The sequence below is a fragment of the Antechinus flavipes genome, chromosome 3 (genome assembly GCF_016432865.1).
Source record: "Antechinus flavipes isolate AdamAnt ecotype Samford, QLD, Australia chromosome 3, AdamAnt_v2, whole genome shotgun sequence".
Classification (NCBI taxonomy): Eukaryota; Metazoa; Chordata; class Mammalia; order Dasyuromorphia; family Dasyuridae; genus Antechinus; species Antechinus flavipes.
Genome location: NC_067400.1, coordinates 64,355,168 through 64,894,740, shown reverse-complemented (window position 1 = coordinate 64,894,740; position 539,573 = coordinate 64,355,168). Strand labels below are relative to the sequence as shown.

General features: G+C 40.7%; 19 protein-coding genes, 2 long non-coding RNA genes and 1 other non-coding gene across 35 annotated transcripts; 13 read left to right on the top strand and 9 right to left on the bottom strand.

Annotated features, from left to right (window-relative positions):
* The first annotated feature begins 6,829 nt into the window (after positions 1 to 6,829).
* On the top strand, positions 6,830 to 9,812 carry GPBAR1 (G protein-coupled bile acid receptor 1). The gene is made up of 3 exons (XM_051990509.1): positions 6,830 to 8,699; positions 8,819 to 9,680; positions 9,791 to 9,812. Exons 1-3 carry the CDS (start codon positions 6,845 to 6,847, stop codon positions 9,810 to 9,812), a joined length of 2,739 nt encoding a protein of 912 aa, XP_051846469.1. The 5' UTR covers positions 6,830 to 6,844.
* Positions 9,813 to 10,010: 198 nt separating this feature from the next.
* Positions 10,011 to 13,773, bottom strand: AAMP (angio associated migratory cell protein). Its single transcript, XM_051983562.1, has 11 exons — positions 13,566 to 13,773; positions 12,991 to 13,149; positions 12,345 to 12,464; positions 12,083 to 12,222; positions 11,820 to 11,964; positions 11,452 to 11,535; positions 11,262 to 11,377; positions 11,023 to 11,126; positions 10,822 to 10,912; positions 10,530 to 10,684; positions 10,011 to 10,184 (listed from the first exon to the last, which is right to left on the bottom strand). Exons 1-11 carry the CDS (start codon positions 13,684 to 13,686, stop codon positions 10,109 to 10,111), a joined length of 1,311 nt encoding a protein of 436 aa, XP_051839522.1. The 5' UTR covers positions 13,687 to 13,773; the 3' UTR covers positions 10,011 to 10,108.
* Positions 13,774 to 14,025: 252 nt separating this feature from the next.
* Positions 14,026 to 15,770, top strand: LOC127553113 (probable hydrolase PNKD). Its single transcript, XM_051983568.1, has 3 exons — positions 14,026 to 14,207; positions 14,712 to 14,871; positions 15,170 to 15,770. Exons 1-3 carry the CDS (start codon positions 14,144 to 14,146, stop codon positions 15,360 to 15,362), a joined length of 417 nt encoding a protein of 138 aa, XP_051839528.1. The 5' UTR covers positions 14,026 to 14,143; the 3' UTR covers positions 15,363 to 15,770.
* A 648-nt stretch (positions 15,771 to 16,418) lies between these two features.
* TMBIM1 (transmembrane BAX inhibitor motif containing 1) lies at positions 16,419 to 63,896 on the bottom strand. 2 transcript variants are annotated; one of them, XM_051983567.1, is made up of 12 exons: positions 63,823 to 63,896; positions 32,396 to 32,604; positions 23,175 to 23,275; positions 22,769 to 22,833; positions 22,460 to 22,513; positions 21,927 to 21,977; positions 21,639 to 21,678; positions 20,281 to 20,318; positions 19,678 to 19,765; positions 19,297 to 19,392; positions 18,250 to 18,303; positions 16,419 to 17,898 (listed from the first exon to the last, which is right to left on the bottom strand). In XM_051983567.1, the coding sequence occupies exons 2-12, from the start codon at positions 32,565 to 32,567 to the stop codon at positions 17,752 to 17,754; spliced, it is 906 nt and encodes a 301-aa protein (XP_051839527.1). In that variant the 5' UTR covers positions 32,568 to 32,604; positions 63,823 to 63,896; the 3' UTR covers positions 16,419 to 17,751. The 2 variants fall into 2 exon arrangements, with proteins under 2 accessions (XP_051839527.1, XP_051839526.1); XM_051983566.1 differs by lacking the exon at positions 63,823 to 63,896 and adding an exon at positions 52,900 to 53,017.
* Positions 63,897 to 97,373: 33,477 nt separating this feature from the next.
* Positions 97,374 to 98,506, bottom strand: LOC127553114 (uncharacterized). Its single transcript, XR_007951660.1, has 2 exons — positions 97,626 to 98,506; positions 97,374 to 97,530 (listed from the first exon to the last, which is right to left on the bottom strand). It is a non-coding gene; the product is annotated as an uncharacterized LOC127553114 (long non-coding RNA).
* Positions 98,507 to 98,565: 59 nt separating this feature from the next.
* LOC127553111 (probable hydrolase PNKD) lies at positions 98,566 to 128,454 on the top strand. The gene is made up of 9 exons (XM_051983565.1): positions 98,566 to 98,813; positions 117,047 to 117,162; positions 117,422 to 117,534; positions 118,103 to 118,161; positions 121,400 to 121,492; positions 122,056 to 122,219; positions 122,848 to 122,934; positions 123,731 to 123,846; positions 126,095 to 128,454. Exons 1-9 carry the CDS (start codon positions 98,644 to 98,646, stop codon positions 126,266 to 126,268), a joined length of 1,092 nt encoding a protein of 363 aa, XP_051839525.1. The 5' UTR covers positions 98,566 to 98,643; the 3' UTR covers positions 126,269 to 128,454.
* Positions 128,455 to 132,507: 4,053 nt separating this feature from the next.
* On the top strand, positions 132,508 to 140,469 carry CATIP (ciliogenesis associated TTC17 interacting protein). Of its 2 annotated transcripts, XM_051983563.1 has the most exons (10): positions 132,508 to 132,606; positions 132,812 to 132,904; positions 134,301 to 134,501; positions 135,097 to 135,152; positions 135,826 to 135,912; positions 136,103 to 136,270; positions 136,685 to 136,809; positions 137,759 to 137,835; positions 139,317 to 139,405; positions 139,963 to 140,469. In XM_051983563.1, exons 1-10 carry the CDS (start codon positions 132,594 to 132,596, stop codon positions 140,272 to 140,274), a joined length of 1,221 nt encoding a protein of 406 aa, XP_051839523.1. In that variant the 5' UTR covers positions 132,508 to 132,593; the 3' UTR covers positions 140,275 to 140,469. The 2 variants fall into 2 exon arrangements, with proteins under 2 accessions (XP_051839523.1, XP_051839524.1); XM_051983564.1 differs by lacking the exons at positions 132,508 to 132,606; positions 132,812 to 132,904 and adding an exon at positions 132,927 to 133,149.
* A 20,781-nt stretch (positions 140,470 to 161,250) lies between these two features.
* Positions 161,251 to 176,797, top strand: SLC11A1 (solute carrier family 11 member 1). 3 transcript variants are annotated; one of them, XM_051983558.1, is made up of 15 exons: positions 161,252 to 161,504; positions 163,018 to 163,151; positions 165,672 to 165,794; positions 166,190 to 166,309; positions 167,281 to 167,387; positions 171,019 to 171,089; positions 171,540 to 171,607; positions 171,937 to 172,092; positions 172,342 to 172,500; positions 172,890 to 172,976; positions 173,269 to 173,388; positions 173,882 to 174,031; positions 174,230 to 174,303; positions 174,802 to 174,955; positions 175,479 to 175,686. In XM_051983558.1, exons 1-15 carry the CDS (start codon positions 161,495 to 161,497, stop codon positions 175,584 to 175,586), a joined length of 1,641 nt encoding a protein of 546 aa, XP_051839518.1. In that variant the 5' UTR covers positions 161,252 to 161,494; the 3' UTR covers positions 175,587 to 175,686. The 3 variants fall into 3 exon arrangements, with proteins under 3 accessions (XP_051839519.1, XP_051839518.1, XP_051839517.1); XM_051983559.1 differs by lacking the exons at positions 174,802 to 174,955; positions 175,479 to 175,686 and adding an exon at positions 174,413 to 174,792 and having other exon boundaries at positions 161,251 to 161,504; XM_051983557.1 differs by lacking the exon at positions 174,802 to 174,955 and having other exon boundaries at positions 161,253 to 161,504; positions 175,479 to 176,797.
* Positions 176,798 to 178,897: 2,100 nt separating this feature from the next.
* On the bottom strand, positions 178,898 to 178,970 carry TRNAK-UUU (transfer RNA lysine (anticodon UUU)). The gene has a single exon. It is a non-coding gene; the product is annotated as a tRNA-Lys (tRNA).
* Positions 178,971 to 181,772: 2,802 nt separating this feature from the next.
* On the top strand, positions 181,773 to 192,746 carry CTDSP1 (CTD small phosphatase 1). Its single transcript, XM_051983560.1, has 7 exons — positions 181,773 to 182,293; positions 185,219 to 185,358; positions 188,417 to 188,518; positions 188,740 to 188,796; positions 189,591 to 189,683; positions 190,048 to 190,233; positions 190,440 to 192,746. The coding sequence occupies exons 1-7, from the start codon at positions 182,227 to 182,229 to the stop codon at positions 190,566 to 190,568; spliced, it is 774 nt and encodes a 257-aa protein (XP_051839520.1). The 5' UTR covers positions 181,773 to 182,226; the 3' UTR covers positions 190,569 to 192,746.
* Positions 192,747 to 209,059: 16,313 nt separating this feature from the next.
* Positions 209,060 to 245,540, top strand: VIL1 (villin 1). The gene is made up of 20 exons (XM_051983549.1): positions 209,060 to 209,104; positions 220,672 to 220,754; positions 221,774 to 221,848; positions 223,135 to 223,331; positions 224,348 to 224,456; positions 224,975 to 225,085; positions 226,232 to 226,434; positions 228,166 to 228,244; positions 228,637 to 228,735; positions 230,018 to 230,171; positions 230,514 to 230,614; positions 230,766 to 230,903; positions 231,300 to 231,458; positions 233,890 to 234,069; positions 234,629 to 234,774; positions 237,420 to 237,564; positions 240,458 to 240,646; positions 241,585 to 241,653; positions 242,685 to 242,825; positions 244,488 to 245,540. The coding sequence occupies exons 2-20, from the start codon at positions 220,680 to 220,682 to the stop codon at positions 244,599 to 244,601; spliced, it is 2,484 nt and encodes an 827-aa protein (XP_051839509.1). The 5' UTR covers positions 209,060 to 209,104; positions 220,672 to 220,679; the 3' UTR covers positions 244,602 to 245,540.
* Positions 245,541 to 248,108: 2,568 nt separating this feature from the next.
* On the bottom strand, positions 248,109 to 313,234 carry USP37 (ubiquitin specific peptidase 37). 3 transcript variants are annotated; one of them, XM_051983546.1, is made up of 26 exons: positions 312,884 to 313,233; positions 307,400 to 307,495; positions 303,578 to 303,690; positions 302,910 to 303,130; positions 300,038 to 300,209; positions 298,868 to 298,968; positions 297,248 to 297,423; positions 294,680 to 294,757; positions 291,865 to 291,962; positions 290,958 to 291,042; positions 289,671 to 289,832; positions 289,000 to 289,131; positions 284,981 to 285,104; positions 284,362 to 284,567; positions 281,477 to 281,594; positions 279,822 to 279,901; positions 277,331 to 277,495; positions 272,923 to 272,988; positions 270,088 to 270,229; positions 267,984 to 268,239; positions 265,545 to 265,711; positions 255,228 to 255,288; positions 253,782 to 253,897; positions 253,202 to 253,271; positions 250,907 to 251,045; positions 248,109 to 250,220 (listed from the first exon to the last, which is right to left on the bottom strand). In XM_051983546.1, exons 4-26 carry the CDS (start codon positions 303,063 to 303,065, stop codon positions 250,133 to 250,135), a joined length of 2,958 nt encoding a protein of 985 aa, XP_051839506.1. In that variant the 5' UTR covers positions 303,066 to 303,130; positions 303,578 to 303,690; positions 307,400 to 307,495; positions 312,884 to 313,233; the 3' UTR covers positions 248,109 to 250,132. The 3 variants fall into 3 exon arrangements, with proteins under 3 accessions (XP_051839506.1, XP_051839508.1, XP_051839507.1); XM_051983548.1 differs by lacking the exon at positions 272,923 to 272,988 and having other exon boundaries at positions 312,884 to 313,234; XM_051983547.1 differs by lacking the exons at positions 303,578 to 303,690; positions 307,400 to 307,495.
* Positions 313,235 to 313,308: 74 nt separating this feature from the next.
* Positions 313,309 to 332,351, top strand: CNOT9 (CCR4-NOT transcription complex subunit 9). The gene is made up of 8 exons (XM_051983556.1): positions 313,309 to 313,685; positions 317,709 to 317,888; positions 319,599 to 319,714; positions 322,475 to 322,584; positions 325,010 to 325,119; positions 328,550 to 328,648; positions 328,819 to 328,910; positions 330,096 to 332,351. Exons 1-8 carry the CDS (start codon positions 313,662 to 313,664, stop codon positions 330,262 to 330,264), a joined length of 900 nt encoding a protein of 299 aa, XP_051839516.1. The 5' UTR covers positions 313,309 to 313,661; the 3' UTR covers positions 330,265 to 332,351.
* Positions 332,352 to 333,742: 1,391 nt separating this feature from the next.
* Positions 333,743 to 366,725, top strand: PLCD4 (phospholipase C delta 4). Of its 3 annotated transcripts, none has more exons than XM_051983550.1 (18): positions 333,743 to 335,865; positions 348,407 to 348,453; positions 348,595 to 348,753; positions 350,585 to 350,813; positions 351,684 to 351,813; positions 352,861 to 353,092; positions 358,960 to 359,161; positions 359,855 to 359,999; positions 360,571 to 360,723; positions 361,263 to 361,463; positions 362,474 to 362,569; positions 362,716 to 362,872; positions 363,161 to 363,277; positions 364,379 to 364,545; positions 364,812 to 364,947; positions 365,060 to 365,209; positions 365,336 to 365,467; positions 365,578 to 366,725. In XM_051983550.1, exons 2-17 carry the CDS (start codon positions 348,429 to 348,431, stop codon positions 365,440 to 365,442), a joined length of 2,406 nt encoding a protein of 801 aa, XP_051839510.1. In that variant the 5' UTR covers positions 333,743 to 335,865; positions 348,407 to 348,428; the 3' UTR covers positions 365,443 to 365,467; positions 365,578 to 366,725. The 3 variants fall into 3 exon arrangements, with proteins under 3 accessions (XP_051839510.1, XP_051839511.1, XP_051839512.1); XM_051983551.1 differs by having other exon boundaries at positions 348,404 to 348,453; XM_051983552.1 differs by lacking the exon at positions 362,474 to 362,569 and having other exon boundaries at positions 333,938 to 335,865.
* ZNF142 (zinc finger protein 142) lies at positions 366,647 to 385,292 on the bottom strand. 3 transcript variants are annotated; one of them, XM_051983542.1, is made up of 10 exons: positions 385,198 to 385,290; positions 383,459 to 383,510; positions 382,810 to 383,136; positions 380,832 to 381,434; positions 379,742 to 379,969; positions 375,379 to 376,191; positions 372,410 to 372,587; positions 369,041 to 371,924; positions 368,551 to 368,656; positions 366,647 to 367,499 (listed from the first exon to the last, which is right to left on the bottom strand). In XM_051983542.1, exons 3-10 carry the CDS (start codon positions 383,087 to 383,089, stop codon positions 367,042 to 367,044), a joined length of 5,550 nt encoding a protein of 1,849 aa, XP_051839502.1. In that variant the 5' UTR covers positions 383,090 to 383,136; positions 383,459 to 383,510; positions 385,198 to 385,290; the 3' UTR covers positions 366,647 to 367,041. The 3 variants fall into 3 exon arrangements, with proteins under 3 accessions (XP_051839502.1, XP_051839500.1, XP_051839501.1); XM_051983540.1 differs by lacking the exon at positions 380,832 to 381,434; XM_051983541.1 differs by lacking the exons at positions 380,832 to 381,434; positions 383,459 to 383,510 and having other exon boundaries at positions 385,198 to 385,292.
* Positions 385,293 to 385,489: 197 nt separating this feature from the next.
* LOC127553104 (mitochondrial chaperone BCS1) lies at positions 385,490 to 388,025 on the top strand. Its single transcript, XM_051983555.1, has 8 exons — positions 385,490 to 385,739; positions 385,897 to 386,256; positions 386,337 to 386,476; positions 386,559 to 386,753; positions 386,978 to 387,041; positions 387,166 to 387,335; positions 387,458 to 387,575; positions 387,731 to 388,025. Exons 2-8 carry the CDS (start codon positions 385,937 to 385,939, stop codon positions 388,008 to 388,010), a joined length of 1,287 nt encoding a protein of 428 aa, XP_051839515.1. The 5' UTR covers positions 385,490 to 385,739; positions 385,897 to 385,936; the 3' UTR covers positions 388,011 to 388,025.
* A 152-nt stretch (positions 388,026 to 388,177) lies between these two features.
* RNF25 (ring finger protein 25) lies at positions 388,178 to 394,620 on the bottom strand. Its single transcript, XM_051983553.1, has 10 exons — positions 394,529 to 394,620; positions 392,972 to 393,046; positions 392,615 to 392,717; positions 392,456 to 392,523; positions 392,245 to 392,314; positions 390,115 to 390,186; positions 389,850 to 389,990; positions 389,455 to 389,544; positions 389,175 to 389,309; positions 388,178 to 388,977 (listed from the first exon to the last, which is right to left on the bottom strand). Exons 1-10 carry the CDS (start codon positions 394,564 to 394,566, stop codon positions 388,423 to 388,425), a joined length of 1,347 nt encoding a protein of 448 aa, XP_051839513.1. The 5' UTR covers positions 394,567 to 394,620; the 3' UTR covers positions 388,178 to 388,422.
* Positions 394,621 to 394,713: 93 nt separating this feature from the next.
* On the top strand, positions 394,714 to 416,588 carry STK36 (serine/threonine kinase 36). The gene is given in 28 exon segments (XM_051983543.1): positions 394,714 to 394,868; positions 395,386 to 395,495; positions 395,966 to 396,106; positions 396,233 to 396,310; positions 396,788 to 396,918; positions 397,200 to 397,449; positions 398,103 to 398,196; positions 398,402 to 398,571; positions 398,736 to 398,923; positions 399,360 to 399,388; positions 399,391 to 399,467; positions 399,570 to 399,713; positions 400,015 to 400,194; positions 400,568 to 400,665; positions 401,405 to 401,510; positions 402,286 to 402,436; positions 402,555 to 402,682; positions 403,203 to 403,307; positions 403,623 to 403,725; positions 403,830 to 403,914; positions 406,886 to 406,949; positions 407,410 to 407,520; positions 410,975 to 411,049; positions 411,464 to 411,626; positions 412,322 to 412,469; positions 412,690 to 412,837; positions 414,361 to 415,104; positions 415,807 to 416,588. Coding segments are annotated over 27 exon segments (3,939 nt in total). The 5' UTR covers positions 394,714 to 394,868; positions 395,386 to 395,408; the 3' UTR covers positions 415,948 to 416,588.
* On the bottom strand, positions 407,486 to 419,644 carry LOC127553106 (uncharacterized). 2 transcript variants are annotated; one of them, XR_007951659.1, is made up of 4 exons: positions 419,211 to 419,644; positions 412,390 to 412,509; positions 410,953 to 411,053; positions 407,486 to 407,580 (listed from the first exon to the last, which is right to left on the bottom strand). It is a non-coding gene; the product is annotated as an uncharacterized LOC127553106 (long non-coding RNA). The 2 variants fall into 2 exon arrangements; XR_007951658.1 differs by having other exon boundaries at positions 412,390 to 412,486; positions 419,211 to 419,642.
* TTLL4 (tubulin tyrosine ligase like 4) lies at positions 418,287 to 447,776 on the top strand. Its single transcript, XM_051983544.1, is given in 20 exon segments — positions 418,287 to 418,467; positions 435,005 to 436,002; positions 436,005 to 436,605; positions 437,301 to 437,404; positions 437,589 to 437,652; positions 439,924 to 440,048; positions 440,571 to 440,681; positions 441,102 to 441,178; positions 441,976 to 442,167; positions 442,252 to 442,334; positions 442,614 to 442,742; positions 443,201 to 443,323; positions 443,755 to 443,853; positions 444,178 to 444,312; positions 445,000 to 445,137; positions 445,484 to 445,586; positions 446,076 to 446,286; positions 446,373 to 446,443; positions 446,696 to 446,778; positions 447,307 to 447,776. Coding segments are annotated over 19 exon segments (3,522 nt in total). The 5' UTR covers positions 418,287 to 418,467; positions 435,005 to 435,095; the 3' UTR covers positions 447,473 to 447,776.
* Positions 447,777 to 491,299: 43,523 nt separating this feature from the next.
* Positions 491,300 to 523,180, top strand: LOC127553095 (sterol 26-hydroxylase, mitochondrial). Its single transcript, XM_051983535.1, has 10 exons — positions 491,300 to 491,546; positions 491,633 to 492,008; positions 512,283 to 512,473; positions 515,658 to 515,857; positions 515,996 to 516,193; positions 516,439 to 516,611; positions 520,533 to 520,699; positions 520,961 to 521,042; positions 521,806 to 522,018; positions 522,795 to 523,180. Exons 1-10 carry the CDS (start codon positions 491,533 to 491,535, stop codon positions 522,912 to 522,914), a joined length of 1,734 nt encoding a protein of 577 aa, XP_051839495.1. The 5' UTR covers positions 491,300 to 491,532; the 3' UTR covers positions 522,915 to 523,180.
* Positions 523,181 to 529,233: 6,053 nt separating this feature from the next.
* Positions 529,234 to 538,804, bottom strand: PRKAG3 (protein kinase AMP-activated non-catalytic subunit gamma 3). 3 transcript variants are annotated; one of them, XM_051983538.1, is made up of 14 exons: positions 537,795 to 538,804; positions 537,613 to 537,656; positions 537,180 to 537,344; positions 536,417 to 536,805; positions 535,455 to 535,536; positions 534,695 to 534,753; positions 534,525 to 534,570; positions 534,299 to 534,353; positions 533,658 to 533,784; positions 533,200 to 533,365; positions 532,424 to 532,461; positions 532,057 to 532,203; positions 531,460 to 531,707; positions 529,234 to 530,401 (listed from the first exon to the last, which is right to left on the bottom strand). In XM_051983538.1, exons 2-13 carry the CDS (start codon positions 537,635 to 537,637, stop codon positions 531,591 to 531,593), a joined length of 1,416 nt encoding a protein of 471 aa, XP_051839498.1. In that variant the 5' UTR covers positions 537,638 to 537,656; positions 537,795 to 538,804; the 3' UTR covers positions 529,234 to 530,401; positions 531,460 to 531,590. The 3 variants fall into 3 exon arrangements, with proteins under 3 accessions (XP_051839498.1, XP_051839497.1, XP_051839499.1); XM_051983537.1 differs by lacking the exon at positions 537,795 to 538,804 and having other exon boundaries at positions 537,613 to 537,788; XM_051983539.1 differs by lacking the exon at positions 537,795 to 538,804 and having other exon boundaries at positions 536,417 to 536,802; positions 537,613 to 537,787.
* Positions 538,805 to 539,573: the final 769 nt, after the last annotated feature.

Genomic DNA, 539,573 nt, shown 5'->3' with positions numbered 1-539,573 from the left:
TCCCCTAGACCATAAGCATTCTAATATCAATTCTTCTATACATGTTGCCACAATTATGCTGCACAAGAAAAATCAGGTGTGTAATGGTACCTCAGTTATATCTTAATTTGCATTTCTCTCATCAATAGTGATTGAGCATTTTGTATGACTAGAAATGGTTTTAATTTCTTCATCTGAAAATCATCTATCGAACACTAAGTTTTATAAAGATGAATGTTTTCTTTGCATGTATTTGGAAAAATTAAATACTGAAAATTCTATCATTTGGCCATTTACTTATTGGGGAATGATGAAATCCTAGCTCAGCCCTGAGAAATGTCAGCTGTAAGCACTGTGAGTCATTAGTATTTCTAAGTCATCTCATTACCTCCAGACAGGCAAGGATACCCACTTCCCTCTGCTTGCCTCTCCTTCTCTCCCCTAGATTCTGCTTTGAGGAACCCAGAGAAGAGTACGCAATGATTACCTGATGAACAGGGAAGTTCTTGCCCAAACCCCCTCCTCTTCCACCTCATCTTTTGGTAGGAGAGCTGGGAGCCAACCAGAATCTTGGGAGGGCCTCCCATACTCGTTACACCAGGACATCCTGAGCCTTCACCAGATGGCTCAGAGGAATTTAAATATTTAGAAAAATGAAGAGAGATTAGCAAAGAAGAAAGCAAAGGACCTAGATCTGGAATAGAGGCCCTGGCAGCCATCACCTAGACAGCTAGCTTAGGGAGGGAACCAAGGAGAGGCCAAGGCACGAAGGGTGGGTAGTTGGGGGGCGGCTTAGCCCACCAAAACCGCCACGTCTGGTCCCCCCCAGCGGGACAAGGGCGGGCTAGCCAGTGCCAGAAGATATAAGAGGAGGATAAGAACTGAATCATGCAGATGACCAATGAAGGGTCTGGCGGGACAGGGGCCAGAACAGAACCCAAGCATGCTGGCTGGCTCGGAGCCCCCTAAGTGTTTAAACAGCCGAGAAGAAATGCAGACATCCTTTGTCCCAGCAGGATGGAGGCCAAGGTCGGAAACAGGAGGTCTGTTTATCCCTAGTATCCAAGGGCCCTATGTCCTACATCTCTCTCCAGTCCCACATCTCAATTCTCTATTTTCCCAGGACCATCTCCTTTTTACCCAACGGTGGGAGAGTATAAAGGTCATCTCTTGAGACCCACAATCTTCCTACCCACCAGGCTCTCTAAAAAATGGCTGAAGGTCAGAGACATTTTCTTCCTTCCAGTTTCATGTTAGAATGGTTCCCCCTTAGTCCAGGCCCTGTCTCTCTCATCTACCCCTCCAGTCAAAGTTATCCCCAGACCTAAAGGAGAAGGAACTTTGTCAGTTATTAAATAGATTCTTCAGGGGTCTCAGAGAGGGAAGGAAATCAGATGATATTCCTCAGACTCCCTTCAGAAGCACTGACATAAAGCCCTAAGGCGGTGTGCCTTCAAATTATTATGTTTTTCTTTCCTATAAAGCTTTTTATTTTCAAAACACATAATAGATCATTTTCAACATTCACCCCTGAAAAACTTTGTTCCAGATTTTTTCTTTCCTGTCCCCCCATCCCCTCCCCTAGCCAGCAAGTAATCCCATATATGTTAAACCTGTGCAATTCTTCTTTACATATTTCTAAGATTATCATACTCCCGTTCTAGTTATTAATAACTTGTCCTGAACAAGTCACAATCTCTTAGAATTTCAATCATGTATTTGTATGTCATGGAGTGAGAGGACCTGTAGAAGTCAGCAATTATCCTTCCCCCCATGATTTCCAGCCTGCTGTAGACGTCTCCGGAGCTGATCTGTCAGCTTATTTCTCCGGAGAGAAATGCAAGATTTCTCTTTTATCCCTTAGTCCCCAAACTCATCATGTTGGGAGAACAGAGATTTAGGGCTCTTAGTTCCATCCCTTCTTTTTTTGCCCTTGAAAGTAACGTTCCTACCGAGCATTTCCCATAGTCTCTGGGCCTCTCATTTACTTTCAACATTTGGAGAAGGGAGGAAAAGGAGGGACATTCCATGGTTGGCCCTTGAACATAAGGTTGTAGATTTAAAGCTGGAAGGAACTTCAGGTATCTAGTCCAATCCCCTCATTTTTTTTCCTCAATAGTACTTAATTTTTCCAAATACATGTTTTCTACATTCATTTTTGTGAGACTTTGTGTTCCAGATTTTCTTCCCTCACTCCCTTACTTCCCCTCTCTCCAAAACAGCAAGCTGACATAGGTTGAATATGTGGGGTCCTTTTAAACCTATTTCCACATTTGTCACATTGTGCAAGAAAAATCACAATAAAAGAGAAAAAAAAATTCCAGAAAGAAAAAGGGAAACAAAAAATAAAATAAAGTGACTCCATAGTTCTCTCGGGATGCGGATGGCATTTTTCATCCCGAGTCTGTTGAAATTGCCTTGAATCACCTCATTGCTGAGAAGAACCAAGTCTATCGCAGATGACCCTCGCATCATCTTCCAATCCCTCATTGAACAAGTGAGGAAACTGAGGCTTGGAGGTGGTGACTCTCTGGAGGTGAATGGGATAGTTCACCCTCAGCAGGTCCTGCCTTGCCCTCTGGGCTCTCATCTCCTCGGGCTGACTCCCTGGTCCCCTCTTTAGGAAGTGCCACAGTTATGCTTCAGATTTGTTGGGTGGGGGCACTCGGGGTTAGATGACTTGGGTAAGATCACACAGCTGGTGTCTGAGGCTGGATTCGCATTCAGGTCCTCTTGACTCCCGGGCCAGTGGGCTATGCACTGTGCCATTCTAACTGCCCTTCTTTAAATGCCCTTTCACTGGGGAGGAAAAATTGGAACACAAGGTTTTGCACGGATTAATGTTGAAGAATTATCCATGAGTATGTTTTGAAAAATAAAAAGCTTTAATTTCTAAAAAGTGAGAGAAAACCAAAAACCAAAAAAAAACAAAACGCCCTTCACTGGCTCTACCTCTTGACTTTAGATATTGCCTGAATCCTTTCTCCTTTCCAACTCCTATTTTTCAGCCCCTATCTCTATATATATGGCCTGAGACACTGGCTATGTGACCCCGGGCTAGTAATTAGCCCTGTCTGCCTCGGTTTCCTCATCAATAAAATGAGCCGGAGAAGGGACTGGCAAACCATCCCATTATCTTTGCCAAGAAAACCCCAAATGGGTCTTCCTTTGTATGTAATTTCCTTAAGTTCTACCTTGCTTTTATATATTTTTATCATTTTTTAATATTTTTATTATTTGTATTCCCAGAGGAATTTTGTAAACACTTAATAAATGCAATCGTATGTCTGAGAAGTCAAAATAGGAACTGGCGGGTGGTAGAATCGGGCTCTGAATATCGTTTGGTACGGGATTGGGAGACAGTCAGTCAGGAGTCCCCATTCCGAAATTGTCTCCCCTCCCTCACTCTTTTGGATTAAGATGCTGAAATAAAGAGATACAAGTTGGGGGCAGAGGGGGTGGGAGTTACGCTAAGCCGCGATCTTTGCCTAACTGGAATTAAAGAAGTCTGTTTAAGGCCTCCCTCCTCCCGGGCCGGGCTGAGAGAGGGGGAGCCCCTGAGCAGAGATGGAGGGCAGGATGCTCACCTCCGGGCAGGTTCTCGGGGCAGCTGCTCCCTCACCCTCAGCCCCGGGGGGGGGGAGCCAGATGCCAGCTCCTCTCCCGCGCCCACCCCGCAGCCCGCCTCGTAAGGGCGGGCCTTTCCCTGCCTCCCTCCCTCCGTGTGGGGGCCCGGAGGCAGCGCGGCCGCAGGCAGCGGTTAGTCCTCATTAAGGTCCCGCGGCCAGATGGAGCCCCGGCAGCTCCCCTCTGCTGGGGCCGGTAAGTAGCCGCCCCTTCCCCAGGCCCCCGCCCCGAGCAGAGCCCAGCTGCGCTGCCTGTGGAGCCCCTGCTGTCTGATGCTGGCAGCCCCTTACGGGGGGAGTCACAAGAACAGAGTTCGAATCCCCGTTCCGCGCTCGTTCCCCTTCTCTGTACGCCGCGGTTCGGACTCTTCTCCGCCCTTCGGGCCGCCCTGGGCGAGGATGGGGGCAGGCAGAGGGGGTGAAGGGAGGGCGCTGGGGCTGACTTTAGAGGAAAGCGCGGGGCTGGGGGCTTTCCCCCCTTCCCTGGGGTGGAGGGCGGCGTACCCTAACGGGACATCGGGCCCTGCTTTGGGGAACCCCGCTGGGGGAAGTGTGGGGCCAGGGTGCAATGGGGGCACGGGAGAAACGGCCGGGTGGCCGAGCGGGCAGGGACGGGGAAGGGCACAAGGCCGTCCCCGGAGCTCGGGCTCTCCCTGACACGAGGGAAAGGCGGGGGCCCCGAACTGTGAACGTGAGACAGACCTGCAGGGAGACGGGGGAGAAGTGGGGGAGAAGGGAGGGGACCCTTTTTAAAAGGAAATGAGTCTAGAAAGTCTAGTTTTATTGACTCTGTTCCCAGCAACGCGGTTGCCGTCCTATTGACAGAAGCTGGGAGCCCGCGGGCAGGGCTGGGATGGCAAGGTCCCCGCTGTCCCAGGGCCTCGGAAGGAAGCCCCGGAGATGGCCGGAGGGAGGCGTCCATGCAGAACTAAGTCCCAGAGCCCCCCCCTGCACCTGCCGGCCCGGGGCCGCCTCTCCCCCGCCACCCTCCCAGGAACCCCGCGCTGCCGCCCCTCCCCGGGCCCCCGGGCCCCGCGTGCCCAGGGACTGCCCCGGGCGTTGCTGTTGCTAGCGGAGCCGGGTTTATGGGCTGGAAGTCCGACCCGGAGGCTGCTCAATGATCTGTGACGCCCGGGGAGTGTGGGGAGGATCCGGGGCAGTGCCGCCCGGCCCGGGCTCAGCGTGACCGTGATGGGCAGGGGGTTAGCACCCACAGCGGTTCGGGCTCCGGGCCCAGCCTCCCGCAGTGCCCGGCCTGACCTGCGGTCCCTCCCTCCCCCTTCCCCAGGGATCGGAGCCGCTGCCCAATAAAAAGCTTTAATTTCTAAAAAGTGAGAGAAAACCAAAAACCAAAAAAAAACAAAACGCCCTTCACTGGCTCTACCTCTTGACTTTAGATATTGCCTGAATCCTTTCTCCTTTCCAACTCCTATTTTTCAGCCCCTATCTCTATATATATGGCCTGAGACACTGGCTATGTGACCCCGGGCTAGTAATTAGCCCTGTCTGCCTCGGTTTCCTCATCAATAAAATGAGCAGGAGAAGGAACTGGCAAACCATCCCATTATCTTTGCCAAGAAAACCCCAAATGGGTCTTCCTTTGTATGTAATTTCCTTAAGTTCTACCTTGCTTTTATATATTTTTATCATTTTTTAATATTTTTATTATTTGTATTCCCAGAGGAATTTAGTAAACACTTAATAAATGCAATCGTATGTTTGAGAAGTCAAAATAGGAACTGGCGGGTGGTAGAATCGGGCTCTGAATATCGTTTGGTACGGGATTGGGAGACAGTCAGGAGTCCCCGTTCCAAAAAGGTCTCCCCTCCCTCACTCTTTTGGATTAAGATGCTGAAATAAAGAGATACAAGTTGGGGGCAGAGGGGGTGGGAGTTACGCTAAGCCGCGATCTTTGCCTAACTGGAATTAAAGAAGTCTGTTTAAGGCCTCCCTCCTCCCGGCCGGGCTGGGAGAGGGGGAGCCCCTGAGCAGAGATGGAGGGCAGGATGCTCACCTCCGGGCAGGTTCTCGGGGCAGCTGCTCCCTCACCCTCAGCCCCGGGGCGGGGGGGAGCCAGATGCCAGCTCCTCTCCCGCGCCCACCCCCCAGCCCGCCTCGTAAGGGCGGGCCTTTCCCTGCCTCCCTCCCTCCGTGTGGGGGCCCGGAGGCAGCGCGGCCGCAGGCAGCGGTTAGTCCTCCTTAAGGTCCCGCGGCCAGATGGAGCCCCGGCAGCTCCCCTCTGCTGGGGCCGGTAAGTAGCCGCCCCTTCCCCAGGCCCCCGCGGGCCCCCGCCCCGAGCAGAGCCCAGCTGCGCTGCCTGTGGAGCCCTTGCTGTCTGATGCTGGCAGCCCCTTACGGGGGGAGTCACAAGAACAGAGTTCGAATCCCCGTTCCGCGCTCGTTCCCCTTCTCTGTGCGCCGCGGTTCGGACTCTTCTCCGCCCTTCGGGCGCCTGGGCGAGGATGGGGGTGAAGGGAGGGCGCTGGGGCTGACTTTAGAGGAAAGCGCGGGGCTGGGGGCTTTCCCCCCTTCCCTGGGGTGGAGGGCGGCGTACCCTAACGGGACATCGGGCCCTGCTTTGGGGAACCCCGCCGGGGGAAGTGTGGGGCCAGGGTGCAATGGGGGCACGGGAGAAACGGCCGGGTGGCCGAGCGGGCAGGGACGGGGAAGGGCACAAGGCCGTCCCCGGAGCTCGGGCTCTCCCTGACACGAGGGAAAGGCGGGGGCCCCGAACTGTGAACGTGAGGCAGACCTGCAGGGAGACGGGGGAGAAGTCGGGGAGAAGGGAGGGGACCCTTTTTAAAAGGAAATGAGTCTAGAAAGTCTAGTTTTATTGACTCTGTTCCCAGCAACACGGTTGCCGTCCTATTGACAGAAGCTGGGAGCCCGCGGGCAGGGCTGGGATGGCAAGGTCCCCGCTCTCCCAGGGCCTCGGAAGGACGCCCCGGAGATGGCCGGAGGGAGGCGTCCATGCAGAACTAAGTCCCAGAGCCCCCCCCTGCACCTGCCGGCCCGGGGCCGCCTCTCCCCCGCCACCCTCCAGGAACCCCGCGCTGCCGCCCCTCCCCGGGCCCCCGGCCCCGCGTGCCCAGGGACTGCCCCGGGCGTTGCTGTTGCTAGCGGAGCCGGGTTTATGGGCTGGAAGTCCGACCCGGAGGCTGCTCAATGATCTGTGACGCCCGGGGAGTGTGGGGAGGATCCGGGGCAGTGCCGCCCGGCCCGGGCTCAGCGTGACCGTGATGGGCAGGGGGTTAGCACCCACAGCGGTTCGGGCTCCGGGCCCAGCCTCCCGCAGTGCCCGGCCTGACCTGCGGTCCCTCCCTCCCCCTTCCCCAGGGATCGGAGCCGCTGCCCCAGAGGCCCTGGGCGCCACCATGGCATCTAACAGCACAAGGGAGGGCCCGCTGCCCCAGGCGGGGCTCTGGCTCTCCCTGGCCCTGGCCGGCCTCATCGTGGCCGCCAACGTGCTGCTGGCGGTGGGAATCGCCCGGGACCGCCGCCTCCGGAGGCCTCCTGCCGGCTGCTTCTTCCTAAGCCTGCTGATGGCCGGACTGCTCACGGGGCTGGCGCTGCCCACGCTGCCGCTGCTGTGGGCTCGGAGGGGGCACGGCTACTGGCCCTGCCTGCTCCTCCACCTGGCCCCCAACTTCTCCTTCCTCTCTCTGCTCGCCAACCTCCTCCTGGTGCACGGCGAACGCTACCTGGCCGTCCTGAGGCCCCTCCGCCCGCCCCGAGGAACCTGCTGGGCCCTGCTGGCAACCTGGGTGGCCCCGCTGCTCTTTGCCAGCCTGCCCGCGCTGGGCTGGAATCACTGGGCACCCGGTGCCAACTGCACATCGCAGGCCATCTTCCCCGCCCCTTACCTCTACCTGGAGGTTTACGGCCTCCTGCTGCCCTCTGTGGCGGCCGCCGCTCTCCTCTCCGCCCGGGTGCTGGCCGCTGCCCGGCACCAGCTCCGGGACATCTGCCGGCTGGAGAGGGCGGTGTGCCGCGGCGCCCCTTCGCGGCTGGCCCGGAAGCTGGCCTGGCGCCAGGCGCGGGCACGGGCGGGTGCCACGCTCCTGTTCGGGCTGTGCTGGGGCCCCTACGTCGCTGCCCTGCTCCTCTCAGTGCTGGCATTCGAGCATCGGCCCCCCCTGGGGCCCGGCACCCTCCTGGCACTCAACTCTCTGGGCAGCGCCAGTGCTGCCCTTGTCCCTGTGGCCATGGGGCTTGGGGACCGGAGGTACACAGCCCCTTGGAGGGCGGCGGCACTGAGGTCCTGGGGAGCGCTCCGGAGAACGGCTGGCCGCCCCAGAGCCCGGCAGGGCCCCAGGCCAGGGTGGCAGCCCGTGCAGGGCCAGTGCCTGAACGGGGAGGCAGGGGCACCCCCGAGCTCCGCCACAGGGCCCCCAAGGGCCATTTCCCTGCTGACCCCCACATCTGACTCCCAGCCTGCAGTTGCCTGGACAAGTGCATCTGTCCCAGCCCACGGTGGTCCAGGGGAAGCCTCTCATGGCAACAGGAGAGATCATCCCTCAGAAGGGGGTCCGGTGCTGCTCCCAGTGGGCGAGGCAGGGAAAGAGGGCGTCAGTCCCACCCCTGCCCATCCCTCGCTGTCGCCCCTCCCTCCCCCTCAACTTCCCGTACACCAGGACTCTGGGAATCATAGTTTATTTACATTTTTTAAAACCTCTATAATCATAAGCCCCTTCCTTCACCCCCCAGCCCCCGCATCTCAAGGTCCTAGAAAGCCTGGAGGGGAGGGGAAGGGAGGGGAGGAGGAAAAAGCTTCTCAGGAGCTGCTCCCCATCTCCCACAACCCCCAAGTGAAATGGAGCCCCAAAACACCACAGGTGAAAGGTGAGAACAGCAGAGCTAAACTTCCCTCTGGAAGGTCAACACGAGGGAGAGGAGGGCAGTGTCAACGTGGAGAAAGGCGGGGGGCGGCAGCCTCCCTGGCAGCCCCTGGGTGGGGGGGGCCAGCCCCCCGCCATCTCCCTTCTCCCTATAAAACGAGAGCCCAGAGCAGGGACGGCAGGAGCACTAACGGTCGGGTCTCTGGACGCTGCCCACGCTGCCGCTGCTGTGGGCTCGGAGGGGGCACGGCTACTGGCCCTGCCTGCTCCTCCACCTGGCCCCCAACTTCTCCTTCCTCTCTCTGCTCGCCAACCTCCTCCTGGTGCACGGCGAACGCTACCTGGCCGTCCTGAGGCCCCTCCGCCCGCCCCGAGGAACCCGCTGGGCCCTGCTGGCAACCTGGGTGGCCCCGCTGCTCTTTGCCAGCCTGCCCGCGCTGGGCTGGAATCACTGGGCACCCGGTGCCAACTGCACATCGCAGGCCATCTTCCCCGCCCCTTACCTCTACCTGGAGGTTTACGGCCTCCTGCTGCCCTCTGTGGCGGCCGCCGCTCTCCTCTCCGCCCGGGTGCTGGCCGCTGCCCGGCACCAGCTCCGGGACATCTGCCGGCTGGAGAGGGCGGTGTGCCGCGGCGCCCCTTCGCGGCTGGCCCGGAAGCTGGCCTGGCGCCAGGCGCGGGCACGGGCGGGTGCCACGCTCCTGTTCGGGCTGTGCTGGGGCCCCTACGTCGCTGCCCTGCTCCTCTCAGTGCTGGCATTCGAGCATCGGCCTCCCCTGGGGCCCGGCACCCTCCTGGCACTCAACTCTCTGGGCAGCGCCAGTGCTGCCCTTGTCCCTGTGGCCATGGGGCTTGGGGACCGGAGGTACACAGCCCCTTGGAGGGCGGCGGCACTGAGGTCCTGGGGAGCGCTCCGGAGAACGGCTGGCCGCCCCAGAGCCCGGCAGGGCCCCAGGCCAGGGTGGCAGCCCGTGCAGGGCCAGTGCCTGAACGGGGAGGCAGGGGCACCCCCGAGCTCCGCCACAGGGCCCCCAAGGGCCATTTCCCTGCTGACCCCCACATCTGACTCCCAGCCTGCAGTTGCCTGGACAAGTGCATCTGTCCCAGCCCACGGTGGTCCAGGGGAAGCCTCTCATGGCAACAGGAGAGATCATCCCTCAGAAGGGGGTCCGGTGCTGCTCCCAGTGGCCGAGGCAGGGAAAGAGGGCGTCAGTCCCACCCCTGCCCATCCCTCGCTGTCGCCCCTCCCTCCCCCTCAACTTCCCGTACACCAGGACTCTGGGAATCATAGTTTATTTACATTTTTTAAAACCTCTATAATCATAAGCCCCTTCCTTCACCCCCCAGCCCCCGCATCTCAAGGTCCTAGAAAGCCTGGAGGGGAGGGGAAGGGAGGGGAGGAGGAAAAAGCTTCTCAGGAGCTGCTCCCCATCTCCCACAACCCCCAAGTGAAATGGAGCCCCAAAACACCACAGGTGAAAGGTGAGAACAGCAGAGCTAAACTTCCCTCTGGAAGGTCAACACGAGGGAGAGGAGGGCAGTGTCAACGTGGAGAAAGGCGGGGGGCGGCAGCCTCCCTGGCAGCCCCTGGGTGGGGGGGGCCAGCCCCCCGCCATCTCCCTTCTCCCTATAAAACGAGAGCCCAGAGCAGGGACGGCAGGAGCACTAACGGTCGGGTCTCTGGACGCAGAACACTTTGGCTTTGTGGTCTCCAGACGTGGTCACCACCAGGGAGGCGTCTCTGCAGAGAGAGCCCCAGGGAGCAGTGAGGGAGGGCTGGGGCTGCGGCGGCCTGGCTTCTGCCCCCCCTTCTCCCTCTTCCTCTCCGCCCCCTGGAGAGCTCCCCGGCTCCCCCGCAGGGCTGGCCTCTGGGGCCCCCGAGTACCGCGACCTTCCCTGTGGCCCCCCCCCCCAGCCCGTGGGCACCCTGGTCACACGCTGCCATCCCCTTGGGACCATGAGCTCCTGTCTCTGTGCTCAGCCCAGCCCAGGCACGGACGTAGCAGGTGCTTAATGAACAGCAGTTACCGACCGAGGACCCCACCCCCGCAGGGGTCCCTTCCTCCTCCTCCCCCCGCGCACTCACTTGCTGAGGGCAAAGTCAAGGATCTCAGCCGTGTGGCCCCGGTAGTCGCTGAGCAGGCGGCCCGTGCGCGCGTCCCAGAGCCGGACGGCTCCGTCGAGGCTGCAGGTGTACACCACGGCCGCCCCCTCCTCCCAGAGCAGCTGCACGATGCCCGACTGTGGGAGAGAGGCGGGCCCTGAGACACCCCGCCCTGCCCCCCGCCCTGCCCCCCCCGGGGGAAGAGCGAGGGCCAAAGACAGGAGGGGGGAGGGGCTGCCGCTAAGCGTGACCCACCCGGCCCCGGCCGCCCTACCTGGTGCTGGCACCGGTGTCTCAGGCTCTGCGTCGACAGGTCATAGATGGCCAAGGTCCCATCCAAGTAGCCAACGGCGGCCAGCGGCATCCTGGGAGGGGAGCAGGGTCAGGCGGCACAGCCCCGGGGCGCCCCCCGCCCCCCCATGTCTGCCGCCAGTGCCCCCCTCAGTCCGAGAAGCTTCCAGCCCGGCCCACTCACACATTGCAAAAGCCCAGGGATTCCACCGAGTTGGATTCGCTTTCTTCGTCCTCCCCGGGGTTGGGCTGCGGGCCCACAGCGTCCGGTCTGAAGACGCCCACCACCTGGGGAGAGGGCGCCAGGGCCGGTCAGAGGCAGGCGTCCGCGGGCTGGGCCCTCCCGGCTCCGGCACCCGAGGGTCCCCGAGTCCGCGCGGGGGTCCGGCCCGGGGGCGGTGGGCGCGAGCCCGCCCCACTCACCTTGCCGGTGGCCGCATTGACCAGCTTGGCCTGGCAGTCCACAGAGCCGGTGAGGATCAGGCTCCCGTCCAGGTTGGTGGCCACACACGTCAGGGGGCCCTGGTGACCTTCAGCTCCTGAGGCAGAGGGGAGGGCGATGAGGCCGGCCCCAGCCCCACCCCGGCCCACCCCCGGCCCTCGCAGGCCCTACCTTTGAGCACGTGGACGGGGCTGCCCTGCTTCAGGTCCCAGACGCGGACAGTGCCATCCTCGTAACCGACCACGGCCTTCCTCCCTGGGCCCCGGAGAGAGAGAGCGCGTGGGCGCGGGCCGGACGAGGGCCCCGCGGGAGGGGGTCGGGGGAGAAGGCAGGCGCCTGCCCGGCCCCAGCCAGACGGGGAGGAGGCTCACACACGGGCGGCCACGCCGGGACTTAGGCCGGGTCTCAGGCCCCGGAAGGCTCGAGGGCCTCAGAGGGGCTGCTCTCCAGAGCCCTGACAAACAGCTGCCCGGGGGGCGGGGGGCGCCCCCTTCTTCCTGACCCGGCCCAACCCCCGACCGCGGAACGAGGGCTCTCACCATCAGGGAGGACGCGGCCGCAGGTGGCGGGGCAGTTGGGGCCCTGGAAGGTCTTGCAGTCACCGCTGGGGACCTTCCACATCCAGGTGTTCCCGTCGGCTGTGCCCGCCAGGAGCACGGGCGCCCGAGGGTGCCATTCCATCCACTGGGGCCCGAAGGAGGGAGAGCAGTTAGCCAGGGGGGCCCGGGGGCGCTCATCCCCCACCCCCCTCATTCCCGGCTTCACCCTGCCAGAGCCCAGATCGAAGCCCCCCGCGTCTCACCTCCAGGTCCCCCACTTCAAAGGACCAAACCTCCTCCTTGGTGTCCACCTGCCACACTTTGAGGAGGCCGCTCATGTCCCCGGTGGCCACCAGGGCAGAGTCGTGGCTGAAGCCCGCGCAGGTCACCGAGTCCTTGTGGCCTGGGGGGGGACGGAAGCTGGTAACCGGGGCCGCAGACCCAGCCCTGCCCCGGGGGGCCGTCAGGCAGCAGAGAACCCGAGGGAGGGGCCCCCGTCCCGGCTCCGACCCCCCAGCCCCTCACCGGGACACTCCAGGAGCAGCTCCCCGTCGCTGAGCCGCCACACAAAGGCCTTGTCGTCCTCGCCCCCCGTCACCGCCAGCGTGTTAGTCTTGGGGTCCAGGCTCACACAAAACACAGAGGCTGCTCCGAGAGACAGACACCCCAGGAGTGCGGAGGAGCCCCCCAAACGCCCCCGCAGCAGAGACCCTGAGCCACGGGGGAGGGGGGTCCCCCCAACCTGACCCCCCACCAGGGTCCTGAGCCACGAGGGAGGGGTCCCCCAAACCCGACTCCCCCACCAGGGTCCTGAGTCACGGGGGGGTCCCCCAAACCTGACCCCCCCACCAGGGACCTGAGCCACGGGGGGGGTCCTCCAAACCCGACCCCCCCACCCAGGTCCTGAGCCATGGGGGAGGGGGGTCCCCTTTAGCAGAGACCCTGAGCCACGGGGGAGGGGGGTTCCCCCCAACCTGACCTCCCCAGGTCCTGAGCCACAAGGGGGGGTTCCCCCCAACCTGACCCCCCCACCAGGGTCCTGAGCCACGGGGGGGGGTCCCCCCAACCTGACCCCCCCCAGGTCCTGAGCCCCAGGATCCCCTTCAGCGGGGACCCAGCCACGGGGAGGGGGAATCCCCAGGCCAGGGCGCCGCAGGGGACCAGGCGCTACCTGAGTGATGGGCAAAAGTGACCTCGCTGTCATCAGGGCTCTCCATGCCGCCGACCACACCCTCGTCCACCTCGTCCCCCCAAGCCTCGTCGGCCCCCTCCCCTTCTTGCTCCTCATCTTCCTCGAAGTCCACCTCGTCCATCTCCTGGGCTAGGTCATCTGCTTTGGGGACAAGAGCGCTGAGACCACCCACCTGCCTCCTTCCCCGGGATGGCCGGGGGGCTCAGGGGAGGTGGGCGGGGTTAGCAGGGTCGGTTTGGGGGAGAAATGCATAAAACGATGATAAAGGTAGGAAGTGCTAAGGAGGACTAGAGTTAGAAGAGGTGGAATGTTCAAGGGACACAGAAAAGAGGCTAAAGTTCAAAGGTCATCAGGTATGAGGTTAAAAGTCGCGACCTCGAGAGATGCAAATGAAATGGAGTGAAAACGTGGGGGGAAAGGGGGTCGGATGTCCCCGGGATGGGGGTCATATAGGTCATCACATCAGGTTAGGATAAAGAAGTTGCGAGCCAGGGTGAGGTCAAGGGTCAAAGGTCAGGTCCCTGCCGCTCCGCCGCCACGGGGCCCGCTCTCACCCGGGTCGGGAGGGCCGGAACCCAGCTCCACCACCTCGATGATCTCCTCGTCGCCATGGAAGTGCAGGGACTCCGGGGAGGCCGCCCCGTCCTCGGGCCCGGGATCGGGATCGGGCTCCATGAGGCTCAAGGAAGCCGGTCTAGCAGCCGGGGCCCAGTCGCCTCAGGAGCCACGGGCGCGCGACGACACCTTCCACGGCCCGGCCGAGATGGGGCAGGAGGCGGTGCTTTGACGCGAAAAGACGCTGGCCCCGCCAATAGCAAAGGGGCCCGGCCGACGAGCAGCCAATCAAGAGGAGCGGTTGGCCGACAGCGCGGGGGTGAAAGGGCAGGATGGAAGGGTTCGAGAGCTAGCTCCGCCCCCGCACGGCAACAACTTCGCTTGCATACCGCGAGAGCTTGTGGGAAGGATAGTTTTCCACGAGGTTGCCGCGCGGGATTCTGAGAGATGTAGTCTTTCCTTCCCTTGACTGGGCGGAGCAGAGGGCGAGAATCCCGCGTAGTCCGCTCCATCGCCGCGCTCGAATCTAAACTACAACTCCCAGCAGGCAGTGGGGCGGAGCTTGGGGACCCGGAACATGGCGGCGACCGTTGTGGCTGCGCTGAAGAAGCCGCGGCTGAGGGGTGTCCTAGGGTACAGGGGTAAGAGGCGGGTCCCAGAGGCCAGAGACCTTCTTCCCCATCCCTAGCTAAGCTATCGGTCCCCTTCCCTTCTCACTTGGCTGTCCTTCAGACTCACGGGGTGGGGACTAAGCGCTTATCCAGGAACCATTCCAGCCATGCCCCTGTCCCCGAGCGCTCCGGTCTCCTCTCGGCGTCCTTCTCTCCTAAGACCGGGGTTTAGGGGTGTCCAAGGTTTATTCCAGCCGTGCCCCTGTCCCCGAGCGCTCTCCCCTCGTTCCCCCAGGATTCCACGGTCAGGGTAGCCGTGCTCCCGCCTCCAGGTGCCCGCATTAGCAGCAGCCGTGCCCCCGTCTCCGAGTTCCCTTCTCGGTCCCCGCCCCGCAGCACGCCCTGACCATTTGCTTCCCTTCCTGGAAGTGTCTCCAGCTCCTTGGCCCAGGTTCCTGGGCCCAGCGAGGGCCTCACGCCGGCCCCGTCGGGCCCGCAGCCTGGCTCCGGTGTCTCAGGGTCCCTCCTCCGCAGGGTTTCTCCAGGGAGCCTGTGCCGGCGGGGCGCGGCTCCAGCAGCGCCTGGGCCCCCCGCAGTCCAAGCCTGAGCCCGCGCCCGGCCCGTGGCCTCCGGGCGTGGAATACATCCCCAAGAAGAAGGCCAAGAACCCTATGAAGGCCGTGGGGCTGGCGTGGTGAGTCCTGCGCAGCGGGGGTTGCCCTCGGGCCCAGCCCGCGAGAACGCGAGAAAGAAAGCACTTTTCCAGACGTCGTTAAATGATTTATTTTCCCAGTCAGAAATCTGTGTCCTCGGCCTTAAGCAGAATCCCTGTGGCAAGCGCCCAGGTGGGCGAGGTCAGCTCCGGCCCGGCCCGTCCGGGGGTGCCCCCGGTGTGTCCATGAGGCCTTGGCGCCCGCTTGGCCCTCTGGTCCTGGGGGAGGGGGCTGAGTCGGGCGGCCCCCCCCACTGAAGGCCCTCCCTCCCGCTCCTAGGGCCATCGGCTTTCCCTGTGGGATCCTCCTCTTCCTCTTCACTAAGCGAGAAGTGGACAAAAACCGCCTGAAGCAGATGAAGGCCCTGCAGAACATGCGGACCGCTAACCAAGGAGACTACGAGAGGCAGCGGTTCAAGTCCTCGTCCCCCGAGGCGTTGCCGCCCCCCGCCAGGGCCGGGGTGCAGTCCTGAGATGGGGCCTGGACCTCCAACCTGGACTGCAAACTGAGGAGCCGGCGGAGCCTAGGGGCGTCCGGCGCCCCGGAGGGGCCAAGGCGGCCAATAAAGTCTCACTATTTGCCCTGAGAAAGGAGCCCCGAGCCTGGCGTGTGGGGGAAGGAGGGAGAGCGGGGCTGGAGGCGCCCGGCCAGAGCCGGGGAGACCAGGGTCCCCGAGCTCCCTCGGGGACAAAGGCCTTGGAAACGCGCCGCTTGGCTTCCCTAGGGAATGGGGCCTTTTAGAGCCTCCAGTGTAGAGGTGGCCCTTAATTCTGCAGATGGGGAAACTGAGGCACACGAGTCCCAAGAAGCACGGTCTGGAACAGAATTGTTCATCCGTCACCCTTTCTACACCATACCTAATAAAGCATTTTTCTCAGCAGTTTCACATCCCTCACAATGGAAGCATTAGGAGCCAGAATAACTGCTCCGGTCCTGACTGGTTCCTCACCAGCTGTGTAATCTTGGACAAGCCAAGACCTCTCTGAGCCATTCCCCGTTACAAATGAGCAGGGCTCAGGAGGAAGCGCCTGCACCCTCTCCCTGCCCCCCACCTCCAGGTCCCTCCCAATCCTCATCCTGCTGTCCTGGGGCCCATCCTAGAGCACAGAGTGAGAGGACAAAGAAGCTACTCGTTCTCTCGTGTGAATAAAATAAGGCTGGAAAGGAAATGGGGGGCTTGAAGTGCAGTTATCCTAAAAGCAATGAGAGCAGGGCCCGGACTCCGGAAGCTGTGTGTGTGGCCCTGGGCAAGTCACGTTACCATGTTTGCTAGTTTCCTCATCTGTAAAATGCGCCGGAAATGGTGAGCCGCTGCAGTATCTGATCACAGAGGCACACAGCACTGAGACCGAATAACAGAGAACCCGAGTTCTGAGTAAGGGGCTGACCAGGTCAGATGTGCTCTTTAGGATCCTCAGTTAGGCAGCTGGGTAGAGGATGGAGGGAAGGACCAAAGTGACCAAGCTGGCTGTAATCTGGAGAGGCAGCTCCCTTTCCCCTCCCAAAGAAAGCCAGAAGCAGACCGTAGTTTCTAACATAGTATTTTATTATATTTCCCATTATAACTCTGTGTAGTGCTCAAAACTCCAGAAAGGTTGGATACAGAAGCCCTTTTTTGACCCTTGAGCTGGGCCTAAGTCAAGAACACTGTTCCTTGAGTCCCTGCCTCTTTCATAAGGCACTTGGTGTTAAAAGCTTAGCCTGTAGTTTCCTGCTCCTAGAGCAGGGAAGGGAGGTCCTGATGAGGGGAATAGCAAGGGGGGGGCCGTATGCCAACAAGCACCCCAGGACTGAAGGTTGGGATGAAAAACACCCAGGTTCTAGTGGTAGCTCTGCCACTCTTGTGAGACCTGGGGCAAACCGTTTTACCTCTGGACCTCAGTTCTTTTATCTGTGCAACAGAGGGCTGACCCTGGAAGAGTCTTTTTTTAGGTTAAAATTTTGTGAGAAGAGGCCTAAGGCAAAAATTCTGGGATGCTCTGGGTAAAAACTGGGTTAAGTAGCAGCAGAGACATGAAGCCCAGAGAATGGACTGCAAAGCATCTTCCAATCCCAGCTCTGTATCCCTGCTGGCCCCACTTCAGGAACCCCAATGAGATACAAAAGTGGGGGGGGGGGGGGATGGCCCACCTCTCCTATCGGCCTATTCCTATACATTGCTGCAAGTCTAGAAGGCCAGAAAGGAAAATCAGAGAGACTCACCCCACTGCCATTGGCCAGTCACCCATCTGGAACAAGTCCAGGCTGGGGATGGTGGGAAAGAGCCAGATGGAGATGGGTGAAGACGGAGGTTTGCCCTCTGGCTGTGGGCAGAGGTCAGGGCAAGGGCTGGGCACTGGCATATATTGTGCCTGACCCCAATAAACCATATATACACATCACTGGGTCACGTCTGTACAAAAGGGTGAGGGGAAAGGGAAGGACTGAAAAGACAGGATTTGGAGCTTTGTGCAAGACAGAGAGCAGAGACTGGAGAGGATGCTGAGGAGGAAGGGTGTTAGAGGCAGCAGCTAAGTAGGGAATCCCCCGAAGAGACGGCTCATCACCGTCCTCACAATCATCCGCGCATCTCGTTTCTCTTTAGATACCGAGACAAAATGTCCTCATCACAGATCCCCGACAAGGGCAGTCATGACAGAAGAAATCCTGGATCCAGCCTTGGACGAGTAAGAAGTCACTCTCTGACTTCCCCTGTGCAGCGGGTCCCTCCCACAGACGAGCTCCAGTCAAGACCGCTCCCCCAGATCTCACCAGCCAAAGTGAAACCTTTCCTGGGGGAGTTACAGAGAGAAAGGGGGCGTGGCAATGCCGGGCCAGCCCAGAAAGAGAAAGGAAAGGAGCTGGGGAGGAAGGGGGGCCCCTTAGTTGTGATCCCCCAGAAGCTGCAGCACGAAGGTGAAGATGTAGACGATGTCCGTGTAGATTTGCAGGGCACCGGTGATGTATTCCTCTGGGCTGATGGTGTGCTTCCTGTTTCCCAAGACCAGCTGTGTGTCATAGGCCAAAAACTGCAGGGAGGAGAGCAGTAGTGAGGACCCCCTTGTCTCTCCCCATGGCCCCCGCCCCTCAAGGATAGGGAGCTCCTTCCCCCAGTCACTCAGTGTCCTCTACGTGCCAGGCACAGAACCAGGCTCAGGAGATAGATAAAAACAAAGAGCCTTTTCCTGGAAGGAGCTGTACATCTGTGAGGAAAATAGGAGAGGCGATGGGAAATGACTCCAGAGTAATGAGGCAGGGGGTGTCCGAAGGGGGCTGAGACACAGGAGATGTGTTCTTGGAGTGGGGAACCGAGGCACTGAGAGGGGAGCAGGGGGCTGTGACCGGGCCCTCGGGCGGGGCAGAGATGGAGGGCCACTCACCAGAGTAAAAGCAATAGCCCCGAGCGCCGCATACAGCATGTGGAGCCAGTATATCTGTGGGAGCAAAGGGTGAGAGTTAGGGGCCCGGAGAGCCCGGCACCAGACCGCCGGACGAGGGGGAGCAGGCTGGCTTCGTGTCTTTGAGGAGGTGTTTCCTACATTTTATGCAGTAGGACAGAGAGCTCGAGATCCAGGAGCTGCGATCTCCACATTAAAGCTAGACTTCCCAGCGTCCAGGATCACTGAGGCTAATGAAGGACAGTAAAAATGAGAACCTAGAATCCGTCCCGGGATATAATCCACTTACGCCAGCTTTAATGATAGATTTGGCTCTTAGGTTACCAAATTACAGGAATTTCAGCTGTCCTTTTAGAAGGGAAATCGGTGGCTGAAGTTATCCAGGCCAAGGTGCTGGCTGAGGAGGGAGGGACTACTGCCTTTTATTTCCCCCCAAACGGGGGTCTCCCCAGATGGGAGTGTCCCTCTACCTCAGGAAGGAACCAAAAAGCAGTCTCCCTCTTAGACTTCCCCTTCATCCAAATTATTTCCCACTACAGCATTACTGATAAGTTTAATTTCCCTTTGTTATTTTTTTAAAACAAGATGGTATCAAAAAAAATTTTTTTAAAGAAAAAAAGATACTGTCTTAAATCCAAAGAAATAAACCACTAACTATATCTTTTAAAAAGTATGATCAAAAGGAAAAAAAAGTATGATCAATGAAGGGAAAAAAAACTTATGATCAATGATGAAGGCTTGGGTGGAGGGATGCTTAACTAAAACTTACAGATTTTTTAAAAAGGATTATTTTTAATATTCTTATTTTAAAATAGTGTGAGTTCTGAATTCTCTTCCTCCAGTTCCTCCCCAACCTATGTAGGAGACTATATAGATATATATATATATCAATTATACAAATCTAGATTATAACATCTGAAATTCACAACAAATAGGCAAGTCCTTACGGTACTTTCCCCCCCCATGCCTAAGGTCCGTTCTGGAGCCCAGAAATCCTCAGCTCTAAGAAAGGGAAGATTATCCACTCACATATTTGAAAGCCAGCACAATAGCAGTGATAATGCCAGTCACGGTCAACACAATTCCAAGCACACAGAAGAGTCCGGCACAAGATGTGAAGTCCACCTGCCAAAGGAAGGAGAAAAAGGGGGCCGGTCAGGAATTCACAGGAATGTTACCTCAGCCTTCATATCTGCACCAGAAATGTCAGTAAATTATAGGGAAGGGGGACCATTTTCATGGAGAAAAGCTTATTGAAGCTAATAGGTTGGGTCTGCAGATCTTAAGACAGAAACAGGATCCCCTTGTATCCCAGCCCTTAACTGTCTCCCAACCTCTGAGGCTTGGGAGAATGGACTGAATGTGCTGAAGTAAGGTGCATCTTGCAGCCTGAGGCTTGAACGCCCTCACCTTGGTCTGGAAGCAGAATATGGTGACGGCAATGGTGACGATGGCAGTGATAATCATGGCCAAGAGGACTGCTTTCGTGCTATACATACTGTGGGGAGAGAGAGAGAGAGATGACTGGTTGAAAGATTGATCCATCCACGTAAATCATTCCCAGTCCATCAGGCCAATGTGAAAAAGAGAAGATTCAGCAGAAAAATGGAGATGTTATCCTCCCTATTCAAGGGAAAGAGTGAGAGAGAACCCAGAGCCTATTATTTGCAACCTAGGAGTGACTTAGGAGCCATGATCCTTAGTAGGGAGATACCTCAATAAAATTTCCAGATTTTAAAAAATAAATTATTTTTAACATTTTTTTTTTTTTTTGAGTTCTGAATTCTCTCCCTCCAGTTCCTCCCCCAGCCAGGGAGAAGGCAATCAATATATCAGCTGTATAAACTTCCAGATTATAACATCTGAATTTCACAACAAACAGGCCGGTCTTTACTGTACTTCACCCATGTCTGAGGCCTATTTTGGAACAGAAATCCTAACACCCCACTCCCCACCCCAAACTATACACCTCCCAAGGGTAATGGGTTGGGGATATTGCTCAAATATACATACCTGGCTATGCAGCCAGTCATGAAGCTCATCGCTAGGGTCTAAAAGAAAGATCAAAAGGAAAATAAGATATCTAAAACATGAGATATGGATAGGAAAATGACCTCTACAACTAATCATCAGCTAAGATAAGAAAAGATAGTCAATGCAATCAAAAGATCTAGATCTGCAGTCAGAAATATTATATCCAACAAAATTATCCATAATATTAAATGAAAAAAATGGACATTCATTGTAGAATGTAGAAATCTACAAACCTTGTAGATTTTCAGGACTTTGTTTCAACCAAACCTGAACTTAATAGAAAATTTAAATTTAACATACCAATCGTGCATGAAAATGTATACCATATAATTAACATTGATAAAATTAAAATTGGGTAGTTCAAAAGAAAGATTGGAACAGAGTTGAGTATGATTTGATTCTAAAAAGCAAAACTGTCTAGCAAAAGATAAAAAGTGTAATTACAGGAATGGGATTCAGAAGAAGAACTAATAAAGAGACGTTAATGGGGAGAGGAAGGCTTATAGTTCTGAAAGCCTATTCACATCAGGAATGGATTAAATAGGGAACTCTATGTGTGTGTGTGTGTATATATACGTATGTATGTATATATACATATACACACATACATATCAAGAAGGGTGTAGCTCCCTTCAAAATCTAAAAAATAAGGAGGGAAGGAAGTAGCATAGGATAAGGCGGAGTACAGAGGAATGTTTAAATTATTGGAGTGGGATAAAGGATGTGGATTAATGGGAATGGAATAAAGAGGGAAGGAAAGGATAGGGAGAAGAAGAAAAAGGAAGTCCATGGGTAGGGAGAGGTTAAATAATAGCAAAGCAAGTTTAGGAGCAGAATTAAAGTAGAAGAGTTAACAGGATAGGAAATATGATATATACAGAAAAACTACAACAAAAGTAATAAATTGTGCAGCAGAAAAACAACCTACAAGGAAGCAAAGAAAATCATGAATATAATTTCTTCTATTATGATATATGCTTTCTTGAAATGGAAATTTGTTACACGTTTTGAATCCTCCCTGATGTTCTGCTAGGCACATGACAACGTCTTGTTTTATTTGTTTATTTTCCTTTTCTGTTTTCCTTTTTCTATTCTGTTTTTTCTTATTTTGTGTTCAATAAAAAAAAGTTTTTAAAAAGCTAGCCAATGAAAAAAATTTTTTTACATTAAAAAAAAGAAAGAAAAAATAGACAAGAAGGGCAGTGTCAAATACAAGAGATCCTCTTCAAAGAGCCTCTCTCACTGGACACTGCCCAGAAGTCAACCTTTCCCCTTCATCTCCTTGCCCAATCCTCCCAGCACCCCCTTTCCATCCCACTCCATTCCTCTAGACTCACAAAGATGGTCAACAAGATGATGTTCCATGGGAAGCGGCGTCTGGAATATAAAAGGAAAAGGGGGTCAGGAATCAAGGAGGAGTTTTCCCAACAAAAGCACGTTTCCCATAGTCCATGGGGGATAAGCCTCAGGTCAATGTTCATTTTTGGTACCTGATTATCTGTTCACCAGCCTCTACCCTTTTACTCTAGAGATCCTACTCTCTGCTACCCTTATCTTCCTCCATCTCCCCCCCACCACTCCCATCACCACACATATTACACTTTCCCCGCATCCTCAGGACTCACCTGGGTCCCTGGCAGCAGACAAGGGTCAGGTATGTGGCCAGGAAGACAGCGCTACAAGAAAAAGAATAGCCGTCTGTTTTTCCCTCCAGTCTAATCCCCCTCCAGCCCACTCCCACATAAGGGGTTAGCCCTCACTAGTCCCACGGGGCTGAGATGCAGGAAGCTGTTTGAAAAATGTGGGAAGACAGTGGCCCGAGGAATGAGACCGACATGTGGAAAATATTAAAAACCTCTGTCATAGGGGTGGGAGAAGAAGGGCTGGCACAATGAGATGTGCCTACAGGACTGTTCACCGACTACTACATCAGCTCTTTCTTAAAGACAGAGTGGTCCCATACTCCCATCTGCCACAGAACTAAAGAGCAACCACAACTTTGTAAGAGCACCCATGGCTAAGCCAGGTGACGGAGATGGATAAGAAAATGTCACAAGGGGACACACCCTAGACTGAGAGTGGAAGTCATGCTATCTTGTCCCATGGATTTCCTTCCCTTCACTTTTCTGATTAAGTCTAGGAAAGAAGGCATACTCACTAGGAAGCATAGTAGACAGCCACATTCCTCCTCACAAAGCTGCGAACAGGATCCCTGAGTGATGAGGGAAGGGGAAAGAAAAACCAGGAGAAAAGTCAGCCCAGCTGTGTCTGTGCAATGTGCCAGAGGCAACCACTTCCCCCATGGCTTCTTCACCAAGTCCCCAATGCTCGGTCATTCTCAAATTCTGCCTCCCTCCTCAGTAAAGGAATCTGTCTCTCTCCCCAATAAAGGGCTTACTCAAGTCCAGGATCCCCAAAATTTGAGAATGGGGGGAGGAAAGTAAGAAAAGAAGCCTCAGACACTCACGAAAAAGTGAAAATAGCAATGATGGCCACAGTGATGAGCAACTGTAATGAGATGATGGCGTAAACCTGAAACACAGAAGGAGATGATTATTCCCTCTCTCCAAGGAATGGAAGATCTTTCCTAGAACATAGTTTTTATCCTGAAGAACATGCTATAGAAAAGACTAAAAACGTGTCAGGAAAGACCAAAAAATTTCTAGATGTCCCAAGGACCACACAGAAACGCTGGGCAATGCCTTGGGAAGAAGGAACAGGAATCTTGGTGAGGCTTGAATTACATGCTCCCAGGTGGTAGCTGATGCAAACCAGTAGGAATAAGGCGCTCTTCCCTCGGGCCTATGGAAACCCTGATTCTCCAGGCCCATAAGGACTAAGCAGAAATGTCTACTCCCTGTCTCCTTTCTTACCTTCTGGATGAAGCGGTGTCGGACCTTCTTGTCCTCCCAGTCTCCAGTCCCAAAGCTGTCACTTGCTGCGGGTTCTCCCCCACCATAGACTTCAGATCTGCCTGTAGGGACAGTCCCTCAAGTTATCCAGTGGTGCACACATTCTTTTGGATTACAGACCCAAACCAACACCCATTCCTAGTAAAACCACTAGAGAACACAGGAATAAATGGTGCTTTCCTTAAAATAATCAGTAGCATCTATTTAAAACCATCAGCAAGCATCATATGTAATGAGGATAAACTAGAATCATCCCCAGTAAGATCAGGGGTGAAACCAGGTTGCCCACTATCACTATTACTATTCATTAATACATAATACTATTGTATTAGAAATGCTGGCTTTGGCAATAAAAGAAAAAGATTAAAGGAATTAGAGTAGATAATGAGGAAACCAAATTATCACTCTTTGCAGATATGATGGTATACTTAGAGAATCCTAGAGATTCAACTAAAAAACTACTGGAAATAATTCAGATTACAAACCCACAACTTCTTAAACTCAGTTCTCCCCACCACACAACTTCTCCAGCCCAATTAAAAATCCCTTCAACATTTGGACATTTCCCATCCAGCTCTATTATTTCAGAAATCTTCATTAAATACTAAACAAAGAGGGCAGCTAGTTGGCACAGTGGATAGAGCACCAGGCCTGAAGTGAAGAGTTCAAATCTGGTCTCAGACACTTAACATTTCCTAGCTGTGTGACCCTGGGCAAGTCACTTAACCCCAATTGCCTCAAGGCGGGAAAAATACTAAGCAAAAAGTGCTGCTAAGTAGATCAGGAAAGGCTCCAGTGCCAAGCAATTCAAACCCAAGATCCCTGCCCAATTAAATCAATGAATGAATACATAAACAAATAAATAGCAAAAATTACCTCATCTAATAACTAGTTCTTTAGGGTTAACAAAGTTAACGATGAATGTGATGAGGTGAGATCTCGCAGGATAGTTGTGAAAATCGAGTAAGGCTTCATCTGCTTCAGAGTTGGAGTAGGCCTGAAGGTCTTCAACAATTGATTCAAGGGCATACTTAAGTCCCCTTCCTGCTATACTCCCATGATATCATTTTTGCCCTATTTCAATCAACAATGGGCAACTATATGCAACTATATTGGCCAAGTTCAATTTCTTGGGTAGTTCCTGAGTTTAGAATGTGAGACCCTCAGCCAAAGAGGATGAGGGTCAGTGGAGGGAGGGGTGTTTGCTTTAGGGATTTAAGTGTCAAACCTGTCTTGAAAGGTGCCTCCTCCCTTCAATTGCCTGCTCGAGGGGAGGGACACCCAATCTCCTGCCAGAACTTACAATACTTTTGTTTTGCTCCTTGAGATCTCTCCAGCTTTTTTTTATTAATGGTGACCCCTCACCATTCTGAGCCACACAGTTTTGGGGGCTCATCTGGGATCACATGACTTGGTGAGTAGATGAACTCTTGGGGCTAAGGGGGTGGCGCCCTGCCCTGCTCATAGGCAGCCTGCCAGTGTCCCGGGGCTTCTCCTTGCTCCCCAAGGTAAAGTGGGCCTGAAGTGGAGAAACTCAGAGCAAAGCTAAGGGAGAAACTCCGCGGTAAAAAATCTGACCGGCTTGGTGGAAGGACAGATCAGTCAAGCAATTTGCTGTGCAGCAACTGAGAGGTAAGTCTCCTGTGAGTCCCTTGAGTCACGTTACAGACTCTGGAGGAGGGCTCTGGACAGGATAGGACAGGTCTTCTTGGGTGACTGAGGTCAATTGGCTACAATTGACATGTTTGGGCATTTTGGAATTTAGAATCCATCCAAATTCAATGGGTGTGGCCCAGTCCCAGCCAGCCCTTGGGGAGAGAAATGAGAAAAATGATCAGAAAATACCAGTAGATAGTCCCTTGGGAGATAAATTAAGTAATTGGAACAAACTGACAAAATATAAAGGAAAAAACCCGGAAAAAGTTGATAAGGTATTGTTGTTTTGTAATAGCAATATTGGTGGAGGCACCATTTGGCCTAAGTATGGCTCCCTTGAAGACTGGGTGTGCCAAAAACTAGATTTGTATGCTAATAGTAAAGAATTTGTTAATCCAGAGGAGGCCTTATATGCTGAACTATAGCTTACAGGGGCCCCAAGAATGCTGAGTAAGAATTAATGGGACCAATTGTTATCTCTATCTCCTCCATACTTAGCTCCACCTCAGAACTTAATTCAATCAGCCCCTCCAGGGGCCCTGAGGGCACAGAAGGACTTAATTCAATTAACCCACCCAGGCCTCTGCAAAGGGCCATTTGCTTCACTAGCAGCTTAATAGGTCCGAATTGGGATCACAATAACCCTATATAGAGGAAGTATAAGGGGTCTTAGAGAACTGGTAATTACAGGAATTCAAAATGCAGTGCCAAAAGCTCCGAACATGGAAAAGGCCTTTGGGGTGACTCAGGGGAAGGCCAGTCAGCAGCTGAATATCTGAATAGACTAAAGCTAGCATGAGGAGGTACTCTGGATTTGATTCCATATAAAAAGACTGCCCCCAGCAGAGGATCTTGGCAGATCTGTTCCCTTGTTGAGCTTGATGAAGATTAGGGAGTTGGGGGCTCTTGTAAGATTCCTACCTGGAACTCTTGGTAAATTTAAGAGTGGAACCCCACCAGGAGACTCTTGTGCTCTTGGACACCAGAGCATTGAGATCTTCAGTGACCTGTTTGTCTGAGAGGTTAAATTATCTAAGGAGACCCTAGTGATTTCTGGGGTTAAAGGAGAAATTTTTCTTATATATGGGATAAAGGAAAACATTGGGCAGATTCTGCTCATCTCAGAAGCAGGAGTAAACTTTCTGGGGAGAGATTTAATAACTAAACTGGAAATTGTGTTGATTCCACATGGACCCAGCATATAACCCAGTAGAATGGCTCTAATGAATGAAGAAGGGCAGACTAGGATAAACTCTGAGGTTTGGGTGGGACCTGACAATCCAGATAGTGTCCAGATAAAAAAATCACATTGAAAGAGCCTAGGGAGGTGCTAAGACTCAATACCCTATTTCACTAGAAGGAAGGTGAGGTATACAGCTGCATACAAGGCTTATTGAGAAATAGATTAATAGAACCCTGCATTCACCCTTCAACACACCCATACCCTCCATTCAAGAAGGATGGGAAATTAGGAAAACAGGTTAGTTCAGGATTTAAGGGAGATTAAGAAAACATTAGCTTCCCACCCTGTGGTTCTGGACTCATACACCATCCTGGGCTGGATTCCTAGTTCTGCTAGAAACTGAATCTGAAAGATGCATTCTGGAGCTGCCCTTTAGAAGAGAGAAGCAGAAATCTCTTTGCCTCCCAATGGGAAGATCCAGAGACTGGAAGGAAGCAGCAAATGAGGTGGCGTGTTCTCAGCAGAGACCCAACTACTTGGACTAAATGCCTTCCTCTCACTGTGGTCAGAATCAGAACCAAGCCATGTAGAGATATTGGGCTTTCACCTTGTGAATTATTGTACAATCATCTTTTCCAGGCTTATCGTATGGGAAACTGGGACCCTATTTTAGAGACAAAGGATTTATTTCTTAAGAGATATGTTAAGTCATTGCTAAGACATTTACAAGGACTCCAACAAAAAGGGTTAATAGCTCAGACTCCTCTAGGTTTCCCTGTTCATAGAATTCAGGTTGGAGATTGGGTGTTGATCTGTTCCTGGAAGGATGAGAAGCTGACTCCATGCTGGGATGGACCTAGCAGGTGATACCGACCTCAGACACACCACACCAGATCAAAAGGGCCTGTGACGTCACCTTTATCCGAGTGGTCAGTTAAAGATGGGGAAACCTCAAATTACATTTGAGGAGGGGGTCTCCACTGAACGGGAACATAATCTCTGAACCCAGTACATTGTAACTGTCTATGTATCACTCTTCTTATTACCTTGGGCCTCTTTACCTATTTGGGAGCTGATATATTTTCCCCTAGGAATTTCACCTTGACCTCACAGTGTACTCACCTACCTCTTAATTGGACAAGGATCTGCTATATTGGATCAATAAGGCCAAAATTTTTTACTTCTTCCTGAACAGGCAGACAAATCTTTAGGGATTCAGTTGTATGTTGATTTGGGAAGAGGGAAACGGAGATTAGATACCTCCATAACCCAGACTGGAGATGCAAACGGTTGGGGTGATACCAGAAAGAATAGTTAAAGAGTTTCGGCCAGCCAGCCGGATTCGAGAAGGAAGTTGGGGATATAGAACCCCAATATATATATGTTGAATAGGATAATTAGACTTCAAGCAGTGTAGAATTTATCACCAATCAGACAGCTAAGGCACTAGATCCGATTGATAACTACAACAGTCCAAAACTCATTATCCAGAATGATTAGATTGGAAGGGAAAGCTGAAGGGTCTGTTAGATTGATGGTACTAAAAAGGTGGGAGTCAGTGTCCCAAGAAAACTGACAGGAGCCAGAAGGGGATGAGGAATTCCACAGGGAATGTGAAGTTATGTTACAAAAATTTGAAGAGATCTCGGTGTACAAAAAAGGGGGGAGGGGACTGGACCATATCTCTCAGGACAGTTGTGAAAATCGAGTAAGGCTTCATCTACTTCAGAGTTGGAGTAGGCCTGAAGGTTTTTGAGCATTGATTCAAGGGCATACTTAAGTCTCTTTCTTACTATCCTCCCATGACATCATTTTCTCCCTATTTCAGTTAAATATGGGCAACTATGTTCAATTTCTTGGGTAGTTCCCACGTTTAGAATGTAAGACCCTCAGCCAATGAGGATGAGCCATTTCTGAGCCACACAACCAGATGATCCCCTGGCCTTGCAAAAAAGGCAGCCTTCACCTCAGGAAGCTTACAGCCTGACTAGCCTAAAAATAATTAGGAAATAACTAACCAGTTAAGTCTAAATTTTGAGATCATCACTTGATACTGTAAAATAACAAAGAGGTGATGACTGTAGGTTAAAGAAACTGAGAAAGGCTTTTGTGGAGAAAGTGGCTCTTAATCTGGGCCTAGATGAGGGCATCTGATTATATTATGAAATGTTTCAAAACCCCTCTCCACTTGTTCCCGCCTCCCCCCAGCTGCAAGGTGTGGAAGACCATATATATATATATAATAGATCAGCAAACAATCTATAGCTCTAACTATGGAGAATCAGGTACTGGTGACAAAACCACTCCAAACACAGACATGTACAAGCTCATCCAAGGGATGTAAAGTATAAAAATTCTTATACTTTATTTTCTTACATCTACCTAAAGTGTTTGGTGTCAGAACAAAATTAATTACAAAAAGCTATTATATTTTTTGGAAAATTTATGCATTAGTTTGTCTATATGAATTATTTTTTTAATCACACAAGGAGCCAAAGGATAAATGAATTCTACTTGCAGATAAAAACAGAGCTCACACACAAAAAATCGTTAAGTCATCTTTGTTAAATCTAGCTTTGATAAAAACAATAAGCTAGGAATTGGGCTTTACATCAATCTAATTAAAGATGTCCCAAAGATGTTTGGAAATACCAATTTATTGCAGCAACATTTTGGATGGAATGACAATGCTATTAGGGAGTTCTATTCTATATAGGAAAAATGTGAATTTCATCTTTTGCATTAAGGACAATTAAATTCAAAGTTCAGTTCTTGAATAAACTGCACACACCCAGAATGTGATGAAATTCAAATCAAGAATAAACTGCAGATTCCTGAAACTCCTCCCAGAAACAAACTAAAAGTGCCAGAAGAAAGGTGTTAACAGGGAGAAGGGGGAAGATAAATAAAAGCCAGACTACTGGATTCAATTATGTGCTGGCTAGGCTTGCCCAAGGCACATGGTGGAAGCTATCAGAATATCAGAAGAACATAGTGGGGAAAAACACCGTACCTGGGGCAGGAGAGACTTGGGGTAAACCTGACTAGGTGGCACAAGGCATTGAGCACTGGATCTGAAGTCATAAAACTAGAGTTCAAATCTGAAATTCAGGTGTTTGTTTACTAGCTGTGTGATTCTGGGCAAGTCTGCAGTTTGTCTCAGTTTCTCCCTCTGTAAAATTGGGATAAAATAGCACCTATCTTTCTGGGTGGTTGTGAGGACTAAATTTTTTTGCCCTTTTGGTCTCATTTTTCTTGTACAACATGATAAATATGGAAATATATTTAAAAGGATTGCACATATTAAAGTACATCAGTTTGCTTGCTGTCTTGGGGAAGGGGAAGGGAAAGACAGAGATAAAACTGGAAATGTGAAAAACTCATAAATAAATATAAAAAGAAAGAATGTTTAAGTCTAGACTACCCTGGAGCTAAAGAATGAATGCCAATTCCATGTCCACCTCTCTTTTGCATCTATCCCCTTCTAACAAAGTCTCTTCTTTAATTCATGAATCTCCCAGACTATTGCAATAGCCCCCAATTGGTTTCCCTGTCTCTAGTTTCTCTCCTTTCTACTCCATCCTTCACATAGCTACCAAAATGATCTTCCTAAAGCATAGTTCTAAGTTTAAGAGGAAGTTTCAAGAAGCTTCAGTGGCTCCCTATGCTTGTGAAAAAAAAATAATAATAACTACTCCATTTGGGATTTAAAACCCTTCACAATCTGCCTCCAATTTATTTTTTCAGGCTGGTATCATGCTTACTGTTGCTTTTACATGATATTCCATCTCCTCCCCATTCCATCCTTTGCATGGGTTGTCCTATCTCCAGTGCCTGGAATTCTCTTCCTTCTCCCAACTCTTAGAATCCCAAATTTCCTTCAAGGCCCCTTTGAAATACCATTTCCTTTTGGGGAGAAAGACTTTCAGAAACCCTTCAGTTGTTTTTTTCTCCATTGATATTTTTTTAAAAGAATTTTTTCTTAATTAGATGTAAAAAACAATTTTTAACATTAGTTTTTTAATTCTGAGTTCCAAATTCCCTCCCTTATTGCCTCTCTCATTGAGAAAGCAAGTAATTTGATCTAAATTATACATGTGTAATCACATGAAATATATTTCCATATTAATCAGATGATGAAAGAAAATGGACAAAAGCACATGTGCACGTGTGTACGCGCACACACACACACAAACATAGCATAAAAAATATAGCATGAAATAGTATGTATTGATCTGCATTCAGATACCACCAGTTCTTTCTCTGGAGGGAGACAGCATTTTTCATCATGGATTTTTTGGAATTGTTTTGGATCACTGTTACTGAGAAGAGATAAATCATTCTGAGTTCATCTTCATTCAATGCTGATGTTATTGTATATACATAGACTTACAAGAACTGATGCAAAGAACTAGTTCTGCTCATTTCACTTTGCTGATGATGTAAAAGCTCTGCAATCTGTAGCTTTAGAGGGCTGACTGAAACACAGATAGGTTAAGTGACATGCCCAGGATCACACAGCCAGACCGTGTCTTGGATGGGATTGTAACCTAAATTGTCTTGACTGGCACCAATGCCCAACTGCCTGTGCCAAGCTGGCAGCCACTTTGGATTTACCATGTATCAATTTTGTATATACTTATCTGTAGATATGTTGTTTTTCCCAGTGGCTTGAATCATCTGCAAAAAAAAGCCCTCTTCCCCATTTTTTGGGAAGGGAGTAATGGAGGATGGCGCCTCAGCCAGTAGCTTAACACAGTCCTTTATAAATGCCATAGGTTTTCTGAATTGAATCCACCAGACTTGGATCCAAGTGGTTCCTGCTGCCTTCCAAAAGTAATCCCAGAGAGAGATTATGCAATCTCAGAGGTACCTGAGGAATTTCTCAAGGAAGAGTCCCACCGTGGTAAAAAAATGAATGGGGGTTGGGGAGTGGGGATGGGGAAGAAGGTAACAAATTCCCTGGGGTGGGGGTGGGGATAACTTTGAATAAGAATAGGTATCTCCCAATTATAGAGTTCAGAGTTAGACAAGCCTCTCCTCACAACCCCCAGTTAGGCCAGTTAAAAGGTATGCAAATTCTAAATGACTTGAAAAGTTCTTTTCAAGTCCCTGAACAAGTCCACAGTGTCTAAAAGAGAGTAAGCACTGAATAAAGACTTATTAAATTGAATTCTTATCCCAATTTTATTGGTAAAGAAACTGAAGCTCAGGATATGTGAAGACCCAGGATCATCAAACTACTACTATAACTAGGTATAACGTCTAGCTTTTTACAGCCAGTCTTCTTAAGATTATGTGTTGTTCCATATGTTAAAAGCAGATACGTCATGAGATATTGTCTGGAGGGAAGGGATGGGAGCATTTTTAGGAGGCTGGAAATTCCCTTTCCTCTGCTTAGTCTCAGAAAGCTTCATGGAGTAAACAACCTTATATATTAGATATCCAAGCACTTATTCCTGACTTAAGTATCATGAAAAAAATGATAGAAAAAATAAAGATATAACCCCTACCATACCAGTTACTACCCAAAGTCCCTCATAATTTGTTGTGCATCTAATCTAAAGCTGTGGCTTTTGAAGTTTGTAGGCTTTTGAAGACTGAATTAACTTTCACATATTCCATTGTGCCACAGCAAAAGCAAAAAGTAAAAAGAAGAGAAACAAACAGAAAAGTCGTTGTAATGGCAATCCCAAAAGTCTCTCCTTCCCCTTCCTTTTCCACTCCCCTGCCTCCACCCACCAAAATCGTCATTTCCTATACAACACATCAGGACTTGCACAAAGAGTGGGCGGGGCCATTCTTTCTCCAAGCTTATATATTAATAGAGTATGGTCCAATTACTATTTAGCCTCATGTGCTTGGGACCTCAGTGCATCAACTCAAGCCTCAGCCCATTACACCAGACTTATTGCCTTATCTCATTCTGACAAAATGTTCTTCCTGCCACTTTTTTTAATCTATGGCCCCCATCAAATATGACCCATCCTCCTTCCTGGGTTTCTCATGTGATATCCTTTCTTATCTTTTATGCTCTTATCATGACCTAATTACAGACTACTGATGTATAATCATATTAAGTATAACAGACAATTTGTTGAATGGAAGTAAAGAGGCTGTAATCTTTACAAAGAATATATAGAAAGCTGCCCACACTGAGCACAGGAAAGGGATTGTGGGAAGGGACACCTTTCCACAAAGTCAAAACTCTAGCCTAGAAAGGAAGAGAGGAAGACAGGGAAAGAGGAGAAGGAAAAAAAAGATATTGATGAAAGTCTGAAGCCAGATGCAGATGGAGATATTTACTGTTCTTATACTCAGTGCTCCCATCACTGCAACTTACCAAAATTCATGGGCATTGGATGGATGGGGGGCATGGGCTGAGGATAGCCAGCTGGGTGTCCAAAGCCAGGCTGGGGGTAGGCTGGGTAACCCCCAGGGTATCCTCCTGCTGGAGGAGGAGGATAAAGGGGGTTTCGGTCTTCATATGGAGGTGGAGCACTGGGGTTAGACATGGTTGCTCAAGATTGAGAGGGCCTCAGCCTCCTGCACCTAGAGTGGAGAGACAACGAAAAATATCATCAGTATCCAATCCATTTCTCCTCTTTATGCTTTTTCTCTAGAGTGGTGTCCCCCAGTAGGACATCCCAGACCCCTTCTTATAAATATTATCTTCATGTGTAGACAGGATCTTTGCTTTTTACTTTCTAGACTTTGTCCCAGTGTTCTCCCTAACTCCTTTCCCCCCACAATCCCCTCAGACCCTATCCCTCACTCAGTCCCCCTTCCCCCAAGCCTCCCTCCCAAAGGAGCCCAGTCCTCTGTTCCTTCCTCCCTGCAAGCTCCCTGGGTCAGCATCTTGTCCCAAGCACTTTTCTGCACCGAGCAGGAAGGACAGCAAGAAGGTTGGAGGTGAAACGTGGAAAATTCCTGAACATCAGCAATGTGGGACGAAAGCCACTGAGTCTATGAAGTCACTTTATTTATGGATATTCCAAAAAACCTTCTAATGCCGCTGTTTTAGGGAAGGGCTTTATGGGAGCTGGGGGAACAGCCATAGTCAAGTCACAGTTTCTTCCAGCCGGGAAGCAATGAATCCCAGAGCTAGCTGGGGCCCATTGAAGGGGTCAGCCCAGCCCCCAGAGCAGCTGGCAGAGAACCGCAGGGCCGGGAGCCAGGCTGGGGTGGGGTCAGGGCTCTTAGCCCAGCAGAAAGAAGAAGAGAAGCAGCTTTCAGAAAACAGTCAAACAGGCTCAGGGTTGGAGAGGCCCTGGTTGGGGAGGGAGTCTGAAAGAAGGAAAAGGAGGGATGCAAGTGGCAGCTGGGGGGCAACTGAGGAGGTGGGGGTAGGTGAGAGAGCGTGGCAAACGGGGAAGGGAAGGGCTGGGACAAGACTTTCTGGTTTCTTCAAATAACAGACGTGACTCAACTGACAGGCGTGGGAGGGTGGGACTGGGGGGAGGTCTGTTTCCATGAGTAATTTTAATGTTGAGCTTGAGCTAAGCTAAAGTGGGGCAGACATTCCCTTCACCTCTGAATCTGGGTGTGTCAGTGGTCACTTGTGTGGGGTATGGAACTAACAATTTTACTTAGGATAGCCAGAGAACCAAGCAGACTAGTATGAGGTAAGCAACAGGGAGCCACCCAAGCTTCTTGAGCAAGAGAGTAACAGTCAAAATTGTGCTGTAGCAATACATTTTGGCAATTGTGGGGAGGATGGATGGGGAACCAATTAGAAACTAGAGGATATCTGTAGCCCAAATGTTTATAAAGTCTAAGTTTCTCTTAGCTCCCTTCTCCCTTTCTCCCTCTCTTTCTTCCTTCCTCCCTCTCCCCTCTGTCTTTCTCTCCTTCTCTGTCAGTCTGTCTCTCTCTGTGTATGTCTCTCTTCTCTCTTTCCTTTCCCTGTTCCTCAGCCTCTTCCTCCCTCCTTTTCTCCCTCCCTCTCCCCCTCTCCTCTCTGTCTCCTTCTCTCCTTCTGTCTGTCTCTGTCTCTCCTTTCCCTCTTCCTTTCCCTTCTTCCTCTTTCTTCCTTCCTCCCTCTCCCCTCTGTCTCTCTCTCCTTCTCTGTCAGTCTGTATCTCTCTGTCTCTCTTCTCTCTTTCCTTTCCCTGTTCCTCAGCCTCTTCCTCCCTCCTTTTCTCCCTCCCTCTCCCCTTCCCCTCTCTCTCTCTCTCTCTCCTTCTGTCTGTCTGTCTCCTTTCCCTCTTCCTTTCCTTTTCTGTCTCCCTCCCTCCCTCTTTCCTTCTTTTCCTCCAATCCCTCTCTGTCTCTCTCATCAGTCACTACAACTCTATAACGAACCCCCATGATCACATAAGACCACCTGAAAAAGCCACAAGGATGCCATGCTCACGCTTAATCTTTCCAGGGTCCACAACAGGCTCCGTGGCCCACTCGCCCCCACCCTAGAATTTGATCTGACCCGGGTGGAACACGAAGGGAGCACTTGCAGGAAGTTATTAATTACCTTCCCAGCAGGTGAGAGATTACCCAAACTAAGGAAAGTCCTGGGATTTAGAGCAGACAAAAAGTTACTGGGAAGACCTCCTGGGCTCCCCATGCTACTTCCTTCAGAAAAAGATCCTCTCCCCAGTCTCAATTCCTTTACACATACAACCCCCACCCATCTTATGTAAATGGGGTAAGAAGCCAGGAAGAGGGCTGAGGAGTCCCTGAGCCATTCCCAGGGCCACCACTCATAGGAATATTGCTAGGACTCATATAACCAATGTCTGCCCTGCTCAGCCCTTCTGAGGGGGGTGCATGGGGTTAGTACCGGGGTCTGTACATAAGGGCCAGTTCTCAGAAAAGACTAGAAAGAGTCCTGAACTTGAAGGCCTTAGATCTAAGTTTGCCCCTTGCTGCTGTTAACAGAATGACTTTGGACAAGTCACTCAAGAGTCACGAAGCCTCAATGGGACACAATTTCATCTGTAAAATGGGGAGGCTGGACTAAATGAATTCTGAAGAACCCTTACCACTCTTAGATCTGTGATCTTGTGGAAAACTTTTGGATTTCATGAAAGATATACCTATTATCAATCACAATGCCAGGGGGCCATCGATAAAGCATGCTGTCCAGCACCGGATAGAGAATATACCAAAATCAAACTTCTTGAATAGGATCAATGACAGAAGTAATTTTGCTTTGACTGTGAATATTTGTTTTTATTTTTCCCCCACTGAGATAAGGGAGTGGAAGAGAAAACAGATTGAAAAATGTTTTAAATATCCTTGCAGACATGGCTAATATTAAAATGTTTTGCATGACTGCCCACATACAAACTGTATCAAATTCTTTGCCATCTTAAGGAAGATGAGGGAAGGGATCAAGGGAGAGAATTTGAAACTCAAAATATTTTGAATGAAAGTTAATTTTTTTGGCACGTAATTAAATCAAAATTTTAAAATTAAAAAATTACATGTGAATATTCATGTATATTTATACATACATATGTATGTTTTTATATGTGTGTAGATATAGATATATTTCTCCATCCTTGAAATCTCTTTTAAAAATTAGCAAGAAATAATTTTCCAGGTCTCCATGATGTCTCAAGGGGAAAAAATGGATTATCTCATCTCCTCTCTTCTAACTTACAAGTGGTATGATTCAGAGAAAGGAAAGCTAGGAGGGAGGGAAGAGATTGAATAACGAGGCTTTGAGTCTGAATGGGTATTATCAAGAATTAGGGGTTATTTTCTACTGAGTCAGATCCACACAAATGAAACAAGGGGAAAAACTTCCTGATACAAGGCAGAACAAAAAGAATCTTCACCAAAGTAATTCCTAAAAATATAAGCATAAGTTGTTTTTTTGTTGTTTATATTTGTTTTTAAATATCACAGGATGGACTGACCAAGTGGGCTGAGTGCCCTACAAAAAAATGAATGAACAAACAAGAAGAGAATGAAAACCTAAATTGATTGTATATATAAAAAAATCACAAAATACAGAGCTGAATGGGGAAAACAAAGGCCTAGGGAAACTCAAGTTACTTTGTCCACAAATAATCAGTGTGAGAGCCAAAACCAAAGGCGTTGGTCTATAAATCTAGCATTCTTTATTTTATTTATTATTATATTAATATTATATATTACATGATATAATATATTATGTTATTATATTAATGTTACATTTAATATTAAATATTATTATTATTTATTCTCTATTTCTGCTTCCACAGAATGTCAAAGCAAGGAGAAGGCACATTAGGCATCTAGTCTCCAGCTTCTTAAACTGTAGGTCAAGACCCCATATGAGGTCTAGTAACTAAACGTGGAAGTTGTGAAAATTAAGATTTATTATCACTAAATGTTTTATTTGTATACCTATTTTATATATATACAGTCACATAAAAATTTCTTAGGCAAAAAGGGATCTTCAATGGAAAAAGTTTAAGCCCTGATTCTATTCTAACACTTCCATTTTACAGCTTAGGAAACTGAGGCCCAAGGAGAGGATCTACTTGCTTCAAGTGAGAACCAGTTAGAGGGAAAGCAAGGACTATAAGTGTATCTTCCTAATTCCCAGTCAGAGCTCTTCCACAAACCAGACACTCTTCACCCCATCCCCACCCCTGCCAAACTATCATTAATTTAGTGTTTGTAGAAATTTTTTTTGTTTATTTTGGTCACTGTGGACAAGGATAACCTCTTTACCTTTCTACTATAAAATGGAGAAAAATTAATTAATCATTTAATAAAATGGACACCTACCAACTCACAGGGCTCTTGTGAGGATCAGATCAGGTAATATTGTAAAAGACGCTCGGCACTTTGTAAGTGATATAGAAATGCTTTTTCTGATTATACATGTATAGCCTATATCGGATTGCTTGCTGTCTTAGAGAGGAAGTAGGGATGGAAAGAAAAGAGGGAAAAAAACTTCAAACTCAAAAATCTTACAAAAATGAATGCTGAAAATTATTTTTACACATAATTGGGGGAAAACTGTTTAAAAATGCTTTGACAAATATGGAAATATGTTTAGAACAATTGCACATGTTTAATCTATATCAGATTGCTTGCTATTTTGGTACGAGGGGAGAGAAAAATTTAGAACACAAGGTTTTGCAAAGGTGAATGTCGAAAACAATCTTTGCATGTTTTTGGAAAAGTAAAATACTTAAAATGTTTTAAAATAAAAAATAAATGCTTGTTTTCCCTTATTCCCTCTTTAAAAAGCTTATGATATCTCTGCTTCCTGAAGATCGTGACTATCCAGCCCACCCTCACCTGGGGTTCCCCACAAACTGCCTCATTTCCTAGTCTGGATTAATGGAGAGAAAAAAAAGAAAGACAAAGAAGAGATAATATCTGGAGACAGGGAATAAGGACTTTAATTCTGGTTTTACTCTGTGTGACGTTGAGCCTGTTCTAGTCACCTGCAAAATATAAGGGTTGGGGCAGGTCATTTTCAGGTATCTTCCAGATCTCTAATTACTCTTGAAATCATCTGAGACCATACTGTCTGGAGGTAAGGGTATAAGCCAGTGGCCACTGGAGTGTAGGAAATCTGTAATTATCTTTTTAAAAATAGATCATTATAGATAACTTTTGTTTTTACATCACCTAGATTTCCCCCAGTCTCTCTTTGCCTCTTCTTCCAGAAAGTCATTCTCTGTAAATATTTTAATAAAGGGATGGGTTACTCTAGCATTTCAATTGAATCAAGAAGACCATAAAATACAAAGCAGCCTTAGGTGCTCACCTTTCATTTTTAAGAACCTTACATTTCAAGGAGAGGAAATAACATGTACAACTGATAGTAAATTTTTAAAAATGTGCATACACAAAGTCTTATAAAAATGAATGTTGAGAAAGTATCTTCACATATAGTTGAAAAAATAAAATAATATTGAAAAGTTTAAATGAATAAAAGAGGACCTGAGTTCAAATGCAGCCTCAGATACATACATAATGTAAAAATGACCCTGGACAAGTTACCTAACCCCGATTGTTTCCTAAATAAATTTTTTAAAAATGTGTATAGTGATATTATAATTACTATACACACATATGTTGCTTTTTTTTTTTTTTAAGCAATTTCAGGGCAAGGGGAATTAATTGAGGATAGACCTTTGTAAAGGAAGCAGGAAGACAGAACATTACAAGACAGTCTATTCAAAGGCATCAAGTCAGGAAATGAAGTGTCATGTATAGGGAATGGCTGGAGAGACAGTTTGTCCTCGATGTAGACTTTGGGAAGGGACATAATGTAAAAACAGTCAGAGAAGATGGATAGATTAAAGCCAACAGGTGAAGAATTTAAAAAATGTATAAAATATTATTTTACAATGTTTTTTAAAATAAAAATAAATGCATGTTCTCCCTTATTTCCCCTTAAAAAAGCCCATGGAATTTCTAGCTCCTGAAGATCATAACCATCCATCCCACCTCCATCTAGGTTTCCCCACAGACTGCCCCCCCATTCCTTTGCCTGGATTAGTGGAGAGAAAAATGAAAGACAAAGAATAAATAATATATGGAGACAGGGAATCAGTTTTAGTATTGACTTTGAGCTTGTTGAACAAGTAACACCTTCAGACCTGGGCACTTGAGTGGCTAAGTAGAGAAAGGACTAATGTGGGGAAAAGCTGAAGGCAAAAACAGAACTACTGACAAGAGACCAGGAAAAGGGTCACCAGAATCTCAGCAAGGGTGGGGCATGCCAGTGGAGAAAAAGGGACTGCAGCAAGATTGCGGAGGTGGAACCAAGAAGGTCTGGCAACTGAGTAGATAAGGTGGATGAGTTTAGAATGAGGATTCAATGCTACATCTGTAAAGTTGCTAATCTGGATGACCCAAAGGAAGGTGACAAAAATAAACAAGTTGGAGGTTTTAAAAAAAATGGGTTTAGGGGCAAAGAGAATGAGTTCCATGTTAGAGAGGTTGAGGGTTCCACAAGCTCATGGGTATATCAAACTGAAGAGTCCATCTGTAATGGAGATTTTAGGAGGAGGTTGGATGTATGAATTTGGCAGTTATTAACATAGGGATGATCACTTATGATAGGACCACCAAGGGATAAAGTACAAAAAAGAAGTTCAAGGTTTAAATTCTGGGGTTCCCTGGGATATGGATGGACAATGTGATCCAGCAAAGAAGAGTGAGACAGGTAGGGAGTCAGAGGAAAAAGTGAGTCACAAAAACCCTGTGAGAAGAGCAGAGCCAACATGATACCCAACTCTCCTCTAAAGCCTTCACCCCAGAGACAGAACGTAAATCAACACATTTTTCTTTGTTTTTTATCTTGTGATTCTTCCCTTTTGTTCTGATTTTTCTCTCAACATGATTCGTAAAATGTATATTTTTTAAAAAATTAATGTACATGTATAACCAGAAAAAAAGAAAACAATTTTAAAAAAGAAAAAAAAAGCTTCATCTTATGTTAACAGCAAAGTTATAGAGTTCTTTCTAAGGTTGAGATGAACAATTAGATGAATCCATGGAATGGGAAGTGAAGAAAAGACCAACGTGGAGAATCCTAGAGCCAGGGGAAAGCTCTGGCCTTAACCAGTTGAGCGTTCCTGGACAAAACGAATGCTCTTCCTCCTACGGCCTTCCAGATGTTTTTCCTGATTGTTAGTAAAGGGAGCTGGACTAATTTCTGAGATCCCTGCCAGCTCAAACATTTTGTGATTAGACATTTTCTGAAGGAGCTTGATATTTAAGGCCTGCCCTTTGTTCTATCCAGAGGCTGATTCAGCCTTCTTTCTCTAGACAGAACAGTAGCAAACTGATTTTAATACACTCCCATAAAAGCCCTTGGTGATACCACAGCGAGGGGGGACCCATAGAGCAGAATACTGGGAGGAGCAGGACAAGTCTGGCCCTGGGCATCCTCAGCTTGTTTAAATAGGTCATATTTTAATAGCTGCCACAGTTTATCTTTAATTCTTCTCATTTGGTATCAAGTTCTATCTCTGCTCCAACAAGTTAAACTGGAAATATCTACCACTTTGGTAACCAGTTATTTTCTGTTAAGATATATTCAAAATCTATTTCTGGTGGTAATGTTTGATATTTCAATACCTTGTGACCCTAACTCCCTTTCTTCTTAGAGAAAATGTTCATAATTATAAGCATCTAGGTATTTCAGTAGTAGACTTGGAATTAGGAAGACCAGAGTTCAAATACAACTTCAGACACTGTGTGATCCAAAGCAAGTCACTTAACCTTTGTCTCAGCTTCCTGATCTGTAAAATGGGGTAGTAGTGATAAAATGAGATATCTGTAAAGCACTTTGCCAAGCTTAAAGGATATATATATGTGTGTGTATGTATGCTATTATTGTTATTGTTATGTGGTAGTATTTCTTTTTTTTTTCCTTTTTTTAATTAAAGCTTTTTATTTATAAAAACATATGCATGGGTAATTTTTCTACATTGACCCTTGCATAGCCTTGTGTTTCAAATTTTCCCTTCCTTCCTCCCACCCCCTCCCCTAGATGGCAGGTAATTTAATACATGTTAAATATGTAAAAATATATGTTTAATTATACACACACACACACACACACATACACACACATATTTATAGTTATCTTGCTGTAAAAGGAAAAATCAGATCAAAAAGAAAAAAAAAAACACTAAGAAAGAAAACAAAATTTAAGCAAACAATAACAAAGAGTAAAAATGCTATGTGTGGTCCACACAGTTCCCACAGTCCTCCCTCTGGATGCAGATGGCCCTCTTCATCTGAATCATCTCATTGTTGGAAAGAGTCATGTCCATCAGAAATGATCATCATATAATCTTGTGATATGGCAGTATTTCTTAACCTGGAATCCATTAACTTTTAAAAAAGTTTCTTTTATAATTATATATCAACATAATTGATTTCCTTTGAAATTCTATTTAATTTGTATATTTCATTATTCTGAGAAGAGATCCAGGGGCTTAAAAAAGGTTAAAAACAATGAATACATAGATGTGAGGGCTTTTGCTAGTTTTTCCATTCTTTCTTAATCCTTGAGCCAATTTACCAATTTTTTGGGGGGAGGGGGGGAATGTGTGTTTTGGGTTTTTTTTTCCATCTTCCCCTTTTTAATTAAGTCACAGACTATTCAAAGAACTTGGATGATCTTACAGAGTTCTTGGTAGAGTTAATATTATCATCAAGATAAATAGTGGAATCAGAAGAATTAGTACATTTTAGAGGGAAAGGTAAGCTCAATTTGGAACCCATTTTATTTAGGTTTCTAAGTGTGACATCACTATGTTAGAATCAAGTTACAGTGTGTCGGACTATGGCTGATCAGACCAACACAAGCCTGGAATGCTCTGCCATGGGTTGGACACAAATAGTCCACACGAACATCTGGGATAGCTTCTCTAACTTTGCATATTTTAATAATGTCCCAATGGAGTCACACTGCAGTCTTTGAGTTGCTGGGGAAAAGTAGAGAAGGATAACCATTTATCAGGGATATTATCGAGGTTCCCCTCAGGAACCGATCAGGAGCACTGAATTTGGAATTAAAAGACAAGTTCAAATCTTATGGGATTCTGAGCAAATTTCTTCATCTCTATGGATCTCAGTTCCCTCACCCATAAAATGACTTCAAAAATGTGGTCCCTTCAGGTTCTAGATCTAACCTCTCAAGTGACAGGTTTCCACTGAGTCCTGGCTCAGAGGTAGGAGCTTCCTCCACCCCTCCCTATTGCTTTCACTTTTCTCATCTGGGAAAACAAGCATCTAGAAGCAATGACTTAGCTGAGACCCAGATCTGGGAACTACCCATGGAGAAAAAAAAACAGGCTCTAGTCCTAGGCTGCCAGTTCCTCCTTGAAAACCTCACCAGAGGCAGTTAAAAACATAAAATCCTGGAAGAGAATGGGGGAAGGGCATTGGGAAATGCACAGAACACTCAGATTCTGAATCCTAATTCCATTCCTATTGGTGTGATCCATGACAAATTACTTTACCTGTCTGGCTCTGGTTTTCTTATCTGATGAATGAGGGAGGGTTGAGGATTGTCCTAAATGACCTTAAAAATCCCTTTCACCTGTAAATCTTTTTATTTTTAACAATAGCTTTTTATTTTACCAAATACATGCTAAGATAGTTTTCAACATTGACCTTCACAAAAACCTTGTGTTTCAAAATTTTCTCCCTCCCGGCCTCCCCACCCTCTCCTACAGATAACAAGCAATCTATTATATCACCTGTAAATCTTAAGCTCTAACAGCAAATTTACATATTTGATGATACTACAGTAGAAACCAATTGTTCTTCTGCAACAATACAGAGGTGGGACAATAAATACCGCAGGAGCAGAGCCTCGGGGAAGTTTAGCCATGCTGACTTCCTCCCCATTCCATGATATCCTGACAGCGGTCAGAAGAAAGCTGGTGAGCCGGTTAAGAAAAAATCATAGATTAAAGATGTTAGGGCTGGAGCAGACCTCTGAGATCACACTGTCCAACTGCTTCACTTACTAGGTAAGGAAACCAAAGCCTATGAGAACTTCCACTTACTGAAGATTTACCTTAATTTTACTCAAGTTCACCTGGCAAGTTAGTGGCAGTCCTCTGCCCTTTTCATTACGTCATGCTGCCTCAGGGAAAAAAAAGTCCATACGGAAAGAAAGAACTTCAAGATTGATCATGACTTACTAAATCCCAACCCATGGACCTCTCTGCTCCTTATTCTCATGCTGCTGAATGTGGCTAGAAGATCCAGTTGGTTGACAAGAAGTCACCACAGACTTCTACATTCTGACTTTTGCTGTGTCCTCGTTATACAACAAAGTTTTACTCTGATGGAATTGATTCAACATCCCATTCCCCAAGGAGATGGTTTCTAAAATTATCTTCTTTCCTCCAAAACCCAAATCCTTCCCTCAGTCTTCTCACTTAAGGACCATCCAGTGTACAGCCTGCCCCAACACATTCTCTCCTCTCTTCTCTGAGAATGTGGTGACCTTTCTCCTGATCAAAATCAATTCTTCTCCTGCTTCTTTCTCTTTTTCTTTCCATCCTCTAAGAGGATCATGACAACAGTAGGTGACATGGAAGTTAATTGGATTTAAGTGAGGGAAAAGCTGGGCAAAATCACCAACCTCACTTTCTCCTCTGGAGCCATGTGGGTGCACTGACAAGATCAGAACAACCAGAGATGGCTCAATCCTCCTACATTCCCTTGAAGCCCTCTTCAAACTTCAGGCACTTTCTCTCCACTGGTTCCTTTCCTATGGCTTACAAACATACCAGCTCTTTTTTCCTTCTTTCACGATACCATCCCCTCAACTATCATCCCATCTCTCTCCTGGATTTCTTAACCAAATTCCTAGAAACAGTAAACAAGTAAGTGACTGTTCTGGAATGTTAACACACAACTGTATTTAAACATACTGTGTGATCTTTCCCTTGGGTCAAAATTTCTAAAAATATTAACACAACTTAGGAAAGAGAAAGCATGGGAGAGCATTTGAGAGTTTGGAAGAACCATGTAGATTTGAATATTTCTCTAAGCTAAGAGTGATTGAATTTAGAATAAATTTATATAAAAATTGCTTCTGGCTGAGTGGATGCCCATCAGTTGGAAAATGGCTGAATAAATTGTGGTATATGAATGTTATGGATTATTATTGTTTTGTAAGAAAAGAATACAGGGGCCTGGAGAGACTTACATGAACTGATGCTAAGTGAAATCCTGAGCAGAACCAGATCATTGTACAAGGCAACAAGAAGATTACATAATGATCAGTTCTGATGGACATGGCTCTTTTCAACCATGAGATGATTCGGGCCTGTTCCATTGATCTTGTGACAAGAAGAGCCATCTATATCCAGAGAGAGAGCTTTGGGAACTGAGAGTGGATTATAATGCAGCATTTTGTTGCAGTTTGCTTGAATTTTATTTTCTTTCTCATTTCTTTTATGTTTTGATCTATTTTTCTTGTGCAGCAAAATAATTGTATAAGTATGTATGTCTGTCTTGGATTTAATATTTATTTTTACCATGTTTAACATATATTGGATTACATGCTATCTAGGGGAGGGAGTGGGAGGAAAATTGGAACACAAGGTTTTTCAAGAGTTTTCAAGAGTCAATGTTAAAAAATTATCCTTGCATATATTTTGAAAATAAAAAACTTTAATTAAAAAAACAATATAAAATAACTGTAAACAATTTAAATTTTTAAAATTGCTTCTGGTAGACATGTGCCAAAATTTCAGAAACTAGTATTAATTTTTTTTTTCCTTCAACAATGTAAGGAGCTTCAAGACATCTGTGTTTTCTTATTTTCCTCTTACATAAATCACTTTTCTGGGCCTTAAGAGTTCCTGAACTGACAAGAGGGAAGTAGAGGGGTCAGAAAGGATGGTCTGGTCAGAGTATCTTAAAGGGTCCTTCCAGTTCTGTCATCCTATGATTCTCTGATGTTGGCAAAGAAGTGGGCTGTAGCTGCAAAAGAAGTGATAGAAATTGGAACAATTAACTTCCAGAAGCAAAGATCAAAATCTTAAGAAGGAATAAACAAAGCAAGTGGAACCAGGAATGTTCCTGGTTATTGTACACAATAGCAGCAAGATTGTGCAATGATCAGCTATGAAAGACTTGGTTCTTCTCAGCGGTTCAATGATCCAAAGCAATCCCAATAAACTTTGGCTAGAATATGCTATCTATATCCAGAAAGAGAACTAAGGAGACTGAATGTAAATCAACACATGCTATGTTCACTTTTTTTTCCTCTAGTGGTTTTTTCTCTTTTGTCCTGATTTTTCTCTCACAACATGATTCATAAAGAGATATGTATTTTAAAAAATTATGTACAAGTATAACAAAAAAGTGATTTTTAAAAAGGGAAGGGGGAATAAAGAAAGAACGAATAAAGCAAAGTTTTACATTCAAGAGAGCTCTCTGTATTCTCAATCTGGAGCAAGGATCCAGAGTGATTGATGCTCCCAAAGAACATCTATTAGATCTCCAAACCAGCCTGGAAAGTCAGTGACTATTTGGAAGCTTGGTCTCGGAATAGCAAAGAGGAAGCCCCAAGAACTTTGGCACATGGAAGAGTTATTGTTCCAGGATCTATCTGCCAAACAAAGACTCTATTCCTAGTGTTTAGAAAGAAGGCATGAAAAAGGAAGAGCCAACCTATCCAGGAAAGCTGCCCAACTCCTTGCCAAAAAATCATGTCCAGGGTGGGACTGGAAAGAGTGGCTCAGAATGGGCTTTTCTCAGAAAGACCCCACCCCTCTCTGCTTCTGAGAAGCTTAGCCCTAAATCTTACCCTGGCCCCAGTCCCACAGCTCACTCTGCCTCCTAATTCAAAGGATTCTACCCCAGTCTATTTCCCCTTCACTCAATACATCAATTCACATCACACCATTCATTTTATTTAGTACACAGGAATATCAGAAGGAATAAAGTGAGTCAGAAAGAGTCAGGTACAGGTCGTACAAAACCACTGCTAACCATTATCTACTGAAGCTTTTGGGGTATGGTTATAAAATTCCTGATCCAAATATGGACCTAGAATCTAGAACAGATTATGGGGGGAAAAACTATGGAGAGAAAACTGGGGGCTTGGAAATTCTTACCCAGGCCAAGGGTATCCCCTTGGTCATGAATTCCCCTCATTTCCAACCTAGCTTTGGCCATTATCTAAAAACATACACTTATTCTCCCTCTCTCCCTCCATTCCAGGAGAGCCCAGGAATGTCACAAAAGGGAGACACCCACTCTTCCATCTCACACGTGTCCCTCTTGCCCAGACATGTTGCTCTCTCTAAAGTAAAGGAGTAAATAAGCCTGGTATTTGACATCTGATTCCTGCCTTCAGCTCATGTCACGGAATCACCAACTTTTCCAAATGTCATTCCCTATCCAACCCTTGTCCATGGAAAAGGAAGCCCCTATCTCCAATCCAGTTGGAAGCAGAGAAGACTCCCTTGTGCTGACAGGGTTCCCAAAAAAGGAGACACAATTCTCAGGAAAGGTGATTTAAAAAAAAAAAATTACTCTAGCAGTGAGAGGGAGGGAGGAGCCAGAAATTCACAGCAACCCCAAGTCCCATTAGGATTGCCTTCATTCTCCCTAAAACTGGTCCTTTCTGGCCATTTATTGATAAAGGGTCAGGAAGGCTGGTTTATGTATAAGTATGAGTCTCTTCCTACCCTGCTACTATTTCCCCTAAAGAGAAGGCCAGCTAGGGACAGGAAGGGGTGATTTGAATAAAATTAATGGTCTGGATCTGCAAGATAAAGAGGCAAAGGAAACAGTTTTCAGAAGGGAAGGCTGACAACAAACTGGTAAAAACAAAACTCAGAGGGTCTACTGACTATTTCAGATTCACTGAATAACTACAATGCTGACCTTTTATCTATCCACCTTTTTTCCCCCAACTTTGAACTTTATAAGTTTATAAAATTAGAACTACAAGAAGCCTTACCTGGCCCCTCCTTCCAGTCCCTCATTTTAACTAATCAAGACACTTAGGTCCAAAGTACTGAATTAAGTTCACCAAAGGTACCTAGATAGTAAGAAGTCAGTTAGGATTCAAATCCTGGGTCCTCTGACGTGAATTCTTTCCACTAATCCCTGCTGCTTCTTTTCCTCCATTTACCTTTTCAAGGTGGGAAGGATGGATGGCCATGATGAACAACAAACCAGAAAGAGAACAATACCCTCTTCTCATCCCTTCTCCATTCTCCAAGGAGTCAACCTCCTCAAGTCCACTGAGACTAGGCCTGCAGGCAGTCATCCAAGAGAGGGATGAAAGAGGGGACAGGCAAATCACAAGCGAAGACAAGGAGAATTGGGGAGGAGCTTTAGTAAGGTCCATTTTGCTTAAGGTCAACCCAGGGAGAATGGCTGAGCTTCAGTCATACTGTTCCCTACACTATCTGTTGCTGAGAGGTGGGGAAAGGGAGAGAAATGCCTCTGGAGATATACCAGGGAAACACTAACAATATAAAACCTATTCATCTGGAAGTGAGTTATTCCTTTCCCAAAGGAACATAAATACATCGATATATATTCTGGTCTTATTAACTCTCATGTGAAAAGAGGTCAAGAAGAAGCAAGTTTTATTCTCTGCAGCATTCCTGGAAGTGAAACAACTGGATGTGGAAATATATCTATATTGTATAGTGACATTATTAAGACTAATATAATCTGCCTATTTGCTGAATCCAATCTTTCTGGACCTCAGTAGACTAGATCATCTCTAAGATCCCTTGCAGCTCGGCTCCAAAAATCTACATCCTGAAGTCCTTTTCCATGTCAACATTCTGTCTTAAGATCCTTTCCAACTAAGAATGTAATATGTTCTAAAGTATCTTTTTTTCTTGATTTTTTTTTAAAACATCATTGTCACTTCCCAATGATTAAGGATTCTTCCCAACCTGCCTTCATAACAAAGAAATACAGACAAGCAAAATAAATGGATCTACTGATCATGACTGCAAATGTATGTGTTATTCTATACCCCTAGTCTAACCCTCTCTCTGAGAAATATGCTTCAACACACCTCTATTCCAAGAGCAAAGCACTGATCAATTCTGAAGCCTTTTTGTATTGTTTTTCCTTACATTATTTTGACCAATGTACAAATTTTACCCCTTTAATTCTGCTTACTTCTTTCTGTATCAGCTCATGCAAATTTTTCTGAATTTTACTTATTTGTCATTTCTGACAGAGCAGTAACAACCTATGACATTTCTATACCAATTTGTTAGCCATTACCTAATCCATACATTCTACCTCCTACTATTTTTTTTTGATATTACAAAAATTTTGTTATGAAGATCTAAGAGCTTTCCCTCTGTGTTTGCATTACTCTGCAAGAAACCTTGGACTTAAGACTTTTGTTAACATCTTGTAAATTAAAAATGGACTCCTCTGTACAGTAAAGTACTACTATTTAACAGTACACAAAGCTGTGTACCAATAAATATCTTTGTGCCCTTGGGGGGGAAAAAACTTTCCTTCTGTCCCTGACCTCCTTGGGGTCAATGTCTAGTAATATCACTGATTTGAAGGGTATATAAGTTACTGACTTTTAAGTATAATTCCAAATTGTTTTCCTGTATGATTATACAAAATTCATTTCCATCAGTGGTGCACAGAGTGTACCTGTCTTTCTACAGCTCCATCAGCATTTCAATTTAAATGTTTTCTCTTTTAGATCCTAACATTCTATGTTCAACCCGTTCCAGAGATGATATTTTATGATTCTAAGTTTGTATTTTATTCCAGAAGACTAAAGGGTAGAAATGATTCAATTAAATTTCATTCCATTAACAGTTAATAACCTGAAAGAACTAATCTCAAATCCTGTGCAAGCCTTGAAACTCCAGCTCTATAGATACTTGTAATAATCAGAATAGGTAAAGATGACAGTGTTCTCCCACATACAAATACAAATCAGCTGAAAGGAGGCAGCCAAGATGCTATCTGAAACGAAGTGACTTCTAAAAAGCCATCCCGAGAAGCTATGCAACATTATGGGTAGTATTCGGGTTAAAGGACCAGGGATTATCTTCCATCTATATGGCTTTTGTCTAAGATCCCAATGTCTGCTTTCAGGCTCTGAAATTTAATAGCTTTTTAACCATGGGCATATTTAACCCTTCTGAGCCTCATTTTCCCCATTTGAGAAATATCACGTTGTCATAAAAAGAAACTGAGACACAAAGTTCTAAGCAAAAACAATTTATTAGCAAAGGACAGGTTTGCCAATAAATAGGGTCTCAGCCGCTTTAGCAAGTCAATTCCTTGAATGAAGGCTGATATATCATTTTTACAAACAAAAGGGGGAGCATCCAAAAACTAGAGGATAGCATTACAGATGGGGGAAACAAGAAAATCTTGAAAATCAAGAACTTAGTCCTAGCAAAACTTTTTTCCCCCACTTTGTCATTAGAAGTTGCTGACCAATTGAGTATATCAGCAAGAATTGGTGTATAGATAACAGAATTCTTCTGTGGTACAAAGACAGTTAATGATTTAGAGATGATAGATTTCCCCTTAATTAAAGTGATTTATAGGAAAACAACTTTTATACTTAATTCAGGAAAAAACTGATCTTTAAACCTATAAATTTCTAAACATATCTCAAAGACAAAGAAATATGACATATAAAATGTGGGGAAGTTATAAGTCAATTACAAAATAGAATCAATTGATTTTCTCAGTAACTACCTACTTCATAGGGGGAAATGCTTTGTAAAACAAAGTAAAACATTTTAAGTTACTTAAAGTCAAGAAAGAGAAGAAACAAACTGATTTAGCTGGACTTGGGAGTAAAGCTATAAGGGTCTAAATTCCACTACCAGAAGTTGATGGCTGGGAGCTAGTTACAGGGAAAGTCATCTAAATTTTTCTGTATTTCAATTTCCTCATTGATAAAATGGGAATAACAATGCACATACTTAGTATATCAGACACATTGTAATGTGCTTTATATCCCACACAACACTACAGAAATGTATTATTCGTTATTATGCAATCCCTTACCTAAGTTAAAGGATTGTTGTGAAGATCAGTGAAAGTCTTTTAAAAAATGGAAAGCATGACCATTCTTGGCTCTAAAGAAAAAATAAGAGGCATGCATCTCCCTCCTTTCCTTGAAGAAGTGGAGAAAACTGTGGGTGTGGTACATTGCTTTATGTTTCATATATCAGAGCTGAAATGTCAGTTTTACTGAATTACTTCCTTTTTTAATTTTTGTTTCCAAGGAAGGTATTCTGGATCAGGAGAACGGCAAAAGGATATGTTTTTTAAAAATTTAAATTTAAATTGGAAATCTAAAACAGAAGTTTTCAACAACAAAAAAATTGTAAGAAATATTAAGTCAAAGTCATTTGCATTAGACTGAAAGGTCTATGTGGTAACAGAAATAATAGATATCTGGGTTCTAATCCAAAGTTGATTATCTACTTTTGCATGCTAGACTCCTTTGGTAGTCTGGGGAAGCCTATGGACCCTTTTCAGAATGTTTTTAAAGGCAGGCAATAAAATATATGGGATCACAAAGGAAACCAAGTTTATTTAAATAGTCATCAAAAATAATGTTTTAAAAAACGTTCACAGACCCTAGGTTAAGAATCCCTGCACAATGATGGTAGTGTGCTTCTCAGTCAATTAACAGGTGGTATTTTTGAATGCTGTTATCTAAACCTCTGGGGAATAGATTCTAGAAAGATTCTTTCTAGAAGAACCTTTAAGAAACATCTCCTGCTAAGGCAATCTAAGTTCATTCAACCATACAAATGACTGGTACATGGGTGTAGGTACCATCCTACCTCTGGGGTAGTCAAAGATTAGGGATTCCCCCACACACACACACACATTTACTTCTTATTGAAGACTTGAGAGGAATGAATAGATGTCCTTAGTTAAAGTAAATTCTTGGCTGGAGCCTTTCCCTATTCCCAGAGATAGAGTGACGCCACAGAGGTGATCATTAATTACTTCCCAACTCATTTTGACATCTAAGCATCTCCAAGCACCAGACCCTGTCATTATTTTGCAACTGAAGCCCCATGACATCTCTCTCACCCTGAGGAAAGCCAAAAATGCAGAAAGCCAAGGATCATGTCTCTTGATGCTGGACAACACGGGGCTACCCTTTTCCAGGTTACAAACCAGAGGAAAGGGGTCCCTTTAATCATATCCGGACTAACACAAAGTAATCTGACAGAAACACCTGGCTCTTTAGGCAGCCGCTAACCAGGCCAATCCAAATCGAAACCAAACCTGACCCATAGGATAAATATTTTAGGCCCCAGAGAACCAGACACCAGAGCGGCCTTCCATGGCTTCGAACTCTGCCCTGGCTCCCAGTCACAGAGCTCATTCTGAGCCATGACCCCATTATCCCCAACACATAAAAGCTCAAGGTGGGGGGAGGGGAAGAGAATGAATTACAAAGAGACACGGAGGGAGGAGCAGCCAGGATTGAATGCTGACTCATTAAGACCCCAGCAAACTTCACAGATCAGAGCTGAATTAGCCATTTCATCTCCCCCTCACAGTGTACCCTCCATTCCACCTTTACTTCCATAGTCCCTCTCCTCTATATTCCTTCCCTACACTGACTGCTTCCCCCCTTGCCTTCAGACTCCTCATTCTACTGAACAGGAAGCTGAGAAGTTTAGTTGGAAATGCAGGACATCCATCGCCCAAGGCTGAGTCCATTACAGGGAGATTGAAAACAGAAATAAAGCCTTAGGGATGGAGTGCTCACTTGCACGCTCCAAGAATCCAGGTCTCTCCATCCAGTGTCCATTTCTTGGTGAGTAGCTCCCATTCCAACACCCCATTCCAACACAAATTAAAATGATGCTCAAGTACCAATTTCAGTGGGAAAAAAATCTGACAGTAGTCGTAGGACCAGGTTCCATTCTGACTATTTGTGAGATCCTGAATAAGTGTCTTCAGTTTTATGTTAGGAGAAGGTTGGATGAGGTGTCCTGGAGTGCTGAAGCCTACCAACGTGCACCTCTTACTATATATCTATACTTATATATCTATATATTCAGGGTCAATTAAAAAGTTTTTTTTTTTTTTTCAGTAAAAAGGGGTGGAGGATGGAAAAACTTCAAGAAGCCCTGCTCTAGGCAGTCTCTCTTTTGCTAGCCTTGGAGATTACCCAATCACACAACCAAGAGATGCGTAAAAATCCCAGACCGACACACCCTGCCAGGCAGTCAAAGTAATAAAACAATAACAAAATAAAAACAGACACAATGGCAGAGGGAGAAACACGCTGGCAGGTAAATAACACAAATACACATACACATATAATATATAAACACATACATACACACAAAGAATACACACCAGGTTGAAACGAGGCCAGAGGCCCCCAGAGCTAGGGAGTCACCCGACTCAAGCCAAAAATCCAAACAAAAATCCAAGCCAAAAAAGCCAACAGATCCAAGACCCCTTCTCTCTTGACAGCTCCTATGAATGCTGAATATAATCTTGGGCTAATTACCCAAGTAGGGAGAGGGAAGAGAAATGCGGGCCGTCCCAGGCTTTCCCCTTTTCCTTCCCCTTCTCCGCCCCATTTCCAAACACAGCTCCAATAAACCAACAAATTATAATTAAGCTTCGATCACTGGCCCGGCTCGCCAAGTTTCTCCAATTCCAACAGAAGAGACCACGTTCACGGAAATGGGGATACAACAACTACACAGCGACTGAACCGGGCAGTGCGGGGAGGGAGCTCCCGGGCAGCTGGTGGCTCACGCGCCTGAAACTGGGTCTCGAAGGCAATTAGGGATTCCAGGAGATGGGGGTGGGAAAAGGAAGCGTGTTCCTGGCACGGGGATAACCAGAGCCAACACTCACATAAGGGTGTAGAGTTTCGTTTCGTTTCGTTTTGGGGGCGGGGGGAAGACGGCAAAAAAGCCAGTTTGAAGGGTTCCAAAAGTGCACGGAGGGAAGTATTCAGAAGTCCGGGAAGTTGCGAAGCGCTCCATTCGCATGGAGTTTTTATAACACTGGGTCTTAGAGGCAACAGGGAGCCACTGAAGTAAGTAGAAGTTAGAGGTGACGTGATCAGATTTGGGCTTTAGGAAAATTACTTTGGCGGCTGCGGAGAAAAAGTTTGGGAAGGCCTAGCTGGGAGAAGCCCCTTCCCACCTCTCAGGCCGGACCCCCTCCCCACCCTTCCTCACCCTTCCTGCCCCCTCCCAAGCCCCCCTCCCCGAGAAGCCCCTTCCCACCTCTCAGGCCCCCTCCCCACCCTTCCTCACCCTTCCTGCCCCCTCCCAAGCCCCCCTCCCCGAGAAGCCCCTTCCCACCTCTCAGGCCGGACCCCCTCCCCACCCTTCCTGCCCCCTCCCAAGCCCCCCTCCCCGAGAAGCTCCTTCCTACCTGGCGGGCGGCTGACCAGCGCAGCTCGCTACGCCTCCGGGCACTCGGGGTCTGGCTGGGGTGAGTTTGGGAACTAAGTCCTCGCTGCCCCCACCCACGGAGCCGCCCCGAGGAGGGCGGGGCCAGAGGGCTCCCATCGCTCCCCACAGCCAGCCCCAGCCTGCCCCACCCGGCCGCGGCCGCTCTGTCCGCAGAGGGCGCTGAGGAGTCTCGGCCGCGCCTCCCATGGTACCAGTGGGCGCTGCCGCCTGTGTGCTGGCTTGGCGGACTACTGCCCTCCCCCCTCCTTTTGTGATCGCCTTTCCCACCGGTGCATTCTGGCTCTCCATTCCCCCCTCCTCTAGTTCTCTGTCTATCTCTGTGTCTCTCTCTGTCACCTCCTTTCTCTCTGTCCCCCTTCCCTCGCAGTCTCTGTCTGTCTGTCCCTCTCTCCCTTCCCTCTCTGTCTCTCTCTGTCCCCTCCTCTTTTTCTCTCTTTCCCCCTTCCTTCAGTCTCTTTCTGTCTCTGTCCCCTTTCCCCCCTTCTTTTTCTCCCCTTCCCTCTCAGTCTCTTTGTGTGTCTGAATGTCTCTGTCCCCTCTTTTTTCTCTTTCTCTCCCCCCTTATCTCTATGTCTATCTCGCTCCCTCTTCCTCCCTCCTTCCGCTTCTGATTCTCTGTAAAAGCCCTTCTGCTTCTGCCCCTACTTTTTAGAACTTCAAAGTCAGCAGCTGAAAGTCTAAAATATTCCTCTCGCAGGCACCATTTCCCAGCAATGAAAATCATTTAATGGGCTCCGCCAGGCTCCAGGGACCTTGGCTGACTTTTCCGGGAATGCCCTCCACTACTTTCCCAATCGAGTCCATTGGTGTCACGGAAGAGCTCCGATCTGCCAACCTGCCTTCGAGTAACAGCTGGGAGATGCTACATGTATTCTGTGGGATTCCCTAAATTCCTGGAACAATGGCAGGAAACCTCATTGCATCCCAGAATACATTTCATAAAAAATTCTGTCCAGTGAGACCTCCGTGACAGCCAACCAAGTTGAGACATGGGACCCGAGGACCTCATAAGGACTATCCTGTTTATAATTAGGAATAGGGATTCTCTGACCCTGGGATCATCCCCGCAGGCTTTCCCCCCCTTAACCCAAGAATCCACTGAACAGGGAAGTGGAAAGTAAACTGTATTTATTGGAATACTTCTTAGTAAAAGCAATGGCCAGCTTCTACCGGTGAACTCCTGTTCTCAACTGTCAGATAAAGAGAATACTTTCTAGGGATGGAGGCCAAGGAAGGTAAAACAGTAATTGGTTCCTTAAGTGCTCCATTGGCTTATTCAGTTCTCAAACTGTCAAGTCAGAAGCCATGCAGCTGTAATCCAAAGAACCTCAACTATATACTGCAACATATCTAACATATATAGGACTGCTTACCATCTAGGGGAGGGGTGGAGGGAGGGAGGGGAAAAATCGGAACAGAAGCGAGTGCAAGGGATAATGTTGTAAAAAAAATTACCCTGGCATGGGTTCTGTCAATATAAAGTTATTATAAAATAAAATATTAATTAAAAAAAAAAAAACAAAGAGTCTCAACTTTAGAATTGAAGGAACTCTGTTGGGAGTAGAGCCATAACTAGAAATTATGGTGCCTTGGGAAAGCAACATGAAAGGGATCTGCCCAGTACAGCATCCCCAAGGTTACCAAAAGAGAGGCTGCCTAGAGTAGGGCTTCTTGAAGTTTTTCCATCCTCCGCCCTTTTTTACTGGAAAAAAAAAAACTTTTTACTTGACCCTGGATATATAGCTATATAGTATAAGTAGAGAAATCAAACATTTACTGACAATAATTAATCGATATAATAATATAATAATAAATAATATCAAAACCTCTCACATTCAGTTATGAGACTCTATGAGTCTGGACCCACAGTTTAAGAAGCTTTGGCATAGAAGTAGAGGCAAAAATGGTGAACTAGTGAAAACTTTACCTAGGAAGGAGCCACTATACTCCAGAGTGTAATGGGGTAATTATTCTTGTTAACTAGACACAAATTCCATAAGCCTTTTAAAATCCAACCTTGAAGCAAAACTAGATTCTACTACCAATTAGCTGCATGAGCTTGGGAAAATTATTTCATCTCTCAGAATTTTATTGACAATATAAAAGTATTGGATTAGATGATCCCTACGGTTCTTAACAATAAGATGTATCCTCAATATATATAAACCATGATACTTTTTGTTTGCCCATGATATATACAATCACATCATGCAGACATCCCCATAGGGCCCAGACCCTCTGCAGAACACCAGGATACACACAGTAAAAGATCAGAAGACAATTTAGGGAGACTAGAGACCTTCATCTTGTGCCTTATATCAATTACTCCCTTGAAATGATTGAGTTTTACCCCCTAAAGATCTCTTGCTCTTTATGCATTTGTTTGTTTATTCATCTACTTATCTGTTGGAATATAAGGGAAAGCTGCTGGAATACACTGGAGCCACCTGACAGTGGCTGCTTGGAGGTCCAACCCAGAATGGCTCTCTTCTTGTGAGAGGATGATACAAGAAGACTGAGAAGCAGTTGCTGTTCTCTGATCTTTCTGACTGAGAGGGGCAACAGCATCGTCTGATCTCCCTCTTCTTCCCTCTGCCTCCAATTTATCTCATTTCCAGTCTGCAACACCTGTGTCACCAAAGGCTGCCATGCAACTCCTTCAGATGTTATGATCCACAGCTGTGGTGGAGGGGGGGTGTTAACAATTCTCCCTTGGAAATATCAGTTTTTGCTACAAAAGAGGCACCACAGCAGTCTTTCACCAAGGAGACAGTGTGATAGAATGGGTGAACTTCCCAGCACAACCAGAACAAAGCCTTACTCCTTACCCAGTGCTTCTGGCTAGAATTTTATTAAAAGTCATTAAGTGAGCAGTACAATTGTCTGAGATAAGACCTGACAAGATATATACCTTTTATACTAATGCAGAAATTAATGTATGCTGTGAAACCATCCCAGAGTGGCAAACAGTTCCAAATTTTACACAGATCTCCAATAAAGATAATCCGGCTATTACATAATTGGCAATGGATTTTTGAAAAAAAGATTTCCAAGGTTCCTCTTAAAGGACCAACTATCTTTACAGATGCATTCAAACTTAACATTTGTGCTGTATACTCTCATGATTTAACTATAAAGAGAGTAGTTAGAACTCCTTTTCAGTCCACTCAGCAGAATTAATTGTATGCAATCATGCTAGCTCTTATTATCCAGGAGCTATGAATATAATATCTGATTTAGTCTGTTCAGTAGGTGTGGTACAATCACCAGGTGATGTGGAGAAATCTAGAAAGTGGTGAATGGAAGGGACCAGATAGGTTAACTGCTTGGGGGAGAGGGTTTGCTTGTATCTCTACAGATGGAGAAGGAATCAGATGGGTGCCAACGAGACATATTCGCCTTGTACATCAGAGAGAGACAGAAAAAGAGAAAAAAACCTCAAAACAAAGTGGAAGACCTAAGAAACATCTGACACTGAAAGAGCATAGCTGATAATAAGACTGTTACAGAACTTTAAAACCCGCAGGAATCATTAGATTCCCTGAGATGAAAAATTGTTGATAAGACTGTTGCAGAACTTCAAAACCAGCAGGAATCATTGGATTCCCTGACACATGAAGTACTGGACAATAGATTGGTTTTGGACTATTTCTAGGACTTTTGGAAATGTATAATTCCTCATGTTGATTCATGTTATTTGTTATGTAATGCCTCTCATGTTGATGGATTTATGTATACCTGTTTCAAGTGAGACCCTTCAGAAACCCATTAATCTGGTTTGATTTCCCATTTCCCTTTGATGTTTTCATCTCTCTTCCTGAGATGTCAGGGAGGGCGTGATCACTTCCTTTTATGATATTTTCACCTCCCCTTTTTTGAAAAGTCAGGGAGGGCATGATCACCTACCGTGTTTCCCTGATAATAAGACCTATCTCGAAAATAAGCCCTCCCCTTACTGTGTAAGATTCCTCTAAAATAAGCCCTCCCCGAAAATAAGCCCTATTGAGATTGCTATTGTAGTGAAGGTGATCCCCTGCGTTACACGCTACATTACGGTACCCTCTGTATGCACCGTTCCCCCCTTCCCCCCTCCCTCCCCAGGTGAAACGCACTCCGAACTGCATCCAATCAGAGCTGCAGTAGTGAGCACATCATCTTGTTCTTCCCCAGGGATTTGCTTGCTGGCCCATTGAGAACAGTGCCGGGGAGGAGAGCTGAGGCAGGACAACATAAAAACCCGGTATGTAAGCGAGAGTGAGGGGGCATGATGGAGGATAAAAGGGGCATGATGGAGGATAGAAGGAACACTCAGGGAGCATTGCTGTCAATGTTCATTAAAATAAGCCCTCCCCTGAAAATAAGCCCTCTGGGGTTTTTCTGTCCAAAAAAATTAATAAGACAGTGTCTTATTATCGGGGAAACACGGTATGTTCTAAAACAAAAGAAAGCAGGAGATGTTATGAGCCAGAACTCTGAAACCAGGATTCTTACAAGGTGTTAAGTCAGTGGAATTAAGACAATGGTTATCTAGTTTAGCATGGTAATTAATAGCTCTCTAGTTCAGTATGATTGATTTAATCTTATGACAAATAATGGTTCCCTAGTGATATAATGATTGGTTTATACTCAGTGTACTATAAATGATCTAATTATAATAGAGCATATAAACTGGGACAAACTCAGCCAGAATGGGATTGAGAGACAGATTCATTCCCTCGTCCACCTTTGTGGTGGCTGGAGACAAATTCACTTCATCTCACATCACCATCGTAACTGGCCTCCTGCACTTCCTCCACTGAGACCAAGGTGGGACTGAAAGGCTCTCCAGAAAGCTGGACTGGGCCCCAGGCAAGGAAACTAGATTGTGAAGGAGATAATAAAGGATTTGGACTTTAACACTGGCTATTCTCCTGGTAATTACTGAAGAGAAGGCTGCTCCCAAGACCTCCAGAAAACCAACCAGAACATTATACTTATCTATTTATTTATTTATTTATTTATTCATTCTGGGAATAGCCAAAGCCTTAATTTCCTCCTGCACCTTCATTTACCCAATGGACTGAACTCTCTCCTCCTCTAATCAGCTTTCTGATCTTCCCACTCTGCTGTTTCTCAATCCCTTGCAGCCAGGGTCTCTGAGTTCACTAAGTGATAAAAATGTTTTCTTCAAAGAAAATGCTTTTGCTGCACCCAATAATCTTTCCCTAGTTCTCCTCCTTTTGATCCTGGTGATCAGCCTCTCCACCCACCCTTATTTTAGTGACACTGATTTCTTTTACAATTTCTACTTAACTGTCTCTGTTCCTTCTCAGATTCCTTAGCTGACTACGGGCAAAATTTTGAGGTGAAAGTTTCTCTTTTGTGTTAGTCCCTTTGAATTCTTGACAATGTCTTTTAGTGTGTAAGAAGTAAGTCAACAAGTGTTTATGGAGTTCATACTATTGCTACTGTTCTAAATGCAAGAAAACAAAAACAAAAATCTCAATCTATATTTTGCAGAGCTTTCATTCTAAATGGGAAAGATACACATAAATATCTATGTACATAGAGTGAAAATACAGAGTAACCTCAGAGTTCATACTACTGCTACTGTTCAAAGTACAAGAAAACAAAGTAGACAAAAATCACAATTTATATCCTTAGAGGTTCCATTCTAATGAGAAAGATACATATAAACATCTATGTACATAGACTGAAAATACAAAGTAATCTCAGAGTGGGGAAGAGAGGGAGGACAGATAATAGAAGGTGATTTGGAGGAAGCTTGGGGAAGTTATGTGGCAAAGGGGAATAGGGAGATCATTCAAATCCTGGAGGGCAGCCAATGAATAGGTACAGAATTAGAAGATGGGGTGTTGTCTATAAAAGCAAAGTAAGTCCATGTAGCTGGTTGTATGTGGAGGATAGTAAAGAATGAAATAACTAAAAAAAAAAAAAATAGGAGGGGGCCACCTCCTAGGAAGGGCTTGAAGGGCCAACCAGACAATTTGATCCTAGTGGTAATAATAGGCAACCACTGGAATTTATTGAGTTGGGGAGTGAAATGGTTAGATCTGTTTTATTTGTTTGGTTTTTAGGGACACCACTTTGACAACTAGTTGAAGGATGAATTGAAATAGAGAGAGATTTGAGTCAGGGAGATCAATCAGAAGGTTACTGTAATAGTGCAGGTGTGAGATGCTAAAGGACTGTACATACCAAGGTGATGACTGTGTGAGTAGAGAGAAGACATAAGTGAGAGATGTAAAGGAAGAAATGACAGGTTTCAACAAAAGACCAAATATATGGGGTGAGAACAAATGAAGAGATGAGGGTAACATTGAAGTGGCTTGCCTGAGTGGTGAGAGAATGGAGGTACTTTCAACCATGATAAGAAAAGTTGCATTGTGGGGCAGCTAAGGACCTGAATTCAAATCTAGTCTCAGACACTTAATACTTCCTAGCTGTGTGACCCTGGGCAAATCATTTTACCCCAATTATCTCAGCCAAAAAAAAAGTTGTATTAAAAGCACAATTTAGAGGGAAAGATACATTTTGCTTTGAACATGTTGAGTTTGAGATGTCTATGTGGTAGTACAGCAAATAAAGTACCAGCCCTGAAGTCAGACGATTCTGAATTCAGATCTGGCCTCAGACATGAGCTGTGTGACCCTGTCACTTAACTCAGATTGCCTTTTAAAGAGAGAAAGAAAGAAAGAGAGAGAAATAACTATAAGACAACCAGTTTGTAATATCCAACAAGCAGTTGATTATGTGAAACTAGATAGAACTCAAGAGAGAATTAGGGTTATATATGTACATCTGGGGATGGTATTCATAAAAATGATAATTGAACCCAGGGGATTTGAGGCCCTACACAAACACACACAAGAGAATTCACTAGTGTATCCCATATTTTCCCTCTCCCTCTCCGTGCTAATCTTTTAAATGAAATGCTTATTGATAAAATTTTAATAAATTATTAACCAACTCATGTTGCATATTTGCTTTATTGGGACCTTTATCAAAAGGGTTTTGTTCAGTGTCGTTTCCAACTCTTCATACTCACTATGGAGTTTTTTTGACAAAGTTATTGGAATGGTTTGCCACTTCCTTCACTAGTAGATTAGGGCAAACCTAGGTTAAGTGACATACTGGGGGGTCACATAGCTAATTAGTTTCTAAGGTTACATTTGAATTTCTGGAGGAATTCCTTCATCCACTATATCAGTAGCATTCTCAAATAAAAAGAGACTGCCTTACCTCGAAAGAATGAATATGGGGCAATGGAGTTTAAAATGTGAGGCATACTAGGGTTAGGGTTTTAGTTCCTAGAAATCTTGCTTCTTTTTAAAAGAATTATTGATGCCTTTTAAAAAAAAATCATATACTTGTTTTACATAATTTCACATGGGCCTTCTCAGTCGGGGGGAGGAGGGGATAGAAGAGCAGGGAGAAAGGGGGAGGATCTGGAACTCAAAGTTTTAAAAATACAAAAAAATTTTTAGATGTAACTCAGATAAATAAAATATTAAATTTTTAAAAATCACACTCATTCCTGAGAAGCCTTTCCCCAGCCCATAAGTCTTCCCTTGTAACAAAGGAAAAATAAAACAACAGTTTAGCAAACTAAGAAACACATTACCCATTGCAGGAGGTATGCAACATTCTATACTGATGGCTCCTGATGTCACCAACCTAAGGAAAGCAGTGAGTCTTCTCATTTCTTCCTCTTGGAGTATCCTTTCTAGGACCACTTCTGACAATTTACACTCCCGGTAATGTTTTCTACTCTTCACTGATATCACATATCCAAAAAGTTGCCAAGTTACATCAGTACTGCCTTTATATCTCTCCCATCTGTCCCCTCTTCTTTATTCATCCACCTTTTTCCGTTGTTGTTCAACCTTATTCCCTCTCTTGCAAGAGCTTCCTAATCTTTTAGTCTCAAGTCTTCCCTTCTCCAAAATATTCTCACAGCTGCCACAATGCTTTTCCTACAGATCACTCGTGTCTAACATGTCACTGACCTGCTTAAGAAACTCTTGGCTCTTTTTGATGTTAGGATCAAATATTTCATTTTTAATCATTGTTTTTTAATTATTCTTTTTGCATAAGTTTTATGATATATATAATAATTTACATGATGGTATAATTTAATTTAATTTTAATTTAAGTACAATTTAGAAATAAGTGATATCAATATATCTATGTGATAGATACATATCTATTTGTATCTATATTTATATCTATAGCAAAGTTTCTTAAACCATGGATCACAATGCCATATGTAACTGAAGGTGGGAGTCATGAAATTATAATTTCTTATCAGTATATGTTTGATTTGTATACCTATGTCATATACTTATATGCTCAAGGTAACATAAAAATTTCTTGGGTGAAAAAGGGTTGTGAGTGGAAACAGTTTAAAGAAGCCCTATAAATAGATATCTACCTATAATTTGGCTTTTTGTTGTTTATTTGTTTTGATGAAAAAAGTGTGAAATTGGAAAAAGGTTGGAGATTTTTATTATCTTCCACTGACTCCAGATCTCAATTCCTCTTTTAAAATTAGGCATTCTCTGATAATCTTTAAAGGTCTCCTGGATGTTATATGTGCAAATTTATCAGTCAAAGTCTGAAAGAGACACACCTTTATGTCTCAGTTTTTCTGTTCTTGGTTACTTACTTAAGGTCATTTTTTTTTAGTACATGAGGAACTCCATTGATCAGGGTTGTCCTCATTAAGTCCCTTCTACCTTCTGGAACTTTCTCTCCATCCTTTCTTCATTCTATCCTCATCTTCCTAGTGGGTTATTAGAAAGTTAAATTTAGAATGGCAGATTTAATGTTGATCAGGTCTCCCTTTTTTGGTGCTGTTACCTATTAGGAAGTTTGTTCCATTAAGGGAGGGGTAAGTTTCCATTCTGTTCACCAGTTTGGGCTATGCTAATATTGACTAAAGATCATAACATTGCCCTTCACACATTCTGGTGAAATATAAACACATTAGTTATCCTAGCAAGCCCGGATATGGCAGGATATGGCAGTTCAAACAAAGCAGTGTTTTAATTGGTTAGGAAAGGATAAACTAGGCTGACAATGAGTTTGTTAATGAATTTCCTTGGTTGGGGATTTTTTTATGTATAACTAATGCAAGTTCTACCTGGCTCCTTCTTCTCCACTGTGGCCAGGTCTGCCTCTCACCCTACCACAAGTTTGCCCTGTTACCTCACTTCAAAAAATTCTATTTGCTTTAATGAGGTAGCCTTCTGAGTCAGGGATGACTATTCAGACTCCTCCCTCTTTTTTGCTCACTGGAGCTTGGTTCTACCTTTCCCTTCCTTTCCCATCCCATTTTATTCCAATCTCCAAAATCTGAGTGTCTTTCTTTCCTGTCAGTTACATTTTCCATTATTCCTGATAGCTAGTCAACTTCATTTCTTCTTGCTATTTTACACAATCAAGTTAGAAACAGGGCGGTTTCCTGAACCCACCAGTTTCCTTTCTGTGAATCATTGATTCAGTGTCACTCAAGAAACAGAGAGAGCCCTTCCTACAATAGGAGCTTCAGTTCTGGGTGCAGCTAGGCTTCCTTCCTGGGTGAACCCAACCCCCAAAAGTTAGACTTTTCTCATGATTTCTGACTTATTATTATGTCTCAATTCTTTAAAATCAAGTATGATTCATATCTAGAGATTCCCCTAAAAGGGGCCCAGTGAAAGGTATATTCCAAGTTTAACAACCTAAAATAAAACTTAGGTTCTTTTGAAAAAAGATGTATATATAAATACCAAGTTTCAGATAACTATTTATTTCCTCTACTGAACACAGAGAAAATTCTTAAAAGACAACCAGTGGACATTAAAAATGCTTAAAATAACAAACATAACCTATCACATCAGAAGACTTTTCTGGTTCTTAAATTTAACCTTTGTATATCTTAAATGTTTTTGCATATGTGTCTACTCTATTAGACTTTGACCTCCTTTGCACTTTGACCTCCTGGTGGCAGGGACTGTCTTTTGTTTTTTTGGGGGGGGAGTTTTGGGTTTTTTTTGTATCTCTAGAGCTTTCAGTGCCTGGTACATAGTAGGCACCTGATAAATTCTAGTTAACTGGTTATCTACATTATACTCTCCTGGGATGGAAAACCAATTCTCCAGGACTGTGGGACATATTCATATTCACCTCTATCTGTAATCTCTGATCAAGTGAAAAGGTTCAGCTCTCCTGGAAAATCAGGACAGGGCTGGGTTTTCTGCATCTTTACAGCTGTGTTATGTTTTTGTCATTGTGACATGGCACCCCAAAAGAGAATAATGTAATCCTCATCAGACCCCACCTGAAGTATCAAGTTAAAGTCTGGGTTCCAGGATTTAAGAAGGCATTTAGAAAACTGGAGGGTTTGAAGAGTAGGACCTCCAGAATTCATGATATATAAAGACAGGTTGAAAGACATAATAGTAATAATAATGATAGATAACATTTATATGATGCCTAAAACACTATACTAAGTTATCATTTCACTTGTTCCTCAATAACCCTGACAAGTAGATGCTAATATAGGCATCCCCATTTTACAGATAAGGAAACTGAGGTAAACAGGTTAGGTGACTTCCTCAAGATCACACATCTAGTAAGAATCTATCTGAAGCCTTATTTGAATTCAGGTCTTTCTGACTCCTGGCCCAGTATTCTGTGAACCATGGCACTTCCCTTGCTGTCCAAATTGTACTACATTATTTCTTTGCTCAGTGTTCAATTCTGTTTGACTCAAATCTTTGAACAAGGCTGGATAACACAAAAGCAGAAAATGTATTGGGTTTGGAGCTAAAGGAAATGGATTCCAGATCGAGCTCTGTTATTTACTAGCTCTGTATTCCTGGGGCAAATCACTTACCCTCCTGGGGTCCAGTTTTCTGATCTGTATAAAATATATATAACAAACTCTGGGTCTCTTCCAATCCTAAATCTGTGAATCCGTGATCTAGATTGTCATAGAGCACTAAGAGTGCTGACATTAAACTGACCATGAGTCAGAGCTGTGACTCTGCTATGAAAAGATTATGAGGTCATTTCCCCATTATAACCAGCCCTGCCCAGACTCATGTCAGACTCCTGTGTACAATTCTAAAATGGCTTGCTAAAGAGCAGAGGAGTTAGGAGAAAAGCCAATGGGGGAAAGAAGAAGATAAGAATTAGGTTTATTTATCCATAAAAAATACATCTGAAAAGGAGCCTCCATTCTTTTCCCTTCTCTACTGATTCTATTCTAACCAACTACTCCACAGTGATCTCTTTCTTCTTTGAATTTCTATGGGCTTCACTTATCTGACATTTCCTATACAATCTTTCCCTGTAAATTCACTTTCCATTTATGCAAAGTGGCCTAAAATGCTCAGAGGATTGTTTCTGGCTACAGAAACATAATTAAGGTAGGAATTTTGAATACAAAAATTTGGTTTTCTGCTTTTCTTCCTCCCTTTTATTTGCATGAGACATCTACAGAATTGCAAGCTAAAGAGAAAGTATGGTACTCGAGATATACATAATTATTTTCTTTTTATAATAGCTTTTTATTTTTAAAAATACATGCAAAGATAGTTTTCACCCGGAAAACACTGTGTTCCAAATTTTTCTCCTCCTCTCCCCACCTGCCCCTTCCCTAGAAAGCACGTAGTCCAATATAGGTTAAACAATACTTAATTCTTGTAGACTCAATACCAGACACATAGTAAACTAATCCTTCATATGCCCTGGATACACTTTCTTTCTCTATATAGATATGTCATATCTAGTGTATATCAGGCATTTCCACAAGTGATATATCATTTTTATGAATCTATACCAAGTTTATGGGAGAAATGGTCTATTGCTACTTTTCTTATTCTTCATACTTTGATTAGCTATTTTTGCTCTAAACTAATAACATCTCCTGTCTGAAAAATAAAAGTAAACACATTGATGCGGGCTCAGGAATTATCAAGTCTTTTATATTGAACACAGAACATCAAGTACCTCAAACCAGATCAGTTTTTTGTCTGACTCCTGGAATAGGGAGTATAGTTCCTATTCATTTAAATATCATCCATTGTGCTTGATTTGGAGTAGGAAGACCTGATAACCAAATTTAAATTTAAGCTCTGCTGTTTACTATTTTTGTGACCCCTGGGAAGTCAACTAATCTTTGAACTTTCCTCCTCTGTCAAATGAAGAGATGGGAACAATGATATCTGGATAAATTGCTATCTTCAGGAGCTATAAATGTATATTTTATTTTTCCAAATGAACTATAAGTCCCTTGAGGACAGGCTTTTACCGACTTCTTTCCAGCAAGGTAGCTTTTCATCTAACAGAGGATTAAGGAATGTTGGTGGATGATTGAGAGCGATTAGTAATTCTCTTTTATCTTTATTGAGACAAAATTTGGCTTCAAGGAACCAATGAGATACATTATTTAACCAGTGAAAGTCATCCCCTTGCCTGTAACTTATAGCCTCAGATATTACCTTGGGGTAAGACCCTCAGGGGTCATATTTGCCCAGGGTCAAATGGCCACTTTGTATAAAAAGGAGGACTGGAACTCAGCTTCCTAACTACTCTGCTAAATTGTCTCTCAGAGGCAGCATATAAGAAGCAATGCTACGATTTCGAAGGGTGCAGGAGTCTTCTGCTATTGATGTCTGATGGAGAGGAAGGGTCCTTCCTGAAGAAGAAAGAGTCTAGTTGGCAGTTCCAGAAGGCCAGAGCCAGTTGGCAGTCAGAGCAAAAAAGCAGGAAGCACGTACAAAGTTAGCTGTTAGCAGTTCCCAGAAAGGATCAGCAGAGGTCAGGATTCAACCACTTTAGCTTGACAATCTCTATATTATAAACCAAGAACAGAAAAGTTCTGGATGACAAATAATAATTATGAAGATTAGTATTTATATAACACTATTAAAGAGAACTTTCCAAACAACCCAAAAAGACCACTTTGCCTCAGTTATCTAAATAATTTGGAATAAAGTCTTTTCTGATCTCTCCAAGATGAATTCTTCCCATATTCTTAGAGAATTCCTGTCCCAGAGACTTTGTTTATACTCTCTATCCTGAAGCTCCAAGTCTGACCTCCAATATCCTTCAACCAGATTTGAACTCACTTCAAATGAGCTTCCTAACCTTGGGCCCCACCCTCCATCCACTGTACTACATATTGGCCTCTTATTGATATGCAGTTCTCTGCATATTGTTTTCTGGAATTAGACCATGAAACCCTTGAGAAAGAGACTGTTTGCTCTTCTTTGTATTCCCAGCACTTAGCACAATGCCTACCTGGTATCTAGTAGGTGCTTAATAAATGCTTATTGATTCACTTCCAAGCCTTCAATGCCCAGCTCCAATTAAGCAATAAATCAACAAATATTTATCTGAGCCTATCTCCCAGCCACTATGAGACATACAAAGACAGATGAAATAATCCTTATCCTTTCTGTTCTTGAGGGAGCCAATATGGATATAACCTAACTCCTTTCTTGAGGCTTTTCCAAGCTATTCAATTCATAATTATTTCTTCCTCTACCACTCAGTTTTTACTTTCTCTCTCTCTCTCTCTTTTTAACAGGATTTTATTTTTGCAAATATATGCAAAGATAAATTTTCAACATTCATTTCAGCAAAATCTTGTGCTCCAAATTTTTCTTCTTCTCCCTTGACTCCAAGACAGCAAGCAATCCAATACAGGCTAAACATATGCAGTTCATCTAAACATATGTCCATATTCATCATGCTGTGCAAAAAAAATCAGATCAAAAGGGAAAAAAATAACAAGCAAACAACAACAACAATAAAGTAAAAATAGTATGTTTTGATCCACAATCTATTTCCATAGTTCTCTCTCTGGATATGGATGGCACTTTCCATCATAATATTTCTCTTTTTAAATGTGAATTTCTATTGATATGTTTTGTTTTTATGTTACATTTATTTCTGAATATATTCTTTTTCTTCAAACCATCCTTGTAACCACAACTAAACTTAATAATTTAGCAAAGGGAACCAAGATATTAAAGAAATCTGACATTATGTGCAGTATTCTACATCTATAGTCTCTCACCTCTACAAAGAAAGGAGAGGAATGTGTTTTCTCACCTCTTTTTCCAAAGGACATGCTTAGCCATTATTACATTGGCAGTAATTACATTGTTATCTTGTGACATCCTTCCTATTTTCCTGTATTGATCCTTAATCATTTCATATATGTTTTATCTCTTCAACTATAAGGGCTTTAAAGACAAAGAAGAGCAGATTTCCTGTTTCATATTTTATTGTATCTAATATTTTATGACCCTATTTGGGGTTTTCTTGACAAAGATATTACAATGATGTGTCATTTCCTTCTCTAAATTATGTTTATTATAATGTAATAAATAATTATAATATGTTATAATAATGGTGACAGCTGGTATGTATAAAGCATCAACTGCTTCAAGGTCCTCAGAGTGCTTTTTAATAATAATGATGATGGGGCAGCTCCATGGCACTAGATAGAGCACCAGCCCTGAAGTCAGAAGGACCTGACTTCAAATCTGGCTTCAGACACTTAACACTGCCTAGCTGTGTGACCCTGGGCAAGTCACTTAACCCCAATTGCCTCAGCAAAAAATAAAATTAAAAAATTGGGAAAAATAATAATGATGATGATAGCCAGCATTTCTATAATACTTCAAGGTTTGTAAAGAATTAAATTTATGTTTTGTATGACTTCATATACAATGTCATATTCTTGCTTCTCAATGAGGAAGGAAAAAGTAGGAAAGTGGGAGGGAAATTGGAATTTAAAAAAATGTTATAATGAGGGAATATTTGATCAAATAAACTATATGTGTATAAATGTTTAAAAGGACTTTATATTTTCTCATTTGAGGTTCATAACAACCCTGTAAGCTAGATACTACAGAATTTGTACAATTTTAAAAATAAGGTATCTCCCTTAACTGTAGTTGAAGACTCTTTTCTTTCATTTAGGCAGCTCCAATAAGCTTATCTCCTTCATCAAATTATTGTTTTCATCATCATCTCCATTATCAACAATTTCTTATTACTATCTCAGTTCTTCCTTTCATTACCTCTTTGGTGGATTTTTCTCCTACTCTCCTAATTGGTTTCCTAGTCTCATGCCTCTTCCAACTCCAATCCATCTTCCTCTCAACTGCCAGTGATCTTCCTAAAACCCAGACGTTACTCATCAGTAACTTGATGTTACCCCTATGGTCAAATACAAATTCTCATTTCCCATTTTAAAAATTTCATCATCTAGTCCTGATTTTTCTTTCTAAACTCAATTAGTATTAGTCTTCCCTTCACACTGACAAAACTGGCCTACTTCACGTTTCCGATATTGGATATTCCATCTCACTTCCATGCAACTAAAGCAGTTGATGCTTTATACATACCAGTTGTCACCATTATTATAACATATTATAATTATTTATTACATTATAATAATATGCATGGGAGTGTCCCCCATGCCTCCAATGCTCTCTAGTCTTACCTCTGCTTCTTGGAATCCCTATCTCCTTTCAAAATTCAGCTCATGATCCACATCCCATGCGAAGCTTTTCCTACTTTCCCCAGTTATTGGAACCCCTTTCCACCAAATCATCCTGTACTGACTTGTGCTTGTATATGTTATTTTTCCTCAGTAGAAGGTAAATTCCTTGAAGGCAGGAACTGTTTTATTTTTACCTTTAAATTCCCAGTGACTGTCACAATGCTTGGCAAATAGGAAAGCTTAATTAATGTTTTCAATTTGAATTAAATTGAATTATTATTGTGTGTGAGACATAGTCCTCAGTGTTTCGGAAATATGAAAAGCTCTAAAATACAGGCCCCACTGTTGCTTCCTGACCTTCCCTACTATTACAGCCTTCTGGGAACAGGAATAATGGAGAGGAAATCTGGATTTATCTAAGCTTGGCATAGGTTCAGCCTGCGTATACTTGGCAGGTGTCCCAGGTAACAATGTCGTAATAGTCCATTCCAGTTATGTCCTGCTTTTCATAACCATTAACTAGAAAAGGAGAGTACTTTGTAATTCTTCCCACCAGATGGGGCTCTACTCCAGCTACTACCAGGCCATTTGAGATTGCTTTGAAAAATGCACAAAACAATCTCTTACACACTCTGCCCACCCCCTTAAGACCACAGACTTCAAAGAGCTGACCAAAGAGGAACCCTCAAGGGCTGAGTTCTGAGTTTGTTCAAGCACAGCAATTCTTAACCTGAGGTCCATGAAACTGGTTTTTGGTTGTTTTGTTTTGTTCTGTTTTTAGGAAATTGGGATTTCTTCTTTTTTAAAAAAATTAAAACTTTTTATTTACAATTTTTTCATTATTGACACTTGCAAAACTTTTTGTTCCAAATTTTTCCCCTCCTTTTCCCCACCCCTTCCCCAGCTGACAGGTAGTCCAATACATATTAAATATATGTTAAATCCAAAATATGTATACATATTTATACAGTTATCTTGCTGCACAAGAAAAATCAGATCAAGAAGGAAAGAAATCAGAGAAAGAAAACAAAATGCAAGCGAACAACAACAGAAAGAGTGAGAATGCTATGTTGTGATCCACACTCAGTTCCCACAGTTCTCTCTCGGGGGGTAGATAGCTCTCTTCATCAAAAGCTCATTGGAACTGGCCTGAATCATCTCTTTGTTGAAAAGGGCCACGTCCATCAGAATTGATCATCATATAGTATTGTTGTGGCGCTCTACAATGATCTCATGGTTCGACTCACTTCACTTAGCATCAGTTCATGTAAGTCTCTCCAGGCCCCTCTGACATCATCCTGCTGGTTGTTTCTTTTTTTTTTTTTTTTTAAATTTTATTTAGGTTGTTTCTTACTGAACAATAATATTCCATAGTATTCATATACCATAATTTATTCAGCCATTCTCCAATTGATGGGCATCCACTCAGTTTCCAGTTTCTGGCCACTACAAACATTCTTGCACATACAGGTCCCTTTCCCTCCTTTAAAATCTCTTTGGGATATAAGCCCAGTAGTAAGACTACTGGATCAAAGGGTATGTGCAGTTTGATAACTTTTTGAGCATAGTTCCAGAACCGTTCACAATTCTACCAACAATGTATCAGTGTCCCACTTTTCCCACATCCCCTCCATCATTTGTCATTATCTTTTCTCGTCATCTTAGCCAATCTGACAGGTGTGTAATGGTATCTTAGAGTTGTCTTAATTTGTATTTCTCTGATCAATAGTGATTTGGAGCACCTTTTCATGTGACTATAAGTAGTTTCAATTTCTTCATCTGAAAATTGTCTGTTGATATCCTTTGACCATTTATCAACTGGAGGATGGCTTGAACTATTATAAATTTGATATAATCAAAATTATCTATTTTGTGATCAATAATGATCTCTAGTTCTTTGGTCACAAATTCCTTCCTCCACAAATCTGAGAGGTAAACTATCCTATATTCTAATTTGCTTATAATCTTATTCTTTATGTCTAGATCATGAACCTATTTCCACCTTATCTTGATATACAGTGTTAGGTGTGGGTCAATGCCTAGTTTCTGCCATCCTAGTTTCCAGTTTTCCCAGCAGTTTTTGTCAAATAGTGAATTCTTATCCCAAAAGCTGGATCCTTTAGGTTTGTCAAACACTAGATTGCTATAGTTATTGACTATTTGTTCTGTGAATCTAACCTATTCCACTGATCAACTTCTCTATTCATGAAACTGTTTTTGAAAATATTTTGATAACTGTATTTCAATATGATTGGTTTTCTTTTGTAATTCTATGTATTTTATTTAATGTACTTAAAAGTATCTTCCTGAAAAGGAGTCCATAGGTTTCACAAGATTGCCACCTCAAAAAAGGTAACTAATCCCTTTGTTGTAATATGAAGGATATTCCACTTCCATACCATATGTGGGAAATTTCTCAGCTTGATTTCAACCTTTGCCATTCATATTATATAGGCAATCCATTTTTTTTGGGGGGGGGGAGACACAAAAAACAGTAGGGCTAACAAGAAAACTTTTAGTGCTTTTCTCTCTGGGAACTTTGTCTCTGATCTCATTTTAAAAAAAACAAAACAAACAAACAAACCAAAAGAAACCCAATTCTCAGTAAATCTTAGAACATTTCCTTCCCGGGTGAGGAAGGGAGGGAGAAGCAGTAATATAAAGAAAAGGGGATTGAATTCTGGAACTCTCTAGAGCTGACTGTACAAATAAAGGAGAAACAAATTAAAGTACTAGGGAATTAAACTTGTCTCGTGCTTCTCCCTAGATGCTGAGGTTTTCAGAAGCTGCCTTTCTCACTTCCCAGTCCATGTTCAACTCTTTGTTCATTGCCCCACTGTTTAGCTGCTCTGTCTGGTTTTCCAGATCTAGCTTCTTTGGTTACCATGGTTCTTAGTATAGATCATCGCAGCAGCAGCAAGCTAAAGCTACTGCCAGCATGGGAGTCTCCAACTTCATCCTCCTATTTTGTTTTAGAAATCAAAACAAACACCCCCACCCCCAGCATTTGATTGTTGGATTTTTCATCAAGAATACCTTAAAAGTTGGGGCAGCTAGATGGTGCAGTGGATAGAGCACCAGCCCTGAAGTCAAGATGACCTGATTTCAAATCTGGCTTCAGACACTTAACTGGGTTTAGCTGAGTGACCTTAGGCAAGTCACTTAACCTCAATTGCCTCAGTAAAAAAATGCTTAAAAACTCCAGGTTTTTTGTTTTAGAAATTCTCCTCCAAACAACTTTAAAAGATGCTTTAACATGAATTCTGGAGAGGCAGATTTCACAAAAAGACAATTTTCTAGCCCAAGACAATTTAGAATGTCAGCAGGAAAGATCTACTGCATTGGAGAGGGAACACAGTCCAATGCAAACTGCCCCAGCCCAGGTCACATTTCTGCAATCCAGCAGCAGCCTCAGGGGTTCTTCAATCAGCCCCATCAGGCACAAGCAGAGAGTTCTGGAGCTCTCAGTTCACAGATGGTAGGGAGTTGGACAAATGGTCAGAGAGAGATTATAGAAGTCTTTTTGCATTGGGTGTTGCATTGTCCATGCTCAAATGAGGGTCTGTGTCCTGGACCAAAGTCCCAGAAGGAACTCTAGTATACCAGGGCTTCTAGCTGCAGGGGAGCCAGGACTCTGGTCACTGTTCCAGCATGGAAAAGAGATCTTGTGGTCACTCACAGATTAGAGCACAAACTAAAAGAGTAGTAAACACACTTCTTAAATCATACCACCCTGGAAAAATTGAAAACTTACAGAGCCTCCCCTTCCCTCCATCCCCAAGCTCATTTTGAAAAGAGGTACACACATGATCTGATTTTTCTTGTGCAGGAAGATAACTGTATAAATATGCATACATATATTGGGCCTAACATATATTTCAACATATTTAACATGTATTGGACAACTTGCCAGCTAGGGGAAGGGGTCAGGGGAAGGAGAGGAAAATTTGGAACTAAAGGTTATACAAGGGTCATTGTTGGAAAAATTACCCATACATATGCTTTGTAAATAAACAGCTTTAATTTAGAAAAAAAAGAAAAGAGCTGAACAAAAAACTCCCATAAAACCCTGAAGTTTGGGACAGTGCCCCCTCTACCAGAGGAACAGAGATCAACTTTGAAACCAAATTAAAAGTAAAGAAATAGATTGGAAAAATAAGAAAACAACAACAACAACAAAAGAATCTGACCATAGAAAATTACCAGGATGGGAAGATCAAAATACAAACTCAGAAGAAGACATCAAAATCAAAACTGCTACATTAAAAAAAAAAAGTAAATTGGTCTCAGTCCTAAAAAGAATTCCTGGAAGAGCTCAAAAAAAGTTTTAAAAATCAAATAAGAGAAGGGCAGCTAGATGGAACAGTAAGTAGAGCACTGGCCCTGGAGTCAGGATGTGCTGAATTCAAATCCAATCTCAGATACTTATCACCCGCTGTGTGACCTTAGGCAAGTCACTTAACCCCAAGTACCTCAAAAAAAAAAAAACCCTCAAATAAGAGAGATAAAGGAAAATTTTGGAGAAAGAAATGAGAATGTTACAAGAAAATCATGGGGAAAAAAAGAGTAAAAAGCTTAATTAAAAAAAAAAGGACATAAAAATATTGAAGAAAATAGCACTTTGAAAAGTAGGATTGACCAAATGGCAAAAATTCACTGAAGCAAAGAATTCCTTTAAAAGTAGAATTCAGGCACAGCTAGATGGCACAGTGGATAGAACACACCCTGGAGTCCGGAGGATCTGAGTTCAAATCCATCTTTAGGCACTTAACATTTCCTAGCTGTGTGACCCCAGGCATGTCACTTAACTCCAATTTCAAGGAAGGAAGGAAAGAAGTAGAATTATTCAGATGGAAAAAAGGTACAAAAGCTCACTAAAGAAAATAATTACTTAAAAATTAGAATGGGCAAAAAAAAATTAGAATGGGAAAATAGAAGCTAATGACTCCATGAGACATCAAAAAACAATAAAACAAATATTAAAACAAATAAAAAAAATATAAGAAATGTGAAATATCTCATTGGAAAACTATCTGACCTAGAAAACAGAATAAAGAAAGATAATTTAAGAATTTTTGAAATATAGATTTGTAAGAAGAAAGCCATCTGCATCTGAGAGAGGACAATGGGGACTGACTATGGATCACAGTATAGTACTTTCACCTTTTTCATTGTTGCTTGCTTTTTTATTCTTTCTCTTTTTTTCTCTTTTTTATCTGATTTTTCTTGTGTAGTATGATAAATGTAGAAATATGTTTAGAAGAATTGCACATATTTGACCTATATTGGATTACTTCCTGTCTAGGGAAGGGGGATGAGGGAAGTGAAGGAGAAAAATTTGGAACAGAAGGTTTTGCAGAAGTGAATGTTGAAATCTTTCTTTTTAATGTAGTCTGAAAATAAAAGACTATTATTTAAAAAAAAGAATTATTGAAATAACTGAAAGTCATGATAAACAAACAAAAAAGAACCTAGACAGCATCTTTCAAGAAATTATTCTAGAAAATTGCTCAGATAGTCTAAAATCAGAGGGTAAAATAGAAATTGAAAAAAATCCACATATCACCTCTTAAAAGAGATCCCAAAATGAACACATTGAGGAATATCACACCCAAATTTCATTGCTCCCAGAATCAAAAGAAAACTTTGGAAGCAGCCCAAAAGAAGCAATTCAAATAGCATGAAGCCAAAGTCAGGATAACACAAGATTTAGCAATTTCTACATTAAAAGTTAAGAGGACTTGTAATATGATATTCCAGAGGGCAAAGGAACTAAAATTACAACCCAAAATCACTTCCCCAGTAAAACTGAGTATCCTTCAAGAGAAAATTGAATATTCAATGAAATAGAAAACTTTCAAATATTCTTGATGAAAAGAGCAGACATAAATAGAAAATAAGACTTTCCAATACAATACTCAAGAAAAGCATTAAAAAAAAACAGGAAAGAGAAATCAAGGGATTCAGTAAGTTTAAACTGTTTACATTCCTACATGGAAAAGTCCTAAGAACTTTATCATTATTAGGGTAATTAGAAGGAACATAAATAGACAAAGAACATAGATATAAGTTGAATATGAAAAGACTGATAATTAAAAAATAAAATTAGGAGATGGGAAAGAGAGATACATTTGGAGAAAGGAAAAGGGAACAGTAGAATGTAGTATTTTATCTCATGCAAAAGAGATGCAAAAAAAGGTTTTATAGTGGAAGGGAAGATGGGGAGGTGAGAGCACTTGAACCTTACTCTTATCAGAATTGGTTCAGAGGAAATAACATATACATTCAGTTGGGTATTAAAATTTGTCTTATCCTACATGAAAGTAGGAGGTGAAGGGGGGTAAGAGAAATGGGAAAGGGGATAATTGAAGGGAGGGTAGACTGGGGAAGGTGGTAGGTAGTCAGAAGCAAACACTTGAGGATGGACAGGGTAAAAGGAGAAAAAGAGTGGGATAAATAGAGAGTAAATAGGATAGAGGAGAAAAATATACCATAATCATAACTACAAAAAACTGTTTGCAGCAAGTTTCTCTGATAAAGGTCTCATTTCTCAAATACAGAGAGAACTAATCAAATTTATAAAACTAAGAACCATTCCCTAATTGATAAATGGTCAAAGGATACGAACAATGAACAGTTTTCAGATGATGTAATCAAAGCTAATTATAATCATGCAAAAATATTTTAAATCACTATTGATTAAGGAAATGCAAATTAAAACACTCTGAGGTGCCACCAGCACTTATCAGATTTGCTAATATGACAGAAAAGGAAAATGGCAGATGTTGGAGGGAATGTGGGAAAATTGGGACACTAATGAAGTGCTGATGATATTGCAAACTGATTCAATCATTCTGGAGAACAATTTGGAATTAGGCCCATAGGACTATAAAACCATGAGTACGGCAGTATTATTCCTAAGGCTCTATTCCAAAAAAATGAAAAAGAAAACGGACCTGTATGTACAAAAATGTTTATAGCAGATCTTTTAGTAGTGTCAAAGAATTAGACTTGAGAGGGTGCCATCAATTTGAGAATGACTGAACAAATTGTACTACATGATTGTTTATTTTTTTCTAGTAAATTTATTTATTTTGAATATACGTTATTTTATGAATCATGTTGGGAGAGAAAAATCAGAGCAAAAGAGAAAAACCACGGGAGAGATAAAAAACAAAATAAAAGAAGTGAACATAGCATGTGTTGATTTACATTCGATCTCCTTAGTTCTTTTTCTGGATGCAAATGGCATTTTCTGTCCAAAGACTATTGGAATTGCTTTGGATCACTGAACCACTGAGAACAACCAAGTCTTTCATTGTTGATCATCACACATTCTTGCTGTTATTGTGTACAGTGTATTCCTGGTTCTGCTTGTTTCGCTCAACTTAAGTTCACATAAATCCTTCCAGGCTTTTTAAAAATCAGCTTGTTCAATTTTTGTGAAACAATAATATTTCAATATCTTTATATACCACAACTTGTTCAGCCATTCTCCAACTGATCAATTTCTAATTCTTTGCTATGTGGTATATGATTGTGATGGAATATTATTGTAGTATATGAAATGATGAGCAGGATACTCTCAGAAAAACCTGGAAAAACTTATATGAATTGATACAAAGTGAAACCAAGAGAACACTATATACCCAATAAGATTAGTATTATAATTATATTTAACTGTAAATGACATGTATTCTCAGCAATACAGTGATTATGATGAAAAATTTTATCTCTAGAGAAAGAATTGATGGAGACTAGATGCAGATTGAAGCATGCTGTTTTATGCTTTTTTTTCCTTGTGTTTTTTTTCTTGATCTGTGTTTTTTTTCATAATATGACTAATATGGAAATATGTTTTGTATGACTGCAAATGTATAATTTATATTAAATTGCTTGCTTTCTCAATGAGGGGAAAAGGGAGGGAGAGAATTTGAAATGCAAAATTAAAAATAAAAACGAATGTTAAACATTGTTTTGCATATAATTAGAGAAAAATCAAATTTAAAATAAATATATTTTTTTAAATTGGAATTGAAAACAGATCTATGGGCCTGCATACCCAATATCACCATATTCTTTCACCCTATTCCCAGACTTCTTTGGTGTCTTAAATACCAGCTCCCATGAAGGGAAGATGACAGACACTTCAATCTTATCCCATTCCCAGTGAGAGGGAAAGAAGAATGAGATTCAATATCCTCATTGCTATTTAATTTCTTTAAAACAGCAACAGCAGCCCTGTAGAGGAAATAATTCAAACAGACAAGTGGGTAGTTTGGGGGCACTGCTTGCAGTTATACTTTATGGGTTCAAATGATCATGGATAAAAGCTAGGGGAGTAAATTGCTATATGGGCAAAACTTGAAAAATGGCATATTCCTTAGGAATTTATGACTTCATATTCTGAGAGATGCATTCCTTTTTTTTCTCATTCTTTTAATGCTTTCAGTCACTGATCCTCCCTTGCCCCTCTCCAAACATAAATCACTGCTAGGTTCCATCTCTAGGTCCACCTCATTAAATGTCAACAGCATATAACAGCATAGCTTTGAACATATCCTGTCCAAATTCCAGTATACTCCATGGATTCCAGTGGAATCCCGCTGAACATCCTATTATATTTCTCTGTCAGTGCCTAAGTGCATACTCTAGTTATTTTGACCTGATTTCTGATGGTCTAACATTAGTGTAGTTTTTTTTCTCAGAGCATCCTTTTGATATCACTGCAGTGATGGTCTCCTACAATCATCTTTTCTCCTGTATCCTTAAAATAACATGTTCCCAATAATACATTCTTAAAATAAAGTAGTAAGGTTGACCCCTTAGCTTATCATGACAAGTACCCTTCAGATGGTTGCAATCTAACTGGGGAAACAGGACACAGACTTAAAATAAATCAGACATCACAGTACCTAACAGTCATCTGCTAAATGCAAGTGAATATGGCAACAGCAATATTATAGGACAATCAATTCTGATGGATGTGGCTCTTTCCAGCAATGAGATGATTGAGGCTAGTTCTAGTGGTCTTGTGATGATGAGAGCCATCTACACCCAGAGAGAGGACTGTGGGAACTGAGTTTGGCCCAAACAGAGCATTTTCACTCTTTCTGTTGTTGTTCACTTGCATTACTAATTTTCTTTCCTTTTTGATCTGCTTTTTCTTGTGCAGAAAGATAATTGTATAAATATATATGCATATATTGGATTTAACATATTTTAACATGTAAAACATATATTGAATTGCTTGCCATCTAAGGGTGGGGTGGGAAAGGAGGGGAAAATTTGGAATACAAGGCTATGCAAGGGTCAATGTTGAAAAATTAGCCATGCATATGTTTGGAAAAAAAAGGGCTTTAAAAAAAATGCAAGTGAATACAATAAATACCACTGGAGATAAGAAGAAGGACCACTTTGGAGCAGGAAAGTTAAGGAGAGCTTCATGGGAAAGTAGAATTTGAATTAAGATTTAAGGAAGGTCAGGTCCTAAATCAACATAGAGAAAGTAGTAAGAGCATTTCAAGCATAGGGAAGTAGATGAGCGAAGGTACACAAGGCAAGATTAGGTAATAATGAGTAAATAAACTAATCTGACTGAAGTGTTTCTATAAAGAAATAAGAAGAGACAAATTTAGCAGTGCTTCTTGGTGGAGTTCTAGGATTTATGAGTAGAGAGAATGCTACCTTACTTTCACCTCATCCTGTCTGAATATGGGATTGATTAGTAATCCTGGCTTCTGTTTCCATCATTAAAAAAAAAAAAATGATCATGCTCTTGGATCACTTGCAATGTAAATATTTAATCTTACACATGTGTACATGAATCTAATTGTCAATATATTTTCTGAATGTTCATATGTGTCAGAATGGATGTTGCAGATGGTCAATTTGAAAGGATTTGAACTGTGTCAAAATATCTTGATATATTTCAGTGCAATATGACAGACTTTTACTGGACCACTCAGCAAAGGTTTATTAAGTGCTTACTTTGCTTCAGGCACTGTGTACCTAACCACTTGTGACTAGGCCAGGGAGTTGAGGGCATAAAAATGAATAAGGCACAGTTTTCATCTTCATGGCATTGATTTCTAATAGGAGAGGAAAAAACGAGTAACTCACATTGACATTGGAGAGCCTTTCTTGGAAACAACCCTCTAAGGTAGTTGGAATATCATTATTTCCATGTTCTACAAAGGGGTGACAGAGGCTCAGGTGTGAAAATACTTGGAAATCACATAACTAGTTACAGAATCCAGTCCTCATATGTAAATAAATAGACAGTTATCCTTTTTTTATCTTGAGGGTTAGAACCCAGTGCGTCAGCGATCTGGAAAATCTGTATAAAATTTTTTGGTCCCTTTGGACCAAAGAAGTCTGAATTGTTATGATATTAAAAGAGAAAATATGTTGATATTATACAGTATTATAAACATATGTTTCTGAACTTTTTCTGTGTCATCTGCACCTTCCAAAATGTCCTTTAATCCCTTATGCCAAAGAGAGAGATATTGAAACCTCACTGAGGAAAGTCATGATATGGAAGGGATAACTATGTTAGCAGAGGGACTAGAGCTGCAATTTCATTGACTTTGGAACTCCAGATGAAGGAATTCCCTCTATCAACATAAATCAGCAACTTCTCTTTAACTTACTATAGTCCTAGAGAGTAGCCTAGAATAAAGCATCTTAAACTGTGGATTGTTAAATCCCATGTGGAGTCAAATAATTCAATATGGAGGTCATGAAAAATTTGGCAACAATAAAAGCTATTCTACTAAGGTTTAATTTTTTTTTTAGTATTTTATTTTTTTCAAATATATGAAAAGATAATTTTCAATAGTCACCTTTCTAAAACTTTGTGTTATAATTTTTTCCCTCCTCTCTCCGCCCTTCTCTCTCCCCAAGACAGCAAGCAATCTGATGCAGGTTAAACAAATTCTTCTAAACGTATTTCCATATTTGTCATGCTGCACAAGAAAAATCAAGTCAAAAGAGGGAAAAAAAACATAAGAAAACCCAATCAAACAAACAAGAATAACAACAAAAGATGAAAATACTGTGCTTTGATTCACATTCAGTCTTTATATTTCTCTCTCTGGATTTGGATGGCACTTTCCATTGCAAGTCTACTAGAATTGCCTTGAATCATGTTATTATTAAAAAGAATCAGATCTATCAGAGTTTACCATTCCATAACAAGATTTAATTTTTAATGTAAAAATAAACAAGCATATCCATTTTATTAGTATGTAAATTTGCTTTTGTTTTTAATAAATAGTAAAATTACATGTATGCCAAAGAATTGTTTTAAAGTAAATTGCTTTATGATTTATCATTAGAAAATGTTTGGTTTGTATATCTCCTTTATATATCTTTATATTCAGGTGCATAAAAATTTCTTGGGCCAAAAGGGGTCAAAAGTGGGGAAAGCTTAAGAAATTTTGGCCTAGAGCACTGAGAATGATTTGCCCAATATGCATCAGAGGTCAGCTCTTTATTCATTAAGACACTCTCTCTTACTGTTCGGTTCTGCAAACATATATTGTATCTAGGATATACTGCAACATATCTGACATATATAGGACTGCTTGCCATCTAGTGGAGGAGGTGGAGGGGAAAAATTGGAACAGAAGACGAGTGCAAGGGATAATGTTGTAAAAAAATTACCCTGGCATAGATTAAATAAAATAAAAATTAAATTAAATTAAATTAAATTAATAAAGACACTCTCTCTTAATATAAGGTTGAATATAAACTATTCTCTAAAAAAGGGTACAAGGTTCTCTGAAAGTACAAAGGAGGGATAGATTATTTTCAGGTTGGGGAAGGTCCCATAGAAGAAGTGATTGATTTAGGCTCTGATCCATGGGTAGGACGTTAAGAGATAAGATGGGGCCTAAGAGACTCAAAAAATATCAAGCAGTTAAAGGGGATAAACAGAAGCTTGTTGAAGATGGCAACCATTTGTCATTTTGTCTTTGCCCACCCAGCGCCCCGCACGGGAACTAGCCCAAAGAAAGTATAAAACAAATGTTTGATGATGGACCAAATGATTAAGGAAGGGGAAGTAAAACTGAAGAAGTGGGTTGAGACCAAGCATGGGAGGACTTTTACAAGAAGCCCTTCAAAGCTTTTTAGCCAGGGAGTAACAGGATCAGAGAAATTCCTCAGGAAGATTAATGTCTCTGCAGAGTGCAAGAGAAAATGAAAGAAACCAGATTAAAGAAAAAGGAGAGCTATTAGCAAGCCGTTCAAATAATTTAGAAAGGAGTGAATGAAGGGCGTTGGCAGTGAGTGTTGCATAAAAGGCAGAGTCTAGAGAAACACAGAGGGAACAGAAGAGACAGGACTTGATTAATTAGATGAGAAAGAGATTTTTAAATGGATCTGAAGTTTAATGTCTAGGCAACTAGAAGGTGAAGGATATGACTCACAGAGATAGGGAAAATAGGAAGAGGAGCAGAATGGGAGAAAGATGATTTTTCTGTGGGTAGATAAAATATGTAATCTTGGGGAAATACTTAACCTCTGTCTGTAAAATGGGGATAAGAGTCTCAAAACAAAATTCTATTTCCAAACCTGCTCTGTTCAGTTAAAGGCAAACCCAGGAAATAAGACAAAAGGAATTTATTGGTACCCAAGCCATCAGATGGTTGGACTAGGGCTGACTGCTTCATTCCGAACAGGTAACTAGGTGACAAAGTGGATAGAGCATCCTGGCCTATGTAGTACCTGGTCTTGACACCCACCTATCTAAAGTTGACTGTGATTTCAGAGACAAGCAAATTATGGTCTGGAGTGAGTTATCCTAGAGATCCCAAGGACCACCAGAACTCAGATGCTAGAACACCCACTTACAATGCCTCATGAGCAATAAATATCCCTTTAAAGCCAAGGGAGCTTTTTCATTTTTTTTTCCTTTTATTTTTTATTAAAGCTTTTTATTTACAAAGCATATGCATGGGTAATTTTTCCAACATTGATCCTTGCATAACCTTTTGTTGCAAATTTTCCCCTTCTTCCCCCCACCCCCTCCCATAGCTGACAGGTAGTCTAATACATGTCAAATATGTTTAAATACATGTTATATCCAATATATGTATATATATTTATATAGTTATCTGGTTGCGTAAGAAAAATCAGATCAAGAAGGAAGAAAAGGAAAAGCTGAGAAAAAAAATGCAAGCAAATAACAGAAAGAGTGAGAATGCTATGTTGTGTTCCACATTCTGGTCCCATGGTTCTCTCTCTGGGTGTAGATGGTTCTCTTCATCACTAAGCAAGTGAAACTGGTTTGAATCATCTCAATGTTGAACAGAGCCATGTCATTCAGAATTGATCATTATATAGTCTTGTTGTTACCGTGTATAATGATCTCCTGGCCCTGCTCGTTTCACTCAGCATCAGTTCGTGTAAGTCTCTCCAGGCTTTTCTGAAATCATCCTTAGTCGTTTCTTACAGAACAATAATATTCCATAATATTCATATACCACAATTTATTCAGCCATTCTCCAACTGATCAGCATCCACTCAGTTTCCAGTTTCTGGCCATTACAAAGAGAGCTGCCACAAACATTTGTGCACATGTGGGTCCCTTTCCTCAAAGGAGCTTTTTCATGTTTCATCAAAGGTGAACGGCTTTTGAGTTACACCTGAAATGCATGATTACATCACTATGCCCCCTTCTCATTGTATTGTTAGCTTTTCAACACTGTAAATATCATCAACCTGTAAGCAATATAAATATAATATAGAATCTATCTATGGATTTATATATCTTTGCATGTGGTTCTGGAATTCATGGTGTAGAATTTGTATATACACAAATTACTTTCACTATCAGAAACCTAAATAATAGCTAATGAATCAAAAGGTTGATCTATTCTTTTTTGATTTGTTGAAAACATGCCACAATTTATTTTACTATTTCTCAACTTGAGTGAGGGCCTACTTTGGTTCCAGTTCTTTTTTATCACAAAAAGTGCTGCCATAAGTATTTTGGTGAATATTGGACCTTTCTTTTTGTCACTGAACCTCCTTAGGGTATGTACCTAGCAGTGAAATACGTATGTCAAACGACATCAACATTTTACTCATTCTCTTTATATTATTCCAAATTCCCTTTTAGAATTGTCAGGCCAATTGTCAGCTCCACAAGCAATGCACCAGTGTACCATATTGTTCTTTTTTTTTTTTTCAAGGCAATAGTTTTAAGACACTTGCCCAGGATCACACTGCTAGTAAGTATCTAAAGTGAGATTTGAACTAGAGTTTTTCTGATTCTAAGATTGATGCTCTATCCACTGCGCCACCTCGTTGCTCCTCTATTTTTCAATAAACCATCTGAATGTCAGCATTGACTAGTCCTATCTATTCATTGAATCAAAGATTTGGAGTTAAAAGTAATCTTAGAGACAACTGAGTTCAGCTTTCCTAATTTTATAGAATTGGAGCTGAGACCATACCCAGATATGTCACAAAGTGAGTGACACAACCAGGATCCTGTAGTTAGCGAGTCTCTAAACAGATCTTCCTGACTTAATGTCTAGCACTCTATCCACTATAGCTTTGTCAAGTTTGCTAATTTTCTGGTTATCAGTTGAAAATTTAGATTTATTTACATTTGCATTCCTTCTATTATTAGTGATTTAGGACATTCTTTCATATGTAAAACGTTCCCAGGAGCATGCCCTAAAATGGAAAAGTATAGGAGTAATCAACAACTTTTCTTAGAATCCTATTATAAGCCCCAATTCATGAGTTTCTACTAATAGTTAGCCAGCAACTTTATCTTTTATAAAAGGGATTTACAAAGAAGGTATAATAAAAATAGTTGATACAAAGCATCCTCCCTCTTTCTGCCTCACAAGCTTAGGGCAAATTGTACCTTTTACACAATACACAAATTGTGTACACAAATACACAAAGAATTTGTGAGAAGAGTGGACACAAACTTAAATTCAATTACAATGAGGACACCAGTACAGAACCTATAAAGCAAAAAAGTGCTTCCTGATTCCTTGTAGCAAAAATACTTTTGCTTTATAAAGCCTTTGTGGGTTGGATAAGGGGTGATAAACAAGTCAATCCACTAAGCTGGTATCTCTGCTGGTCTACGTGATTTGCTGTTGGTCCAGTTTATTTTTCTACTACTATTGGTCATTACCACTAAAGGGGCTAGCTAGCCGTACCATTTAGTTCTGTACTCACATAGTTCCCTAGGGGCACATCCATCTGAGAATATTCATTCATCTAAGATCAGGAAAGACTAAAAAGAGACCGAAGAATTCATGTGTTTACAATTCCCAGAGCCATGTGGGAGAGAGGGAGAAACCCCTCCCACACATAGTTCTCTGTTCATAGTTATCCTGCCTCTTAGCTACAAGAAAAAGAGGGAAAGCTTGGCAGATTGCCCCTGTGATATACACATTCTATTCTCCTGGCTCAGCAATCCCAGAGTCATCAGCTCTTCCATCTTCATGACCAATTAGAGAATTTTTCATATGAACCCTTCAGTCATAAATGACTAGAATTTGGCTCCCCCTGTTTTCATGTGGTTACTCGAACTGGAACATTTGGACACATTCCGAAGTCTGACCCGGCATAACCTAGCTCATTCCTAGTACACATAGGATTGTTAATAGTTTTCAACACTTTGGTTTAGAACTGTTTGTTCCCATCCCTTGACCACCTAAAATGATCCCTTTAAAAATTATTTTTTAAAAGATTTATTATTTAATTTGGAATGTATAATGATACATGGTAAAATGAGGGTAACATGGTTTAATGGATTACACAATGGACTTTGAAGTCAGGAAGCACTGAGTTCCTGTCCTGTTTCTAATCATTTAATCTCTCAGTGCTCCAATTAATTATTTTTTGAGGCAATGGGGTTAATTGATATATGTTGGGGTAACACAGTCGATAAATATCTGAGGCTGGATTTGAACTCAGGTCTTCCTAACTCCAGTACTCTCTGCATTTGCCACCTACCTGCCCCTTACAATTAATTTTTAAAGAATATAACAGATGAAGTGGGAACCTGCAATAGTAGAGAGAATTGCTACACTGGGAGTTTCCTATAGTGATGAAATAAAATCTCTAAAATCTCCCCCATCTCCTGCAAAAAGGTGTAAACTATGGATCCAATACTATTTCTTTTTAACCATGCTGCCATCCAATTTTTCTAACAGTTTTTATTGAATGAGTTCCTTCTATTGTCATTGGTTTCTAAACCAGTTTTATTTATTTGTTTAACTTAATAATTATGGGAAACTTCAAGGGCAAAGTTTGGTGATAGAAAGAAAGGAAGGAAAGAAGAAAAAAAGAAAGGAAGGAAGGAAGGAAGAAAGAAAGGAAGGAAGGAAGGAAAGAAAAAAGAAAGAAAGAAATCTCAAGAGGGCAAAAGAGCGTAGGGAAAATTATTTATTTAATTTTTTTAAGGGTAGGGGAGATGTGAGAAAGTGATTTTAGGTAGAGGAGGAAAAGATAGTGGAGAAGAAGGGTTTGAAAACATAAAAGAGAGAAAGGATAATTAGTAGAACAAAGAAAGTCCTCAAGGGAAATAAGAGAGAATGTAATTAACATTGCAAGTCCTGTCTCAAGTGAAAGAAGGATAATATAGGCTCTGAGTACCTCAGTATCCTTTTGTTGCATGTTGGATGGAGTTCTAGGGTTACAATTGTGTGTGTATAGAGAGATAAAGACAAAAATAGAAATAACAGCTATCCAAAGCTTGAAGAACTTTATAGAGAAATATTTCTAAATACAGCCTATATTTAAGAACAATAAAATGCCTAAGTTCTTTAAGCCACTAATATTATTTAGGCATAAGTTATTTATGTATGGATAATTTTCAACAAATAGAATAAAATATAATTAAATACTGTTATTAGTTTTATCATTGGAGTAAAATATAAACCCTCATCTAGGCATTATCTCTCAAATACAAAGGAAAGGAAGGAAAAGGGTATATAAAGATGCAGTGAAATATTAGGGTAAAAAGAAGGGAAATTGAGAGACCTCATTCAGATGACCCCATTATTCTCAGTAAAGTAGGATGATACCGCATTCAATACAGCCACTTCAATAAAAATATTTTTTTGATTATGGTTGATAATTACTGTGTGAGAATAATTTTGATAACCCATTCAATCTAATCAGTATCTACTCAGTTCCTCATTATTTAAAGGGTATCAGTAGTTCTATTAATAAAATAAGAATAGGATTAAGATGGAATACATTCTGATAGTTAATGCTGTTAGAATAAGTTTTGATAAATTAATTCTCTAACTAATAAGATTTATGCTATGTAGATTTAGAATTTTATACTTAGGCCTGATTTTTCTGCTTAGGGATAGAAATAGAGCCCTGTTACACAGCACTCCCATCCTCCCCCACCCCTTTGTATCCTGGAAGTTTCTGTGTCCAGAAAACCACAGCTTCCCCATCATTTTGCACCTGATGGTTGTTAACAAACAAGTGGAAAGCCCCAGAATCCTGTTGGCCAGTCACTGACTAAACACTCATGATTAATGACATGTGAAAAGTTTGATAATTAAACTTTGATGATTAATGGATATCTCCCCTGACCCAGTGGAAGTTCCTTCCTTTAGCCAAACATGAAGTTCTACTTTCTCCCTTTGACCAGTCATGTAGATTTCCCTCTTCTGGAACAGATCAACCCAAGAATTGTATCTCTTCAATCCAGTTTCAACATAACTCTCAATTGTTATCTAAAAAAAAAAAAAAAAAGCCCAGTTCTATAACCTCAGAGGCAAATCTTGGATCCAAATTCTTAGGAACCACCTAATAAATTGAAAATGCTCAGAGTATTTCAGCATTCTTTTGTTGCATACTGGATGAGAATTCTGGGATCACAACTGTGTGTGTACATATTTAAAAATAAAAACAGAAACAGCAACTGGTATTGAAGAATTTTATGAGAAACGTTACAAAATACAAACCACATATATATATGCTGTTGTGTAGAGTTTGAAGAGATGTTGTCTGGGATTGAATGAAAAGATTGTCATGAATTTGTGAGAGCTCAGTTGAGGTTAAATAATATAAATTCCTAGTGAACCACTGTTTTTATGATTTCCTTCAGCAATATCCTGGGGCTTAAAAAGAGGGATAATTACTAGACAAAATAATCATTTACACTTTAATTCAATCAAAAAGTACTGTGTGGATTAATTGTACACTATTTCAAAATCCAATTCTTTTTGTACAGCAAAATAACTGTATGGACATGTATACATATATTGTATTTAACTTGTGCTTTAACATGTTTGGTGTGTATTGATCTACCTGCCATCTGGGGGAGGGGTTGGGGGAAGGAGGGGAAAAGTTGGAACAAAAGGTTTTGCAATTGTCAATGCTGAAAAATTACCCATGCATATATCTTGTAAATAAAAAGCTATATATTAAGAAAGTACTATGTGAAAGGTACAATGTATAACAGGTAAAAAATGATGTGACTGAGGAAACAAAGATTTAATCTTCTAAGCATAGCAAATTATTAAGCAATGCAAGGCAATTGCCCAACAAACTGGGACCCGAGCTCTTCTGCTTGGGCCTGGACCCCAAATACAAGAGGAAACAGACTGTTATACATTAAAAAACAATTCCTCAAATAAGGCTAATTAATCAAAGGGAAATGATACAACATTGGGTAATATGATTTCTAATTTGATGAAAGATTAAGGACTTTCCTAGTTGGGAGGGGGAGAACAAATAGATACAATTTCCTGAAATCAGACAAAGAAGTATTCCACCTCCTCCAAGTATTTAAACAATCAAAGAAACATGGAAACAGTATAGGACCAGTATTCAGATAAGACATATGGCTTGCTTGAGATATATAATTATGAGAAAACCCCTTGTGTCGATCTTCCTATCTGATGGCTCTCTAAACAGTAGGTAGAAGTAGTCCAGCTTCCCCAGTCAAGCAGGGCTGGGTTCAAACAATGCAATAAGATATTTTTCCTAATTCCCACAATTGAATAAAGTTTTCTCACTAGAAAGAAGTTGAACTAGACCCATAATTGAATAAAAAAGGAACTGTGCTAGCTCCGGTCTTAAATCACAAGTTTGAGTCAGTGTGGATTATTCAATTCCCAAAACTAATCACTTGTAGTCCTAATACCTTCAATTCCTTCATGCAGCTGTAGTCTAGTTTCAAAAACAATGGATTCTGAGTTAGAGGTCCCCTCATCCCAGAGTGGCAGGCAGGGTTTAGAACTTGAATGGATGTGGACCAGTTTTCCTGGGTACTCCAGTTTATTAGCTATATGACCACAAAGAGAACACTTTAGCTCTCTCCAAACTAAATCATCATCTTCTTTTTCTTCTTCTTTTTATTAAAGCTTTTTAATTTTCAGAACATATACATGAATAATTTTTCAACATTGACCCTTAACAAAACCTTGTGTTCCAAATTTTCCCCTCCTTCCCCCACCCCCTCCCCTAGATATCAAGTAATCCAAAATATGTTAAACTTGTTAAAATATATGATAAATTATATATATATATATATATATATACACACACATATTTATACAAGCCTCCTGCACAAGAAAAATTAGATCAAAAAAGGGGAAAAATGAGAAAGAAAGCAAAAGAAAATGTAAGCAAACAACGATAAAAAGAGTGAAAATGCTATGTTGTGATTCACACTCAGTTCCCACAGTCCTTCCTCTGGATGTAAATATAGGCAGAAACCTCTTAAACTGTGGGTATTTGCCCCTTATGAAGTTATATAACTGAATGTAGGAGTTGCAAAATTATGATTTATTATCAGTAAATGTTTTATTTATATATCTATATTTCCAGGGTCACATAAAAAAAATTCCCATTGGATTTCCCATAAGAATCTCAAATTCAACATGTCCAAAACAGAATTCACTTATTTTCTCCAAAGCCTGCCTATCTTCTTAACTTCCTATCAGGGACATCATTATCCTTATAAAATAGACCAATGCTTCTTAAACTGTGGATCTTCATCCCATATGAAGTCACATAACTCAATGTGTGGATCACAAATATGTAATTTATTATAAGTAAATGTTTGATTTGTATATCTATTTTATATAACTATATATCCGGGGTCACTTAAAAAAAACTTCTGGGGTGAAAAAGGATTGCAAGAGAGAATGGTTTAAGAAGCCCTGCTCTACGCCTTGGTTTTTACCTTAGTAAAATTGGTCTAACACTCCATTACAGACTTTTCCATTAGAGTGTAAATTCCTTGTGGACTGAGACTTTTTTTTTTTTTTTTGCCTTGCTTCTTATCTTCAATATCTATCTTTAAGGGTTGTTTTGAAGATTGACATAGATGTGTAATGCATTTTCTAAGGCTCAAATTGCCTTAGCAAAGGCAGCAATTATAATGATTGCTATGGCTTTTTTCTTGCCTGGAGGATTGTTCTAATAATTATTATTGTGTTGTGTTGAATGCTAGGTATTATAGCTTAGGAAAAATAAATACCCCTGAAATAAAGGGCTGGAAAGGGGCCCAACAGCCAGGACCAAAGGGAATGTAGAAATCAGCAAGGTATAAAAGTTCCCACTCACAAACACCTGAGGATTCATCTTCTAGCAGGTGTCTCATAATAGGTTCATTCTATTAACTCCCATCTTCTTTCACTCCCCATTTTCTTCACCAGGCTGGAAATATGTCCTCATATTGATTAATTATAGCTTTACAGACTTAAGTAGAACTTGATTTTTCTCCAGGAACTGGCCATAGTGGATTCTTTCTAACCATACCAAATCCTTTCCATGCGTGGGCATTGTGAGATTGACATTAGTTAGGTTGGAAATCGTTTTTGCATGTATAGGGAAAAATACTAAGTAAAATGCCAATAAAATAAATTAAAATATGCTGATTTGTAGGAATCCTATAGGTTCCTATATATTCCCACAGGTTATGTGGAATACAATTGGGTAGCAAGAGATTCAGATTATCTGGCCAGTCAATGTCCTCATGGCTACCTCAACTGAATGACTTTAGGGTTTAAGATATAGGGCTAAGAAGGGGGTGAAAAAAACCTTCCACACGAGGACTGGAATTCTATTGTGTCAAGTCAACCAGTCTGTCTCCTGGAGTTTGCTCACAGATTAATAACTTAGTATAATATGAGTTCCCTATTTTCTTCCTCCAAGATCTGGAAGAATCTTGGTATGTGGAATTATTTTTTGCATTTTTTTTGAGAATTCAGATTCCTTACACTAAGATACAGGGATTCTTCCCTGCACAGGAGTACCACCCATACAGAGTTCCATTTTAGCATAAACCACCACGTGGCTCCTCTGAGCTGCTGCTGCTCCAGCTCCTCTTCATTACCTCTTATGCAGGTATGAATTTGGACTGCTTGATGGTACCCTATCTGAGTATCCCCTATCTATCCCTCTGCAATAGTGGAAGCAAATAGGTCTGAGTTTCCTAGAATTCCCAATCTTCTAATGCATTGGCCCAGGTTCTATCTCCTCTCTTTTAGTATAAGATTGAAAATAGGAGGAGGAAATGAAGCAGAGTTAAGTGACTTGACCAGCATCATACAGCTAATAAATAGTTGAGGCAAGATTGAGCTCAGGTCCTTCCAGGAGTGGTGCCACATTCTTGTGAAAAAAAAATCTCCTTTTTTTCAATACTAACTTTGTGGGACTCACACAATCTAAAGACGTTATAGATTAGAGTATATCTACAGAATGGAATTTTTTTTAAAGCAATCTGCCATTGCTAGCAAGGTCTGAAATTCCATCTCCAGTGGTTACACAATTCTGTTAAGATCTATGTCTTCATCTTCATTTTTGCCAAGGAAACAGATGTGTCCAGAGGCCATCTGCAGAACAGCTGCTTTCTATTACCATCAGCCTTGGTATTCCTCCACATCACTATCCTTTGCCCCTCTGATTGGAGGAGACATGAGCTTCAAAACCTCCAATTAAGGAAAGAATTCAGCTCATATATATTCTAATTTCTTACCTGGCTGCACTTTGTTGATCAATTGTTTCAGTGGGGTTCAACTTTGTGTGACCCCATTTGGGGTTTTCTTGACAAAGATCTAAAATGGTTTGCTGTTTCATTTTCTAGTCCATTTTACAGATGAGGAAGAGTTAAGTGACTTGACCAGCATCATGCAACTAATAAGTACTTGAGGTAAGATTTGAACTCAGGTCTTTCCAGGATTGGTGCTTTATCTTTCCAAGTACGGTTCCTCCCTTCTCTTCCTCCCTTTAACCTTGCATTTCAGTTTCCGTTTATATGTTCTCCTTCTTCACTGAAGCCTCTTGAGGGCAAGAATTAACTGTCTTTCCTTTTTACATTTGTATCCCTAGTGCTTAGCATAGTATACAGTAGGTCATGAAACAAATATTTCTTGACACATGCTTTCTGCCCAATCATCAATTGAGACCTGAAATAAACATCACAGAAAGGTCCCTGATACATTTTTGACATCATCCTTGCTGCCTCTAGGCAGGGTGTGCCCATAAATTCATTCTATATATTCACTTTCTCTGTTCTCTCATTTCTTTTCTGGAATGATTCTTGGCAAATTCATGGATTTTTCCTTTGTATTGTTTCTGGTTGTTGTTCTGCTACAGTATCTTGTTTCCTAATACAGAGAAAATGAGAGCTGTGGCAAACAAAGTATCAACATTTTTTTATTACTGTTTCTTAACTTTATGCCAGTGCCTAGTCGTTAAAAATATCCTGGGGCAATTCAACGCCTGCCCCACAGTTCCTCTTCTATCTGGCGCTTAGCAGATCCAGGAAATTGCAGGGGAAAGAATAAACTTGAAACTTGGGTTACACCAGCAACTACCCCCATGGATACTTGGAGGGGAACTGGGGGCAAAGATTCATTGGAAACAAAGTCCAAATATCTTCAATGTGCTGAACCTCTTAACCCCACCATGATACTTAAAGGTGGACATACTTCCACAGGGGATCACAATAAAAATAAGGGAAGAAAGACTCCTTATTATAGAAAAGAATAAAAGATGTGTCAACTGAGTATCAGTGTTATTTGTTAATGTCTCCTAGTTAGGAAGACAATGGTATGATTTTTCCCTGGCCCTTTGAATGTCTGGATAGGACTTCTTCCTCCAACCCTGAACCTCAGGCATTGAAGGATGATTTCCATTTATGATGGAATCCTACAGTGTCAAGAGTCTGAGACCCTACAGGACTCTAACCTGCCCTCCTCTGACTAGGTAGTCTATTGTGAATAGCTTTTCCCTTAGGATATCAATATTACCCATAATTCTAGCAAATGACATATTTCTGGTGTGTCCTTAAATTAAGTGGATTCAAGAAAGTGATACTACCACAGGCACACTGACACACGGTTGCGAAGAGATTTGAATTGGTCCAATCATACAAATCATTTAGTCTCTATCTGCCTGAATTTCCTTAATTTTAAATAGGAGAAATAATAGCACCTGCCTCTGAGGGCTATATGAGGATGAAGAGAAGCCCTCTGAGCTTTTCTTGAGTTGCCCTGTTTTGCAAGATGCCTCTGAGTTACTATAATTTGCTAATTGATAAGGATTAAGTGAGAAAATATTTATAAAATCTTTAGTACATTGCTGGGCACAGAGTAGGCACTTATTAAAGGCTTGTTCCTCTCCCCTTTGCATGCTTGGTTTATGCCCCAAGAAAGTCAATGAATTTTTTTCTCTTACAGTCCCAAACTCTTCATTTCAGTCTAATCACCACAGCTGCCAAATTGTTATTCCTAAATCACAATCTCATGATGTCATCTCTCTATACAACAAACTTCAGTGGCTCACTGTTATCTGTTTGGCATTGAAAGTCCTTCTGTGTATCCCTGGGAGATGCACTTTACAAAAATCTTTATAGCAGTTGACATTTATAACACTTTGAGGCTTGCAAAGCACTTTACAGATATTATCTCATTTGATCCCCCAAACAATCCTATTAATACTAACTTCATTTTGTAATAGAGAGGGAGGGAAAAAGGCAAGGCTCAGAAAGGTTATGCTTTGCCCAGGGTCATACAATTAGAAAATGCTGAAAGTAAATCCTTTTGGGGCTCATAAATCCCATCTAGTCTCTTCCTGATGACTGAGGAATCTCCCATGGAGATGTTTAAGCATAAGAAAAAATATCCTGCCTGCAAGAGGGGCTTTCCACTAAGACGGCATAGAAATGAATAAAGGAGGATATGCTTTAATTTTTTTTTTTATTAAAGCTTTTTATTTTCAAAACATATGCATGGAAAATTTTTCAACACTGACTCTTGCAAAACCTTCCAAATTTTCCCCTCCTTCCCCCCACACCACCCCATCCCAGATGGCAAGTAATCCAACATATGCTAAGCATTTTTAAATACGTTAAATCCAATATATGCATATCTATTTATACAATTATCTTGCTGCACAAGAAAAATCAGATTAAAAAGGGAAAAAATTAGAAAGAAAACAAATTGCAAGCAAACAACAACAAAAAGAATGAAAATGCTTTTGTGATCCACACTCAGTTCCCACAGTTCTCTCTTTGGCTGTAGATAGCTCTCTTCATCACAAGATCATTGGAACTGGCCTCAATCATCTCTTTGTTGGAAAAAGTCTCATCCATCAGAATTGATCATCATATAATCTTGTTGTTGCCATGTATAATGATCTGGTTCTGCTCATTTCACTTAGCATCAGTTCATGTAAATCTCTCCAAGTCTCTGAAGTCATCCTATGGATTGTTTCTTTTCTTTTCTTTCTTCCTTCCTTCCTTTCTCTCTCTGTTTCTTTCTCTTCCTTCCTTTCTTCCTTCCTTCCTTCCTTCCTTCCTTCCTTCCTTCCTTCCTTCCTTCCTTCCTTCCTTCCTTCCTTCCTTTCTTTCCTTTTCTTTTCTTTTCTTTTTTTTTTTCTTTCTTTCTTTCTTTCTAAGGCAATTGGGGTTAAGTGACTTGCCCAGGGTCACACAGCTAGAGTTTGAGTTAAGAGTTTGAAGTCAAATTTGAACTCAGGTCCTCCTCTGACTTCAGGTCTTAGCTCTATCCACTGCGCCACTTAACTGCCCCCCTGCTGATTGTTTCTTATAGAACAATAATATTCCATAATATTCACATACAATAATTTATTCAGCCATTCTCCAACTGATGGGCATTCACTCAGTTTCCAGTTTCTTGTCACTACAAAAAGGGCTGCCACAAACATGTGGGTCCCTTTCTCTAAAGAAGGGAATTTTAAGTCCTAGAATAAAAATTTTTGATTTTATTTTAGGAGCAGGAAAATTCTGTCCAACCCTTATCTCAGAATAGGATCATTCCGGGTTGAATTTCCCAGTCCGGAGGTACATAAGTTTCCTCCTTTCCAAGAGAAGTACTCCCTGTACTTACTGAATTTACTAGTTTCCCAGAGCGCAGTGTTTTACAATATATTCCTATCCTGGCTAGACTCTTTCAAGTTTTTTATCAAGAGCTTTCTCTCCCTAAAAGCTCCGCCCTAATCCTGATCCGATTATCTGATAAATACAATTGCAACACTTCCTGTGACATTCTTCTGGCTTGCCAACTCACTGCCCACGCTTGGAAGTAGCAAAAGACCTAGGGAAAGTGGGAGTGAGGAGCCATTGGGATTACAATAAATGAAATGAGATATCTCATAAATCAAGGGTCTTTTGAAAGGGAAATCATAATGCTTTGCATCCTTTTCTATAGCAGCTTTCTCCCTCTCTCTAGAGGCCTCCTTCTTAAAAAAAGAAAGAAAGAAAGAAAGAAAAAGAAGAAGAAGCAACTATTAATATCTTTTGTTTTCATGTCTCCTAAATTTCTCTCAGTGTCTCTGCTATTGCATATAAGAAACATTATTTTTTAAAGGAAAAGAAAAAAAAGGGGGGGGGAGTGGAGAACCAGTGGACTCATCTATATATTGGAAAAAGTCTGAAAATGTATGTAATGGTTCCTTTTGGGTTGGCAAGGAATTGAAAATTGAGATGATGCCCAATTTTTGGAGAATGGCTGAAAAAGTTGTGTAATATGATTATACTGGGATACTATTGTGTTATAAGAAATGAAGATTGGATTCAGAAAAAATCTAGGAAGACATAACAAACTGATGCAAAGTGAAGTGAGTTAAACCAGAAGAACATTGTACATAGTAACAATAATATTGTAAAGATGATTAACTATGAAAGACTGGTGGTCTTATGACTAGTGGACAGCTACTCTGACCAATACAATGATCCAAGACAATATTAAAGGATTCAGGTGAAAAACGTTATGTACTGAGAGAGAGGTAATTATCTCAAGTCAGCTTGGAGCATATATATTTGTTTCTTGCTTTGTATTGAGTTTTTTCTTCCTGTAACATGGCTAATAGGGAAATGTGTTTTGTATGATTTCACATATATAACTGATATCAAATTGCTTGCCTTCTGAATTACGGGGGAGGGGCAGGAGGGAGAAATCAAATTTGTGTAATGGGCTGAAGCTCTTGAAGCTCTCCTAGAACTGAGGTCCCAAGCAGTTGAGGCTAATTAACAATTGGACAATACTGTATCAATATATGCTTGGAGAAAGAATGGCCCCGCCCACTCTCTGTGCAAGTTTGATGTGTTGTATGGGAGATTGTGTAGAGGATTTGGGAGGTGGCGTGTGAGAGCCAGAGGCATTGCTGGCCGGATTCCTGTCTCAATTGCTCTCATTTCAAATCACCATTCCCCTTCACCTCTACAAAGAATAAAAATCAAGGATTTTCCCTTATTCTGACTTCCTGACCCCAGCTGATTTTAAAATATGGGGTCATCACAAATTTGGAACTCAAAAAAAATTTAATTGAGCAATTAAATCTAAAAAGAAAATATAGACAATATTCCACACCTAGGAGCCTTCCATTTTTGCAAGGAAATAGAAAAGTCTTCTTAAGTCTCTTCTTTAAAACTAAGCTTTTCATTCATTGCTGAGTATTTTGTGTTTGTAATTTAAATTATTGTAGTCATTGTGTATATTTTCCCTCAAATCAATTAATATAAATGTTTATTAACTGCTACTATATAGCAGGCAGTGTCTCTGTTCATTTCAATTTGTGTCAGTTCATGTAAATCTTTCTATGCTTCTCAATATTTATCATATTCATTGTTGCTTACAGCACAATGATATTTCATTATATTCATGTATCATAATTTGTTCGGCCCTCCTCCAACTGATGGATATCTGTTATATTTCCATTTCTTTACTAGCACAAAAAGTGCTGTTTATGAATATTTTGCTAGATACAGTGGGAGTTGGAACTCAAGTTGAAAAACTCAGATTAACATAAAGGAGTCCGGTTTATTCAAGCCACAGTAGGCTTTACTGCTTTTTGTTTAGTAAATATAATCTCTATGTGAATCTGTAATTCTTTGATTCATAAGAAGTTAGGGAAAAGAGATTAGGATCCAATGGGAATGGAGGTAAACACATAAGTTTAAATCATGCTCAAGATTAGAACTCAGGGGGGAACTAAAAGGAAAGTCTGAAAAATGCAGGAACCAGGAAGATACTGTTTGCATATGTACAGAGGAAAGATAAAGATAGTCAAGTTTTAAAACTTCATATTTGCACAGTTTTTCAGGTGATAGCTCAGGGCTGAATGTACCACCACTTGGTGATATACATATATACCACAGCCAAAATAGCTAATCAAATATTCTCCCTTAATGTCAATATAAGCAAAGACTCCTATGGATAGGACACAATCCTCTTTTTGCATCATATTGAAAAGAATACAAGGTATTCTGAGAACGGGAAAGAGAAGGGAGACATGTTCTGAGCAACAATTCCTCCCCCAAAAGAGGGAACTAACTCCTAATACTAGGGCATTTATGAGAATTTACCCTTCAAGGAGAAGGATAAGAGAAGGGACTTTCTTTGGAGCTTCCCAATGATGAGAGAGGGAGGAGAGTTTTTAACCTGTGGCTCATGAATTTGTTTGTTTGTTTTTTAATTTTTATAACCATAACAATTCCAATATCATTGGTTTCCTTTGTAATCCTGTGTTTTATTTTGTGAGTTTATAAACATTATTTTGAGGAGGGGTGCAAAGGCTTCACAGAATGCCAAAAGGGTCCATAACACACAAAAAAGTCAAGAACCTATATATCATATGGAGACCCTCATTTATCAGAATTTGAGAATGGCCTGTGATTACTGAAAGCAGGAAGCTGGGAAAAGATGATCTTTGGAGGGTCTAATAAATCTTTCCTCCATCAGGAAATAAAAAAAAGCAGACACCAAGAAGCAATATGTCATCAAAAGGGAAGGTCAACATTTTCTCATCTTCAGTATGGTATAGTTAAAAGTCCAGTGACCTCAGTGTCAAAGAACCTGGATTTGAATCCAATTTGTTTTCCTGATTACAAAATGCTGTGGTTGGATCAGATGATCTCTAAGACCCCTTCTAGATTTAAGTCTTATGGTTCATTTAGTTATTGCATGGGTCAATGGATGTTTGATTCAACCAGTTAAGATAAGGCTGCAGAATGCTCCAAAAAATGAGAGGGATAGAGGGGAGAGAGGATGGGTGGGAGTGGGGAAGGACAGGGAAAGGGAAAGGGAGGAGAGGGAGAAAATAAACAAAACATACCTTCTAGCCTCTCTCGGTGTCCTTGGTTTTTGGAAAGGAGGAATAGGGAGAAAAGGGTGGGGGGAAGAGAGGGAAAGGGAGAAGGAGAGGGAGAAAGAAAGGGAAAAGAAGAGAGAGAGAGAGAGAGAGAGAGAGAGAGAGAGAGAGAGAGAGAGAGAGAGAGAGAAGGACAAGGAGAACAAAACAGACTTTTCTAGCCTCTCTCTGTGTGTTTGGTTTTTAGAAAGGGAGGAAGGGGGAGAGAGAGACAGAGAAAGAGACAGATAGAGAGAACAAAACAGATCTTCTAGCCTTTCCGGTTCTGAGAACAACCAAAAGATACTTCCTTCTTTCCGTCCAAGAGAGCAGTGTCCTTTATTTTGAAACTCCTGTTTGCAAAAACCTTCCTTAGCTTAGCTGGGAAAATCAGCCTGGAAGATTTGGCAGTTCTTCAGATAAGGGGATAGAGCATTCCTCACCTGTACTTTCAAAATGCCTGCAGTCCTATGAAATCAAGAAGAGGCACAAACATATAAGGCACAACATATAAGAGGCACAACAGGCTCTGGGAACGGACCAGGAGGGCAAAGAGCACCCACCTCCTTTTCCTATAAATAGTCACCGCTTTGCAGCCTGGTTCTCCATTTGGTTCTCCAATCCACTGACTCCTTCTCGGTTCTTCCCTCCTCTTGCAGAGTGGAGGTGTGAGGCAGGAGTGGGGGAAGGGGAAGAGAGACCAGGACAGAATTCAGTCTCGAGTGCTCTGGGCACGAGAGGGAGTGGTGGAAAGACAGAAGATTTGCCTAATCTGCTTCCCGCCTCAGTAGTCTCCCAGTAGGAGAGGTAGCGAGCAGTAGCTGTGTGCAGCATTTCCTGTCCTTCCTGGATCAGGGGACAGAATGAACTTGGCCCCTGGCCTCGAATCTCATATTTTTAGCTTTTTCCATCCCCTCTCAACCCCGTCCCTCACTGTCTCACCTCAGCCCACCGTCGCATCTGCTCCCTCCCGGCTTCACGGCCCGATGTGTTTGAACCTTTTCGAATGCACACATTATTTGAGTCTTTTTTTCCTGCCTTCACCATCTCTGCACCAGAGCTCAGCAACCTGGCGCAGAGCTCTCTTCCTGGAGGATGCATTCAATAAATGCCTGTTGAATTGGAGTCCAGTGAACAAGACAAGAGGGAGCCCGGGAAGGGAAAAACGGGTCTCCCAGTCAGAAACCCCCGGATAAGCCACATATTTGGGGATTTCAAGGCTGAAGTCGCAGCTACAAGTCCCACTCCCCTATATTTTTCTCCAAATCCCCTCCCCTCCAAATCCAAATCCTCCTCGGCTGGGGGCAAAGTCAGAACACCGCCCACTGCAACTGCGTACAAATGACATCGGCCGCCTTAAAACCTGTCGGTGCAGGTCTTCTAGTTGGGAAGGGACAGCAAGCGGGGGAGGTGCTTGGCCCTAATGTCAATGGAGGGGGCGGGGCTGGAACCTCTAGGTCAAGGCTAGGGGCGGGGCCGGCCCCTGTGGTCCACTGTGTGGGAGCCCAGGGCGGGCTGTAGCCTAGCAGCGCCCCGCCCACGGCCCTCCCTCTCGGGTCCCCAGCAGAGCCGGCCCCCAGCATGGCCCTGCTGGGCTGCCCAGCCACGTCGTTGTACCCGCTCGCCTGCTGCGGGCTCTTCTTTCTCGTTCTCCTCCTGCTCTTGTTAACCCGGACCCGCTGCGGCCGAGCCCGCTGGAGCATCCCCGGGCTGATCATGGCCCGCAGCGAGAGGCTGCTTTTTCGGATCGGGTTAGTGAGCTGCGTGAACGCGGAGGAGGGCTGGGCAGGGGGCTGGGAGTCGGAGGAAGGGAGACTGGGCCTGGCGAGGACGGGTACGAGGGATGAGGCGGCTGGGGGAGGGGGGCGGGGCGAGACAGACTGCGGGAACGGGAGGGGGGATGGCAGAGATGGGGGAGCTGGAGAGCAGAGACTGGGGGCATCCAGGAGAGGGGATGGCAGAGACTGAGGGATGCAAGAGAGGGGAAATCAGAGATGGGGAGCTGGAGGGCAGAAACCAGGGGATCCAGGAGAGGGGAATCAGAGATGGGGGAGCTGGAGGGCAGAAACCGGGGGATCCAGGAGAAGGGAATCAGAGATGGGGGAGCAGAAACTAGAGGATGCAGGAGAGGGAAATCAGAGACAGGGGGAGCTGAAGGCAGACTGGGGGATTCAGGAGAGGGGATGGCAGAGATGGGGGAGGGGCAGAGACCGAGGGATGCAAGAGAGGGGAAATCAGAGATGGGGGAGCTGAAGGCAGACTGGGGGATACAGGACAAGGGATGGCAGAATTGGGGGAGCTGGAGAGCAGAGACTAGGCGATCCAGGACAGGGGATGGCAGAGATTGGGGGGCAGAGACTGAGGGATGCAAGAGAGGGGAAATCAGAGATGGGGAAGCTGGAGGGCAGAAACTGGGAGATCCAGGATTGTGGATGGCAGAGATGGGGATCAAAGGCAGAGGATGTATGGAAGGAATTGGCAGAGAGAGGGGAGCAGAGAAAGAGAGGGGGGGAAGATAGGTGGCAAAGGGGGGATAGAAAGAAAGTAATCAGTAAGGTAAGGGAGGGGAGAGTAAGGAGGTTGGGGAGAAAGTTGGGGTAGATAGCAGTGAAGTAGCTGGGGAAGGGGCAAAAGAGAGATTGAAAAAGCCTGGGAAGGGGTGGGGGGGTGATACAGATAATGGGGGCAGGGAGGACAGTCCCTGTAGATGAGGGAGGAGGGGCACTGGCTTGAAGGGAGGAGGTGTGCTAAAAGAGAGGTGATGAGCTTGTGGGTTAGGGAGAGGCCAGAATTGCCAGGCTCCAGACAGTGGTAAGGCAGTGAGGCCTGAGTTGTACTAAGAAGAAGCTTGGGAACCTGCCCTTTTCTCCCATCATCGAGGGAGAAGAGGCTGTATGAATACTTGGCTGGAGCCTGGCTTTGTCTCTCATTTGAACAGGTTAAATAACATAACCCTTTTCTTTTTTTTTATTCTGGCCTGTGGTCACTGAGAGAGACCAAAAAGTTAAAGATTGTGGGATCTCCAAATGACCACCAAATTTCACTGACCAGACCCTCATTTCTTGTTTTATCGCAAAATTCCCAAAGACTTTAGGTCAGCCCTTGATTGAAAACTCTTTCTTTCTTCTCGTGATACAGAGAGGGATCTCTTGACCAGATCCATTTCCCCCTTCCCAATCCCCTCCTCTTCCCCCACTCAGGAGAAAGGCAGAGATGGAAGAAAAGAACAGGGAACTAGCAGATTTTTAGTCATTGCTCTTCCAAGCAATGAAGGTCTTTCTCTTTCTGCAATGGGGGTAGGGTGGAGTAAGGAGAGAAAGAATATTAAATACATCAATGGCACAAAACAAAGGAGAAACCATGGATTTCAGCTTTCGGGCAGAAGTCTTGATGTTCTAATCGAATTTTGGAGGCTGAATTCCATATTCAATGGGAATCCAATAAAGGAATAAGCTGAGAAGGCATGTTTGCAATATCTCCCAGTGCTCTGCTTGATATCTCAGGACATCTGATGCAGTTCCTAGATGCTTCTTCGTTATAGCTGTCCAGTTAGTACTCCATAGAATACATTTATACAACAGACATTCCATTTGGTCTTGTAGCAACCTTGTGAGGTAGCTGTTATTGTTAGCCCCAATCTTCAGATGACGAAACAGACTAAGTGACATAACTAATATCTGAGTCAGAATTTGAAACTAGTACTCCAGAAGCAGGGTTCTTATTCTAGCATCCTTTAGTATTCCATATATTTGACTTGAAGTACAATATCTCCAACTCAATCAATTGCTACTCTGATAAGGGACAAAGATGTGAAAATTCAGAAAAAAAATTGGGGATAAAATGCAGTTTTAGGATTCTTTTCCAGGTTTTCCTCCATATTATTCATATATCTAAATATACTGTATGTGATCATTTTATGAGTAGATAGAAGTTTTGTGTATCAAAATAACAAACTTTAGTGCTATAAAGAACATTTGAAAATACATATGTAGTGTGTGTGTGTGTGTGTGTGTGTGTGTGTGTGTGTGCTTTCCTCCTCTTCCCCTCCCCTTCTTGCCCTGATTTCCATTTAAAAACAAAACACCATGTTTCATCAGCATTTCACTTCTCTACTTGGATGGGTCAGGATGGCTTCCTTCTAACTCCCAACACTCATGAATTAGAAAATATGCAGATGATTCGAGGGACTTGAAATGAGACTTGTGACAGCAGAATTTTTATCCTCACCAAAATCAGAATTCTGAGGGCTTGGGCATTCTAAAACTATTTGGTGTTTTAGCGGATTCTCAATTCAGTGAATTTTCTTCATTCTAAATGTCAAAACCATTCTGGTCCACATATTGCCGAATGCTCAGAGCCAAACAGGGTGTCTGGCTTATAAACTCCCAAGCAGAGAGGTCTTCTGCAATCATGGCTGGAACCATGGGTGGAGTTGGAAACATGGGAGGAGCTGCTGGTCTTGAGGGGTGGTGGTGACAGGAAACATCAAGGAAATAGGCAGGTGCTGGTGCTGTGGAGAGAGGCCCACTTAGGCAGGAAGGATGCAGGGGAGAACACAAAGGGACCCCAGAGGCTGAGATTTCAGCAGGAAAAAGCACAGGAGATGGGGGTGGGGGGGTTGGGCAGGCTGGAAACCTGGATCTTGTATGGGGAAACTGAGTGACAGAAGGTAGAAAAGGGAAGCTCAGACTTAGGGAAGAGGCAGTCTTTGAAGATGGGGGGATAGGGGAAGAAAGGGATGAGGGGATGGTATAGGGGAGAAGTATTTGCTTCCCTGGGAAGTGTAGGGATAGGTAAGGAGACCTGTGTAATCTCAGCCATTTTGCAGTGAGGATCAGAGATGATATGTTTTATCTAATCTCATTTTTCCTGATCTGCCTTATTGCTAATACCTTCTCCTTGAAATGATCTCCAATTTATCTTGTTTGTGAATAGTTCTCTCCCCCTCCCCCAATTATACTGTGAGTATCTTGAGAGCACTTAGTACAGTGTATGCACACAGTAAGTGATTAATAAGTGCTTGTTGGCTTATGTACTTGCTAAATTCCTGCCCCTCTCCTGCCCTGTGTCAGACCTACCTTCTTTCCAGCCCCTGCTGTTATTCATTAAGCAATTATTCTAGTTGCCTCTTTGAGGAACGGAAGGTGAAGATGGGGAGAGGCAGGGAGAAATACAAAGATAAATAACTTTTCTGCTCTTAACAAGTTTATAATCTATTTGGGGAAGTAGAGCCATACACAAGTAAAGGGAACAGAAAGGAAGAAATTTTAAGCACCCATGTGCACACTCTGTGCTGTATTGTTGTTCCTTCTTGAAGAGGACCGTGATATCTGGGAGATAGTGCCATGACATGCCAGTGAATGAGATTTAAATGAGGGACAGCTGTACAAAGTCACCTGCCTCATTCTCTCTTCCGGAGCCATCTGGGTCCAGTGATCAGATACAGATCAGGACAACTGGAGAGGGCCCTGGATGCACTGGGAGATCTTGGCCTTTAAAAATATATTTTTTTATTAATTTTTTTCTGATTACACATGAATATTAACTTTTAAAATACACATTTCTTTATGAGTCATGTTGGGAGAGAAAAATCAGAACAAAATGGAAAAAGCCTGGGGAGAAAAATAGTCATATCCTGTGTTGATTTGCATTCAATCTCCATAGCTCTCTTTATGGATGCAGATGGCATTTTCTATCCAAAATTTACTGGGATTGCCTTGGATCACTGAACCTCTAAGAAGAACCAAGTCTTTCCTGGTTGATCATTGCACAATCTTGCTATTACTGTGTATGATGTATTCCTGGTTCTGCTTATTTTGCTCAGCATCAATTCATGTAAATCTTTCCAGGCCTTTTTAAAATCATCATTTTTTATAGAACAATAATATTCCATTACCTTCATATACCACAGCTTGCTCAGCCATTCCCCAGTTGACAGGCACCTATTCATTTTCCAATTCTTTGCTACCACAAAAAAGAACTGCTGCAAACATTCTTGCACATGTGGGTCCTTTTCCTTCCTTTATGATTTCCTTGGGATACAGACCCAGTAATGGCACTGCCGGGTCAAAGAATATGCACAAATTGATAACCCTTTGGGCATAGTTCCAGATTGCTCTCCAGAAAGGTTAGATCATTTCACAGCCTTTTTAAGCTAAGGCCTTTAATAGGTCCCAGTTTGACTGAGGCAATGCCCAATCAGTGATTAAGGCTAAGTAGCAATTGAGACAAAGAATGATCTCTTTCACCTAGTCAAAAAACATATACACACACACACACACACACACACACACACACACATATATATATGTCATTTGATACATACATTTATACTATATGCTGAATGCCATCCTCATGGGGAGGTCCTGCTGCCTGACTCAGTTTCTCCTTTCTGCTGTCTTTGTGGAAAGTAAAGGGAAAATTATATCCTCTAGAAATATAGCTCAAAAAAGCTCTCCTTCTGTAGAGAGACAGCTAGGTTTCTGTGTCCCGTGGACTCAGAACCAGTTGGATTGGTAGTGCTATTATTATTTCACATTATTATTATCTCTGTTTTATCATTATCTCTGTTCATTTCTTGGTCTTTTTACTAGCTGATAAGCTCCAATCCCAGGCCTTGCCTTTAGCTAAATTTTCTATCTTCCCTAATGCCTAACATTATTCTGTAAGTAGTAAGCTTTTAATGAATACACAAGAAATCAATATGGTAGAATGGAAAGAACACTGGAGTTGGGTTATGATCTGATTTTTAATTTCGATTGATTATTGCCTAGTGACCTTAACAATTTCATGTCTCAGTTTTTTTCATTTGTAAACTAAATTGGACTGCATAATCTCTAAAGTCCTTCTGCCTTTAAACCATATGAGAAAGTTTGTGAAATTCAGGTTGAGTTGAGGCCTTCCAGCAAGCTGAGAATTTGGGTAGCTATCCAAGAACTAGATTCTGTATCAACAGAATCAAACAGGGTTTGTTATTTATCCAAAAGGAGAAACTCTTGAGTTCTTTTTCATTTTATGAATTTGCCTTCTTGCTACATTCTGACTTCTTTTGTGTCTTGTCTTTTCAGACAAAGAGACCACTGACTATCATGTGTCTTGCAAAAGGCAGCTCACTATCTGGGTTTGATAAGAGCAACTGACTTGATTTCAACTAGAAAGTGAAGTGAATGTGGGGTGAATGTTGAAAACTATCTTTGCATGAGTGAAGCGGGGGAGGATGGAAAGAATTAGAGTGAGTTGCCAATAACCCAGCATCCTATGCTTTTAAACAAAGAAAAAAAAATTATTAACAATTTTTTTGAACTTCACATTCCTTTCTGAATATATCACTTCCATTTATAGAAAACCATTCAATATAACAAAGAATTGTTGTTTGTCCTTCATTCTTGAAGAAGACCATAACATTAGGAAGATGATGTTATGATTTGCAAGTGAACCATCTGGGTCCAGTGGCCAGATATAGATCAGGATAACTGGAAATAGTCCTGGATATAGTGGGAGACATTGGACTTTTCAAGCTAAGGTAATACCCGTTCACTGTTATGGCCTCTTTTACCTAATCAAAAAAAAAAAAAAATCCACATGAGAGGAGAAAACTCTTAGGGTTTCTGGCTAAACAGAAATAATTGCTATTTACACTCACTCTGACAAAGTGAGACTTGGGCTGGGCCCTATTGTTGGCTAGTCAGTGAAGAGCCAAAGTGATTTGGGTTTAAGGCACGGTCCATAAAAAAGAAATCTAGCCATTAAACCCCAAGATATCTTGTTAGGTTTCAGTGATCAAATGTTATATTACTCTGAACAGAGCATCCCCATTCTCTGGATATGATTCCCTATGTGGACAGAGGGAGAAGAAGGAGAGACGGGAAGGAGAGAAGGGAAAAAGGAGAGAAGGAAGGAAGGAAAGAAGGGAGGGTGGGATGGAAGGGGGGGTGGAATCCAGTTGGAAACGACCAATTGGGTCCCCATTGGGGTAGCTACACTGCTCACAGGTTTTGTCCTCCATTTTCAAGAAGAACAAAGAATAAATATAACAAAACAAAAAAAATAAATATAATAAAACAACAAAGAAAAAAGGTAGCTCAAGAAAACCAATTAGCATATCAGAGTTATGTTGTATGCCATATCCATAAGTCCCTCTGCCTTTATAAATAAGGGAGAGATCATGCTAAGTTTTCCTTTATATATGGAGTCTCCCATGTATCTAGTGCTAAGATGCCATAAAATTACATACCTCCAATGGCTAAGATCATGTGGCGTAATGTAAAGGTTCTGGGTTCTTCCTCTGGGTTTTTGTTTGTTTGTTTGTTTTTGCTGAGGCAATCAGGGTTAAGTGACTTGCCCAGGGTCACACAGCTAGGAAGTGTTTGAGATCACATTTGAACTCAGGTCCTCCTGACTTCAGGGCTGGGACTCTATCCACTGTACCACCTAGTATCCCTTTCTTCTAGTTTAAAGATTCTTAACCTTCCTTATGTCATGGACCCCTTTGGCAGTAAAGTTGTTGGACCCCTTTTCTCAGATTAATATTTTCAGATGCATAAAATAAAAGACAAAGTATTACAAGGGAAACCAGTTTTATTGAAATACAATTATCTATGTTTTGTTTTTTTAATTCATAGTCCTCAGATTAAGAACCCCACACTACTAGTTCCTCTTTTACAGCTTTTTGAACCTCAGTTTCCTCACCTGTAATTTGGAGATAGATATTTGTCAGCATACTATTTTGCAAAGTATTATATAAATTTTAGGTATTATTATTATTAGGAACAAGGACTGAGATCATGACTTTTTTTCCTATATCTCCCATAGACCTGATCCAATATTGGGCTCGTAGTCTGTATTTAATAATAGTGAATTGTTTTGAACTGATTAGTGCCAAGCCTGAGGAGAAAGAAAAACCAAAGCTAGATACCTTTGTTGAGTTATTAGATGGCTGATCTTTTCAATAAGCAGGGATGAAGACACTAAAAAATAGCCTTTGTAAAATGTATTGATTGTAAGGAATCTGGGTCTTTTCTGATAGAAAGACAGGGTCTTTCTATCTCTCCAGATTTTATCTCTTTTTGTGTCTTTTTTTCATTCCCTTCCCATCCATCTCTATATCCTCTATACCCATCTCTTTCCTGAAGATGTGGTTGTTTAGTCATTTTAGTTGAATTTGACAATTTATGACCTTATTTGGAGCTTTATTGGCTGGTTTACCATTGCCTTCTCTGTCTCATTTTAGAGGTGAGAAAATGAGACAAATAGGGTGAAGTGATTTGTCTAAATCATACAGATAGTAAGTATTTGAGGCCAGATTAGAGTTCTGGTCTTCCTGACTACAGGTCCAGTGATCTGTGCACTGTACCACTTCTTTCTTTTTTTCTACCCATACTTTCTGAAGGACTATATCCTCTGCATTCTTATTTTTTTTTGCCCTTTTCTTGGGTATAATCAAATTCTAGTCTCTTTCTTCCATCCTTTCTCCCCAAAAGGCACATGAGAGTCCAGGTAACTTCATTTCCTGAATTCTCTAATTTTTTAATTATGGAATCACATAATGATAGGGTTGGTAGGAATTCATGTATATATAGTATATATGTATATATCATGTATGTGTGTATATATATATATATATATCATGTAGTGTAATCCATGCCCAAAGAAAGTCTGCTTTACAATATATCTAAGTGGCCACATAACTTTCACTACTACTGAGGTAGCCCATTTCACTTTTGAACAACTGTAATATTACAGTTATTAGAAAATATTAGAAAGATTTTAGAGGGTCCTTCCTTGAGATTTGTGTATAGACTCTCTTCTGGGAAGAATATCAACTGTTTTTGGAGCAAAGATAAGTCTTGACTGAAGCAGAAAAGCAAACATCAGTATTCTAAACCAGGTGAAGCCAGCCTAATGATTCAGGTTCAAGGGTTAAAATACCATGAAGCACTTGTGGGGGGAAAAACTCCAATTAAATACCATTTTACTAAATCAGAGATTAAAAGAAACCAGAAAGATACACGGTTAAGATAAAATACTACTCAGTTCCTCCTGCAGAATCTAAATAGCAATACCCAGAAAAACATTCCCCTGAAAGGAAGAAAGAGTAAAACGAATTTTCCATCCTTAGTTTCCCCTAGTCTGTCTTTTTATACCTCAGACTACAAGGAAGAAAATAGCCACCCTGCCCCCTTAAAAGACCAGCTTGCACTTTGTAAAACAGGTGATACTTATACCACAATTGGTACTTTATGCAAATCACCACTAAATTTTCCCTGCTTTCATTCTGTTTTTTATCATTCTTGCTGGTAGCTCCCCTTGACAAATGTTTTAACTGTTCTTCAAACATAGTTGTCATTCTTTTTTTTTTTAGCCCCTTTTCACCGTGACAAGAACAAAATACCTCATATTACAACTTTCATTCTCATATCTTACCAACTCTTACCAAGAGGATTAGACTTTTTTTTTCTTTTAAAAGAATTCAGAACCAACTAAGACACTGGTTCAATAAATAGGACTTGTCACCAGGGTTCAGGATAGTTCTCTCTCCTACATCTTCTTAGAACCCCTCCCTTCTGTCCTTCAGCCCTGGTTAAGATTTCTGTATTTGGTATTCTAGCTAAAACAGGAAAAAGCAAAGAACTAATCCTCCAAAATCCATTTGTTTTTAAAGCTGACATATGATAAGTATGATAGCTAGTTAGAAGGGAAGGAATAAGGAAGCAATGCAAACCAGAGTTGATCTGAGGTCCCACTGACCACTGGGACTTCCCTAGCCTGAGCTTGGAGTTGATAGAGAGAGGGGAATGAAAAGAAAAAAAAAAAAAGACTTGGGAGAGAGAGAAACAGAGACAGCGAGACAGAAGAGGATATATATAAAGAAGGAGGAGAGAGAAAGGGAGGGAGAGGGAAAGAGGGAGAGAGAAGGGGGAGAGAGGTAGAAATACAGAAGCAGTGAGAAGAGAAGAGAGAGGGAGGGAGGGGGAAGGGAGGGAAAGGAGGACAGAGAGGGAGTAGGGAAGAAAGGAAGGGATGGATTAAAGGAGGAGGAGAAGGAGAGGGAGAGAGAGAGACAGAGAGAGAAAGAGAGAGAGAGAGAGAGAGAGAGAGAGAGAGAGAGAGAGAGAGAGAGAGAGAAGTCAACTGGTTGGAGGTGAATTCCCTTCTCTATGTTATCTCCTCCTTCCCTTCCTGCATCTCCAAAAGAAGGAAACCCTCTCTCTTTGCCCCAAGCCATCCCTAAATCTGGCCCAGTGGATGTAGCTACTTGGGATCCTTAGATCCTGCCTTTGCCACTGGATGGGTACATCTATTGAGAGGGAGGAAGGAGGAAGGCTCACTCAATTGTTTATGTCACTGTTTGACTTAAGGTCTAGGAAAAATGATAGAGGAATTTGTCTCTCTCTCTCCCTCTGCTTCTGTGAGTCTGTTTTCTGAGTTCAACCAAACTTGTGTACTTCAGAGTTCAATAATACCAGAGGCAGCATCGATAAGCAGACATTTTGCATTCTGTGCTCTTTGTTGCATGGAATAGTCATGGTTGACTCCCCATCCCTGAGTGTCTGGCTGGTTGTTGTGGTGGAAGGAGGCGGGGAGAGGGTAATTATTTCAGGGCAACTGGTAGATTTTCTCATTTTGTTGCTGTTTCCTAGCAGAGAGTTTTCTCGTAGTGTTGGTTCATGTTCTGGGAAACTTGATTGGGAAACTTTTATTTCTTCCCTTAAATGCATAAGATTGACTTCAACCATTATGCCTCAGGTCTCTCAGCTTTCCAGGGTCTGTTTCTTTCTCTTGGAGAATGAAGAAATTGAGCTAGAAAGAAGGCAGAACCTCCCCTTGGAGCAGAGAATTCAAGTTTTTTTCAACTTTGGGTCTTATGATCTGACATTTATGAGTGAGTTCATGTGTGTTTTTTTATTGAAGACAATGTTAAACTGAAAACAAGAATCCATTAGCTATTTAAAGACAGGAATTTTTTTTAAAGTAGAATCTCAGTTGGAAAGACCTCAAAGGTCAGCTAGGCCAGTTTGTACTTCACTAAGAACTCTCTCCACAGCAGCTGGGCAGGCTAATCTATTTATTATGTGTCTTGTATGTTTAAAAACAAAATGAAAAACAATTCCTGACCTTAAGTAGCATATGTTCCTTCTTCATATTCAAAAAATGGAGAATGAAATTTAGGAAAAACAGCCAAACTGAGCTGTAAAGGGAACATAGAGCATGGTAAAGTGAAAGAAATGCTAAATTTAGTGTCAGAGACCTATTCAAATCTAGACTGTGCCATTTAATTGACCTTGAATCAGTCATTTTCCTCTGGGCCTCAGTTTCCTCAGCTGTAAAAGAGGATTGGATTAAATGCCTTCTAAGTTCTCTTTCAGTACCAAGACTATATTCCTATGACTTGGAGAATAATCTGTATTTCTTTTTCATTTTTATATGCCATTTCAACCCTCTCTTACCCAAATTAAATCCTATCTTATGAAAAACAACTGATCAAAAATATCCTCTACAATGATTGAATCTCACTCTGTATACCATTATCTGCCCAAGTAGTCTTTTGCCTTTCTGCAGGAGATAGGAGATAGCCTATACTTCCTATGACTTTTTCCAATGTAAGGATATTGATTATACTTCTTCCAACCCATTTTAATTTGTTAAAACATAAGAAAACATCATGAATAGATTCCAGAAATATGCTAAGTTGAATTGGAGTTGTCCTATTGGAGAAACATAAATTTTAAGTGTAAAGCACTTTTTAAGGTTATGGTACTTGTGGTATTTGAGACTGAAAATAAAAAAAAAATTGCCAACAAATTTATTAAAATACACTGTGGAAACAATCTCTCATTTTGAATTTTCTATCCTTTTCCGTGTACTTCCAATACTACTTCTCCTCCTTAGTTGTCTTCCTCCCTGTCCACTTTTGCTGGATAATCACTGATCTTTTTCTCCCTCTTTATCCCAGATTCTTTTATCTTCCTTCCAAGGAACACCCTATCTGCACCCCCCAGAATTCCTTTGTTCCCAGATTGTTGCCTCCCAAATCACAGAATCTCATACTCAGAAGACATCTCCTGTAGTCATCTACCGAGGAAATCTACATCTAAACAAAAATCCTGTCAACAAATACACTTGATCAGTGGCCATCCAGCCTTTACATGCAGAATTCCAGTGATGGGTAAACCCCATTCCAAAATAACCCACTTTGTTTTGGAATGGGTTTTGTGTGCCTTTATCCAACCTTAATATCTCTACTGACTTCCAGTTGCCTTTGGTTATTTTCACCTGCAGGTTCTCTAGGCTTCTCAAACACATCCAAAGTATGTTGCCTCCATATTTCCCCATTTCTTTTAGTTCATAACTTGGAGTCATTCTTTACTCTTTTCCTCACCTCCCAAATCCAATCCATAGCTTAGACTTAGCAGGTCTACCTCCAGAAAACCTGGTCCCCTTCTCTCCATTCACACACCATACAAACACCATCTCAGACTTTGTTCCAAAATGAGAGTTTGTTTCCACAGTGTATTTTAATAAATTTGTTGGCAATTTTTTTTTATTTTCAGTCTCAAATACCACAAAGTCACTTTTTTCCTGAAACTATTGTCAAAGCTGCCATATTGTTTTGTTCTTAAACTTCTACTGCTTCTTTTACCTTCTTCATCTTCTGTGTATCTGCCAAGATGGAATCTCACTCCTCTTATTTAATAAAAGTCTTCAGTGGCTCTCTATTAAATCCAGGATGAAATAGAAACTACTCGTTGGCCATTAAAGCCTTCTACAATTTCATTGCAAAATAACTTTCCAATCGTATCTCACATAACTCTCCTTCAGGTATTTTGTGTCCCAGTTAAAACAAGCTGCTAATTATTTCCCACATTCCATTTTCTATTACCTTTCCCTAGATTTATTGTCCAAACTGGTTCCTTATGCCTGGAAGGTACTCCTTCCTCTGTATTTCAGAATCCTTATCTTCTTTATAGGCTCAACTGGGTTCAACCTCCTCTCAAGACTTCCCTGGTTAGTGTGGATCCCTGCCTCCATCTCTGTCCTCAAATTACCTTGTATTTACTTATCTGAGTTACATCTTCCTGGTAGAAAGAAAATTCCTTTCTGGCTCTTTTCAACAGTGAGGTGATTCAGGACAATTCTAAAAACTTGTGTTGGAGAGAGCCATCTGCATCCAGAGAGAGGAATGTGGGGACTTAATGTGGATAATATTTTCACCTTTTTTGGTTGTTGTTTGCTTGCTTTTTTTTTTCTCATTTTTTGCCTTTTTGTTAATTTTTTTTGAGCAGTATGACAAATATGGAAATATGTATAGAAGAATTGCACATGTTTAACACAGATTATATATTAGAAGGGGAAAGAAGGGGGGGAAATGGGAGCATAAGGTTTTGCAAGGGTGAATGTTGAAAATTCTTTATGCAAATATTTTGAAGAAAAAAGAAAAAGAAAACTCCTTGAAGGCAGGGACTGTTTCTTTTGGTTTTTGTATACTCTGAACCTAACAGCACATTTGGAAAAAAAAAATCTTTGCTATTCAGACCTGTGATCTTTTGCTAAACATCTTAGCTGGGTCATACTTTCTTATCTCCACTTAAAACACACACACACACACACACACACACACGAAATAAGAATTAATTCATGAATTATATTTTAATATATAATGAATATAAAATAAAATAAAATTATATAAAGTGAATAAATTTGACCTCAAGTTGGATGCCTAATAGATACGGGAAGCTCTTAATGAAGAAACTCCCTCTACCAAGTTGTGTTGATCAAATTTCTGCAACTTAATAATGTCAAAGTTACCTGGGACACTAAGAGGTGCTTGCAAGCACCTTTTGCTAGAGTTGCTCAGCCAACTTATATCAAAGGTCACATTTGATTCCATAGCTTCTTGACTTGTGGCCAGCTATCTACTTCATGCTAGCAGACTTTCACCTCCCATGAGTAAGTACTTAATAAGTACTTGTTGAAGGCCACAGAATGAACTTGAATTAGAATGTATTCAGTCAAGGCTCATCTCAAATCCGACTCTAGACTTACACCACTTAACATTTGCTCTTAGCTTCAATTTTAGTTGTTTCATGAAAGGAGTGAGTATGCTTTCACAGAGGCAGATGAACTCAACCATTGTTCCAAGCTTGAACAAATAGCCAAATATATTTCAGGTGGGGCCTTTGTGATATCTTTCTGCTAAGATTGCTTTCTATTGACTCTGGATATATCTTGTACATCCATAGTTTAAATTTAAATTTTTATTTTGAACAACCATATATTAAGCATCTACTATGTGCTAAGCATTTTACAAATACTATCTCAACTTTATCCTTACAATAAGCTTGGGAGATGGGAGCTATTATCATCTTCATTTATAGATGAGGTAACTGAGGCAAGTATCTCATTTAATCACAACTTTTGGAGGTAGGTGCTATTATTTTATCAGAATATTATAGAGAAAGAAATGGAAGCAGATAGTTTAATGACTTGTTCAGTCACTCAGCTAGTAAGTGTCTGAGGCAAGATATGTATTCCAATTTTCCTTAATTCTGGGTCTAGAGAGCTCTATCCACCACATTCCCTAGTTTCTTCTAATTGTTTACCCACACACATACCGTGCTTAGAATGTGGATTGTGTTTTTGCTCCTCTATATCTTCAGCACTTGATTAAGTGACTGGCCTATAGTAAACATATAAATGACTGACTAGTTCCTAACTAATTAGAAAAAAAATCTTTCTTTTCCTAAAAATTTTATCTGGCCCATATTTTTTTTTCTCTTCACTGAGAAAAAAAAAAAAAGACAAGTAAATAAATTTGGGTTAATTTTGGATGCCTGATCCTAAGAACTACATTTTAGTAACAGATCCAGAAACCAAATTTCTGGGATTGCACTTGTCTGCCCTACAGTTCAGGGACCAAGTAACAAAACACCAGATTATAAGTTCCATCATTACATCTGATGCAATGTCACCCTGTGAATTATTCAATGTCCCTGGCTTTAAGCTGCCTTCAGAAACAGAGAAACCTTTTTATTTTATGAAAGGGGAAACTGAGACCCCAGAGAAATGACCAGAGCTAAGATACAGGGATCTAGCTTCTCCCTTCTTAAGGAGGAAACCTCAGGCATCTGGTGCCTGGTAGTTGGAAAGAGCAATCAAAGACCCATTGTAGAGAGCAGCAGTGTCTCAAAGCAGTCTTAGAGGGGGGAGAGTTGAGAGCTCAAATTGCCTCATTCCTGCCCAGTTGCTCCCTGATGCTGACTGTCCTTATTCTAATCTCCTCAGCTTCCTCTTTCAGAAATATTCTTTGCTTTACTCTCCCTTACTCATCTCTCTACTTCCCCAATCCCTCAAAAAAAAGAGAACTGGACCATTCAGGAATCTTTGGTGTCTAGTTTCCCTTGATGTAGGGGTCAAGTTGTGATCTCAAGGGTTGGGGAAGTTTCCAGGGGAGAGAATTAAAAAAAAAAAAAAAAAGAAAATATAATGACTGAGTCTGGAAAGCAAAGGCCAGATGAGGTATGATTTATTGTACAGAGGTTAATTACTCTAGTACTGTAATGCATTGTATAGGGTTTGTTAAAATTCATTTACATATAAGGAAGATAGAAAAAAAAAAAAGGAATGAAGAAGGAGGCAGGATTATATCATAGAATTAAAAGACCTGGAGTCAAATTCAAACTTTGCCACTTACTGCAGGTATAACCTTGAACAAATCAGCCTCTGGGCTCCACTTTCCTTATCCGTAAAGTAAATAGATTGAACCTGTAAGATTACTTGTAGCTTTAGAACCATACTGAGAAATGACAAGAGGAATTAAGAAGGTTAAGAATATAGAAGAATTTTAAAAAGTTAAATATTTTTCAATTATTAAGTATTTATTTTTTTCTTCTACTTCTGAAAGAGAAAGGAAGGAAAGAAGAAAGGAGGGAAGGCAGGAAGGAAAGAAGAAAGAAAAGAAGATAAAGAGAAAGAAGAGAGAGAAAGGAAGGAAGGAAGGGAGGAGGAAGAGAAGGAAGGGAGGGAGGGAAAAGGAGGGAGGGAAAAAGAAAGGAAGGAAGAAAAAGAAAGAAAGAAAGAGAGAAAGGAAGGAAGGAAGGAAGAGAGAAAGAAAGAAAAAAAGAAGGTAGGAAGGAAAGAAGGAAGACACTCCAGCAACAAATAAGCATAATTAAGCAAAACAAATCCCCATATTATCCATGCCCAAAAATGTGCCTTGCTTTGAGTGTTTCACCTTTTATAGAGAAGAGGTGGATAGTATGCTTCTCCATTAGTCTTCTAGTATCATGGTTACTCAGTGAATTGATTCCTATTCTTAAATCCTTCAAAGCTATTCATTTTTTAAAAGTTTTTTATTTTCAAAACATATGTATAGATAATTTTCAACATTCACCATTCACCCTTGCAAAACCTTGTGTTACATATTTTTTCTCTCTCTCTTCCCCCACCCTTCCTCCCCTAGACAGCAAACAATCCAATATATGTTAAACATGTGCAGTTCTTCTATACATATTTACATAATTATCATGCTGCACAAGAAAAATCAGATTAAAAAAATGAGAAAGAAAACAAAATGCAAGCAAACTACCACAAAAAAAGGGAAAATACTATATTGTGATCCACATTCAGTTCCCGTAGTCTTCTCTCTGGGTGCAGATGGCTTTCTCCATTACAAGACCATTGGAATTGACCTGAATCACCTCACTTAGTCATTTAATGAGTGATTATTTACCACCAGTTATATATAAGGGGGTGTGTCAATTATGGTGGGAAAAAGATTAAGACTCAGTCCCTTCCCTCAAGGAGCTTTCATTTGTGACAGTAATGAATGACCCAAATTTGAAAACGAAAGAGAGAACTTTAGAATGCCAAAGTTGGAGAGGACCTTTGAGATGCTCCAGCTCAATGAAGACTTCAAACATGCTATTTGCAGAAGTACGAATTAAAGGATTTCTCCAAGGAGGTCAAGGAGAGAGGGAAAGGAACAATGTTCAGAAATATTGAAAGTAGCATTTTTATTATGTTAAAAAGCTTGAAATAACATGAATGCCTATCAGTTGAGGAATGTCAAAACAAACCATGTCATAGAAATATATGGATATTATTATTTAGTAGGAAATGATGAAAAAAATGCATTTAGAAGAAAATAAACCTGAAAAGACCATGTAACAGGTCATGCCTGACTGGGCTGGTAGTTCAAGTCTGAGATTAGAACAAAATAAGAGGCTCCTAGTTCATCCAAGGTTTAAGAAAAGGTTTACTTAGCTATATCAGGGAAGAACATTTAGAACTAAGGAAGTATGCTCTTTGAGAATACAATGTTGATTCAGGCAAGTATAGCTTCCTGGTGTTAGTCATTCTGCTGGGTTGATGATCTGAAATGTCAGAAAAGAGCTTCTGATTGTTTTAATGGCTTTTCTACTCAGGTGACAAGGAACCTATATTAATGGTTCTCATCTTTAGATACCCCCTTCCCCAGCCAATCAGGGGTTGGAGAAAAGAAGAATAGTGATAATTTTGGCAAATTTATGAAGGAGGGGAAGAGATGAAGAAAAAGGAGGAGGAGAAGAAGATGAAGAAAAAAGGAGGAGGAGGAGGAGGAGGAGAGGAAGAAGAAGAAAAGGAGAAAGAGAAGAAGAGGAGATGAAGTACAAAGAGAAGAAAAACAAGACAAAGAAGATATAGTACAAAAAGGAGGAAAAAGGAGGACAAGAAGGAGGAGGAAGAAGAAGAGTCTATGCAACATTTTTAAAATACCAGAAAAGAAAAAAGATTAGAAGGGGACAGAATCAAAGAATTGAGTTATATTCAATAATATAGCATATTAGAGCTGTATTAAACATTAAAACTATATTAAATTCTTTTTTTCATATTTAATTTTATTTTTATAGCTTTTTATTTACTAGATATATGCATGGGTAATTTTTCAGCATTGACAGTTGCAAAACCTTTGTTCCAACTTTTTCCCTCCTTCCCTCCACCCTTCCCCCGGATGGCAGGTTGACCAATACATATTAAATATGTTAAAGTATAAATTAAATACCATATATGTATACATGTCCATACAGTTATTTTTCTGTACAAAAAGAATTGGACTTTGAAATAGTGTACAATTAGTCTGTGAAGGAAGTCAAAAATGCAGGCGGGCAAAAATAGAAGGATTGGGAATTCTATGTAGTGGTTCATAGTCATCTCCTGGAGTTCTTTCGCTGTGTGTAGCTGGTTCAGTTCATTACTGCTCTATTGGAACTGATTTGGTTCATCTCATTGCTGAAGATGGCCATGTCCATCAGAATTGATCATCATATAGTATTGTTGTTGAAGTATATAATGATCTCCTGGTCCTACTCATCTCACTCAGCATCAGTTCATGTAAGTCCCTCCAGGCCTTTCTGAAATCATCCTGCTGGTCATTTCTTACAGAACAATAATATTCCATAACATTCATATACCATAATTTATTCAGCCATTCTCCAAATGATGGGTATCCATTCAATTTCCAATTTCTGGCCGCTACAAACAGGGCTGCCACAAACATTCTTGCACATATAAGTTTCTTTCCCTTCTTTAAAATCTCTTTGGGATATAAGCCCAGTAGTAACACTGCTGGGTCAAAGGGTATGCACAGTTTGATAACTTTTTTGAGCAAAACTATATTAAATTCAATATATATTTTAAAATATGTAATAGAACTTTACAGTTTCATGTACAATCCTATTTTGTTCTTTTGGACATGAACATTTTCAAGTTTGTTGATGTTTTTCAAGTTTATTAAAATAAAAAACGAAAAAAATTAAGTGCCAGACCACATGAAGGCCTGAGTTTAGTATGGGAAAGGATAAGAAGGTAGAGTTAGAAAGAATTGTGGTGAGAAAAAAAGGTTTTAGGACATTCATGCAGGACAAAATAAGAGTAGCTGCCTAAAACAGAGTTGGTGTTGGGAAGCAATGAGGAAGACAAAAGTAGTTTATTTTTCCTGATTCTTCAGGTACAATCTGTATGCACGTACCTGGCTGGGTTACCTCTTGTACCGAAAACAACTTCAGAGGGCACGTCATCGCTATCCAGATGGTCATTCAACTGTCCAGCCCCGAGTCTTTAATGGTAAGTCAGATTCAATCTTCAGATTGATCCTGATCTCTTCCTCTTCAGTCCTATCCCTACCACCCTTCTGTATGCAAGTGCTATTCCATTTGGTTAAGTTTTCTATGTGCAAGACAAAAATGAAGTTCTCCTTGCCTTCGATCCTACACTCTTTCCAAAGTTCCTCTCCAATGGGAAGGGGAAAATTTCTACCTTTCCATACTGTTTCTTAGTACTCCTCCTTCTCCTGAGTCTCAGCACTGTCTTTTTGCCCCTCCAGGAGTGAAGGTGCTGCCCATTCCAGTCCTTCTTGACAACTATAGCTACCTCATCATTGACACACAGTCCAAGCTAGCTGTAGCTGTGGACCCTTCAGATCCAAGGCTTGTACAGGTGAGAAGGTAGTAGTGTCCAGGACCAGTGTTTGGTTCCCTATTGAATTTGCCCAGTATTTTACTTTACCTGCCGACTCACACTCACACTCACATATTAAGGAATTGAGAATGGGTAATAGGAACATCTGGATTCTCCCCAGATGTCTTGGATGCTAGTCCTATTTTACTCAAAGATGGAAGACTCTTCACTCTTTTCTTAACGTTTACCCTGCCTTTCCCTTATTGCTCACACCTACCACATATCCCTTTCTACCTAAGGTAAGGGATTTTTAAGAACATTCTCTATTATTATCTCTTGGTGGTCTAAGGCTCCTTTCCAGCTGTTGATGGGTATCATAAAGTAACTCCAGTTAAAGACAGGACAAGGAAAGCAGATGAGACAATAGGAGGGATGGAACTGACACATAATTGATCCAAGAACTCTTCTCTCCCTTACCTGCAACACACACATAATGCTGAAGCGTTGAATATCTCCTGTTTTCTTCCTCTATTTACCTTTCTCCCTTTGATTCTTCTTGTCTGTTTTCTCTGACTCACTTCCCTATCTCTCTGCTTTTCTCCCTCAGGCCTATATTGAAAAGGAAGGAGTCACCTTGGTTGCCATTCTCTGTACCCACAAACACTGGTAAGGGCACTGACAGAGAAAGCCCATGTCCAAAGGTTGGGGAGGGAGCTCTGAACGCCTCCCTTTCATTCCTTCCCTCTTCCCCTCCCTAACCAAGCTTTGTGTTCAACTGTGAACTTCAGGTCAGTAGGCTCCAGAGTGCAAGGTTAATGGTGAACCACCCACATAAAATTGACCAGGAAAAGCTGGAAATAACAGTGGGATGGAGAGAGAAAGCTGGCTGGGATGGGAAAGACATGGGATGACTAGTCTTTGCTTTAGGTCATGCTTCAAATGGTACAGGATAATAATAATAATAATGCACTGATATACAGTTTTCAGATTTGTAAAACACGTTACTAAATGTCTTCTTTGATCCTTATAACAACAAAGTTGCTACTTTTATTATCTCCACTTTACAGATAAAGAAAATGGAACCCAATGAGGTTGTGATTTACCTAAGTTCATACAGCTAATTGTCCAAGGCAAATATTTGAGCTCAAATCTTTCTGACTTCAATTCAAATTCTCTTTCTCTTGTATCACCTAATTGCCTCACCTAGCTAGACAAGGGAAAGGGAGGTCACAGGCATAGGGAATGAAAGAGGAGTCTATAGGATGAAATGAGCATGTCTGCCCCACCTGAGACAATGCAAAACTCCCTAGACTAAGTCTGAAGACCAAACTTATATTTATTGCTCATTTTTCTAGCTTTAGTTTCTAAATTGGAACCTTTTGCCAGGACCAGGCTACATCCCCTGTTGTACTTTTGGGTTTAGTAATTGGGTCTTTATGGCCTCTGTCTGGATCCTCTCTGTTCCTGTGCTGATCTTCACCTGCTGGGCTTAAGATTCTTTGAATCTTTGATATTCAGAGTGCTGGATCTTCAGAGCACTTTCTGGCTCTGGGCAGAGCAGTAGGGACCTTTTAGTCCCTGGGCCTAGTTGATATATCCAGAGAGTCCTGTGGTATATTTGTATAATATTTAGTTCCAATAATTTTTTTCTGAGTGTAAAACAGTGTCTGCTATAAATAAATTCTAACCAGGGAAATTCCCTGTAAAGAGGCAGCATGTCAATGGTGAATGGAATACTCACTTTGTAGTCAGCAAAACCTGGGTTCGAGTATGGCCCAGAAGCATATTAGTTCTGCTAATCTGGGCAAGTCATTTAAGTCCCAGGTAACTTTCAAATGCAGGACTTCCCCTTGCCCCATTCTTTTTATTTATATTTTTTTCCTCAATAGCACTTTATTAAATGCAGGGCTTCTTTTTTTTTAAATTTTAATAGCTTTTTATTTACAAGTTAAATGCATGGGTAATTTTACAGCATTGACAATTGCCAAACCTTTTGTTCCAATTTTTCCCCTCCTTCCTTCCCACCCCCTCCCCTAAATGGCAGGATGACCAATACATGTTAAATATGTTAAAGTATAAATTAAATACAAAATAAATATACATGTCCAAACAGTAATTTTGCTGTACAAAAAGAATTGGACTCTGAAATATTGTACAATTAACCTGTGAAGGAAATCAAAAATGCAGGCGGGCAAAAATATAGGGATTAGGAATTCTATGTAATGGTTCTTAATCATCTCCCAGAGTTCTTTTGCTGGGTGTAGCTGGTTCAGTTCATTACTGCTTCACTGGAACTGATTTGGTTCATCTCATTGCTGAAGATGGCCACGTCCATCAGAATTGATCATCATATGGTATTGTTTTTGAGGTATATAATGATCTCCTGGTCCTGTTCATTTCACTCAGCATCAGTTCCTGTAAGTCTCTCCAGGCCTTTCTGAAATCATCCTGCTGGTCATTTCTTACCGAATAATAATATTTCATAACATTCATATACCACAATTTACCCAACAATTCTCCAATTGTTAGTTTCTGGCCACTACAAACAGGGCTGCCACAAACAATTTAGCACATACAGGTCCCTTTCCCTTCTTTAGTATCTCTTTGGGTTGTAAGCGTAGTAGCACTGCTGGATCAAAGGGTATGCACAGTTTGATAACTTTTAGGGCATAATTCCTAATTGCTCTCCAGAATGGCTGGATGTAGTCACAATTCCACCAACAATGTATTAGTGTCCCTGTTTTCCCACATCCCTTCCAACATTCCGAATTGCAGGACTTTTTAAGCTTTGCTCTGTATCATAGACCCTTTTGGCAATAAAACCTATAGATCCCTTCTCATTTTTTTTAATGTATAAAAGAAACTATCTAAGATTATAAAAGATAACAATTCATCTAGAAATATTGTTAGCAAAATATTGCAAACAAGCTTATAGGTCCCAGGTTAAGAACTTATGGTTGAAAAGCTATAAAAATACCCAAATCTTGATTTTTATTGTGGAAAGGTAGATTTAATGATGATAAAATTATAAGTCCATAGGTCTAGACCAAAAGAAAAATAATTCTTAAGAGGTTGAGCTATAGTGTTATTACTGGGCTTATATCCCAGAGAGATACTAAAGAAGGGAAAGGGACCTGTATGTGCCAAAATGTTTGTGGCAGCCCTGTTTGTAGTGGCTAGAAACTGGAAATTGAATGGATGCTCATCAATTGGAGAATGATTGAGTAAATTGTGGTATATGAATGTTATGGAATATTATTGTTCTGTAAGGAATGACCAGCAGGATGAATACAGAGAGGCTTGGAGAGACTTACATGAACTGATGCTGAGTGAAATGAGCAGAACCAGGAGATTATATACTTCAACAATGATACTGTATGAGGATGTATTCTGATGGAAGTGGATTTCTTCAACAAAGAGAAGATCTAACTCTGTTTCAATTGATTAGTGATGGACAGAAACAGCTATACCCAAAGAAAGAACACTGGGAAATGAATGTAAACTGTTTGCATTTTTGTTTCTCTTCCCGGTTATTTTTACCTTCTGAATCCAATTCTTCCTGTGCAACAAGAGAACTGTTCGGATCTGCACACATATATTGTATCTAGGATACACTGTGACATATTTAACATGTATAGGACTGCTTGCCATCTAGGGGAGGGGATGAAGGGAGGGAGGGGAAAAGTCAGAACAGAAGTGAGTGTAATGGATAATGTTGTAGCTCTGTCAATAAAAAGTTATAATAATAATTAAAAAAGAGGTTGAGCTATTTATCTTTCTTAAATCTTGAATCTGTCTAAAATGCATGTCCTCTTCCTGATTCAAAACTGCAAGGATCAAATGAGATAATACCTACAAAATGTAATGAATTCTCTGTCCATTGCCTTGCACTATGCATTTATAGGGATCACAGTGGGGGCAACAGGGAATTGAGACGACAGAATAGAGGATGCCGTGTCTATGGGAACCCTCAGGATGGCATTGCTCATCTCACTCAGTAAGTAGCCTCCCAAGGTACCCTTCAACTCCTTTCTTTCAAGAATTTCTCTCAGGGAGACTTTAAAGAACAGTCCCAGTCTCCTTCCAGAGCCAGAATCCATTCTATTACTGAGTATTCTCCTTTTCTTCTTTCCCCTTCCTCCTGCCCCCCGCTTTTCCCACCAAGCTGGACTTCTGTAGCCCAACAGGCATTCAGTTAAACAGAAGAGGGACTTTGAAGATACACTTTCCCTGCCTTTTTACCCTCTCCTTGTCTCCTACACAGACTTTAAACCAACTGAGCCCTTGAAAGGCAGGTCCAAACACATCCAGACCATTTCTGTGCCCCAGAACTAAATAATATTCCTTCTTCCTTCTCATCAGTCCTTCCGCAGGACTTCTGGAACAAGAGCTTAATGCTCTGCGTCAGAAACTTTGAATGCCTGGGTAACATAATCTGTCTTTAATCTAGGGAACCCTCTCCAGAATCTACTTTTGCCCACTTATCTTGCAATCAGTAATGAAAATGAGAAGGTTAAAATGCATACTGATGTGTTTCCTTCTCTGTTTTCCTTTCTCCAGTCCCCTCTGTCACCAGGATATGGTGAGTGTGGGGAGGCTTCAGTTCCAGGCTCTGGCCACCCCAGGTCATACCCGGGGCCACATGATTTATGTATTGGATGGAGAACCCTACAAGGGACCTTCCTGCCTTTTTTCAGGGGATGTTCTCTTCCTCTCTGGCTGTGGTGAGTTCCACCCTCAAGTGTATGGATGTAAGGGATGGGATACTGGTGAAAAGAGGGAGACTCCTAGAGAATAAAAGGGAGGGGAGACATTAGGAGGAAGGCACAGGGCCAAAAAACCAAGGGCCCATCAGGTTAACCAAAGAATACTCCTGTCTACTTAATGGGAAAGGACCACAAGTCCAACATGTAATGTAGCACAAATATTCAGTTAGTCTTTCCTGATATCAAGTAAAGAAAATCAAAGCATGATCAATCAAGATATCAGGACAATTCCAGAGGTATTGACTCCCCAGCTCCCTATATGAAGGTCAGAAAATTGTATAAGGGGGAGGAGATTGAGAAAGAATCCCCAAATGGTATGACTAAATCCTCCAGTTTAGCCTCCTCTGTATTTTCATTGTATATCTCATCCCATTCTCCTCTTTCCCCTAGGCAGAATATTTGGATTTTTTAAAAGCTTTTTGTTTTCAAAATATATGCATAGATAGTTTTCAACATTCACCCTTGCAAATCCTTGTGTTCCAGATGTTTTTCTCCCTCTGTTCTCCCCATCCCTCCCTTAGACAGCAAGTAATCCAATATATGTTAAGCATGGGCCATTCTTCTGTACATATTTCCACAATTACAGGCAGAATATTTGAAGGGACACCTGCAACCATGTTGAATTCGCTGGACCTCATCATGGGCCTGGGAGATGATACCTTGCTTTGGCCTGGTAAGGGAATCATTGCTGCTACTCTACCTTTACCACTGCTCTTTCTTCTCCCTCTGCCTCCCAACCTGGGAGAGACAAAAACTGTCCTCCAAGTTAGAAAAATTGTCTCTATGAGATATTGGATACAAACAGGGACTTCAAAGGCCAAAAAAGGGGGAAAAAATCCCCTGATAACTCATATTCCTAGATCTCAAGATCCCAACTTTGAAAGAGATGATTGTAACCTGGATTTGCCTGCTGAATCTGACACTGGGATGGGTTTTTTTTTTTTTTAAATCATTTTTCTACTCAGACTCACCCTTTTGTAAGCAATTTGGATTCCATTCCTTCTCTTCCTCCAAGACAGTATTCTTACACCTCCCACCTAGCTGACTAGCAACAACATCCTGCTGGAATATATCCAGAACAGATTGCCCAACTTGGTTATAATGGGAGGGAGGAGCACTCAGAACTGGCTTCTGATTAGCAGGAACCCAGCTCAAGAGGTGACTCAAGGTGGGGTAGTGGCTCACTAGTAGCCACCGCTCAATTGAAAACACAGCCTCTGATTGGCCAGAGAGAAATCAGTGTGAGGTCCAATTTTTGATTGCCTATATTACGTATTAAAGGGTGGGTTCTCTGTTGATTGGAACTGGATTTTAAGACCTGCTCTGGAGAGATTGCCTGTAGTTCGACACCTGCTGTTCTCACCTTGATCACTCCACGCCACCTGTTGCCCAATCACAGACTTCTGAGAGAAGGGGGATCTTTTTATTATCTGGTGATATCCATCCTTATTTCTCCCCTGAATGGCCAGGTCATGAGTATGCCGAGGAGAATCTTAGCTTTGCAGGTCTGGTGGAACCAGAAAACTTGGCACGAGAGAAGAAAATGCAATGGGTTCAACAGCAGCGCCTGGAACACAGGAGCACGGTGAGGGAGAAAGCATGGGATAACAGGGAAGTGAAATGGTAACAGCATTTGTAATGATTCACCTTTTTAGCTCTTCAGAGCAAAGCTTCTTAAACCATGGTTTGTGACTCCATATGGAGTCTTATAACTGAATGTGGAGGTCATGAAATTATGATTGATTATCAGTAAATGTTTGATTTGTATGCCTGTTTTACATACCTATATACTAGGGGTTGTGTAAAAATTTCCCAGACGAAAAGGGATCATGAGTGAAAAAAGTTTAAGAAGCCCTGTTTTAGAGTAATCAGAGTACTTACCCAATAATTTTTCAGTGGGTTAGGAAGGGAAAGTTTTATCTCTTCTTTTCAGACAATAAAGCGGTCTCTTCATTTGACTAATGTTAATTGAATACCAGAAAAGTAAAATAACTATGCATATGATCAATAACAGAGAGGTCTTCTTACTCTTGAGTTCAGAGCTTTTACTAATCTGCCAGATCAGTTCTTCAATGAAAAAAAAAAAACTACAAGCCCACTTCTCCACTCTGGCTATTCAGGAATACCAATTTGCTTATTTCTCTGGAAAACACTAACCTTGGCTTTATGAGAACTGGTTTACCTGGCTCTCTTAATTACTTCAACAAATATATATTTTTTAATAATAGCTTTTTATTTTCAAAATACAGAGTTTCCAGCATGCACCCTGGTAAAACCTTGTATTCCAAATTTTTCTCCCTCCCTTCTCCTCAGCCCCTCCCCTAGACAAAAAGTAATCCAATATATTCAACAAATAATTATTAAGCCATTAAGCACTTCCACTTTTTTGCCAGGCACTGGACATACAAGGATAAAAATTATACAACTCCTAAAGACACTGTAGCTTACAATTTAGCTAAGAGGATTATTATGCTATGTTCTTTCCAATGGCTTTGATATCTCAGATGAGCCCACACAAGATTTTTTTAAGTAGAATGATAGAAAGAGAACATTTCACTATCCTTGGACTCAGTGAGCAGCCTCATATGACCTATATCCTTCAAATATTACGAGAACTGGCAGATAAGATTTAGGAGCCATTGCCAGTAATCTCTGAAAAATTTTGAAAAGCAGAAGTACTCCAAAATTGGAGAAGGGAAAATATCCTGATTTTCATAAAAGGAAACACAATCGAGTATGCAATTATAGGCCAGTGAACTGGAATTTGATTCCTGGCAAAATTCAAGAGCACATTATTAAAGGAATGGTTATTGACCACCTAGAAATTGGTCATCACTGTGATCCAGGATGGCCTCATTAATAAAAGGTCTGGATAGACCTCATTTCCTTTCTTGACAAATTCCTAGATTGGAAGATCAAGGGAATGCTGGCTATGTGGTTTTCCTAGATTTCAGGAAAAATATTTAAATAGCCTCCAGCTAATCTTAAAAGATGGTGATCTTATGAGATCTTATAAGACTTATGGAAAGATAACATAAACTATGTGAATTTTTAAAAAGGTAAATGGTCAGGACCAAAAAGTAGTTATTGAGTTGATGACAACTTGGAGAGAGTTCTGGAGTGAAAGAATCTGTTTTTGGGCCAGTAGCCTTCTTTAGCGATGATTTATATGACAACATAAACGTGTGGATGATACAAAACTAGGAGGGAATACTAATGTCCTGGACGAGAGAGTCAAAATTCAAGAAAAGTTCAACAGTTGAAACACTGGTTCAAAATTAATCAAATGCAATATAGAAGAGATAAATGTAAACTCTTTTCCTTGGGTACAAAAAAATCAATTCCATAAATACAAGATAGCAAAGGTATGGTTAGATAGCCACAATTTATTTGAAAAAGCTTTACTGTTGTGGTAGACTGTAATCTAAATAAATAACTCAATATGGCAGCTAAGAATGCGGGGACATGATTGCTGTCTTCAGGTATTTGAAGAGAGATTAGACTGGATGTGCTGAGAAGGCAAACCTGGGAGCGATTGGTGAAAATTTCAATGAGGTTTGATGTCATGAAAAACTTAACAATATGATCTATCCAGAAGAATGGAGTATCCCCAGAGGTATCAGGTGGCTCCCTTTTAGAGTTCTTTAAGTAAAGGTTGGCTGGCCACTTAGATATGTTATAGAGGGATTCTTGTACAAGTATGACATTTGGTGATTTGGCATAATGAATATAATTACAATTCAATTTGGACACTCTGGATTCCCCAGCTCCAAGTCCCAGATTCTTCCTTACCCCCTGCGTTCTAATGCTTTCTATTGCCTCACTCCCCACAGTGTCCATCAACCATTGGAGAAGAGAAAACATACAATCCATTCCTGAGGACCCACTGTCTTGCTCTTCAGGAGGCTTTGGGACCCCTTCCTGGCCCTGGCGGGGATGCTGGCCCCTCCAGAGCGCGACTCCTTGAAGAACTTCGGAGGCGCAAAGATCAGCACAAGGGCAAATGAGACCCCTGTTTGCTGGGTGCCCTTTTAATTCTCCACTCCCCTCCTTCCCAATCATTAGCACATTTGCCCTCCCCAATATTGCCTCTCTTCCCCTCACTTTGACAGAGGAAGGAGCAGAAAAAATCATCGACTTCACAGTGGACTTCAAAAGGAATGTATGGATGGAAAGTGAGATCTCGAGGGGAAGGGGATTGGTTACAAATGATGGGGTTTATGAGTGGAGAGAAAAAGAGAGAAAGGAAGTGAAAAATAGTCCTTCTCCCTCATCTCCTCCTGCTACCCACCTTAGTCCTGGGGTTTCCTTGAAGGGAGGTTGGTAGCTTAGAAGGAAACTGGATGGTTGAAGTCTTCTGGGTCAGTCTTATCTTGCCTACCCTTTGACCAAGCCTCCATCCATCCAAATTCTGGCTGTCCAGTGTTGCCTTTTCCCACTGAAACCCCAAATAGAGGCCAGTAGCAGATGAGGCAAGAGGAAGAGGACCAGATTGAGAGGAGGGCCACTGGGACTTAAATCTAGTTCTCTCTAATCTCTCTCTTCACACCCTTCTTTTAGGGAATTTGAAATAAAATCCTTCAAGGGGATCGGCTAGTGGGTTTCTTTTGGAAAAGGTAATGGTCTTCAATGTCTGTCTAGCTTCGGTTCTCACAGAACAATCCTCCCCCCTTCAAAACCAAAACTCCTTTGTCCACTGATTTCCTTGGAGCCAACATCTAGAAGGCTCCTTTTTGTAGGACCAACACAAAACAGAAAGGTGAGAGAGCATCCCTTTTCTCTTCAGATGCTCCTCTTCCTTTGAACTGTACTTCTTGCTTCACCACCATCCCCAATTTGGAAAAAGAAAATATTGCTTTTAAAGACCGCCTTGTTTGACTACAAACCACAAACCCCAGAGAGTTCTTAAAAATAGGGACCTGCTTATTCTTTTAGGTATCACATATTTCAACATTGGGAGCCTCTAGAAGTCTTGATGACCAATCCCTTTTCCTCTGTCCAGCCTGGGAGCCTCTCCTTCTGAGAGACCTCCGAGCTTCCTGTTGCATTGTCTCCTACTTCTTATTCATGAGAAGTCTTCATCTCTAACTAACCTAAATCTTTGTTGCTGTACTCTCAATCTATTTGCTCCGATCTTTAGTTTTGATGGAAAATATCTGGAATATGAAATAACCCTTCTAACTGGAAATCAATTATTAGACCCCTTCAGCCCTTCCTTTTTTAAAAAAAACTGGACCTCTTGTTTCATTGGTATAATGAGCTCCCCAAGAAGATGTTCCTTTTCCCAATGTAGATGGCCATTTGCAACTGGAATAATCTTGAGAATTGACTGTGTGTTTCAGAATCTTCCTGGTTTGAAGGCCTGTTCTCCAGCCACTTCTGAATTTCTTTATAAATATTGACTTTTTAATGGTTTGTTTTTGGTTTTGTTTGTTTGAGTTACCAATCAACTCTCCTTTGCTCACATAGGATTATAGCAGGATCAATGGCAAGTTTGAAGTGATAATAATTTTGAGGAATGGAGTGAGAACAGAGTGGCAGATTTCCATTTTCCTAAACTGTCTAGCTTTTAAAGTTTAGATTAGCACAGTTACTTTTATCCAGACCAGAATTTATACAGAATAAGTCATTATTGTTTGAAATCAATGGTTCACCTGAGCCGTGGTCATCCAGACAAACTTCTGCTCCTTCTTAAGACAGATTGTCTGCTATAGACAAGAAGATCTTTCTGCCCCTTCTTTATAACCTCTTATATCTGAAATTTTCCTTCTTATAAACTCAGAACTTTCTTGCCAATTGAGGCTTACCAGCCTAAGCCAGGGATTCAGAGACAACATGTTAAAAAGTTTGACCTTGTCTCTCTTCCCCCTCCTAGAGCAACCTTGTTGTGTGAGACAGTCCCAGGTGTGCCCAATACAAGAGGAATAACATCATTCGGTCAGGAGGGTGCCTCTTTCTGGATCCCCTTTTTTGCCACAACCTAAGATCATTGTACTAGAACCTGTGTTACTCTTCTTCCCTTCTGGGTGCCAGTTGGTTTTTTGCCCTGTGATCCAATTGTGTACTGTGATCCAATTGCACCTTTCTGCCCTGTGTTCCTTTATTTCCCTATCTGTATCGTGTTAAACTACAAGCCTTCCCTTGTGAGTTAATATATCCCTAATAAAAGTCTCTCTATATTTTTTTGCATTAATAGTTGTTCTTTCTTTTTCAAAATGCCTTTAAATCTCTATAATGGAAACTCTTCATGCTTCATATAGAATATCAAGAGTTCTAGAAGGCTACGAACATATTTGGAGGGACTGCCTATGATATTTATGAAAAGATGTCATTAGTCAATGATCATTTTTTTACATTTATGTATATTCATTTGTTACATATTTTCAAATGAGTCATGTTGAAAGAGAAAAATCAAAATGAAAGGTATTTTGTTTTTTATTTTTCTTCTGTTTTTTTCTTTCTGGTGGTTTTCCCCTTTTGTTCTGATAATTCTGTCAACATGCCTCATATGGAAATATGTAAAGAAAAAAAAAGACTGTACCTGTATAATCTAAAAAAAATAATTAAAAGTAAAAAGTTTGTGTGTGTGTGGGGGGAAACCAAAACTTAATTGTCTTCTAAATAAATAAATAAATGTCTCGTGTATTGCTCTGCATTCAATCTCCATAGTTCTTTCTGGATGCAGATGACATTTTCCATCCAAGTGTATATAGAAGCAGAGTTAGAGTCAGAATTAGAATTAGGGTATTCTTCAATTTGATTATTAACAGAAACACAATTCAGTGTTGGTGGGACTTGAAGGTAGTATCATATTCATTCAGTATTAGTGGAGTTACAAATTTGTAGAAATTTTTTAGTGATGTGGGAGTAAACTTTGAAAGTTACCCCAAAACTCATTTTAGTCTTGCCTTAAAAATTCCTTTGTCAAGAATGTACCCTGAAAGTGTCATCAAATCCAAAAAAAATCTGTGAGACCAAATAATTTCAAAACATCTTATGAATAAACATACACATACAACACACTCACACACCAGTCCTGGAAACAACCTAAATGCCCCAAAAGGGAACCACTAAAAAAATTGTGGTGTATTAATGTAATAGAACACTACTTCTAAAATTGACAAAGCAAAGCCAAAAAAAAAAAAAAAAGTGTGTGTGGGGGGGGCTGAAAATAAGTATTAATTATGAACAAAAAATAGGTGAAAAAATAAAGAATTTTCTTGATTAAAAAAATATCATGATATTTTATCACTTGAATTCATGAATTTAAAGTAAATACTTTGCAAGTGTGGTTAGTTGTAGTGATTTTTATTATTTTTGTTTTTTATTTCCATGTTAGTCATGTTATGAAAAAAGAAGGAGGAAAAGGGAAAAGTCAACAAAAACAAACAAAAAGTGAAAATAGAATTTAAACTCCAAAGTTCTTTTTCTTTCTATCATGAGTCTTTTGGAATTGTCTTGGCTCAATGTTTTAAATTAAATATAGACAGAGATATATAGATATGTATATATGTGTGTGTGTGTGTGTATTTAAGTTATAAGGATATTAAGGGGAGAACAATATTTTTCCCCTGAAAGGTTAGTGACTCACGATCTTGTTGAATATTGACTGAAACAATCACTACTTGTTTCACTTTCTTGGGTCGTGTGTTGTAATGGTATTTAGACTGGGTAAGGAGTAAATGGGACTAGGTAGTGGATGGGAGAAATAAGGGAAAGAAACAAAATGAAACGTGACATGTGTGTCTTAGGGAGGATTTTGCGGGAGGAGAGGAATGCCACCTGATACTTCTATATGGTAGGTTAGAGCCAAAGTTGGGGCTGGGGAATGCAGGTGGGGTGGGGGAGTGAACCTCTTCTGAAGCTACTAGAGCAATGACCCCTAGCGGGCAGTCATCTTCAGACATCAGCAAGTCTGCTTTCAAATGAAAGAAGGGCTGGCTTTACAAATAAAATGACTGAATATGAAGAATTTATTTGGTGAATAGGAAACTGAGACCCAGAGACATTCAGTGACACAGCTAGCTAGGGATGAGCCCCCTAGTTATGATTTTTACAGAATTATAAAACTCTCAGAGCTAGTAGAGACTTGTAGCAATTATCTGTCCCTTCTCTTCCCCAGCCACCCCCTTAATTCAAGCCCATATATCACTTTTGCTAGGATTATTGTACTAGACTCTTTATTATGCCCCCCCCCCAGTTTCTAGTTTTTATTCTTTTCAATGCATGTTCCATATAGCTGCCAAAATACTCTTCCTAAAGTACAAGTCTGATCTCATCACTCCCTTGCTTAATCACCTTTTTGCCTCTAAGATCACATATAAACTCTTCATATTGATATTTAAAACTCTTTAGAGTCTGGCTCCAGCCTACTTTTCCAGTTTTATTATACATTTTTTTCATGCCCTTTGTGTTTTTAAAATTATTTATTTTTAATATTCTTTAAAATTTTTTTTTGAGTTTCAAACTTTCTCTCTCCCCCACCCATTGAGAAAGTAAGCAATGTATATCAATTATACTTGTGAAGGCATGCAAAAAATTTTTCTGTATTAGCCATGTTGCAAGCAACAACAACAAAAAGCAAGAGACATGAAGCGAAAAAATATGTTTCAATCTGCACTCACATTTTGTCAGATTTCTCTCTGACAGTGAAGAACATTTTTCATCATGAGTCCTTTGGAATTGTCTTGGAAGAGTAAGTCTTTCAGAGTTGATCATTGTTACAGCATCGTTATTGTGTACAATGTTCTGATTCTGCTCACTTTGCTTTGCATCAAGACATATAGATCTTCCCAGGTTTTTTTAAAACCATCCTTCTTATAACACAATAATACAGTTACTCACTATCATACGCCACAACTTGTTCTGCCATTTTCCAATTGATAATGCCCTTTGTATTTCAATTAAACCAACCTACTTGGTTGTTCCCTGATTTCGACACTTTATTCTTGCCTTCGACATTCTCTGTTCCCTTCAACCTTTTAGAACCAAAATTTTTTTTAATAGTTTTTTTCTTTTCAAAATATATGCATAGTTTTCAACATTCACCCCTGCAAAATTATGTTCCAATTTTTTTCTCTCTCCTTTCTCCCTACCTCCTCCCCAGATGGCAAGTAATACATGTTAAACATGTGCAATAGAACCAAAAGTTTACATGAAATCATCTAAAATAATACATGCAGAACCAGGAAAACAATATACACAGTTACAAGAATTTGCAAGAACAGCGCCAAAGGATAGCAGAAATGGAATTTGTAAAAGTACAATAAAGAAAGACAGGTAGGTGGCAGCAGTGGATAGAGCATCAGCCCTGAAGTCAAGAGGACTCTGAGTTCAAATTTGACCTCAGACACTTAATACTTCCTATCTGTCTCTGACTCTGGGCAAATCATTTAACCCCAATTGCCTCAGCAAAAAAAAAGAAAAGAAAAGAAAAGTACATTAAAGAGACCAAAAAAGAAATATGCTGGGATACCCCTCTCTCATTCTATGCAGAGATAAGATTCTTGAGTATGTTTCATTGTATTGATTAGCTTTACTGATTTTTTTTTTCTCTTCTTTAAGAAAAAATTATTATGAGGTAATATTCTCTGGGAAGGGTAATCAGAGGAACCAAAGACATTTAGGCAATATGAAAACAAAGGTATCAATAAAAATCGATTTTTAAAAAGTTCTCAGCCTCCCTTCAAGGATCCAACAGGAAACCTTTTCTGATCTCACTAGCTCCCAGAGCCTTCCTTTTAAAATGACCTTACAACTATCTACCTTGTATTTAACTGTATGTGTATAAACATGTTATCTCTTTCAGCTAGATTGTAAAATCCTTACGGTAGAGAAAGACTTCACTTCTGTATTTGTATGCCCAGTACTTAGCACAGTTCCTGGCCCACAGTAGGCACTTAAATGCTTGTTAATTGAGCGATTCCCCTTTGTTTTGGAGACTCCTCTCTCTTCTGAAATTATATCTGTTATTCAGTGTTTCTCAGTAAACTCTTTGAGGACTAGGATTGGGTTTGTGTTTCTCTTCGAATCTCAGACACCCAAGACAGTTCCTTGCACATTTTAAGTACTTAATGCTTTTTGGTTTGGGTTGGTTTATATCCTCTCCATTCTCACACACACACTGCAGACAAGGAGGGTCAACCATTCGGGATGAATCAGCTTGGCCAATGGAAGCGTTAATAACCCAGCCCACACAGCTTCCCTCCGAGGTGAATTTGGGGGTTTGGTAGAAAGGAAGAAAAAGGTGAAAATGGGTGATGGCTCCTTTAAGAGGCAGCTGCCTGTCGGTTGCCATGGGGACCAGTAGACACATTCTGGAGGACCGACAGCATGAAGGGCAGAGGTAAGGGTCTGCGTTTCGGGGGGTTAGTGAATCAGCCTCCTCAGAGAGGGGATTTCCCTACCTCGTTCTGAGTCCACCTCGAGAATCCCGGGGGTTCGAACGGGGCGGGTGCTAGGAATTGTCCCCAGCCCCCTCCCCTTCCTAGACCTGCATCACCTGTACCGTCACCCTGCTTCTCGCCTGTCTGACTAAACTCTGCCCCCAGGCGCCAAAAGCCCGGAGCCGGAGGTGTCCGAGGAACCACAGTCGCCCGCACCTGAAGCCAATTATGCAGCCTTGCAATTTCTGTCTTCAATCAGTGAGCGCGCATCCCAGGCTCGGGGAAGGGCAGCGTGAGAGACCGGGAACTGGGGAAGAGACGAGAAGCTGCTTCTCCTGCCGGGCTGTGTTTAAGGGAGACCCCTCCGGAAAAGCAGTGGGACTGGGGCTCAGGGACTGCTTACTACCCGGGTGTGACTTGGGGCACTTGAAGACCTTATAATCCTGTGTTGTCCGAAGTGGGCGGTGGAGGATTCAACCTCCCACATCCCACACTTTTTTGGTGTATGTATTACACATCCCTTTGGTTGTGGTGAAGTCTGTGGATCACTTCTCAGAATAATCTTTTTTAAATGATTAAATTTAGGGCTGCTAGGTGGCGCAGTGGATAGAGCGCCAGCCCTGGAGTCAGGGGGATCTGAATTCAAATCTGCTCAGACACTTAACACTTCCTAGCTGTTTGTCCCTGGGCAAGTCATTTAATCCCAATTGCTTCAGCAACAATAAATAAAATAAAATAATTGAATAAATACTCAATTTTAATTAAAGAATAGTTTAAAAAAAGATGTAATTCCCCCTCCAGTCCCACTCAATTTGATAGACCAGAAATTTATCCAGGAATCATTGACCCCTCTCTCAAGAACTTCTTTCTCTTATATTATTTCTATTTTTTTTATGAGGTAATTTGGATTAAGTGACTTGCTCAGGTTCATACAGCTAGTGTTGAATGTCTGAGGTCACATTTGAACTCAGGTCCTCCTGACTCCAGAGCCAGGGCTATATCCACTAGGCCAATGGTTCTCAAACTTTTTCTCAGTATCTTTACGGTATTAACAACTATTGAGAATGTATACAAAGAGTTTTTGTTTACATGGGTTACATAATAAATATTTATCGTAAATAGAAAAATAACTAATTTTGAATTTGTTGATCCTCTGAAAGGATTTCAGAGATCCTCCAGGATTCACTGCACCACACTTTTGAGAACCACTGCAGTAGGCTATCAACTTGCCCCTATTTGATGATTTTTTAAAATAGCTTTTTATTTTTCCAATTACATGCACAAATGGTTTTCAGCATTTACCTTTGCAAAACCTTGTGTTTCAAATTTTTCTCCTTCCCTCTTCTCTCCTCCCTCCCATGGACATCAAGCAATCCAAAATAGGTTAAACATGAAATTTTTTATTAGATGATTACTAAAGTTTTATCTGGGAAACCAGGTAATCTTGTTCCTTCCTCTCATCCAGCCTCAGTTAACTTTTCTGAACCAAAGGGGACAAATATCTCTAGTTTGAATGGTGGACACTAGCAGAAGTTCTTGAAAAGTTATGGGCCTTTGGAAGGAAGGATTTAGGTTGGGAGAGGGGTGCAGAACAGAGGTGCTGAAGTCTGGAGCTTTTTATAGTTCTCATTTGCCTTACCTCTCTTGCCCATAGGTAAAGAAGAAATTCAGTTGCTCTATTTTTCCGAGACTCTGAACATGATATCCGAGACTAACCAGACTCTAGGGGAATATACTCTGGACATACAGCAAGCCTATTACCAGAACTCTGAGGGGGACCTGATGCTCTGTGTCCTAGTGCATGCCACGAGCCGGGGTCAGCTGGAGGAAATCCCCTGTGGGACCTCTATCTCAGGTAAGACTTCTGATTCTGGACCTCTCCCTTGTACCTTCTGTTAATCCATCCTTGCAGCACCTCACTTCTTGGCTCGGAATCTCTTCCCCATTGCTTTATTGTTTGTTTTTGAGGCAATTGGGGTTACCAGGATCACACAGCTATTCCCCATTGCTTTATTGTTTGTTTTTGAGGTAATGGGGTTAAGTGACTTGGTCACAATCACACAGCTAGTTAAGTCTTGAGCCCGGGATTGAACTCGGGTCCCCTGACTTCACTGACCATCCAGTGTGCCATCTAACTGGCTCTTTTCCCCATTGTTTTATTAGCAATGGTGTGGAGGTGAGGCAAGAAACCCGTCAAAGCTGCACTGGGCAAGCGTTTCTCCTACAGTGTTAGGGGATCTCCAAACATTCACTTTGGAAACAGTCCTCAGCACTCCAGAAGTCTCTTGGAGGCTAGAATCAATCTGGTTCTTCTAATCTGGGGCCCAAATCTCATAGTCTCAAAGCTCCCTTACAAATAACTTCTCCACCCCTTTCCTTAATCTCTCACACAACTAAGTTCTATCTCATATCTCCTCATACATCAGGTCTCTCTCTTGCTTTCCTTTCAGGCTATCTCTCCTGGAATTTGGCAACATATGAGCAGCACCATCATGAATTCATTAAGGTGTCAGGACCTACATTTCTCCTCATGTCTTTCCCCTCCCTCATCATCATAGATCCTTAGCTTTGGCTTAATGACAAAGAATGCTCACTATAGGGAAATGTGGAAATGTGGGGTAAGGTGGGTAGACCTGGGACTGGCTGAGGGACATGGATGTAAAGTGAGGAGACCCAGGTACTTCCTGGCTGTGATCATAGGCAAGTGACTTTGTCACTCTGCTTTTCATCCTAAATTTCTTAATGAATAAAATAGAAATGCTAATTTTATAGTTCCTACCTCCCTAGGATGGTGTGAAAGAGGCATAATGTCAAACTTAACCCTGTAAATATGAGTTGTTATATTCCCAGGTACCCCAGAATTCTTTAATTTCTTAAATCTCCCCTTCTCCCCAATTTAAGCTATATCCCCTAAACAGCATATAACTAATAGATGAAGAGTTCAAAAGATCAGAGGGTGGTTTTTGCCTCCCTCTTCTCATTCCCAATTACATCACACTGTAACCCATGGGGTCAATTTATACTTCACATATCCCCACCTTAAGCCTAGAAATCTACCACAATGGTGGAGTGCACCCAAGCTCAGGCGCCCCAAGACCCCAGCTGTTTCTTTGAGAGACTATGTCTTTGGCTCCTCCTCAGCTTGTTCCTATGTCCTCCATTTGTCTTAAATTTGGCAGTTCCTACCCCTGCCGATTGACAGGAAGACTACATTATTGATGGAGCAGGAAGACATACTGGTGACTAGGGTCCTCAAGGAAGGTGAGGTGAGTAGGGACCCTCAACTGGAAGGAAGGCATCACTGAGCACTTTTTGGAATGATTGGTCTGGGTATGTAATAAGCAGGATGTGCTGGACTAAAGACTCATCTTTGAGCTCTACTGTCCTAAGGTTTTAGCTACTCCCATTCCCTCTCCTTGCTATTAGGAATTCTAATCCATATAACATCTTGAGCAGGATATAAAGACGGAAAAGATATCGTTTAGTCTGAGTATGATGGATGGGTTCATCTCAGAGTCTGCCAACCTGGTCCTGCTGAGAGTGATGGGGTGGCGACGGAAGGTTCCCCACAATGCCAAATTCCTGACCCTTGATGAAGAAGGAAAGCTCTGCCATTCCACCTATGTGAGGAGGCTATATAGCTGGGAGTGAGCTGGGGGGAGGGCAGAGAAAAGGGGTGCTGATGGACTTAGGAGAGAGGGATGAGTTGGGAAGTTATCCATGGTCCTGAAGGAGAGTTGCTAAGGGACAGAAAACATTGAGTCAGAGTCCAGGAGGTTGGAGCTGGGTACCATTCAAGAAAAAAATGGCAGGCAGGAGGAAAGAACTGAAGAGATGGGAGAAAATACGGTCACCATATCCTCGTTCCACCTTTGTGGCAGGAAAAAAAATAGATTCAGCTTGTTTGAAGAGTATTGAGACACTTACAAAGAAAGGTGGTATTCAGGGGTAGGTAGGAGAAGGAGAGGGTCAAACTTGAGGAAGGGAGGGGAGTGCCTGATCCATGGCCGCTTGTCTCTCCATCCCCACCTCCATTAGGAAGCCCTGGGCTTTCAAACCATTCAATTTGGCTCCGAGAAGGCTGAAGCAATGGTGGTAGAACAGACAATGCATTCCAACGAAGACATCCCCATGACATGGCAGTACTACCTGTTATCTGACGGGTGAGCAAGTTTACTTAGTGGAAGATGGAAGGTTATGGCTGATGGCTAGTAATAGGTGTGAGGATCTGGATGGATGTAAGGAAGTAGAGGTGATGAGTGAATGAAGGTCTTCTCCTTTTCAGGCTTTACTATCCATATTTCTTCATTTGGTATGGTCTATCTCCTGGCCCCTCACCATACCTGTTGCCTTCTGGGCTTTACTAAAACATGATGCTTAAAACTGAATATGATACTTCACGTGTAGTCAGACTAGAGGAAGAATAGAGGAATAGTGTCTTGTACAAGGCAAAATAGAGAAATACCTGCCTTATACTGAACACTATTCCTTTCTTGATGCATACAAGGTTCTCGTTAGTTGTCTGGCTGCTTCATCATACAAATTTTTTTTCATTTAATTTTATTTTTTTCTCAATTACATATGAACAAAAAAATTTTAACACTTATTTTAAAAAATTTTGAGTTCCAAATTTTTCCCTACTTCCCTTCCTTGTTATCCCCTCCTTGAGAAGGCAAGCAACCTGATATAAATTATACTTATATTGTCATCAACAATATGGTTGTTGGTATACATAAGAAATACATAAGAAATTTTTCAATCTGCATAGTATGCTATCGTTCTTTCTCACACTGATTATTAATGTTGATCTTGTATTCCACTGAGACCCCAAGATCTTTTTCACATGAACTGTTACTGAGTTTCCATGGTAGATATGGAAGTAAATGGGTATAGATGATAGTGGACTATAGATGGTCATAAATGAATTTGAGAGTCAGTGGGAGGTTCAAATGGTCCTGAGTCTGTTTGACTAATCTGCATCAGGGTGGGGAGTTAGTTGATATTTCTAATGACCAGACTAGGAGAAGAGAGGGGAGAATTGAATTTTTTCCTCACACCCCACTTTTGTCACTCTTGGTGCCTCATAAAAACCCTCCTCTTCTTCTCCCTTAGACACCTGGCCAAGAGAATCCAGGTGGGTTCCCCCTTCTGCTGCATCATCAACAAGATGCCCATAATAAGACAAGAGGGTAAGTAGGGAGCCAAATCAAGCAGGGAAATCATACCCTCGAATTTTTAGGCCAAAAATCAGGACACAAGCTTGGCCTGATAAAGGCTTTATTATTAAAGTCAGGCTAAAAGCATCCTTCCTAGACCCTCTTAGATAGGGTCCACCTTTATGGTGGTGATAGAGAAAATAGGAAAGGTGGGAATAATTTCCCCCGGGCCTTCCAGAAAGAGGTAGCATTTCTATTCATTCTGAAGCATCAGGATATTATGGAAAAGAAGAGTGAATTTTGAACCAGGTCTAGGTTTGAAATCTGGCTTTCCCACTTACCACCTTAGGGGTGGCTACATTCTTGCATAGACCTCAAGGACCTCAGTTTCTTGATCTAGTAACAATAATATCATCTGGCATTTATGTAGCATTATAAGATTTAAAGAGTGTTTTACATAGTATCCCATTTGGCTTTCACATTAACCACCTATTGTTCACTCATTTCCAATTCTTCATGATTCCTATTTGGGGTTTTCTTGGCAAAGATACTGGGCTGGTTTACTATTCCTTCTCCATCTCATTTTACAAATTAGGAAACTGAGGGAAACTGGGTTAAGTGATTTGTCCAGAGTCACACAGCTAGTGTCTGAGGTCATATTTGAACTCAGGTTTTCTTGGTTTCAGTGTACTCCATGCACTATGGTAGTACCCAGTGCTATTTTTATTATTATTATTATTTGGGGGAGTAGTTGGAGTTAAGTGACTTGCCCAGTTAGTAAGTATTAAGTGTCTGAGGTCAGTTTTAAACTCAGGTCCTCCTGACTGTGTTTCTAGTTGCCTTTGCTGCCCCTTATTATTATCCCTATTAACAAGCCAGGTGGGTGACAGAATGGATAGAGCCCTGGGCCAGGAGCGAGGAAGACTCAGTTCAAAAATGTATTCAAATATGGCCTCAGACATTTTCTAGCTGCGTGACTGGACAATTTTTTTTTGCCCTATGTGTTTCTGTGTCTCAGTTTTCCTCACCTGTAAAACGGGAATAATAATAGCATTTAAGTATCAATTGAGAATGGTTTGTATTAAAAAAAAAAACCCAAAAAATAGCATTTAATTTACAGAACCGTGAAGATCAAATGAGTTAACATTAGCAAACCTTACACTCAAAGGTATTAAGTATTCTCATCATCATCATAATTATTATTTTTATCTAGGATCCTATCATTTGTAAATAAGGAATTTTTATTGGATAATCTCTAAGGTCCAGTCTTGCTTTAGATCTGTCAATCTTGGAACAGCTGATGCCTTTGAGTTTGGCACACAGCATATATACTCAAAGGAATCCTAAAATTGAGATCAAAACTTGCTTTGTAATGAGTCTCCTACATCTTCTCTTCCTGTTTCTTTCTGAGTCCCATTGGGCCAGACAGGAAGGGAGGTGGAAGGCCAGAAGGATGTTTCCAACTTTCTCATCTTTCTCCTCTTCACCTCCACCTCTTTCTTCCTTCTGCCCAGATAAGCCTGAAGCCAAACCAGTGTTTGAAAAGAAACACCTGGATTGGGAAGAGGATCTTCAGCTCTCTGCCATTTACCGGGATCGGAAGGTAAAAGAATCTGATGGTCAAGAGGCAAGATCCAGAGAGGATCCTAAAAGGCAGAGGAGGGGGCCTAGGAGCTAGGATTTCTAGAGCACCCCTCCATTCTCAATGAGTCTATGAAAACATTTGATTCTCATCCCAAGAGTGTTTTAATTGCAGGGTGGGAAGCAGTTAGATGGAGAAGTGGATAAGGCAGAGAACTTGTGTTCCAATACACCAAAACACTTAATAATCCTGTGTGGCCTTGGGCACATAACCCCAGTTACCTCTCAAAAAATAAATAACAAACAAATAAATAAAATAGTCCGCCGAAGAGGAAGCAAAACAAGGAGATAGTTAAGATTGATAACAGCCCAAGATACAAAAAATGGGGAAAGGAGCCCAATTTTTTCTTTAGCATAGAAGGAGACTGAGGTCAAACTTTGAAGACTTTTCACTTTGGCTCTGAATTTGACTTTGGGTTTAAATAGAAACTTTAACCATTTGACCGAAGGTCATTTCCTCCTCTCTAAAATGAGATCGTACCAGAAGATGTTCTGTTTGTATGTATGTTCTTCCCCCAGGAGGAGCTCCAGGCCAGCCATACCACTTACATGCGCCATCACCCAGAGGCCCAGACCCTCATCTCGGACTTCTTACTCTTCCTGTTGCTCCGCCAGCCTTCTAACGTGGTAACCTTTGCTGCCGAGTACTTTGGTCCCTTTGCCCGGGGCCGGCCTCCACTTCCCCCGTTCCGGTCCTCTTGCCGGCCCAGCCCTTTCCGAAGCATTCGCGGCCTCTGTGTCGCACACATTGTGCTAGAGGAGATGTCGGAGCAGTCAGCAGAGGATAAAGCTGAAGAGATTTCCTGCCACAGGCAGAGTCCTGAGACCTAAACAGCCTGTCACAGAGGAGGTCAACAGATACCTCCAAGCAGAACACCTTGGGACCTGAAGGACTAAAGGAGCCAGAGACCCTGGAAACACAAGAAAGGGAAGGGGAGGGGGTGGACAAGAGAAAGGGCAGGATTTTCTCTAATATCAGGTCTCATTAGGAAGTCAGAAATAAGAATAAACAGGAGACTCTCTAAACCTCTCCTTGATTTTTAATGCTCTTTTAACACTGAGTTTCTCATGTCTTTGGTGAGGGAAGCCAGTGGGAGGGGTGGGGTGAAAAGGGAAAAAAACTGGTTTTCAAAAATCACCTACTCAGCAAAACTGTGTTTTCTCCTTCTGGGGGAAAAAAGGGTATTAAGTGAAACAGAGGACTTTCAAGCTTTTCTTGGTGAAAAGACAGAGCTGAAGAGAAATTTTGATATCTTTTTAAAAATTAAAGCTTTTTTATTTTCAAAATATATATATGGACAATTTTTGACATTCACCCCAACAAAACCCTGTGTTCTATTTTTTCCCTTCCTTCCGCCATCCCCTCCCTCAATCAGCAAGTGATCCAATATATGTTAAACATGTGCAATTCCTTTATACATATTTCCACAAATATCATGCTGTACAAGAAAAATCAGATCAAAAAGGAAAAAAATGAGAAAGAAAACAAAATGTAAACAAACAACAAAAAGAATGCACATACTATGTTGTAGTCCACATTCAGTCCGCATTGTACTCCTCTGGGAGCAGATGATTTTCTTCATCACAAGATTGGTCCAAATCATCTCATTGTTGACAAGAGCCACGTGCATCGGATTGATCATCATATAATCTTCTTGTTGCCGTGTACAATATACTCCTGGTCCTGCTCATTTCACTCAGCATCAATTCATGAAAGTCTCTCCAGGCCTCTCTCAAATCATCCTGCTGGTCATTTCTTACAGAATAATATTCCATAACAGTCATATACCATAACTTGTTCAGCCATTTTCCAAGTGATGGGCATCCACTCAGTTTCCAGTTTCTTGCCACTACAGAAAGGGCTGGCACAAATATTTTTACAAATGTGGGTCCCTTTCCAAGAGGGATCTTAAAAAATAAAATTAAGGGGTGAGAGAGAAGTATATTGGGAGAATGGGAGAGGTAGAGGCAAATTATCTGCCATAAAAGAGACAAGAACAAGTTTTTACAGTGGAAGGGAAGAGGAAGTGGTAAGTAGGGAAGGAAAGGAGAGTGAGTGAGCTTTCTCCTCAGAATTAACTCAAAAAGAGAATAACATACTCCCTCAACTGGGTTTACCTTACAGGGATTAGGGGAAATGATAAAGGTAGGAAAGATTGGGGGACAGGGAAATCAAAAGTAAAATACTTTTGAGGAGGGACAGGGTAAAAGGAGAGAGAGAATAGAATAAATGATAGGAAAAGCAGTTAACAATTATGACAACATTTTTGAGGCAAGTTTCTTTCAAAAAAAATCTGGAATATCTAAATGATGTTTAAATCCTAACTCTATCAATACCTCAGACAATCACTGCCTACTTTGGACCTCAACTTTTCCCTCTGTAAAATGAAAACATTTGAATAAATAATATCTAAGGTCTCTCAGCAATTATGATCCTATGAACTCTCTGAGTCTCCCATCATTTTAACATCACAGAGGTCTCTCTAAGAAAGGTAATAGTTGCTATATTAGTCAACTCAATGGCAAAAATTATTAGCTTCTCTCTTAACGATGACACAAAGTGCTAGGGAAGGAGGAGAACAAATGCACAGATTCGGGGAAACTTATTTTAGGTTTGATGTCTGTTTCTCTTAAGCCCTGGCTATCTATTTAGGGGTAAAGTTATATGTATGTGATTACATCTGTGTATGTGATCAATCTATTTAGAAATGAAAGATTTGGGTATGGAGAAAAGTGATTTCCAAATTTTTCACCACAGAGAGTAAAGGAAGGTGCCCACCTTGAAATTTAATGTGAACTTCAAGTGGAAAAATTGGAACATTTAGCATAAAGTATTGTGTTCAAGCAAATGCCTTGAGATTCAACTTTTTAAAATTCCATCAGGTTAATAAGGATGTTTGTATAAAAATATTTTAAAAGTCATTATAGAAAATTTTTTGAGATAAATGGAAACTTTATTCTATTTAAGGTATTTTCATATTATCAAGACCTAAGTGATTAATTTTTTAAAAGCTCTACTTTTGAGATCATGCATCTGAAATTAAAACCTTAAAATATATCCTGAAAAAAAAGTGATTTCCCCTTAGTTATTATTCTAAATAATAGCCTGCCAACAGGAGAAATGTGAAGCCTGGGGTAAATAGGACTTGTTCGTTTCAATAGTCGTTTGTTAAGTACTGACAATGTGAAAAATTCTGTGGGAGGCGAATACAACGCCTGACATGTGAACAGCCCACTTGTATGGCCCCATTGATGCACTCCGTAAGCCTACAGTAAGATAGCATGTAACTGTATTAGTTATCCAGCAAGGGAATGCAGTGTCTGGTTCATCTATCAGCTGGCGCTCCACTTAAGACGGAGACTTTCAGATTCTTTGTCCTGAGACAGTCTTCCCAAAAAGCCACTAGAGGGCACCGATCATGAAGATATTTATGCTGCTCCTCTTACAACCAAGCTATTCAACGTTCTCTTGATTCCATTCACAAATTCATCTAGCTAGAAGGCAGCTAGAAGGCACTTTGGGTTGGGAAGACCGGAGTTCGAATCCAACCTCAGACATTGACTAGCTATGTAAACCTAGGTAAGTCACTTTCTCTCAACCTTAGTTTATTTATTTGTAAAATAATATCTACCTCAAAGCGTTGAGGATCAAATGTAAATACACAAATGCTATACAAACCTCAAAACAATATATAAATGCTAGCTATTAATGTTGCCATAATTGTTTATTGAATAAGTAAGCACTTCTTTTTTTAGAATAATCTTTTATTTTTCAAAATACAAGCAAAGATAATTTTCAACTATCACCCTTGCAAAAATCTTGTGTTCAAATTTTTCTCCTTCCCTTTCCACCTTCCCCTTCCCCTAGACAGAACTCCAATGTAGGTTAAATTGTGTAATTCTTCTAAACATATTTCCACATTAATCATGCTGCACAAGAAAAATCAGATCAAAAGTGGGGGGAGGGGAATGAGAAAAAAAAAAAAACAACAAGCAAGCAAACAATCAAAAAAGGTGAAAATACCAAAACTAGCCCTTTTTTGTGAAAACATCTATCTCCAATCAATTCTTAAATCTCCTCCAGCATACCCTCTCAGATCTCCAGATGTGAGGGAGGCAGAGATGGTAGTAGAAAATTTATGGCCTTACACAATTGCAGCTTGCAGGGGAAAAAAATTGGAAGAGGACTTCTATACCCCAAATATGGATCATGACCTATAAAAAGGAGAAGATGAGAGACATAATACAAGAAATCAATCTCCCCTTTTCTGCTCATCTGTCCAATTGGACTGAGAAAAAACAATAATTGCAATAATTTAGGATTCTTTTTCTTTAAGGCTCTTAACTCTAGCCTTATTCCAGGATCAGGGTCACTCAAAGCTCTGACCTCCTCAGCTTCAACCACTGCCTTCTCTCCCTTGTGGAAGTCCAAAAGGAATAATAATGATAAGTAGAATTAACAGTGCCTGGCACATAGGCAAATCGTAAATATTTATTCAATGATTAACAACAAGTTATAGAGAACATGAAGACTTGCAAAGTACTGAACATACGTTAATCTTATTCGATAAATCTAAATATACAAGGACAGAAAAAGAAAGGAAAGGAAGCCAATTCTGGCTTGACATTGAAAATCAAATTCCTTCTTCTTACCAAATGATTTTCATGTCCCAGAGTGCCTTTGGAACAGAACAGTTTCACTATTGCTCTTTTTCTGTCCTAGACAGAATTAACCATTAAGCCCACCAGGGATTGTGCTAAGCCCTAGGGAGATACAGAGACAAAATAACAATCCTCCCCTCAAGAAACTTACAATATAAAGGAGGCAGTTTAAAAACAACAAACAAAAAAACATTTCTACATTAGTCACGTTGTAAAAATAGAATCGGAACAAAAGGGAAAAAATAACACAAGAAAGAAAAAACAACAAAAATGAAAATAGTATGCCTCAATATGCATTCAGATTCCATTCTCCTTTCTCTGAATGTAGATGGTATTTCCCATCATGAGCCTTTTAAAATTGTCTTAAATCATTATACTGCTGAAAAGAACAAAGTCTATCAAAATTGATCATCCGAACAATATTGCTGTTTCTATGTACAATGTTCTCCTGGTCCTGCTCATTTCACTCACCATCAGTTCATCTAAGTTTTTTCGGGTTTTTTTGTTGTTTTTTTTAAATCAACTGCTCATCATTTCTTATAGAACAATAGTATGCCATTACATTCATATATCACAATTTGATCAGCCATTCCCCAATATTATTGTTCTATAAGAAATGATCAGCAGGAAGATTTCAAAGAAGCCTGAAGAGATTTACATGAATTGATGCTGAGTAAAATGAGCAGAAACAGGAGATCCTTTTACACAGCAACAGCAAAATTATAGAATGATCAATTCTGATGGTCGTGGCTCTCTTCAACAATGAGATGATTCCAGGTCAGTTCCAATGATCTTGTGATGAAGAAAACCATCTACATCCAGAGAGAGGACTGAATGTGAACTACAACATAGAATTTTCATTCTTTTTGTTGTTATTTACTTGCATTTTTTTTTCTTTCTCATTTTTTTCCTTTTTGGTCTGATTTTTCTTGTGTAGCATGATATTTGTGGAAATATGTACAGATGAATTGCATATGTTTAACCTATATTGGATTACTTGACATCTAGGGTAAGAGGTAGGAAAAGCAGGGTGGGGGGGAGGCGGATTTAGAACACAAGATTTTGTAAGAGTGAATATTGAAAATTATCCACAAATATTATTATTCTGTAAGAAATGATCAGCAGGATGAGTTCAGAAAGGCCTGGAGAGACTTACATGAACTGATGCTGAGTGAAGTGAAAACAGACAAAAGAACACTGTACATAATTACAAGATTATATGATCATCACTTCTGATGGATGTGTCACTCCTCAGCAATAAGGTGATTCAGACCAATTTCAATAGACATTTGTGATGGAGAGAGCCATCTGCATCCAGAAAGAGGACTATGGGGATTGAATGTGGATCACAAGATCATATTGTTACCATTTTTTTGTTGTTTGTTTTTTTCCCTCATTTTTTTCCTGTTTTGATCCGATTTTTCTTGTGTAGCATGATAAATGTAGAAATATGTTTAGAAGAATAGCACATGTTTAACCTATGTTAGATAACTTGCTGTCTAGGAGACAGAGGTGGGGAAAAGGGGGGGAGAAAAATTTGGAACACAAGATTTTGAAAAGGTGAATGTTGAAAACTATCTTTGCATATATTATGAAAATAAAAAAGCTATTAATTTTCTTAAATCCTTAAGAGATATACATAGGCACTTTACCTTAAATTCAGTTTCACTCTATTGTATTAAACTACCTTGACTCTCCAAGATAAAAATCTTTCAGATTCCACTCACTCTGGATTAATAAAAAGCCTATCTCTTATTGGATTGTTGTTCAGTCATGTTTAGCTCTTCTTAACCCCATGGACTATACCACACCAATCCTTTCTATCCTCCCCTATCTCCTGAAATCTGATCAAGCTCATGTATGTCACTTCCGTGATGCTATCTACCCATCTCATCCCTACTTCCCTTCTCCTTTTGTTTTCAATCTTTCCCAGTAAGAGGGTCTTTTCCAATGAGTCTCATCTTCTCAATTGAGGCAGTTAGTTGGTGCAGTGGATAGAGCACCAGCCCTGAAGTCAGGAGGACCTGAGTTCAAATCTGATCTCAGACACTTCACACTTCCTAGCTGTGTGACCCTGGGAAAGTCCCTTAACCGCAATTGCCTCAGTAATAATAATAATAATAATAATAATAATAACCAAAATATTTAAGCTTCAGTATTTGACCTTTCAGGGAATACTCTGAGTTGATTAAATATTGACTGATTTGCTCTCCTTGCTGTCCATGGGACTCTCAAAAGTCTTCTCTGACACTACAATTATTTTATTTTTTGCAATCTTGTGATACATCAATTTAATCATGAATTCTTAAATCATGAAGCAAAAGCTCAATCTAGATTAATATATTTAAAAAGAAAACCCCAACTCTGCTCAATTCAAAAAGCATACAATCCCCAAGTCACATCAAAGGGTAGTTAGTATAAGCCAATAACGGAAGTGGATCCATTTATAGGATAAACCCTCCCCATTTTTAACAGTATTTTATTTTTCCCAATTATATGTAAAGATAGTTTTCAACATTCATTTTTGTAGAAATTTTTGAATAGAAATTTTTCTCCCTTACTACCTTACCTCCCCCTCCCCAAAATAGTAAGCAATCTGTTATAAGCTATCCCTGTACAATCATGCTAAACATATTAGTCATATTATGACTAATTATTAGTCATATTATGAATAAAGAATCAGAACAAAAGGGAAAAACCACAAGAAAGAAAAAAAATTAAGTAAAAATAGTCTGCTTCAATCTCTGTTCAGACTCCATATTCTTTCTCCAGATGTTGATGGCATTTTATGTCACAACTCTTTTGGATTAGTCTTGGATCACTGTATTATTGAGAAGAGCTAAGTCTATTATAATTAATCATCCATGACTGTATACAGTGTTCTCTTGGTTCTGCTCATTTCACTCAACATCAGTTCATGTAAGTCTTCCTAGGTTTTTCTGAAATTTGCCTGCTTATCATTTTCCATAGCACAATAGTATTTAATTGCATTTATATACCACAACTTGTTCAATCATTCCCCAATTGAGGTGCATCCCCTTAATTTCCAATTCTTTGCCACCACAAAAAGACTGGCATCTTAATTCTATGATATTCCGTTTCCTTGGCAATCCAACTCTCAATGCCATATATGACTGGTGAAAAAACCAAAGCTTTTACTATATAGACCTTGGCTGACAAGGCAATATCTCAGTACCTATCAAGATAGGCCCTCAATTTGCCTCTTATAAAATAATATCATAAATATATTCTATGCACACATATCACTGTCCTAGGTGCTGGGAAATATATAATGCAAATAATCATTAAAAGTTTACAATCCTATGGAGAATGATACCAATAGAGGGAGCTGTAAAGCATTATATTCCATTAAAAGTGCTCTCGATGGTTTAGTTGTCCTGAACTGTGTAGGATGAATGTAAAGAGGACTCTGTCTTCCAAGTGAACAATTTGGAGCTTCTGGAATTACCCAACTCTGCCTTTTTTCTTTTTTTCTTGTCATTTCCTACCTTTATCTAGAGTTTGTCAATCATTGGCTCCACTCCCACCACTTTTGAAAGATCTTCTAGATTCAATTGACTCAAATCAACCTTTACCAGAATTGGAATTTAAAAAAAGAAAATCTTTAAAATTCCTTGCATGCTCCTTGCATGCTCGGGTAAATCATTTCTGCCTCTATTTGGCTCAATTGCAAAGAAGCTGATAAAACTGTGGTGAAGAGACTCTTCCTGACTGTGCAATGGATGACCCATGACTTGTCCCATGCAGGTCATTAGGGTTGGCTTGCATACCGCAGGACTGGTGACCTTTGGTCTGTTTCCTTGTCTTTGTTTTGCATTCAGATCAGCAAAAGAAAGAAAGAAAGAAAGAAAGAAAGAAAGAAAGAAAGAAAGAAAGAAAGAAAGAAAGAAAGAAAGAAAGAAAGAAAGAAAAGGAAAAAAAAATTGGTCTCTCAACAAGCATATTAGAGAGTCCTGAATGAGTTCTAATGAGGAAGGTCAGTTCCTGAAGGGACTGTCATTGGGTTGTATAGGATGGTAAGGAATCTGGTGAAGAAGAGGGAAGAGCAGGAACAAGAGCAAATTGAAGTGAAAACAAATGCATTTTGGCAAACACAAAGCTAACCATAGCGCCCTCAGCAAGGCAAGTAGCCTAGTTTGGCTGAAGATAAGATTAGATGAGGAAGATAGGGAAGCATCAGACTGGAGGATCTTGATTGGGAGGTAAAGGAATTTCATCTCTACTATCCCAATGAATCTCTGAATATTTTTAGTAGAGGCTGGCACCAGGATATGAAGGATGAATTGGAGGCAAATGAGATCTCTATAGAAGGTATTTAAAATAGCATTTATATAGCACTTTATAAATGTTATCTTATTTGATCCTCACAATGACACTTATTGTCTGATGAAAAAACTAAGATTTTGGCTTGTCCCTGATTATTTAGCTCAAAGTTTCTTAAACTGTGGGTCATGATCTCAACTGAATATGGAGGTTGCAATTTTACAGTTTATTATCAGAACATGCTTGGTTTTCATATCTATTTTATATACCTATATACCGAGGGTTGGGTAAAAATCTCTTGGGCAAAAAGAGGTCCCAGGTGGAAAAAGTCTAAGAAGCTCTGACATAGCTTAAGTCTGATGAAGGATTTTGAACTGAGGATCTTCTAGATGTCAAATATACTGTGGTACCCAGTCACCTAATAAAAACAAGAGGTAGGAGATTTATCCTACAGTGGTGGGAACAAAAGGAGAAAAGGGGAATGAAGCAGGAAATGTTTTCAAGTTTTAGAGCTAGGTCAAAGTAACTGAGCAGATATGAGAGGCTAGGGGGAGAAAATAGTCAAAGGTAATCCTGAAGTTGGCTCCTTAGTGTCTTATATTTAGCTCTGGGGAACAGTTCCTTCTGAGTCAAGATGGAAAGCTCTGGTTTTATTCTCATTTGGTGATTGAAACTCCAAAGAATTTGGAGTCGGGGATCATGATGGGTCTCTTATGATTGTCCTTCTCCTAACCAGAAAAAAAAATTAGTCTTAGAAACTACTCTGTAGGTACTCAAGAAATGGCAAGTAACTTTGCCAAGAAAACCCTAAATGGGGTTATAAAGACCTGTACTTAACTGCAAAAACTGAATAACAACAGCAAAAAAAGTACTCAGTCCTCTTCTTCTCTTTTATCATTAATCAAGTAACATTTAGGGATAATTCCCTGGAAAGGGGAGGTAGAGAGGGAGTAATCCATTAGGAAGGGCAGGTGCCATAAAAACAAATGAAATCAATGGAAATTTATTTTGTTGAAAAATGCTCAATTGATATTGAATTCCTTTCTGCTAGCCCTGAAGTTTTTACACTTATAATGGCTAGAAATTGTTCTATCACTTTAAAGCGACCAGGTCCTTTTTTCTCTGAAAAAACCTACTTTAAAATTTTTTAATGGTACTAATTTATTTACATTTAAATTAATTTTAAAATGTTTTTATTGGTACTATTTGTTTTTTTTTTTTTTACACTCCTATCATTTCTGAAATACTATTTGGGTGTCTCCCATTGAATGCTTCCTTCTCACAAATAAGATAAGCAAACATCAACATCCAATGTTGCCATCAACTCTCCCATCTCACCCCTAAGAGGAGGGAGTCCGTCAATATTGAATAGATATTTCCTTTTCCATTTTACCCCACCTTGCAATTAACATTTTGGAAATCGAGACTAAAATTATGGAGGAGTAATTATTTCAAGTTCAAGTAGAAGGGGAGATAGAGGAAAACTTAAGGATAAAGGTCCAAGTAGAGAAAAAAGAGTAAGTTAGAATGCTTGTTCTTTCTTCTGTGGAAAGTGCTCTGAATGAATTTCCTTTCTTTCATTCACATCAAGTCTCAGGTGTAAGCCTAGTTTTGTCTCACCTTGGCTCTCACTTCAGAAATAGGAACATGAACTTTTCTGGGAATCAAATCGAAGTGAGCCTCTCAGGGGAAGAGGCATTCAGAGTGATGAGCAAATGATGAGAAGGATAAACAATTATTCAGTGCTCACTGCATGCTAGGTCCTGGAAAGGGGAGGGAGAGAGTGCAGTTTAACAACTGGCTCTCTAAAAAAACAACACATTTTCTCCATTTTATTAGGTCTAGATATTCAACAAAACAATAAATTAAGCTGGATTTGTAACCACTGGCTGATTTGCAAGGTGTAAATGCTCAAATTTGGCTCCAGCACAGCCCTAGGTACTGGGAATGCAAATATGGAAATTAAACCATCCCTACTTTCAATGAATATAAATTCTACACATATATGTAAGTACAAGTGTAATAGTCCTTGTTGGCTACTGCTTAATTTGAACTCCAGAAGGTGACTGCTATCTGGGATTCAAGGTTGTACACTGTAATATTACTCTTCTAAAATTATAGCTCACAAGTCCCCATTAGGGTGCTTTTCATTAACAATCAAGATAGCAGACAAAATTAATTTTTACCAAAGGCATTCACTGATAATGACATATTGACAGCAGTAGTTACAAAATGTTCCCACACACACTTAAAATCTGATGTGCTCCCTCCCACAAATACACATAATGTCTGTGGGAAGAATGGTAGAAACTTAAGAGAACAATGGTAATGAGGTTAACAAATGAAACCAAGACAACCTACAATTTTAGAGCCTGATTAAGGTCCTTTTTCTCTTATAGGATCACAGATTTTGATCTGAAAAGAATTTTAGAGGTTATCAGGTCCTTGTCCCTTCAGTTTAAAAATGAAAAAGTTAAAGCACAGAGAGATTAAGGGACTTGCCTAGAGCCCCACAGCTAAAAAGTATCTGATTTGACAGATCTTTTGATTACATTTGAATTCAGATCTTCAGGACTTCACATCAAACATTCTTTTCGTTGGGGTAAATTCCCCTGTTCCTCACAAGAATATATTTCTACTGGGCAAGCTACCCCACACATCATTCATTTGAAGGACAAATATATAATTAATACAATCTCCAACTTCAGATTCAGTAAAAAAAAAAAAAAAAAAAAAAACTACTATATTCTTTTAGAACTGAGACCCATATACTAGAACTTGAAGAAGTCTCCCTTGTTCTTCTCCTACAAGCTCTTAGCATGAAGGTTTGCCCTCCACAAAAAGATTTATCTTAAAATGGAGCCATTTTTTCCTTACAGCTCTTCCTGTTACATGGAAAGGTGCCCTTGGTTGAGATAACTCAGCTTAAATTATGGTCACTATCTAGTACATTTCACAAATCTTCACTCCATTAAGGGATATATATCCCTGTAGGATAATAACATCTACCTCCCAAGCTTATTCTGAGGATCAAAATGAGTAACAATTATAAAGAGCTTTGCAGAGTGTCTTGCATTCAGTAAGCCTTAAATAAATATTAGCTGTTATTATTAATGTTGATATTGATAATAATAATCGGGGAAAGGGTGCAGAAGCGACCTGGGAATACCCGTTTTTTTTGTGACCCTTTCAGAAGGCTTTCTAGTCTTTTCATATGTAAATGAACAAACAGATCCAATGATCTAAAAGGGAGCACATTTTCTTTTCTTTTTTAAAAATAGCTTTTTACTTTTTAAAATACAGGCAACAATAGTTTTCAACATTTACACTTGCAAAATTTCGTGTTCCAAATTTTTCTCCCTTCCTTCCCCTCTCCTCTCCTCCTCCTTTTCTAGACAGCAAGTAATAGGTTAAACATGTGCAATTCTTCTAAACATATTTCCACATTTATCATGTTACACAAGAAAAATCAGATCAAAAGAAAAAAAAATAAGAAAAAAGCAAGCTGGCAACAACAAAAATGGTGAAAATACTATGTTGTGATCCATATTTAGTCCCCATAGTTCTCTCTCTGAGTGCAAATGGCTTTCTCCATCACAAGTCTATTGGAATTGTCCTGAATCACTTCATTGTTGAAAAGAGCCACATTCATCACAGTAGATCATCATATAATCTTGTTGTTGCTGTGTGCAATGTTCTTTTGGTTTTATTCCACTTTATTTCACTCAGCATCAGTTCCTGTAAGTCTCTCCAGTCCTTTCTGAAATCATCTTGCTGATCATTTTTTTTTTTACAGAACAGTATTATTCCATTACCTTCATATACCACAACTTATTCAGCCATTCTCCAACTGATGGACATCCACTCAGTTTCCAGTTTCTTGAAAAGGGCTCATTTTCTCAGTACAAATATTTTCTAGGTACTGGTCTTACCTATCTCAGTGTTTCTGTAACTTGCCTCTTAAACCTGTAAATTTGCTGGTCTGAAAAGGCCCTCATATCAGCTGATTTGAGGAGAGGTTACTAAGTCTACAGATATTATTTTTCATTCATTTTTATTTGTTATTTATGAGCATTGCAACCACTGTATGTTGTTGATGTTGTTCACCTATATTTACTGAAGTTCTACATTTAGATCCTGGGGAATGGATCCTGACTGCTACTTCCCACCTGTGTAACTGAGCAAATCAAATCTTTCTGGACCTCAGTTCCTTCTGGGAAATGAGGGGGGTTAGTGAGCTCTAAGATACTTTTCGAGTCTAAATCTAATCTTATGAGCTAGATGACTTCTAAGGTCCTCCAACTCTTAGATTCTAGGAAATATATTAAAGATTAAATAGGGAAAGCTGTTTCCATGGGAAAATTCATTCTGGAAAAAACAGGTGGCTTACAGAAACACTTTTGGAACACAGGTAAGCTGGATCCAACCTGTACAATATATCAATCAAAATACATTTATCCATTTCTATGTGGAAGGAACTGTGACTTTAGGGCTTGTGGGGAGAATGCTAAGAATTAGAAGACATTTCTTCTCTCTCCCATGTCGCCAATCTTTCCCAAGAGACTAAGACATTAGTGGGGAAATTGTGTGCAAAACCCACAGGAAGAAGACAATGACAGATAGTCTCTTGAGTAACCCCATTGCACAGAGATGTCCAGAGATGCTTCCTGTTCTCCTGCTTGGTCTCCAAGTTCCTATTTCTCATCAATCTCAGCCCCTGTGCCTCTCTTAACCTCAACAATCCATCTTCCTTCCAGGGGGAACTTAAGAGTACTAGTTCTTCCCAGAAACTCAGCTCCAATCTCCCCTTTGCTCCTGAGCCTTCCGCACCAAGATGGAGAAAAGCCAAATGTATTCCACCCTCCTCCCCCTCACCTCCTGCAGCTCTTACCTAGAGCTGAAAAATCCCCATCCCAGACTAGTGTGCTGATTCTTAGAATCTGGGGACAAGGGGAAGGTATCCAGAAGTTTAGATGTTAAATCTAAAAGGAGGGGGAGTGAAGAGGGGATACCCAAGAGGGGATATCCAAGAAGGGCAGAAGATGGGATAGTACCTAGACAATTTTAAAAGATTTTTTAAAAAAGTTTTAAAAGACTTTTGAAAAGACTAACAAAATGGATAAAAATTTAGCCAACCTGATTTTTAAAAGAGTGAACAAAAAGTCAAGTCAGCAAAATAGCAAATGAGAAAGGAGAAATCACCTCAAAACCAGAAGAAATAAAAATGGTCAGAATTTACCATGCACAATTATTTGTCAACAAAATGAAGACCACAAAAAAATTAAAGGACTACTTTCAAAAATATCCAAACTAACAGAATACGTAGAGAGCTTAAATAATCCATTCTTAGAAGAACTGGGTATAAAAGAATTATCAAAAGTTTGCTGATCTTGATTCATAAGCTGATTTTATCAAACTGTAGAAGGGCAATTAATAAAGGGCAGGCAGGTAGTGAAATTAATAAAGTATAGACCCTGGAGTCCTTAGGTTCAGAGTTCAAATGTGGTCCCAGACATTAGCCCAGACCAGGGCAAGTCATCTAACCCTAATTACCTCTAAAACCAAAAATAAAAGAATAATTAATAGCAGTAGTATAGAAATTATTATCCACAAGAAAAAACGACCTCGTCAAACTTCTTTTATAAGAAAAATATATCCTAACATTTAAACCAGAGAAGAATAAAAGAGGGAAAACTGTAGACCAGTATCATTTATGAACATCTATTCAAATTTTAAAATAAAAATAAAATTCTGCCACATTATAACAATTTACTTAAATATCATTTATTATTAATAAGTTTAATTTATACTAGAAATACAAAAATGGTTTGAAATTAGGAAAACAATGAACATGATTAGTTGATTTTACCTTTGCAAAGATGATTTCACTTTTGCAACATTTCTTGAATCTTCTGTCCTGTGACATTGCCATCACTGTACTATAGAGACTCATCACCTCACGTCTGGATTCTTACAATAGCCTGCTGGTTGTTCTGCCTGCCTCAAATCTCTCCCCATTCCAATCTATCCTCCATTTTGTCACCAAGGTGACTTTCCTAAAGCTCAGATCCGAGCATGATGCTCATACTCAATAAATTCTATCAACTCCCTTTAGCTTCCAGGTTCAAATACAAAATCCTGTTTCACATTCAAGGTCCTTTATAACCTGATTCTGAACTCCACCTTTCTAGTCTTACACTCTCTGAAATGTACTTTTCCATCTGACATCCTTGTATTTCTCAAACAAGACACCCTATTTCTTAACTACGGCCATTGTCTTTTTCTGGCTTTCTTCAAATCCCAATTAAAATCTTACCTTTTATAGGAAGTTTTTCTCAATCCCTCTCATTTCTAGTATCTTCCCACTGTTAATTATTTCTTACTTATCCTGTATAAAGACTGTGTACATATTTTTGTTGTCTCCCTAATTCAATTGTGAGCTCCCCAAGAACAGTGACTTTTACCTGTCTTTGTATATCCAGCACTTAGTATTTGGTCTATATTCCAAAGAGATCATAAAAAACTGGGAAAAGGACCTACATGTGCAAAAATGTTTGTCACAGCCCTTTGTGTAGTGGCCAGAAACTGGAAACTGAGTGGATGCCCATCAGTTGAGGAATGGCTAAATAAATTATGATATATGAATGTTATGGAATATTATTGTGCTGTAACAAATGATCAGCAGGATGATTTCAAAGAGGCCTGGGGAGACTTACATGAACTGATGCTAAGTGAAGTGAGTAGAACCAAGAGAACATTTACATAATATAACAAGATTATGTAATTTTCAATTGTGATGGATATGGCTATTTTCAACACTGAAGTGATTCAAGGCAATTCCAATAGACCTGTGATGGAGAGAACCATCTGCAGCCAGAGAAAGAGCTATGGAGATTGAATATGGATAACAGCATCATATTTTCACCTTTTAAAAATTGTTGTTTATTTGCTTTTCCTTTTTTCCCCTTTTAATCTGATTTCTCTTATGCAACATGATAAATATGGAAATATGTTTAAAATTGCACATGTTTAACCTATATTGGATTACTTGCTGTCTATGGGAGAGGAGAGAGGAAGAGAGAGGGAGAAAAAAATGAAACACAAGGTTTTACAAGGGTGAATTTTGAAAACTATCTTTGCATGTATTGTGAAAAATAAAAAGATATTGTTTTTAAAAAAGGAAAAAAAAAACCCTCCAGTTCCATTTTTTTTGTCCAGAAAATGAAAAGACACAATTCATCCAAATGGAAGAAGGAGTAAGAATTATGGAGGGAAACAATAAAGGGGGCAGAGCATTCCTATGGCCCAGAGCAGAGAAAGGAAGATAGGTAGATAGACCTGGATGCATTTGTAATTCTTTACCCTGCACACCTTCCACTATCACCACATGCGGAAAAGGATTCCATAACAATTTCTCCAATAACTCCATCCCTACAAGAGTGGTAGGTAAGTGGTGTAAAGGATAGAGTTCAAGATCTGGAGTCTGGAAGACCTGAGTTCAAATTCAATTCAGACACTTATTAACTCTGTGCCCCAGTGCAAGTAGATTAATTTCTGCTTCAGTTTTCCTACATGTAAAATAAAGTTAATAGGACTTACCTTATGAGTTGTTTTGAGAATAAAAAGATAACATTTATAAAGCCCTTTCCAAATCTTTTTTTTGTTTAATTATTTTCTGATTATTCAAAGCACATAAATTTTTAAAAATTTTTATGAATTATGTTGGGAAAGAAAAATCAGAACAAAAGGGGACAATCATGAGAGAGAGAAAAAAAGAAAAAATTGAAATAGTCTGTGTTAATTTACATTCAGTCTCCATAGTTCTTTCTCTGAATGCAGATGGCATTTTCTGTACAAAGTTTATTGTGTTTTGGATCACTGAATTGCTGAGAAGAACCAAGTCTTTCATAATTGATCATTGCACAATCTTGCTGTTACTATGTACAATGTATTCCTAATTCTGTTTGTTTTGCTCAGCATCAATTTGCGTGAATCTTTCCAGCTCTTTCTAAAATCAGCTTGTTCAACATTTTTTATAGAACAATAATATTCCATTACTTTCATATACCACATCTTATTCAGCCGTTCCCCAACAGAAGGGCATCTGGAAGTTCTCTTCCTTCCCTTATGATTTCTTTGGGTTAGAGACCTAGTAGTAGCACTGCTGGATCAAAGAGTACTGTGTGTACTTTTTGTGTGTGTACACACAGTTTTATAGCCCTTTGGATATAGTTCTAAACTATTCTCTAGAATGCTTAGACAATTTCACAACTCCACCAACAATGCATTAGTATTCCAGTTTTTCCACATCCCCTCCAACATTTATCATTATCTTTTCCTGTCATCTTAGCCAATGTGAGAGGTATGAGATGGTACCTCAGAGTTGTCTTAATCGATTTCTTTAAGCGATAGTGATTTAGAGCATTTTTTCATGTCTATGGATGTCTTTAATTTTATCATCTAAAAATTGTCCATATCCTTTGACCATTTATCAAGTGGGGGATGACACAATTATTTATATATTTTAGAAATGATGTCTTTAGAAAAACATTAACTGTAAAAAAAAAAAATTCCCCAGCTTTGTACTTCCCTTTTAATCTTTATGTTGTTTTTGTTTGTGTAAAAAAAATTTAATTTAATGTAATCAAAGTTGTCTTTTTTTGTATTTCATAATGTTCTCCAGTTCTTCTTTGTCATCAATCCCTCCCTTCTCCAAAGATCTAATATGTAAAGTATCCTTTGCTCTCCTAATTTGCTTATGGCATCATGATTTATACCCAAATCATGTACCCATTTTGAGCCCTTTTCAAATCTTAAAACATTATAGAAATGTTAACCATTATTGTCATCATTATTGTTGGGTAGGATTATGAAAGACTAAAATTAAAAAAAAATCTGGTCACAAAAGGACAACATTAGTAAAAGCAATTGTACAGGCTAATAAATAGAATGGTGGATTAGTGGAATAGATTAGGTATACAATATACACTAATAAATGACCTCAGTAATGCAGTATTTTCTAAACACAAAGACCCAAGCTTTTGGGACAAGAACTCACTATTTGACAAAAAAACTGGAAAACTGTATGGCAACATTTTATACTGTACACCAATATAAGGCCAAAATGGATACATGTTATAGATATAAAAGTTGATACTATAAACAAATTAGGGAAACATGGAATACTTTACCTAAAAGATATATGGATAAGGGAAGGATTTATGCCCCAAAAGAGATAGAGAATAATCAACTATATAAAATGGACAATTTTGGTTATATTAAATTAAATGGTTTTTGCCAAAGAAAGTCAAATACAACCAAGATTAAAAGGAAAGAAAGCAGACCTAGGAAACTATTTTTACAGCAACTATTTCTGATAAAGGTCTCATTTCTCAAATATATAAAGAACAGAGTCAAATTAATAAGAATATAAGTCATTCTAGAAAAGATATAAACAGTTTTCAGATGAAGAAATCAAAGCTATTATATTATTATAATAATATATTATAGAGAGACTCAAGGGCATAGATTTTTTTAAAGGGGAGGAAGGACAGAAGGAGTTTGGGAATAGAGGGATAGTGAGTAGGAGGGCCTTAAGCCAAAAACCAAAGACCATTTTTAGGAAGAAGCTGTTTCTTGTGTCTAATGTGTCAGGTGGGATCTTTAAAGATAATCTGTAAGGTCTTAGGCAGCTTTAATGAATGTATAAAAAAGCACTTATTGAGCACTTACCATATGCCAAACAGTATACTAAGTGCTGGGGGTACAAATATAAGCAAACAGAGTCTTTTTCTTCAAGAAGCATTTTTAAAAATTATTTTATTTTTTCAATATGAAAGGTTTTTTTTTTCTTTCTCTATCAACTGAGGGGAAAATATACTTGGTAAAACAAAAAAAAAAATTTGTCCATTGGCCATATCCAAAAGTATTTCTTTCTGCACCTTGAATCCATCACTTTTCTATCTGGAGGTAGGTAGCATACTTGATCCATCTGTATTTTGGTCCTCTGAACTTTGGTTAAGAGTTTTTGCCTTTGAAAGTTGTTTCCTTTTACCGAGTTGCTACTGTATAAGTTGTTTTTCTTGGTTCTGAATTTAGGGGAAGATGACATTATTAGGGGAATGGTAGTGTTAGAATTAGAGATGGAATTAGAGGTATTCTGGAGTGGGGAAAGCAGGAGTTGTAAATGATTGACATATCCTTTTCAGTAATGATAGTGTGGATTATTTACTTTTTTCAGAGCTAGAGATAGGAAATAGAATTAAGGGTACCTTCCTGGCAGCCTTTAATGATGGCAGCCAGTAGTCCATCTGAGGCAAGATATACAGGGGATCCCACTGATCTAAATCCAAGGTCACAGGGATGACCCAATTGGAAGTGGAGGCTGGAGAGGAAGTGACTAGAAAGAATCTTCCTATTATCATAAATACTGCCTCATTGTTTTTATTATTTGGAGAAATCCCCCTTTCTCTCACCAATACTTCTACCTCTGTGCATTTTATTTTCTAATAAAAACTCCAAATGAGGGAGAAAAAGGGCAAAAAATGAACTAGTGCCCTCTCTCCTAGACCTGTATCTTTCCCTTCCTCCTCTCCTTGATTTATAAACTCATTGGATATTAACATTGGAAGAGACTCTAGTCTCTTTTACTAGCAAAGCGTCTGAACCGGAGTGGTTGTCACATAACAAGTTGGTGATAGAATGGGAAGTAGGATCTGGGTTTCATTGGGTGGGGAATCAGGAATCCTGGATTCCCTCCCTGACTCTATCACTAACTTGCTTCATGACAGGGACTCTACTTCCTTCCCTTTTAAGGCTTCAGTTTTCTTCTGTCCCAAATGGGAAGAAAGTGGGTAAGTCCCATGATCTTAAGTAGTTGCCAAATAAAGGAAGTCTATCTTAAACTCGAACTAACTTGGGAAATGGAGGGAAAGGTGCTAAAAAGGGAGTAAAGCATTTTGGTCCTAGAGAACAAATGTTGAACCATATTCCCTTTCTCTTTTTGGATATGATGGGGGAGGAGGCAGTGATATTACAAATATGTCATGAGGGCTGGGACTGTTGGGGGTTGGGTTAGCTTAATTGCTTTTATTAGAGGGATGATGATGTGCAGGTGTAGGGGAAAAGAAATGAAATTATAACCATAAAGGACTGGCTTTTTAAAAGACATTGATATAATTTTTAAAAAGAAAAAAATTAAGTTATTTGTTACAAGGGAAAGTTTGGTGGACAGGTGACGAAAAGGAGCTTATTTAGAAATGAAGATAATGTGGAAACAAAAGAGTAATACATTTTTAAAAGAGAAAGAAGGAAAAGTGGGGGGGGGAGAAATTGAGATTGGGAAGAAAGAAGGGAGAGACAGAGAGAGGGAAAGAATACTATTGTGCCATCAAAAATGATAAAGGAGACAGTTTCAGAGAAACCTGGAAATACATTATGAATTGATGCAGATTTCAATGAATAGAACTTGAATAATTTATACAATAACAATGTAAGACAAATAACTTTGAAAAAGACAAGAATTCTGATGATCTCAGAGGACTAGTGATGAAGCTCTTGACAAAGGTTATGAACTTGAAGTGCAGACTGAGACATTTTTTTGAACATGGTCAAAATGAGAATTTGTTTAGCTTGATTATGCATACAAATACAAATGTTGCAAATGCTTCCCCCACCTACCCCCAAGGAGAACTAGTGAAAGAGGGGGGAAATTAGGTTTTTGTTCATTAACAAAATTAAATTCAGTTTAAAAAGGAAAAGAAAAATAAAGAGAGAAATTAAAGGAAGAAAGAAAAGGAAAGAAGGAAAAGAGGGAGAAAGGAGAGAAGGAAGAAAGAAAGAAAGAAAGAAAAGGAACAGAAGTTTTACAAAGGTGAAACAAGCTAGCCTCTGGTACCAAGCTGATGGCCCTGGGGGGGGGGGGGGGGGAAACACAGGTAAAAAAAGTGTACAATGATATTTTCTTTCTTTTTTTGCATTTTTTAAAAAATTATTTTAATAGTATATTATTTTCCCAATTACATGTAAAGATCATTTTCAACTTTGATTTTTGTAAGATTTTGAACTCCAATTTTTTTCTTCCTCTCTCCCATACCTTTTTCCTTCTCATACTCGCAAACAATCTTATATAGGTTATATGTGTATGCAATTGTATATTGTTTTTTTAAATAACTTTTTATTGATAGAACTCATGCCAGGTAATTTTTTACAGCATTATCCCTTGCATTCACTTCTGTTCCGATTTTTCCCCTCCCTGCCTCCACCCCCTGCCCCAGATGGCAAGCAATCCTTTACATGTTGAATAGGTCACAGTATATCCTAGATACAATATATGTGTGCAGAACCGAACAGTTTTCTTGTTGCATAGGGAGAATTGGATTCAGAAGGTATAAATAACCCGGGAGGAAAAACAAAAATGCAAGCAGTTTATATTCATTTCCCAGTGTTCTTTCTTTGGGTGTAGCTACTTCTGCCCATCTTTGATCAATTAAACTGAATTAGCTCTCTTTATCGAAGAGATCCACTTCCATCAGAATACATCCTCAAACAGTATCATTGTTGAGGTATATAATGATCTCCTGGTTCTGCTCGTTTCACTTAGCATCAGTTCATGTAAGTCTGGCCAGTCCTCTCTGTATTCATCCTGCTGGTCATTTCTTACAGAACAATAATATTCCATAACGTTCATATACCACAATTTACTCAACCATTCTCCAATTGATGGGCATCCATTCATTTTCCAGCTTCTAGCCACTACAAACAGGGCTGCCACAATTGTATATTGTTACAGAAATAGCTAGTCTCAGCTCTGGGAAAAAGGTCATAATGGATGGGTAAGTGGGCTGGAAAACCAAATATGAGTGACCACTCTGGTTTCCGCTCCAAGAGAAGTCACTTCTGCCTTTTTATAATTTCACAATGTGTGTATGTGTATTCAGGGTGATGATGTAAAAGAATTAGTGAGAGCCAACTAACTCTTGATCTGGGTGGGTACAAAAAGGAGATGGGTACACAGGCACACACCACACAGTTGCTTATAGAACCAAGGAATTGGTGAAACATTCCTGGGGTCCAGAAGCCATCTAACATAGAGAAGAAGGTCCCAATGGCCAATGGTGAGTATCCTGAAGGGATGGAGGGATGAGGTTGGGGAAGATTAGGAGCATCAAAGGATTCCTCTTGTGAATCTTACCTTCACATCAAGCCCTTCTAGCCTCCTCTATCTCCTGTTCCAGGACCAATTTCTACAAACAAGACCAAGGAGTATTTCTTTGGAACCCCAAAAAATTCACTTTTTTTTCCTATTTTGTCCTATTTCATATATAAACTAGTAAGTCCTAAAAGGAATAGGGCAAGAATTCTGTTTTAACTGTCAGGATGGGGTAGGGACACACTAGTCTCTGGTCTCAAATCATTCTGAGGTCTCATCTCTCCCCTTATAGTTACAGACCCTTCCTAATGCTTTGTCCTTGTTGAGGGGACTCCTCTGTGGTATTGAATAGTGTATATGAGATGTGGGGTGACAGGCACAAAGATTAGGAAACAAACTTTGAGTTTGAGAGTCCAGAGCATTGGGAAGACCTTGATTCCTCAGGCTTTCATCATATATATAAAATGTTTCCTTGCATATAATATGTGTGTATGTGTGTGTGTATATATATATATCTATATATGTATATATATGTATATCTCCATATGTAATGTATATATCTGTAGCCTAACCTATTGTAAGTATGGCCACATAACTAGAAGAGCAGTTCTATGCCTCAGTTTCTCCACTCTATCAGGTAAAGAGATCAGAATAGTAAGATTATTTTTTATAGTATTTTATTTTTCCAAATACATATAAAGAGAATTTTCAACATTCATTTTGATAATTGCATTCTAAATTTTTCCCTCTCTCCATTATCTCCGCCTTCCCAAGAAGCAAGGAATCTGATATAGGCAAACTATGTACAATCTTTTTAAAATATATTTCCATATTTGTTATATTGTGTGAAAAAAAAACAGACCAAAAAGAAGAAAACCATGAGAAAGAAAAAAACAAACAAACAAACAAAAAGGTGAAAATACTATGTTTTGATCCATATTCTCCATAGTTCTCTCTCTGGAAGCAGATGGCACTTTCTATCCCAAGTCTATTGGAATTGTCTTGATTGTTGAAAAGAGCCAAGAACATCCCAGTTGATCATCACATAATCTTCTTGTTATTAGTTACAATGATCTCCTGGTTCTTCTGACTTCACTCAGCATCAGTTCATGTAGGTCTTTCCAGGCTTTTCTGAACACCATCATTTCTTACAGAACAATAATATTCCATAACATTCATATACCATAACTTGTTCAGCCTTTCTCCCACTGATGGGCATCCACTCAGCTTCTAGTTCCTTGTCATTACAAAAAGAGTTGCCACAAACATTTTTGTACCCAGGGGTCCTTTTCCCTTTTTTATTAAGAGGTAAGCTTATATTTGTGGTGGAGGAAGATCACTTTAGTATCTGGACAGATAGGTGTGTGGTGGGGAACAGAGTGATGCTTAGAAAATAAGAGGGGATAGGGAAGAAGATAGAAAGGCTGACTTTAAAATACTTTCTTCAATTATGATAATTGTTTCATGATCCCTCCTAGATAACAAGAACTCTAGGCATTCAAGTCGAAGAATCTATGGCTCCATCAACTCTCCAAACCCACCAGGGCTGTACCAAGAAATTCCAAAGTCAACTTACTTAAATGAGAAGATCCTTATTCCGGACACGAAACCAGTAGGTTTCTGGGAGTCATTGGGCATTGTGGTGGAGATGAGGGGATAGTATCATGTATTATGTCATTAAATGAAATCCCTTAGGATGGAGCCAATTTTGCAATCTTCAGATCTGGCACATAGTAACTACTTAATAAATGCTTATTGACTGATTATTATGATATCCTGGCATCTAAGTCCCCAAATGGACGGAGCAAAGCTTTCTCTCTTGTAGTTTCTTCTTTTGGAGTCATAGAATGGGAATGGACCATAGAAACTTTAAATCGGGGATTTTTAATATTTTTCAATGCCTTAGACCTCTCTGACAGTCTCATAAAGTCTACTATCCCTTCTCAGATTTTTAATGCATGAATAAAATGCATAGAATTACAAAGGAAACCAAGTATATCAAAATACCTTTATAAAAATATATTATTTTAAAAATACAAGTTTGTGGACTCTAGGTTAAGAACCCTTGAAGTAATCCTATTCTTCCATCCTTATCAGTGTAAGAACTGAGTTTCTGAGAGTGAAAGCAGTTGGTCAAAGGTTACAGTGGGAGTTGTAGCTACTCCAAAACCCTTGTTCTTCCCACACAAAACTTCACTGAGGTTGTGTGACTCAAGGCTGCCCAGAGAGTGACTACTCCCGTTATCTCCCACTTGTTCAGCATCTTCAATGTTAGCTCTCCTCAGGGATAAGTTGAACCTGGGCTTTGCAGATGGCAGAAGATGTTGAAGGGAAATAATTTCGTGCCTCAGTTTCCCTTACTAACTGTTTAGAAGCTGGCAAAATGAATCTCATCATGAAATCAGCCCAGAGAGTGTAAGGAAAGTAGATTATAGGAAATAGAGTAGGGATATAGGGGGCCAGAATATAACAAAGCAATACTCAAGTCTCATTTTCCTCCTTTGAAAAATGGAGATCACCTATGTTTTATTTCCTTTTTTCCTTTTTCCTTCTGCAGTCAGAAAGACCTGAGTTCAAATTAACTGACACTTATTATCTGTATGACCCTGGAGCAAGTCAATTAAACTTAAACACCCATAGTTACCTTAACTACTTCCAGGGTAGCTGTGAGGACACTTGGCTAAGGGTTTAACACAGTATGTTAAGTAGGTAATTAATAAATGCTTGTTCCCTTCTCTCATTTCTTGTCTCACAAGCTAAAAGCAGATGATGATAATAACTGACATTTCCAAAGCTAAGATTACAAAGCACCAGACAGAGATTATTCCATCTGATTTTACAACAACCCTCTGAGGGCAAACATTATCAGTTCCATTTTAGAGTTGGGCAGATTGAGGCTCAGAGAAATTAAAGCACCATCTGTGGAGGGGGGAAATAACCAGGATCACACAGTTGGTGATGGACAGGACCATGATCCAGGATACTCTTTTCATTGCATGAAAATGTCTTACTTGTAAGCAAAGTAAAACATAAACTGTAAAGCAACAGACAAATGTGAGCTGTTATTAATAGTAGTAGTCTAGCAGGACAAGATGGAAAAGAAAAACGGGAAACCCTAAAGATACCCACTTCCTTTTGTGTGTAAAGGCAGTACTAAGAGTCCAAGAAAATCTGCCTTGTCAGGACAGATGGGTTTTGTCAGAGTTACTCAGATGTGATGGTCAGGGCAGCAAGCATGTGATAGGGTCCAGGAGTGATTCAGCAAATCCTTACACCTATCCACTTAATCCTCTGACTCCCTTATTCTCCCCTTGCCAACCACATGCAGAGTCATCCTAAAGCTCCCTCCAGGATGCAGCTGGATTAATGGATAAAGTCAGGAAGGACCCACTAATTGGGGCACGTGGGAGATACAAGAATGGGCGATTCCATTCCCATCCACAAACACTTGAGAAACACCCACAGAACACCTTCCTAGGCACTGGGGAGCCCTCGTTCTCATGGGACTAACAGTCTAATAGGGGAGGCAAGGACACTGTGCAAAGGAGTCCTACTATCAGACTTTCTGTAGGGGGAAAAGGGATGGTTCCCACTCTATCAGTCAAGTCAGTCAAATAAGTATTTATTAACCACTTGTTATGTGGCCCAGGGGATGCAAAGAAAGGCAAAAACTGCCCAGTCCCTCGCCTTCAAGGATCTTGGAATCTAGTGAGTGCATTCTAATGGAGTCAAGGGACCTATGTCTGAATCCAGTCTCTGTGGAACATCGTTATTATATATATATAATATTGACAATATATTATTATATTATATAGAATATAATTTGATTTTTTCATTATTGATTTTCTCTTGACATTAGTTTCCTCATCTATAAAAAGAGAGAAGTGGAATAAGGGGGTAGCTCTGATAGGCAATCACTAAGATCTCTCTTTGAAACCCCTTGTTCTTCCTGGAGAGTGGGGTGATGGATGGCCTGATTGTAGAAAGGGTCAGGCCGAATGTAAGTAAGAGAACTCTAGGATTGGCTTCTGGGGACTGGAACCCATCTTGGTTAGGAGAGCAGGGGCAGAGAAGCAGACTGGCTGAGGGTGGGAGGAAGAAGGATCTATTCTCTTTCTTTTCTATCCCTTAGGGAAGATTCAGCTTCCGAAAGCTGTGGGCCTTCACAGGACCAGGATTCCTCATGAGCATAGCTTTTCTGGATCCTGGAAATATAGAATCTGACCTGCAAGCTGGAGCCGCAGCCGGATTCAAAGTGAATGAGGGGAAGAGAAGGAATAGGGGTCACTCTGAGTGGGTTAAATCTTCCTCCCAATGGCAATCATGGTTGCCACTCCCGCTCCCATCCCCACCCCAGGACTTTCTCTGCTCCAGGGAGAGCATGCACCCTAAAGAAGAGTCCTCTGGGGTAGTTTCCTACTTTAATGGCTATAAAACCCAGGTATCCAGTGCTGAAGTCATATGGACTGAATTAGAAAAGACATCTCTCCCCTCCGCTTCCTGAACCCCAAGTACAGCAGGAAGGGGGACACGTTCTCAGCCCAGGGACCAGCTAACTTGTCAGGGTGGGGCAGTGTGCCACGGAGGTTGGGGGGGAAGGGAGTGGTTTCCTTGTTAGCTGAGACTCCTCTCTTGCTGTGTTCTCCTCAGCTGCTGTGGGTTCTATTCTGGGCCACTGTTCTGGGCTTACTGTGTCAACGCCTGGCTGCCCGGCTTGGGGTGGTGACCGGCAAGGACCTGGCAGAGATCTGCCATCTGTATTACCCCAAGGTGAGGAGAAAACTGAAGGAGCCCACAATCTTAGCACCCAACCAGGCCATCTTGATTTTAAAATCTATGGACACCTGGGTTTTGCTGTGTCAGCCCTGAAGTGTATTAGAATCAGGAAGACCTGAATCTGAATTCAATCCTGGTAAAATCACTTAACCTAGACTTAAGTTTCCTTATCTGCAAAATGGGGCTAATAGTAGCTCTCATCTGACAGAGTTAAGTACTACAAAAATGTTAGTTATTATTAGATGAGGAACCTGAATTTCAAGGACAGAAAGTGACTATCCCAGAATAGAAAGGGATCAGACCATGTTGGTAGAGGGATGGGAGGGTAAAAAATAAACAAGCAGGAACATAACTGTCTTGTCTAGGAAGACATACTGTTCTATGACAGAACTATGCATGTGGATCCATATCCTGCACCTCCTACTAAGATATTTTCTAGACTATCTGTTCCCCCTTTTCATGGTTCTGCTGCTCTACTCCCCCAGTCCCATTGCCTCTCTTCCTCCATATCCCTTCTATGTCTTGACCTTGTGTCACTTTATTTCTCCTAGGAAAAGAAGTTAGCAAATATACTAATTCACACTAGACTGTTAAAGACTTACTGGATTCTATCTTTTCAAGAGTAGCTGTTTTAAAAGCAAAGGAGAGAACAATGTATATCCCAAATTACTAATTTCAGGGATTGAGAATGGGATACTTAATATCCTCTCCTGCCATCCTGGGCCAAAGATACGGCCTGAATTTCCCTTAAGCCAGACACCTGAAGGAATACACAGAGGAAAGAGCTGCTTAAGCACATTCTCTCCAAATCCCTACCTACATCATTTTTTCTCTGCAAGAGGATGCTCATAGAAATGGGGGGACAAACAGAGAAACGGAGCTCCCCAGAGCGAGAAGACGGAGAGGGGCAATGGAGGGTCCCCAGTCTGGTGGAGGAGCCCCCTCTAAGTCCTTTTTCCCTCCAGGTGCCCCGGATCCTGCTCTGGCTGGTCATGGAAATGGCAATCATTGGTTCGGACATGCAGGAGGTCATTGGCACAGCCATCGCCTTCAGCCTGCTCTCTGCTAGGAGGTAGTGACCCTAGCATGTCTTGTGAAATATCTGGGTATATTCCAAGTGGTGGAAAGAACCAGGCTCTCCGAATCAGAAAAACTTGGGTTTCCCTCTGCCCTCTGATAGTCATTCAGTGGGCAACACTGAACAAGTCACTTTCGTTCCCTTCTCCTCAATAAAATGGGGGTAAGGAGGTAACTGCATTGCCTAGCCCATAAAGCATGTGAGCAAGCTCCTCGAGGGCAGGCAGTTCTTGATTTCATTTGATCCCCATGGTAAGTGGCAGAGTAAGTGCTAAATGAGTGATGTACATACTTATCTACCCATCTACCTCTCTATTCATCTACCATCCATCTGTCCAGCATCTCTCTACCTAACCATCTATCCATCCCCATCATTTACCTATCCATCTATCCAGCCATCATCCATTTATTCATCCCTCATCTACTATCCATTCATCCATCTAGCTTCTCTCTATCCATCTATTATCTACCCACCCATCTACCATGTATCTATCCAGCATGTGTATATCTATTCACTAGAAAGGGAAATGAAAGCCTTGGTAATAACTACAAGTTTATAACTATACCACGATAGGATTGAAAACCAGAATGGGCCTTATCTTTACAGATCAGAAAACTGAGGTCGGAAGGTTAGTTAAATGACCAAAGATTCAAATCCAGATTCTTTGATTCAAGGTTTATTCCACTACAATCCATCACATAAGGCTTGAATTACTTCTCTAAACTTCCTTATCTTATTTGATCTTTCTAACCACTTGGTGAGAGTGGGTAGGCGTTATTATCTTTATTTGACAAATGAGGAAACAGGCACAGGAAGGTTAAGTGAGTTGATACCCTCAGTCCCCAACTCCTATGACTTGCATTCCACCACAGTGATGCAAGGAGGTCATAAACTGAATCTTCCCGTCATTCACAGCTTCTATCTCTATTATCAAAGTCCTGGAATTTCCTCAATCTGATCATTGTGTCCTACCATCCATTCTCTTCCCTGTTCCCTTCTAACTTACTCCTTGCTCTCATTAGGACCTTGAATCCCTCCATTTTTCTGGATTCTCACAGGCTCAGATTTCATTTTCCTCCTTTTCCCATCTCAGCCTTAAGGCTCACCAGCTCAGCTCTTCTTTCCTTAAATCCCACCAGGTTCTGGTGCCATTCTAGCCTTATTCCTCATCCAACACATTTGCTCTTGTTGATGTATTGTTGAATGGCTCAACCAGGTTGACTGGGTGCCCTACAATCTCAATTGGGCTCTCACCCAGATCTAATAGAAATAGTTTAGCTTTTCCTAAGCACTTAAAACTGGAGACTGTGTCAGGGCAAACAAAGAAAAGCAAAAACACAGATCCTGCCTTCAAAAACTCCTATTCTAATGGAGAACAACAGAAGGTTCAACAATCTTAAAAGGGGCCATTTATGGCCTTTAGATGGATAGAGCATTTTAAAAAGTGCTTGCTGCAGGAAAGGTATTGTCCTGAGTGCCGGGGATAGAAATATAAAAGAGTACCTGCCCTCTAGGAAGTTACTTTCTTCTGAGAGAAAATGACACAGAAAGGGGAAGTTGGAAAGGACAGGTAGGAAGGCTCATGGTGTGGACATAGGGTAGGGTTAGGGGAAATAGGGAAGTCTGGTTTGGAGTAAGATAAGGTAAAGCTCACCCATCAAAGTCCAGCATCCCAGGGCAGAGTTTGAGGTCTCTGTGGGAGAATAATAGCCAGGAGACCAATATGGTAGGGAGACAGCAAAGTAATTCTACTCCTCTGAGTCTGTAATCTACTCTTCACAGAGACTATTCCTAACCTCTTCTTTCCTCCCCCAACCACACAGCCCTTTCAACTGAGAACTTCACCTCATACTTTACTGAAAAATAGAGACTATTTTTTAAGCTTCCCCTTCTCGAAAGCTCAAAGTGACATCGCTCCCCAATTTCTCCTTCTTGGCTCCAGTTTCTGACACCCACACACAAAAATGGAGTCCCTTTCTTTGTCATGGCACGCCTGTCTGCATGTATGTGCCTTGGATCTCACCTTCTCCCATCTCCTCCAACAGATTGTCTGCATTGTTCATTCCCCACCCCTTCTTTAATCTGAAGTCTTTATCTCTTGGTCTCTTTACTGCTATTTACAAATATGGATGTCCCTTAAGGGCAGAGATTATTCATTTTTCTCTCTCCCTACTTCTATTACCTAACACTTATTAAGTAATAAATTTATTTAATAAATGCTCAATAAATGCTTGTTGAATGATTGAGTGAGCCAAGCTTCACAGCTAGATGGTAATGGAGATGGAACTCCAGGCTATGTCCTCCTCTCTTTTGACTCTATTTCTAATCAAATTAACTATGTTGTTGTTGTTTTCATAAAACTAATTCTTAGTTTTATTTATTAGTTCAATAGTTTTCTTAGTTTCAATTTTATTAATCTCTCCTTTGAATTTCAGAATGTCTAATTTGGTATTTACTTAGACGTTTTTAATTTGTTCTTTTTCTGGCTTTTTTAGTTGCATGTCCAATTCATTGATCTCCTCTTTCTCTATTTTATTCATGTAACTATTTAGAGATCTAAAATTTCCCCTAAGAACTGCTTTGGTTGCAACCCATAGGTTTTGGTATGTTGTCTCATTATTGTCATTCTCTTGGATGAATTTATGGATTATTTGTGTGATTTGTTGTTTGACCCACTCATTTTTTTAGAATTAGATTATTTAATTTCCAATTGATTTTAGTCTATCTTTCCCTGTCCCTTTATTGAGTGTAATTTTCATTGCATTGTGATCTGAAAAGGAAGCAGTTACTATTTCTGCCTTTCTGTACTTAATTTGAGGTTTTTATGCCCTAATACACATATAGGTGTTATGTACTTCTGAGAAAAAGGTGTAGTCCTTTCTGTTCCTTTTCAATTTTCTCAGAGATCTACCCTATCTAGGTTTTTGAGGATTCTATTAATCTCCCTCGTCTCTTTCTTATTTATTTTGTGGTAAGATTTTCTGATTTTGAGAGGGAAAGATTGAGGTCCCCCATTAATATAATTTTGCTGTCTATTTCTTCCTGTAACTGGCTTAAAATCTTTAGGAATTTGCCTGATCTACCACTTGTTGCATATACATTTGGTATTGTTATTATTTCATTGTTTACAGTACCCTTTATCCAGATATATTTTCCTGCCTTATCTCTTTTAATAAGATCTATTTTTACTTTTGCTTTATCTGAGATCAGAATTGCTACCCCTGTTTTTTTCCCCCTGAGACAATTGGGGTTAAGTGACTTGCCCAGGATCACCCAGCTAGGAAGTGTTAAGCGTCTGAGATCAGATTTGAACACTCAAGTCCTCCTGACTTCAGAGCTGGTGCTCTATCCACTGTACCACTTAGCTGCTCCCCTCTCCACACCCCATTTTTTTTAAAACTTCAGCTGAAGTATAATAAATTCTGTTCCAGCCTTTTACCTTTTACCTCTGTATGGGTCTCTCTGTGTCAAATGTGTCTGACTGTATTTCTTTGTGCCATTTCGCTTGCTCTCTATCATGTACCCTTAAGAAGCCCAAGGGCCCGTGTTCTCCAATTCTAAGGGAAACTGGGTCCCATATTTGGGTCAGGACTCAGTCCTGCAACTGACACCCATTTGGTTGCAGGATTCCCCTCTGGGGTGGTGTGCTCATCACCATCGTTGATACCCTGTTCTTCCTTTTCCTGGATAATTACGGTGAGTTCTTGGATACTGGAGGACAGCTAAGACTATCAGAGGAAAACCAAGCAGTAATAGGGGAGGGGGGAAAGCCACACAATTTTCCCAGGTTACACAGATCTTAAATTTATTTGCCATTGCTGAGGCTTTTTTTCTTAATGTTCTAGGTGCTCTCTGTGTGAGATGTTCTAGGTCCCCTCTAATAATATTTTGTGATGCTATGAGTTTATGACTTAAACTACAAAGTCAATACTCTATGAGAAAACCCTACCTGAAACTTCTCCATAGGAAGGGTGGGGACACAAGACCAGAAAGTTGTAGAGTTTAATTGCCCAGAGACTTCTAAGTGGAAGTCTTATATTTGGTGCAAAAAATAATTTCACAGTTATAAGTTGTCTGGGAATGGAGCTGTCTCAGCACGGATGATGTCTTCAATGTCTCTTTCTCTTCCCACCTTCTTTCCCCAAGGGCTGAGGAAGTTGGAAGCCTTCTTTGGCTTCCTCATCACCATCATGGCTCTGACCTTTGGCTTTGAGGTAAGATACAGGCAGTACTCCAGCCTCCTCAATGCCCCTGAACTCCGAGACTGTGATTCCCCACCTTCCCCTACTTGGAAGGGCATGAGAAAGTAGTAGAAAGGCTACCCGTGTTCAAATTTGGGTCTGGAACGAAAAAACTTTATGACTCTAATAGAAATCAGTTTCTCTTTAAGCTTCATTTCTTCCTCTATAAAAGGACAGAGTTGAGCCAGACGAGGTCCCTTCCACTTCTAAATCTCAGTCTAGGTAGGGAGGGGCAGGTACCACCCCAGAGCTGAGGGAAGGACTCCTGGTGATGTGGCCCTTCTTCCTTGTCCCCCCTTCAGTACGTGGTAGCGAAGCCGGATCAAGAGGCACTGCTCAAGGGACTCTTTCTGCCCTCCTGCTCAGGCTGCGGTCAGCCCGAGCTCCTGCAGGCAGTGGGCATTGTGGGAGCCATCATCATGCCCCACAACATTTACTTACACTCTGCTCTGGTCAAGGTGAGAGCAATGAGGGAAGGAGGGAAAGAAAGGGTGGAAGGTGAGGGTGTGACTCTGGGAGGAACTGGGACCTCTCTTTGAGCCATGGAGCTCCGACCCCATCCTTCACTTTGTCCTGTGCCTTCCCCCTTCAGTACCTAAGAACAGATTGATACCTTTGGAGGAGGGTCCAGCTCAGGGATTCTCTGAGGAGCAGAGCTCTCCCTCCCTCCCTTCCTCACTGAAAGCCTTCCCTGTCCTATTCCCCAGTCCAGAGGGATTCGGCGTTCCCAAAGAGAGGAAGTCCAAGAAGCCAACATGTACTTCCTGATAGAGGCTTCCATCGCCCTGTTCATCTCCTTCCTCATCAATCTGTTTGTCATGGCGGTCTTTGGCCAGGTCTTCTACCAACAAACCAACCAGACTGTGGTGAGCAATCCTGGGAACCTCATCCCACAGCCACTCTCTGGTCTTGGGGACTCATTGGGTTTCCATGGGATCCTTTGTCCTTGACTCCTGTCCCGGCCTCAGGATTCTGACCCTGAGCCACTACCCCCTGCACTCAGAGCTCGCGTATCTGTTTCTCCACCAAGTCTTGTTCAGCAAATAACCCTACCCACCCGGCACTGGATCTGTCCTCCAGCCTGCTGAGTCTGCACGGCCCATACACATGGGCTGAGCCAGACAAGCCATTTCTCCAGTTTACAATAAGGGACTTGCGTCGGGCAGCCCCTGGGGACTCTTTATGCCCTTGTCTCCATGCCCACAGCATGATGCTATGGGATGGACTCTTTATGCCCTTGTCTCCATGCCCACAGCATGACGTGTGCGCCAACGGGAGTCTCCCTTTTTATACCTCATTTCTCAAGGACGACCAGCCAGTGACTGCAGACATTTACCAGGGGGTAAGCTGAGGAAGGAACCCTCTTCATATTCCCTCAACCTGAGTTCTCCCAAGGCCAGGCAGGAACCTCCCGACTTGAATGGGGCCATTCCAGATAGAATCAATCACTTAGAGTCTGAGGTGGGGGGGGGGGGATGGAGGGAGCCTATTTGAGGTCTCCCTGGACCAATCCATAAAACTCAGTGATATTTTGCTTGAGGGTAGGGCCCCGGTTACTCACCTACCTCCTGTCCCTGAGGAAGGCATCACTGAGGCTGGACAGACCCTTTTCCCCAGCAGCCCTTCTTCTTTAGGGCGTGATTCTTGGCTGCTTCTTCGGTCCTGCTGTGCTCTACATCTGGGCTGTGGGCATCCTGGCAGCCGGCCAGAGCTCCACCATGACGGGCACCTATGCTGGGCAGTTTGTGATGGAGGTGTGTGAGCTCCCAAAGAGGAAATGGGGGGGCCCATTGGGGTGGGCGTGGACAGAGAGGGGAGAGGTTTTGTAGGAGGATGGAAGGGTTGGGATCTCGACTACTAGGAGTCTGGAGGGAGTAGATACCTGCATCCCTTGTCAAGAAGAGTGGGTGATATTCTCACCTGGAAACCAGGCTGGTCCCTTCTAGAATCCCCTTACCACTTCTCTATCTCTGTGGCTGAGGCTCCATCCCATAGAAGGCCAGAGAATGTCAGAGCTGGGAAGAACCTTAGAGACTATCTAGATTCTAATCTAAACCTTTTGTTTTACTGATGAGAAACAGAAGGAGCCAAAGAAAGATTATCACTTCCCTCTATTTCACACAAGGGAAAAATAAGAGGCTCAGAAAACAGTTAGAATGGAAACCAATCTTCTGACCAGACTGCAGGATTTCCTCCAGTCCCTCTCGAGGTCCCAGACTTCTATTTCTCACTCTCCTCCCCTCCCAGGGCTTGCTGAAGCTCCGCTGGTCCCGTTTTGCCCGAGTTCTTTTTACCCGTTCCTGTGCCATCCTCCCCACCATCCTGGTGGCCATCTTCAGGGATGTTCAAGACCTGTCTGGTTTGAATGACTTGCTGAATGTGCTACAGAGCCTGCTGGTAAGAGATGACTTGCTTGTGGAAGTGGGGAGGGGGCGAACCCCTTCTGCCTTCTTGCCTCTCTCTGCCCTCCCCTGACTCCCTCCCTCAATGGACAGGCAAAACCAGAAAAAGGCTCATTCCCGGAATCGTCAGCCCCAACTCTTCACCTCCTGCCCTCCCTCACTACTCACCAGCTCTTCCTCATCTCTCCCTCAGCTCCCCTTTGCTGTGCTTCCCATCCTCACCTTCACCAGTATGCCCGCCATCATGCAGGAGTTCACCAATGGCTTGTAAGTGCTATCAGGACTCTAGTAATAATTATAACAACTAACATTGCCATAGCACAGTGAGGTTTACAAAGCACTTTACACATGTCATCTCACTTAATCCTTACAATAGCACACAGAGGGAAGTGATAAGATTGTCCCCATTTTACAGAAGAAGAAGCTAAAACTGAATGGTCACTCAGGGTCACAAAGCTCCTCAATGGGTAAGGAGGGGCTTCCTGACCCCAGCTCTGCTTGCTCTGTGACCAGATGGCCCTGCTCCTGCCCCACCCAGGGCTCAGAGACCCTACATATCGCCCTGATGCAGGAAATACCAGAAAAATGGAAAACCTAGCCAGAGGTCATTCTCTGCTTAATTTAAATAGGCCCTTGGGTGAGTGGGGCTGGGAAAATAGATAGATCTGTTCTGGCCAGCCCTAGTCCAGGTGAGGCTCTGGGGTCTGGGGAGGAGAGGTGAGGAGCCCTAATTGTATAAAGAGGATCTCTCCCATTTCTCTCCAGGATATGCAAAATCATCACATTCCTCATCGTGGGGCTGGTGTGCAGCATCAACGCCTACTTTGTAGTCACTTATCTGCAGGGGCTTCCCAATCCTGCCTACTATGGGCTGGTGGCCCCGCTGGCGGTGCTCTACGTGGCCCTCTTCATCTACCTGGTGAAGTGGGAAGGGGCAGCCCGGGGGGCGGGGGTAAGGGGGGGGAGAGGGAGAAGATGAGCTCCCTGAGGCTTCAGGTGCGAGGATTTAGAGGGCTCCCTTCAGGTAAGCAGCCCACGGTGGTCCCAGTCAGTCAACAAGCATTTATTAAACACCTACCACTGTGTTTAATAATATATAAGCATTCTTTCATCATTATAATATTAATAATAGAAATGTTATACAAGTGTTAATTTAAATTATTATTGATTAGTATATTGATTATATTGTTAATATAAAGTATTATTGTTATTATTTATATAAAATTAATATTAATAATAATAATATTGTGCCAGGGGAGTGCTTTACAAAAAAAATGCCAGAGCAACCCTTGCTCTCGCTGTATAAAGATATCATACATAAACTATCCCAGAGGAAAGGGACTAGAGTCCCGGAGGAGGACGGGAAAAGGATCCGAGCAATAAGGGGGTGGGGAGACCTGCCTCGCAATTCTGATTTCCCTCACACTTCTTCCCCAATCTAGACGTGGACCTGCTGTATCGCCCATGGGGCTGCTGTCCTGCTGCATCCTTCTCACCAGCATTTCCTCTATGGACTCTCACAAGAGGAGGAGGGGAGTCCCGCCAGCTGAGACCCTGGGGCCTGGGGTGGGTAAGGGGGTGTCTCATCGCCTGGGGAGGGCGGGAGTCCCTTCCGCCCAACTGTGCAAAACTCGGCCTGAGCCCCTTCACACAAGCTCAGGGTTAACCCGAGGGTCAAGCCCTACGAGCGGAACGGGACCGACTCCCGGGTCCTGGGACCTTCGCCCTTGAACTTCAGAACCACTGAGGGAATGAGCGGATGGGGGCGAGAAGGAAGTCTGGATGAGGAAGAAAGGAGCGAAAACTAAGCAGGACTCCCTCAAACTCTCCCATCCCCGGGCTTCTTAGACTCCTTGCCCACATCCCGGAAGGGGGCTGGCACCCGGGGCGCCCCCTCTCCCCACCCGCCCCGTACCCATTTTCCAGGCGGGAACACAGTTACTGCTCCCGCCCGGCCGGGAGCCCGTGCCTTCCGGGCCCGGCTCATTTGTCATCTCCCCGGGGAAGGCCAGACGTCCGCAACTCCCACGCCTCGCTCATTAGAGGCGACCCACAAGTCCCTCACGGCTGCTCCCTCCAGGGGCCCGAAAGTCCCCAACTTGGGGCGTTCTCCAAGGAGCCACCGCGAGGTCAGCAGGGTCTCGGGGCGCTCTGAGCTCAGACCTGGGAGAGCGGGCGCCCCCACCTCTCATTCTACAGAACGTGGGAGGTCCGGGGAAGCCCCAGGGACTGGTAGGGCTCCCCCTCCCTTCGCTACGCCCAGAGCCCGAGTGGCTCTTTACCGACGATCCCTGAGCGGTTTCAAGGCTCCCCCAGCTCCCTCCTCCCTTTCTGCCTCCCGCCTCCACTCGCAGAAGTCGGGAAAACGGGCCAGGGGTGGGGAGAGGAAACGTGGCCTAGGGTTGCTGCCTTCCCGGGCCTGGGGCTTGCTGGAGATTGGGGTGCAAAAGGAACTGGGGCGCCCGGACGGCCCGGCTCCCAAGAATTCCCAAGTCCGGCTGTCCGGACCCGCTTCGGGGCTGGGGCGCTTGTTTTTGAGAAGAATTTCCTCTTTCTTAAAAGGGCGAGTGCCCAGGTGGGGCCCGCGTTGGGAGAGACGGGGCGTGGTGTAAGGAGGGGAGGGGAAGGAAAGGGAGGAGAAGGGGAAGGATGGGGGGGGGGCGGACCCACCCCAAAAGGCAGGGCGGTTAACACCCCCCTTCTCCCCCCTAGACTCGTTCTCTTAGTGTTCCTTTCCCCAATAAACCGCTACCACACCTTCCGTTCGGGTGAAGTTTTCCACCGTGCAATCGGGTACTTATTTATCGCCCAGGCTGTCCGGACCCCAAACCTAGTTCTTGATTCAAGCCACAAGAGCCTCTATCCGAGCTGTTCGGTGGAGTCTCGAGTCAGGAAGGACCCGAGTTCAAATCCGACCCCATTTACTAACTACTTGACACTTGGCAAGTCACTCAATCTCTGCCTGCCTCAGTTGCCTCAACTATAACATGAGGATAACAGCATCTATCTTTTAAAATTGTGAGAACCAAATGAGGTAGTATGTGTAAAGTGAAAGTATATCGTAGGCGCCATATAAATGCTCGTTCCACTTTCTTCTCCCGATTTCCCCGCCTTTTACTTCCCTACAGTTAAAGATCATCCCGATTCCCAGCCTCAGTCTCTCTCCTTCCCACTACGAGCAACAAGTGGCCAAATCAGATTGATTCTACCTTCTCATGACCACCTTAATTAAAATGTAACCACCTCTGCTCCAGATGACTCCAAGTCATCTTATTCTCCTATACATCCTCGATATAGCCGTCAGATTAGTTTTAAAATGCAGCGTCTGGCCATATCATTCCTCCTCATCCTCCAAATCGAGAAGGTTCTGTAGCTCCCTACTGCCAACAGGACAGAATCCAAACTTTTCAGTTTGCTGTGTAAATCCTGTAAATCTGCCTCTAACGTTGCCCAAATTTATTTCGTATTTCTCCCGTTCACACATTTAAATTCCAGGCGAACTGGCGGCCTGGTTCTTCTTGTAATTCAGCATTCCATCTTCACTTTCTACAGGCTGTCACCCCACCCCTTGCCCAGATTGCCCTCCCTCCTCACCTGGATCTGAGTCCTTAACTTTCTTTGAGGCAAAACTCTTGCCAATTCTTTTAAGAAGTCTTCCCTGATTACTGAATTATTAATTGCTCTTTCTTCTCAAGTTTATATATTTGCCTCTCGGTGTACATGTTGTTCCCTCCCAAAACAATGCAAATTCCTTTTTCAAGGCAAAGACCAATTTTATTTTGCCTTTACAGCCTCAAAGATCCAGCAGAATGGATCTGGTGCAGACGTAAATGGTTGTTGAAATTAATTGATCTCAGTCGATAAATTAAGACAGTAAAAATTTCTTTTTTCAACAAGGAAATGAACTAAAATAGGGAAACTGAGGCACTTGAAGACAGCAGATTTAGCTGGGGGGTAGGGTGGGTGGAAGCCAAGAAGCCTGATATTCATTCCACGTGGGGGCTCCTAGCTAAAGATCTAATCTGTAGGATGCTGCGTGGAGGAAGGGGAGGGAGTGGGAGAGGTGGTGGAAGGAAAGAATTCTTTGGAACTGTCCACTTTGGGGATTAATCTTTTTGCCAAGGTTACCAGAATTTTATTCTGCAGTAAAAGAGGTAGCTCATATTTGGAAGGCCCGTAAAGGTTTTTAAAACATGCCTTTTAAAATTCAATTCTCACAAAATTCTGTAAGGCAGATGCTATTTTTATTTCCCTCCTCCTCCCATTTTGCAAAGGAGAAAACAGAGGCTTAAAATCGTGATGACTTGTGTAGGATTGGTTACACTGATAGTAACTATGGAAGGATTCCAGTTCTTTTCTTCCAGATGCCAAGCCCAGCACTCTAGCCACTGGGCCAGAATGACAGAGGGCCTCCCCAAATCAAGGAAAGCCAGCAGCTGGTTTTACTTGGAAGCTTCCCTCAGTTTCCTTCCTTCCTTCTCCACACCGGCCCCATCCCCAGCCCCAAATCCATTCCAGTCACTGGAGACCCGATAGAATCAGAGCAACTTTTTAAATTTGTCTAAATCTAAATAAAAATAAAAGGATCAAAACAGAAATTTAAAAAAAAGAAAAAGAAAAAAAGCCCTCACCAAATCAACACTAAACAATTTTCAGGTAAGGAGGGAGTATCATCTGTTACTTTGGAGCCTTTATTGGTTTCCCTTTCAGGAGTCTTCTCATAATTTTCCTTCCTTTTTTAATCATCCTGTAACTTTTTTGGCAGCATTGGGAGGATTCCTACAATTCTTGTTATTTCAATACAAATAAGCGAAGAAAGATTTAATAGAAGATTTAAAGTAAAGGAGGACTTAAAGGAAAGCGCCCGAACAGGGACTTGAACCCTGGACCCTCAGATTAAAAGTCTGATGCTCTACCGACTGAGCTATCCGGGCTCTACGGAGGGTGGAGATCTCTCGGTTTCTCTTTACATTTGATCCCCTGGGGATTCTAAGCAAGAACTCCGCCCTTTCCCTTCCCCCTTTCACATATATAGCGCTTAAGGTTGGAGGGAAAGTAGTCACTGGAGTTCATCTTTGGAGCTAGGGAGAGACTCTGACACATACTTGGCAAGTCTCTTGCTCCCCAAGATTATATGTTTCAGAGCAGATGCCAAAGTGCTTGGATAGAAGGAGTTTCTTCAGCTAAAAATGCCTTATACCCACGAAATCACGTGGCCAGCCTCTTATCTGTCACTTAAGGTTTATAAAGCACTTTCCTCAACATCCAAGAGACCTAAACAAAGTCTTTGTAATCCATTTCCTTAAATACAAGCCCTAAACATAACCCCAGAATCATCAAAAGTCATAATTTCCCTTTTCCAGATCCATCAAGGGGATTAAATGGGGGAGAAAAAGATCTGGATTTGGAACGTGAGTCTTTATGACCCAGTGTTCCCTCCAGAGCACCACCTAGCGGCCCGTAGCAATTGCATGGGGGTTAGGTAATTCTGTCTCTTCACCGGCCCCTGATGGGAGATATCACTGTTCCTCAGATTTCACCTTTTCAGAAATGTAGACCCAGAAAGAATATTAGACATCAACCAGTCCGACTCTTACTTGGATCCCAACAAGTAAATGGTTAATCTCTGCTTTAACCCGTTTGGGGATGGGGAACTTTCTACCTTCAACCTCATTTGACAAATAAATGTCATATCCTTAGCTTATTCTTCCTAAATCAGCCCAATTACAGACTCTTCAACTCTAAGGGCCAGTGAAGCAAAAAAATCCTTTTTTGGAGTATTTGGAATAAAAACATATGGATTTGAAACGCAACACTGCTATCAATCGAATGGACACATTTTTTAAAGCTTTTTATTTTTAAAACATATGCACAGATAATGTGACATTGAGCCTTGCATAGCCTTGTGTTTCCGATTTTCTCCTTCCCTCTACCCCTTCCCCTAGATGTCAAGCAATTCAATATATGTTAAACATGTTAAAATACATGTTAAATCCAACATGTGTAAACATATTTATACAATTCTCTTGCTGCACAAAAGAAATCAAATCAAAAAAGAAAGTAAATGAGTATATCCAACATATAAAGGACTGCTTGCCATCTAGGGGAGGGAGTGGAGGGAGGGAGGGAAAAAAAATTGGAACAGAAACGAGTGTCAATATAAAGTAATTATTAAATAAAAATTTAAAAAAAGAACAATAATTACAAAAATAAAAAAATAAAAAAAGGGAAAAAAAAGAAAAGAAAGTAAATGAGTAAAAAAACTAAATGCAAGTGAACAACAAAAACAGTGAGAATGTTATGTTGTGATCCACATTCAGTTCCCACAGGCCTCTCTCTCTCTGGGTGTAGATGGCTCTTTCCATCACAAGATCATTGGAATTGGTTTGAATCATCTTATTGTTGGAAAGTCACCTTCATCGCAATTGATCTCCTATAATATTGATGTTGTCCGGGACAATGTTCTCCTGGTTCTACTCACTTCACTTAGCATCATTTCATGTAGGTCTCTCCAGGAGTCTCTGAAACCATCCTGCTGATCGTTTCTTACAGAACAATAATATTCCATAACATTCATATACCATACTTCTGTTCTCCAATTGATGGGCAGTCACTCAGATTCCAGTTTCTAGCCACTTCAAAAAGGGCTGCCACAAACATTTTACATATGTGGGTCCCTTTCCCTCCTTTAAGATCTCTTTGGGATATAGGCCCAATAGAAACACTGCTGGTCAAAGGGTATGCATATTTGAACACAGTGAATGGAAACCTTTCAATGGTGGTCCCTTTTAGCTCTGACATTACAGCTTCCTTGCTGGTGTCTCTGTGACCTGGGAGGTTAGGCTCTCTGCTGCAATATAAATACACAGGGGAAGAATCTTCCTTGATCTCTCCCATAAATCTCCCCTGTCCCACACCTGAGAGCTTCATCCAAGGCAAATGTGCCAGATAATCCCCATAGCAAATGCCTCCGGAGTCCTCCTGGCCCACTTTACTCTCAGATCAAAGCAGAGAAGAAGGTCCCCAGGGAGTAAGGACCTATTCCCCCCCCCAAAAAAAAACCACACTGCACAAGACATAGAATCAATTGGGGGGAGGGACGAGGCAATATGGGGTCTGAGACAGACTCAAATTTGGACACTTTACGGTCGGTATTGTAGACACTGGTCGAAAGTGTTGTGAAGATGAGTTATTAATTTATTGTTATCATCGATTATTATTAATTTTTTCTTGGGAGTCAGGAAGGCCCTGGATGCTCCATGCTGGTGATGCCGGCAGTATTAATGCTGCTATTAATAACTCATGTATTATATTTTGTGAATTCTATTAATTTTATTCTTTTTAAAAAAACAACTTAAATTTTTGGAGTTTCGAAGTCCTTCCCTTCAGCTCCATTCCTTGAGAAGGCTAGCAATAGCGTGCATTTTATGTTAAATCAATATACAGCTTAAATTGATCATTAAGTCGTCCTATACTAGTCGTCCTGCGAGGAAGCTGGAAAAGATTTCATACGATTTGGGGGTTCCCTAGGCTGAGGGATTCGTGGACCCACTAAAAGGAGAAAAATTAGGCTCTAATCTCAATTAATAAATTTAAATTTAACTGTGTTCCCTTTAGGCCAATCCGGGCCTCAGTTTCCTTATCAGGAAAATGGAATAACAATACCTGCCGGAGGCATGGGGAGGAGTTTGAGCGGTGAGGAATGCTGCGTAAACCAAAAAAAAAAAAAAAAAAAAAAAAAAAAGCAAGCCTTGCTTAAGAGTCAGTATTATTGACCCAACCCCGAGCTGGTTGAATCGAATTCGAAAGAACTACAAATAATTCTTAAATAGCTTTTTTCTGTCCCGGATGGAACTACCTCCCCAAAAGAGGGAGGAAGCGTGAGTCTGGAGACCTGGTTTCTCGGAAGTCATCGCCCTTTTAAGGGGGAACCTTGAAACGGCGCCTGGGTTCCATGTTTGTATCCGCCTCGCGGGGAGGAAACTCCATGTTGTAACAAAGTTTCCTCCGCGCCCCCTCCCTCCCCCCCCGTTTTTCTCCCTCCCCCCTCGAGCCTCCCCCCTCCTCCTTATTTCCTGGGGATCCCTTCCTCCCTTCCTCTCCCCTCCCCCCCCGCGCCCCCATTCCGGCCCGAGCTGGGGGGGGGGCCGGGCGCCGGGGGCAGAGTCCGGCCCGAGCCCGCCTGGCCCCATGGACAGCTCGGCCGTCATCACTCAGATTAGCAAGGAAGAGGCGCGGAGCCCGCTGCGGGGCAAAGGTACTGGGGCAGATGGGGTTGGGGGAAAGGAAGGGGTGCAAGATTAGGGAAGGGAAGGGGTGCAGGGCTGGAGAGGGGAGAAGGGAGGTGGTGCACGGGCCGGCCGGACGCCAAGGGGCCGCTGGCTCGCCTTCCCTTCCCGTCCCATCTCTCCGGGACGATCTCAAAGCACTGTAAGTGCTTGGAGAGGGGAGTTTAAACATGAGGACTTGAGGCGAGATTTCGCTCCTTTAGCGCTCCCACTGAGCTAGAGTGGGGAAACTGAGACTGGGGGGGTGGAAGTGCCTGGGAATTCGGGGGGAGGGGGGAAAGTTGAAGTAGTCAGGGCTTCTTCCGTATCACCCTGCCCCCACCCAGGGAGTCTGGGAACTGAACCTAAGCAACTGGGCCCCTGGGAAGTAACGGGCTGCGCCTGGGGGATTGCATATTTGGGGAGTAGGGGGAGATTAAGGCCCCTCAGACTCCACCCCTTTCCGAGCCGGTGTCAGGTTGGGGCTGTGATGGGGAGCGGGTGTACGCTGTGGGTTCGGGGAGTGACAGGGAGTGGGCCGGGGTGGAGTGGGGAGGGGGTGCTCCGCCTCACGTCTTCCCCCCCACTTCCTGACCCCAGCACGAAAACATTGATTCCGAAAGCAGCCCAGAAAAGGACAGCCGCTTCTTGGGGACGCCGGCCCAACTCGGAGCCCGAGAGATGAGAAGCGCTTTGAGGGAGTCCGAAACCGGGGCGTGTGTTTGCACTTTTGGGGTGGGGGGGATCCCAGGTCCGAGCTACGCGACACACCGCCGACGAACGTCACTTGTTTTCAAACCCAACCCCACCCCCAGCTTTCTAGCACTCCCTGCAGCCTCGCTTGGAGCTCCCTTCCTGGCTCACTTAGCCTCCGAGTGGGAGCTCGGGGCTCTGGAAATTGACTGTTATTGGGTGTCTTCGGGGCTTTAATTTAACTTGCTTCTCAAACCTCCGGGGCGGGAAGCCCCCAGCCCCAGGGCGCCCGTGAACTTGGTCGGAGGCTAGTTAGAGCCGCTTCGGGCCTAAGGGGAGGGGAGGGCGAGGGACCGGGCCTGGGACGTGTCAGTCCAGATGGTGTGGGACGGAGCACAGACTCGCAGTGGCTGGCTCTTCGGACTCCCTCCTAGTGCCAGCTGGCGCGGTGGACATTGAACCCTAATTTCCAAGGGGAGGAGCTCCGAGGCAGGAAGGGAGTTGATAGAAGGCCATTGCTAGCGAAGTTTCCCCAGACTGCCGGGGGCCCCTGGGTCGAAGAGTCCATTTCCAGGGGCGTGTGCATCTGTGTGTCTGGATACACCCCAGAGGAGAAAAAAGCCTGTCTTAGGATGGGGACAAGAAGACAGATCCGAGTTCAAATGTAGACTTTATTATTTACCAACTCTTTAATGCTTGGACAGCTCACTCTCTGAACCCCAATTTCTTCTGTAAAATTAAGACAGAAGTGACTGACACTTTTTGGATCTGGCAACTCTAAATTGATTGTTGGTGAATTCTGCTTACTTGTGACAAGCAGACTTGGGGTTTTTTTCCTCTTTCAGTTTTTAATTTGGGGGTGGTGGTAGAGGAGGTTAACTATAGTGTTGGCCCCCCAAAATCATTTTAATGCATAAGAGAAATTCAGAGGAAAGCAGAATATGTGATAGACTTTTTTAAAAGGTGAAAGAAATTCTATTTGTGAATCTATTCAGTTTCAAATAGGAACTTTTTGTTTTCTGCTCTTTTCTAATATCTAAAGTCAAAATAACTTTTTTTCATAATGAGGAATTTGAATTTTGATTTGAGGATCTTATGGTCCCTTCCAGCTTCAAATTCTGTGATCTCATCTCATAATGTTACTTTTCTGGGATCAGCCAACCTTACAGAATAAACCTCTGTCTCTGGCATCTTGAGTAATCACCTTGAAATTTTTTCCACCATAAGTTAAAGTTACCAGCAAACACAAATTTTTCAATATGTGTGGGTGGAGGATCCTGTAGAAAATCACGAGTTCTTGTTGTGTTTATTTTTTTTAATGTGTATTAAACTTAAGAAGGTAGTAATAAAATTGTCTTCTCCCTTTCTGAATTTGTTTTTAATATTTTACTAAGATTCTTTTTTTTTTTTTTTTTTGGTATCTGTGTTACTATCCCTTAAGCTATTCACCTTCCCATCCCCAAGCCCTCTCTTTTAACCCATAAGTCGATTTTTAAAATAAATCACATTGGCAATATCATGAATGTTTCATTCTGCACACCTACTCTTTGAGGTGATGGCCGGGTATCATTATTTCTTCCCCAAAAGTTCTTATGTCTTTCAAAGTTGTTTTCCTTTATTTTACTGAAGTCATCTTGTCGATTACTCTGTACATTGCATTATTAGTTCATGCAAATTTAAATTCTCCAGTCTTGATCTGCTTGCTGATCTGAACAGATTTCATTTGACTCCCCTCAGGGGGAGCCCATAAGTTGAGAGTCAGCTACTCGGGTGGGAAGCGGCCAAGTTTGGCCAAAGAAATGCTGGCCTGGCAACTGTTCCCTCTGATTTGGTGGCTGCCTCTGTCTCTTCCCCTCCTTGGCAGCCAGAGAACCAGTAGGGCTTTAGTGGAGAAGCCTTGGGGGGATGCCCCAAGGTGACGGGACTTGTACCTCGAGCCCACGATTGGATCTTTGGACGGTTTTCGATTCATAAGAGCATCGATTTGGAGCTGGAAGAGATCTTTTTGGGTCATGAGTCGACTCTCATTTTACATATGCAAAATAAAGTTAAGTGACTTGGTCTCACTAATGGGGATAGAAGCAGGATTTGCTCATTCTCCTGCTGGTTTGATCAAACTTTCTGACTTGTTTGTTAATGTTCCCATCTTGACGAGGGTTGGGGCCGAGTGTGAGTCCTCCCATCCCCACACCAGCCTGATGAGTCGGTTTTGGGTTTCACAGGAGAACAGCCTTCGAAGAAACCCCGGAGCCGAGGAATCTTCCAATCTCTGTTTTGCTGCCTGTGTCATGATGACGCTGAGCCCGTGCCCATTAACAATAACGCCCCCCTGCTGGTGGAGGAAAATGGGACAGTCCCCAAGGTCAGTAACTCAGGCTTCACCCTCCAGGAAGAGGGGCAATAGAATTATTGTCGTTTCTATTTCCATCAGCAAGATTAATAAACTTTTAAGATTACCGGCGTTCTTTCTTTCTTTCTTTCTTTTTTTTTTTTAAAGGAATTCAGGGTAAAGGGAATCTGAAGCTAGATTTGAACTCCCGTCCTCCTGACTCCAAAGCCAGTGCTCAATTCCCTGGGGCAACTAGTTTTCCTAGCATGCTTTTTTTTACTACAGGCTGAGCTTGGTAGGCCATGTAGATGTTATTATCCCCATTTTACAGACGAGGAAATTGAGTCTCAGGTCAGATGTTTTTCCCAGAATCACAGTTAGGAAGCATTAGAGCTACAGTTTAACCTGGGCCTCTGGACCATGAGTTAATCATTAGAATGGTGACTTTTAGAACCTATATACTGCTCTCAGCTTTTCAAATTGCTTTCAGAGAATTCAGTTTCTTAAACATTAAGTGTCTAGCTCTAGCTTTAATATCTCTAAATATCTTTCCTCAAGTACTTAATGCATTTAATTGAGCAAAATCATTTAGCATTTAATGAGCCTCAGTTTCCTCATTTGCAAAATGGGGAAATAATGTCCATTCCTACTCACAGGAGTAGTTACAAGGATGAAGGATAGGGACTGGATCGTGATCTCCTTGGCATTGAGGGCGCCCAACTGAGGAAAGGCCTTCTAGCAATGTGTGCTGGCCCTGTCTCCTCTATGTGTAGTCGGAGTTTCTCCTTCCTTCCTTTCCTCTCTCCCTCTCTTCCTTCCATCTATCTTTCTTTGCTTCCTTTCTCCTTTCTCCATCATCCTTCTTTGCTTCCTTTCATCCCTTCCCATCCCTTCCTTCTTTCTTCTCTTCCTTTCGTCTCTCCTTTTCTTCTCTCTGTCCACAAAAGAATATATTTTGAGAGACCAAACCTACCTAGATATCTTCGGGTTTATAGATTAGATTTCTTTCTTACCGATCACATCTCAAACCCACATCACTTTAGCTCTCATTGACTGACCAATAATTGGTTCAAGTCCAAGCCTCACTTGTTCATTATTTTGATTCTGATGAACTCAAAGTGAAAGTAAATAGCATTTATTTCTGTTTGGGTAGGAAACTCTAAGGATCTTCCTTTCCCAGATTTTTTGAAAACTACTTTAAAGGAGCTATTTTTTAAAAAAAATAATATTTTATTTTTCCAAATACATGCAAAGACCTGAAGTCAGGATGACCTGAGTTCAAATCTGGCCCTAGATGCGAAACATTTCCTAGCTATGTAACCCTGGACAAGTCACTTAACCCCAGTTGCTTCAGCCAAAAAACAAAACAAAACAAATATGTGCAAAGATAGTTTTCAACATTCATTTTTGCAAAAGCTTGTGTTCAAAATTTTTCTCCCCTAGACAGCAAATAATCCAATATAGATTAAACATGTATAATTCTTTTTTTTTTTAATAACTTTTTATTGACAGAACCCGTGCCAGGGTAATTTTTTACAGCATTATCCCTTGCACTCACTTCTGTTCCGATTTTTCCCCTCCCTCCCTCCACCCCCTCCCCCAGATGGCAAGCAGTCCTTTACATGTTGAATAGGAACATGTGTAATCCTTTTAAACATATTTCCATATTCACTGTGCTGCAAAAGAAAAATCAGATCAAAAGGGAAAAAATACAAGAAAGGGAAAAAACCAAACAAACAAACAACAACAAAAAAAAGTGAAAATACTATGCTTTGATCCACATTCAGTCTCCATAGTTCTCTCTATATGTGTGAATGGCATTTTTCATCACAATTCTATTGGAATTGCCTTAAAGCACTGCATTGTTAAGAAGAGCCAAGTCCATCACAGTTGCTCATGACATAACCTTGCTGTGACTGTGTAACAAGATTCCCTTAGTTTTGCTCATTCCACTCAGCTTCAGTTCGTGTAAGTCTCTCCAGGCCTTTCTGAAATCATCCTGCTCATCATTTCTTTTAGAACAATAGTATTTAATTACATTATATATTACAATTTGTTTAATCATTCCCCAACTGATGGGCATCCATTCAGTTTCCATTTTCTAGCCACTACAAAAAGGGCTGCCACAGACATTTTTGCACACGTGGGTTCTTTTCCCTTTTTTTCTGATCTCTTTTGGATACAGACCCAGTAGAGACACTACTGAATCAAAGGGTGTCCACAATTTAATAGCCCTTTGTTTCTTCCCTAGCCTTAATCCCTAAGGAGGGATTGTGTTACTTCAATCAAAGGGAGACCTGGGAAAGATCTTTGCTTAAAAGCCAAGGTCCCCCACTGCATCCAGGGTCTTCTCCTCTCATCCTGATCTGTGTCTTGCCACTGTACCCAGAAGGCTCCAGAGGAAAAAGTAAAGCTGGTGACTTTGCATAGCTTTCCCTCACTTGAATCCAGTTCATTTGCAAGTCATGGCAACCCCTTTTTGATGTCATGGTTCTCTTTGAGAGGACAAATAACCCTTGCCCTAGGGTGTTAGGTGATCTGCCCCCAGCCACTTCAGTCGGAGTGTAACTTTCCATATTCTTGGAAAGTCAGCTTTCTGTCCACTGTGCCAAAGCCCTCATTGTGAGCCCCAAATTAAGTAACGTTGTCCCATCTCTGAGCTTCACGTGCTTTACAAATGCTTACAAATGTTGTTATTGGTATTATATATCCACAGAGGGACACGGGCATTTTTTCATTTTATTCCCCCAGAAGCTCTGGAAGACACTATAGGACAGATGAAATCATTTGCTTCCAGATCTTAGGGAGAATTAGAGCCCAGTCTGGGCTGTCCTGGGGATGGGGCTACTGAGGAAGTAAGGATTGAGGGGCAGCTGGACGGTGCAATGGGTAGAGCTCTGGAGGATTTGATCCAGCCTCATAAACTTATCTGTGTGACACAGGGCAAGTCACTTAGCCTCTATTGCCTCCAAAAAAAAAGGAAGTGGGGATTGAATCCTAGCAGAAGAGACATTTGGGGATGCTTGAGTTATCCTGTTGTCTCTCGATGGCCCTCCATCCTGTTATCTGACCCCCTTTGTCCTCCCTACAGGCACCGGCTAAATATCTGCTTCCTGAGGTCAAAGCCCAGGACTTGGGCAAAATCTGTGTGGTCATCGACCTGGATGAGACCTTGGTGCACAGTTCCTTTAAGGTTGGATTCTGACCTTGGGACCCTCCCAACCCCAGGATGACCCTTCCCATCCCCCTCTTAGGTCTTGGGCCTGGTGCTTCCCATTCCCTCCTGCTGGCTCTCCTCCCTTCTTCCCCTTCTCCGAGGGAGGGCTGGAAATATGCTTCCACCTCCCAGCCAGAGCTTGGGAGTCACAGCAGTGACTCAGTCATCAAATCACAGCCTTTTTGCATCTCCCACAGCCCGTGAACAATGCAGACTTCATCATCCCTGTGGAGATTGATGGAATGGTTCACCAGGTGAGTGGATGGGGAGGGTCAAGAGCAGGGAAGTGTAAGGGTTTGGGGATGGGTGGAAAGGAAGATCCAGTCTTACTCATGCTTTCTGGGAGTCCCTTAAGCTGCCAGGCTCTGGAGGCTCCTAACTTCCCACTCTTGTCTTCCCCACACTTAGAATCCTAGAATATTGGGGCTGAAGGGCATGCTGGAGTTCGGGAAGTGGGTCTAGCTGGGGGTCTGTCAGCTTTTTTTTTTTTGGTTGCTATTTTGTTAATTGTACTAAACAATATAATTAACGCCCCTTGTAATCTTGTGAATTTTGTTTTATGCATTTAAAAACATGATTCTGAATGAGGGTCTGTCAGCTTCATATGCAGGAAAGGTTAGAATGTTTGATTTAGCCTGACCTCTCATTTTACAGTTTGTGAAATCTGGTTTCTTATTTTAGTTCCATTGAGAAAGACTAGGGGCTTTTGTTTATTCCTCTTCTCCCTCTTGCCTCCTCCAACCTCTCACCCCACTCGGTGGCCGGGACCCGTTTCAAGTAATCCAGGATAGGCTGTTTTCTCTTTAGCCTGTTCTCCATTACTTGGTTCGGGGGCCGGTACTCAGCATCACTTGGGGTGAGGGTGCCCTGTCCCCCATAGGCCTTTTCCTTAGCAATCTGAATGTGACCCAAAGCTCCTGCTCCTCCGAGACAGATAGGGTCAGGGCCTTAGTCACGGCGGCCGTAGCGGGGGTGGGCATCGGGAGAGCTCCGTCCCACGTCCTCCCCTCGTGAGCCAGGCCAGCCCCCTCACTGCCCCTGCCCCCAGGTCTACGTGCTGAAGCGGCCCCACGTGGATGAGTTCCTGCAGCGGATGGGGGAGTTGTTTGAGTGTGTGCTCTTCACTGCCAGCCTGGCCAAGGTGAGCCCCTGCCTTCCTGACCCTCTCCCCCTCCTTGCCTGCCGCGGGGCAGTTCCCTCAATGGGCCGCCATTCCTTCCCTCTGTTCCATTTCCCACAAGGTGGGGGTAGGAGATTGGGGCTTCTCCCCGAGTCCCTTCCCCCAGCATCCCCGTCACTTCACAAGTAATCAGGCAACCTCCCAGGGGGTCCCGACAATCCCCTTCAGGCCCTCCTGCCGTGATAACAAAAATTATTAATCACAACAGTGATAGCATTTCCATAGCCCAGAGTTTGCAAAGCCCGAGGGGCAAACGTGGTTATTATTGAGGGAATTTGCCCCTGGCCAAACCCAACACTCTACGTCACGTATGTGTCCCTCCCAGTACGCAGACCCCGTTGCTGACCTGTTGGACAAGTGGGGGTCTTTTCGGGCCCGGCTCTTCCGAGAGTCCTGTGTCTTCCACCGAGGAAACTACGTCAAAGACCTGAGCCGCCTGGGCCGGGACCTTCGGAGGGTGCTCATTTTGGACAACTCTCCCGCGTCCTATGTCTTTCACCCAGACAATGCTGTGAGTCCGAGGGACAGCTGGGAGGGGGAGGAAAGACGCGTGCCGTGGGACTGGGCAGCGGGATGAGCCAGAGAACTGGGGACTAGCAGGGCTCCGGCTCCAGCAGATGGGAGGGGGCCCTGGGGTGGCCATCCCTGGGCACTGGGAGGGTGGAACGGGGAGCCCCTAGTAGCCTTCACCCTGCTCCACGGCCCCATCCTTCTTAGGTACCCGTGGCCTCTTGGTTCGACAACATGGGCGACACAGAGCTCCAGGACCTCCTTCCCTTCTTTGAACGGCTCAGCCGCGTTGATGACGTCTACTCGGTGCTCAAACAACAGAGGACTGAGAGCTAGTGAGGGGGGGGCCGGTGCCCCTCCTGCTCTCCCGGCTCCGGGCCCCTGCTTGTCACAGAGCTAGGTCTGGCCAGGCACTCACCGTCCCCGAGCCCCTGCTCAGCGTCGTGGAAGCCGATCCTCCCTCTGCACACTTGAACTTCCAGTCACCTCTTCCTTTTTTATTTTGTCTGTTTTTAAAGAAACAAATCAATTTTTAAATTCAGTGCCACGGGGAAGGACTCTCTCCCCTTACACTGCCACCAGCCAGCCCAGCCCATCTCACCAGACCCAGAATGGAAGGAGCGGATGGGGGTGATCAGAGGGACAAAGGGGCAGCAAGCGCGAGGATGCTCCCGGCTTCATCCCTCCGTCTGACTCTCCACGATGGAAGCACCAGTGCCTTAGATCCCTCCCGCCCCAGAAATGGGGCGTTAGAGGGACTCCTCTTCGATCTCTTCCAGTGCTGCTGAGTTTCTCTGCTGCCAAATTTTGGGACCCTTAATAGGAAGGGGGAGAAAGGAAAAGAAGGGGACGATTGTCAGTGTTTCAGCTTTGTGTGCCTCAGCCCCCTCCACTGCCACTCTCGCCCTGACCCCAGCCTGCCCTTCTGGCTGGGCAAGGTTGCATGCCAAGTGCCTTGTTCCGAGCCCTTTCTCCCCAGACTTGGGTGGGGGGCGGTAAGGAAAAACATAGGAGATGTCCCCAAAGCAGATTTCTCCCTAAAAACAGTCCGTTTGAGAAGGATGGGAGAAGGGATTTGGCTCTGTATCCCCTCAAGGCCAGATCCCTCTAAAATGGGTTCTTCTTTCCTCTTTCAATTAGTGCCTCTTAAAGGGGGGAGGGTGACTATTACAGATGGGGAGACGGAGGCAAGTCAAAGAAGGACCTGCTGCCCTAGGCTTGTGTAGGGCTCAGGAATCCGCCCCGACCCCCAGGATCTGCAGGAGGTGGAGGAGGGGGCAAGCGAGGGAACCCCTCAGTGATGGAAATTCTCAGGCTTGGGAGGCCCATTCTTACCTAGCCCTTCCTGCCTTCTTTGCACCACTGCCCCTGCACACACACACACACACACACACACACACACACACACACACAGAGTCACATCTGCCTTAACCAATAATGTCCCAGGCCCAATGGAGCAGTCATCTCGGTGACTCAACCTTTCTGTCCCCCAGTGGGGCCTGGGGAACGGGAGAGGGAAGGGGCTGGGGACCAGGGCTCCCGGCCCCATTGTGCCATATAAATATGTATATGTGTATATAGATTTTTAGAGGAAAGGGGCAGGGAGGTTGAAAGGGTGGGAAGTTAACTCCTTCTGCCTCTTTGGGGCCCAGGACCTGAAGGGGAAAGGAGGGTGGGATGGGAAAGGATTTTTACATTTTTTAAATTGCTATTTTCTGAAAGGAGCAAAGGAGACTTGGGGATGCCAGTTGTTCATCCCCCTGCTCCACTCCGTCTCCGGCCCCACCAGTCCTGGAGCTAAGTCTGATTCTCCCTTAGTTTCTGTATATTCCCTGGTGGTTAATTTGGCTGAAAGCTTTGGTTGCAGCCCCCAAGGGGGATGGAGTTGAGGGCCTCTGGGATCTCCATCTCCCTCTCCAAGCACTGCTATGGGGATGGAAGGTGGCGGGAACAGTTCACCCCCCAACATAAGTGCAACTCAATGCCTGCTTCTATCCACTCTCTAGACGCCCCCTGCCTTGGGTTTGGCTTAAGGTGACTCTGGGAATCTCCCTTATGCCCAGGGGTGATCTTTCTCTCCCATCAGACTCCTGGTCTCCAAAGTCACCCCACAGAGCTACTAGGATATCAAAAGTTCTGGTAGCCAGACCAAACTTTCCTTCTAGTGCCAACCTAAGCCATACAGCCCATGTCCCTAATTCCTCTATGTTTGCTCATCGTGGGTAGCTCCCTGGAAATCCAGAGCCTGTGCCCGCTCCCCCCCACCCTGATCCACTTGGTTCTAAGACAGACCCAAAGGTTGGCCCATTGGGCTCTTCCCGTGCCAAGGGGGAGCCAGGCTCTTAAGACATATCAGTGTTTTCTTATTCCGCTTAAGGAGCTAGAGTGGTGAGCAGGGAAGACTGGGCAGGGTTGGTGTAGGGTCTATCTCCAAATAAGTGCCTTTTGTGGGACCCTGGTGTGATGGGCGTTCCCTTAAACTATAAAAGAGAAAACCAGATCCTTCCCAATCAACTTCTGTCCTGTGCTTTTTTTGGAGAGGGAGGGGAAAGAATGTGAGGGGTGAGGTCCCGGCTGTGGGATCATATGCAAGAGATTTGTTGAGTATCTGAAAGCTTGTGACATATTGTATATTTCTTTCAATGTATGGGTACAAGTTGGCTTCTGAAGGGGCAATCATAATTTCATGACCCCCACATTATGTGACCCCAGGGGCTGTGGACCACACTTTAAAAATCTGGGTTCTAGAAACTTAAAAAGTGGATGATCCGTCATCCTATATTGGGGAGAGGTATTCTATGTAGGCTGGGTAATTGACTGCTGAAACCCTTGCCAGCTCTAAAATCAACCTGACTGACTTCCAGAGGCTCCTGCTTTTCTTCTTAAATGGTTCCCAAAGGGAGTAGCAGAATCCCCTGCATTGTTGCTTGGAGCTAGCATACAGAACCTGCAATGGGACTTTTAGAAACCCTCATAATTTGGAGAACACAGAAAGGAGGAAAAGGGTCCGTGATACCTCTTATAGCATCTGCAGAGTGGTCATGTATTATAATTGGGCAGAACTAGGATCTCTGGGTGGACTCAATACAAGGAAGAACTGTTTAAGTATTTTAATCCTGTTTTTAAAACTCCCCCCCCCCTTTTTTTTTTTTTTTTGCATCACCTACAGAACTCAACCCATACCTCACCTAGTGAGCCATTCCTTGCAATAAAAATTTCAAAAGAAAAGGCATAGAAAGCAATTGCAGAAAAAAACCAACATCAGCATACAAGGCTTCTGTCCTACAGTTGCCCACCTCTGCAAATGGCCAAGAGGAGCATTTTCTCAAATGCTATGAAACTAATAGTGGGGCTAGCCCACAATGGTAGAAGCAACCATATAATATTGAATATCATAGAATTTAGAGCTTGAAGGAGCCTTAGTAATTATCTAGTCCTACTGGAGGTTTGCAGAGAACCCTATTTTGGAATCTGGATCACTTGTTGCCTCTGTGATCTTGGGAAAATCTGGAACCTCAAGTAGGATACTTGGATTTGCCAAGTTCTATTTTTTTAAATTATATATTTTATTTTATTTTATAATAACTTTATATTGACAGAATCCATGCCAGGATAATTTTTTACAACATTATCCCTTGCACTTGCTTCTGTTCCGATTTTTCCCTTCCCTCCCTTCACCCCCTCCCCTAGATGGCAAGCAGTCCTATATATGTTAGATATGTTGCAGTATATCCTAGATACAATATATGTTTTTTCCAAGTTCTATATGGTGACAGGTGAAATCAGCCACTACCTTCTGGGAGCTTACAAACTAATGAGGGAGACAAAATATCTGTAATTATAGAAGATATACATTAGATAAATGGGAGGTAAGCTCAGAAGACACTAGCATTGGGATGGACCAAGAATGTCCTCTTGCAGAAAACCTTTGAGCTGAGTCCTGAAAGAAGCCAGGAAGCGGAAGGGAGGAGAGACTTTGTCATTAGACAATATTTTGGCCATTCAAAAAACAAATACAAGATGGGGAACCCAGCCTTCCCCTGTTTGTAGTGATGGTGGGAGAGAAGTAGATGAAACCCAAAGTCCAGTACATTCATATCTAGATTTTATATAAATTAGGAACTGCTTATAAATAACCCCTTGGCTTAGGCAGTCTCCCACTGAGATTCACCCTTATGATGTTATTGGACTTCTTGAGAATGAAGGACAATATACATACCTGCTGAGAGCCTTAGGTTTCTACAAATTGTATAAAAGGGTCTTTGGTGCCTATGCAAATATTTCAACTAACACTATACATATATATATATATATATATTTTTATATAGCCTTTATTTGATTCTACTTTCATTCCACACTCTAAGGAACTTATAGTTCCATTACAAATCAAAATGATTTTCCTTTCCACTGTGGTGAATCACATCTTCCTTTTCCAACCTCATAGAAGAAAGCTTTATTTATTAAGCTTTCTTCCTCTCCCCTAAATCTATATTCTGGTCTATATTTATTGTACGATTATAGTTCACTTTCTTCTCCCAGAAAGAAAACAAACCTGGGTTGCTAAAAGAAAATTTTCACTTTCTAGTGACCTTACTCACCATTCCTAGAATCCTACATCCAACAATAGCATAGGCAACCTCATAAAATAGGAGGTTCTTCAGGAAGAACTCATAGTCCTCCAGATCCATGGCATCCCTACTTGAGGCTCTGAGAAAGGAAACCTCGTTCCCATCAGAATGGTGCCATATGAATAATCTACAATAGTAGAGAAGATCTGTTTGTTCCATCACATGGTAACTCAGTCAACTTGTTTCTCTTCAATCCTTCTTGAATCCCAGGTATTCCTCTCCTCTCTATAATGTTGAGTCCCAGCACTTCTTCAGACATCAGAAAGTTCACAGACTCATTCCACTTCACTGTTACAATCTTTCAGATCATGTGATTTTCTCATCTTATGGGACCAAATGATTCTCTTATGCCTAACTTCCATGTTTGAGATTGAGTCGTCTCATCTGGGCTTGAAAAAGGTGGGGTCTTTGTTGATGTGCAGGATTTAACCTCACTCTTCACCTCCACACCTGAGGAACCAAAATTGTTTCTTTGGCGAGTGGCCATCTTTCATGAGTATGAACTCACAAGATCCCTTTAAGGCAATTAAATAAGGATTTTCTGACCCTTATAGTAAAGCTTCTGATGAAGGCCATGCCTTTAATAAGCAGGCAATGGGGGTTAAAAATAGATTTAAGCTTGTGGATACTAATTAGCTGAGACTATTGTGTCCCAAAGAGTTGAGGAATCTCCTTTTGGAAAGAGACACTCATTTTAACCATCGAGAACAGACTCATCCAAGGAATGAGTGTGTAGCACTCCTTCCTGAAAAGAGTTGAAACCATAAATTTGTAGAGTCCATTCTTCTTCTGCAGGGGGAAAGGCAGCCCCCCCACTGGAACAAGAACGTGGAAAGAGAGGACCTCAATAAACCCATGCCCAGTGAATCCTTGCCTGGCCAATATTCACCAGAGAACCAGTTGATCTTTGTCAGAAACATATTCACCGATGGCAATTAGGAAGAAAAACTTGTGTAGGTGACATGCTTAGCAGAGACTGACAGAAAAAGGTACATCACGTTTCTACTGGGCTTATACCCCAAAGAGATACTAAAGAAAGGAAAGGGACCTGTATGTGCCAAAATGTTTGTGGCAGCCCTGTTTGTAGTGGCTAGAAGCTGGAAAATGAAAGGATGTCCATCAATTGGAGAATGGTTGAGTAAATTGTGGTATATGAATGTTATGAAATATTATTGTTCTGTAAGGAACGACCAGCAGGATGAATACAGAGAGGACTGGCGAGACTTACATGAACTGATGCTGAGTGAAATGAGCAGAACCAGGAGATCATTATATACCTCAACAACGATACTGTTTGAGGATGTATTCTGATGGAAGTGGATCTCTTCGATAAAGAGAGCCTTAATTGATCAAAGATGGACAGAAGCAGCTACACCCAGAGAAAGAACACTGGAAATGAATATAAACTGCTTGCATTTATGTTTTTCCTCCCGGGTTATTTATACCTTCTGAATCCAATTCTCCCTGTGCAACAAGAAAACTGTTTGGTTCTGCACAGATATATTGTATCTAGGATATACTGCAACCCATTCAACATGTAAAGGACTCTTGCCATCTCGGGGAAGGGGTGGAGGGAGGGAGGGGGTAAAATCAGAACAGAAATGAATGCAAGGGATAAAGCTGTAAAAATTACCCTGGCATGCGTTCTATCAATAAAAAATTATTAAGAAAAAAAAAGAAAAAAAGAAAAAGGTACATCACACTGAAAGAGATGGCCATCCCTGAAGCACTGGAAGCCCGTGTATGTGATTCTACCTGAATATTCCTCACGTCTCCACTCTTTTAACTGATGGCATGTGTTTATATAAAACCAGAGTATCTTCAGATCTATGGGGGAAATGGATGATTGCTACTTTCTTATACTATGTTAATAAATGTCTTTGTTTTGAATTAGTTGTGTCATCTGGCTAACTGGCAAAAATAAACCCATCAATTAGGGAGAGGAGAGCCTTGGGAACTTTGGTCTTGAGTGGATCAAGACCCACAAAACACCTTGAACCTCAGTCTTTCTGAGACCTGATCTGAGATCTGATAGTTGGGGGATGCCCCTAGAAGCTACACTTATTAAGTTGCCCAGGTTTACTCCTACACACAAAAAATTAGGAGAGGCAGTTAAGTAGTTTGGTGTATAATGCTCTGAGCTTGGAGTTAGGGGGTTCTGAGTTCAAATCCAACCTAATGTACTTATTAGTTATATGACCTTGGGAAAATCATTTAATCTCATTTTTCTCAACTGTAAAATGGAAGGAAAATAGCACCTTTCTCAGCCTTGTCATCAGATGTTTTGTCAAATAAGATATTTGAAGAGGAGTTTAGTACAATGTCAGGTACATTGTAAGTGCTTAATAAATGCTTAGCTAATGAATTCTTCCTTAAGAATAAGTCTTTAGGTGCCAATAAATGTTAATCAATAGTACCATACTCTAAATGTAATATATTTGTCCAGTGATCCACAATACTATAGAAATAGCTGAATGACATTGATATTGCTGTTTTATTTAGCTAAATCAGAAGACAAATGGAAGTCACGGCCAAATGAAAGGATGTCTTACAGGTTATCTCTCCTTGGAGAAGAAAACAAAGGCATTGGCAGAGCTGGTTTTATTTCAGGCTCAAGAGCAAGAAGCAGCATTATTTCACAGAACACATGGTCCCCTCCTCTTACAAGAGAGCCAACCACCATGGTGGTAATTACAGGTTTGCATAGAGACCTTCTTAGTTACAAGAGAGGCTTTCAAGGCAGATGGAGCAGAGGAAGATCACTGCAGCTTATGCATGAGCGAATGCTGAAGAAAAAGGGAAGGCAAGGAACTTGACAAAACTATGGTGATATATACTGGAATATTCATTGACATCAGCTGTGAAAGGTAGGCAAGGCAAAAAAATATGCTGGAAAATATGCAAAGATGAAAATATGCTGAAGACAATACTGTTAGACACTCACTCCTCCAGAGCCCTGGTTAAAAATCAGTGTCTCTTTCCAAAAGGAGATTCCTCAACTCTGGGATACAATACAATCTCAGCTAATGAGTGTCCACAAGCTTAAGTCTATTTTTAACCCCCATTGCCTGCTTACTAAGGACATGGCCTCCATCAGAAGGACCCATGTTTAGAAGCCTCGTGCTTCTAGATTATTAATCCCCAGCAGCAAACAACACAACAAAAAATAACTCTCTCTTCTTACTGTTTTCTCACCCCAGACCTCCAGGCTGATTAGTCTGAGAGTGGGTCAATTTACCACACTTTAAGCCAGTTTCCCTTGGCAACCCTTGGACTCCAGGTTGCTGAAAAGTTTGGTAAACTGAAGACAAAACTTTGAGAGAGAAAAAAATCCCTGGGATTCAAAGGTAGAGCCATTCCCAGTAATGGGTCGATGTACATTTTCCTTCAATACCCATTCCCCCCATCACTGGACCCTGAACTGCTCAGAAGCAAGAGTTGCTGAAGGATAGGTCTTGGACTACTGCTGTAAGCTTTGAGGGAGATTGGATGGATAGTTCCAGTGACATGGTCAGCATTCCCACCTCCAGGTTTGGCCAGAGCTTAGTCACCCATCCCAGGCCTCTGTTTTTTGTTTGTTTGTTTGTTTGCTGTTGTTTTGTTTTGTTTTTCCCCAAGAAACTGGGAGACTCCAGGGGAAGCCTTCACCATTCTCCACTCTCATGAGCTTGTGGTGACAGTTTCCACCTTGCCACAGCTCTGTCTGCTGCTCCTCCCTCCTCCAGGGCCTGGCCGGATCTTGTTCCTTAAGGGAATGCTATCAGCTACTCTGTACCTTTCTCATGCTGGAGAAAATCCCTATCTTGGTCCAGCATCCCATTTGTGACTCCTCAGAGTGCTGTAAGAGGAAACTGCAATGTTATTTCAGAAATTGAAAAGAGAGACAAGACCAGAGAAAGCACATCCACTCAGACTATCTGTACTGGAGACTGGATGATCTTGAAAGCATTGAAACTTAATAATACTGCCTCAATCAATTTACTTACTCAATTCCATACAAAACTCCTGAAGGACTACTTTATAGCACTAGAAACAAATAACAAAATTCATGTGGAAGAACAAATAGTTAAGATATCAAGAAAATCATTGAAAAATTTTTTTCACCCAACAAACCTAATTGAAACAATGAAAAACTTTTGCAAAGTTATAAGATATAAAATAAATCTGCACAAATCATTGGCATTTCTGTATATTATCAAAAAATCCAGCAGAAAATAAAACTCATTTCTAAATAACTGAAGACAGACTAAAATATTTGGGAGTCTACTTACTAAGACATACACAGGAACTTTATGAACACATATTCAAAATATTCTTTACATAAAAGATCTAAATATTAGATATGTAGACAGAACTAAATATTAATATTAATTGCTCAATCAATTTACTTACTCAATTCCATACAAAACTCCTGAATGACTACTTTATAGCACTAGAAACAAATAATTTTCTTTTAAATAACTTTTTATTGATAGAACCCATGCCAGGGTAATTTTTTACAGCATTATCCCTTGCATTCATTTCTGTTCTGATTTTTCCCCTCCCCTCCTTCCACCCCTCCCCCAGATGGCAAGCAGTCCTTTACATGTTGAATAGGTTACAGCATATCCTGGATACAATATACGTGTGCAGAACCGAACAGTTTTCTTGTTGCACAGGGAGAATTGAATTCAGAAGGTATAAATAACCCGGGAAGAAAAACGAAAATGCAAGCAGTTTATATTCATTCCCAGTGTTCTTTCTTTGGGTGTAGCTGCTTCTGTCCATCTTTGATCAATTGAAACCGAATTAGCTCTACTAGACACAAATAATAACAAAATTCATGTGGAAGAACAAATAGTTAAGGACATCAAGAGAATCACTGAAAAAATGGGAACGAAGCCCACAAATTCATGATTTCAAATCATACTACAAAGTCATAATTGTCAAAACAATTTGCTCTTGGGTAAGAAATAGAGCTAGGCCTAGTATCAGAAAGAATTCAAATCAGGCTTCAGACACTTAATGGGTGTATGACCCTGTTTGCCTTAATGCATTGGAGAAGGAAATGGCAAACCACTCCAGTGTTCTTGCCAGGAAAACACCAAATAGGGTCATGAGTGAAAAACAACTGAACAAAAACAAGGAATAGGTAGATTGATTTGTGGAATAGATTAGATACACAGTATACAGGGAAAAAAATGAATCTAATAACCTAATGTTTGATAATCCAAAGACGCCAGCTATTGGGGCAAGAACTCACTATTTTTTTTAAAATAATTTTTTATTGATAGAACCCATGCCAGGGTAATTTTTACAGCATTATCCCTTGCATTCATTTCTGTTCTGATTTTCCCCCTCCCTCCCTCCACCCCTTCCCTGAGATGGCAAGCAGTCCTTTACATGTTGAATGGGTTGCAGTATATCCTAGATACAATATATGTGTGCAGAACCAAACAGTTTTCTTGTTGCACAGGGAGAATTGGATTCAGAAGGTATAAATAACCCGGGAGGAAAAACATAAATGCAAGCAGTTTATATTTATTTCCAGTGTTCTTTCTCTGGGTGTAGCTGCTTCTGTCCATCTTTGATCAATTAAGGCTCTCTTTATCAAAGAGGTCCACTTCCATCAGAATACATCCTCAAACAGTATCGTTGTTGAGGTATATAATGATCTCCTGGTTCTGCTCATTTCACTCAGCATCAGTTCATGTAAGTCTCGCCAGTCCTCTCTGTATTCATCCTGCTGGTCGTTCCTTACAGAACAATAATATTCCATAACGTTCATATACCACAATTTACTCAACCATTCCCCCATTGATGGGCATCCATTCATTTTCCAGCTTCTAGCCACTACAAACAGGGCTGCCACAAACATTTTGGCACATACAGGTCCCTTTGCCTTCTTTAGTATCTCTTTGGGGTATAAGCCCAGTAGAAACACTGTTGGATCAAAGGGTATGCACAGCTTGATAACTTTTTGAGCATAGTTCCAAATTGCTCTCCAGAATGGCTGGATGTGTTCACAATTCCACCAACAATGTATCAGTGTCCCTGTTTTCCCACATCCCCTCCAACATTCCCCATTATCTTTCCCTGTCATTCTAGCCAATCTGACAGGTGTGTAGTGGTATCTCAGAGTTGTCTTAATTTGCATTTCTCTGATTAATAATGATTTGGAGCATATTTTCATATGGCTAGAAATAGTTTCAATTTCTTCGTCTGAGAATTGTCTGAAGAACTCACTATTGCACAAAAATTATTGGGAAAACTAGAAAACAATTTGGCAAAACCAGTGTGGACCTGTTGGAATCTTTACAGACTGTTAAGTTATTAGAGTTGATAGAGACAATAATTATCTAATTTATCATGGTTCGGTATCCTTGATCTGATCTTACAAGAAGATGTTTTGGGCCAGAACCTGAAACAAGGTACTAAGTAGAACTAATTGATACAATAGTTGTATTCACACCTTTACTCATTGGAGTTTATACTTTTGGGAGATTTCAGGGTTTAATATGAGATATCCGAATTCACACCTCCCTTGAAGCTCTTAGGGCCAGAGAGCACTATGGGAGAAAACCCATAATCCCACTCTCTGATATATAAGAAGAAAGCAGAGGCCCAATTAGGGGAGTTTAGCTGAATTACATTGGAGAGGAGCACTCTGGGCCAGACAGAGCACTCTGGGAGAGCCAAAAGCCCTCTCTCAGAGGCAAGAAAGATTCATTACATCTTTTACCTTGGTGCTGGCTGGAGGCAGAGGCAGAAGACAAAGCTGCAAGAGCTCTTAGAACCAAGCAGAGAGAGGGGCCTCTAAGAAAAGCTAACTGGGCTATATTGGAGATTGAGAGCCAGAAGCCCTCTCTCCGAGGCAAGAGAGATCCATTCCATTTTCCACTTGGTTGGCTGGAAGACTGAAGGACAAACCTTTGGATTTGGAGACATTCAGAGGGAACTCTTGGAACCAAGCAGAGAGATAGGCCTCTAAGCTAACCGGGCTATATTGGAAACAATAAAAGATCTGAACTTTTATCACCTGGCTGCGTTTTGGGTGATTATTGATCTGAACTGATACTAAGGCTGCCTCCAGAAAACCTCCCCGAGAAACCCGCTTTCTCACAGAGAGAACCATTTTCATATTATATTTTAAAAGAAGAAAATCACCACATGGATCCATATCTAACACTACATACCAAGACAAGTTCCAAATGGGCATATAATTTAGACATCAAATGTTACATCAGAATCTGAGAAGTGAAGAAGAAATTACCTTCAGGTCTATGCATAGAGAAAGAGCTATAAATATAAAGATAGAAAAATTCATCAGAGGTAAAATGAGTAATTTTGATTACATAAAATTAAAATGTTTTTGCAAAAAACAAACAAACAAATGTATATAAGATTAGAAAAGAAGCAAGAAATAGGCAAGGGGGTGGTGGGAAAAGAAGTTTTGCATCAACAAATGAGATCTAGTAAAGGTCTCATTTCTAAGTGATATAGGAAACCCAAATTTTTAAGAATAAGAATCATTCTCTAACTGATAAATGTTAAAGGATATGAATAAGGCAGTTCACAGAAGAAAAAAAATCCAAGCTACCCTTAGTCATATGGGGAAAAGTGCTCTAAATTTATGATAGTATTTATTAAGTGCTTGCTAAATTCTTATGGAAACACAAATATAAACAAGCTAGACCCTCTAGGAGCTTACATTAAACAGGAGATGATTATTCAGTTGTGTCCAAATCTTCATAAATTCATCTGGGGTTTTCTTGGCAAAGACACTAGAGTGGTTTGCCATTTCCTTAAGCTTATTTTATAGTGAGTAAACTGAAGCAAACAGGATTAAATGATTTGCCTTGATCACACAGCTATATTTGAACTCAGGTCCCTAGCGACAATCCCTAAAAACAGTTCAACAAGACACCATTGTGATTGATGTATACACATACTATACATAGTATACACAGCATTGTATGTTTGTGGTTTTCTATTTATAAAGAAAAGATGAAAGGTGCTAATTTATCAGTTTTTATCATTATATCAATATATGCAATTGTACCAGTAACCATATCCTTTTATGCGAATTTTGTTGTCTCTTTTCCTTTCTCAATTATCTCTTTCTTTTTTATACTTTTGTCTAAGAATGCATAATTTTCTTTTTTCTTTTTTTTATTTTTATTAAATAACTTTTTATTGACAGAACCCATGCCAGGGTAATTTTTTACAGCATTATCCCTTGCACTCACTTCTGTTCCGATTTTTCCCCTTCCTCCCCCAAATGGCAAGCAGTCCTTTACATATTAAATAGGTTACAGTATATCCTAGATACAATATATGTGTGCAGAACCGAATGGTTCTCTTGTTGCACAGGGAGAATTGGATTCAGAAGGTATAAATAACCCAGGAAGAAAAACAAAAATGCAAGCAGTTTATATTCATTTCCCAGTGAAGAATGCATAATTTTCACAAAAATACTTAATATATGGGAAAGTAGGCGTGTGATTTGCTAATTGTTTATATTTTCATGATTGCCTTTTTCAATAAAATAAAGTCTATGATTTTGTCCAACCAAAAAAATAAAAATAAATAAAGTTGTCTTCATTTGCCTCAGTGTAGCAATTGTCTATATGATTCTTTATTCACTATATCATTTCGTACAAATTTTCCCATATTATTTTGAATTCTCCCTCTTCGTTGTCTATTATAGCGCCTAATCAATAAGCATATAATTTGTTTCCCTTTTCTCTTTTTTTTTTACTATTAGAAATTGGGGTCTTATAACTATTATCATTATCATTATTATTAGTGTATTATCTATTATCATTATCTTAGCTAGATATTTACTTGCTTGGGTATCAATCCAACAATGATATTGATGGCTTAAAGTATATGGATAATTTTCTAACTTGTATCATGCAATTCTACCTTGTTTTCCAAATTGATTAAACTATTTCATAGTTCTACCAGCAATATTTTAGTTCAATATTTTTAGTTTCCTGGTTTGATGAGTATGAATGTGTCAGTTATTTTAATTTGTATTTCTCTCACTTTTAGTGATTTTTAGTACTTTTTAGATGGCCATTGTTTGCATTTTTGGGGATACTGTTGTTTTATGATCTTTGGCCAATTTGCCAATTTCATATTGGAGAAATGTTTTAATTTATGATAATAAGTGATTATGAAAATTCTCAGTCCATTTTAGATATCTGGCTTTAATTAAAAGTGTTTTATGGAAAAGATCTTTTTCAATCCTTGTTTTTTCTTCTTATTCTAGTAGATTTATTTTATTTGTGCAGAATTTTTTAATCTTTATAGGATCAAAGTAGCCAATGCAATATTTTCTTTTATAATGTGATAAAAGTGTAAACTGTGTGTGCACTTGGTAAGTATCTTAGGTGAAACTTCCATGAGTCTACAAGGCGTCCTAGTTTCATTTTACTATTAACCACCCTTAATTTATATTTTTCCCACTAGGTGGCGAGGTACTCCAACTATCAGTCCATTGATCCCATCAAGGACCCATTGATAAAGATATAAGGGATTCTCTTTATGCACATGCTTCATTACCCTTCTCTAGGCTACTAGTTTCAAAGAGCTAAGCAAAGAAAAATGCTTTTGTTTCCCTCAGTTCCAAATTATGCTAGAGGGAAGAAAAAGAAAACTAACATTCTGAAGTAGTAATGATATAGAATCTGTGGCATTATTTCCAACTCCTCCTCTGGGAAATTTCCTGATCTATGATCACCAGCCATTAGATTTATAAGATTCAGATGAATAGTATGGGTAGCTACTCTGTATCTGGAAAACTCAAGAGAAAATTTCAGTGTGCCCACATGGATTCTCCACTTGCTCATATTCAGGAAACTTTTCCTAGATTTGCAGCTTGTAGAAAGGCAATGAGGGGGGAATCTAAGCTGAGGCACAGAGCTCAAGTCTTGATCCTGGACAGGAACAGTGGAGAAGAGAGAAGCAAGTGAGGGAAATGAAAGGAGGTCCTTAACCACTGCTGAGGTTTCTATGATTGTGATTTTGCTGCTTCTTCTTTTTTTTTTTCCCCCAAAAGGTTCATAGACAGATTTATTTGATTTCTGGTTTCTTGAAGTGGTAGGTCAAAAACCACACTTACCATAGTTATATCTATCTCAATGACTGGCCATAAATATTCAAGTCCCATGCTCATCAGCAGGCACACTGGATGACCATTCTCATCATCCTTGGATATTTGAGTAAAACAGACTTAACCTTTCTCTTATGCTTATTCATTTAGAAAGTGATATAAAAACTTCTTGCTTTTCTTGGCAGTACCCCAAAGTCTCAGCTCAAGATGAAGGTTAAACTCCTCAGGAGTATTGTAGATAAAGTCCATTCATGTTTTAGCTGCTTGTCAGCAAAAATCACTTTTTATTCATCAGAAAGACTACCTTTCTAGTTCCTGACTCACAGTTAGTGCTTCAGAAATGTTTATTAGCTGACTAGGCGTATATCTTGACATTTTCAATAATGTCTGAATGTTCAACATCATGGGTAATGATCTCCCTTCTCAAAATCTTTTTTTAAAAAATTATTGTTGCACTTGATCCGGTTGGACCAGATGACCTCTAAGATAAGGATACCTCCCCCCCCCCCCAAGCCTTGGGGTACTTTCAAGGGGCATGTGATACTTGCCAAGGGATATAAGCATATTTGATAATAATATTATCCACTTGAAACATTCCAGAAATTCCAAATTTATTTCAACCAACAAAATAAAATGTTTGATGTACCCTTAGAGAACAAAAATTAAATGATCTCTTTATCTTTTTGTGTAAATGTATGATAAGCTCTAGAATTTATTTCTTTTCATACTGAAATGGGGCAATGAAAAGGTTTATTGAAAATCAAAAGGCCATGACCTAAAAGAGTTGGGAAATCTTTACTTTAACATCTCTTACAACATTCTGGTCTCATTTAAAATTTTTTTTATAATGAAGGAAAAGGAACAGAAGTCAGTCAATTTATAGGGGGCACGATGGTAAAAGACAGTCTGCTTTTGAGGAGCTCATAATCTAAGGGAGGGAGACAATATGCAAAAAGATGTATACATAAGTATATATATTTATACAGGATAAATTAGAAACAATCAACAAAAAGCAGGCTAAAGAAGAGGTCATATAAGTAGAACAGCTTGGGAAAGAACAGAGAGACCTTTGTATATACTTAAAAAGGAAGATGGTAGGTAATAGAGAGCTTCACTTTCAGGTACAATTTTGGTTTTTCTGTACAGAGAGAATAGAATTATATAAATATATGTATGCATAATGTGTATGCAAATACAATTTTTATTTGGTGTTTCTTAAACTAAGAATAAAAATTAAAAAGCAATTCTAATGCTCCCTAAAGGGGATTCCGAACTTTTTTTGTGCCATGGATCCCTTTGGCAGTTTGAGACAACCTGTGGGACTCTTCTCAAAATAATGTGTTGAAATAAAATTTTAAAATTTTTACTTTCTCTTCTCTAAAAAAGAATCTAAAATATTCTGCCTGGTCTGGACCAGAGCTGAGTTCCACCAAGTGCATATGTCATCTGATCTGCCTTGGAGAGACTCTGGGAAGCAATTGACCTGGGGATGCTTAGCAAAATCAGGAAAGAGCCTGTCCACATCTCCAATATATCATATCCCACCCACATCCCAGGGCTTGGGATTCTAGAATCTAAGTCTGCTACTCCATAGTCTTACCCATTCTACTTAGACTTTAAGCCTAAAGTGTCTGAGTCTCACTTGTTATGGTGGCAGGGGCAAGTCAAAACTGAGGAAGAGAAAAAAAGAAGAAAGCAGGAGCACCAGAGATAGCAGCTACAACAATTGGGGGTCCCTAGATCCTGAATAAGTCGACTTTGGCCCTGAAGTGCCCCCAAGAACGTAGGTAGCTCTTCCATAATGAGAGTAAAAGGCTTGGGCACAACCAGCATACTCCAGAAACCCACCTCTGAGTGGGATCCAAGATAGCATCCTGCTCTACTTCCTTTTTCTATGCAAATGATACCCCTCATTACCTCCCTCAATCCTACATTGTAGCCTCTGCATCCCCTTTCCAGAAGAACTATCACAGACCTTGAATTTGTTTATGCGAAGACTTTATTTTATTTTAAATTAAATACCAAATAAAATGGGTGTTTTTATTTATATGGCAGAACAGAAAAAGCTTATGAAATCAGATACCTTTTACATTCATATTTTTTTTCTTTTAAAAATATATAAGTTCAATCTGCAGCTTTCAAAGCTATCCCATTTTTCTAAGCTTCTTTCTTGCTTTCATTCTGCTCTTTTCTCTGCATTTTTCAAAAAAGATGTCTAGATGACCCTGTTTTCTTTCTACTCTTTTTTTCTTTCTTCCTTCCCTCCCTCTGTCTCTCCTTCCTTCCTTCTTTCATTCCTGGATTTCTATCCCACCTTGCCCTCCTACCCTATTGCCAAAAACAAAATCCTTATTATACATAAACATTATCAAGTAAATGACCACATTGGCTGTGTTTGGAAAACATATATCTATTCTATACCTGGAGTCCATCACCTATAAGAAGAGAGAGATTCAGATCTTTCTGTTTCTAGATACATTTCCTTCCCCACTTTATCTTATTGTTCTTGAAGCACAGATTATCACCCTACATCCTTCCCCCAATCCCTCCATATCACACCTTAAAACCAAGTTAAGAACCCCAAGTTTGGGATCTGGAGCCGAGTTTGAGCCTCTCTGGGTCATGAGGCTCAAACCTTTAACACTACCATCAACTAAAGGTAGGTTGGGAGTTCCTTACACAGGAACTGGGGAATGGGGGACATGGAATACATCACAGAATGGACCCCAGCAGCCTCCTACAGCCCCATATCCAGTCTCTATGGACTTATAAGTGGGAACTCATTACTTCCTGAGACAGCTTATTTATTCTACCTTTCTGACTCTCTGCCTATTGTTCCCAGTTCTATTTTCTGAGACCAAACTGAACAAGACTAATACTTGATGTTCTCCAGACCTCCCATTAGTCTCTTCTAGGTTCTAGATATTGGAAGACAGAGGGGGAAAAAATGGAAGAGGAAGGAGAAGGAAGAGATGAAGTTTTAGAGAGAGCTAAATAGATTCACTTCTTTTCTTATCTCTTCTGGATGGGATACTGATTCAGAGGTGGCTCTCCAGGGGGGTAGGAAGAGGCCAGTGATCATAGGCTGAGGCTCAGGCAGATGGCGTGCAGTGGGTGGGGTGGACCTGAGCAGAGGACAAGGCCTCTGCTTTATGACTATTCATAAACAGGCCAGAACCAACGCCCTGTGGCCGTAGTAAAGGGTGGGGCAGGGAGGAACTGCAGTGTTCGGGACCATAAGACAGAGTTTTTTCCCCACTTAGGTGACTCTAAGAGACCAGGTAGCCAGCTGAAAGCCCATATGGAAGTAACAACTGACTTGGGATCACAGTAGAACCAATCAAGAATCCTAGGATCTAGATCCCTTCTTTTTTTTTGGGGGGGGGAGGGGGTGAGGGTGGGGGGAGGGATTGTCTATAAGCTCATTCCCTTCCACACTCCCACTATGAACTTCTACCTCACCTGCTTCCCCAAGGTATCCTGCCATACAGCATTAACCTTTCCATCTAGATTTTAACACTAAGTATCTGAGCCTTACACTTTATGGTAGGGACCCAATTTGGATCTGGCTATAACGGAACCATGTTGACATAGTAATCTAAGATTTCCAAAATACTTTTTAAAAAATATTTCCTCTGTGAAGTAGGTAATAAAAATATTAGTGCATCCTATAAGTTCTCAGAGACCAAGGTAACAACTGTTAGAGTCACAATTTGAAATGTCCTAACTCCAAGTCGAATACTTTTCTAATTAATGGCAGCTGTCACACACCTAGAGGTTCCCCCATCCCTCCCTTCCAACCCACAGCTCCATTATGTTCATTGTTCTTAGACTTTTGTGGAGTTGGGGAATACTCCCAGCACCACTCCCATATACCTACCAGAGGGCCAGGAGATGGGGCCACATCTGGTTGTAGCTGTCAAACTGTAACTCCACTCTTGACTCTCAGGGGACCTGGTAGGCACCTGCCCCCTCCCCCTCACCCCCATCACCCCATCCCCTCTTTCTCTTGGGCCCTATCTTTCCTTATATGGCAACTGCTAAGAGAAGGAGGGGGGTGGAGTAGGGACAAAGGTCCTCTTCCCGTAGCCAGCCCAGTATAGATCCCTGAGCTTTTCCAGGTGCCAGCTTCTTCCCCAGGACAGGTAAGGAGGTCTGGTGGGAAGGTATGGTTGAAAGTGGGGGCAAAAGGATGATGTTCTCCAATTCTCACAGAGAGACTTGATGTCTTCAGAGACATTTTGGGACAGGGAATAAAAACAGTTTAATTCTCTAAAGAGAAGATAGCTAGGATTCTTATTGCTCTAATCCTTATACTCTAAATAAGCTATTCTTCAGGGTTTTCCCCCCACAATCCCTAGCTCTAACTCCTCTTCCATCCATATCATTGTTCTTTTTTTCTTCCTTCTCCATCTTTATTTCTCACTGATTCCTAATTTCAAATTCCTTTTCTCTTCCCTTTCCCCTGACTTCAGCTATGTCTTAATTGTACTTTGCTGGGAAAGCAGGTGTCTTAAGCATGAAGAAGTTGTTAGAGATATGGTGGGTAGCAAATTAAAGGCAAGACTTGGGAACCTTCTGGGGGACTGTCCCTGCCAGCTATCTGCAGAATATATCCTTATCGCTGTCCCACCATGTTCCCTTTCCTTTCTGAGTCTCTTAACTCTCCTCAGTACCATATTTCATGCCCTTGTATTCTCCCTCATCTTCCCAGCCTAAGCCTCCCTCTCTAGCCTGTATTGGGAGAAGGAGGTAAGTCCTTCTATGAGATCTGTATGTAAGACTACTTTCTTATGAGAACTTTCTCTGTTTTGTTCAAAGTGAATTAGCCCTGGGGATCCTGAATGCAAAGGGTTTGTATTGGCTTGGGGGTGTGGTTTATTTCCATTATATTTGGATGCTTGTGATTCTGACGGATTAAGGAAAAGAGACAGTATTTCTGTTTTGGGGGACTTTAGGGACATCATCTTTCCCTTTTCCCAACCTTAGCTTTTTGTGTTATAAGTAACATAGTGCAGTGGGGCCAGTGAAAAATTTGGAGTCACAGGATTTAGTTTCAGTGTGACCTTAGGCAAATTTAGTCATCTCTCTGGGGCTCAGTTTCCTCCTTTATAATATGAAAGGACAGCACTAAATGACCTGTTGCTTTCTGAACCACTAAGATGTAGCCCATCTCTAAATTTATGATTCTGAGATCAAAATCTGAACATCTAGCACTCTGAATGGCTCCTCGGTCCTTCCCACAATCATCAGTCCATAATTATTCAGGTTTGTGAAAAATATGTGTTACCTTCCCATTGGCAGCCTCAGTGTTCTAACAGTACAAGAGGCTTGGATCCTAGCCTCCCTCCTTTCCAGAGAATCAGGGCCCCACAGGTATGTTATTTTGAGGAAACAGGATTGGGGGACAAACTCTAAAACTTCCCAACAATGCAGAGGAGTAATGTGAGAATATTGTGCTACTGGGGAGCAAAGTCCTTTGTCTTGATATCCAGTCCGAACAGCTGGTACACAAGTCATTTGCAGCATTCAGGGGGTGGGGCAGTTACCCCAGCAAAGCTAATAAATTCAAAATATCCTGTTAAATTTGGTGCTTGGGGAAAATCAGGTGTGAATTCCAAGGAAATAAGCAGGAAAAGTTTTCTTCTTTCACCCTTGCTCCTTTCTTCTTTCTCTAATTAGATAAAATATTTAGTCTGAGGAGGGGAAGGGGGTGATACCCCTCCTACTCTCTAGGTCAACTTTTCTGATTATATAAAGGAGATGAGGTGAGATAGGTACTGTAGTTGGAGTTAAGAGACCTGAGTACTCAGGTACTTGTCCTGACTATACCAATAATTAGCTGTGTGACTTCGAAGAAGTTACCTCCTTTCTCTGAACCAGAATTGCCTCATTTATAAATCAAAGAGATGGAAGACAGCTTGGTCTGTTGGGGGAAAAAAAAACAGCTTTTGTCATCTGCTATTGAGCAATTTGTTTTACCAGCACGGGCCTGAATTTTCTCTTTATAAATTAAGGATGTTACACTAGATGGCCTTTTGAGTTCTCTTCCAGTTCTGTATCTGTGATCTTAGCAAAAAAAAAAAAATTTTTTTTCCCTAAGGACCTTTACAGCTTTAACACTCTTATGATCTATAGGGATGTCAGAGAAAAAGTCAGATTTGGGGATGAAGGAGTTGAGATGGGAAAATTGGCCAACCTCAAGACTTCCAGCCTCCCTCCCAAACCATCATTTTTCCTACATCTTTTTTTTTTCCCTAGGGAGATTGTCCCCTTCTTTAGATAGGAGACTTTGATGTTCTGAGATCTCCTAGAATACAGATGCTACTGCCCTTCTTGGCACTCTTAATTCACTGGGAAGCTCTTCCTAGTGTCTAACTTTTAGTGCTTGCTCTTGCTTCACTGATTGCTACAGTTTCAGTCTATCCTTCCCTCATTCTCTCAGTAGCTAGAAAGTAACTGTTCCATAATTTTTATTTGTTTGTTTATATATATATAATTACTATAGCATGTATATATTTTACTATTATATATGTATATATTTTATTATAATATATGTATACATACTTTACTATGATATTGATATATATATATGTATATATATTTTACTATGACTAAGGTAGCTAGGTAGTAGGAGTACTGACCCTGGAGTCGGGAGAATTTGTTTGAATTCAGCCTCACATTAGCTGTGACTCTGTGAAAATGTGATTTTTTACTTATGGCTTATGTGACTCTGGGCAAATTAATTAACTTTTATCTTTTGCAATTCCTTCATCTTCAAGAAATGGGGACAATAATAGCATCTACCTCCCAGGGTTATTGTGAGGACAAAATAAGATAATATTTGTAAAGAACTTTGAAAAATTTAAAGTACCACAATAACGTTTGCTATTATTATTACTGGAGGAGGAAAACAAAAAGCATTCTCTGCTTCTCCCTCTATTCTCCTGTGTGCCTAAAATACTATTGGAGTTCCAGGTTGTCGACCTTTAAGACGATGCTATTGGACATAGGTTAGAGGAAAGGAGAGGAAATAAATCTAGGGGATGGGAAGGCCTTGATAGAACAGGTCTGAAAAAGCTAGACTTTTGGAGTATGAGCAAAATCAAAGAGAGAGTGTCATGCTGTCCAGCATTTGTTTGAAGACTTTCATGAAAGGCAATCTGAGGCAGGCCATCCCACTTCTGGATAGCTCCACTTGCTAGAAAGTTTTTCCTGTCATTGAGCCAAAATCCGACTGAATGTCCGTTTCTCTTGATTCCACCCCCTGGGAACAATTGTAATCTCTCTTTAAATTCTTGAAACTGGTTCCTATATAGTCTCTGTTCTTTTGTTAGAGACAACAAAACACACACACACACACACACGTACACATATACAACATAGCATTCTTATATTTGTACAAAATTATGTGTATAATATATTATATGCATAATATATTTACATTTATACAAAATTACGTGTATGATATATATTATATGCATAATATATATTTATATTTACATTCTAATGTAACATATATACATATATACAAATACACAAAAATCCCAGCCTAAATAGCTTCAGTTGCTTCAACTGATTGTCCTAAGATGGGATCCCAAGTACTTTACCGGATGTATGATGTGTATGAGTGTATGAAATGGGGTAGGAGGAAGTATACTGTTCTGGCTGAGAGTGGCCCTGCTGGCTATTAGCTCTGTGAACTCTGGACGTTCTCTGGCTTATCAGTGCCCTTCCTAAACTGTGGCACCTGAAACTGAAAACAATATTGCAGATGAGATCTGAACAGGCAGAGTACAGTGAAACTACTGCCTTCCTTCCTCTGGACACTGCCTTCTCAAACAGCCTAAGATCACATCCGCTCTTCCTTTCCCCCTTGATCTCTCCTTCAGCCCTTGGGTTAATAATAAGTGTCTCACCTATCTGAATAGGGCTTTATAATTTACAGAGGATTTTCGCATGCATTATCTTGTTTAATTCTCACAAGAATAGTATTCTGGGATATGTTATTTATTCCTATATGAAAGGATGAAGAATCCAAGACTCAGGGGTATAGAACAGGAGAAGCAGTTCAGTAAAATGAACTGAACAATGAATAGAATATAGCAATGCATGCAACATTCTCTGCATAGAAGGGATGGAGGGAATTTTCTTCTTTCTTCTTCTGGGTCAACCTTGACCACTCTAATTATAGTGCTCAGTTTACTTTGTTATCATTTCTATTTATAAGACTGGGGTCACTCTGTGTATATTGTTTTCTCAGTTTTGCTTAATCCCTGACTTCCTTCCAGACTGCTCAAACATGAGTACTTCCTCAAACTTCCTCTGTGGATAAAGCCATTCACTCTTAAGTTACCTTTCATATGCCCTATATGTATCTCATATTGTATATGTACGTATATACATACAACACATATATATAAATATGTGTGTACATACATTCTAATGGAGAAACAATAGACATGTTTTTCTATATATTATATATGGATATATATATGGGAGGCACACTATATTCATTATTACACACATATTATTCATCTACATTTATGTACATGTGCTCACATGCTTGCAAACAGAGACACATATATGCATACATGCATATACGTAACACAAGACGTGTGTTGTTTATACCATAGAATGTAACTATAAATCTATTATATGTGTGATATACACATAATTTTATATAAACACAATAATGCTATATATTACATTACATATTGTACATGTGATATATTATACATATAATTTTTATATAAATATAATAATGCTATATTATATATGTACATGTGTGTGTGTCTGTGTGTGTGTGCTCTCTAAAAATAGAATATAAACTCCTTGAAAATAGAGACTACTTTTCACATTTATTTGAATCCCTGGCGCTTAGAACATTCATAATCTGTACTTAGTTTGCTGATTAGTTCATCAACTGATGGATAGATGCTTCCTATCTTCTCTGTATTCTTTTTTTTCATCCTTTCTTACAACACCAGAATATTCTGTTACATTCATAAACCACAACTTGTTTAGCTGTTTCCCCAATGATGGACGTCTACTTTGTTTCTAGTTCTTTGCTACTATGAAAAGTATTGTTAAAAGTATTTTAGTATATATGAAATCTCTTTTTTCTATCCTTTATCTCCTTGTAATACATGAAGATTTGCTCTTAAGTGATTTAAGATTTCATAGGCTTTCAAGAGGGAAAGGTGCTTAAAGAACATCTACCAGGGATCCTCAAACTATGACCCACGGGCCAGATGCGGCAGCTGAGGACGATTATCCCCCTCACCCAGGGCTATGAAGTTTCATTTAAAGGCCCACAAAACAAAGTTTTTGTTTTTACTATAGTCCGGCCCTCCAACAGTCTGAGGGACAGTGAACTGGCCCCCTATTTAAAAAGTTTGAGGACCCCGATACAAGGATGTGCTAGAGCCAGGTGGAACTGCTGAGAGTTGATTGTGAAATTTTCTCTATCAGGAGAATATTGTACACAGTAACGACAATGATGTACAATGCTTACTAAATGATTTGGCTATTCTCAGCTTATACAATGAATGAAGATAGTTCCAAAGGACTCTGGATGAAAAATGCTATCCATCCCCAAAGATAGAACTAATGGTGTCTGGATTCATGGAAGTTTTTATTCCCCTTTTTATTTACATGTGGGGGCAGGGAGTATATGGGAGATGGCTGTGTGGGGGGGGGGTGTTTATGGTTTATGCCTTCTTTCACAACATAACTAATATAGAACTATGTTTTACATGATTGAACCTATAACCTATATCAATTAAATTTTCAGTGTGAAAATACATATATCAGAAATCAACAAGCACTACAAATCAGAGCTTGATTTATCATTCTGTTGATTGTCTAGACAAAAGAAAGTGTTAATACAGATTGAATGTAAAAAGTATATCCAGCTTATGCATTTCTTTCTCTCTCTCTCTCCACCCCAAGATGCAGGTCCCTCTCAGTCTTTGTCTAGATTCTAGATCTACATTAATCCAATACCTTTATTTTAAAGATAAGAAAACTGAAACCTTTTTAAAGGAAATTGACTTGCCCAAAGTCACACAGTCAGTTATCTGGGTTTAGAATCTAAACCCTAGAATCTAATCTAGGTCCTCTGACCCCAAATCCAGTTATACTCCAGGAGACATCATAATCACCTCACGTGGCGAGTGGTGGGTAGAGTCTGCTTTAGTTTTATGGCATATGAATGGAAGCAAAGGAACTTCTGCCCCTTGTTATGGTGATTACTTACTGCTTTTATTTACTCATTGAGGTCATTCCTAAAGGGAACTGAGAGTGTTTTGAAATGAGGTGATCTTGTCTTTTTCAGGACATCTTTTTTTTTTTTTTAAATAACTTTTATTGACAGAATCCATGCCAGGGTAATTTTTTACAGCATTATCCCTTGCACTCACTTCTGTTCCGATTTTTCCCCTCCCTCCCTCCACCCCCTCCCCCAGATGGCAAGCAGTCCTTTACATGCTGAATAAGTTACAGTATATCCTAGATACAATATATGTGTGCAGAATCGAACAGTTCTCTTGTTGCACAGGGAGAATTGGATTCAGAAGGTAAAAATAACCCGGGAAGAAAAACAAAAATGCAAGCAGTTTATATTCATCTCCCAGTGTTCTTTCTTTGGGTGTAGCTGCTTCTGTCCATCCTTGATCAATTGAAACTGAATTAGCTCTCTTTATCGAAGAGATCCACTTCCATCAGAATACATCCTCAAACAGTATTGTTGTTGAGGTACATAATGATCTCCTGGTTCTGCTCATTTCACTTAGCATCAGTTCATGCGAGTCTCGCCAGTTCTCTCTGTATTCATCCTGCTGGTCGTTCCTTACAGAACAATAATATTTCATAACGTTCATATACCACAATTTACTCAATCATTCTCCAATTGATGGGCATCCATTCATTTTCCAGCTTCTAGCCACTACAAACAGGGCTGCCACAAACATTTTGGCACATACAGGTCCCTTCCCCTGCTTTAGTATCTCTTTGGGGTATAAGCCCAGTAGAAACACTGCTGGATCAAAGGGTATGCACAGTTTGATAACTTTTTGAGCATAGTTCCAAATTGCTCTCCAGAATGGCTGGATGTGTTCACAATTCCACCAACAATGTATCAGTGTCCCTGTTTTCCCACATCCCCTCCAACATTCTGCATTATCTTTCCCTGTCACTCTAGCCAATCTGACAGATGTGTAGTGGTATCTCAGAGTTGTCTTAATTTGCATTTCTCTGATTAATAATGATTTGGAGCATATTTTCATATGTCTATAAATAGTTTCAATTTCTTTATCTGAGAATTGTCTGTTCATATCCTTTGACCACTTATCAATTGGAGAATGATTTGATTTCTTATAAATTAGAGTCAATTCTCTATATATTTTGGAAATGAGGCCTTTATCAGAACCTTTAACTGTAAAAATGTTTTCCCAGTTTATTGTTTCCCTTCTAATCTTGTCTGGATTTGTTTTGTTTGTACAAAAACTTTACAATTTCATATAATCAAAATTTTCTATTTTGTGGTCAATAGTTGATCTTTTCTTTTATGGCTGATATCCAAGATCAGCCAAATCTTCTCAAAACCTCTTTCCTAAGGCATTGTCAGAAGTGAGATTTGAGTCACATGGAACAGGGCCTTTTCAAGGTTTTATGTCAACTTCAAACTACTCTGAATCAGCCTCTCTGAGTTTAGTTTTTGAATGATAATACATTTGTAATCATCTACAAATATATTTCTATAATGTCCACATGAATAAGGTACTCTGTTGGGTAGTGGGGATATATAACCCCAAATAAGACCATGTTTGCCCAAAAGCAACCTGCATTCTACTTGGGGAGACAAGTAAACATAGAAAGATATATAGACTATATAAAAAGTAAATACAAGGCATGAGAGAGTTCTTAAAAGCTGGGGGAGTGGAAAGAATCTGGAAAAGATTCATGTAAAAAAGGTTTTAATTAAGCTGAGTTTGAAAAAAAAACACAACAACATATACATAAAATAGAAATATACATAATAAATAAAATGGAATTTTTAAAGGAGGTATTAGTAGTAGTGAAGGATCAGCAACCATTTTCTGTAGAAGGTGACATAATGGAAACTAGGGATTCTGAGAGATAGAGGTGATAAGGGCAAGCATGGGAAACAACCTGTACCACTTGTATAGGAGTCAGGGAGAGAGTGTTAAACATGAACAACAAAGAGAAGGCCAATTTAGCTGAACTATGGAAGCCATGAAAGGAAAAGAAGTAGAATAAGTTTGGAAAGGTGGATTTGAGACAGATTTTTAATGACGTTACTTGTGGAATAGGAGTTTGCATTTTATCCTAGAGATAATAGGGACACACTGCAATTTATTGGGCAGGAGAGTGATGTATGTAGTCAAAGCTGTGTTTCCAATTATCCATTTGGCATCTGAGTGGAGGATAGAATGGAGTGGGGAGAGATTTGAGACAGAGACATATATAAGGAGGCTTCTATAATGTCCAATAAAGGAGTGATGAGAACTTGAACTACAGTGGTAATTATGTCAGTTGTGATATAGACACACAGGTAAAAGAGTATGGTCAAGACCAGATAAGACACTTAATTTTAAGGGACCTTCTGGCAGTCCTAATCCTCATTTTACAAATGAGGTATTTTAGACCCACAGAAGATTACTCAACTAATCAGTAACTAATTAGTTACCACCACCACCACCAAGAAAAAGTCTTCTTTTCCTTCTTTTTCTTTGATCTCCTTCCATCTTTTTATTTTTATTATTTATTTAGTTTGGTGAGGCAATCAGAATTAAATGACTTGCCTAGTCACTTTACTCATAAGAGCATGGAAATTAGAGGTGGAAATAAGTAAGCTAGTAAGTATTGAGTGTGTGAGGATACATTTGAACTCATGTCCTCCTAATTTTAGGGTTGGTGCTATAGCTACTGTGCCACCTAGACACCCTTCATCTTAAAAAAAAGAAAAGATGCATTGATGATGATGTATGTTTTTATATTATAGTCATTTCCATCTATATCAGCCTCCCCAAATGAATCCTCCTTATAACAAAGAAAAAGTTAAGCACCACAAATAAAATGACCATATCTGCCAATGTATGTATCATTTCTCATAAGCAATCCTGCCCACTTTTACCAAATGTATGTTTTTTTTTTGGGGGGGGGAGTTATTTCCTTACCTCTTTTAGGGAGAGTTAATATTGATCTTAACAATTACTCATCATTTGATATGGCTACAGGTAACAGTGTACATGTTATTTTTCTGAATTTTCTTACCTTGTTTTGCATAACTTCTTACCCTTTGAGTCATTTTTTGTCTGTCTCATCAAGAGAAAATTCTGGAAAATTCCCTTAATTATCAGACATTGGAGATGCTTCTGGGTCTGTGAGGGAGTATAAGATTTAGCTAATCAGCTAAGGAGGAAAGTTTGGGGGAAAGGTGACATCCCATATAGATTCTTAGATTCATAAAACATTGATACTGAAAGGGACATTAGATATGATCTAGGTTTACATTTTTATTATTGTCATTTTATTATTTATCATTATTAATAACTTTATTTTTAATAGAATTTTATATTTGTCAGTTATCATGCATTTATTTTCCTCCCTTCTACCTCCCCCCATTGAAAACAAAGAAAAATAAAACTCATAACAAATATACATAATCAATCAAAACAAATTATTTTATTGACACTTTCCAAAAATGACTGTCTTATTCTACATCTCCAGACTATGTCATTTCTGCCAAGAAATGGGTAAAAGTCTCATCAATTTTCTAGTCATAAGTGGTCAACAAAATGATTAGAATTTCAGTTTTTAAAAAATTGTTCATTTTTGCAATGTTGCTATAAAACAAATTGTTCTTTTACTTTAGCTCATTTTTTTTTGCATCAGTACATACATGTTTTCCCAGGTTTCTCTGAAATAACTTCTTTCATCATTTCTTAAAGCACAAATAATAATCCATTGTGTTTATATACCATAATTTGCTTAGCTATTTCCCAAATGATGGGTACTCCTTTAGTTTCCAGCATCTTTTCTGCTTTGTATTCTCCTTATTCTGAAGAGAAGTCTTTGTGGAATTAGATCATGATTTCTTACACTGAAATCTGGATTCCACCAGGAGCTCAGATTGCCAAAGGTATTAGAGGGTTGGGGGGGGGGGGGGGGGAGAGGGAACAGCTAGGTAGCACAGAGGATAAAGCACCAATCCTAAAGTCAGGAGGACCTGAGTACAAGTTTGGCCTCAGACACTTCACACTTCTTAGCTGTGTGATCCTGGGTAAGTCACTTAATCCCAATTGCCTCAGCATAAAAAAATAAAAAAGAGTAAAGAAAGGTATTGAAGGAAAATGAATAGGTATATGGTGGTGGGTAGCATCAGAGCAAGAGCAGAGGTGTATTATTGTGGAGTGAAAACAGGATTTGCAGTTTCAGATTCAAATCTAGTCTGCTCTATTTCCTGTGCATTTTTGGATGTCCTTGGGACCTCATTTTCCTTAGCTTAGAAAGGGGATAGTGTCTTATGACTTCCCCTGCATGATGGATAGCATATTGCTTGCCTTCTCAATGTGGTCCAATGGGGTAGGGAAGTTGGAAAAAGGGAGAGAATTTGGAACTCAGAGTAGAAAAGGAAAAATAATAATAAAAAGGAAAGCGATGGCATCTGTGGACTTTTGAGTTCCCTTCCAACTCTCATTTCCATGCTCTTATGAGTAAACTGAGGTCCAAAGAGTTGAAGGATTTATCCAAGATCACTCAGTGGCAGAATTAATCTTTTCTTTTATGCCAACTTACCTTACCTTCTTTCCCCCCTCTCCCTTTTCAAATTCAAACCTAGAATCTCACAATTTTTTCCTTTCCTTTTCTTTTTTATTATTATTGTAAACAAGCATCAATGGACACAGTCATTCCTATATCCAAAAAGCAGAAAAAGAGGATATGATATGACTGGGAATCTCCATTATGTAGAGTTTGGTTTCTTTTTAAAAAATAATGTATATATAACTTGCCATCTCGGGGAGGAGGTTGGGGGAAAGGAGAGGAAAAATTGAAACACAAGGTTTTGCAAGAGTTAATGTTGAAAAATACCCATGCATATGTTTTGAAAATAAAAAAAAAAAGCTTTAATTAAAAAATGTAACAAATTGAACAAAGTGGTTTCAAAACTTTGTATCTTCTTCTAAATTTCATTTTGCTCTTTGTTGTGAATTTTCTGAATGTTTCATTGACAATTTTCTTTTTCTTTCTCTTTCTTTTTCTTTCTTTCTTTCTTTCTTTCTTTCTTTCTTTCTTTCTTTCTTTCTTTCTTTCTTTCTTTCTTTCTTTCTTTCTTTCTTTCCTCCTTCTTTCCTCCTCCTTCCTCTCTCCCTTCTTCCCTTCCTTCCTTCCCTCTTTTCTTTGGTCACTATTATACTCTTACATGCTATAACATTTCTCATCCAGTAAAGAGCCTCCTTTGTGACAAAAATACTTACTTAAACAAAACAGATGAATCAATCAGCTAGATCTGGAAAATGTATTTCTTATTCTTCCCTTTCAGTCAATCACTTCTCAATCAAAAAGTGATATGGTTGAATTATTAGGATTACTAAGACCTAAAGGGCCCTGATGAAGTGCTCTGTAGAACGTACATTGGTTACTAGCATTGTCTCCCTATTTTTATCTCTCTTTGGTCCTTTTCCAGGTTCAGCCATGACAAAGCTCAATGCCCAAGTGAAAAGTTCTCTAAACATCACCACTCCTGGAATACAGATATGGAGGATAGAGGTAAGTGATCACAGGGAAGGATCATAGTAAGGCATCTCCTCCCTTCAGCATGACTGGCATGGGATAAAAGGAAACAAGTCTTAGCTGTCCCCTGACCCCTTGTACCTACAACTGACTCCTCCAAGTTTCTTCCTTCCACCTTCTCCTTTTCTCTTTTAATTTCTTCTTTTAAACTATTAGTACTTTGTCTTCATTCTCATTCTTTTTCTTATTTTCTCTCAGTTTTTCATTTTTTCTCCTTATTTCTAATTATTGTCTTCCTTCTTTCCCCTTCTCCTTCTTCTTCTTCCTCCTCTTCTTCCTTTCCTTTCTATTTATTCCCTTCCTTATCCTATTTCTCTTCTTTTTCCATTTTCTTTTTTCATCTTACTCTTCTTCCTTTCCCTTCTCAGTCTGCTGTTCCTTCAGTTTCTCTCCTTTTTTTCCTTTACTTTTCCCCAAATTTTCCCAAATTTTCTTCTTTCTTCTCTTATTCTTCCCTTTGAGGCAGCTGGTGAAATAGTGGATAGCACCTGGAGTCCAGAAGTCTTGAGTTCAAAACCAGCCTCAGATACTTACTAGCTGGGTGACCCTGGACAAGCTACTTAATTTTGCCTCAACTTTCTCTGTAAAGTGGGGATAATAATGGTACCTACTTCCTAGAGTTGTTGTTAAGCATCAAATGAAATAAGATTTGTAAAGTGCTTAGCACAGAGTCTGGCATATTGAAGGTATTATATAAATGCTCATTGCTTTCCCTTGCCCTTGTCCTCACCCTTCCCTCTTCAGATTTCTCTCCTACTTCATTCTCTTTCTCTTTTTTCTACTTATATCTTCTCTTTTGACTTGTCCTCTTCATTCTTCTTTTCATCTTTTTCTTCTCTTTTCTCTTTCTCCCCTTCCTCCTCTCAAGCTACAGAGCATATAATTGAGGGCTGAGGAGTCTGGGGTACTTGCCATTGCTTTTATCTCCCTTCTTTTCACCCCAGTTAACTTTGAGCTTGGCCATATTTAGTCTTACTTCCTTTCTCCCACCCCAGGCCATGAAGATGGTGCCTGTCCCCAGCAACTCCTTTGGAAGTTTCTTTGATGGAGACTGCTACATTGTCTTGGCTGTGAGTACACAGGGAACGAGGTGCCAGATATGAAGAATGGGCAAAAAAGGAAGGGATCTGCCTCAATATCCCAGATTCCTTCCTGGAAGTATTTGATCAAGATCCTATTGAGCCAATAGGATTGAACCTGAGTTCCAGGACCTTTTAGGGGGAGAGAGAGAAAGGAAGCAAATATTTCATAAACCTTTACTATAAGTCCAGTCCTATAGTCATTACTATCAGGAATGCAGAAAGAAACTAAAGACATGATTACTGCCCTCATGAAACTTACCATTTGCTAAAATACAAATATAAGCACACAAGAAACAATTCAAGAACAGTACAAAAACACATTAGTTCACCTGGATTGGAGACTTAGCTCTGACACCACATAAGAGTTGCTCAGTCTTTAGGGTCCCTTCTAACTCTGGTTGTATGATCCATAAGCAAATTCATAATCATAACTAGATTGCTGATTCCTACAGTGCTATGGAAGTTGAAAAGAGAGAGAAAAATGGAAAACCATGAATTTTCCTTTAATCTCTTTCTCAACTCTTATTGCCAAAGCTAGCATTTCTAATACAATATTAAATAGTAACGGTGATAGTGGGCAACCTTGTTTCACTCCTGATTTTATTGGGAATGGTTGCAGTTTGTCCCTGTTACATATGATGCTTACTGCTGGTTTTAAATAGATGCTACTGATTATTTTAAGGAAAAGTCCATTTATTCCTATACTCTCAAGAATTTTTAATAGGAATGGATGTTGGATTTTATCAAATGTTTTTTCTGCATCTATTGAGATGATCATATGGTTTTTGTTAATTTGATTATTAATGTGGCCAATTATATTGATAGTTTTCCTAATATTGAACCAGCCCTGCATTCCTGGCATAAATCCTACTTGATCATGGTGTATTATCCTGGGGATGATTTTCTGTAGTCTTTTTGCTAATATCTTATTTAAGATTTTAGCATCAATATTCATTAGGGAGATTGGGCTATAATTTTCTTTCTCTGGAAAACCATGAATTTTCAAGGGAGGAGAACACACTAAACAGGGTAGAGCTGTGGAGGGGGGGAAGACTGAAGGAGTCTGTCATCTTTAGGTGGGTTACTGAAAACTGGTCAATATGGGATAGTGGAAAGAACTCTGGGCTGGAGTCAGAAGATCTGGTTGAAGTCTTGTACTTGTTGCTCACTATGTGAATTCTGATAAGTAACTTCCTTTCTCGATTGGGTGGTTTGACTCGGTGAATTCTATAGTAGCTTCCCTCATTGATGTCCTATAATTTTCTTCTTTGCAGATCCATAAGACAGGGAACACTCTTTCTTATGACATTCATTACTGGCTGGGCCAGGCTTCATCCCAAGATGAGCAGGGGGCAGCTGCCATTTACACCACCCAGATGGATGACTTCCTTAAGGGCCGGGCCGTCCAGCATAGAGAGGTCCAGGGCCATGAGAGTGATATCTTCAGGGCCTACTTCAAGCAAGGACTTGTGTATGGATGCCTTTCCCAGCATTTTCCAAATACTCATCCTCCTAGTTCAGGGAAAAACAATCTCTGAGGATCTTTGCCTCTTCTGGTCCTAATGACCCTAATCTTTCTGTTAGCTCTTTTGGTCACTTCCAAAGCTCAGTGACTGCCTTTCTCCCCCTCCTGAAAACTTTGATTTCCTCCGCTCCCTATCCAATGACCCCATCCATACTCCCATCTCCCTGGAGCCTTCCAATGGATCTTAACTCTCTGACCCCTCCTCTTACTGATCTTCTACTCCCTAAAGGAAGCAAAGGGTGTGTATTTGGGAGGTTTGGGATAGTGGTGGTATTCCTTTACTCATTTAATAAGCACTTATTAAACCCCAATTATGTGCTTATAAGATGTAAGATTTCGACAAGACTTGGCCTTTGCCTTGAGAGAGCTTGCAGTTACCATCGGAGATTGTCTTGAGTTGGATAGTTTAAAGAACTAAGGTATACTAGAAGAGATTAGGAAAGGGGAAGCTTCATTCCTTTTTCCTTGATCTCACTGTTCCCATCAAGGCTACTGTCTTTCTAGTCCTTACTCCCATTCTATGGTAAATAATTGGCATAATTGCACATTATGGTGTAATAAGACCACTGGGCTGAGAATTAGGACTTGTATTCTAGTCTTGGCTAGTTGTGTAACCACAGCTTTATAGAACTGGGACCTGTGAGATCTTCTAATCCAAACCCTTCATTTCTCAGATAAGGAAACTGAGGTCCAGAAAAGGTAAATGATTTAATCAAAGCCACAGAAAGTAGGATGTTATGGAAGTGGGCTTTGAAGCCAAGTACTCTGACCCCCAATCCAGGTTCCTCAATTTATCCATTTGATGACCTTTAAGTTCCCTTCCAGTTTAAAATCTATGATCCTATGATCCTCTATATTGCCCAAAATTAACATTGATAGTTAAGAGTTAGCTGCATATAGCTAATCTTATGTATAAATATGGGTATGCAGTTCCCATTGATCTGACTCTGACTCCTTTCCAGGATACGGAAAGGAGGGGTGGCCTCCGGCATGAAGCATGTGGAAACCAACTCATATGATATTCAACGTCTGCTACATGTCAAAGGCAAGAGGAACGTGATGGCTGGAGAGGTAGGTGAAAGGGCCAGAGTGATGGGGTTTGGGTCATGGTCTCTTCCTGATAAGTTCTTGTAGCCTTTTCTGATTTATCACTAATCTTAGAAGGCTTCCTTATAGACTCCTCCATGTAAGTCCTTGAGATGGGAAGGATCAAGGAAGCATAAGGAGCTAGGTGGAGAGTCTTCAACTCAGGAAAGAAATGGTTGATTTAAGGATCCAGTTTTTCAGAAGTGATATAGGAATCTCTCCCTTCTATACCCCTCAAGGAGACTTTGCTATGACTAGAAGAAGGGTTATAGGTCATGGTATAGAATCAACATCTTTCCATACCTAGGTCTTAATTTCCCCCTTTTGTGTCTGGGGAAGATAATCTATAGATTAGAAAACAAAAATTTAGATTCCAGATGATGACTGGGATTTTCCCAAAGCTGGAGACTCTGCATAGGTAACAAAGGGCCAAGAGAAGACAGGTAAAATGCAAAGGTGAAAACAAATTTGGAATTACTTTCTCTGCCCACCAACTTTCATAGGTGGAGATGTCATGGAAGAGTTTCAACCGAGGGGATGTTTTTCTTCTGGATCTGGGCAAGCTCATCATACAGTGGAATGGCCCGGAGAGCAACCGAATGGAAAGGATCAAGGTAAAGTCCTTCAAGAGGCAGGTGGTGCAATAGGAACCTGGATTGGGGGTAAGAGCATTTGGCTTCAAATCCTACTCTATAATATCTTAACCTCTGTGGCTTTGACTAAATCTTTTACCTTTTCTGAACCTCAGTTTCCTTGTCTGAGAAATGAAGGATTTCCTTCATTTTCTAAGTACCAGTTTTATAAAATACTGTATGAAAACTCTACCATCAGATATTCATCCACTTGACCCCAATCTCATCACTCAATCTATTGGTCACTTCTTTGGCTGACTTATAGGAATCCCCACTTACTTTATCTTCTCTTCCAGCCCAGGGGTTTCAACTCAAATGCTGGGCCAGTCCTGTGCCTTCCTGGTCACACTCTAGCTTCCTTACTGCCTTTTCCCCTGTCCTACTCTCTCAATTCCTAAGAAGGAGTGAGGGATGTGTGTGTGTGTGTGTGTGTGTGTGTGTGTGTGTGTGTATGTGTATGTGTGTGTAAGGGCTTATTTAGCAGCACTTTATGAAAGTTACTGTGCTCTAGAAATGTAATCTTCATTGTACATGTTTAACCTATACTGGATTACTTGCTGTTTGATAGGGAAGAAAGGAAGGGAGAAAAATTTGCAACACAAGATTTTGCAACAGTGAATGTTGAAAACTATCTTTGCATGTATTTTGAAAATAAAAAGTCATTATTAAAAAATGTAATCTTCAAGTAAGACATGTATTTGTTGTTCTCTTAGAGAGTGGAATTAGGGATGACTGTTGGACAAATAGGTTGGATAAAGTTTTCTTTTTTTAAATAATAATTTATTTTTCCGAATAAATGCAAAACTTTGTGTTCCAATTTTTTCTCCCTCCAGAGTCCAGTTTCCTTATCTGTACAACGAATCATTTCTAAGGTCCCTTTGATGACCACAATTCTCTGACAGGATCATTGGTAGTCTAAGGAGATGTGCTAGACCCAGTTCCTTAGGGAGTCTAGGTCTCGGGTCATCCTTAGCATTACCTAAGAGACTTGACATGTTTCTCTGCCCAAAAATACTGCACTCCACTCCATTGCTTCTTGGAAACCTGCACCTATCATTTCCCAAAGCATGGGATTTGGGGCATCTCCAGGATTTTCCAGACATCCTTCCCCTTTCCATTACTTTTCAGGGGATGAACCTAGCAAAGGAGATCCGGGACCAGGAACGGGGTGGCCGGACATATGTTGGAGTGGTGGAGGGTGATCGTGAAGCTGAATCACCTGAGCTAATGGAAGTGATGAAGCATGTGCTTGGCCAGAGAAAGGAACTGAAGGCAGCCATCCCTGATAATGTGGTAGAACCAGCTGTCAAGGCTTCCCTGAAACTCTACCAGTAAGTGTCTCTCTGTATGTATAAGGCAAGGGAGGGGCTGGTGGTGAAAAAGGCCAAAGAGAGGCCTAATTAAGTGTGCTAAACCAGAATTCAGGAGGGGGAATCAAGCCCCAACCCACAAGGGTTTCTTGTCTTCCCAAATTTTACTGGCTGGTATCCCTAAGTCCTGGGCTGAAGCCTCTTCTGAGACAGTTATCATTTGATCTTTGGGGGGGATATAGTCCCTTCTTGGTGGTATAATAGATTGTTGGGCCTGGTGTTTGAATTCAAATCCAACCTGCGACACTTCCTAGTGACTCTGGGTAAATCATGTAACCACTGAAGGCCTCAGTTCCGATTGTAGAATGGGGATAATAGCATCTATGTTCCAGGGTTGTTTCAGGGCTTAAATGAAATTATACTTATAAAGTACTTGACACATTGTAAATGCTTAATAAATACTTGTTTCCTCTTTTCCTTCCCTTACTATGGACAATATCAAAGTCAGAACCTTTATCAGTTCTTAAGAATAAATAAGGCAAAATAAAGTTAATCTAGAATAGTACAACCCCGTTGTAGAACACAGGAGTATCCTTCTGGAAAGAACCCTGCATTTTAAGTTAAAGGGCCTGGTTTAGAATTATAGCCTCACTAACTCCTTAGATGAATGGTGTAACTCCTCAGGTGTGTTGTACAGGCCACTTCATCTCCGTGAGTTTGTTTCTTTTTCCATAAAATGAGGTGGTCAGCCTAGGTGACCTCTAAGAGCCTGTCTAGCTCAAGATGCCATGATGTTTTTAATCTAGCCAGACAGGCCAGCGGCGGATTGATGCGCTGGTTTTTACACTGTTCCCATCCCATTAAACATCTGAGTCTGGCTTCTCCGTGTGACCAACTACCAGGCCAACCTAAAGGAGGGAAAAAGAGAGAGGCTGCAGCTACCAATGAGGTCCTGGATTTCTCATTTAGCTGCTGCTGTTGTTGCTGGTTTCTGATAAGAATTTTTGGAGAACTTTTGTTTTTATATCATGTATATTTTCCAACATCTCTGTTCCTCCTGTCCTTTACTTGTAAAAAGAATTAACAAAGAGAATAAAAACAGGCCACAGTGCTGATTATATGAAAAAAATCTGACATTATATGCAGTGCTCCAAACCCATCCATGGTAGCCTTTCTCCAGGAAGAAGGAAGGGGACAGAGCCCTTATGTATCTCTTCTTTGAGGCTGCATGTGGTCATTATAATTTTACAACATTGGTTCCATTCTTTTATTACTCTTCCCGTTTATATTGTGTAATCATTGTGTATTTGTTTTCCTGAGTTTGCTTTCTTTTTATCAGTTTATATGTCTTCTCATACCTTTCTCTCTTCATCATACTCATTGTGTATTATAGGTCAGTAACATTCTGATAATCATAAGTTGGTTGGCCATTCCCAAGTGTGACCTTGAACACATCACTTTCAATCACCATCTCTCTCAAGGAGATTTCCCTTTAGAATTGGACCCTACATTCTGACTTACAGAATATAGAATATATTGAAGATCTGAAGAGTCTTCAAGTTTTTAATATAGTCCTGATCTCCACAGTGAAGATGGGGCTTCATAAAGGGAGCAGACAGGCAGCTGTGGAGAGAGAGAAATCCTAGATAGAGAAAAGGCTTGGGATTCTAGGACACAGTAGGTGACCAGCCCCCAAATGACTCCCAAGGTCAATGTCTTCTTCAATTGCTTCTTACTCCTCATCCCCTGCAGTGTGTCTGACGCAGAGGGCAAATTGGTGGTAAAAGAAGTGGCCACTCGTCCTCTCACTCAGGACCTACTTCAACATGAGGTAAGAAGGGCCCAAGGAGGTGAACAGGAGAGTGGGGAAGACCCTTTCTGGTTCTGCTAGCACCCAGGTGTTCTCCATTCCATTAAACCCCTGGTAGCTCCTTTACCCTTCCTCTTCTCCCCTCCCCTTCCAAGGATGGACACTAACCCCTAAATTTACTCCATAGGGAAAGGAATCTTTCACACTCAGGTTTCCTGTTCCCTTGAGTTGAGACTTAGGAAAGATGCTCTGGAAGGAGGAAGACCAGCCCCAGAGGCTGAGTCTGAATATCTTGCCTTGTACCCCTGGAATTCCTTACTTACTAAAATGAGTACTATGGAAACTTCATCTCAGGACCCTTTTCTACTCTTTCCTCTTTTCCCCTTCCTCCTATCTCATCTTTCCTCTTCCAGGACTGCTACATCCTAGACCAGGGAGGTCTGAAGATCTATGTGTGGAAGGGGAAGCAGGCAAATTCTGAGGAGAGGAAAGAGGCCATGAACCATGCTCTGGTAAGGAGAGAGATTCTGGAGCTAAGTGAAATGGATTGGTGGAGAAGAAAAAGAGGGGAACAGATAGGAAGTAGGCAGAGAGAGAAAGAATCAGAAAGAGGAGGAAGAGAAAAAATTGAGACATCTGAATGCCATGGGAATGTTAGGCTCCATTACCCTTTATAGGTTCCAGGAAATATTCTGAAGTAATCTTCCTAGTTTGTGACCTTGGGCAAATCGCTTAACCCCCATTGCCTCAGCAAAAAAAAAAAAAAAAAAATCAAAGGGTGCCCTAGATCCCAAGGATTCCAAAGATCAGTTATTTCTGAGACCATCTTGTGATTTAGGGACCTCTCATAGGCTCTCAATGTTGGAAGAAACTTTAGAAATCAACCACTTCAACTCATACCTGCATAAGAATTTTCTTTATAATATTTCCCAAAGTGGCTATGCAGTCTCTCTCTTTTTTTTTAAATTTAATTTTATTTAATAATAACTTTATATTGACAGAATCCATGCCAGGATAATTTTTTACAACATTATCCCTTGCACTCGCTTATGTTTTGATTTTTCCCCTCCCTCCCTCCACCTCCTCCCCTAGATGGCAAGCAGTCCTATATATGTTAGAAATGTTTATGCAGTCTCTTGAAAGCTCCAGAAATGAAAGAAATCATGGAAAAGCCTGATTCCTAACTACTTTTCCAGGTTTATTACTTCTCTTCACACAGTCCAACCATCAGTCAAAATGATCTTGCTGTTGCTCACACATTCCATCAACCATCTCCTTCGTTTACTCTCATCTTAGAATCCCCAGTTTTCTTCAAAGCTCAGCTCAAGCACTATTTCCTACATGAGGCTTTTAAAAAATCTCCTTCTCCCTCAACTACTTGAACTCCCCTATTAAATTACCTGTTGTTACTGTTGGGTGATTTTTTTTGTGGGGGGAGGGAGGATATACATATATATTTATCTTTTATTCTCATTGATAGATTGTAAGGTCCTTCAGGGCTAAGAATTAGTCCATTTTTTTCTTTCTATCTCCAGCATGTAGCATAAACATTGCCTTAATCAGCATTTGGTTAATTGATTCATTAAAGCAAAGACCACAAGTTTCACAGAGGAAGGAGGGAAAGAGAAGGAAGCTGTTCTGTGATCTCACCTACATTCAGCAGAAAGTTGTGGGTTAGGGTTAGAGTTAAGTCTGGGTTTATGGTCAGGGCTGGCGTGGGGCCAGGACCTAATTTTGGAGTGATGCTTTCTCCTCTGAGATATTCCTCTTCTCTATGACCACGTCTCTTTGTAGAACTTCATCAAGGCCAAAAAGTACCCAGCCAGCACCCAAGTGGAAGTTCAGAATGATGGTGCAGAGTCAGCGGTTTTCCAACAGCTTTTCCAGAAGTGGACAATTCCCAATCGAACTTCCGGCCTCGGCAAAACCCACACTGTGGGCTCTGTGGGTGAGGAACTAGTAACAGCCTGGGAAAATGCTCTATCAGAGCTGGATCATAAGACCCACTCTAGATCCTGTCCATTTAACCTTCTTTCCTATAATCCTCTCCCCTAATAGAATTATAGAGCCATAGAATATTAAAGCTTGAAGAGAACATTTTGTCCAACAAAATCCAAACAACTCATTCAATTTAATTTATTCATTCATTTTAATTTAAAGTGTGGTATGGATTCTGGGACTGAGGGAACCTCAGAGGAGAGGGAGGTAGCCAAGGAATCAGGAAGACTTCACAGAGAGGGCTGATCTCTTCTCTGAGCTTCCCTCTCTCTTCTTCTCTCTTTCACCCCAGCCAAAGTGGAACAGGTAAAGTTTGATGCAGAATCCTTGCACGTCCAGCCTCAAGTGGCTGCCAAGCAGAAGATGGTGGATGATGGAAGTGGGGAGGTTCAGGTATGGTAGAGGAGGGAGAATGCCTTTCTCCATTTGGGTGGGGGAAGGCAGGGTCTGTGACCTCCTGACTAGCACTCATCTAGCTTCTCTGGAAGCATCACTGTTGACCATAGACTACCCTTCTTCCCACCCTTACAACACCCCCATACAGATGTGGAGGATTGAGAACCTGGAGCTAGTGCCAGTGGAACCCAAATGGCTGGGACACTTCTATGGTGGGGACTGCTACCTGCTGCTCTACACTTACCTAATTAATGAGAAGAAGAACTACCTAATCTACATATGGCAGGTCAGAGTCCACTGGAACCCTAGAGCGAAGTCTTGATTTCCTTCTTCGGGTTCTGTTCTCTTGCCCCTTGTTTGTGAATCATTTTATGCCCAGCATATAGTCTGCACTTGGTAAAAGTGTGCTAATTAATTCTTCTCTAATTCACCCTCTACTTGCTTCTCCCTCTCCTGCCCCTGACATCACAACCTCCTCTAATCCTCTCTTTCCTTTCCCTTCTTTCTGCTTCGATGTGTGAGGCTCTGGGTTATCTTGAAAGGAGGAGAGAGAGAGAATGAAAACTGAGATGAAACTTGGTTTCCATTGGTTCTACCCTCTGAGAGGGACTTCAGGGTGGATGAGGAGTGGGGTTGTCTTGCCAGTTTTCTCCCCACCCATCCCCACTTCTACATGCTTCAGGGCAGCTCTGCTACTCAGGACGAGATTGCAGCCTCAGCATATCAGGCAGTCAACTTGGACCAGAAGTACAATGACGAGCCTGTCCAGATTCGTGTGCCCATGGGCAAGGAACCCCCTCATCTCATGGCCATCTTCAAAGGACGCATGGTGATCTATCAGGTAAAAGGGAATGCTCTCAGCACCCCCAGCAGAGAGGTCCAACTGGAGACGTACGTCAGCTACCCAACAGACAGAGAAAAAACCTCCTGGATGGGGAGGGGAGCTATGTCATTAATTCTGTCATTCACAGCATCCAGCATAATGCCCTGCACACAGTAGAGTTTTAACAAATATTATTTGAGTTGAACTCAGGTAAATGATAGTGATGAGGGAGGGGAACAAGTTGTGGGCAAGGATGGCGCCATATTGAACCAGTCAATCTTACACTTCTCAGCTGGAAACCTTTTGGGTTCTATTCTTGCTTTTCTGGAACTGGATAAGAAATGTTCAAAAATGATACTGGAATCTAAACACCAACTTCTGTCCTGATTCCCTTGTTAGGTCCCTAATAGAAATGGAAATTGCTTGTGTAGATATGTCTAAAATCTATCTATTTATAGTTTCACAAATTTAAACTTAACAGAAAAGCATTTTATTCATTCAGTGGACATTTATGAGTCGCTTGCTATTCACACATCCCAAGAACATTTATTAAACACGTACTATAAGTAAATCATTGTGCTAGATTTGGGGGAAACAAAGATGAAAAAAATGACCGTTTTCTTGATCAAGGGATTTAAAATCAATAAGGAAGATAAAACACATACACGAAGAAGCAAAACACTATGTTCCAAGCCCTGAGTTGATTGCAGTGGGGAAATGTTGTTCCAACTACCTAGATGCGTTAAAATATAATTGAGGAGATCCATTCATTCAATATGCATCTGATGAGTACTTACTACATGCAAGGCATAGTGCTAGGTCCTCTAAGAGATACCAAGAAAAGTAAAACACAGTCCCTGCCCTCAAGGAGTTTGTAGTTTAATACAACGTATTTATTTAAAAAAAAAATTTCAACACAGAAGTAGAAAATGTTTTATTAATGAATTAACTATAGGTTATGCTTTATTGTTCATTATGAGGCAGGAATTAGCTTTTTAGGAATAATTTGTGAACTAGTCTCCAGCAACCAGCCCCTTCTTGCTGTGAGAACTGGGAATGCAAGAGATCCTAGCTCTTCTTCCCGTTATTCTGCAGTCTATTCAGACATCCGCCAGGAGATTCAGGCTTCCCCAGCATGAGTATTTTGCCACATTCCTTGTCCTTGTATGTACCACCTCCTAACTGTCTAACATAATTTAAATATAAGACACAGACACATAAAAATTAACTAGCAACATAAGTTATTTTATCATAAATGCTGAAAGAGTGATGCAGACTAAGAAGTAAGGTTTCAGAGGAGGGGCTGGAATAGTCAGGGAAGGCTCCGTGGAGAAGGACCTGAAGCTGTGCACGGAAGGATAAGGATGCTTTGGATAGGCTGAGAGATATAGGAAGGATGTTCCATTCAGGGGACCGAGGGACAGAGGTAGGAATGAGCAATAAACATGGTGGACACCACTGAGCAGAGACTTTATCTGGAGAGTAAATAGAATATATAAGATAAGGTAAGAACAGATCATGGAAGAGCTTGAAGGACAGCCTTAAGAGCTTGCCATGGGACACAAACAGGGAAAGTTATAATTAGTCCGTAAGACTTTGGTGTCCTTAAGAGCAGTGGCAGGTTTTCGGGTTTTTTGTGTCCGCAGGACTTCCCAGTGTACCTGGCATATAGTAGGTACTTCACAACTGCTTGCTGACTGACAGTGATGTAAACAGTATTTTAAGGCTACTAAGCCAGCGAGAGACTAACTGCAGGCTGGGGGACCTGACGTGAGGAGGGTCTGAATTAGGGTAGTGACAGTGGGAAGAGGAAGTCAGAGTGTTTCGAGGGAAGCATCAACAAAACTTGGTGAGCAGTTAGGAGTGAGAGATTAAATCAAGGGAAGAATAAGAAATGATTTTAGAATTTGGAGCCCGGATGACTGAAAAGGGGGAAAGGGGACTAGTTTTAGGAACAATTTGGAGGATTTTGGGAGGATGCTAAAATAGAGGTTCCATTGCCTTTGATATATTTAGAGAAAGATGGAGATAGGAGAAAAGCATGTTCCATGCTTGGCCCTCATGCAAATTATTTCATTAAGGAGAGTACAAACAGAGGCTTGACTTTTATTTGAATGCAACAGAACATGTAAATGTTTTCCCTGACATGGATTTGAGGGTTAATCATTTTTCTTTCCTTGAGGACACCATCAGTACTCCCTGAGTGAGGGACTGGGCAGCTCCAGAATTGACTAGACTAGGAGAGAGCTAGGTGTGGGAGCCTTTAGCTCAGGTAGATCCTTCTATACCTGGTGAAGACCCAGTCTACAGCACCTTCCCCTGCCGGCTTAGATGACATCTCTGGAACACAAGGGAGTGTTGTAAAGGAGTAGAGAGAGACTGTAGGACTTCCTCCCCCATTGGACACCTCTGGTGGACATTTCTCTGTATTTCCTTTCTTGCTTCACAGGGGGGAACCTCCCGGTCAGGAAACACCGAGCCTGTGCCTTCTACCAGGCTGTTCCAGGTTCGAGGAACAAATGACAAGAACACCAAAGCAATAGAGGTGCCTGCCCAGGCCAGTTCCCTCAACTCTAATGATGTCTTCATTCTCAAGACCCAATCTTGCTGCTACCTGTGGTGTGGGAAGGCAAGTATCCATGTCCATGCCCCCATGAACTGGTCACTTTAGGCAGGCAAGGAGGGAAAGATCTCTCAGCTTCTATTCTTCCCACACCTAAGGAGGACACTTTTTCCTTCCTTTACTTCTCTCCTTTTGATCCTGTCTCATCTGCCGATCTGTCTCTCCTTAGCTTTGTGACCGTCAGTCTTTGACTCTGCTTTTCTATAAGTCTCTCTGATCTCTATGACTTTCTCTGGGTTTTCTTCTCAAAAGGCCTCCTGGTCCCATAGAACTTTGGCTAGCCTTCCCCCACTTCACCAACTTCGGAAGGGTAGCATTCCCTCAGGAGATACTCTCAAGGAGCCTGAAGGAGCAGGAAGGCGACAAATTCTGACTGCGGCTTCCTTCTCATTGACCCCGTCCGTGCTTAGGAACATGGAGCTCTCCAATCTGGGACCTTGTCCAAGAGAACCACGGGACTGGTTCTAAGCAGGGACATCCTGGTCCAATACTTTGGGGAAAAGTATGAGGGGGGAGCTGGAAAGAGTCTATTTGTTGCAATCTCTTGAGCTTCCTTTCCATGTAGGGCTGCAGCGGTGATGAGAGAGAGATGGCGAAATCTGTGTCAGACATCATCTCGAGAATGGAGAAGCAGGTGGTGGTAGAGGGGCAAGAACCAGCCAGCTTTTGGCTTGCCCTGGGCGGAAAGGCACCCTATGCTAACAGCAAGAGGTAACTGGACTCACTTGCCCCTCATGACTCCTTTTTTATCAGTCAGAGAAACCCCTTCTGATAAGAGATATAACAGGAAGGACCCTGTCAATGACTCCAGGTTTACAGGCTCCAGAGGTCAAAGGACCTTGGAAATTATCCAAGCCTACCTATCTCATCTCTTACTGGGTAGAACGGAGCTTGCTCTAACATCACCTGTGTGAACTTGGATAAGACACAGCTTTTCAAGACCTTTCCATCTTTATGAAATGATGGGGTTTGGACTAGATGACATCTGACTTCACCTCTAAATCCAAGAAGCTCACAGACATTGAATTTCTTGCAGAGGGCCATAGAGTTGGTGTCAGAAGAAGGATTCAAATCCAGGGCTTTTCCCACTCTCTCTGTTGCTTCTTGGCTGAGTAGGAGCCTGCGTTGTTTTTGCAGCCCTTTATGCTGACCCTATATCCCTTGCAGGGGTCCTCAAACTTTTTAAATAGGGGGCCAGTTCACTGTCCCTCAGACTGTTGGAGGGTCGGACTATAGTAAAAACAAAAACTTTGTTTTGTGGGCCTTTAAATAAAGAAACTTCATAGCCCTGAGTGAGGGGGATAAATGTCCTCAGCTGCCGCATCTGGCCCGTGGGCTGTAGTGTAATGTCGAAGAAACTGAGCAAGACAGAGATTAGAGACCAATTCAATAGTTTATTAAATGGAGAGAAATACTGGGACCAATGGGTCCATGGTTGATCCCAGGGCTAGAGGAGACTATCATCTCAAAGAGTCCAGCCCCGAGTATTGGGACAGCAAGCTTTATATAGAATAACAAGAACAATGACATAGTGGGGGTACCTGGTGGGGATAACCTAATGGAGGGACATTACTGATATTCTAATGACATCTAAAATGGATAAATCTTTATCTTGCCAAACATTAAGAAGGAATGTCTATACAACCTTTATCTCAAACATTAAGAGGGAACGGTTATAACCTAAGGAGAACTGGGTCACAACATTAAAAGGGAACTTTGGTATAACATTAGTTTGAGGCCCCCTGCAAAGGGTTGAGAAACGATGAGCACTTCTGGTGTGAGGGCTTGTAGGGGCTGCTTATCCACCTTTGGTTCTCCCTGCTCCCCAACTCTCACGTGACTCTGAGAAGCTGGAGGATGCACAGCGGCTACAGCGCAGTGAGCCTTCTGCACAGACAGCTAAACCAGGTTGAGGGTAACCTACTGGCCACGGACCTATTGAAGAGCTGTGGGCTGTCTACATCAAGTCTGTGAAGATTTCCCAGTGGAACGAGCAGATGAGAGCAATTTGTTCCAACAGCCATGAAGTTGGCTGAAGCATGTGCTGTGGAGAGTTTAGAATTTAGGCACTGAAGGAACCAAAATCATCCGTTGCATCCTGGGCCATTGTATGTCTTGAATTTTATCTTGGCTCCTAGACTTTGATAATTCTGGAAGAGAGAGAGACTAACAACTTTGTGCAACTCTGCTTCACTTAAATCCAATGGACTCGTAAGTCAAGAAATCACCCTATGATGTCACTGGTCAGTTTTTTAAAATGAAGGACAAACAATAAAAACTGACCCACAATATTCTTTCTACTGAGAATGCTGGAGCGGGTAGGGGATGCACTTTCATTTGTAGGGGGCTCTTCCCTTCCCCCAACAGAAAACATTCAGAGAGTTTGGAGAAGTCATTATTTGGACTTCCAGTTTTTGTCCTGTTTTTTTGTCCAAGCATCAGCTGGTTGAACACTGTACCTAATTCCTCTTGGGTGGGGCAGAGGGAGGTACCACAATCTCCCAGGCAAAGGAAGCCCAGAGTTCAAGTGCATTAGATTAGATAAGTTTAAATAAACTTCAGAAAGGGCAGGGCATTGGCTATAAGGCTCAGCACTTTGGTGAAATGCTTACATCAGCATCTGAGTGGGAAGTGGTGGATTTTCCTCTCAGAAGAGGTGCCCAACCCTTGATCCCCTACTCAGGTCCTGGGAAGTTAAAGGGATTAGTTTAACCTGGAGAAGAGGTAGTTTAAGTAGGCTTGGGAAATGATAGAAAATCTGGATTTCAATGGATTCAATTCATTGGTGAGACATCTTGGGGTGTGAAGACTTCCCCCAGCAGAATGGGAAGATGAAAATAATTTGTTCCAATGGTCATGAAGGTATTAGGGAGCTTTTAGAACTGGCTCAGTCTTTGAAGATCCCAAGGTCATCCACCACATCCTGGGCCATCACCAGCCATTCTGACTTTTGTCTTGCCATTAGGACTTCCCTCAATGGAGGAGACAGTGAGGGTGATGATTTTGTATAACTCTCACTTAAATCCAACTGACTCTAGTTAAGACATTGTTTGTCTTTGAAAAGGACAAGCCACAACAATTTTTCAATTTTAGGGTAAGAGGAAATGAGCTACACTTAAAGCCATAAGAATAAAGGTTAAATTTCAGGGAAAACTTCCCAATTGTGAGGAGAGTGAATTGTAGAGTGGCGATAACAGGAGGGTAGAAGTGTGGAATTCTTTCTCTTAAAGGTCCCTTACAACAAAGGAGACATTTCTTCTTTCTACATGCCCTAAGACTTTGGAAGTCAGAGAGGATGTACTGGGGCATTTCTTTCTAATTTTATAAAACTAATTTTATTACCTTATCTCTCACAGACTACAGGAGGAAACCCTTTCTATTGTGCCTCGACTCTTTGAGTGCTCCAATCAGACAGGCCGCTTCCTGGCTACAGAAATTCCTGATTTTAATCAAGATGATCTGGAAGAAGATGATGTGTTTCTGCTGGATGTCTGGGATCAGGTAGAACCCTCTTCCCTTTCAAGCCTGAATGCCGGGTGCTCTACATCCTTGCCCCATCACTCCAAACTTAAAAACCCCAGCAAGTCCCCTAAGGACTTGCTCAAATTTTACCTCTGCTACCTACTCTTTCCTTCTGTAAGCTTAAGTAAATCACTTCGTTCTGGGCCTTAGTTTCTCCATCTGTCAAGTGAGGGAGTTGAGCTCCCTCAGGGTTTCTTAAACTTCTTCCACTCATGATTCCTTTTCATCTGAGAAATTCTTTTGTAACCCCATTTTAAATCTGAGCTGAGGTGTTTCTAGTAGCATTCATTCATATGCAATGCAAAGTGCACATGTTGTGTTTAGAACCAAGGCAATATTGGCAAGTGCTGTCAGTAACACCGCAGATTCATTACACATTTGATTTTCTTTTCTTTTTTAAATAGTATTTTATTTTCCCAAAGCCCTTGTGTACCAATTTTTTCTCCCTTTCTCGTCTCCAAAACAGCAAGCAAGGTTAAACATATCATTTATGTTTGAGTTTGAATCAATTTTTGGTCATCCGAGTTCAGAAAGTTTTTCAATTGCCAAATTTTTTGTGATCCCCATATTCGTTTACCTCACCTCATACGGGGTTGCAACCCACAATTTAAGAAATTTTGGATTAGATGGTCGATGAGATCCCTTCCACTTCCAAATCACATGAGTGCAACAATGCAGGAATTTTTTATGGTAGAGATGAGTTGTAAGAAATGTCCTCAGTTAAGGGCAAAAAATCAGGTAAGGGAAGAGAAAAATCTGGCAGCTTCTTATTTTAACTAATTATTCTTGTTAATGACTTACTGAACTCTTGATTCTATCTGCTGAATAACTGCAAGTGTAGTCAGTGCCTAAGTCTTGGTATTCCCTTATTTCTTTTTCCACCTCACTTATGCTTCTTATACACTTAACTACTCACAGAATTATAGTTTAAGACTTCATTGGTGTAGTGGAAAAATCACCTGATTTGGAGTCAAGGAAGATCTGGCCTCTAATCCCAGATCCTGTACATGACACTATAGATGTCCTCTAAATTCTCTGAGACTCAGTTCTTCATCTGTTAATGGGGGCAATGTTAGGAACTACCTCTAGCTCATAGCATTGTTGTGAGGATCAAAGAGATAATGTGTATATATGTATGTATGTATGTGTATATATATATATTTTTTTTTACAAGTGACTAAAATTCAGCAGTTATAACTATTGGCTAGCCTGTTTGGTACCTCATGGATAGGGAAGCCTAATAAGTAGTTTTCAGTCTGCTTCATTGTGAGTTTCCAAAGTCAAAAGGATCATAGATTGGACATGCAAAAGGTATCTGGTCATCTAGTCCAGCCTCATCATTTTATGAGTCAAGAAACTGAGCCTCAGAAAAAAAGTAAAGAGCATGAAGGTGCCTTAGGGAGAAAGAAGGGTGCCATGAAGGAAGAAAAAAGGCAGGGATAAGAAAGACAAGCAAACACAGTTCATCTGTAAATATTCATTTCCTCAGGTTATCTATTCCCACTGAGAACAGGTAATAAATTGAATGTAGGCTACATAATTAAAAAAAAAAACTGCCCTGAGTTTTATTAATGCTTTTAATTTTTACATTCCTTTAAAAAATCTTTTTATATCACATTCATTTTCTTTTTTTTTTTCTTTAAATAACTTTTTATTGACAGAACCCATGCCAGGGTAATTTTTTACAGCATTATCCCTTGCACTCACTTCTGTTCCGATTTTTCCCCTCCCTCTTTCCCCCCGCCCCAGATGGCAAGCAGTCCTTTACATGTTGAATAGGTTACAGTATATCCTAGATACAATATATGTTTGCAGAACCGAACAGTTTTCTTGTTGCACAGGAAGAATTGGATTCAGAAGGTAGAAATAACCCGGGAAGAAAAACAAAAATGCAAGCACTTTATATTCATTTCCCAGTTTCACATTCATTTTCAAATGGGCTCCTCTCCTACCCTAGTGATTCTTTCCTTACAATAATTATTTATTTACTTATTATTGGTCATGGTGGAGAGAGTGATTGCTTTCTAATATTCAAGGTAGAAGCTAGAATTCAAGAAGTTGAAGTGGGAGGTGAGAAAGTACAAGCAAATGAAATATCAGAGAGACAGCATAATATAGTGGATAGAATTCTATGGTATGGTTTTTCTTGCCCCAGGTAACTCTCTAAGTTATTTTGGTACATAAGAGTCCTAAATTTGAAATCAGAAAATCTAAATTCAGATCCAAATTGTCTACTTTCTAGGAGCGTGACCTTGATCTGTAGCTCATTTTCCTCTGAGTCTAAATTTACTTTGAGATTATTTTTTAAAAGTTACGAAAAACCAACATGCTGTTTTTGGATAGTATATGCTGTGTTCTCCACCTCTCTAATGCAATATCTCATCTCTTCTCCCAGTTTGGGAATATAATTGCACAGGTTCAGCTTTATCTTTTGCTTTCAGATAACATTACAGTTATCATTCGACATATAACTTACCTGATTCTGCTTCTTTCCTGATGGATTATTTCTTTAAAATCTTCACCTGGTTCTCACATTTATTGATTCTCTCATTCAGTACATTTATGTACCCCAATTCCAGTACTAGTTTCAGAGAATAATCACAGAACTCTTTCCTTGCCCTTTTCCTTCATCTCAGAGAATGCTTGGGATCGAGTCATTCATCTTTTTAAAAAATCATTCATTCTGTTGGAGATCATTCCTATTATTTTTCAGTGATCATCTGGCTCTGGCTGCTCTTATGGTTTCTGCATGGAAGGGGGATTTACCAATGGCTCTGTGGGGAGCTAAGGGATGGGAAAGGTTATGGAATGGGAGGGAAGAATGGGGCTGTGCTTAAGGACAAATTTAAGAAGGATCTGGAATTGCTGACAGGTTTTCTTCTGGATTGGGATGTACGCCAATGAAGCAGAGAAGAGAGATGCAGCGATCATGGTGCAGGAGTATTTGAAGACACACCCCAGTGGGCGTGATCCTGAGACCCCCATTGTGGTGGTGAAGCAGGGACATGAGCCCCCCACCTTCACGGGGTGGTTCATGGCATGGGATCCTTTCAAGTGGAATGTGAGTGACTCATCCAGCATTTTGCTTACACGAGGCAAAAACATTTCTTGAAGCTCTCTGACCCCCCAAATCTCCAAGGCGAGGATCTTATCGATAAAGTTTAAAGTTCCTTCATTCATAGACAGCCATACAATCCACGACTTTTACTTATTGTTGTTTTATTCATTCCAAAAATGTAGGGCTTGCAATCAACCCTTGGAGTCTGAACTTGGCCTCTGGCAATTATTAGCTATGTAACCAAGGGCAAATCCCTGTATCAGTTTCCTCCTCTGTAAAGTGAGAATAATTTCATTATTCACCCCAGAAGGTTAATGTAGGCTTTGTAAATCCTAAAGCACTATGGAAATGAATCATTCTTAGTATGGATTGGTCAATTCTGTCTACACAGCTGAACACTAACATATCCAATGCTGTGCAATTGCCAGTAATCTTTTCCTAATTGTTTCCTCTCAAAATCTGAACTGATTTTGAGTCTAGCCCCATTCTTTTGCGCTTCCTTTGCTCAGCTCTGCTGTGCCACAGACATAAAACTACAAAGTGAGGGATGGGGACACCATTCTCACCCATACCACCTATATTTTACTTCTTGAGAATGACTAAGGAAAAATGTTAAGGTCATTCTCTGCAACTAATTAGTAAATTTGAATGAAGCTCATTCTCACACCACAACCCACCCCTTTATGTTTCTTAAGCCATCATCTCTGCTCTGGATGCATGGATAATTTCTGAGAACTGACTCTAATGACATCGCAGAGCATGTCTCTTCTCCATCTCATCTTCTCCTGCCCCCACTCCATTTTCTGAATTTGGGAAATCTTGATTTTCTTCCATCCTTTGGTTAGAGTGTGAAACAACCCTCTTCTGACCAGAGGAAATGAGCCTTTTTTCCTCATCCCTTGTCTGACTCCATTTTTCTATTCTGTTCTCATCATTCTTAGAATGTCAAATCTTATGAAGATATGAAGGCAGAACTGGGAAACAATAGCAACCTGAACCAGCTTACAGCTGTGAGTATGGAATTCATTTAACATACTATGGGAAAGCCACCAAGTACAAAGGCAATAAATAAACACTAAGTGATTTAAAGAGGGAAAATACCGGTGGCTAATTTATAAGAACCAACTGTGACAAGCAAACCTTAGTCTGTTCAAGCTAACCAGTTTCTCTAAAGAGTCACCTTGTCCATGACCCTAGCAGTGGGCAAGGTTCTTATTCAGCCTTAATAGATGGTGTGGAGTGGATCTCCAGGAAAGCAGATGTAAGAATTTCCTTCATCTCATTACTGATCCTTTGGAGATCCAATCAGTTCCCCTAAGGAGATTTCCACTGGTGACTAATCTTAATTAATCCCCTTTGCTGCAGGGTCTCTCCAGTGCTTTGTCTTCATGTTCATTTCTCAGCAGAGATGGGAGAATTGCTCTGCCCTTCAACTTTAACAAACACTTATTTAGGTTCTAGTTTTCTCGTTTAATGTTCACTCTATAAATATTTATTGGCTTGGTGCCTGGTGCCTGAGGAAATGTAATAAAAGTATGGCCATAGTCCCTTTGCTCAAGGAGCTCACAGCCCTAATAAGTGAGATGACGATTGATAATCGACAGACATTTGTCCAGAGAAATACAACAATTGCATGGATGAGAGTAATAAAAATATATATATATATCACTATTTTTAATTACCCAGGGCACAGCACTGTCCAGTAACACCCAGGAAAAGTTACACATATATGAGTAAGTCAAAGAGGTCTAGAGAAATACAAATTTGACAGGATGCAGAAATTTAAAATTGTTTGGAACACATCTCTGCCCTTCATGGGTATCATGAGGAGAGTAGATGACTAAATAAAACAGGCATACCTATTAGAATTATTGGACTGGAAAGACCTCAGGAATGAAACTATGTTTTACTGCTGAGGGGAACTAGAAAGGAGAGCGGCATCAGGGAAGGCTTTTTGTAAGAGGTAGCCTTTAAAATAATATCATATTAAGAATCAACCATGACCAAGCTTGGGTAGAGTTTTTTCCTTCTTTCTCCATAGGAGATAACCAGTCCTAAGCCAGATATATTTAAGGCTGACACAAACTTTTCTCCTGGACCTTTGGCGACTTTCCCACTGGAGATGCTTCAGAACAAACCTGTAGAAGAATTACCTGAGGGGGTGAATCCTAGTAGAAAGGAGGTGAGTTGGAAAAGGGTGGGGTCAAAAAAGATGAAATTAGGGTTATTTCTGGCATTTATTTATATCTCATGGGGTAAGTTGGATGTAAACACTCCAAGCTTATGTTCTAGAGGATGAATCATGGAAAGTGGAAATGTCCATGAAATTTTAAATCAGGAGTTTGTAAAAACAGGGAACAGGATTGGGGGGAACTTTTATTCTTCCTAATACACAGAAATAACTTTGATTAAAAGTTGCAGATTTTCCTGTATTTGCCACCCAGATTATGTGGTGGTGGTTCCCCAAGGTAGAAGGCTGAGACACATTAAGCCTGGCCTATCCAAGAACATTAAAACACACCCTGCATGATTACTACCAACTCAGTCTTTCTTTTCTCATCCACTTGCTGATGCTTTCGAGAGAGGCACTGTCAAGACCTTACACAAACACCTTTGACAGAGTTTATTATTTAGCAACAGAGTGGTGTAGCAGAAACAATATTGGATTTAAGGTCAGAAAATCTAGTGTGGAAGTCCAAATCTACTTATTGTCTGGGTGGGTTCCCAGGCAAGTCACTTCAAGGCAAACATTTGGGGTGTTTCTTCACCAAAAAAACCAAGTTGAACAAAATAACCCTTAAAATATTGCCAAATTCTGAACTCTGGCTTCTATCTTTTGCAATTGATTTATTTTCAAATATTTCCAAAATTTGTCCTTGGCTGGAACTTCCCAGACAAAGTAACCCTTTTCCTCATCTCAAACATTCCAGTAGATTACAGTGTGCCTCACTTCATTATGCCTATTACTATTATTATCTTCCACTCAGACCTCGAAATGGGCATGCTTACAAGTATTCTAATTGCAAGGTCAAATTGATTGAAATTGTAATAGAAATTTTTTGACTTAGACTCCATCATTACCACATTCTCCTAATTTGTTTCCTCAATCATTTTCTCTGGAAATTTCAGCTACAAAATCTTCCATTCTTGTTAATCAAGATCCCAAAGTGGATTGACAGCTCCTCTAGCTAGCAGGGTTGGCCTGGCCTTTTGTGAACTAATCAAAATGAATTATAGAGGGGTAGTTAGATGGTGCAATGGGAAGAGCACGGGCTCTGGACTCAGGACCCGAGTTCAAGTTCTACCTCAGTCACTTGACATTAGCTGTGATGCTGGCCAGGTCACTTAACTGAGTGCCTCACCAATAAACAAACAAATAAGTAATAATTACAGAACATTAAAGCTAGAAGAGACCTTCAACATCTAGCTAGACCACCTCATTCATCCCTACTTCTCCCTAGGGAGAATCCGTTCCAAAGGAGTTATTTTCACTAATTTCTAACTGAAATGTAGTTTTTCTTTCAATTATACAAATAGATGGCAAGCATTCTAGGAAACTGATGTTTGCTCACAGATACTAAACAATAACAGGATTTAAACTTTTAAACCCAACTTGAACTCCAATTCCAGGGCTATTTAGACAGCCATGTTACACATTCCCCATTTTTACGGTTTATTGTACCGCCAGATTTTGCTTTCCACTTGACTTCTACTCTGATTCATGACATTAAAATGTGCTCCTGGGACAAATACTGGTCATTCAGCAAGGACTTTGCCCTTCTGCCTGGCTTGTGCCCACGGGATCTGGGCCACTCCTTCATCTCCAGCTTCTCTTTTCCCTCAGGAACACTTGTCTGGGGAAGACTTCAATCGGGTTTTCGGGATGTCTCCAGCTGCCTTTTCTGCCCTGCCACGGTGGAAACAACAGAATCTGAAGAAGGAGAAAGGGCTGTTTTGAAAAGGGGGGTAGCTAAAAGTCCACAAGGCAGTGCTGTCAACTTTCGGTTTGTTTACTGCTATTGCTATGCCAAAAAAATTACTTTTAAACCAATGAAGAATGGAGTAATGCTCTCTCTCTTAAATCTTATGCCCTAATTTCCCAGAGGATAGGCGGGGCAGTGGTTAAATTGGCCACTAAGATGGCCACTCCAGACATTTCTGAATTTTGAGGAGTTCCCTTAGGATCTCAAAATTATGATTTACCTGATTTGAAGAGTAGATAGGTTGAACAGCTTTCTAATTTTCACTTTGATTTTGCTTTCTTCAGAATCTGAGCCTAATACATTCTCAGTGTACTGTCTCCACTGTGTTCTGGGGCAAATCCCATTTTAACCAAGTTTCAATGAGTGCTTCAGACTAAAAAGAATTTAGTTTCATTGATCTGCAACCTAGTTTCCTGAAGGTAGAGTCTGATGAGGCCCATTTTGGGCTTTATAGCAGAGAAAACATTTTCCCAAAGCCCTGGGTTATCACTTCCTCTCCAAGAGTATTTCAATCGAATGAAACAAAGGACGAGGTTGCTCCTATACTAAGAAAGGGTTTAAATTGTGCCCAGTCATATAAGGTGAATTTTTCAGCAGCCAAGCCCAGACAAACTTAAAAACTGAAGGTCTCTGAAAGCAGGAACTATTTTTTCCTCTATTTCCAGTGCTTGGCAGTTAGCCCTTAATAATTATACTGAAGCTCAGTGGTGACCAAAGTGACAGTTACATGCTCCTTTTCTTCTAAGAACACACATTTCAGGTAACCTCTTCAGAAGACCAACCCCCTCCCCCCCCCCAAGTCTTCACAGATGTACCAGTTTTTTAAAGTGTCTGACAGAACATTGCCCTTTTCAGAAATAAAAGTCAAACCAATAAGAGGGGTTAATAAAGAGGCTTTAATTTCACAAAAAAAATCTATATCATTTAAAAAGGGGAAAAAACAAGGAAAAACTGTAAGAGATACAAAGGAACAGTTCTGCTAAAACACAGATAAAAGTGCCGTTCCATATAAACAGTGTAAATAATCAGAATCAAAAAAAATCACTCAGAACGCGAAAAACTATCCCACTAGTAATATGGCCAAAGCTGCCGGCAAACCTGGTGGTGGATCAACCAGGCGTGGTTGAGAAACCTATTTTATTTATTTTCATACAATAAATTAACATTGTCAGGAGGCAGTGAAACTGGTCAGGCAGGGAAATAGGGAAGGAAGTAGAAAAAAGGAGAGAAGGAAAAATTGGGGGAAAGAGGAACAAGATCAAGGCAGACTTCAGTCATTGCCAATTTACTCTTTGGATAGAAACAATCAACTTATTAACCCAGAACAATCTTGTCTATCTTACTCTTTTGGGTGCTTGACTTAGTTGCAAACTTAGTTCTTCTGACTTCTCCCTACCCAGCCTCACCCTTTCTCCTTGTACCAAGCAAAGGAGATTTATCTGTACCTCAATTAAGAGTCCAATGGCAAAAGGTTAAAGGCTTCATGTATTAGCTGTGGCAGAGCCCTTACTTTTCAAAAATACTTTCAGTTACACAGTACACATGAAAAACACTTATCCAGTTGTGGAAAAAAACACATTATAAACATGGGGAGATGGGTTACTCAGGGATGATTTATGCACTGAAAAACAATGCCTGGTCAAATTAGAAACATACAGATCAAAAAAGAAATTAGTTGTCATGTAAGACACAATAAATTTACAGGATTTCCCAAGGTCTGCCTGAAGTAGGTTTTTTTTTTTTTGTTTAATGTATTTGATGGGTGGCATTTAAAAAGCACACACACACACACACACACACACACGCACACGTATGTGTATAAATCTCTTGGAAATCATTTTAATTTCACTAATAAACATGTCCACATTAAAGTTTTTATTTATATGAAATAGAGAAAGAATAAAAGTAATATAAATCAATATTCTTCAGGGCAGGTATTTCAAGGGGACAAAGGTGAGGAAACGACAAAGATAGATAATAGTTTTATTTATTTAAACACAGCCCATTTGGACTAATTCTCTTATGGGTAAGGTGAGTAAAGTTTATTTGCTATATTCTATCTTTTTAAAAATGTCCCTCCCCACCCATACATGTCACACCCAGCAACTGAGTTATTTGAAAAATTGCCAATTTTTCTTTCACAAACATGCACTTATAGACAGCCTACATTATACATCTATCTATGTATAGCTATATGTGTATATAGCTATATGTCAATAGCTATATAATGCTACTACTAGCAGGGGAGGACAATAATTAGCCAATTAACCCTTTGCCATGCTTTAAGTTTTAAAGCTTGTTTTTAGGAACCTTTGATAAAAGGTATTGGTAAATAAACATGGCTAGGGTTTGCTTTCTGGAAAATGAGTATATTTCATGAGATATTTATGACACTTGAATAGTTTTTATTAGTGATCACTGACAGAGCCTGTAATTAAGGCAAAATCTTTTCAGTAAACAAAGAGTTTTCAAAATCTAAGGAAATTAGAAGGAAAATGTGTCATTTGTTATACTGCCTTGTTGGGACAGATAGACAGAGACAGACAGATACACAGTCTATCTTCCGGCAGGCTGAAATTCTATTTATAACTGCTATGATGATTCTCCCACATCCCAAAATATTAGGTAATAAGGACCAATATAAATTTTGTTTGGTTTAGTTTTCCTTTAAAAAAAAAATCCCAAACATCATACTGGTTGTATACAGAACTAATATACTATATTAGTTCCAACACTATATATATAACTGATGGTCACAAAATGCTTAAGATTTGCAGTAGATATTTGTTTTTCTACAGAATAACAGGACCCTTTCTCCTTCCACCCATCAAACACTCATACCACAATTCTGAACTGGCCACGCTGGGGAAAAAAATATATTTATTTATATACATACACATACACACACACACACACACACACACACACACACACACACACACACAAATTTTAAAATATATAAAGCCACTGCAACTAGGAATAACCCCTCCCCTGCGATTATCTTTATCAACAAAATCAAGCTGAAATTCCAATTTGTAGTCAGGATTTCCACATTAAACTAACTGAGAAGGGACTCTGTAATGGAAGAGTAAAACAGAGAAAGGAAAATTAATGAAGCCACTTAAATGGACATGTCTGTCGGAAGTGAAGCCCCCAGATGCCAAGACCTAACAATAGTAGAACAGTCAATATGTTCAACATGAGAGAATGAGCTCCAATAAACTAAGAATGAGGGAGAAGACCCCATCAAATCATGCTTCCAATTACATTAACTCAATTTAGGCTAACTTTTCAGGAGCCCATCTGGAGAGCTTCCTTTTTGCTCCTGTGACAACTTTCTGCTGTTCCCACCTTTCTGACTCCAAATGTAACCACTCCCTGTGAATTGTCTTTAAATTCATTCAGGTTTACTTTTAGTGCTGCACTCAAAGGGACTGGAGATGGGGAAGGAGAGTAGAGGAATGCTACAATCAGTTAACTCATTTACTGTAAGACTTGTTTTACCTTTATTTTTCTTAAAGGTTTTTTTGTTGGAAATGTTGCAAAACAAAACAAAACCTATATTAAAATAAGCTTTTCCCTTAGATTTCTCTCACCAACAATACAAAATTGATAGTTTATGATACAGCAGTGCATGTGATATAGAGAGGGGTCAAAAGCATTTCTTGTTTGTGGTTGTCACAATACAAAACAATCCAGGTAAGAAGAGGTTTCGCTTACAGAACAGAATGCAGAACAAAGCTATGTCTGTAATGCTGAAGGCTCTTCAAAGGAAAAGATTTCCAGCCTCCCAACACCATTAATTTAGTTTAAGTTTATGAATAGTGGTTTAAAAAAAAAAATCCACAGTTCTCCCTTGCCTGCTCCCCTCTCAAGAGAGTAATGACAACCAGCCTTGACACCAATATGAGAAAGTAGTTTTTAAGAAAAAAACCTTCCATATTTCCATAAGGTATTAAAACTGTAACCTGGCCCAAATTTAGAGCCTACAGTTCTTAACACATTTCTTTGTAATAAAGGAATGAGACAAATATCAAGTTTTACTTCATGACACCAAGCTGCATGGGAATCTAATGATGGAGCCAAGCTCTCAAAATTAGTTGTTACAGGATTTTACCTACCAAAAAAAAATCATCCTTTATATGGTTTCTCAAGTTGTTTAACCAATCTGCTTTATGTCATTTGAGCAATTACTGAAATGTAGAGTGCTTAGTTTTTCAGCCATATTTATCCTCAACCTCAAGCAGATGAGGTCAATTCACTAAACTTTACAGTGACTGGGACTCTCCCAAATCATCCTCACTTCAATTCTTCTTAGAAATGCATCAAGAGACTAAATGGTTTTAAATGTTTAAGCCCTGTCCCAATGCACACTCATTTTTACATTTGGGGTAGGGTAAGTACTCCAGAATAAAGAACACCTTTTGATATCTGGGAATGAGAAAGACGAGGAACCTTTCAAAGATCATCTGTCAATGGTTCCTATTTGGGGCAACATTTTTGCCCAATTTTTATAGGATGCTTTGGCTAACTCCAGAAGCAGCGTGAAATAATTGATGTCTAATCTCAAGTGGGAACGATATTGGAATAAATGAAAGGAAGCCAGTAACAAGAACAAATGCTGACTGAATAAAGGAATACACTGTGTGAATTAAAACTTTTTTTTTTTAAACGCACAAAGCATACAATGAGCAAAAACTGTGAAGGATGATGAAAATGTTACAACACATTCCTCAGCACCAACATTTCATTTCCTAGAACTGCATGTAAACTGTAGAGGAGTTACAAACCCATGAAATAATGATAATTAAATAACCAAAACATGCTTCATCTCAAATGACAGAAACATCCCCTTTAGCCGGAAGAACTATCATTAGTGTTTGTGGAAAGTTGGGGTTCCAGTGAACTTTACTAATGAAACATACACTCAAAGTTATAAACTATTGCTCAAACTGCTCATGAAGGGCATAAAAATACGCAAATGGCAAGTGATACAGGTGGTTTCTTCACCCGTTTCCCAGTTGAATGAACTTGAAAATCCCCCTGTCACTTTCTTCCATTTCTTCTCCATACCAACTATGCTACGAATTCCGAGCAAACAAAGTCTTGTGGCTCATTCCAACTCTTTAAGGCTCCATTCTGTCCAATATATACAAACACACATGTACACACAGGTGTACGTATCAGAGCGTGTGTATGTAACTGTGTGTGAATGTTTATGCATGTACGTACGTACGTACGTGTGTGTGTGTGTGTCTAGATTCCCGGAACTACAGAAAGCTCCACTCTGCTCTTGGAGAGAAGGCTGATCAGTTACAGGTGTGAGGTTCAAGGATTTCCATGCATGAAGAACTTCCCTGGTTTGAAGCTTTCTATGTTTTGGTTCGGCCCTGAGCTGTTTGTCACTCCTGTGTCAGTTCTAAGTTCAGAATTCTCAGGTGGAAAAACACAAAAACGAGACAGTCGTGTGCACACACAGATGCCCCCACACCTGGGAGTGGGCTCCTCACAGTGCTGGCCGGGTGATCCGCCCGGCCTCCATGCTAAGCAGCTGGGAGGCCTTTTCTGTTTCCAGCAGCTCATCAAAGATATCTCTAGAAGAGGAAGGGGGAAATCAATAAAAAGAATCACAAATGGGCAGAGAAAATGAGATATCAAATGTAAGTGCAGAGCTAATTGTAAGAATGATGAATGTTTAGTGGTTATTCTCTCAGAAAAAAAGCAGCCTCTTCTTTCAACCCTCATCCTGGTTTGAAGTAACAATCCAGGTCCTTATAACAATTTGCTATTAGTACCTATAAATTTTCAGAGGACCTTGGCTAGAGCTAACAAAAATGTTTTATGTTTTAACAAAAATGATATGTAATCAATCCCCAACATACACAAATCATAGGTCAGTGGGTCTTAGAAATCATTAAATATCTGAATTTAGAGAACTTCTCTGGCACATTTAGAAGGGAGGAAGGAAGGAAGGAAGGAAGGGAAGAAGGGAGGGTGGGAGGGAGTGGGGAAGGAGGAAGAGAGAGGGGGAGGGGAGAAGGAAGAAAAAAGCTTATAATTGGATCTTTTTTATCCCCAGTGAGAGATCACCAAGTATGGGAGGCTACATTCCAGAAACCACCCACTGTATTACTTCCTGAAGACCAACAATGTGAGAAAAATTAAGTAATGAAAACTCAAAATGGCAAAAAATATTTGAATATTTTACTCCCAGGTAAAATAAGACAAAAAAAGGGAGGCAATTTTTGGCTTGTGAATCCTTGTTGGGCCAAACTCTTACTTGTGCATATAAAAGAAGATGTAACCACTCCGGTCTCTATCACTCTGAACAGAGGCCTCTTGGATTTTAGATACCTCCAGGTCATTGTAAGTGAACCAGGTCTGCTTCTTAATGTCGTACACATCACTAATGTAATGGCCTAAAACAAATGAAAACAAGCAATTATTTTCTTTTCTTTTCTTTTCTTTTTTTTTTTTTTTTTGCTGAGGTAATTGGGGTTAAGTGACTTGCACCAGGGTTAGGATGCATTAAGTGTCTGAGACCAAATTTGAACTCAGGTCCTCCTGACTTCAGGGCTGGTGCTCTATCCACTGCTCCACCTCGCTGCCCCAAAGCAATTATTTTCTTAATAGAACTGAGACTTCATAAAAGAAGGGGATGAACTTTTGATTTCATTGTTGTAGAGATCTTCCAGAAACTGCCCCCTTGGCAAGATGGACTGCTATACTAAAAATTCTTGTAAACTTCAATGAACTTGTGATTTCATTTTATTGGTACTCTCTTTTTATTAACACAGATTGCAATCTATTGTTCCTTATTCTATGTGATTCTAGTCTGTGAGTTCAATAAATCTTCTGGAGAAGGTCTATGTGATATGCTAAAGGACTTCATACGTATATTTTGAAAATTATATCAATGCACCTATAGCCTAAATTTTAGAAGAGGTAATAATTTATGGATGAATGTGTGAACAATTTCACAATTTCTATATCAATTCTAGTCAAACTGACTGTATCTCTCTCTTGACACAGACACATACCTCTTTCTATATGTACTTTAGAAAAGCACAGACTATTCAAGTGGAACACCAACTCAGTCCTTTTGAGACTCCTTTCCTCATATATTCCTAATAATGGTCATCACACCTTGGTCTGTAGACTTTCATAGGGGCAGAAACCCATTATTTCCTAAGGCAGCCCATTATGCTTTTAGATCTCTCTAACGATTAGGAAAGTTTTCCCCCTTTCATGAAACCTAGCTTTGTCTCTACTACTTGCACTCATTCATCCTAGTATTAATGAATAAGTCTATTTCCTTTTCAATTTGAAGCCCCTTCAAATACTTGAAGATGATTCCATGGCTCCCAAGTCTTCTTTTCTCCAGACCAAATTACTGATTGATGAATACCATTTTCTGACAAATATGGAAACATGTTTAAAAGAAGTGCATATATTTAATCTATATTAGATTGCTTGCTGTCTTGAATAGGGGGGGAGGGAGAAAAGAGAAAAATTACACAAGTCTTGCAGAAATCAATATTGAAAACCATCTTTGTGAGAGTTTGGAAAAATAAAATAAAATACCATTAATGAATATCATGCTTTATACAATTTTCCCCTGACTACAGCATTCCAGCTGTGGGGTCTGACCATGGCAAAAGAAAATAGAATTATTATCAGCCTCATTTTGGATACAGTGCTTTCTCAATGAACCCTGAAACAATTTCCTAAGTTACCATATCATACTGCTAACTTATATTCACTTTGAACTGTGCACTGAATACCTCTATTCCCATTTTCCTGATTTTTTCCCCACAAAGGAACTACGTTTAGCCACACCTTCCCAATTCCATATCGATGAAATTGATTTTAAAAAATTAAGTGGAATTAACCCTTATTAAATTCAGTCTACCATTCTAATTTGTTAAATCTTTATGGCTCTTAATTAACATCAACAAATTAGCTATTTTCCATAAGTCTGTTTAGCTATAAATTTGAAGTTTTATAAAACTAAGTTATCTAAGTTATAAAAACGTCGAACAAGGCAGGATCAAGGACACTCTGGGGGACAATCTAAGACATCCATCTAAGCCAGGGGTAGAGAACCCTTTTTTCTGCCAAGAGTAATTTAGATATGGCATTATTTGTGGTTCATACAAAACTATCAACTTATAGAATTCAAGCAGTGGGAGGTTGTTGTAACTAGCTCTTAGCTCACTATTGCCTGCAGTTATCTTGGCAAATGATTTTGCAGGCCTTATACAGCTTGCAGGCCAGTCATTCCCCATACCAGATAAGCAGATACTATTAATGACTAGTTTAGTTTTCCAATTAGTTCTCAATACAATGACTAGTCTATGTAACAAAAAGTGCTCAAAGCACTTTATACAGAGTATTTCATTGCATCTTCACAAAGACCATCTCCATTTTGCCCTCAAGGAAAACATTAGAGACTTTTCAACTTTAATTCAGGAAGTACCACTCATAGTCAAAGAACTAGCTGACTAGAGAACCCAGACAAGGTATACACTAAGATACATACTTCTATCATATGAAAGCTCAAATGATCTTTTACCTGAAGAAGATGTACTTCCAATATGGCTGACAACACTGATGAGTCGATAAGAATGAGGAAGATTTCCTGTCTAAAAAAATACAAGTGAATGTGAGACTTTACTTCTGTATCTAAAATAAAATATTAAATCTAAGATTGAACATCAAAGTGGATATATGTAAACCATAATACTTGGTATTCTTCAAATTATAGTCAATCATGATTACTTTACACACTACATTATCTATATATAGTTAATATATGATACCAATTCAATATAATTAGCAGCTATTATGTGCATGCAAACCGAGGAATAACAAAATGCCTTAGTGTTAGTTATCAAGTAGTCATTATCTATTGGCCTGAACCAATATTTTGCTGGGGGGGGGGAGAAGAAAACAGAATTTTTACAAGGACATATGTCTTGATTGAAAGTAACAATTCATATTTACATGTCTCAAAGTGCCATATTGCTCAGTTCTCATTGAGTATATACCAAAAAGGTTAATACTTATTTTTGACTCCACCCCCCCCCCCTTTTTTTGGGGGGGAAGGGAGGGGAGGAGGGAATGGGAAGATGAAGACAAGCCCAAGTTCTCACCTCAGCATTTCTCTTCAATTCCTCTGCTTCAGCTTCTGTGTACTCCATATCAAAAACATCTTCATTTCCAGAGTCATCATCAGAACCCATTCCATCCAGAAAGGAGTTATTAAATTCTAAAAGGTATAGACAAGGACAGATAAGTACCATTGGCAAAGAGGCCAAGACACTCAATCAGAAAGAATGGAAAAAAGTTTGGATTCTATACTGAAGCATCCCAAGCCAAAGTATGATATAAAAACAATGAGATTTCAATGAAGTCATACGTTATTAGGTACCTCACAAGTGCTAACAGAAACATTTTTCAAATTCTTTAAGTTATAAAGATACACAATATATATCTTATGAGGGGTCCAGGATATAATACTCACATGAAAAAAAAGAAAAAGAGAAAACAGAACTTTATGTCTGATGCAGCTTCTTCCAGGATTGTGTATCAAATCTGCATGTCACCCCTTTTCTCCTTTATGTCAACACAACATGAGAATTATAACATAATACCCACTAAAATTGGGTGGGATTTTAAATTTAATGGACTATTTAAAGAATTCATAATGAAAAGTGCTTTGAAAAATTAAAACCACTTACTCATAATGACTGGGTGGCCAATTGAAAACAAAACAAAACAACCCCCAGAGTCTTAATTCTGTGGCAACATATCATTCCTGGAAGTAGTGGAGTTAACATTTAGAGCAAGCGTAGTCACTCCCCAAAAGCATATAGCTTCTCAAATTTTCTGACTTCCAAGTAATACTGTATTAAATGGCTAGATTTATCCTTACTCATCCAAAGATTCATAGTTTAAATAATTCTCAGAACACATTAAATAGTAGACAGATATAAGAATAACAAAAGTCTCTAACTGGTCTCTACAATGAGTAGAGGATAAGCACATGCCATAATGAAAATATTTACAATGAGTTCTACTCAGATGGGCCATATTTGAACAAAATTTAGTCTAAGCACAGAATTAAAATACTATATTCTGATATTATTTCAATTTATGTAGATATCCATCTATAAGAAGACAAAAACATTTTTAAAATGATTTACTGTGGATACTTAGGGCAAATTAGTGGTAATCATAAATAATTTATAAAGTTAAATTTAACTTTATAAAAACTTAAAAAAATAAAATTATAAATAAACATAAAAACAGATCCATATGTGTTATTAATAAATGGAATACCAAGTGTATACAAAATCCTAGGATCCTTTAATTTAACCTTAAATGAAATGAAATTTCTTTAAAAGGAAACATTTCACTAAAAAACAGCAATTCGTACAAATTTCTGAATTGACTGGCACAACATACCAAATAAAATTATGTTTTTAAACATTTGAAAATGAAACATTTGTCAATGGGTTTTCCAATATTTACAGCAGCATGTATAAAAGGAAAGCTATTTTCTTTAAAATGAAGGTAAAAATAAATATAGCACATACCTTGAAGACTTAATTCTGTGGCTCTTTTGAGGTCATCATCTTCTTTCTGTTCTCGGGCCTCCTAAAAGAGAAGCCCAAAATCTAGTTCATTTAAAAAGTTTAGCATTTATCATTTCCCACTTCCACCCACTTCCTTTTCCACACTGAAGCATATCTATTCTGGTTTCTAAAAGAAATACAGTGCATGTTAGAATCTGTTCTACATGACGGAATGCTCATTACCTTGAAAGAGTTCAATTCTCAGTAATAAAGAGACTGAAATAAAACTCAATTACAAATTCAGGATTCTCATGTTTAGAATAAAGCAAAGTCTCTAATACTGTTTCATTTTCTTTGTATTATTAATAAAAAGAGCATCATAATCAACTCTTGAATGAATTGACAAAGAGAACATAATTTTTCCCTCAGTATGCTGGATTTGACCCTAGATCCTAACATTCAATTCCAATCATTCCTTTTTTGGTGATGTTCAGTAGTTTCAGAAGTATTTTTTTATGATCCCATTTGGAGTTTTCTTAGCAAAGTTACTGGAGCGCTTTGCCATTCCCTTTCCAGCTCATTTTATGATGAGGCAAGCAGGGTCAAGTGACTTGCCCGAGGACACACAGCTAATATGTGTCCAAGGCCAGACTAGAATCCGAGAGATGAGTCTTCCTGATTCCAGGTCTGACACTCTGTCATATCACCCAGCTGCTCCAATCATTTCCTAATAGAATGCAAACTTAACTAATAATGACTTGAAACAAAGTATATGACAGAGTGGGAAGAAGCAGTACAAATCCAGTTCTCTGGAGACTGAATATAGTAAATCAACACATTCTTTTCTCTTTTGTTCTGATTTTTCTCTCTCAACATGATTGATGAAAAAATATGTATTTTAAAAAATTAATGTACATATATAACCAGAAAAAGAAAACAATTAAAAAAAATCCAGCTCTCTTCCCACAGCTATTTCTCCCCCCCATTATTTAGTATTTTTAAGAGCTATGCCCCAATTGATAAATGATCAAAAGATATGATCTGTGCCCAAAGGGGTATAAATTCATGCATATACTTGACATTTTATTTCCCCCCAGTTACATGTAAAACAATTTTAATGTTTGTTCTTAAAACTTTAAGTTCCAGATTTTCTCCCTTCTTCTCCTCCTCCCCACCACTGAGAAAGCACACATGAAGTCATGCAATACATTTCCAAAAAAGTAATGTTGTGAAAGAAACATAGATCTCCACACACACACACGTTCTCCCCGCTGCCCCTCAAAAAAAAGAAAAACCCTGCTTCTCAAATGGTGGACAGAGAGTGAGACCATTAGCATTCTACTGGAGATACAATTGGGGCAAATCCACAGTGATGGTGCTCACACCCAAATCTAGGTCAGGAAGTTTGAAGAGTTCACACTAGAAAGGCAGCACTCAGAATTCACTCTGGGATCAATGAAAGTTTGCAGTTCCACAGCCTTGGTAAAATACAAAACACAATACCAGAGAAGAGCAGCAGCAGGATGCAAAATGGGACCAAGTATGATACAGATATGCTCCATAAAATGTGCATAATCTGACATGAATGTAATAAAAATAATCAGGTTTTAGGCTGGAAAAATGGGCAAACTAAAGTCTAGTATCTGGCATAGTTCCTGACATAAGAGTAGCTTAATAAATTCTAGTTCACTATCACCCCCACCCACTCTCCCAAAGAATCCCACCACAAAGAGCTAGGGATATTCAAGAACCTAAAAGAGAATTACTTCACCATCTCTACAGGCAAAATCTCAAATAAGAATATAACTTGGTTCTAAGTTCAACTTGAATTCCTGGAATATGTGAAAAAAGAATTTAAAGAAGAGTTTTAAAATACTTTATAAATGAAATGAGAGCATCAGAGGAGAGGTGGAAAATAAATGAAAATTATAGAACAAGGAGAGAGAATTTAAGAATCACTGGATAACTTTTATGATAGCCAAAATCAAACAGGAGACTAAAATATCATTTTAAGAAACCACAAAAGAAAATTGTTCAAATCTGATGAGAAGGTCTAAAAGAGAAATTAGTCTACTGCTCATCTTTTGAAGGAAAAAAAAAACTCAAATGAAAATTTTCAAGAACATTATAATCAAAATGCAGAGTTTTCAGGTCAAGGAAAAAATAATGCAAGTAGCTAGAAAGAATGAAAGAATTTAAGTACAATGTCAATAACAAGATTATACAATGATCTATTCTGATGGATGTGACTCTCTTCAACAATGAGATGATTCAGATCACTTCCAATGATCTTGTGATGAAGAGAGCGGACTGTGGGAACTGAGTGTGATTCACAATATAACATTTTCACTTTTTTTGTTGTTATTTGCTTGCATTTTATTTTTTCTCATTTTTTTCTCGAGTTTTATTTGATTTTTCTTGTGCAGCAAGATAATATGTATGCATATATTGGATTTAACATATTTCTACCATGTTTAACACATATTGGACTACTTGCCACTTAGGGGAAGGGGGAAAATTGGAACACACGATTTTACAAAGGTTAATGTTGAAGAATTAACTATGCATATGTTTTGAAAATAAAAAGCTTAAAAAAAAAATGAATAGCCTCTCCCCCCAAAAAAAGAATTCAAATACAGAATTGCTATAGCATCACGTAAGGTATTTTGCAGCCACTAAAATGAAGGAGCAGAGATTCTGTAATATAATAATCCAAAGAGCAAAAACCCAGGCTAACAATCAAAAATAATCAATGCAGCAAAACCGAGTATAATTCTATAAAGGGAAAAATAAATCTTTAATGAAACAGAGGACTTCTAAGCATTCCTGATGAAAAGACAAGAGCTGCAAAGAAACTGCGAAATGTACACAGGAAGAACTTACCTTTTTTTTTTTTTTTTTTTTTTTAAACAAAAAGGGTAAGTTCTAAAAACAAAACAAAACCAAAACCCAAAACCTAAGTAAGGAGAACAAACAGCAAAGTGAAGTTTAAAAGGATAAGATGAAAACATGTGATTGGGATCCAAGTCAGGGAAAGAGAAGATAGATGGGGAGCAGTAAACTCAGAATTCTGGTGCCAAACACAATACTGTTCCACAATATCTTCTTTTTAAAGGGCAGAAGCAAAATCTACTATGCTTCAACTACAGTTAAAAAGACAGCAATCATGAACTCAGATGAAATAACTGAGTTTGCTTTAACTAAGAGCAAAAAATAAATTTAATTCAAAGTTAAGCAGGGAAACTATACAATGCTCAGTGATATCATAGACTATGAATATCAATACTAAACATCTATCAAATGGCATAGCATCTAAATATTTCAAGGAAAAGTTAAACAAGCTACAGAGAGAAACAGACAATAAAACTAAGACAGATGAAAACCTTTAACATCTAGATAAATCTAACAAAAAAACCCATTAAATTAAGGCTCTGAAAAGTTTTAGGAAAATTAGTATAATTACTGAATAGGAACAGAAAGGAATACATAAATTAGCCAGATATCCATGGCACTATTACAAAAATGCCATGCACTAGCATATAAAAACTTCATGAATGAATGCAGAAAAGCACAAATATTAAACATGTGTTAGCTAGAATGATAAGAAAAAGAACCTAGGAGAATAAGCTTAGGCAAAGAGGAAATGAAATCATCTTCATTTCTGCAGATTGTTGAGCCAAAACTTAACTAAAAACCCAATTGCAACAATAATTTCAATAATTTGCAGGATATAAAAATAAACTCACACAATAATTATTTTTGTATGTTACCAATAAAGTCCAGAAGGAAGAGGAAGAAAAAGAAATTTCATTTTATTTAAAGTAACTAATGACAGAATTATAAAATTCTTGAAAGTTTGTGCCAAGAAAACACATAAACAGAAATTATATGAATATAACTATGTAATATTCTTTACACCCATAAAGTTTTAAATAATTGGAAAAATATTAAGTGCTCATGGGTAGGTAGGAGTCAATATAATAAAAACAATACTACTATTTAAATTTACTTTTACAGTGCCATATCAAACCAACAAAGGATTGTTTTATATGGGTGGAAAATAATTACAAAATCAATCTGGAGAAAGAAAAGGAAAATAATGAAAAGAAAGAGAAAAGGAAAGAGGCCTAGCAGTACCATATATCTCAAATTACATTATAAAGTAAAAGTCATTAAAACAAATTAGGAAACAGATACATGAGAAACCAGCTGTGAAAAAACATAAAGAAGGAAAATAAACTTTTAATATAGTATCTACTAAGTACTAGATACTGCACTAAGTACTTTACAAATATTATTTCATTTGATTCTCACAATCTTATTAAGTAGGTGCTGTCATTATTCCCATTTTACAATTTACAATACCTAGGTGGGTAGAAGTTAATTAGACTTGTCTAGGGGCCACACTTAAGAAGTGTCTAAGGCTGGATTTGAACACAGGTCCCAATTCTCTTTATTCTTTCCAATGCACCATTTAGGTGTCAAGTACCAGTTCTACTGACCTAGGTTTAGTTCTCATGAAATAATGAAATTCATCAGCAAAATAAACGTACAACATATAGAAGAAACATTGTTTTATAAACTCAAAGATTCCGAATTATTTGCATAAGAACCCACTATTGAAAAAATTTTTTTTGGAAGATAATCTGGCAAATGCTAGACGTAGATGAATATCACATAAATGGTCAAAGGATATGAACAGACAATTCTCAGACGAAGAAATTTGAAACTATAGCCATATGAAAATATGCTCCAAATCATTATTAATCAGAGAAATGCAAATTAAGACAACTCTGAGATACCACTACACACCTGTCAGATTGGCTAAGATGACAGGGAAAAATAATGATGAATGTTGGAGGGGATGCGGGAAAACTCGGACACTGATGCATTGTTGGTGGAGTTGTGAATGAATCCAACCATTCTAGACAGCAATTTGGAACTATGCTCAAAAAGTTATTAAACTGTGCATAACCTTTGATCCAGCAGTGTTTCTACTGGGCTTATACCCCAAAGAGATTTTAAACAAGGGAAAGGAACCTGTATGTGCCAAAATGTTTGTGGTGGCCCTGTTTGTAGAGGCTAGAAGCTGGAAAATGAATGGATGCCCATCAATTGGAGAATGGCTGGGTAAATTGTGGTATATGAACGTTATTGAATATTACTGTTCTGTAAGAAATGACCAGCAGGATGAATACAGAGAGGACTAGAGAGACTTAACATGAACTGATGCTAAGTGAAATGAGCAGAACCAGGAGATCATTATATACTTCAACAATAATACTGTATGAGGATGATTCCAATGGAAGTGGATCTCTTCGATAAAGAGATCTAATTCAATTTCAATTGATCAAGGATGGACAGAAGCAGCTACACCCAAAGAAAGAACACTGGGAAATGAATATAAACTGCTTGCATTTTTGTTTTTCTTCCCAGGTTACTTATACCTTCTGAATCCAATTCTCCCTGTGCAACAAGAGAACTGTTCGGTTCTGCACACGTATATTGTATCTAGGATATACTGTAACCTATTCAACATGTAAAGGACTGCTTGCCATCTGGGGGAGGGAGTGGAGGGAAGGAGGGGAAAAGTCGGAACAGAAGTGAGTGTAAGGGATAATGCTGTAAAAAATTACCCTGGCGTGGGTTCTGTCAATAAAAAGTTATTTAAAAATTAAAAAAAAAAAAAGAAAGATGAATATCACATTTTATACCAAGATAAGTTTCTAATAGGCATATGACTTAGACATAAAGAGTGACATTAAATAAATTCTAGGAGTAAGGAAGAATTTGGATCTATTGATAGTGGAAAAGTTCACAAACAAACAAGGGAGAAAGACAGTCAAAAAAGACAGTCTCTCTCTTGTTTGGTCATTCTGATTACATAAAACTAAAGCTTTCAGACAATCAATGAAGTTAAACTTAGAAGAGAAGTAGATAAAATTGGGGAAAGATTCCCTGTAGCAAGTATCATTCCTAAAATAATCTAGGGAACGGATTTAAATTTATAAGAATGTGAGTCATTTCTCAATTAAATGTGATATGATATGAATAGGCAATTTTATTTTTATTTTTCATAATTATAACTTTTTATTGACAGAACCCATGCCTGGATAATTTTTTACAACATTATCCCTTGCACTCACTTCTGTTCCAACTTTTCCCCTCCCTCTCTACCCACCCCCTTCTCCCAGATGGCAAGCAGTCCTATACATGTTGAATATGTCACAGTATAGAAACAATATATGTGTGCAGAATCGAATGGTTCTCTTGTTGCACAGGGAGAATTGGATTCAGAAGGTGGAAATAACCCGGGAAGAAAAACAAAAATGCAAACAGTTTACATTCATTTCCCAGTGTTCTTTCTTTGGGTGAGCTGCTTCTGTCCATCCTTGATCAATTGAAACTGAGTTAGATCTTCTCTTTGTTGAAGAAATCCACTTCCATCAGAATACATCCGCATACAGTATTGTTGCTGAAGTATAATGATCTCCTGGTTCTGCTCATTTCACTTAGCATCAGTTCATGTAAGTCTCTCCAAGCCTCTCTGTATTCATCCTGCTGGTCATTTCTTACAGAACAATAATATTCCACAACGTTCATATACCACAATTTACCCAAGCATTCTTCAATTGATGGGCATCCATTCATTTTCCAGTTTCTAGCCACTATAAACAGGAGTGCCACAAACATTTTGGCACATACAGGTCCCTTTCCCTTCTTTAGTATCTCTTTGGGTATAAGCCCAGTAGTAGCACTGGGGTATGCACAGTTTGATAACTTTTTGAGCATAATCCCAGATTACTCTCCAGAATGGCTGGATGTATTCACAATTCCACCAACAATGTATCAGTGTTCCAGTTTTCCCACATCCCCTCCAACATGAATAGGCAATTTTAAAGGAAAAACAATCCAATTATTAATAGGCATATGAAAAAATGCTCTAAATCATTCATATCCATCAGACCAAAAAGGGAAATGACAAATGCTTGGAGAAGCTGTGGGAAAACAAGTTCACTAACATACTACTAGTGGATAAACTAGTACAGTCATCCCAGAAAGTAATTTAGAACTATGCCCCAAAGCTATTAAATAGTGTATACTATTACCCAAAAAGATCAAAGAGGAAAAGGACTGATATGTACAAAAATATTTATAGCAATTCTTTTCTGTGGTGGCAAAAGAAAAACAGAAACTAAGGGATATTAATCAATTGGGAATGATGAAGAAAAAATGGAATATGAAAATAGAAAACTATTATTTTTCATGATGAAGGGAAAAGTTTCATAGAAACTTAAGAAGAGACTTGTTTGAACCATTGTAAAATAAAGTGAAACAGGAGAACAATTTTTTTAGAACACAGTGAAAACAAAATATTTTGAAAGATTTAAGGACAATAGATGGCCTAACCACAATTCCAGAAGACTACCTACCCCCTGACAGGTTAAGGTCTCAGGATACAAATTGAAACATATTCTTTGGACATGGCCAATGGGAGAATTTTGGTTTTCTGACTCTGCATATATATTTTTAAAAATCCGCTCACTATTACCTTCCCTCCCTCCCCAAGCCAAGTGGAGGGATAAGGAAGGAGAAAAGGAAGGCAAATTTTCAGGAACTAAAAAAAAAAACAAAACAAAACACCCTAAATAAAAATATGTAAAAAAAAAAGTAAATGTAACATTTAAGAAATTTTATTTTTACAAATTAGAAGAATCAGAAAGAAAAACAGGCCCTTGGCACCAAACATCCAAAGTCATGTTTTATCTTTTTAATGGGATTTGAATCAATTGTACTAAAATATTATGCTAAATTCTGTAACTTTATTAACTTCCAAAGATATAATCTTTCTGTTATCTTACTTTTCTTTTTGATTAAAAAAAAATTAAAGAACCAGAGCAATTTATACTATAACATCAACATTGCAAAAATGATCAATTCTGAAAGACTTGAAGAACTCTAACCAACACAGTGATCACACTCATGATTTTTGAAAATCAATGATGAGGCATGTTTACATCTCCTGAAAGGGAGGAGATAGACTAATATACAAAAGGAGACAGACATTTTTGGACAAGGTCATTATGAAAATTTGCTTTACTTGACTGTGCTTATTTGTTACTGCAGTTTTGTCTCCCCTCCCCCTCAATCTGGGGGCTGTAGTTAAAGTAAAAAGGAGAAAAAAATGCTTGAATGGCTTAATAATCCTTCCAACAAATTCTCTTCAAGAAATTTTAATTCACCAAGAGCAGTAGGGCTTATTTCCTTGAAATGTTGGCAGTAGTTTCTTCATGAAAGAAACTATGAGATTAATTTTGTGACTTTGCTAAGATATTTAACTGATCCATGAAGAATTCCAAGACCTCTCTACTGGTTAGTTATGATTTTCTACAGATTTCACAAGAACGCTCTAATGTGTTTATCGTGCAACAATAATGTATATGTTAAATGTTTCACACACCCCTCTCAACTAGACTATTAAAAGATACCCAGCAGATAAGCAAATACCTATGTAATATTGTATTGTTGCATTAAACTTTTATTTTCTGAAAATATGTGTCTTGCTTGAAAATGTTGAAAAAAAAAATCATACATCTGTAGCAAGTGAGAAAAGCAGAACAAAAAATTAAAGGTGTCTTTTACTCTCTTAAATTCTACCTAAAAAAAGATGTCAAGATTTCTTCTAGCTTTCTAAATCCTGGAAATTTGTTGTCTTAAATCAGTAGAGCTACAACTACAATTCATTTACTTAAAGCAGCAGAAAATATGCTCTTTGTTAAAGCATTTTAACCTTATATATCATGCTCAAGCCAGTGATCAAAAGAATAAAGTATTTAAAAGAAAAGGGATTTGTAATGGCAAAGAATTAAAAATCGAGGGACTGTCCATCAATTGGGGAATAATTGAATGTTGTGGTATATGATTATAATGGAATATTACTATGCCATAAGAAATGATAAGACAGTTTCAGAAAAACCTGGAAAGACTTACATGAACAGATGCTAAGTGAAATGAGAAGAATCAGCAGAACACCGTGCACAATAACAGCAATAATGTACAATGAATAACTATGAATGACTTAGATATTCTCAGAAACAATGATTCAAAAAAAAAAAAAAAAAAAAGAAAGAAACAATGATTCAAGACAATCCCAAAGGACTCCTGATGAAAAATGCTATTCACCTCAAGAAAAAGAACTGGTGGTATCTGAATACAGATCAAACTATTCTTTTTCTGTACTTTTATTCCTTCTTTCATTTTTTTTAGTTCAAGTTTTCTTCCACAAAACAACTAATATGGAAATGTTTTACATGACTATATATGTGTAACCAATATCAGACTGCTTATTGTTACAGGGACAGGGAAAAGGAGGGAAGGAAGAATAATAGAACTGCAACTCAAAACATAAAAGGTGCAATTAAATTCTGTTTTCATTAGCTTATCTGTGAAAGATAACATCAAATGTTTGTAAAATAAAATTTTCATCATTGAAAGCATCAAATCTATTCTAAAACCAGAAAGCTGAAGACACAGAATTTTTAATAAATAGTGTAATACAAACCCTACAAAGAAATAGACAAATAAGTTATTATTTAGTTATATGCATGTATTCAATGACATAGTAGTATAAACAGTTGCTTTTGAACACCTTGCAAGGAAATTGGGTTTCCCGAATTTGATTTCCTAGGATTAAAGCAAACAACAATATCATAAATGTATTCTAAATGCTTAACAAATTATTCAGAGAAATTTCAGTTTCATTACCATCTTACTCAGAACTCAATTGAAGGAGACAATGAAGAAAATATCACCTATTAGCCAGCCAGATCCCTGGTGCAATACAGCTGAGATGCTAATTAAAACTGCATTAGTTTTGACAAATATAAAACATAACAGAGCCAATCACTAAGAAAGAGGCACTTGTTTAAAAGAAAGGGAACTAGAAAAATACAACTGTCTTCTAACTGATATTTGGAAAAACAGCTATACCTAAACAATAGAAATATACATACTTTAGTAGAGAGGTAGAATATTTCTCTAGCTAGAATCTGTTAATCAAACAATCAGGAAGACCTCATCTACATCTCACTCCTGATAAAACAGCTGTGATCCTTGGTGAGACAACATCTCTACCATTAGGAAACTAGAAAAGTTTCCTAAATATCTCGTGCTTAGACAACAAATAAATAAAATAAAGCCAAAAGCACATCAAGTGTGTGGAGTTCACATAGAGGAAACAACCGAGACTACAAATGCATCATGTTAAAAACGCTTAGTTAAAACACTGCCAAACAGCTTTTGATGGTACAGTAGAAAGGGCATGACCAGGCAACTCACTTGCTCCTGGAGGCTCTGAGCAAGGGCCTGCTGGAGCTCTTCTTCCTCCCGCTCTCGCTCCATATCATACTGTTGGAGCCAGTCAACTTCCCCCTGAGACCCTTCTGGAGTTTTGTTTTCTTTATTCTCATCAAAATCTTTAGTGATCTCAGTGAAACTGGCAGGACCTGAGGAAACAAAAGAGCATAATTCAAAACTTCTGTCTTTCTCCTTTGTTCACCATTTGAATATTTTCCAGCACAATGAAAGTCCCTTGACCAGATGGGCACCCATAGTGTCCCAACCTCAGTGCCACTAGGTGATTTTTCTTGTCACAATGTCACAAAATGTCACAAAATCTATTACAAAAGCAAAAAACAAACCGGGACAAAACAATTTCATCATTCTGTTTTATCCATATGAAAGGGCCAATTTTCATCAGTTTGCTTCCAGAGAGGTGCTGTGCCCCTCCAGTGGAAAATGATGAACTCAATAGGAAGTACTTTGTTACTTTGTATATGTTTGTCTACCTATAGTCTGTCTTTCTCTTTAGATGTTACTGTCTTTTGCCTCTTTTTGTATCCTTAGTATTTAGCACAGTGCCCAGCACATCAGGAGCTTAATAAATTTTTACTGAATTGAATGAATAAATGGTTTGAAACCAAAGCAAGTCCAATGACTTCTGGGAACCTCAAGTTTGCTCATGAAAAAGAAGAGTGATAATAACAGACTTTAGTTTTCTAAGAATGTACTAAACTATGTACAAGAACTATATTAATATTACTGACTTATTTTTTAATTAATCACTATAATTAACTAATTTTACTCATGTCAGATTCAAATTCATCTGATTATCTGAAATATGGAAATGATTTGAAGGAAAAGCAGTCTTATGTTATAGCTGGTACACAAGAGTAAACAGAATATATTGAAGTCTTGAGAAGATCTGGCTGATTAGGCTTACTCCAGGCCTTATTTTATTCCAGACCAGACAATGAGTTGAATTGTAAAGACATGGATCTTATCTAGGGGAAAGGAGAAGAGAAGCTATTAGAAGCCTCTCCTAATTGAATTCATTCATCTGAATTATTTTAAAATTAATGTATGTTCATATTTATTATGGTGATAACTGCATATTAAGTGGATCATTTTCTATATAATACTTATCACCCCCTATTCACATGGATCCAGATGTTCCCTGAGATTCTTCTTTCCAAAGCTTTCAGTGTTTAACATTTAAGATTTAACAAGATCTAAGTGGTCATGGTTATCAGTTCTCCTTTGACTGAATTTCTGATAAAACATGTGACCTGATGCAAATGAGACATTCATATTAGTGGAAAATAATTATTAATCAAAATATTAATGGTTAAAAAATAGCAATCTCATGCTAATAATATGTTATGCACATCCTGTAATTTGGTATCAAAAACATAAAACCTACATGTTGATCTTATAATATGGGGGCTAGTGGAGAGATGACCAATACCACCATCTTCACATAGCAAAAATTTTCAACACCAAATGCACCCAATTCAATATATGATTTCTAGGCAATTAGTTGATTCAGTTCTCAAACTCAGAACTTTCTAACAATTAATTCTACAAAAGAGATGACCCATTTGTGATACTGATATCAATATAGGCATATACTTCTGTATTTGTCCAGAGGTCAAGTGGAAGATATGGAAAGCATTCAAACCTAGTAGGAATCAGATACTTTGCAAACTACTAATTTTAATTTTAGATTCTACTCCCTCTAGCTCATTTAGTCTTGAATCATTCCATTCCACTCATGCCAGAAAAACCATCATGGACTGATAATTTAGCCAGGAACCAGAGAACGTAGGGCAAACATAATAAACAGGCTTAAAATAAGCTCTGAATAGGAATCTTAAAAATTAATACCAGCTACAATAATTAGGTGACTGAAGCTTGACTTCTAGATTGGCCATTAGAATAGAAGTAGTACCTAGACATCATTGTTCCAGGCAAACAGAGCCCAGTTCTGCAATCCCCTGAGCATTAGGGGTCACAGAACAAATTCTGCTTGAACTCTCTTGTCCAGCATCCTTTAAGTGCAGGAATATGAAGGTAGGAAATGGTCCCTGCACATGAAGGTCATCTAGAAGTTTTACTTTACATGAACTTTTGAGGTAATAGTAGGATCAAACAGAATTAAGACATGTGCTAAGACACAAACAAATGTATACATGAGTCAAAAAAATATTGTTGAATTAACCATATACACCAGAAAGAGGCATACATTTCATTGCATCCCAATGTGCTTAGTCACATACACAGTTCCTAATTCAATAAAATAAGTTCATTTAAAGAATGGGAATGCTTCAGAAGTGATTATCCACACCACTCTCATAAAAGCCATTTTTGTTCACAACTAAAAATATTACTAAACTAGTTATATTTATTATTAAACATGTTCATTTTTATTTAACCTACCAGCTTCAATAGGGGCTTTTGATTTTTCTGCCTCCAGAGATTCCAGATTTTCAGGCATATCTTGCATATCATCCTCTGCAAACCCTGTATCTGGACTGCTGGTAGGTTTATCATCATCTTCATTAGCCAAAGTCAATGAGGCTTCTCTCTTACTTATCTCCAAGACAGCTGCCAGAAGTTCATCTTCACTCATTCCATCAAATCCTGAATTTCCCAATTCTGATTTATCTGATTCCATTTTACATTTTTTGGAACCCTATGGGGAGAAAGGCACAAAATTATCTAATCTAAACAGTTCCAAGAAACCTGGAGGTCCATCCAGTAGAAAAAATATCTAAATAAGAATCCTTTCACTAATACATCTGAAGCAACTCATAATCAACTTTTACATAGTTCCAATTGTTAGTAAGTTTTTTCTTACATTTGACTTAAACCTATGTCTCTGTAACTTACACTAATCATTCCTAGTTTTGTTCTCCAGGCCCAAGCAGAATAAAAACCTGAGGAGTTTTCCTGTCCCATACTTTCAAAGTCTTCAAATTTCCCAATTTTTTCAACAAAACTTCTAACCATCCTTGCTGCTTCTGTTGAATTGCTTCTCAATTTTTTCAGACTTGACCATAATATTCCAGATGTGGGCTGATTAGGACATAGTATAGTGGAACCAAAACACCCCATATTCTAGACAAATGTTAAGGCAAAAGTCTTAACATAGACTGTGTTCCAGTTTCTGGGAAATCATGATACACTAACTCATATTGATATTTTAGTTAACTAAAACCATGCACTGAACTGTGCTTCCCACAACCTGTATTTATGAAAATGTTTTTGGAAATGGATTCAAAAAGATTATAAATACAGTGATCATTAAGAAATCATAATAAGCTACACCCAAAGAAAGAACACTGGGAAACGAATGTGAATTATTTGCATTTTTGTTTTTCTTCCCGGGTTATTTTTACCTTCTGAATCCAATTCTCCCTGTGCAACAAGAGAACTGTTTGGTTCTGCAAACATATATTGTATCTAGGATATACTGCAACATATCTAACATATATAGGACTGCTTGCCATCTAGGGGAGGGGGTGGAGGGAAGGAGGGGAAAAATCGGAACAGAAATGAGGGCAAGGGATAATGTTGTAAAAAAATTACCCTGGCATGGATTCTGTCAATATAAAGTTATTATTAAATAAAATAAAATTAAATTAAAAAAAAGAAATCATAATAAAACTTTATTTCTAAGAAATTCCTCTTGGATGCTTTAAGCTTAATTAGCCAATAAGCAATAATCAACATATACTCAATAGTTAAAGATTATGAATTTCCCCACTTTTGCGTCTTCCTGTTAGGTTTCTTTCAGTGTGTAGCATCTCTTCCCAAGGACACAGCATTTGTGGAGATATATAGCTCAAGATTTATGAGTAAATTCTGCTGTTCTGAATATTCTTGTTTTTCCCATACTCAGTAATCATGATATTTGATTATTCCTCTATTACCTAACAGAGAGTAAATATTATGATATTTCATTATAATAAAAAAAGAAAAAAAGGACATGCGCTCCCAGTGAGCAGGGACTTTTTAAGTTTTTTTAATTTGCATCCCCAGGATCTAGCACAGAATTGGCCCAGTTGTTTATAAATGATTGTTGACTAGGGGTTGATCTATGATTCCACTAGTCATAATTTAAAACTCAGATTCAACGCATATTTTCAATTCTTTCACTGTGATTTTCTCACAAATAAACATTTTAAAATAAGCTCATAATTCCTGGAAGACTAAATGGTAAAAAGTACTGTAAAACTGGTAGCAATTCATATTTCTTAAGAAAATCATAAACTTTTTGGATCTCAGCTTTTTAAAATAAAGGAGTTAGTTTTAAATGTCCCAAAAGATCCTTTGGTCATCTCAGTTTCTATGAGCCCAAGTCACCAAATTGCACGCGGATTATTGAGCAAGCCAGGAAGAAAACTCCCCATTCCCCCAAAATTTTATATCTACCCTTACCAATTTTCTGAACTCTTATTTTGAAGACCATATGGTTGATTTAATGTGATAGCAATTCATACATAAATTTCTGTCTGACATTTTCATTCAAGTCACTCACTTTTTCCAGGTCTTCTTGTTGCTCCTTGCTTGGCATTTCAAAAAGTCTCTGGCCAAGGGCCACGGAACGTTTTAATAGCTCATCCTCGCTGTCTGAATCAATGGAGAATCCTAAAGAACTCTTAGATTTGAATGTATATTTCCTGCAAATTAAAAATATATATAAAAATTATTTTCTAGTTATGGATAATTTATCCCTACTATTCTTTTTAGGAACATAAGAAACGCTAATAAAAAAGCAAACTTTTTCAACACCAAAAAAACTTGTAGAATATATACTATATTTATACTAACTGAAAATTATCTGGCTAAAAGCTATCTATATGCATTTGCTTCATTACTAAAATACTTCTTTGGAAGTTCATTTATTATATAATGCTATTAGCAAATATATCAGCCAGTTTTTCTTTTTCTCTTCTAATGATTAATTTCAATGAAATATTCACTATATTTGTAAACAAGGTTCTCTTAACCAAGTTTCATGCAGAAGTGGCAATGAAGACACCTCCAACAACACTACACATGGATTAATTCACTCATTCTTTTAAATAACATCACAATTATTACCAAGTCAGATTTTAAGCATCCAAAATTCAATTAGGAAAATAAATAAAAGAGCCTTTGGGAGAAACTAGCAATCATTCAGACACCTTGTACCACAGAAGAGAGTTGAAGTCACTCAAATTCTCACTCAAAAAATTGTGTATTAAATAATGCAATAAATCAGGAACAAGATAACACACTGTCAGCAGTGAAGATATATACAAGTGATAGCTAATATAAAGAATGAAAAGTCTAAAAAATTATAAAACACATTAGCTTAAAATAATTTAACATAGGGTCAGTCAAGCCAAACTATATTATAAGAGAACTAAAAGTGACCCTGTTATAAACATGGTTTATATCCAGTGTATTTAGTTTAAGACAGTTTGAAACCATAGAATACATTTTAGGAAGATTTTAAAATAAATGGCTGAAAAAAAGTTCTAATGTTTTAGAGCTTGTATGGAAAATTTACTTAGCTCAAACATTTCATTTGTCTGATATCACAAGATTTATTTTTACTTCTAAAGAAGAAATAAGGAAATGCTCTCAAGATTTTTTAAAAATATGAATCAGCATAAATTAAGATATTACTCTGGCAAAACAGAACAAAAAGGAAATAACAAAACTAAAATTGTAAACCATAAATTAAAAAAAAATCATATAACTAGGAAATAAGATACAATAATATCCCACAAAACAGATTTTTAAAAAAGATATAAAATCCAGCAACCACACCAAATACTTTATGAGAGGTGGTATTCAAAAGGTGTTAATATCTACTCATTGTGTGATCTTTCAGGTTTTAATAAAACTGAGACAGAAATGGCCTATCAGCACTGTCAATTCTGTATGTCTGGTTTCATGGTCATCAAGGAAATCTCCAAGCAAATTGTGTCCAAGGTAAATACTGTGTTGAGGAAGGAGAGTGTTTCTTAGTGGCTTATGTGAAGTCTATTAGATGTTTTATCAACATGATTAGCTTGCCATGGCCTAATCTTTCCTCATGTGATAGAAAATCAAGCTTCTAGAACAAAAAACTATGGTGAACAGAGGACCAGATCAAACATAACAATGTCCAATCAAGTAATTTCTTTGTGGCAATTACAATGATATGCTACAGAGTACACCTCATGAATAATTACTAAATTCACTAATGATAGTTTGTCTATATTTAAAAAAAAATTCAACATATGATTTATTATTACCTGCTCATTTTCTAAAGAAATGGGGAAGAATATTTCTTTCAATTTATCTTAAACTAAGTACACTGGACAACACTCTCAGATTTTGAGTCGTTTATGTCACCTGGTATTAATTGCATTGAAAAATGATAGAAAAGAAAAGAAAACAGGAATTCCCAAGTAGCAGAGGACAATCTTCAATGCCCTAAAATAAAAAGGTTTCTTTTGTAAAATTAGGCTAAACTGTGAGACTGTTGACTATTATAAAGTCACTCACAACAAGAGGTATAATAAATATTAACATTAGAGATTTCAACCAATTCTTGGAAAAATTGGAAGCTTCTTTTCCTTGGCCAGGTCTACCCTGTTAGATTTTGTGGAAAAGCAGAAAAATTCCTGTAGCACTGTATTTCTCAAGAATGTTCTTTCTTAATCATTCTCAAAATCTTTCAAGTTCAGTAACTGAATCACGAAAACTAAGAGTAATGATGACTCAGGTCAAATTCATAAAGAATTTTTTTATAAGGGGCTTCATTGAATTTGATCCTCACAACACTACAGAAAGTGAAGTTACTGTTATTTCCATATTACAGAGGAGCAAACCAAAGCCCAGGGTCACACTGCAAGTCTGGGTCTGATATGACATTAAATCTGAATTGAGAATACCTTTTAGCATATGAACATGTATATATTTTGTATTTACATTTTAGAAATCTTAAGAAATTTAGAAATTTAAAAAATTGAATCTACATTTTAGAAATAAAATATTCAGTATTAATACCACTTTTAAAAAAAAATCTATAAACTATATTAGCAATTCTGAAAGTCTTAAATTTTAAGTTAAAGCATGCCACAAACTAGAAAGCAATCAAATCTAAAATACTCACAGGGTTTAACAGAACCTCAAAGATCTGTTTTAAATCTCTTGTTAAATTTGCTCTACACTAGGTCAAATGCCAAACAAATGGCCAAAAAAAAAAAAAAAAATGACAACTGAAGAATTATGTAAAAAAAAAAAAAAAAGAAAAGAAAAAAGAAGAAAAGGAAGTTGAAGAACAGAACAAGTCAAATCCTCAAAAATCACCAGGTACATAGGAGATAAAACTAACCTTGAAGGGGTAGAAGTGCTGATGGTGCAGGAATTCACCATTTGGGATGCTTTTAATGGCCGAGAACTATCAGAAAATTAAACACACAGATGTACATATGCAGTTACAATTTCCAGAAAACAACCCTGCCCCTTTTTACTCCTATTCTGAAGCCAGATACTTTACTAGAGTCTCTAATCCCTGACAAATCAATACCTTTGAGAAGCAGAGGATATAATGAGGCATTTTATTAAATATATCATCCACTAAATGAACCAGAGAGACAAATACAGATAACATCATTAGATACTTTCTAATCCAATAATCTAACAGCAGGACACAATTTGCAGCCAAGGTGAACCAATAATGTGGATAAAAATGACTTTAAAGGCCACAAAGGTCACAAATAGGAAAGGCCATGCTGGAGATACAAAGGGGAAGTGACAGGAGAACAATCTTGCTACTGTTCTTTATTTTTCTCATACTGAAGAGAAGCAGCATGGAAAAATCTACAGCAGAGAGTAGTTTATACGACAGTCTGGGAATAACTCTGAAGGGCTTTAAACAAAATAACTTTCATAACTCTTTCTTGAACAGCTTCTCCTATTAGGATGCCAAATACTATTTCACCACACCACATCATCAAGAGATGGTCACTGATTTGCTTTTTGATCATAGACTTCTTCCTGATTTAGTTTTCCTGTTCCTTAGCTTGAGGAACTTGTATGAGTTCCTATGGTCACTCTCCACCAGATCCCATTCTGGGACTCTAAACCAAAGTCTTACCAACAAGTTACCACGAAAAAAAGAAAGCAGAGTTGTCCGGCAACAGAATCAAGTTGATTTTCTCTTCTCTTTTTTAATCAGGTTAGCACTTTTCAAAGAACCATTTTGATTTTCAATTTATCTAATTCTAATTTTTGAAATGTCTGCTTTTGTCTTTATTTGTTGGTTTCTAATTTTTAAAAAAATGTATATTAATTTCAATATTCTCCTTTTCTACTTTGCCAATTTGTTTTTAGGAATATATTTTTTTCCAGAGAATGCTTTAGTTGCATCTCACAAATTCTGGTTGTTGTTTCTATGATCTGTTCGTTAACTCATTATTATTGAGATTTTCATTAAGTTTCCATTTAGTTTTATCTTTTGCTTGTGTTTGCTGAATGGATTACTGTTTTTAATGCATTATGGTCCCAAAAGGACATTTAATATTTCTTTTTCTTTAAATGTATCCACAATTTCTCTGTTCTATAATACATATGCAATCTTTGTACAAGTTCTGTAATGGGCTGAGGTTTGAGTTGATGTACTGAGGTCCCAAGCACGTGAGGCTAAATAGTAATTGGACCATACTCTATTAATATATAAGCTTGGAGAAAGAATGTCCCCGCCCACTCTTTGTGCAAGTCCTCATGTATTTATAGGAAATTACGATTTTGGTGGTGGAGGCAGGGGAGTGGAAAGGAAAGCGGAAAGAGAGACTGCTGGCTGGTTTCTTGACACAGCTGATTGCTATTGCGACTCCTCCCCCCCTCCCATCTGCAATCCCCCTTCACCTCTGCTGGATGGCTTCCTGTCACAGCTGCCTATATTGCTATCGCAATCCCCCTTCACCTCAAAAAGAATAAAGATTGAAGATTTTTCCCTTAACCTAAATTCCTGACTCTAGCTGATTTTAAATACGCAGTCATCACTAAGTTCCATGTAGTATCAAGAAACAAGTATATTCTTTAGTGTCCCAATCGGTAAATGCCATGAGTCTTTAATCTCTAATATCTCCAGCAATTGCTTTTAAGTCTATATTTTGCCTTCTACTGATCTATTAGATCTAACTACAAAAATGGCACATTAAAGTCCCCTTCTTTTATTGTGCACAATACATCATGGCAATTAAGCTAATTTTTCCTTTGTGAATTTGGATTCTATGCCACTAGGATAATGAGTTGTTTTAAACAACTCGATATAGATTAGTATATTGCTATTTCCTTCCTTACCTCTATATCTGTTAAATTTGTAAATTTTTGGTTTTGCTTTGTCTGAGAATGAATACAACTTCAGCTTTTTTTGATTTCCTGTATACATAGTAAATTTGTTAGTTTCTCATTTTATAATTTGTGTATGTATTTGCTTTTTGGAAGTTTTTGTTGTCAGTAACAACTGTGAGGTTTTATGTTCTAATCTGTCATTCTGTTATTTTATTGGATTGTTTAGTCTATTCACATTAAAAGTTATGAGAGTTAGGCTTGCATTTTTCTTACTATTATTTTTTTTCTGAATCAAGACCTTTTTTGGGGGCGGTTCTTCATCCTCTAAAATCAGTACTTAGTATCTACAATCAATTATCTTTCTTTTCTTTTTTGAAAGGCAATTAAAGTTAAGTGACTTGCTCAAAGTCACAGAGCTAGGAAATGTTAAGTGTCTATGAGGCCAGATTTGAATTCAAATGCACGCCTGACTCCAGGGCCATCTACTGAGCCATCTAGCTGCCCCTAAAATTATTTATACTTAATCTATTTTAACACAATCTTTTTCTAAAAAGAATTTTTAAATTTTATTGTCTTCCAGAAGAGGAAGATGGCACAGTGGACAAACTGCCAGGCCTAGAGTAAAAAATATCCACGTTCAAATCTGACCTCTGACTCTTCTTAGCTGGGCAAGTCACTTCACCCTGTTTGCCTCAGTTTTCTCATCTGTATAATGAGGAGATGAAAATAGCAAACCACTCCAGTATCTTTGCTAAGAAAACTCCTAATGGGGTCATAAAAAATCAGACACAACTGAATAACAAGTTTCCGTTCTATAATAAACAATAAACTTTTATTCTTTGATTCATTGATTTTAACTTCTGTGTGTTCCTCAAAGAACTAAAGTTTCTAAAATACCATGTTCAAGTTCTTCTAACTAGTTACTAAGTTATTCCTGATAATGTAAATCTTTTCTCCATATTTTTTCCTTACTGTGCTTTACTTATAGAGATATCTAATCTATTTATGAATCTATTCATAATAAGGATACAAACATTGGTACATGGCAGAAATCTCACCATGTTTCAAATCATATAATTCATTTCTATTCCCTGTTTTTCTCAAGGTCATTTTATTTCCCATGTGCCATGTAATTTCCTTTCTGGGAGAGACTAGTTGGGATTTAGGAGTGGGGGGCAAGAGAGAATGAGGAGATTATGTCCACAGGTTTAGAACATTGCATGTATGATTTTTTAAAAAAAAATCTATTTATAAGTTTTGCTCATTTTTCTTCTTTTTTTTTTTCCCTTCAGAACTTTGTAGAACCTTTCTGGAAAGGGAAAGGGAAAAGGTATGGGGAAAAATTAAGTAATTTAAAATAAACAGATATTAAATTTTTTCCTCCTCTACCATAAAACCTTTTCACGAGCCAGTTCAATGTTGTATATATACTTTACCTGTGATTTTGTGAGCATGAAATATCATAAATAGATCAAATAACATTTAAAATCAAGATATAAATTTTCTAAAATTTTATTTAGAAGTATTTTGATTACAATTAGTTTAGACTCTAGCAGGGCTAGGAGGCTAGAAGCCTTTTACTTACTGAGATGGATTTTCTCTCTGAATAAATAGGAGTATACTGGCAAATGTTTAACAATTGGCTCTGGGGGAGGACAAAGTATGCATAACATGCTTACGTCTAAGCTAGAGTATTAATATTTTCTCCATTACTTTTTAAAGTCTAGACAATCACTAAAACACTGATTACTTAAGAAAATACACACACATTTTCAGAGCAGTAGGATTCTATTTGATGCAGTGTTTCTTAACCTCAATTAGACAGCAGTTATAAGACATCTATATTCTCTGCCTTGGACCACTTAAGAAATGCAGCTTGATCAAGCTTAGAAGCAGATAATTTACGGTTTATCTTTTTTTTTTTTTTTTAAACATAAAATTTTGCAAAGTTAAAGATTTTGCAAGGTCTCACAAATTTTCAGAGTCTGAAAGGCCATCAAAATCCACCAGCAGAATATATACTCGAAAAGGAATCCCTCTTCATAATAGTAGACTTTAAAAACCTTGAGAGTGACACTTTTTAAGCTGATAGAAATGTCAGTCCAACAAACAGCAATTGGAAAATATCGATTCATTTTAATAGTCCTGCAAAGCTTCAAAGTGTCCTATAATGGCACAGAAGAATCTATGTACCTCCTCTCCCCCCCCCCCAAAAAAAAAAGTAAAAAAGTAAATACTTCTAGGAAGATTTATGCCCTGAGGAGATTGTTCTTATTTTACTAGTCTTCTCCAAGAATACCTGGCTCATTATGTGAAAACTAGAACAATTACAAAACCCCTTTCTACTATTCTGGGGTTGATTCTATTTCACTACTCCATCTGTGTCAGATTAGAACTGGACTTGCTAAAAGGGCATGGAGAGAATTTCTCTTCCAAGGACTTACATTGCTGTATGTGCACTCCAACCCAAAGTAAGGGGAGGTTTTGTGTTTTCAGTGCAATGGGATGACAAAGTTAAATATCTTGGAATAACGACTTGCTGTCCAACCTTGTTGTTGAGTGAGAGGGCCACATTGAAGCTGTATCGTTTCAGATGAAGAATAAGGACCCTAGAAAAGAGATAATGGTGTAACCCACATAAGTTCATACATATTGGAAGCAACTATCTGGAGTTCAAAACAGCTTAATCTAGTCTACATATAGTGGGGAATTTCTAGGTTTATTTGGCTAGTATAAAATTGTTTTATTTACTTCTTTCTGACTCACACAAGTGCTAAGTGTGTTTTAAGAATTTTAGGGGGGAAAAGGAATTTTAGGAAAAAAAAAACTAAAGACTATATAAAAGTACTAAAACCCTGATGTGTGTGTTTTTTTTTTAAAGTTCGGGTAACAGATACTAGATTAAAATGTTTATTTGTTTTCAATCTGTTATAAAGCCTGTGATTAAGTTTTCAATGTTTTAAAATAGCCCTTAAGTGAGCACTTGTAAGAATACTTCTCTCTTAATCCAGATTTCAACATTCCTTTCCTAAGAAGGAAACTGAGGTAAGAAAAAAGCTGCAAATGTATTTTTCCTGTTTAAAAATTTTTCTTTTACTATATTCCTTTATTAGCTAATGTGTGTTTGGAAATTTGTAGACCTAATCTAGCTCGTGAGTCTGAAAGGGCTTTTGAGCTCTTCAGAACCACTAGACATACTGGCTAGTGTCCAAAAGATCTTTTCACCTTTAGTACTGAGTGAATCTTTGATGGACCAAATGACTACAATCCATATAAACACTTTATTATTGAATTTCAAAATTCATGTGGGAAATCAACCACAGTTCCAGGCAAATGAGACTTATAGAAAATTACTGCTTTTCTTACGGCACATGCCTTTTTTGCTGAAGCCACAAAATAAAAATTCACTAAGTCCTTTAAAGATTGCTATGAAATTGCAGAATGAGGGCAAGGATTTCGTAACTGTGCAGCTTTGGCTTTTTTAATTAAAAAAGAAGTCTCTGCCAAATTTTATAAGCATCATTCCCAGTAAAAAGACAGGTTAGTTCAAACTTGGTGTTCATCTCACCAGAGCCTAGAGCAGTAGTAAGTGGCATGTAATAAAACCTGAATAAATTTCTTGTTGTCCTAAATTCTGGGCAGAGATGGGGAACACAGGTATACTGCTCCACATGTACTGGGTTTACTTTCTCCCCCCGCCCCCCCCCCCTTTTTTTTTTTGGCTGAAGCAATTGGGGTTAAGTGATTTGCCCAAGGTCACACAGCTAGGAAGTGTTAAGTGTCTGAGGCCAGATTTGAACTCAGTTTCTCCTGACTTCAGGGCTGGTGCTCTATCCACTTCACCACCTAGCTGCCCCTTTTTCCTGTCTTTCATTTTACAAGAGGGCTTTCTTACAGTACTAGGTAATGGGAAGAGGTGGAATGAAAATGTTATGGAAGATAAGATAAAAACAAAAGACAAAAATCAAAACTTAGAATAAAAAATTATAATTTAATTCCAATAGACAATAAAAAGCTCTGTATTGTATTCCCAATTAAAAAAAAAAGCATATTGCTAGAATACCTCAAATTGCTTTGCACAACTATATACTAACCAAACAAACCAATCTCTGATCTTTAAATTATTACTTTTAATCTCCTTATTTATAGTTCAGTTTTGCTTATCTTTCTAACCCATATTGTCAAACCTTACTGTTTCCATATATGCATTCAATCTTTCAGGCTTTCTATTTTTCTCAGGTATTCTATTTTTTAGGGAGAAGTAAAAAGAATAACGAATATATACCCAAAGGGATATCAAACTGTGTATACCCTTTGATTTAGCAGTATCTCTACTGGTTCTGTATCCAAAAGAGATCATAAAAAAGGGGAAAGGGACCCACATGTGCAAAAATATTTGTAGCAGCCCTTTTTTTTAGTGACAAGGAACTTGAAATTTGAGTAGATAGTTGTCTAACAGTTGGGGAATGGCCAAATAAGATATGGTGTTATGAATGTAATGGAATATTATTGTTCTATAAGAAACAATCAGCAGGATGATTTCAGAAAAGCCTGTAGACACTTACATGAAATGATGCTAAGTGAGGTGAATAGAACTAAAAGAACACTATACACAGAAACAAAATTATGTGATGATCAACTGTGATGGACTTGGCTCTTTTCAACAATGAGGAAATTCAGGCCAATTCCAATAGACTTGTGAATGAGAAAGCCATTTGCTCTGAGAGAGAGGACTATGGGAACTGAATATGGATCGTCACATAACATGTTTAACCTATAGTGGATTACTTGCTGTCTAGGAGAGGGAGAAAAATTTGGAAGTTTTGCAAGGATACATGTTGAAAATTATCTTTACATATATTTTGTAAAAACAAAAAGTTGTTATTATTTTTTAAAAATACCAAAGAAATAAAATTGAACGAGGATTAAATTTACCTGGGGAGCCTGTTGAATTTATGTGTGACAATAGCAGACTTTCCACCACACTTCTCACAGGAATATTCAAGCTCTTCTGCCTATTAAAAACAAAATACAAACACAAGATTGAACAAGCATCTTCATACCCACTGAGAGGATTATAAACTTTGAACCAAGTGAAATTTTATTACCATAACTGCATAATAACACCATAATTACCATAACTTGGCAGATTTTCCCTTATTAAAGAAACTAAGATCTGTTTCTCAAAAGATCAAGAATCTTTTGTGTTGCAATAAAATTTCTAATCGCTCTGAGATAAATCTTAATTTTCTTTTTAAAAAGAAACAATTTATAAAACATCATATTCTTAAGAAAAAAAAACAGTAAAGATGATTTTTTTTTAAGGAAAAAATAAGTCACCTAAAAATAGCTGAAATACAAAGCAGTGAAACCAGAGAAAAAGCTTTCAAAGTATAGCTATTAATTGATTGATTGTGTTTGAAAAGGAATGTTTATACAACATTGACTAAGAACTGAAAAGATATCATGACAGAGAGATGATGGATTTAAGTGCAGACTAAGACAGATTTTTAAGATGTGCCTACAATGGAATTGATTTTCTTTGATTATATATATTTGTTACAAGGGTTTCATTTTTATTTCTTTTTCAATGGGGAGATGAAGATAAGATAGAACCTAGAGAATAAATTCTTATTAACTGAAAAATATAATTAAAAAAAGGTAAGAAATTACTCTTTGCTTGGTATTTTCCTATTCCAGGACAGTGAGGGCAAAACACAACACAAATCATCACATTAATTAATAAAAATTAGATATTACATATCAATTAATATAAGTAATTATCACTATATAGCCTCAGGTAGGAAAAATTCATAAATTTACTTCAACAAAATAAAAAATACTATAAAATCAAAAAGGACCACGATGAATTTTCATGAACTACTACTGCTCTACAGAAGTTCTAACTATATCACAGAGGCTTTTCAAGGGTCTGTCACCATGAACCATGGGACTAAATTTATTTTCCCTTTTCTCTCTATGGGTTTTATACTATTTAGGAAAAATAAAAGATAAATACCGATCTCTCCAAATCTTTTCAATGGGGATTTAAGTATTAACAATAAGATTTATGAATATATATTTGTAAAATCTATCGCCTATTTTAAAAAGTTTAATCTATCATACAAGCAGAAATACTTTAACATAAAATTATCATTCCTATTTATAAACATTAAAAAAATTTTTTTTTTTTTGGGTGAGGCAATTGGGGTTAAGTGACTTGCCCAGGGTTACACAGTTAGGAAATGTTAAGTATCTAAGACCAAATTTGAACTCAGGTCCTCCTAATTTCAGGGCTGGTACTCTATCCACTGTGCCACCTAGCTGCCTCCTTATTTATTAACATTAAACACAAATTCTTAGGGTTATTTTCTAAAGACATTTGCTGGTAGATTACATGAACATCTTCTTAGGCAATATATTTTCTTCTCTAATAATATGTTACAAATCAACAGTTTCTTGAAATTCCTTTTCCAAAGAAAAATTAATATTTAGCAATTTCTAATCATCTGACAACACAAATGCAAAGCAGAAACTGATCAGAACTAAATCTATGAAAAACACATTTCCATTAACAAAGTATTATTTACCCTAAAGAAAAGATCAAGAGAATCTTGGATTGACCGAGGAGGTAGTGGTTTCTTTCTTCGAGGCAGGTCAATGGAAAGGTCATTAAATTGTTCACGTTTGGGAACAGTTTCACCACATCTGCAGGAACATAAAAAATATGCTCTTCTAAACATGCCTGTGAGATGCAGAAGATTTCACATTTGTAAAAAACAAAAACAAAAACAATAGCTTTCTAGGAAATTTGATAGGAAACAGTGAGAAAATAAACAAGCACTTGATTGAACCAATCAAGTACACTAGCACACAGCATGTGGATAATTTATGACTTTAATTTAATGTGTGTCTATATCATACAAACACTATAATACTGCATTGTGGACAGAGAATTGCCTTGATAGTGTGGACAGAGAATTGCCTTGGTAGGGGACAGGTTGGGTTCCAATCCTGCCTGTGACATTTTTTAGTTATGTGATCATGGGCAAGTCATCTAGTATTTTTGAAGCTGTGTTACTTCATCTATGAAAGGGGGTAATATCTGTAGCACCTACTGTATAGAATTGTTGTGAGATACAAGTGAGATATGTGCAAAATGCTATATAAATTCAGGTTTTATTATATTGATCTGATTAAAAACCTAAATATCAAAGATTAAAACATGTTCTAAAATGACATAAACAAAGAAGTAGATGTTTGAATTACCTATTTCCTTCTTGATGTCTTTTTAGAACATATTTTAAAGAGGCAGCCTGGCACAAAGCAATGGAACATGGAATTGAGATCTTAGGTTGAGATCCCCATTTCTGCCACTTAACTGCAAGACTGTGGACAAATTCTTAAACTTAAACTTTTCTGGGTTTTCTTGCTGATGGTGTCCAAGGACCCTGATAGTTCTAAAGATATAATCCTATATACAGTCATCTTGCTATTATCGTTAAAGCAGCATGATGGTCCACAACAAGGCAACACTACTATGGAATAACTGGCTCAACAACCTCATAAGGGCAAACATGAAAAACCTTGAGAATGTGGAAATATAACTTCCAAAACCTGAAAAACACACTCATTCATAAAATCTAAGCAATTGAGCTGCAAGTTCAAAACATCTTTTCTCCAGTTCACTTAAAAGAAAGGCTAAAAAACAGATAGGGATTATTTTCTAATCTATTGATTAAGATAAACCCTTTTATATTACAGTTAAATAAACAATAGGATGAAGGTGCTGTTTAGATTGTGGGGGAAGGGGGGGAGATTGTGGGAGAGGGGAATAAAATAAAGAAAAATGTCTTGGAACCATGATTTCTTTGTTGTAGGGAGCCCCAGGACTGATACAAATGCAACTCAGCAGCTCCTCAATTCTCAGGCAGGATGAAATTTTAAGAGGGGGAATGATTTGCCAGAATCACACAGTGTGTATTTGAGGAGGGAAATGAATGGCGGTGTCCAGCCCATTATCCATTATACCCTGCTGCCTCTCCATATGATAGCTAAGATATATGAATGGTTCTTTCAGGAGGAAACTAGTTTTTATGTAAAGACTTGTCTAGTTCTGTATTAAAAACAGCTAGTAGGATAAAAAGTCTTTTGAGAAAAAAAACTAATGCAAAGAGTAAATTTTATAACATGTGAACAAGGTATTTATATAAGGAAGTGCAACATTATTCTATCCGTATTCAGCTCAGGATTTCATTTTACTAATCATTTTAAAAGAAGAATAAAGGTTCTGAAGAAGAGTTCAAAGTACTTAAAAAAAGACAAAAGGGACAATCAATGGGTTTGAATACCTCTATGCCTTAGAAAGAAATATCGGACAAGAAGAACCCACATCATAAAACCCACATAATAAGTTAATATTCAACATTTTAAAAATTTATGTGGAAAGCATGGTGGCAGGTGATGAAGAAATTACAAAGACACACAGGGTCCCCATTCTAAATAATCGCCAATCTGGAAAGGAAGAGAAGACCTTCTTACAAATAACTACAAATCATTCTCACAATCCATGTAATCAAGATCCTTCACTGGGCTAGGCTGGCTGCCTTCTTCCTAATGCTTTTAGCATGAGAATTCAGAAGATAGTAAATACTAAGCCAAGGAGTCTGGACTATATTTAGTAGACAATTTGGAACCATGGAAGAATTGTGGGCAGCAGAATGACATGACTAGATCTAGGCCTAGGGCTAATCGTATAACATTGTGAAGAACAGATCTAAAAGGGGAGCATGATAGTGCGATGTGGTGGGAAGGCTTTTGTAATAGTTTAGGTCAGTGGCAATAAAAACTTCAATGTAGTATAGCAGTAAAAGGAATGGAAAGAGATGGCTAGATTCCAGGAATGTTGAGGAATCCAGAAGATTTGGAAACTAACTGGGTGTGGGAGATAGAAAATGGAAAAGACAGCAATTAAGATGTTGTGGTAATCCAACATACGATTCCTAAGTACATACTCTCTGAAAGGCATGGAACTAGGACTGAGAATGCATATTGGAGTAGAACACTATTTGTCTTCAAGATCTTAGGCTAAATAACAAATATAAGAAAGGTATCCTAAAAACTTTCCCACTAATTCAAAAAGTAGAAGCATTAGACATAGACTATACCTCACTATGCCAGTGAAATGGAAAAGATGGCAACATGCTTAGCGCACAGAATAGTTGATTTAAAAAGGGTTTTGTTATTTGTTTAATTCTTAGGAAAGGAATCCTAAGTTTAGAATTCATTTTTAGATAATCTTGGTTTATAGACCAGGGAAGAACTGTAGCAAGAATTTGAGAAACTCATTGAAAAAGAAGAAAGGGTGAGTGATAGAATGTTATGAGATATACATCTTTAAAATTAAAAGGGATATACACAAAAAATAAAAAGTTAAAAAACCTTAATACATCTCTCTATGACAGTGAATACTTACACTTTACATATGATAGAATGCTGGACCTCAAACTCCAAATTAGTAATAACAGGACATGTGTATATCCTGGTAGCTGCAACATCATCTGAAGTCCGTCCTGGAGAATTCTCTTCCCCAGATAAAGGCTCAGTCTTCCAAGTTTTATTTAACTTTTCCATGTCTTCCTTTAGCTGATCCAAACACTGACTTAAAAATTCATGTGCATCCTAAGAAGATCCATTCAATTAGATCAGAAATAGTTACTCTTATACTAAATCTTCTCATTAACTTTCATGATTTATTTTATCAAAACATACAAAGTACAAATAAACACAAAAGTTTAAGAGTCATGTATTCCAAGATATCTTAGTATATTAGCAATTTGTGGCTTAAAATCTGAAAAAAAATTGACTAAGCATAAATTATATGCTACTACTAACTTTACAACACAAAACCCAATAAGTTTGGATCCTTGTAAATCAAACTTTCAAAGCAGTAAAATAGACTGAAATATCAGTGACTTTTTTTTTCTTTTTCTAGACTAAAACAAATAATCTGTTACAATAATAATCTAAGATTAAAAATTTTAAAAACATTTCTCAGACTTTTAAGAGATATTTAAAAAATAATCATTACTTACATTTTGCATGTAGCCAGAGAATCTCTCTGCAGTAGCTGAAATGGCATTTTTTACCTTTTTCAGCAAATCTTTTTTTGTTTCTGAATTACAGATATCTTTCTTAGCAAGAAGGTGGGCAAAACGTCTAGTAATATAAAAACACATGGTTTACAAATTATGAGATTATAAAACATCAAGTGTAAACATAAAAATCTAAATTCTTCAAACATGAACTCATCTATAGCCACTGAAATTCAATATGTATAGATTTTGTTAACAAATGCTTTACATGTGCAATGAAGTTCAGATTAAAATTCTTAACAGTTGGTAAAAAAAAAAAAAAAATTATCATTCCATAAATCCAATCCCCTTGCAGCTTTACTCCTGAGTTTGTTCCTGAACTTAAGACCTGCAAATTCTCAACTCACTCAGGATCTGAGGCTTCCTCACCATGGGACTTCCAAGTGGCCCTGATGACTTCTCACCTTGAAATATTATTCTAACAGGCCAATCCTCTTCTTTCACCAATGAACTACTACAGTCTCCCTTTTGGAAGGGATTCAAGTTAGTCCAGGGTCTGCGTCTGACTTTTTGGATTTCAAAACTATGATTTGGTCCTGGATTCCTTCATTCTTATCCCTCACTGGCCACCTGTTCAGTTCCCTTTTCTCATTAGAATGTAAGCTCTTTCAGGACAGAGTCTACCTTTTTTTTTTTCTGATATTTCTTATCCCCAGGTCTTAGTAGACTTTCTAGCTCACAGAATGTGCTTAATAAATGCTTGTTTCCTAACTTTCCTCTCTAAAAAAAAATTTAGCTTATGGAATTTAGCATCTAACAAAACTTTTCTGAAAACTGCTCCCTAGAGGCAAAAAGTTCTCTCAAGGAGTTTACAACTTATCTAAAAATACAAGAGACAAAAAAGTTAAGAGGCAATAAATTATAAATGAGAATAACCATTCCACAAATAACACCTCAATGAATATGTATCCCTCCTACTTCTTCACCTCCAAATTCACTGAGAAACTAAGAAAAAAGAAACCCCTATTAGAAGCATATATAATCCAGTAAAACACAATCTGTCATTGGCCATATTGAAAAAAAAAAAGTCTGTGCTTCGAGTATCTCCTCTGTCAGATAGTGGATGACATGTTTCATTTTAAATCCTCAGAAATTGTAACTGGTTATCACATTGATCAGAGTTCCCAAGTTTTATTTAGCAACCCACCCCTCTCTTCCAACATACATTCAGACTCAATCACCCTTTCACATCAACACTGCCCCTTCACAATAGATGCAAAATGTGCAAAGTTAGAGAACCAACTCCAAATGTTCACAAGAACTATTTGCGTCCAAACTGCAGCTGAGCATTCTGAGCAGCCAAAGTTGGACACATTATAACTTAGGATGTCATGTTACTCTTCTTTAAGAACAATGGACAACCAACCAATAACAAAATCCATTATAAACACATATAGTCAATTGAAACAGTTTTCCTTATTAGTCATGTCTTTAAAAAATTGTTTCTTCTATTCTTAATTCTGAATGCTTCATCAATCAGAAGATAAACAGTATGTTTTATTATTAATACTCTGAAATGTTTGGCCATGCTGAGGAGAGTTTAACACAAGAGTATATTCTAACTCGTTTATATATCATAATTAATCTATATGTTCCCCATTTAACAGGCAGATTTCTCTCCCTTCCTTATTCTACCTACTCTCTGACTCTTCCTCCATCTCCCTTTTATTTTCCTAATAAGTAAAATGTACTTCTATGTCTGTTTGTATGTGTGCATATGTGTATTCTTCTTTCTTTTATACAGTTTAGTTAAGTGAGGTACTCCTGCAGCCTGCTCTTCATAGTTTGTATACTTTTCAACTAGTGCACCCTCATTAGTGAGATATTTTCTCTAGCATTTCTTTCCTATCCTATGTATTTTTCCCCCTTTCTCTTTCATTTCTGTTCTTAAGATCATTAAGACTTAACAAAATCATTCAAACAACTTGCTTAATTGAACTCTATGAACCCCAGTGATGACTGATATCAGAAAGCAACCATTAAGCATCTCCCTATATTTAAATGTAAGCAATTTATCCCTGTTAATTTCCATATCACTGTTCATTTGCGTTCACCTTTTTATGTTTCTCTTCATTCCTGTGTTCGCAATTCAAAGTTTCCCTCCAGCACTACTTTGGTTTTTCCCTCATCAGAAATGCCTTAAATTCTCTTGTTACATTCAAGGTTCATTGTTTTCTTCTGTGGCACTATATTCAGTTTTGCTGAGTAAGTTATTCTTGACTGCAAGTCCATCCCTTTTGCCTCCAGAATACTGCATTTCAAATTCTCTATTCGTTTAAAGTGGTAGCTGATAAATCATATGTGATTCTGTCATTAGTTAATACCTGAATTCTTTTTTTCTGGTGGTATTTTTCTTTGATCTGAAAGCTTATTTTGGCAACGACGTTCCTGGGAATTTTCATTTGGGGATTTGTTTCAGGAGTCAACAATGTATTTTTATTTCCACTTCAGCCTCAGGTTCTAAGAGATGTTGGCAGGTTTTTTTTAAAGCTGTTTTGGGGGCACCTAGGTGGTGTAGTGGCTAGAGTACCAGCCCTGAAGTCAGGAGGACCTGAGTTCAAAACTGACTTCAGACACATAACACTTCCTAGCTGTGTGACCCCGGGCAACTCACTTAACCCCAATTGCCTCAGGGAAAAAAAAAAAAAAAGCTTTGCAATATGGTATGTAGATTTTTTGGTCTTGGCAGTTAAATAATTAAATTTTTTCCCCTTAACCTGTTTTCTAGCTCAGTTGTTTTTGCTATGAAACACCATATCTTTTCTTCAAATTTTTTTTTTCAATCTTTTGATTTTGTTACAATATTTCTTGTTAACTCAGAATCACTGGCTTCTAATTGAATTTTTAGGGAATTTGTTGCTGGGGCAAGATTTTTTGGGTTCTCTTGGGTCAAGCTAATAATTCCTTTTCAAATATTTCTTCAAGAATTTTTTATTTCTTTTCCAAAAATTCCCCCTCTATTTGTAAAAAATATTTTAAGCAATTTTTCAAAACTCTTACTTCATTTCTTCCAGAAATTCTAATTGAATTTATGCTTAAGTTGTGTTTCTCTCCAAGGCAATGCTTACAGATGTTTTAGATTCATTCTCTTCAGTGTTTGTATTTTGAACATTCAGGGTACTGTAATAGCTCATTATGGTGGGTTTCTTATTTTGTATGCACATTTTTTCAGAGACTTGACATTAGGGCTAAATAGATTATTATTATTATTATTTATAGATGGAAACTCTGGACTGGTCCTGTTACTGTTAAGAACTCAAGAGCCTGGCTGGCTGGGCACTTGCAAGCTATTAGTGCTCCCCACTGGTCTGATTTGGGGCAAAGTCTGATTGCTGTCCTTCTGGTCTGGAGCTATGTAATTTTTGATATGGACAAAAGACTCACTGTTAATTTTTTCTGGATTTTCCCATCAGGTTTCAGAGTGGTGCATTTTTTAGATGTATTAGAAGTTCAAACAGAAGAGCTCAATGCTATGCTTTCTATCTTTCTGCCATCTTGGCTCTATTTTCTGACTTGACCTCTATGGATTCTACCTCCTTTCTCACTAGCTGAATGCAGCTTATATATGAAAATGAATTTCAAAGGTACTGGCTAATTACCTCAGAAAATCTTCTATTAACTTAGAAAGTTCTCTACCAGTAAATTGTTTTTTTAAAAAAAATTTAAAATTAAAATCAATCATGGTGAAAAGAAAATGTTTTTCTAAGTTAGGTGAAAATGACCATTCCCTACCAAAATTCTTGCCATTTATTTACAAAAGAATAAAAGAATTTTGCACATTAGACATTCTAAAAGTCATACATTAAGCCTCTAAGAAATATCAAATATTTTATGCTTCTCAACCTCTAGTACCTCCCAAAAAATCTGTTAGCATGTAGGGGGGAAAATAAAAACAAAGGATAGAAAATGTAATAGTACTTAAAAAAGAAAAGAATGTTTTACCTAAGAATAATAGTTACCTGATAAGTGCATTAAGTGGTATTTTTTTCCACGGGATACCTTGCTTAAGCAAATCATTTGCAAATGACTGGAGTGAAAATAGGGACTGTAAAATGGCATTCATGTAGCAAGTATTTCCCAAATTTGAAAAGCTGAAAAATAAGAGACAAATATTATTTGAAAACTGTCCAAGAGTTTCTACTATACAGATCTACTTAAAAGCTAGCTAAGTTTTCCTTACTACTTTTGTAGACCCAGGAAATGAGAAGATTCTCTCCCTATACTGAGATTAGAAAGCTGGACTATAGTTAGAAAATACAGAGCTCCAGAACAGTTTGGGCAATTCACGACTTCTCTGAGTTTGCTTCCTTTTAGTAACAAATTGAAAATAATTTTTAGAGTTGCAAGGAAAGAACCTGCCCATATTCAAAGAATAAACTCAGAAGCAACAGCAACTCAAAGTCAATAAGCATTTATTCAGCACCTACTGTGGCCAAAGAATTGAGATAGGCACTAAAAAGGAAAGTCAACATTATTATTACAAACTTTGTGAATAATGTCTAAATGTTTAAAGCATTCACTAACATACAAGTGATTTTCCCCAAATTGCATTGTTTCTTTATGGTAATAAGCACATGCTTTCTTTGGTTGACTCAATAAAGAACAGGAAAAGAGAAAATTATTCACCTACCCTTGTAATTGTTGCTGTGAATGGGTAGAAAGGGGCACTCTTGGTTTATTCCATCCAGTATAATCCTGGTTAGACTTTAGTTTTTTAACAGACAGAGGAGCTGGTTGGGAAAGAAACCCCAAACTCCTTTTGGCAGAGGGAGTCTGGCTTGAAACATTAGTCCTAAAGAAAAGCATAAATAATAAACAGGCCTAACTCTTTTAAAAAATGTTCTATTTTCTCCAAGCAATTTTGGCAAAGGTCAAGGATTGGTACTTTGAAAAAATCCTAATCATCTGACAAAGTTCTATCAATTAATATAGATCAGTTAATTTGATAGTCAAGTTGTCAGTATATTATTACTTCAACCTGAACATTTTACATGATTAAGACATTTAATGGACTAACAGATTCATAGAAAAACATCACTTTGAATACATTCTAAAATACACCAGATTTACAAGATAAAATATCTTTTGATATAATTAAAAATACTTCAGGAAAGTCTAACTGGTTTGCCAAGTGTCAACATTAAGACAAATCTCAAATAGTTTCTAGGCCAGACTTGTGAAATGAATAATCATATTTTACCACTTCGGAAATAAAAATGCTGATCTGATACTAAACATTTAAGTTTTAAAAATTACAAAGCAACAGAAAACTGATACAACTATTAATATTACTGATGATAATGCTCAGGACTTGGATCAGGAATATAAAGTATTTGCACATTGTCAATTCTGATTCAAACACTTCTTAAACAATAATTCCTACTTCCCTGATACATACTTATTTTTGTATGATTTCATCAAAAATTTTTGGTATTTTAATCAGATTCTTTCAAAATGTGGCTTGAAATCCTAACTCCAGTCAATTTAATTTGACTTTGAAAGATATTCTTTTTGTATTAACTAGGATGTAGTTTTGAGACATCATAGTACGATGGGAGTACTACTATCATGGAAGTCAAGAGAATTGAATAAAAATTCCACTTCAGACCTTAACTGCATAGTGATGTGGCTTTGGAAAAATTATCACTCCTCTCCAAGTCTCATATGCCTCTTTTTTAAAATAAAAGATATACTAGTTGGTCTCTAAGATAATTTCCAAAAATAAAAATTCTGAGTCTATGATTTAGTTTGTTATTTTAAGAAATTATTACTATTGCTTGTTTTTCTGCAACACACACACAGTAGTATCTATATAGTAACATCTATGCTAATATATAATAAAATTCAGGGCTTAATTTCCTGAGTAAACAAGTACTCTCCATAATCTTTGTAGACCAAACATAAAATTAATACATACCTGTCTAGGTTTGAATTTCCAGGAGAGTAATCTTTTGATAGTGCTCTACTACCATAAAAGGATGATGACTGTAGGGGCAAAAGTCCTGTAAAAAGGGACCAGAAAGGGAAAAATCAGTTTTTAAATCACTAGAGTTCATATTATAAAGACAGAAGCTACCATAATTGTTCAAGCTTTAAATAGCAGTTTTACATATTAAAACTTTACTATATGAAACAATGGTAAAACACGACAAAAGCTGATTAAATTTTTTTTATAGCCTAAGTCCTGAATAGCTAAAACGAACAAACAAATAAAAAAAGCCAATACTAATTAGCAAAGCTGATCTCAAGACACTTTTCAAGTACTGCAATAATGGGTGTTAAGAAAAAAATGAATAATTGAGAGCCACAAAAAAAAATCCATAAATTTAATATGAATAGCATTAATTTCTTTCCTAGCCAGTTTTTTAATTTAACAGTAATATTTTGAAGGGGGTAAAACTAATGGACTCAAGTTTCATTTTATTTCTCTGGTCAATCCTAAAATAAGAGATGCTCATTATAGTAAAATAAAATAAAAAATAATTAATTCTAGGGAAACAGAGAAGTTGGGACCTCAATAACATCCAAAATAGATAATCAAAGTTCTACAAGGACAAAAAATATCTCTCCTCTACTCCTCAGAATGCTGAGTACATAAAAGGAATTCAATGAATACTTAATTTAAAAAGTTCTAGACACTGTCTTATATAATTTCATATTTCTTCTAATATCTTATTATAGTATTCTGTTCATATTTAGCAATTAAAATGTTTACTGAACAAATGAAACTAATAATTATGGACCTAAACTGGCATTAATAGATACATATTTTTAAAAAATATCTTATGTAAAGAAGTTACTATCTTATCTAAAAGACTACTTACCTGATGTTCTATTCTCCTCTGCCTGTTTCAAGCTTAGCTGTTTCTCTCTACTGTTGTTTAAATACTTCCTTGAAGGATCTGTCATAGCTTTATTGTTCCTAGGCATAACAAGTTTACACCGAATATTACTAGCATGCAAAGATTAGTTTTTCTTTAAATATATGACATTTTATTTCAAATAGTACCTTCAGTGAAGTGTCTTGAGCAAGGAATTTAGTTCAGGAAGAAATCATTGAGATCAACTAAATCGGCTCCCTCACTTGCACATGGATATACTGAGTTTAGGCAATAGTAGCCTGTTAGTCAACACAGTTGACCAAATAAGAATAATTAAAATAACCCCAATAATTAAAATAACCCCTTTCCTTAACAAGTCAAAAATTAATACAAGACTATGATGATTAAAACAAAGTTAAGAAGAACATATCATATATATATACAAATGCCAATTCATGGAGATCGCAAGAAGATAAAAGATTATACTTTGGTGTAATTTTTATTTTTAGTTCTAAAATTTCCCCTCTACTCATTAAGGTGGCAAAAAATACCCTTGAATGAGATTATATTTTGCAAAGAATGAGCAACGACAACATTAAGATGGGAAATTCAATGTGGGAAGGAGACAGCAATTTATGCTTAGTCCTTTAATATTTTTGTTTCCCTCATCTTTTCTAATCTTTTCTGTGGATTAATTTGAATCTGTTCTGTACTTACACAGCTGTAGTCAGAGAATACATTGTTTGCTTTTGGTTCTGCTTTCCTCTTCAGCAAATTCTTCCTGGTAATTGATTCTTATGGTGCAGTAACATTCTACTCTACTCATTTGCCATAAAATGCTCACACATTTTCCACTCACTGCCATAGTAGTTCTGAAAATAATTCAATGTGGGAATTTGTTTTGCTCTACTATGCTTAAATGATAAGGGTTTCTTCTCCACCCCGCTCCCCCTCCCAAAGTGGGGAGAAAAAAATACTTGATGATTTAAAAATTTGTAATGTAACTCTTTAAAAAAAAAAAAATTGTTTTTGGCTTATGAAAAAACAAATAAGGTTACTGGACTATTTTTAAATAGATATGTCTCTTTTTCATATTACTAGCCCTATAATAGGACCATTGGATCAAACAGTATTTTTTGCAACACTTAAATTCTATTCTTTGCAAGTAGCTTGTTTTAGACTGATCCACAATTCTATTGACTAACCACAGCTGTAAGTCAGAATTGAATTTTATCTTTTATTAACTTAGTGCAACTAAGAAGAATAAGGTATAACCCAAGTTTTTTTTTTTAAACTTTCATTTCTCTGAACATTTTTCAATGTAATTGGCAACAGTTCTTATTTCAAGATTTGCCAGTATATCAAGTTTTGTTTCTGAGGACTAATGATGAAACAAACTCCCCTCTACCAGGTAGAGAAGAGGAGGACTACAGGTACAGAATGTTAGAATTGCTGTTACTAAAGAAGATTCGATGAGGGAGTGTAAATCTTTATCTGTGAGACCTTTGTTTCTATCTTTGATCTCACTGAAGTAAATGCCTCAATGGGATCTACAAATCAGAGAATATGGACATTCTAGTCATTGTTAAGTATAATTTCAAATTATTTTCCAGAATGACTGGGACAATTCATAACCGTACTAACCAATGTGTTAGTGTGCCTGTCTTTCTATAAGTCCTCCAACATTTACTATTCCCATCTTTTGTAGCCATTGTTAAACTGCTTAACCCTGTTTGCCTCAGTTTCCTCATCTGTAAAAAGAGCTGAGGAGAGAAATGGTAAATCACTATAGTATCTTTGCCAAGATTTTTAAAATATGAACCTCTGTTTAGTTTTTAAAACCCTTCACACCCCACAATCTATTTTTCCAGTCACAATGGACATTTACTCCTCTTCCTGTTCAATCTGATCCAGGCCAATTACCCATAGCACTCCATCTTCTATGCCCAGAATTCATCACTTCTTTACTTTCACAAAATTTCCCCTCTTGCTTCAAAATGCTACTCAAGCTCTATGGAGTCTTTTTAGGTCCCCTCCCTACCAAGTGATTCTAATCCCCTCTCAAATTACCTTGTATTTAATTACTTTGATTGTTCTCTTTATTCTGTATGCATTTGTCTCTCCTCTTAGGACGACTTTTTTTTTTTTTTTTTTTGGTATCTGTATCCCAGTGTCTATTATATAATAGGGACCTATTGCTTACTGATTGATACCATTTGTGAAAGGTTATGAAATTCTACCTAAAATTTCCTTATGTTTATGAACCTGATTTATTAAATAGAAACATAATTTTCACAGAAGTTAAATGATAATATTCTATTTTATTACCTCCCTTTTCCTCTTTTCTTATTTATAATAATAAAAGCAGTTAATTCCAAAAAAAATCCCAAACCCACAAATACTATTAAAAATCAGCTCAGAGTTTATAGCACCAGAGGAAAGGTCCCTAGAATCCAATCCCATATTTTACAATTAAGAAAACTGAAGCCTAGCTAGAGTTGAGTAATTTGACAGAAGGAACTTAGAAAATTATCAGATCCTTGATTTGAAGCCTTGTAGTCCAGTTCCACATCCATTGCTCTCTCCAGTCCAATAGATCTGTGCTCTTTCCCTCCCTCCTGGCATTAAAAATAATAAACACTGGCAAAACAAGAGGGTGACAGTTGGCACATCATTCTTTTTAGATAGCATTCGGCTTAATACCATCACTTAGTACCTTTTCAGTTTTCTAACCATCTGTACTGTATTCCCTTGTGGTTCCAACTATCAGGGTAAGAAACACTAATATAATGGCACAAAGGCTTTCATGGTAACTTACGAGGATGAATCATTTTCCTTGGGGTAATCTTCATTCATTTCTGACCCTGATGAGAGCAATCTTTTTCTCTTCTCACTCCTATAGAATACAGAGAATCAAAACACTAATGTATTATCTACACCATCAAAACTATAGTTCCTAATGGCTTCAAGGATAGTACCTGTAATCATGCCATTTGTCATTCATTCAGTCTTGCAGAGTTGGAAGGGATGTCAGAGATCATTGAGCTCAGCCCATACTAGAACTTTCTCTAGGCCACTCCGGCTCCTCTTTAGCCAGTCTTTGTCTGAAGCCCTGGAGCACTTTTACAATGCTGCTCCTTGTACTTCTGAACAGCCTCAACGTAAACAAACACCCATGGTTTCTATACTATGGCTCCCAGGTTTGTCCTTTTAATCCCTGCTCTATAGGACAACCGCTGGAATACTTGAAAATAGTTAACATGTCTCCCTGGTCTTCTCCAACCAAAAATACTTCGTTCTTTCATAAGATGTTCATGTGGAATGGAGTTTCTTGACTGCCTCTTCTAAAAGACTCTCCAACATGTTAAAGTCCTTCTAAAATATGGTAACAGAATCTGAATAAAATACTCAAGATGCATTCTATTTATGCCACACTACAGTATAACCATTACTTCCCAAATTCTAGAGACAATGTGCTATCTTAAAAGAGCCTCTCACCATGTTTTACAAATCACCTAAGTGACTGGAATTTTTTTTCATGTAACTATGAGCTAGCTAGCCAGCCACAAATTGATAATCTGGTACTTGTGAAGTTATACTTTTTAAGTATAAGATTTTATATTTACCTCTATTAAATTCTCTCTTAGATTCAAGCCACCATTCCTGCCTATAGAGATTTGGATTTTGACTTAATATGATCCAATGTATTACCTATTCTAGTTTTCTGCTACTGGCAGATCTGATCAGCATATGCCATCTATGCCTTCATTCAAGTCATGATAAAAAATATTAAACTTCACAGGCCAAAAACAAGTCTCTGGAGTGCTCCAAAAGAGACCACCATCAAAGTCGACAATGACTCATCAGATCCAGTTATAAAACTGTCTTTAAATTTACCAGATTACATTATATTAAGCACATATTATCCTATCTTGTCCTCAAGAACAGCATGAGATTTTGTCAGATGCTTTGTTGAAATCTAGGCAAATGATGTTTTATATTCCCTGGATCTACCAGTGTAACAGAGAAAAAAAAAAAAGGTTTTACCAATCTACTGTTTCCTTTCTAGATGCTCATACCTCTAGATGTCTGCTAGAAACTAAAACTTATTTATCTATAGTTTACAGACTCTACTATCTTCCCTTAAAAAAAAATAAAACAACTCCTACAGCACCTTTCCCACTCTTCATGATCTTTCAGGAATCAATGACAATGACTTTGCTCTACTTGGTTATTTCTTAAGTCTAGGATGTGGTTCATTAAGGTCTGGTGACTTAAGATTCAATTAGAATTGTATTGTACTCTCATTATAACTTTATCTTGAGTTTCAGTTCTTTACTAAGATATTTTTCTTCTCTCCTCCTATATTATTATTCTGTAAGAAATGACCACCTGGATGATTTCAGAAAGGCCTGGAGTAATTTACATGAACTGATGTTGAATAAAATGAGCAGGACCAGGAGATCATTATATACTTCAACAACAACAGTATATGATGATCAATTCTGATGGATGTGGCCCTCTTCAACAATGAGATGAACCAAATCAGTTCCAATAGAGCAGTAATGAATTGAATCAGCTACATCCAGCGAAAGAATTCTGGGAGATGACTATGAACCACTACACAGAATTCCCAATCCTTTTTTTTTGTCCACCTGCATTTTTGATTTCCTTCACAGACTAATTGTACACTATTTCAAAATCCGATTTTTTTGGTACAGCAAAATAACTGTATGGACATGTATACACGTATTGTATTTAACTTATATTTTAACATATTTAACATGTATTGGTCAAACTGCCATCTGGGGGAGGGGGTGGGGAGGAGGGGAAAAGTTGGAACAAAAGTTTAGCAACTGTCAATGCTGAAAAATTACCCATGCATATATCTTGTAAATAAAAAGCTGTAATAAAAAAACAAAAAACAAAAAACAAAAAACAAAGATCATCTTCCTTAGCAGAGAAAATAGAGAATCAAGTATTTGTGTCCTCATTATCATCCTTTACAACACAAGTAGTAGTCTTCTTTAATCTTTTACCATCTTTTTTAATCCTATATCATTTCTCAAAACAGCCTTAAAAGCCCCCTTTATAGTAGACTATAACCAATTCTTTTTGCACACATGTAATAAATGTTGACTAAAATTCTGTTAAGCAAATTAGAACAAAAATTTCAAATTGCGTATAAAGTTTTCTACATTATTTCACACAATTATCTCCAATATACTGCAATAGCTTTGTGTACATGCTGAACTTTTTTCTATCTTTTAATACCTTTCTCAAAACATCAGATATCAAACTTTGAAATAGTTAATTAAGATAGTTTTTAAAAACAGAATGAAACATATTTGTAAATGATAATTATCAATGGAAATAGCCTCCATACCGATTTTCTAATAATCCTGTTCTTAAAGGTGTTGAAGTAGAAGACAGAGAGGTATGTATGCGGGTCCCACTCATGATACTTCCTGTTGGGGTCTTTGTGGATCCTCTGCCTGGATTACCAAGAACTTTTCGAAATGTATCATCTTTGGATTCCAAGCTTGCTTTTTTTGAAGAAGTCTAAAAGAAAAAAAAGAGAAACAATCCATATTCAATAAGTATACCTCCAAAGGTAATAAATGAGATTATATCAAAGATGCTTAAAATCCAAATTTGCAATTTTTTTTCTAATAAATTTCTAAATTTCCAAGGCACATATGAAGGATAAAAGAAAGAATCCTACCATTCACTGACCAAAGGAGATTTGGGGAGTGTCATGGATGAAGAGAACAAAGAAGTAGGTCTCGGAAAAAATACTTTTCACCAAGAGAATGAAAAAGGAGGACCAACAAAGACTGGAGAAAAGTATGGCACTGCCAATTTGGTTGACAAAGAATCCAATAATGCCTGAAGCAAGCATCAAATAGAATTTTGATTTAAAAGAGAAAAAGAAAGGAAACATTCACCAGGGAAAATGGGTGAAGAACACGGGCACATTGGCAGAAGCGGCAGCAATGACCTGTACAGGAGAAGCCAGAATTGAAATAACCAAATCAAAGAAAAACTGACTGGTGTAACAGTATTTGGGGAAACAGCTAGAAGAATACTCTTTTCAAGCACTAAGTATGAGACCTCTCCACGAAGAATACTTTCCTATCTTCTGTTAAAAACTACATTCTCAAATCAATTTGTGACTACATTAAGAAAGATAAGAATTTATCTGATTAAAATATCCATGCCTATATTTAATAGTAACAAAGACCACCAAATTTCCAATAACAGATTAAGTAGCTAAACTTCATACAGGACAACATATACCAAAAACAGTTTTGATCAATGGTATCTTACTTTTATGGAGGTTATCATCAAGGCACCTCCACTACCTGGTGGTGGGCAAGGGAAAACACCAGAGAGTAAGCAAAAATATCTGCAAATCTAAAATAAACTAAGGTACTTTGTATTTGTAGGAAAGCCTCTCAGGCCTTCATTCAGAACCTATTTACTTTTAATAAGCTCAGTGGTCTAGTTTCTCAGTCCATAGCAGATTTGTGAGAACAAATTAGAAGGGAGGATGGAAGCTGCTAAAAAGGATAGCATACTGATATATCAGCAAGAATGGAGAGATGATAATCTATCAGCCAGAAGAGAGACAAATATTAAAAATATTAAAAACAAAATAATCTAACAATATTTGGCATAAAGCAGTTCTACATGACTAAACTTTGAGAGCATTATTGTATTAAAACAGAGTACATAAAGAATAATCATAATGATGCTGATTTATATTAAGAAAATGCTTATTTTATATTGTGCTTCTTAAGGCAGTGGAATGTGTGATAAAATTTTAAAATGAACAAAATGGTGAAAATAAAAAGAAATGAATGCCTAAAAGGAGATTTATGACAAAGAGGGCATTACTATAAAAATAGTATCTCCTTCAACTACCTTCAAAAATACTGAGAAATTACAAACTCTCAGTTGTTAATAATCAGATTTCAATACTTTAAAATACAATTTAACATACCTGATTTTCTATGTAAGAGTACTGCCTGTTGACTTCCTTCTGTGTAGTCCTGCTCCCGAGAACTCCGCCAAAGCTACCAGACCCCTGGGAAGGTTTCATGGCTAATGACAAAGGCACACCCCCAAATCACTAACTTTTACAAAGAGATGATTACTAGTATTTTTATATATTTGGGTAAAGAAGGGAAGGAAAAGCAAAGGAAAAAAAGATAGCCAAAATGTTTATTGATAAATATTTTTTGATACGAAGTTTTTAAAAAATAGGTGCTATATAAATACAATATAACTATATCTTAATTAAGAAAACTGAAGTAAAAGCCAAAGAATATACCTAAGGAAGATCCTACTGCCCTAAAAATTAACCTTAGTTACCTATTTGAGGAACTAGAATCTAGATAGCAATTTCAGTTAAGATGAGGTAGCACAGTGTGGTGGACAAAGCACTAAACTTATCTTTCTTCCTCTCCCACTTAACAAGACACAACCTCCTGCCCAGGATGCAAAAGTCAAGATAATACTATGGGCATACACCTCACATAACTGAAAACACACTATCAGGCAAAATGAAGTTATAGAGAGGGCAGTTTGCTCCACAAGAAATCTATAATGAATCAGCAACTAGCTGAAAAGTAATAGTGTATGCTTGTGTTAGTATTAATATCCATGTATGTTATAACTTAAATTGGCTTGGGAGTTAGTATTGGAATCTTTTCACAATTTATGATACTGTTTCTGTAGGAAAAGATTACAGCAACTTAAACAAGCAACTTAAAAAATGAATTTGTGAAACACAATGGGTATGCAAATGGGCGGGAAAATTCTTATACACATTTGCTTAGAAATGAATAGTTTCCTTTTTAAGTTTTTTTTTTTTTTTCAAAACAAGGCCAGCTTCCAATTTAGCAACAATTTTTTTTTTTAATCTTTTAAGCTGTAGCACATTTTATCATCAGTATCAAACCATGTACCAAATAAGATACCTTTTGGTGGAATTAAACTCCTTGATTACCACAACTATTTTGTATTTTAGAAAAATAATGTCTCAGTTGAATCTCTTGACCTACACTGATTTTTTTTCCCCTTCCCCCCATTTAATTTAAATATTCAGCTCCCCTGTCCCCCCTAATTTTTGCACCAATCATGCCCACAGTTTGGGATGATTAGTGCTCACCTGTATGGAGTCTGTTTTGATGGACTGCATCCAGAAACAGCCTCATTTCATCTGCATCCTTACATGGTACTTTGTCAATGGACAAATAGCTGTTATCCTGCAGTGTAAGAATCAGACGACTTTGTTTTGCTCCATTAGGTCGAAGAACCACATTCTTTATATTATGACTTAGCTGAATGGGAAAGGGAAATGATCTTATTTATTATCAATGTAAAAATATCAATGAAGAATTTTAGTCAAAGGACTATCTTCTTCATAACCATTTCTCTCTTTACCATGATAAACCAAATTTTTCCCTTTTATAAAGAAGATTTTATTCTTCATTTCTTGTTGGAATAAAATCAATATTTTTTCCAAAAGTAATACAGTTATGAATATGGTAACAAAATCTTCTTTAAAAACATTTCACACTGTTGTCAAATCTAAATTACTATTAAAGCTAGGCAGCTCCATATTTTCAGAAACACAGACAATTTAACAAAACTAAATGAAAATTGGTACACCAACTAGTCGAGGTCTGATGAAATAATAGTGTCACTAATTTACAGTCATTATTCTATTAAGACCTAACAAAGAGGTTGAAAGGGCAACAATATAGTCGTGTCCCAAAGAATACATTTCTTCAAACAAAAGATTTTAAATAGCAAGTCTTAATCACTAAAATCCAAGTCCTTCAATTTTTATGAATATATAAAATTTCACTTGTATTGCTCAAATTGAACATGGAAAGATAGCATAGTGTAGTACATAGCAAACTGGCTCAATGTTCTGCCTCTGATATGTGCTGTCTATGTGACTCTGGGGGAGACAACTAGCTTTTTATGTTCTATGTAACTCTGTGAGACTAGGTAGAGACTTGCATTGGCAAAGGGAGTTTCTTCACCCAAGAGTTACCTCTAACTTATATAGTTACATCTCCAGTTCCATCATTAGGGATGGATGTTAACTAATTCAGCTTCTGTTGGGTTCTGCCCTCAACTCTTAGTCCTAGGTAAGACTCCAAAGCATTCTAAGAACACTTGCTATTTTTAGAAGTTATCTGAACTTTCAAATTAAAACCAAGTCTTAGGGTTCTGAAACAGATTTTTTGATGATCTTAGAAAAGTAACTTTTGTTCCCTCAACTTCTTCTACAGGTATTTAACTGTTCCTCCCTACCTTCAGCCTCACAAATATTCATTCAATATTTCCTTTTGTTGACAATGAGGATAATAATTCCCTGTGTCACTTTAACTTTATGCCTAGAATTGTCACAGGAGAAATAAAAGATAATTTTTTAAAAAGTGTAGTCCGACTGCCTTTTGTTAATTTTTAGATAAGCATGAATACACACACACACACACACACACACACACACACACACACACACACAGAGTTAATTTCTTAAAGAATCTCTCCTTTACATAAAATTTTATTCTTTTTTAAAACTTCAGAGCAAGTCCAAATTTATGCCCTAATCAGAATGACATATTTGCTATGTACAAAATAACTTGATTTAGAATTTAAGAATTAAGACATATTAAGAGGGTAGGCCTGGGCCTAAAAAGAAAAAAAATACTATCAGTCTCATGAATGAATAGCCTACCACCTCCTTTAAAACCAGAGCATTAAAATTCAAGGGAAAAATATTAAGAGAGTTCTTTTAGCATGAACATGAGCCAAGAAAGTAAAATTCGGACTCTCTCAGAAACCATAACATTAAAAGACCATATATGTATATGATAAAGCCTTCCTGATATACAGAATAAAACTGTCAGAAGTCTAAATAACTTCTAAGTTAAGTCACTTCTAGACTTGTTCTTTCACTAGGACTAGAAAGTAACTGAGGTTACTTCAGTTAAGATCAAGTTTTTGGGGAACAAAGTCAAAGAATGAAATCTCAAAAGAGAGGGTAGACACAAATCTATACTTAATTTGTCTTGTTATGGGATGGTCAAAGCAATGGTATGGACGCATTAGCTGGTGTTTATTTTCTGTCTAACACCACCGATTTCTTCACTACTTTATGAGCTTAATGTTAGAGATGGACTTATATTAGTTAAAGGGTACTTTCTGTACCCTTAAGCAAAGGCAAGTTATTATTTTTTTTTTTTTAAAAGATAGCACTTTGTCTCAATACAATTGTCAAAGGAATTTTGTATCAAGCTCTTGGATATACAATTGTATCATCCTCCTCTACACACATATAAGGGTGGGCCCTCAATTCAGAACAACATATTCATATTATTTACATGTGGAACAAAGTCTCTACTTCTGCATGTATGAACAAGGATAGAGTTATTAAGATTAGATCACTTATGTATGAAAAATTCTACATGTAATGATTCTAAAATTAACTCATACAGATTAGTGCCTCAGTACACAAAACTACAAACATGCATGCAAAGAGTTTCTAAACATAATGCTAAAGTATGCATTTTTAAAATTACAAACAGTAATAACTCCTACAGTAAAATATTCTGCCTTTAGCAGAATAAACAAAAAAGATTTTATGTATTTTTTAAACAACTAAGCCTAAAATGTTTTAATAGCCATCATATTTTTTAAAAAACAAACAAAAAGTACTAAAGCATCATCCTAACTCCAAAAAAGAAAAAAAAAAGAAAAGAAAAGAAAACTAGAAAATAGCTTGGATATTGACTTAAGCCTCATTTTCCCCTTAAATAATGGTACTTACCGCCTGCTTTTGCAGGCCACCCAACAATGCTTTTGAATAATTTACAATGCATTTATACAAAAGGATTAGTGTACTGGAAATAAGAAACAAGAATAAATCATCTAGTAGGGAGTTGACATGAAACTTAACTCTGGCATAGATCTACTATTTATTAAAGGACACTAATTAATATATTCCAAACACAAAATGGCAATACCTGAAATGTCCTTGGAATTCCTCCAGCATTATAGTGAACCACTAGGCTGACTTTATTTTCTTTTTCCACAATTTCAAATGATCCTTCTTTCCATTTTGTAATCCCCGTCTGAATGCTCCGTACTCGGATAGGACCATGTATCTTCAAAGGAGTCATACTTTTTAAAAATAAATTGCTTCTACCCAAATTAAAAAGAAAATCACAACTTCACCTGAAAGGTTCTGAGGAAGAAAAATAGAACAAAGCAAAAATTATAATTTATCATGAATAAAGGTATCGGTTTATCTATATTAGTTGATATATTTTTCCATTCTTACATTATAAATTTTAGTCATTAATACAACAACTTCCTAAAAGCACCATTAACCCAACCAAATTTTTTAAAAAAGGCAAAATGGTTACAATATACACTTTTACAATCACTCACCTGTACCCTATCTATTAAGAATGAGAAATTTAAAGAAAGGAAGTGTCCGAGTCTATATTTTGCCCTATACATACCATATTTCTTTCATTCAGTAAATGCCAATTAAAAACAAGTTTACAAAGATGCCATTCTGAAAGGGATATTCTATTACAATTTGGATCAGTCTCTATTTTAACCATTAAAGAGCAGATTCCTTTCTTTCTTTATGAACAGCAATAGGTCTTGACTTTCAAACACCTACCAAAAAGAAATAGTGTTTCCACCAATCTGATTCCATTATTTGTCTATTCAGCTGTTTATAACTCCTCTCAAAATAACAATGCATGTCCGCCAAGTGTCATTACTTCCAATAGTCTGCAGTATAAGCAAATATATATATAGGGAGAATAATAAGAAAAAATTTCTAATAATAAAGTTAGTCTAATAACTAGGATTATAGCATATTGGGAAAAGAACTCATTGTCATTATTCAAGCCCCACCCCCCACCCCAAATAAAAACAAAAAAATTATTAAACATCATCCATGTGTCTTGACAACTCTGTAGAAAACAAATTACATGACCTATTCTAACCAGTAATAGTGGTTTAGGAACAGACGACTAAATTTCTAACAAAGTAGAACATTTTCTAGTCATTTATTTTTAATTTTATTATTTAAAGAGAAAGCCTTTTCACTTTTTAAATCTTTAACAAATATCCAGATTCTTATTAATATACTTCTATTTAGTGTAATTATTGGACATAAAAAATGTTTCCAAATAGAACTTTGAATGTCAACAAGTAAATATAGTCAAGCCAATACCAGAAATCAAAATATAAAATGTTAACCAAAATGTCTAAACAACAAAAAAGTAACAATGATTCAGTTTATTTTCATGTATTACTAGATTACTAACTTTAGAGATGGTTTCAGTAAATTCAATCTAAACAAAACAACAACAACAAAATTGATAAATGCTCACCAAAGCAGTCCAAATAAAAGTTTCCTATGATGCTAAACCACCAAATATGTCACCTCTTTTTTCCCCCTGATTAACATGAATCACTCTGGTTAGCAATGCAGTATAGAAAAAAAAAAAGCAAAAAAACTAGTATTTCAGAAAAACTGTACTAGTCTTGCCTCTGTTACTGATTACTTGTGTGTCTTTAAGCAAGCCAAAAAGTAAAGTCATTTTCCTCAATTTCTTCATTTACAAAATGGAACTAATACTACAATTTATTTATTGGGGGTGGACAAACTATATAGACCAGGGATAACACTCCCACATTCATTTGGCAAAATCAAATTAAAATAACTGGGAAATATTTAACAAAACAAAAAAAATGTTACATTTCAAAACTAAGTCAATCTGTGGCCCTCACATATATGAGTATATAACTCCATTACTAGTGGAGTTTGACCCCAATGCTTTAGAACACAGCCATGACATAAAGAGGTCTTTGAGTAGGAAACAGCTGCCAACAAACTCATTTATCTTTTCCCCATGGCATAGGCAGAACTACCTGGCCCATTGTGTATAAAACAATATAGATATTGAACATACAATAAGGAATAAACCTTAAAAAGTTATTGGCATGTGAATTATTAGTATATAATTGATGACAATAAGATAGCAAATCACAGGAGAGCAAGTCAGAGCTGACAGCTGAAGAAACCAAAGAACTACCAAGAACAGGCTAGTTCCTATGACTTTTTTTCTTGTTTTCAAATACAGCAGTCTAGAGCTATTTTATTTAGTACCAGACAGTTCCTTACATCTCATTAATTTCTGAAAACATTAACATGTTAGGAGTACAATTGAATAACTGAAATCCATGATGACCCCCAAGTCATCAGATAGAAAAGATTAAATTATGTTGTGGACATTCTGTTAAAGAAAGCAGGGAAGCATATAACACATTACAGGAAAAGTGTCCTTAAGACAAATTTCCATCTTTAAAAGAAGTATGCTTCAATTATTTATAATTTTTACTGGAACACCTCTTTCCAATGTCTAGATGAGGTACCTGTTGTTCCTGCCCTACCTAACATATAGGATTATAAGAAAATGATATAACCACTCAAAGAACCTGAAAAGCATATACAAAATGATAACTTCTCTGTATTATAAGAGCTAAGTAGTAATGTAATTTTCTGGGCACAGGAAGCTACCGCAGAACACCAGAGCCTATCACAATCACCTTCTTAGTTAAGATGACATTTTTGCTTATACCAGTAACTATCTATATTTTGTGTCAGCAACGTTTGCTACTGTTATTTTCTAAATACTGACATTGTTACATTGCTTCAACGTGTCCTTGAAGCATTTCTCCCCCAATCACTCACATTTAGCTGACTTCCTTTAGGATGCTGACCAAGTTTATAAAGGCACATGCTGAAATGATAAATCCTCATTACATACATGGTCAAGTCATTCTGATGTTCACCAAGTTCCTAAAAAGGTTCCACTATTCACTACAATGTGTATACCTCATCTTTCAAAGTACAAACCTAGACACTCTCAAGTTACACGCTGAAATTTCCCACACAGCAAAGATTTGACTTCATTCCTTACTGATGAAAATTTACTAGAACACAAATCATTTATGAAGTGACTATATCAGGAAGAACACAAGACATTTATTGTGAAGTAAAGGGGTAAAGTCTTAAAACAAAGATGTTTAGTAAACACTTAAAACAATGGTCTATATAATTTATAGATATATAATATTAAAAGCTAGACCACTTATTATGCCTCTCCTACACTTTCCCTTAACCACTTTTAAAGTTCAGGTACCTGAATTCAAAAGAAGAACAAAGAACCATGTTCCCTGACTGTTTTTCCTAAGGTACCAAATGACATCAGTAGACACTAGAACTTTTTTCAAAGAAGGAATCACATTTAAAAAAATTTTTTTAAAAAGGTTATTTAATGAAGTATAAAGCTACAAGGATCCAGATTGTTAAAGTAATGAATAATGACAAATGAATCACTAGTCACATTATCTTTCTGCTTCTACATTCTTTCTGAAAACACAAACTTTCTGAAACCCCTCCTGGTGAATAGCATGACAGGATTCAGTGAAATGACTAGGGACAGTAGAGACCCCTCACTTTTCAACTTTTACCCAGAGGGATGGAATGACTTGTATGCAAGAAATAAAGGCAGAATCAGGATTTGAATACTGATCTTTGAGTTGCAAAGACAGGACTCATTCTACTGGGTAATCCTTTTTTTAATAGTTAATATTAAGCTACTTCTTTGAATAAATTATTTCTACTAATTAGCATCTCTTTCCCCCAACAAAGTGCAGTTAAAAAATTGGCAGATACAATTAAATAATATTCATATGAAGATGACCATCTCTATGGATAGTGCCTATCTGGGCTCTGACAGAATTATACTTTTTACCCACCCCTACTTCAGTTGGGGCCTGACCCTTTTCAGCAAGTAACTATGAACTGGGAAAAGTTATACCTAATGGGACTTTCAAGGACAAGATTATTTGTATTGTATAATGCTAATTTTCTTATCACAGTAATGTTTGTGTTGATTAATCCTCCGGAATAAATTAGGCAACTCACTAAGATTGGAAGTTGCAGAGAAGGAGTTAACTTATAGGGATATTGAATTTTCTCATGAAGGAGTTTGCTATATCAATTAAATTACAGGTCCTGTTAATACCTTAATTACTTATTACACTTTACAGATGTTCAAAGGGTTCGTTCTTATTACCCTAAATGTCATCCCATATTAAAAGTTATGATTTAACTTTGGACATTCTATAATGTAATTAAAAGTGTTGGCAAAAATATTCCTATTCCTTTATTTCCTATATTTCAGAGTACATATTTTAGCCTAGGCATAGAAAATATCACTTTGAAGAGGACCCTCTTTTGTATAAAATAACATGTATAAATCTAAATAAAGTTTGAATAACAATAGTTTTTAATAAAGCATTAAAAATGCTTTCAGTTCTTGCCAATTTCCAAATGTGTGCAAACATAAAACACAATAATGAAAAGTTTACTTACATTTCAGTGATTTTTTATTTTAATGACAGCTAATTAATAACAATTCACCTTTATTTTGATGCTTGTGCCATAGGTAAAGAACTCTTCTTGAGGAACTACCCATAGTCTGCAGCTATTCCAGTCCTCCCGAAGACATCAACTCAGCTAAAGAAAATACAGGTGTGCTTGCTTTAAGAAAATCCAATATACAAAAATTCAAACAAACAAACAAACAAACAAAAAATCTCTGATCATTGGCATAACAAAAGATTTTTTTTTTTTAGTATTTTTAGTAGCACAATACTTTTCCACCCCCCACAAGAGTTCTTAAATATGACTTCATTAAAAAAAAAAAAAAAAAAAAAAACACTGATTGGCAGAAATTTTCAGGAACACTGTGCAAAAATGAGGTACATCAGGCCTCTAAGTCAAGATGTACTTTGATAACAGTGTAGATTTATTTCTCCCTGCTACATTTTGAAAAAGAGACTACATTCTTTGTTGATATCTTTAAAAACATTGCTACATAGTGTTGCTTTTAGTTTAAAACAACTATCACTGCAACAAAAAACAAAAACACCCATGCATGATAACCCACCACCCCTAAAATATTTTAATGCTCTATTGATACAAACTGACAAAACAGGCAAACTCTGGCAAAATTATATTTCAGCCCTGAACTCTCACCAAAACTTTAGACTTATACCTTCAAATACACAATGCATTTCCACTTGGATATTATATCATCTCAAACTTGATGTTTTTCTTTCTACTCTTGATTACATAACTTTTACCAATGATAGTGCCTTTTTGAGTTGTATCCTTCAATTTCTATAAGCAGTTAAAATAGTCCTTTGAAAGGCCACTTAAATTCTTGTCACTTTTATCATATCTTTAATCTCTTCCTTACTTAACTGGTCTCCTTGTTTCTTGTACTTTGCCTTGTTTCTAAAACATCTTGCATATCCCATAACATCCACTCTTATGATGGGTTTCAGAGGCCTATGAATTTGCTGCTTTGTAGCTACAGAAGCTAACATGAAATGTAAACTTCTGAAGAAAGGATATTGTATTTGACATCAGAAAACTCCAGGTTCAATACTGATTCTGCCAACCTGTGACACTTAAGTTTTGTCTTCAATTGACTCATCTATATAAAGAAGAGGTTAGAACAGATAACCTTTAGAGCTATGATCCTTTAAGAGAAGATTTCTCATTTCTTTTGTATCCTTCAAAATGCTAGACTCAAAGTAGATAGCTAATATTTGTAAATCGATAGAAGCCATTCTCCTGCTCAAAAACCTTCAAAAACTTTACATTTTCAGAGAATCAAATCCACATTCCTCTCCCTGGCACATAAAAAATCCCCACAATCTAATAAGCCCACTCTATTTACATCTTCATCATTTGAATATGTGCCAAACAAAAAAAAAAAAAAAAAAAAAAAAAAAAAAACAAATAAAACAAACCAAATCTGTTTTTCCACTTATGTCCACAAATAAAAATACATCTAAAACATTTTTTAACTCAGTATAACCCCTTCCTCACTAGTTTCATGGTTTATTGTTCAACATTCATCCCCCCAAAAAAGTGCCCTTACCAGGAACCATTGACTAAGAAAGGAATAAGGACCAGCACTGTGATTTCATTTAGCATAGTATGTGGGACTTTCATGTTAATGAAACTCCCTCTTTCAGTGCAGCTTAGCACCTTATCTGCAAGTTACAGTCTTATAGTTTTCTAAAGAAATGGGAACGTGGGGGTGGCGCTATTGAATTATACATAAGGATCCCAGTGGGTCATATACTTAGTTTTAAAATGCAGTATTATCTATTTTGTTGTATCTTTTATTTGGTTATTAAATAGTTTTTCATTATATTTTAGTCTGGTTCTGGCCACACTACGAGTATTGCAGTGTTTAACACCTGTGATTCAGAGCATCAAGGTCAAGTAACTTGCTTTGAGACACACAAAATGTACTGAGACAGAACTTGAACCCAGTTCTTCCTGGATTCCAAAAAACCCTCAGGAGGATAGCAACAAACATACATAACACAAACATTTCTATAACAGGATTTTTAGGCTTACAAAGTTCTTTTCTCTCAACAGCCCTGAAGTAAATAAGTCTTATAAGCTCATTTTTAAAAAGATGCGACGCCAATGGCTCCGATAATAATCTGTCTACAGTCACAAATAAGCATTGGAGCAGAAAGCATAATGTTAATCTCCTGACTCCAAAATTAATTTTCTTATCATTATACCCTATTGCCATTCTAAACAAACATACAAAAAATTCCTTTAGCACCTCTGATGCACACTGGCTGGGGGAATCTCAGTCAAGGTATTTAAATTTGAAGTACTCTATGCAATAAAGACAATACAAGTGGCAGGAAGGCCTCATCAAAGAAATATCCTCATCACAATATTTCCTGTACCAGCAATATAGCAGATGGAATGCTAGGCCTGGTGTCAGGAAGACCAGAGTTCAAATCCAGGCTCAGACACAGTTGTATGATTCTGGACAAGTCACTTATCTTGTTTGCCTCAGTTCTCTCAAATGTAAAATGGGAACAAAAATAGCACCTATGTCAGAGGGCTGTTGGGACAAAATGAGATATTTGTAAAGTGCTTAATACATAGTAAACGCTATATAAATGCTTATCACTTCTCCATGCCACTTTCCCAGTACCAATGAAATGAAAGATTCAATCTCTAGCTGTAGTTTCTCCCAAGCTTTGCATTCATTGTGCACAAAGAAAAGCATAAGAAAAATAGCAATTCACATTTATATAGCATTTTTAAATTTTGCAAACTTCTTTGCTCAGAATCCTGAGGTAGATAGGGAACTGAAAGCAATAAACATCAGCACGATTATTACCTCAATTGATCCTCACCACAATCCTGCAAGTTAAGTGCTATCATCTCCACTTTATAGTTGAGGAAATTGAGGCAAACACAAGTCAAATGACTTGGCTCAAGGACATAAGTGTCTGAGGCTGGATTTGAACTCAGGTTTTCCTGATTTCAGGCTCAGTGCTTTATCCATTGAGCTACTAGCTGAAAATAGGTATTTATGGGAACACTGAGGCACTAATGGGGAAGGGAGGAAGAGATACAGACTAGGTATAACCTCTTAAGATACCTTCCCACTCTCTTATTAACACCTGTTTGTACAACACTTTTCAATTTTACCAAGTGTTGCAAGAAATCCTATATGAGGTGTCGGTTGAATGGCAGCTTTGGAATCCAAAAACTGGAAACTTCTTTGTTTCTTTTCTTCAACAGCCTATTAAGCAGCTATGGAGAAGAAAAAAGGACTTGCTATCATAAAGCAGATTACTAATGAGCTGGTGCTTCTAAAATAATTGTAAGTAGAACACTGTGCAGTCTAAATTATTATACATAAGTACTATTAGAAATCCACCAATAATGGGATAATAGTCATCTGTCATTAGAAAAAAGCCGCTTTTTTCCTACTCAGATCCTATTTGGTATCACTTCAATATTAATATCTACTCTTGCATCAGAAGTAGAATATCGTTTCCTCTATAATCAGAGCCAATCCAGAAATGTAGAAAGTATTACCAAGATAAGTAGGCAGACTTAGGAATCCTAGCTAGAAGGAAGTACACAGCCAGAATCATTTATAAAGTTTTTCCTGAGTTAATGGAAATAAGGAGTTCAGAGAACATAAATTTTACCCAAGAACAGTAATTCAACTACCAATACAAGAATAACCATAAAAATTAAAAACCAAGAAAAATAGCCAAAAAAGTAGCTTTTGAGTCTCTTGGAATCCCTTCAAAGCTAAACTACCACCTTCTATATGAGGTCTTTCCTGATCTATCCACTGCTTACAGTCCTCCCTCAAATTATCTTGTATTCATTGTGCACATACACATATGCATCTACCTTGTGATGTGCATCTACTCTGACTATCTTGGAAGCTTCTTGAAGGCAGGCACTGTTTTATGTTTATCTTTGGATCCTCAGGGTCTATCACTTCCCGGTACTCAAAATACTTGCTGATTAATAGATATTCACATCTATTTATCTATAGTCTATTTTAGAGATAACACATCAAGATTAGAGACAGAATTCTGGCCTGCATGAACTACAGATCTGAACCTATGAGGTAATTCTCTTTTAACTTCTTAAAAGTAATTTCTTCTTATTCTCTCTCTACAAAGAACATATAGGTATTCAATTTAAAAAATTCTTATTTAAAGCAAGTTCTATAAACTTAAATCAGCTTATTACTAAAAATGAATGCCATTCAAATATAGGAACAGCTTATAAACTTTATTCTCCTTTGGACGCACACACCCGTTCTCTCTAAAAAACTTTCAAAGAGTAGAAGTCAAATTTAGATGCAGAAACATACAGTGAACAATTTTTGGAAAAGAGAGCACTTTGCATTGGGATTTTTTCTGATTATCTTATACTTTAGTGCTATTTTTTCCACTCGGTATTCTCAAACTAAATGTTACAAAATAAGGAGACCATTTAATGTAGTATACAATGAATCTTCCTGGGGCTTTTACTTTCTACTGTTAAGAAAATAGGAAATCTGCCTCTATATCAACAAAAGGGTCTGTTTTTCTCACACTCCGATACTTGTCAGTCACTGTATGAAGTTACCAAACGAAAACAGTAAGATAGCCCCTTTACACTGAACCATTCTCCTGGCGAATCTCATATCCCCCAAACGAGGAAAAGCAACTACAAAGCTATTCCGGTAGACTATATCACCTTAGACCCTCCCCCAGGTCCGTGCAGTTGGCTATGCATCCAGGTGTCAGGAATAGGAAACCACAATACACTGTCCCCTTCTTTATCGGTTCAGTTCCTTCCCCCCCAGAGCTGAAACAACATCCCTTCCTGGATTCCATCCCTAGTTGTTGAGACTTCCCAAGTCAATGTTCGTTGCCCTAACAGGTACATGCACCGCGGTCTACAGCCCATCCTTTTACTACTCTGGTAAGTGCAGGAGGTAAAGGACTTTGACTCGGCGTCCAGGCAGAGCTGCTGAATGAATGAATGGGGCGTGGGGGGAGCGGGATGAGAAGGGGCACGGCGGCCGGGGCCCTTCCTTAAGCTCCGTGGGTGTGGAGGGGAGTGGACAGGGCTCGGGCGCGGAGGGGAGCGGCGGCAGACTGAGAGAAGAAATAAAACACGAGATTCACAGGATTCCGGATCAAGTTGAAGTTGAAGTTGGGTCCAGAGAAGTCTGCCGGGCAGGGAGAGGAGTCCCGAAGGGGGCGGAGCCGCCGCTCTCCCCCCAGCTCCGAGGAGCGGGGGAGGTGCGCGGAGAGGGCTCGAAGCCCACCTCGGCGGAGGGAGCCGACGCCGGCTCGCAGGAGCAGAAGGCCTGAGCCGCGGCTCGAGGGTCTCTCGAGGGAGAGCGGCCAGGGCGAGGACTCGAGTGGGCGAGAAGCTGGGGCCCGGAGCGCCGCGGGCGTCCCGGACCGGGAGGCTGGAGGGGGGCGGGCCGGGGGCGAGAAGCGAGCGGCTTCGAGGGCAGCCGGGGCAGCCGGGCCGAGCCTTCCTTACCTGCAGCGGCAGCTCCGGGAGCCCCTCGAGGAGCCGAGCTGGGACGCGGGAGGGGGAGGGGGGAAAGGGGACGCCGGGTGCAGAGAAGCTGGCGCGCTCTGCCCCCCGTCAGGGCCGGCGGCTGATGGCGGGAACCGGGACCGCACGCACACGCACGCACGCACGCACTCCCTCGCTCCGCGCGTAATGCCGAGGCAGGTCGGACAGACGCAGGGAGTGCGTGCATACGCACAGCTTTTCGTCCCGCCTCTTCTCACCCCGCCTCCTGCCACCGCCCCTCAACACTAAGCAGCTGCAGCCGGACTCCCGCCACGCCTGCGCAGCTCAACCTCATCCCCCCCCCCCCTTCTCCCGTGATTCATTTTGTACCCAGAAGCTTCCTGGTACTCTTTACGCATGCGTTCTCCTCGCCTATTGGGCGCAGGGGTAAGGGCAAGCTGTCTCGGTCCAGGTTTTTTTTTCCCGCCCTTCTCTTGCCTCCCTAGGTCGGACGGGCCCATCTCGGCTCTAGGACACTAGTCCTGTCCTCGGAGACTGTGAAGGGCTTCAGAGAACACTGTCACGGGTGGTGGAAATCGGACCTCGTTCCGGACTGCTCCCCGTCGCCGGGAGCCCCCCCCATCCCGTGTAGGGCGGGGTCAAGGGTCAGAGGGCGGTGAAAGGGCGGAGCCAGCGGCGGGCTGATGGCGGTGGCAGCCGCTTCTCCTTTGGGGTACTGAAGCGGGAACACGGGACTGGGACGCTCGGCAGCGGCAAGCGAGCAGGGGCTGTTCCCAAGATGCACAGCCTTGCGACGGCCGCGGTAAGTGACGCTAGGGGCGGCCTCCGTCGCTTCCCTGGCTCTCCGAGCCGGCCCGGGCCCAGCCTTGGCCTCCGCCCGGCGCCGACGTCTCTCCCGCTCCTCGTGCCAGCCGCGCTACTCGAGCAGGGGAGCCGGGAAGCACGGCTTCTGCGCCGCGGGACCTCCCTCTGTCCCCTGCCAAACTTATTTCTCTCCCTCGCCCCCCACCCAATTTGTCTCCGCCCCTTCTCTTCTTCTATTGGATGCGACTCCCCCGAGCCTCCCTCCCACCTGCTCTAGTAGAGACCGGGGATTGAGCCCTAGTGTCCTTTTAAAATGTAAGCTCCCTGAGGGCAGGCCCCAGCCTCTCCCTCCAGGAGCTCCTTTTGTTTTCCCCTGCTTCCCTGTGTCCGGGTCTGGACTCTCTGGAAGGGGTCACGAAAAGGATCAGAGGAGCGGAATCCTTGTTATTTATATGGAATGTTCTCTCCTCCTTTGCACAGCATGACGCTGTCTTCTCCCAATTCCCGGCCTGCCTGCCCCTTCTTGGGCATCTTGTGCCCCGGGTGCCCTCCAGGGCTCTGTCCTGGAGCCTTCCAAGCTCCGGCTCAATGTGGGGCCCAACCTCAGAGGCTCCCTCCCAGCCCCCACCCCGTAACTCTGGCTGCTCCCTCCTAAGGCCGTCACTCGGGTTGGAACTGTCCTCCCTGGGAGCATCGCCTTGGGCCACGCCATGACCAGTCTCTCCAATAATGCAATTTCCTAAGCCGATATGAGGGCCAGCCTGTCTTAGCAGACTTATTTTAAAGTGTGTCCCTCACCGTTCCTGTGCTGGACCTCGAGGGATGTGACTTACCGTGGGCTGCTGCTGCTCCCGCAGAACCTCATCGTCAAATCCTCGAGGCTCAGCCCTGATCCTTCTCTCCTCTCCACCCTTGCCTGTCCCGAATATTACTTATTCGTTTTGAATTCTCTCTTGGGGGAGCCTAAAACTCCATGGTGATAGGGAGTGTGTGTATGTGTGTTTTCCCTTCATAATGTCCAACATCGGTTCTTGCATATTTTATTGTTCTTGTCCAGTTGTTTTAGTCCTATAAATTTTTACTTGATCCCACTTAGTATTTTCTTGGCAAAGATCCTGTAGTGATTTTCCATTTCCTTCTCTAGCTGAGGAAACTGAGGCAGACAAGGCTGACTTAAGCTCACAAAGATGAAGTGGTGTGTCTGAGATCCTACAGCAAGTTAATGGAGAACTCCCATTTTTCCAGACATGGGATTTTAATAGCAAGGATATGGTACTGTGCAATAACAACCCCTCCAAATCTGAGTAGGCAGTGTGAAGGAATTATTGTAAGGAGAAAAAAAATTATCATTTGTTGGACAGTTGTGGTAAATCCCTGACTTATGTCCTATATGAATAGTACATCTTCTTTTTCAGAAAAATTGCAATAACAGAAAATATTAGTTTGTTTAAAAGTGCAATCCCCCGAGATATAGCTTGAATAAAGCTCAAGTGTAGCCTATTATTGGTGTTATTTCCTCAAGGGAAATCCCTCTCCCATTTTGGGAAACAATATTTCCATATAAATATACTTCGTTCAAATTGAGCTTTTTTGTTGATTTCCCTTAAATTCTTAAGAAAGTTGCTTAACCTCTCTGTTCCTCTAAATAGCTTTTTAGAATAGGAGTAATGATGCATGCTTGTTACTACATTACAAAAGTAGTACAGTGATAGATGACTGAAGTCACTTTTTCCATACTTGGTGTTTCTTAAAAGAATTGTGTTCTATAAATCCAAGATTCATTGTTTAGTTGCTACTCAAGTCCATATTTTATAGCCTGTTCTCCTCTGGTCCCATTCTTTCTTTAACCACAAATTTGTATTTATTGGAAAAGAAAACCACCAATTTTATATATTCAGCTTAATGTATACAGTTTTATGTGATAGTTGGTTACTTTGTTATTATAGAATAGAGAAACGTTTATTCTTGAGAATGTTGTTGATATGCTTTACTTCATGATCCATTTCTGGATTAATGAGGTTTCTTTTTTTTTTTTTTTTTTTGCATTACCCATTTCTGAATAAATGAGGTTTCTTTTATTTACAGAATGAATCTATTGCTTCTTCGCAGTATTTTTGTGATAGCAAAGAAGAATAAAGATAACTTGATTAGTTCCAGGTAGCAATGAGTCTTATCTAGGGATTCTTGAACTGTACTTTGTTTATGGAAGTTTACTTAGACTTAACTTACTTGCCGCACTAAGTGCCAATGTGCTGAGTCTAGCTTATTGCTGTCTTTGAGTCTTTCACTGAGGATTCTTTTGAGCCCCTTTTGTAAATACACACTAACTCTTGAGTTTATTCTGTGATTTGTAACCAATAATCAGCCAAAACTATTGACTTTTCTCCACTGTGATTTTCTTTCCTTGAAAGCTGAAATTTTTATTTAGCTCTTAGACCTAAAGCAAATTTGTCATGCTTTGGGCTAGAAGACGGTAGCTCTCTTATTTTCGTATCCCTAACTAAAAACTATACTGTAACATATAAGGTACATTGTTTATGTTATATTCTTTAACCATTCATCAGTTGGATCTAGGTTGGGCGATGTAATTGGAAGCATTAGATTAATTTATTTTAACATCATAGAGCAAAATAGTATAATCAGATTAAGTAACCAATCATATTTTCCAATCTTGCAAAGGCTAGGTTGTTATGGAATAAAGAAAGTGGTGCACTATCTAAATTGTAAATTCTTAAGGTAGTCTTTTTTTAAAAAGGAAAAAAAAATTCCCTTCCACTTAATGTCACAAAACACTTTTTTTCTTCCCTTCCTCCTTGTCCCATTTCTCCACCCCCCACCCCCCCATATAATACTGAAAATGAGTGGGGAGCATCCACACTTCTTTAATTTGAAGAAATTTACCAATTAATGGACCTGTATTTCTTCATTTGCAGAAAAAATAAATCTTCTAAATCTGTGAAAGCTATAATGATAAATTGTCACATGCATTTTTTTTACAACTCAGAAAAATAGGTATACAGAAGCACAGTAAAGCAGGTTTTGAATTTCTTTCTTTTGAAGCATGAGGTATTTTCTTGGGCTGTGCTTTGAGATTCTGTATTAGTATGGTAAGGACCCAGATTACTGAATTCATTTTTCTTCTATTTTTAACATATAGCTGAAGATTGAAGTGAAAGCTTTTACTTGAAATCCTAATTGTTGTATCTCTTTTGAGCTTTTAAGCTGATGGAACACTCTAAATTAGTTTTTATTCTATCCCCATAATGGGGAGCAATTCTCTAAAAATAACTTTTAAAATCATCTTTTGCTCTTGAGTTCAGGGTCTGTCTATGGTAGTGTAGAAAGGGCAAGAGCTTTTATTAGCTGTTGGAAAAAGAACAGGCGTACTTCCCCAGGGTTGTTTGCTGTAGAAGCCTGTGATTCCTTAAGGATCATCACTGGTCAGTTATAAGACATAACTCACACCAAAGCACTTAAAGAAACAAAAGTTGGATCTCTCTGATGTTTTAGTCCATTTAACAGAGTACTTTGTGGTTCTTTTGGCAGAGACTGTTGAAATGATATTGAGTTTCTCATTTGTATTCAAGATATCTATTTATAAAAGTTGTTCATGTTGGGGAAAAGAATAGATGGGAGTTTAAAGTATATTTTTTCAAAGGTGTCACTGACTTAATTTTGCTTCAAGATGAATCAGTTTCTTTAGTTTTATATTTCCACATCCATAAGATGGTGTCAGGAGTCAACCTTTGCTGAATATAAATTTCAGAATTTTATAGAGTGTATAGCTAGATGGCACATTAGAAATCATTTTTGCCAATCTCTTGTACTGACATTTCACAGATGAGAACACTAAAAGTCAATTTGCCTAAATCATCTTGTTACTCTAACAATTACCATTCAGACCAAACCATTGACATTAACTTTTCAACTCTGGTATTGAATCATACACATCTAAGTCTGTTTCCTACATGCTACTGGGTATTAATGAAACTTCATTTCTGTGTTTCCTCTTGCCTTTAAGCCTGTGCCTACAGCATTGGCCCAAGTGGATAGAGAGAAGATCTATCAGTGGATCAATGAGCTGTCCAGTCCAGAGACAAGGGAAAATGCTCTCCTGGAGCTGAGTAAAAAGCGTGAATCTGTTCCTGATCTTGCCCCCATGTTGTGGCACTCTTTTGGTACTATTGCAGCTCTCTTACAGGTGGGTAAACAGTGGCAATTTAGTCTTGTTCATGTCTCTCTCAACATTTCCTAGATAAATAGGGAGGGAGCCTGCTATGACTCACCAGGTGATCTTTCATGGCAATTGGAAGAAGATTGGTAGTAAGAAAGAGAGTAAGAAAGAATGAAGGATTAGTAGTTAGAACAAAATTGCACATAAGATGCATGCTTATAGCTAAGAAAAAGAGTGCATTTAAGTTTTAGTAGAAGGAAGTTATTGAAAAAAGCTATTAAAGGAAAGATAGCTGTGGAATGATAGGAAAACAAACTTGTCTGTTTAAAAATGGTTAATTTGATGGGAAAATTTCTAAAATAGGATAGGAGTAGTGGAGACCATTGAATTTTTTTCATGCTTTATTTTTTTCCAAGGGAAGCTCTGCTTCCCTTAAAATGTTGCATGAAGTTCCCAAGTATTTATCTTCAGATTTTAAAATATCTTAGGTAGATTATTTTTTACATCAAATAATCCTCAAAGCATCTTTGTTATTTTCCCCCATTTTGGAGTTTTAATTATTTAATTGTTGAAGTAATTAAGTCATCAGCATAGGACTGAGTATTTCCAGACATACCTGGGGTCTGTATTCTATTTAGCTTTTTTTTTTTTTTTTTTTTGGGGGGGGGTGTGGGGGGTTAGCCTAGAGTAGATTTAAGATAATAGTCAGAGGTCATGTGATTATACTATGTTGCCACTTCTTTATAAATAGATCACTGATGAAAACATTTAGAAACTTTGCATAAAAAAGTAGTGCATGCAAGAGAATTGTGTAAATGTGTATACATATATTGTATTTAACATTTACTTTAACATGTATTGGACTACCTACCATCTAGGGGAGGGGGTGGGGGAAGGAAGGGAAAAATTGGAACAGAAGGTTTTACAAGGGTCAATGTTGACCCTTGCATATGTTTTGTAAATAAAAAATTATAATAAAAAAAAAAGTAGTGCATTCATTAATCTCAAACTCAATTAGCATTTTAAAGTTACCATTAATTTGTAGGGTTATAGAAACCTTTATGGGGGTTGCAGAGACTTGTTAATTATTTATTGCTCTTGGTTTTTTTGAGGGTGGTAGAAATCTATTTTCTTTCATAATAATACTGCTAAGGAAATGGTTTGCATAAAATTTTTAAAAAAGAATGAAAGCAATCAGTGAACAGTCAAATATATATACACACACATACACACACACACATACACACATACATATACATTCTTCTAAGTCAAGAGTCAAAAAGCATGATAATTTATGTTGAGGATTAAAAGTCTGGGGATTGTTGGGATTCTAGAAACCATCTGGTCCAGTCCTTTCTTTTGACTTATAAGACAGGTTCAGTGATTTGTCTAAGGCCATACAAGTAGCAGATACTAGATATCATTTGTAAGGGGGATTGGAGCCCCTGCCACCTGACTTCCTTACTCTTTTTACTTTACTGTGCTGCCTTCTGTAGGGGAGATGCATAGACTCCAGGTTTTAAAGTCAGTGGTCTAGCTGAAAACTGGGATGAAAGCTTAGTGGAGAGGAATGGGGAGGACAGGCCAAGGCTTCGACAGAATTCAATGTCTTGCTCTGCAAATCTGAACAACTCAGATGCCCTGAGCCAACTGTCATAGGGCAAGGGTAATCAAGAATTAGAGCCAGATACTTAAGACTAAATATTTCCTATTGACATGATGCTGTTTGATTTTTAGGAAATTGTAAATATTTACCCATCTATCAATCCACCTACCTTGACTGCACATCAGTCTAACAGAGTTTGCAATGCTTTGGCACTATTGCAATGTGTGGCATCACACCCAGAAACTAGGTAAGTGCTTTGGATGGAATAAGATTCAAATTATGCTCGATTTTTTTTTTTGGGGGGGGGTGTTGAGGATTGATTTGGATGGGTGGGGTCTTTTAAATTGACATCGACCCAGAAGAAATAATAGTAATGATATTAATAACTAGCTAGCTTTTGTGTAATGCTCAATAAATATTATTTCATTTTGTCTTCCCAATAACCCTGAGGAGTAGGTGCTATTTTTTTCTCTTTTATACTTGAGAGAAATGAGGCAGACAAAGATTAAATGACTCTTCTGGATCACATAGCTAGTAAATGTCTGAAGGTAGATTGGAACTCAGACTTTCCTGACTCTAGGCTCTAGGTCTTGTCCACTTATGTGCTTGATGATGAGAAAATAAATCTCCCTCTTTACAGAGTTGTGCTGTCAGATGTGTTGGTTTAATTTGCCAAATTGCTTATTTTTTTTTTTTAAATGGCAGAGGTATTTTGTTTTGTTTTGTTTGAGTTACAAGGGATGACTGATTGGATAGCAGAAGGAGAAAAGGGATATATTCAGAAATGAAGGTAGTATTTTAAAAATAAATAAAACATTTAAATTTTTTTTTTTGAAAAGTTAACATTGCTTACAGTTTGTTTCTAACACACTTGGGGCAAAAAGGAGGAACTCCTAATTGCCTTTGTTGATTAGAGATTATTTGATTTCAGTATATTTTGCCATGTCAATCCTAAGGGCACTGTGGGTATTCAGCATTAACTTTATTCATTATTCCTTCATTTCTTCTTTTGCAATTTCCATATCTAAAGACTATTGATAATAACATTTGAGTGTTGCATTAAAAAATTAAATTATTTCAAAGCTTTTGTGTATTTGCTTATAATCTTAGGAACTGGTTCCAGTATTTCCATTCATGGAAAATCCTATTTTAGCCCTTCTGTTTATAGTTAAACGTTGGTTGCATTACTTAATTGAAAATTGAAATGAATTCAGCAAACTTTTATTAAGTACTTTCTATCTGCTAGAACTTATTGCCAATACTATAGATACAAAGTATTTTTTTAAATGGCACTTTCAAATTAGAATGATAGACTGTATATGAATCACTGATATATATAGAATAGAAAGGCAAAATAGTTAATATTTTTACTTGGGGAGAGTAGGAAAGGCTTCATGGCAAAAGTGATACAACAGTGATAAGAAATACATTTCAGTCATGGGTGGTAAATCTATACAGATTCTGGGAAGGGACAAGAAACATACTATTTTGCTGATTAGAGAACGGAAAGAGTAGTGTAAAATAACTGTAAGTTGAAGCCAGATTGTTGGTTATTGGAGAGTCTTATATGGCAGACAAAGGACTATGTACTTTATCCTGTAGACATATGATTTTTTTTTTTTAAGGTAATGAATTGGTTAGACCTGTGTATTTAGAAGTATTGTTGAGTTGAGAGACTATTAAAATAGTGATAAGGACCTGACCTACAATGGTGTCAAAAAGAATTAAGAAATCAAATACATTTGTGTGTGGGTGAGTGGGGCGGCACACATACATGTATATGTGTATCTACACTTACATGTATGTATATGCATACACTCATATCATTATAATAGTTGGCTCACTGAATGGGGGAGAGAGAAAAGGCATATATTCAGAAAAAGGTTAATGTAAAAAATAAAACATTAAAAATAATTTAAAATCCATGCTTTTTGTAGTCCTTTCCAACTTAGTATCCTGCAACAGAACTCTTAACTGTATTCTCATTGTTGAGTTGTATACTCTGGATTCAGAAATATAAATTGATTTTTCTCTGTACCCTGGGTGTTCAAGGAATACACAGTGTTAATTTTTTTTAAACAACATATTTTTGTGTATGTGTGTATAGACACATATGTGAATAAAGATTTAAAAAAGAGGGTAAGAGTGATAAAAATTATTTTTATGATTGAGAGGATCATAATACGGAAGCTGGAAGAGAACCATGCCAGATGTAGAAGGAAGATGGTTTCAGTGTGGCATTGGAATAACTATTTGGAAGTCTTCCTGTGGACTAATAGGGAGTTCAAGGGAGAGATCAGGGCTGTGTGTCTGTCTGTGTGTGTTACATACATGCACATACATGTACACAAACACATGCATATATCTTTATATGTGTATATCTTCTTCATAGAAGCAATGTTTAAAACAATTAGATTGGAGGATATTTCTAAGAAAATGTAGAGTGAAGAAAAATGAAGACAGTCTTAAGGAACACTCACAATTAGGAAAGATGAAAATGAGCTGACAAGGGCACCAGGGACCAATTCATTCTTTCCAAGAAGGAGAACCAAAAGGGAACACAAAAGGCAAAGACATGAAAAGAAAATATGAACAGTTCTTATAAGTAGTCAAGAAGGAATTTGCACAGAAGTGTGTGAGAAATAGTCCTGGAAAGAACAGATTTATTCCTTTGCTCTGGTTTGAAAGATTTTACCTGACTATACTTAAAGATATTTGTCATAATCTGAGCAGGGAAGGATGACCTAAAAAAAATTCTAAATTAATAGCCTTGAACTTTGATTCAGAATTCATCATTTCTAAAATATGATTGCACATGCTTTTGATATAATCAAGTACATAATCACTTAGCCATTAGGTCAGCCTGTTAAAAGGTGAAACAGATTTGTCACTTAAAAAAACTATTCCTGCAATAGTCATAGGCCCATGCTTAGCAGAAATAATTACCTGCTTGTCTTTAAATATGAAAAATCAACATGACCTCTCTATATATTGTTTTCTTTCCAAGGTCAGCATTTCTTGCAGCCCATATCCCCCTCTTCTTGTATCCATTTTTGCATACAGTCAGCAAGACTCGTCCCTTTGAATATCTTCGTCTCACCAGCCTTGGAGTTATTGGTAAGTTATTGGGCTTCTTTTGCAACTGAGAGACCATCATTCTCAATAGATGGTATGGTTTTTTTTTTTTTTTTTGGTTGGGCTTTTTTTGTTTTGTTTTGTTTTCCTCTTACTGCTTATTCACTCAATATCCTTTTCAGTCTTGTAGATTATGTCTATTTCTGGCAATAAACAAGAGAAAATCATGGGCCATTTATCACATCATTCTGAGAAACTGGAACTTGCTATTATATATTCTTAGGAAAAACAAAAAATGATTAATATTTATGATGTTTCTGTGGCACTACACATTACCAAGAAAGACTGTCAGGTAGGAATAAAGTCAGCATATATGTGAGAAACTCCCAACTTTGGGAACTAGGGAGGATTATAGTAATAGGATTCAATTTAGTGAGTAGAGGCAATCTTTGAGGAATACAAATTTCTTTTCTTCTCCCTTCTAGATACATGCGCACACAAACATACATCCTTTCTTTCTGTAGTTATAGAACTAATTTCTCCTATTTACCTAGCCAAATGCTCACAAAACCCAAGTTAACATACTTAGATTTGTACTTAACTGTTTTATGTGGGAGAAATTGTGAGTATTCATTTGAATGCTTTTATCTCCACCCAAAAATAAAATAGGTCGTTTCTGTCCCAGAACCCCCGAAGTAAAAGGATTTCTGTAGCATCTTTGGCTTTCACCACTATCACTTTTTTTCAATTCTTGATATTGCATTTTTGACATCTGAACAGTTCTTAGCTAATGTTCAACAAGAAAATTGAATATAGAAGCCAGATTCAGTCTTATAAGACTATGAGGCAGCTTTACTACTGACCACTACTGACCAGTGATTAATTATTAAATGATAGGTATAATTTATCATCTATACCAAATTGTTTGCTGTCTTGGGAAGAAGAGAGGAAGCAAGAAAGAATTTGGAACTCAAAATGTCATAAAAGTAAACATTGCAAACTATCTTTACATATAATTGGAACAAATTAAATATTATTAAATGGGGCAAGAAAAGAGGTATAAAATGATATTACAATGAGTGATAAAAGATCTTTTAACTTTAGTCATGAATAGCTTACTTTCTAGAACTCATTTAAAAAATGTAGCTGCCAATTTTTTCTATTACTATTTACAGCGACTATTAATTCATACATTGTTAGTAAATGTTAGTTTGTATGAGATTTCTATACCCATATGTTATATGAATTAAAAGTATCTTCCAAATTAAACAGTTCCACTTTGAAGGTAGAAAAACTACTTAATTTAGCTTTATAAAACATCAACATATCTCTTGGACAAAAAGAAGATATTTACTAATAATCTGTACTTTGCTTCTTTCTCTCTTTGCTTTTATAAAAGGTTAGACGGGGAAGAGCATTCAAAGTAGCACTATTGGACTGATTCCTTCTCCTGTCATAGATGTTTTCAAAGAGACCAAGCTAGATCATTCAAAGAAATAATGTTTGAGGGTCTATGTCTTGTGGCTTAGGGGTTCCTGTAGAGGTTGAGTGTGAAATTCATTTATGATTGTAATCTGTGGTGGGATTTAATATGGAAATGTAGTAATTGGTAGTGATAGCTTTTATCAGCTTCTGATTCTGATTCCAATAAATGATACCTCCCTATGAACTGTTTTTGGAGGGGGAAATGTATGGAGATGTAGTCCAACGTACTTTTGGTATATTGCCTAAGGCAAGGTGTTTGTCCTTCAAGATTCTGATTTCTTATGTAGAATATTAGGATAATATCACTGACCTCTACAGTTGTGCTTCTCAGGCTGAGAATTGTCTAATGTCCACGGTCAGTTATTAATAACAAACTTCAGGTAGTGCTTTTTCTGCTATATTCACATTGCCTTAAAAATGTGAGTTACTTGATAGAGACCAGCTAAATAAATAGTTGGCTGTTGTATATAAAGAAAGTTATGCCCACTAAAAGACTAGTTTCAGAATAGCACCTTTCTCTCTCTCTCTCTCTTTTTTTTTTCCCAACCAGATATATTCCAGGGCTTTAGAGCAGCATTTCTCTCCTAACTGCAACTCAGAAATTCCAAGGGAAAGTTAGGTCACTGCCTTTTTTTTTTTTTTTTTTTTTTTTAAGGTCTCATTTAGTTGACAACCAAGCGATGGTCCAATGCCATGAAAACACTGGCAATATGAAGTATTCCCAGGGGCCTCACCTTTGACTTGTCAGGCGACTGACAACCTACTCATTCTTCCTCCCTCCCCCTCCCATTTAATAATCATTAGGAGGACTGGGACCTCATCTCCACTTAGATGAAAACCACAGCCAATGAAATTTTGACCATGATTCTGTTTTATGGCTCCTGTACTCCCCCAACTAACTGGGTAAGCAATTCAGGGTGGTTTTTAAGTGGAAACACTCTCTGAAAAATAAAGTGCATTTGTCCGTAATTCTTTTCTTTAGGGGCCCTGGTCAAAACAGATGAACAAGAAGTAATTAACTTCTTATTGACGACAGAAATTATCCCTTTATGTTTGCGAATTATGGAATCTGGAAGTGAACTTAGCAAAACGGTATGTGCTTTTAGTTTAATTAGATTCTCATTATTTTGGGTCTTTGGCATTAGGACTCTTTTTCATTATATCTATTTCTTTTTATTCTGACTAGTTCAGAGTTTTGGGACCTCTTATGAAACATTATAACTTAGCTTTTTGCAACTTTGATAGAAAGCCTTTTTCCCCCCCTATGGTATATTTTTAATTTAAGTTAAATACATGGTTTGACTCATGATATATGGCTCCAAAGAATAATACCCTCTTTTCCTTATCTAGTTATTGCTGTCATTAAGTTCCCTTTCTTATTGAACTTGAGTGAGGAATTATTGTAACTCCTTTTCCCTGAGTCTGTAACTCCTTTATATTCCCTGAGCTGGAGTTGGTACTTCATATCATCCCAGAACCCATTTGAAAAAGGTCTTGCTAAAGTTTAGATCTTTGTCTAAGTATAAAAGAGTATCCTGCCTTTTGGAATAAATTAGTTAAAAGTTAAAAGGCAGGAACACTTCTCACTTGAATTTGACAAAGGATATTTAATTCTAACCATCTTATAATAGAGTTTGTTTTTTAAGAATTTATATTTACATTGCAGTTCATCATAGTGTCCCTTTAAATCTTTTGGTTTTACTACCTATATAATTTTGGGCAAGTGACTTCCTGTCTGAGCCACCATTTATTCATTTTTTAAATGGGAAGGCTGAACTAGATTCTCTCTTAGTTAAAGTTTTTTCCAGTTCTAAATTCCTGTAATTGGAAAAAGTTTAAAGGGAAATGGTGAGAATAATTTAAGCTACAAAATAGACTTTTAAAGGATGCTTAAAGGCATTAGAATATTTAAATTGAATATAAGAAGACTGGAAGAAGAATGAATTGGTGATATACTTTCTGTAAAGTGTCAGTTTTCTAAGTGAAGCATTTTCTTTACAATTCTTTGAGAAATAATGCTAGTATTTTCCTTGTTTTGCAGATGAAATAATTAAAGCTCAAAGAGGTTATAGCTTGACAAGTAAATGTCAAAACTAATTTTTTATTCCCAAGAATAATAGATCCCTTTCCATTATATCACACTGCCTTTTCTATTACTACTTTAATTCACCAAGTAGTTTGGTGGCGACTGCTTATGTGGCAATAGAATTCCTAGCTTCTTCTGTCCTCCCTTTGCATTGAGCGGTCTCATTAACAAACTTGCTTTCTGAACCCTTGGCTGCTGCCTCTAATAGCATAGCCTTGATTTCTTTCATCTTTATCTGTCTTTTGGGGGAGCTTAACCCTGTAGTTATTTCTTTGTCTTTTGTTTTCAGTTTTGCCTCATTTATTATTTCCTTGTTACCTATAAATATTTAGTTCTATCCTAAAACTCAATTTTTGATCTTTCCACTCCCGTAAGCTATTGCCTCATATTTCTCCTCTATTTTACAGCCAAGATTGTAAAGGAGAAAAATATATCTATTTATTGGCTCAATTTCTGGACAAGCTCACTGAAGTCTGGCTTTACCAACTCACTTGACTGAAATCACTCCTTCCAAGATTACTTATGATCTGTTAATTGTGAAGTGTGATTTCTGTCAGGACACATTCTTGATTTTTTTTCAGGTTTTGACACTGATGAGCACCCTTTTTTCCTGGATCTTTCCTCCTCCGATTTTTGTGCCACTGCTTTCTTGGTAGTTTTTCTACTATTCATATATATTCTTCTTCAGCCTCTTTTCGCCATCATTATCTATGTCTTACCCTTAAAGTTCTTTTATAAGTTTTCTTTTATTCTTTCTATAAACTCTCTTTTTTGGTGGAATTGTTAGTTTGCATGAGTTCATTTATCATCCCAGTTCTACATTCATTTTCATCTAATATGATATCACATTTGAATCAGGAAGGTCTTGAGTTCAAGTGCTCTCTGATTTATATTGTCTGTTTAACCATGGTCAAGCTTAACCTCCTACTGCCCTAATATCTTTCTATGGCTATAGTTGAAGATAAATTGTTCTTCTACATTAATAGAAAGGAATTTCTATGCCCAGAATTCCCCTCAATTATGAAATTACAGTTCTGGACCATCCCCCATCTTTTTTGAGCTCCAATTCCATATCAATAGTTGCTCACAGTACATATCTGGTCTCATAGGCATGTAATACTCATCGACTCCAAATTGACACATCATCTTCAGTCCCAAATGCCTCTTTCCTTTATACCTCCCTATTTCTATTGAAGGACCTAGCTTTTTCCTATCCAGATTTAAAACTAAGAGTTAGTTATCCTTGATTTCGTCTCCCCCATTCCTGCCCCAATCAGTTGTTGATTCTTGATAATAGCATAATTTGACATGGCTTCCATCCTAGTTCTGGCTGAATTGAACTCTTTCTTGCCAGTTTTTCTCCTCTCCAATCTAACTTATACATCAGAATCTCTACTTAATTCTTTTTAATGTCTCTCTGTTGTCTCTCAGCTAAAATACAAACTTCTCCACCTGGCATTTAAAGCTTTTCCTAACCCTCCTTTCCAGAACTCCTTTTAATGCACTTTGGACTGCTTACTGTATCCCATATCTCATCTTTTTCCCTTTGCATGAGTTATCTTGAATAACTGGATTGCAATCTATTCCCATCTCTTTTACTGAATATATTTAATTTCCTTCAATATTCAATGCAGGTGCCTACAGAAAGTCTTTCCTAATGTCCCTAGTAGTTATTGTTCTCTTTTCCTCAAGTCATATCATACATATTATGTTTAAATGTTGTACCTCTCTCCTCCAAAGAATATGAGTTTATTTAGGGTCAGGAACTATTTTTTGTGTTTTCTTTGTATCCCCAGCATGTAATAGGAATTTAATAAATACTTGTTAAATTGAGTTGTATAAATCTTGATGAGCTTGATGAGCTTAATTTGTTGAGACAGGAAGAATTTGGACTTGGTTTAATTTCACAAGAATTTGATTTCCTGAAGATCTTTCAGAATGTAAAAATATTCACATTCTCCCAAATTCTCACATAGAAATGACCACGGAAACCTAATTGAACCCTGAAGACATGGAACCAAATTTCTTCAAACCAGAGTAACTCTTTCTAGCATATAAACTTAGTAGGGTTTGTGATAATTATGTAAAACTACTTCTGCAGGTTAGCTCTCTGTCCAATATCTTTGAATAGCCTCTGTGAACTTGAGCTATATATTTAGCTGTGCATGAACTATCTTCTTAGTTGTGTCCCACATCTCCCTTAGGGATCCTAGAAGTAATACTTTGCCTCATTGCACTTCAAAGTCTTTCTTTTTTGAATCCAAGTAAACCACTGTGCAGATTCTGTGTCTTCTTTGCTCTCTTTTGAATTATGGAGCCCTAGAGTCTCCAAATGATCAATTTATTATAACCAACAGGACTCTTAGAGGAAGTAGAGTTGTTAGAAGACATTTGGCATCTCAAAAGGCTAGACTTGTTCAATTTGTTTTATACCAGGTTGCCACATTCATCCTTCAGAAGATTCTCCTGGATGACACTGGATTGGCCTATATTTGTCAGACATATGAGCGATTCTCTCATGTCGCCATGATCTTGGTAAGGTCCTTAACATATCATCCCTTTTACTTAAATTCTGTTGACTGCATCTTAGTCCACTTTCTTATTGGGGCTAGGCAGTGTGAGGCCTCCATTTGGAAGTAATAGTTTGGATTCTTTGAGTAGTAGAATGCATTTACAATATTTTGTTTTTTATTTTGGGGAAATAGGGTAAGATGGTCCTGCAGTTATCCAAGGAGCCTTCTGCCCGTCTGCTGAAACATGTGGTCAGATGTTACCTTCGCCTTTCAGATAACCCCAGGTAAACATTTATAAACATTTACTTACATTTAAGGAATTAAGGAAAGAACCAGAAAAAAAATTACTGCCCCACATTGGTCAGTAGTGGCTTCCCTATATCTCAGAGTGAAATCAGTAAGGGATATAGCTATTCTTTGCTTTTCTGAAGTTAGAGCTTTCAGAATGTCTTTTTAAAATATTTCATAATTTTAAATTTAAATATTTCATATTGATTTTTAAAACTCATGACATTTGTGCCTAAATGTTTTGCCCAATCGAGATCTGAAATGTAGATAATCAGCATTAATCCTTTCCTTGATTTACAGTAGTTGAGTCTTTGTGATTTGGAGCTCTCTTTGCTTTAAGGAGGATGAGAAAAATAGTGATTTAGAAGGACTAACGTGGCTGGTGTCTTCATGAACTATCTTCTTAGTTGTGTCCCACATCTCCCTCAGGGATCCTAGAAGTAATACTTTGCCTCATTGCACTTCAAAGTCTTTCTTTTTTGAATCCAAGTAAACCACTGTGCAGATTCTGTGTATATTAAAAAGGTGGACCAGCAAGTACTAATATTTTTGTTAAGTCCATCACCTATGATGAAGACTTTGCCTGAATGGTCAAGAGATTCCCAGGCCAGTTGACAGTGGCTTTTTTTTTTTTTTCCCCATGTCTCTGGAATTTGGGACTCTGGTTTGATTCTGAATTCATCCTTTAGTCAATGGGGTAAGAACATACAGGGCCTGGCCATTTCTCCAAAGGTTTATTTCTTTGGAAGATCATCAACTGAGGCTTCCTTATTTAAGCCAAAATTTGAAAATCTAGTAATTTTAAGGTCTACATTCACACAGCGAAACTGTGTACAGAAAGGCCATGCGTGATTCATTTTAAATCAAAATTATAGACTAATACATGACATCTTCCATAATAGCATTCTGTCAAAATACCTAAATTCAGGAGTAAGTTCGGTCTTTTATTTTTTCTCCATTGAACTTTATGGGGGTGTTTTGAATTCTTAATCTACGAGGATGGGAGGAACAGAGCAGGGGCTCCAGGAACAGGGGGCATGGTGCAGGGGCAGATGGCTTTGTTGCCAATCTGAGCTAACTGTAGACAATCTAGAGAAAGCCCCTGTGTTTGTGATTAGGTTCACACTCTGCCCTCTAAGTGTGGACTCACTTGTAGTTCTCTCGGTTGTTCTCCAATGTAGGGCACGTGAAGCACTCAGGCAGTGCTTGCCTGACCAGCTGAAAGATACCACCTTTGCCCAGGTGCTCAAAGATGATACCACCACCAAGCGCTGGCTTGCACAGCTGGTGAAAAACCTGCAGGAAGGCCAGGTCACCGACCCCCGTGGCATCCCCCTGCCCCCTCAGTGACCTTCCCCATTCCCTCCCACTGTCCCCCAGCCTGGGGAAAGGGAGGGTGAACCATTGAGGAAAGCAGCTCAGGTTTTACCGCTGACCTCAACGCCAAACCGCACTGGAGAAAAGGGACAAACCCCACTGAGGCATTTGGGTGCCATTCTGGACCACCCTGAAGATCTGGCCTCATTCTGCTGCTCCAAGGAATGGGTTCCCCTCCCAGCACCCTTCACAGCCCAGGGGGGTTGTGACACCAGCAAATGCAGTAGTACAGCATGCCCAAGACTACCCTTTTCCCTCCATTTTCCTGTTCTCTGACAGGGAGGGGATACAGTAACAGCAGCTGCAGCATCGGGCATGGTGGATGCCTGGGACCAAGCCATGTGGCATTTCCCATTTTTGCCTTCCTGTAAGACTCGAGACATGTCTCTTCATTCTCTCTCAGTGCTGTTTTTGTTCTTTTTTCCTTCAAGGAGAGAGGTGTAAATAGTGGGCACAGACTGAGATGTTCAGAAAAACCTTGTCACTTGGTTCTGTTTACAAGTCTTTTAGCTTCCCAAGCTAAATTAAAAAGTTGGTCCAGGTATTAGTTACATCCTTTTTGGCCAACCAGTCATAAGCTGCTTTGAGCCTTAGAGGTAGGGGAAGAGTGGAAAGGGGTGACAAGGACGGGTGTCAGAAGACAGTAGAAGCCTTCCATCGTTACTGCTCCCTAACCTGCCTGCCCAGCTCCCCCAACTGCTTCCTCCTGTTACAAAGAACTTCCCCTCCAGGGAGAAGCCTGGTGTCTGGCTTCAACTGCTGCATCTTGTCACATCCCTCCCACTTTCTGTTCTACTCTAAGAGGCTGTCCTGGAACTGAAACGTATGGACTCAGTCCTGGCCCATGTTCTCAAGGTTTTTCTGGATGTTTCCCCTGGAATGCTTTGTAAGAGGGTGAGCATTGAGCTGGAGGGGCCCAGGCCCAGAACCCCATCCTTGGCTCTAGGGCATTTCTGTAGCTCCTGATACCTCACTGTTCTACTTGAATCAGTATTAGTTAGTGAGTCTGCTTTGTACATGTATCAAGGGCAGGGCCCCATGTGCTTGATCCATTGTTCCCCTTGGCACATTCCCTTTTTGTCTTGAGAATTACAGGGTTGCCATTAAAAGATTATTTTCCTATTCATAACAGTGAAAAAAAAAAAACCTCCTTTCCTCTCTGCCTCTTGTGCCCAGATGGGTTGTACTTCCACTTTGGTGGTAAGTTTGAAGCCTCAGCCTAATGCCCGGACAGGTGAAGAGCCCCTCCGTATTCCTGTCCCATAGGGGCTGATAATGTCCCTCAACCCTAGAGAGGAAGAAATGAATTCTTTTTCTCATTTGAGATAGCTTAAACTGTGTCCACGAAAGTGGGGGGTGGGGATGGGGGTGGTAGAAGAATCACAAGGGCCAAGCTCACCAAGTGTTTCAGAGGCAACTTTGCCAACCTAAGGGCTCTATAAGGCCGACTTTCACAAAGGGAGCCGGCCTCATTGGTTGGCCTCTGCCTCTTCAGAACTAAGTCACCACTGTCTGATTGTAGCTTGGTTAGACATTGTATCTGATCCAGAGCTGGATTCTGTGTACTTACTAACTCAGCTACCTTCCAGAAGAGAGAGAAGGAAGCCTGCTGTAAATAATCCAAACCTGAGAAAGAAAAGGGTTTGAGAAAGCCAAAGGCATCATGTGCTACATGAGCTGTCTGACTCCATTTGGCCTGTCATCTACAAGGAGAGGAGGCCCATGAGGGGAACCCTGATCCCTGCCAACTTTACTCTTGCTGAGCCAAAGGTTTTCCACTCCCCTTCTGCTGGGGAAGCAATTGAAGCCCAAGGCTTCCCTTCTGGGAAATTGTCTTCTCTCCTGTCTTTTGGTGCATTGGCCATGTTACTGTGCCAATAGTGTCTTAACTCTTGCCCCATTTTCCCTCCCCAACCAGCCTTGGACCCCATATAGGAGGCAGGGAAAAGATGGGTATTATTCCTTGCAAGTTGGTTTTGATTTCATGTATGTAAAGAATCCCCCATTTTGTGTTTTTTCATCCCAACAGGATTGAAATAAAACATGCTTCTGTTTTGTAATTTTTTTTTTCATGGAAGATTTTTTTTTCTGTATAGTTGTGGGACACCTAGGAACTCTGATCAGATGACTTCCAGAATTAGTATTCTACTTTGTATTATTTGTGGGACCACTCTGGGAAGAAGTGGGATATCTATCTGAAAAATAAGAATCACCTGAGAGCCATAGAAGGCATCTGTTTCTGCCTGCCCCCCATCTGTGTTCTGGGGACAGATGGCCCCCTGGTCTGACTCCATTCAGGAAGAACCACCCATCCTGTTCCATCCCTGACTTGGCTCATCTTGATACATGTTCCAGGGGAATGCTGGACTTTGCAGCTGACATGAGCATTGAATAATTCTGTTTTGTGCTTTTACTCTCATATCCCTTGGGTGACTGAGTCTGTACCTTCCTTCGGTGCTGTTGTACATACTTTCCTGGCCCTTGGAGGACTGCCTGGTTCTCTGGGACATAGCTTTGCTGCCAGCATGTTTGCTGCTCTCTTGCAGTGGCCTAGCATAACTTTCAATTAAGGAATCAATGGTGTTGGGAGGGCAGGGTTCTGCAGCCTCACAATTTCCAGAAAAATTCATTTTAACCATTTGTCTTTTTTGGAACACATCAGCCCCACCTAAATTGTTACTTAATGCTGAATGGAAGCTGTTAGCTGAAATGAAGTCTAGATGTTTGCCAATGGCTTTTAATGGGGTTTTGAAAACATTTTAAAGAAATTTATCTTCGGGTGGAATGCTAAGAACAGAAATGGGGTAGAATGAATAGGCCGTCTGAGTTGCCAGAGCAGCAATCCTGGGACATGAGGACATGGGTGGGCACTCTGTCAGGAAGCTTCAAAAACTTGACTCCAGGTAGTAAAGTGAGATTCCATTCAAGTGGCAGGACTATAGAAAGTCTTAGGATTTCTTGAGAACCAAAATACCTTCTGACCTCATGCCACATGATTCCCAGTTAAAGATACATAGTTGAGCTAGATCATATTAAACCTTAAAGATCCCTTTTCTCATCTGGGACCTTCAGAGATGCAGAAATTGGCTTGCTGCTGAGCAAGCTGGGGCTACAGGGTGGTGGTCCTGAAACTTCCTGCCAACTCTTAAATGCTAGTCATAGGGCCTCTCACAAGACCTTTCCTGGGCACAATTCCCAGAAGATCCCTGGGCTACTGCTGTCCTGCTCAGGTTTCTGGTCCTTTTAATAATAGACAACAATGGGGGAAGGGAAAAGAACAAGACCCTGGTCCATGTTAGGACCTTAATTGAGATGAATAGTTGCTGAGCCAAGATCCTGTTTACCTTCCCGTTTTCTGCAATTTACCGGCTCTCTAGGATTGTGCTAAGCCTAAAAGGCAAGGGAATATTACTGAAAGATCCCTGGTCTGGGAGTTAGGAAGCTAGTTCTCATTATTGCTATGCTATCAAATGTGATCTTGGTTAAATCAATCACCTATTCCCTCTAAATTGCCATTTTTCTTGGACACAAAATAGATACTGAAGTACGTGATATCAAGGATTGCTTTCAATTCTAAAATCATTTTATGTGAAGATTTCCCAGAATCTTCCCTAATTACCCAGAAGGAAAGGCTTTAAGCACAGCATAAGATTTGGTGAGGGGTGGGGTGAGGTGGATGCTCCAAGAAAGGTGGATTGACCCAGACTAGGATTATATATGGTTCTGGGATGACTGGGTGAGAGGCAGGGACAGTAAATTAAGCATGTATTAAGCATGTAGACTTAGGAAGGGAGATGATGGACCAGAGCTCAGAGAATAAGACTGTCCTGAGAGATGGTTGTGAAGTTTGTGGTCTAACCTGCCTCTCTCTGGACCCCTTTTCCTCACCAATGGCAACCTTTGCACTTCCTTTAGTTTTCTTGGGCCCTTATATCCAAACAGAATCTTAAGAAATATGACAAATTTAAGCAGCAAATCCAATTGGGGGTGGAGGGAAGGTCCCAACTGTGATTTGTTGATTCAGGGAACTCAATAAAGAAACTCCAGATAACTGTCTTATGACTAATATAGTCTTACAAAGAACATATAATGTAAATTCTCCCCATGGTGTTTTGTTTATTATTAATAGAGTGTATGTCTTTAGCTAGAGGAATGAGGTTCTAATAATGAAAATTCAAGAATATTAAAGATAATTATGAAGATAAATATACATGTTTGAGGGTTAAATTTTCCTGTTGCATCTAAAATCATGCCATATAGATGATTACTTGTTGTTTGCAGTGAAAGACAACTTTTCTGGGAAATTTTCCTGAAGCTTTTTGCAGATTTTTTATAGACAAGAAGGAAGGGGGGTGCTCATTTTGCCCTTAGCTACTGAGGCCCTCTGACAATCTGACTTCATCTTCATGAAACCCTCATTTTATTGTCAGATAATCTGATCTTCCTCAGGCTTTAGAGCACTGGGGTTAGGACAGGGATGAGGTTGGGCTGTGTTGGGGGAAGTTGCAGAGCTTTTTCTAGGCCCAGACAGAATCACTGGGGCTGGGTACCTCCCAATTCAGGTCACTAGTGAGGTTTCAAGGAACAGCCAGCCAAGTTTGGCTCAGCTACTGCCACCGGAATAGTTTGCTCCTCCCTAAGCCTCAGGGTCAGTTTCACCCTCTGGAAAATGTCACAGTAAAACACTTGTCCCAGCCCCTCTGATGGTGGGGGATGAGGTGGGGTGCAGATGCAGTCCTTTTCCTTTGGATCTCCTGAGAGCTCCCTTCCACCTGCTCCCATCTCCAGCCCCGAGCTAGGCTTCCGGCTCCGGGTTTCCTACTAAATCCCCATCTCCCCCCCACCCCATTATCAGAACCGTATACTACCTTTCCACATTCCCAACCCTCTTCCTAACCTCCCCAAGGGACATTGCTATTCACCCACCCATTTATCCTTCAGTCGGACAAATATTTTTTCGGCACCTACTATATTAAACGCGCTATAAAGTCCCTGGATAATCTGAGATTAACACCGTCCTCCTTCCCCCACTTCTTCCTCCTGCCACGATGCTGGACTGGGTGCTGTACAAAGCAGGTCAGCGGACACTGGACCTGAGCGGTTGAAATAGAAACTGTCGAAGAGACAGCCTAGGCACAAAAGATAGCAGAGATCGGAGAATTACACACAGGAAAACTACCCGAGTTAAAAGCAGTGATTCACCAAATTGTACGGGCTCCAGATGCTCCTTAGATTTCACTCCGAGAGCTCCCGAAGACTTGGGGTCAGCGCCGGAATCAGGACCCGGGCAGCCAATGCCCTTTCTCAGAGGAGAGGTGGTACCTTTCTCTCACACGCCTCCTCCTTTGTCAGTTTCCCTGCCCAGCCCAGCGTCCTGGACCTTTAAGAGGCTGACGGGCAGGCGGGAGCCCAGTGCTCACCTCCGCCCCGCAAACGTCCTTCCCTCTGCTGTAACTCGGCCAGCCGCAGTGGCTGGAGCAGCCGCCGGAGAGCCGGGGAGGCAGCCAAGCCGGAGGAGAAAGGCGCGGGCACCGAGGGCTTCCAACCCCGGGACCTGGGGCTATCCCGGCCGCGGTAAGAGCACTTGGGGATCTGCTCCGTTTTACTCGACCTGGGTCGCTCTCACCTCTCCCGAACCTCTGTTCTTCCGCACCCCCAACCCGGCTCCATCCCGCGTGTGACCCATCTCGGGCTCAGCTCCAGAACTCTCCCCCAGGACAGCTCCTTCCAACGGGCCCCTAGGCTATCTCGGCTTATCCCCTCTGCTTTTCCTCCTTTTGTCGCATCTGTCTTAATCAACAATCTCTTAGCTTCTCTCTCTGGGTCTCTCTTTGTTTCTTTCTCCCTCTCTTTTTCTCCGTCTCTCTCCCCGTTCTCTCTTCCTCTCTCTCTCTCTTTTTCTCTTTCTTTCTTTCTCTCTTTTTCCCTCTCCCCCGAGTCTTTCTCCCTCTCTTCTTCTTCTTCTTCTTCTTCTTCTTCTTCTTCTTCTCTTCTTCTTCTTCTTCTTCTTCTTCTTCTTCTTCTTCTTCTTCTTCTTCTTCTTTTCTCTTTCTCTCTCTCTTTTTCTCTGTCATCTTTGTCTCTCTCTCTATCCCTTTCTTCTCTGTCTCTGTGTGTATCTGTCTCTATCTTTCTCTCTGAGTCTTTCTTTAGTTGAAAGATGGATATCATTAACAATAATAGATCCAAACTTTTTTTTACTAACTAAGGGCTATGATCATTTACCCCAAAGTTAAATTTAGGATGAAATCCCTAAACTTCTCTTGAAAGAGAAGAACTCTTAGTTCTTATTCTGATAACAGGGTCAAAAGAGAGTCCTCAGAGCAGAGACTATGATGTTTACATTATGTACCATGAAATTGTACAAAAATGGTTATTTCATAACTAAGCTTTCTCAAAAAGAATCTGAGACTAATCCGCCTTTTCCCAAATTCTAATATACATCACCTAATTCTATTTTGAACACTGCTGATATATTTAAATCACCTGACCCATAATTCCTTTCCCATTATAACGCTAAAAGCATCTACAGTGATGAGAATAAAATCACATCTTTTAAAACATAAACTTGACCATGCAAAGATTTATTTAAGCCTGTAAGTAGTAAGAAGTTGCAATGCATTTAACCAAGACATTCAAGCCTCAGACTACTATGTGGCTTTCAGTTTTTGGCCACTAGTATACGACAGAGGCATCTTTCCCTAAAAGAAAACATCCCAAAACAGGAAATGTGGAAATATTCTGAGGAAAGTTCGCAATGGAATATTTTTGTGGATGCTGGCTAACATGAAACTAAAGCGATTCATTTTTACTGGTAGATATTTTGAGAGCAATTGATCAGTGAGGTGAGCTGAGGAAATGCTGTTTGCAGACACAGGCATCCTAATGAGACCACATCTTATTTATTATCCTTTATGCTAGCCAGAAATCTGCGAAGTCTCTTGGTACTTCATTTGTATTTCTTTTTACATGCTACTTGGTATTTGAGAGTAGCATGCGATCCATCTTTCCAAAGATCAGTCTCTTTATATGCTTGTCCCAGAGCCCCTGGAAGCCCCTAGAACCCTGGAGCATGGGTTCTTAACTTGGGGGTTCATGGACCCTCAAAGCCCTTCTACTAGATTTTGGGGAGTCCTCTAGGAACTTAGATGGAAAAAAATTATATCCTCAGTTAACTTTTAACTGAAATGTAACATTTCCTTCAATTATTTAAAAATATTCTGAGAAAGAGTCCATGGGCTGCACCAGAATGCCCAGGAGTCCAAGACCCAAAAAAAAGATCTTGATGGTTGTTCTGAAGTCAACTTATACTTGCTCTCAAGCAGATAACTAAATTGTCAATATGAGCATTTATACCTGGGAAATCAGAGCAGCAAAGACTTGATTTTTGTTTTGTTGAATTGTCTAGACTTAAGAAAGGTAATATGTAATAATGCATATTAAACTTAAAAGTGTGTCACAAATAAACATACATACATACATACATACATACATACATACATATGTATGTATGTTTTGGAGAGCCAGTTGTTAAACATTTACTGTCATAGGCTTTTACATAGGACATGCCTTATGCTTGAAATACGTTCTCCTATTTTATCTTTTGTTCTTCTCTTTCTTGAAGCCCATCTAAGTAGATAGAAGACACAGGTTCATCATATCTTGACTCTGTGTCCTACTATTTGTTTAACCTTCATTTCTCTGAGCATTAGTTTCACAATCTAGAAAGGGCATTGGACTACTCTAACTGAAGAGGGGACCCCCGAACTTGGAAAATCCTGGAAGGAGAAAATGCTCAATTCTGTCTCAATTTTGCCCGGTGTCTTTTTCCTTAAATGAATTTAAGTTCCAACTGCTTGAGGAGGGAATAAGTGGGAAAGATTCCTTTCTAGATTCCCACTCCCGGATCTGAGCCAACTTTGGAGCTACACCCAAAAGCCCCTCAAGCTAAATCTCCCATTATAAAAGGGAGGCACTGGGACCTCCTCTTTGCAGAGATTCCAAACATGCTAGCCATGACCCTCTGTCCACTGGACCCTCTGTCCAGTGCCCTCCTTATCTCTACCTTCACCTATCTCCTTGCTTCCAAACCCAATAATAAACCTCTTTTATCAATCTAGCTCTCGGGCCAATAAATGCTTTTATTGGGGACTCGCACCGCTACTAGACCCCATTTATTGCTGTATCCTTGCGCCGAATCCAGGGGGATTGCAGGGGAGCTCCATTTGGCTCCATGTACCCCACACCTGCCACTAGACCTCAACTAAACCCTAATTTCATTTAGGTACCCCAAGTCTAGACCTCAACATAACCTCATGAATTTGGCCTGTCCTAAGTAACCCAGATCTTATGTATATTTATATCTGAAGTGCCCAACACTAAATATTGCACATAGTAGGCAGTCAATGGCCAGAACTGGAGAGTGGAGAGAATATTAGAGCCAGATTTAAGAGCTGCCATGACATGTGATTGGGCTAGTCATTTAATCTCTACATACCCTCAGGCAATTCCATTTGGCTGGAAGTTGGAGAGAAGGTGTGGAACTGCTGTTGATGGAGGAAGCTGCCTCACCAGTAATTACGCTCTGTGTGCTAATAAAATCACGAGTCTGGTATCTGTCCCCTATCTCTAAAGAATGGAAAATGTTACTCTAGGAAGCAAAGTGAGACTAAAATGGAACATTTTTCTCTTTCAAAAAAAGGAATTATAAACAACATTAAGCACAACACAATTAGTTAATCTTACTTTGCAACTATTTACATTTAAATCCATTTCAGTGAATAAAATGTTATAACAACTTTCCAAGTCTTTGAAATCCTCTCCAAGGCTTTGAAATCTTTGTCCCTGAATTTTCATTGACTTTTCTTATTTTGGGGCTTCCAGGGGCTCTGCGACAAGCATACAAAGAGACTGATCTTTAGAAAGATGGATAGCACGCTACTCTCAAATATCAAGTAGCATGTAAAAAGAAATACAAATGAAGTACCAAGAGACTTCGCAGATTTCTGTCTAGCATAAATGGTCAATAGTTGTTCTGCTGTTTTGGATGTCTGTTATTTCACAAAGGGCTTCCAAATTTTATATTTCCTCATTGCTTTTTCTCATTGCCTCCGTTTCCTCATATGTTAAAAATAGGGGAGTTGTCCTCAATGAACTATCTCTGAGTTTCTGTCGATATCTAACATTTTATGATTCTATGATCTTAGCCCATGTCCACTTCATTCTCCTGTTTCTTCTGAATCAGGTCAGCTAGAGACCCTGCCTAGAAGCAGGGAGATGGGGAATGTGACCTAAATTCTTCTTTGACTCTCTTGGAGACTCTGCCCATACCACCCCACCCCCGGAACCTCTGGAATCCCAGCCAAAATCACTATTATCTAAAAGTTGCTGGCAGTCACTCTAGGGCAATCGTTTCTCAGGAATTAGCTCAAAGCTACATGATCTGGGGATGTCAGAAGTTAAATCTTGAGCCTGCAACTCTGGACCAAGAGTCTTCTCTATTCATGTTTCACATTTCCCTATTATGGCATAGATCATTCCCTCTGCTCTCCAGAGTCCAGTGAGGAGAAAGGTGGAGCCGAAAAAGGCATGAAGATGGGATGTATTATTGATGCTATAGTGCTTCTTGGTCTTTAGCCATTATCTTCATTTTGGCATTCTGGTTTTGCTGGGAATACAAACTCCCTCACCCTATTACCCCAAATTTAATCTACTCTACTTCAGTTCTAGATTTTTAAACCCCCATTCTCACCCCAGCGATCCCTTAATTCTCAATCCTTCACTAACTATTGCTCTGATGCATCTGCTCCAATCCTATCTTGGGTATTAGAAAACTGGCCAGTAGATACCCCCCCCCAAAATATATATATATGGTGAGAAAGAGGGCTGCACTGGGAGAAGAAGGAAGGGAGAGGAAGAATGGAGGACAGTGTTTTACATTAAAAAGATATGTGTGGAAACTCCAGTTCTTTTGTGGAGAATGTTTTTAAATCCTGTTTCCTACTAGGAAATAGGGAGATATTGAAACCAAATTGAGAAGTCCTACCTTAACATTTTGCTTTCTAGCTTGGAAATGCCTGGAATTGAGACAGAGAGTATAGAAATAGATCTGAAAATAAAGGGAAAGAAATGAGAGAAGGTGATAAGAAGAAAGGACAAGGGACAAGGAAGTGAAAGGAACTGAGTTTTTAAAATAGGTAAAAGGAAGAGGGAATAGGTTGAAATGACAAAATGATGAGGGGAAAGAATGATAGAAAAGGGAAAAGAGGATGAAGTGAAGAGATGAGGGATTGGAATAGAAAGAGAAATATAAAAAATATGCAAAGCTATGAGGAGACAAATATGCATATGCAGGAATTCCCAAAAGTCTTTTTTCATCTTTAATCTACTTAGCTTTAATATGTACATATGTAATATATGTGTATATTATACGCATGTGTACATATCTATACATTTATATTCAAATTTAAAATATCATTCTTAGTTTCTGCTCTGACCTTTGGTTCCAGATCAGTACTCAACTCTTTCTAGTAGCCATTTCAAATTGTATATCTTAAATTCAAAATATCTAAAACAGAACTCATCTTTTTCTTCAAATCTATCTCTTTTGCATATTTCCCTAGCATCACCATTCTTTCAGTCCCAAGTTCTTAATTTCAACATTCTTTCCACTCCTGCTTACTTCACAAATCCAAATCAGTTACCAAAGCTCCTGGTTTCTACATCCAAATCCTCTCTTCAGTCAAACTACTTCTCTTTACTACCATAACTACTCTCATGGTACAAGCCATAATGAGCTCCAATAGTTACCTAAATTATTTCAGTGGCTTGATAAGTAATCGGTCTCTCTGCTTCAAGTCTTTTGATACTCCAGTCCATTCTATGCAAACTGATTTTCCTAAAGTAAAATTTTGACTATATCATGCCCCTATTTAATCAACTCCAAAGGATTCCTATTATCTTTAGGATAAAGTACAGATTTTTTTGGTTTGATTTTAAAAGCTTTTTCTTCACAACTGACCCCCTTCCTATCTTTCCAACCTCATTGTACAATATCTTCCTCTTCCTTCCCCACTTTCCAGCCACGTTACATTCAGCAATCCAGCCAAACTGCCCTCATTTTCTATTACTGAAATGCAACATTCTTTTAATCTGTATGAATCCTAACATAAAGTACTATATGCCACAGTGTCTAGCACTTAGTAGGATCTTAATAACTATTTGTGATTGATTATATTTATTGAGAGGGGAAGAGAAGAGATAAAGGACTTTGAAGAAATAAAAGCTGAAGAAATGGGTTGTGGGAAAGGAAATGACAGAGCCCAAAGCAGGGAAAGGTTATTAAGAAGCTGAAATTTAGAGGGGACTGGCAGGCTTTCCACAAGTAGAAACAACTGAATTTAGCACCCAGTTACAAATAATAAATATTCATATAATAGTATTTTAAAGTTTGTAATATCTTATATATATTTGTGCGTGTGAATATATATACACACATATAAGTAGATACATATGTACAAGTATATCCACATGTGTGCATGTACATACCTATATGTGCACCTACACACATCCACACATGTGTATATATAGGACATATCTACATGCAAGTATATACACACATGTACTGCACTGCACATTCACGTGCATGCATACTTTGCTGGAAACATGACCATGCCTTGGATACATGTGTGTTCATACATGCACGTACATGTGGGTGCATGTATACATGTGTGTTCATAAATATATGCATGTATGTGGGTGTTTGAGGTGTCAGGTAGGTGCTATTATTAGCCCCATTTTATAGTTGAAGAAACTAAGGCAATTTAGTTGTTGATTAAGTGACTTGCCCAGAGTCATACAGTTAGTTATCTTAGGATTTAAATTCAGGTCTTCCTGACTTTAATTAGATTCTAAACCTAGTAATAACCATTTGTTAAACTGGGAGAGTCATCACCTCCTGATCCCTTCTTCCTAGCCTCCTCTATTCTGCATTTAAGGTGATCGCTGGAGTGGGACATAGCACAAGTAGTCCCTATCTCTTCACATTTAAGCTAATTTATATGAAAATGTTCACTTAGAGGTCCTTCGTGTGTGTGTGTGTGTGTGTGTGTGTGTGTGTGTGCTGTCCCCGGTCCTGCTCCACCTGAGCTACAAAACAATGCTCATTTATGGTTCTAATAATAGAGAGATATAGAGGAATACAGGAGGATGGAGGGGAAGCAGAGAGTTAGGGGATGCTACTGGAAGAGACATGAGAACTATATGAAGGGTGGTGACTTACCTGATTGAGACTTGACTTGTTACCATGTGAGGAATGACAAGATAGGAAATGAGACTGTGGGCCAGGAATTTAGGGTCAGGGAGAAGGCCTATGTGGTTACTCCGTAGCAATAATAATAATTTATCATCATCATTGTTATTATGACAATAATAATAACTACTATCACTACTACTACCACTATTTATATAGTATTTATTATGAGCCAGGCAGGTGCTAGGTGCTTTACAAATATTATCTCATTTGATCCTCACAGCAACTTTGGGAGGTAGGAACTATTATGATCCCTATTTTACAAAGGAAACTGAGGCAAATAAATAGTATTTAAGTACCATAACTGTGATGGTTTTTGATCAATCGCAGTGTTATGTGTGAATTGAGTGGGACTAAGAAAAGGAAGAAAGGAGAGTTGGAAGTGGATAAGACAAGTGTCCATCTGGTGAGGGGAGATAATGTGTGACCTAGATCTGTATCCTCTTATTCAGCAGCCAGATAGCCTGGAAAATTGTCTCCGCAGGGACTTTAGCATGAGGAATCTTGAAAAAAGGCCTATTACTCCAGGAAAGATTTGTCTCATGGGACCTGCAGGGGGGTGGCGGGTGGGGGTGGGGAGCCCACTCTTACCTTGAGATACAGACTTTGCTGAGCAGAAGACAATCTTATTTTTTGTCTCAGGACCAATCCCTTCCCCCATGTAGAGTTTCTACCCATCAAAACCCTGTTCTAGATGAAATGAAAGCCACAGATGATTATAGCTTACTTGAACACAGGTAAAATCCTAATATGGAGATAGGGAAGAGTTGCATAGAAAGCCCTGGATTAGGAAAGTTTTGACAAGAGAAATCAAAGTTATTTCTTCCAACTGTAAAACAGTAGATAAGTGCCCTGTTCTTGGTCTCCATTTCAGGATCCTTAGTGAGGCTCCAGTGTCTGAGAACAATCCAAGGTTAAATAAAGTGGGTCCCACTTTTCAGACACAGACATCTATATCTCTTGTGCCACAAAAAGGGAATTAAAGTTCAGAGAAGTGGTGTGGTCAGTGCCCAACCCTCGGCATAAGATGGGTGAAAAGGGAAGGAGAGATTACACCCCAACTTTGGGGAGAGAGCTCTGGCCAGTTCTGGGATCTTTTAAAAACAAGGAAAGAAATCTGTTTTTCTGAAGGATGGGCCATTTGTTTTGCCCTTCAATTTCTAGACAGTTTATACCACTTAGAGGAAATAGGAGACTATCCCTTCTAAAGGAATGTTCTGAGTTCCAATCCTAGGTATTAGGTACAAGAAATATGGCTGGTGAGGTTCTGGTAAGTCAAATACCAAAAAATGAAACAGATCCTACTCAAAGGATTAACATTTCCATAATTATATAGAATAAATAATTATTTACGTATATAGAATAAAGTATATGGAAGAAATACAAAATAAAGCCAAGTCAGTTAAATTTAAGGTAGTTAATGAAGGAGGGTAGTAGTAATTTGGGGAGAGGAGAGAAGAAATCCGAAAAAAGCTTCCTGTAGGAGGCGGTTCCTTAAATGTGTATCTTTAAGACAGAGATTCCAGGAGAGAGAGGTGAGGAGGAAGTACATCTTAGGTGAGGGCTAGTTTGACTGGTTCTTAGACAACCAGGGGGAAAATATTATGTACAGTAAAGTTTGAAAGAACCAGGATGTGAAGATCTCCTAATGCTATTTTTCACCCCACCAAACTAGCTCAAATTAATTCTGGGCCCCAAATTTCTTATCTGCTCAGTGAGGCAGTTGTATTGGATGATCCAAGGCACAAGGTTCCAGCTCCAATATTTTATGATTCTCTTTGGCCAGAAAACCAAGAAGAAATAGATAACCCTGAAAAATGAGCTTCAGGAGGTTCAGGAACAAAAAATGCTAAAGGGAAAGATTTCAGAATTCTGAAAGGTGTTTACAGTAAGGAGAGTACTTTGCTGTTCTTCGTCCCCATTTAGACAGGGCAAGAGGAATAAAGTCTGACTGGAAGTTGCATGACTAATAAGAAATGTTTGGGTGTAAGAAGGCATAAAACACAAAATGAAAGGAACTCTAATCATTGCTTCCTAGAACTTTCTTGATGCCTTTTCTTTTTAAAACAGTAAAATTTAGGCAAATACAAAATCTTTCCTTTGTTCTCAAGAATAGTTCTTTTTAGATCTGAGTTCAAATCTAGATGCATATTAGCTGTGTGATCCTGGGCAAGTTATCACTTTGACTCAATGGTCTCAATTGTAAAATGGGGGAAATAAAAGCAACTACTCAAAGGATTGCTGTGAGGATCAAATAAGATGATATTTATAAAAAGCACTTAGAACAGTTAAAAAAAAAACTACTTTAGTTGCAGAAAAAAAATAGTTCTTTTTAAATGGTATTTTTAAAAGATAATTGGCATCTTTCTCTCTGCACTCTGCATTATTCCAGTTTTGCCTGGAAAATAAAAAAGAATTTAGGTTAAAGAGGCATTTGATAAGTAGGTCTGGCCCAAGAAAATAACACATATTTCCTTCTAACTAGGGGCTTAGTGGATAAAGTACTGGGCCTGGAATTGGGAATACTCATCTTCCTGAGTTCAAATCCACCCTCAGACATGTAATGTGTGACCCTGGGCAAGACCCTGTTTGCCTCAGTTGATTTGGAGAAGGAAATGGCAAACCATTCCAGTATTATTGCCAAGAAACTTCAGATGAGGTCATGAATGAATAACAAAAACACCTCTCCTTTACAGAACTGGGAGATTGTAGGGGTGGAACAGTACCTATCCTGTCAGATTCAGCTGATATTTCTATGCGGTCATAGAATTAAACCTAGAAAGGACTTTAGAGAGGGCTAGACCCTCTCATTTTATAGATGAGGAAAATTGGGGACATACACAGTGACCTGACTAATGTCACACAGGTAGTAAGGCAAAGCCAGGTTCTCTGCCTCTAAACTAAACTTGGCACTTTTACCACTCCACCATGCACTGGGTACATTTACAAGTTTTCTAGTCTTACTAGTTATCTTTTTCTTTTTTACTGTTTCTTATAAAGCATTGACATCTTGCTAAGTAGAGGAAGGGAAAAGATGTATTTAGAAATAAAATTGTATAAAACAAGCAATATCAATAGAAATATATGTGTATATATATTTACATATATATTTTATATATTTATATATATTATGTGTGTGTATATATATATACATATATATATACACACATTTATGTGCGTTATACATATATATTTTTAAAGTAGGCACATGAAGTCTCACATAAACACCTAGATTCTAAATGATTCAAGTCTCTTGGTGTGGATGAATTAGATTCCAAATGACTGAAGAAACTTTAGGCAAAGGAGATATCCTGGTGATCTTTGACACATAGTGGATAGATGCCAAAATACCGGAGATAGGGGGAAGTCCTGATTTTTAAAGAGCTGAGCCTGAAATGTCATCTCGGTGAGCTTGACATTAATCCCCGGGCTGATTTTAGAACAACTTATTACACAGATGAATTGTGAGCACACAGAAATGGAAATACAGATCACTAGGAATTAGGGTGGGTTTACTAAAAAAATAAAAATAAATTATATCAGATTAATTTTATTTCCTTTTTAAATAGCATCACGAGACTGGTAGGTCAAGAGAACTGCATCTATTTCAGAAAGTAGTGTAAGATAGAATAAGCCTGGGATTCAGGACCTCTGGATTCTTTCTACTGCCTCCTCTCACAGCCTAGCTATGTGATATTGGGGTAGTCTTGTTGTTTACCACGCGTTCTGTTTTCTTAGCAATAAAATGAGGGTGTTAGACTTCCGAAGAAAAACTTAGTCCAGACCTCTCAGAGGTGATTTATTTTTAGATATGGATTCCTGCTATGAGAGAGGTCCAAATTGGCAAATTTCCCAGTGCTCATCAAAATTCTTTCCCACCCAGGTAATCTCCAATTACATTCTATAGATTCAATTCAATTGTTATTCAGAGTGTCTGCCTCTTTGTGATCCCATTTGGGCATTTCTTGGCAGAAATGCTATAGTGGTTTGCAATTTCCTTCTTCAGCTTATTTTATAGATGAGGAATTGAGGATTAAATGACTTGGGCAGGGTCGCACAACTAAGAAGTATCTGAGACCAGAATTGCATTCACAAAGATTAGTCTCCCTGATACTTCCTGATACTTTAACTCCTGTGCACACTACAGACATACTAAAACAAAAGTTACTTCCACACCAAATAAACCAAAGGTACAAGGGTTAAATGGGCTTTCGGATTTACTGAAACAACTATTGCTGGTGCAGTCTTAGAAAAATAATAGTTTCTAAAATCAATCACTCCTTCAGCTATGCTCGTTTTAATTTGGTCAAAAGTGAACAAAGATATATTTCTCCTTATGTAATTAAAAACATTTCTAGTCTTCTTTGATAGAAATAAACAATTCTTCTAATTTCAAGAAATAAAGATTCCTTCCTGAAACTGATATTATCTCCTCTTCAAAGAATACAAGTTCATTTTTGATTGGGTACAAGGACTTTGGACTAAGCCACTCATAGTATCTTTTTTTTTTATTTTTATTTTTTATTTTGTTAGTTAAATTAATTTTTGTTACATTTTAAATTCTGAACTCCTTCCCTCCCCATCTGGTACTAGAAAAGGCCACCATTTGACAGATATAGACACATGTATATATGTATAGATATGTATTCTATATATATTGATATATTTTGATTTATATATGTAATTATAGATATATGTACATGTATATATTCAATATCTGAATCTTTATACACACACATATCTATATGTATATATAAAAAACCATATTAGCATACTTCTAATCAGGTTTTTTTTTAGGTAGATTAGTATCTTATTTTATATATCTTTTGTAGATGATCTGAATATTTGTAATACACAGAATAACTTAATTGTTCACAGTCATTCTTTGAACAATATTGCTAATATTTATACAATGTTCTATTGATTCTGCTCATTTCACTATTATTTCATGAAAACCTTTCCATGTTTTATTTTTCTAAAATCAGCTTGTTCATCATTTTTTACAGTATTCCAAATATTTTAAAATACTGATAGCTAGCACTTATGAATTTTTTTTTTAAGGTTCGCAAAGTGCTTTACAATAATTATCTCATTTTATCTTCACAACTCTCTTATAAGGTAGATGCTATTATTATCACTATTTTTATAGATGAATAAACTGAGGCAAGAGGGGGGTAAGTCATTTGCCCAGGATCTCTAGCAAGTGTCAGAGGGCAGATTTTAATTTTAGGCTTCCTGACTTCAGGCCAACTGCTTTATCCACTGCACCCCTTAGCATCTCTATTACAACGCAAGTAAAGTCTTAGTGCTTCTACTAGTATATTCTACAAATTCAGTAATTTCTAAGGATCATTTTAGCTCTAACAGTCTATGAATGAATGTGTAATTGTAGTTTGATTATTTCACAAAATTTATCATCATATCTTCATGTATCTTTATGATATCCTTTTGTTGGGTGTGTCGTGGTGGAAATTCATTTTTTTTTTGCCATGAAATTTTTTAATTTTCTCAATAATATATTATTTTTCCAAATACATGTAAAGATGGTTTTCAGCATTCATTTTTTGTCAGGCTTTGTGTTCCACATTTTTCTTGCTCCCTTCTTTACCCCTCCCTAAGACAGCAAGCAATCTGATGTAGATTAACTAGGTGCAATCCTTTTAAGTATATTTTATGGAGGAAGCTCTTAATCCAGAATAGATTAGAGCCAGTGTCCTCTGAGGGCCTTTCCATCTCTGAGTTTGCCCGCTTTGGTGTGATCTCTAAGATAATCCCAGCCTCTGACAGTCCGTCTTACCCCAGCAGGTGCCATCTGTGAAGGAGGGTCATGGCTTCTCCCTTGCACAGCATCCGTGAGTATCAATTGCAAGAAAGGAGGATGTGGGGAGGCGGGAGGCATTGGTGGGCATGGGGACTAAGTGCTGGAACTCTCGATGAACTCTCTAACAATCCTCCAACCAAGTCTTCTGTCCCAATGCCTTTCTCACCTGCAGGGCTGCCTCTGGATGATGATCTGCTGTTGATGCAGAATGGGTCTATACTACGCAAGGTCAAATCCCGAAGTTGGAAGAAACAGAGATACTTTAGACTGCAGGATGATGGGATGACTGTTTGGTATGCCCGGCAGGCTGGTGGAAGAGCCAAACCCAGCTGTGAGTGGCTGTGCAGGGGATGGAGAAAGGGAAAAAAGACATGGAAAGGCAGGACCAGCCTGGGGAAGTGCTGGGGACAGATACAAGGGGTGATGAGACTATCTATTGATCAAGCAGATTTTATTTATGCCTGAGGGTCCCCTCTGTGACTCTGACTCAACAGTTGTGTTTTTAGGCAGGAGAAGGGTTTAGGGGAAAGTATTAAGATTTATTATTTATTTCTAAAAACTCCACCTGAAATAAATGCTGACATTTTACAAACATCACTGGCCAAGTAAGTCCATTTTAGCAATTCTAGGATCACTCTAAACATACCATCTTTTGACCCATAACCTAGAAATACTTATTAATAATAGATCTATTATATCATTAAAATGGATATTCCTTCTAGCAGTACAGACAGCAATCCAGCATGCCTTCTCATCTTACATCATTCTTGTCTACATTCTCTCATAAATTCTTCATAGGCAATTCACTCATCAAGCTGAGATCTTCTAAGTCTTTTAACATTTAAAGACCCAAATAAGACCTAATCTCTTCAGAAGAGTTAAATAATTTGGTCCCCTAGTGAATAGGAAAAACTAAAGATTAATTTTTTTCCCTTGCAGAATTAGAATTGGAAAATTAGGTTCAATAAGAATTTCTAAACTATAGTTTATTTAAACTTCAGAGTCTTCACACATTGAGCAGCTGGTGGCATAGTGGTAGGAATATTGGATCTAGTCAAGAACACTAAGCCTCCTAAATTCAAATCTGGCCTCGAAGACCAGGCTGAGTGAGCCTGGGCAAGTCACTTTTTTGTGCTATACTTCTAACTATATCATACTTTTTACTTCAATTTCCTCATTTGTAAAATGAGCTAGAGAGGGAAAGGGCAAACTATTTCAGTATCTTTGCCAAAAAAAATCAGATGGGTTCACAAAGAGTTTCCAGGACCAACTCTATTCACTTTATTCACCCAGCTGTCCTTTTTCATAATAATATGTCTAAGACATTATTTGCTTATGAAGATACTCCTCCATTTACCAACTAAATTATTTGAGGCCAAATTTTTTTCATCTGTTTCAATCAAAACAACATTTTAAAATAAAGTGAATGAAGAAGCAGATATGAGAATCTAGATGTCTTTTTTTTTTATTAAGGTAGATATTTAAACATGTAAAAATATGTAAAATAATGCCACTGTAATAAAAATTTTTAAAGAATAACAGTTTATTTTCCTAAAAATATAATTTGTGTTAATGTGTAATAGTTTATATTTTTAATGAATTAATACATATCTTAAATTTTTATTCATTTAATGTCTGATATATATTGATAAATATAATCAGTGGTATTCTGGAGCATTCCAGCTCAGGAGGGCAAGTTGTTAAATTTTCAGTGTGAATATTTATATCTCTGAAATTCACAAACTACAAAATCAAATCTTGATTTGTTCTTTTATTGATCATCTAGATTTAATGAATTCTGCATGTAAAACTTAAGAGTGTATCATGGGTACATTTTTTTCCCCGGAGAGCCAATTGTTAAATATTTACCAGCACACTTCTGGATAAAACCCATATAAACCAAAGCTCTTTGGGGTACTCAATAATTTTTTAAAATAACAACTTATTGTTTTTCAAAATACATGCAAAGATTATTCAATTAATTTTAAAGACAATAAGTTTAAAGACCACTGGACCAGATGGTCTTTGAGGTCTCTTCCATTTCTCAGATTCTCTGAGACCCTTCAACACAGTCCTTGACTTTAAAAACCAATGAACTAAAAAACAAAACAAAATCCTAACTCTTCTCTCTCCTCTTCTTATTCTTTCCACTCCATTTCCAGTCTCCATTTCAGATGTGGAGACAGTGCGAGAAGGCCATGAATCAGAACTGTTGCGGAGCCTGGCCGATGAAATCCCCCTAGAGCATGGTTTTACAGTTGTTTTCCATGGGCGCCGCCCCAACCTGGACCTGGTGGCCGGCAGCATTGAAGAGGCACAGAGCTGGGTGCAAGGGCTTCGGCGCCTGCTGGAGATTATCACCAGCATGGACCAGCAGGAGAAGATGGACCAGTATCCTTCCAGTAAAAAGATGGGTTGTATCTGTGAGAGGAGCTTGGAGAATGGCATGAAATATCAGGGATAGGACCAAGGGAATGATAGGACATCGTGGACCAGGACTAGGGTGTGATTGGGATGGGAGGGGGATTTAGAAGTTAAGCACAAAGTGTATGTAGTGTAGCAGTGTTCAAGGATGCTGAAGTATGCTCAGTGCTCAGCACATTACTTGCTACAAAATAATGCATGCTCTATCTTTCTACCTATCTGTCTATCTCATTCATCTGCATCTATTTGTCAATCCATCCATCTACCTATTTCTTGCATCCATCCATCCGTCCATCTATTTCTTCCATCTATCCAACCACCTCTCTCTCCCTCCTTTCCTTCATCCATCCATCCATCTATCTATCATCTATCTATCTATCTATCTATCTATCTATCTATCTCTTCCATCCATCTATTTCTTCCATTCATCTATCCATTTCTCTTTGTCTCTGTCTCTATGTGTGTCTTTCTCTCTGTCTGTGTCTGTGTCTGTCTCTGTCTAGCTATCTGTCTCTCTGTCTCTCTGTCTCCCTCCTTTCCTCTCTCATTTCGGGTTCATGTTAAAAAGCAATCTCTCACACATGCTATGTTCACACCTTTTTTCTGTTTTTTTTTTCTTTTTCTCTCCCATGGTTTTCCCCTTTTGTTCTGCATTTTCTTTCCCAACCAGATTCATAAAGAAATGTGTATTTTAAAAGTTAATATACATGTATAACCAGAAAAAATATAACAATTAAACAACAACAACAAAAGATTAGTGAAAAAAAACCAGTAACAAAAAATACAACCTCTCCCCCCAAAACTGCAGCCTCTGGGTTTTCCTTTACCTTGATATAGATGGCTGAGTGATTGGTTTCAGCAGGGAGACAAAGACCAGGATGGGAGAATGAGTTTCCGGGAAGTACAACGATTGCTTCGGTTGATGAATGTAGATATGGACCCTGAGCATGCTCTGCAGCTCTTCCAGGTATGTGTCCTGGTCGGGAAAGGAGGAAAAGCAAATCAGTCAGTTGACCTCATTGCTCAAGCCATCTCTTAATATCAATTAGTTGTTCAATTAATTAACACTTTACCTAGACACTGTTAGGAAAGAGTATACAAAGAACCACCCAGAACTGGGTTAGAGCTATGGTTCCCTACCTTTTTGGGTATGAAAATTCATTTTTGATGACAAAAAATATAGAATAACTAAAAATTAGTATTAATCTTATGATGCTTTAAATTAGGTTGTATGTTTATATATATATATATATATATGTTCTATATGAGGAATCTAGGTGGCAGAATATGGATAGGGCATTATCCTTGAGTAAAAATCCTGAGTTTGAGCCCTGCTTCAGAAACTTATTAAATCTATGCAAATGACTTAAATTCTCTTGGTCTCAGTTTACTCACCTGTAAAATGGGGATAATAAAGTGCCTGCCTCCAAGGGTTGTTATAAGGATTGAAATAATGTGTACAAAATGCTTTGTAAATTGTAAAAATTTTATTATTTTTTATTATTATCATTATTATTATTACCAAATCTATAGTATGCATATTTGTAAAATGTAATATATTTATGTATATACATAGGGATTCTCTGAATCCTTCCAATAATTTCACAGCTGCCATAGTGAGCAGCAAGGTTGAATCCTTTGGCTGGGTTCCTTCCAGCTCTAAATCCCGTGATCTATTTTAAGTCTAAGGCTTAATTCCTTTTTCCTTAATTCTTTAAGTAATTTGTAATACTGTACAGGATTATCATTAGATTGCGAGTTTCTTGGGGCAGCGACTATCTTTTGCCTATTTCTGTGTGTCAGTAGTGCTTGACATATGGTAGATGCTCAATAAATGCCTGATATTGGAGATAAGATGAATTGTAAGATTTAAGATAAGATGTTGATAATGACAAAAGAGCTGGTTTTACAATATTTCCTTGAAACTTCTTTGCATGGCTGGTGCCTGTTTGGGGAGCTGAGTAAATGGGGACCAGGATCTCTGAAAACTCCATCCCCCTAATTTCCCATGCAGGCCGCAGACAAATCAGAGTCAGGGATGTTGGAAGGAGAGGAATTTGTAGAGTTCTATCGGGCCCTGACTCAGCGCTCAGAGATACTGGAGCTGTTTGAAATCCTCTCTGGAGATGGCCAGAAGCTGACGCTGCTGGAGTTTGCGGATTTCCTTCGGGAAGAGCAGAGAGAGGGAGAACATGCTTCTGACCTTGCCTTGGAATTGATTGCTCGCTATGAGCCATCAGACAGTGGTACATGTGTGGGAGTGGGCTTGGGTGGGGAAGAAGAGACTGAAAAACAGCTTCACAAGGACACCTTATCTAAGGCGAGAGATCCCTGGCCTCTGGGAACCATGGTTCGTGACTAAAGCTTCAGGGAAGCAGTGATTACCACAGTGACCATTCACGCAAACAAATTTAGGTCTTGAGAAGAGCTTCTCTTTCAGTCATTTTCAGTCGTGTCTGATTCTTCCCGACCCCACTGGGAAGTTTTCTTGGGAGAGATTCTTTCTCCAACTCATTTTACAGATGAAAAAACTGTGGCAAACAGGATGAAGTGATTTATTTAGGGTCACACAACTAGTAAGGGTCTGAGGCAGGATAACTCTGTTCTTCCTGATTCCCAGTCCAGCACTCTGCCCACTATGCAAAAAGCTGAGAAATCACTTAAACCCAATCCCCTCATTTTGTAGATAAGGATAGTAAGAAAGACAGAGACTTGTTCAAAGTTGCACAAGGTAGGAAGCAGGATTTCAATGCCAAGCACCTGATCTCATCCCTCATTGTTAGGAGACTCCAACATCTAACCTTGATCTAGTTTCGTCCTATTTCCTTTTGTTTTGTGCTCCACAGAGAAGGAGACTAGGTACTCATTGACTTTCAGTCTTCAATATCTGTACATTTTTTTTCCCTTAATTTAAATTTTGGGCCAAACCTGTTATTTCATCAGCATAGGGAAGTCTCCAATGAGGAAATGCTCCACCAAAGCAAAACAACTGTTCTACAATTTACAGTCTTAGCTGCCTGGAGCTCACATAGTCAGAATAAATAATAATAATGATGATGATAATGATAAAATAATGATGATAATAATACTTAGCATTTATGTAGTGCTTTGAAGTTTACAAAGCACTTTACAAATATCTCATTTGATCTTTACAGCAACCCTAGGAAATAGGTGCTGTTATTATTCCCATTTTATAAATGGAGAAATTGAGGTAAACTTGCCCTAAGTTACATAACTAGCAGGTATCTGAGGTTGAATTTGAACTCAGGTCTTCCTCCAGGACCAGCACTTTATCTACTGCACATCCTAGTGGATTATAGTAGATCCATATCTTCACTGAGCGGCCAGCTTTCTACTCCTTATGGCATGAGGCCTCTCCTGTCTTGTTGTGTCTTCTCTTATATATAATATTTTATTTTCTCCTAGTTATATTTAAAACAATTTTTCACATTTGTTTTTTAAAGCTCTTGAGTTCCAGATTTTCTCCCTTCCTCCCTCCTGCACCCCCATTGAGAAAGCATATATGAAATCATGCTAAACATTTCTTTTTTTTAAAATAGCTTTTTATTTTTCAAAATACAGGCAAAGGTAATTTTCTTTGCTAATGTTTTATTTAAAATTTTTACATCAATATTCATTAGGGAGATCTGTAATTTTCTTTCTCTGTTTTGGCCCTTACTGGTTTAGGTATCAGTGACATATTTATGTCCTTGAAGGAATTTGGCAGTACTCCTTTACCTATTTTTCCAAACAGTTTACATAGTATTGGAATTAATTGTTTTTTAAATGTTTGGTAAAATTCATTTGTGAATCCATCTGGCCCTGGAGATTTTTTCCTTAGGGAGTTCATTAATGACTTGTTCTATTTCTTTTTTTCTAAAATGGGACTATTTAAGTATTTTATTTCCTCTTTTGTTAACCTGGGCAATTGATATTTTTGTAAATATTCATCCATTTCAGTTAGATAGTCAGACTTGCTGCCATAGAATTGAGCAAAATAGCTCCTAATTATTGATTTAATTTCTTTTTCATTGGTGGTAAATTCACCCCTTTCATTTTTGATGCTGGTCATTTTGGAGTTTTTTTCTTTCCCTTTTCTGATCAAATTAACCAAAAGTTTATCTATTTTGTTAAGTTTTTTCATAAAGTCAACTCTTAGTCTTCTTTATTAGTTCAATAGTTTTCTTAGTCTTTATTTTATTAATCTCTCCTTTGAGTTTCAAATTTTCTAATTTGATATTTAATGGGGGGAGTTTTAATTTGTTCATTTTCTAGCTTTTTTAGTTGCATGCCTAATTCATTGATCTCCTCTTTCTCTATTTTATTTATGTAGGTATTTAGAGATATAAAATTTCCCCTAAGAGCTACTTTGGCTGCATCTCATAGGTTTTGGTATGTTGTCTCATTATTGTCATTCTCTTGAATGAAATTATGGATTGTTTTTGTGATTTATTGTTTGACCCACTCATTCTTTAGAACTGGATTATTTGATTTCCAATTGGTTTTTAGTCTGTCTTTCCCTGGCTCTTTATCGAATATAATTTTTATTGCATTGTGGTCTGAAAAAGAAACATTTACTCTTTTTGCCTTTTTTGTATTTGATCATGAGGTTTTTATGCCCTAATACATGGTCAATTTTTGTGTAGGTGCCATGTACTGCCTAGAAAAAGATGTACTCCTTTTTGTCCCTATTCAGTTTTCTCCAGATGTCTATCATATCTAGGTTTTCTAGGATCCTATTAACATCCCTAGTTTCTTGTTTATTTTGTGGTTAGATCTGTCTGATTCTGAAAGCAGAAGATTGAGTATTCCTCACTAGTATAGTTTCGTTGTCTATTTCTTCCTGTAAATGGCTTAACTTTCCTTAACAACCTCTTGTAGAATGCTATCCAGGCTCTTTTTTTTTGGTCATGGTCTTCTACTGTTTAAGGTATTGTTTTTTTCAGACAACTTTTTTCCTTCCTTTTCCAAGCTATTGACTTTCTCGTGCATATCTGTCAATTCTTTTCTCATTTTTTTCTTCCATCTCTCTTATTTATCTTAAACTTTTTGTCCTCTTCTGAGTTTGTATTTTGATCTGCCCTGTTACCATAGTATCTTTTTTTTAAAATAGCTTTTTATTTACAAGATATTTGCATAGATAATTTTTCAGCATTGATCTTTTCTGTTTCTTGTTTATTTTTTTTTCCCTTTTCTTTTGGTATATCCTCTATTTTTACTTTTATGGTTAAGCTCTCCTTCTGAGGTAAAAGAGTCACTGTCCCCAGCTTCTTCTGCAGCGCTGAGCCTTGGCTGTGAGTACACAGTCTTTTGTGTTTTCAGGGGTAGCTTTATTTGCTCTTTCAAGGACACAAACTGGTTTCCCAGAGTTTGTCTTCTGAGCTGGGACTGAAGCAGTCCACTGATTTGTTCCTCTCCTGAGCCAGGATTGAGGGTCATAGTTGCTGATTTGCTGTGATTAAGACCCTCTTATCAGCTTTCCCAGAGTCTATCAAACTTGGGTTGAACACCCTTTTTTCCCCAGTAAGACTGATCTTTCTTAAAAGTTTTTTTAGTCTATCTTGAGCTGGAGAGGGGTTTCATTCTATCAGACTCCGTTCAAAAGATTGGTTTCATGTGGTTTTCGAGGGAAACTGGGAGAGCTTGAGCAGCTTCCTGACTTTACTCCACCATCTTGGTTTCCACAAAGATAGTTTTCAACATTCATCACTGCAAAACCTGGGTTCCAATTTTTTCTCCTTCCTTCCCTCTCTCCCCCACCCTACATATATGCTAAACATTTCTACAAAAGTCCTATCTTCTCTTCTCAAAGATAAATGATATGATTTCATTTCCCAGCTTTAAACTGTCTTTTTTATTTTTCATTGTCTCTTCTTTACATTCCCCCCATCTGTCTTTAGTTGTCCAGCATTGGACTGAGCTTGAGTAGAGATGATTCAATGGATTGATATGGACTAGTTATTAGGGTATTTTTTCATTTGTAATCTACATCCCAAACTTTCTTTTGTCTCCCCACCTCCACCAGGATCCTTCCCTCTTTGGTACAGAGTGCTAGATTTAAAATTCTGAGACCTACATTCAAATCCACACTCTTCTAATTACCTCTGAGTATGACTTTGGACAAGATACTTTTGTTTGCCTCAGCTTCCTCACTGCAAAATAGAGATAATGATAGTACCCGACATCCCAGATTTGTTATGAAGGTAAAATAAGTTAATATTGTAAAGTGCTTTACAAATCTTAAAGCAGTATATGTATAAATGCTGTTACTGTTTTCATTAAATCACTTCCCTACTATGGACCTTAGTTTCCTTATTTGTCAAGGGGAGGTTGTATTTAATGATCTCTCAAATTCCTCTAGATCTAAAATTGTGATCCTACTTTATGGGAAGTATAGACAACATAGTGAGAGTCAGAGATGCATTGCATGAGAGCTATATACTAGATCCAGGTAGCCTGGATTCCAGTCTTCTAGGAGAGGAGAATTCTATGTCTCTATTACTGACCTCAAGTTCAGAATATGAAAAGGAAGAAGGATGGAACAGTAAGTTACAGAAATCCATCAGATTGTGAGTTCCTTGAGAAAAGGATTATTTTTTCCTTTTTTTTTTTTTTTTTTGGGTGGGGGGAGAGAGGGAGTGTTATTCCCAGCACTTAACACAGGGACTGGCATACAGTAGGTACTTAATATTTATTGATTGAATGACTGACAGTCAATACTAATGCCCCTCTGGATGCAGAATGTGTCAGTTACATTCGTGCTGTGCTACTATTTCTGTCCCAAGACTGCAGGGTGCTGAATACATATTTATTGAATGAACGTCACTGACATAAATGGGAGATGGAAATGATAAGCAGATGTGCCATCATTCAATCCACTGGGCACTGGCTCCTCAATTCATGTAGACCCTAAATAGCTTTTTGAGGAGGAAGACAGATATAGAAGAACACACAATCCCTGTTCTCTAAGGGAAGAGACAGAACATCTATAAAAAACCCAGGGTAGGGAGACATAACATCCTCATTGGATAATGTGAAAAAAGCCATGGGCTAGGAATCAGGAGATCCGGGTCTGACTTAGTTCTGTCATTATGCTGTATGATCATCCTGAGGCTGTCTTACAGTACTCATCTCTGAAATGAAGGTGTCGGCCTTTATGACTATTAAGGTCCCTTCTACCTTTAAGGTACTTATTAGATGGGATTTATTATAGGATTAACAGCTGGAAAAGACTTCAGAAATGATCTAGTCCAACACTCTATTTTATTATTGCAAATAAGTATCCTGAGGGCCAAAAAGGGGAAATAACTTGTCAAAGATCCTCGTTGTAGAAAAAAACAGAATTTGAATCCAGATTCCCACGGACTTCAAATCTAGTGCTCCTGCTATCATTGCTGCCTTACTATGCTATGTCACATTTTTATAACTAAATGAGTTAGTTATGTTATCATCATCATCCTATTTGTAAGTTCTAGAAGCCAGAGTTTTGACATGAAAATGACTTTCAGTGGTAGTACTAAAGGGGAAAGGCTCCTAGAGGGGGCATTTCTTAATCAAAATTTGGGGTGTGAGTTGGAACATGGTTTGGAGAATAGATGAAGCAGGGGTTTCCAAGTGAGGGGGAAGTTTGATGGGATGCATACACAAGAGATTCTAACTCCACTGTCCCCCTTTTCATCCCTCTGCTCCAATCTCACTCAAACCTTAGAATTAGAAGAGGCTTGCAAGTCTAGTTCCATTCAGGAATTCTTAACTTGGGAACCGTGAGACTGTTTCTAAAATATTTTGTTAATTGTATTTCAGTGTAATTGGTTCCCTTTGTAAAAATATTTGGTTTTATGCATTTAAAAACATGATTTTGAGAAGGGGTCCTGGAACTTTATCAGTCTTTCCAAGGGGGGGGGGGGTGTTAATCACAAAAAAGGTAAAGATCCTTCAGCTCTGATCCACTGCATATTGTCAGGGACCTAGGCGGTCACCACCAGCCCAAGCCATTGAGGAAACAAGTAGCCCCGTTGCTTTTGGCTGAAGTTAAAGCCAGGCAGTCTAGCGTGGGGGTGGGGTGGGGCAGAGCTATAGTGGCTATTTCCACCTGCCATCCTTTTCTCTACAGCCAAACTGCGGCACGTCCTGACCATCGATGGCTTTCTCGCGTACCTCTGTTCCCCCGATGGAGATATCTTCTCTCCAGCTTGCCGCCCTGTCTACCAGGACATGAGCTACCCGCTGAATCATTACTTCATTCACTCCTCACACAACACTTACCTGCTGGGGGACCAGTTTCGAGGACAGAGCAGTGTGGAAGGCTACATACGGTGTGAAGCATGGGGAGGGGTGGGGGAAATCATGAAGGACCCCGGGGGGTCTAGAGTCCCTTGAAGGAGACGGAAGGAGGGCTGAAGATCCATAGTGAGGGGAGATCGGAGGTGTTGGGGATACCAGAAAGTCTGTGGGGTGTCAGTAGATCTGGGGATCTGAAAACAGAGCAGGTGGAGTTCCTATCATTGATTGAGTTCCTTCCCTCTCTTATCATGGATTTAATGGAACTTCATGGAATTTAAGGGAGGAGGGTGGCTATTTGGGAGCTTCTGAATTTGAATCCCAGCCTTGCCACTTAATTAGCTTAACCTCTTGGGACCATGGCCTTTAAAATGAGAGGATTGGACTCGATCTCCAAGGTCCCTTCTATTTCTAAAATCCTGTGATCCATTCATTCATTCATGTAACAAACATTTGTAATCTAATGGAAAGAGCATGTGGCTAGGAAACTGAAGACCTGAGTGTGAATCTCGGCTTTGCTATTTCGTGGACTTTGGGAGTCACAGAACTAAAAAAATACCGCCCCCCCCTCCCGACCTCCCAGCACTATCATTAAGCTCAAAGGAAAAAGGTGGGAGGAACTCTTTCTGCCGAGCTCCAGAGCTCCAATATAGATGGATGTGAGGAAGCACTGTTATGGGCACGGCTATGTCTGACCCTTTGTCCCCCTGGTCGGAGGGGTCCTGCAGGGCTCTCAAGTGTGGATGTCGCTGTGTGGAAGTGGACGTATGGGATGGACCCAGTGGGGAACCCATTGTTTACCACGGACACACACTGACTTCTCGGATCCCCTTCCAAGATGTCGTGGCCACCATTGCCCAGTATGCCTTCCAGGTGTGGATGCTGAGTCTAGGCCCAAGTGAGGCAGGAAGGTCCTGGCTGGGGCTGAGAGATAGGGACCTGGGGCTCGGGCATCTAAGGGGCAGGGAGGGCTAGAGGCCTGATGGATGGAGACCTGATTGCCCTGGCCAATGAATAAATCAGCCGGGGGGGGGCCTCTTCTCTGTATTAGCAATCTGTGGCTGAGGCTGTACTCAGAGCAGCAGCGTGTGCTCTTCTGGCATACTTTGGAGAGCCCAGGGTCACCTCTAAGGAGAGGAATATTAAATGTTGTGAAATGAGATGAATGGTGCTGTGCTTTCCACAGATCTAGGATCTAGGCCAGCCCCAAAGGCCCCAAAGAGCCATTAGTAATCCTGGCCCTTTAGAGAGTGGCCTCTGGGATTGAGATTGAGACCTAGCTTGATATTCTAAGATGCTGATAGCAGCTGTGCTCCAGGGCTAAGGAGACCTGGGGAAATGCTAGGTGAGGACTCTGGGTTAGAAAGTGTTAGGGGAGAGTGGGAGATGCTCTTTAAGAGGTCTGGAGCCAGCATCTAAAACCAATACTGCTTCTCTGATCCAGACATCAGACTTCCCAGTCATAGTGTCCCTGGAGAATCACTGCAGCTGGGAACAACAAGAGGTCATTGCCCAGCACCTGACAGAGATCCTGGGAGACCGACTGCTTAATACGACCTTGGATGGGCTCCTGCCCACCCAACTGCCATCACCAGAGGTATGGGTATCCTTATTCTCTCACTAGAAGACTCAATAAATGGACCAGATTTAACATCAATTTTTAGATTTTGGATTATAGACCAGAAGCTCTTTAATCATTTTTTTGAGTCACAGATCCTTTTGGCAATCTGCAAAAGCTTATCAATCAGCCTCTTTTCAGAATGTTTTTAAATGCATAATGTAGAATGAAACAAAGTAATCCAAAGTTAATGAAAATAAACATGTAATTCCCTTCCCTGAAAGTTCACAGACACCCCCATCCCTTCACCCCCCCCCCCCCGAAATCTATGCACAGGAAAAGAATTCAAGTCTTCTGACTCCAAATCAGAGCTTTCTGTCCTGCTCAGACATCCTCCACCTCAGGTGGCCCAGGCCTTTGTTCCCCATTTTGCCTGAGGAGCCAGTCTCCCTCTGTGGGATGATCTGCAGATGATCCTCCTGCTTGTTTCAGTGGGAGCAGTTTCAGAATGGTTCTAGAGAAAGTTTTGGAAGCTATCCTGCTGTCCTGCCTCATCTCCCTTCCTTTCATGCTGTCAGGAACTTCGAGGGAAGATTCTCCTCAAGGGGAAGAAGATGGGGACATTGGAAGAGGAGCTTGGGGAGGCTCCGGGGGAGCCTGAGGAGCTGGAAGAGCCTGAAGAAGAGGAAGAGCCCGAGCCGGAACTGGAGCCCGATGTGTTGGACTTTGATGAGACAGCCCGAAATGAGGACAAGAGGAAAAAGAAAGTGGGACTTGAGGTAGTTTTAACCTGGCTGCTGGGACCCTTGTATCTGTGTTCCACTCTCTCTGCTCAGCTGTGCAACAGTTAATGAAGCCCTGGTGGAGATTCAGAGAAGTAATGAGCAGAAATCTGTGTTCTTGAGGGGGCTTGCATTGTGCATGTGTGTGTGTGAGAGAGAAAGCGTACTTGGGAAAGCGACGGACGCGGTGAAAAACCTGCCGGAGGTCATTTATGCAAGTCCGTGTGTGAGAGAACACCCCGTGTGTGAGAGCTGCCCTGACTGGTGATGGGGACCACGCTGTCCGGGAAGTTAGGCAGGGAAAGTTTTCTGCAGCCGAGTTTTGAGCCAAGTTTAGAAGAGAAGATAGATACATGGGCAGACGTGGAGGGACGGCCTCCCAGGTGTGACAAGGCGGTGGCTGGGGGTATGAACTAGAGACAGAGCACTGAGACGGGGAAGGGGTGCCAGAAAAGACAGGGGCGTGTGCAATTGGAGGAACCCTCCGAGGTTCGTCATCAGAAGCTGAGATCTAGGTCTGTCTGTTGTATTGTTTCTCTGATGAGGCTCTTCACCTTATCCAGCTGGCAAGACACCTGGCTGTTTGTGTTTAATCTAAATGGGAATTCTGGAAAGCAAGCCCAAAGACATCATTCTGGGGTCCCCCAGACTTAGGATGCAAAGCATTAACAACTATCTCTACTCATGCACTTAGACAGGCCTTTTTCAAATCAACAAACATTTATTAAGCACCTACTGGGTGCAGAACCCTACTAGGCACTGGCTGGGGGGAAGATACGAAGTTTAGCTATGTTAATAGGTTTTAAAAGAGACACTCCCCATTGCTTTTCAGTGCCTGCCCTCTCCCCCATCCTCACCCTGCCCCCAATTCTAACTCTTAATTGCAAGAGAACATCTGATGCATAATGAATGTGCACAGGCAGACCATCCATACCCAGAAGCATATGGTGGGTTCCCCTGACACCATTAGGGTATCCAGGCTGCATTTATTCCCATTCCCACCCCAGGTTGTGTCCTGTCGGCTGTTGTGTCCGTCTGCGTGTTGTCAGACTGGGCCCCAGGCCCTTGGCCCCATGTCTGGGTCCCCTCTCCTGCCCAAGCAGGTGAGGTGGGGAGGGAAGGGATGGGAGGAGAATCCTAGTGGCGGTGGTGGGGAGGCCCTTAGCATGAGGGGATGGTTCGATCCCAGGCCAGGATCTTCTCTTTCCTTTCTGTCCCGTTTCCACTACCCCCGTTTTCTTCTCTCTAGAAATCCAAGACCACCCTGTGTCCAGCCCTGTCGGCCCTGGTTGTCTATATGAAGAGCGTCCCGTTTCGGAGCTTTGCACACTCGAAGGCTCACTACCGCCTCTACGAGACGTCGTCCTTCTCTGAGACAAAGGCCCGGCGCCTGGTCAAGGAGGCCGGTCAGGACCAGTACAAAGTGGAAACCAGAGGGATATGGGCTGGGTGGGGTGTACCAGGGCACCACAGTACTGGGCAGCTGCCAAGGCCGGAGAGGGAGGGAGTGATGGGGGGAGCGGGAGGACAGGAGGGGCAGACAGACAAACAGAAGAGAGCTGAAGGTCACCCAAGAGGAGGAGACTGAGGGTCATGTAGCAGTCACTCAGGTCCCCCAAAGACAGGTCCCGGGGAAGAGCAGCGTGAGGGATGAGGGCTCCGACACTACCCCTCAATCCCAGCTCCTTTTGCAGGGAACGAATTTGTGCAACACAACGCGTGGCAGCTGAGCCGAGTGTATCCCAGTGGTCTGAGGACAGATTCCTCCAACTACAGCCCTCAGGAGCTCTGGAATGCAGGCTGCCAGATGGGTAAGAGGCCGGGGGTCCAGACAGACACCCAGGAGAGAGATGCTCTGGGGGGTGGGGGGAGGAGACCAGACAGACACCCAGGAGAGAGATGCTCTGGGCGGGGGGGGAGACCAGACAGACATCCAGGAGAGAGATGCTCTGGGGGGGGGGGGAGACCAGACAGACACCCAGGAGAGAGATGCTCTGGGGGGGGGGGGAGGAGACCAGACAGACACCAGGAGAGAGATGCTCTGGGGGGTGGGGGGAGACCAGACAGACACCCAGGAGAGAGATGCTCTGGGGGGGGGGGGGGGAGACCAGACAGACACCCAGGAGAGAGATGCTCTGGGGGGTGGGGGGAGACCAGACACACCCAGGAGAGAGATGCTCTGGGGGGGGGGGGAGACCAGACAGACACCCAGGAGAGAGATGCTCTGGGCGGGGGGGGAGACCAGACAGACACCCAGGAGAGAGCTGCTCTGGGGGGTGGGGGGAGACCAGACAGACACCCAGGAGAGAGATGCTCTGGGGGGGGGGGGGGGGGGGGGAGACCAGACAGACACCCAGGAGAGAGATGCTCTGGGGGGTGGGGGGAGACCAGACAGACACCCAGGAGAGAGATGCTCTGGGGGGGGGGGGGGGAGACCAGACAGACACCCAGGAGAGAGATGCTCTGGGGGGGGGGGGAGACCAGACAGACACCCAGGAGAGAGATGCTCTGGGGGGGGGGGGAGACCAGACAGACACCCAGGAGAGAGATGCTCTGGGGGGTGGGGGGAGGAGACCAGACAGACACCCAGGAGAGAGATGCTCTGGGGGGGGGGGGGAGACCAGACAGACACTCAGGAGAGAGATGCTCTGGGGGGGGGGAGACCAGACAGACACCCAGGAGAGAGATGCTCTGGGGGGGGGGGGGGAGACCAGACAGACACCCAGGAGAGAGATGCTCTGGGGGGTGGGGGGAGGAGACCAGACAGACACCCAGGAGAGAGATGCTCTGGGGGGAGGGGGGGAGCCCAGAGTAGAGATGCACTGGGGGGAGAAGGGGGGAGGCCAGGGGGGGCAATGGGCCTTGCAGCACAGTCTGATTTGTTCCCCCTCCCTCTGCTCTGACCTATCAAGTGGCCCTGAACATTCAGACTGCAGGGCTGGAGATGGATCTTTGTGACGGGCTTTTCAGTCAGAATGGCAGCTGTGGCTACGTGCTGAAGCCAGCTTTCCTGTGTGACCCCCAAAGTTCCTTCCACCCCGAGAGACCCCCCAGTCCCACTCTGACTCTTCTCATTCAGGTGTGGCGCTACAAGGAAACAGAGCATGAGTGTGTGTGGAGGAAGTGGGGCAGGAGGGCTGGGATGAGTGTGGGTGGAGTGAACATGTTCAGTCTTACTGTTCTGTCTGGATGTGTTTTAAACTGCAAAGTTCCTCTGGGGAAAGAAACTTAAAGCCTAGCAAACTCCACCTTGGGAAATGACCCCAGACATTCTGGGACTAAGACAGAACTGGGGGGCCCGGGGGGTACGTGGGCAGCTGTGGGTCAGTGACTCTCTGACCGCAGGTGATCAGTGGTCAGCAGCTACCCAAAGTGGCCAACAGCAAAGAAGGCTCGATTGTGGATCCCCTGGTGCGGGTGGAAATCTACGGCGTGCCCGGAGACACAGCGCGGCAAGAGACCAGCTACGTGGAGAACAATGGTGAGGAGCCTGGGCCAGGCCGCCCGGCCTGGGGAGGGGTGGGCGGGCATCGCCCCACCCCCTCCCTCTTTCTCAGCATTTCCTGTAGTCAAGGCTGTCTCCTGCCCAGCAGGTTTTAATCCCTACTGGGGGCAGACGCTGCAGTTCCGAGTGCGAGTGCCAGAGCTGGCCCTGCTGCGGTTTGTGGTGGAGGACTATGACAGGGCCTCGAGAAATGACTTTGTGGGTCAGTACACACTGCCTTGGACCTGTGTCCAACAAGGTGAGTGCGTCTGCCCCCCCAGCCCTGGGGGTCTCTGCGAGCGAGCCCGACCTAGGGAAGGGACAAGGGTCTTCATGGCCCCTTCCCTCCCGTACCGGGCCACAGCGGGCTTTATTCCTCACTCAGGTTACCGTCACATCCATCTTCTCTCTAAGGACGGGACGAGCCTCCACCCCGCCTCCATCTTTGTGCACATCCAGATCCGGGAAGAGCTGGATGAGGACGGAGACTGAGGGAGAGGCGCCAGCAGGACTCCGGGTAGGGAGCAGTAAGAGGTAGCAGGGAAGGCTGTGGGGTGCGGATGGCCTTTCTCCAAGCCTTGCCCAGCTCTGGAGAAGGAGGTCTCATCACTCACCCTCTCCTTCTAGGTCTCGGCTTCCTCGGGCCTTTTGCATCTTTCCTGTTTCCTGTCACATCACCAGAATCCCCATCCTCTTCTTGTTCTCCCTGGAAGCTGCTCCTTTTGTTGTAGTCTCCACCCTGGTCCAGTTCTAAGATTCTCGCTCTCACCCTGGGACAAAGGCTGCTGCAGCTCAGAGAGGAAGAGGAGGCCAGAGGAGTCCCTGGATTTTTGAGGCAGGGCTCTGCATCCCTTGCCATAAGGATGGTGCTAAGGAAGAGAAGCAGCTGGGACCCTGGGGAGTCAGAGGCTGTGAGACAGCACTATGTCTTACTTCTGAAGAGGAACCTTTAGGCCTCTCTTAGACCTTCTGAGGCCTTTCTGTACCAAATACGGCTCTCTGCTCCCTTCTTCCCCTCCCTCTCCCCCAAATCAGTCTAGGATGCAGCTCATCCTTGTTTTGGAGTAGGATAGGAAGAGAAGAAAAAGGTAGAAAAGGGCCCCAGCAGTGAAGAAGGGCAGGGTCCAACTTTGCTGGGAGATGGGGAGAGAAGGTAAGACAAAGGAAACAAAGATGCTGAGCAAGAAGTAGGAAAGCACCCTGATCGGGTGGATGACCCCAAAGGAGGAGGAAGAAAGAATGAGGCAAAGGCCTGAAGCTAGATTTCACCTAAGGCTCCTGGAGCATGGAGGAAGACCCTGGACGGGCCATGACCTTCAGAGCCCTTTTTCCCCTGCAGGGTCTTTTGCCCTTCAGCTCCTAAAATCTGCTGGTCAGCTTCTGGGCATGTCTCAGGGCTCGGGATTCCAGAGGAAATACAACTGTTTATCTGCAGGAGACTCCCCCGCTTGCTAAAACCCGCTTTAGCCAAGTCTTTCTCAGAGCTAGGGTGAAGGACATGAGTAAAGCAGGGAGACAGGGATCAGGCACAAGGACATGAGTCAAGGCTTGCATCAGTTTGTATCTGACACTAAACTCCTATGTTTTAATGGGGTAGGAAAGGGTTCAGAGAACTGTGTGAGAAGGAAGAGCAGCATAAAGTGCCAGCTTGGTTAAGATATGTTAAGAAAAAAAAAAGACAGCCATGAATCCAAAGTTAGAGATCACATCCTGTTTAAGTTGCTTTGTACAAAGTATATGCCATTAGATGCTTAATAAAGATATCTTCACGATGATGGAATAGAGAAAGACATGACAAGTAAGAAGAAAAGGCCTTTAAAGAATTAATAAAATCCAAACCCCTGAATTTGGGATTTCTACAGGAAATCTTAGGGATCCTGAGCACTAAAAACACCCCAAGTATGACAAGAGTCATACTCTGATCAGTCATTTTTACCCAGCTATACATTTCATGGTACCCTATGCACAGTCCCAGGAGGGCGCCCAGCCTCCAGGAGGTGATAAAACCCAGCAATTCCTCGCCTCCTCTCAGTACCAGTAGATCGGGTCCAAGCCCTTGCCCCTTGATGCATGACTTGGGAGAAGTCTGAATCAGCCTTCAGGTGCAGCCGGAGCTAGGGGAACAGGATCCTCAAGCTGCACATCATGAAGATGCACTGTGGGGGTGGTGGGGTCTTTGCCCACGCTCTGGCTGGGATCAGTCTGGTCGGGGTGGTGCCTCCTGACATGCTTGACCACCTGAAACTTCTGCTTGGCCTTGTAGCTGCAGAGGCGGCAGAAGAAGGGGTGGCGGTCGGTGTGGGTGAGGGCGTGGTGCCGCAGGCCGGCAGCCCAGCGGAAGGCGCGGTGGCACACGTTGCACACGTAAGGCTTGTCCTCGCTGTGTTTCCGAAGGTGGGTGCGTAGCAGAAACCTCGTCTTGAAGGCCTTGCCACACTGCTCACACATGAATGCCCGGGCCTCCTGATGCCGAGTCTCCTGGTGCACGCGGAGTGCATCTGCTCGGTTTGTGCAATACTCACACTCGGGACACTGGTACGGCTTCAGTCCTGCCAGGGGAGAGAAAAGAGAGGGGAGACTCAGTGCCCAGGCTGTGGTTCCAGCCAACAGCATCGTAAGCAGGTGGCTCGTATTGGACCCAGCTAAATCCCAGGCACACGAGGAGCACTTTAGCCATGAGGGGCCGTCCTCTAAAGGTTCTGAGCCTGGGAGTTAGCCCCAGTACTTAGTTAAGCTTTCGGCGTCCCGGGCCTCTGGCTCACAGCTTAATCTGGACCTGGTTATTGAATGCAGCCCTTCCCTGGAACAGTTGGGAGGTGAAGCCAGGAGCTGGGGCTGGGAAGAGGAGAGTTCTCCAAACGAGGGGAGAAGAGCCTTGCTCAGAGCTTACATGCGTGTCACTTTTCCTCTCTTTAGGAAGCTTTCAAAGCCTGACGCGCCACCTCTGACCACCCACATCATTCCACCACTTAGACCTATTCTGGGCATTTCTTAGTATTTCTCCCCATTAGGCCATAAATCCCTCAAAGACAGGGCCCACATCTGCTCTTACTTCACGCCTTTCTCAAGGACATTAAATACACATCACTGACAATTGCATTGCCACCCTCAGGATGGGAAGAAGCAACAGCTATGGGGAGGGTTCCAAAAAGGCTGAGGAGAGAAGCAGCCAAGGAACTCACCATTTGTTGAGAGACTCCAGTCTCATTTTTCAAAAACAAATAATAAACCTTAGTCTAACTCAAGAGAATGATAGGTAAAAGAAGATGGCTGGGAAGAAGGGATTGGGGGGAAAGAATGACAAAATCCTGATTTGTCTAAGAATGCCATGCTGGGCAAATAGCCATCTGCCTGTAGGGAACCAACTGATCAATAAGTACCTACTATGTGCTAGGAACTGGAAATACAAAGGTTAAAAAATAAAACCATCTCTGCTCTCAAAGTGCTTATATTCTTTCTGGGGGAGAGACACTTCCTGAAATAAGAATTTTGCCTTTTCACTTCATGTCCGTCCCCCCAGCCCAGTCCCTACATCGGCTGCCTCAGCGAGGCCAAATAACCGGGGCCCTTTATTGCCCCCTCCCCCCAACGCAGACTCACCTGTGTGCTTAGTCATGTGATATTTGAGCTGGTTTACCCACTTGCATTTGTAGCCACACTCGGGACACAGATACTTCCGCTCCTCTTTGTGGATCCGCATGTGGTACTAGAGATGGGGAGGGAAGCAGCACAGAATGCATGAGGTGCAGCCAACGGCCCCTCCCCTTCCCTGGCGAGTCAGGCAGGACAGGGAAACGCTGCTTTTCCATTCAGTTCTTTACTGCACCCTGTCTACCCCGTATCTGATTAGGAGTCAGACTCTGGAGGTCCACAGTGAGCCCACCCTCACTCTTGTACAGAGGAGCCTTTTGGGTCTGGCTGGGATCCAGGATAAGGAGTCTCCGCTCTCAGCCCGCCCCTTCAGCCGGCCAGTAGCCGTGGGGCACCCCCCTCCATATTTTTCTGATCCGGTCATTCCGCTCCCACCTGTAACCTCCCCGCCCTCCCCCTTGGCCCTGACTGCCAGGGGGCCGCGGTCCCAACCGCTCACCTTGAGGCGGGAGGGGTCGGCGCAGGCGTAGGGGCAGAGATGGCAGCGGTACGGCTTTTCCCCGGTGTGGATGCGGCTGTGCCACGTGATCTTCTGCCTGTTCTTGGTGCTGTACGCGCAGTCGGTGCACTTGTACAGCCGCGTCCCCCCGTGCCCCTTCACGTGGTGGTCTAGGACCAGCTGGTGGCGGCAGCCAAAGTCACAGAAGGGGCAGCGCAGGGGGGGCCCCTCGGCCGCCCCGTCCCCGGCCGCCCCGCCGCCCTCGTGCTGCTCCAGGTAGTGTCTCACGAGCCCCGCCCGCTCCCGAGCCGCGAAGCTGCACAGGTGGCAGCGGTGGCTGAAGTGCTGCTGCCGCCGATGCTCCTCCAGGGCCCCCCGGCTGGAGAAGGCCTCCTGGCAGGCGCTGCACTCCAGCCGGGGGTGCTGTTTGCGCGTGTGGCACCGCAGGCTGGCGGGGCTGGGGCACGAGAGGCCGCAGTGAGGACAGTGCAGGGGGCCCTCCGGGGCCTGGGCCGGGGAGCCCGGGGCCAGAGGCGCGGGCTCCGGGTGTCGCCGCAGGGCGTGCTGCTTCAGCGCCGTCTCCGAGCTGAAGTGGGCTTCGCACTGCGGACAGGCAAAGGCCGGCGTGCCCTGGTGGCAGCTGTTAATGTGGCGGGTGATGTCGTGCTGCAAGTAGCCGCTGTAGTCGCAGAGGGGGCAAAAGTGGGTGGGCGTCTTGTCGTGGACCCTGAGCCTGTGCAGGCGCAGCTTGGAGTTGGTGCCAAAAGTCTGGGGGCAGGAGCCGCAGGGGATGCGGCCCACTCCCGTGTGCCGAGACTGGTGCGCTTCCAGGCGGTAGCGCCGCGTGGTGGAGAACTCGCAGAAGGGGCACTGGTGGGGCTTCACCCCTTCGTGCTTCAGCCGCCGGTGCTGCTGTAGGCACCGGCTCTGCTTGCAGGTAAAGCTGCAATCCTGACACTGCAAGAGGGGGCGGGGACCGCGGGCGGGGGCGGGCACAGGGACCGACCGGTGTCGCCGCTTCTGGTGGAGCCGCAGAGCGGCCGGGGCTCGCGCAGTGAAGGGGCAGAGGCTGCAGCGCAGCTCCGTGGGGTCCGTGCAGGGGCAGCCCCGGGCCTGGTGCGTCCTCAGCGCCCGCTCCTGCCTGCAGCTGAAAGGGCAGGTGGGGCAGGAGAAGCGGGGCCCCTTCTGGGGGTCCTGGGCACAGTCCTCCCGGGCCAGGCCCGGCCCGCCCTGCTCACTCTCTGGCGTGCTCCTTTCCTCACTGCTGGGGCTGGGCTCGGTTTGACAGACGGTGCGCTTGCTGCCCCAGCTTTGGCTCCGGCAACCCTCGGTGACGTGGGAAGTAATGGATGAGAGCCGGGAACAGAGGAATGGGCAAGCCCGGCAATGGAACTTGCCCTGCTCAAAGTGGAACTTCTCAGGGGAGCCCTGGGCTGTGAGACATTCCTGTGCCGGGGCTGGCGAGTCTGACGGGGGCGACACGGGGGGCTCAGCGGAAGCCACAGCCCAGGCGGCAGGGCCAGCCAGCTCCTCGGTTACGCTCTCCAAGGCCACAGGGATGGCAGGCCGAGGGTCCGCAAGGGCAGGGGAACTGGGTTGGAGCGCAGGCTTCTTCTTTTTGAGCAGGACGGGGCACTTCTTGAGGAGGTGGGTGTTGAGCCCACGCTGCTGCTTGAAGCTGGCCCCACATTCGGAACAGAGGAGCGGTTCCCGGCGGCCCTGACACCCCATCTTGGCGTGGAGTCCCAGAGCCTTTTCCCGACGGGTGACAAAAGGGCAGTGCGGACAGCGGAAGGCCTGTCCCTCTCCCTGGACCACCAGCATCTGCACCCGTCCCTCCAGCACCAGAGTCTCTGCCTGTTCTTTGTCCCGTTTTCTTAGCGCTTTAAGCACCGATTCTGACTGTGGGATCTGGGATGGGGCTGGCACCCCAGGGGATACAAGTGGCTCAAAGGGCTCCTTGAAGTTCTCAGAGGGGTCATCTGAGGATGAGGGATTTCTAAGAGAATCAGGAGCTGGCATCTCTAGCAGAGGTGCCCCTCCAGCCCCCAGGCCAGAATGACCACCATTCTGGAGATCTGGCTCTTCCTCAAAGTCAGGCAGACCCTCCAATGGGCCATCTGGCTCCTCTGAGCCCAAGGCTTCGGATGTGCCCAAATCCCCATATTCCATATGGGGAGTCTCTGTAATTTCACTGGGGGCAGGCGCAGCAGCGGGCTCCAACTCGACGCTTAGTGCCTCCAGGTGCAAGGTGCAGCCTTCCTCGTCCACCTCTGCAGGGCTGGGAGACTGCCCCACAAAGTTATCCCCATGGGGGGCACTGGGCTCGCCTTCTTTTCCTTCTCCCTTCTCCACGCAAATCGGGGACAATGCCCGGCCCAAGCTGGGCTTGACGGACGTTGCAGGCTGCGGGCACTGCGCCTCCTCCCGGGGGGAGGGCTGGCTTGGGGCCTCCGGGGCGGGCAGGGCAGCTGGGCCTTGCTCAGCAGCCTCCTGCTCTTGGCCGGCGCACCGGTGCGGCCAAGCCTGGTCCCCTGGCACGTAGCCGTGGGCCTTGCGCTTATGGAAGAAAAGCGTGGTGTTGCTGAAAGTGCGGTAGTCGCAGAGGGCACAGCGGAACTCTCGTAAGCGGGTGTGCTTGCAGTTCTCGTGGCTCAGCAGGGCCTGCTTGTGGCGGCTCTGGTAGCTGCAGTAGCGGCAGGGGTACAGGGGGGCTGGCGCGCCCGGGCGGTGCTGCGAGGCCATGTGCTTCTGCAGCTCATATTTGCGTTTGCAGGCAAACGCACACACTTCGCACATGAGGGACTTGCCCTGGTGGCGCAGCTTGTGACTGCTCAGTTGGTCAGCCCGGTGGCAGCGGTAGGAACACTGATTGCACTGGTACCTGGGGAGGAAGAAGGGAGAAGGGAGGGACAGCTCCCTGACCCGCTCACGGTCCAGACCCCATTATGCCAAAGCCCAGGGTCTGTGTGGGGCCTCTGCTTAGTCTGAAGGAAATAAGGACGTGTGCGTGTGTGTGTGTGCGTGTGTGCATGTGAGTGCGCGTGTGTGCGTGTGTGTGCATGTGTGTATGCGTGCATGTGTGTGTGTGCGTGTGTGTATGTGCGTGTGTGGGTGTGCGTGTGTGCATGCGTGTGTGTGCGTGTATGTGTGTATGCGTGCGTGTGTGTGTGTGTATGTGCATGCGCGCCGGTGCCCAGGAGGGCCCAGGTGCTGAGCAGCATCTCCTGACCGAGGCTCAGGAAGGACGAGAGGATCCCATACTGTAACTTGGCTCTCACGCACGGAGCAGCTGGAGAAGCCCGAGAGCCCGAGCGGGCCAGAGCGTGGCCCAGGGCTGAGACCACAGAGGGGAAAGCGGGGGCCTACCTGAGGTCACCGGCGTGCTTGCGCATGTGCACACTGAGGTAGTGTTTCCACTTGGTGACATAGCCACACTCGGTGCACATGTAGTCCTTGGTGTTGGAGTGGGTCAGCATGTGTTTGGAGAGGTAGCTCACATCTCGGCAGGTGAAGTCACACAGCTCACACTTGTGAGGTTTCTCTCCTTGGGAAAAAAGGGAAAAGGGGCAGAAAGCAAGGGTGAGAAAGGACAGCATGCTGTCCTCGGCCTGTCCCTCCCTGCTCAGGTGCAGCTTCCCCCGCCCCCACTGCCACACTGGGCCGGAGTCCCGGGGCCCCGTGGTGTCCCAGAGAGAGCTCGAGGCCTCCGACAGTCACATCTCCCAGCATTGGGATTGTAGCCACCCTCTTTTCCAACTCCTGTGGGCTATTTTCAGAGACCCGCAGAACCCCACAATCTAACAGAGACGAGCATGACCGAGGCAAAGGAGCCAAAAGAAAAGGGAAGAGAATACAAGTGAGATCATCTGAATTGGCTCGAGGGCCTTCTGTTCAATGTCTTTTACACTTAGACAGCAAGCACTCTGCTAACTTCTGGAACAGGTCAGAATCTCAAACTCATCGATTCTTCAGGAAGGAGGGCTGAATGCAGAAGCAAAGGAGATAAATCAACACCACCTCTAAGACCCTGGGCCTATTAGTAAAAGTCTTGGAAATAGGAGATTTTACAAGTGAAGGGTTTTGGGGGATAGCTAATAAATTTAAGTTTCCCAAATACTGCATTTTTCTCTCTCTTTTTTTCTTTTTGAGAGACAATTGTGCTTAAGTGACTTGCCCAGTGTCATACAGCTTGTCAGGGTTAAGTGTTTTTTTTCCCCCAAGGTCCTAAAGGTGGCAGCTCTCAGAAATAGCCAGCTCAGGGGAAAACACAAATCCTTGTTTGAGCTAGCTAACACAGTTAGGAATTGTTAAGTGTGTAAGGCTGGATTTGAACTCAGGTCCTCCTGACTTCAGGATCGGTGCACTGGTACCATAAAGCTGCCCTTTCAAATACTGTGGTTTTAGGTACTAAATTGTAGTTCATTTAATATCTAGTTTTAAAAAGACAAGGTATATATAATAGAGAATCATGGTTTCATATACATTCTTTTTTTGTAAAGGGAAATATTCATTTTCTTATAATTATCAAGTTTGCTATAAAAAAAGAAACATTATGGAAAATGTAAATGATATAGCATACTGGTAGCTTGTCTCTCTTAAATGACGGTTCATTAGTAATGAATGTGAATCTATTGTACTTGTTTTGTTCAGTCCTCTGGATAGTCATAAATAAATTTTAATGGCCTAATGTAATGAGCCACAAACTTTCCCAGATTTGATTTAAAAGTTTCTAAAGAATAGAAATGGGGGCAGCTAGGTGGTGCAGTAGATAGAGCACCAGCCCTAAAGTCAGGAGGACCTGAGTTCAAATCTGGTCTTAGACACTTAACACTTCCTAGCTGTGTGACCCTGGGCAAGTCACTTAACTCAATTGCCTCAGCACAAAAAAAAAAAAAAAAAAAAAAATAGAAATGATCTTCCTCAGTAATCAAAATAAGTAATTTTAAAGATAATTCTCAATCATGGAATACTGTGCAAAAGCAGACTTCTTTCAAATTAAGCTTTCCTACTACAAGTAATAATATATGAATTATAAAGAAAAACCAAGACTAATGATAAGGGAATTTTTTGTTTGTCTCTATTACTTGTGCTTTTTCACAGTACAATTTATTGTACTTTGTGACTGTTCTCACTTCTCTCTCCCATCCTTCAATCCTATCATCATTGGAATTATACTCTTTGTGCACATATATGACCACATCATTCTTTTACTCAATTTTTTGTAGCTCCTAACTACATGAGAAATATTCAAAGGTCCTTTATGCTCTAAAGCCTCCCTACCTTTGAAAACTTTCTTAATATTATTCACTCTGATGATATCTCCCTTTGGCTAACATGGATTGATGATTACTGATGTTTGCAAAACATTGTAAAGTTTGCAGCACAGTCATTTGAATTTTCCTTGACTGCATTGCCCTTATGCATAAAACTTCCTGTGCTCCCTTTCTTTTTTCACTTGGTAAATTCACTTGGTAAATGACATTGTTTACTGATTCAACTGCCCTTGCCATAAATGATCTCATTCTCTGACATACCTAAGAGCTGTAAAACTAGCTGTTGTACTTCTCCTGGGCATGTGAATAGTGAAGAAAATTTAATTTTTTTTCAAAATATGGTAGTAGGAAGGAACATGGTTCAGTAGATTGTACCTTAATGACAAACTTAAAGTTCACCTCTTCTAGGAAGCTTTCCTGGATTCCCCTATCAGCAATGCTTTTCTCCCTCCAGGCTTTTCCTTCTTTCTTTCTTTTTTAATAATAGCTTTTTATTTTCAAAATACATGCAAAGGTAGTTTTCAATTATCACCCTTACAAAACCTAATGTTCCAAGTTTTTCTCTCTCCCTTTCTTGCACCCCCACCCCTAGGCAAATACTGTTTTGTTTTGTTTTTTTTTTGGCTGAGAAAATTGGGGTTAAGTGATTGCCCAAGGTCACACAGCCAGGAAGTACTAAGTGTCTGAGACCAGAATTAACTCAGGTTCTCCTGACTTCAGGGCTGGTGCTCCATCTAATTGTGCCACCTAGCTGCCCCCAAATACTATATTTTTAGACTATGTTTGTCACTTTTTTTAACAAAGCTCAAATGCGGATTTGTGTTTTCTCCAGGGCTGGCTAAGAGACTGGGCATTCCTGGGAACTGCCACTCGCAGGCCAGAGTCTGACAGTGAGAAAGAACCACAGCTCCCAGGTCACTAACATCTTATTTGCATCCTCTTTCAGCAACCTTTGATGACCTGAATGGATAGGATCTTCTCCACCATTCCCTTCTCCAAGTGCTTAGGAGAAAAGGACCCTAAAATCGGTTGAGGAGATCAGGGAGGAGGAGGGGGTCTCACCAGTATGCAACAGCGTGTGGCGGATGAGCACTCTCTTGTGAGCAGTAGCAAAATTGCACTCAGGACACTGGTGGATCTTCTCATGGGCATGCATCTTGCCCACATGGTCTTGGTAGGCCACAGGGTTGAAGGTAGCGAAGGGGCAGAATGCACAGCGCAGTTCCTCACTGCCAGGGTGTCCCTGCTTCTTATGCTTGCGAAATAAGTGCTTGTTGGAGCAGGCAAAGTCGCAGTGTGGGCAGTGGAATGCGTAGTGGCTTTTACGGTGAGCCTCCATGGCTTCAGCCGTGGCAAAGAGCATGGGGCAGGCGTGATGGCGGCACTCCACAGCCCGCACCCCATGGGCCTCCTTGAGGTGCCGGATGAAGGCCTTGCGGTCGGGGGCAGCATGGCTGCAGCCTTCCTGGAAGCAGTGGAGGCGGGTGGGCTCGGCGGCATGGCTCTTCAGGTGCTCCTTGAGAGCCTGGCTGAGGCGGAACTCCTCACGGCACACCGGGCACGCATACACATCTGAGTAGAAGTTAGAGATGTCCTCATGCATGCTCGCCATGTGCCGGTTCAGCGCGTTCTTCTCCACGGCCCGGTAGTGGCACAGGGGACAGCGGTGAGCCTTCTCACCTAGCTCTCGAAGCAAGTGAATTTTGAGCTTGCTCTTACTGGTGAAGAACTTCTGGCAGTTGGGACACTGGAGGCTGGGATCTGGGAAGTGCAGGTGGAGATGCTCCACCAGATGCGTCCGCTTCTTGAAGCAACGCTTGCATTCTGGGCACATGTGAGTCTTGAACAAGGACTCAGAGCCAGCAGCCACATCTCCTGTGAGGGGAAGAGAGACAGAGAGCATCAGGAGCAGCTCAGAGGGAGGTGGAGACAGGGGACAGCACTCAGAGTCAAAGGACAATGGGCAGAGAGACAACAAGAGCTAAACTGCCAGCACACATAAGTCACTCTGTCATCTCTCTTCTCTTCAAGAAACAAACACAATTAACTCTTGATAATGTTAAGGAACACAAGCCACAGAAAATCTCTAAGATTTGTTTCCCCTTTAAATCAGTCAAATAATAAATAAGTAACAGTTTCATCCTTGGCTGGTGGCTTAGCAGTACTGACCTAAAACTATATTATAAAGCAGCAATTATCAAAAGCATTTGGTACTGGCTAAGAAATAGAGAGTGGTGGATCAATGAAATAGACTAGAAGCACATGACACAATAATCAAGGCCTATAGCAATCTAGCATTTGATAAAACCCCAAACTCCAGCTTCTCAAATAAGAACTCACTATTTGACAAAAGTTTCTGGGAAAACTGGAAAAAAAGATACATCAGAAACTTAGAATAGACCTACATCTCATACCCCATACCAAAAATGGTCAAAATGGATCTATGATTTGGGCATAAAGGAGGATGCCATAAACAAATTAGGAGAACAAGGGATAATTTACCTGTTAGATTTTTGGAGTAGAGAGGAATTCATGACAAAGAAGAACTAGAGAACATTATGAAAGGCAAAATGGACAACTTTGATTACATTAAATTAAAAAGGTTTTGCACAAACAAAACCAACAAAAACAAGAGTAAAAGAGAAGTACAAAGCTGGGATAAAATCTTTATAGTCAGTATTTCTGATAAAGGTCTCATTTCTAAAATACATAAAGAACTATGTGAAATTTATAAGAATACAAGTCATTCCAATTGATAAATGGTTAAAGGATATGAATAAACAATTCTCAGATGATGAAATTAAAGCCATTTACGTGAAAAAATACCTTAAATCACTATTGATTACAGAAATGCAAATTAAAACAACTCTGAGGTACCACTTCATACCTCTCAGATTGGCTAAGATGACAAGAAAAGATAATGATAAATGTTGAAGGGAACACAGGAAAACTAATACACTAATGCATTGTTGGTGGAGTTGTGAAATGATCCAACTATTTTGGAGAGCAATCTGGAACTATGTCCAAAAGGCGATCAAATTGTGCATACCCTTTCACCTAGCAGTGCAACATCACTAGATCTATATCCCAAGGAAATCATCAAGGAGGGAAAAGAACCGACATGTACAAAAATGTTCGTAGCAGATCTTTTTGTGGTATCAAAGAATTGGAAAAAAGTGGATGCCCATTTTGGAGAATGGCTGAACAAGTCATGGTACATAAAAGTAATAGAATATTATTGTTCTTTAAAAAACAGTGAACAAGCTGATTATAGAAAGACCTGGATTTACATGAATGATGCTGAGTGAAACAAGCAGAGCCAGGAATACATTGTATACAATAACAATAAGAATGTGCAACGATCAACTATGTGATCCAAAGCAATCCCAACAGACTTTGGACAGAAAATGCCATCTGCATCCAGAAAAAGAACTAAGGAGAATGAATGTAAATCAACACATGCTATATTCATTTTTTCCTATGTTTTTAATCTCTTATGGTTTTTCTCTTTTGCTTCGATTTTTCTCTCCTATGATTCATAAAGCAATATGTATTAAAAATAAACTTATCACAATAAAAAAAAAAACTTTATTCTTGTCTATTCCATTGCTTTAAGCATCACTCAAAAGGAACAGAATTTCAGACATAAAATGGGCCTTGGATACCAAACTTGAAAAAGAATCCCCTCTTCTCCACAATATGCCTGACAAATGGTTCTTCAGTCAGGGAATAAGAACTTATAACCTTCACCAAAATCCATTCCACTGGCAGGTAGCTCTAATTATTGGGGTGATTTTTCTTTACATGAAGTCTAATCTTGTATCTTTGCAACTGTCAACCATTTCTCCCAATTCTGCCTTTGGGAGTAAGCAAAATAATCCTTTTCTTTTTTCTACATAGTAGCCCTTCAAATATTTTCAAACAATTATGTCTCTCCCTTGTCCAAGTCAAAGCTCTTCTTCTCCACATTAAACATCTCTAGTTCACAATCTTCCTATGGCATGAAAATAAAGCTCTTCACTATCCAGGCGGCCTTGCTCTATGACACCTTTTCAGCTCATTGAAATCTGTCCTAAAATACTGCAGGAGTGGTCCAACCAGGAGAGTGGACAGGAAAACTATCACATCTCCTTATTCCTAAAGCATGATGCCTCTCCCAGTGCATCAGCGCTAAAAGATGAGCTTTCCTAGTCATCATATCACACTCTGGATCCCTCCTTGGTTTGCAGTCCACTAAAATCCTCAGATCTTTATCACATCAATTGTTATCTAGCTGCACCTCTATCTAGATTATGTGGGGGTGGATTTCTAAGGGGAAATCCAAAGTAGATTTTATGTTATTAGATTTGGCCCAGCATTCAAACCTGTTAGGGTCTTTTGAAAACTGATTCTATAGTATGTTAGAAATGCCTCTGAGCATCTAAGCCTTTTACGTGGGCTACTGTTGTGGTTCAGTCATTTCAGCTGTGTCTGAGTCTCTGTGACCCCTCTTGGAATTTTGCTGGTAAAAAACTGGAGTGTTCTTTCCATTAAGATTCAGTGAATCCATTTGGGGGTCAGAGGTTAAGTGACCTGCTAAGAAGTTCGAGTCTGGATTTAAACCATTTAAACTCAGGTCTTCCTAACTGCTGTCCTCTGAGCCAAAGCTGTCTCACATTAAATAGAACAGCTTTAATTACTTTTCCTGTACCTGCCCCAATAAAGACAAGGAAGGAAGAGATACTGGTGAAAAGGATAATAAGTCTAAAGCAAGAAGCCAGAAGCAAAAAGGTGTAAATCATTCAAACATGGGATCATCTTATTCTACAAAATGGAGAGTAGATTATAAGCAAAATGAGTACTTCTGGTATTTATTCATCATCTAGGACAGGCTCCACGAAGGTTCTAAATGCTACTGTTCTACATTGGAAAAGAGGAAAAATGGAGCCGAGAGCAGAAGAAAACAGTCATCTAAGCAATACACAAGTTTGATCAGAGTTCTTTACAACTGTTCTAACACAACTGTCTTTTCCAGTTAGGTGGCAGCTTTTGTGTCTGCAGGAAACCAGCCCTAGATAAATGATCTCATTGAATCCCATTTCCATAGCTACTATGTGCCCTTCTGGAGAAGACAAGGCCAGCTGGAGTAGAACAACACCCTGATGGCTACACTTTTGGCCCTGCTTCAGCCTGAAACAGCACCCAACTCAGATGCCACAAAGCCCCTCACTATTAAACTCATTCAAATGAAGTTTGGGGATCCTGGATTCCACCCTGGAGCAGCTTGAGGGGCCCAATGGAGGGGACTTGGAATCAAGAAGACTTAAGGTACTACTGAATAGCTTTTCTCAGTCTCAGTTTCCTCAACTGTAAAATCTGAGATGAGTAACACGCACTTGGCAGGGTATTATTACTCACAAAAGAGCACCAGGTCTAACACAGTTACCTTTGAATTGACGAGCACCTTTGCGGGTCTTTTGGACTTTCTTGCTGCTCCCGCCCTGGTCTTCACTCTCAGCTTTTCCTTGTTTCTTCTCTTCTTCCTTTCCCTCAGGAGAGAGAAGATCACTTCCATGTTCTTCTTTCTTCTCCTCCTCTTCCCCTGGTTTGCTGCTTGGCAGGAAGCTACTCGTTCCTTTGGGAAGTCTCCCTTCTTCAGAGGACCTCTCAGTTGCTGCAAACAAATTTAACCTGGTAAAGTCACCCCAAAATTAAGAGGGCAGTGTCTCTCTCCTACAAACATTTCCTACAAACATTTGACATGGAATAAGAGCACAAGGGTTTTCATCCTTATGAAATAATATATCTGAGAGACACTGGGAAAGTCACTTCTCCCTTGCATGGCTCATTTTCCTCATCTGTAAAACAAGAGTCCCTCAACTTCTTTACAGATCCAAGTCTAAAGGTGGAGCTCCTTCCCTTTCTTCCCTGGGCCAGTGATCCCAAGATGGCTAAGATCACAATTTTGGTCTGTAATTTCACCTCCTTAGGCATTTTCACTTGGAAACCCTAAGCCAATGTTGGCCTGAGACCATGCTTTCACCTTTAAACCTGCTTACTCCATTACCCTTCAGTTGTAAGGAAGCAGAGACCATGAAAACAAGTCAGCCATGCTCCCTGCAGCCCATGAGAACCATGAGAATAAATAAAGGTCAGTGAGAGATGAGGAAAGCCTTTGAATTCTGTTCCTTTTCTCCTGTCACTTTCCAGCTCAAGTAATTTCAGAGCTGCCCACCCAACCCTATCAAACCCATTCTTCCTCTGGTAGTTCTGAAAAGAAATTAATGTTTGTTTGTTTGTTTATTATCTGAAGACCTTGACTACTCCTGCTCAAATGTGCTGTTCAATTACCCAATCCTAAATTACCCCATTTCAAGAGTGAATCCCTTTACCCTGCTCATGATAAGATCTCTTATTCTAACTGAAAAGGAGAAGGAACGCAGCAGCCATCTTTCCTTGTGGAAATTAGAGCTAAAGCCCACAAAGCTAATCTCTTTCAAATGAGAATGAGGGAAGCTGTAACCTCTAGCCCATACCTGGCTGCATCGCCTGAGAAGAGGGGCCCTGACTAGGAGCTGGCTCTCTGTGAGCCCCAGGCAGGTGATTCCGCTGGTGCTGACAGAACAGTTTGACATTCGAGCCCATGTAGTTGCAGTAGCTGCACTGGAAGGGGTAGTGGGAGCGGCGGTGAAGTTCCATGCCATGTTGGCTCCCAAAGAGTAAGGGGCAGGCACGAAAGGAACAGGGCACTGGGACCAAACTGTGGGCCTGCTGTAGGTGGTTCTGTAGCTCCTTGCGTTCTCTAGTCAAGAACTCGCATCCTGGCTCAAAACAGGAGAAGGCCTCAGGGGGAACCTGATGGCTCTTGAAGTGGCTTTTCAGTGCCTGTGGCTGGGCAAATTCTTGCCCACACACTGGGCATGGCAGGGGATTTTCATTTAGTGGATTGTGCCCCTGTAAGGGATTGGGGAGGCTAGAATCCCCAGGATTCAGTTCTGCAGACTGCTGGGAACTAGATAGGCTGCCCTTGGACTGCAAGAGAGTCTTGGGACAATGGTGCAGGGCCAGCAATGCGGGCTCAGGAAAGCTCTGCTCACAGCCTTCACAAAAATACAGCTTCACCACCTTCACCAGAACACCTGTAGACAGGATGGTACAGAGATAGAAATTCAGGAAGAGAGAAAGTAAGGACACAAAGCCTTAAGCAAAGTGAAGATGGATGAGAAATAACTTCTGATTCTGGGATACAAAATCATTTACTTGACAAAATATTTACTGAGTAGTTTGTTGAAAGTACAAAGTAATATTACATACAATGAAGGAATACAGAGGACATAGACTATGTGGTCCCAGCTTCATGGGTAGACAACTAAAAATCATTTTTCCACTCTCCTCAGTCAGACCTCAGAAGCTCAGAATTCCAAGTTCAATTCTGAGCTTCTCAACTGAAGAAGGGCATAAGAAATATGGAGAGAAAAAGGAGAATGCACAGAGATAACTGAAAAACAATGATCCCATGAGAGAAAAGGAAAGAAATGAAAGCAGAGAAAGCTGAGAGGAAGAAGAGATGGATAATAGGGCTTAAAGTCATGGTAACATCTTAAGCAGAGGACATTGATCATCTCTACAAAAACAACCAAGAAAAAAAAATGCGCGCTTTAACACAAAGTTGTTGTAGTTACCAGAACTTCCTAAAAAATGAGTAATAGCTGAGGGAAATGCTAATACATGTTCAACTCTCACCTTCCAACAATCTATCTAGGTTGAGTTCGGGGCAATCCTGCCCAAGAACGTAGGCCAGGGAGTGAGGGTGGGAGTATACAGCTAGATTACTTTTGGAAAATTTTTACTTTTACTTTCTAATTTATTTTTACTTTAAAGTTAAAGTAGATTACTTTCCTATCTAGGAAACCTTAGCCAACCTAAGTACAGCCATAGGTCTGAATAGTTTCCCTCTCATCCATTCCTTCCTAGATAATCATTTCACGAGTAGAACAGGAATACATTGTATACAATAACAAAAACAATGTGTAATGATCAGCTATTAAAAAGACTCAGTTCTTCTCAGTGGTTCGGTGATCCAAAGCAATCCCAATAGACTTTGGAGAGAAAATGGCATCTGTAATCAGAAAAAGAACTAAGGAGACTGAATGTAAATCAACATATGCTATATTCATTTTTTTGGTCTCTTCCATGATTTTTCCTTTTTGCTCTGATTTTTCTTTCCCAACATGATCTATAAAGCATTTTGTATTACAAATACATAAATTTACTAGGAAAAAAGTTAATTGGATAGTTTCATCATTTCCTCCTTATGGGAGCTGAAGAAAATTCCAAGAAAACTGATTGTACTTAGAACCAGTTATAAAGCTAAGACATTCCTCAATTAACACTAACTGACCAATAGCCATTTATTTTCTTCTCCTTTCCCCAAAACGACTGTTTCTTGAAACATCTTTATAAAAATGGCTAACAATTGTTATAAAATCACAATGTTTATAAGGCTGTTTATACCTGGGGTCTCTCCAGGGGCACTTTGAGACAAGTCTCCCGTGACAGCTTCCACAAAGATTTCCATGCTTCCCGCACTGTCCTCTGTTGCTGTGGCTTCCACAAGCAGGCAATTTGAGTTGGTAGGTAGAGGTGTGAGGGTCTCAGAGTAGGAAGGGCTCTGAACTGACCCTGGGACACCACGGTCAGGGAGGGGTAGGGGCAGTAGCAACAGTTGAGGGCATAGCCCATCCATTTCCTTACTGCTGTTCCCTTGTTGTGGGCCCAATACAGTATCAGTCATCACCTCCCACAGAGATGCTGCATTTCCTTGAGATGCTAACAAGCCAACTGAGAGAAAAAGCAAAAGATGTCCAGTCAGTTTCCTCTGGGTCCCTATCAACTCCAGCAGCTCCCCATAAGCCAAATGAGTCACCTAGTAAGGAGATGGTGAACCTGGAAATGTCCAGTGGTGACTCTTTTTTGGGTATCACCATATAATCGTGGTACCAGCTTATGTGAATAATCCAGAAAATTTTTCTCTTGTTTTAAATAGCAAAAATTAAAAACCACACACAATAGGAGGGATTAATAAGGGAAATCAATACAGAGAAAAGCACTAGATTTTAGTCAAGAGGACCTGGGCTTGAAGTCAGGGTCCCCCACTCACTACCTGTGTGACCTTGAACAAGCCATTTAGCTTCTTAGGTGCTTGGTTTTCTCATCTGCAAAATAAAGTAGGTTGAACTAAATCAGTGGTGTCACATTCAGGCAGAAATGGGGCCATTAAGCTGTTCACAAGAATCCCTGAGGGCCACCTATTGATGTAGTTTTAAAATGTAATGTCCTCCTCATGTGAAAATATGTGTAACGCGATCGAATGTGCATAAGCTCTATCAGATTGCTTGCTGTCTAAGGGGAGGGAGAAAAATTTGGAACTCAAAATCTAATGAAAATGAATGTTGCAAACTATCTTTATATGTAATTGGAAAAGAGTAATATTTCACTTCGTTTTTTTTTTTTTTTAAGTAACATCATCTAGGTTTAATGTATTGTTATGTATTTTGTTAAATGTTTCCCAATTACATTTTAGTCTGGTCAAGCTAAGTTCAAGCAGATGCCCTCTAAGTTTCCTTCCAATTTAAAAACCTTCCCTCCTCTATAACCCACAGGATCATATACAGTAGAATTCTATGTAGCACCATAAGAATGCAGAATCCCTGTAAGTATAAGGCCAAGATAACAAACGTATGGCAAAGCAGTAACCCTTCTCGCCTGACGTTTCATTGAACACAAACGACTAAACAGTTTCTGAATCCAAAATAAGCATGTATTCCCTGAATTGTGGGCATATGGGGCAGCTTGGCGGCCTAGTGGAGAGTCGGGCGGACCTGGGTTCGAATGTAGCTTTAGCTTCTTCCTAACTCTGTGACCCTGGGCAAGTCACTTGGCACAATAAAACTGGGCACAGACACAGGAAGCGAATTGAGAGTTGAGGTAGTTCTTCACATTCAAAACAAACATCCCAGAAAGCACAGAGTGAAGCTGAAACCACTCGGTGCTAAGTGAAACTTGCTCCAGAGGCCGAGGGGCCGTGCTTGGAGAGCTGCCAAGAGTCACTGGGTCTGGAGGCGGGACCTGGCCTGTGCTGAGGCCCCTTTGTACCAGGGAACCATGAGGGAAAGTCGGCGCGTGAAGGGTGGCAGTCCCACCAAAGAGCAAAGGCCTGGATGGGGCCTGATGGGCGAGAAGCCTAACCGCCTCCCTCCTTCCTTCTTCAGGGCAGTCCCCGTCCGGGAGAGGGGCCAGCCCATGGGGGGGCAGGCTCCCAGCCTGGGGCTGCTCGGGAATGCCCTCTGTCTGCTTGGGCGCGGGCAGTCTGCAGCGGGGAAGGGGCCTCCTTCTGGCCGGTGCACTGATGGGGAGGGGAAGGGGGTCTCACGGACAGGCTGCGGGGGCTGGATGGGGACTCTCCCCCAGGAGGGCTGGGGGGTCTCACACGGGGGAGATAGGCGGGGGCTTTGGGCGGTCTCACACAGTACGCTGGGCCAGGGGTCTCACACAGGCGGGATGGGCAGGGAACTCTGGGAGTCTCACTCACGCAGCCAGAATGAGCTGAGGGTTAGGGGGGGTCTCACACAGGCAGGGCTAGGGGGAGGGGTCTCACCTTGGAGGGCGGAGGGGGGCGGAGCCCTGACGCAGGGGCAGGTGTATGTGGGGGGGTGAGTGTGTGTGGGTAACCTCCTCAGGGGGTTAGTGGTGGGGCGGGCCGGGGCTCCCCGGGTCTTTCCTTCCACGCCAGGGAAGCCGAGCGCCCCCTTTCCTATCCCTCCTTACGAAGATCGGGGGGACGCAGGGCCCTCCTCCTCTGTTCCCTCCCAGTCCACTTCAATTCCCTCCTTGGTCACCCACCTCAGGGTCGGGGGCCGGCGGGAGGCGCATCTCTATGGTCAGCGGAGGAAGGAGCAGCCCCGTCAGGCTCCCTGTGGGCGCCCGCCTCCGGCCCAGCGGGCTCTAGAGCTCCAGGCGGAAGAAGGCCTCTCTTTCTCATTCCGCCAGCCGGGGGGGCGGGGCTCTTACTCTATGGTTCCTCCCCTCGGTCCGCAGGAGAGGAGGCGAGGAGGTAGGAGGAGAGTACCATAGAGAGGACGGGCCAGAGCGGCCAGGTGCCGGGGCCGAGAACCGAGAGCATGACGGGACGCGGTCAGAGGGCACCTCTGAGAGTAACAACGTGCCGAGCCGAGGCCTTAAGGCAGGTGCCAGGTAGCTCCGCAGGTGGCAGCTGATCCTCCCCCGGATTTCTCTGGCTCGGCCGCGGCTCCTGCAGTTTGCAGCTCCGAAGGGAGTCGCAGACGAAACCTCCCCGCGCCGCGTTCTCAGTTTCCCCAGCCCTAGAGTAGGGGAGCTGGTTGGGCGCCCCCATTCCCGCCACACCCCCATCCTCTAGAAGCCAGGTAGGAGCCCTACCCAGTGTTACCTTGCAGTTTCCGGGAGTGGGGAGGAGGGATCCTGCCCCTTCCCACGTGCGACCTTGAAGCTCTCGGGGAAGGGAGATGGAGGAGTGTCCGGAGTCCCCCTCCTTCCCATACATGTGCCCCCTCCTCCCCCCAGGTCGGCGATGCTGAAGAGCCCCTGAGAGGAGACCCCCACGATGCCCCTGTCTGACTTTGTGCTGGCCTTGAAGGACAATCCGTACTTCGGGGCCGGCTTCGGACTGGTGGGCGTGGGCACTGTCCTGGCCCTGGCCCGAAAGGGAGCCCAGCTGGGGCTGGTGGCGTTCCGGCGCTACTACATGATCACGCTGGAGGTGCCGGGTCGGGACCGCAGCTACACGTGGCTGCTGAGCTGGCTGGCCCGGCACGGTTCCCGCACGCAGCACCTGAGCGTGGAGACCTCGTACCTGCAGCACGAGAGCGGCCACGTCAGCACCAAGTTCGACTTCGTGCCCAGCCCGGGCAGTCACTTCATTTGGTGAGGGGGGCGTGGGAGAGGGAAGACCTGCCCCACGAGGGGTCGGGCTGTGCCTTGATAGGGACCTGCTCACCTTTCAGGTACCAGGGCAAGTGGATCCGGGTGGAGCGGAACCGTGAGAAACAGATGATTGACCTGCAGACCGGGACCCCGTGGGAGTCCGTCACTTTCACTGCCCTAGGCACTGATCGCAGGATTTTCTGTAGCATCCTCAAGGAAGGTATGGGACCCATTCAATATAAGAAACCAGGTGTCCAGGGAAAGGAAGCATTTCCAAGCTCTTTTTCTCCCCCCATGGCTAGCCCGGGAGCTGGCCCTGCAGCAACAAGAGGGGAAGACAGTGATGTACACGGCCATGGGCTCCGAGTGGAGGCCCTTCGGTCACCCCAGACGCCGTAGACCCTTGCAGTCAGTGGTGCTCCAGAAGGGCTTGGCCGAGCGCATCATCCAGGATATCCGGGAGTTCATCAATAACCCCAAGTGGTACAGCGACAGAGGTGAGCCCTGGGGCTCAGCGGGGAGGAGGAAGTCCTGCTGCCAGGGCCAGGCTCTGGGAGGCCAGTGGTACTGGCATTGCCCCAAGCTGAGGCTGACTGGCCGGGATACTTGTGGGGGGTAGTCGGCAAACCATCCGGCCCCTCATTCCTCAGCACGTCCCCATCTTGGAAAATGTCCAGCTGGCTTTAGGTCCTGACCCTGCTGCCCCGGACTGTATTCCCAGGCATTCCCTACCGGCGAGGTTACCTATTGTACGGGCCCCCTGGCTGTGGAAAGAGCAGCTTCATGTGAGTAGGACCAAGCTCTCAGAGTCCAGCTTGAATGATCCCAAGGACCCCAGAAATGTTGGCCAGGGTGTGGGGATAAAGGCCCTGCCTCACAGGGCCTCATCCTCCTCTCTGTCTTCCATAGCACAGCTCTGGCTGGAGAGCTGGAACACAGCATCTGCCTCCTTAGCCTTACTGACTCCAGCCTCTCTGATGACCGCCTGAACCACTTGTTGAGTGTGGCTCCACAGCAGAGCCTGGTCCTTCTGGAGGATGTGGACGCGGCCTTCCTCAGCCGAGACTTAGGGAAGGAAAGTGAGTGCTAGGTGCCCTGCCATCTTTTCCCAAATCAGATCCCTCTAATTCCCATTTCCCTTTCCTGCCCGCTTCAAACTAAGCTGACTAACTACCCTTCCATGATTCTCATTTTGGTTTAGACCCAGCAAAATACCAAGGACTTGGACGTCTGACCTTCAGCGGGCTGCTCAATGCCTTAGATGGTGTTGCCTCCACAGAGGCACGAATTGTCTTCATGACTACCAATTATGTTGACAGGTAAGGAAGGAGGGAGGGATCCTTGTTAAATAACAGAAATGGGAAACTTGATCTTTTCTTTATACCCTTTTTAGACCAGCAAGTTGGAGGTGACAGGTCCACATCTCAAACCACAATGACACTAGGGTCTGCCACTCTCTGCTTCCTATTTCTAGGCTGGACCCTGCTCTGGTGCGTCCAGGTCGTGTGGACCTTAAGGAATATGTTGGTTATTGTTCGCATTGGCAGCTGTCCCAGATGTTTCAGAGGTTCTACCCAGAAGAGCCTGTGTCTATGGCTGAATCCTTTGCAGAACAAGCCCTGTTGGCCCAGGGCCAGCTCAGTGCTGCTCAGGTACAAGGCCACTTTATGCTCTTTAAAAATGACCCTGATGGGGCTTTGAAGCATGTTGAGGCTCTTGCTCTGACCAAACCGGGCCCAACATCGAACCAATAAACACTGTTCACAGCACCAGTACCTTTCTGATTAATTTTCCTGCTAGTATTTAAAAATGGGGGAGAGGGAAGGGAGGAGAAGGGAGGCAGACGCTGGGTTATTACTAAGGAACTTCCACTTACCCTGAGGTCCTACAGAAATAGCCACAGTTGAGGAGACAGAACAAATTTAGGAGTACATTCCTTTTTCTAACATTCATGGCCGTCACAACTTCCACACAAATACAGAAGGATTTAAAGAATTATCCTGCCACCTTTGCCTCTTCCTTCCATCACAAATTTGGCAAGGATATAGCTTCTAAAGACTAGACTTTTTACTTCCAGAGGCAGCAGCAAGCAGAGTTGGCTGAGCTGGGCCAATACTCTTTATTGCTTCCCTCCCACCCATTATTCCCTGTCCCCCAGCATTCCTGCTAGGAAGCCTCCTCTGGTTCCAGGCCTGGAGGTTCCCTGCGAGCACTGGGACGGTAAGCTCCCCGACCTCGAGGCAGGCGGGGATAAGAGGAGCCAGGCGTCCGGCCTTTGGAACGTTCCCAGCGACCACATTCCCAGTTCCTGCGGTTTGGGGGGCCCTGCCAGTTGCTAGCCCCCTTTTCCTTGGTGGGGCCTTCAACCCTTTGACTCTGAGGCTCTGGCTTCAGGTCCATGGGCTCTTTGAATGGCCCTGTAGGAGGAGGCAGTTCTTGTGTACAACTGGAGCCTTTGGGGGCAGAGTTCCCACTTCCCCGAAGGTCTCTCTGCTCTGACTGTTGCCCAGGGGTCCGGCAGGCCCTGGAGGTGTCTCTTTCTGCTCTCTGGAGCTCATTCAGCCCTGGTTGGCTTGGCCCAGCCCCCGAGATCCTTTCTCTTGTATGCTGTGGAGCAACAGGCAGAGTGTCTGGTGGGGTGGGCAAAGCTGTGGCAGGGGCACCTGGTGGCTGAGATCCTTTGGAGGCATCCTGAGCCACCTCAGGCTCCACAGGGGAAGGCTAGAAAAAGGAGAAGTACAGTGAGTACCAAAGTATGGTTATTCCCATTTATATGATGCACCTGATAGTCTTAAATTTCATTTCAAAATGGAAAGTGCAGCACCCCAACTTTGGCATCCCCATGCCCTGTCACTCCAAACCATCTGTGGTTCTGCGGCCTCAACAGGTGTGATGAGGTCAGGAAGAGGTTTCCTCACCTGTTGGAGGCTGATGAAATAGCGGTTCCGTTCAGCTTCTGGATCTATGATCCCCCCGCGCTGCTGTTGCCTCTCATAGAGCCGCTGCCTCTCCTCCCGCTGCCTCAAGCTCTCTGCATCGGGCTGGTATGGCTCCTGGAAGGAGTAAGAGAGAACTGACTCTGGTTGGTCCAGGGCCACTTGTGGCTGCCTCGCCCTGTCCTTCATAGGCAGATGAGGCACCCCTCTGGAGAAGCCTTGAGGAGCTGGGGCCATCCTCCCCACCCTGCGGCCCTCTTACCAGAGGATGTTGAGGTGGGGGAGCTGCCTGCAGCGTGGCGAGGTCATAGACCAGGAGCTCTCTGCAGACTGGACACTGGACGCCGACACCCTGCCACACAAAACGGCAGGTGAAATTGTCTCCATAGAAAAGCTCTAAGACAGCGACCTTCCCCCTCCAAGTGAGGAATACTCAGTGTCCAATTGTCTGTATTAGATGCTGAACTCTTCTCCCACTGCATCCTCCTTTTATTTTTGCTACAAGAAGTAACTAAGAGAGAAAGGGGGAGGGGAGAAGCATGCTTGGGAAACACATGTCCCGATGTTAGGTCCTGGGGACAGGACAGGAAGAAGAGGTCTAATGGCTGCTCAGGGCTGGGGGAGGTGGGGGTGAGGCCGAGCCCAGGCAGTCGCTACCTGTTCCACTGGAGAGCCGGGGTGCTGCTGCTGCTCCTCCTTCTGGGCCAGGAGTTCTTGCTCCATGTGCTGGATGTAGCGGGCCAGGCAATGGCAATGGAAGTAGTGGTAACAGGGGGTCTTAGTGAAAGCTTCTTTCTCCTGGTCAGAAAGGGAACACCGTGGGGTTGGGTTCTTCTTTTCAGGATCTCACAGGCACTGAAATGTGTGGCTGAGGCCGGACTGGGCATACCCACACCCCCCTCGTCCCCCTTGTTGCACTGACCTGGAAACCATAGAGACAGATGACACACTGGCCATGTGGAATATTGTTGTCTGTGAGGATCTCCTTTCCCTTCTAGAAAGAGAAGCAGGTGGGGGAGGGGAGAAAAGCCAGCTTGCTTGGGAGGATGCAGGCAGCAGCCTTCCATCTAGGAAGCTCTGCTCTGGGCAGTTTCCATTAATGTGGTTAATATACTTGCCACCTCTATGCAGTCACTGCTTGGGCCAAAGCCTTCGCCACCTGGAACCTCCAGGAATAGCTCATTCTTAAATGTTTTCCAGATGGCAAAGAATGCTACATATTTTATTTTTCAAAAAATTTCATTTAGGATGAAGTTTTCTGAAGTACATTCTATACTTTATTATTTTTGCTGAGGCAATTGGGGTTAAATGACTTGCCCAGAGTCACACAGCTAGGAAGTAATCAAGTGTCTGAGGCCAGATTTGAACTCAGGTCCTCCTGACTTCAGGGATGATGCTCTATCTACTATACCAAGTAGCTACCCCACATCCTATGCTTCTTAAATTATAAGACAAATAACTTTCTAGCTAGTTGTCATTATTAATTGCTGTCCTGAGGCATATTCTAATGAGACCCTTAAATCCTGTTAACAAATAATTCCTAGACCGCTGTAATTTTGGGTTTTCTTGATTTTTTTCCTTTTTATTGCCAGGTTTTCAAGTTGTCCCTTCTCATTGCTGTCAGGGGTCTGCCTGTGATAGCCCATCCCTTTAATTTACCTGTCTGTGGTAACCAAACTTGTTTAAAGTGTTTCTTTAACAAGAACAAGTTTGAACAAGGGCCTGAGGGACTCTCCCGTCTGCAGGTGCACAAGTTTTAGGGCATGAACCTTTGTGACATCTACTTTAAGGACACTTTGGCTTCTCAGCTCTAGAAAATTCTAGGTACAAGCTCATTGTGCTAGTGCCTTGCCTTTCTAAAGACCAATCCGTGTTTTCCACCCGCTTTAAAAAGTCTTCCCAGCTGATGATTTCTCTATTTGGCATCACTGCTGCCCTCACAGGTTAGTCTATTCCACTGCTGACTCTGGACTTCGGGGACTGTGTAAGAAGAAGTATGGTTAATCCCAAAGGTAGATAACCTGAAAGTCATATTTTGTTTTTGAAATGTTTCAGTGTTTGAACACAAAAAGATAGCCTCTATTTATATTGGTGTTTTATGATTACAAAGCACTTTCATACATGTTAACTTTTTTGATTCTCCTAAAAATTCCTGAGGTAGATAGTACCAAAGTATGGTTATTCTCATTTATATGACGTACCTGATAGTCTTGAATTTCATTTCAAAATGGAAAGGCACATTATAAGGAAGAAATAGAAGCCTAATTTACTCATTTTCCCAAATACTCCTTACATCCAAATACATCCCTTTCTGACTGAAACAAGGTTTGTCTTCTCCAGAAAACTTAAAATGACTGGGCTGGGATTCTAAAGAAGGTTTTGGTTTTCTACCCATGAAAAGTTGCTAGAACTGATTAAAAAAAACAAAAAGAAAAACAAAAAACAGGGCAATTATAAAGAGGTAAGGTCTTTAAGCAAGAGGTATGACATTTTTAACGTGCCCCTTACTGTTAAGGTTTGTTATGAGGCAGTAGGCCTAAAGGAAAGGGAATTTCTCTCCTCTCATTGAAAGAGAAGAGCCTTGTAAACAGAATGCTAATGTAAATGTGAGGTGTTGCTTTTTTGGATGTTCTGTATACTTGTCCAGAAGGTAAGCTTTGAGTATAGGGACTGTCTTCTGGTTCTTTTCTACCTCCTGTAGCACCATGTACACACTATCTGAAACTGAGTCTCAGACATAAAGATGATCCATATGTTCTTTTCTCTCACCACTGGGGAAAAACAGGAAATGAATGAAGCCCTATGTTAGACAAAAAAAAAGTATTCTTTCAGTCTTGTCAGCTTTCAAGATAATGGAGTAAACAAATGAAAAAGCTTGTAGAACCTCTCCCTTTGGAGCCTTTTAAAACAAGCCTTTCATCAATTTGGGTCAGTCTTTACCCAAAGGGAGGGAAAGGGTTAAACTGACTTTAGGAGAAATGAATGACTCTAGACCCATGGCTAAACCTGCTTTGGCATGACAGGAAGGAGGTCTCCCTAGAGCCCAACTCACCTCAATGAGTTCATAGAGCACAGCAGTGCCTAGTCCGGCCTCAGCCACACAATTCAGTGCCTGTGAGATCCTGAAAAGGAGAACCCAACCCCAATGTTAGGACAGTTCCTTTCCACTTCTTGCAAAAGAGATATTCTATGTTGGTAACAAAACATAAATTATGTTAAGATGTGCGCTACTTCTATCTTATGTTGGTCAGTGCAACACTTACTTGTGAATCTGTTCATCTGAGAGCCCTCGGGGGTTACGGATAGAGATCTTAGGCACCTCATTGGGATACTGGAAAAAAGAGACCAGGCCAGTATGAAGTACCCTCTCTCCACACCCCAGCATTTCTCCTTACTTTGTGGTCACCCAACAGGCACCTCACCTGTGCAGGGACCAGCAACACCAAGGTAAAGCAGACAAATTGTGAATCCTGGTCTTCAGCTGTAGCAGGATGCAGCGTGATGCAGATTTCCCATGGTGAAGACCTGTGGATAGTTATTGTGATGGTTCAAGATGGGATCTTGAATGGGAACCGGGAGTGATGGGTGTGATAAGTTGAGAATTCCCTCCCTAGAGGAAGGAAAAGGGATTCTGTCCTATGCTAACTTAAAGGTATCACCCTTCTTTCTTGGAGAACTCCTTCACTTCTCTCAATCTCTCAGGACCAGATGATGGTCTCAGTCAAGGTCATTCCCTTATTGATTTCCGAAGCCCTTCTCAGTCCCAGTTGAGTACTCACCTCCCATTTCCTTGAACCACCTGTAATTCATCCAGGTAGATAGACTCCAACACCTCTACTTCAGAGGGTAGAACCCTGGGAAAAGAGATGGCTTTTGTACCATGTCCTTCCTTACTGACATTCCAGGAGGAAGGGTGCTTGTCCTAGAGGGTACTGAAGAGCTGAGTTTAAGGTTCTATGCCATTTTCAGTCTTCCTTTTCCACAAGTTGGGGATCATTTTTCAAGGCTATCACAGGCTTAGGGATTTTTACAACTATGTAGAAAAGTTACATTTGCTGTTGTGTTTCTGTAAACTTCCTGAAAATGGAGAAACATCAAGAAACTCTCCTTTTCCCAAAGTGGGACCTTATCAGGACCCAAGCAAGAGGGCCCTAGAGGAGAGACCTTGCTGTTTTGAGAAGCACAGTGGTTCAAGCACATCTCTTAGATCCCAGTTCATTCCTTTTCCAAACCTACTTCAAAATGGGAGGAAACAAGAGTGAGTAATAATAAAAGCAGAATTTTACAGCATTTAGGGGTCTCAAAATCCACTTTCACAGGGGAAAAAAGCAGAAAAATTGTGCCTTGCCCCCAGTTGCTAAGAGGCAAAACCAGCATGAGAATCTAGGCCTTCAGATGGCCAAACCAGCTGGTCTTTTACTGTGTATTTGGGCTGACAAATAATAGTACCAAAATTACCACCTGGGAAACCTTGAGCAAGTCCACATTTTTTTAATATGACAGGACTGGATGCCATGGCTTCTAGCTCTTAAGTCTGTGATTCTACTTCATCCCTCTAAACCCGAAGCATGAATAATGCTGGTCTGCAGCATCCTAGTCACCAATATAATTGCTAGTTACCCAAGAAACTACAGGCACTTAGGTCCTGACTTTTTCCCATGGGTGTTCAAAAATTAAGAGTCCCAGGCTTTTCTGTATCCCCTCCCCCTTTCGCTAAAGTGAGTGGGGGAGGGGATAGCAGAGTGCACATCGGGCCCTCCTGGGGACAGTCCCTACAGTTCGGCCTCGAAGTTTCCCCGGGAAGAGCTGTTTGACGATAGCCGCCAAGGTCGCCGAAAATTTGTTTGGATCCGCCTACATCTCAACCCCTGCAAGAATCCCACGAGTCTGCCCCATTGCTCGGCTTTGGGGGTGCTTGCATCCCCACAACGTCAATGCCTACCAACACGAAACACGGTGGAAGGATGGGGGTGGGGGATGGCAGGGACCCCCTAGTCCTCTGCCCGGGTTGGGGCCCCTTGAGCTTTGGGGGAGCCCCCTCGCCTGGCCCTGGGTCCCGCTGCTGTAGGAGGTCGATGGGGCGGAGGAGCGGGCGCTCGGCTGGGGTCGCGGGGGGCCTGGCCGGCTCCCGCGGGGCGCGGAGCCGACAGGAGGCGGACACCCGGTCGGGCAAGGCTGGAGGCGTGGGCCGGACCGTCAGCCAGACCCCACGGTGTCCCCACCTTCGAGTTCCGTCCCCCCAACCCCCACCCCGGGCCTCCAGGATGGGGCCGTCGGCCCGTCCCGTCCCAGGCCGGGAGCGGCCGCCAGCCAGGTCCCGCGTCCCCGGCAGTTACCAGTCCTCCTCCCCGGCTGCCGCCGCGGCCGCCGCCATCTCCTCCTGCTACCTGCGCCGGAACCGGAAGTGCCTTCCCGCAGACCTGTAGGTGGAGAGGCCGAGGGGCCGGCGGCCAGCCGCCGTTACTAGGCGACCGTAGACGCCGGGGTCCTCGCTGGGGCCTGAGGCGGCTGGAAGACGGTTCGGAGCTGCCCGCACAAGTGCCTCCATGGAGCGGGCCGTCAAGCCCTCCCTCCGCGTCGCCCCGGCCCGAGGGCCTCCGCCCGGCTCTGAGAGAGGGAGAGGGAGGGGAAAGGGCCCTTCGGGGAGGCCGCCTGCCCCTGCTGCGGACTAACTCGGTCAGGCAACCTGGGGGGCTGCTCGGGGGGCGGGGGTGGAGCTCGACCCGGCTCCCGCGGCCTGAGGAGCTCAAGCTCCAAGGCGGGGGGGTGATTGAGGGACTGGTGAGGCGCAGGGGCCCGGAATCAGGGACCCGGAGGGTCCTGGGTCAAAGGTCCCGACCTGGTGTGGGAGGGAACCTTTAGTTTAAAGGCTGGAGAGGTTGGCGTTGCGGGGAGGGGGGAGTTGGTGTGAGAGGAACTTAGAGGTCAGAGCCGTCGAAGTAGAGGGTCAAGGGTCATGGGGTCGCAGGGGCAGGGATGCTCCGGGACTAGAGTTAGTAGTGATGCTAAGGAGGGAGGCTCTGGGTTGGAGAGTCCGGGGACTGCTGGAACAGTACCTGCCTGGGGGTTAAGAGAAGAAATAATGGCAGACACCCCTCTTTCTTCTTCTCTGAATCGTGGGTTGCCCTGAACTGCGGGGACTCCCGGAATTGCCCGAGGCGCTCCAGAGCTTGATCAGCTCTTTGTCCTCCAGACTCGGAGACCTCTGGAGCCTCGATGATGGAGAAGTACCATGTGCTAGAAATGATTGGCGAGGGCTCCTTTGGAAGAGTGTACAAGGGTCGGAAAAAATACAGCGCCCAGGTACGTAGGGAGTACTTCCTGAAGGGGTTCAGACCACAAAGGGAAGAAAGCAGAAGATCTGCGCGATTTAGGGGATCAGCATCATCCTAGGATCTCCCGGGGCCGACGGGGAGAATTATTTCTTTTTTTTGAGTGTTAAGAGCGCTCAGAGACTCAAGGTAGAAAGAGATGCCGGCCCCGGTGCTTTTTCTCCTAGCACTTCTCTTTCCTTCCCGTCTCCCTCCCCCTCTCCTCTCTGCTGAGCCATGGTGGGCAGTCTTCTCTTCAGGACCCCAGGGTGGGCTCGTTTCAGGGAGATTATGCTTTGGGAGACCCGGCTAAGGCAGGAAATAGGAAGCAGAAGGAGAGTCGTTCCTTTAAGTTCCTAAGGCTCTGTTTTGGAGAGCTGGAAACGAGGGTGAAGGAAGCGCTAGAGAGAGCAAAAGCAGAGAGAGAGCGCAGGCCCTGACTTCTCCCCTTGCCTTGGGAAGGTGGTGGCTCTCAAGTTCATTCCTAAGTTGGGGCGCTCGGAAAAGGAGCTGAGGAACCTCCAGCGGGAAATCGAAATCATGCGGGGTCTGCGGCACCCCAACATTGTGCAGATGCTCGACAGCTTTGAAACTGACAAAGAGGTGAGTGAGGGTGTCTTCCCGCTTCCTGCGCACCCTGCTGGGGGGGCCCCAGGCCCTAGCACAGAGGGAGAACGTGCCCATTGCCTAAGAACTGGACTTAAACCTGTGCTTGCATTCTCCCTGCAGGTCGTGGTAGTAACGGACTACGCCGAAGGGGAGCTCTTCCAGATCCTGGAGGACGATGGGAAGCTGCCCGAAGACCAGGTAGCTGTGGTTAGCTAGTTCCTTTGTCTTCGGCACGGCCTTGCTGCTGGTCAGGACTGGTCCACAGGGCAGCGCTGAAAGGAGTTGTGGTATCTTGAGGGGCCTTAGAGAGGGGCTGGTCTGGAGGGAGCTGATGGTGTCCTAAGAAGACTGAGAGGGAAGAGGGGGATTCCTGTCTGTCCCGATCATCTCTAGGTTGCCCGAGTCTCTTGCCTGAGAACGTTCTAGTTCCTGGGCTTCTCGAGCGTCCGGCTTACTGACTGTTGTCTTGGGGAGCCGTGGAGTCAGGGGTTTTAGCAGAGCTCTGCTCCTGGGGAGGGAAGGAGCAAAAGGGGATGGACGAGAGAAGCTGGAGGAAGCGGGGAACGAGGGCAGAGGAGCTCGGCGGCCACTGGGAGCAGCGGCAGGAGTGGCCGGCCTCAGAGGCGTCTTCCCTTTCCCCCATCCTCTCTCCCTTCCTGGCTGGTTGATCCTCAGGTCCAGGCCATCGCGGCTCAGTTGGTGTCGGCCCTCTATTACCTGCACTCCCATCGCATCCTGCATCGCGACATGAAGCCACAGAACATTCTTCTCGCCAAGGGCGGCGGCATCAAGCTCTGTGACTTTGGGTGGGAATCCCAGGCCCCTGGGCTGCTCTGGGGGGAGGGAGACAAGGCCCTCGGCGGATGGCTTGGTGAGGTAGATAAAGGGTCTGAGTGGGGATTCTTCTGGAGTCGTGGGAGCCAGCTTGGGGGAACAGTTTGGCTGAGTGGGAGTGAGAAAGGGTTTGGATGACGGTGAGAGACATGTTGTTGGCTTAGTTTGGAACGGGTTTGACTTTTCTCGCACAACTTCTCACCTTACGCCATTAATCCTCCTCCCCTGCCTTTCTCCACTCTCTGTCTCCCAGTTTTGCTCGTGCCATGAGTACAAATACGATGGTGTTGACGTCTATCAAAGGCACACCATTGTACATGTCCCCAGAGCTGGTGGAGGAGCGCCCATATGACCACACTGCTGACTTGTGGTCCGTGGGCTGCATCCTTTACGAACTGGCCGTGGGCACGCCGCCCTTCTACACCACCAGCATCTTCCAGCTCGTCAGCCTCATCTTAAAGGACCCAGTGCGATGGCCGCCAACAATAAGCCAGTGCTTTAAGGTGGGGAATATGGGGAGAAGGGGAGTGCAGGGGCACAGAGGGTCTTCCCTGGAAATCCATTTTCCTTCTTTTTCCCAATTCCATTTTCTGGGTTTGGGACAGAATGTGGAAAAAAAATCATTTGGCATTGATAAATTGTTGAAGATGAACATGATTTGCAGATACTGTTCTGAGGCTGAGATAGTATTCTGATCTCCTGAGGCTGTCAAGATCTAGAAAGTCTTGAACTTCTGAAAACAGAAATAAGGCTTATTGAGATTGGATGGAAAGGATGTGACCAAGAGCAGCTCAGCTTCTGGAGAAATAATCAATTGAGCATTTAGTGAGCCATCACTTTGTGTAGCACTCTAGACAGAAGTAAAACTGTCCCTGTGCTCAGGGAATGTAGAATGGGGGTGAAAGCATGTATACCCAAAACAAATCTAAATCAGACATGAAATAAACTTGGAGGAGATGACACGAGCAGCTGGTAGAGGCAAAGGGGGAATAGCCAAAAATAAAAATGCTCATTTCAAAAGTAGCCTGTCCCCTGAAAAGAAACTAGGACTTTGAAGGGAAGTACCTTCCAAGCGGGGGAAGAGGATGGTGTTCCTTGGTTGGGGAGAGGGATGCTGAAAGCAAAAGAGAGGAACGATGGAGTGTTTTCCCCACAGAGTTTCCTGCAGGGACTGCTCACCAAGGATCCTCGTCAGCGGCTGGCCTGGCCTGAGCTCCTCTACCATCCATTCATTGCTGGCCGAGTCACCGGTGAGCTCTGTTCCATCTCCAGGATCTCATTCCCTGCTTTCCATCACTCAGTGATCCCAGATTCTCAGAATGGGACAGGAACACTTTGTTTTTGTACCAACCTTTATTCCCTTGTCTTCCTCAGATCTTTGTAGGCTGGGGCTTTGGCCATCGTTTTGCTGTTTGTAAGTTCTAGCATGGCATTCTCTCCAACTTTCCCAAACAGTGACCTCTGAATCAGTGACTTCTGATCTGGGCACCCCATTCACCAGCCGATTACCCCCAGAGCTTCAGGTTCTCAAGGAAGAACAGGCACACTGGCTGGCCCCCAAGTCGGGTCAGTCCCGTATTTTGCACCAGGCCCGGAAGCGTATGACTGAGGAGGCTAGGCAGAAGGTATTTGGGGCAGAGGTGAAGTCCAGGTCTTTAGTGTTGGAGAGGGTCAGAATGGGCTAGTGATGGAAATTGGAGAAGAATTTCAAGAGTTTGAATGAGGTGTAGGACAAGATCTAGGATATCCTGTAGTGACCACGCCTCTGTAATCTAATTCCCTCCCATAGAAACATCTAAACCCTGGAATCCCTTTTGAGCAAGTAGACAAAGCAGGCAAGGCCATTCCTATGACAGCCCTCCTGTCCAGACTGAGAGCTACTTCTCACGATCTCAACCTCTCATCTGGAGCCTCTTCCCCAGAGGACAAGAATGAGTGGGCAGACTGGGTGGCAAGTGAGCCTCCCCTTCCTACCCGGTAAGGGGACACTGTTAGCCCTGCCCTGGGGGAGTAGAGGAAGCTCTGGGTGGGCACCAGCTCTTAGCACTAATTTTGTAAAGGGGATTTTTGTGGTTCAGGATTCCCAACTGAAAGGGAAAAAAATCTCTCCATCAGAAGATTAACTAGTTTTCCCTTTCTTCTTGTGGGAGGTAGGAGTGCAGCGCCCCTACAATCTGAAAAAAATCTGTGTAAAATTTTTTGACCCTTTGTATCAGAGAAGAAGTCTTGATTTTTTTTTCTCTCTTATGGGTTGTTTACAGTACCTTATTGCAAAATTTGTGTTATCTTTTTCTGTGTCATCTACTGGGCTTTATCTGTATGTATGTAAGGCTCCTCTTCCCATTTAGGACTTTTGGGGAGGGAATGGTTCTTGCATCCTGAGCCTCCCAGTACTGGAACTCAATTTCTTCAGCATCTTCCTGGACAGGGAACCCCAGGTCGCCCAGAATACGATCAGCAATTCCCAGAACTAAAGCGAGAAGCTGAGGAGAACATGAATGCTGTGACCTTGGAGACTGAGGTGAGATGCTGATGACTGACTTCTTGCCTGCGGAGGTCTCCAGCTGATGTTGCCTCAGGCTCCAAGCCATACTTTCCCTTCCTTTCCTTTTCTCTGGGCTAGGAGCCTGACAGTGATAATGAGTGGCAGCACCTGCTGGAGCCCACAGCACCTTCAAATTTCCAGCTGAAAGCCCCCCTCACCCTGCTCTGCAACCCTGACTTCTGCCAGCGCGTCCAGAACCAGCTCCATGGTGCTGGTGGGCAGGTAGAGGAGAGGCCAGGGAGGGACAGCCGTGCATCCCAGAGAAACTGGAAGAGATGGATAGGAGAATGGGATGGAGGGAAGCAGTGAGAGGATGGGAGATGCGATCTTCAGGGGTCTCCTTGGAGAACTGGGTTCATATGGTTTATTCTGTCCATGTTCCATGTCCATGATTCAGAGGTCAGAGGGAAATGAGGAGATCCTTGGTCTTTGCCTATTTCTCCTTTAGGGATATTCTGGGTCCCTCCTCCTTTTATCACAGATAATACTTTTTAATTACTTGTTCTCCCCTGACATCTCCTAGGTCCTCGAGGGCATCCTGGATGGGGCTTCCCGATTGCTCCCTGCCCTCCGTGTTGTAAAAAGCCTCCTGATCTCCTGCAGTGACTCAAGTCTGTTGTACGCCTTCTGCCGGGAAGCTGGGCTGCCCGGCCTCCTGCTGAACCTTCTCAGACACAGTCAGAGCAGCATCAGCATCCAGCAGGTGAATACCTGCTCACAGAGAAGCCCTCTGCCCCCAAGTCCCTTCTGACCACCGCCCTTGCTCTGTCCCCCTTCTCTTTGCTCTCTTCTACTCTGTCTTTAGCCAAATATTGGATGAGATGGAAAAGAGGATAGAGGATCTGGTTTGCATCAATGCTCTGGTACTATCTTCGTGATCTTAGACAATTCATTCACTGTTTGGGCCTCTGTTTCCTCTGTAAAATGGGAGAGTGCTAGAGAAGTGTTGAGGTCCTGTAGTGCTTTCTGTCCGTGCCACTGTGAATCTGTTCTTTTCTTCCTCTCTCCTAGGTTTGTCTGTCTGTCTGTTTCTTCCTGATCTCTGTCTCCACTTTAATTCTTCTCTTCCCTGGCAGCAGCCCTGGTGTGGAACTTTCTTGAGGGACCTGGTGGCTACAATCCAGGCCTACTTTGCCAGCAACTTCAACCTGGAGAAAAGCCAGACGGGCGACAGGTAGGTTGAAGGTATGGGGATGAGGGAGTGGGAGATGTAGCTTCCCCTGTTCTCTGACCATCCTTCAGCCTGGTTCCCTGTCCTGTACACCCATAGAACTACAGGGAAGAGTATGGGGAAAGATACACAGCAGCTAGAACAATGAGTGACATCTCTGAGATTCTAGCTGGAAATCCTAAGAGACCAGAGACATAGAGATAGTCCTGACTTATGTCCGTACCTTTGCAATACCAAAGAGATTATGGCACCAAGAGGTTCCCACGAACTAGAAAACTAAATTGAGCAATGCACAGAGCTTGGAGTCAAGAAGATCTGAGTTCAAATTCAGCCTCAGATCCTTCCCAGTTGTGTGATTATGGACAAGCCACTTCATCTCTGATTGCCTCAGTTTCCTCATCGATAAAATGGGGATAATAATAGAATTTCCCTTTCAGGGTAGTTGTGAGAATCCAGTGAGATAATACTTGCAACCCTTAAAGCCTTAGATGAATTCTGGCTGTTAGTTTGTTGGGGGCAGGGGAGCACATTACTGTGTCCTTAGGAGAGTGATCCTAGAGTTCCCTCCAGAGCTACCTGTAGCATTTGAGGGGATGTCTTTTCTAATTCCTTGTTAGGAAATCCTCTGAAACCAAGCTTTGCAGTAGCTTGAGAGAAATGACTAGGGAGTACAGGGGAAAGCCAGAGCCTTCAGCGAGTAGATGGAAGCTGCCCTTAGCTAACAGAGGCTTATTCCTTTTAGCCTCCAGGTATTTCAGGAGGCAGCCAACCTTTTCCTGAACCTTTTGGGAAAGCTGCTGGCCCAGCCTGATGATGCTGAGCAGACCTTGCGCAGGGATGGTCTTATGGTAATTTGGCCCCGTTCCTTAGATTAGTATTTTTCCTGCTGTCCTGCCCAGTCCTTCTCCTTAAGGTTTTTCTCAACTCTTGTTTCTCTCTGGCTACATTGGCTCCAACCCCAAATCCTCATTCCAGCAGAAGATACTTCAAAAGGCCGTTTAAATGATTTTCTTTCCTCTAGCTAGTTCTAAACCTAACTGAGAAGCTAGCCCTTTTCTTCTTAAAAATTACAAAGAAAGAGGTGCCAAGGCTTCCTTGTGCATCTCTCGTGCTTCAAAGTCAAATTCTTTGCATATAACTTAAAACCTTACATTCTCTTGCTGTAAATGGAAACTTTTCAGAGTCTTAATATCTTGAACCCGAATCAAGTGAGAGCCTGATAGTCTGTTCTCCATGGCTTTTCTTTTATTGGAAGAGCGTGAATTATTAAAATGGAGTAAATCACAAGTCATATAAAGAACCATAATAAAGTCTGTTATAAGAAAACAAACTTTTGGAGCTTTTCAATATTTGTTTAGTTTTTCTATTGTAAACTTTTCTTTACCCTGACAAACACAGCTTTTTTGTCTTCAGGATAGGTGCTGAAGGCCTCAAACTCAGTGCTGCCTGTTTATGGGTAGCACAGGGTATCTGCAGGGTGACTTCTCTGCCAGGCTCCCAGTCATTGGTACCTGTTGTCTCCCAGGCAGGAGGGACCACAGACCACTGTTTGTGATCGAAGTCATTGACCAGTTTATTTAAGCAGGATTCCTCTCAAGCTACACTAACTCTCCTTTCCCCCAGTGCTTCACTGACTTGTGTAAGACGATGGATGGCAGCAGCCTCAGCATCTCCAAGTCCTTCTATTCCAGCCTTTTGACCACTCACAGACCTGTGCTGGATGGCCTCCTTCATGGGATGGCCCTCCCACAACTCCCTCTTCACACACCACCAGGTAAGTAGTCATTCACCTTTCCCAGGCAGCTTCCCACTTCTCCCAGGTTTTCAGTTCCTCTGTCTCTGGAGGGTGAATGAGCTAATCTCTCTGTATTCTTTCTTCTTTGACTTATGAGGTGCCCCACAAGTTAGCCAGCCACTGAGGGAACAGGATGAGGATCTGCCCAGGGCCTTTGCAACTGCACTTGCTGCCATCTGTACTCTCCCAGTGGGGCTGCCTGGCTGCTGGGATTCCAAAGAACAGGTAGGTGTTTTGATGGTCGCCTTCCCTCCTTATCGGAGGACCCTGATACAACTTGCAGGAATTCTGACTCCAGCCTCCCCCGCCTAACTTGGCATTGGTCCTCTGGCCTTCTTAACACTGCTCACTGAATATCTTTATTATGGAGCCATTTGTGGGAAGTGAAACAGTAATTCCTTAGGATTCCCCTTAGCCCAGTTATCTCTGAATGACTGAGAGGGGAGATTTGAGATGGCCACAGATCAGTGATAAATTTTCCATCCTGTAAAACATGAAAGTAATCCCACATGCAGTCATAGAGTTCCCAACTGATTTGTTTTCCTAAGTCTTCAGAGCACGTGTTCCATGTTGCGTTTTCCCTCTCCCTCATGGGGAAGAACTGGATTGTGGTCTTTGGCTTTATATTTCTGGAGTAGTATGGTGCCAGGGGAGGGCAACAGGGTAGGTTAGTAAGGGACTAAAAGCAGATGTGAATCCAAGGGAGTGTACATATATTCATAAAGTAAGTTAATGTGATCTTCAGGTTTCCAGGTATTTGGCAGATCAGCTGACAGAAGAGGGCAGTCAGCTTCGGCCATACCTTTTCTCCAGCCTGCAGCATCCCTCTCTTTCCCTGCATCTGCTCAAGGTATTGGCTATCTTTTCTACCATTGAAAATTGCCTAGTCCTACTATAATACTACCTGAGACTCATAGGAAAAACAGATCCTTGAGGAGATTCTATTTTAAAATGTTTCCCAAACAGATATCCCCACTGGATTTTAGACAAAATTGTTCTCTTTTTCCCAATCCTTCCCCCATCCTCCCAGCATATTTTAGAATATAGACATCTACTATGAGCTATGGGGCCAATGCCAGGAGTACAAAGATGGAACAGGGTGGCTGGTCCTTTAGCTTGAGCATCCTATCATTTGAATGATAAACTGCTCTGCATATCTCCCCAGGTACTATATGCTTGCTGTCACGTCAGTGAAAATCTCTGCAGGCGTTTAGACCAAGAGCCCGTGGCCTTAGAGTCACTGCTTTTGCTGGTGCAGGGTAAGGTAGGTAGCACCAGGATGGGAAGGCACCAAAGTTCTGGGATCTCCTTGAGAGTCCAGGCATCTTGATGCAGGAACTTCTCCTGAGTTCCTGCTTTCTTTGACAGGTAGATGTAATGGATCCAGAAGAGGCTGCCGAAGCTACCCTTCATCTTCTTTCTCTCCTGGTCCTCCGGCTTCAGGTCTTACCTCCTGGGTAAGTTATAGAGTGTGGAATGTAACCACGGAGTCCCTCTTGCCCAGTTTTGCCATAGTGAGGAGTACAACCATGGAGTCTTCCTGCTCAGCTCTGCCCTAGCACAGAATGCGGCTATGGAGATCTTTGTGCCTAGCTCTGCCATAGTGAAGAATGTAACCATGGAGATCCTCCTGCCCAGCTCTGCCATAGTAAGGAATGTAACCATGGAGACCCTTCTGCCATAGTGGGGAGTATCACCATGGAGACCCTTCTGCCCAGCTCTGCCATAGTGAGGAGTATCACCATGGAGACCCTTCTGCCCAGCTCTGCCATAGTGAGGAGTATCACCATGGAGAACCTTCTCCCCAGCTCTGCCATAGTGAGGAGTATCACCATGGAGACCCTCCTGCCCAGCTCTGCCATAGTGAAGAATGTAACCATGGAGACCCTTCTGCCATAGTGGGGAGTATCACCATGGAGACCCTTCTGCCCAGCTCTGCCATAGTGAGGAGTATCACCATGGAGAACCTCCTGCCCAGCTCTGCCATAGTATAAAGCATGACATGAAGACCCTGCTGCCCTGCTCTGCCATAGTGAGGAATGTAACCATGGAGACCCTTCTGCCATAGTGGGGAGTATCACCATGGAGACCCTTCTGCCATAGTGAGGAGTATCACCATGGAGACCCTTCTGCCCAGCTCTGCCATAGTGAGGAGTATCACCATGGAGAACCTTCTCCCCAGCTCTGCCATAGTGAGGAGTATCACCATGGAGACCCTCCTGCCCAGCTCTGCCATAGTGAAGAATGTAACCATGGAGACCCTTCTGCCATAGTGGGGAGTATCACCATGGAGACCCTTCTGCCCAGCTCTGCCATAGTGAGGAGTATCACCATGGAGAACCTCCTGCCCAGCTCTGCCATAGTATAAAGCATGACATGGAGACCCTGCTGCCCCGCTCTGCCATAGTGAGGAATGTAACCATGGAGACCCTTCTGCCATAGTGGGGAGTATCACCATGGAGACCCTTCTGCCATAGTGAGGAGTATCACCATGGAGACCCTCCTGCCCAGCTCTGCCATAGTGAGGAGTATCACCATGGAGAACCTTCTTCCCAGCTCTGCCATAGTGAGGAGTATCACCATGGAGACCCTCCTGCCCAACTCTACCATAGTGAGGAATGTAACCATGGAGACCCTTCTGCCATAGTGGGGAGTATCACCACGGAGACCCTTCTGCCCAGCTCTGCCATAGTGAGGAGTATCACCATGGAGAACCTCCTGCCCAGCTCTGCCATAGTATAAAGCATGACATGGAGACCCTGCTGCCCCGCTCTGCCATAGTGAGGAATGTAACCATGGAGACCCTTCTGCCATAGTGGGGAGTATCACCATGGAGACCCTTCTGCCATAGTGAGGAGTATCACCATGGAGACCCTCCTGCCCAGCTCTGCCATAGTGAGGAGTATCACCATGGAGAACCTTCTTCCCAGCTCTGCCATAGTGAGGAGTATCACCATGGAGACCCTCCTGCCCAACTCTACCATAGTGAGGAATGTAACCATGGAGACCTTTCTGCCATAGTGAGGAGTATCACCATGGAAAACCTCCTGCCCAGCTCTGCTATAGTGAGGAGTATGACCATGGAGACCCTGCTGCCCAGTTCTGCCATAGTGAGGAGTATCACCATGGAAATTTTACTGCCTAGTTCTCCCATTGTATAGAGTAGAAGCATGGAAACTCTCATGCCCAGGGGTTTATGGAGTTTATAAGAAGGAGTGTTCATCCGCCAACAATGAAAAGGGCATGGAATAGAGGGTGCCAGTGCTTGTATTCCGTAATATGAGTGGAGTAGATCAACTATTATCTTAAAAGTTAGTGGTCTCAAATATATAAGGAATTGGGTTAATTTTATAAAAATAGGAATCATTCTCCAATTGACAAATGGTATGAATAAGCAATTTTCAAAAAAAAAAATTAAAGCTATCAATAATCATATGAAAAAATACTCTAAATCACTAATAGAGAATTGCAAATTAAAACCACTCTTAGATATCACTTTGCAGCTATCTGATTAGCTAACATGATAGAAAAGGAAATTGATAGGTACTAGAGGGGATGTGGAAAAATAGGGAAACCAGTATACCATTGATGGAGTTGTGAGTAGTTTAACCATTCTGGAGAATTATGCCCAAAAGGTGATAAAATTATACACTCTTTGATTCAGCAATATCACTAGTAGGTCTTTATCCCAAAGAAATTAGAGAAAAAGGAAAAGGACCTATAAGTACAAAAATATTTAGAGCAGTTCTTTTTTTATGGTAGCAAAGAATTGAAAATTGAGAAGATGCCCATCAATTGGGAAATAGTTGAACCAGTTGTATATGATTGTAATGGAATACAATCATATTATAAGAAAAGATGAACAGATGGTTTCAGAAAAACATGGGAAGTAACGAACAGATGAAAATAAAACGAGCAGAACCAGGAAAACATTGTACATAGTGCAGTGATTAACTGTGGATGACAGCTCTTTTGGTACAGTGAACCCAAAATAGTGCATCCAGACAGTTCCAAAGGACCCATATGAAAAATCCTATTCACTTCCAGAGAGAGAACTGATTGAAGCATACTTTTTTCACTTTATGTTTCTTGCTTTTTATTATTTTATTTATTATAATAATAATTAATTATTATTATCATATAATATTATTGTTTATTAAATTATTATTTATTATTGTTGTTTTGTTTTTAACATTAATATAGAAATATATTTTGTACCTCTTTACATATATAATGGTTATATTGTCTTCTCAATAGATTAGGAGGGTCTAGAAGAGGGGAAAGAATTTGGAACTCAAAATAAAAAAAAATACTAAAAAAAAGTGAAAAGTACAAATGGGAAATTTTATCAGAGCAAAGAAAAGTCTTGGTTCCTCCTTTATGTAATCCACAATAATCCTATTGAGTCCCTTTATCCTCTTTTTCCAGGGTTAAGAAGATAGGGAATGAGCTTGCTGTTCTTTTTGTCCATTCACCTGTTGTCTCTCTTGTTGTAAGTCTAATCTAGTTTCTTCCCAAACCCCTCATTGTAGCTGTAGGAGAGGTGGAACAACTGTCCCAATTTTAGCTGTTTCTCAAGAAAATGCTGCTATTCTACATCAAGATATAGTCCTCCTTTCTCATCCGATCCCATAGCCATTCAGAATCTTGATAGCTAGCATTTGCCTATTTATCTAAGTTTCTGGTACATGGTGGATACTTAATAGATACTTAATAGATATTTATTAGCTACAGTATTCAGAGATCTGTAAAACACTTTACAGATATTTCATTGGCTCTTCATAACACGCCTGTGAAGTCAATGTTGTTATTCTCTTTGGACAGAAAACTGGGGCAAGCAGAGGCTCTTGTCTGAGGCCAAATTTGAGCTCCTCTTCTGGGGTCCAGCTGCAGCGTAGGGCACTGAGCCTCCCTGCTTCCTGCTCCTTACCCCACCTTGGTCTCCTTTTCAGAGTGCAGCAGCTGGCCTGCTGTCCCAGCTCAGCCAGCAGGGTGTGGCCTTCAATCTCCAGCCCAAGGAGTGGACTGCTGCGGCTGCACATGCTCTGTCTGCTCCTGCAGAGGTAAGGTGCTCTCAGAGGGAAGCGCAACTTTCTCCCATTGTCTGGAAGCAAGATGCTGACCTGAAGGAACAGAATGAGGCTGCTGTAGGTCCCTGTTACTGTTGAAAAAGTCTTCCTGCTGTTGGATCTTCATCACTCCCACTGTCCGTTCCCTCCCCTTCTGTTCCTCATGAAGATGGAGAAGGATCACTGTCTATCACACACTCAAGGTTATTTCCTCCTCCAGGCCGCACAATCTCGGTGCCTTTTCCATTTCCTTTTATTTAAGGCCCCAGATTTTCTCACATCACTCACTGTGCGATCAGTGTTAATACTTCACTGCATTTAGCTGCTTCATTTTTAGTCAAAAGAAAAAGAAATTTAGCCTTCTTACGATAACTGCTTTCCATCAATTAAATTTCAGTAGAAAATAGTGATAACAGAAGTCAATATCTTTGCTATTTCTCACTTAAATTTGTGTGTGTGTCAGTAGTTCCTGAAATAGATTAGATTAAAAGTATTGTGATTTTTGTGGAAGGTAATCTTATTTCTTCTCATTCGCTTCTGATTTTAATCCTTGCTTTGATTAGCCAAGTGATATGGTGTAAATAGGGACCTTGTCAAGAGGTACATTAATTGGGGTTAGCACCAAGTCAGCCAAGCTAGAGGCTACTACACATCCTTTCTGTTAAGAATTGATGAACTTGGTCAAGAATATTAAAGGAATTAATGAAAACAAAATGCAAAGGAAGGTGGACTAGCTGTACCATATCTAAAGTGGCAATTTTCAAAACTGCTAGGTACTGGCTGAGAAATAGAGGGGTGAATCAATGGAATCGGTTAGATACACAAAACCCATTAATCAGTAACTATAGTAATCTATTATTTGATAAACCTAAAGACTCCAGCTTCTGGGATAGGAACTCACTATTTGACAAAAACTTCTGGGAAAATTGGAAAATAGCATAGCAGAAATTAGGCATTGACCAACATCTTATACCTTATACCAAGATGGGTTCAAAATGGGAACATGATATAAACATAATGATACCATAAGCAAATTAGAAGAGCAAGAAACAGTTTACCTCTAAAATTTTTGGAGAAGGGAGGAATTTATGACCAAACAAGAAATAGAAAACATTATGAAATGCAAAATGGATAATCTTGATTACATTAAATGAAAAAGTTTTTACACAAAGACAATACAATCAAGATTAGAAGGAAAGCAGAAAGCTGGAAACAATCTTTACAGCAAGTGTTTCTGATAGAGGTCTAATTATTAAAATATAGAGAGAATTGAGTCAAATTTATAAGAAACAAACCATTCCCTAATTGATAAATGGTCAAAGGATATGAACAGGCAATTTTCAGGTGGAGAAATTAAAGTTATATATAATCATATGAAAAAATTCTTTAAATCATTATTGATTAGAGAAATGCAAATTAAGACATTTTTTGTTGATGCATTGTTGATGAAATTGTGAACTGATCCAATCATTCTGGAGAGCAATTTGGAACTATGCCCAAAGGAGCCAAAAAAGTGCTCTTTGATGCAACAAAACCAACTACTAGTTCTGTATTCCAAAGAGGTCATTTTTAACAAAGGTGGGAAGTGAAGGGGGAGAAAGGACTCATAAGTACAAAACTTTATAGCAGCTCTTTTTTGTAGTGGCAAAGAATTGGAAATTGAGGGGAAGTCTATTCATTGGGAATGGCTGAACAAGTTGTAGTATATGAATGTAATTGAATGATCTATAAGAAATGATGAGCAGGCCAATTTCAGAAAAAACTTGAAAGATTTGCTTGAACTGATCTGTGAAGTTAGCAAAACTAGGAGAACATTGTACACAGTAACAGTACTTTTGTGTGAGGATCAATTTTGATATACTTAGGTCTTCTCAGGAACATAATCATCTAAGACAACTCCAAAAGACTCATGATGGAAAATATTCTCACATCCAAAAAGAGAACTGTGGCATCTGAATGCAAATCAAAGCATACTTATTTAACTTTGTGTGTGTGTGTGTGGTTTTCTCCTTTTATTCTGATTCTTCTTTCACAAAATGGCTAATGTGGAAATATGTATAATATGATGGTACACACATAACCTGTATTAAATTGCTTGTCATCTTGGGGAATAGGAGAGGAGGGGAAAAAAAATTTAGAACTCAACATTTTAAAATAAGTGAATGTTGAAAAGTATCTTTTTAAAATTAAAGCTTTTTTATTTGTATTTTCAAAATATATGCAAGGATAATTTTCAACATTCACCCTTGCAAAACCTTGTGTTCCAAATTTTTTCCTTCTCTTCTCCCAACCACCTTCCCTAGATGGCAAATAATCCAGTTTATGTTAAACGTGTACAATTCCTCTGTGCATGTTTCCATAAATATCATGCTGCACAAGAAAAATCAAATCAAAAAGGAAAAATGAGGAAAAAAAACAAAATGCAAGCAAACAACAAAAAGAATGAAAATACTGTGTTGTGACTCATACTCAGTTCCCACAGTCCTCTCTCTGGGTGCAGATGGCTTTCTTCATCACAAGACCATTGGAACTGGCCTGAATCATCTCAGTGTTGAAGAGAGCCACGTCCATCAGAACTGATTATCATATAGTCTTGCTGTTGCCATATATAATGATCTTCTAGTTCAGCTCATTTCACTTAGCATCAGTACATGTAAGTGCTTCCAGGCTTTTCGAAAATCATCCTGCTGATTGTTTCTTATAGAATAATAACATTCCATTACATTCATAAGCCATAACTTACTCAGCCATTCTCCAACTGATGGGCATCTACTCAGTTTCCAGTTCCTTGCTACTACAAAAGGACTGCCACAAACATTTTTGCACATGTGGCTCCTTCTTTATGATCTCTTTAGAATACAAGCCCGATAGAAATACTACTGGATCAAAGGGTATGCACAGTTTGGTAGCCCATTGGACATAGTTCCAAATTGCTCTCCTGAATGGTTGAATCAGTTCACAACTCCACCAACAATGTACTAAGTCTCCCAGTTTTTCCACGTCCCCTCCAACATTTATCGTTATTTTTTCCTATCATCTTAGCCAATCTGAGAAATGTATAGTGGTATCTCAGAATTGTTTTAATCTGCATGAAAAGTATCTTTACATGTATTGGAAAAAGCAATTATTACATGGAAAATTAAAATTAAAAAGTTCTTAAAAAGAAGACTCAATAAGCTTTTTGAGGAACATACTTTTTAGATATTTGTTGGGAAATATCTATTGTGTTAAGATAAAATCAATAATTTTTTTCAAAGGAAAGTATTTATTACATATAGTATGAGGTTTCCTCTGGAACTAAGTCTGGAATAACTATTACATTCTAGATTTTCTGGCTGCTCATCTCTCTTAACAGAAACAACCCTCTGCTACTCTGGGTGAGATTGGACAAACCCCTAAAATGTGTAGTTTCTGTCCACACCTAACCTTCTTCCCTTCTTTTTTTCAGTTACGTCGTACTCCACCTGGTGGTTCTGGATTCTACGATGGGCTGTTGTTTCTTCTGTTGCAGCTCATCACCCAGGTATCTGCACAACCCAAGACAGACAAGAAATAGGGACAAGGGAACTAGGTTATTCTGCTGTGTAGGACAAAAGAGGAATTTCAGTTTTACTTCTCTTTTTTTAATTTGTTGTGCCTGCTTGCAACTAGCTGCTCCCTTCCATCATCTTAGAGATCTGAAGTACCAAGTCAGCTATATCCACTGTGAACTTAAAGGGCTAACAGGGAAAGTGATTTCTCCCCCCGGGCAAGGTCACAGATGTTGGGGGTTGTAGGAATGGATGGGGAAGGCTAGAGAAACCGGTCAGTGTTGATATCATGAAGAAGATACTATTGTTTTTAGGGTACCCTTTCCCTATATATTGGGGGCAGGGAAGAATAGCTTGGAATCCTGGCAGCTGAAGCCCAGTCCCCACCTGGATGCTTTCTTTCTCAGGGTGGGGCTGAGATAGTGCAGGATGTGGCCAACTCAGAACTGTGGACCATTTTGTGGCACCGATTCTTCATGACGCTGAGGCTGTCTGAGGAGGTACTCTCCTCAGAGGACAAGCCCATCCAAACCATCCCAGAGCCTGAATGGACTCTCATCTCTCCCCGAGGTAGAATTCCCAGTTTTTACGTCTTATTTGTTAACTTCCCCAAGATCAATGGGGTGTGGGCCCTCTCAAGTTTCCAGCCTGTGACATCTGCATGGCCCTGGCCCTTGGTTCCTGACCAGTCCCATCCTTTGTGTCATCCCCATTCTAAGCCCAGGTTGGTTCTCTTCCTATGAGATTTAGGGTCGAATCATTTAATGTTCCCAAGTGTCCTTGTCTGTAAATTGAAAGAGTGGGGCTAGGTGGTCTCTGAGATCCCTTCCAGCACTGGATCCAACAACTTATGATGGATCCAATTTGCTGCTTGTAATATCTTGGTAGGCAAAGGCTATTCCTGTTGCTGATGCCCACCATAGGCATTTCATGGGAAGGGGAGGCTGGCAGAACTTGAGAGATGCTGTAGGATTATCTTCCTAGTTATTCAGGGAGGAGAGGCAGCGTGGTTTAAGTGAAAAGAGCTCTGAATTTGGAGGCCAAGCCACATCCTCTTTCTGGGCAATCTTGGGCGAGTCCCCTTCCCACCTTGGCTGTCACTTATTCAAAATGATCAGGGACTTGGACTAAGGGATTCCTCAGGTCTCTTCCAGCACTAGTGCTTGATCCTGTGAGTCTGTAAATAGCTCTGGGCCACAGGACTCACTGGGCTCTTCTTTTTCCTAATGGTCTGTTTCCCCACCCTCTCACCCTTGTATTCACAGGTATAACCGCTCTGCTCAACCTTGCCCTGGCAGTCTTTACCCAGGAGCCCCACCTTTGTCTCCCCCACCTGATTCAGCATGGCAGCATCCTCATGTCCACTTTGAAGCACCTGTTGTCTCCCAGCTTCCTGCAACAGCTCGGGCAGGCGTGAGTCTGGGCCTTAGCTGATGGGAGGCCAAGAATGAGTCTGTTAAAGGAGAGGAATGAGATATCTGGGAAATGAGGGGGGTGAGGGATTGGGGGACTGGGAGATTGGGTCCGAGCCTTAGGGAGAGGGGAAGCAGTCTGCTGCAAGGAGCCAGCCAGTGGTCTGGCATTGGAGTGGGTGAGAGAGACTAAGAACATCGGCCTCATCTGCACTCCCCAGACCCCATGGGTCCGAGCTGCTTCCAGCAGTGGTACTTCCTGTCTGCCAGCTTCTCTGCTTTCCTTTTGCCATGGATGTGGATGTTGACATTCTTCTAAGTATCCTGACCGACCTTAGGGATTCTGAAGTGCCAGCCAATCTGCTGCAGGTATGTAGATGCTGCTGCAGCCTTGGAGGAGCGGGCAGGGGGGCCAGATATCCAGTAGAAGATTGCTGTTGGAAGGCTGGGTTGTGTGTAGAGGCAGGCAATGGATTAGTTTCCACAAAATGTATTTCCTCACCCACCATGGGACAGGATTTGATTACTTCTGCTTTCTAGCCTATTAGTCTCTCCCCTTCTCCAAATATGTCTCTTTCCAGGTTCAAAACCATCCCACAGAAATCATTTTCAGTCATTTCAGCTGCTTCTAGTAATGGCAATCATTCCAGCAACCTCCCCTCAATATGCCCAGCAACTGCTAGTTATCTTCATAATTGTTTCTATGATTTCTGTTGTAATCCCACCTTTCAAGGACAAAGATAGTGTCTCACTAGGCCTGGCAAAGGGAAGGAAGGTCAAGGAGGAGTTGGTATCGGTGCTTGGGCTTGGATGAAGACCACAATGGGAGTTAGTCCCCAGTAATGCCATAAGCAAAAGCCCAAAGGGAGCATTTCCCCATTTTGGGGTCCTTGGCCAGTAGTTTCCTTGATATCTTTTTAGTTTTTTTTAATTAGTAATATAGTATATATATTATATAGAGAGAGTATAGTATATAGTAATAGCTTTTTATTTTTCAAAATACGTGCAAAGATAGTTTTCAACATTCACTCTTGAAAAACCTTATGTTCCAAACTTTTTTCCCTCCCTCTTCCTCTCCCCTTCCTCTAGTCAGCAAGTACTCCATTATAGGTTAAACATGTGCATTTCTTCTAAACATATTTCCACATTTATCATGCTGCACAAGAAAAATAGACCAAAAGGGGGAAAAATGAGAAAGAAAAATAAGCAAACAATAACAACAAAATTTGAAAGTACTCCGTTATGCTCCACATTCAGTCCCTGCAGCCCTCTCTCTGGATGCGAATGGCTCGTTCCAACCCAAATCTATTATAATTGCCTTGAATCGTCTCATTGTTGAAAAGAGCCTCATCCATCAGAGTTGATCATCGCATAATCTTGTTGTTGCTGTGTACAATGTGTTCTTGGTTCTACTCAGGTTGCTTGGCATCTTTGAAATTTTTGTAAATTATATTTGATATCTTGTTTTTACATCCTCCAATTTCCTCCCAGTATTCCTTCCCCCTTCCCAGAGAAATATCCCATATAGTAAGGAATATTTTAAAGAAAAATTTTAAAAGAAAAAAATTGGCAGCAAAAATCAACTAATACATTGAAAAAACATGAAAACATATTTAATATTCCATCCATGTGGGGCAAGGTAACCTATCCCATCTCTTTTTGGGGACATCACTCTTCTTTGATTAGAAATTCCTGGGGGAGATGTGTTGCACAGGGTGTGGGAAGCCTATCCATTTACATTCCTTGTTCGGGAAACAGAGGCAATGATACACTCTACTTCCTCTTCTCTCTGGCTCTACCCTAGGATCTACCCTAGGTCCTGAGAAACTCCTCTCTGGGGAGTCCAAGGACAGTCTTCTCTTCTTTTTATGTGCTCACCTTGATTCCCCCAGGTCTGTTGCCGCTACCTCCTGCTCCCACAGGCTGAGCTGCCTGTCAGCCTTCTCACCCGCCTGGCCCTTACAGATTCCACCACCCTCAATCAGTTTGTAGCTGCTGTGGCCGCCTCACCGAACACCATCACCTTCCTGTCAGCCGCCTTGCTGGGTGACCAGCCCCTTCTGACCTCTGACATCCTGTCCCTCTTAGCCCATGCAGCCCGAGTCTGGCCTCCCACCCACTTGTTTTTCCTACAGGACCTCTTAGCTGGGCCTGATGAATCCTACTGGCCTCTGCGCTGCCTCCTGGGCCACCCAGAGAATCCAGTGCGTGCCCGAGCCTATGGGCTCTTGGGTCACTTGTTACATCACAGCACTGCCCTTCGGGGGGCCCTCCAGAGCCAGGCAGGACTGCTAAGCTTGCTTTTGGCTGGGCTGAGGGACAAGGACCCTGCTGTTCGCCGCAGTGCCAGCTTTGCTGTTGGGAATGCAGCCTACCAGGCTGGGCCCCTGGCAGCAGCTCTAGCACCTGCAGTGCCTAGGGTAACCCAACTGCTAGGTGATCCTCAGACGGGCACCCGTCGTAATGCAGCTTCTGCTTTGGGCAACCTGGGCCCCGAAGGGTTAGGAGAGGAACTACTTCGGTGCCAGGTGCCCCATCGGCTCCTAGAAACGGCATGTGGGGATCCCCAACCCACAGTGAGAGAAGCTGCCCTCATTGCTCTGCGGAGCCTCCGGCAAGAGCCCTGCATCCATCAGGTATATCCTCAGAGACCTCACAACTGAGCTCCCCTGTTGGCTATATTACCTCCCAAACAGCCACTGAGGAAGAGAAGTCTCAGGGTGGAAACCTAGCTTGTGTTTTGGCTATTAAAAAACAAAAATAAAGCTGTGGAGCTGGGAGGAGCGTCCAGGGATTGAGAAGGAAATGGGCCATCTCAGTCTTCTGTGTCCCTAAGGGAGTGAGAGTCCTGCAAGTGAGAACCATTAGGCCGAGAAGCCACCACTTTGGGGAAGAAAGCTCTGTCTCCTGTAGTACCTCAGTGGCAGTGTTGTATAAGGCATACAGAGAGCAGTATCCTTGTCCCTCCAGGCCTCTCAGGGGTGAAATCTAGCTTTGCTCCCCCATGGCCTCTTACAAGCAGATCCTGTCTGTAAGGACCCATCCATATCTCCATTGAAGGGAGAGGGGGCACCAGAATTGCCCAAGATTTGCCAACCGTGCTGCAGGATCGTTTGAGATCATTAGGCTCCCTTGACTTATTTCTCATTTTTATCTGCAATAGGGAAGGAGTGTAGGGGCCTAGCCCATTGTCCCCCTCTTTTCAAGGCACCCCTCTCCTGACATTTCAGAGTTAGCAGTAAAATCACCAAGAGGAAGTGCCTGCTCTGAAGGTTGACCCAGCCATGGAGGGGTCAGTCAGGAGCACCTGACAGCTTGAATGTTCCACTCTCTTCCAGGTGTTGGTGTCCTTGGATGCCAGTGAGAAATTAGCTTCCCTCTCATCATCCGGCCCACTCCCTCCTGGGAGCCCGCGACCTTCTTCTGCCAGGCACTGCAAGAAACTCATCCACCTCTTGAGACCAGCTCACAGCACGTGAGCCTGAAATCCTGGGTCCCAAGCCACCAGTCTCTTCAGACACCTTGGAGGGCTTTCCCCAGCTACATCAGCCTCTTCCTTTCACACAAACCACTAATTTACCAAGAGGCTAGAAGAGGGGAGATAGGGGCCTTTCATGATCACAGATCCTAAGTGATCCTGATTAGAAAAGTCTTATTTTCCTTCAGCCACAGAGAGATTTCTGCTTCTCAGGCCAAAATCAGACTTTTGGGGCCCTGTCCTCTAGCTCACTTGGTTCCATGGGACCCTTTGTTCTTTTCCATATCTTGGGATATCAAAATACCTTTAGTCCTAGGAACTAATTTTATGGACTCAAGGGAACCAACCTTATTGGAGCTCCAGACTCGTCTCTCTTTTGGAGGGTCTTCATTGTTGCCCGCAAAGGGTTCTACTTTTGGTGTGCCAGACCCCACATCCTGAGCTGGGAGCAACATCTGTGCTCAGTTCTGAAGCGTATTTATAAATCCCTGTGTGTGTCTCTCTGTTGCTGGGGGCCACCCTAATACCTAGTCCCTGTTTTGTACTCATGTTTCCATCTATGGGTGAGGGTAGTTATATCAATTTTTTGTAAAGTCTTTTAATAAAAAAAAAAAGTGCTTCTCATCCCTCCTTTTGAATTTCCTTAAGTTTTCCTGAGTTTATATTTCTCTCCCTGATTTCTCAAAAAATTAAATCAACTAGGATATAAATAATGATGACTCCATTGTCTGATGCCGGTGGTAAGTGTTTGAGGTAAGGGAGTAGAAGGTGGTATTTGAGTGACTGCTCTCACCAGAGCAAGTGAAATGATTGGTGATGATTCCTGAAGCACCTATATTAAGTATCACAATATTTTAAAAGAGAAATATGTGGAGAAAAATAAAGATTTTGAAGTGAACAATGATACAAGGTTTCCATCGCTCCAATGGCCAGTTTTGGTTTATTTTGGTATATTATATTTGGTATATTTCTGTAGTGACTGTCTAATTCTCCTAGATCTCTCAAGATTCTTCATCTTCCCTTATTTAGTCCCATCATTAATTTGTACCTTAGGAGAAACCTAGTTATTAAACTTTGGCAGTCTGGTGAAGCTTTATGGACCCCTTCTCAGGACAGTGTTTTTAAAATGCATGAAATACATAACAAAAGAAACCAATTCTATTGAGATAGTTATGAAAATTGTGAAAATATTTTCAAAAGCAAATTCTGGAGTCCCACGTTAAGAACTTGTGCCTTAGCTCCTCAGCTTACATCTGGTCAGAGCCATCACTTCAACTGAATAAATAAGCTGGGGAGTCAATGTATCTTAAAGGTTCAAGGAAGGCAGGGAGAGGTGGATTGGGTAAGCCTTTCCACACTTTGGTTCATAGGATGAACCTCCCCAATGTTCCTGGAATCCAGCATGTCATGCTTTGTCATAACTATAATCATAAGCACAGCAATAACATGTAACACTTTGTTTTTGCAAAGCACCTCATTCATTATACTATACACATAGATAATGCATATTGTATGCATCTGTATATGGAATATACTCTACAATATGCAAATAATGTATAAAAATAAAATGTATAATGACAAAATATAGCCACATAACTTTTATATATATATAAAATTATACAATATATAATTGCATTATTATAGATATATTATTCAGGCATTTTAACAGCATCTGACTCTTCATGGTCCCTTTTGGGGTTTTCTTGGAAAATTCATTGGAGTGGTTCGCCATTTCCTTCTCTAGATTGTTTTTTACAGATGAGAAAACTGAGGCAAGTTGTGTCTGAAGCTAGAGCTAAACTCAGGAAGATGAGCCTTCCTGATTCCAGACCTGATGCTCTATATCACCTTGTAATATAGAATAAATACATTATATATTATGGTATGTAATAAGTATTAAACTTATGTCATAAATATAACTAATCAAATACCAATAAAATAACACGTTATAAATAATATAATACACATACATTTATATAATATACTGACGCATTTGATTTATTCATCAAAGGGGAAAGGAAAGCTCTTTGGAACTCACTTGCAATAATAGCGGACTTTGGGGAAGTTTCAGAAGAAAGTCGGTGTACGTACTATAAAGTCTTACATTAGAAATTCACGGTAGTCGAATCGTTAAGACTACAATTCCCAGAGTACACCACTCCAAAGTCAGTCACATTGCATCTTGGGAGCAATGGAATGCTTTTGCACACGCGCAGGTCATCGGGAGGAGACTTTCCTTCTCTCCCCCTCCCCCTCCCCATCCCCCACCCCTTTTCCCTCCCTTCCTCCTCCAGTTGTTCTCTTCCCCCTATTTAACTTTCCCCGCCTTGGTCCTGCCTTCATTCGTTTTCACGTTCGTCTGTCAGGGGCGCGCACGTGGTACGTGGCCGGCGGCGCCGGCGAGCGCGGGTCGCGTGGCGGTGCGTGGTTGCTAGGGGCGCCGAGGCCGCCCGCCCGGCAGGCCAGGGAGGAGCAGCTCGGAGCCAGGCATCGAAGCCGGGACGTAGCGGGGGCCAGCAAGGTGAGTGAGGAGGGGGTTGCGGCGAGTGCTACCTCGGGAACGGACGCTCTCCATTTCGCTCTCCCTCCCTCGCGTCCTTCCTCTCTACTTCCGCCACTTTCCCTCCTGGACCCTCGATCGCCAGCTCCCTTTCCCGCCAGTACCGACCCTGAAGCGTGTGCCGCGTCCCCCGCCCCGCCCCGCCCTCCGCGTCCGCCCCCGGTGCCCTTCCTTCCTCCCCTGCGGGGGGAGGGCCTGTCCTCCGCCCCCCACCCCCTCCCGCCGCGGTCTCCTCCCTCCTCGGACGCTGCTTCTGCCCCCAGCTCGGCCTATTCGGTCCTGCAGCCCCTACCCCTCCGGGCCCCAGGGGTTCCCCTCCCCCACCCCGCCTAGCCTCTTTGGCCGCCCTGGACCTCCTGGTCTGCGTGGCTACGGCGGGGACGGGGTAGGCTGAGGGCAGTGTTTCCTCTCTCCCCACCCCTTTCCCTCTCGCCAAGTGCTGCCCTGTGCGGGTCTGTGGGTTGGAAGAGCCGTGTGATGCCAGGACACTCAACAGTCCCGGAGCCCACATTCCACGAGAAGTGTTGGGCCAGGGGGCCCTCCCCTCCCCCTTCTCAGGAAAAAGTAAAGCTGGCAAAGGGATTGGAGGCTTCTCGACCCGCTCTCCTGCGAGCCCCCGCCACCCCCCTCAGCCCTCTAGCAAAGCGGGAGGACCCTTTTCTCTCCCCTCCCCAGACCCCGTCCTTTTGAGAGCCCCTGCTTACGGAAACCGCTGCCAACTAGGAGATGAGCAGAGTTTATTCTGATGAGGAAGAATAGAGCGCATCTGGGTCCTTTGATTTCAGCTCAGATTTTTTTTTTACTCCCGCGGAGCTGGTGTAATTTCTCTCTCCCGTTGCTATTCTGCAACTCCAGGGACAGAGTTAGCCGACCTGGACTAGCTTGTGGGTAAGGGGAGTTGAGAAGCCAGTTTATTGTCCTGGTTTTGGTTTTTGTTGGTGTTGGCGGGTTTTAGTGTGTGTTTTATTTCTAAGCCGGAAATAGACCTGAGAAATCTAGTTCAGCTGCTTCATCTGGTTAGGTTAAATGGCTTGTCCATGACACACAGGCAAATTTGATCCTGGATCTTCTGAATACTCAGCACGATTTTCGTTAGGATGGGTACCTACGGAACGGTGCCAACTTTCGGGTGTTGGGCAATAAGGGCATGTTAAATTTAAAGGAGTTTGTCAGGCTGCAAGATTGGGTTTCTGGGACACATACATTTTATTTAGTTCACGTAAAGTACTATAGATAATTTCTTAATGTAGAACACTTGTATGAGAAAGAGAAGTTAGTGATAAACGTCATGAACTTAGCGACTAAAAGAGGGCACCACGTTATTTCTCTAATTGTCTATATAACTCAAGCAGAGTGGAGGAGCGTGTGATTGACTTTTTAGTCATCCTAGAACCTTAGCAAATTGGGGTTTTCAGTTCTTTTCTAGCCAGCTGGAATAGGAGTTCTTTGGGGATTATTCACCTGGTTTCAGGTACTCTTGTGTTTTGAGAATTTTGATAGTGGTTTTTTGGACCATTCTTCCTTCTTTGGGGAGGGGGCTTTTTCCCCCCTGAGGCAATTGGGGTTAAGTGACTTGCCCAGGGTCACACAGCAAGGAAGTGTTAAGTGTCTGAGGTCAAATTTGAACTCAAGTCTTCCTGAGGCAGGTGCTCTATCCATTCACTTCTCATCTTTTAGAAGTTATGGACATGTCTGTGACCTTTGTGTAGTAGTGTTTTATTTGCTGAAGGGGAATGATGAAAGTTGGCCTATCTACGGAAGGTTTTCCTTTTCCTTAGGGTCATGACCTCAAGGGTCAAAACCTCAAGTTTACTTTTACAATTATCTCTTGTTCCTGGAAGTTTCTGGTAATTACTTTTCTAACTCACAATCTGCTGTTTTGGTCAATTAGCATGATGCTAAGTAAAAAAAAAAAAAAGGTGTTTTCCCCCTTTGGTTTGAAGTTTTTACTTTCTCTTCTTGGCACCACAAGATTTGACTTAATTGTTGGGCTAGCTGTTAGAGCTGAGGCTGAGGGAGGTTATCTCACTCCTGAGGTAGTTCAGGGTTAGGATCAGGAAAGCAGTTCACTTTTTGAAAATAACTTTGCTTCCTTTTCAGTAATTTGGAGATTTAGCTTCTATAACTGTGGGTACCTTAGTTTATTCCTTTTTTTTAGACTTGATAACTCAATATCTCAATAAATCAATAATAGTATATTTTCTCCTGATGTTCCTGACCCATCTTCCCTGTTTGAGCTTGTAGAAGCTCACTGCTTTTATTTTATTTTTTATTTATTTTTTACTATTTGTACTTTCTGATTGAAGGAGAACCCTGGGCATTATCTCTCAAATAAAAATAGGATCTTATTCTCTTTCCTCTTTTCAAACTCCATTTGACCCTCATCTTCAGATAAGACAATTCTACCTTGACTATAAATACTAAACATTTTTCAAAGACCTTGTGGATTGTAGATTTTTTCATTTTTTTGTATGTGTGTCTAGATTTTCCTTGATGACCTAGAAAAATACCTAGATAGAAGGGAAAGGAAACTTTGGATCCTAAGAACCACACTCTCCAGTAATGTAGTAGAGATTTGGGTATTCTAGAAAGTAAGGAAACTGATAGATTCTTGTCTTGAGTTGTTGAGCAGTCTTGCTATATTGGGCCCCTGCCCTCAAGAGGTTACATTCTGCTGAGGGGATATAGACATTTGGAGGAGGGAGAACTAATAGTTAAAGGATCAGAAAATGTTTCTTTTGGAGGTAATATGGATAATAATGGATAAGTGGATCTTTGAAGAGATTCTAAGAGGTGAAGATGAGATGAAAAGAGTAGGTTCCAGGTATGAGACATAGTTTGCGCAAAGGGCTGAATTTGGTGAATGCTTTGTTGGAGCAGAAGAGTCCATGAAGGGGAAAAAATCTAAAATTTGCAGGAAACTCCTAAAGGAGTTGCAATAAGAAGGACTTTAAGATAAAGCATTCTCCAGAATGGAGGGGCAAGCCTATCAACCTCTTTGGAGTGGGTAACTACCAGCAGAGCCATTCAGGACACTTGTCTTAAGCTTAACTGCCCCTATTTTAACCTTAAACACTTCCCTCCTTCCATTCCCCCTGCACTGCCTCTTTCATTTGAGGCAGCCTTTCAGGACAATCATAACTTAATTGATAGTGGAACTGCCAGGAGAAGCTGTGCTGGTGCCACTGGAAAACTTCCCCTTATGCATGACATGCCCACTACCTCCTCTTTGACCTGGACCACTGTCATACTCTCCTGATTGGGCAGCCTTCTTTAAGTCTGTCTCATAATCCTCCCTAAAATTAGTTTCCAAAAATTCTGCTCTATGTCACCCTTCTATTCAATAAACAACAGTGGCTCCTTATTTACTGGAGATTTTTTTTTAATTAAAAAATATTTTTCTTATCCTCTCAGATTGTCTTATTTTTTGTTTTATAATATATAGTAGTACATATCTATTCTATATAAGTAAATATGTACATTTGCATCTTCAAAACATTTTAGAAATCAGGGCATGTGATTAAAAAAAAAGTATGGAGGACTCTACTTTAGAGAATACCCTGTTTTCCTTCTTTCTAGGCTTAGCCCCTACCCATGACACTTAGGCTGACAGGGCAAAATAATTTTGCTTTGTATCCTGAAGCTGCAGAGGACCACAGTGGATTCTGTAGCAGAAGGATCTCTGGAATTATAGGCAACCAAAAGTCTGCAGCAAGTTGCCCAGTTTTACGTGATGCTGCTGTAATTTCATCCCACAGAGCCCACTTGTCAATATTCCTTAATATCCAAAGACTTCCCTTGAATTCCTGTGACAGTATTTTGTTTTTCCAAATACATGTAAAGATAGTTTTCAACATTTATTTTTGTTAGGCTTTGTGTTCCAAATTTTTCTGTCCCTCCCTCACTGGCCACCTATGTGAAGTCTTAACAGATGTTTCCATATTTGCTTTTGTGGTTACTTTAAGAAACTGTATCCTATTAAGATCAATTTTCACACCCCCAAAGTGGCTTAAAAGTAGGCGAGTAAGCTATCTTTGAATTCCTAGAGAGCCCTTTGGGTCCCTAAAACTAGCTAGCCAGAACTATATAGATCTTTTTCTAGTCATAGTCTTTAAAAGTCCCGTGGCCTACTTATTAGAGCTGATAGTTTACTCTGGATTAGTTGTTCTCTCATGTGTCATTGTGTATACTGTCTCCCTGGTTTTATGTACTTTGTATAAGTTCATGTTTCACCCAGTAATTCTCTGTATTGGTCATCATTTTTCCTTATGGCACTGTAATTTTGTTACATTCATGTACTCTAGCACAACTTAGCAATCTCCCAATTGATAGCCATCTACTTTGTTTCCAGTTTTTTGCAATTATAAACATTTTGTATATATAGTGCCTTTTTTGTTATTTACCTTCTTGGAGTATATGCTAACCAGTGGAATCTCTAGATCAAAGACATTTCAGATATTTTCTACAATTTCTAATTTATTTTCAAAACTATTGGACCACTTCACAGCTCAGCTAACAATGTGCTTGTTTTATCACTACCCTTCTAAAATGGACTATTTTGACTTTTTGTCAACTTTGCCAATTTGCCAAGTGTATTGAAACCTCAAGATTCTAAAAAAGTTGTATTATGAGCTAGAAAACCATCAGCAAACATGAATATTTGATAAAGAAAGTTGGGAAAAAAGAGGTTTGTATATGAAACCATGGATTTTGTATAAGTAACTTATTTGTTTACTGTGATCAGACTTGCGGAATTTTGATTGGTTATCATATTGGTCAGACAGAGTTCAAATCATTCAAAGCTGTAATTAACAATTTTGTGCACATTGTATTATTCTTTCCTTTAGATCATATAAATTTTCTTCATCCATGATTTTTCCTGAGTCCTTTGCCTTTAATTCAGATGGATTTCTTGGCTTATTGACTATGTTCAGGAACTGGCAGATGCTTTAGCATTTAATCATAGAGTGTAATCCTATAGGCTAGACTTAGATTAATTCTTCATAAAGGCCCAAACTATACGTGTTCCATGAGGTACTTGACTTCTAAAAGCCTTAGCATTAGTTGAGTAACATTGTTGTATAGTGTTTTTGATCCATTTTGTACCTTTCATTTCAAGTTCCAAAACTCATTGTAACCTTCAAGGGCCCCTGAGCTTCCTTCTCTTTGGTTTCAACTCTTGTTCTCACTTCTGGACCAATGGAGATACCGGTACAGGTGAAAAGTAGGAGGAAGAGTCAAAAAGGAGCTAATAGACTATATGAAGAGGCAAATGAAGAGTTTTTTATTTAGAATAGAGGGATTTAATAGTTGGTCAGATAGAAAGTTTATAATATCTATATATTATTATATAGATATATATTATATATATAAGTTTGGGGAATATATGCTGGTTGTTGGTTAATATAGGCTTGAGACAAATGATCGGTGAAGTTCGGTAGAGTGATAACTAACTGTTAAGGGCAGAGATGTTTAATGTGCCATAATGATACGACTTCTTGTTCCTGGGCTGTTTAACTCAGAATAATAATCCCTAATAATCCATTCTATGAACTTCCCCTTCGGTGACAGGGAATCCTTACTGAAGTTTCTCTGGTTTTAGACATTTCCTCTTGTTCTTTTCCTAAAGCATTATGGTCCTCAAACGAGGAGAAAGTTTTATTCCTTACCTGATTGTTCTTAACTTGGGATCATCAGATGTCTTGTATTTCAGGGTCTTGACCAATTTTCAGATGTTAGAGTCAGATTAGCCAGTGAGTGTAATTCTTTGCCCTATTTGTCCAGTCACTTGAGGTCAACAAATTAACAAATTTTGCTTAATTGAAAAAGGATTAAGAAAATATGCCTAGGAGCAGCTAGGTGGTGTAGTGGACAGAGGACTGGCCCTGAAGTCAGAAGGACCTGAGTTCAAATCGGACCTCAGACACTTAATATTTCCTAGCTGTGTGACTCTGGACAAGCACTTAATCCCAGTTGCCTCAGCAAAAAATAATATATACATATGTGTATTTATATATGTGTGTGTATATATATATATATATATATATATATGCATATATATATAATATATGTATTTACACACACACACAAATATGTAAAGAAGAATTACACATGTTTAACATAGATTACTTGCCATCTGGAGAGGGGGTGAGGGAAAGAGAGGGAGAAAAAAATTATAGCACAAGGTTTTTTTTTTCTTTTTTTTTTTTCAGCACAAGGTTTTGCAAGAGTGACTATTGAAAACTATGCATGTGTTTTGAAAATAAAAAGCTTTATTTAAAAAAAAAAAAAAGAAAAGAAAAAAAAGGATTAAGAAAGATTATGTTCCCTTCTACCATTGCTTTGGTTACAGAGTAACCAGAAAGGCTAAAAGTTTCCCAGGACTCCCTTTATATTCCAGAGAACATGTTCATTTGCTCTTAAATCTGTGGCTCCTATCATGACCAGCACTCTCCTTGAGTTAGAGAAATGTCAGGATAGGATGCTGTGTGGTGACTCCTTAGAGTTAAGTCAGGTGAGTCAGTAATCATTTAGTAAGTGACCTCCTATGTGTCATATATTGTGCTGAGTATACAGGTAATTTGGTGATGTTAGGAGATGAGTGCTGGGCCTGGAATCTGGAAGTTATGTGTTCAGATTTGTCCTCAGCCAGCTTAATGCCAGTAAAAGCTAGGCAAGTTACTAAAATACTGACTGCCTCGGTTTCCTTAATTGTAAAATGGAGATAAAAATTACACAGGATTGTTGTGAAGATCAAATGAAATCATCTTTGTAAAATACTTGGTGCCTGGCACATAGTAGGAGCTTTATAAATTCTTTTTTCCTTCCTTCTTAAGCACTGGACAAAACTCTCTGCTCTCAAGGAACTCAGTCTAATGGGAAAGACAACATGCAAACAACTCTGCAGGACAAACTGGGGATAATTAACCGAGATCAAGGCCTTTAGAAGCTGAACTTTGTAGCATTTGAAGGTATATGGATATCAGTGATCTCATGCCAGTTGGCATCATTTCTTACGGAACTATGCCCCTTACTTTGGATCTTTTCTGGACTTTTCCTTTTCTTTTCCTAAAACTTTGTATTATTATTATTAGTATTAGAAACATCTGCAGGCTTCTTATCTAGAGAATTTAATTGGCTTGGGTCTTTTATAAGTAAAAATCCTGGAATCTTGAGAGTGGCTGAGAACCTAATCTCTGTTAGTTGCAACCTTTACTTGGCAGTAAATCATCTCTCAGGGCCTTTTTCCTTGGCTGAAAAGAGAGGGAGTGGAATAATTTCCTAAGCTCCTTATCACTCTCATGTTATGTGACCCATCTGAAAGCAGTCAGAACTTTTATTCAGGGCTCATCCTACTGTAGCTGAAGGAAGTAGGCGAAGAACCTTTTTTCACTGTGTATAGTCCCAACTTTTTTCCTGGAGTTGTAATGAGTGAGGTTCTTCCATGTTGGAACTTTGAACACACTGTTCTACAGAAACATTGTTACCCAATGTGCTTGGGTTCTGTGATGCTGCTTGTACATAATATTCTGGCCTGGGAACCGAACCCCCACAGGTCACATGGCTTATCTTTTTTTTTTTTTTTAAAGAAAAGAGATCAGTGTAACAATTATTTCCAGTTGTTGGCCTATAGAAATAATATTTGACTCATCTGGTTACAATGAATTCTATGTAAGTCTTTGGCCACTCTGTATCACAAAGGATTTGTGACTGTATGTTTTGTAAGCAGAAAGAGAACTTACCCAAGAAAAGACCATTTATTTCTTTGGTCCTCATATTAAGTAGTAATTACCTTTCAACTCCTTATATGTACGTCAGCTTTCAGAATGCCAACTACTGATACAAACCCTATAAAAAACAATACCTTACTAAAACCCAAGGAGGCAGATTATATAAGTGTAATCAGAATCCTCTATGTTTGCCTGGGATCATACAATATCAGAGCCTGCCTTAATAACTTAGATCCCACAAGTGAGGAGAGGGGAGAGGGTTGGCTTGGTAGTAAATAGGGAGTTTGGTTACTGATAATGTGTTTAAAAGGTTTTTTTTAACTTGCTATGTTTTGTTTTTATATCACCTCCATTCCCAAATATATGTCCTTCCTCTCCTCCCCAGAAAGCCATTTCCTGGAACAAAGAATATATGTATTTTAAAACAAAGTTACATTAGAACAAAATTATTGGGGATAGACTTCATAAGGGATTTTATCTGTAGTGCTAGGAAAAATTTTATTGTATAATCCTTATTGGGCCTCTTTTCTAGCATCTCTCCTTTATTTGTGGTTAATGGACTGGATGATTATTGAGGATGAAGAGGGAAAAGTTGACTATCTGAACTGGATTTTTCAATCACTTATTCAGTGGGAGCTAAGATGGTAGAAGACTTTAATTAGCATTTGGCCTGTTTCTTCTTCTACTTCACCACCACTACCAAAGGGGTGATGACCACCAGTGTAGCCTGATTCAAAGAGGTATCAGGAACAGACACTAGACATGTGATTTCATCAGTATAGAAAACTTCTAACAATGGCCACCTTCTCTTTAACTTCTAGGCCTAGAGATTTGCCTCTGCACTGTTAAGTGACTTGGCCAGGGCTCTCACACCTTAGGTTATCCTGATTCCAGACCAGCTCTTTGTCTACTTTTATGGTGCCTTTAAACTTACCACTTTTTGCGAGAGCTGTGGGAAGACCCATCTCCAGATGTTCTAGGCCTTTGGCCCTTATAGACAAGGATTTTCCTTCTTCTAGCTCACAGAAGGTTCAAGAAAGATGTCTGTCATGTTGATGGTTCTAAAAATAACATGTTGGGTTAAAAAATGCTATTTGGGTAATATCTTCTAAAATAAATACTATTAAGGCTGTTCAAAGTATGAGTAGAAGGAGTATTCATTCCATGATGAGTCATTTGGATTGCTCCAGGAAACAATTATAAGTATGAAAATCAGTTCATGTGTATTAGGAATCTGCAGTATGCCAAGTTCTAGTGATAAAAAATTATAAAAAAACGAGACCTTTACTGCCTTGCAGGAGCTTACATTTTGCTGGGGAAACGCAAGTTATAAAATAAATACAAAACCTTCCTGAAAAGTTATGTGAACATTTGTAAATCAAATATTTTAAATGTAATGGATAACTTATAAGTAATAATTTTCGTATGACTAAACACACATTTTACATTTGATGACATTGATACTTGAGAAAGTTTAAGTGGCTTGCTCTGAGTTAACCAGAGAAGAGCATGATTAGGAGGGACATTACAAGCCAGAGGAGCTTGTTATTTATCCTATCAGCAATAAGGAACCATGAGAGTTTTTTGAGCAGGGGAGTAATGTGGTAGGAGCTGTACTCTTAGGAAAATAAATTTGACAAATGCATGGACTTGAGGTAGAATGAGCACTTAAGGGTTTTTGTACGTCTCTGTGAGAAGTGATTAGAACTTGACTTAAAAGTGATGGATGCTTGAATAGAAAGAAGGAATGGGATGTCAGAGCTGCCATGAAATCATTAAAAAACTAACTTGTAATTGGGTATTGTTTCTAGAATTCCTGCGACTTATCTTTAAACCTGTGATTTTATACCAAGGACTCATTTCTTAAAATATTTAAGTTTTGAAATTTCTTTTTTTTTCCCTTCATTTCTTAAATTTTAGGCTCTTCACTTGCTCAGGAGGTGAGATATGGCTTTCAGAGGAAATGGTACTTGGAGCTTCTGGAGGTAGAGGAAATAGACCAGAATGCAGATAGATGCTGCTGAGGACAAATGGCTACTGGGGAAGAGAGAGTCCAGTTTGGAGTCTGGATGCCAGGCCTCAGTTAACCCCTCTGTGAAATGAAGAGAAAAGCTTTCTTCTTGTAGCATAGATCTGACAAGAGTTAGACCCATATCAGAAATCTTTGCCTGGAGAAAACTGTTAGTCTCCTATCCATAGGCTTGAGAATAGAGAGCAAGGAAGAAACTAGGGTGGAAGAGTCATCTCTCATAGAGATGATTGACAATACCCTCTTCCCTTAAGCTTTTGTAGAGCCTATGTGACATCCTGTCTTAGTATCTTTCTTGGTAGAGCACACGTACCTCTTCATATCATAGCATTGTGGAATTTTAGAATGAGAAGGTCCCTTGGCAGCCACATAGTTCAGCTGATACCTAAAGAAGAAATCCCTCCTATAAACATGCTTACCAAGTGCTTGTTTGGCATTTGTTGAAACTTCTCAAGGCAGGCTAGTCCTTTTTTGGATAGTCTAGTGGCCAGGAAGCTTCTTGTGACACCACACCTTAATTTACTTCTTGGCAACTTCCATGCCTCATTTTATTTTTGCCCTCGGAGGCCAAAAAGAAGTCTGATCCTCTTTCCACTGAAGCACTCTTCAGAGACTGGAGCACAGCTGCCAGGAGCCCCTTAAGTGTTCTTCTTAAGGCTGAACAGCTCCATTCCTGTCTTCATAGGACATGAAGTTAAGGCATCCTAACATCCTTGAATATTACCTTAAAGCATCTCTTCAGTTTATCAAAGCTTTTCTTAGTGTGCAGTGTCCTGAATTGAATACAATAATTTTCCCTTTCCATAGCTCTAAAGTTGCTGCTCAGATGGTGTTGCTAAAATATCTTCACATCACCTGTTTGTTTCTTAGTGCCTGGACATGTTCTAGGAAGGCAGGTGACATTTATTCCCATCCCTCCATACCTTATACCTTCTTAAGAGATAAAAGAATAGGATAAATAGGTTGGGGAATTCTTTGCTAGACAGACTTTTACTGTATGATTTCCTACTAGAATTTCTTCCTGCCTTCTATAGCTCGTTAAGTATCAAAGCTTAAATTCAGAGCCCTTCTGTATCTTCTGTTTATTTACTCTGAATTTTTAGGAGGTGAGAAATTCATCTATCACTGAGACAACTATTTGGCTTTCCTCTCTCCCTCATTATTTCTTAATTTTTTATTTTTACTTCTCATTGGTTTCCAAATTGCCTTCCTTTTCCCCTTATTATCAAACTTTAAAGATTCTTTAAGAAAAAATTACGAAGTTGATTGTTTACATCATCTAAATATCCAACTATATTCCTTTCCCCCTTTTTCCTCCCAGAGAACCAAGTGTTATATAACTAAGAACTTACAAAAGAAAGAAAAAAAAAATTCATCCCCCCAAACCTAATCAATACAACAACAGCAACAACAAACAAGATGTTGTGTACAATATTCCAAACTCTTGAGTTACACCTCCTCCTCCCATTTCTGCAAAGGAGTGAAATGAAGTATTGTCTCATATCTTTCTTGGGGACTATGACTATTCTTTATAATTTTTCTTAATTTTTTATTTTGTGTTTGCATTGTTATTGTTATATACTTTTCTGGGATTCCATTTATTGCTGTTACAATAAAAAATCAAGGTAAACTGAGGTACAGAATTCTGAGCATATTTATTTCATTGGTAAGGCTAGCAATTATTAATAAAAAAGGTCTTTAGCTTCTCCCCAAGCAAAAAGATCTAGAACAAGGATAGATAGATAATTTCTTTTGCACTTAATAGCATTTTGTTTTTTTACAATTACATGTAAAGATAGTTTTCAACACTGATTTTTGTAGGATTTTGAGTTCCAACTTTTTCTTCCCTTTCTTTCTTCTTCCCTCCTCAATATGGCAAACAATCCAATATAGGCTATACTGTATGTTTATAAACGTGTTAAACATTTCCATATTAGACATGTTATGAAAGATGAATCAGAAAAAAAGGGAAAGACCACAAGGAAAGAAAAACCCAAGAAAATAAAAAACAAAGTGAAAATAGTATGCTTTGATTTTCATTCAGACTATAATTCTTTCTGTGGATGTGGATAGCATCTTCTATCATAAGTCTTCAGGAATTATATTGCTGAGAAGAGCTAAGTCTATCAAAGTTGATCATCACATAGAGTTGTTGTCACTATATATGATGTTCTCCTAGTTCTGCTCATTTCATGCAATAATAATTCAGCTAAGTCTCTCCAAGTTTTTCTGAAATCTACCTATTCATCATTTCTTGTAGTACAAGAGTATTCCATTACATTCCTGTACCACAGTTGGTTCAGCCATTCCCTAATTGATGGCATTCCCTTAATTTCTAATTCTTTGTACCAAAAAAAAAAGAGATGTTATCTATATTTTTGTACACGAGATTCCTTTTTCCTTTTTTATGACAGGATTCAGAGCTAGTATTGTTTTGTTGCATCAACAAGTATGCACCATTTTTTAGTGCTGTGGGCATAGTTCCAATTTGCTCTCCAGAATGGCTGGATCAATTCACACCAACAATGCATTAGTGTTCCAATTTCCCACATCCTCTCCAACATTTATAATTTTCCTTTCTATCATGTTAACTAATCTGATAGGTATGAGGTAGTACCTCAGAGTTGTTTTAATTTGCATTTCTCTAATTTGTAATGATTTAGAGCATTTTTTCATATGACTGTAGTTAGAGTTTAAATTTCTCCATCTGAAAACTGCCTGTTCATATTTGACCATTTATCAATTGGGGATGATTTGTTTTTTTTATAGATTTGACTCAGTTCTCTATATATTTTAGTAATGAGGCCTCTATCAATTTTTTGTCACCACAAAAAAAAAAAACTGCTACAAACATTTTGGGGTTTTCTTTGCAAAAATACTGCAGTAGTTTGCCATTTCCTTCTCCAGATCATTTTACAGATAAAGAAACTGAGATACGTGGGGTTAAGTAGAGCCCAGGGATATAGCTGGCTAGAGGAAAACACAGCACAAGGCTTTCTCATTCGAGGCCTGGCTCTCTATCTGTTATGTGCTTCTATATCACAGTATTATTTCACTACCTTAATGTAGCACAATTTCTTTAGTCTTTCTTTAATTGGTTGATGTCTACTTTGTTTCCAGTTTTTTGCTACTCCCAAAGTGCTGCTCTAGATATTTTCCTGTTACTTCCTGTCTTTCTGTCAGTGACCTTTTTAAAGGGTATATGCCTATAGTATCTCTGGGTTAAGATGCCTGAAACATTTTAGCTACTTGATTGGCATATTCCCTAATGGTTTTCCAGAAGAGTTGTAATCGTTCCCAGCTCCATCCCACTACATTATTATGCCTTTCTGACCACACTCCCACCAACATCAACTATTCCTATCTTCTGTTGTTTTTGCCAGTTTTCGGGAGGCAAAATGAAACCTCTGGGTGGTTTTGATTTACATTTCTCTTATCATTTGATTTGAAACATTCTTTCACATGTCAAAAAATAGTCAAATTCTGAGAGCTGTTTGTTTTTGTCCTTTGACCATGAGTTCTGCTCCTCTTTGTTCCATTTACTTCATTGTCATTGTTTTGTTCTCCTAGTTCTGTATACTTTGCTTCAGTTCCTATGTCTTCCTATACTTGTGAATTCTTCGTATTCTGTTTCTTAAGACATATGATTTTTTCCCTCTATATTCATGTAGCATAATTTGTTTAGCCATCTCTTAAGTCAGTGAACATCATCTTTCTTTCCTGCTCTTTGTTAGCACAAAATTTATTTTGCTAATATTTTGGTTTTTATGGGACTTTTTTATGACCTACTTAGGATGTGCTTTGCAGTTTCTCCCTTCATTACTTTTAAAGAATTGGATTTTTTTTTAAATTTGATTCAGATGTTGTGAAGGGTTAGCATAAGGACAATTGGATCTAGAAGAGCAAAACATAAAGCAATATGTATTCAGAAACAGCCCAGTCAGTCACCTATCTTCCTTTCAGGGCAGAACTTTGGCATTTAAGTTTATCTCTGATCTGTCAGAGATTTTTATCGTCTAGAGAGTAGTTAGTTATTTGTTCTTAAGTTTGTTTTTTTTTTCCCCCAATAAAAAATTTCATGGCTAGCCTGTGCTCTGGGCCACAGAGTATATGAAGTGTCAGGAATTAAGTATATTGATTTTATATCTATTTTCCATATTTGTCCTATGTTTTTGCATTTGCATATATCTCACAGAAATTATATGAATATGGCATGGCTGACAGCAGGTTGGGTAAGCTAAGAATGTGCACCCTTTACTTACTCTCTTACAACTTGGGAACATAGGAAGCATTTCAGAGTTCATAGAATGCTATTATTGATAGTTGTGGAAAACCTAAAAAGATTTTTAGGGCAGTTATGCCAGACATAAAAGATTAAGTGGGACTGAAATAAATTGTGGTTAAAGTGACCCAAATTCTCTTCCAGTCTGACTACATAAACAAGTATATTCTGTGTTAGACAGATTTAAAAGGGTTGTTTAGAGGGCAGGTAGAGAGAGCAATATTAAATCCATTGTGCCATTTATACTGGATAAAGGATTTAGAAAGTCAAAGTTGTTTGGGTCTAGTGGACCAGTTCTAGTTACTGCTTATCTGGGTATGATCATCTTCCTTGGCCTGCTCCAAAGCTCTCTATAGCCAGTTGTTACCTGCCTCATGAAGTCCAAGCTTTTTTTTTAAGACTCTCTGTAGCCTGGTCCCCACCTGTTTTCAGTATTGATATCACACTTTTCCATTGTAATCCCTGTGCTTGTTCATTTGGATTATTTGATTGTCTCAAAAGATATCTTCTTTTACTTTGCCACTTTCTTGCCTTTGCTCCTGGAAGAGAACTAATACCAAGACTGAATAAATGTCCTTAGGCCTGGAATGTCCTCTTTATCTTTTCTGCCCTTGCCTCTTGAGATATTAACCTTTTTGTAGGGTTAGTTCAAATGCCACCTCCACTAGAAAGCCTTCCCCTTCCACCCTTCTAGCCAAAAAGTAATTCCTTTAAACTCATGAAAACTTGGCAAGTACTTTTCCTTTTCCCAGTTAAAATAAAACTCCTTTACTGAGTCCTTCCCCCTAGACCAAGATGAGAATACTTTGTTTCCCTGCCTTATATGCTAGTCAACTTGCCTAGATTAAACAGTATTCTCAGAATCTTTCCAGATCCTCTTGACTACCAGATAGAAGCATTTTTCTTTTTGATGACAGGAGCTTAGCAGTCAAGGACAAACTGGGGAAGTTTTATTTTATGTTGTTTTCCACTTTTTTCCTTTCTCGATTGTGAAATATTGAAGTTACTCTGAATTATAGTATCATAGGTAATTTCCAGTGCTGGTCAGCACCTTTGAGCTCCCTTAATATTGAGCCAATTGGAGTGAAAAGCATCTTGCAGCCTAGCTCTAAATTACTTTGTATCGGGGGCACTGAATCAGGAAAAATGGGGCTATGGTTGGGTTCCCATCTCAGCTCTGCTGTAACTCTTGGATTTAGCCTGGAATTTGAAGAAGGGAGAGGAATAGATTTATCTCTTCCTTGTGCCTTGCTGGTTCTATTCGGGCTGTTTGAAAATATCAACAGCTGTACTACATAGTCTCTTCCTAACCCAAGGCTCTGAAATGGGATTATTCATACTTAGAAATTTTGAATTAAAAATGGTTTAAGGTCCCAGCAATAATCATTCCATTTCCTAAACTTGCTTTGCTTAATCAAAGAAATCAACAACTCAACCATTCCTAATTCATTTTGGCATGACTTTGTATTCTAGCCTTAGATATTTGGGAGTTGTTTAGGAGAGTGGTAGAGAATTAACTCCTTCTCAAGTGATCTTTTATTCTTTCAGAATAGTTAAGGGGGAAACATTATTTGCTGCTTTCTCTGCTGGATTCACACTTACCCTTATTTCAGCAGAATCTGTGATGGGATGAGAAAGGGGACCCCATGGATAAGGTCTTTGGAGGGAAAAGTTCTTCAAATATGAGCCATTTTTTGGAAAGAAGAAAGAGGGAGTTTTTGCAGGAATGCAAAAATACTTTCTTCTCATTTAATAAACATGTTTAATTTGTATTTTATTTTCTCCTTAAATACACGTTAAAGCAATTTTTAAACACATTTTTGAGGTCCAAATTCTATCCTCTTCTCCCTGAGAGATATAGATTATATATGTACAATCATGTAAAACATTTCCATATTAATCATCTTGTACAAGAAGACTGAAATGAAAAAAAATGAAAGAAATAAAGTGAAAAATGACATGCTTCAGATAATATCAGTTCTTTCTCTGGGGGCAGATAATATGCCTCATCACTAGTTCTTAGGAATTGTCTTGGATCATTATTTTGCTGAGAAAAGCTAAGCTATTCACAGTTCTTCACTGAACATCTTGCTCTTACTGCGTACAGTTTTCTCTCCTGGTTCTCCTTCCTTAACAAGTACATATGTCTTAAAAGTTCCTTTCTTCTAGAAGGTTTGCTCTGGTGGATTGGTGATGGGAAGAAAATCTTGACTTCATTGAGAGCTGTCTTTCCTTGCACACCAGAAAAAATGTGGGTCAAGTCTGATCCCTAAGCCAAGAAAATCAGAAATATGTGTGTGTGTGTGTGTGTGTGTGTGTGTGTGCGCGCGCGCATGCGCATGCATGTGTGCACCCTTCTCCCCCCTCCCCCCCGCCCCCCCAAATGATGGCATCTCTCTGTCCCTAGCTTTTCTTTGTGGACTCTGATTCACCTCCTCCTTTTTTCCTTTTTTTCAGGCTGACGGATCCAAGGATGCTGCTGCTGCAGCCTGAAGCGCAGGGCACCGTGCATGAGCCAGGCCATATGTGGCTGTGAAATGGCTCCCTCATGGCCTCTGCAGGGACAGAGCACTATAGTCTTGGCCTCCGCCGGGGAAACAGCTTTAAGCAGGGTGGTCCCCCGGGCACAGTGCCGACCCCACCAGCCGAGAAACCCTCCGAGGGCAAAACCTGGTACCAGGCACAACAGCAGGTGAAGCCGATCTGGAGACTAGAGAAGAAGCACGTGGGTACCCTTTCATCAGGGCAGGGCCCAGGTGCCCTGGGGATCACTCCCCAGCCAGCTTACTTTTTTTATCCCAACACCCTTTGTAATTCTGGGACCACAGCTGTCATCGCAGGCCACGGCAACTCCCCCTGTCATCTGCACTCCCTCCCGGACCTTTTCAGCAGCACTTTGCTGTACCGGCGCTCCAACTACAGACATAAACCTTACCAGCAGCTTGAGTCTTTCTGTTTACGGTCAAACACAGCGGATAAAAGACCATTTACTCTCTCCAGAAGGAGCCTTCCTATCGGTCTCCCTGCCCCTAAAGTCATCACCCCAGCAGCAGGTTCCACCCTTCCTGGGACTATGGCTTCCTCAGCCACAGACCCGTGTCTCCCTCTGAGAGCTGCCGGGGAGCACTCTTCAGGGAAGAGCATGACCCCTGCCATCTCAGGGAAGATCCCTCCCTCCTTTTCCCCCTCTTCCTACAAGCCTGTGCTCAACAACAATTCCTTTCTGAGGCCAAATAGCACAAAAGTGCCTTCACAGCAGGCCTCAGAGGGCCTGAAGCCAGTTCCCCCCCCCAAGATCCCATTGCCTGTCTCTTGGCATCATTCAGGAGGCACTGGAGATTGTTCCCCCCTGCACCTTGACCACAGGGTCTCCAAGAGCAGTGGCACTTCCCCTGACCATGCCATTGCCCATACCACCACCACTCCCACCCTTAACACCCTCACCGCGCCCTCCACCAGCCCCCCACCAGAGGTGCCTCTCCCAACTATGTCCAGAACGTCTCATCCTCAAGGGCAGAGCGGCCTTCCTGGACCTTAGAGGTTAAAGACACTCCCCGGGCCTTTTCCAGGGAGATTCGATTGACTGAGGCTGTGAGAAAGTTGACAGGGAGGGGCCTTGCCAAGGTGGGGCAAGGCTACCGACTTGAACGGTCCTGCCTCATGAACCCCAGCTTCCACTGGAATCTCCTTAATGGGAATGGGCGGTGGCAGCCCCCCGTGGTGAGTCCTCGGTTTGCTCGAGAGGATTCTATTTTGGAGACCAGACCAGTCCCCGACGGCTCTGACAGCGTGGGGCTGGACAGCACCGTCTTCTGCACAAAGCGCATCAGCATTCACCTCCTTGCCTCACACCCCACTCCTCCCAACAACGAACCTGCTGGGGGGAGCCCTCCTGGAGACAAAGCCCCAGTTCTCAGTGTGGCAGACATGGCCAGCCGGATGTCTTCCATCCATCTGAGTCAGCCAGCCAGAGGACCGAAAGAAGGCAAGCAGCAGCAGCAGCAGCAGCCATTGCCATTGCCGCCACAGCCACAGAACTCATCTATTAGAAGCTTCAGGTGAATTAAAGAATATCCTGCTTAGGGTCTTTGGGGAACAAACATTCTTAACCTGGGAAGTCTATGGACTCCTTCTCAGAAGACTCTTTGTAAATGCAAAAAATAAAATGTATGGGACCACAAAAGAAACCAGTAATACTGAAATAGTTTTCAAAATACTTTTTACAAGTTTGTGGGAGCCCTTGGTCCAGAAGTGGAGGGTTGAATGCCGTAGCATCTTAAGTGAGTAGACTCGATTTTGTACCTCTAGTCATTGATTTGTGCCTGGGGTCAGGCCCAGTATAGTACAGACTAGAGTTTGATTTCTTGTTCAAGATGGGCAAGGGTCAGGGTGGATTCGAGAAGTTTCTCAGGTTAAAAGGACAGGTTCCTTTCCATCTTTGGACAAGTTGTATCAGTGGTTAGTCTGTGCATACACAGGCCTCCGCCCTTATCCACTCTGCAAGTTTGTATCCTACAATTCTCAGAGAAGGGTCTTTCAAGTTCTAGGAGCCAATTAATAGTCATTTGATTGTATTCTGCTATATTAGGTACTCTGGGCAAATAAAGAAACAGAATATAGGATTCCTACCAAAGGAAGCTTTATAGATTGTGCTTAGACCTTAGGAGTATTTGGAGCAAGATATCAGGGGAACCTGGGAAACAGAGATTGAATAAAAGGGGGACCAATGATGTGTGGAATTGCTTCCTTATAGTTCAAATACTGACATGTTCCGAGGTGAAGCTGAGGATGTGGAAGAGGAGCTGGGAGATGGTTTAGAAGACTGTTGTAGCCAAGATGAGGATGAAGAGGAGGATGGTAAGTTTTTGGTTCTACTGCCTTAAGGGCACCAGGAAAAAGGCTTTCTAGTGACTGCCTGATCCCCAAGTCCCTTTCAGACTAGTCTTTCTTTTTTCCTTCCTGCCATTTGTTCCCTTCAGGTATCACATGCATAACTCCTGGGGCATCTGAGAAGTCACTGCTTTCTCTTTTTTCCCATTAGAGGACTCTGAGTGTTCTTCAGTCAGCGGTGTCTCAGCAAGTGAATCAGTTGCAGTGATCTCTCGGTGAGTGACTGGGAAATCCAGAGTCTGCTTTATTATTATCAATTAAGCTACTCTGCTTTCCAGGTTGTGAAGGAGTGAGGCCTTGGGAGTCCCTTCCACAGAGTACCCTGCTTTCAGTTCTGTTTAGAACTAGGTAGAAATAGAAGAGGATCACAGAACAACTCAGAGTTACTTTGTCTTCAAACCTGGAATCCTTTGACCCTTTATCACATTACCAGTCTTCCTTTTCCAAAGCTGACCAAACTTAGATATTCATTGTTGCTTGCATGCTGCTGAATGCTGCAAAGCAGAGTGCGCTACATATTTTTATACTCTGATCATAAAACCTTTCCTGCTGTGGTATGATACCTTTACCCTTCCATGATTGATCCTCTGTCCTACTTGCTATTCCAATTGGCTATTCCAGACCCCTTCAGAATTTGATTATATCAACCTTTTCCTCTTAGTAGGGGATCTTGTTTCATATTTTACTGGAAAAAAAAATCGAGGGTTAGTTTGAATTAGCTTTCATTCTTCCCCAGTTTCATACTTCAGATCAGTTGAGCATTGTCATTTGTTCTTTCTTCCTTTGCTCCTTTCAGTTAATTCATTCTGGGAATGAAAAAGCCTTTCTCCCAGCCAATTCTAATGTGTCTTTCTGTGCCCATGATTCCCATCTCTTCTGGGACCTTGCTTTTTTGATCATCCTCTCATTCTAAATTTCTTTTTATTGACAGCTTTTTTTTTTTTTGGAAGACATTATATTTATTTCTGAAAATATGCCTTCCCTACTCAGTGAGCCTTTCCTTCATGGCTTTTTATGACACTTCAATATCTTGTTACTTGTATGACTGACATCCTCTCTAGGAGGATCATCATCCAGAGCCCTCTCCTCACTCTTATGTTCTCTCCCTCTTGATAATCTTGGCAGCCTCCCTAGTTTCAATTATCATGTCCATGCAGATGACTCTCAGATCTGCATACCTAATTATTATCTTTTTCCTGAGGTCCCATGGATCTCTCAAATCTAACATGTCTAAAACTCATTGAGGGCACTATCATTCTTTCAGTTACCCAAGTTTACAATCTAGAGGTCATATTTGATTTCTTGTATTCACTCATTGAATTGTTAAATCTTTTCAATCATACCGCCTCACCATCTTTATCATCTGGTCACTATAATCGCCTTGATTCAGGTTTCCATTACCTTTTTCCTGGATTATTCTAATAGCCTTTTGCAGATTCCACACAGTTGCTGAATCCAGAGGCACTTCAGTGGTTGTGTAGGGAATAGGATAAATTCCCTTCCATTTAAAGTCCTTTTTAGTACTTCTCTCTACTTCTTCATGGAGTGTGAAGCAGTGAAAAAATGTGAGACTTCTTGATTTCAAAGGATCATAAACTTAGAACTAGAAGACCCCATAGGGACCGTCTAATTCAACCCCCTCATTGTACAGATGGAGAATCTCAAACTCAGGCAATGAGGTGATTAGTCTGAGATCACATTGGGAATAAATAGCAGAGCCCTGGGCTCAAGAGTCATCGTGTCCTCACAACACTCCCCCTTCAAATCCAGTGTACTTCCTGTTGTACCATGGATTTCTGAATACATATTCCTAGAGAAAAAAGGATTTAGAACTTGTAACAAAAATGACAAGGACCTTGAATAGGTTGTTATTCTTCATTCTTGAAGACCAAAATGACATCACTATGTTAGAGTTGAGTTACGTTATGTCCAGCTGTGGCTGATCAGACCACTATAAGTTCAGAGTGCTTTGCCACATGTTGGACACAAATAAAGTAGCTTCTCTATTTTTGTGCATCTTATGTTTCCTTTGGGCTAATTCAGTTCTGCATTGTTCATAGAGCACAGCACCTTTTCTGATGAGGGCACGCTATGCTGGGTTGTCCTATGTCAGTGTCTCCCATGTCATACAATAGATTCTTACGTTCTTAAGAAATACCTTGAGAGTATCCTTGTATCACTTTTTCTGACCACCTTGTAACTGCTTGCCCTGTGTGAGTTCTCCATAAAATAAAATTTTTTTTTGCAAGCATACATTTGGCATTCAAACAATGTGACTAACCCAATGGAATTGAACCTTCTGTAGAAGAATTGAAATGCTTAGCAGTTTATATCCTACCTGTTTTTACTTAGGAAGTTGTTGATGAGCATCTTTTCTTTTTGGGTAGCAGGGATATTATCTGTACCTCCAGCATACTGAAGAAGCATGTTTCTGATATCAGCGGGTCGCCTCATTCTTCTGCCATGTTCCTGTCTTCTTATTTTAGGAACTGCATGGAAGTTCTGGCCAAACCCCTTGCCAACCATGAGAAAGTTGTCCGGCAACCCCTTATCTACAGCCTCTTTCCTAATGTACCCCCTACCATCTACTTTGGCACAAGGGATGAGAGAGGTAAACCTGGAAAACTATTTAAAAGCACAGGAGCCAGTGAAAAACAATTCAGTATGTGGGGTGAAGAGAAAGAAGCCTTATATAAGGATGATCCATTGGGGGGGTGGACATGGGGGGAGGAGAAAGGCTAGCTACCTTCCAGGAGCCAAGTATAATGAATATACCATTTGTCAAGCTTTCTGTGTTCATGCCTTTGTTTTACATGGCTTTCATTCTAATCCCAACTATATTTTCTTCTTAGATTCTTCCTCATTTCCCTATATTTCCCTCTTTCCTTATCAACCCTGTTCCTTTACCTCTTTCTTCTAGTCTTTGTTCCTTATTTCTTCTTTCATCTCTCCCTCTTGATTTTTATTAAAAAAAGGATCTTGCCCATGAGCATCTCAGTTTGTTGTAGGAGGCATTGAGCCAGAACAATTCCAGAGGCTCATGTGGCTGTGGTGGCGTTATTGGTAGCCAAATGTAGTTATATCCTCTCTCTGTTCACTGTGGTCTTTTCTACCATCCGTGATTTTTGTGTAGTGGAGAAGCTACCCTGGGAACAGAGGAAACTGCTTCGTTGGAAAATGAGTACAGTGACTCCCAACATTGTCAAACAGACCATTGGACGCTCTCACTTCAAAGTCAGCAAGAGTGAGTGTCAGTTTGTTCTGCCTCATTTACCAGACCTAGTGTTGCCAAAGTGCTTTGACCTCACTGTGGGATGTGAACCTTTGCATCTGGAGCCCTTCCTGCCTTCTGAGGGAAGTGCTAAGATTAGGATTCAGCATAATTATTTTTAGAGGAGTCTATTAATGGAGGACTTGTGGGAGGAGGGACAAATATTATAAATATGAGAAAAAAGGTAGCCCTGCGATCCCGGCCTTTTCATGCTATGTGTGGAATTGGGGACTACTAGTAATAGTGTCCCAGTCTTGGCTATGGAGCCTTTCTCTGACGTGGGCACAGGGCCATCCATAGTCTGTGATCTCCCTGGGCACATATGGGGTTTTATATCCACCACAAAGAAAAGAAACTGCAAAAGGGACTGACTCTGTAAAATGTCTTTCACAGAAAACGATGATTGGCTGGGCTGTTGGGGTCACCACATGAAATCTCCCAGTTTCAAAACAATTCGGGAGCATCAAAAGGTAGGCGCCATCCCTGAGAGACTGTACCAGGTGGTTCCTAACTAGGAAAACAAGGAAAGGGAACACAAAATTAGAGAGGAAAAATGAGAAAAACCCAAAGGCTTTCAGATAGCGCTGGAGAAGAAGCATAATAGGCTTTCAAATGAGAATCAGCTGTAAGCCCCTGGGCTCCAATCCAGGTCAGTCACATAGTACCTGAGAGTTGCTCAATTATTTATTTAGCAACAGTTACGTATGTTCCAGCCACTGTGTTGGTCAGTAGTTATAGAAAGAGAGACAGAGACAGTGATAGAGAGAGAAGAGAAGAGAAAAGAAGAAGAAGAAACTGGCCAGTCTAGTCCTGACCTTTCTAGGTACCATCCTGTGTGTATCAAAGGAAAGAGTTTCTGGTTTACAGTTGACCACATACTCCAATCTAAACTGCCATATAGTCCCTCCATTTGTTTCCCACGCTGGTCATTTTTTATAAAACACAGAGGCTTGTGGTCCCTTGTTGGAAGAAATAGATTCACTTTCTTGTGATGAAGCCTTCTAGGAACTAAGTATGTCTCCAGTTCTTGTCTCAGACTGGAGGGAAGAGCCATCAGGGTCCAGATGCAGAAGAGAGATGTTAATAGGGCCAGCTAGTCTTTTACTTTCATGAACATAATCTGTTTCCAAATTGCCACTGTCTGCATGTTTCCAGAAGCTACTGAGCTGGTATGGGCAGCTGGACTGGATGGCATCATCTTTCTGGCTGCCACCTTAGCCACCCTCAACATTTTTCATTTCTCTTCCCTTCTCCCTCTCCTGTGTAGCTGAACCACTTCCCAGGCTCATTCCAGATTGGGCGGAAGGACCGACTATGGCGTAACCTGTCGCGCATGCAGAGCCGCTTTGGAAAGAAGGAGTTCAGCTTCTTCCCCCAGTCCTTCATCCTCCCACAGGATGCCAAACTTCTGCGAAAGGCCTGGGAGAGCAGCAGCCGTCAGAAGTGGATTGTGAAGCCGGTAAGGAGTCTGGAGGGAGCAAGAAGAGCAGGGAAGGCAAGGGTCCCTGAGCTAACACAGTTTTCCTTCCTTCTTGCTCTCTAGCCAGCATCAGCCCGAGGCATTGGCATCCAGGTCATCCACAAATGGAGCCAGCTGCCTAAGAGAAGACCCCTTCTCGTGCAGAGGTGAGCCAGCCCCTTCTCATGTCGCCAGTGATTCCCCCACCTGCCATCTCCCAGTTTTTCTAGCCAGTCCCAGACTCATTCACATTTCTTCTTTCCCATGTCTCCTTTTCAGAGGTGGTTTTCTTAGCACCAAGGTATCTTTTGTTTTTGCTTTAAGAATCTGTGGGCTTAGCTCTTTTAGAAAGGATCTAGTCCTTTCTCCTTCTCTCCCGTCTCTTTTGTCCATTCTTATACTTTATGGGGCTACCACTGTTGGCCCCTTTCTTCTCTCCTGGGAAGGTATCTGCACAAACCCTACCTCATCAGCGGGAGCAAGTTTGACCTTCGTATCTACGTTTACGTCACCTCATATGATCCCCTTCGGATCTACCTCTTCACAGATGGACTCGTCCGCTTTGCTAGCTGCAAGTAAGTGGGAGATATCATACTGTAGTATAAGGATTTGTTTAGCTGGAACTAAAGCAAATAAGATAGGTGGAAAAAATGGTTTGTTTGAGTTTTTTGGTTTTTTGTTTTTGCTTTACTTTTTTTGAGGGGAAGGTGTTGGGGGCAAGCAGAAAACATGGAGGGAGGTGATTGGAAGAGCTGGGGAGAAACTCTTCTCTATATCAGGAAGGCTGCTTGGAGGAGGACTAAGAGAGGAAAAAGCTTGAGTATTTTGGGGTTCTGACCCCCGCACTTCCCCGGTTATTGCTATGACTGAGGACACCAGTTGGCTGTTCCTCAGGGATTGGAGAGGCTCTAGAGAGCCTGAATTCTGGGTGGGGGAGCAGCAAGAATGGTTCATGTGTGCCATTTAGCCTGTCTGGAGCCCAGGAAAGCCTTGACCCCCTTTCCTCCATGTTCTCTGTCCTGCTGACTCCCAGATACTCCTCTTCCATGAAGAGCCTTAGCAACAAGTTCATCCATCTGACCAATTACAGCATCAATAAGAAGAACACCGAATACCAGGCCAACACCGATGAGAACGCTTGCCAGGGCCATAAGTGGTACTGTCTGAGGGCAGGGGACTGAAGAAGGGTGGCCTTCCAGGATAGAGGGCACGTGTGAATGCAGGGAGTGAGGCAGCCAAGCCTGGTCACCCAGTGGGGCCAGGGCCGCTTCTCCTAATAATATCTCCCTAGGACACCCTTCCACTGTGAGCCCATGTATTCAGTTGTTTACATTGTGAAACATTATCCTGAGAAAGACAGCCCAAGACTCCATGACACCTCAAGGTTCCAGAGCTCCGGCTCAGGGTTGGTGTCCGGGGGGTCTGCTGACCTCCACGTTCTCCTTCTCCCCCGAGATGTTAGGGGGCCTGAGAGAAGAGAGCTTGTAGACAGAGGTTCCCTCACACCAAGGAGAGGTTCTCGCCCAGAAACATGACACTGAACCAAGATTCCTTTCCTCTTTTTTGGTTTTTTTTTTTTTTTTTTAGGGCACTGAAGGCCCTGTGGAACTATCTGAGCCAAAAAGGAATCAACAGTGATGCCATCTGGGAAAAGATTAAGGATGTTGTCGTCAAAACCATCATTGCGTGAGTCACTGGAGACTCTAATTTGTTGTGCACTGGCCTCCGTGATATGGTGTTTTGGGCTTCCTTGGGCCTTTCCAGAGGAACCCGCTGGGAAGTCGGGATAGGGGAGGGAGTGGAGGAGTGAGAGTTAATGTGTGTAGGATGGGTTTCATTTCCCTCTTTTTTTCCCCCAATTATCTGAGAGGTCTCAGCAGAAGCTGGCTCAAGGTTGATAGGGATCTACTGCAGACGGGTGCTTCCCCTCCTGGGGCTAGTCAGTGGGCAAGGCGCTTCTGCCTGGGCCATGGGAGGAAGCCCACAATTTACTGCCGTCCCCATCACCAGGTCAGAGCCTTACGTAACCAGTTTGCTCAAGATGTATGTGCGCCGGCCCTACAGCTGCCATGAGCTCTTTGGTTTTGACATCATGCTAGATGAAAATCTGAAGCCCTGGGTCCTTGAAGTCAACATCTCTCCAAGGTGAGTGGGTATCCTCAGAGATACCCAGCAGACACCCCCCTGTCTGTAGTCTCTCCGCAGCTTCCTCTCCTGAAGTTTGGCCCCATTCCAATCCTTATTTTGCCAACTTTGGTAGAACCCTTTCCTACTTTGGACCTCAGTTACGACCTCTTACATTAAATGGATAGACTGTTCCCTGGTCATACTTTTCCTCCTTCTCCCCCCATTATCTATTGGAAGATGGTAGAGAAGAGGGGTGGAAATGATTTCTTTAACCTGACTTCCAACCTGGGTTACTCTTGGCAGTTCCTAAAAAAGGGTGGACCTTTCTTACCCATGGGGCTAGGGGGCCTTTGTAATGGAGCTATTGCATAGCACATCTGGGCTGGGCAGTGCAACAGAAAGAGCATCGGTCTGGAATCTGAGTCCCAACATTAATTGATCCTGGGACAGCAATAAAAGAACTTACATTTTTGAGTCTCTTTCTTCATCTTTAAGAAATAGTTGTGCTAGCTCCTCCTTCCTTGTAATGAAGCACTAGGTAAGTGCAAGTTGTTGCTGTAGGCATCCTGAGCCCTCCTGGATTCTGCAGGATCAGGCAAAGGCATGAGGCAGAATTAGGGCCACACTATAATTGTGGTCAAGAGAAAGTCTGGGGAAAAAATAGTTAGTTGCTTTGATTACCCTGTGTCTGCTTCCCTCCTGCAGCCTTCACTCCAACTCTCCACTAGACATCAGCATCAAGGGCCAGATGATCCGAGACCTCCTGAACCTGGCGGGCTTTGTTCTCCCCCACGCAGAGGACATCAGCTCCAGCTGTGGCAGCTCTAGCAGCTCCACCATCAGGTCGGGCCTCTGCCCCACTATAGCCCCTGGAAAGGGGCCACCACAGGCCTTGGGCTGCTGGGGGGGCCTCAGGTCACTGGGGGTCCTCCACTGAGATTTCCCCCAATCCAAGTGGGACTGGTAAGGCTTGTTTACCTTGATGTAGAGACCCTGTCCTCTTCTCTTTGCTAGTATTGGAATCATGAGCTTTACAGCTGCCTGGTTGGGAGCATGTTATGGCTCCTCACAGCTCTTCCCCCCCACCTCCCTCAGGTCCCAGCCAGGCTCCATCCCCTTCTCTCATTGGGAAGGCATCTCTTTTCAGAGCTCTTAGACCTGCCTAAACCCTTCTTGTTTTTGCTCTTAGTCTTAGTAGCTCCACAAAGGAGAAGAGTAGGCTGGCTCCAGAGTACTTCACAGCAGAGAAAATGAAGAAAGCCTATTACCTGACCCAGAAACTGCCTGATCAGGTGGGGAGCCATCCCAGGAACAAAATGGGGCCCTCTCACGCCATCTCTCTGACAGACGGGCCGGGGGCTGGGCAGAGCAGTCAATCAGCCTCCTGGAGCGTGGGCTCCGTGCCTTTGCTCCATCCAGTTGGCTGTCTGACCTTGGGCAAGTCTGTCTGGAATGCCCCATGGCCAGAAGGTCCAGAGCCGGACTCTCTGAGACCCTGCCCTATCCTTTCCTGAGGAGGCTGAGCCTGATGAAGTGGTGGTGGCTGAGGGCCTGTTCCGGAGCCCCCCCAATCCCCACCCTGCTCAGCGCTGCCTTCCCCCCACGGAAGAGGCTTAGTGCCCTCCGTCTCCCCAGTACCGGCCTCACGGGCTCCATCCTGCCAGTACTGGGTTCGGTGTGCTCTGTCCCCTCAATGCCGCTCTGGTTTTCCTCTTCCGCCCCTCTCCTCACTCCCATTGACTGAGCTCTGTCTCCCTCTCTTCTCACATGGGGCACACAAGGATTTCTATGCGTCGGTGCTGGACATCCTGACGCCAGATGACGTTCGGGTCCTCGTTGAGATGGAGGATGAGTTCTCGCGCCGGGGCCAGTTTGAGCGGGTCTTCCCCTCTCGAGTCTCTGCCCGCTATCTCCGTTTCTTTGAGCAGCCGCGTTATTTTAATATCCTGACCACGCAGTGGGAACAGAAGTATCACAGCAACAAACTTAAAGGTGCGTGTGCGCCACCTTGTTGTCTGGGGACAGGCAGGAGGCTTTGCAGAGTGACCCACCTTGTTCTCTCTTCTCCTTTTCTCCAGGGGTGGACCTGCTCCGCAGCTGGTGCTACAAAGGCTTTCACACTGGAACCATCTCTGACTCTGCTCCCATGGTGAGTGAGCTCATTCCCGGGGTGCCGAGGAGGAGCCTCCCTGCTCACCTCCAGGGTCTGTCCCAAGATTGATGTCTCTCCTCACCCTGCCAGGCTTCTCTGGGTGCCTGCCACCCGGGCACTGGCTTGGCCTTGGTCTCGCTGAGTAGGAAGGGGATCCTTGTTGTGCCCCGTGTCGGCGAAGGGCTGGGCTGTCGGGGACGTCCCTGCTCACTCTAAGCGGGGAGGCCTGCTCTTCTCTTTTGTTTGTAGTGGTCCCTGCCGAGATCACATATCGTCATGAAGGGTGACATCCTCCTCAATGCCTTCTGTAAAACAGACCTGAACAAGCTGGGGTAAAGGCTGCTGAAGGGCCGGATCCGGGCAGAACCTGGGGGAGGAGGGCATGGGACTGGGTTCAGTTCTGAGGAGTCAGAAACGTAGGAATGGGGAGAGAAGTGAGCCAGTGGCTGGGTTTGACAGAATTGGGGTCAGGGAGAAGCTCAGAGAATAGAGAAGGCTCCTCCTACTGGGACAAAACCAAGCGGTGCAAAGTGACTAGTGGCAGGCGGCGCTGCATCGGTCCCTCCAGTGCCAAGGGGTGCGAGGAGGACACTTGTGGCCGCCTGGCTCCTTGTTGGGTGTGTGCCTGCACCCGCCTGTGCTTGTGGACCAGGCTGTCCTTTCAGGCTTTGGGGGAGCAGTAAAAAGGAAGCTCCTTTCCAAAATAGATTGGAGGCTGACTCTAGGACAGGAGACTTTACTAAAATTATCAGCTGCTCTTAGTCCCAGCCATGTTTAGGGGAACAGAGCTGTTTCATGAAGGGAGAAACCCCCATCTTCATCATCTTATACTTGTCTTCTCCCTTTTCTCTTTCTCCCAGGAAAACCCCCCATTCTACAAAGGAAAATGAGGATGCCACCCACAACTCTAGCCCCTGCCCTCCAGTGTTACCTATGCTCAAATATTCAGGGCAAGCTCAGAGACTCTCTGTTTCCCCTACACCTCCAAAAGCCAACAACAACCTTGTTGCCTCTGTGAACCCATGATCAGCTTCCTTCCATTAACCCCACTCCCTCCCCAGGAGCACCAGCGATAGCTACCTCATGGGAACCGGCCTGCCGGCCAGCCTGGAATCCCACCCCTGTCCATCCTGCCCCTAGTCAGAGTATTTTTGGAAAAGGTTGAATTCCAGAAAGAGGATTTCTCTGGGGCTTAGAGGGATGGTGGGTTTAGGGAAAGCATATGGAGGGGGCTATGTTCCACTCTCCTGCTGCTTGCCCAGCTCCTGTTATCCCAGCTGAGAAGCAAACAGTGGCCATCGCAGCCTTATAAAACAGGGTTTGATTTCTACCCTCAGAGCCATGTGTGATTTGTTTCCTGATCTAACTGAACTCTTGCCTCACCCATGCTTTGGGCCAGAAAACTTGTTGTTCTCCATCTAGCCCCTGGAGAGAGATTTGATAATCCACACAAGTTTTTATGGGATGGAGCATACCAGGGCATAAGGATGGGACGTTGGGGGTCAGAAGGGAGAAGAGCAGGGAGAAGTCGGCTTGCTTGATTTTTGCCGTATGTCCCATCGTTTTTGTTTTTCTCCCTTTGTTTCTTGTGGGTCAGCACATACATGTATAACATAGGCTTCATGGTGCCCTCCTTTGAGAGAACGATAGCTGGCTTGGCAGGATCATATTGGACATTTTTTCTGCCGTTAGTGAGGTAGCATCTCCAGTAAGTCTTCATTCTTCTTGTGACCTGAGGGTAGAGCTAAGTGAGGTTAACACTGAAGTCCTTTCTTCTTTCAGTTTCTATTCTGAGGACTACTTTGTGGTGAGGTCTCTCAGCGCCTATTACTGTGGAAACGAACAGGTTTCTCTCCCTATGCGATACCCTTCTTCTCTTCTCCAGGGCTCAAATGGAAAACATAATAGGTTCCATTCTAGACCCATTGCATCAACCATCATGTGCCAGAAGCTTCTACTCGGGCCTGCCCTGGGAGGAATGACCCACTTCAGATGAACATAATATCTAAATCTTCATGCAAATGACCATTGTGGTTCTCACCTTCTCAAACTGTTTCATCCACTCCTCCTGGTCCACCCTCCTGCCCATTGTCTTACTCTGATAATCTGATTTTAAAACTGTTTCTTCTGCGGAATTGATGCCATCACTCATCACCTTCTAACTCATCTGCTGCTGAATCTGTGGAAGTCCAGAGCTTTCCATAAAGTTAAATTACTGGATAAGGGCCCTCAGATGGGAATTGTTACCCAATTTTGACCATAGATCTTGGATTCAAGATACAGCATTGGACTCTCGAGAGCCTTCCTATCCCTCACTAGAGCCACAGAATTTCTGGGTTGGAAGGGACCTTTGCAGCCCTTTTATCCAACCTGTACCTGAAAAGGGAACACCACTTGCCTTTATAAACTCAAAGGAAAATTCAGTACTTCCCTAGATAATCCACTCTATTTTTGGATAACTGTTAGCTATTTCCTTAAGTATTTTATTGAAACTTTTTTTATTGGTGTCTTTCCCTAATACTATACCCCAGTAATAGAACTCAATTTTGTAGCATAGAAGTACAGAACAAACGTACTCCACTAATGAGACTGAACAGTGTATACTCCATCCATAGATGTCTGCCATCTCTAGACCAAGAACAAAGACAGAGAATTCATCATCAGTCCTCTGGAACCAAGATCACTGATCAGTATTGTTTAAATTACTGTGGCCTTTATGCATATTTTTCCCCTTGGTTCTGCATGATGAGAATTAACAGCTAACATGTAGCTTATAAATTACATGCTTTGTCTTTTTTGAACCTCAGAATTTTGTGAGATAAGTACTACTAGTGTTATCCCTATTTTACAAATTACTGAGGCTCAGAAATTAATGATTTGCCCATGGTCACAATCTGTATCAAGGATAGAATTTTAATCCCTCTGTTTAGTCATCCAAGTCATCCTACTTTTTGGAAGCAATTCTGAATTTTTCATGTCTCCTGCTACTTACTATGAAAGAATATTCCATTGTATCTCTGTCACAAGTTTGTTCATTTTCCTGTCAGTGGGCACTCAACTTGTTTTAGTTTCTTGCTAACAGAGACCTGTTAAGACTATTTTGTTATACATGGGATCTTCCTGTCATGGATACCCTTGGGATATGTGCCGAAGAATGAGATTTAAGTGTAAACATCCTCATTTCCTTGAACCAATTTTTTTAAGGGATGGTATAATGTTTCTCATCATCTTATTGGACTTTTTCTGGATGAATCCAGATTTTTGGTGCCTTTACTAAAATGTGTTCAGAACTAAATACAGTCTTCTAGAAGTGGTCTAATTAAGGCAGAATACAGTGGAATTATCGCCTCCTTCATGTTGGACACTATCTCCCTAATTCAGCATTGGCAGCCAGGTATCACAGAAACTAGAATGCTGGGCCTGGAGTTGGAAAGACTGACTTCACTAGTTGTATGACCAGGCAAGTCATTTAACTCTTTCCCCCTCAGTTTCCTCCTCTGTGGACAGAACTGGAGAAGGAAATGGCAAACTACTCCACTATCTTTGCCAAGAAAAAGCTCAAAATCAGTCAGAGTTGGATGTTTCTCAACATAGCTTTTCTGCCTGCTGTAATGTTCTGTTAACAGTGAGCATTTGCTTTAGCCTTTTGATCTACTATGAATCCTTACTCTATCACTCTTATCATGCAGTGGATGTCATTCCTAATTTTGGGTCATCCAGAAATTTCATAACTATACCATTTATTCATTGTAAGAACATCATAGAAATGCATGGAAATTGAGGCTTAGAAAATAAATGAGGGTCACACAGCTAGTAAAAAGTCTGAAGATGTGCTATTGCCTCTAGTTTAAAATATTCCTCAGCCTGAGGTCTAAGGCTTGCTCCAGTCTACCTCCAGCCTACCTTTCTGGCTAGATATTTCACACACTTCTCTTCACATAAATGCTAATGCTGCAGTACTGTGAATTGTCCCTCAGTCTTGTCCTTCCATCTTCCACTCCACCCCACGTTCGTGGAGACAGTGCGTCCCCTATGCTGAGAATGTATTCTCTTACTGATAACTACTTCTGGACTTCTCTCAGAGTTCAGCTCAGGTGCCACCTCTTCAGTGAAATCCCTTCTGATACCCTCACCTCCTCACTATCCTCTTCATAATTTCCTAGAGTACTTTCACTCACTTCAAATTTATAAGAAGCTTTTCTCAATTTTGTATTATACTTAACTTGAATATGTCATTCCCTGTCCTCAAAAAAGTTATGAATTCCTTGAGAGCATTGACTTGCACATGGTAAGCACTTGATATATCATCCAATACATGTTGAAGGAAGAATCAAGTAAGGTGATTGCCAACTCCCTGTTAATAGGTAGTAAAGGAGTTATGGGGCTTGGGAGGAGGGACATACACAGGCTCAGGTGGAGAACCTCCCTATACTATAAAAATTGCCAGTTATATCACTTAGGGTAGTTGTTGGAAGACTCTAAAATGCATTGTAAAAGATGATCGTCTTGGGTGAAAAGGGTTGTTTTTTAATTGGTTTCATCATTGCTGCTGATTGAAGTCTAGGGCGTATTGGGAAGAGCATTTGATAATGTGTATAAAGATTTTTTATAAATCTTCAAGGGCTATTAAAGTGCCATTATGTTGTTGTCTTTACAGCTGTTAAAGACAGCTATTACTGTCTTTGCTCAGAAGTTCCAAGTTCTCTGAATTCCTCATATTCCTTAATGAGCAATATTTCATTACATCCCTGTACCACTGTTTGTTCTGCCACTTTGTTAATATCACAAAATATTAGATGGAGTCTTTCCTTATATCTTTGACCTCATTCCTCATATTCCTTATTGAGCAATAATATTTCATTACATCCCATACCACCGTTTGTTCTGCCACTTTGTTATATCATAAAATATCACAATATATTGATATAGATGGAGTCTTTGTCTTTGACCTCATTCCTCATATTTCTTATTGAGCAATAATATTTCATTACATCCCTATGCCACTGTTTGTTCGGCCACTTTGAAATATAAAGTATCTCAATATTTTGATATAGATGGAGTCTTAAGTCTTCAACCTCCATTTTGTTTATGCCCAGTAGTGGGAGTGCCGGGTCAAAGGGTCTGAACAATTGAGTAATTTTTCTCTTATAATTCCAAACTTTTCCAGAAGGGCTGAATCAATTCACGGCTTCTCCAGAAAGGCATTAATGTACTTGCTGACCTTAGCCCCTCTGACATTGACTGATTCTTCTGTCTTTGCCAGATTTTCTTTTTTAAAAAGTTATTGATATCTTTGTGTGTGTGTGTGTTTTTAAAATAACTCCATTTCCAGAGATTTAACAGAATAAGACAGGAAAAAGTATGTTAACAAAATTAAAATATTTAAAAAGTTTGACATTCTATGCAGCATTGCACATCCATGATCGCCTGCCTTTGTAAAAAAAAAAAAAAAAAAAAAAGCCAGTTTGTGAAAGTTTATAATTGAGCTAACATTGCCACTCCCCTTCGACCACAACAACCAATCTACTAATCCAAGAATTTATGGTTGAATTATGTAACACTACTGTGCCTTTTCATTTTCACCACAATATACTAACTCGGGTCACAAGCAAGGCTTTGAGGGTCAGTCCAGCTTGGAAGGCAATTTAAAAAAAAAAAAAAAAAGGTAGCAATTTGAGCACAAATCACAACAGGGATAAAGTTCTGAAGGTGTTTGGGCTAAAATTTGTGACATTTCCTCTTTGAATAAAACAAAACACAGTTTTGTCTATCTGAAATCACTATTAAAGTTATACAGATCTCTAAGGGCTATATGCAGTGGAAAAGGAGTCACTCAGGGAGATCCTTGAGATGGGAGAGGCCATCAATCCCACATTCTTTGCCTCGGGGCTGGTGAAAGAATGTAGCTGACCTCAAAGATAAGAACCCCACCTCAAGTGTCTCATTTTGGGTTTAGGAGATCAGATGAATACACACGCTTATAAAACAAATACTTGATTATCAGGAAGTGTATTTCATACATCCTGGGAAGCTACTGGAGAAGACATTTCCTTTGCCCTACCCACCCCAATAGATTAGGACTTCTACTGGACCAATAGGGTTGCTGAACTTTGCTCTTCTGGGAGAGGTCTCTCTTGGCAGTTCTCCTGCCCTCTGCTCCTATTAAGTTTAAACAGATGAGGTTCCTCTTTTCCAGTGATGGGAAAGGTTGAATGTCTAGCCCCTAGGCAGTACCTAATAGTAAAAGTTCTCATACTTGCAATCTGTGGCCTGATATTCCTCCAAGAATCTGGGCTCCCATGTTTGGTATCGACTCCCAGAAGATAATCTCTGCCTTCTTATGCCCGGGCTCTGGAGTTTACTTTAGGGATCTCTCAAAAATATGGGGCATAGAAATAGCTTTTGTCTTTTCCCACAGTTTCCACGTGAGTATTCCATGTAACTTATCAGTATTGGAAATGGGGCAGCTGGAGACAAAGGTCCTAGAGGAGGTTTTAAGGCGATATAGAAAATACACAAAGTCCCCATGATAGTTGACAAGCTTTCTTTGAAAGGGAACTAAACTTGGGAGTAGTTGTTGGGGTCACCTGTTGATGTCTCATCATAGGCAGTTTTCCCAAACTTTTTAGTAGTACCAGGTGGAAGGAACCCCCACACAATTGGTACCAGATACTTTGTGGCCTGGGGACACCTCCATTTCCCAAAGCAGATTCTAAGGAAATCTGACTCATGTGCAACTCTGTATTCTTGAATTCACATGTCACTAATACTTAAGTCAGTTAAGCATTAACTGTTGCCTATGTGCCAGCAGTAGGGATACAAAAAAGTCAAAATCAGTCCCTTCCCTCAAAGAGCTCACATTTTAATGGGAGAGAACACAAGTAACAAAGTAAAAGCTAGATAACTGCAGCAGACATGGAAGGCAATCTGAAAGGGGAAGGCATTTGTCACTAGGGTGACTAGGAAGTCCTTTAGGAGTTGGGATTTGAACTGAAACCATGACATGAAGGTGAGAAGGGGAAGCACACACAGTAGATATGCCCTGACTCCCCAGCATCTGATAGGTTGCTACTATATGACTCCAACCCAAATTAAAATCGGAGACTCAAAAGAAGACATTATGATCTGGTGAGAAAGGACAACTCCTAAGTCTCAGTAGAAGAGTGCAAACTGCAAAACAAAATTATATAGACCCTAGCCAGAAGCTCCCCACTTTTTCTCCCATTGTCTGGGGGAGTCCAGGCATATACTGTAAACTTGAAAATTATCCCAGAAACAAAATACTAATAAAGTCTTTACCCATGAAGTACTTAAATGCTTATTAAGGGGGATGGGGGTAGGGTGGAGTGGAGGAACAGGAGGGAAATATTGTTTAAAATAATTTTTTTAAAAAATTGTTTAAAATAAAAAATAGCTTTAGTTCAATTTGTTATTGCAAAGTATCAGGTCCTAATTAGAGCATAAGTAAAGGCCATATTCTTATGAGATGTCACTTAGTTTAATCTCATTCACCATTAAAGTCCATCCAGGTAGCAGAGGGTTGCTGTGACCATTCTGCGTTGGCTTTGTCCTTATATCATATGGCAGTAACATCTGGTCCCCTGGCTTCTCTGAGTGGAATGCTTCTGTCTGGTGGCCCTTCTCTCAGAAGATAGTCTTACCTTTATGGCTGGTTAGATAATCACAGGTAGTCTTTAATCTAGTTTCTGTAACCAAAATGTGGTAAGATGTTATGGATAGCTTAATCCTAGTTTTCTCAAGTTAGATCTTTCTTTGCAGCTTAGAAATTATATTTAAAGTTGCTTGCTTTGTCCAGCTACGGAACATTTATCTGCTTTTGTTTATGTATAAGACCAATTAGAAATAGCTTCAACTCTCAGGAATATGCTATATACCCTGGCATATTTCCTTCAGTTTAATTGCATTTGCTTCCTAAAATTTTATATCTTTGTCATTGTTTATTTGCCAAAGTCACATATTTGAAGGATCTTTTCCCCTCTCCAATGAATGGTATTCTAATAATAACTCTAAGAAACAAAATCTCTTACCAAGAACCTAATTGACTCACTGGTGAATGCAGAAAAGATTTATTTTACATTCTTACAAGAATGGGTACCTTGAACTGGAAACTGAGTGGATGCCCATCAGTTGGAGAATGGCTGAATAAGTACGGTTTATGAATGTTAATGGAATTTTATTGTTCTACAAGAAACGATCAGCAGGATGATTTCAGAAAGGCCTAGAGAAACCTACACGAACTGAAGCTAAATGAAGTGAGTAGAGCCAGAAGAACATTATACACAGCAACAAGATTATATGATGATCAATTCTGAAGGATGTGGCTCTTTTCAACAGTGAGGTGACTCAAGCCAATTCCAATAGACTTGTGATGGAGAGAGCCATCTACATTCAGAGGATTATGGGGACTGAATATGGATCACAACATAATATTTTTTACCTTTTTTATTGCTTGTTTGCTTTTTGTTCTTATTTTCCCTTTTTGATCTGATTTTTCTTGTGCAGCATGATAATTGTGGAAATAAGTATAGAAGAATTGCATGGGTTTTAACATATAGTGAATTATTTGCTGTTTAGGGGAGAGGGTGGAGAAAAGGGTGGGGGGTAATTTGGAAGGTTGAATATTGAGAACTAACTTTGCATATATTTTGAAAATAAAAAGCTATTAAAAACAAAAACAAACAAAAAATAATGAGTACCTAGGTCAGTAGACACATTTTAGAAACTCCAAAGGCTGCATTTATTCCTATCCTGAAGGACAAGTCCCATTCCTGATTCCCCATTAATTGGATGTTTCATGCTATGAATCTCCACCCTCATTACATAGCCAGTTCCTGCTCTTACATTCTAGAGTTTACATTCTAGAAGGGGGAAGGGTAACAAAGGAGGGTTTAGGGCAAAAAACAAAAGATTCTTTTCAAATCTCACTTTACCACCCCAGATTACAAAAGTCAGCCCCTGCCCTCAAGGAGTTTACATTCTTTTGGAAGAAAACCTCTATCTTTGACTATTCCTTGATGTCCTTTTTGGGTTACAGTTTTCTAATTTAATTTTAATTTCTCCAATTTAATTTTCATGACTGTGGAAACCAAATGCCCATCCATTTCTCATATAATTAGTACTATGTGCTATGTGACAGGCACTATGTTAAGTGCTTTACCTACTATTATTCCATTTGATCCTCACAATAACCCTTCAAGGTAGGTACCATTAGAAAAACCATTTTACAGTTGAAGAAACTGAGGCAAACAGCAGTTAAGTGACTTGCCCAGGATCATATCGTTAGCATGTGAAGCTAATTCCTGACATAGGACCAGGTCTCTATCCACTTCCCCACCTAGCCATCTCTATATGAATATGCTTATTGTGGTGTCCCATCACTACTGGAATGCTTTTCTAAATCTCTACAAGTAGAGACTTTTTTTTTTTTTGCCACAAGACTCCAAATTGTGAAATCTGTGCTTTATACACGATTTCCTAGAAGTCTACTTTTTTTTTTAAATAATGCAGATGTCTGGCATTATTATAATACTTTGGTCAGTGTTCCTGATCTGGATATTCCATATTTCTTTCCCAGAGAGATATGGATCCTTTCCTGAGAAAAGCTCTGAGGAATGTGGCACTAATGAAGTGCCACACCATATGCTATGTGAAGTGTGGAGACCTATTAGCAACTATAATTGCTTTTGGCATTTCAGTTGCTTCTTATAGGTTACTACTGATAATTTGTCTTCAGATGATGTGACTCTGAAATCAGCTTATTCTCCCTTAAAATGAAAGAATCCATCCAGCTATTATCTGCCATAATCAAATCCCAGATTGTCCTGTTGTGGCCCAGAACTCCAACCTCAGAGGCTGTATAATTAGCATCTTTAAATAACCTATGAAATCTTGATTAACATATCTTTAGACAGTTCTGGCTTCTCCTTGATCCCAACCAGGAAGAGCTACCAAATTTCTTCTTGATCCCTCCCCCTTCTCTTAGAGATGCTATTCTCCACTTTTCTGGGCTATAATTTTTTTTTATTTCTTCAAATCAAATTGCTCATTCAGAATGACTACCTTGCCTAGCTGTATTTTCTTGAGCCTATGAAGTATTTACACATAAATACAATAGCAAACCTTTGTAACCTGTAATGGATGCCTATGACATAATTTCTTTATGCTGTGAAGTATTATACTATTTTTATATGATATTCTTTCACAATCTATTGCTCTCCCAAATTTATTTCATATTAGTATTCCTGATATTGAGGTATGAGAAATGAGATGGAGAGATCCCCTGCAGGTGTCGTAGGTTCTTGTGAAAGAATTCACAATCCTAAATACAGGCAAGGTTTGTGGCCAAAAAAAAAAAAAAAAAAAAAAAAGGGTTTATTACACTGAGAAATAACTTCCTCAGTGGGACAAATTCAGAAAGGAATTAGCAAAGGTTTGGAGTTCAGCCTTTAATTATATTGGGTTTTTATGGCCCAAAGGTAGGGAAGGATCTCCAAATGAATTTGAGGGACAATGTTCAATTCAATAAAGGGTGGCGATTATGCCCCAGGCCAAGATCTCCAATTGAATTGTAGGTGGAGTTGTATGGAAGTTTCCCCTAGGAACAGGAGGGTGGGGCCCCTCCCAGAGGTCAGGAGGGGTTGAGATTTTAGGGTTTCTCTAACCCAGGTCCACCCCTCCCCCAAAGATCTAGGGGACACAGTTTACATTGTTGGTATACATTTTACCACTTCAGAGACACTATTTGCTCCACAGAACCTTAAAACTATGCAATATCCTGTCATTTTCTACAATAGGTGTAGTAATAAGCTTCCAAGTACTTTCTGAAGCTCCTATCTTACCAGGGATTTTAAAAGATTGTCAGTGCCCTGTCCACTACTCCAGCCACTCCTGATTGTTAATCCTTCCTGCTTCAGAAATGGATAATTTCCTTTCGTGAGGGATGCCAGCTATACTTATGATGCTTAGTTCAGTTACACTTCCTAGACTTCTTTGGGAATTTTTCCAGAGGAAAAAAGATAAAAAGGCTGAGGAAAAAAATATCAAAATGCCCAGTACTTGGATTCAAATTCATTGTCTCTCTAGACTTTTTCTATTTATTCCAGCTATTTGATCCTTTTAAAGGTTTGTAATGTTTCCTTTGTAGATGAAGGCCTTTCCCTTTACATTTGCTTATTGAATTTAACTTTCAGTTTTTCTATTAATAATCATCTTTTATTTTTCTCTCCTCTTGCTATTGAAAAAAGAACCAAAAAATCATGTAAGAAATATATACAATCAATCAAAATAAATATCCACATTGGCCATATTTTAAAATGTGTGTCTGATTGAGTATCTTGAGTCTATCATTTCTCTGTCAACAGGTGGATAGAGTACTTCACCATTAGTCTTCTAGTGTTGTTGGTCATTCCATTGATCAGAATTCTTAAGTCTTTCAAAGTTTGTTTTTATCATGTTATTATTGTATAAATTATTCTCTGCTTACCTCACTCTGCTTCAGTTTATATAGGTCTTCCCAGTTTTCTCTGAATTCATCCCCTTTATCACTTTTATAATGTTTTATGCATTATTTTCATATGTTCTATTACATTCATATAAATATATTTCTTAGTTTCTAGTTCTTTGTGTTAGAAATGAAAACTTAGACTCAAATTCTTGAAGTGAGTGGAAGAAGGCTTTATTACATTTCTTGCAAGAAGCAGGCGTGATACCCTTTTAGAACACACAAGCAGCTTACAGATGTGTGGGACCGCAAACCCTAACTCAAAATGACTACTCAGAGATTTCTCAAAGTGAAGAACAAGAAGCTTTATTAGAATCTCGTGAGAAGCAGACAGTCTACTCACTAGAGTCTCAGAGAGAGGAGGCTCCATTTCACAAAGGCTGAGAGATAATTTAAATGGTCAGAGAAAAAAAAAAAAACTTACAGAAACTATCCACCATCTCCTGTTAATCCTCCTAAAATCATTAGCAAACTCGACCTTTATTCCTTTATTGGTCTCTGGAATATAGGTGGGCTTTTGTGGCACTAGGGTCTTGGTCATGCGAGACTTGTTTCAAAAGAAAGAAAGAGTCTGTTCTGCTTCTCAGGTTACTAATCAATATAGAGATTTTTAAGGAAACTTGGTTTTACCTCAGGCTTTTCTCAATCAACAAATAGACATTAGTCAGTTTGTAGACTTCTCAAATATCTCCAGGCCATTAAATAGTTAGATTCTTCTCTAAGCAGTTATCCCTTAAATGTTTTTTCTTGGAAAGTCTTTGTTCTTCTTCCCAGAGCCTAAAGATTAAACCCTTGGTGCTGAGTCTTATTCTGAGAAGACCTCAGTTTCCCTATTCACCTGTGATTAAAGTGTTACAATATTTGTTACATTCCAGTCTGTTACAGTGCTCACTCAGACCAATATGGTTGACTTATTACAAATGTTTGCTCAAGCTTAGATGGTTACAATACTTTACTTAAATTATTTTAAGTTCTTTATCATGATATTTATACAAAGAATTTCATTTCCCAAACCCATCAATTTACTTCATTCATTAAAATCTTAATGGCAGGTTCAGTCTACCTTAGTTAGTGATTTTATGAGAAACCACACAATCCCTCACAAAAGACATTATTCTGAGAAGTTCTCAGTTTCCCATTTTGCTCATAGAGGCTAGAATGAACAGTTATTTTCTGTTATCGAACCCTAACTCCTCATCCCCTTCTCAGGGTTTCTATTAGAGAAGACCCTTCCAATATCTAATATTTCATTATATTTCTACATACACTCCTCAGTATGTTTCCATGTTCCTCCCTCCCCTTGCCACATCATCATCTGTTTAAAAATGATAGATGTCTCCTTTTTAAGGGAGAAGTTAATATACATGAGGCTTATTAAGCATATTAAATTAAAATTTTAAATTGTTCCGGGCATAAACCCAGATTATTTGCACTCAACCTGTGGTTACTTCTGTTGACTTAAGATGTTCTTTAGTTCCTTTCAGCCAGGATATACTGCCCCTAAAGCATACACCACATTTTTTTCTACCATGACATTGTAGGATGAGACTGTGAAACTTAAACTTTTCAACTGTAGAAACAAAACTTAACAATTTTACTTCTCACATTTGTCATTACCAAAAGAGCTGCTATAAATATTGTTGTACAGATGGAGCCTTTTTCTTTCTTTGATATCTTTGACATATAGATCTAGCAGTGGTATAGTATTGGGTCAAAGGACATAAGAATCTAGTAACCTTTTGGTCAATCGGTCTCTAGAATGACTGGACTAATTAAAAATTCTAACAGTGCATTAATGTGCCTGTTTTCTCATAGCCTTTACAACATCAATCATTTTCTGTTTTTGTCAATTTGGCCTTTCTAAGGGGCTTGTTATGAAACTTCTGATTTATTTTAATATGTATTTCTCTATTAATGAGATAAAGCTTTTTTTTTTTTTTTTTTCACATCTTGATAACTATATGGTAAAGTGGATAGTGTGCTGGGTCTAGAGCCAGGAAGACTTATCTTCCCAAATTCAAATCTGATTGCAGACACTTATACTAGCTGTGTGACCCTGGGCAAGACACTTAATTCTGTTCACCTCAGTTTCTTCATCTATAAAACAAACAGGAGAAGGAAATGGCAAATCACTCCACTATGTTTGCCAAGAAAACTCCTAATGGTCATGAAGAGTTGGACATGATTAAAAATGACTAAACCACAATTGGTAACTTGAATTTCTTTCTTTGAAAACTACCTCTTCAAATATTTGGACCATTTATCTATTGAAAAACAACTTATTCTTATAAATGTAAATCAGTTCCTCATTTTTTAGATACGAGACCCTTAAATATTCTTTCCTAGTTATGGGTTTCCATCCAATTTTCGCTATGTTCAACCAATAATCTCCTTTTAAAAATTTGTTTCAATGAACAAAAATCATTCTTTCCCTCCCACCTATCCCTTCCCATTGAAAAAGAAGGAAAATAAAAACTCTTGAAGAAATATGCAAAGTCTAATAAAACAAATTTCTGTATTATCCATATCCACAAATAAATAAATAAAGTGTGTGTGTGTGTGTGTGTGTGTGTGTGTGTGTGTGTATACAATCTATCATCTCTCTATCTGGAGTTGGGAGAACAGGTAGCATGTTTCATTGTGAGTCTGCTAGTCATTGCATTAATGATGAGAGATGAGTGTGCTTTGGATCTGATATAATCTACTTCTGCTCACCCTGCCTTTCTTCTCTTTTCTGAAACCAAAGGTTGTTATCCTTCCTTCCTTTGTTTTCTTCAAAACTTTCTTTATAACTTGCTCATTATAATTAGTTGTTTGTTTTCCTTAGACTATTTCCTTCCTTAAACTATCCTTACTTTTATTTCCACCCCTTTCCTTTCCTATTTTCTCATCTCTTTTCTTATTGAATGAAACATATTTTTGTACCCAACATTGTTTGTGTACACATATGAGTAAGTGTATAGATGATGTGGTTTGAGGACCAAAATGATATAGTTGATGTAGACACCAGATGATGGTAGTCACCAAAAGTTGGGGTCGGTCATGTGAAAATTTCACATTGGCCATTCTCTTTGGCAAAAGGTAGATTTATTTTGAGAAGAGGTTACAGACAAAATGAAGCAATACAGCAGACCCCAGGAATAGTAAATATGAAATAGATTTGGGAGAGCATATGAAAGACAAGTTCCTTAGTGGAACTCACAATTAGCCAGTGGAAAGGAAGCACCTCATGAGGTTGGGGCATGCCATTAGCTAGCAGGCTAAATCCTGAAAAGGACTTAGCACCCTAAAAGAGTTAGTTAGTTGTAAGGAGGAAAAGTGGGATTGAGAACACAGTGGAGTTAGAAGAGACACTGATGGAGTATAACTTCTAGGGGAAACAGCAGTAAGGAGTTCCCCACCCCTCCCCCCAACCTTAGATTGCTTCTGCTCTAACAGTCTTCTGATTTTAGAATCAGTGATCTCAAGGCCCTCCTGATCTTAGGCTGCTATTGTTTTAATACTCTGTCCATCAACAATTGTAAAAGTCTTCTGGCTAGGAATATAATAATATTTCTTCCCTTAGACTTTAGGGAAGATATATTAGTGATCCTGAGACCCTTTGATCTTAGAGTGCTGTTGTTCTGACAATCTGTCTGTCAAGGATTCTAAAATCATCTGGCTTTAAAAGAGTTCTACAAACATTAGTGACTGACAGATAATCTGTTGGTCAGTGATAACCAAGGTCCTGAGACAATAGTGACTAGACAACTCCTCAAATCTATCTTAAAGTCATAAAATTAGCAAATAAGTAACATGAAGCTTTGATCTCTAGAGGTCCTATAAATCTATCTCCTTTCTCTCCATTCTTTGCTAAATTCTTTTGGAATTTAGCCCACTTCAACTGGTGTTACAATTACAATAAACTTTGTCCCTTGACTTGGAGATGGTTTGAGCCTACAAATTCTTTTGAGACACTTTGTGACATTGGTCTCAAACCCCAACTTTCTGGGGTCTCTTTCTGAACCTCAACATTTGGTGGCCTGTACAGGGAGAATCTGGCCTCCTCTGGCTTGATTTCCTCCTTGTCAAGATAAATCCCTAATTTTTTTCTCCTTTGATCCTATAGCTGGGACACTCTAAGCCACTCTAAGCTTGTCTGGGTCATCATGAGCTCCACACTCAGCAAACAAATTTTCTTTTACTGAGGATGCCCAGACTTGAAAATTCTTGTAATTTTGGGGAAAGTTCCTTTCCACATTCTCTGGAATGCCAGAGGAGTCGAGGCACTATAGGATGGCTTTTGGCAAAGATGGGACAGTCTTCTTTCAGGTTATTTTTCTCTGTGTCTGCATCTCTGTGCAGAATGTCTGTATCATATTTGTTCTGTGAGCTAGATTCTGTTACCTGGAAAGATTTAAAATGCAGCCAGCCACAAAACAACTGTGTTGTAATTGAATACTGTGAAGGTATCTTAACATCCTTGACTCCCACCTTAAAAAAGGAAAAAGTCTAACTGTTTCCTGTGGACCTCAGCTCTGGCCAAGCTGGGGGCTACAGAAATAAAGTTAGCTAATTAAAATTAAAATGACATCTTAGCAGATTCTCAAAGTTTTGAGAACAACAATTAAGACATTTGGCAATTAATCATTTTAAGACTGCAAAAAAAAAATTGAAACATTGAGGATAATTCCAAGAATTTACCTCATTCTGAAAGAAAAGAAAAATAACAAAACAAACTAGGTAAGTAGCAACTTTTTGACTCCTTGACTCCTTCTTTGATTTGTATATTGTCCGAAGTCCCTTTGGGACTCTAATCCTTTGGGAAAGCATCCAAGAAGGTATTAAGGACCCTCTCTACTCTACTCCTCAGAGTCCTGAGTTTATCAGGACTCTGATTGTTGTTGTTGGAAATTGTGTGGAGATTGCTAATAAGATCAATATAGTCCAAGTCCCTCTATTTGCTAATTTCTCTCATCTCAGATCAGATTAAGAAAAGAGAATGTTAAAGTACTGTGGGGAAACTCAAATTCTGCCTCACCTGTAGAAATAGGGGAATCAGCAATAGCTATGGGGACTCCACACAACCTTGCTCAAATATCTCCCCAACCCAGCTTGGGGGAATTAGGTTGGAGAGAGGGTCAAGCTCCATGGTCAGCATTCCCTGAGCCCAGTACCTGAAACTACCATCAAAGGAAGATCCTGTCACTAGTCACTCAACATTCAGTAGGTTCTGTCCAGTAACTGCCTGGAAGAATCTAGGTGCTCCTGGCATGGCATTGTGAGGTGAGAAAGCCAGTTAGTCTCTGCATTTGGTAAACCCTCCATTTTCTGTTTCAGTTGTGGGTATGTATTAGCTATGTAATTTATGGCAAATTATTTTATCTCTGCCCAGTTTTCTGATTTGTAAAGATAAATAGTAATGTTGTGAAGACCACATGATTGCAAAAGTGTTTAGCATAAAACAAATGGTACGTGAATGTTAACTGCTTTATTGGATATAATTGCTTCATATTTTATAATTTTATGGTTTTTTTTTAAGATATGATCAACATACAATGTCAACATTGAGATGAATGATATGTGGGTGGGCGTGTGTGTGTGTGTGTGTGTGTGTGTGTGTGTGTGTGTGTGTGTAAAGTAATTTGGAGGCAAATTCGACTAAATTAAGACCTCTCCAAGACTAGGAGGATAGTGCATAGAGGAAGGAGAGCCTCTTTCTCTTTCTTCCCTCTTCTCTCTTTTCCTGACTACATCAGGGATACATAGACAAAGGGATGAGAGGGAGAGAAAGAAAATACACTCAATTAAGTGAAATTTGTTATTTGAGATATCATAGTAAAAGCAATTTTAAAGAAGCTCTAATTAAAGCCCACTAAAAGAATATGTAAATTGTAATCTATTTGCACTGATAGTGTTAACAGAAGATTTAAGAGTTTGGGAACTTTAGGAAAACAGAAAGTAGCTTGCTATTACTTTAAAGACTCTGGCAACAAATAGGCTACTTTTGAGTTTTCTTGAGTCATACTTCTAAGGTCCCTGTCAGTAAAAATTGACACTTCATCCCTTTCCTGACTCACGAAAGAGAAATGTTTGTACAAATTGGAAAATAACTAAATGGCAATTCAATGTATCTAGAACATTTATTTTATTTTATTTTATTTTATTTTATTTATAATTTTATTATATAATTTTATCTGTCTTTTTGACAGAACCCATGCCAGGGTAATTTTTTTTACAAGATTATCCCTTGCACTCGCTTCTGTTCCGATTTTTCCCCTCCCTCCTTCCACCCCCTCCCCCAGATGACAAGCAGTCCTTTACATATTAAATAGGTTACAGTATATCCTAGATACATAATATGTGTGCAGAACCAAACAGTTTTCTTGTTGCACAGGGAGAATTGGATTCAGAAGGTATAAATAACCCGGGAAGAAAAACAAAAATGCAAGCAGTTTATATTCATTTCCCAGTGTTCTTTCTTTGGGTGTAGCTGCTTCTGTCCATCCTTGATCAATTGAAACTGAATTAGCTCTCTTTATTGAAGAGATCCACTTCCATCAGAATACATCCTCAAACAGTATCATTGTTGAGGTATATAATGATCTCCTGGTTCTGCTCATTTCACTCAGCATCAGTTCATGTAAGTCTCTCCGAGCCTCTCTGTATTCGTCCTGCTGCTCATTTCTTACAGAGTTGTTACCTTTACTAATTGGGTAAAAGCCTTCCCTTGTAAGACTGAAAAGGCTTAAAGGTTTTTGCTAAAGGAGATCAAATTCATTTAAGATTAATTTTTTATCTCCATTCTGCCTATCATTCTCTCCACCCAATGCTTGATGCCTTTTGAACATTATGGTGCTTGCATCCTAGGTCACCTGAGCACTCCTTTCACTGGGTATCTATTCTACCCATTACCCCTACTCCTTTGAGGAGACAAAAGCAGGGATTTGGAGGAAATGTTCTTTGGTATTTATCCTAGGAAGAGCTGTCTGGATGTGAGACATTCATGATAGCTTTATCTATGGCCCCCCTCTCCCCCAGTCTTCCTCGGGTGGAGTCCCCGCTTACTGTTCCTAGTAATCTCCATACTAATTCCAATTTTAATTATTCTTTTTGTTGTTGTTGTTCATATTTGGCATTTTTAACTTATTGTGAGATTTGTTCCCTCCAGACTCCAAGCTATGAACTTCCAACTACTTCTTCAACCTGAATATCATTGACTAACTGATTCTAACACTCAGCACCCCTCTGAATGTTGCTGCCACTGTCTTTAAGTTGTATAGCTCCCCTACTTAGTCTGGACCCCACTAGGCAGGGACAGCTCTATACCCCTTATCAGCATGAAGCTGCTCCAAAAGATGAGATCTCCTTTTGTCCCAAATGAATTTGGGTTCAAGTTGCTTGAAAGGGGAAAAATGATGGAATATAGTTTCTAGGAGAAACAGAAGTGAGGGGTTCCCCCAACCTTAGAGTGCTTCTATTCCAATAAACTGTCAATAACTCTAAAGTCTTCTGACTTTAGAATCAGTGATCCCAAGGTCCCTCTGACCTTAGAGTGCTATTATTCTAACAATCTGTCTGTCAATGATTGTAAAAGTCTTCTGGCTTAGGAATAGAATAATATTTCTTCCCTTAAACTTTAAGGAAGATATATTAGTGATCCTGAGATCCTCTGACCAAATCTATCTTTCAAGGATTCTAAAGTCTTCTGACTTAGAACAGTGCTACAAATATTACTGACTGACATACAGATAATCTGTCAGTGAGAACCAAGTTCCTGAGACAATAGTGAATAGACCACCCCTCAAACCTATCTGAAAAACATAAAATTAGCAAATAAGTAACATGAAGCTCTGATCTAACTCTGTCCTATAAATCCATCTCCTTTGTCCCAGTTCCTTGCTAAATTCTTCTGGAATTTGACCCACTTCAATTATCATTACAATTACAATAAACTTTGCCCCTTGACTTGGAGATGGGTTTAAGCTTGCAAATTCTTTTGAGACACCTCGTGATATGATCTTGACTCCAATCTTTTGGGGTCTCTTTCAGAACCTCAAGAATACTATGTGGCATGGGGAGGGGCAAGGAGAAAGACTTCACAGAGGTGTCTGCTATGGCAGACTGACCCAAAGGAGGGCAGTAGCTATGGGATGGCCCATACATAGATTTTATAGGTAAAATTTAATCTTGGGGTCATGACTGGGATTTTTGATAGGACATGGCAAAGTGAGACTGCTGGAGACTCCTATAGAGGGTGGGTCTCAGGAGTTTGACATAATTTGGATTTCAGACTGGACTACCTCCCCAGAGGGTGTGGGATCATGGAGCTAAACTGATTTCTATCAGTGCCTTCTTCCTGCTTGCCACATGGATCAATTCTTTAGTTTCTCCCTGTCCAACACACTATTCAGGACCTCATCATATTTTGGGGGGGGGGAGGCATGGGTGTGCACACTTGTGTCTTTTTCTCCTTTATGGAATAATCTGTGATTTTCTTCAATTGATATTGTACTTATGTTGTTTATATGTAGTTTTGCTTTTCTTTATATTCCCAGTACTTAGCACAGTGTCTGGCACATAGAAAACACTCAATAAATACTGGTGACTTTAGTTGTTAACTTAATTTGATTTTTAAAATTAAGTTTTATTTTATTTTCAAAGATCATTTTTTTCTCCCTTCCACTTCCCTCTCTGCCCTCTATTGAGAAAGCAAGAAAAACTAAACCTTTGCTATAGTCATGTAGAGTTAAGCAGAACAAATGTTTGCATTGGCTGTGTCCAAAAAAATGTCTCAGTTTGTGCTATGCATCCATCATCTTTCCACCAGCAGGTGGGCAGCATGTTTCATCAAGAGTTCCCAGGAATTGTGTTTGGTCTTGTGTTGATTAGAATTCCTAAGTTTAATTTTTTGTTTTATCCAACCAACGCCCCATTTTTCACCCTGCTAACCCAAGCTCCCCATTGAGAACACACAAAAAAGAAAGCCTATTATAAATATGTATAGTCAATCAAAACAAATTTCTACATTGGCCATGGAACAAAATAATATTTATCTCCTCCTGAGTCCTTCACCTCTCTATCAGAGAGTAGGTAGAAGATTTCATCATTAGCCCATAGGATTATACTTGATCATTGTGCTGTTAAATTAAGTAAAACAGTATTTCATCACATCCATGTACTAAACTTGTTCATCCACTCCCCAATTTATGGATATTCCCTTGTATGCCCCTTTTTTGCCACTTAAAAAACTATAAATATTTTTGTACATCTTTAAAATTTGTTTTATTTAGAATCAATTCCTCCCTTACTCTATCCTGCTAATGCTCCCTCCCTTTTTTTTAAACTGTTGAGTGAAATATATTTCTGTACGTGTGTACACCTTTCTTCTTGTATAGCTTTCTATTTGTGCTCTGTGAGAAATAGATTTATTTGATTTCCAAAAATTAAATTGGAGAAATGAAACTTAAATTAAATTGAAATCCATAGGGTGATTGGGGGGTGGAGATTATTCTCCCAAAGAATGTAAAAATGTAAGCACCTTAGGGGCAGGACTGGGTTTTATAATCAGGACTGTTGGCCCAAGATTTGAAAAGAATCTTTTGTTCTTCGCCCCTGGCTCTCCAATGCTAACTTTCTCTTCTAGAATGGAAGCTCTTTGAGGGCAGGCACTGGATTGAGAGATCAACACCCTACTCTATTAAGCATTTGATAGTCTTAGACTGTCTTACTTCATTTAAATTTTTTTTTTAGTTAAAACTTTTTATTTACAAAACATATGCATGGGTAATTTTTCCACACTGACCCTTGCAAAGCCTTCTGTTCCAAATTATCCCCTCCTTCCCCCCATCACCTCCCCTAGATGGCAGGTAGGCCAGTACATGTTAAATATGTTAAAGTATATGTTAAATCCAATGTATGTATACATATTTATACAATTATCTTGATGCACAAGAAAAATCGGATCAAGAAGGGAAAAAATGGGAAAGAAAACAAAATGTAAGCAGTTAATAACAGAGAGAGTGAGAATGCTATGTTGTGTTCCACATTCTGTTCCCACGGTTCTCTCTCTGGGTGTAAATTGCTCTCTTTGTCACTGCACAATTGGAACTGGTTTGGATCATCTCATTGTTGAAGAGAGCTACTTCCATCAGAATACATCCTCATACAATATTGTTGTTGAAGTGTATAATGATCTCCTGGTCCTGCTCATTTCACTCAGCATCAGTTCATGTAAGTCTCTCCAGGCCTTTCTGAAATCATACTGTTGGTCATTTTTTTACAGAACAATAATATTCCATAACATTCATATACCACAATTTATTCAGCCATTCTCCAATTGATGGGCATCCACTCAGTTTTCCAGTTTCTTGCCACTACAAAGGGCTGCCACAAACATTTTTGCACATGTGGGTCCCTTTCCCTCCAGTAGAAACACTGCTACCTCATTTTTTAGAAACTGCACTTTAGAAACCTAGCCAATGGGGAAAGAAGCCAGGGGATTGGGGAGGGGAGCTCGTGTTGGGGAAAAAAAGGGAATGCCGTTTGCCTGGATGTGTGTCTCTCTTAAGCCACACTTTGTGTGTCAGAGACTGCGTGCACCCTTCCCATGAGAAAGAAATAAAGTTTTTCCTACACTTATACTCGGACTTCTGATTGTTTTAGTGGACAGTGTCCCTTACCCAAATTAAAATCAGAGACTCACAAGATAAAAACACACACACACACACACACACAAAAGATTTATTACAATATGGAAGTAGCTCAGGGCTTCCATGACAACCCCCTATATTTGGACAGGCACTGGCTATTCAGTATGTAGGTGATGTCTTGATCTAAAGCCCAGCCCAAGAGGCTTCTCTGGCTGCAGCCATACAAACCCCTAACTTCCAAATCACCTTCCCCCTGCAGGGCTACGGAGTTTCTTTGTCTAAAGCCCCACAGTAACTATCTGTTGAATATTAGGGCCATGAATTAACTCCCACCTCCTTTTTGCTCACAGTGGAGAGGAATCTTATCACTCCCTGAACCTTCCTCAAAGAAATAGCTGCATATTCAAGACCCTGATACAATTCTCCTCCAATGAGGATTTTAAGACCCTGAAAGCTAAACCAGTCTCTGCCCAGGCCTTAGCCCTACCTAAAGCCTTTCACTTTGTATATTGAAGGAAGGCAGAGCCAGGTCCTAGGGGTCTTAACTCAGTCCTTGGGACTCTATCCTAGACCCTCGCTTACTTCTCAAAGAAACTTGGTGTCTTTGGGGTGATTTGGCTCAGTGGCTGCCATAGCTCTTACTTTAGGCCAACTATTGGAGGTTCTAGCCTCCCACCAATGGCATTTTTGTCCTCACTGAGATTTAGAATTGGGGAAAGGAATGAGAATGAACATCTATACTGATTTCAAATATGCCTTTCATGTTTTTTATGCTCATGGGGCTATATGGAAAGAAAGGGGACTTTTGACAACAAACATAAATAAATAATCCCTGCCCCCCAATTAAATATGAAGGGGAAATTCTACAATTATGGCAAGCTGTCCATGGAGTTAGAGAGGTTTCTGTTATGTTTTGTAAAGGACACCAGAAGGGGGATTCACTTGGGGCCTAGGGGAATGGGTTTGCAGATTCAGCCACCCTTACTGCTGCCTATTGGTCCCTGACCATACACCTTTAATTTCCTTGCCCCCCAACTCCTATACTCTTTCATAGCTCCCAGAAACAAGAAATCAGGTACATCTTTTCTCCTTTTAGGTGGTTTCAAACACCCTCAGACCAACTTCTAAGAGACGAGCCAATGGAACCTTCTCTTTGGCCTATACCAAGCTACTCACTTGGAGAAGAAATGCTCTCCAGTCCTTTGTGAAACCTATTTTTTCTTCTTCACAAGCTAGGAGAAACAATTAAACAGATCTGTCAGATCAGCCCAGTTTGTGCCCAAGTAAATTCTGAAAGAGCTGTTAAACATCCCATCCTGTAGCCTATTTGGAGGAGGGTTTACATACATGGAAGGACTGGTAGGTGGATTTTATACATTTCCCACCCCTTCCCCCCAGGGGCTTCAGGATGCTTTTGGGTTTTGTTGTTACCTTTTTTTTTTTTTTAAATTATTATTTTTTTTATTTTGAAAAATTTTTTTTTACAACATTATCCCTTGCATTCACTTCTGTCTGACTTTTTCCCTCCCTCCCTCCACCCCCTCCCCTAGATGGCAAGCAGTCCTTTACATGTTAAATATGTCACAGTATATCCTAGATACAATATATGTGTGCAGAACCGAACAGTTCTCTTGTTCAGGAAGAATTGGATTCAGAAGGTAAAAATAACCCGGGAAAAAAAACAAAAATGTAAGCAGTTTACATTCATTTCCCAGTGTCCTTTCTTTGGGTGTAGCTGCTTCTGTCCATCATTGATCGATTGAAATGGAGTTAGATCTCTTTATCAAAAAAATCCACTTCCATCAGAACACATCCTCATACAGTATCATTGTTGAAGTATATCATGATCTCTGAAGTATATAATGTTCTGCTCATTTCACTCAGCATCAGTTCATGTAAGTCTCTCCGAGCCTCTCTGTATTCATCCTGCTGCTCATTTCTTACAGAGTTGTTACCTTTACTAATTGGGTAAAAGCCTTCCCTTGTAAGACTGAAAAGGCTTAAAGGTTTTTGCTAAAGGAGATCAAATTCATTTAAGATTAATTTTTTATCTCCATTCTGCCTATCATTCTCTCCACCCAATGCTTGATGCCTTTTGAACATTATGGTGCTTGCATCCTAGGTCACCTGAGCACTCCTTTCACTGGGTATCTATTCTACCCATTACCCCTACTCCTTTGAGGAGACAAAAGCAGGGATTTGGAGGAAATGTTCTTTGGTATTTATCCTAGGAAGAGCTGTCTGGATGTGAGACATTCATGATAGCTTTATCTATGGCCCCCCTCTCCCCCAGTCTTCCTCGGGTGGAGTCCCCGCTTACTGTTCCTAGTAATCTCCATACTAATTCCAATTTTAATTATTCTTTTTATTGTTGTTGTTCATATTTGGCATTTTTAACTTATTGTGAGATTTGTTCCCTCCAGACTCCAAGCTATGAACTTCCAACTACTTCTTCAACCTGAATATCATTGACTAACTGATTCTAACACTCAGCACCCCTCTGAATGTTGCTGCCACTGTCTTTAAGTTGTATAGCTCCCCTACTTAGTCTGGACCCCACTAGGCAGGGACAGCTCTATACCCCTTATCAGCATGAAGCTGCTCCAAAAGATGAGATCTCCTTTTGTCCCAAATGAATTTGGGTTCAAGTTGCTTGAAAGGGGAAAAATGATGGAATATAGCTTCTAGGGGAAACAGAAGTGAGGGGTTCCCCCAACCTTAGAGTGCTTCTATTCCAACAAACTGTCAATAACTCTAAAGTCTTCTGACTTTAGAATCAGTGATCCCAAGGTCCCTCTGACCTTAGAGTGCTATTATTCTAACAATCTGTTTGTCAATGATTGTAAAAGTCTTCTGGCTTAGAAATAGAATAATATTTCTTCCCTTAAACTTTAAGGAAGATATATTAGTGATCCTGAGATCCTCTGACCAAATCTATCTGTCAAGGATTCTAAAGTCTTCTGACTTAGAACAGTGCTACAAATATTACTGACTGACATACAGATAATCTGTCAGTGAGAACCAAGTTCCTGAGACAATAGTGAATAGACCACCCCTCAAACCTATCTGAAAAACATAAAATTAGCAAATAAGTAACATGAAGCTCTGATCTAACTCTGTCCTATAAATCCATCTCCTTTTGTCCCAGTTCCTTGCTAAATTCTTCTGGAATTTGACCCACTTCAATTATCATTACAATTACAATAAACTTTGCCCCTTGACTTGGAGATGGGTTTAAGCTTGCAAATTCTTTTGAGACACCTCGTGATATGATCTTGACTCCAATCTTTTGGGGTCTCTTTCAGAACCTCAAGAATACTATGTGGCATGGGGAGGGGCAAGGAGAAAGACTTCACAGAGGTGTCTGCTATGGCAGACTGACCCAAAGGAGGGCAGTAGCTATGGGATGGCCCATACATAGATTTTATAGGTAAAATTTAATCTTGGGGTCATGACTGGGATTTTTGATAGGACATGGCAAAGTGAGACTGCTGGAGACTCCTATAGAGGGTGGGTCTCAGGAGTTTGACATAATTTGGATTTCAGACTGGACTACCTCCCCAGAGGGTGTGGGATCATGGAGCTAAACTGATTTCTATCAGTGCCTTCTTCCTGCTTGCCACATGGATCAATTCTTTAGTTTCTCCCTGTCCAACACACTATTCAGGACCTCATCATATTTTTTGGGGGGGGAGGCATGGGTGTGCACACTTGTGTCTTTTTCTCCTTTATGGAATAATCTGTGATTTTCTTCAATTGATATTGTACTTATGTTGTTTATATGTAGTTTTGCTTTTCTTTATATTCCCAGTACTTAGCACAGTGTCTGGCACATAGAAAACACTCAATAAATACTGGTGACTTTAGTTGTTAACTTAATTTGATTTTTAAAATTAAGTTTTATTTTATTTTCAAAGATCATTTTTTTCTCCCTTCCACTTCCCTCTCTGCCCTCTATTGAGAAAGCAAGAAAAACTAAACCTTTGCTATAGTCATGTAGAGTTAAGCAGAACAAATGTTTGCATTGGCTGTGTCCAAAAAAATGTCTCAGTTTGTGCTATGCATCCATCATCTTTCCACCAGCAGGTGGGCAGCATGTTTCATCAAGAGTTCCCAGGAATTGTGTTTGGTCTTGTGTTGATTAGAATTCCTAAGTTTAATTTTTTGTTTTATCCAACCAACGCCCAATTTTTCACCCTGCTAACCCAAGCTCCCCATTGAGAACACACAAAAAAGAAAGCCTATTATAAATATGTATAGTCAATCAAAACAAATTTCTACATTGGCCATGGAACAAAATAATATTTATCTCCTCCTGAGTCCTTCACCTCTCTATCAGAGAGTAGGTAGAAGATTTCATCATTAGCCCATAGGATTATACTTGATCATTGTGCTGTTAAATTAAGTAAAACAGTATTTCATCACATCCATGTACTAAACTTGTTCATCCACTCCCCAATTTATGGATATTCCCTTGTATGCCCCTTTTTTGCCACTTAAAAAACTATAAATATTTTTGTACATCTTTAAAATTTGTTTTATTTAGAATCAATTCCTCCCTTACTCTATCCTGCTAATGCTCCCTCCCTTTTTTTTAAACTGTTGAGTGAAATATATTTCTGTACGTGTGTACACCTTTCTTCTTGTATAGCTTTCTATTTGTGCTCTGTGAGAAATAGATTTATTTGATTTCCAAAAATTAAATTGGAGAAATGAAACTTAAATTAAATTGAAATCCATAGGGTGATTGGGGGGTGGAGATTATTCTCCCAAAGAATGTAAGAATGTAAGCACCTTAGGGGCAGGACTGGGTTTTATAATCAGGACTGTTGGCCCAAGATTTGAAAAGAATCTTTTGTTCTTCGCCCCTGGCTCTCCAATGCTAACTTTCTCTTCTAGAATGGAAGCTCTTTGAGGGCAGGCACTGGATTGAGAGATCAACACCCTACTCTATTAAGCATTTGATAGTCTTAGACTGTCTTACTTCATTTAAATTTTTTTTTTAGTTAAAACTTTTTATTTACAAAACATATGCATGGGTAATTTTTCCACACTGACCCTTGCAAAGCCTTCTGTTCCAAATTATCCCCTCCTTCCCCCCATCACCTCCCCTAGATGGCAGGTAGGCCAGTACATGTTAAATATGTTAAAGTATATGTTAAATCCAATGTATGTATACATATTTATACAATTATCTTGATGCACAAGAAAAATCGGATCAAGAAGGGAAAAAATGGGAAAGAAAACAAAATGTAAGCAGTTAATAACAGAGAGAGTGAGAATGCTATGTTGTGTTCCACATTCTGTTCCCACGGTTCTCTCTCTGGGTGTAAATTGCTCTCTTTGTCACTACACAATTGGAACTGGTTTGGATCATCTCATTGTTGAAGAGAGCTACTTCCATCAGAATACATCCTCATACAATATTGTTGTTGAAGTGTATAATGATCTCCTGGTCGTGCTCATTTCACTCAGCATCAGTTCATGTAAGTCTCTCCAGGCCTTTCTGAAATCATACTGTTGGTCATTTTTTACAGAACAATAATATTCCATAACATTCATATACCACAATTTATTCAGCCATTCTCCAATTGATGGGCATCCACTCAGTTTCCAGTTTCTTGCCACTACAAAGGGCTGCCACAAACATTTTTGCACATGTGGGTCCCTTTCCCTCCCAGTAGAAACACTGCTACCTCATTTTTTAGAAACTGCACTTTAGAAACCCTAGCCAATGGGGAAAGAAGCCAGGGGATTGGGGAGGGGAGCTCGTGTTGGGGAATAAAAAAGGGAATGCCGTTTGCCTGGATGTGTGTCTCTCTTAAGCCCCACTTTGTGTGTCAGAGACTGCGTGCACCCTTTCCCATGAGAAAGAAATAAAGTTTTTCCTACACTTATACTCGGACTTCTGATTGTTTTAGTGGACAGTGTCCCTTACCCAAATAAAAATCAGAGACTCACAAGATAAAACACACACACACACACACACACACACACACACACACACACACACACAAAAGATTTATTACAATCTGGCAAGAAAGGACAACTAGACAAGGTGTCAGTAGAAGAGTGCAAAGTGCAAATTGTAAAACATAAGATTAAACAGACCCAAAACACAGACACCCTTCCCCTACTTCTCCCATTGTCTGGGGGAGTCCAAGCTTACATTCTAAATTTGGAAATCTATCCCAGAAACAAAAGAATATTAGTAAATAACAAACCCTTAATTTAAATTTCCCTAGTGAACTGCTATACAAGCAGATGTTCTTGGATGAGAGAATTGTTACCTGAATTCCCCAAGTCATTACTGCTTTTAAAAGAAATACTTAAGTGCTAATTAAGAGGCATGGGGAAACAGGAGGGAAAAGATTCTCCAAGACAATCCAACTCCTGAAGTTTTTTTAGCTATAACTCAACTTGTTATTGCAAAGTCTAAAATCAAAAATAGGACAGAATTCAAGGCCACAATCCCATGAGAGATCTTCACTCAGTTTATTCCTTTCAGGCATTACTCTCCCACACACACACACACCCAAATTATGTGAAATAATTTTCCTATTCTTCCTCTCATGCATTCTTTTTCTTTCTTTTTTAAAGATCATCAAAACATTAAAAAAAAAAACCCTCAAATCCCACTTTCAGGACTTCTTAATAATTAGATTCTCTCCTGTAACTCTTGATGATAATAGGTTTTTGAGGAGACACATATATCATTTCTCTATGTGAGAACATTAAGAATTTATCTTTTGTTCCTTGATTGTCCATTCATATTTATCTTTTTCAGTTTCACTTGATTCTTGTGTTAGTATTTCAGAATTTTTATTCAGTTCTGTTCTTTTCCCCAGGGATATTTGTAAGTCCTCTGTTTTATTAGAGATGCATTTCCCCTCCTATAGGATTGTTGAGGAGAAAGACACCCCAACAAAATTAGGGTCACCCCTCGTGCATGTGGTGGGTTTGGAGATAGAAAGAATTCACTCAGTCTCCAAGTTAAGGGGCAAAGTTTTATTATGCTGCTTGACAATGGGCTAAAATTCCAAGGGAATCTAGCAAAGAGTCAGAATCAAGAAGATAACTTGATGGTTTATAGGAAGAAGATAAATATAGTTTAAAGATACAATTGCTGAGTGGTAGGCATGGGATAGTTTCCATTGTGGAGTTCTTCAGTTTACTGAGCAACAGATTGACCAGCATGGTTTGTGGCACTCCAAGTTCAGGTAGCCTTAAGCTTTGTAGGGAATTGCTACTTTCACACCTTTTCATTTCTCCCCTCAAGGAGGAGGAATTGAATTTGAAATGAATTGAATTGAAACCCAAATTCTTTTGGGGCAAAAGGAGCTTCAGGTTGATGAGCATATAGAGCTAGTCCTGTCTAGCCGAGTCAGCAGCATACAGGGGGTGTTGAGTTTTAGGGTTAGGTAGCAGATGGTATTCAGGTTGGGAAGTTCATGGATTGGAGTCTGGAAGATACAAAGATCACTAGTAATAGGGAGAAAATTCCCTGGTAGTAGGGGGGAAAGTGTAATGCCGGAGAAACTGAGGCAGGAGAGAGATTAGAGAGTTTTTAATATTTTATTAATGGGAGAGTAAGATTGACTGGACAGGACTCTCGTCTCAAATTATCCAGTGCTGAATGGGAGAATCTCTAACCTTTATGTACCTTTTGAGACAAAGAAGAGGGAAAGCCTGGGAAAGCCTCTATCAAGCTAGAAGAGGCCATAAACCAAAAAAAACCCAGAGACAGGATGTCTGAATACACAGAGATAAAGATGTCAGTGAAATATCTTGGAATATTTTAGAGGGATATAGTAAATTCTTGAGGACAGAAAAGAATCAGGAGGTCTACTCTCTTCTTTATCTTGCTTGGACTAACAATTTATAACCTTAGAGTAATTGGTCCTTAGCCTTAATGGACCAGAGGGAGATTTACAGCTTAGGGGAGTAATTAGGGAGACTGAGATAAGGGAAACTTGTACAAGGAAACTGAGTCAGGACAGTTAAAGAGAACTGTGGCATAACAAAAGTCAGAGGGAAAAATCATGGAGAAATTGAAAGATAATGGCAAAAACAAAAAGAAAGCTGGGATGAGGCAGACCTGTTTAATTGATCAATGAAAATTGCTTTTCCAAGGGATTGGAGGGCATTGTTTCCCAAGTGCAAATCAAAATAAAATTTCCACTGGGATGAGAAGTTGACTTGAGGTTGTTTGAAACCATCCAGAAGGAGAAAGTATATATTCCCTTTCTTTAGCAAAGACTCTATTCCTGGGAGTTTATATGAGGGAGTCTAGGAGTTGGGGAATCAAAGATGCCATCAGGGGCACCTAGGCAGTAGTGATGTAAAAGGATTCTTTGGTCCCCTGATTTTTAGGGGTGGCCTGTGTTTGGGACAAATAGACTTACCCAAATTGACTACTACAGAGATCACTCATAGAAAGCAGAATTATTTATTAGAATCTCGAGAAGCAGACCCCATCCTGGTCTGAGAGCAAAATTTCACAGCAGGATAGGGCCAGAGCCTTGAAAATGCTTACAGCTTTTATACTTTTCAGACAAAGAACCTCCAAAATCCCACCCTCTATATGTTGTGATTGGTCACATAAATTTACTATTCCCCTAGTTGGTCAGTGGAATATAGTAGACAAACAGCTTCTTCAGCCACATAGTCCAGACCTTATCTAAAATCACGTGATTTCAGAGAAGCCGAAACTGAGGCCTATAAGGCTTGATCTACTTTAGAATCTGTAAGTTCTTCACCTTTTCCCACACAGTGCCCCCTGTTTTTCATAAATATATTTGTACATATATTTCCTCATGAAGAACTAACATTGTGGTTAAATTCAATTAGCATCTCTACACATTGCTTGTTAATCTCCTCATCTGGATCATCCCCTGCTACTGTCTCCCATCCCTCTTTCTGTAAAATCATCATTTTAGTGGCAACCTCCATATTGTAAGATTCTACACAGTGATCTTTGAACTATTCTTGTTACCAATGTAATTATCCAGGGTAAACATAGTGGCAACAGAATAATACCACTGATTGCAATGTCTGTACCATAGGCGCTGTTTCCACCAGCCACCATCAAACCAAGACCACCAGCTATTTGTGAAGGGAGATTTGTGATGACGGCGTATTTAAAATCAACCGGAGTCAGGAATTCAGGTTAAGGAAAAAATCTTCAATCTTTATTGAAGTGAAGAGATGAATAAGGATTGCGATAGCAATATGGGCAAGAAAGATTGCGATAGCAATATGGGCAGCTGCAACAGGAAGCCAGCTAACAGAGGGGGATCTGAGCTGAAAAGCCGTCGCAATGGTAATGCAAGCAGTCTCTCCTTCCCCTTCCTTTTCCACTCCCCTACCTCCACCCACCAAAATCATCATTTCCTATACAACACATCAGTACTTGCACAAAGAGTGGGCGGGGGCCATTCTTTCTCCAAGCTTATATATTAATAGAGTATGGTCCAATTACTATTTAGCCTCATGTGCTTGGGACCTCAGTGCATCAATTCAAGCCTCAGCCCATTACATCTCCCGCTTTCTTTTGTTCAAAAGAGATTTCCAAACTTCTACAGGCACATGAACTATCCTGCGAATTCCCCTTAGTAATTTCTTTTACTGCTTGTCCGTTGTCATCAATTTGCATACAACAGATGGACAAGTTTTGTTCCTCACAGACCCTTCCTTCCTCCTTCCTCTGCTAACAGATAAATTAAAATTAGTCTAGGTTATAAAACTACTTCTCTTGTCTGGGTGGTTTGATCGGCTAATAGATTAAGGGCCTGAACAGTTTGGTTAGCTGTTATCTCTAAGACTGCTTGCAGCTGAATTAATATGTTATAAATATATATATAATCACATACATACACTGGTGTCCAATATCCCCAACTACCATCTTGAGCCTATGTCGCCGTTCCATATTCCTTGATAATCTGTGCTGGGGCCAGGCATCTCCCCACCAATTTGAATAGATTACGGGGTATTCAACAAATAGGCTTCAACTAAATTCCTTCAAACATCCCTCATTACCCCCTAATAAATGCTGGTGGACACAATTAAGCACTGATCCATCATTACAAACAATATTTGACTTGCTCCCTCTGTTTCTATACTCACTACAATCTATGATATCTACCCTCTCTAGTTGATGAGTACAAGTCCATTCACATTTACTCTCTCCCATCCATAGCCTTGTACCTGATTGATTTAGGCAATGCCCCAATAAGATCCCCCAGATCAATACCACTATCAAGATTTTACATGCAGAGTTCATCAGTTCTTTTTCAATGTTTGTCTCAGCTCGTTCTCTGGGTTCCGTCTGGAAGTCCACACCCTTGGAGTGTCCACCGGTCCTTTAATTCTGGTGTGCTGAGTCCACCCTCTTTCCTGTGTAGCACCAGTGTGTCTGATATCAAGAGGATCTGGAACAGTCCTTCCCAGGTCAGGGTCAGCTTGTCCTCCTTCCATATCCGAACCAGGACCAGTCTCCAAGCTAGAATTTATGCCCTGTGAATCTTAAGGGAGGAGTCTGAGCAATAAGTCCTTTTAGTGGTAAAGTTTTCAGATGTTGCAGACATGACGCATTTCCTTAAAAACAAATCCTTGGTCTCAAATATTGGATCCAAGGAAGAATTTTGAATCCCTTTTGGATAAGGGTGACCATACAATAATTCATAAAGTGATAATCCCACATCCCTTCAGGGTTTTATTCTATTCTTAATAAAGCAAGGGGAAGGCACTTGGTTCAGGGCAATTGTGTCTCTAACGCCAATTTAGTCAGTTGCTGTTTAATTTCCTTATCCATCCTTTCCACTTTGCCTGATGAGGGCAGATGCCATGGGGTATGTAAGTACCATGATATTTCTAGAGCTTGGGCCACAGATCGGAGGATCTTAGCAGTGAAATGGGTGCCTGGGTCCGAATCTTCCTGCTCCACCAACCCATACCCTGGAGTGATATGCTCAAGGAGGAGTACTTTTACGACTGCTGAGGCAGTTGCTCAGGCAATGGGAAAGGCCTCCACCCATAAGGTCAGATGGTCCACTATGACCACATGGGTATTTGAGACGCCCCACTGAGGGCAGCTCGGTAAAGTCCACCTGAATGCTTTGGAAAGTCCTGATACCAGAGGGCCTTCCTCCTTTTTGGGCTTGTCATTGGGCCGCCCTATTTATCCTCTGACAAACAGGACACCCACTGACCAGTTGCCCACTATTGTGTACAAGCCAGTGCCACAGACTTAGTCAGCACCACGTCACACAGCTCTTGGACACCCCAAGGACTGCCCTGATGTAAATGTGGGAGCACATGTCCCATACCTGCTGTGGTCAGTACCTCTCTGCCATCAGGGAGGAGCCAGTGCCCCTCTTTATCCTCCTGAGTACCAAGGCTTTGGATTTCCTGCTTCTCTTCTGGGGTAAGGGAAGGAGGAAGCCTTGGAGGCAGAAATGCCAGAATTAGCACCATCATCTCCTCCATGCTTACCGATTCCTCTTCTTCAGCCCGTTTTGCCTCCTCATCTGCAAAGCAGTTTCCCCTTGTCCGAAATCTCCTCTTTGATGCCCCTGCACATGAATCACTGCAACGTTCTTAGGTAACTTAAGATTAGTCAAAATTTCAGTGACCAATGCCCTGTGTGCCAATCCCTTACCTTTACTGTTTCCATTCTTTCCCTCAAGTAATTTACAGGATCCAATTTCTTTTCCCCTTCACTTATACAATGACTTAAATATTTTACCTCACATTTCACAAATTGCAATTTGTCTTAAGAAATTCTCAGTCCCTGTGCTCCTAAATAATTTAACAAATTGATATTGACTTGGATAAGGTCACTCTTTTTCCTTCCTGCCACAAGAAGATCATCTACATATTGCAAGACTTTTAACAATAAGAAATTTATGCCAGAATGTTCACACAATTCTTATATACCCAAGTAGATGTTCCATAAATTGAATATTATATTAATCATTTTGCTTTTTTTTTTAAATACCTAATACACAGAAAAATCCCAAACTACATATTGTCCATAACAAAAACATTTTCAAAAGGACAGAGGCAAAAACTATTATCTTTGGAGTCCCTTTAAATAATTGGCATCAATACAATTAATTAAAACTTCCTATTTTTACATAAAAGACCCTGAAAAGTTCTTAAAAACATCAATTAAACTTTTTTGAAATAACTCTTCCAAACTATATATCACATTTCTAATCACATTCTTTAAACACGATAACAATTATGTATCTAAAGAAACAAATGTTCAATCAATTAACATCTTGTAAGAACAGCGTATCCCTTTAAATGAGTTTGCTTTTTTCAGCCACACTACACCTTTCCACTACTGCTCTCCCTCTGCAAAAACACATCCCATCTCACAGCCATCTCTCTGTGACTATCCTTTCCAACCAGTTCCTTCTTTTTCCCACTAATTTCCCACTAATTTGCTCCCACTAATCAATCCTTCTTAAATCACTTTCATTCTCCTGTCCCATCTCTCTGTCCCTCTTCTCCCAATGCCTACTTGCTCAAACCTTCTCCAACAGACTTTAAACATTCCCAAACTAATAATTGCTTTTGTAAATCAATCTCTCTTGTCCCTTGTCTTTAAATCACTTAAAAAAAATAAACTTTAAACTTCAAGATTCACAATTAAGTTTGAACCAAATTTCATAAAACTCATAATATAGTTTACAAATTACTCAATATTTTAAAAAAGCAATATACCATTTAAGTAGGGAGATACTAACATGACCCCCACTAAGGTAAGCTATTGGCATTTTGTTTAATAATCTCTTTTTAATTGGAAATCCAACCAAACAATAAGGTTAAAAAAAAGTTTTTCTTTTTGGTTGTAAAGGCCACAATATTCAAACAATTCTTATGATTTTATCCTTTTAATAAACCTGATGTGCAAACCTAACAGTAAAATTATTTCAAAATTATTCCAATTTCAATTTTATTTCAATTTCAAAATTATAATACCTCTTTAAAACACAGTAAGTTCCCCAAACTCTTAATGAAATGTTATAGACAAACAATTACCAATTTAGTCTTCCTAAACTTTCTGTTCTCTAATTCCATGAAAGCAAACTTGCTAATAATGATTTTTCTTACTTCTCCTAAGGAAAAAAAAAATGTTTTTTTTTTTTTTTGGAAGTATGCCTAGTTTTCCCATAGGTCCAATAGGTCAGAGCGCCCCCGTGTTCAACTATTTACCTCTTTTACTCTATTTTTATTCCTCCCTTCCAATATCTGCAACTTATTTCTAATCTTAATACATATACCAATTTAAAGTTATTTTTAAATTAACCAGTACTTTAGTTTGTGAAATTTCCTAAAGTCTATCTAGATATTCCATTCAAACTTCTTTTCTTCAATAATCCAGGAAAGAGTTAAGCACTAGGGATTGCTTTACCTTGAATTTTTTTTTTCCTGACTGAGTCCTGATAACAGGCTCCTTGTTTACAGGAATGATATCCACTGTTCTTCTATTTTCTCAAAACTTTCCAGACTTTCAATCTATGTTCTTATTTTTCCCCTTCTTTCCCTCTCCCCACCCACAATTCAGCCTGATATTATTCCAAGCCTATAACACAGAGGCTGAATTCTTATCTCTTATGAGGTTGCTAACTTTTAACACAGAAAAGAATGCAAAGCAGACAAACATACACACACAGACAGACACAGAGCTCTATTTTTCTTGAATTCCCTAGCTAACGTCCTGATAAATTCATGGACTGCTTCTACCACCCTGAACCCAGTCCAGATTTTCCAGGAAGGTCCTCCCAGAACAAAGCAGCAGTATTTAATTAACTACTTTTGACTTTTCTCTTTGTACTTTGGGACATTGTCCCAGTTATTTAACTGACTCCCAAGGGGGCTATCAGTCGGAATTCCCTACACCTTGTCCTGACATACAACTTTGGACTGCGATCAGTACTGGTGTAGGTCACCCTCACACCAACAGTCACCCGAGAGCGCTCTCGAAAGCCCTTTCCTTGGGGTCTGAGCAGTCCTCCAGTTCTTTTAGAGAGCTTGTCTCTCCCTCCGCCAATAGACCCCCAGGCTTCGACTCGTGCTTACCTCTCGAGCTATGCATAGATCTTCTAGACTGTGCGGGCTGTCAGGACTTGTCTATTTCTTTCTTCAATTCTGCGTTCTACTGAGTACCCCTGTCTTGGGTCATTGTCTAAGAGGGAGGAAGGCTGCACACCCAGAGCCAGAGACCATGGAGAAAACTGCTCCGTGGGGGCCTGTCCCTGTTCGGGGTGCATACAGCTGTCTCCCCCAAAGACTCCATCCCGGATGAGCCCCCAACTGTTTGGGACAAAAAGACCTACCCAAATTGACTACTACAGCGATCACTCATAGAAAGCACAATTATTTATTAGAATCTTGAGAAGTGGACCCCATCCTGGTCTGTGAGCAAAATTTCACAGCAGGATAGGGCCAGAGCCTTGAAAATGCTTACAGCTTTTATACTTTTCAGACAAAGAACCTCCAAAATCCCACCCTCTATATGGTGTGATTCATCACATAAATCTACTGTTCCCCTAGTTGGTCAGTGGAATGTAGTAGACAAGATGATAAACAGCTTCTTCAGCCAGTAGTCCAGGCCTTATCTAAAATCACGTGACTTCAGAGAAGCCGAAACTGAGGCCTATAAGGCTTGATCTATTTTAGAATCTGTAAGTTCTTCACCTTTTCCCACACACCTGTGTCAGGAAACCCTGAATTTCCAACTTTGGAAACTCTTCTAATTCTTTTTTTTTTTTTTTTTTTAACATCATTTGTTTATTTAATTATTTATTATAGCTTTTTATTTACAAAACATATGCATGGGTAATTTTTCAACATTGAGCTTTGCTAAACCTTCTGTTCCAAATTATCTCCTCCTTTCCCCCACCTCTTCCCCTAGATGCCAGGTAGTTCAATACATGTTAAATATGTTAAATATATGTTAAATCCAATATATGTATACATATTTATATAGTTATCTTGCTGCACAAGAAAAATCAGATCAAGAAGGAAGGAAAAAAAACTGAGAAAGAAAACAAAATGCAAGTAAATAACAATAGAGAGAGTGAGAATATTATGTTGTGGTCCACACTCAGTTCCCACAATTCTCTCTCTGGGTGTAGATGGCTCTTTTCTCCACTGAACAATTGGAACTGGAAACTCCTAATTCTGATCAGTCCTTAGCTTCTAGCCTCAGGAAACTCCTAAGATAATCATCGCCCTTAATTCATCTGGAGATTACTCCTTAGCATTGGGTCATAGAATCAACATTACTCCTTAGCCTCAGGCTATAGAAGACTAAATAAAATTGAATTGTCTTTTAGTCACTTCCTATTTTCCAATCAGGAATTTAGCCTGCTGAGAATTCTCATTGAGAAGATAAACCCCACCTTTTTTTTTTTTTGGGGGGGGGGAGACAACTTCACTTGGACACTGGGACTGTGAATTCTTTTGCAATATCTGAGACACCGACCTGGGGATACCCAAATGTTATTAGCTGTCTCATCCCTCACAGCAGCATGGGAGGCTGAATCTGCAAGCCTGTTTCTTGTGGCCTGAAGTGATTCCTCCTTCTTGTGTCCCTTATAAAACATAACAGAAACCTCTCTAGGTGCATGGACAGGTTATTGCAACCTGTCCATTTCCCCTATATACTTAATAGGGGAATGTCTGGCTGTCAAAAATCCCCTTTCTTTCCATGTAGCTCTAGGAGTGTACACGACATGAAAGGCATGTTTGGAGTCAGTACAGCTAGCTGTTCATTCTCATTCCTTTCCCCAGTTCTAAAGCTAGGTGAGGGCAAGGAGTTCCGCCCTCTGAGCAGAGGTCCCAGGAGGGAGCCTCCAAAGTATTAAGGCTTACCACAAAATAACCTTACTTCCTTTTCCATTTAAGTCAGGCAGGGCTAACACTGAAGCAGAAGTGAGTTTGACTTTCTTTGAGGTAGGTTCTGGCAGTGATGAAATCACCAGCTTCTCCTCCTGTGAGAGTGAACAGTGGGAGGTGGGAGTATTCATGGCTCAAATAATTGAGGTAATTTGAAACACAGGCCACATGGGCCTTAGACAAAGAAACTTCATCATCTCTGGAACCTACAAAGTTAAGGGTTTTTATGGCAGCTGCCAGAGAAGCCTCTTGGGTTGGGCTGCAGATAATGAGGCTGCTATTAAGCCGCCCCAGGTTTCTTAAATCTTTAGCCAGTACCTGTCCACATGCACCTGGGGGTCTGAGAAGAGAAAGTTGGGCCCCCAATTTCACCATTAAGTTACACCTCAGCAAGGTTGGCAGAACAGGAGAAGATGTTTGAATAGCAAGTCACCAAACTGACAAGGCAGAGAGAAGGTCTCACAATTCCCATCACCTCAAGAGGGAAGGGAGAGGTGCAGCTGGAGTGCCACGGCAGGACAGAAAACAGTCAAAGAGAAATTCAATGAACTGCCACATCTCAAGGATGCAGCCGTCACGATGGAGCAAGGGGGAGCCTGGCCAAACCCCAGACACTGTGGCTTCCGGTCCTGAGGAGACCAGAGGACAGGGCACTGGGTAAAGGTGGCCTGATCCCATTGCGGGTAGTCTCTGTTTCTGTGCCCCTCCTCGTTGGACTTAGGGCATGAATCTGAGGACACTAGAAGAGACCAATGGCCCTGGCCGTGGCATCTGAGGCATGAACCTACATGGTTCCAAGTTGAATGGAAAATTTGCTATTTCTTCAAAAGGAAAATTATAAATTAACCAAATTATAGGATCAGTTTCCTATTTTCCCCTGCCTTTCCTCATTGGCAAATAATTCCCAAGATATGGGGAGGGAGAACAATTCTAGGAGAGTGTAGAATAGACTGACTCAGTCCTAATCTATCCAGCTCATAAGCACATGTCTTGAAATAGCCCAGGCAATAAAATTCAAGACGGCCATAGTAATTCATAATTTAGAAATAATTTATTTGTAACTGACCTAGATGATGTGCATGGCCAGAACAGACCTCCAGTAGGATTCTGGCATGGTTCCATCCCCAACTGAAGTAGCCTTATAAGCATTCTTGTTCACCCTTGCTGGCACCTTTGACATTAAACAGTGACTCGACTTTACGGGAAGAAAGATACAAAGGCAGATGTTTTAACATAGATAGGGATCAGGGTTAGGTGACCACCCTCAGGGAACAGATATCCTTGGGAACATTGTTGATCTGGCCCTTTGAAGTGCAAAAGAAGTCCCCTAATCTAGCTGAGCAGACCCTTCTCTGGGCCCTTTAAGCTAAGACTGAGGGAGGAGAGGGGAGGCCAGTCCTTTGTCCATTTCAGTCTCAGGGTCAGTAAAAGGAGTGTCTTTGTTTAAATTTGAGTATATATGTTGCTTTCCCATTCACTGTAGTTTTTGCGCTTAGAATATAAGGTCACATTCTCTCTCTCTTTTTTTTTAATTTTAATTTTTTATTTTTAAATAACATTTTGTTGATAGAACCCATGCCAGGGTAATTTTTTACAGCATTATCCCTTGCATTCACTTCTGTTCTGATTTTTCCCCTTTCTCTCTTCACCCCCTCCCCCAGATGGCAAACAGTCCTATACATGTTAAATATATCACATGTATATCCTAGATACAATATATGTGTGCAGAACCGAACAGTTCTCTTGTCGCACAGGGAGAATTGGATTCAGAAGGTATAAATAACCCGGGAAAAAAAACAAAAATGCAAGCAGTTTACATTCATTTCCCAGTGTTCTTTCTTTGGGTGTAGCTGCTTCTGTCTATCCTTGATCAATTGAAACTGAATTAGATCTCTTTATCAATAAGGTCACATTCTCAGTCAATGAGAATGGGTGGGGAGCAGGGGGAATGTTAATATCATATCAGGGAACCTATATATTGTCCCTACCATCTGCGCTCAGGACCTCACTCCCCTACCCCCATATATGATGAGAGTGGCTACCTGCTTCTCATGAGAACCAAATAAACTTTCTCCTTGCACCTTAAGAGATCTCTGAGATTTATTGGATGGGTTGAACACCATACACGGTTATGGTAGCAGCTAAAATTTGAGCTTTCTCTCTGATTCTTGCCCTGGCCCTGCGTTCATTCTTCTCTGCCTTAGCTCGAGCCCTATTATTGAAAACTCCAAAAGCTGTTTCCAACAGCTGTGTCTGGGGAGTTTGAGGACCCAGGGCTAACTTCTGCAGCTTCCTCTGAATATCTGGGGCAGACTGATTAATAAAATGCATGCTGACAGCAGTAGTCTCCTCTGGAGAATGGCGGGGAAGGGTCCCAAGCTAGTGTATTTCTTTAGAGCCTCTAAAGGGGCCTCTGAAAGAGGGCAGGATTTTCCTTAGTTCTTTGGCTAACTTCCTTAAATGTTTCATAATTAACCTGCTTCTTAATTCCCCTCTTCATGCTTTCAATGAGGCAGATTAGAAAATGATCTCATTGCCATAAAAGAACTGCTGTTAAAAAAAAAAAAAAAGAATATGATTCTTCTCTTCATGTCTCTGCTTCTTTCTTGATAATCCCACATAGGATCTGAGGTTGGAACAGCAATAGTCCCTGGGGATATTTATCAGGGGAGGAAGAACTATATCATCTCGAAACTTCTGGGCTAGATCCCAGATTCTCTTTTTCACCTTTATGATGCATCAAGAGAAGATAATGATGTCAGCATTTCCCCAGCTAACATCAAATTGAAGGGAGATGGCTTTAAAGTCCTCAATATATTTAGTGGGTTCTCATAATAAAGGCCAAGTTTTTTCCTTAATTTGGGAAAGGTCTGACACTAAAAAAGGCACATACACCCTGACTATTCCATCTCCAAGAGCCTGTTAACAGTAACAATAACAATAAAAAGAAAGCTACTTTTCTCAATAGGCAGAGTTTAGAAGGGGTGGCTGGATTGGGATCTTGAGGGAGAGAAAAAAGAATTCTTCTCTTATTATAAAAGGAATGGGACTGGGAGGTTTCAAACTCTGACTTAGTAGGTGCAGGTTCAGGGGAATGGTACTGAGTTGAAGAAATATTGCTGGACATAGGATCCAGATCTTGATAAGGGGGTGATCCTAGAAGGGACTCTTGGGCTTCTGCTTTCAATTGTCTTTCAGTTGATTTAAGGATAGAAGTGAATTGTCCCATTTTTGTCACGAGCCTTAGAATTTCTAAACCCTATAGCCTCCTCAAGAATCCAGGGAAAGTGAAAAAAGTGGGAAAAGTTCCTAAATCAAGAAGGAACTTTGCCAAGAAATGGCAAGATATCCCAAGTTAGGTGTGACTGACAAGGAAAATTTGCGGAGCTTGGAGCTCAGACAACCCAGGCAAGTTTTCCTAAGAACTTGGGGTACCTCTCAGCTATAGGATTAGGGTGAAAAGGGCTTACCTTGGCAAGGAGGGCATAAAATTTGGGGGGCAAAGGGAGCACCACATTGGGCACCAAAGCCCTACATTGGGGTGAGAAAGCACCCCAATAAGATTGAGGTCCCCCCAGTCTCTTTTTTTTTCTTTTTTTATTTTTCAGTGGAAATTAATGTGGATAGTGAGATTTAAAAAATATAGATGTCTTCTCATGTTGATTATAAATGTATTTCCCAATACATTTGTGACCAGTATTTTTTTTTTAATAATTTTATTGATAGAACGCATGCCAGGGTAATTTTTTACAGCATTATCCCTTGCATTCATTTCTGTTCCGATTTTTCCCCTCCCTCCCTCCACCCCTTCCCCCCAGATGGCAAGAGTCCTTTACATGTTGAATGGGTTGCAGTATATCCTAGATACAATATATGTGTGCAGAACCAAACAGTTTTCTTGTTGCACAGGGAGAATTGAATTCAGAAGGTATAAATAACCCGGGAGGAAAAACATAAATGCAAGCAGTTTTTATTCATTTCCAGTGTTCTTTCTCTGGGTGTAGCTGCTTCTGTCCATCTTTGATCAATTAAGGCTCTCTTTATCAAAGAGGTCCACTTCCATCAGAATACATCCTCAAACAGTATCATTGTTGAGGTATATAATGATCTCCTGGTTCTGCTCATTTCACTCAGCATCAGTTCATGTAAGTCTCGCCAGTCCTCTCTGTATTCATCCTGCTGGTCATTCCTTACAGAACAATAATATTCCATAACGTTCATATACCACAATTTACCCAGCCATTCTCCAGTTGGCGGGCATCCATTCATTTTCCAGTTTTTAGCCACTACAAACAGGGCTGCCACAAACATTTTGGCACATACAGGTCCCTTTTCCTTTTTTAGTATCTCTTTGGGGTATAAGCCCAATAGAAACACTGCTGGATCAAAGGGTATGCACATTTTGATAACTTTTTGGGCATAATTCCAGATTGCTCTCCAGAATGGTTGGGTTCGTTCACAACTCCTCCAACAATGCATCAGTGTCCCCGTTTTCCCGCATCCCCTCCAACATTCATCATTATTTTTTCCTGTCATCTTAGCCAATCCAACAGGTGTTAGTAGTATCTCAGAGTTATCTTAATTTGCATTTCTCTGATCAATAGTGATTTGGAACACTCTTTCATGTGAGTGGTAATAGTTTCAATTTCATCATCTGAAAATTGTTCATATCCTTTGACCATTTATCAATTGGAGAATGGCTTGATTTCTTATAAATTTGAATCAGTTCTCTATATATTTTGGAAATGAGGCCTTTATCAGAACCTTTAACTGTAAAGATGTTTTCCCAGTTTGTTGCTTCCCTACTAATCTTGTTTGCATTCGTTCTGTTTGTACAAAGGCTTTTTAATTTGATATAATCAAAATTTTCTATTTTGTGATCAGTAATGGTCTCTAGTTCATCTTTGGTCACAAATTTCTTTCTCCTCCACAAGTCTCTACATCAGTTCTTATAAGACTTTCCAGATTTCTCAGAATCTATCTCTTCATTCCTTACAACACAATAATAATCCATTACATTTCATATACCACAATTTGTTCAGTCATTCTCCAAAAAATGGCATCTCCTCAATTTCTTTTTTTTTCTTTTTTTTGGATAAGGCCTGCCATAAATATGTGGCAGCCATAGGCCAGCTTTATAATATAATATGATAGGTTTTTTTTTTTTCCTTCTTGGAGATAGTTTCTTTCTTTAAAAAAAAAAAAAAGCTTTTTATTTTCAAAATATATGCAAAGACAGTTTTCAACATTAGTCCTTGCAAAGCTTTGTGTTCCAAAATTTTCTCCCTCTCTTACCTCTACTCTCTCCCCTAGACAGCAAGTAATCCAACATGTGTTAAACATGTATAATTCTTCTCTCTATATATCTCGACATTTATTATGCTGCACAAAATCAAAGAGGAAAAAAATGAGGAAAAAAACAAAGCAAACAAAAAAGGTGAAAAAACTATGTTATGATCCATATTCAGTCTCCATAATCCTTTTTCTGGATGCAGATGGCTCTCTCCATCACAAGTCTATTGGAAATGTTTTGAATCACCCTAGTTTTGAATAGGCACATCCATCAGAATTGATCATCACATCATCTTGTTGTGTACAAGTCTCTTGGTTCTACTCACTTCATTTAGCATCAGTTCCTGCTGATTGGTGTTTTTTTTTTTTTTACTAGAACAATAATATTCCATAACATTTACATACCATAACTTATTCAGTCATTTCCCAACTGATGGGCATCCACTCAATTCCCAGTTCTATGCCATTTGGAGGCATAGAACTCCTTCTTTCTCCTTTCCTTCCTTCCTTCTCCCCTTCCTTCCTCTCTTCCCTCCTTCATTCCTCCCTCCCTCCCTTCCCTCTTTCCTTCCTCCTTCTCTCCCTTTCCTCCTCCCTCCCTCCCCATTCCTCCTTCCCTCTTTCCTCTTCCTCTCTCCCACCTTCCCTCTCCTCCTTTCTTCCTCTCTTCCTCCCTCCCTACCTCCCCCCTTCTTCTTTTCCCACTTTTTTCCCTCCCTCCTTCCCTTCCTCCCTCCCTCACTTCCTTCTCTCTCTCTCTCTCTTTCCTTTCTTTCTTATTTATTTTTAATAAACTTTGCTTTATGAATCATGTTGGGAGTGGAGATAGTTTCAAAATATTTTCCAAACCCCCCTTTTATCAATGAAGAAATCAAGGCATAATTCCTTGAGTCACTAGGTTGTCACACAAGTTCTTACGCGCCCGAGTGCGCGCGTGCGCATGCGCGTACACACACACATACACACACACAGAGACAGAGACACACAGAGAGAGACAGATAGAGAGAGATAGAGAGAGAGACAGACAGACAGAGACAGCGAGAGAGAGAGAGAGAGAGAGAGAGAGAGAGAGAGAGAGAGAGAGAGAGAGACAGAGAGAGAGACAGCGCGAGAGAGAGAGAGAGAGAGAGAGAGAGAGAGAGAGAGAGAGAGAGAGAGAGAGAGAGAGAGAGAGAGCACGAGCTCCAAATTGAAGCTTTGTTCTTTTGGTTGAGATGAAGACTTGTGTAGTTTTGACTTGAGGAATTACGTAATGCTAAACATTCATTTGTCCATTTATTGAGCAGCAGATGTGTCCTATACACCTATACAGCAGGAACAGGAGAGATACCCTGTCTTTATTTGTAAGGATACAGTCTGGTGCTATCCAGGTCAACAGAGACCTGAGGGCCTGGGTGAAACACTTCAGACCGCAGGCCTCTGTAGATTCGGGACAGCAAGGTATTCTCTGCCCCAAGAAATAAAGATAGGAGATACTCCTCTTCCGGACTTCTGGCTTGGGTGCTGGGGAAGAGACGCAATGCCAGAGAGAGAGGATAAGGAACTGTCGTAATTCGAAGGAACTCCGAGTCCGCGGAACCACAAGTTCCTCTACCCGTTTCATCGTTGGGACTCACCCTCTAGAAGTCACTCTCTTTATCCCCTAGGGGAGCATCCCCGTCTCGCTCCTCAAAAGTGGGGAAGAGTCTTTCCTTTCCTACCGTGTCAGACCTCAGCAGGAGCTGTGGAGAATGTGGTTTGGGAGGTAAGATTCGGGATATGTGTTGACGCATTCAAAGGGAAAGTTACTCTAGGATCTGAGAACAGAAACAATTGTTATTTTCCCTCCAGGACTCCGCCCCTTGTCCTGATCTCTCCAGCTCCGCCCGGGAGTCGGGTCCAGGAGCTAGCTCCCGGTACTTGGAGCTGGAAGCCAGTGCCTGGTATGCAGAACCTCGGGTCCCTGGCGATGCGGGGTCGCATGGCGCGCCTGTGGGCCCCTCTGCTAAGGGCCCCGGAGCGTTGTCCCCTCGGGTCTAGGGCCAAAGCTGTCGACTCTGCCGCTGTCCCCACAGCACTGACTGCGGATCCCGGTACCTTGTCCTCCTCTGCTGGGCCTGGCGATCGGCAGCTGCGCAGTCCCGAAGAGCTTTTAGGCCCTGGCGCGCTGCGCAGTTTTTTCCATCTATTCGTGCAAGGCTATGTCTTTCACCTGCACGAGCTTCAGGTACTCCGGGTAGAGGGTGGAAGAGCGCTCCCGGGCTGACCCCGGCTGAGCCGGGACGGGGAGGCTTTGGTGACAAAGGGATGCCGCAGCTCCTGAGACTAGTGGGTCTGGGAGGGCTCCCGGGGCTCTAAAAGTTGGAAGGGGTCTCAGAGCCATTCATGAGGCGGAGATCCAAGGCATACGGGGTTTGACTCTCTGACTCCAGAGACAGGGTTTTAAGAGGATTCCCTAACTCCCAGCTTGCGAGAATTACAAAAGACTTTAGGAAGGAGCTGAGCCAAAGAAGAGAAAGATAAGAAGTGAGCGGAACATCCACAGGAAAAACTATGGAATCTGAATGCTGATCGAACCATATTCGTTTCATTGTGTGTGTGCGTGTGTGTGTGGTTTCCCTTTTATTTTGTTTCTTCTTTCACATGATGAATATGGATATATGTTTCCTTGATTGCACTTAAAAAAAAAAAAAAAAGGAGGGGAAAGGGCAACAAAAGCAAATGAACATACAGGACCGCAGTTCAGTTCTCTGAGCATACCGAAGTCCATTTACTTTATCCATAGTAATAAACCCACGGAGAGATTTATTTTTACTAACCCCTAATTAAGATCTCTGTATGTAAACGTGTTGATATTCATATATAGAAGTAAGAATGCATTTCATATGCACATACAGCTTAATGAAGGATTAATGAAAACAGCTTATATTCACACAGTTTGTATATCTGCATGCCCATCATACACATACGCACAAACGTACCTATATACACATGCAAACATAAATAGATTAATGAAGGACTAATGAAAACAAATCTTTCTAATGGTTTATATGCATATGGATATATATGTTCATGTATATATGTGTATGTATATATGTATTTTGTATGCACACATGATATGTATGTATAGATATACACACATTCATATACACATAGAGCGAGAGAAAGGTATAATCTCAAGCTCTGGAGGTACAAAGACAAAAAGTAATTTCTAGCCTGAATGAACTTTCATTTAGCTGGGGATATGTGCCTTTCAAGAGATGGTAAGCATAATAGATAATGGAGTCAGCAAAGGAGGCACATGCTCCAGGGTAATTCAAGGAGGGAGAAAACCCCTTTTTTTGGGGGGGGGCAGATATTAGAGAAGCTTCACGGAGCCAAAATTGAAGTAAGGTAAGGAACTAAAAGGCAGGGATGAGGAAGGGCAATATTCTGGTGGAAGGCCTGGGCAGATGCAAAAATGAAAGAGAGAAGGTGAGGGCAAAGTGCATAAAGAGAATTGAGGTCAAATCAGGCAGGTAGAAGGTGCAGAGGAATCTCCTAATATATTGTAGAGGACAATTTCAATGATCAGTTTGGGAAGAATAGATGCAATGAAATTTTTTTTTTCTTTTTTCTTTTCTTTCTTTCTTTCTTTTTTTTTTTTTTTAATAACTTTTTATTGACAGAGCCCATGCCAGGGTAATTTTTTACAGCATTATCCCTTGCACTCACTTCTGTTCCGATTTTTCCCCTCCCTCCCTGCCCCCCTCCCCCATATGGCAAGCAGTCCTTTACATGTTGAATAGGTTACAGTATATCCTAGATACATAATATGTGTGCAGAACCGAACAGTTTTCTTGTTGCACAGGGAGAATTGGATTCAGAAGGGATAAATAACCTGGGAAGAAAAACAAAAATGCAAGCAGTTAATATTTATTTCCCAGTGTTCTTTCTTTGGGTATAGCTGCTTCTGTCCATCCTTGATCAATTGAAACTGAATTAGCTCAAGTGAGATGAGCAGAACCAGGAGATCATTATACACTTCGACAACGATATTGTATGAGGATGTATTCTGATGGAAGTGGATTTCTATGACAAAGAGACTTAACTGAGTTTCAATGGATAAATGATGGACAGAAACAGTTACACCCAAAGAAGGAACACTGGGAAATGAATGTGAACTATTTGCATTTTTGATTTTCTTCCCGAGTTATTTTTGCCTTCTGAATCCAATTCTCCCTGTGCAGTGGGAGAACTGTTCAGTTCTGCAAATATGTATTGTATCTAGAATATACTGCAACATATTTAACATATATAGGACTGCTTGCCATCTTGGGGGGGGGTGGGTGGAGGGAGGAAGGGGAAAAAACGAAACATAAGCGAGTGCAAGGGATAATGTTGTAAAAAAATTATCCTGGCATGGATTCTGTCAATACAAAGTTATTATTAAATAAAATTAAATTAAAAAAGAAAAAGAAACTGAATTAGCTCTCTTTATCGAAGAGATTCACTTCCATCAGAATACATCCTCAAACAGTATTGTTGTTGAGGTACATAATGATCTCCTGGTTCTGCTCATTTCACTTAGCATCAGTTCATGTAAGTCTTGCCAGTCCTCTCTGTTTTCATCCCGCTGGTCATTTCTTACAGAACAATAGTATTCCATAATGTTCATATACCACAATTTATTCAACCATTCTCCAATTGATGGGCATCCATTCATTTTCCAGCTTCTAGCCATGACAAACAAGGCTGCCACAAACATTTTGGCACATACAGGTCTCTTTCCCTTCTTTAGTATCTCTTTGGGGTATAAGCCCAGTAGAAACACTGCTGGATCAAAGGGTATGCACAGTTTGATAACTGTTTGAGCATAGTTCCAAATTGCTCTCCAGATTGGCTGGATGTGTTCACAATTCCACCAACAATGTATCAGTGTCCCTGTTTTCCCACACCCCCTCCAACATTCCGCATTATCTTTCCCTGTCATTCTAGCCAATCTGACAGGTGTGTAGTGGTATCTCAGAGTTATTTTAATTTGCATTTCTCTGATTAATAATGATTTGGAGCATATTTTCATATGTCTATAAATAGTTTCAATTTCTTCATCTGAGAATTGTCTATTCATATCCTTTGACCATTTGTCAATTGGAGAATGGTTTGATTTCTTATAAATTAGAGTCAATTCTCTATATATTTTGGAAATGAGGCTTTTATCAGAACCTTTGACTGCAAAAATGTTTTCCCAGTTTATCGTTTCCCTTCTAATCTTGTCTGCATTTGTTTTGTTTGTACAAAAACTTTTCAATTTAGTATAATCAAAATTTTCTATTTTGTGGCCTTAGTGATCTCTATTTCTTCTTTGGTCATAAATTCCTCCCTCTTCCACAGGTCTGAGAGGTAAACTATCCTATGCTCTTCCAATTTATTTATAATCTCATTCTTTATGCCTAGGTCATGAAGCCATTTTGACCTTATCTTGGTGTACGGTGTTACATGTGGGTCAATGCTTAGTTTCTGCCATACTGATTTCCAATTTTCCCAGCAATTTTTGTCAAATAATGCGTTCTTATCCCAAAAATTGGGGTCTTTGGGTTTGTCAAACACTATATTATTAAAGTTATTGGCTGTTTTGTCCTTTGAACCTAACCTATTCCATTGATCAACTAGTCTATTTCTTAGCCAATACCAGATGGTTTTAGTAACTGCTGCTTTATAATATAATTTTAGATCTGGTACAGCGAGGCCACCTTCATTTGATTTTTTTTTTCATTAATTCCCTTGAAATTCTTGACCTTTTGTTTTTCCATATGAACTTTGTTGTTATTTTTTCTAGTTCATCAAAGTAGTTTTTTGGAAGTCTGATTGGTATAGCACTAAATAAATAGATTAATTTAGGTAGTATTGTCATCTTTATTATATTTGCTCGCCCAATTCAAGAGCATTTAATATTTTTCCAGTTGGCGAGATCAGACTTAATTTGTGTGGAAAGTGTTTTGTAGTTTTGCTCATAAAGTTTCTGATTTTCCCTTGGCAGATAGATTCCTAAATATTTTATACAATCAGTAGTTACTTTAAATGGAATTTCTTTTTGTAACTCTAATTGTTGGGTTTTGTTGGTGATATACAAGAATGCTATGACTTATGTGGGTTTATTTTGTATCCTGCAACTTTGCTGAAGGTATGGATTGTTTCTAATAACTTTTTAGTAGAATCTCTGGGGTTCTCTAAGTATACCATGATATTGTCAGCAAAGAGTGATAATTTGGTTTCCTCATTGTCTGTTCTTATTCCTTTAATCTCTTTCTCAACTCTTATTGCCAAAGCTAGCATTTCTAATACAATATTAAATAGTAATGGTGATAGTGGGCAACCTTGTTTCACTCCTGATCTTACTGGGAATGGTTGCAGTTTGTCCCCGTTACATATGATGCTTACTGCTGGTTTTAAATAGATGCTTGCAATGAAATTTCAAATCTTGGCTCTTAATGAAAGAGTACATAATTTTTACTAGCTAATATTGAGTTGCAGAATCTGGAGTAAAGAACAAATAAGTCAGAGACCTAATAGGAGAAAAAGCAGAGAGAGAGAACAGGAAGAAAGGAAAAAACAATAATTCACATTTGGTAGCACTTTCAAGGCTTATAAAATTCTTTTCTCACAAATAAACCCTAGAGTTTGGTAACAAAAGTGTTTATAGTTTCACTGAACAGATGAGGAAACAGGCCAAAGGAGGTCAAGTGATCTGCTCTTGCAGTAGCTGGTAGTCAGTGTCAGAGCCAAAATTTGAGCCAGGAGCTTTGCTCCAAATCCACTGATTTTTCCATTATAATTTCTTGCTGTATCAATTGGACCACAGAAGGCGTCCAAGTATGTACAAGGCAGAAATGACAGTTTTCATATCTAAGAGACTCTTGTTCCTTAAGAATGCCTTCAAAACAATTGGTGCTGGGGGGAGGGGGCAGCTAGATGGAACAAGGGTTAGTGCACCAGCCCTGAAGTCAGGAGGACCTGAGTTCAAATATGACCTCAGACACTTAACACTTCTTAGCTGTGTGACCTGGGCAAGTCACTTAACCCCAATTGCCTCAGCAAAAACAAAGCAAACAAAAAATCCCCAAAACAAAAATAGCTGGTGCTGGAATGGGTAGAAGATTGTCCTGTAAAGAAAGGCCAGTGATCCATTTGCAATTTGTTTGGAGAGGAAATGATAAATTAGGGCATGAGACATTTGTCCAATGTATACACATATATACATGAATACATACATATATATGTATTTATATCTATCTTTCAAGGAATAAAACCAGAATGGTTCTGCTCTCAAGGGCATTCTATACTTAGGGGAACACAGCATTAATACAGGTGAGTAAACACAGTGTATGGGCAGCTAAGTGATGTAGTGGATAGGGTGATGGAGCTGTGATCAGGAACACTCATCTTTCTGAGTTCAAATGTGACCTCAGACACTGGGTCATAACACTGGGCAAGTCACTTAACCCTGTTTACCTCAGCTTCCTTATTTCTCAAATGATCTGGAGATATCTCTGCCAAGAAAACCCCAAATAGGGGTACAAAAGGTTGGACAAAACTGAAATGCCTGATGAACAGCAAAACATTTGCAAGATGACTGCAAAGTGATTTCAGAGGGGAGACAGTGCTGGTAACTAAGAAACAGGAACAGGAAATCTGAAGTAGCACCCAGATTCTGTATTGGAAGGAAGCTATATTTTTTTATGGAAATGAAAAAGGCATAGAATAAAAGTAAACAACACAGAACAACAAGTATCTGGTACTTTTTTGATTTAAAACTACTGTGAAGTTGGGATTTTGATTCCTCAAAAGAGACAAATCATTTGGGAACTTAAAAAACTCAACTGGTCATTTTATGTATTTATGTATTTTTAATTTTTTAAACATTTTAAATTATTTTTAAATTTTTGTTTTTTAAATGGAAAATTTTTTATTTTAAAAAATTCAAATTTACTTTCTTTTCAGTTGGAATTTTCTCCCTCCCATATCTCCTTACCCCATCCATGAAGAAGGAAAGAAAAATGAAATGCTTTACAAAACAGTCAATCAACCAAATTCCTACACTAGCCGTACCCCACACCCTCCCCAAAAAAGCAAAGCAAAGATGTTTCAATATGTTCTTTGGGTCCATTGGCTCTTTATTTGGAACTAGATATCATATTTCATCATGAGACCTTTGGATTAGAGTCTACCTGGCATTTCAACAATCATTTACCATGTGAAAACTAGAGTGCTTAGCCCAGGGAGATAAGTTGAGGATATAATTCATATAGTTTAGAGCAGTGAGAGAAAATAGATGTAAATATAATAAGATAGACATATAATAAAAACAATGAATGTTAATTATGTTAAGACTATAAACCAGTGGTTCTCAAAGTGTGAGGCAGTGAATCCTGGAGGGTCACTGAAATCCTTTCAGAGGGTCTACAAATTCAAAATTAGTTTTTTTTCTATTTATGATAAATATCTATTATGTAACCCATATAAACAAAAACTCTTTGGACATATTCTCAATAGTTTTTTTTTAAAATTTTATAATAACTTTTTATTGACAGAACCCATGCCAGGGTAATTTTTTTACAACATTATCCCTTGCACTGGCTTCTGTTCTGATTTTTCCCCTCCCTCCCTCCACCCCCTCCCCTAGATGGCAAGCAGTCCTATATATGTTAAATATGTTGCAATATATCCTAGATACATCAATAGTTGTTAATACCGTAAAGATACTGAGAAAAAGAGTTTGAGAACCACTGGTAGAATTGGAAAAGGCCTTAGGAGATGGTTTTCAGAGTTTTATGAGTTGGTTGATGAGGGGATGGGAGTGGGCATTTGTGGAGGGTCTTGCAGGCCAGACTAAAATGCAAGAGGAAAAGTGAACAGGGATCAAGAGATCACTCTGCTAGTAACTGTGACGCTGAACTACTAATGATAATGAATAAGTCCCTTACTCTCTCTGGGCCTCCCTTGCCTTGTCTGTAAAATTTGGGGTCTGGGCCAGGTCAGGTTCCTAGAATGGTCTGTGATTCTCAGTTTAGACCTGCTGAGGGGAATACTGTTGTTACTTTGTAAGGGAAAGGAACAAGTATTTATAGTATTTACTATGTACCAGGCACTGTGCTAAACTCTTTACAAATATTATCTCATGTGATTCTTTTGGCAGCCCTGGGAGGGTAAGTGCTTATTATTATCCTCACTTTGCAGTTAAGGAAACTGAGGCAAACTTGTCCAGAATCCCCCAGTAGGTATCTGAAGCCAGCTTTGAACTCAAGATCTTTGTGACTCCAGACCCTGAGCTTATCTACTTTCCATCTGGCTAGCTAATCATGACATGATTAAAACAATGTTTCAGGAGACCTGGAGTCAAGTTGGGAGGAGTTGAAAGAGCCCTGAACTTGAATTCAAATCAATAAAAAGAACCACCTTTGTCACTTATTAGCCTCCTGACTCTGAACAAATCACCATATCTCCCGCTTCAGTGCTCTTTTCTGTAGACTGCAGGTGAGGACACTTGTGCTTCCTTCCTAGTTTTTTGTGAGGGCAGTGCCATTCGAATTGGGATTATTATTTAATAGTGTTGCCCAGGATGGATGATAGAAGGGAAAGAAAGGCTGGAAGGAAGAAGGCTAAGCCAGGAGACTTAGGCCTAGATTAGGGGGATGGCAGTGGGACAAATAGGAAAAGCTGATTTGGAGAAATGGTCCTGAAGAATCGGCAGGATTGGTAAAGGATTGAATATGGGACATTTGAGAGCTTTGTCCAACTTAGGGACAGTATGCAGGCCCCAGCTGGAAGGTTCTCCCCCTTCCTCATTCTGAGGTATTTACACATTGATGATGTAACTTATAACCAGTGGGTGTGTTAATATTTAATTTAAACAACCAGCTCTCTCCTCCCCTTCTATGTTTACATTATCTACTCCAGACAATCAATAAAACCAAAAATCAAGCCCTCATTTGTAGTGTTCGCCAAATTCTGAGGGATAAATGCTCGCAATGAAAATTTTAACAATCAGCCCAGAGCCTGTTTGATTTGGAGTCAAGCATACTCCTGACTTTAACTGTTGATGGAGGCGTTGTTGGAATAAAATTCCTGCCTCCAGACTGGAAGTCAAGGATGGAAAGTGGAATTGGAAATAAATAAACATAGAATTTTCACTTTGCTTGTTTATTTGCTTTTTATTTCTCATGTATTTTTTTCCCCTTTTAGTCTGATTTTTCTTGCACAACATGACAAATGTGGAAATATGTTTAATAGGATTGCACATGTTTAATCTATATCAGATTGTGTGCTGTTTCGGGGCGGGGGAGAAGTAAGGGAGATAGAGAAAAATCTGGAACAAAAAGTCTTACAAAAATGAATGTTCAAAACTGTCTTTACATGTATTTGGAAAAAAATACTATTGAAGAAAATTGGCAACTAAGAGATTATTGGTAATTTAGGAGAAATTTCAGTTGAACAATAAAACCAGATAGCAAAGTGTTGAGTGAAGTGAAAAGAGGAGAAGTAAAGGTAGCAAGTGTCAATAAGAAGTTTTCAAGGAGTTTAACTTAGAAAAGAGAAAAGTAGATATATTGAATGATGGCTTGTAGGTCCAGGTTTTTTAGAGATGGGAAGTGGTGCAGTTCGAGTGGTCTCAATTCCTGGTGGTCAAGAGGTTAGTGGCAATAAGAAAGCTGTTAAGAATCCCCTTTAAATCAGCTGCGGGTTTAGGAGTGAAATAATTCACTCATTCCTGAATTATTAGTCGCAAAATGAGTTTATTGTTGGATAGAAATCAGTTTCTAGTGGGAAATGGAGTTTTGGCACTGAGAATGCTTTCTCTCTCTCTCTCTCTCTCTTTTTTTAAATAGCTTTTTATTTACAAGTTATACGCATGGGTAATTTTACAGCATTGACAATTGCCAAACCTTTTGTTCCAATTTTTCCCCTCCTTTCCCCCACCTCCTCCCCTAGATGGCAGGATGACCAGTAGGTTTAAATATATTAAAGTATAAATTAAATACAAAATAAGTATACATGACCAAACCGTTATTTTGCTGTACAAAAAGAATCGTGGTCTCAAGTCTTAACTGCCTAATAATATGGGTAAATTGTAGAGGTTTAAGATTTTTGTGCTTTTCATGTGGTAAAATATTCTGTGATGGAGTCAGTCATTCCATATCTCTGGGTTTCCATTTCCACATTTATATAATAGTCAATATCAAAAAGTTAGGATTGTTGAGAAGATTAAATAACATAGGTGAATGTACTTTCTGAAGACTTTTGTGAATAAATAGAGGCCGTAAAGGACAAGGGTAGAGAGCTGATCCTGAGATCTTGGAGTTCAAGTTCCATCTCTGAAGTTTGTGGAGTCATGCAGACATCATTTCCCCTCTCAATGTCCCAAATGTTAAGTTGTAGAGTATATACAGATCTACCATGATTGAGGGAGTGAGAATGCTTTCTCAGCCGGCAGAATGGTCCTGGCAAATTGCTTAGGCCATCAGCAAAGACCTTAGTTGAGGGAAGCTGTTATATTGGGTATCTTGATGGGGCCTGGAACAGCGGGAGCTTGTCAGACCAGGTGGGGGCTGGGACAGCCCGAGCTGATCAGACCAGGTGGGGACTGCAGGAGCCAGGTTCCCAGGCTTAGATTCTTAACAGTTTTCAGCCCGAATCTCCTATTGCAATTAACAACCCTTCAAAGGCGTGCTTTTTGCCCCAGATTTCTAATTGAATTAAATCTAATCTAATTGAATCAAAGGCTCTGGCATCCTGGAACTCTGGCTGAAACTCTGAAAGGGATCACAGATCAAAAGGAAATACAGTTTCTTAAAGGGACCACAACTTATAGCAAAGGAAACCATTTCCTCCAGCTTCAGAAGGACTTAGGCATGTTTGAAAGCAGTTAGAAAGGAGCTAATAAAGTGGAGAAGGATGAAAGTTCTAAAAAGGGAGGGGAGATGATTAAGGTTGCAATCTGCTAAAGAAGGTGGGAGAATGAGTACAACGGCACGAGTGGAGGGGATAGCCTTGGCTAAAAGGGCCATCTCATTGTCAGAAAATGGAGGAAGGGAAGATCGAGTGGGAATGAGATCAAGAGGCTTTGAAATAGAAGGGAAAAGAGGGAGGTCACATTGAATGATCTCACTTTTCTCAGTAAAGTGAGAGATGAGATCTTTAATTCATGTTCCTGAAATTCTAGATGACTTTATTATTTAATTATTGTATGACTGTTTACTTCATTGGTGAGTATTTCATCTGTCAGGGTCATAGAACTTGATCTCTCCATGACTCACTAGAACATCTACTAAATTACTGAGACCAGAAAAAAATGACCACCTGTTGACCAGCACTCTGGTGATGAAACTGTTCGAATCTGGGTAGCTTGATCCTCAGTCAATCAGACACACAGTCCACTGTTGGATCATAGATAGCTGTGCTGGAGAGAGGTCAAAAGATCTTCTTGTCCAACCCTATCATTTTATAGTTGAGCAGACTGAGACTCAGTTCAAGTGACTTTTTTAAGGTCCGATAATTGACAGCCAACATTTGAATTAAGGTCTTCTGACTCTTAATCCTTCCCAGTGTGGAAAAGTCTGTCAAAGTTTTTGCTTCAATGACCCACCTTTAACACCCCAAACGCCTCCATGCCCCAATGAAGCATCTGAGGACTTTAGTAGAGGATTCTTAATACTCTTCTCCGAACTTTTAACTCAATCAGTGACGTCTTCAGCTTAGGAACTCCATCCCATTCATGCCTTCCCACTCTCTGCAGCTCTTAATGTATTTCCACTAAGTTCACCCAATGTGCTAGAGACCTTGTGGACATTATGAAGGTCCTTTCTGCCCATCTGCCAACCATACTTCATCCTTACAATATGACAATCCATTTTCTCTACCATATAGATAATGTCTTTTACTCCTGTTCTTTGGAGTTCCTTGTTGGTTTTAGGTTACAGCCTGCTCTTTTCCCCCATGGGCCTCTTCATTGCCTTCTAATTGATATTTATTTTTATTTCTTTCATTTCTCTACTACATTACAACAGTGAGAGAATGATAGTATTAAAAAGATGGACCTTTGTTTTCATGAGAGGCTTGAAGTCTGCATTGTTTTGGAGCTCGAGGCAATCAGCACAATGTTATCTATAATGAAAGAAGCACTTGGAAAACATTGTTATCCTCAGGGTCTGTGTACCAGTTTATTTTTATAATTATTATTGTTTGCTTGTTTTAACTTGTATGCTTCTCTTGTGTTAAAATGTGATGGGCTTAGAAACAGGACTTACCACTCAAGTGGTAACTGAGAGGGAGAATGTCAGGAGAGTAGGCATGAGTAATCACAGCTGTTTCTAGCTTTCTTACTCTGGGTTTTCCCTTCACTGTTTATCCCAGCTCCATGGGCCTTATAAAATCTGGAGCTGGGATCCTGCTGCTGCCATGGTTACTGTCACCAACACCACTCCTGACCTTTTGGGACTTCTTAAGACAATCCATCCTCTGGCTTCCCCCGGATTGTTGTTCAGTTGTGTCTGACTCTTCATGACAAGTACATTGGGCTTTCTTGGCAAAGATACTCAAGTGGTTTGCTATTTCCTTCTCCAGATCTCCTGGAGGAACTGAAGCAAATAGGGATTAAATAACTTGTCCAGGATCACGTAGTAAGTGTCTGAGTCTGAATTTGAACCCAGATCTTCCTTTCTCCAGGTTCAGTGAGCTATCTACTATACTATGTACCTATCCCCAGTCTCAAATTAGATGTATACAAATCCATTTTTTCCATTATTTCAGCTAAAAACAGAATTGGCTTTTCCCCAAACTAGCATACTTTGTAGGTCAAAAAAGCCTTACATGAGTCAGACAAAAGAAAAGTGTTGTCGTGGAAAGAGCATGGAACTAGAAAGACCTGTATTCAACCCCCAGTTCTGCCATTTTTGATTTATAGATTACACAAACCTGGGAAAGATGTTGGACAATAGAGGCAGGTCCAAATAATCAACATGAGCTAGAATATCTGGACACTTCTAATAAGATGAAATGGAATGGAATAAATATAAAATCTTGTAAAGTCATTTTTATAAGTGCAAGCTGGAGGAGGCAGTCCAAGGTCAAACAGATTTACAACTATAAATCATTACCAACTCTTCATTCTTCCCCACCTCATCCAATATTCAATCAGTTGCCAAATTCAGTTGATTCTATCTCTATAACATTTCTCATTTCTGTCCCCTTCTCTCTAGCCACAATTTTAAATTACTACAGTAACTTCCTAATTGATGCATTTATGTCACATCTTTTCCATTCCAATCCTCAAGATATGACTTGTTTCCTCATAGAGGGAAGGAAGTTTATCCTCTCTTTTAGTTTATAAACTTCCATTGTGCGCTCCTCAAGGATGAAGACTGTCTTAATAAACTTTCTCTTTCTGTTCTCCCTCCCTTCCTTCTTCCCATTGGTCATTCTCTATCCGTTTCTTATATCTATCTATACTAATCACTCTTCCCAGCCTCCTTTATGATTCAAATCAAAGCTATCAACACATTATTATGGAATTAATTAATTGGCCTTTTGGGCTCCTTTGACTCTGAGCTGTATATATAAGATTTGAATATATATAAGATTTGAATATATACATATATATATATATATATATATATATATATATATATATATATATATATATATATATATATGATTTGAATAAGCTATTCCTATCATTAACTATATCTTTGACATATGTGGGCCTTTAATTTAATAAGAAGAAAAGAGCAGGGTGGGTTGTATTTGGGAACAGCACAAAGCTTTTGAAGATACCCTGAAACACAATAACATTTTCCTACCAAAGCATCCTTTTGGAGATACTTGGGAATCATAGAATCCTACTATTTCTAAAGAATCAAAATGACTATTGAAAAGGCAATAAAGAGATCACAGTAGATATACTTAAGCTGAAGCATTTTATAAACCTAAATCATGACATTTAACTTGGTTTGAACTAGGAAGAGGTCATTCATAGCATCAAGGCATGAGGTAGAATCTTGGGGGAAGCTGGTGATTACTTATTTAGCACCTCTGTTTAATGAAGGAGTATGAGTTCACTCCTGAAGGGAGAGAAATGAAAAAAAAAATAAAGGGACTAAAAAAGACTCTCTTTTTTTTTCAATAGTATTTTATTTTTCCAAATATGTGTAAAGATAGTTTTCAACATTCATTTTTCCCCCTAAGGCAATTGGGGTTAAGTGACTTGCCCAGGGTCACACAGCTAGTAAGTGTTAAGTGTCTGAGATCAGATTTAAACTCAAGTCCTCCTGATTTCAGAGCTGCTGCTCTATCCACTGCACCACCTAGCTGCCCCCCAACATTCATTTTTGTAAGATTTTGTGTTCCAATTTTTTTCTCCCTCCACTTTACCTTCCACCTAGCTGCCCCCCAACATTCATTTTTGTAAGATTTTGTGTTCCAATTTTTTTCTCCCTCCACTTTTACCTTCCCCTTCCCCAAGACAGCAAGCAATCTGATATAGGTTTAAAAAGATTTTAAAGCGCATTTTCATATTTATAATTTTGTGCAAGAAAAATAAGATCAAAAGGGGAAAAAAATCACAAGAAAAAGCAAACAAAAGGGTGAAAATACTGTATGTCGATACACGTTCAGTCTCCATAGTTCTCTCTGGTTGTAGGTGATATTTTGCATCCCAAGTCTATTGGAATTGTGTTGGATCACTGCATTGCTGAAAAGAGCTAAGTCTATCACAGTTGTTCATCACATAATCTTTTTTTTTTTAATTTTTAAAAAAGTTTATTTGAAATATACTTTGTTTCGTGAATTATATTAGGAGAGAAAAATAAGAGCAAAAGGTTTTTCCATGGTTGGAAAAACATGGAAGAGATTAAAGAAAATAGAAAAAAGAAGTGAACATAGCATGTGGTGATTTATATTCAGTCTCCTTGTTCTTTTTCTGGATGCAGATGGCATTTTCTGTCCAAAGTTCATCACATAATCTTGCTGTTCCTGTGTACAATGTTCTCCTAGTTCTGATTGCTTCACTCAGTATCAGTTCATGTTAGTCTTTTCTGAATCAGTCTTATAAAGAGACTCTCTTGATGAAACTTTCACAGTAGAGGGCTTTGGGCAGCTCAACTGGATTTCCTTCTTCTCTTATAAAATGATACCTGTCAGCATAAAATTGTATGTCTTAAGATACATGTTCTAAATATAATAGTTTATTGATTTATCTAGAAGTTTTTCTCCCTATCAGGGACTATTTATTGAAGATGACAAAATAACCTTCTGTGCTTGTGTTGCCAAAGTTAATTATTGGCTGATTTGATACTGAGTTAGTGAGGAGGAGGTAGGTAGGTGGTATGAAAATAATATAGTGTATCTAGTATAGCTATTAGTTACACCCAGTGTTAAGTTTTGAGAGCAGGAATGTGCTATGCATGCATGTGTTACTCAATGGTGTTAAATTTGCAAAAATATGTCTCCTAAAGACTAATCTTCTCAGGTACCATGCCTAAAATTTATATTGCTGCAACAGGAAATATCTTGGTTGATTATACATAATCTACTTTCATTGATAAATGACCAAATGAGATAAGCATACAGGGTAAGGTACTTAATTTTGGCCTTACTATAAAAATAGAATTTATTTCAAGTAAAGTCATGGCTGTTTATGAAGTACTTGCTGTGAGTCCTACACAGTGCTAAGCACTGGGAATCCACATATGAACAGAAAAAAGATATCCCTGACCTCAAAGAGGTTATATTCCAATGGGGGAAGACAACACATAATAGAAAGTTAAAAAAGGAAGAAATGAAGATTCATAGATAGGCAGGAGTGCAGTCTGGAGAGGGATAAAGATATGAGTGACCGGGGTACCTTCCTTAAAATGGCAATTCTGGAAGGAACTGGCCAGAGAGAGAAACTGAAAGAGGAAACAGAAATTTCAATGTGTTAAGTCCAGGGGATGAAGCCTCTCCTCTTTTCTCTCTCTGTCTCTTGTCTTTTTCTCTCTGTCTCTTTTTTTCTTTCCTTCCTAAAAATCTTTTTACATCTTCACCCATTTGTTTTATTCTTTTTCTGAGGAAATGGCTTTTTTGCCAAGGCCAACTTCTCTACCTATGCCCTGGATCACCTCCTCTCTCATCTTCTTCAGCAACTTGCCCTAACTGATCATTCTCTATTTTTCTTTTAACTTTAATATACTTGTCCTCTCCTCACTGCCTGCCAAAATAGCAGCTTCATTCAAACTGAGACCTGTTGGAGACCTAAGTTTAAAAAGAGGTCTCCCATTTCATCCAAGGTTATTGTCTTGATCTATGTCTTTCTATTGGACCCAGATGGCTCTGAAAGGGAAAATGAGCAGGTGACCTTGCCCATCCCTCCCTCACTTAAATCCAGTTCACTTGTATGTCACGGCATCACCTCCCTGATGTCATCTTCATCTTCATCTTCAAGAAGGAAGGACAAACGACAACTCAGACTTCATCTGTCCTTTAAAATCATCCAAACTGAACTAAAAACAGTCATATCATAGTTTTACTTCCTTTCACTGCAAAAGGCCTAGAAAACAGTTGCTCCACTTCCTCACTACCGACTCACTTCTCAATTCTTTGTGGTCTGACTTCCAACCCCACCACTAAAAATGCTCACAATTTCTTAATTGCTTTATCTGATGATCTATTTGTTTGTTTGTTTGTTTGTTTGCATCTTACTTGATGACTTTGCAACTTTTGGTACTACTGAATGCTTCCTTCCACCTAGAAACTCTCTCTTTCCTTGTCTTCCAGGGTACTGCTTAATCATGGTTCTCTTTCTACTTATTGAGCAGTCTTTCTCAACTCCTTTCCCCTATATTCCATTCCCTAAACTTCTGTGTATTCAAAAATTCTGTCCTGGACTATTTTTGCTTTCTATTTATTTTCTTCCTTTCTCATTGGCTTCCATGGGTTCAGTGATCAACTCCAGCCAGCTGACTCCCAAATCTCTACATCCAGCCTTATTTCTGTATTTAATTCTAGTACTGCATCACCAATGGCTTGCTAGAAATCTTTACTGGACATGATATAGGCATCTCAAGCTCTAAAAGACTAGGGTTTCTAGTATAGTTGCCCATGAGCCCTCATCCACATGTTTCTCATTGGTGACCAACAGTAGAATTTTATTAGCACCTAGAAGAGAGATTTTGCTGAAAAGATATAGCAAGAACCTTCTTATTACATATACATTCTTATATGTTCCTACTTCCTCTTCATTGTACAATGAAATGTTTCTTTTAATTAATAATTGAGAATAAAATAGTTAGTACCAAATAGACTGTAGCATATTAATAACAATGAACCACATACCAAAAGCCACATAAAAGTATCATTGAATAGATATAGAACTGGAGAAGGAGATAGTCCATTCTGGTAGAGGAGCAAAAAATGATTACTCTGACACATATAATGTCAGGACAATCAGAGTAAGGCTCAGAACATGTTTCATGGACTTCTAGTAGATGACTTATGGATGTAGATAGTTAAGGGGGACTACAGAAGTTGATAGCCTTCTGAATCAGTGGTTTATGGTTTTCTCAGTTAGAAGGAGTACCCAATGCAGCACATACCCCCTGAGGTACTGAAGGAAGTGAAACTGGCTAGGATAAAACAAAAGTCACTGATCTCAGAAACTGGCCAGATGAACCCAGTTTAAGTCTATATAACAAAGTCCTCTCATCCCAACTTCCAAGATAATTTCTTCCCACCCCACTCCCCAAGATTGCATAATTTATTGTTTGTTGATTGCTTCTCCTTTTCCTCCTAAAAAACCCCAACAAAAACCAGACCCCCAAACATTTGACATAGCAGAGCAAGATGTAGCCCTAAAATCTCTCCTCCACAAGCAGTCTTCTGTGCCTGAGTTAAGATCACACAAGACTTGACAGCCTTCATATTTATCTGAATTCTTCATACTGGTTATTTCTGATGCAATAATATTCAATTATATTCATATCTCAGAGGTTATTCAGCCATTCTCTAATCAATGACCATCCACTTTATTTCCAGTGTTTTACTGCCAGGAGGAGTGCTTCTATGAATATTTAAATGTTTTTCTACTTAAAGTACTATTTAGATAAATTCATCTTATTTAAAATAGATCATAAGATCATAGAATTTCAGAATCTGAGTTGGAAGAAGCTTGTCATCTTAACCAGTAACTGAATACAAATCCCCAGTGTGATAAACTTAATGGAGAAAGAAACAACAGACACTCCACATTTTAGCTAAAAAGTTTGTTGCAAGCACATTTATTATTTTACAAGTTATTGGAATACACGGGAGCCAACTGACAATGGCTGCTTGGAGATCTAACCCAGAATGGAGTTCCTCTTGCGAGAGGATGATACAAGGAGACTGAGAGGCAGTTGCTGTTCTCTGACCTCTCTCCTCTTCTCTCTGCCTCCAATTTATTTCATTCCCAGTCCACAAGCAACACCTGTGTCAGCAAAGGCTGCCTTGTAACTCCTTCAGATGTTATGATCCACAGCTGTGGAGGCTTTCAGAAAATTGACTTGTCAATTTGTCAAAATACAACAAGTATTTTGCTTAAAGTTTTGGTTTAGTAGCGTTCCCCCAGCTACACAGAGAATTTCTCTGACTCAAGCAATTTTCAAGCCACATTTTTGTATCAAAAATCAAAAGATGAAGAAAATCTATAGCAAGAAAAAGAGCAAAATACATGATGGGGCTCAAACCTAGGTATTTGCAAATAACTTTTTTTTACTAGTAGAGAGAATGATTACTCAAATCTTCCATGCATAGGGATGGAGTGGGCAGAGCTTAGGAAGGTAAAGGAAATTTTTGTCTTTCCTCTGACTTCTAGAAAGGACTCCTGCAGCTCCAGGTTCTCTTCAGGGAGAGGTCTTTGAAGGGAAAACAAGCAGGGAAGAAGTCTAAAGAGCTGGTCCCTATTTCCAGCATGGCACACTACAGACTAGAGAATTTCCCCAAGAGTTTGACTGGGGACTTTGTTTCTTGGTTGAGCTGAAATAATTTATTCCCTGTGTGGGAGCTCATTCTTTCTGTGTATTGCTCAATATATCAAAATCTGTACAACTTCTCAGTTTTCTGTTTGCAGTTGAATTGTTTAAAGGGGATTATTTGCTACTCGATATTGTGATATTATTTAATCTCCCCCCCCACTTAATAGTATTTTTTCCCAATTACATATAAGATAGTTTTCATTTCTTTTTTGTAAGATTTTTTGTAAGACCCCCTTCCTCCTGCCCTTCCCACTTGCCCAAGAGAACAAGCAATCTAATATACATGCACAATTATGTTAAACATAATTCCGTATTATTCATGTTTTGAAAGAAGAGTCAGAAAAAAGGGGGGGGGGACCATGAAAAAGAAAAAATGAAAAACTTTTTTTTCCCATTAAAAAAAAATGAAAATAGTATGCTTTAATCTGCATCTGGTCTCCAGTTCTTCCCCTGGATGTGGATGATATTTTCCATTAAAAGTCTTTTGGAATTATCTTATATTACTGTATTGCTGAGGACAGCTAAGTCTATCAGTAGTTGATCATCACGCAATATTGCTGTTACCGTGTATAATGTTTTCCCTGTTCTGTTCACTTCACTTAGCATCAGTTCATGTAAGTCTTTCCAAGTTTTTCTAAATTCTACCTACTCAACATTTGTTATAGAACAATAGTATTCCATTACATTCAGGTACATAGCTTGTTCAATCTTTCTTGGACTGATGGGCAATTCCTCAATTTCCAATTCTTTGCCACCACAAAAAGGGCTGCTACAAATATTTTTGTACCTAGTATACCTTTTGTGGCCTATCAAAGAGAGCCAGCATTATTTGGGTTTAAGAAATGGTCCTTAAGTACGAAATCTAACCTGTGAACTCCAAGATATTGAGGAAGGAAGGAAGCAAACAAGCAAGCAAGCAAGCTAGCTCTGTTACCTAGTCCTCAGTGGAACAGCTCCTACTCACAAAGGTTATTGTTTGTCCTTTATTCTCAAAGGTGACCTCTCAGATTGATTCCTTTTTTTGTTTTTTTGAGACTATTTTCTGCATAATTTCTTATTTAGCACTAATTATTGAATGACATTGCCTCAGTCAAACTGAGACTTGTTAAAGGTGTTAGTTTAGGCTAAGGTCTCCCTCTGCATCTAAGGCCATCTCCAGTCATCCTGATGAATGGACCTATATGGCTATGGAGGGAATGAGGCAGGTGACTTTGCACAGCCCTCTCTCACTTAAAATCAACTCACTTGAAGATCATGACTTCTTTCAAGAACAAGGGACACACAGCAACAAAAACAATGGCACTCTATTTTCTCTGACCAGGGCAGAATGTAGGTGGGCTATTTCTTTGCTAATTATAGATAGTCTAACATTCTTTTTAAAAAAAATAATATTAGAATTAATAAAAACATTGTATCCTTTTAGTACATTAACCCTTTTCCACTTAGCTTTGGGTTATGATATAATTTGACATGTGTTACACCTGTGCGTACAAATATTCTTATTTTTATTCTGTGGCTGGGGAAATTAAGGCAGAGATAAGAGAAATGAACTTACATGAGGTCACATTCCTAGGATTCCAGCTAGTATTTAAACCTGAATTTTATGATTCCAAAGACAGTGCTCTTTCCACTATATCACTGCAGAACCACAGAAGACCCCAAACCCTGGAGATAGTTCTGGGCTCTGGGCTACAGAGTCCAAGCTAACTTTAGACTAGATACTGATGTAATCCATAGCGATTCTGCCATCAGGCATACCCCACACCCTGGGTACTCCTCAAATACCCCAGTTGCTCATAAATTCCATACTAGGAATTCAGTTTTATGTGACATTTCTGATTAGAGGCTGCTAAGGGGTACCACAATGTACAGAGTATTGGACCTGGAGTTAGAAAGATCTGAATTCAAACCCAGCCTCAGTTATCACTAGCTGTGTGACCCTGAGAAAATAAGTTAACTTCTACCTTCATTTTCTCATCTATAAAATGGGAATAATAATCACACCCATTTCCTAAGGTTGTTGTGAGAATAAATATTTGTAAAGTGTGTAGCAAAGCACTGACGTATAGAAGACATTTAATAAATGCTTCCTTCCTTCCTTCCTTCCTTCCTTCCTTCTTCCTTCCTTCCTTTCTTTCTTCCTTCCTTCCTTCCTTCCTTCCTTTCTTCCTTCCTTCTTTCCCTCTTTCCTTCCCTCTTTCCTTCCTTCCCTCCTTCCTTTCTTCCTTCCTTCCCTCTTTCCTTCTTTCCCTCTTTCCTTCCTTCCCTCCTTCCTTTCTTCCTTCCTTCCTTCCTTCCTTCCCTCTTTCCTTCCTTTCTTCCTTCCTTCCTTCCTTCTCTCCTTCCTTCCCTCTTTCCTTCCTTTCTTCCTTCCTTCCTTCTTTCCCTCTTTGAACTCTCTTCTCTACACACCCCACTCCCAAACCCAGCTTCTGTTTTTTCCAGACCCCTAGTTACCCAGCCCTGGTTGTTTCCTACAGGTGGCTTTAAAGAAAAAGTATGGGCCAATCTGGAAAACAGTTATAGGACCTTATACCAATGTGAATCTGGCGAGTCCATCATTGATAGAGCAACTGATGAGGCAGGAGGGGAAGCACCCTTTGCGAAGTGACATGGCTCTCTGGAAGGAACACCGTGATATTCGAGGATATTCCTATGGACCTTTCACCATGTGAGCCCAGGGACACTGGAATGGGAGGGGGCTTGGTCACTGTCATCTTTAGTATTGGTTATTATCAAGAAGGGGTACATTGGGAATGGATGGATGGATGGATGAATTAATGAACTGGTGAAGCTTACTGTATGCAAAGCACTGTGCTAAGGACTGGGGGAACAGCGAGAAAAGTAAGAAAGTCCCTACTTTCTAGGTGCTTGCATTCTGGTTGGAGAGCCAACACCTATGGAAGGTTTCTGTTGCAAATCAGTTGGAAAATCCCATAATCCTTGAAGTACAGCAGCAGAACAGATTGCTAGAGTTTCTTCTTTAATGTTTTTTTCCACTGACAAAATTATATTGGTGCTTGATGTTGAAACATCTGATGGTGTCATGTAGTCCCAATATAGTGGGTCCAGGAGGCCTGACACTGAGCCAAGCAGTGATATTTAAGTTTTCTGTCCCGAGGTTATAGACTTGGAGCTGGAAATGACTTCAATCTCATTCTATGAATAGGAAAGCCAAGAGAAAAGGGACAATTTGCCTAATGGCACTTCAAGAGCCAGAATTGAAACCCTCTGACTCTCTTGTCAGAGAAGATGTATCTGGCTGACCCCTCTAGACAGTGTCTGTTTGATTGAAAAGTTGTTTTGAAATCATGATTTAAATATTTGACTGACTGCTAAAATAAAATGCTACTTTAAGCCATTAGTCAGAAAGTCATCAATTTTAATTAAAAAAAAAACTTTTACAAAAATCCTATTCTTGTCAATAACAACTCGGATATATTCAGTGCTTTGCAGTTAGGTGGCACCCTAGTAAATAAAAGCCTATTGTCAGGAAAACTCATGTTCATGATCTGACCTTAGACACTTACCAGCTATGTGAGCCTGGGCAAGTCACCTCACCCTGTTTGCCTCAGTTTCCTATCTGTCAAATGAACTGAAGAAGGAAATGGCAAATCACTCCAGTATCTTTGCCAAGAAAACCTCAAATAGGGTCATGAAGAGTCAGACATGGCTCAATAGCAATAAAAGTTTTCAAATGGCTTTCTCCACAATACCCCAATAAGGTATATCACACTTGCTATTATTCCTATTTTACAGATGCAGAAACAGAGAAACCAATCTCATAATTAATAAGTGTACGAGCTCAAATCCACATCTTTTAATTTCTAGTCTAGTTAGCTGTCTGAAACAGTGCTTCTGGCTGTTTAACTTTAAGTTTAAGTTTAGAGTTTTTAAGTTTAACTTTAAGTTTTACTTTTAGTTTAACTGTTGCTTTAAGTTTAACTGTTTAGATTTAGAAGGCACACTCACAGGTCCATTTCAAATGAGTTTGAAAGGTGTGCTAAGAAAACTGAATTCTTTTTGGGTTATTTTATGTGTCAGTAGCTGATGGAAAGAGAACATAAGAATCTAGAACTAGAAGGGATCTTAGAAGCCAGAGATACTCATAAAGTCATGGAGAAGGAGGAGACCAATGAATTTCCATTTCATATGAAACAATCAGATATTTGAGACATCATTTGATGCCTCACAATTAAGAAGTTACTCTTTTTTTTAAAAGCTTTTTATTCTCAAAGCATATGTATGGATTGTTTTTCAACATTAATCCTTGCAAAACCTTGCGTTCCAATTTTCCCTCTCCTTCCCCCATCCCCTTCCCTAGATAGCAAGCAATCCAATATATGTTAAACAGGATAAAAGTATATGTTTAATCCAAAGAAGTTACTCTTAAAAGCAAATGTTTTGTTTTTGGTGACTGGACACCCCTGTCCTCTTCAAGTCTTTTTCAAGAATAAAGTATCTTTTCTAATACCAAAAAGTGAGAATATTGACTTAAGAGGAACTCCTCCCTTCATGTTAAAATGCTTCTGTACTTGAATGGCTATCATTAAAACTGTCACTGAAATCCTTCTATATTTTAACAGCATCAGAAGTAAGACTAATTCTTTACATGTTATTGGAGGGAATAGTCTTTGGGTTACCATATGCAAGTAGTACAGTTCTCTTTAACCTAATTTGAAGAGCCTAAGATGAAAGAAGCATAATTGTGTTCAAGAAATAGCTATCCAATTTGAACAACTAATTGACACAGTGGATAGGATGCTGAGCTTGGAGCCAGGGAGACCTGAATTCAAATCTGATCTCAGATACTTATTCCCTATATGATCCTGGCTAAATCACTTAGCCTCTGTAAAATGGGAATAATAATAACATCTACCTCCCTAGAGTTCTTGTGAGGGTAAAATAAAATAAAATTTGCAAACTACTTTAAAAACCTTTAAGGAATAACTGTGAGTGTTGTTATTATCTTTAGCTGGGCACAGGTTAGTAAATAAATACCTGTTCTATGAATGAATAGGAAATTGTGAAATTGAGCTCCTGATAAGAGTCCATGGCTTGACATGACCTACTTGAAAAGTTTTTCTTAAAAACTTCCATAAACACATTGTTTCTCAGAATGGGAAGGAACCTTGATGATCATGGTTTCCCTTATTTTACATGTCTCAAATGTGTGAATGACCAAAGAATTGCTGTGAGATCTTAAGCAAAAACTGTAGTTAGATAGGAAGTCTTTAAAAAGAGAAAGCATCTTAACAACAAAAAAATTTGATTTAAAAATTTTAAACCTGTTCCTCCTCTCACTTATCCTGATGGGGTGGGAGTTTGGGGACATATCAAGCCCCCCTTCCTTTCAAGAATGAATACTTCAGTGGCCAGCTAGGTAATGCAGTGGTAAAGTAGAATTGAGTTCCAGTAAGATCCCAGACACTTACTAGCTGTGTGACTAGTCAGTTAATCCTGTTTGCCTCAGTTTCCTTATTTGTAAAATAAAAGAAGGAAATAGGTTATGAAGAGGCTCTCAAAGTGAATGGGTAATAGTGGGGTGTGGGAAGGATTTCTGCTGGAGAGGCCCCCTTCTCTCCCTTTCCTTTACCCTTGAATAAAATCTCAGTCTTTTAACCTGTGTAATGAGTGTTTTGGATTATATTGCTTCTATAAAATCTTTTCTACCTCTAACTGATCAGAATTAAGGCCCTATCTCTATTTGTCATTAAATCAAATCCATGCTATTCATGTCCATTCTTCACCTTCCATTCTATATACCTATTCCATTCTCCATTTCCATGCAGACCCTTCTGATCCTCTCACCCAATCTCCCTCTCCCACTTTGCTCCATACCGTGTCACTCACAGGCAAGGAGAAAAATGGTACCAGCTTCGTCAGGCTCTGAACCCACGGATGCTGAAACCGTCAGATGCTGCCCTGTATACAGATTCTATTAATCAGGTGGTGGAGGATTTGCTGATTCGACTAGAAGACATAAAGATAAAGAGCCCCTCAGGGGACCAGGTGCTGGATGTTGCTCATCTCTTCTACCTCTTTTCCTTAGAAGGTATGTGGGGGTAGAGGAACAGGGTGAAGAGAAGAAGGCTGAGATTTAAGGGGAGGGGTAGTAATCACCACCTTCCATTGTAGGAGTTTCTTATGCCCTTTTGTCTACCCTTCTCTACTTTTCTTCTGATAAATCTAGCTATTGTATACATCTTGTTCGAGCAACGAATTGGATGCCTGAAACCATCCATCCTACCCGAGACAGAGATCGTGGTAAAGTCTGTGGAGCTCATGTTCAAGAATTCTGTGTATGCTACTTTCCTGCCAAAGTGGACCCGTCCCTTCCTTCCTTTTTGGGATCGTTATTTGGAAGGCTGGGACAACATCTTCTCTTTTGGTGAGAGGACAAGGGCTGGGTCTGGGGCTTGGAACCAGAATGATCCTTATGGGAAAGGTGACATTAATTAGTCCATCCCTCTCTTACCTGTTTCTGTCAAGACAAGTTTCCTGGGATCCCCTGATTTGTCCCAGAGACTGAAGGGAAGTCATCTTACAGTGGATCTGATTTGAGGTCATGGCCTTGGTTCCTGGAAGTTAAACACCCTTGATCTCTTCTTTCCTATAATACTACGATCTTTGTAGGGAAGAAAATGATTGAAAAGAAGCTCAAGGAGATGAATGATGAATTAAAGGCTGGGAATTCTGACAAAGTCCAGGTGTCTGGCTACCTGCATTTTCTGCTGTCTTCTGGACAGCTCAGTCCTGATGAGGCCATGGGCAGCTTGGCTGAATTTCTCTTGGCTGGAGTGGACACGGTGGGTCTGAAGGCCTGTATGGGAAACTAGAAAACCTAAGTCACAGATTGAACATATTCTTCTATCCCTTAAGGTGCCTTGGTTATTTATATAATGTAGGATCATAGCATTAGAAGAGAACCTCAAAAGGCTTTTCAATCCAATTCTTTCCTAACTATGGATAAGTTAATACCAAAACCAGTTTTCTTTGGCTTTTAAATTAGTTTTACTATGTACTGAAAAAGGCATTGGACCAAAAGTCAAGATATCTGGATTTGTGTCTTTTAAAAATTTTATTTATTTCTAATTTATTTTCTAACATTTTTTCTTTCTAAATTTTGAGTTCAAAATTCTCTACCCCCACCTTCTCCTAATCACTAATAAGGCAAGTAAAATGATATCAGATATACATGTGAAATCATGTAAAATATATTTCCATATTAGCTATATCACAAAAAAAGCAAAAAGAAAATTATGCTTCAATTTGCACTTATAGTTCATCAGATTCCTTTCTTGAAAAGGATAATTTTTTTTCATCATAATTCCTTTAGATTTGAATTAGATCATTATATTGATCAGAGTAGCCAAATCTTTTATAAGGTGATCATCATTACACACTGCTGTTACTGGGCACAATGTTCTCCTAGTTTTACTCACTTTACTTTACATTAGTTCATTTAGGTTTTGCTATGTTTTTTTTTTTTTTCTGAAACTACTCCATCATTTTTTATAGGACAGTGCTATTCCATTACAATCAGATGGCACAACTTGTTCAACTATTCCCCAATTAATGAACATCCTTCCAATTTCTAATTCTTTGTCATTATCAAAAGAGCTGCTATAAATATTTTTATAAATATAGGTCCCTTTTATACTTTAACATATTTAACATGTATTGGTCAACCTGCCATATGGGGGAGGGGATTGGGGGAAGGAGGGGAAAAATTGGAACAAAAGGTTTGGAAATTGTCAATGCTGTAAAATTATCCATGCATATAACTTGTAAATAAAAAGCTATAAATAAATAAATAAATATAGGTCCTTTTACTTTTCATTTGATTTTTTTGTGATACAGACTTAATAGGAACATTGCTGCATAAAAGAGATGTACAGTTTTGCAACCCTTTGGGCTAGTTCCAAATTGTTTTCCAGAATGGTTGAACCAGAACTCCACACAACGGTGCATTTAGTGCAACTATTTTCCCTCTTTCCTTTCAGCATTTGTCATTTCTGATACATGTGATGACACCTCAGAGTTGTTTTAATTTGCATTTCTTTAATCAATAATGATTTAGAGTATTTTTCCTATATCACTATAGATAATTGTGATTTCTTCTTTTGAACACATAGTGTTCATATCCCTTGACCATTATCAACTGGAGAATGGTACCTATTTTTATAAATTTGATTCAATTCCCCATATATTTGAGAGATATCAGAGAAAATTTATCAGAGAAATTTGCTGTAAATTTTTAAATATTATTTCATTGTTTATTGTACCTTTTAGCAAAGTGTAGTTTCCCTGATTTTCTCTTTTAGTTGTTTTTGTTTCTCTTATTTTTTTTCTTGTGCTTTTGCCTTGTCAGAGGTTAGGATTGCTACCTTTGTCTTTATTTTACTTCTGCTAAAGTGTTACAGTTTCTGCTCTGGTTCTTTGCTTTAAATCTGTGTGTGTCTTTTGCTATTTCAAAGTGTATCTCCTGTAAACAACATCTTATTGGATTCTGGTTTCTAATCCATTTTGTTTTATGTTTCCATTTTATGGGTGAGCTAATCCTATTCACATTCATAGATACAATTACTAACTGTGTATTTTCCTGCATCCTATTTTCTTTTATTTTAAAAATTCTATTCTGCCTAAAAAGTCTGCTTTGCTCCTGACCACTGCCTTTCTTAATCCTGCCCTCCCTTTTGTCATCTCCTATATCTCTCATCCCTTTCCTTTCCTATTTCACTATCTGATAAAGTAAATTTCAAAATGCAACTGAATTGGTATTCATATTCTTTCCTCTTTGAACCAACTCCAATTCCAGTGAGGTTCAAGCATTATTCCCCTCCAATTTTCTCTGCCCTATAAAAGTTCTTTCTTGCATGCCTCTTTTATATGAAAAAAAATTTCCCTAATCTACCTCTCCCTTCCCCCTTCTCTTACTACATCCCTCTTTCTCACCCCTTATAGTTTTCTAATACCATTTCCCCCCATTTTAATAGTTTTTTTTATTTTACCAAATACATGCAAAGATTAGTTTTCAATATTCACCTTTGCATAACCTTGTGTTCCAACTTTTCTGATACCATCTTTAAAGACACTTTTGCTTCCATACCCAGCCAACTTAATAGTGTTCATAGTCTCCTTCAATTATTTGTTCTAGAGTTTACTTTTTCCAACAGTCAAGAAATTCTAAGTCTGATAAGATTCTTTCATGCTAAAATTTAAATATATTTTTTCTTGGTCAGCCTTGTGCTGAGTCAATGGACAACTACTCAGTTGGTGCTTTCCTCAGGACAGCTATTCATAGAGTCAGACCTTCTCTGCTTTTCTGCTTCTCTGAAAAGAGTAAGGGCAGATCTGGGTCAGGAAGACCTTGATTCAGATTTCATCCCTGATGCTAGCTGGAAAAATGACTTCCTTGAATCTCAGATTACTCATCTGGCAAGCAAGGATGATAAAAATACCTGCAGTACTTGCCTCAGTGGTTATCAAAGGAGATGACATTTTATTAAAATGGTAGCTTTTCTTTAAGGAAGGCAAACTTAGCTCCTTCAACTTTTTAACATAGGACTATTACTTGACAGTTTGTCAACTATTTTCTAGACAATCTCTTCAGTTTCTCTATGTATATACTTACATATATACTCACATAATACACATATACACATACATATATACATGTACACAGATATATACACGGACAATATATATGCACATATATACATATAGTTTCAAAAGTCTTAGGTCATCTTTAAGGTTTAGTTGCTTAAAGTTACATATACATCCATATGCAATTTTATAGAAATGTATATATATGTATTATATTAATATCTTTTATTTATATGTCTAAATATATGTTTATATATTTTGAATATATCTTGCTCCCTATCCAGTGAGCCATAACTTATAATAAAGAAGAAACAATCTATTTAGCAAAACCAACCAAAACATTAATCATGTCTGATAGTGTATATATAATATTCTATACTCATAGGCCCCTACCTCTGTGAAGATTTCTCCAGATTTTTTACAGTGTAAAGATCAAATTGGATACCATAATCTGATAAGGATCTAACCAATGTCCAAGTCCAGCTCCACTGTCACTCATATTAATTCTTTTAAAATCACTCTTCTCATTATATGCCTGAGGTGACAGAGGGGCAAACTGCTAGAGATAGAATCAAGAAAGCCTAAATTCATATCCAACCTCACATACTTTCTGTGTGACCTCAGCCACCAGACTTTTGATGGTCTCAGTTTCCTCATATGTAAAATGGGGATGTTAATAGCACTTACTTCTCAATGAGATAATAATGATAAAGTACTTAGCACATTGCCTGATACATAATAAATTGTATATAAATATTACTAATAAGAATAATTACCATTAATCATATAAACATGAATAACTGAAGCATCATCTTCCGGTTATGATGCACACTAACCTCTTGTGATTTTTTTTTTTTTTTGCCATGCTAATGCATAGAAGCCATGAGGTTAGCATCTTGTAATAGAAAAGGCTTTTTCGGAATATTAGAGACAGAAAATCCGAATCAGAGGCTGGTCCAGTCACTTTTGTGACTTGTTAACTGCAAGTTACTAAGACTATGGAAAATTACTCCAAATGACTTGAGCAAGCTAGTCCTTTCATCTGTCCACTTTCCCATAACCCTTCGCTCAATCTTAGACAGCCCCTTCCCATCATCTTACTTGGCTTTACTTTCTCCTAGAGTGCCAACACGTTGACTTGGGCCTTTTACCACCTGGCGCAGGATCCGGAGCTCCAGGAAGCTTTGTACCAGGAGGTGATAGGGGTGGTGCCTCCTGGGCAGATACCCCAATCCAAGAACTTTGCTCACATGCCCCTGCTCAAAGCAGTGGTTAAGGAGGCTCTTCGGTATGTTCCCAGGCTTAGGAGTGAAACACCAGAGTGGGGAGGGCAGAAGGGAAGGGCTACGGGTAGATGTAAAGACGGGTATAGCAGTTATAAATCTGGACTTGGGAAATGGGCTTGATTGGAAGGAAGGAGGTGAGAGGGAAAGAAAAGAAGCAATGAGAAATTGATACTGGGGGTTATCAGGAAATGGGGTGCAAGGAAGAATATTTCCTTGCTTCTTTTCTAACATGCCCCTGACTGCCTTCTCCCGTATACCTATAGCCTCTATCCTGTTGTCCCAATAAACTCAAGAGTCAACACAGACAAGGAGGTTGTAGTGGGAGACTTCCTCTTCCCTAAGAATGTGAGTCGGGCTGGAGAGTCATGGGAGGTGAACTTATTCAGAAAATTGGGAAGTGGGTACTTGGGATGGGGATGCTAGAATTAGGAAAGGGGGTACCCACTAAGAAGAACATGAGTTCTGCCTGACTTTGGGCTGGAAGATACTTCAAAGGCAGTTAGGTGATACAATGAATAGAGTGCTAGATATGGAGTCAGGAAGACCTCAGCAAATAATTTGTATTTTCTCAGCTTCAATCTTCTCATCTGGAAAATGGGGATAATAATAGCACCTACCTCCCAGGGTTGTTGTGAGGATCAAGTGAGTTAACACATGAATAGCAGCTTTTCAAAACTTAAAGCGCTGTATAAACATTATCATTATTATTGTTATTGTTATTGTTAGTAGCACAGTTATACTCTAGAGCAGGGTTTCTTAACTTTTTCCACTTACAACCCCTTTTTGCCCAAGAAATTTGTATATGACCCCAAGTATATATAGGAAATAGGTATACAAACATTTGCTGATAATAAACCATAATTTCATGACTCCCACATTCAGTTACAAGATTCCATATGGAGGTCATAAATCCTAATTTAAGAAGTTTGGATCAAGTCAATTTTCCCACCCCATTTTACGATGAGAAATTTTAGGCCCAAAAGACTTGTGACTTGCTCAAGTTTCTGCAGGTAGTAATAGAGCTGGGCTTCTAAGCTAGTTATCCGACCTACCAATACAGCCTTCTTTCCCCTACACCTCACCAACCTTTTCCGGTATTCTTTTGCAGACCCAGTTTGTATTGTGTCATTTTGTAACATCCCGGGACCCAGACATCTTCCCATCTCCCAAGAAATTTCTGCCTCGGCGTTGGCTACGGAAAAACCAGAATGAGCCCGTGGGAGTCAACCACGCCTTTGGCTCCATACCCTTTGGCTATGGGGTCCGAGGCTGTCTAGGCCGTCGAATCGCTGAGCTTGAGATTAATTTGGTGATCTCAAGGGTAAGAGATGATGGAAACGGGTAGAGGGAGTAACAGGAAAAGCTTACTGAGGCTGATGGAAGGGAGAAGGAAGAACAGAAGAGGGATGGGCAGGTCTAATGGAGGAGGAATTAAAATACAAGAGAAGAATTACTAGAGCAGGGAACTGGGGACAGGGGAGACATGGGGAATGGTTAATGCAAGGGAAATAAACTAATGACAGAAGAGGAATGGAGAAGGGGTTAATCAAGAGGGAAATTAGGGATAAAAGTGGAAGAAGGGGTGGTTAAACGAAGAGGGACAGAAATGACAGTGGATAGAGAGTTGATAAAAGGGGAACTTTGGATAGGACAGAATGAGGGCAGTTGATATAGGGGAGAAACTGGGACAGTGTAGGAATAGGGCCATTAATCGATGAGGGAGCCAGGGACAGGGGAGGGAATGGTAAGGATTAATAGAGAAGGGATTAAGAGACAGTGAAGGAATGGATGAGATGGTGCTGTTAATGGAAAGAAGATTCATAGTAAAGTTCAGTAAAGGAACGGGGTGCGTATTCATGGAGATGGGAGCTAGAGGCTTGAGGTAAGTGGAGTTTGGAATAGGGTTGTTGGAAAATGGACTTATTTTGAGAAGGATATTGAACACAGAGAGACAGTTCTAAGGTGAATCCCCTACAAGGATTATAATGGTTTAAGTCCCAGAAAAGAAGTCTTTATGAAAGAAACTGGGAGAGTAGGCAAATGAAAGTAGACTGAAGTCATTAATTACATTTTTCCCTCTTGGCATTTGTTCCTCAGGTGATACAAAAATATAAGCTATCTCTAGCTCCTGGAATGAAGGAAGTGTACCCTTTGGCACGAATTGTCTTGGTGCCTGACAAGCTGGTTAACCTGTGCTTTCAGAAAAGGCACCCCTGAATCATGGGGGTACCCTATTGTTCTTAACTAGCCAGATTCCTTTCTGAGGTATCTCCAGATCTTAGCTCCCACTGTGCATTTAGTTCAGTTTGCCAGCCCTAACTGTAATGGACTCTTACCCAAAAGACACAGGATGAGCACTGGTTACCTCCTGAATTCTTGGAAGACCAAACTCTTGGGTTCTACTACCTTTGTCAGTGTCTGCTTACATCTTCTTTGAGGCCTTTGGCCCATTGAAATGCAACTAATAAATCGACTTTCAGTGAGCCTGGAATCTGTTTGCTTCTATCTCAATCCTCCTCCTTCTGCCTTCCCTCTTCTCACCTCCATTAGCCCAGTGATGATAATAACACTATCTTACATTAACATAGATGTAGCGTTTACTTTTGAGTCTCACTCTCCTGGAGTAAACCAGTTACATCTCTTCCTCAGGGGTTTGGGAGAGTTTGGGATATCTTCTCTACTACTATGGGCAACATAACTGCCCATTCCAGGCATCTTCTTTCCACCATTAGAATCAATGACAAAGCACAGTTTGTGTAACAAATTAGGATCAATCGGCTTTTGCAATGGGCTATTTACTTCAGCAATATCAAGATAAGAAATACAACCATTTCATTCTCAGCTTTACCCCCAAACCAAGAGGGAATCTTCCTTATACTACCATCTGTCTTTGGAGAGAGTGGGTTCAATCAATGCAATTTCCGCATAATACTGATCCTACAAATCTCTCATTCAAATTCAGCATCACTTCTGAGGAATTATCTCAGCTACTCCTAAATTGGGCTCTGGGGATCTTAAGATTTCTCCTCAGGCTGGTTTCAAAACCCAGGATGGATTTGACACCAGGATTCATGGACTTCAGGAGGCTCACTTTCCTGTCAAGAAACTCAGTTGTAACCTTCAGATGAGTCTTTTTTACCTCACATAAAGGGACAAACACCAAGGCAAAGAACCAAAGATTGTACTCAGTATTTGATGTGGCTGATGTAGGCAATAGATGATGGTAGGCACTAAATGTTGGGGTTCAGTCATGTGAAGAATTCACAGGGGCCATTCTCTTTGGCAAAAGGTAGGTTTATTAAGGAAAAGAGGTTACAAGAAAAATGAAGATACAATAGAGACTAGAAATGGTAAATATGAAATAGATTTGGGAGAGCATAGAAAGACGTTTTAATAATTAATGATGGAAAGGGCAAGTTTCCTAATAGAACTTCCATTAACCAGGAGAAAGGAAACACCCCATGAGATTAGAATGTAGCCTTAGCTGGCAGGCTAAATCCTAAAAAGGACTTAGCTCCCTAAAAGACTTTCAGTGGTTCTCAAACTTTTGTTCTCAGTATCTTCATGTTGTTAAAAAAAACCTATTGAGGATCTATTAAAAGAGTTTTTGTTCACATGGGTTATATTTATAGCTATTTACTATATTAGAAATAAAAAATAATTTTGAATTTGTAGACCCTCTGAAAGGGTTTCAGAGACCCCAACAATTCTTTGGACTACACTTTGAGGACCACTGACTTAGGTGTAAGGAGGAGAAGTGGGGTTTGGGAAGAGAATGTTGTGTGTGGATTTGCCACCAAATGTTGAGCTTGGGAAAGGGGACTCCAAAATTTGGGGTCCCAGACCGATATCACAAGGTGTCTCAAAAAAATTTGTAGACTTGAATCCATCTTCTAGTTAAGGAGCAAAGCTTTATTACAAAAGAAACGCCATTACAAAGCTGATTGAATTGTAAGGGAATCCAGCAGTGAAACAGAAGCAAAGAGAATCCTTTTTCCAGCTTTTATCATTGCTATACTTATTCTATGGCTCATAGGAAGGAATTTGTTCTCATTGACCAGATTATGACTGACCAGATTATCAGTCAGCAATGAATTGAAGAGTGGTCTCAGTCACTATTGTCCCAGGAGTTTGATCTGTAGGAGTTTTCTGTGGCCAGAAACTATCTGACGAAGGAGTGGTCAGAATCAGACAGAATGGGTTTGGGAGTTTCCTGAGGCAGAAAATCTAGAATCACTGACTTATTGCCAGAACAGAAGCCCCCCTAAAATCAAGGGATCACAAAATCATATTACATCAGATTGACTCAAAGGAGAACAGAAAAAATGGCATGAGCCATAACTAGATTCATAAGGGAAATTTAACCCCAGGAACGTGACTGAGATTTCTGAGAGACATAGCAACGTGAGGCTGCCCACAACAGCCTCAGGGTTTGCCATAACTTGGATTTCAGATTGGGCAACATCCATAGAGGGTGGGAGCAAGGATGGATCTCTATCAGAGCTTTTTCCCTACTTGCCTCAGGGAACAATTTTATCATGCTACCTACAGTTTTTCTCTGCCAAACACAACTGGCTTTCAAAGTATCAACAGTATCTTGACATTTGGCTTTAGATAGGAAGGGTCCAAGACCTCTTCCCTAATAGTACCTTCTATTTTCTCACCAGAACACCATTAGCAGAAAGAAGTCAACTGAAAAGGGAAGAAGGATGAAGTCATGAGTAGTGCCATCTGAATGCCCCTCAGGTCTGGCTGTGCAACTAGAGCAAATCAAAGGGACTCCTCATAACAGTATGGTTAGCAGATAGGAATCAATTATAGAACTTTCACATAGTGAATTACCTCAACAACACTCTTTGCGCTCGCATAAGGGCTGGGCTTAGTGGATAGTCCTAGGTTACTAAGTTTTTTCAATTTGGCAAAATATTTAATGTTTCTTTTCCTTAGAAACATTGAATTTTAGAACTAGAAAGGATCTTAGATTAGTAATATTCCCTTTGCATTCAATCCTCTAATATTATAAAATTATATTGGATTACTTGCTGTATAGGGCAGGGGGGAGGTAAAGTAGGAGGGAGAAAAACTTGGAACAAAAGGTTTTGCAAACTACCTTTTCATGTATTTTGAAAAAATAAAAGGCTATTATTATAAAAGAGAACTAGTAAAAAAAAATTTGCAAGGTTGACTTACCTCAAGCTGAAGAAGTAACAATTTGGGTGACAATCCTAACGTTATAGTTCGTGAGCCCCCATTTGGAGCACTTTACATTAATAATAAGACAATGTTAAACAATAATTATCTCTTAGAAAAGGCATTTGCTCAAATGGCATTACAAAAACAGTAGGAAGGTGTTTTCCCCAAAACCTGAGGTATGCTTTCCCACAAATACATCAATAGAGGGGTAAAAAGTGGGCATAAACCTATATTACAATGGTAATAAAACCCTCATGTAAGGGAACATGTAGCCAAGATGGATCATAACTCTGGAACTATAGGGTTTTGATAACCTTTCTTCCTATAGAGAATCCTTTCAAAGTTCACTGCTAGGCACAGGATCAGTGATGGACAAGTTACTTTGCTGCCTCATTTGAATGGGTAACTCAGCTAGCTCTTTATGGAGCATGGATGGGCATATCATTATTGAGCTAGCTCAAGCAGACCATTTAGCTGCTGAACTGGCTCCTCACCAGATTCATTTGACTCTTCATAGGGCAGGTGTTTTGCAGGTTTATCTGCTGATTTCCCTGGGCTTGCCACTTTCAGCTTCTGACTTGGCAGTTAGTACTGTACTCTTTTTGCTAAAGTGTTATAGCTCTCTTTTCAAAAGGAATAGTATTATGTTCCTCAAAAACCTATATTCCAGAAATGGTAGAAGCCTTTCTTTGACTCTCTTGGGATCTTAGCCCTGAGATTTGTTATCTTGTAGATAGGAAGTGTGAGAAGCATAGATTTTCTTTTTTCATCATTCTTAGTTCAGAGCAGTATTTCCTCAGGGAAGGATCCTACTCTTACTTAAGATGCCCAGTCAGTTCCATTTCCCAGGTTTTTTTTTTTTTTTTGGTTTTTATCTAGATGAGTGGCTGGAGACAAAGGTATTGAGGTAATATGTTCTCTCAGGCAATTTCTTTGTCTTTGCTGACCTTTTCATATTCATTTAAGCTATTGAAAGTCTCGTCTTTTCAAGGAGTAGAATATTTTATTTACTGTTGGTTATATAGTGGATAAAAGATTGAGTCTATAATCTGGAAGATATGTAACTCTAGGCAAGTCACTTAACTTTTGCCTCAATTTCCTCATCTCCAGATTGTTATGAAGATCAAATGAGATAATAATTGTAGAAAGGTTTAGCATAGTGCCTGGTATGTAAGAAGTACTATATTAATGTTTCCTAATTTTTTTATCATTTAAAAATTTTTAAATAATTATAGTTTTTTTCAAAATATATGCAAAGATAGTTTTTGACATTCATCCTTGCAAAACCTTGTGTTTCATATTTTTCTCCCTCTCTCCTTTCCCCACTCCTTCCCTAAACAGCAAGTAATCCAATATATGTTAAACATGTGCAATTCTTCTATATATATTTCCACAATTATCATGCTGTACAAGAAGTCAGATCAAAAAGAAAAAATGAGAAAGAAAACAAAAAGCAAGCATACGACAACAAAAAAGATGAAAATATGATGTTGTGATCCACATTCAGAGCCAACAGTACTTTTTCTAGATCCAGATGGCTCTCTCCATCAGAAGTCTATTGGAACTGGCCCGAATCACTCATTGTTTAAAAGAATCATGTCCATTGAAGTTGTTCATCACATAATCTTCTTGTTGCTGTGTACAATTTCTCTTGGTTCTATTTATTTTACTTAGCATCACTTCATGTAAATCTCTCCAGCTCTTTCTGAAATTATCCTGCTGATCGTTTCTTATAGAACAATAATATTCCATAATATTCATATACCACAATTTATTCAGTCATTCTCCAACTGATGGGCATCCACTCAGTTTCTAGTTCCTTGCCACTGTAAAAAAAAAAAAGGGCTGCTACAAACATTTCTGTACATGTGGATCCTCTTCCCTTTTTTAAAGATCTTTTTGGGATACAGACCCAGCACTGCTGGATCAAAGAGTATGTACAGTTTGATAGCCCTTTGATCATGATTCCAAATTGCTCTCCAGAGTGTTGGATTGTTTTAGAACTCCACCAACAATGTATTAATGTCTCAGTTTTCCCACATCTCTTCCAACTTTTATCATTATCTTTTCCTCTCATCTTAGCCAATCTGATAGGCTTTTATTACTTACTATTTTTATTATTACTTACAACTGAAAGGTATAAATTATTTTTTTGCCCTTCAAAACATTAACTTTGTGGAAATCTAAATGAGAATCACAGATTAATCCTCATAGTAATAATGTTTTAAGGGGGATAGGACAGGCAACCCCCTCCACCCCCATTTTACAGATTAATTTAAAATGAAAGAAAGTAATAGAGAATGAAATATAGTACGATGATAGGCGAGATTGCTTAGTTCTGGAACTGTGATTAACTTGCTATGAGGTGCTGGATTTCAGTATTCTGGGCTATATTTTCTTCATTCATAAAACGAGGTTTGCCTAGATGATTTTTTAAAGGCCTCTTCTAGTTCTTAAATTCTAAATCATTAAAGGGACAGAATAGTCAAGTAATTTATCTAAGGTTTAAAACAAGTTAATAGCAGACCTTTTAATAAGAATCCAGGTCTCTTGAATCTCAGCTCTAGGTTCCCCTCCCCTTTTCTGAAGTACTGTCTTCCCTTTTTTTTTCTTTCTGTTCAGAACTCTCCTCTCCCTCTGCTACAGACACACACACACACACACACACACACACTTCACATAGAGAAAACTTTAATACTTTTGTCCCAATTATGAGAATTATGAGGAACAAATTGAGATATGAATAGAATAGATTTTCATTCTCCAATGAGAAAACATGATGCTGACCTGCTCCCTCTTCTGAGAACAGGAAGAGGTAACCAGACACTATGGCAGAAATTTTGGATGTTGGGGATTGTAAGTAGAAAAGCCAGAAAGACTGGGAGTTTATTCATCTCTTAAAATGAGGATGATAATATTTGTAGTACCTGGTCTAAAGATTTTTTATAATGAAGGAACTTCGTAAACCTTTGGGACTATAGACATTGTTATTCCTTCCCAGGAGGCTTAGGAAGTACCATGGTGGAAGAAAAGTGGGATTCAAAGCTTTAGCTCTGCTACTTAATACATGTGTGACCCTAAACAAGTCATTTTACAGCAATTTCTATGAATTTTTGTTCCCTCAACTGTAAAATGAAATGGTTGAATAAGATGTCTTTAAAAGCTCTGTCTTCTAAATCTCTATCTCTCTGTCTCTAAATGTATGATTTTTTAAAGTCCAAAGTCACTCCTAGCTCTAAACCTACTAATGCCAGGCAAAAAGAGGTCTTGCTGGAACCTGGCCAGAGGAAGATCTTGCTCTTTGTGTATATGCATCAAAGGTACCAAACATGTAACTCAAATATCTTTTTAAAAAATTTTTTTTATTTTTAACTTTGTGGAGGAAGTCACTTTTCCACATGGGTTAAGCCATCCTCTCCTCTTAAGTTTATATTTGGTGGTAGAACCCAGAGAAGGAAGAGAGCTGGAGTAGAGAGAGAGTATTCAGCACAGTTCCAGGAAATGAGGATGGAAATGAATAGGAGGCTTTTGGCAAGAGGAGTAAATGGGACTCCCATAGAAAAGTCCATAAAGCTGAATTTCTAGGTCTCCAGAGATGTTCAGGGAAGGAACAGGAAAGGCATATGTAAAAATCATACTATCTTCCTGCCAAATGTCCATTTAAGCCAATGCCTTAAAAGGATCCTTTTATTCATTTATCCTGCTGCTCAGAGAAGGGATACAGTCCAAAAATAACAATGTCTAATAATTCAGTTCTCATGACAGACTCCTACATCAAAGTCGATCCCAACACAAAAAAGACTTGGGGCTTTCTTGGACTTTGACTGGAGAATCTTCAGAACTTGCACAGCCCTAACTCTTTTTCCCAAGTCTTTTAGCCTAAGAGTGCCAGGGCATGGGAATAGTTCAGGCCCTTCTCTTGTTCCTGAGAAGTAATAGCAGGACCAAATTGGAACAGGGATTGGGCCAGAGTCCTACCACAAATTGATGATTGAGGCAAGACACAGACCCAGTTATCAGCATTCTAGATCTTTCCCTGGTTCTAGCCAGGTTAGGTGAACAGCCAGAGAGAGGTCTGGGACTCCACAACTATGACTCCATATTGATACCCAACTCCTGCAATGCCAAAGTGGAAGGGGAAGAATTAAGGGGAGGATGGGAAAAGTGATGAGAAAACGCTGGGGAAAGTGTGAAAGTGAAAGACTAAGAACCAGCCCAGAAACCGAAGGATTTGGGTCCCTGTCTCTTGTCCCAAGACTATAGGATATAGGTTCTCAAAGCCCATAGTCAGCCCTACCTTAGAAGCTGTTGCAGATGGAAAGAAGGGGATTAAGAATGTGGGGCATGCAGGGGACTAAGAATATCCTCCAATGGTCCTAGGGCCTGAAAGTCAGGGAGCTCTCTCATTCTGACCTCCGCCATCCCGTGAAGCATCAGCCTTTCTCAAAGGTTTATGGGAATAGAGCTTTGTTTGTATTAGGGAAGTGGAACTGGGGATGAAGATGCAGAGCCTGTGAGGGAGGAAAAAAAGGCAAAACTGTGAAGTAGATAAAGATATCTCTCCTTCCGGCTACTACTGCCCTCACTCTCAGGTTCTATAACCCAAATCAGGTTCTTAATGTGTCTTTCCCCAGCCTGACCCCTTGCCTCTAAGCTGTATTTGAATCCCAGCTCTGCTATTCCCTTCACGACTTTGGGCAATACTTCCTTGGGTCTCAGTTGTCTCCCTTATAAAATGAAGCTGTTGGAGGAGTTAATCTCCAGTGTCTCGTTTAGCTCTAAATCTGTGATCCTATAACCTGTTATCAGGCAGGAAAGGGTCTGATTTGTAGTTCAGCATCACTGGGGAATGAATTTAAGTCATGTGTTCCTTTTCCCAAGAGGATTTGCATTTTAAGCCTCATCTCTAATTGTCTAAAAGGAAGGATTTGTTCAGTGGGTAAAGGGATTTCGGGGAACAGATGTCAGACCTGTTTTGGACCGTACAGACAAGGGAACCTTCCTGGGGATCCTCAAACTAGAATTTGAGGTTTTGCTTCTCAGCATCACTACTCTCTAGCTTTCTTTAATTATTTCTTATCTTGTACATCAATTGCTTTTTATAATTATTTGTTTGCACGTTGTCTCCTCCCTTAGATAGTAAACTCCTTAAGGCCAAGGACTGTCTTTTGCCTCTTTTTATACCCTCAAGGCTTAGCAGATGGATGCTTACTGAATGTTTAAAAACTGAATTGCTCTTATATTAACTCTTCCTCAGCTTCCCCTATTTCTGATACCTCCATGATGGCAGCATAGACCAATTTCAATGTGATCATCTGGGACTTGGGGTGAGAAGAGGGAGAGGAGTAACTCCAAATCCCTACATACTCTTTCCTACCCAGGGTAGCCTTGTTGGAGCAATGAATGGCAAGTTTCATGGTTTTCTTGGACCTACTTGTTTGAGAATAGGATCCTTCCTCTCTCCACTGATTTCCAGCAAAGAGATCTGGGAATAGGGCAAACCTGAGAGGGCCAGCATTGGAATTAGTAAACAAGAGGGCAAGAGAGCAGTGAGAATAGCAGAACATACCTGAGCAGGAGAGGATTTAGCTGAGAATGAGTGAGTGAAAGGACTGAGCTCCCCTCCTTCTTCCATCAGGTTTTTTTGGGGGAGGGGTTGGGATTTGGAGTGCTGCATAGGACACAAAGACACTGGGATTCTCAGGCACCAAGTGCATCAATGCCAGCAGGGCTGAACACCAGGGCTTGGAGGATGTCAGACAGGGAAATGACACCTAACAAGTGCTGTGATTCATCCACCATCACCAGCCGGTGAACCTGTGGGTACAAGGGGCTGGGATTAGAGACATGGCTGTGGCCCAATCACTTCCAAATAATTATGTGACCACATAATTGTAGCTCTTAAGGGAGAGTCAGCATCTCTGGGGATTCCAGTTAGTAAATGGCAAAGGCAAGATGGGTAGGAATAAGTATTAAGGGATAGCCATACATTGAGACACCTTGTACTGGGAGAGTTGTGGGCACCATGGACATAGTGATGGGATGTTGAAAGTGGGCAGGACTTATCCTGAGGTCAGACAGGGCACTTCAAGGGTTCAGGGTCTCCTTGAAAGTGATGAAGCACTGTGTGACTGGGGGTGAGGACATTGTGGAGTGGAGGGATCACCTGCTCTCGGGCGATTCGGTCAATGACATCACCCAGGCTTTCGTGAGGCTGGCAGGAAATGATCCCCTCCAGACAGAGGGACCGCTGTCTCAGTGCTTCACCAACACTCATGTCCAGATGGTTGTAGGTCTTCTGGGCAGCCAAATGCTAGAGAAGAAATAGAAAGCAGGAAGGGGGAGGGATGAGATTATCAACATTCCCAGCCCTTTGGATTTCCTTCAGCTGCACAGAAAGTCCAGCTTCTACAGATTTCCACCTGGCTAACTCCATCCTCAGATCTCCCTCTTCCCAACTTCCGACAAAACCTCTATTTCCCCCACCTCAACCTCTCCAAACTATTCCTAGCTCTTTTTAGCAGAATACTCACTATGACATCAAATCGGGAATAGAGGCCCACAACCTGTCCTGGATTGGAGGAAGGAAGAATGAAAGGAGTCAGAAGAGCTTTAAAGAATATCTGCAATAAAAGTTTAGCATCAACTATTTCTTTGTCCAGTTAAGTGTCTCCACATGCATTTCCCTAGACTCACAGAAATTTGAAGCTGCAAAAAAGATTAGAGATCATTCTCACTGGATCTTTGGTTTTAGAGATTAAGTCTCAGAGGCTCAGAGCCCAAGGTCATACAGGCAGTTAACATCAGAGCCTTTTCTAGTCAACACACTGATACTTCATAGGATCCTCAAAACCATTTCATATAGATAAATAATTATTTCCCTAATTTTACCAGTGGGAGAACCTGAGCCACAGAGAGTTTATATAACACCTGAACTTGAATGCTCTTGACTCACTATATTATGATGTCTGGACCAGGGAGGAGTTCTTAACCTGGGGTCCATGAACTTAAAAAAAAAAAAATCAACCCATATATTTTGACTATATGTCAATATAATTGATTCCCATTATACTTTGATTTTTTAAATTTTGTATGTTTAAAAACATTATTCTGAGAAGTGAATTTAACTGGACTGCTAGAGGAATCTATAACACACCCACAAAAATGAAGAACCCTATTTCTAAGTCGATTTTACAATGACCCTCTAACCATATTGTGAAGGTCTAAATTAAAGATCTATCCGCCCTCCTCACAAATCTCTTTTCATAGCCCCCTACTGAGTACCACCCTCTCCTCTTGGCAAAGATACCGGACTCATTGACCACAGGTAGCGCAGACACTCGGCGGTCTACAAAAATGTCCAGTGCAGACAGGATGGGGGCTGTGTCCAGCACCACGGCCAAGTCTCGGAATGTGCCAATGCCCAAGTCTTGGATAGATCGGGAAAGAAACTGTGGCTTGGGAAGCAGTGCACCCTGAATATAAGAGCAAATTAGGGGATAGGGAGGGGGAAAAAGGCAAAGATCAGGAAAGAGACCAGACTAGCCCAGATGCCACAGTGGGTCCCAAATCTCTCTGGACTCTAACTTTCCTTCCCAACCTCTTGGAAATCTTGGGCTAATGCAAATCTATGTAACTGGAGATGGGGCAGCTGAGGGTCTTAAGAGCCCAAATTAGGCCATGTGTCCCATAATGCACTGGTGGAGTTAGAATCTCCCTGCCCCCATTCCAGAGACTGGCCTTTTCCAGGTCTGGGTAGAGTCTTACAAAGATATGCAGGAACTTGAGCAGCCTCTTGTGGGTGAGGATGTGAAGCACGTTGCCAGAGGCAGGATCTAGAACTGGCAGGCGGTGAATCCGGTTCTTGATCAGGGAATAAACAGCCTCAAACAGGCTGAGGAGGCACGGTCAGTGAAATGGAAAGATTGGAAAGTGGGAGGAAAGGATGGTTTGATTTAGAGATGGATCTTTGGGGAAGACTTGAAAAATATTAGCATATTTTAAATAATAATTTTTTAAATTACTGATACCTTCATATCTGAATATATCTCTTCCCTTACCTCTACCAATAAGGCAAGTAGGGAAGGGTTTTTTTTTTTTAATTTAAAAAGTTTTTTTAAAAATTATTTAATAGTATTTTTTCCTAATTATATATAAAGAAAACTTTCAACATTCATTTTTTGAAAGGTTTTGACAGCAGGCAACAAGCAAAAGGAGATTTTGAGGAAAGGTTTTTCACTCCAGATACACCCCCACCCCCATACACACACCCATGGAGAATGGGGAGCAAGGCTATTTGTATTCTTTGTTTCTAAAATCAAGGAGATTAACCCAGAATCAAATGGGTTTAAAAGGGGGAGTGAGACCCAAGAAGATATTTGAAGACGAGATTGAGGAGGGAGACCTACCTGTCATTGGGAGAGATGGAAACCAATGGCTTGAAAGAGCCTTGAAGGTAAATCTCTGCAGGAGAGGGAGAATCGAGTCCAGAGAGTTGTATCCTCCTCTCTGGGGACTCCCACAGATCCCTTCCCTCCCCTATTCCCCATGTCATCCCCATTCTCCTTCCTGTATTTCATTCCTAAGTAGAACTCCCTTGGTCCCTCTCCTTAGGGCCCTCAGCTCTCTACTCACCCCTCCAGGTTTGAATTGTATGTTCCTCAATTTCATAGATCTGAACCTAGAGACAGATAAATAGTCTCTTCTGATTAGGCTTGGTTGGGTTCACATTCAGGCTCCTCAGTTACCCCGCTTCCCCTTCCCACCTTTCTTCAATCCAATTGACCCAGCTGTGCAGGACTCACCAAAGGTGATCTGTAGTAACGATGGAGTACTAGGATGAAGTCTGTGATAGTCAGCATGCCTGAGAAAGTGAGGGAAAGATATGGATCTAGTCAGCCTGGGGTCCCACCAACTCCAGTCCAGTGCCACTGAAAAGGCAGGGGCTTTATCTTGGTTATCTTTGCTGCTTCCTTTTCTCCTAAGCCAGTGCCTAGTCCAGTTCTTAATGCATGTTTGGTGAAAGAATAAATGAATGATTGTTGCCCCCAAGGTGGCAAAACTGAGACTTGGTAAATAATCCATAATATGGGCACAGCTGGCCAGTGCTTATCATCCTCATACCACTTCCTATTCTGAGTTCTCTCTCTTTTCCTTTTCTCTCCTCTTTGTCTTTTTTCTCCTTCCCTTTTCTTCCCCTTTTCTTTTCTTTTTCTTCTTCCCTTTTTCCTCTCTGCCTGGCAGGAGAAGAAAATGGTAGGAGTTTGCCCTTATTGCAGCCCAGGATTTGAGAGATAAATTTTAAGCTATTATCTAGGCCATGGTTTTCTATTCTATGTAAACCATCAGGATTTAGAGTGCGATGTGACCTTGGAGATCACACATTCCAATCCCTTCATTTTGCAGATGAGGAAACTGAGATCCAAAGCAAAGTGACTTCTTGTCAACAAGGTCTAAGTAGTAAAATAGCAAGAGTGCCATCAAAGAGATCTCTGAATGCTCTAAATGTTCGTCTACACATCTTCACTAACACCTTTTCCTTCCCATTTACAGTCTTTCACTCACCCACAAAGCTCTGCTTCTGGTTGTCCCACAAAGGGGCTGCCCTTACCCCATTGGCCACAAGAGCAAAGAAAGCCTTCTTGATCTGTATAGAAAAAGGAGGAAATGATACCATCTTTTGTTCCAATCCCACCATGTTGAATTCTATATTAATATTACAGCTCCATCTTGATTTTCAAGGCCTTCTACGATGTGGTGCTGAACTAACTGCCCTATCACCTTATTCTCCTTTTGTAGAATCTTTGTTCTGGACTAAATGACTCTCTTCTCCATTCTTGACAGGCGCTCTCCTGTCTCTGTCCCTTTGCTTTCTCTCTTCCCCATGCTTGGGAATGATTTCCTTCTATTAACCACTCATTGTTTCTTTTTATAATTCCTCCCTGATGCCTTCTCTGACTTCAGCTCCTAGATGATCCCTACTCAAATTCCCTTGCATCTTCCCTTTGTGTCAGTGTCATTATTTACTATAACTATTTGGATACTCCTTGTCCTTGTCCCCTCTCTCTGTGAGAGCAGGATCTGTCTCTTTATCTCATTTTGTATTTTTTACATATAGTAGGTGCTTCATAGATGCTTGTTGAATTTGAGCACTTTTTTGCAAGGTCCTTGATGTACCTTTCCAACTATTCATATAGCTAACCTTCATCTCAACCTCAGTTCCTCCATATGTTGATGGCTGCTGGGGAAGTTGAGGCAGGTATGTATTGTGGAAGAGAGAATGGGTATAGGGTAAAGAGAGAGTTTAAAAGGCCTTAGAAAAGGAAAGGAAGGGAGCCAGAAGGGAAGAACCAAAGGAATTTGGGGAAGCTATGAAGAGGACCTATGAGCCAAGGTGGAAGGAAGTGTCTGAAGTACTTAGGAGGTTTGGAGATCTAGGTTTGCTTTTGTTTGATTATAGGTTTAGGGTTCCAGGATCCTAAAGAAGACCTTTTGAGTCTAGATTTGGAGCACAGGAAGGACCTCACCTCTAGCATGGTATCAAAGATGACCAGCTTTGAGCTGGTAGCCATGGCATCATAGCAGCTGTGCTCCTGCATGAAGTGCATGTAGATTTGAGCTCCTGGGTGGAGCAGCTCTCCATCCCAGCCCAGTTTGGGCAGGAGAATCAGTGGTGATGGACTTCGGGTCGCTCTCTCCGGAATCTCCCTTTCCTGACTCACTGATAAAGTGTCTGGCTCCAGGGATGTAGCCCCTGTTGGTATAGATGTGAACTCTGGACACATGGCTGTGGAGTCCAAGTCTATGGCTTCTAGCCCCCAGCTAATGGAATCGGATCCTGGGAATGTAGCAACTTGGCTTTGGGATATATCTTCTGAGGAGGTAGACCCAGAGTGGGGCCTTGCCAGAACACCTGCTGGGAAGATGATGATAACAGTTTACATTTATCCAATGCTTTCTACTTTATCAATAGCTTTCTTATTTTTCTCCCTCAGAAATTCCATGGAGCACTGGGTATTATTATTCCTGTTTTACAGATGAGAAAACTAAGTTGCTAAGTTGTTGAGTAAATTGAGGTTTGGAGATATAAAGAGTTTTGCCCAAGTTCACATGGCAAACTTGCAGAGGAACTGAGGTTTAAACTTGGGTTTTCTGACTTCTGGTCCAATTAGGCCAGTTTTTCTCCCAGACTAAGATCATGGCCAGGTCCTAGTTCTGGCATAGGAAATCAGAAGCATTCTAAGCTCCAACTCTCTCCCCCTTTTCTTCCACAATGGGCCCATTCCTCACCCTGTGGGCTATCTCCTTCTTCCAGGATAGGGGGGTCTCCCTCTTCCACAGCTTCTTGCCTTGTCCACCTGGAGGCCTTAATTTCCCGTTTTTCACATCTCTTATCTGGGCTGGTAGTCATGCAAGGCAGTGGCCTTGAAGGGCTGTCCCCCGAGTAACTCACTTCTGCATGAGAAAATAGAATTTGGATAGGAGAGAAAGAGAAAGCCAATGGGAGGGAGAAGAGACGAGTGAAGAAGAGACAAGATAGAAGAAAGAGAAGGAAGAAGAGGAAGGGTGAAAAATGGAACAAAGAGGAAGAAGAGTAAAGGGGAGAAGAAAGGGAAGGAAAGGCATTGTGGGATGTAGGGATGAGCTAACAAGGATAGAGGGATTTCATGCAAAGGAAAAGGAGGTAAGAGACTGAACATAGGACCAAGCAGCTCCTACCTACCTGGTGGTTCCACCATGTCCCACATGGTTGTTTCAAGACAAGGTCTGGGAGGAAAAAGCAAGATGAAGGGGGAGAGAGAATGGTAACCCAAGCCTTAGTTGCCCTGAGCCCAAGGGACTGCAGCTATACCCCACCCTCTGTCCCTTCAGACTCCCTTTATTCCCTCCCTGGGGCCTCTGTACCCAATGTAGGGTGTGTTCCTGCTCAGGCTGCATCCGGCCAGTGTCGTGCTGACTAAAGCCGTGGCAGACTATTCTGGGCCCCAGCTCTCTGGCTCCCTGCCCCCACCAGAGGATCAGTTTCTCTTTGGCTGGGTGTCAGACCAATGGGAAGGAGGGGTTCCTCCTAGCCCAGCTGCCCCAGTCCTGCCTGGGCCAGCAACTCTGTGGACCCTTGCCAGCCTTGGAGACAGGGAAAAGCATACAGGTGCTTTCTTTTTTGGGGAGGGGAGGTAGAAAAACACCCAGATCATCTCAAGACACCTGCCTCCACAGACTTTCCCTAGCATTTCCTTTAGAAAGAATTAAAGAAGATAGGTACAAGAGCAAATCAATTCACAATTGAGGAGGAAATGAGAGGTGGTAAGTAGTGTAAGTGGGAGCAGATGAGAGCTATCCAGAGGTCTACCCAGTGTGACACTTCTTTCTTTGGTTAGCAAGCATTCTCAAGCCCTAGAAAGATGTCACTTCTGGGATATAAAAGGGGTGTTTGAGTGGGGGGGGGAGAGGAAGAAAGGATTGGGTAGATAGGGACATTGTCTTGGAGGTTAGGGTACAGAATTGGTTTAGAGAAAATATTGGAGAAGAATGAAAGGAAAAGTGTGAAGAATTGAAAGCAGCTGGCCTTCAAGGGCAGGAGGGCGATAGAAGCCTTATTACCGACAAATAGAAGGTAATAAAGAACTGTAGAAGGGAGAAGAAAGGATACTTTTAGCAGAGATATGGCTCCAGGGCTTTGAGAACCTTGGGGGTTCTCTTATAGGTCTTGGGGGAGATGGCAATTAGTTTTCTCATCCCAGCCCCCAGCCAGGAGAGGCATTTTGGAGTGTATTAGAAATAGGGCACTGCAGGGTCCAACTAGACTCCCCTTTTGCCTGTGAAGTCCTCATTGGTCTTGGTGCCAACAGGCTTACAGCCCAGTTCTGGTATCTAAGCTCCCTGTCCCTTCCCTCCCCCCCCCCTCACCTCCACCCCTTGGCATTCCTGGAGCTTGAGTCACAGTCCTAATGAGGAATGCTGGCCACGCAATCCTTGGTTCTCCCTCCCTGATCGGAGGCCTGACCTCCCTTCCTTTGGAGTCCTTTCCCACTACTACTCCAAGTTATCTTTCCAAAATTTCTTTTCTGGAGGGAAAAAAAGTGTTGTGATGGGGAGACTTAAGACCCACGAACAATGCAGTGACTAGTATGGGCTCCAGAGGTCCGTGATGAAGCATGTGTCCCAGATCCTGGCCCAGAGGGAGGGACTAGAAATGCAAAATGAGAATGACAGTGACATTTCCACACATGGCCAATGTGTGGATTCATTTTGCTTGGCTATGATTCTATGTTGCAAGGGAGGGTTTTTACAAAAATGTGTGTGTATATGTAAAGAGGAACAAATAATAGTACTGTCAAGAGTTAGCAAATGTTTATTAGGCTCCTACTATGGGCCATGAATGATACTAAGTGATAGAAATACAAAGAGAAGATAAAGTTAGGGGCAGCTAGATGGCAAAGTGGATAGAATGGAGTCAGGAGGACCTGAGTTCAAATCCAACTCAGACACAACACTTTCTAGATGTGTAACCTTGGCCAAGTCACTTAAACCCAATTGCCTTACAAAAAAACAAAACAAACAAATAAAACCCCCCAAGAAAAGTAAAAAATAGCCCCTGTTCTCACGGAGCTCATAGCCTAATGGGGGAGACACATAATTGCACATATACATGTTGCATATAGTTGTTTCTGGAAATAAGATATG

What these genes read in the sequence shown, in the direction of transcription:
- GPBAR1 (XM_051990509.1), top strand. Translation starts at nt 6,845, where the DNA reads ATGGGCAGGGGGTTAGCACCCACAGCGGTTCGGGCTCCGGGCCCAGCC. An exon ending in CGGAGGGGGCACGGCTACTG is followed by an intron (nt 8,700 to 8,818) that starts GCCCTGCCTGCT and finishes GCCCGCCCCGAG; the next exon opens with GAACCCGCTGGGCCCTGCTG. An exon ending in ACCCCTGCCCATCCCTCGCT is followed by an intron (nt 9,681 to 9,790) that starts GTCGCCCCTCCC and finishes TTCACCCCCCAG; the next exon opens with CCCCCGCATCTCAAGGTCCT.
- AAMP (XM_051983562.1), bottom strand. Translation starts at nt 13,686, where the DNA reads ATGGAGCCCGATCCCGATCCCGGGCCCGAGGACGGGGCGGCCTCCCCG. An exon ending in CCCCGTCCACGTGCTCAAAG is followed by an intron (nt 11,378 to 11,451) that starts GTAGGGCCTGCG and finishes CCTCTGCCTCAG; the next exon opens with GAGCTGAAGGTCACCAGGGC. An exon ending in TCAATGCGGCCACCGGCAAG is followed by an intron (nt 11,127 to 11,261) that starts GTGAGTGGGGCG and finishes CCCTCTCCCCAG; the next exon opens with GTGGTGGGCGTCTTCAGACC.
- LOC127553113 (XM_051983568.1), top strand. Translation starts at nt 14,144, where the DNA reads ATGGCGGCGACCGTTGTGGCTGCGCTGAAGAAGCCGCGGCTGAGGGGT. An exon ending in GGGTGTCCTAGGGTACAGGG is followed by an intron (nt 14,208 to 14,711) that starts GTAAGAGGCGGG and finishes CCTCCTCCGCAG; the next exon opens with GGTTTCTCCAGGGAGCCTGT. An exon ending in AAGGCCGTGGGGCTGGCGTG is followed by an intron (nt 14,872 to 15,169) that starts GTGAGTCCTGCG and finishes TCCCGCTCCTAG; the next exon opens with GGCCATCGGCTTTCCCTGTG.
- TMBIM1 (XM_051983567.1), bottom strand. Translation starts at nt 32,567, where the DNA reads ATGTCTAACCCCAGTGCTCCACCTCCATATGAAGACCGAAACCCCCTT. An exon ending in TCCAATGCCCATGAATTTTG is followed by an intron (nt 23,276 to 32,395) that starts GTAAGTTGCAGT and finishes CTGTCCCTACAG; the next exon opens with GCAGATCTGAAGTCTATGGT. An exon ending in ATTGCTATTTTCACTTTTTC is followed by an intron (nt 22,514 to 22,768) that starts GTGAGTGTCTGA and finishes CTCATCACTCAG; the next exon opens with GGATCCTGTTCGCAGCTTTG.
- LOC127553111 (XM_051983565.1), top strand. Translation starts at nt 98,644, where the DNA reads ATGGCCCTGCTGGGCTGCCCAGCCACGTCGTTGTACCCGCTCGCCTGC. An exon ending in TCTCTTCCTCTCTGGCTGTG is followed by an intron (nt 122,220 to 122,847) that starts GTGAGTTCCACC and finishes CCACAATTACAG; the next exon opens with GCAGAATATTTGAAGGGACA. An exon ending in TGATACCTTGCTTTGGCCTG is followed by an intron (nt 122,935 to 123,730) that starts GTAAGGGAATCA and finishes CTGAATGGCCAG; the next exon opens with GTCATGAGTATGCCGAGGAG.
- CATIP (XM_051983563.1), top strand. An exon ending in GCAATTTCTGTCTTCAATCA is followed by an intron (nt 132,905 to 134,300) that starts GTGAGCGCGCAT and finishes TCTTGCCCATAG; the next exon opens with GTAAAGAAGAAATTCAGTTG. An exon ending in ACCATCATGAATTCATTAAG is followed by an intron (nt 135,153 to 135,825) that starts GTGTCAGGACCT and finishes TAAATTTGGCAG; the next exon opens with TTCCTACCCCTGCCGATTGA.
- SLC11A1 (XM_051983557.1), top strand. An exon ending in AACAAACCAACCAGACTGTG is followed by an intron (nt 172,501 to 172,889) that starts GTGAGCAATCCT and finishes CCATGCCCACAG; the next exon opens with CATGACGTGTGCGCCAACGG. An exon ending in ATGTGCTACAGAGCCTGCTG is followed by an intron (nt 174,032 to 174,229) that starts GTAAGAGATGAC and finishes TCTCTCCCTCAG; the next exon opens with CTCCCCTTTGCTGTGCTTCC.
- CTDSP1 (XM_051983560.1), top strand. Translation starts at nt 182,227, where the DNA reads ATGGACAGCTCGGCCGTCATCACTCAGATTAGCAAGGAAGAGGCGCGG. An exon ending in TGGTGCACAGTTCCTTTAAG is followed by an intron (nt 188,519 to 188,739) that starts GTTGGATTCTGA and finishes CATCTCCCACAG; the next exon opens with CCCGTGAACAATGCAGACTT. An exon ending in TCTTTCACCCAGACAATGCT is followed by an intron (nt 190,234 to 190,439) that starts GTGAGTCCGAGG and finishes CATCCTTCTTAG; the next exon opens with GTACCCGTGGCCTCTTGGTT.
- VIL1 (XM_051983549.1), top strand. Translation starts at nt 220,680, where the DNA reads ATGACAAAGCTCAATGCCCAAGTGAAAAGTTCTCTAAACATCACCACT. An exon ending in GCTTCCCTGAAACTCTACCA is followed by an intron (nt 226,435 to 228,165) that starts GTAAGTGTCTCT and finishes CATCCCCTGCAG; the next exon opens with TGTGTCTGACGCAGAGGGCA. An exon ending in ACCTGAACCAGCTTACAGCT is followed by an intron (nt 241,654 to 242,684) that starts GTGAGTATGGAA and finishes CTTTCTCCATAG; the next exon opens with GAGATAACCAGTCCTAAGCC.
- USP37 (XM_051983546.1), bottom strand. Translation starts at nt 303,065, where the DNA reads ATGACTCCTTTGAAGATACATGGTCCTATCCGAGTACGGAGCATTCAG. An exon ending in CTCTTGATCTTTTCTTTAGG is followed by an intron (nt 279,902 to 281,476) that starts GTAAATAATACT and finishes TGTTTTTAATAG; the next exon opens with GCAGAAGAGCTTGAATATTC. An exon ending in TGGAAGTACATCTTCTTCAG is followed by an intron (nt 251,046 to 253,201) that starts GTAAAAGATCAT and finishes CATTTGTTTTAG; the next exon opens with GCCATTACATTAGTGATGTG.
- CNOT9 (XM_051983556.1), top strand. Translation starts at nt 313,662, where the DNA reads ATGCACAGCCTTGCGACGGCCGCG. An exon ending in ACAGCCTTGCGACGGCCGCG is followed by an intron (nt 313,686 to 317,708) that starts GTAAGTGACGCT and finishes CTTGCCTTTAAG; the next exon opens with CCTGTGCCTACAGCATTGGC. An exon ending in GAAGTGAACTTAGCAAAACG is followed by an intron (nt 325,120 to 328,549) that starts GTATGTGCTTTT and finishes GTTTTATACCAG; the next exon opens with GTTGCCACATTCATCCTTCA.
- PLCD4 (XM_051983550.1), top strand. Translation starts at nt 348,429, where the DNA reads ATGGCTTCTCCCTTGCACAGCATCC. An exon ending in ATGCTCTGCAGCTCTTCCAG is followed by an intron (nt 351,814 to 352,860) that starts GTATGTGTCCTG and finishes TTTCCCATGCAG; the next exon opens with GCCGCAGACAAATCAGAGTC. An exon ending in GCGCCTGGTCAAGGAGGCCG is followed by an intron (nt 362,873 to 363,160) that starts GTCAGGACCAGT and finishes CTCCTTTTGCAG; the next exon opens with GGAACGAATTTGTGCAACAC.
- ZNF142 (XM_051983542.1), bottom strand. Translation starts at nt 383,089, where the DNA reads ATGACTGATACTGTATTGGGCCCACAACAAGGGAACAGCAGTAAGGAA. An exon ending in CCACACGCTGTTGCATACTG is followed by an intron (nt 372,588 to 375,378) that starts GTGAGACCCCCT and finishes TTTTTTCCCAAG; the next exon opens with GAGAGAAACCTCACAAGTGT. An exon ending in TCACATGACTAAGCACACAG is followed by an intron (nt 367,500 to 368,550) that starts GTGAGTCTGCGT and finishes CTCCCCTGGCAG; the next exon opens with GACTGAAGCCGTACCAGTGT.
- LOC127553104 (XM_051983555.1), top strand. Translation starts at nt 385,937, where the DNA reads ATGCCCCTGTCTGACTTTGTGCTGGCCTTGAAGGACAATCCGTACTTC. An exon ending in CTGTAGCATCCTCAAGGAAG is followed by an intron (nt 386,477 to 386,558) that starts GTATGGGACCCA and finishes CCCCATGGCTAG; the next exon opens with CCCGGGAGCTGGCCCTGCAG. An exon ending in ACTACCAATTATGTTGACAG is followed by an intron (nt 387,576 to 387,730) that starts GTAAGGAAGGAG and finishes TCCTATTTCTAG; the next exon opens with GCTGGACCCTGCTCTGGTGC.
- RNF25 (XM_051983553.1), bottom strand. Translation starts at nt 394,566, where the DNA reads ATGGCGGCGGCCGCGGCGGCAGCCGGGGAGGAGGACTG. An exon ending in GTGGTTCAAGGAAATGGGAG is followed by an intron (nt 392,718 to 392,971) that starts GTGAGTACTCAA and finishes AACTATCCACAG; the next exon opens with GTCTTCACCATGGGAAATCT. An exon ending in ATTTCATCAGCCTCCAACAG is followed by an intron (nt 388,978 to 389,174) that starts GTGAGGAAACCT and finishes TCCTTTTTCTAG; the next exon opens with CCTTCCCCTGTGGAGCCTGA.
- LOC127553095 (XM_051983535.1), top strand. An exon ending in TCTTGGCTGGAGTGGACACG is followed by an intron (nt 516,612 to 520,532) that starts GTGGGTCTGAAG and finishes ACTTTCTCCTAG; the next exon opens with AGTGCCAACACGTTGACTTG. An exon ending in TTAATTTGGTGATCTCAAGG is followed by an intron (nt 522,019 to 522,794) that starts GTAAGAGATGAT and finishes TTTGTTCCTCAG; the next exon opens with GTGATACAAAAATATAAGCT.
- PRKAG3 (XM_051983538.1), bottom strand. Translation starts at nt 537,637, where the DNA reads ATGTGGGACATGGTGGAACCACCAG. An exon ending in TCCATCTCTCCCAATGACAG is followed by an intron (nt 533,785 to 534,298) that starts GTAGGTCTCCCT and finishes GTGCCTCCTCAG; the next exon opens with CCTGTTTGAGGCTGTTTATT. An exon ending in ATTCCCGATTTGATGTCATA is followed by an intron (nt 532,204 to 532,423) that starts GTGAGTATTCTG and finishes TTTCTTCTCTAG; the next exon opens with CATTTGGCTGCCCAGAAGAC.